Source organism: Amia ocellicauda, chromosome 13 (genome assembly GCF_036373705.1).
Source record: "Amia ocellicauda isolate fAmiCal2 chromosome 13, fAmiCal2.hap1, whole genome shotgun sequence".
Taxonomy (NCBI): domain Eukaryota; kingdom Metazoa; phylum Chordata; class Actinopteri; order Amiiformes; family Amiidae; genus Amia; species Amia ocellicauda.
In genome coordinates, this window is record NC_089862.1 from 5,165,179 (window position 1) to 5,741,894 (window position 576,716).

Below are 576,716 nucleotides of genomic sequence, written 5' to 3' on the forward strand. Positions count from 1 at the left end.
GGGCTCTACAATTTGCAAATATGTTTAATGTGTTGCCATTTTAGCTTTTTTTTCTCCTGCTAAAGTACTGGTAATGCTATTTGAATAATTAGCAGCTGCAGACTAATAGACCGTTCATATTGACATTAAAATGAAGAACCTGACACCTAAAACGATATTCAGATCCTAAAGGGCAACTTCAGTGCTGACCTGTTGCTCCTGACCTCAAGTAATACAGGTCCCCTGTGTACAATAAATTAGTAATTGCATTCCCTTTGGTAGATTTAAGAGATGTAACTCAAATCAACAGTCATTAGATGCTAGGAGGCAGGAATTGGAGTATATTTATCTATAGACGTTTCTGGGCAGGAGTCTGTATTTTTGGCGTGAAACTCTAGTGACCTTGTAATGTCATTATGTAGAAGGTTTGTCATTTTTCAATTAGACAGAATGGGTCACTGGTTAATTTGACAGTTTCCTGCTGTGCAAACTAAACATGAATTAGCTTCTTGGCCAAGACATGATATGGCCTGGCCAGTATGGTATGAACAGTTAATCCTTCCGGTGAAATTGTGTGGATCACTGGAGATGTAGGTGTAAATTATAAAACGCTGCAGTCAATTAATATTTTTTCAATGAAAATGTATATAATGCAATACATTTTGGAGATATTGCATTAACTGAGACAGTGCTTCAAAGCAGCATCATTTTAATTGAATCAGTGCAGTCCTATCATTTTATGTTATGGCAATTGACTGTGTTTTGATTTATCCATGTCCTAATTTATTGTATTAATGCATACAGTACCCTCCAAACTTATTCACACTCTTGATCAAGATGAACAGCAAAGACTGTATAAAATAAACAAATCATTTTGTTCAATAAAATCCAATACAAATAAATCTGCATTATCATGCTACTTTTTAATATTAGGGAACTGTATTAAGCCTTTCATGACTTCCTATTTCACTGTGGTATACTAATTTGGTAACACACATGTAAAATCCATATGTCATCCATCACCCTGGGGAAAAGCAAATAACACTAAGAAGAAACAAGACAATGATGTGTCATGTGTAGAATGATTCTGGGGTGCCAGGCGAGAATTAACCTTACCATATAAAACTGGAATATATTTCATATAGTACAAATAGTTACCAGGATTCAGCAGCAAAACTACCGTACCTTCTTATCAACTGAACCACAAGAGCCAGAGAAAAAGGAATATAGAGAGGAAAACAGAGTGGAATTATACATTTACATTTGTACATTTAATTGATTCCCCACAATGATTAGTTATTTCTTTCCCCACCAACGAAACATATGACACAATATCTGAATTAACAACCACATACACACACCCCCACATCAGTTTACATTGTCACATCATCCTTCCAACTTCAGCTCATTTAAAGTACTATACTATCCATATTCATCACACATAGAACATAAGAAAGTTTACAAATGAGAGGAGGCCATTCGACCCATCGTGCAGATTAAGTTTCAATGCTATTAGGAAAATCATTAACATATTGTAGCGCCCACTGCGCTGGCGTAGTACAAGCAGAGGCAAACACTGGATATGGAACAGCAAATGCTCTTTATTGAGCTGCAAAAGCAGCACTTCTGCTCATGCACTTACTATTTATTGGGTAAAGTATTTTACATTTACAAATAAAATCATTCAACATTTTAATACTCATGTTAAAAAAATGTTTTTAAACCAATTCTAAAATCACTTAAAACTTTTAAAATCTTAATGTGTTTTAAATTCGAACAAAAATACATAAACTCAAATAAACGTGCAATAAATCAATCAATGAACTTTGTGATAAAAAGGCAATGCTGCCAAATGAAACACCATTAAACAATAAGGTCAAATGCATTGAAATTAACTGAAAATGCACCAGATAAACCAAAAAACTAATAAAACAATAAAATAAAGACAAAAACAAAACAATCTGATGCATTTAAAATTAAAATCCAAACGGTCAATGCATTTGACAAAATAACAGAACAAAAACAACCAAGAAACCCAAACAAAACAAGTGCTTTTAAAAACAAACATTCTTTAAAAGCAATTAAAATTCATTTTTAAAATCATTTCTAAAAACATTCAATCAGTAATAAAAGGTTAAAATACTATTTATTTGAGTATGTATTTTACAATTACAAAGGATAAAACAATACAGAATTTTAATGCTTATGATTAAAATTTTTATAAAATCAATTCTAAAACCTTTTCTAAAACTTTTAAAATCCTTAAAAGTCATAAACTTAACAGTGAAAACGATGTGCATAATTTCTCAAAACAATTTGTGATAAATGTGGCGAACTTGCCAAAATAACAACAATAAACCAACACAATCTGATGCATTGTTTCATAAAATGGTGAATGCATTAAACAAAATAACAAACTAAAACATATTATTAAAACAAACAAAACAGTCTAATGCATTCTAAATACGGTCAACACATCATAAAAATCCTAAAAGTAACAATTCATAAAACCAAACAAATCAAACCCAGTGCATTTAACGACAATTTTCAGTGTCTTAAAAAAAAAAAAAAAGAAATTACTTTAAAATCAGTCCTGCAGAGGAGGCCATCCCAGTCCTGATACTGATGCTCTTCTACTGCTTCCTAGTGCTGATGCTTGACTCCGGACCGGCTCCCGTCTCTGATATACTAACTTCCGCCTCCACAGGCCGTGGTTGCCTCCCCAGCGCCCTCACAAAATGTGGATGTCGTCTAGGCGCCGGCGCCTCGGCGTCCTCACAGACCTGCAGAGAGAGAGAGAGAGACAAAGAGCCAATCCGGGTGCACATGAAAAGCTTCACTCACGTCTGTACTACCGAGACCAGCGTGTGGCCTGAGGAGCGGCCCTCAAGTGGGGGCCCTAGGACCCCCAGACCAAACATGTTTGGAGTAGAAGCATTTCTGTTCCCCTCTCCTTCTCTCCCTTCTTTGCCTGGCCTTCTCCTCCTCCATCACTGAGGCCTTGGCCCCCAACATCTCTGTAAATTTCTCCACGGCGCCCTTCTGCAGGTATGGAACCCTTGGAGGTTGAGGCCGTGGGTTGGTCGCTCCTCTATCCCCCTTACCCCCACTGCTGGCTGAGGCTGCCGCGACATCTCCGAGGTAGCTAGAGGAGGCACCCTTCTGAACTGGCGGATTCGCAGTGCTTCCCCTGCCGGGCCCCTGTTCTCAGCGCCTTTCTTTTCTATCCGAGCCTGCACTTGATTCACCCTCCAGCTGCAACAGTTCCCGGACTTTCTCTCTCACCACCGGCCCGTCGCAGCCGGAGGGAGGGCTGGCTCTCTCCTGTGAGGCAGTCTCGGCCACACCAACCTTCGACCCGGCTCCCGAGGTTCCTCTCTCCACACTTACAGGCTTCTTTTCAGGGGGACGGTCCACCACGACGGGGCCCGATGTTCCGGTCTCCGCAACCCCTGCTTTCACTAGAGGAGGGAGTGTGGCTTCTGCCCTGGCTCCCGTAGGGGGAGGGTTGGGGGGTGCTTGATTACCCTTGGCTTCCTCCAGAGAGGGAACAATATTCGACTTCTTAGCAGTTAATAAAAGGTTAAAATACTATTTTATTGGAGAAGTTAATAAAAGGTTAAAAGATCTCGGACTCAGACTCCAGGCATTGCTAGAACCAGGCAGAGACAGAGACACAAACAGTGGGGAATAGGCGAGGGCTCCCCATAGGGATATATTGTGATGGAGTGTACATTCCCAGCGGTGGACTGGGAGGCTCTGGGACCATGGGGGTTGAGAAAGGTGCACTCCATCTTAGGAAAGGAGGCTGAAGACAAGGTAGCCATCTTGGTAGAGCCTCTTCAGGCTGAAATTGCTCGTTGGCTGATGGGTTTAATAAGATAATTTAATGCACTTATTTAAAAGCACATGGGGACCAACATGAAAAAGAGAGACGGGAGTACAAAGGAGAAAGTAAAGGAAAATGAAACACAGTGTGGCTTGGGAGAGAAAACAAAGGTTTGTTTAGCAGGGTTAACAGATGTAGCTGTCCCTGGTCAAGTTATGGGTTACATTTTTTTAATTTATTTAACAATAAATACACACCACATATATGTGTGCGAGTTTTCTGAGTTTTGGCAAGCTGATCCTTCACTAATATAATATATATATATATATATATATATATATATATATATATATATATATATATATATATATATAGATTGTGAATGTTAGTAGTGACATAACAGAAAGTTATCAATTGCATAATCAGTTTAGACAGCTACAGACGTTTCAATAGCAAGGCAGTGTGTTGCTTTAAAAGTGCCAAGTACCATAGCAGCAGATTAAAGAAGCCATTGGTTTCCTTCAAAAGTGCGTGTGTACAGTACAGTTCAGTAGTAAAGGCAGCAGTTTAAGACAGTCTCAGTGTATTAGTAGAACAATTAATGCTTAACTTAAATAAGTCCTGCAGCAGTTTCAAAAGTCCTGAATAAGACCAATCCAAGACTTCCCCATCTGAACTCTTCAATTCTGACTGTTCAAACAATGAAAAAATGATCTCCTCCCAACGAGTCTTAATAACTTTTAACAAAACAGTACCGAGTTACTAAAAAAATAGAAACCTTCTTAAACCTGATCGTAGTCTTCCTCTGTGTCTTGGTCTCATTCAACGGAAAAGTGCTCTGTTCCTGATAGCCATTGATTAACTCACGAATCAACTCCCAGAGCCGGCAACTTGATATTCTGTTGATACCCAGAAGAATAGGGTTTTATAAGAACCAGTTTTTACCAGTAATCTTGGGCTAGTACATCACACAAGCCCACCTAATGGTCCCACGAATGGTCCTCGTTGCAGTTGCTGCTAATAAATTGTTTTTATTGACCGCACTTGGGAATGACCTTTCTCCGAATTATTAATATTAATATTCACTAACTAACCAAGCAAAGAAAAGAAAGGCACAGACCTAACCTAAACTACTAAACATATTAAAATGGATAACCTATATCTGTCCATATAAACGTACATTTTCTTGGGTCAAAGGAAACAAGAGTTGAACATCTTTATAAAAGTCCCAGGTCAGTTCCAGAGGGATATTCACCGTTCCCTTGTTGGAGCTGGTGCCGTCCATCCCTCCTACTTGACAAAGTATATTAAAAAGGAGAGGTCTCTCACTCTCAGGGTATCGCACATACCCTTTTTCATTCCTTCCCATGAGAATTACCACTGGAAGGCACCTCACTGGCCAACAGGAACGCCTCACAGCTCGGCTCTGTCTGGAAACCATCTCACCACATCTCCAATATGTCTATATGTTCATGAAAAGTACTTAACTGGCCAGCTAGACATCTTCACAGCCCTGTTCCAGACCAACCTAATCTAACAGCAGTCTCTGGATCCTATGGCAGTATGGAGGGCCACCCCACCACCGATCTGCAGCCCACTCCATTCAGCCTGGGAAGGGTGTCGCCCAATTAGTGCAGGTGCATCACATTCAATAATTTAGCTCAAACATAAAGAAACATATATATTACAAAAATGAAACCATTAAATACAGTGTAATAAATCATTCAAATACTTAAGGTCTGAGCTGCCTGTACCTCTTGTGACATACACTCACCTAAAGGATTATTAGGAACACCTGTTCAATTTCTCATTAATGCAATTATCTAACCAACCAATCACATGGCAGTTGCTTCAATGCATTTAGGGGTGTGGTCCTGGTCAAGACAATCTCCTGAACTCCAAACTGAATGTCTGAATGGGAAAGAAAGGTGATTTAAGCAATTTTGAGCATGGCATGGTTGTTGGTGCCAGACGGGCCGGTCTGAGTATTTCACAATCTGCTCAGTTACTGGGATTTTCACGCATTTCTAGGGTTTACAAAGAATGGTGTGAAAAGGGAAAAACATCCAGTATGCGGCAGTCCTGTGGGCGAAAATGCCTTGTTGATGCTAGAGGTCAGAGGAGAATGGGACGACTGATTCAAGCTGATAGAAGAGCAACTTTGACTGAAATAACCACTCGTTACAACCGAGGTATGCAGCAAAGCATTTGTGAAGCCACAACACGTACAACCTTGAGGCGGATGGGCTACAACAGCAGAAGACCCCACCGGGTACCACTCATCTCCACTACAAATAGGAAAAAGAGGCTACAATTTGCACAAGCTCACCAAAATTGGACAGTTGAAGACTGGAAAAATGTTGCCTGGTCTGATGAGTTTCGATTTCTGTTGAGACATTCAGATGGTAGAGTCAGAATTTGGCGTAAACAGAATGAGAACATGGATCCATCATGCCTTGTTACCACTGTGCAGGCTGGTGGTGGTGGTGTAATGGTGTGGGGGATGTTTTCTTGGCACACTTTAGGCCCCTTAGTGCCAATTGGGCATCGTTTAAATGCCACGGCCTACCTGAGCATTGTTTCTGACCATGTCCATCCCTTTATGACCACCATGTACCCATCCTCTGATGGCTACTTCCAGCAGGATAATGCACCATGTCATAAAGGTCGAATAATTTCAAATTGGTTTCTTGAACATGACAATGAGTTCACTGTACTAAACTGGCCCCCACAGTCACCAGATCTCAACCCAATAGAGCATCTTTGGGATGTGGTGGAACGGGAGCTTCGTGCCCTGGATGTGCATCCCACAAATCTCCATCAACTGCAAGATGCTATCCTATCAATATGGGCCAACATTTCTAAAGAATGCTTTCAGCACCTTGTTGAATCAATGCCACGTAGAATTAAGGCAGTTCTGAAGGCGAAAGGGGGTCAAACACAGTATTAGTATGGTGTTCCTAATAATCCTTTAGGTGAGTGTATATTCATGTTAATACATATTGTTAATAAACTATGCATATTTATAATGTCTTTGAACAGTTTGTTGCTGAACACTGAATCAGCCAAGAGAAACATGTTAAACTTCCAGTTGATTAAGAAAAGGAGTGTAAAATGTGGCCTGCCATTGGGTTGATGTTTGTGTTGTGTTGATCACTCAACATTTTGTAAAAGTGACATGTGCTCATTATACCTCGAACATGGTTGCTTTTAATTAATTGTTCACTCTTTTAAGACACTAAAGAATTTTAAAGAAACTACCTTTATTATAATATTAAAATCAGACATGGTGAGGAATCTAGGACAGCATTGCACACTTAATATGTATTTGGAGTGATCTGGCTAGGAGAGCATCTCCAGGCTTCCAACAGATGTCTTCCCAGCTGTAACAAAGCAAATCCCTACAAATCTGTCAGGAATTTAACACCGATGAGGAAGATGGATGGCTTTCACTTTCATTATGAAATAAGAGTAAACTCAAGAAGACTTGAGTAAGTTTTCATTTTTTATATACAATGTTAATGCATCTCCTTCAATCAAAAAGGACAATACAAACACTGTAGAAGAGGCTGGTGAGACCCACAAATTAGGAGATTCATATTCATGTCTATATATTCACCAAAAGGTACTTAAAAAGCAATTTTTTATACATCTGCTCATGATGCTACAGTTGTATATGTAAGCTTACTTACCTTTCAGCATCCTGCCTACTTAATCATTTAAAGCTCCAAAGATCTCATCAAGATGGCAACTCATAGACATGCATTATTCCACTCTAATTGTCCTCTAATCACCATTGGAAAGGCACCAACCTGCAAGAGCTTGATTTTTGACTTCTGTTAGCATTAGCATTGGCTGTAATTGCTGGTCCACGGTTTCCGGATACAAGATCAAGCCTGCGTAGTTATTTTCCCTTTACCAGGAAGTGAAGAGATTAAGTTGCACTTAAGGCTGAGTTCATTATTATTATTATTATTATTATTATTATTATTATTATTATTATTATTATTATTATTATTATATTACAATCCTACTTCAACACATTTTTCTTTTTCCAATCTGCAGCAATCATGAATGTGGTTTCATCATTCTGACACCTAAGCTGTAGGCTACATTGACAGAGTGGTCCAGACCACTTATGCACATCTATAACAAAGACAATTGTATACATTTAGGCATTCACAACAAAGCTTGTGTGCAGTGGTGAGGTTTCCTTGGTTACAGCATCATGGGAAGACATATTCACAGCTACAGTAATGCTCTGCTTTATCATATCTATTTTATGTACACTTATCTTCTGTTGTGGCTCCTGTTAGTTTAACTAATGCATTTTATTAAATGTACAAAATGCCCTAGCTAATGCATGTTTTTATTTTCTAAGATAATACATTCAAATCTATCAGCTATTCAGCACTAAGGGCTGATACTTTGCATATTATTTAAAATCATCTAGCTAATGTGTGTGGAAATGGCCTTCAGTGCCTTCGGACTAGCTAATTTATGTAAGGTTTCTAAGTATCTAAGAGATGATGAATATTTCAAGTATTGGCTACTTAGAGTAAATATTTTATACTTTAGCTAAATGACCCAGATTATGTGTTAATAAGCTACATAATAAGCACATTATAAAAGTACAAAATACAATTACAAAAGCACAATGACCTGTATTTTTACTCTTGTGTCATACGATCCTTACTATCCACTTGTGTCTCCTCATGTGCAACTCCATATTTAACATGATTAAATCAGGATAAGTCATTACATTAGGCAATCATTTCATGATTTTATAATTACCTTGACTGAATTTTAAGGAAACATTGTTCCATTTGCAAATGTATACTAGCTGGTAAAAAAAGTGTCCAATCACTTTCCAATGTACAGCAAGCGTCTTCCACAGAGGGATTTTGGAACTCTTCTTGAATTATGACATAAAAAAAGTTACAAAGCTTTTCCTTATCATGACATGTTGATCTTCTTCTAAAACTCATAAGTGAATACTGTGATAAAGGACTTTTTTTGTAGCCAGCGGTGCCTTGGGAATCTGAAATTATTGGTATCATATTAGATGGTGAAGTGCTTTAGGTGACTGGAATTCATTTAGCCATTTTCTTCTCACTACAGAGTAGGTCATAGTTTATTGTTTAATTACATATTTTCACATAGTTTCACTCTAGGGCACTTTCATGTGACTTCAAAATAAAGCCCCTTAGACATGTACTCCTTGAGTTAATGTTTTGCAAACAATTCTCCAAATTACTTCTGGTTTTGAACCCTTTTCAGACTGTTCATTAAATGTACAAAGTTAACTTCATAATTATGGTATTTTGTTAATATGCCCAGTTTTTGAGTACATTTTTTTAAACATATTAAAAATAAATAAATAAATGGGAAATTAATGTATTTATCAATCAAAGGCGTATGCTGTGATTCTGTCATTACACTATTAGACATGAAGTGTGTTTGACCTCTTGAGCAAGAAGGGTTTGTTTGTGCATGATTCATTCACTTCTAACCATATTGCGGTGTTTTGGCGGCTGTTATTTTTACGTCCAACCCATAAGCCACCAGGACAAGTAACATACACTGATTTGAAGACTGAACCATATGTACTGACACTGATTATTCCCCAAAGGATTTTGATACTTTTGAGTTGTTTATTCCACCGACTGCAAGAGTTCACTCAGTGCGGGCAACGTGGACCTGAAAAATAGAAATTGAGTTCTCACCAACTCTATTAATCAGTGACAACATGAGGTTGGAACACACTGTTTCAGTTTTTGAAGAGAGAGTCTTTTTATAGACTGCATTGAGCATTTTTCCCCAGCTAAACAGAATGCAGACATTTACAAACTGAATAATTTTTAGGCTTCTAGTTGAATTTCTACTGTATTTCTTTTCAACCTTAATAGAGGTTTAATATTGACTTTTTACATTTAAATAGGGCAATGCAAATAAGTTAGATGCTATATGCAGCATTTCATTACTTCAATCAAATGCAAAATGAATGAGTACTGAATGAAAAAACACACAGAAAAGTTGAGTTTACAGTCAAGTTCAAGGGTTTATTTCAGAATTGTGGATACTTATTATCCAAGCAATCGACACATCTAATTGTACCGCTCCCTCTAGAATTAAATGTATTAAGGTTTACACAATGTCCCACCAGGCTGCACTATCTAGTGATATTATAATTAAAAATAAATAAAATGGCAATGCCAGTTACCATATTGTGCTTCATGTAACACTATATGGATTCATAGGAACAAGAAAAGACTCATTTGCTAACTTTTCCAAGTATTTGTAATGTAAGAGTTATCATAGCACTACAGTTAACATTAAAACAAAAAAATATATATTAATAAGTTAAGGAAGAAATTGAACAGCCTTTTCACATCCCTTTATCTCTGACTGCATGTTTCTAAATTTCTAAGGCTGACATGAGGAATTCACAATAGAATGTTTAACCAATTTGCACATGGTCAGCCAATAATAATAATAATAATAATAATAATAATAATAATGATAATAGTAATGATGTTCACAGTAAACAAAACCCTATTACCTTAATGTTACGGGTCCAGTTTTATACTGACATACCTGCCAACTTATTCCCTAGCCAGTGTTCTGTTTCTTCGAAATCTCCCTTTTTTATTTCCGTTCTTTACAGCAACATATGTAGTTTGGTCCTCATTGCAGAGAGGTCCTCCCTTAGCAAAGCGTTCCCTGTAAAATATGTTATCGAGGGACTTTACTGCCCGCTTTTGAATAACTGATCTGGAGGTTTTAGCATTACCTGGTTGATACACATTTCCATGCGTACTTTATGTTAAATGGTGGCTAATCCATTTCATGCCAGATAAATATGAGTTGGCAGGTATGCTTTGTTTCCCATAAAGAAGGTATAGGCTCCAAACTTTTGCTCTTTGCTGCTAAAATAATTAAAAGGCATCCATGGCCTTAAACTCGCTCAGAGCCTGAACAGGGGAGATGTGTTTCTTCTGTGAGCCCCGTCTCACTCGGGTCTGGCACTCCTCTGGCTTCTCCCTCTTGACCAGGGGCTTCTTTTCGGGGGCTTTCATCCTCCAGGAGACCACGGGCGAGTTCACAGCAGCAGTGCCATAGACTTTCTGGTATTTTGTGGAAGCCACATAGGAGGCCTTCACAGTAAGCACAACAGCATTCATCAGGTTTTTGGCTGCCTGGATGAGTGATGTTGCACTGTCCAGCTAAAGAAAGAAAAAATACAGTAGAAATGTAGATTATTGTTTTTTTTTAGGGCTGGTTGTTGCTTTTAAGATATCTTATAATAACTGCATAGCTTTTATGCTAATTCTGAAAAGGTCAGAGGCTAAAAGATGCAAAAAGGACTCATGGGTTTTACAAAAAAAGCAAATCTCACTAGCATATTTCATAGTTCCTATTGAGGAAAGCTGAAGAAAAATAGTATACTTTCCATGCCCTTCTATTCAGTACATTTAATGTATGTTTCTCATCTGCATATGATTTCAGTTTTTATTAACCTTTGGATATTTCCTGTTAGCAACAAAAAGAGACCCTGAAACAAGCCGCACAAAATGTTTCATGTATCTATCTCAAATGACACTGGGCGTGCCGAGTATTTTTATGGACTGCTTAAGTTTCTGCAGCAGCATTCATGCACAAAGACATTACCATATTAAACAAAAATAGAGAATTCTATGCCCACCCTTTATGACACACTTATGAACATAATAAAACAACTTTTGTTATTAGTATCCGCACAGACCATTAATTTCCTGTGCTATCTATTTTGTTTTTGCGATATTATAAAGCTATACAAGTTTCCCCTGTAGAAGTGAAAAGGCTGCTTTAATGACCCTGAATTTGAATTGGCAGAAGAAAAACCTCGGGTTAAAATCTTGTAAGAAGCCCAAGGACTCCGGATTTGAAAAGAATAAGCAGTACCGGTAATTGAATCCCAACAGGAAACGGTGCATTAACTAAACAATGCCAAACATCTTGCAATGAAAGTAAAAGGTGTGAATTGCCTCCAAAGCGCTTTTACAGTTTTTAAGTAGATAGAGATGTAACTCCCGTGCACGCCAGCGCTGACACCTTGGTATTTCTAGTAATCCTTGGAACAAATTCCTATTCTTTGTCTCATTTTAATGAGTCTTCAGTGGCAGAGGATTGGGGTCACACTGTTATATAACCCCTCCCGTTACTTCACAGCATGAAAAAAGGTAAGTCCGCTACCTTCCTCCTACAGCTGCAATACTATAATCAGGCAAGATACAGTAGTTACCCTGAAGACTACATTCACTCTGAAAGGACTTTGCCAATAGGTACACTTTCTCATTATCACATCATCAGGGTAAGAGAAAGAACTGAGTGGATGTGAGGGGACTCAGCATGTGCCTCGTTAGGTTTGGCACCTGTATATGTACAGTACAACACACACACAATGTAGGAATGCATCTGAGGAATCCTACACATCCCTTACAAGTACAACATCAATATACTTATGTTTCATACTTTAAAGTACAGTTTATTAAATCCTTGAAGTATACTCTCAATATACTTTTATTTGTTTCACTCCTGAAGTGCAATAGTAGATTGTTTATTGTTTTACTTTCTCAGTACACAGTAAGCGTATATCTAGTATTTTAAAGTATAATTTTAGTATGTATACCTAACTATACTTCTTGTAATAGTGATACTGAAAAACACAGTTAACAACCATCGTAAGAGTTTGTAGATGTCAACGTGCAAATAAAACACACATTGTTTTGGTTTGCTCTAGGCTGGATCCCTTATTAATTCATGACTCACACATTCTCACAGCACGAATTTTGCATTTTGACTTATTAATTCAAAGAAGGAGGAACAGACTTAGACTTCAGGCAGAAGTGAGGTGTGGAAACATTATGATTTTGTTGGGACTAAGCTTTAGTCAGCTATTTCTTATTATCTGTTCATATTATCTTTTACTGGCAGTGAAAGATGACAACAATAATAGAAATTTGGTTTCACATCGACACAGACCAAAACTGTAATTAAGGTGTGAGCTTAATTACAGCTCACACAGATCTGAAAAAAGCAGTCAGACTAGGTGCTTGTTGACCATCCACAAATTGTATTGATTAGTGAAAGTAATCAAAGCTGAATCTTTGCATTTTTGCAAAGCATTTCTACATTTATGACAGTCTTGTGGGGGGATCCAACTCCTGTGAGGTCCAAACTATAAAAATAAACTGTACAACTATATGATTTAATCTATATTTGTTTATCTAACTAACACCACCACTCCACTTAATCAAATAGTTTTAGGTAACACTTTAAAATATGTCTCACTAGTTACAGTGTATTTACATAGTAGGTACTGAGTAACTGCATCATATCATATCTCAAAACACAATTGATCTTAAATCGAATTGCAGATATCTCAAATTAACTCCAATTCAAGATAACTCAAATTAAATTTGAGATCTCAAATTCAACTCAAGATATCTCACATTAACTTCTTGTGCTGTTTAAGATCTCTCAAATTCAATTTGAAATATTGCAAATAAAACAGGAAGTCATCTTAGGATATCTCAAAATGACTTCCTGTGAAAATGCTGTATTTTTTGATGTATATTTTGTATGGACTTCCTGTCTATTTTAAGATATCTGAAATAGAACAGGAAGTCAATTTGAGATATCTAAAAATTCTATCCTGACCAGCCTTGTGTCATTCAACGCAACACAGGTGTTTCTGTCCTAATTAGTTACAGCAGTCAGCGCCAGCAGCCTTCAGTGCCCCCGTTCTGAAGGGCCCCACTTACAAAGGACAGGGACTCTAGCTGTGGGGACTCCAGCGAGGAGAAGACTGTGAGGAGACGCTGCACAGCAACAACAGGCAACCATGATGATCTCTCCAATTCCTGTCCTGCTCTCTCCTTCCTCTCGGCATGCACCTGCGCGCCATTGTTTCCCTAATCCCTCTAACCTCATCTCTCTGCCTCTCTCCTCCACCTCCCTCCCCTCTACTCCACTCTCTGGAGGCCTGTGGAACTGCCACTCAGCTTCCAACAAGGCCGACTTAATCTCCGCCTTCGCCTCCCACCAGTCTCTGGATTTCCTTGCTCTCACCGAGACATGGATCTCCCCGGACAACTCTACCACCCCTGCTGCCTTATCCTCTCTGTTCATCCTATCCCACTCCCCTCGTCTTACTGGGCGGGGAGGAGGAACAGGACTCCTGCTCTCCCCTTCTCTCCTCTTCTCTGTCCCCCCCTCTCTCTCCTCTATCTGGACCCACAGCTTTGAATTCCATGCAGTGGAAATCACCTCTCCCTCTCACCTCTTCCTTCTAGTTCTCTACCGTCCCCCGGTCCACTCACCTCCTTCCTGGATGAACTCGACTATCTTCTCTCCTCCCTCCCCTCGCTGTCCTCACCTACCATCCTCCTGGCAGACTTCAACATCCACCTCTCCAACCCTTCCCACTGTGCCGGATTTCTTCCTCAACTTCACTCCTTTAACTTCTCTCTCTTCCCGTCTCCCCCCACACACTGGGCTGGCCGCCAACTAGACCTCATCTTCACTAGAGGCTGCTCCCCTTCAACAATCTCCGTGACACCCATGGACATCTTGGACCACCACTTCATCTCCTTCTCCCGTTCCCTCCCCTCCCTCCCCACTCCACCCACTCCCTCTGTCACCTTCCGCCATAATCTCCGCTCAGTCTCCCCCTCCACCCTTACCTCCACTGCTCTCACTCTCTTATCTTCCATTGACTGTTTTTCCCATCTATCTGTCGACTGTGCAACCTCCTCTTTGTTCTCCTCCCTCACCTCCTTCCTTGACTCTCTCTGTCCTCTCACGTCTCGTCCGGCCCGTCCCTCCCCTCCTCAGTTTCGGCTCTCTGCTGTTCTCCGCGCAACCCGAACTAGTCTGCGTGCCGCCGAACAGAAGTGGAAAAGGACCAAACTCCCAGCCGCCCTCGAACTCTACTGCTCCCTACTGTCCACATTCTCATCCTCTCTCACCTCAGCCAAGAAGTCTTACTTCCAATCTCTCTTCGAATCCACTGTCAACAACCCCCGCAAACTCTTCTCCACCTTCTCCTCCCTCCTTGCCCCCCCTCCCCCTCCTCCTCCCCCATCTCTCACTGCTGATGATTTCGCCTCCTTCTTCTCCTCCAAGATTGCAGACATCCGCAGGCTCTTCAATACTCCACCCTCATCTCCCATCACACCCAAACCTCCCACCGATCAAGATTCCTTTTCTTCATTCTCGCCTCTCTCAGATGCTGAAGTTTCTGCTCTCCTCCTACGTCACAAACCCACAACGTGTGCCCTGGACCCTCTCCCAAGTAACCGCTCCTGATCTTCTCCCCTTCATCTCCTCCCTCCTCAACTCCTCACTCCTCTCTGGCTCTCCCCTCTGCATTTAAACAAGCTGCTGTCATCCCACTGCTCAAGAAACCAACCCTTCATGCCACCTCTCCTCAGAACTACCGCCCTGTCTCCCTACTCCCGTTCCTCTCAAAGACTCTCGAGCGAGCGGTCCACCATCAGCTCTCTGACTTTCTGTCCCAACACTCACTCCTTGATCCTCTGCAATCCGGCTTCCGCACAGCTCACTCCACTGAGATGGCTCTCCTGGCAGTCACTGACTCGGAGGCTGCTCAAGCGGCCTCCCTCTCCTCAGTCCTCATCCTCCTTGACCTCTCCACAGCATTTGACACCGTTGATCACTCCATCCTCCTCTCCTGCCTCGCTGACCTTGGACTCAATGGGACTGCTCTCACCTGGTTCTCCTCCTACCTCAGTGACCGAGTGACCGGTCCTATCAAGTGACATGGCGAGGCTCCTCATCCACCCCCCAACCTCTCCTCACAGGCGTTCCCCAAGGCTCCGTTCTGGGCCCGCTCATGTTCTCTCTCTACACTCGCTCCCTGGGCCCCCTCATTGTATCCCATGGTTTCTCCTACCACTTCTACGCTGATGATGCCCAGATCTTCCTGTCTTTTCCCTCTTCTGACCCTCTCAACCCCTCTCGCATCTCTTCCTGCTTATCTGCTATTTCCCCCTGGATGCACTCGCACCACCTCAAGCTCAAACTCTCCAAATTGGATCTCCTGTTTTTCCCCCACTCTTCCTCACCTTCTGCTGACCTCCCCATCTTGATCCCCTTGGAATCCACCACACTCTCTCCTTCTTCTTCCGTTAAAAATCTAGGAGTCACCCTCGATCCTGCGCTCTCCTACACCCAGCACATCACCATGCTGACACGCACCTGTAGATTCTTCCTGAGCAACATACGCCGGATCCGTCCCTTCCTCACCGACTACTCGACTCAGCAGCTCGTCCAGACCCTGGTCCTCTCCCGCCTGCACTACTGCAACTCCCTCCTGGCCGGCCTGCCTGCTTCCACTACCCGCCGCTCCAGCTCATCCAGAACTCTGTGAATCATCTGGTATTCTCTCTGCCACGATTCGCGCACGCTACTCCACTGCTCCGCTCCCTCCACTGGCTCCCGATAGCGGCACGGCTTCAGTTCAAGACATTGACCCTCACCTACCGCTGTCTCGACCACACTGCACCAAGCTACCTTCAGTCACTCGTCTCTCCATACATCCCCTCCAGACCACTGCGCTCCTCCAGTACCAGAAGGCTAACTCTGCCTCCTCTCCACTCTCCTTCCTCCAGAGCCCGCTCCTTCTCATCCCTGGCCCCTAAATGGTGGAACAACCTGTCCACCGAAGTTAAAACAGCAAGACGCATCTTTTCCGACAGTATTTGTAATATTAGTCCTCTATCCCTGCTAGATAGCACTTCACAGTTTTTATAATGCTTCTCGCGTTCTTGATTGTTTTCTTCCTTGCTCCCTTTCCCGTAGCCCTTGTCTGTGACCCTACATCTTGACAGCACTTAGCTTTCACCGTCCAGGATGTAGGACCTCACTTACTGTACTTGTGTAAATTGTAAATTGGAATTTGTAAAATGTATTATTTTGAATTGCTATGTTTTAGATAAATTGAATTTGTAATGATTGATGCCTTGTACTTCACTGTATTTTTGCACTTATGTTGTAAGTCGCCCTGGATAAGAGCGTCTGCCAAGAAATAAAAATAATAATAATAATAATAATAATATCTTGTTTAATGCTCCATATCAAGATATCTCAAATTGGAGCTTTAAATGACATATCTTAATGCATTTCAAGATATCTCAAATTCAATTCGAGATCTCAAATTAACCCCAATTTCAAGATATCTCCAATTGACTTCCTGTTCTATTTCAGATATCTTAAAATAGACAGGAAGTCCATACAAAACATACAGCATTTTCACAGGAAGTCAATTTGAGATATCTTGAATTGCATTTGAGATATCTCTAAATGAGAACTTGGCTTGCCATATCATAAGCACAAGTGTAATTATAAATTATTACAAATGTACTTAATGAGTAAAAAGTGGGCCAGGCCTGGTATCGCTCCAAAGTCAGCCTCCTGATGGCCATCCTTACCAGACAATTGTGTAACATATGAGTACCTGCTACGTAAATACACTGTAACTAGGGAGACCTATTGTAAAGTGTTACCTAGTTTAAAGCTGAATTTAGTCAAAGATGATTGCATCTGAGTTGCAATGACAGCTGCAGCCTAATGTACAACTATTGAGAATTTATATTGCTATTACACTCGAATTACAGAAGAAATTTAAGATAAATTACAGAAAAAAAAAAAAAACGTTTTAAAAGTTCTCACTGTGTGACAAACGTGTTTAGAGTGGTTCCGTGGTTTACTGTTGTCTCCCTGGCTTGATGTAATTGAGAGAATTACATCTCAGTATTGTTTTCGTGCTACTAGATTTAAAGCTTCTGTTGTCGCAGGTTATTCACTTAACCTGAAGTATTTGTTTTCTTTTTCAATTATAGCTAAAAGTGCCAGAGGGACTTAGCCTCAGTCACACAGTGTCTGAACGAATCTATTAATGAATCTTGATTTATTAATAATTAAGCATTTATACTTGCAGTGAATAATGTAATAAAAAAGGATGAAAAAAGGATGTGGAACTCAGAAAGCGTGTGAATAGGGAATGTGTAAACTTTAGATTTTATTTGTTAAAAATGCTTGGTTGGTCAAAAAAAGGGAGCAATAGGGATTGGATTTTGTCTTTCTGTTAATCTTTGTTAGTCTTTCTGTTTGAAGTAGCCTACTTTTACCTGTTCACATGATAAGCCAAATGAGTATGTCAGAACTGCCATTTGCAATCACTGACGAACAATAAGTATTCCGGGGAATAGAGAAGTAAACAGTGAAAATAAGTTTTTCGGCTATCCTAGAAAAAAGAAAACAAAAAACATGCAGCAATTTAGACAAAAAAAATGTTTTAGCTTGCTGTTATTATGTTGGATGGTGAATGCTTAAAAGTAGGCAACTGAAGTTCAGAAAGTTCAGAATGTATGATGATGATAATCAAAATTATAATGATCATAATAACACCTGTTATTAACAGTCTAGATACATGGATTGGTGTTGGCTGGTACAGTCTCACCTTCACTCACAGGGTTTGCTTTTACTTTTGTTACTCTTATACTTTGTGCACCTATATTTAGGATTCAAAATGTCCCCTTTTTCTTAGAAGTGAAGTCAGTGAAGGATAAGTGCAAGCATTTAGTAGTGTAATTATATGGCATATTCTTTAAAGTGAAATGCAAACTGTCATTTATAGACGCCTACCACTATTCACAGAGGACGGCTGCACAGTCAATGCCTATTAAATTCAACTTTAGTAACCACATTAAATGGCCCTCTATCATCTAGATTACAGTTTTGAGGACAACATTAAAAAAATAGCTAAAAAGTATGTGTCTGTTGCTGGATCGTTTTACCTATGATATTTGCAAAAAAACAAGTGATTATCTACATTATGAGTAGTTTTATTTGTGTTAATTATTTGTTTGGCTGTCCCCTTTATCTAAGACAACTTACAGGGGTTACAAAGAAGAAAGAAACTACAAAGCATTTTTGGAAATACATATTTGTAAACATTGAAGAGTAATACATAAAGTTCAGTAGTAAAGTTCAAAAGTGCATTACAGTGAGGTAGAGGAGTTCAAATAATGCATTAATCAAAGTAGAACTACAGAGGAGGAGCACGGGTGTTGGAGGGGATGGAGAGAGAGGCAGAAGACAAGTATATAAACTACACGAGAGGCTGAAAACAATTAAATAACACTTTCTCACAGACAAGCTCATTAATCTGCTCTTGAATGGGAAATCAAACTACTGTGGTGTTCACTTTATTCCAACCACCTCAAGCAGGTAAGTTCAATTGAAATCTAAGATGGAGATTCAATTCGATATTCAACATCAACCTGTTTCCCAAAGTTCCATTGAGCTCCACGTTTTTAAAATGTAATTCCACACTACATTAAAAAAATAAACAAAACAAAAACATTTTATCATGTGTTATGATTTTGAGGGCAGAATACAGTGTGAAAAACAAATCTAGTAACAAAACTAGAGCGCTGCGATAAAGATGACCGGTGGCAGCTTGCTGTTAATTGCTTCTTGGAACTGCCGTGTCTTGTTAGGGGCTGTGCAGAACATATTCTTATCTAGGCTTTTATTGCTATACACTATAGCCTGTAGCATGCTGTTTTGGTGGCAATTACTGGCATTAAGTCAAAGCTTGATGTTAACCATGTCATTATGAGCTGTAGGATATGTAAGCGTAAACATAAAAGGCAAATATTTCCATTTCCCTGAAACATCATCTGTGATCCTGATGTGAGAATGCTCATCTTCAATTGTTCTCATTATCACAATACTTGAAGGAATCCTACCTACATCACACCCTCATGCTGCATGCCATTGACATGTGTCCCATGATCTAATGAGCTGTGCTGTGAGTCACTGGCTGCAAACTAGTACTTCAAGGCACCTTTCTGGTCGCAAATGTGCAAAGAAAACGCTGAAAATCCTCTCTCTCGGGGCAACTCAGGAACATGATAAATTCCCATTAAAGCGTCTGCTTTCATATCTTATGCTTTAAATTGTTCCCATTTAAAAATTTAGTGCCTCATGTTTAAAAAAGACCTTTGCCTACATTCAGGCAGAGCAAGATGGTCCTCAAATTATTACCAATATAAGAAAATATAACACAGGGATGAAAAGTGACCACTTTGTCACTTAACACTTGAGCCTATAATAGAGCTGAAGAAGTAAGTCCTTGATAGAAACAAACAACTAGAATGTGTGGACTACCAAATTTAAAATGGATAAAATACACTTGTTTTAAATAAAGTGATGTAAGGCTGTAAAAGCACTTTAATAAAATAATGCAGTGACACCAGTTCCTTATGTTTGTATTTAAGATTAAACTAAGTAATATGAAGTATATAGCACTACAAATTACACTTTTGTTAACATTATATGAACATTTCTGAAAACTCATGATGAGAATTAAATCAGGAATTGTTTTCATAAAAGTGTGCTGACCTCATGAAGCCAGTTAAAGCTCTGATTAAGGTGTGTAGTAAACACAGAATATGTTTTCTAAAAACTGTTTATAGTACACTGATGCTGTTAGTTTTCAGAATATAATCAAACAAGTCAGGTGATGTTTTCCAACTGACTTTTGGAAAACCCAGATACATTTTGTGTAAATTGTGTTTACATGAGTTTTTATAAAATAACTCATTTTCAGAACACAATCTAAATTTCCCCAAACCATTGGAATCGTCATGCTAATGTAAATGCATTGATCCATAAAGACTCAGATACAGATAGTGTTTTTGTCTTTGGAAGAATAAAGTAACATTTAGCTCCCTTTGAATCTAAATGCATTAGATCAGATAATGCATAACCCACAGAGGAAGAGGATAGGGGACATACACTCCGCCAGCATTTTTATATATTGCTGCTTTCAAATAGAAATATGTCAAAAGGATGCGTTTGTTGTCATGTGCATTCTTTGACCAGCAGATTAAAACAATAGAGTCAGACACAAGAGCAAGATACAAAGCTTAAATATACTCCTGTGGTGTGAGTAAGATGGGCCCATGGCATTCAATATTCACTTTAAACAGTATTCCCCTTTCTCCTTCTTGTCCTTTGTCTTTTGTGTGACTTGCCTTTATCTGCCTTCGATCCACTACTCACTAAACAAGCTATTCTCCTGCTCCACTTTTATGTGTCAGCGCTGTGAGTATGAGACATATGGTGGCCAAGCGAAAACAATGTTCGAAAACGTTGCCATCAGTGGAAACAGTCACAGGCAGTGAAGCAGTCAACTAATGACGTGATTAAAACAACCTTAGCGTTTACTTAGAATTCTGTTACAGATAATAGTTGACTGAGTTTCATTCTTAACGACCAATCGTGTTAGAATTAAACAACGATAAGTTATTTGATTCCATGTCCTTTACCTTTCTGTAATTCAAATGACTGCCAATTGCATATCAACACTCAAAATATATTCCCTATTGCCTTATAACCACCATTAGACCGCATAATCAGGAATCTCTTGGGACCTTATGGAGGGCTCTGTAAAACCAGATGCACTTCTATATATGTACATAAAAAGCATATCATAGATTCTGAAACAGGGAAGCTGTCAAGTTGATATGCAAGGAATACAATGGATGGGTGGTGTCAAACATACTTTTAAATAATATTGATTTCTGAACACAACAGTAACAGGTAGGTAAGCAAATCTGAAAAGTATTCTCACTCACAGACCATAAAGTACAGCGTAGAAGGAAATAAATACTTGGCAGTGTAGGACAAATTAGAAGTTCACAGAATTTAAACAGAAATAAACACAACATGGGGAGACATACATTTAATCTTAATTTGGCCGAAATACCAAAGACCATTCTAATTCCTTGCAGTGGCAACAAAAAGTAAAAATAAACGGCTAATTGAGAAGTTGCTGCTGAAAAGCCAATGACCTTCACTGTTCTCTGATTCATTCCACAGTCTATTTAAATATCTTAAGACTTTCCGCGTGTGAAGACAAGACCCACATAAGGACTTCAAAGTAATGAAAAAACTTTACCAACACAGACGCTGTCCCAGAATCCAAAAATGGCATGTGACCTGTGGCTGGCCTTTTGTAAAGTGACTCAAAGTCTGACATTCTTAATAAGATCCTTGGAGGTAATTAATTATGTATAAAAAGAACATAGAAAAAATACATATTTAATTTTTTCCCCCTCCAGCTTGTGTTTGTTGAGTATTGTGACATCGTGGTAAATACAGGTGCCTGAGCCAAGACAAACCACAATTTCTGCAGTCTGGCTAATTCATTGCTCTAGTGCACTGGCTAATTAAACAGACGCATTGGAGGAAGTACGACCATCCTATTTAAGTTACTTTCACATGCATACCTAGCACTGGCACTGAAACTGAAAAACATACAATCTTTTTTTTAATACTGGTTAAAAACACCAAAAAACATCTTGTTTTCAGAAGGCTGGTATCCTACACCACAATATTTCAGAATGGGCTGCTGACTCATTAAGCCACTTCACCTGAATTGTTGATACCAGAGTCCTGAAAATCACCCTTCCTGGATCTCTACTTTCTTCTTCTGCCCAAGGACATCATTCCTGTCCGGAACAATGCATCTGGGTCTATTTCTCTGGTTTGACTGCAAACTAAATGTTCCAAAGCTGTGATAACAATTATCCCTATAAATTGCAATGCCTTGTCCATGACTGAATTGGTTAGTATTCTCTTGAAGCAAGTTCATACTCTCAGCTTCAGACTGATGTGATATGAGAACATTATAGGTTATACACATGAGGAGACTGTTCAGCCTCTCTTGCTTGTTTGATTGCTAATAGCATATTGATCCAAGGATCATCTGCAGCTATTCCATGAAGGATATGATGCTTTGATCAAAATGCTACTAGCAAGGGGTATAGATTCGTACTTTTGAATAGCTGCTATAGGCACCATTGTCCTGAACTCAGGGTTTTGAGGGTCTATGTCTGTTTAAGTCTATAAGGTGTGTTAAAGTAGATGGCAAAACCCAGATAAGTAATTTGCATATATTAGTGACAGAAGAACAGAATGCAGGTCAACTGGTTTGTGTTGAATGACTAGAATCTCTTATAGAAGTTGGTTTGTTTGTAAACCACGCAATTAGTGTCCATAAAGCCATTTTGAATAAATCCTAAATGTCCTCTTGGGATTGAATGCTGAATTACTTTAGAAGGCACTTTAATACCAGAAAACAAATACATAAATATGATACATAGCCTATATATTAAATATGATTAATATAATCTTCAGATACAGACTTTAGTTAATCTCAACATTTAGGCAGAGATAATGGCTAGCAGTAATTATTTCAGTCAAGCACTTCATTTAGTCATCAACGAGGCTCCATTCCCTTCCCAGAAGGGCACGGTGTCCTGGCTGCTTTCACACATCGCACCACCGCCAAACAGGCTACTGGAGTGACAGGGCCAATTTTGCATTGGCAAGTCAAGATTACCACAAAGTAGGCCTTCAATGTGGAAGTGGATTTCCCATTGTTAAACAATCCTGACAGAAGTGGCAAAATATGTGCTGTGCGACAGGTGGCATCATCTGGTTTCTGTCAGAGGCACAATGCCTGAAACATGCTCATTTCCATTCATGCTAAGAGAGCACTGACATTTCCCTGGCCCTCTGTGAGGTTACAGTGATCTCCTCAGACAGCCCGTAATGCCTAAACAAGAACTTTTCAGTGGCAAGACCTGACATTTCCAGGCTGTCCACTTCAGGTCACACACGATTCCTCTCTCTGGACTAGGCAGGTCTCGCCTCAATGACAGCTGCAAGGTCTGCCAATCCAACAGCTGGATCAGGGACAAAAACCACATCCTCGTGTATCAGGTGGGTTTCTCCAAGCACTTAGGAAAAACAGAAGGTGGAAAACTATACTATGAGCTCTAAAGGCCTCCTTTCAAAAGATGCCTGTCTGAATTGGAAAACCCCTAGCACTCAATGGATGTGGCAAAGGACAAGATAAACTACTTACAGAACCAACATTGTGAGGTACTGTCCTGCCAGGGAATCAGAGACCAATATACCAAGTATATGAGGTCCGGATATTGAGCGTCCACAATAAGCAAAAAGCAGCTTTTCATCAACATCAAAACCGTGAAATTCCAAAACCTCAATTTTAATGCATGCATGAATTTGGCCCGTGAAGGCCTGAGAGCGAGAGAGAGGAAACCTCATATTGTTGGAAGGTTTTAAAGCGATATGAATGTAGGCAGTTGTTCAGCAGTAATATATTAAAAAATACAATTATAAAATAATACAAAGTAACCTGTAGAATTTCTCACTAACTATATACATTTTCAAACCGATTTCATAAGACTCTTACTATATTTTATCATGCAAACCTGAAAATACAGACACAAGACTATTACACTGGGATTCTAGAAAGTTATATTATTGAAAATGGCAATACAATCTAGGCAATGAAAATAGAAATTTCTATTTCAAACCAAAATGCCAAATTCCCTACAGTATCATTAACTGATATAACAATGTGCCACTTCAGAAAGCAGAGCTGGCAGATGAGAACCAGAACGTCATGTTGTTCGAAATACAGGATCATCACAGTGCATACCAATGAGTTCCTTACAGATCAAGTTGAAATCAAATTCCTGATAAAAATATTGAACTATATAGTCACAATTTTTTTTTTTTAATGAGGCTCTCTATGAGATACCAATTCTATTTCCGACACATTCAGCCAGATCAACGCATGTTTCCCAGTTGCCACCAAACACTTATGTAAGATGACAGGTATCCATTATGCTAGTTTAGAAATTGATCATTTCAGCATCTGAATGACAGTCAATGAGGTGTAAACATTCTAATTTAGTCTAATGGCAAAGCTAAACTACAAGTACTTTCAAATGCAAGTGGACTAATTTGCAATGTAGGTACTTTTACAGCACTTAAGTAAGATTGTACTCAAACCGTGAAGGTGGCTCTCTAAACCGTCTGTTGAGACATTGTATATTTATTCTCTAAAGTGATGTGGATTATTTTCTTTTATTTACTATCAGTCATATTTCATAGCCTATTCAAAATTTAAGGAGATATTTTTACCAACTTATTTAGATTAGTTGTGCATGCATACTATTACACTAATAGTGCTTGAAAGTGCAATATAAAGACAATATAAAGTGAACTTCCAACATCGATAGACAAAAACTACATTAATGATAGAAACAGACAGATAGAATTTCATACACTGTGCACACCTCTTTAAATATTTTGTTTGGTTTCATGCATTTTCCTGCTATTCCTTCCTCTGTACCTAAGGTTTAGTATGTATTTGTAAAAGTATTGTCACACTGTACATTATATAACTTAACAGATTTCCTATCCCTCCCAGTTGCTATAAATGAATCAAAGGCTTTTTTTTTGTACTCAGAGATTTCATGGTTGGTGGCTGGTGTTTGATCACAGTTCAAACTCAACGACAGTGTTGAAATTAATTTAAGAGAGGTGAAAAAAGAAAAAAGTATCACAAAGAGCAATGTAAAAGTATGTCAGACACAGGGATTAATGCTGTCCTTATTTACCCTGTGGAAATCCTTTGCTGGATATTAATAGAGAGAGACTTACAGGCAGGATTCAAGTGTGGGAATTGCCAACATTTAATCTACCTTTAGTATTTGTTTGTTGGTTTACACTTGACTATAACTCCAAAATCAAAGCAAAGCATATTATGCGTCATGCCTTTTTTTCCATATCAACCTTTTCAATTCACTGGAGTGATGCCCTCTACAGCAAGTACTTCCCATTAGAAAGTTCACCTTGCCTTTCATAAAAATTAAAACAAAACACTTCTACATTGCACATTATTTTGACTGCCCAATCATACACTATGATTTGCAATCAAGTGCAGGCAAAGATTTCTAAAGTTCTGAAAACATGTACAATGAGATATAGTTATTTTATAGTATATTTGTGACCAAATAAGTACAGAAATTGAAATATGGTATTTAATTTATAACACCCTAACCAGAGATTGCCGTACATTTTCATGAAATAAAAAGCCACAATTTGATTGTAATTTTAAATAAAAACAAATCTAGGGTTAAAGCTCATGGCACATATCCTCAGTGGAGTAGCTACGGACAAGTACATATTGTATAATATGTACTTTCAAAGTCATTACACGAACAGATTGTGTACAGTCAGGTAGAGGTCAATGACTAGGTATGGTGTAATTGTTATTTCATCCTGTGATAACGACACCTGTGATTTAAGTAGGGATTAATCCCTGGTGTCCTGCTCCTAATCATCTGCCGAGGGTACTGAGATATCAGGAATGCTGGCTCTCCAGTGCACCCCCTTAGCCCACCATTGTCCTTCACTAAATGTGCTGGTTTACATGGGTACGAGTATAGATGTGAGCAGTTGCAAGTAATCTGTGAATTCGTGGAAAGAAAGACATCAAAAGTTTCGAGAGAGGGCTGAAATAACAGAGAATGGTTTTAAAATGAAGCTGTATGGCCTGTTAAATAATAATAATAATAATAATAATAATAATAATAATAATAACTACAAAAAGCCAGAGATACTAGGTTTCAAAAGGTAGGGTATGCTAACTCCCAAAGAATCCCCAGTGTGATTTTCAAAAAGGCCAAAATAAGAATTTGGTTGCGGAGAAATAATACAAATATTCCATACACTTTATTCAAGTTGAGTATAAAACGTATCACACATTTATTTTCTGCCCCTTTAACAATATAAAGTCAGTGTTTTGATCATATATATTTAATAATCAGTTGTGACCAGATTCTTGTCCTGCCCCATTTGAAAATCTCACTGCAAATAGCTTCACAAATGTTGTATTCCCCTAACATTGTATTAAAAGTAATTGTGGCTTATTTGACAACATTCTAGAATAGTGGGTGCGACATGGAAAGTTCTGTTGCAGAGGCCTGTTATTCAGCCATGAATAATGAAGAGTCCGCATTGGCCGGTAAAAACTGCTGCTCAGCAATGAAGGAGCAATGGAGAGATGGGTACTTACCCCGGACACGATGAGCTCTCCTCCGAGGTTCTGCACCTCAGCCTTCACCTTGCTGCAGATGTTCAGCTGATGACAGTAGAGTGCAATTCTCTGCAGGTATGCCAGCAAGTCCTGCTTACAGGCTGAATCAGGGCACTGGAAGACAAAGAACACTGTTGTCAGATGACAGGATTGGTTCTCTTGGTAAGTGAAGGTAATCAAAGCCCTCCAGCTAGAACGCCTCTGAATAAAAACCAGCAGACATCCTGTACATGTGGATCTGCACAGTATACTGATTTGTAGTAAAGAGCATTTTTTTATACACAGTATGCTTACACAGAAAAGGCCTTCTAAGTTGTCATGTGACAATTTAATGCCACGCAATCCTGGATGTTGCCCTGTACATTGTCTATATACCGCAGCTAACTATCTGACTTGTCAAATTTATACTGTGCACCTCGGTTCAGCTATAATTATAAGTTATAACCTTATAATTATAAGGTTCAGAGTAGAGGTGTCAGATGACCTTCTGTCTATCTACAGCTGAGGCCTATCTGAAAAGTTTGACCTTCTTTTCTGTGGCTGAAGGAATATCATTGGACATAAAGCATCAATTGGTAAAAATGATATTAAACTATTACTTCACTTGACTGTTATAATATATTCTTCTTTAATGTCCTAACACAATGTATCGTTGGTGTAAATGACACAGCATCACTTCTTGTTCAGACCTGGTTTCTGCTGTCTTAGTGCCATTTTGTTCATTGATTTCTGCATGTGGGCCGTGGCTCAAGGAGTCAAAAGAGTTAGATTTCAAATGGACTGCATCTCAATCTGAGGCCAAGCGGAACCAAGGTGTACGAGACTGACAGCAGTGATACACCAACAGGGACATTTTTCAGAAGAAGTAGAAAAAATCCCTTCAAATAAAGTAGGTCTACATAATAAGGCCTGCAGGAGGAGGTAGCTTCATTTGCTCTAACTATATCTAAGCTTTTTGTTAAACATTCCCATGATTATCGAATCAAGTGTCTGACACAGAGAAATGCACAATATTTTTTAACCTGAAAGCTAAAGTGGACATTTAAATTCAGCATACGCTCTTTCAAATCAATACAAGATTCTGTTCTAATTTAGAGTAATAAAGAGCTGGAATGGAGAAAGGTGTTGCGCTGCTAGAGTCACAGTGTTACACATTTCCAAGTCGCCCCGAACCAGGCTTACAAGACAAATTAACTCGGAATTATAAAGAGACAAAATCTTTTACGAGGAAATCCAACTTCTCATAGGAGGACGCGACCCTTGAGCCATAACACAATTAAAAAAAAAGGTCTCTTCCAGTAAAAGCACTCGCTATGAGAGCTAATACAATCATAAAAATAACAGGTTCCAAGCTGTTAAGTCTGAAATCCATTTCAGTATTATAATGCAGAAGACAACAGTTGTGCAAGCATGCGAATAAGTGAGGCAGTAGTGTGTCACCAACTGGCCATAAGAAAAACATCTCTTTCTACTACTGCTAATGGTGTTTATTGTTTTAATATTTACAACTAAAACTATTGTATTATAATTAATAATTAGGGAAAATAGGAAAACAATATGTATCCCTTGATAAGTAGCATATTTTACTGCAGTTAAGGAAAAGACTTATAATGAAAATCTAACTTTAAAAACATTGACTAGGCCTATATGCAATGGAATATGGCATAATATATGCCTAGCTCATGCTTATTTTCTATTTCTGTATCTAAAGGCCCAGGTGCACCTTGACATTTGCTGTGAAATTACTGTAATATCTCCAGATACTGCAATATCTTCAGTTCAGCTTTTTTTTTTTTTTTTTTGCAATCATATTTCTAGCTTTGAGGTCCCTATTTCAGCTATTAGTCAATTGCCTTTTTAGTGCTCTCTGCATAATTAAGTGGGTATGGCGTTATACTGGTTGAAATTCACATGGTGCAGATTCACATTCACACATGCAATATACTTTATAAGTCAAGCACACACTGAATAAAGAAGTCGTATATTTTATCTCTTGTAAAAAATCTGTCATAAGTGGTTTATTTTTATTCATGATGATTTATTAATTTATGTACACATTTAGCTCGAAAGAAAACAGTTTAAATGGGAACATAAATGCATTGTTGTGAGATTATGGATCAACTAAGCTGCATAACTTTGTGACAAGCTATAACTACCACCTAGGAAATTATATTTATTTTGTTCCATTTGACTTTCAGAATCCAGACATGCGTATAACAGACGTTTATTATCACATTGGCATTTCTTTCTTGCATCAAAAGGTATGAAGTTAGCCAAAATAGAAGCCTTATACTATATAAAATGTATATAATATATAATTTATAAATATTTAATATATAACATATATTCCAATTCTAGAAGTACATGGTCTTCCCAGGACTAACATTTACCGCAGGCTTTAGATGACGTGTGAATAGACAAGCCTATCTCACTGGTGTGAAGCTTGCAGAGCTCTTTTTTAGACGTCACCAAGCTCTGCACACCTTCAATCATCACAAAGCATATGCTGACGTCAGATAATAATACGTGCACCATAAAATCACTGAAGTGCTTCCTTGGAAAGCCTCGCCACCTAACAAGACACTGTGTGACAAGCATGGAAGTTGACAACAAAGTGATGTGCCAAGAAAGCCTTGACAACAGCTAGAAGTCCTTCTGGTCGAGTTGTGGAACAGGCTAGGTGTTCATTCAGACTCCCTTTCAATCAATGATGCAGTGCGGTATGGCCTGTATTGGTGCTAACAGTCATTACACACAACATTGATTTCAGAACACTACCCTCTACACTACTGAGACAATGGCCCATAAAGAAAAGTCACCAATGATAAGGCTTTGTTGTCTCATTCATTACTCAAATGGGTGAAAGTTAATTACAAGCAATTGCCATAGAACAGTATATGAGGCACTAGTTGGACAGCCAAATCTGACTTCAAACATGTGGTACATTGTTAAAAGGTAGTCAATACCTATGCCACTCACTTTTCCAATTGTCCAATCAATTGAAAAGACCCCTAAAGCATTTAAGAATGTAATTACAAGATTGTAGTAGAATAACATTCAGAAAAGTATTGTCTCCAAACAAAGAAATCGAAGGAACTCTGTTTAGCAGTTGCTGAAAATATTTATTTACAATATCGCATGTCTAATTTCACCTTTTTTATCACCCTAAAACAATTTGTGAACCTGGCCGGCATACAAATTAGATTAAAATAGCTTTTTATATCTATGGCTAATAGGCCATTTCTTTACCAGATTTTCTCCTGATGTAAATAAATGTGATGGTCCATTAGTTTGAGATGCAAGGGTTCAGAGGCAGGTTTCACATTCTCGTACGAGAACAGATTTTACACGCTGCTACAGAGAGCAAATGGATAAAAGCAGTAATGCTTCACTGTATGGTGGCTTCCTTTACTCGTTTGTTTCCTAAAGTTAAATTCAATGAGCTTAACAGAAATGAATTGATAAAAGCCAGTTCAGTTCTCACAAAAGAGAGAAAATGACAAATTTAAGGGACAAATTAAATGAAATACAAATCAACAAAAGATAATTGATATTAAAATAAAAGTTGCATTTTTGTATTATCATTTACTTGCCAGGAGTATTCAGTTGCTGACTCCATAATATATATATTTTTATTTTTTTTACCTCCAAACACATAACAGCCCTTCTTGGGGCTTCCTACAAAGGGGTCAATTTGTAGCACCCTGTGTTGATTTATGTTGTAGGCAACTGAGAACTTTTGACTGGAGCTGATTACTCAACTCAATTCTCAGGTTGCTTGTTCGGACTCATTTTAAATGTACCCAATTTAAATATCTAACGATTGGACTGAATTGTTCAGAGTCATATGGTGCTGCTGAAAGAGAGTCACATTCTAAGCAGAAAGGACAAAAAAGCCCATCAAATAAATAAATAAATGGATAGAGCACAAGTTACACACATTCAGACTCACACCCACACTCACAGTATTATCAAATAGTAATTATATACAGCAATTAAGAGACCACTCCAAGTTCAGAAATCAGTGTTAAGTGGTCTCTTATTTTTTTCCAGAGATGTATATATAAATAAATATTGATAATTTGGAAAAAGGACAATCAACCAAAAAACAAGTGGACAGCAAAGTTACTCTGAAAGCTTGTCCTCAAAAATCAGATTTGCAATTATTCGCTATTTTCTGAATAAAAAACAGCTTAACAGCTTGTTGGGATTCACAGGTAGTTATGTACAGTCATCCCCAGGCCTAAAAAAAGATTCTGTTGTAGTGTTTGAGATTGATTTTCAGAATACTGAAAACACTCACACTAAATTGTGTAATAATAATAATTATTATTTTAGATAATTTGCATTTATTTCAAGGAAACAATCATTTAGAGAGGAAAGGTTGAATGCCGAGACTTCATATGATCAGAAACAATAGTATGTGGACTTAAAACTGTCTCATATCAATACATTTACAGTGAAACATGTTTTTATAAATATGTTTTTAAATGCTACAATAATGAATTTACTGTGAATTCCAGTCAATTTGAAACATACAAATATAATTTGAAAGAAATGCAAAAGATGTTTGTAAAAGAGAAATATAGTAACCATATCCAATAAATATGTATACAGTGACAGCATTTCATATCTGTCTCCTCCTCAGAAGAAATTATCATAAACACAATCTTCCCCCAAGGCACTGAAATTAGATATACAAAACTAGAAATAGAAGTTCTCCAGAACAAAAGAGCTTAGCTTGTGAATAAATGTGGCTTCGGAGCAAACCGGGTGGGCTAGTGCTTATTTCACAACCTTATTAAGTACTGTCTTACTGAACTATTGACACTATCACTGAACCCCAACTGAGCACTTTGCAGTAAATGCCACCTTGGGGAACTGTGCTCCATAATGATTGAAAGAGAAAGATCCGCATTGTCCTTGAAAAATAAACCATCTTCAATAGAAACCAATTCCAGACTGTGTTGCAGGCTATAGTCTGAGCACTACCGAATTCAGTTCAGCTTGATGTACAAAAAAACAAACAAACATTGATATGAAATACAAAATACTCTCATGATTTGTACTATAGGAATTCAGGCAACATCCTACAGCTGTGGGTCATTCTATGTCTAGCATTACTGTGGCTAGAATATTAAAAACACCTTTGAGAAAGTACACCTTGTGAAACTGTACCGTGACCCCGGTCGATACAAATATGACGTCAACAACACTGACAACATTTCTGACTTCAGACACGGACCGTGAACAGTCTGCGGCTCGGTGCATTCACCACGTTTCACTTGCCCTACAACTAATAGGCTACAGCAGGGTTGTTTAACCTAGATTACCTCTGGGTCCACTGGTTTTCTTTCCAACTGTACTCTCATTTATTTAATTGATCCCTCTATTTAATAATGTGTTTAATTAGAGCTTCATAGTTGTGTTTTGGTGCTGAAACCACTGTAGATTTCCAGTTACCTGACATAAAATAACATGATGTGTCTGACATTTAAGGAACTGAAAACAAGGTAAATGGTCTAATTAGCAGGAACTAACACCAGATTAAATCCAGGACCAGGGGTGAGAATCTCTGGGGTGGATTCTAGAACAGGGATGGAAAACCTTGGTTCTATAGAGCCTTGAGATGTTTTATAGGTGTCTCTAAATTATATAATAACTCCCTATAAGTCCCTATTTTTCTTCAATTAAGTATGCATACTAACTTGCATCCCCCTCTAACTTCCAAGGTTGTGTGAAAAATAAATAATAAAATAAAAACCACATGAGTAACTGTTCCATATGCATAATTATTTTAAGTAATTACTGTATCTGTTCCTAATGAAATGAAGATGCCCCTCACAGAAAGTGGAATATTAAATTAAGTTGAGCCGTGGATACATTTCGGCTCGTACATTCCTTTCCATGTGGTGTATTTCCAAAGGGATGCATTGATTGATTAGATATTTAAAATCTTCTGTCAGCGGGTTCTGGAAGTACTTTGCTAATTATAAATGCACACCTTGTTGGAGTTAATTATATTAAAGACAACCCCCCTTTGATCTTTGAGCTTATGATGCATGCCATCTGGATAACTGAACGGCAAGTTTAGACAGGCGAGTGTCAGTTCATTCTGTGTAATGTGAAAACCGCCAAGCTTGCCAGGGATGTGAAGCAAACCTGTAACCATAGCAATACCTGATCAGCAACAGCGCGGGCGAGTTTGTCCATCCTGGAGCCGGCTTCGGCAATCTTCTTAGCTGCATTAATCACATCCGATGAATTCTTCAGTGGGCCTTTGCCTCTGCAACAGTCCAAAGCAAATTAGTGTTATGCATCAGCTAAATATAACTGTCTGGGTTATTAACAACACATGTGCAGTCAGTGCTATTTTATGAGCAGGCTTTGTACAGTATAGTTAAAGAGAAGATACAGTACAAGAACTGAGTAAACGTCCTACAAAGTTACTCAACACAAACAGCGACAGAAAAGTTAGCAGGAAGCAACAGCAGCATGAAGAGCATAGGGAAAGCTATATCAGCAGTCTGCGCACACAGAAATCTGGTTAACATTCTTGTAAAGCAGTTAGACAGAGAAGCGAATGTCAGTTATTGATCATTAACACTGTGAGAGCAAAGCATCCCGTGATGAACAAAAGCAATAACCACGGCGATAATCGACACAGACAAAGGAGCAGAAAGAATAAAGGCTGTCAGAGAAGGCAATACTTACATTGCACTACATGTCGAAAACAACATCATTTTCCAGTTCTGGATACAACAGTTGCAAACACCACATAATCTACAATCTACTACAATTAGTTTCACAATCATACCATGCTAGGAGTTGGTGAAACAAAGCATCAAACAGGGAACAGGTCCAATTTTTATGGCATGAAAGAACTGCTGTTTCTTTAACAAACAATGTTCACTATGGTTAGGAAGAGAAATCTAAGAGGAAAAAAAAGCTAAATGTGACAGTGTCTGAAGTTTTTCAGATCTATACCTCATAAACCCTGGGAGTAAGTGCAAGAATGACTGACTTGACACAGGGCAAAGGGTTTGAAGGAAAGTAGATGAAGAAAAAGTTATCCCCGTCATCCCCTCCCCAAGAGCAAGTTGAGATTGAGCCTGATAACCCCCTAGTGACTATTTTAGCATAACTGCAACTGCAGGTGTGACTCATTTGTTCAGCAGCAGGCAAGAAAGATTTCTACTACACTCCTTTCCTCCTGTAAAAAAACACACCTTCATTTTCACAGAATGTAAAACGGGATAGTTAATTCATTTTTCGGTTACAGGCATTCAAGTCTAGAGTTCTGCATGGAATTGCAGCAGAAGGCTTTTGTTTAAGGTGGAGGATACCCACTGTGACTCAGTAAAGATGCATGCATTATTCTACAGGAGATGAGAACCAAATACAAGGAAAACAAGACTGAAGGTGTAACATTTAACAGATCTTTTTAAAATAGGAATTTGAAAAGAAAGTTGTCTGATTTCAACAAAACCAAAGAAAAAGAAAGGTCAGCCATGCAAAGAAAACAGCTAAGGGAAAATGAAATAAAATGATTGATCCAAGGTTAAACCATTCTTAAACAGCACTTAACTTGCTGTGGATTTAAATTCCTCATCAAATATGAAAGGAAACAGGAAAGAGGTGTCTTCAAAAAGCTTGTAACCTTCTAAAATGGGTACAGTGGGCACCAAAGTGTTGGGAATGGTCAAAAGGTGCAATTGATTGAAGATTAAAAATATTTTACAAAAAATGCGGGCAAAATGCATCAGCTTGTAGTATTTTCTTTTGAGAAGATGAATGTCATTTCTTATGACTCAGTAATCATGCTGATTTATTCTGTCTTTGTTGTACTGATTTCCAGGTGTCCACATATGCTTGAGTGATAAAGACATTTTGTCATATTGAAAAAGTTCTTCTTTCTATTTTTGCTGCACCCACCTACTGTCAGTAGGCTACAATTGCTTATTTTGTAAACACATTTGATTGCAAGTCTTCATAAGTTTTGCATCAGGGGTCTTTGGGCAGCTCAACCGGGTGGCCGTGAACCTGTGAACCTGTGGTTTTATCAGTATCAAGCCATGTCAGTCCCCCTTGCCTAGCTCTGCTGTTTGTTCTGTGAGCTTGATATATGTAAAGAAGCACGTAAAGCAAATATGCACATTTCAGAAGACTTCTGTTTGCCATTTCATCTTTCCAGTGCTGGCAAAGGGCCAAGGTGATTAGCTGGTAATTGGTAACAAATTAGGAGGCAAAATAACAACAACTAAATATTTACACATTCCAAAATGAAATAATTACCATGGTATCAAACTTGAGGTATGTATTTATTTCTGTAAGCTATTAGTATATGTTTGACTCACTAATACCAAAATAACATTGTGGTTCATATCTCATTTCAGTTTATTTAAGATGTATAAAATACCTGTCAACAGGGGTCAATAAATTTGTGAATTGCCATTTCATAAATTAGAATTTTTCTAATTATATCCTGTAAAATGAAACCGATTTTCATAAATGGGGAAAAGCAAATTCCCTCAAAGTTCATGAATGTCCTGCCTTACTAAATCACGCTGAAAATCACCTGCTGCCTGTCCTATTATTATTTTTACCTGGTAAAGTCTGTCATTTCCATCATGATCATGCACATCTGTTTAGCCAGCACAATGATGTCGTTGCCATTGTCGTCCCACTTGGCCACTTCAGCGTCCAGCTTGCACTTCTCCTGGCGGAAACTCTCAACCTGCTCTGCAATTTTAGCTTTCTCTTCTTGGGGCAGCTGAGCCATAATTGCCTGTAGTTATTGGAGGGAAGCACCAAAGGAGAATGCTATTAGCTAAATAACATACAACAAGGTACAGTATGTGGCCCATATTTATAGAAAACTTTCATTAAAAGACAAGGATTTTCAGAGAAGGCAAACTGAAATATCAGTTTTTTTGTATATTAAGATCAAAAAGTTTAACCAGTAAATACATACAAAGCATTACGTAATGTCATTTCCTAGTTTATTTAAAAATTCCTGTACTTAAGTTTCACACGTAGTTAGAAATAAAATCAAAGCTTGTAAGAACGTCTAAGGTTGTGTATGATTGTGCATCAATGACTTAACTGTTACACAATAAACACAGTAGGCAACAGATTTGCAGATATACTCGTTATAGAAAATGTGGGTCTGTGATGTTGTAATCAAAAGCTATTTTTGCAATACCAAGATCTTGTATTTGGAAATCTGCAGGTGAAAATCATGATTTGGTAGTCTCTCCACTTCTGAAGGTAAGTTCTCTCACATTTCAAATAAAGTTTGTTTACATACTTAAACACTATAAAATAGGATTAGTGCAAAATGTAGACAGTATTGTATGGGATTACATAAACAAACTAGGATACAAAAAAGTAGTGGGTTTAAGATTGTTTTTGAAATTCTAAGCACTGAAACTCATTCCAAAGATAGGAAATACATTTGATAAATCCATTTGGACTCTCTTCCTGAAATATTCATGAATGGTTTTGCATTTCCTGGAGAACTAATGTGTTTGAAGTAGTTTACAAAGAGTAACCCTGTTTCTGAAGTAGTTAATAATGTGTATTAATGTTATATATATATATATATATATATATATATATATATATATATATATATATATATATACCATCACCATCAGCCTATATTGATCCACTGCTTTACGAAGGCCTCCCCAAAATGTCTCCACCTACTTCGATCTACAGCATATATGTACAATATTGCTATTAATCACAGAAGCCCTCTTTGACATTTTATATTAATCATAGGGAGAATCTTTTTTCTTTTATTGTTGTTAAAATGCATTAATATATGCATAACAATTCCTAGCACGCTTTAGACACAATAAATCTTATAGTAGGGTCTCTTACTTGGAACTAAATACTTTTAGTTAAGATAATGCATAAATATTTGATTTTTACTGTTGAATAAATAATGCTTTTGTTCAACATTATTTTGGGGGAGAAGATGACCTGGACTCAAATTAATTTTTGCATTATGTATAATCTTAATCAAGCCCAACAGGAATAATTAAAATGGATGAAGCATCAATTTTTTATGTTTGCTTTTCATTGCTTTCAACAGCACCATATATTTGAGGATGCTTTTGGGGAGTCAAGCTTGCCACAACATTTTATTTCTGCAGACTGACAACGTACGTTAAAGACTCAAATAAGATTAAGAATGACATTTACTTCATTCATAAGAAATTAATGTTTTGCCATGGATTTACCCTCCAGAACCCAACAGACATGCCATTACTCGTTTACAATTAGGGCACTGGTTTGTGCTGCTGGGGTGGAGGGAACTGAGAGGCTATGAAGTCACAATGTTAGTCACCATTTTTAAGTTAAATGTGACTCTGGGTGGGCTGGATTTAGTCAGGGAAACAATATGATGAGTTCTATTTTAATATTCTGAAAGTAAGAAATGATACATTCAGGATTTTAACTAGATATTGTTCTTGTTTGTTTCTTAATCTTATTCGTCTGTTGCACACTGTACTAAGCTTTGTTAGCTGGGTTGAAAACCATGCGATTCTGACAACCAACTTGTGAGCAGGTTGTGAAAATTAGCTGCAGACAAAAGACTGAAGGATGTCTGTGGGGAACAGCAGTCGTAGGCCAGTGCACCACTGCCATGACATGTCACATCCTCTCAATGAGTTTTGAAAAGTTTTGTGCTGGAATTGTACGTATGCACAAGGGGAAAAACAACATAGAAGGAAATAATAGGAAGGAAATGGACAGCTACGTGTATTTTTAAAAATAACCTACATATTCACATTTCTGAGTAAAAACTAATTTAATTACTTTGCTTTTTTAATTGTAATATATTGTTCAGTACTTTTGTGATACGTTTCTTTGTTATTCCATGTTATGACTTGTATACATTAATTTGACATCTTACAATGTAGAATAAATACTCTGAGGAGTAAAACATCAAATAATGAGAACAAGGTGCAATTTAAGAAATATTCAGTATGGATGCACCACTATTAAGACAATATTAATTTATTTTAAGGAACCATTTAAAGATTTTATGAGCCATGGGTTACCAGCTAATCGGAATTCAGCCACTAAATGACAAGTTTTAGAAAGCACAGTATTAATTATGCATTCAAAAACATGAATTATTCACAAATGAAGGTGGGAATGTTAAATTAAGCAGTTGCAAACCATTTTGTGACAAAGGTGTCAGCACAACAACATGCTCATTATTCAGTAATAATAGTTTTAAATGTTACCTTATAAACCCATTTCCCCTGGTTCTGGAATATTGAACTGCATTCTTTAGTTCCAGTTTCATATCTGCCTAATGATGCCTTGTTTTATGCATATTATTCAGGATGTGCTCAATGTCAATTAGTCATCAATTATTACTCATCATATCCCTTACACTGGAAACAACATATTTTGTCACTGGAGATAATAATAATCATTTAAAAACAAAATCTCCCCATTCTGCCTGTTCAATTGTGTGAAACATCCTGCTGCAGTGGAAAGGAAATTATTCCAAATACAAACCCCAGTAGGTAGAATGGAAAGCAAGAAAATATGAAAAAAAATCTGACAAGGGAACGACTCACTTGTAATTTATTGAACCTGCAGAACCAAAAAGAAGAAGAAGAAATAGAAAGGGGGGGATACCACCTAGTAAATGGAGCTGATTGGTATGTCAGAAAAGCTAGGTGCTAGGCAGCGCTTTTCAGAATTCACTTATCCACAAATCCCCTCCCCGCTTACTGATAACAACAAGAGCAGGCCTCTGGTGCTTAATACTGCAGCAAATCCTTCCTGTACACTGCATGCCAATACACTCAACAGCTTTTCTACGTCTGAGAGGATTAAACTTTTTTTTTCCATGTTTTCTCACAGAGAAAGCATCTTAAAATTATTTAATTTGTTTCATTTGAAACAAACGGTCCAGCTTCTCAGATATCAATTTTATGGCTGACCTACTGCTGTGGGTACTGGATTATTTTGTTCACTCTGAGCTTTGTCTTTGTTTAATTTACTTTATTATTATGTTTTTAATATCGCGTTATTATGAGCTTCAATGTTTTTATATAATAAAACGGCTGCAAGAGAAGCTGCTACTCTGACAAAATAATTAATAAACTCTGTGAATATAATCTTTATGGAGTGGAGAATTCATATTAACATTAAACTACAAATAGTTGACCCTTTCCTTCCAGCATGTTTTTATTAATGATACAACACCCAAAGGGCCAAGCAGTCATGCGACAATTTGGTCGCACTGATATGCATTATATAATCATGACAGATCCTTTTATAAATATGCAGACATGGATTCATTTCTAGAATAATATCCCAGTTTACAGGAAATAGAATATTAATAGTCCAGTGTGGTATAGCAATGCTTTAAGTTTGGGCTTTGTTGTCAGTTTGTTGTGCATTGAGTTTTTGTGCTTGTTTGGACTGAATGTTTGGACTGAAGAATAATTTGCTGACAAAAAGATTCCCGTAAGGTGTGTAGAATCATACATTGCTATTTCTGGAGCCTGGATTTGTGTAGAATCTAGTCTGAAAGCCAAGGAAAGACAATAAAATGAATGTAGGCACTTTTGGAGAAAGTGGATATAAGTTTCTTTGTGCAACAACAAGAGTCTGCATCCATGCTGAGTGAAATGTGTTTGATCATGGTGTGACATATACATATTTCAAAGGCTTAAAGCCTGGTAATGTATTTTCATTATTCTTTGTTATTGGGATGGAGTTGTTGTTGGGGAGCAGTAATTAAACAATCATCCCAAATTAACAATCTGATTTATTCCAATCACTATACTGTAAAAAATGAGTCAATTATTAAATACAATATGCATTGTGAATTTGAACGCAATCAAGCTACACAAATGAAGCTAGTATGGGGACTGAAACTATACCGTGTAAAATATTGTCTGTACAATTTACAGTAACTTCATGTATGTGGAGTTGCCAGTAGACTACTGACATCATTACAGTAACACATAAGCTTTTGTAAAGTTTTACACTAAAAAGTGTTTATTGTAATGATTAGATTATACTATTGTAAAGGTTTCTGAATTCCTAGTGCTGTATAGACACACGGGACAGTTTGGGTGGTTTCTGAATTATACACACCTCTCTGACTCCTCCCTATAGTAGCAGGGTCAGTGCCCTAGTTCAGCTTTGTATATCTCTTTTTTTTTCTTATTGTAGCTCAGTTCACTGGAACATTTAGTGTTGGCACAACATGAGCTGGCCAGGATTCAAACCTACAATCTGACACATTAGCAATTTGTGTCACACCCACTGAGCCATATATCACCCTATTGCACTAGCGAAGATGTCAACATGGATTTTGTGATTGAGTGATCTCTGCATACTATGAACTCTACCATGGATTTGTGAATTAACTTCCAAGTCCTATGGTCAAATACAGGAAAAACGGTATGGAATGAATTCACTGTCAAAATTCAAGAGCGCAGAAATACACCTTGTACGTGTAAAACTGAAGTTTCTGCACTTGCGTTTTTTATTTTACACTTACAATGCCATTCTGCGCTTGTTCAATATCATTTTCACATTTGCAGCTGTGTCAGCGCGCACACGGAACTCGCTGCGCTGGTGATTCGTGCCACCGGCAATTCACGCGACACACTTGCAGTTCTTTTTGACCCTCTTTTCTCATTGACGTCAAAAACCTAAGTGTAGATCGGGCATCCTAGATTATCTCTGGTCAGCATGGGGAGAATCTAAAACATGTAGAAAATGCTTAACGTGGCTTAATGTCCTTTAAATACTTTTCAAAGTTTGTACTTTTAGACATTTCAGATATTACTCTTATTGATTATTATAACTGGAATTATTTTGTACAGTAATCAATATTTTGCAATGACTAGCTATATTCATTTTTTAGTTTGCTACAACATATGCAATCATTCTTAAATGCGACTGCACAGAGCAAGAATGGGAGGCAAGCTTCTCTCAGAGAGGTGTTTTTAAAGTGCAACTCATTAAATAAGTAAGATGCAAGTTTTTCTTGAGAGCAGTGTGGTTCTGAATGAACCTTTTGAGTCCCGGCCATGAATCCAAGACTGAAAAATAACTAGAAAAAAATACATTTAATGGGGAAAATCATAAAGGGCTAGCTGAAAGCAGCTGAAACGTTTCATTGTCTGACAACCAGAGCATAGAAAAACTTAGAGTAATCTTAAAAGTAGCAGAACATTACCTTTAAGGGTATAAGTAGAGGCCCACTAACAAGAGCAAATAATTCAATTAATTAACACAGTAAAAAGTGCAATGTTTGTCTTTGGATTTCTTTCAATCTATGGTTGCATCACCTCTCCCCACCGGAAGAAAACCCGTCTACAGATTTCCAGTTCGCCTTAAATGCATTTTCATTACCGCTACAAAGTCAGGAGAATTCAGTTTCCCATCCCCATAAGTATTTTAGCTGACTCTCCTCATGCTGGGGGCCATGTTTGATGAGAATGGAGATCGATAGTGCTGATGATCATCTAGGATGCCTAATCTACACTTTGTTTTGTGTGATATCAGTGAGAAAAGAATATCAAAAAGAATTGCAAGCGTGTAGTGTGAATTGCAAATGCGCAGACGAAACTACAGATGAGAAAACAATATCGAACAATAAAACAATAAACAATAAGTGCAGAATAGCAAGTTCATGATCATCTCAGTCCCAGAACTACACCCAAGCTGAAAATTAAAATTAAAAACTTAATCCAGTACACAAGTTTAGATAATTCCCACAGTGGTCATCAAGCTATCAATGACAGATCTGGCTTCTTCTGAAGTTTTTGAAGTATACCCAAATCACACTAAAATTACTAAGATATCAGTCAGCAGTAATGTACAGTAAAATACAGGTGAATTTACTGCAGTTTTTACTGTGTAGTCAACTCATCAAATTACAATATCCCCTAATAATCAGGTGCAATTATGGCTAAACCTGAATTATTAAAGAAAAAATAACTAAACCCAATGACAGAAGTACTTTCTAATATTTTCACACAAAAAAAAAATCTAAAATAAAAAATCTAAGCATTCTGCATTATTCAGAATATGTGTTTTAAACTGGCTGCATTTCTCCATTAATTCAGTAGGAGCAGATCCATGTAAAATGTTTAAAATATTCAAAGGGTGATTTTAACATGGCAGAGATGTTTGCCTTATAATGCCCATTTTGTGTCTACACAGAAAGACATGATGGAGTTGGGGAATTAAATGTTTTAGTTGAGGTGTGTAGAAATCACTCTTTGTATCAACCTTTTTGGTTTTGTTTTATGATTGCTTGTAATTGCCACATTACTCACCAAATGTGAGCCATTAGTAGCTATGTTTACGGTTGATCTGTGTAATGAGTTGACATACTTGGTATTTTGTTTGAGGAAAAAGCCCTTGTGTAACTGCTTTTGGGATCAGCAGCGACAGCTCAGATCCTGCCTTGGTGAGGTGGGGAGGGCTTAACACTCACCCGGGCGCTCTGTCCTGCAATAAGCTGATCGTCTTCAGTCTGAACACTCGTCCTGCTGCGTGCATCATAGTCCTCTTGTTCAAAGTCAGAGTCATCCTCGAGCTCCTCTGGGGTCTGTGGGGAACAAAATCAACAGGAAACATGTCACAAGCCTTTGATGGTTCAAGAAAGAGAAACAAAGAGTAAAAAAGTCAGCGGCTTTTCAAATTTTGACAGCTTATGTATAGCAGAGCAAGACTACAGAGAGCAAACGCCGTCACTCAAACGAAAGAGGTTAAAAGGTTAAAAGGAGGCTGCGTCTCCGACAGTCCTACAGACTAGATAAACTCAAACAAATACATTTCAGATGTAACATACTTTAGCCCTCCTTCATTCTCTTCTTTTTCAGTGGTTGAGTAAACTAAAGCAGCCCCACTACAAAAGCCCCTTAATTTTTGTCTTCACCTGCCTGTGATTATTATTTGATTTGCTTTAAAGCAAATGATCTGAAGACAACTTACACTTGTATCTTTCCCATTAGCAATGTAGCATATTGTGTTATACCCTTGGAATGTGAAAATAGCTCTGCTTTAAATACTGCTTTCAATGTAGAACATTTTAATCATCTGGGCCATCGTTTTCAAGACCACAAGCTATATAATGATGAAGTACTCAGAAAGTATACACCAAAACATGTCTTTCACCTACTGGTAACTAACCTACTGAGAGCACCCTGAGGGCATTTACAAACTGTAATGCTTCCCCAACTCTGTGGTGTCTCTAGACACTTGAACACCCACTTGAGCTGAAGAGTGATCTGGATTAGCCTTAAGAAGTATATTGAGCTTCACAACACACTCCAGCACCAATGAGAGAGCACTCACAATCCGCATATTCAACACAGGATGGGCGAATTGTACTTTAAAAATAGAAAAAAAAGCTTGCAAGAGATACTTGAATACACAAATGTTTCAGAGAAGCTGGAGAAAAGTTCCTCTCAAATGTGCTTATGCAGAACATTTGATTATTCTGAGGTAATTGCACCGGACACATAAAGATACAGTCCCAGAGGTGCATTTAATACTACCATTTGGAATCGCTCATTTTTTTACCTCCGATAATGTGCTAATTTGCTCAAAGATATCATATTAGAATAGACATAGTGCAGAGTACAGTAGAAATGAACTAAAATGCAGACACCACAATCTAAAACATAATTAGGTAGCAGTAATTATGTTTTTTTTTCCTAACAAGATACAGTTGTAAAACAATGGAAAGTTGTATTTCATTTGCCTCAGCGTGTGTTCAATTAGCTTCTAAGTATCACATACTAATTAAGTGTTTGCTAACTCAAATACTCAACGTACAGTTTAATTAATTAACATTTTTAGATTTTTTTTTGTATGTATTTTTACAGTTATAGTTTATTTCAGGGTCGTGGACAGCAATGGGGTATGCTTTTATTGTATCCAAACTGATAACTACTTAAAATTAGTCAAAATGATTGTGTGTTCATTGTACTGAGTGATTGATCATTTAGAGAAACCAAGCAATACGTTCCTGAAGATGACCTGTAGTGTAACACTAGATTTTGGAAACACAATATTCTATATTACTTCCCTTTATATGTGACCAACATATGTAACATCCTTTACTGTTTCCCTGCAATGTTTTATTAAAAAGACACAAATGGATATGAGGTTGTTTTGTACTTATTCACGTTTCTGCAAAGAAGAAATAAGACTAATTTGATGCTTAAACCATTAGATGTAGGCTGAGGTTTGTCTTATGAATATTATGTATAATCATTGCAAATAATTGAAGTGGAGAACCTCTAAACAATGAAGAATATCTAACACCGCATTTTATGATAAGTAACATATGAAGCAAAATTATTTAAAATGGACTGGGATTACATTTGGTGCACATTTGTGTATACAAAGAATTTTAATGAAAGTAGATAGTATATATCTATTTAACTAGATTAATTCTACCAAAAGGATGACATTTAAAAAATAATTACTGTACATTTATAAACCCTGTGATTTTAACTTTGATTTCTACTTACTGTGATTTTTGTGCTGTGTGTAGAAGACTGTAAACAGTGTTTTTGTAATTTAAGACATTTATTCAGATCAGCCTTTACAGTCTTCGGATCAATACCAGGAGTAACCAAATGATACATTTCCCCCAATGCCATAAACCTGCACTCTGTATGATAGTCCCCATCACCAGCTGCACTGTGCCCAGAAGATTTTATTGTCATTCTGTGAACGACTTCTTGGTTTGTTAAATGGAAGAAAATGAATGTCAAAAGACAGTCATTTAAATATTTAATTTTGTTCATCTAAGATGAATTTAAGAAGAACAATGTTGGCAAATGATTATTCCCAGTAGCTGTTCAAATCATGCACTTTGTTTAACTCAAAATAAAAGAAAGTTTGACGTAGTGTACTTATTTGGGAAGGACCCATAGAACTGACTGTTGGTTTTCATTCTACCTGAGCCCTTGATAATGTAATTGAATCAATACCTGACTTAACCAGTCTAAATTACCTCTGTTTCCTGGTCTTTAGCCATTGAGTTACGTTGCACATCAGCTGTAAATAGTTTCATTTGAAAATGTAACGAGTTGAGGGATTTTAAGGTGGGCCTGCACAGGAGACTTAATTAACTGATTGACCAGCATGGGAATGTGGGAAATTCCATTTCAAAGGCTGGCTGGTCAATAAATCAGTTAACCTCCTTGTGCCGGCACTTAAACATAAAAGGAAACTCTGGGGTGTAATTCAGCTCAGGTGTACTTTAGCTAGTTAGTGCAGTTATTGAAAACCTTTCTATTATTAAATATGCATTTTGAAGGTTTTCATTTTTGTTATTTTTCTTGCATTTGTGCTTATTTTTCTTTCAAGGCACTGATGCAGGATCTTCCTGGGTCTAAAGTATGTTAATTGAAAATGTTTACCCCAAATTACTATTTTATTGATCTCTATTTATTTCATATATATATATATATATATATATATATATATATGAAATAAACAAAGTGCAGAATTGTATGCAGATGTGTATGATCAGTCCATGCCTGAGGTTGTACCTTGAATACTTAAGTTAATCATAAGTGAGGAATACACTTTTTGTGAGGAAAATAAGAAATGTGATATACAGAGCATCCGGAAAGTATTCACAGCGCTTCACTTTTTCCACATTTTGTTATGTTACACCCTTATTCCAAAATGTATTACATTCATTATTTTCCTCAAAATTCTACAAACAATACCCCATAATGACAACGTGAAAGAAGTTTGTTTGAAATCTTTGCAAATTTATTAAAAATAAAAACCAAAAAAAGCACACGTACATGTACAAAAGCCTTTGCCATGACACTCAAAATTGAGCTCAGGTGCATCCTGTTTCCACTGATCATCCTTGAGATGTTTCTACAACTTGATTGGAGTCCACCTGTGGTAAATTCAGTTGATTGGACATTATTTGAAAAGGCACACACCTGTCTATATAAGGTTCCACTGTTAACAGTGCATGTCAGAGCACAAACCAAGCCATGAAGTCCAAGGAATTGTCTGCAGACCTCTGAGACAGGATTGTATCGAGGCACAGATCTGGTGAGGGGTATAGAAACATTTCTGCAGCATTGAAGGTCTCAATGATCACAGTGGCCTCCGTCATCCATAAATAGAAGAAGTTTGGAACCACCAGGTCTCTTCCTAGAGCTGGCCGCCCGGCCAAACTGAGCGATCGGGGGAGAAGGGCCTTAGTCAGGGAGGTGACCAAGAACCCGATGGTCACTCTGACAGAGCTCCAGCATGTCTCTGTGGAGAGAGAACTTTCCAGAAGAATAACCATCTCTGCAGCACTCCACCAATCAGGCCTGTATGGTAGAGTGGCCAGACTGAAGCCACTGCTCGGTAAAAGGCACATGACAAGTCTGCCTGGAGTTTGTCAAAAGGCACCTGAAGGTCTCTTGGACCATGAGAAACAAAATTCTCTGGTCTGATTAAACAAAGATTGAACTCTTTGGCCTGAATGGCAAGCATCCTGTCTGGAGGAAACCAGGCACCACTCATCACCTGGCCAATACCATCCCTACAGTGAAGCATGGTGGTGGCAGCATCATGCTGTGTGGATGTTTTTCAGTGGCAGGAACTGGGAGACTAGTCCAGATCGAGGGAAAGATGAATGCAGCAATGTACAGAGACATCCTTGATGAAAACCTGCTCCAGAGTGCTCTGGACCTCAGACTGGGGCGAAGGTTCATCTTCCAACAGGACAATGACCCTAAGCACACAGCCAAGATAACAAAGGAGTGGCTACAGGACAACTCTGTAAATGTCCTTGAGTGGCCCAGGCCCATCCAACCTGATGGAGCTTGAGAGGTCCTGCAAAGAAGAATGGGAGAAACTGCCCAAAATAGGTGTGCCAAGCTTGTAGCATCATACTCAAAAAGACTTGAGGCTGTAATTGGTGCCAAAGGTGCTTCAACAAAGTATTGAGCAAAGGCTGTGAATACTTATGTACTACTTTTTTTTTTTTTTTTTTTTTTTTAATAAATTTGCAAAGATTTCAAACTTCTTTCACGTTGTCATTATGGGGTATTGTTTGTAGAATTGTGAGGAAAATAATTAATTTAATACATTTTGGAATAAGGCTGTAACATAACAAAATGTGGAAAAAGTGAAGCGCTGTGAATACTTTCCGGATGCACTGTAAATATACCATTACAATTCGTTTGCTTACATAAAACGTGTATGAAAAAATGTGTATAAATTGCAATATAAGAACTATCAGAACAGCACTGCTATGCACACATGTATGAATTGCATATATACATGTGATTTTAAGTTATTAAAGTATGTATTATCAGTATGTCAAATGTGTATACAAATATATTTGTATGTAAACAATATAATACTTTGAGTACACTTAAGTATTGTGTGTGTGTGCATATATACATCTCATTTTATATATAAAGATTCATATACAGATCCAAACATCATATCTATGCTTTAAGCACCAAATTCACACAAGTGTCACTTCAAGCAGATCTTTAGGCTCTCAAGCTGTTCCTATTATACACTCCATGTCCTTATACATCACATTTCTGATGGGTCTGTATTAATAAAGGTTTTCTGCTTAACCCTGCCAGTAGTGAGTTTTAAAAGAACCTGCTGTGCCTATGGGACCAAGTTTGTTTTTCTTCCTACCTGCGTGTGTATGCATGTTCCCCGAGAAGGGTAGCATATGTTTTCTTGATCCATGCAGAAAACAAAAGAAATGATAACAAAAAATACAATCACTTCCAACAGTTAGTTTCCTCCGTGGAGGTATAAATAAGTAAATTCAACATACTTTAATGATCGAGACTGGTATTGATGAATCGGGAGGACACTATTCACATAGGTATTCTGAACACTGTCTACAAAGTACAGACCACATTGTCTCTCTATTTACTGAGTCTCACTTTGCTGGATGCCTTTCACTTTTTGGAAGTAAATCTTAATTTATCTCTTTGTTAACACATTCACTGACATTTTTGTTTTTTAGATTAAACAGATTCCAAATTTAGACCTACATATTTATCATAAATTATAAATTATGTTATGTTATGTTATGTGTTATAAATTTAATTTAAACTTTGCAATAAAGTTATGTTTATTAACAAGCATCACATTGATTTTACATAGACTTGTGGCCTTGGCCTTTTGCCCGCAAGGGGCCTCTGTCCACCGGTGATTAGGTAAAGATTGCCTGTCTGACCAGTGGCAGTCCACCAGTGGAGGTGAATTCAAACACACGACAGGGGATGCTGTTTGGGGTGAGATTAAATAGACTATTTTTGCTATTCATTATCCATTCAGTTTCTGTGACACCCAATGGGCTTAGTTTTCCTGTGTATGTAAGCGCTAGATTCTGGGAGTTTCCTGTGTAAACTTTGCTTTGCATGATTTCTGATCACTCGGAACATGTCATCAGTATACATTGAACAGATTTTTTTGTATACAAGCCTATATTTTTATATATAAAAATAATATACTATGTGAACAAAATTAAATAAAAAAAGATTATATCAACATATACTTATACAAATATCTTCTACTGAGTTTGAAATCCCCTGTAATCATGTCTTAAAGTTGCAGGATGTACCAGTGTGTCCTCACTAACAGGCGATTAAAAGACAAGAAATTAGAAAAGGAACAGACAATGATGGAAAATGATAAATATCAAAAGTTTCACATGAAAACATTGAGGAAAACAAACTTTAGGCATAACAGATCTCTGTAAAAATGCTAATTTATTTTAAGAATGAGAGACGGGAGTTAAGATGGCAACTGTGTTCTGTTTCACAGAGCAGATGTGTAGCCTCCAGGTATTTTGTTTTTTACTGTGGAATAACAGCTTATTGCTGTTAAATAGTGCTTTTCATTCCTTTTTTGCTGTGCACTTTTTGATGCTTCCTCTCAATGCTTAAGGCAGAAAATCATTTATTAACTTTTAACACAGGAACACATTTTTTTCCCACAAGGTTGGCATGAAAACTCAATTCTAGTTCAAAAGTTATCAAACCTATAGGTTTTATAGTAAAATCAACAACTTTGAATATTACTTTATTTTTTATTTTTCATCCCCAGCTTTGATTTGCTGTAATTGCCCTTACCTAGATGAATACAAAACAAGATCTGGAAATGAATTCAATAACTCATAGAAATAGCTCAAATAGAAATAGTGAGGACTAGCTTTACAATACCTATAGGAAGTCTACACTCCCTTTCAAATGTTTCACCTTTGTTGCCTTATAGCCAGGAATAAAAATGCAGTAAAATATTTGTTTATACATCCTGCCCCACCAGTTCCAGATGAAAAATATATTCCAGAAATTTGTGGAAAAATATAAACTGAGATACCTTGTTTGAATAAGTGTCCACCACCTTGTAATAGCAATCCTAATTTTGCTCAGGTGTAAGCAATCACCTTCAACATCACACACCATGTTAAGTGGCCTCCGCCTGTGTTACATTGTAGTGATCCACATAATTTCAGGATCAATTCAGCAGTTCCTGTAGGTTCTCTATGCTGGGTTGTGCATTTCAAAGCAAATACTCAACCATGAGCACCAAGGAGCTTTCAAAAGAACTCCAGTACAAAGCTGTTGAAAGGTACAGATCAGGGGATGAGTATAAAAATATATTAAAGCACAGTGATTAAGAAATGGAAGGTATATGGAACCACCAAGACTCTGCCTAGATCAGGCTGTCCATCTAAACTGGATAAGCAAGCAAAAAGGAGACCAATCAGAGAGGCTACCAAAAGACCAATAGCAATTTTGCTAAGCTACAGGGTTTTATACCCAAGACTTCTCAAATTGTGCAAGGGACAACAATATATATATATACTCCTTGCTCCCTTTCCCGTAGCCCTTGACTGTGACCCTACATCTTGACAGCACTTTCACAGTCCAGGATGTAGGACCTCACTTACTGTACTTGTGTAAATTGTAAATTGGAATTTGTAAAATGTATTATTCTGAATTGCTGTTTTAGCTAAATTTGTAATGATTGATGCCTTGTACTTCTCTGTATTTTTGCACTTTGTTTGCACTTATGTTGTAAGTCGCCCTGGATAAGGGCGTCTGCCAATAAATAAAAATAAAAATAATAATAATAATATCTCAAGCACTCCACAAATTTAACCTGTATGGTAGGGGGGCAAGAAGGAAGCCATTACTCAAGAAACTCCACATTGAACCCATTTAAAGTATGCCGACAAAATTCCTTAGTCTTGTGGCAAAAAGTTTTGTGGTCTGAAAAAATTGTAATGGAACTTTTTGGCCTAAATGCAAAGAAGCACACAGTCAAACCTATACTTTCATTCCTTAGCCACTCCAAACTAAATGTCCTTGAGTGGCCCAGTCAGAGCCTTGACCTAAGTCCAATCCAACATGTGTGGCATGACATCATTGCTCCCCATGGAACTTGCCAGAGATTGAACACTTTTATAAAGGTTGAATGGTCAAATATTGCCAAATCGAGGTGTGCAAAGTTGGTAGGGACCTATCCCAACAGACTCACAGCTGTAATTGCTACCAAAGGTGCAAGGTGTTTCCACTAAGTATTAACTCAGGGGGTTAAAGATATCCAATTATTATATTTCAGTTTGGTATTTTAAATAATCACAATAAAATATTTTTCCCCCTTAAAAATGTGGAGTATGGTGTGTAGATAAATGGAAAAAAATCCTCAGAAAAGTTCAAGGGGCTTTAGACTTTCTATAGGCACCATATCTACTGAACTAATTTACAGTTACTGGGAAAGTGAGGAAGGTGTTTTTCTTTTACAGCAAAATACATAAGACTAAGTTATTGTAGCTACAAAAGGTTGAAACTAAGTTATTACTACCCATATTTATTTCTACGACAGTAAACAAATTGCACTTCAGGTTTTCTCCACAAATGACTACCGTAAAGCAGACTTTTAGGACCTCCAAGATGATTTATTCAAAGAATGTGTCAATTTTCCTTAACATCATGCACAGCATTGGGCTTTCAGCCTTGGCCTGTACCTCCTGGCCTTGTTTCCCATTGTTTTTTAAGTACTACAGCTTACTGAAACCTTTATTTGGAGTTTTTCATTTCAAACACTGGTTTTTGTGTTCCTTGGACCCACTAACCATCTGGAATTTTTACCAGGTAGACAAAAGCATTACTAACCATGGGAGTTTGTGATTTCCCACTGACTGAAATGGAGGTAGGTAGGATATTGTGTTATATTGTTATTAATCACTTTATTAACAACTTCTTATGCATAATTGTCTGCACGTTAAACTTCATACCATCACAACCATTACAATAAATGACACTCAAACCTTCCTTTGCTAAAATCTTGATCTCTAGCATGAGTTGAATAGTACATTTTAATTAAAAAAAAATACAAAATGAAAAGAGGAAACCACACAAATCAGATTGTTAGAACTGCATTTTGTATATGTCACAGAAGACCTACGTACCCTTATCATCAAAACAGCTTTCCTGATGTCACGAACTCCATCGTAGACCAAGCGGGAAGCATCAATGAATTCATTCTCTTCAAATGGCTGCGGGGGATTTGTGCTCAATGCTTCAATTGCAACCTCGACTTGTTCAGCAAAACGTGGCATAACTAGATATAGAGAGAGAACCAAAAAAAGAGGATTACACACATCCTTCAAAGTTTGTTTTCTCTGCCCTCAGGCATAAACACATTGATGCAGAAATATATAAACAGCAACCATATTTTCCGAGCTCAGGGTTTGACTAAAAACATGCACTCTGTCAGCCTTTCTTCGTTTAAAAAGGTCCTTCCTGTCACTTACACCTTTGAACCGTGCATCAGCATTTGTCACAGGAAATATTAGTGATGCATGGATTATTCCCTTCATGTGGCAATTAACCATTTCACCTTGTCATTCCTACATTGAGATCAAGCACAGGAAACAGCATAGTCATAAATCAGCATTCAAAAGCAGGGCCAATCTTTATAATGATGGGCATTTACTGAAACTGTGTTATTCCTCACTGGAGTATTTCCTGTTTGAAACTGAATTGACCCCATGTGTTCTTCACAGCTAATGCAAGGAGGTATTTTGCCTGATATCTGTGAAAAGAAACCAACACCAATATCCTGTACTTGATGGCATTTAACAATATACATTTGTATATCTTAATAATTGTATTCATTTAAGAAAGGGCAATCAAACGTTTGCATTTTACTGAATACACTGATAAACATAATTACCAATGTAAAATGATGGTCCAACTGGCATAGCATGGTTTAGGACAGTTGAAGACTACATACAAGAATAACACAAATGTCCTACCTTGCTGCTTTTATTGTATTTAATCATTATACAATAGTATAATGATTCAAAACATCTTCAAAATGCCAACACAGCAAATTGCTGCTGCTGTTGCGTCTCCTAAGAGCCAGGGAATGTGTTTGTGATGTTCTGTCGGTCAATAAATTAATAATACTAATATTAATAATAATAATATTCTCATTTCCATTACAGATGCCATCAAGCTCTGACAGACAGAGAGGTTTGTATATGTTACAATTCTATTTTTTGATGAAAAGTGATTTGATTAATCTGCAGTGACCACTTTGGTTTCAGAGCATGTGATTATAGTGAACCTTTCTGTACTAATAGGATGCCCATATCACTCTATCCCTCTGACACTTAGAGACAGGATGGGAATTTCAATTGTCCCTTAAATAAATGTCTGAAAGACTAATACTGATTTCAAATTGGTGAGAATGGCACACAAATGGAGATGTTTTGAAGCATTATATTATTATATAATTATTAAATGCAATCAAGTCAGGCAGGTAGGACTGATTTTTTGTTTTATTCTTTGAGAAGTTTTGATTTGTGCTATAATATCCTTAGGAGGTAAACAAATACCCAACATATTTTATAGGACCCTGTGCATAAAACAAACAGGCTAATCAAACTGTAAAATGATTTGATATTAGATACAGAGATCTCACCAAGTATTTTGTAAATCTTTGGTTTTCAACATTCAGGCACTCAGTCATTTTACTTGTAAAGCACATCAACAAACTACTTTGACGACACAGGTAATTTCTTTGGCTCCAAAGAAAGTTTACAAACGAGAGGAGGCCATTCGCCCCATCGTGCTCGTTTGGTGTCCATTAATAACTAAGTGATCCAAGGATCCTATCCAGTCTATTTTTAAATGTTACCAAATTTGCAGCTTCAACCACATCGCTGGGGAGTTTGTTCCAGATTGTGACGCCTCTCTGTGTGAAGAAGTGTCTCCTGTTTTCCGTTTTGAATGCCTTGAAGCCCAATTTCCATTTGTGTCCCCGGGTGCATGTGTCCCTGCTGATCTGGAAAAGCTCCTCTGGTTTGATGTGGTCGATGCCTCTCATGATTTTGAAGACTTGAATCAAGTCCCCACATAGTCTCCTCTGTTCCAGGGTGAAAAGGTTCAGTTCCCTCAGTCTCTCCGGCCCACTTTATTTGGACCGCACTGCAGATGCATAGTGAATTGCCTTAATTGTTCTAGGGCTGAGTTGTGTTGTATATCCCAGAGCTCTGATGTCCTCTATATCCTGTTTCCAGTGTATCAGTCTCTAATTTGATAAGTTGGAATATTTCTCATGGACAGATCAGCATGACCTATTAGTAGTAAAAAACTAAAAACCTTAGACTTGCTTCTCTATGACCCATCAAACACTGAGAGACTGGGCAGCTTGACAGCCTAATTGCACTGTCAAGTTTGAAGGATAAATGATTGTATTTTAATATTTAGTTGTTCTATCCATTGCTTGTACTTATTATTTATCCCTGTTGTGCTGCCAGATTTTAGGAAATTGAGAAATGTGACGTTATCCCTCCAGCAAAGTGTGAATGTTCCACAGAGCATCTGTTAACAGATTCAGTTACATTTTGAAAAGGAGGGAATGTGGAGTTTAATTCAGTTCACGGACACTGGACTGTTGGACTCTGGTTATCATGTCATAGGTCTCATAAAAAGGGCAAAACCGAAATGCATTGGCACTTGTGCATTCATCTGGAGATATGCATCAGTTCTCACATATGCACCCTTTGGCTACTACTTATTGATTTATATTTATATTACTTTTAATTACAAACGAAGTGTAATCCATTAGGCAAAGTGGAAATTTACTTAAACCTCTCCATTATTAACTAGGGGTAACATTATAGCCAATTTAAAAGGTATTACATAGTCTTTTTTTCATTTTGTAAATTTTAATCCACTTACTGGAGAAGCGTAAAACAGGCTTTTAGGAATTGCAAATTTTTAAATAGAAATACTTAGATGTTCTCTGAGCTAGTAATGAGTAAAGTTGCATATGGCATGGTGCAATTTCATTCAAGTGAATTGGGAAGTGAATGATATTAAAACATAACATTATGGATTTTGACTTATTTTTAAATCTGTTTTTAAACTAATCTAAATCAAGCATGCCGATGAACAAAATGCAGTATAAGTATACCCAGACATAAGTATAGATAAGTCATGTACATTATGTATGTATGTTTTTGCTTTCAAACCAGGATAGGATCTTACATTCTGTATTTATGTACCATACACATTATTTCCACATAATTGGGCCATACAATTATTTAATTAAGGTAATATTAACCTCATACCTTTCAGTGAGATCCTTTGAATAACACTGTAGTTTCCACTTTAAAGTGTCAAGTAAATCTCTGATATTTCTTAAGAAGCTGAACAAAGGATTCTCAAGGGCAATGTTTGTATTGTGTATGCTGTTCAAAATGCCCCCTGCTACTGTCACAATCAACATTGCAAGTATGAATTTGCAAGGTACAGTATTTGAGGCCACAGAGGAGGTTAGATAATTTTCTCTCTCATGATAAAGTGGTCTTGGTTGGATTCTATGATTTGCGTGACAAGCATGCAGAAGGAAAAAAAAAACACAAACAAAAACAACTACAATGCAGTTTCCTGACATGCTTGAAACTTGAAAGCACAAAATGCATAAATCTGCACTTCTTGCTTATTACGCTTAAAAATAATCCTGACCTCATTCCCATAGAACACCTCTAGGATGAACTGTGATGGCAAATCAAGGAGAGATAAACTTCTGTCACTGTCTTAGAAATTAGGGCTGAAGGAGAAATTACACAGTATTCCTTTGGCCAACGATCAAAGGGACTGCATTAGCCTTGAAGGAAGCAGGGAAGGGCTATAGGCCTACCATATTAAAAACAGGGTACTAATTAATGTGGTATTAAAGACCACACTTTAAAACAAGCTATCCAATAATAATTGCTGAAGTATTCATGTAGGTATAGAGGGAGAAAAAAAGAGCAGGAAATGCAAAATGAATTAAAACGTGTGTGGCAAATTTAACATAATTATTTAGTTTTCCATGTGACTTGTAAGCAATCCAAGTTATACAAGATTAAACGCTGCCTGAAATCACCACACAAATCATGCAATTTCCCTGGTAAGACAGGGTGAAAATATACTTAATTGCAGTAATTCCTTTAGTAACTGAGCGAATGGCTTCATTTTAGAGTTACTTAGTTTAAGCACAGCACCGAGAAGTGTCTTGCAAAAAGCCATCAACAATTCCTATTAGGATATTGATTTTGTTCAAGGACAACCCTCAATTCATAGCTGCACATAGACTGTCTGTCAGCAAACTGTGGTACAGGTTTAGTGCTATGTACTCTGTTATCAGCATTACCAGGGCTATACATTTGGCTGCAGTCAATGTTAGGACAAGAACTTTAAATCTGAGAAATGTTAAGGGTTACACATGTGATATAAATATCATCATATCTGGTAGAACTCCAAACTTAATTATTATTATTTTGTAACTTAAAATGCCTGTAATATTTTATTTATTTATTTATTTTCATGTGTAAGTGACAGTTTGAGTAGAAAATTGCTTTTTTCTCTATCTCGAAAAACGTATCTTCCCCTCTGATATTTCAATGCATGTGAAATTAGGGGGTGTGTTAAATGGGAAGACACTTTAAATTTTTGCTGAACATCCATAAAAAGGTCTCCCACATGCACATGTATTCATCATCTCCACATACAAAGCAGAACAGCTGCAATAATAGCCATTCATTTTTGATGGGGCATTTGGAATCAAACTAATTTGAAGCCATTTAGAAATGAGACAAATGTAATCCCTGTATGCGTTCTCCAGCTCAACGTTTAAAACCATATATAAGAATTAATATTCTGAGCTAGAAAAATATTGTATGCATTGGTTTAAATCAATACAAGTGGTTTATAGCACTATCATGTTTCTCTTAGAAAATCAGATCTCTCCATCTTAAGGGACATTTCATAGGATTTCCAGCTAGCAGGGTTCACATACTTAAGCTCACCTAACAAACTGAGAAGTAAGCGTAAAGAAACACCAATTAAAATTCTCAAACATTGTGCTCACAATTTATAACATAGGCATGATAAAGTAGAAATTAACAATCAGACTATGTATATGTGCTTGTATATATAACATTTCTAATTAGTATTTGCACTAATCTACTCTCTTATTTTAGTTTGGTCTGGTTTGGGTCAGGAATATATGCAAAAGTAATGATGTAGTGAAACACTTTATAAACATTGGAATTAAAATCAGGATACATTTGATTTGCTTAGAGATGCTTCAGAGAAATGTAGATACTGACAAAATGCTAAAGTAAAATATATATACTGCCCTATACTGCCTATATAAGTGCACCTTGTTCAGTCCAGCTTTGAGTTTGATTGTTTCTAAATATACTTAGTTAGTTGTCCTCTATGTACATGTGTGCAATGCCTCATTGTTCACATTTTGCAGTCATTACCTTTTGCAGTAGGAATTGATATGTGTATATACAGAACTTACGCCACACATTCAAAGCAAAAGCAAAAATACAGAACTAAATACATAAGCAATATGAAATACAAATGGAAAAAAAATCATGATTGCACAAGTATTCAAACCCTTCGGTGTGGAAAACCTAAATTTAATTCATGTGCACAAAATGACCTTAACAAGCTACAGAAGTAGTTCAATGGCCTCTGTCTGTGCACAATAATAGTGGTTCTCATACTTTCAGAATAAAAACACCCATCTCTGCGAGGTTCCTTGGTCAGGTAGAGAATTTCACGCGAAGACTCCTGACACTCAAGACATCAAATCAATCATTGAAAAGCACAGGTCAGGGAAGGGAAGAAAAAAATATCAATGTCTCAGAATATCCCTGTGAGCACAGTCTACTCAATCATCAAGAAATGGAAGGTGCATTGTACCATCTGGACACTGTCTAGATCAGGCTGTCCCTCAAAACTGAGCAGCCGGGCAAGGAGGGAACTGGTGAGGGATGCCACTGTGAGGCATCAACTCTGAAAGAGCTACAGAGTTTAATGGCTGAGATGGGAGAAAATGTGCATCAGTCAACAATGTCCAGAACACTTCACATAATTAGCCTGTATTGCAGGGTGGAAAGCAGGAAGCATTACTAAAAATAAGCAGTTTCAAAGACCTCATGGAGTTTGCAGCAAAGCACCTGAGTGATCTTGCAAAAATGATGAGACCAAATTGGAACTTTTTGGTATAAATGCCAAGCATTATGTTTGGCACAGACCCAACACAGCACATCAACCCAGTCGACAGCATCCCCACAGTCTAGTCTGGAGGTTCAGCATCATGCTCTGGGGATGCTTCTCCTCAGCAGGGACTGGAAAGCTTGTTTGGATGGAGCAAATTACAGGCAAAAACTACAGGAAAACCTGTTTCAGTCTGCTAATGACTTGGGGTGAAAACCCACCTTTTAGCAGGTGAATGATCCAAAGCACAAGGCCAAAGCTATGGAGTAAAGAATAAGAAAGTGAATGTCCTTGAGTGACCCAGTCAAAGTTCTGACTTGACTCCTATGGAGAATCTGTGGAAAGACTTGAAAACTTTCCATAAGCGATCCCCAAGCAACCTGAGAGACCAATCTGCTAAAAAGAAAGTATTCAAGAATTTAAGTTTTGTAATTTTGCAAAATGGGTCACCATAGGAAGGGTCTGAATACTTTTGCAAGGCACTGTGTATTTGCTATATGATAAGAATAAATTACATTTAAACAGCGGAATGTGCTCTGTTGCCCTTAAACAATGCATATGACACGACAGAGGCAAGTGAGATAGATAGGTGAACAAAGAGACAGCATTGACAGGTGGAAAAAAGGGTCATATCTATAGAGAACATGTGCTCCTGTATTTGATTGATGGGTGGAGTCTCCTTTCAGAAATATAACCTTGGTTTCCAATATGAGAACATTAAGATGGTTCTCAATTGCTTCTGCATAAATGATCTTAGAGGTTATGAAAAATGTATAATATTTTTATTCCACAAAAAAAAGTGAAACTTGCTCTAGGGAAAAAGGCTTAGTAATAATAATAATAACCCATAAATTGAGTGAACTAATCCTGCAGAAGGGACTCAAGGTACAACATGTTCCCAGTGTTATGCTTCTTTCCTTCTATGGGACCACTGCTCAAATCCACTTTTCTTACCAGTCTCAGAGAGTAATTTGATGGCTTCCAAAACCCGCTCAGTATAAACTCCCGGCTCATAGTTCTCCATCTCTGCATTTATGATGTGAACCACCCTGGCAGCTCGACCACGGATCGCACCAGCGGTTCGATCTAAAGTGTCAACGTCCCCCTCCTGGAGAGCAATGACACACTTGTTCACATCTTCCAGGATGTGGTTTTCTGGAGGGAACAAGAAAAAAATACAACAGAAGATTGTAATTCTTCAGACAAGGGAAATTACACCACCAGCAACAGTAGAAGTCAAACCTTATTGTGTTACTTGGAAAGTTAGTGTGGTTTCTCATAGTAAATTATTATATCTGTCTAACACACAGATGTTACAATATTATGGACTTTAAGGAATATTAAATTATGTATGCGATGGAATGAAGGATTTGAATGCTAACTTCCTTTAATCTTAATGGTTTGGTCATTTATGATCTTCAAATAAGTTTAATTTTGTAATATATTAATAACATTCCTGATTTTAGTCTGGTTTAATGATAAACACATTTGAAATATTCAATGCTATGAATAATTTTAAGGAAAACATTTTAATTATAAACATTTGGCCCCAGAATATGAACTTGTTTTTATAGATGGCCCAATAAATGTCACAGCTGATCCAAATTTGTTTTAAGATTGATTTCTTAAACATGTATAAGTTAATCACAAGCAATGTTACTAATGTGTAATGCATAACAAACATCTTAGCACCATCAGAAACATGTTATATATTTCTGAAACCCGTTGGTATATATTAATAAGATTTTAAAACATAATTTAGATTACATCTTACATGACTTCCATGTTCATGAAGGAACTAGTAGTGTATATAAAACTCTACTTTCTAATGAGCTCCTGCATATCATTTTGAGTTGAAGGTCACCTCCCTTCTAATTCATCACAGTGAACGAATATTCAAAGAGATTTTGATTGGACATGTTTACATTTAAACACATCAAAAGTGAAATACCCATTTCTTGGGAAAGCCATATGGTGCATTCTATAGGTCTAACCAGATGTCACAGGTTTATAAAAAGGCCTGGGGGAGAGTAATTCTCATTACAGCAGCTTGCAATCATTATCAAAGCCCTATTTGAATCATCAAAACCATCCATTTACTATAAATTGCCCAGTGTTTTCACTACACGCTATTCGAAAAGCTGACCCTGGATATAGTTTCCCAAGGTGTGAGAATGGCTAGGGGCTGGAAGATTGCGGCGCTATAATGATCTCTTCGGAAAAAGTGTTTTTAAAGACTCTTGGAAATATATGTATGAATATATAGTGAAAAGATTATACTTTGGTTGCTTGAATGAGAGGCTGAAGCAAAACGAAGGTTCTTATAACCTTTGCTCTCCTAAAGATACGTGCAAATTGGACTTCAGGGATGTCAAATCAATACTTCAAATACAGTCAATATATAAATCAATTCATTATTAAAAGTGACTGAACTGCAAGGTGTACAAAATAAAAATAAACAAACAAATACATAAAGAAGCTCTCAAATTAACCATCAGCATCATTGTTAGGTTGAATGTATATTTCAAACTAAGTCACAGACTGAAAGAGCGAAATTCGGGCATGGTGCCCAGGGTAGCATCAAAATTTATTATACAATTGTCATTTAAAATGCAAGGTGCAGGAGGAAATGCAATCCATGGATTAAATTGACTAGAAAATTGAAGGTATAGAGGTGAAGGTCATTAAGATGATGTCACCAAGAAACCAATAAACTGTAGAGATCAGGAACAACCGGGATTATGGATCAAGGGGAGACAGAGATTTTGTAGCTGAACAAGAAGAGAAAAAGGAAAGAAAACCAGGCCGAATTCTCTAGAACTAGTAACACAGATATGCAAAAAAGGTTGTATATGAATAAATTAAACTGTGATGTCTGTTACTGATACAACCATCATAAGTACACTAACTAGAAGCAAATTTGTGTATTTCACAGAATCACTTGTCTGTATTTTATTATTTGCAAGGAAGAATATATGATTATTATGTGATCAAGGGAAATGGAATAGAAATGCCTCACAGTAATGAAATGAAATGAAATTAAATGTTTTAAGTACAAGTAGAGAGAGAGAGAAAAACACCTGATGTCTTTCCAGCTCAGCACCATAGACATTTTCAGTTATTTTTTCCTTTTTGCATTTAACATAAAATAATATAATAAGAGCCCGATGTGACGCCTACGCTGTGCATTTCCAGAGCATTCTCAGTATACACCATGAAAATTATAAATGTTATTGCCCATTATTAAAGTATTCTAAAAAAGAGCCCATTGCCCAAAACATGTTTTCTATGTGGGATATGGACTTCTTTTAAACTTTACTGAACTGAACCTCCCTAAAACCATATTTTTTCGCTACCTAACAGGTTCGTAATATCACACACAACACAGTGCCTCAGTCCCCTCAGATTCCTGCATAGATAATTTACGTGAATTAATTACCAACAATAAGGGTGATATCTCGAAAATATACTCTTTCATTCTCTCCTTGAATTGAACTTTTCTCCTTCCTCTGAAGTCCCTCTGAGAAGATGTTTTACATCTTAATTGTTCAGTTTAAAATATGATAATCACACTCATTTACCAAAAGTGAGGTTGACCAAGATTTATCCAGATGTGGACCCGACCTGTGATAGATATATACAGCCCCCTTTTCCCCTCAGCTGCTTGTTCTGGTCTTGCCCTAGCTAGGCATCCTTTGGGCTTCGATTGTTGATGTTCTTAGCCATATATTTTCACTGAGACTGAAAACGACTCCTCTTGCTGCAAATGTTGCTCCTCTTGCTCTCTCTCTCTCTCTCTCTCTCTCTCTCTCCCCTTCTCATTCTTTCTCAATGACCTGTTCTTTCTTTTTCCAATAACCGTTAATATTTTGTTCAGTGCTTTTAAAAATATATATATCTGTATAATAATAAGTATAATGCTTGATTTTGCTATGTGTACCTTCATATTATTTATTTGTGTGAAACTATAATAAACACCATGAATAACATGAAAAAAACAATCAAATAAACAGCATTTTCAGTGCTTGCTTGGTATATTCTAACTTGCTGCTTACTATTCATATTATAAGCTATATAAATGCTATTAACTTGAAATACAGCAGCATCCTTGCAATAGAATTGGCTAATGCAAACATTCATGGATATAAATTAATTGTCACAAAGGAAATAATTCCATCGGTACACTTGAGTTTAAAAGAAGCAGCCAGAAAGTAATATTAAATCATGGGCCAGGAGCTCACTGATATATCCAAAGCTTAGTGTATGAAGAACTTTGTCTGTCAGCAGTAAAATCCATCCTTCACACAGTAATCACTCCTGGTAGGCTCCAACTCCAAGGATTTACTTCTTATAGCTTTGGTACATATGTGTCAGTGCTTTTGTAGTTTGTAGTCTGCAATGTCTTCAATAAAGCGATGAAAAATATGATGAGGGCAGTGCAAGGGTATACTAGTGAAAGGAGTGAACTAGGACTAGTGAATTAAGAATTACATTTCATAGCATGCATGCTTTTCAAATTAGCTTAAAATAATGAGGGGAATGATTACAATTCATGTTTTTATGTTTTATTTTATTGAAGTTGGTGTTGGTCATCGTCACAAATGAGATATCCCTTGTGCTACAGTGTGATGCGATGATGTCAAATACCTGAGACGGATAAGAAGTCATCAACAGAAGTGATGTCATCAACAGCCTCGGTGAGAACGCGGACCTGCTTCTCCCACTGGTCTTTGAACACGTCCATGTTGTCCTGGGCCACTTTGCTCTGCGGTCTGGCGGCCAGGGTGAGGGCAGCATTGATTACCTGGCAAACGGCACGATTAGAGGACAGGAGGACATGAATTATTTTGTCAAAGTTTTCATTTTTACTTTTTAGTTGTTAATTGTACACAAAAATATAATCAGTTGTGATGCAATGGGAAACAGTAGTTGCCTATTCAACAAGTCAGTAACATTGGAATTTCATAATGTAACAAGAAAATAATTATAAAATAATATACAATGTCACTGCTATAGTATACTGTTGCAAACTGAAACTTGTAAACTGAAAAAAAAAAACATTTAATTGTATTCTGAAAGCAAGAAATGTCATAATCTCCCCAGCGATGTGGTTGAAGCTGAAAATTTGGGAACATTTAAAAATAGACTGGATAGGATCCTTGGATCACTTAGATACTAATGGACACCAAACGAGCATGATGGGGCGAATGGCCTCCTCTCGTTTGTAAACGTTCTTATGTTCTTATGACGTTCTAACAGAAAAGGTTTTGACAGACATAAGGGTCTTTGTGTTTCAGAAAAGTGTAAAGAGACCAGCCTAAGAGTAGAGACCTCTTTTTCCAGCCTTCCATGTACACTTGAAAAAAATCAAAGACAGCGAGACAATTCACTCAAGTTAACAGAAGAAAAAATATGAACTTATTTCCGTTTACATATTGAACTTCAAATGAAAATAAATAACATTAAAGATGTTTTCATTTTTCTACACACCCTTTGAGATGACAGGTTGGATGAACTGGTGTCCACACTTTACTAACTCGATAGCACTTTTTAATTACCCAGTGGAGACAAATTAATAACCCATGGGAACGAATTAACCAGTTTGTTGTTTAATCAAGTATTATTTAGAATGGTTTATTAACTTGTGCTCGAAGTTTGCTTATTTGTGCCCTTTTTTGTGTTATTTGTTATAAAATATTGAAAGCACAGGAATGAAATTAGTAATATTTGTATTAAGACATCAGGATATTCTCCGTGTGCTCAGTGCATATGATGATCATGAGGGTCACAAACCTGCGTCCGTTACTCAAGAAAATTGATATTGATATAATTGATACTACACACATTTGAGAGGCATTGTACCATTTCTTTGCATGGTTACAGATGGATTTACCATTATGCAAAGAATCACCCACTGAACAAATATTGCACACAAAACGCAAACCAACTGGTTAATTTGATTCTACTAGTTATCGATTCTGTCCTGTGTGTTAGTAAATCATGTCCACTAATTAATCCAACTTAATTTTTAACAAATATATGTGGTACATATGAAATACAGGCCAAATATTTAATATCCTTAAAACTGTATCAGCTTTTGTGGGCATACATTGTTTCAAAATTCAGCAGAATTTCCTGGAGTTCAACTCTATAAAAAGTATTGAATATACAGTAGTATAGTGTACCAATATAACATAGTATATTCTATATATCAGTAGTATAGTATATGTATAGTATAGTATAATATATGCCAGACAATTTATTGTGTTACACAGTGATTTAAATTATTATATTATATATATTGCAATGTATTATTTATTATAATTATGTCCATTACAATAAGCTTTACAGTGATTACTAACTATGGCGACAGTTTAGTCTTTGGAGCATAAGGCATATGTACTATGCCAAGTAAAATAAATTGAGCTAAATGTTTTTATATAAATAGTCTTTTAGCAGGATCCAATCGGCTTAACATATATAGGATCTTACACAAGATCCTACACAGCAGCTATCTACCAGGGAAGTGGGGGATAGGTGATTTCTCAAATGTGGGTGTTTACTCGACAGAATCCATTGGTATTTACAACAATTAAACAGTTCAACAGCACATGAGAGCATCCCTGACAAGAACAACATGACAACAACATTGGGAAGCTGGCACAGATGCAGTCTGTAAGTTTGTGATAGTGGGTTTTAATGACATTCTTTTGTTTCAGCCTATGGCTAAATCTATGGCTGGCTGTGATGCAGTTTGTTCTACTGAGTGTTTTTTTTTTTGTTTGTTTGTGTGTTTGTTTGTTTCTTGCTGTGTTTTATGTTCTGGAATTCACTAAAGGAAATCCCTGTAAACAAGCAAAAAAAGCTGCCAAATACGGATAGGATCGCCAGAACAGAGGGTGTTTCAAGTGTTGTCCTTGTGAATCTTTGCAGAGCTGATCTGAATTAAGTGAGATCATGCCAAAGTATGTGTTTATATGTTTTGGAATGCTAGTACATACACACACACAAAGACATCCAACCACCAACTATATAAACAAAGAAAATGCGTATTTTCAATAACATTTCTTTACTCCAAAGCTGCCATCTGAAGTTAAAGAGTTTTGTCTAAAGAGTCTGAACAGTCAGCTGACAGTTTAAAATTAATTAAATGCTGCACACTATAATACCATATGTTTCCAAAACAGACACAATCCACCACTCACTTATATGTGCATGAGTCATTAAAATCAACCTGGAGAGAATGGGGCTAAAACTGGACATCACAATAATATGTTATTATTATTATTATTATTATTATTATTATTATTATTATTATTATTATTATTATTATCAAAAAGTAGAAGAACCACATAGGTGTATGTTTACATTTCTTATTTGTGACCGCTCTACTTGATTTTACTGCTGTGACCTCCAATGCTTAATCACTGTAATTTATGAATAAATGCTCAGGTAATGTAATTAAAAAACAGACTCAAATATTTTGCTGGCAGTTAACAAGAGTGATTGTGTCTTTATCAGGAGGGTAAAGAGGACATACCTTCATACACAGTCTGCATCTTTAAAAAAAGATGTGTTGTTGAAATAATTTGGGATGAATAAAACAAATCAAGTGTGAAGGATTTGTGCACATGGGTTCTCTAAGCTATGACCAGGGAAACAGAGCAACTAATGTGTGCATCATTCATTACAGAATAAAATAAAGACAAGATAAAGGAGTGAAATCAGTTTTAAATGCAGGTGGTTCAGAAATGACATCAGGCAAGACTTATAAGAACATTATTAGATCGTTTCAATTTAAATATAATATTTTTACAATTAAAACAATGCTGAACAAGTTTTTAATTGGGTAGCTCTTTGAATATGCTATCTGCCATTGACCTAAATTAATAGAATAAGGGAAAAGTTTTGAATGGTTGGTTGTAATCAGCTATAGGCCTATATAATCAAATGGGCAAGTGATATTTATTTAGCATATGTTCAATTTTCTGATGGATCTCTATTTTAACTTTTTGTTTTAATTTCAGGAAAACCATGTTCGCTTTGGGCTGGAGTGTTTCGCTGTATATTGAGAAATATGTCTAACCAGTATAGAGACACAACTTCTTAAAACCACAGATTTTTATATATATATATATATATATATATATATATATATATATACACCGATTGTGTGGAAAGTATAGCCAGCAGGTAACTAATATGAATGCTCTGACAAGTTTTAAAAGTAGTACTTCGGTTGGACTTACTTGGGGGTCGATTTATCAAACGCATATCTCTGTGGGTAAGTGCTGCGGCTGCTGTGAAGGTCATCCCTTGGTTTATAGAGCAGCAACTCCTTCCCTAACTCTCCATTTACAAATGCACTGTATTTCTAAAACCTTCGAACCTTTCTCTAAATAGTCATATTACTATCAGCCTGCGTGCCAGAATCCAGAGCAAACCGTTTGATTAAGATTAACTTGTTTTCTTAGATAGAAAGTCACAATTGAAAACATGCACTAATGGAGGTTCTAAACATTATTAATTAATTAATTCAAAAGAGAAAGGTTTACCTCTTAATTCAAAATGTTTATGATGTGCTCATAGCAGCATTAATGCATCACTTTTAAAGGATGATGACTATTGGATGTCAGTTGCCTGTTTAAAAAATATATATATATATATATACACTGACCTAAAGGATTATTAGGAACACCATACTAATACTGTGTTTGACCCCCTTTCGTCTTCAGAACTGCCTTAATTCTACGTGGCATTGATTCAACAAGGTGCTGAAAGCATTCTTTAGAAATGTTGGCCCATATTGATAGGATAGCATCTTGCAGTTGATGGAGATTTGTGGGATGCACATCCAGGGCACGAAGCTCCCGTTCCACCACATCCCAAAGATGCTCTATTGGGTTGAGATCTGGTGACTGTGGGGGCCAGTTTAGTACACTGAACTCATTGTCATGTTCAAGAAACCAATTTGAAATGATTCGACCTTTGTGACATGGTGCATTATCCTGCTGGAAGTAGCCATCAGAGGATGGGTACATGGTGGTCATAAAGGGATGGACATGGTCAGAAACAATGCTCAGGTAGGCCGTGGCATTTAAACGATGCCCAATTGGCACTAAGGGGCCTAAAGTGTGCCAAGAAAACATCCCCCACACCATTACACCACCACCACCAGCCTGCACAGTGGTAACAAGGCATGATGGATCCATGTTCTCATTCTGTTTACGCCAAATTCTGACTCTACCATCTGAATGTCTCAACAGAAATCGAGACTCATCAGACCAGGCAACATTTTTCCAGTCTTCAACTGTCCAATTTTGGTGAGCTTGTGCAAATTGTAGCCTCTTTTTCCTATTTGTAGTGGAGATGAGTGGTACCCGGTGGGGTCTTCTGCTGTTGTAGCCCATCCGCCTCAAGGTTGTACGTGTTGTGGCTTCACAAATGCTTTGCTGCATACCTCGGTTGTAACGAGTGGTTATTTCAGTCAAAGTTGCTCTTCTATCAGCTTGAATCAGTCGGCCCATTCTCCTCTGACCTCTAGCATCAACAAGGCATTTTCGCCCACAGGACTGCCGCATACTGGATGTTTTTCCCTTTTCACACCATTCTTTGTAAACCCTAGAAATGGTTGTGCGTGAAAATCCCAGTAACTGAGCAGATTGTGAAATACTCAGACCGGCCCGTCTGGCACCAACAACCATGCCACGCTCAAAATTGCTTAAATCGCCTTTCTTTCCCATTCAGACATTCAGTTTGGAGTTCAGGAGATTGTCTTGACCAGGACCACACCCCTAAATGCATTGAAGCAACTGCCATGTGATTGGTTGGTTAGATAATTGCATTAATGAGAAATTGAACAGGTGTTCCTAATAATCCTTTAGGTGAGTGTATATATATATATATATATATATATATATATATATATATATATAAATATATATAAATATATATATTTGATTGAGGTATTCAACATGGTTGCTTAGGAACACAATACAATGTGGCTAATCTAGTGAGGGAGTTACAGTTTACTGCCAGATGTGAGCATTTGCTTGGAAAAACCAACAAACAAAAAACTAAGATTTGCAGCTTAGTTCTGTGTTCACGCTTTTAAATAATTTCTCAAATAACAGTGGAATTATATTAGCAATGTGCTTATAATTCACAGCCAGATACATTCATATTTTTTTCATGTTTTATGATTTCGGGAGAAACTTAATAACTTTAGGTTATGATTTACTTTATAAATATTTAATCCACATAGTGATATAAATTGCACCATTTCATGTAAACATACAGTGTGCTACCTGGGGATATTGTATGTTAAGCTACAGCAAAATGCTCTTACCTGTGGGCACAAGCTATCGATCTGGGTAGCTGCCATACGGACCAGCTTCACACCTTCTTCATTATTGGAGATTGAACAGGCCAAGTTTGCGACCTGAAAAACACAAAATGGAAAGTCTCAGTCACAACACGGCACAGCAGCTAGAAAGCAACATAATTTGTGAATATCACCTTCTTATAATTGGTCTGCAAAGGAAATTCGTTTGAAAACACACTTTAAGGACAAAACCGACAGACATCCATGAATATTACAATGTTTTACAACATATTACAACTGATATTAAATGTGTGGCACAGACTGTACCTCCATACGTCCATTTATGTAATTTATTTTAAAATTGATTTTACTTATTCATTAACTGCCTTCTTCAGTATACAGTTCAGACTTTTTGTTTTTATTTTTGACAATCATACATGTTTCAAGGGATTTTCCTCTGATAGTTTGTCCTACCCAGCAAAGAATGATCAGACAGATACAGAAATACAACAGCAGCAATGACTGAAGTCCTCTCTAATGCATCTGGCAGAAAGTGTATGAATCATTTAGACAATGACCATGGGTAAATAATATCAACTCAACAGGGAATAACCTTTTACAAAATCCTTTCTGCAGCAAAAATAACAAACAGTAGGGAGGCCTCTTTGAAGCTTGGCACAAGGCCACCGAGACCTTGTTCCAAAAATGAATTCCAAGACTGGTTAGTGTCCAAGACTCTCTGTCCAGCCAAAAATACCTATTACAATTTTCTCAATAACTCTTCCTTCTGTGAGATGTCTTTTAATGGATCACAGATCAAGTCACAGACACAGGCATCTCTCTCTGCCTACTTTTCAGATTGTTTTCAAAAGTTTTTCTCTTCAAATTACCTTGATTAGCTTAGAGGTATAAAGCAGTCTCTGAGCTATCTGAAGGGACATACGTGTTTTTCTAACTAATATTAAAGATAGATGGTAGACACTCCCTTTGGTATTTTAAACATATTTATTTTGATGCTCATCTCTGTAACATAAGATGTGTGTGTTTGTGTGTGTGCATGTGTGTGTGTGTGTGTGTGTGTGTGTGTGCCTCTGTGTGTATTATATATATTTTAATCCTTTACTTATTGTTTCCATTTGTATATGATGGCACAAATTTAGATAGCAGTTTCAAGCAAATATCCGTTCATTATCTAGATATGCCCTAGCCTTCACAATCACAGTGTGGATGCTTAACTAGGGAACATTAGTAATGATTAGGAAATAAAACAGGCATGCATTATAAGGCAATATTATGCAAAGGATCTGGACCATGTAATGTGTCATTTAATTAGCTATTAAGTGTGTAAGGCCTACAGCACTTTGACCTTTACTGTAAATATCTAAGACACGAGTTCTGTGCGGCTGATGGATACCACGGCCACCTGTATATAGCTACAGAAAGAGCAGAGATCAAAGTTGTTCAGGTCAAAGAGAAACGAGGGAGGGGGAGCAAGGCTGTGGAAAAAGTACATGAGAGTTTTGACAATAACAGTGATGTGTATTATCATTATGTGTGTATTTCATTACAACTGTTCTTTTGGGAATCTTTTATCGTAATACATCTGTGTCTGTGTCTGTTTTTTTATACTAACAAACTGAGCTCATGTAAAGGTACCAAGCAAGAATGTTCCCTCTTTAAAGAGCCAAAAATACTCCTATCAGCAGGCATCAGGGAAGGGAGAAATAAATCAGATTTGGCCTCCTCGGACCAATTAATAACACAACATGAAATCCAGAGAGGCAAATAAGGCCTGACCTCCGTGGCGAAGCAGGGAGGAAGAAAACGTGTGCGTGAATTATAGCCTCTAATCGGAAGCACTTCATTGTGTTAAAACACTTTCCTGTGGGCATTTACATGTCAAGGGAAAAGACTATTTCAGCCTCCCAAGATGCACAGGAACTCTATTCCTGGTATGCCCCGTCTGCAAATTAATCCGCTTGTCAACACATGTGGTCGAGAGCATTCATGGAGATATAAAGATGACCTGCTAAGTGTACCAGTAGGGGTGTTCTCTCCCCTTGTTAAACACACAACTTCTACATCGATCCCTGCAAGAATTTCCCAATTTTATAATCAGGTTGCCTCCCAGCATAAGCCAGAGGCGACTGCACCTCCTGTTTGTTGAAATAAAACAAGATTGACTTGTTATTTGTCCCTTTGAATAACTTCACCCTTGAAGACGACAACGACGTGGCAGGGTTTATATTGCTTCTGTGTCAGTGCATCTTCTGGAGTGCACATCACAAGAAAAAAGAACATGTTTAACTCTCAAGATGAAAATATATTAATTATACATAAATATATATTAACTCAATTAAAAATAGAATTAGAGCTAAATTTCCCTTACGGGCACTTTAGGCCTACAGAGTCCAATGCTAGATTGTCTCTCTCATTTTAAGTGTTAAATGTTAGTTGTTTAACACTTCTGTTTTGGGCTATTGTATTATATACAATAAAAGATGTAAGTGACTGTAAACCATTAAAAAAAAAAATAGAAAAATTCTCACCACTTTTTACAAATGTTAGGTAGAGGTTGTAAAGGTATAATTAGAAAAAAATACTTTAAATTATTTTGATATTTTAAATTGGTATACTCAGAGTTTAAATTAGATTTTATCCAAAAACACTGTATTAAAGACAAAGCCCATTTCAATTAGTTTTTGTAGCAACAGTACTTAAATTTAATTTAAGTTGACATTTGACGGCATTCTGAAGTACTAAAAGTCGACTGCACAATTACAAATAAAATAATATATATATTTTTTCTACTATACTCGTAAATGAGGAATTCATTTCTGTGAAGTATCTGCCCCTTAGCTACACAATTGTTCTAAGTAATGGTTTGTTTTCTAAAGAAGAACCGAGCCAGCCAAAATCTAAAAATCAGGGTCAGACAGACCAATTACAGACTAAGACCAGCTTACTCATTGCCCTGCCTTTTAATGACTAGCCTAAATCACACTCAAGATTTTATTTTAAAGGCATAGACAAATCAATGGCTGTGTGTGCGTGTGTGCGTGTGTGCGTGTGTGCGTGCGTGAGTGTGTGCACGTGTGCGTGTCTCCTACAAAGATCCTCAGTCTCTGACAAAATACAGCTTATATTGCGAGTCACGTTGGAAAGAACTCTCCCCACCCATCACAAACACTACTGTTCAGATCTCCCTTGAACGACCGTGGACAGTATTAGAATAAACTTATGCTTTTGTAATTAACGGCAATTGACTTTCATTCTCATGCGACAGAAAGGATTCCTTCTCAATTGAATAATTTTAATTTAGGTTTGTCACAGCCTGTGCTAAAGACACAACTGTGTCCAACTGTCCCCTGCTCATCTTAATCATTCCCTCAGGTTAGGTGGACCTTCTCCCCTTCTTTATTTTAATATGCAACTCCTTCACAGAGTAAAGTTACACTCTTTAAGAATGACATTATTATTATTATTATTATTATTATTTACATTTACATTTAAATTACTGGGTCTGAGTCAGAGTAGACGTAGCATGTACTGTAGAAGACACTATGTAATTGTGAAAGCTGATTCAATTCTCCTCTTATTCTGAAACTTCAAAGTGACTCAGCCTGAATATCAGGTAGATTTACATCACCGTTACCAAGGGATCAGACGGCCCATTTGCAAAAGGACCATCATACACTTCACTGTCCTGTGACGCAAGTCAAACCTTTTGTGGAAAAATATTATAAAACCAAAATGAAACAACGAAAGCATTGTGTACTTTTCTCGATGGACACCTTCCGGTGGAGTACTATGCTGGCCCAGTTTTCCCACTTACCACAAGCAAAGTACAAAAGACAATACCTCTCATTAGGATCTGGCCAAGGAAAATTGATCTAGTTCATTTCCTGGTAAGCACTAGCTAACTTTATGCCCTAGAGGGAAAATCTTTTCAGCACCAGCCAGATGTAATTTTTGACTTCTGCATCCGTTTGAATAAATAGACTATACTCAAGGTTGCAAACTGGTAGTTTGGATGAAATCCCAAAGAGATATCACATCTCTAATAAGTCTAATGAAATTGCCATGGGATGAATGAGAAGGGGGAAAAAAAGGCCCAGAGAGTCATGAGTGGGGCTTTATTTCTTTGAACTAAGCAAGGCAAGTCCTCCTTATAGTTTTAAGATTACATAAGGTCTCTGAATGGTACATCAATGAGAAAATTCGGCAAGCGAGATTCGATTCAGTAGAACTTTTAATCGGTAGAAAGAACCTATAAGCTCTGCAGCAAGCATTATAGTTTTGAAGACTTATTCCTTTATCTTAAATGTCCAAGGATCCCCTCTGCTACTCCGGCGGGATAAAACCCCAAACCATTATAATCTGAATAGAAAATTGTATTTTTGATGCTTAATACCACATATGAATAGTTCTTCTCTCTCCGAATGTGCCCAACATTTTCAGCTCTCAATGTCCAACTGTCGAGAACCTAGCAAGCTTATTGAATTTCTGGACTACTGGGAATTGTGCAAAGACAGAGGGGACAGGGAAAACTCCTCTACACGTGACTTAAAAACTTTTGCTATAGTGATAGATTGTGGATGTCCCTATAGCTTTAATGGCTTCCTCCCAGGTTGACCTCCTTAGAAACAGAAGAAATTTAAATTGCCAGTAGCTCGAAACAACAGGATTTATGAAGCACTCCAAAATTAACACCGGACTGAGTTTAAATTATTATGTCCCTGTGATAATAGATTAATCAGAAAGGGCAGCCCCAAAGCACAAGTTCCTGCATATTGTGCTGGTACCTAATGTACTATTAGAGAGACAGGGATCGGCCAGAGGAAATGGTACTTAAAGAGATAGTAGAGCTTTGTGTAAAGCATTTATGTGGTGGAAACCTCCTCCTCCAAAGACATAACAACTTCGCTAACATGTGAATTTTCAAAGACACCAGCCATTGTGGAACATATGATTGTGATAGTTAAGTTAGACAATAGATAAACTGCTGGACCTTAACATTTGAAATAAATAAACTTAGTTAATTTAGTAATTTCTGGTAATCATACAAAGATAAGATTATTGTTTATATTGTTTTATACCCAAAACTAATTAGAACTTTAGACTTTAGAAGTTATTTTCATAATCACAATTACATAATCATTGGATTGCAAAGGTTGTCAAATCTACTGCCTATTTCCCTCGGTTCCAGTAGCAGGAGGTAGACTAAAACAAGCTTGCTCTGTGTGCTTGGGCAGTTCAATAGCAGACATCAGTAACTATTTTTAGACACTTGACTACATTTCTGTCTATCATCTTGTCCATGAAAATAAATTATTGCAATTGCAGTCAGTGGGCAAAGAAAGATGGCTTCAGTTACAGGAGTACTGAATCCACAGCTCCTCCGGGAGGTTCTCACGCTCTCGTTCTCATGGAGTCCTTGTTTTTTTCTCTCTCTTCCTCTCCCTTCCAATCCTTTACCTTTTTAATAAGCCCTATAAAAGAACAGCGAGTTCAAGAGTAAAGGCTTGAACAGTCTTTCCATAATGACAGCTAATTATTTTTAAAGTTTAATATGATTTCAGCAATCATAAAGAAACAACAGAAAAACAACATCACTTCCATTAAAGACGGGTACATGATAGATAGTTTTGGAGCCTCGGGGACAGTTTAGAAAAATACACAGTAAACACCATCAAAAAGATGTGTGTTTTTACAATGTTTTGAATTATTCAGAAGCTAACTTTTTTTTGGTCTTTGTGTCTCATTTAGATTTCAGCCATGCAAAGTGGCTTCATGTCTTCAGTCAAGAACACTCAATAAATAGTTAATAAAGTGAGACACCTGAGAAGTCACATTTAACTCCTTCATCACTGTTATTTTCTGTTGGCAGTCAGTTCTGTGTCATGAGACATGTTGTTCCTCCACTGCACTGTGGGCTGCGCATACAGATGCACGGCGTTATTACATCTGAGTGCAGATGGAGCAGAAGGACGGCCGGTGGAAGGTTCGGAGGCTGATTTCTGATGCTGGCAGTCCTGTCTCCTTGACAACCACTGCCTCCCTGTCAAGATGTATAGTCTACATCGCCAGCAATAAAAAGATTCATAACTTGTTCTGTTGTTTACTTCGTATCAGTGTTGACATCCACAATTCCCTTGAACTCCAAGGGGGTCCCCAGTGGAGAGCCCAAATATGTATTAATAAGTGTCAACATAATAGAGCACTTCAACTTGAAACCTGGCTCTGGGGAGGAGCACAGATCAGACCTCCGTCTGCTGTATTCCTTCCACTCCTCAACATCTGTACTCTGTATGAATCAAATCAATACACACATTAAATGTATACATAAATGATAATGAAAATACTAGATTTGTATATGTAAACTTATATATGTATGTCAAATCTATATGAATATATAAACTTCAATATGTATATATAAAAACTTTTTGTTCTGTTTTGTTCTCCTAATTGCACCCGGACGCAAAGCTACCAGTAAGAAATTCTTCATTGTCAAATTCACAATCCCTCCTGCTTTTCTTGTTGTCTGCTGGCCTGTCCTTGTGGTATCAATCTGTTCCTTCTACTGTGGCACGTCTCTTTATTTGTCCTGATCCATCTGTTCTTCACAAAAACCCATTTAGTTCCAATGCCATTTAAAACATGTTTTGAATACATCAATCTTTATATTCCTGATCCTACAGTGCCTATAGCAAGTATTCACCCCCCTTGGACTTTTTTACATTTTGTCTTGATGCATTTCAGTGTGATTTTTTGTCAACTGTTCTATACAACCTATGACACGTGTGTGTGTATGGAGGGGTTACAACCAATTGCCTTCAGAATTCACACAATAATTTGAATGGAGCCCATCTGCATGCAATACAAGTGGTTCAGTGGCATATGGAAGATTCTGAAAAGATGTAGCAAAAGATTATGTCTGGCACAAACCCAACACAGCACATCACCCATGTAACACCCTCCCTACTGTGAAGCATGGTGGCAGCATCATGTAATAGGGATGATTTGCATTGGCAGGGATTGGGAAGCTTGTCAGGGTAGAGGGCAAAATGGACGGAGCTAAATCCTTAAGGAAAATCAGGTTCAGTCTGGTAAAGACCTAAGACTGGGACGGAGATTCACCTTTCAGGGAGATAATGACCCAAAGCACACAGCTAAAGCAACACTGGACTGGATTAAAAACAAGAAAATAAATGTCCTAGAATTTCCCAGTGAAAGCTTGGACTTGAATTTGATTGAGAATCTGTGGCAAGACCAATAATTCCCACTCAATTTGTCAGAGCTTAAAATTTTGGCTAAGAAGAATGGGCGAATATTGTACAATACAGATGCGCAAACCTGGATGAGACTTCCAGCTGTAATTGCTGCCAAAGGTGATTCTACCAAGTATTAACTCAGGGGGTGAATACTTATCTATGAAAGACATTTCAGTTTTTTGCTTTCATTACCTGTTGTTTCACAATACAAATCCTCTTGTGTCTTCAAAGCGTTGAGTATATTGTATAAATCAAAGTGGAAAAAAAGTAAATGGGGGGATGAATATTTCTTATAGGCACTGTATATACAAACAAACATTTTTACAACACTAACACTAAGTCTTCAAGAATCCCTGGACTTTCTCCAAACCATGAGAAAAAACAGGATTCAGAAATACGATGGATTATATTCAACCTGTTAAGGATATCTTAGAAAGACGTAAGGAATGTAGACTTCCCCTGTCCCTGGGCTTTATTGACAATATGAACATATTTTATTGAGTCTATAAATTTTGCATCATCAGTGCTCTAAGAAATCAAAACATTGGGGAATTGTACATAAATCTCATCAAATAATAAGATTCCAACATGGCACTGCCAAAATATAAATCTGCAACACAGTGCGTCAAGGTGACACAAACTCTTCACAGTAACACTTAAATATGTAATCAAGATTCAGACTAGGAAGAAAAATGAATTAAGATAAACAGAGCTTAACTGAACTGAAGATTGTCAATGACATCCTCCTTGCCAAAACACCTGCACATTCAAATTTCTGGAACCCTCCGATGCAAGTAAGAAAACTGGACTCAAAATAAACTTAAATCATTAGCAACAGCTTTGTGACAACTAAGCAGACTGAAGCAGATCTATGATACTTGGTAAAAGAAGTAGCATAGTTGGAAATCTTATGAAAAATAAATAAACGTAAAACTACATTTGGAAAAATCTGTAAAACCTTGTAATTAAATGCAGAAGTTATTAACACAAAGAAGCATGGACAGATAAATGCTTGGAATAAAAGAAGGGATAGAAAAACATAAATGGATCCAAGAACAAACAAAAGTATGTAAGGAGTGAGGATGATAAAATGGCAATGGGTCTGACACATTGCAAGAAGAAGAGATAGCTGGCCTAACCTACACTACATCACCTATAGTGAACACAGTAACAAATCTTTTACTTACAGACTTCAAATTGCTTTGGGATTTTGAAGTGGCTTTGTGTGTTTATATTTGTTTGTTTTGTTCTGGGAACAGATTTACAGAGGAGGACTAGAAGCTAAATGAGCACTCAGGTTTAGGTTTAGGTTTTGTTTCCCGTTTTATTGCCAAAAATCACTGTACATAATATTAATTTGTACCTCACTAATGAGTCCAGACACTGTAAACATATATATATATATATATATATATATATATATATATATACACAGCTCTGGAAAAAATTAAGAGACCACTCCAAGTTCAGAAATCAATGTTAAGTGGTCTCTTACTTTCTCCAGAGCTGTACATACACTGTATATTTATATATGTATTTCCATACAGATAAATATATATTTATAGTACATCCATATTTATACACACACACATATATATTTGTTTATGTTTACATGTTTTTGAAAGACAATATTGTATTTTTCTGGCATACTTGAAGCATTGTGAAAAAAATAGAAGGGGAAATTGGAATCTTACAAAAAAAAAAAAAACTGGTTATATCATAAAGTGTAAATGGGTTGTATGAGGACACCATTAGACCTCTTAAGTTTTATACATTATTTTCAAGGTGAGGAAGAACAGTCATTACATTCCTTTAATACACATTTTCACACAAGGGGGCCAACATATGTGTCTGAAAATCTCAAGTAAAGCAGCATTTGTAGGCTAATTTTGAACCCACAAATGCTTATAGCACTTTTATTTTTAAAAAAATCTCATGAACTGCAATTTTTGTGAAAGCCTTAATTCATAAAAGCAGCTTGAAAGCACTGTATGATTATTGTTTCCTACAGAAAACTGCTTTTAACAAATTAAAAATAATGTTTCAATGACCAAAAACATAATGCCCATATTTTAATCAGACGCAGCAACATGAAAAGACCCACAGTGCATCCATTATCTTTCTTCTTATGTATACAGATTTTACATTTTCCCAGGAATATTTAATTTAATATATATTTAGTCTCATTTAATGGACACCTGCTCTTTTGAAAAATTACTTTTAGGGAAGTTTTGTTTGCTTATTCCTTTCTTCTTTCTGTCTTTATATCTTAATATGAAGAGTTGAATATTTCTGCTAGAGCAGAGACCAGCAGTTTAAATTGACTGTAAATATGTGTTGCATGTGAATAATAAACCATTTCAAAACTGTGTATCACATATCGTTAGTTAGTTTTCATCACATTGAAATTTCGATCACAGAATGGGGATGCTGAAAAATTCTTACCTGTGTCTCAGTGTTCATTCAACACACACCTCTGGTATCAATTATCAAATGGTCTAGTTATGTTTCATTATACGCATTCAAAGTATTAATTGCACTCAAATCTGTTGCAAAACTGTGTATACTTCACATGAATTAACTACTGCATGTATGTTGTAATGTATGTCATATGTACTGAGAGAAACTTAGACACTTATAAAGAATTTCAATATGATCCAGTGGTTTTACTGCAGGAAACCAGGAGATTATAATTGTGTCTCTTTAAACACCACATAACTGTTCATTAAAACTCTGTTTGCGGTGCTGGAACAAAGGATAATTGGGATGGGATGGGGTTAGTACAATTTCTTGTAGCAACATGATTAAAGGTCTTATGGCCAGTTTTCCAAGATATGTTGCATATGATTATTGAAGCTTTCTTAGAAGATTAAAACACTTGCATTAGCCTGTTTACAAATCACATTAATCTTTCAATCTCTAATAATCTGAGATAGCCAATGCATACATTATCATATTTATAAATTTCAAGTTGCAAAAATAATTTAAATGTTCACCCTAATGTTAAAATAAATGAAATACCTGGACAGAAGTTGTGCTGTGGGTCTCGGAGGTTTCAATGGAATCTATAACCTTTGGGGTTTATTACTGTAAAAGGATTCCCAGAGCTAAAATGGACTCTCCTTTTCAAACAAATTGAAAATGCCTGTTTGCACTGTTAGCCAATATATACCCCCAACCAATTCATCCACCTGAGGACTGGCAGCAGTGTAAGTGAATACTGATGTTTTTCAAAAGATTTATACTAAAAGAAAGAAATTATGTGCTATGACCTTTGTTTGCTGCACTGAGATTGTCACTACAGGTTGTGGTTTAGGAAACGGTTGAAAAAGGGATAAAAAGCTTAGCCTTACCCTGCCTCATAAAAAGGAATATGTTAAAGGTATTGTAAGTACTTTTGTTTGCCATCTTTATTTTATTTTGTTTGCTAGGTTCTGCCATATTCCTATCACATGCTTCAAGAACAGTGGGTTGATATCCTTACACTGTTTCACAAGACCCTAATCTAATGCAATAAGGAATCGCCTTCAAAATAATAACAGTGGGGGAAAAAATATGCAAAGATTAAACATTTCATATAAATTGTCAGGTGTAATGTCTGTGTTTTGTTTTAAGCCATAGTCACATAGTGTTACCCATGTGGGAGTACATGTGCAGGTTGTTCTACTAATTATTCCTGCCTCTTAAAACAATATAATAAATGTAGCCACTGCACTGTTCAGATTTATGTGAATTAAAAAAAAAAGTACTTGGTCACCCTTCCTGCAATGTTACCTGAAGGCTTATAAAACCTTCTAAAGCTGTAAATCTTCCAGCTGAGGTCACCATTATTGAGTGCATTGACATTTATATATAAAACCCCATTTTACTCTTGCATGTTACACAAGAAATATGTTGCGAGCCCTCTTGGATAATAGACGCAAGTCCCATTAAAGGTCAGGAGTTGTCACCATTTAATGTCTTGACCTTTATATTATGGCAAAGAATCTGAAAAAATAAAACATAATAGTTTGAATAAATTAATGCATAATTCTTATAAGAAATCGGGAATTTATATATATAATTCACAAAAAATATTATGTTTTCTCATTGCACTGAAAATCACTAACTTTTTATGTGAAAAAAATATAATGGTGGTTCCAATATCTTCTAATTGTTCAACACACACACACAACACATTGAGAGCAATTGAGAGATTGTTACCAATCACTGAGATTACACTGCCTTCACATAAATGTATTAGAAGTATAAAATAAGGTGCTTTTGAAGAAAGGTTTTGAAATGTATTCACTGTCAGCATAGGTAGCTAATTAGGGTCAAAATTGTTGTTTTTAAAATCTGCTTGTGATTATTTTCTTTTCTTTCTTTCTTTCTTTCTTTCTTTCTTTCTTTCTTTCCTTCTTTCTTTCTTTCTTTCTTTCTATGCACTCTTACCCATGGTGAATTACAGTTCTCACAAGAAACATTTTGGCTGTAAACAACAAAGCATTAAAAAAGTAAAATAATATACAGAGTTTGTACTTATGTTCATGTTTTCAATACTTCTATGTTTAGGGAAGGACATGTTGTATGTTTAGATTAGACTTGAGAGGTTTTTGTTTTAGTTTTTTTCATGTCCGTTTATTTGGCGCAGCAGCACACATTATATAAAATACCATATCCTTTCACCATAACCATCCTCTCACTGGAACAGCTGACTTGTTGTTTCCAACGTGACTGGCCCCCTGCCTCTTTAAAACAGGGAAGCAATCGGATTCCTGTTGTTGTTTATTATTAGTTATAGAGAGGGACGCTGTGTTACATGTCTAGGTAGGCTCAACGAGGAGTTAGGCTTTTATTCGGGTTTTGTTCTGATTTCGAGCACTAGCGTACTGTACAATAAATCTGCACTTTTGCACAATTTCCCTGGACTTGTGATTCCTTAAACATGCCTGAGAGCCCCAGCAGTGCTGGATCAACCTCCCACACTGTCACTATACAGTGGGGGAAAAAAGTATTTGATCCCCTGCTGATTTTGTACGTTTGCCCACTGACAAAGAAATGATCAGTCTATAATTGTAATGGTAGGTGTATTTTAACAGTGAGAGACAGAATAACAACAAAAAAATCCAGAAAAACACATTTCAAAAAAGTTATAAATTGATTTGCATGTTAATGAGGGAAATAAGTATTTGACCCCTTCGACTTAGTACTTGGTGGCAAAACCCTTGTTGGCAATCACAGAGGTCAGATGTTTCTTGTAGTTGGCCACCAGGTTTGCACACATCTCAGGAGGGATTTTGTCCCACTCCTCTTTGCAGATCCTCTCCAAGTCATTAAGGTTTCGAGGCTGACGTTTGGCAACTCGAACCTTCAGCTCCCTCCACAGATTTTCTATGGGATTAAGGTCTGGAGACTGGCTAGGCCACTCCAGGACCTTAATGTGCTTCTTCTTGAGCCACTCCTTTGTTGCCTTGGCTGTGTGTTTTGGGTCATTGTCATGCTGGAATACCCATCCACGACCCATTTTCAATGCCCTGGCTGAGGGAAGGAGGTTCTCACCCAAGATTTGACGGTACATGGTCCCGTCCATCGTCCCTTTGATGCGGTGCAGTTATCCTGTCCCCTTAGCAGAAAAACACCCCCAAAGCATAATGTTTCCACCTCCATGTTTGACGGTGGGGATGGTGTTCTTGGGGTCATTCCTCCTCCTCCAAACACGGCGAGTTGATGCAAAAGAGCTCGATTTTGGTCTCATCTGACCACAACACTTTCACCCAGGTCTCCTCTGAATCATTCAGATGTTCATTGGCAAACTTCAGACGGGCCTGTACATGTGCTTTCTTGAGCAGGGGAGCCTTGCGGGCGCTGCAGGATTTCAGTCCTTCACGGCGTAGTGTGTTACCAATTGTTTTCTTGGTGACTATGGTCCCAGCTGCCTTGAGATCATTAACAAGATCCTCCCGTGTAGTTCTGGGCTGATTCCTCACCGTTCTCATGATCATTGAAACTACCCTGAGGTGAGATCTTGCATGGAGCCCCAGAGCGAGGGAGACTGACAGTTATTTTGTGTTTCTTCCATTTGCGAATAATCGCACCAACTGTTGTCACCTTCTCACCAAGCTGCTTGGCGATGGTCTTGTAGCCCATTCCAGTCTTGTGTAGGTCTACAATCTTGTCCCTGACATCCTTGGACAGCTCTTTGGTCTTGGCTATGGTGGAGAGTTTGGAATCTGATTGATTGATTGCTTCTGTGGACAGGTGTCTTTTATACAGGTAACGAGCTGAGATTAGGAGCACTCCCTTTAAGAGAGCTCGTTACCTGTATAAAAGACACCTGGGAGCTAGAAATCTTGCTGATTGATAGGGGATCAAATACTTATTTCCCTCATTAACATGCAAATCAATTTATAACTTTTTTGAAATGCATTTTTCTGGATTTTTTTCTGTTATTCTGTCTCTCACTGTTAAAATACACCTACCATTAAAATTATGGACTGATCATTTCTTTGTCAGTGGGCAAACATACAAAATCAGCAGGGGATCAAATACTTTTTTCCCTCACTGTATATAAATATACAAATGTAATAAATGACAAATTATATACACACACACACATATAATTATAATATACATAATTATAATCTTCCTAATTATAAAGACATATTGTGGAGCAATTCTGAAAATAGGAAAAATAAGGCATGGGATAGGATTTTCAAATAGTTTGCGAAATGAAAACTCAGGGCCAACAATGTTGTGTATTCAAATAAGGCAAGTCCCTGCTCTTACGCTGGCAAAAGTAAAAGGTATTTGCAGGCCTACTACTGATTTACAGCATGATAGTTTTACTTTATATAATGTTTTGTATAAATAACATTTGTTGTTTTCACTGAATGAGCAGGATCTCAGTGTGAGCAAGTTATGTCTTTGTCATTGTTGACATTGTTGGCAATTGTTTGGTGTTTGTATTTTAAGTGGTTAATCATTGAAACAATTGATTTGTGGTATACCAGTGATGTTGAACTGATATTACACCAGGCACGGCTCGTTCATATGGGCAGGTGGGGAAGAGCCCCTCTAAACAATTCACCCACCACAAAATATTACGCAGTTTCTGTACAACCAATGAATCAAACGGATTTCATTGCATGAAATCAGTATTTCAGCAATTTGGTCTTAATCCAGCTATTGTGGGATATATTATGTTTTGGGGCAGGGGAGCTCAATGCCCCACTCCAGCAGGCAGTTTTTATTATGGTGCCTAGTGGTCAAATATGGGAACTGCAGGAAGCGTCTGCCCCTCACCCTTCGTAACTCTGAGCACTGTACCGGTCTCTTGTGTCAGTCCGCGCGAAAGATATAAAGATGGCGATCAATACAGCTGTGCTACTGTGTGTAAGTTTATAGAGATTCTTAAAAAAAATAATATTTGAATGACTACAAATACAAGACATGTTGGTAATTCAGCAGCTTGGCACTGATAGACCAGACCTTGGGCTGAATTAAATCAAAACATTGACCCATACGCTAATAGCAAACTACTAAAAGCTAACTACAAACCTGTACATCATAGCGGTTACATTTCTGATTAGAAGAAAGTGGCATCTTACTGAAAATGAAGCCGCAACTGAGTACAGTTCTGTAGTTTTCTATTAGCGTGTGGGTCAAAGTTTTGATTTAATCCGGCCCAATGACATTACTCAACAAACAAACCACAAGGGGAAAACATAAAACAGGACATTTTCAAGTGAATGGTGTGATGAGAAAACATTGACTCGGCTCTGTGGCTGCTCTACACAGAATACAGTATTCTGTTTTCCCTGCATATTGTTCCGTTCATCATTAGCAGCAGATATATGGACTAACACAGGGGTGAAAAATTTGAAACACTTTTCAGAAAGGGCAAAGTAACACAAAACACAATAAACTAAAAAGAGGACACAACCCTCTATCTCCCGAAGGTCTACGATTCAGGGACCGCCTCACCAGTATTAATGGCCACGAGCCTCTACTGTATTACACAGTGCTGTATTGTACATGGATATATATTTTTATATTCAAACAGTTAACTAATTTCAACATAGTTGTGTAATCGACTATACTAACTCATCCCTAGAAATTACACTACATAAAAAGTGCATATAAACATAATATGTTGTTGTAAAAAAAATGTTAATTTATGTCATTTATGTAAGTGGGAAATCAGGTGGAATGAAACATACCCTATCGAGCATACAGCATGGAATTTGATTTCCTTAAATTGCAAATAAAGACATAATTAAACACGGTCCCAGAATTTCAATAGGTTCAATGTACTTTAGTTCTTATATAGGAAGGCTTTCACCTGCTATGGTACTTTGAAGAAATTCACAAATTCGAATATTCCACACTAGGAACTATCTTCAAAGGTACTCTAAAATTAATTTATCAATTTGCATGTTAGGAAGGTGCATTTTGCATAACATTTTATACTTGTACTTATTTATTTATATTCTTGGCAAGCTCTGCGCAGAGAAAGCTGAAGCCCAGCCTGGCTCATGAAAATAAATTTCCCTTCTGCTTCAAACAACTGCAGATAAAAAGATGGACCTGAACAATGTAACATCCAGCAAGGCAAAACAAATGGAGTGATTAGGAAAATAACAGAGGAGCTAGTGAAGAGAGATAGCATGGGATGCTATTACAGAATGACTGCTGAGAGAACACATACTGGGTAATTAGATGAGACCTGCTTACTATCAATACCAGAGCAAACTCATGAACTCATTATGACTGCAACATCAAATAACCTTAAACTGCAAACGCTGCTCCCAAGTTCTGATGAAAAGACTTATGAAAAAATAAGAAGAAGTCGTTTTGAAAATAAACAACACCAAGAAAAAAAAAAGGCAGAGGATATTTTAGTGTCTGATGAGATCCTGCAACAAATAATATGCAATTTATTTCTGCAGAACCTGTGCTATTGAAGGTGAAATGCAGAGCTACGTGCTGCAAAGCACTCTGTTCCCATGTGTCAGATGTCATCATTCCATTTCTTCTTATCTCGGTCTGTATATTTTATTCTTTTGTTATCTTTTGTGTACATTTAAATGGTACCCACATGCTGAAACACAGCCTACATTAGAAAGTAATTTGTATTCTGGTTGGTGATAATATTGTGGTTAGCTATAGAAAACAAAAAGAAACATTATGATTACTATTATTAATAATATTAATAATAATAACACAGAGAACAACAGAAAACACAAGTCAAAGAAGAGAAAAAAATATGTAGCAGGTCAACACACCATGCACATTCCCAATTTAAAAAGTTTTGAGGGTAAACCTTTCTTTTACCCATGTACACAGAAAAAAGTAAGAAGACATTTTAAGTTAAATGGATGAACAATGTTAGACTGTTGCTTCTCTAAAGCTAGCTATGTAAAATAAACGATTAAATGTGCAATGTCTGAAAAAAGTCCACAGATGGTCCAACAGCATTTTTAATACCGTGTCGATCTGATGGTTGTAAATGCCATTAAGTAACCAAAAATGTAATTTGATTCCTTTGATAAGATTTTGCTAAACCATCTGCAGTCTGATGTTGGTCTTTCCAGGAAATCCCTGTCCTGGTTTGGTACCTGTTTATCTTCCTGCTGTCATTATGTCTCATTTAGTATTGTATCCGTATTGTTTAGTGTGCAACCTCATGTACAATTCTGAGTTTGATACTGGTGACCATATTATAGTTGTACTGGAATCCAACCAAAAGGGAACAATACCAGGTCTGGAAACTACGTCATCAGTAGAAAGATTAATAGCATTGAACACTTTTAGCCTGAAACAAATGAGGGAGATCTGTTGAGATTTCCAAATTTGTAAAAGAGAAAGTTATCCTAAAATGTTCTTTAAACCCAACATGGAAACAAAGGCTAGAAACGAAGAATCCACAGACACGTTATCATTCATTTTAATAATTTCCTGATTTCAGGTAGTGTTATTTTATTGTCAGCACACAATTAAATCCTCATAAATGCATGAATGAGATACTTTTATTTTACTAACTGCCCACCATATTTTGCCATTTATATATTCTTACACTTCCCACAGTCTAGACAGTCATGTAATGTTTCCACTGCTGCCTAACATTGTATTCTCTAAGGAATTATCTTTCTAATAAAAAACAAAAAACAAATGCAGTTTACAATTTAATGTAACAGATTCTAAATGTAACTTTCACAAAAGCAAATTCTTTTAAAACACTCCATTCATTGCATTTTTTTAGTATTTTCCTAATGTGAAATGAAAGAGAAAGGAAATAAAAAAAGAAAAAGTAAGAAAAACTGTGTTCTCCGGTGTGACCTTTAAATTTGATCTGTTAGGATAAGATTTGTCATCTTTCTCACATTACGGTGAGGAGCAGGTACACACACACTTATTTAACTTCTGAATACTTTAATTGAGAATTATTCAGTCAACAGAGAACAAAGGCAGAGTAATCCTTTTCATTACCATGTGCAAGTTTAGAATAAAAGATGTTGGTTGTGCTCCTAGTTTCACTTTAATATTTCTAATTAAAACTCTACTGGGAACATTGGTAATGGAATAACCATCCACAATGAACAGAAAACTCTTCCAGGCGAATATAAAGAAATCAGGATTACTTTTAGTACATGTAGAGGAGACATTTAAGAGATTCATTTTTGTGGCTTCATTTCTTGCAAGATGCTACTTTCTTCTAATTATAATTGTATCTGCTATGATATCTGCTACAAGTTTGCAGTTTGCTATTTTAATTTAATCTGGCCCCTTGTTTAAAGTGCTGTAATTATTAGAAAAAGATAGAGTTGCATACATTTCTCATTAGTTTTTCGGTAACACTTTACAATAGTCATCCCTAGTTACAGTGTATGAACATAGTAGGCACTTTATTTACACATTAAGTACATGTTAACAACTACATAATTACTCTGTTCTTATGAGTAACTAACATGTAGTTACTGAATACCTACTATGTTAATATACTGTAACTAAGGAGAACTATTGTAGTGTTACCAGTTTTTCTAACAAAGGATACATTTGTACTGAATAATGTCAATGCAAAATACTAATTGCTGATCAAAAATAAGACAAGGACCTGGAACAAGTTGAAATTTAGAACAGGTGGCTTTTGAATGGACCCCAGGAAGCACACCTTTATAGACAACGTTGTGGGGTCTAGAACACGTTGTAAAAGCTGACTTACTTTGATCCTTTGTAAGTCGGTGGATGACATTCTTGGATTGATTAGTACCCAGCAAGCCAAGCAGACATGCTGAATGGCCTCCTGTTGTTTTAAACCTTTCTTATATTCACGTTTGTTCAGTTCCCTTGACCTTGGGATTTGTATTGGGGTTGGACTTGATTTACTTGGTAAAAACGAGTCATGAAGGTTTCAAAACAAGCTGACAACCTTTTTAAGTTACAAACAAGAGCAGGCGCATTCTGCCGATCTTGCTCATCAGGTTGGCAACAGCTTCCTGATTAAAGTACCTCATCAGCTCGATTCGTGAAGGATCCAAGTTAAACATTTCCAAAACATGGCTTGATAATGCGTTCCATTTACCTCAAACCCCATATAGGTCTTATTCTGCACTATTAAATTCTATTTTGCATCATCTAATCCTAGTTTCTGTGATGAATGTAACACAGTGGTTTGTATTTGGTTGGATTTATGATTTTTTGATCAGCTTTGTTTAAAGCTTAAGGGGATTTAATCTATAGAAATGCATATAGACAGAAAGAAAGAAAGTAATGCTTTAATGTTTAAACACAGAGGATTTCGATAAAGTGTATACCGTATCCCTCACTGGTAATTCCACATATGGCTGCTCATGAACGTCAGTACCGATTTTTTAAGGGATTTTCAGGTGTGGCTTGAATAACCTTAAACGTAGTATGCACACAGAGGGGGGAAATCAAATCAGCAATGGTAAATAGAAGAATATTAGGTCTAAAAAATGATGACATGACAAAATCCAAATTATTTGCAGACCACCAAACCATTCTTCACACAGCCTGTTCTTGAATTAATATTATATGTATTTATTGCAGCTCCACATTGCGGTTTCAATCATATGGGACAGTGCTTCGTGGTGCCTTTTAGATTGAGAAGTTGTAAATTCAGTACACATAGATCTGAAGAAAAACTGTCAGTTTGGTTACCTACCCTACATGCAGAGTGAGTAAGACAAGATTCACGGCACTGATTGCTACTGTAGTAATACGGGATTAGTGGACTATTTTTTAATAACACTTAAAAAACATCCATATGTCCAATTTTACTTCGATAGCATTCCCTAACATCTATTTTGTTCATTGCAGCCAATTCTTTCCATTAAAAAGTATGTCATTCTGCACAGAACTTTTACATTCATATATATTACATTTCTCTTTTCATGCAGGACAACAAACAGACAAAAAAAAAACATTTCAAATGTAAATGTCTCAATTTTCTGCATTTGAGAAAATCCCTTGGCATTTTTATTTCCCATACTGCAGCTCAACATTTAATGATTTAGTAATGTCAGCCTCTAAAATGAAATCTTGCATTTTGTTTACCCTAGCACACTGAAGTGAGGTAGATAAATAATTTGGTCAGATGTAGACTGGGAAATGATGGTGAGGAGAAAACTACAAAAGTTTTAAAAGTATCTGCAGTTTATTTTGAAACATAAAAGGTATAAAAGTATGTATGTTTCGGGGATATGGCAGCTGCAGACGAGTGGCTCTGATGTTTAAAACACATGCACAAAAAGAAGTGTATGGGCACTAAGTTAAACCTTGATATAGAAAGAAAATAGAATAAGAAATTAAATGTAACCTTGGGAAGAGCATATAGAGTAAGTGTACCATAGCATTTGCTTCATGTGGTACAATAACGGACTAAACTTCCAGCTACTGAAACATCGTCACAAATACTAGGGATGCGCATGACAAATATTTTGACTAGCAAAATTCCACGGCTGTTATCGACTACTATTTGAATAGTCGCCCCAATCAAAATGAGACAAAATGTAATGTGAAATAATGCAAGGTGACAATTACTGCTATTGCAATACGTTCTGAAATTTATTTTAAAATACTTAGCTAACACAACAAATTTAAAAACTTAGTTCAATAAACGCCAGTCAAAAAATACCTTCCTATTAGGGGAGGAACAGAAATGGCGTAACAGCAGCAATAAGCATACCTGTCATTTCTCAGGCTTCTTGTGTCAGACTCTCATATTTTGCAAGCAGGTGTTATTTTCCCCGATATCGCAATTACAATTTTAAATTAACTATAAAGGTTGTGACAAATGCCTGCTTATACAATATGGGCAGAGTTGCCGAGTGCATAACAACTTAATATTTTCTAATTATAGCTGCAACCTGACCAACCACAGTGTTCTTCTTTCAATTTTTATTCAGTTATTTAATTTTCATTCAATAATAGTTTGGCAGTAATAGTTTAACATTAGCGTCCCTGTGGCAATGTTTTCCGGTCATAATAACCACAAAATACAAAATGTATTAGACAATCAAGCTACCTAATTTATATAATCCATTTAACTAAACAATTTACTTTTCCAATGGTTCCAAACCACACTCAACATAGACTAATGTAAAATAAAATAGGAAACATACCTGTGCGTTCAAGTTCCAGTGAATAATAAACAAATCGCCTATACTGGCAATAGCTGGCTAATGATATAGCCAGTTTAATAATGTGAAAGTTTGCTGTGGTCCTCTTTCCTTTCCTGTCATTACTAGCGCTGCACATATTTTACACTTCAGTGTTTTAATTTACTTTTCATGCATAACTTTACTTTGAGGAAGCCATCTTCATTAGCCAAGGTAAATTCTAGTTGAGTCAATGACAGACAAGAAAAAACAAATCCCAGCCTCCCATCAATCTTCACAAAGAGCCAATCAACAGTACAGGCTTTAAAATAAAATCACTTTTTTTTTTCTAACTTTCGAATGTTGGATTCACTTGTCTATAGTGGTCACGTTAACAAATAGTCAAATATTCAACTATATGGTCTTATCTCTAGCACACACATTCAGTTCCTCTGACTGTGGTCCCAAAACTCCACAGTCAGCGACTTGTCTCATTAAGCAATCCATTACAAATGTCACTTACAAAATAATACTTTTATCCTGGGTGGATCTCTGACCTAGTTTCCTGGAGTTCGTGGAGGTTTTAAAATGATACCTGTAATCTCCTTTTAACTGAATTAATTGGTTGAGTTGTTCATCATTATCTCCTGCATTTAATACAAAATAACACATTAAATTAAAATAAACATGCATTTTATTTGAAATATAAATATTAATTATAAACCTTTATCGACACATTGCAATATGAAGGCCTCCACAAGATGTTTCTGCGTGTTTCAATGTAAAGTATCTCTTCTCCATGTCATGCCAACAACGCTTCTGATTTCATCTTCCCATCTTTTATGTGGTCGTCTTCTAGGTATTTTTTTGTCTCTTTTTGGATCCATTCCATAGGTTCCTTTGTCCATCTTTGTTCTGTTCTTCTTGCAATGTGCCCATTGCCATTTTAACATGTTCACTCTTTCCATGATGTCACAAACTTGTGTTTGTTCTTTGATCCATGTATTTGTTTTTCTGTCAAGATTCTCAATGGCATATTAATTCAACCTCTTTCCTACAGCAACTCCACATCAATTCAGGTGCAAAATATTCTCTCTCTCTCTCTCTCTCTCTCTCTCTCTCTCTCTCTCTCTCTCTCTCTCTCTCATATATACATATATATAAATAACAATACATTGAAATTAAAAAATGAAAAATATAGAATAAACAAACAAGACAGTCTAGTCTATATGATCATACTGTATGTTAACAATTAGAATGACAGAAACTCAGCTTCAGTTTGGCAGAGCAAACATGGGAATAAGTTGAATCTCTCAAAGGGAGAATCACATCCCTTGTAATTATTCACATGGGAGTCAGGAGATGTCTCCTACGCCCAGCAGAGCATGTGGCCATTCACTGTTACTGAAATCTCCCCAGGGGAACTTGCTGTTTCAGCAGATCCCTAGGGAACTAGGAATAGCAAAATTAAATAATAACAGAATGTATGACTCTAATCGCTGCTGTGATATATACACTAACATGAAGAACAGTTATACTAAGTCGCTTAATTATGCAGTGGCATCATTTTACTAAAGGCCTGTTGAAATACAAGGGAGGTTGTCAACTGAAGAATAGAAGAAAACAAATTAAAATGTTATAACAAATATTAATTTAAGTACAAACAGAAGTGCTGAAATTATTCTAGGATTAAATTATTTCTATTTCATATAGATATAAGTGAATTTTGCTATGATGCAATTTCCCCAAGGAATGGTTTATGTGTTTTAAGGGACTGAAATAAAACAACACATCACTTAGTGGCTCAAATATCCACCTATAATGAGAGACAATGAGTGCAACAAATTAAATGCCATCCTATAATGGATTTGCTTAACTTTAGCTACAGCAAGACACATTCCGCAGGAAATGTAGACAATTGCTTTAACAAATATTTAAGCAGCGAATTGTAAGAGTTGTATATTAACCTATATTGGGTTTATTTCAATGAATACTATGTTTTTTCAGTTACGAATATAGATACACTTAAACACTTTTGAGATATGTTGCCAAGTGCATTCCCTTAATGCCCATGCTGTGGTAAAATTTTTTAAATATTTTAAAGGATTTGAAGTGACTTCTGGAACTTGTACACATACACTACCTGTCAAAAGTTTTAGAACACCTCAATTTTTCCAGATTTTATTAAAATGTAAGCAGTTCAAGTCCAGTGAATAACTTGAAATGGTTCAAAGGTAAGCGGTAAACTGCCAGAGGTAAAAAAAAAAAAAAAAAAGTTTAGGTTACCAAACTATATAACTAACAGTTATATACTGTGTTACTACACCCTCTTAAGCATTATTTGGCAGTGTTACGCGCAGCTCCTGTGCATGAAACTTACACTGTATTCCTACAATGCGCACATCGTTTGAAAGCTTATTCTCTTGGCTACCAGCACGTTTCATTCTCAAACACATCCGATTTACAGTTTCCGTGTCGCCTGCTGTCATTCAGAGCCTGGGGGGTAAACGCGCAGTCTGCTCCAGGGGGTCTCATTCAGAGGGACACAGATCACTCAGTTTCGATCGGATTTCTTTGCTAATAGGCTTGTTTTGTTCAGAACAACCTAACAATGAATCCAGTATATGTGATGTTCTATCAAACTCAGAGAAGTTCAGATCCAATTATGTAAAATCGTTGTGTATTAGTACACTGTAAACAGTTTTCCATCTTGACATTTTGAGCTCTCTATGGGTGGGTGTTGCTTCTACCACAACGTGGATGGTCATGTTTTGACCAGCAGACTGTCTGGTTCCAGAATATGTCATAATTGACAATATTTTCAATTTTTTATTCATACTCAGACCAAGTATCCCCCCACCCCCCCATTTCAGAATGCGGGGAGGGGGGGTATAAAAAACTATTTTTTGACATCAGAGAGTGCTTCACATCACTAAAAAGCTGAGAGTCTCGGCTTTCGTGGGATACCAAACACCTGGCAAACAACACAACAGTGAAGAGTACATATGGGATTAAAGAGAAGCACACGGATTTGGTACCAGAGGGGTTTGTCAGCTTAAGGGGTTACATTTTGTTAAACAAAACAATTCTATGATTTCTTTTTTTATCTCCAATTGTTTATTTGTTCTATGCTTTAATTTCAGAGTACATTGAGACATTAAACTTAAAACTTAAACTTATATTTAAACATTAAATTTCAATATAAACTGGAAAAATGGAGGTGTTCTAAAACTTTTGACCGGTAGTGTGTGTATATATATATATATATATATATATATATATATATATTAAAGTTAATCAGGAATTATACTATTGTGGAATTACTTAACAGTCTACATACTATGCATTTGAGCAAGTTGCCTAGCTCCAATGCTGAATAATCAATTTCTTATGAATATTCAAACCTCAGACTGATCAATTTATTTACTTATTATATTATTCTTTGTCTATTGCTTAGCCTCATCATTAAATGTATCACTCATAGAATGGACATAACTACCCCTCTTTATTAGGAATGAATGTACAATTAGTCAGTAGCTTATGTGTTGCTTAATTAGTAATTCTTTAAGATCCACTTCACTAGAATGGCTTAATTGATCGCTTAAAGTTTATATCTCAGTATCTTTTCATTTAACCAGATTGTCTTGGGGCCCTCTCTCTAATGTTTATCTCCCCAAACCAAAACCTAAAAAAGGCCGAATGTGAACAATGTGAACATACTACCTGCATCCTCATGATGGCCAGGGTGAAAGAATCTCAGGTGGGGCTGCCCAGCTGCCCTGTCACATGTGTGTTTAATTTCCCAGTTAAACACTAAATCTGTCATATTTTCTCTATTTATTATTTGACTCTTTAAAATGTCCACTTTCTGAAACAACATGCCACTTATATATTACGTACATATTATGAACTCCCAGGGGCTCAGCATGGTATTTAAACTGAAGTTCATTAACACACTGTTTTGAAACAGATGTTAGGAAAAACAACAACAAGAAAAAAAAAAAAAAGACAACCCAGTCTGAAACCCCCAACAGGTATAATTTACTAAATGCCTGGGCAAGTACAAACTGTAAGGAGGGTCTGATCAACAGCAATTCATTTTCTGCACAGATCTCCCTGATGGTTTCTGGTTCTTTTGTAACAGGAAGAGGCCTTAGGCATGATTACATACATTTTCTATTTCTCAGGAAAAGCATTCATTAAGATGAATATGTTAATAAGCTCCACTTCTTTCCAACTCTTTGTCTGAGGTCTTTGTTATTTTATATTCTAAATATGTTATATTTAGCAATATTGTAATTATCAGGTTTAAATTATTAGTGAATAATTTCACTTACGAATAATTAAAAGTGAATAATATATCTAATAAAATCAGTGGAATAGTATGATCAATAATATAATCACTTATCAATTTGTAAATTGATAAACAAGATGCACTGCATAACACTGTTTTAATACATGTGCTGATTTCAGTAATAGGCTAATTATTAAAATGATAAAATACTGAATCTTAATTTTAGACATTATCTGTAAACCTTAAGTAGTCTAAAAACTGTTTGTTTATCACTACTCTGTCTAGACTCACACATACTGAAAGCTTGTAATTGCATCTTATTTGTGAAAGTCTGTTTTATGTACTGGAAGAAGAGGCAGATGTTTTTGTTGTTCTGTAATCTTAAAAGATGAAATGCTGCTGCTGATGATAATAATAACAATAATAATAATAATAATAATAATAATAATAATAATAATAATAACAATAATCATAGCAATAATTAATAAAATGAATCATAATAATATTGCAATACAAGTAAAATACGTTACAGGCCAGTATTTGGTGCTTGTATATTAAAGTTTTAATACCTTTTCCAGCTCTCAGGAAAGTAGAGAAAGAATAAGAATTGCATAATAAATGGACAATCTAGAATGTTCATTTACATATTCTTTTGTGGAGTGTTAATTTAGTCTTTATTATTTCCACGTGTGGTTTAAAATGATACCAAGGTTTATCCTTTTGTTTTCTGACCTGAAAATATGTTGATTAACTGGACAAATACATACAGAATGATGTTCAGGCACACATGCATAATATATGGACAGGAACATGGCAGAAAAACACTCCACTTCTGCTCTCCGCTGGACAACATTAAATGACTATAGTATATCGATGAATGATTTGACAACTACAAGTTGATAGCTGATAGCTGTTCTATATGATCATAAAGATCAAATCTGTAACCATGACATTTCTCCATGGGTAAAAAGTCACACATATTTTGTAAATTATACACTCTCATCAGCTGCCCTTTTGGACATCAGTATTAGTTAAGTTGCCAAATCTGATTATACAGCAATTTGATGTACGTTTATATGGTTAAATGCACTACAAGTGGTGGAGACCAAAATGTATAAAACATGGAAACAGAAGAACAAAATCTGTCAGAATTACAGTACATTACCCAGCTGAAAATGGTGATACTATATTGCCTAATGACTTGACCTACAATAAATTACAGTTTGGATTTAATAAGCTATCTAGTATGTAGTCACTGCTCCTTAGCTTCTGTCCATTGGCCTAATTAATCAAATATTTCAGTGACTTGTTTTATTTCATGTTTGAACCGTGGTATAAAAGCTTTTCCCTAATTAGCTGTGTTAATCTATTTCTGCAATCAGGATTGATGTTTTTTTCTCTTTCCTATGAGGAGGTTTCTTTTTTTCTTAAAAAGAGCAAATCACATTTTTTTATATTCAAAACTGAATGAAGCACTATGTGATTAATTGACTCATTTTTGAAAGGACCGAATTTGACAAGGATATCCCACTTCACATCTAAAGCTTTTTGAGGATTACATGTAGACTGTCAAAATGGATGCTTAAAGACCCACTTTATACCCCTCAAAAGTACCAAGTACAAAAATTAATAACTGGACATTCGGTGTACCATTACTTGTCAATCTGCATGTCTACATCAAATTGACCATTTAACTATTAAATAAAATAAAAATGTTGAAACAATACATACAAATAGATTACAAAAAACATATATTTGAGGTCTTTTCATTATTGTATTACATTCTGGCAGATTGATTAGCTTATTTAACATTTATTTATAATTTAGCTTGGTTGTTGAGTACTCCAGCTTCATCAATCTTCCTCATGTTTCCCACGACATTGGAATACTTTTTTATTTAGTCAGATCAAACACACCAGAACTCTCGTTTCAAGAAAGTACTGACAGTATCATCACACTTCATTCACTCAAAGGAACACAAAGAGACAAAACTCTGAACAACATGTCCTGGTACATGCAGGTATGAAATGTATCTCAGATTATTAAAAAGCACACTTTTCAACTTTCCATTATTAAAGAAAAGTAATGCCTTCCACACTTGTACCAGTTTACTCAAATGAGCTGGTAACAAAAATGATAATACTAAAGTATTAAATAAAGTGTAAGGTTGGAGAGAACACGGTGGCATTACAAATAATATTGGATAATTTGCAAAACTACCTCAGTTCTAGGAGGGCATACAACACATCAAATATGTGCTGTATTGTCTCTAATGACCACAGTTTAGGGGGGATACGGACATCTTAATAGAAAGACATCATGCAAGTAATGGGACGTTGGCCAGCTCGGCTTCAGATTGACACTTTCTCATGCAATCGGAATCTATTGTTCTGTTCTGGAAAGCGTCAGTCGACCTGACGATCAAAGAAGACATGAGGTTGTAAATCCCTTGACAGCTACCTGATGAGCAGCCAATAAGCAGGCGTACCACGATGGCCCAGACTGTGGCCCACAGCTTGAAGTACCCCGAATACACAGAAACCTGAGACTTAGCATCTGAGAAGTGAGCATGATAGGGATTTGGTCAGACTAAGGAACTGAAAAAAAAAAAAAAAAAAAAAAAAAAAAAAGCTCAATAGTCAACAGAACAAGTTGGACAAGGGAGTAATATGCAGCAATTTCAACAGCAAGAAAAAATGGTATTGAAGTAAAAAAATAAGTCAGAATGTCAGAATGTTGTGTAGTGTCTTCAGTGAAACATAGATTTTGCAGCATGGTAGCCTTGGGTTTGTGCTAGTGTACTGACAGCTGAAATTTTAAAAAAAGACACCTGTTAGGAGGAAAAGTGCCTGTTGCCTGAGCCTCACTATGTGTATTCACACTGCCTTTTCTGATCCCGATCATCGGAAGCATTTGATCCTGGCGATATAAACGCACGACTGCACTGCGGCAGCGTTTGCTTTAAAGGCAGCCAAGTCAGATTGCTTAGATTCAGTGGTGAAGGTCTGGCCTAGGGCTTTCCCTCTGTCCCAAAGTCCAACCCTTGAAGAGTTGTGGTTCAGTGGCTCAGTAAAATATGTATTTTGCAGAAATTCATTCTATCTATAGAGAGTGTTGCCCCTGATACGCAATAATGACAAAATTACACGAGAATCCAGGACTGACATAAACAAACCATCTGACAGAAGAGAATTCTATCGCAATGCCTGATTGGTCCATATTACAAAGTGACTGTATGTGGATTAGGAGTTACGACACAATGCACTTGCAACACTCTGTGCATGTGACTTGTTTGCATGATGCTTCCATCCAGTTCTACATATAGCCTATGCATACAACAAAGTCAGTTGGGATCGAAACCCCCATTGTTTATTGTTTATTGTTTAATTGGATTTGGCACTCAAAAATGACCCATGTGGTTGCCAATATTTCGGAATTCTGCCAAAATTCTGGAAAAATATAATGTCTGGCTTAGTGATCAGGTTTCAGGGTCATAAATGAGCACTGGTAGTATGCATTGATTAAATACTTTCAATCTTATGTTCTTAAGTTAAAGTTAAAACAGCAATGGGCTGGACACATTGCAAGAAGAACAGATCAAAGATGGACAAAGGAAGCTATTGAATGGATGATGAAAATAGAGCTAGGAGCCGACCACATAGAAGATGGTAAGATTAAATCATAAACCTCGCAGGTGTGACATGGAAAAGAGAAGCTGTAGATAAAAGCAAGTGGACACATCTTGGGGAGGCTTCATCATGATGGTGATATACAGCTCTGGAAAAAATTAAGAGACCACTCCAAGTTCAGAAATCAATGTTAAGTGGTCTCTTTTTTTCCAGAGCTGTATATATATCGAGAGAGAAAGAGAGATGGATAGATAGACCTTACAACACATAGATAAACTTCATACTATATGCAAATTCGATACACTTTTTAATGAAAATAATATCCAATACTATCGCTTCATGTTTTATTTCAAATTTACAATACAATTATTCCCATTTGAGCTTTTGTGTTCTCCTCTCTTCCCGAGAAGCTGTCAGCTGGATTCTTCGTTCTCTGTAGGCCTTGTGCAGCTTGTGTCCTTTGAGACAACACTTTCACACTGAAGTTCATCCTCATTTCTCAGAAAGTCACACAAAACAATTCTCAGCAGGACTCACCCCTGTCTCCCACACAAGGGAAAACCTGCTAGATGCCGACTTCTCTCCATCTCTTTGGATTGTTGTTTTTTTTATATCTCACTGATTTTGAACACAAATTAACTTGCAAGGCCCTTTAACATTTAATTTGCCTTGCCTTAAATCTCATTTGGTTTGCCTGCCACCTCAAAATCATACAGGTACAGTGATTTTTCAAAAGATGATACATATGTAAGAATCTCTTAATTAACAATACACTTGTGTATTTTGGCAATATACCAGCCAACCAAAACTAATGTATCTTTTGAGTCTGTGGCCTAAGAGTGAGCTGAGTGGTGTTTTCCTTTTAGCACCTGTGTGTTCTACCTAATTTCCAATTGTCCATCTGGAGTGATTTTCCTTTATTACTCCTTGGGGAACGGCAATTCATGAGTGCCCCTCAAATCACCTGAACATCTGTGCCTTTATTTACCAGACATGATGTCGAAAGATCATACTATTTAATTTGCATTACTTTACATCTGTAACCACTTGTAACAAATTCATTAATTTTATTAATTGATTGATCATCTCCAAATGGTGGATCTATAAACACTTTAAAGCAAGATTTACCACAGATGGCAGAATATATGGATATTATATATATATATATATATATATATATATATATATATATATATATATATGTAATATATTTATAATACACTACATATACAATTATATATACATATATATGAGATATATACGAGTATTGCATATGGAACAGAATCAATCAAGATAATGGAACGAAACTTGAATGAATGCCATATCAAAAATCCGTTGGTAAGAATTAATGTGAATTTCAAAAGCAATATCCTTACTGAATAGTCATAAAATCAATCAGAAGTAGAACAGTAACTTTAGAAGAAACAACATGACTACAGCATGATTGACTGAATCAATCCCTTCATCATAAATCTTCATTATTTGTAAAACCACAGCAACTGCTTGATATCACATGTCATTCCACCAAACACAACGATATTCACCCTATATGACACATGATTTCCTTCTGGAAAATGATCCTTAAAATATATTTTGTATTCATTTGTATTCATATTTGTTTCCAATTCTAAAATGTAATTATTAATTGTACCTGCTTAATAGTGGGTAAATATGTGTATACACATCGGTGGCATGTAGGCGAAAATTTGAAAAACTGTTGTTTGGCAGGATTTTAAAAACTGAGATCTTTTAAGTAGGGCATTTGTAATTATCGCACCATATTCTTCAGCTGTAAGTCACGTATTATCCTACAGATCTCCGTGGGCAATCCACAAATGTATGCAATATGCTCTGACTAATTAGAAAATTAAAAAAAATCACCATGAAAAGTAGTTGTGCATATTCCATGAATTCACACATTTCAAGAAAGGTTGAAACTGATGCTTCATTGTTATAGAAGGAGTTTTTGCACTATTTTTTAAACTGGCTATATAAATAAAGCTAGAAAAGCTTTTGTTAGGCAATTTATTTGAAATGTTTTTAAATTCTGTACCACTGTGAAAATAATTAAAAAATGGTTATATGAATGATGGTGACATAATAATAATAATAATAATAATAATAATAATAATAATAATAATAATAATAATAATAATAATAATGGGGAAAAGACAGTAGTTTGGCTTTCTAAAGCCAACTTAATTAAAAAAGAAAACACATTTTATTCAACCAGCTCACAATCTTTCTAATTAGGAGATTCAACACACATCATGTAGTTTGTATCTGAAGCTCTGCCATTAGATTCCATTTCAGGGGTCTGATGACGACTGTAAATCATAAATGAAAAAAAAAAAAAATGAAAAAAACAACAACACTACCATATGTAAAAGGAAACTGCAGTGGAATGTCTTTGAATGATAAATTAGGTCCCAATTTAACACTAATATATCATCACTATCAGCCCATATTGATCCACGGCTGGATGATGGCTCCCCAAGATGTTTCCACTTGCTTTGATCTACAGCTTCTCTTCTCCATGTCATGCATTTCATCTTCCAATCTTTAATGTGGTCATCTTCTAGATCTTCGTTTATCTCTTGGTATCCAAATCTTTCTTTGTCCATCTTTGAGCTGTTCTTCTTGCAATGTGTCCTTCCAGCCCACTGCCATTTTAATATTTTCACTCTCAATTATGTCACATTTTAATTTAATCTTGGATGCATTCATGTATTTCTCTCTCTCTTGTTATTCCAAGCATATATCTTTCCACGCTAAAACCAAAATATATGTGTGTGTGTTACCAATTCTGTGGATTGTTGCTTCATATGGGCACATTTTCCCATAGCAACCTCAATCCGTTTAAGAAGACCAGGTTATAAATAATGCTTAAACAAATTATCAAAATAAAACACACTGGACATTTTCTTTCATGACATTGTAAATGACACTCCCATGCTCATTACAGCTTAAATACACTCACCTAAAGGATTATTAGGAACACCATACTAATACTGTGTTTGACCCCCTTTCGCCTTCAGAACTGCCTTAATTCTACATGGCATTGATTCAACAAGGTGCTGAAAGCATTCTTTAGAAATGTTGGCCCATATTGATAGGATAGCATCTTGCAGTTGATGGAGATTTGTGGGATGCACATCCAGGGCACGAAGCTCCCGTTCCACCACATCCCAAAGATGCTCTATTGGGTTGAGATCTGGTGACTGTGGGGGCCAGTTTAGTATAGTGAACTCATTGTCGTGTTCAAGAAACCAATTTGAAATGATTCGACCTTTATGACATGGTGCATTATCCTGCTGGAAGTAGCCATCAGAGGATGGGTACATGGTGGTCATAAAGGGATGGACATGGTCAGAAACAATGCTCAGGTAGGCCGTGGCATTTAAACAATGCCCAATTGGCACTAAGGGGCCTAAAGTGTGCCAAGAAAACATCCCCCACACCATTACACCACCACCACCAGCCTGCACAGTGGTAACAAGGCATGATGGATCCATGTTCTCATTCTGTTTACGCCAAATTCTGACTCTACCATCTGAATGTCTCAACAGAAATCGAAACTCATCAGACCAGGCAACATTTTTCCAGTCTTCAACTGTCCAATTTTGGTGAGCTTGTGCAAATTGTAGCCTCTTTTTCCTATTTGTAGTGGAGATGAGTGGTACCCGGTGGGGTCTTCTGCTGTTGTAGCCCATCCGCCTCAAGGTTGTACGTGTTGTGGCTTCACAAATGCTTTGCTGCATACCTCGGTTGTAACGAGTGGTTATTTCAGTCAAAGTTGCTCTTCTATCAGCTTGAATCAGTCGGCCCATTCTCCTCTGACCTCTAGCATCAACAAGGCATTTTCGCCCACAGGACTGCCGCATACTGGATGTTTTTCCCTTTTCACACCATTCTTTGTAAACCCTAGAAATGCGTGAAAATCCCAGTAACTGAGCAGATTGTGAAATACTCAGACCGGCCCGTCTGGCACCAACAACCATGCCACGCTCAAAATTGCTTAAATCACCTTTCTTTCCCATTCAGACATTCAGTTTGGAGTTCAGGAGATTGTCTTGACCAGGACCACACCCCTAAATGCATTGAAGCAACTGCCATGTGATTGGTTGGTTAGATAATTGCATGAATGAGAAATTGAACAGGTGTTCCTAATAATCCTTTAGGCGAGTGTATATTACTGCATTGATTTTCTGATTTTGGTATTTGTTCATCTCTTACAGAATAACACATTTGCAAAACTCTTTTGTTGACAAATTATATTTGTGTTCCTGGTGAACATTAATGTATTAACGCATTGTCTGTAACCTGTAACAAATGCATCATTAACTAAGAGTCAGTAGCCATGTTCATCACTGTATTTGTGTGATTGTGCCTAATTAGTAGGAATAATAAGACTAATTAAGATGATACAGATCCTGCAATGGTACGATTGTGAATGAATGCTCTGTAAGTGGCTTTAAGAAGAGCCATATCAGCCTCTTGGTGTTGAAGGAATTAAATGCATGTTACAAAGCGCAGTTGAGATAAATACAACACCCTACTTATACGCTATATAGAACATGCTACGCGAACTACACCTTCCAGTTGCCTGAATATTATTTTATATATCTTCTTTGTTATTATAAAAATATATTTTTCAAATACATAAAAAATATGAAAATCTGCAGACACATATGTGTGATTATAATGATAATGTCTCAGATCTTTAGAAACCCTGCAACTCGCAAGATGAAACAAGTGTTCTTTTTTTAACTTCAAATTAATGATATATCACATCATCACTATGAACAACTCAAATAACCACCACTTGATACCCTCTTGTAATACGTCAGAATAGCAATATGATAACAGAACATATTATTTTCAATTAAAAAAATAAATCTGTTCACAACAATCTTGTTGCATAAAAAATAGGTCAGACGTGATCATGGATTGTGAGGCTAAACAGAAAGTCTGGTTTTAGTTTTAAAATAGTGTCCAGTCACTCTTTACCCCTTTTCTGATGAAGCAATTCCTCTGTATAATTAATTTGGAAGGCCTTTCAGTATTAAATATCTTCCATCAACTTAAAGGAAGTAATTTCCCATTAATGATTCTAAATACTGAAGTGGACAGAATTAATCTGCAGCATTTATCTACACTCATCAGTGGAAGACAATTGATTTATACAAAAAAGCTTCATATACAAATATAAATCCTATTTGTACCTGTAACAGTAACAAATGGTGAAGTGCTTTAGTTTACCAGTAACTAACCTGTTAAATCATTATTTAATTGCTGTAAATAATACACTAATAAAATGTACTCTATTAAGTATATATTCACTTGAAGTAAAGTATATTTGGGCATACTTAAGTCTACTTTTTCATAAGGGTACACAAAGAGCAGAACCTAGAATATATAATTACGTCTTCTTTCTTAAACTGCAACTGATCACGCAGAAATACAACAGCAAATGTAGTGTTCTTCAAATATTAGTTTTATCCCTGTCTTGTACTTTATTGTTGACATAAAATATGATACTCATGATTACAGTATGAATATGTACATATGTTGTTCTTCTGAGCCACTGGTATGAAATGACTTAGAAAATAATAGCCCACTAGCAATGTTGAAAACAGAAAATGTGTTAAGCATGTTGAAATGCTATTAAAATGTATGCCTGAATCTTCAGAGGATAGGCAGATTACTCTGAAGGCATAGACCATCAATAGTAAAATCTGGATTAATTCATGACAAAACAAAGCCCAGACTTTAAGCTCCTCTTTTGAATGAAAAGGAAAATAAAATGTAACTGCTTATTAAATAATGAATAACTTATATAGGGGATACATTACAGAAACCGAACAGGTGTCACTTTCTGGCACGACTGCATGTCATCTCAATTCAAGGATTCATTTCAATCACACACACATACACGCAATGTATTAATTAAAAAGTCTATCCAGACATAAATTTAAATTACAGATGAAAGTCTGCCATTTGATGAACAGTAATGCACAAAAATGTCAAACTTTATTTATTTCTTTTGTCATGTTTAATCTTGTATAATCTACTTAGTGTCATATCTTGAGATACATGACAAGGATTTCTGTAATATTCTTGATGTCTCATTGTGGTTGCCTAGGAAGTCTGACTTGCAACATGCTGATCCATTTGTTTTAAGCTGAGCTTATCTTTTTTGAAAACCGTTGAAGATTAGCAACTTTGAAAGGTGTCACTAGTACTATTCACCTAGTATACATAACTATAGGACCCTTAAGATCATTCCAAAAAACACACAAGTAAAGTATGTCCTTATGTTCAATAATTCCCTTAAATTCTCTCAGCAAAACAAAACAAGACACAATGTATGCGTCAGAGATATGACTACAGAAAAACAACACAAAAGAAACACTAGCAGGCACAGGTCTTGACTGAAATGATGGGCAATTTAATTCATGATGCAGGTACATGATGCCTGTTTATGACCAAGCTTAATTTAGTGTTATTTATTATTTTGTGATTTCATATTTCATGACATTTTTATATGGAAGAATATTATTTCAATTATAAGTCAATAGGTGGAGTGAATGGTGTCTCGTATTGAGTTCTGGCTGCACAAACTGCGAGAAACGATGCCTCCTATACAATAAGAAACAACATTCACACAATATGTATCGCTGTCACAGCACGGGGGGCTTTTTCCTGAAGACTTGATTTTTTCATCCCGAAGAAATTAACTCCTGTTTTTGCTCTTCATCTGGATTTGTTGCATAATGCTTGAGACTTAGTTTGCTCCTATGTCCAGAAACTGAAATAATATGCTTATCTACAACTCCAGCATCACTTAAAACTTGGCAACAAGTGGCACGAGAGTTTTTTAATCAAATTGGCGATAAAACACTCACCGAGAAGATGCTTCCAGTACCAGATATCATCCAATATTGTTTTTCGTGGAAGTTGAAAAAGTCTTGGCTTTTCTGGGTGAAGTTTGGAAACATACAACATATGAAATCTGTCTGTGAGTACATTGGTACATCAGAGACATTGGGCCTGTCGTTAAGACCATCTTGGTGATTTATGGTCTGTAATGTTTTTTGTGTCACAAGTATTTGAGTTTCAGTGTTGGGAAACAACTAATATTACCTTGCTTGGTGTAAGCTTTGGATTTGATGTGTTGCTTTTCTATTTCTTACATTACTGCCAAATTGTCCTTAGAAAAGCTGCTGTTAAAGGTAATAACAGGATTTTCCATTTTGCGGTTACAATTAGCTTTATGTTTGAATACTGATAGTTCTCTGCATGATATAACATTCATACACAAGATAATAGCTATACAAATTGTGGGAAATGCTGTTATATATATATATTTTTTTTTTGTTGTAGTTACCCACTACTCTGGTAAGTGATATCTAAAGGAAAGTTGACAACTATGACAACTCTAAATTTTAAACAAGTGTAAAAAGTTACAAATGATGGGTACATTCAGCCTGTCTTGCTCATATGTCTGTCAATAGGAAATCAGCACATTGTTTTTTGTTTGAAACAAGTTTGAAACCAGCTTCCACACAATATCACATATTTGTTCCCCAAAAGGCACCACATTCCTCTTGAATACCTGACTCAAATCCCCATATTTTCTCTTTTGCAGACTAAGGAGATTACTTTCTCATAAACTCACTCACTGCCGAATCTGCCTTTCATTTCAGCAATTGTTCAGTAAGTCTTTTTTTGACCTGTTTCAGAGTTATTTCTCACAGTACATTGCCCAGATCTCTTTATTTCTTCTAAATGTAGTATTATAAATCCATTATAAAGCACACCATAGCATTTCAGCAGTGTGTTAGTTTTCTCTTCATTTTTAAGATTTTTGTTTTAAAGATACAAAATCTAATCTAGAGAATTTAAATCTGTCTTTGAACTGTACTATAATCCACATTTCCACAATCTATGTTTTTCTGTTTTCTGTCAACAAGCTTCAAGATATACAAGTCATTTAAACTGCCAGAATTCTGCAAATAAAATTGCAGTTTCATGCAATTAAAGTAATAATTTTTAGGCTCGCCTGACAAAAAATATAGTTTTCTCATTTAAAGATACATTTTTAAAGATAAAGTTTTTCGGCAAGCCATAATTTGAACTGTATTGTGTAACATGTTAGTTATATATCCAATTGTATCAAATAATTATACAGCTGTATATTGAATGTACTAAAGTGGTAGTAGATCATATAGACTGAAAATGTTACCTGGTCTTTGAATTTGTTCATGAACAATGAACTGAAAACAGATGATTTCTGTTTTATGGTTAAAGAGCAAATACTGGGCATCTTGAAGCTAGAGCATTATCCATCCCCCTTTTGCTGAACTGTTCTAATAGCACATTTTTTCATCTTCATTGTAAACATCCTGACAGGGCTTAACACTGAAACGTTATATCATTAGTGTATTGTGTAGACCATGGTGTGTCTTCACAGTTAGTCGACAAAAAATAGATTTTTTTATTTCAACGTTCTGTAATAGGATACAAAAATATGATTATTCTAAATGTAGGCCCCAGGATATTAAAATACTGAGAACCAGAAAACAGCTCTTTTTGGCAAGATTTGCCTACACAAAATGCCTCGACAAACAATCTTGACTTAATTGAGACCTAACTCATCAACAGCTAACTACACTGGTTAATGAGTTATTAAGAGATAGATTACTATTCAAATTGTTATTGGTGGTGCCAAAATATTTCTTCAAATATTCAGATTTTTACATTCACCCATTGAACTATACTATAGGGCAAAACTTGAGGCATATGAAAAGAATATAAAACATCTATGAACACATCTGACGGGGGGAATCACTAAACTAAAAATTAAAATGTTGGGAAAAAAACTGATGACCAAGGAAGAATTTCTATTCTAAAGTTGACAGGTTGATGGTTAGGTTGACGCTGTATAATTCTGCTGTATTACTAATTGATAAAATGGCTATAAAACCAAAATAAAACTGCTGCTCTTTGCTTCCCTCTACCACAAATTATTACTGAGCCCTGTAATGCTATTGATTTACCTGTACTATATCACATTTTAATCACCATAAACCACAGACTAATACATACCTGCCAAATGTGATTGCTCTTACCAAGGGGATTTTTGACACTCCGGAAGATGCATCTGAAATTCTGATAGCCATCTGCTAAGTCTTAACTAATAGGGTCTGTATGCCTATTAGCCTACTGGAAATTATTGCAGCCCCTACATCACAGGTGATGATAAAGATTCAACTACTAATTTTTATATTTATTTATCATGAAGAAATCAAAAGAAAAGACCTTGTACCCCTGACTACTTCAGGGAGGTGATGCATCTATTTTCTTCCCCTGAACCATCAAGTCTCAAGATTTCCTAGGGGACCAATAATTCTAGTGAAACAGGATTAAGCAGTCCAAAGGTCTGGATCATCACACATAGACTTGTTTCAACAGCAATCCATCTGTCTTCTCATGTCCGCTACATAGCTTAATACACTCGCGGTATGATAATATTTACAGGCGCAATGGGGGCTTGCAGTGTGAAGCCTGCAGCCCAGTTCAACAGTGGTTAAACAAGAAAGGGTATTGATTTGTTTATTTATTGGAAAAACATTTCTTGCAGAAAGATTACCTTTTAAAGTGTGCTCTTATTAAATAACCAACTTCAAAGACAATATAAAATAGCACATGCTCTATCAAGAGCAATTGAGCACCGTTTTAAACTTTCACAATTCAAAATAAAAGATTGACTTCAAATAAAACATTCATAGTTTCAAAAGGCATTCAGAGGTAGAGCAATGCTGATCAATCCCACAGCTCTCTAACACAGACATAGTGCCTGATCACGTGGTGTGCTCTGGATGCCAGCAACTGTAACAACATCAGAATCATTACAACATACAAATCAAATGTGCTGAGATTCTGTATTTGCTTTCATTCCAAGGTTTTGTGCAAACATCTGAGGACCCTTGACTCTTAACCTAAGCAAAGATAATTGTAAGAATGGGAGGGAAGAACGGATATGCAAGCAATTTAAGCCATATTATTAGGAGTAGTGGTAATGGCACTAGTACAATCAGTACAAGTCGTTTTTGAAATGTTACACTTGACATTGGTTCTTCAACGTAATCTATAGCATGTTGAGCCACGTTAAGAAGACCACAGCCTTACTTTTCAGCAGTGTTTCAGCCGCTTTATACTCTGTGAGATTCAAAATGACAGCGATGTGGAGAGTGCAACTGCACCAGTTCCACAGGATATAGGGGCTCCAGCTTGGATCTAATGACTACTTTATAGATCGAAAGACATCCTAGTTAAAAAGGCAGAGCCGAATGCCCACTGTTACAAGACATATCATTGGCATCGTCTTAAATGTGAGGTTTCCAGCTCTGTTTCTTGCTGATAGGTGCATACAGAAGGACGAGAGTTAAAGCAGACCCAAGGAAGAAGGGAGAAGGATGATGCTAGTTATAGCCCTGTGTTATCAGGAGCTGCTAAGTCTTCACTGTACTGAATATAACCCACCAAGAGGGCAGCGATTCATCTACTGCAACATTCAACTGCAGAGACATTCTCCACAGCTGAGCCACGGACTGAGGGAAACGAACAGACCGTCGCTGTGAACTCTGTACTGCACTTCACGACTCCAGCATATCCAACAAGGGCTGGTGGGAAAACGAAGGTTCAAAATCACATCAAGGAGACCAATCCCCTGTGATGGTGGGAAGCTGGAAGCAAAAGAATATGAACACAGTGCATCTTGCTATGTGGATCTGCATTACATATGTATTCATTTGACCAGAAAAGACCCCTAAAATAAAATTAAAATAAAAATTTGAATATTGCGACAAATATCCAGTTTTACTATATAACTGTAACCCATCACAAATGTACGTGCATTTGTGTTATACATTATAATATTTTTAGTAATTTAAAATGTAAAATTATGACTACTCAAGTGAGAGCGATTAATGTTAATGTTTCTTTCTTATTTTTAAAATTATAACTCTAATTACTGTATAATACTCAGTACTCAGTACAGTTAGGAGAATGAGAGTTCGGAGGAAAAGATGGGACTAATCTTGTGATGCTGGGAAGTGTAAACATAGCTATACAACTGGATGAAAGCTACCATGTAGGAATTAATAAATAATGTATAAAACATCCTGTCAAAATTGGACACGACGAATCCGGTCTCTGGTCTCTGAGGTCACTGGCCGGACTGTTACTACTACTACTAACACTACACTACTCTACAAATGCAATGTATCTATATAAAGTTTTAATTCAGAATACATGTTTTTTATAGATAGATGTGTTTTCGTCATTAATATTAACTCCTTTTCAGTATGCTACTGCCACTCCAGTAAAAGTGTATTGAAGCTATTCTGAGTATAAACATTTATTTTAACACAGTATAAGCGTGTCCTCTCTTGATTTGTTGAAGGATTAATTAGGAAATGCTAATAATCTTGGATTTATTCCAGCATTTTAATGAATACCAAGGCGATGCAATCTATCCATCCACACCTTTTTCTTTGACAGTAACAAGAAAACTAAAATTATATTTACAATTCTGATAGATTTAGAATCAGCAGACCATGGTTAAAACAATTAGCAATAAATGTCGGAAATGAAGGTTTACTAACTTTAAATAAGAACTTCTTAATGGCTTGTTGCCACTTGATATCAACACTGGAGCTGTTTTTTTTTTAAAGTTTTTATTATATTCGCTTCGGCAGACCTAAAATATCCTCTCGAATTATTAGTGTTTTATTGTTATTGTTTCTGTTTACTCTTTACATGCTTTGTGATATTAATTTATGAAAAGTGTAATTTAAAATACATATAATTATTATCATCATTATTAATATTATAGTGTCTCTTTTTCTATAGGTAGTGCCCTGCTATTTTTTGGAAGTTGTTTTTTTCAATTCAAATTTTACTGCTATTCCCCAGATGTCCCTGCAGCATCTCCTGTTATAGTAATTGAATTCATAATTAAGAAATCAACATAGTATGATTTGACTATAAATTGTAATTAAAAAATGTATGCATACAAAAACAAAAAACAGAGAGACCTAAATATAGTAAAAACAACATCGCAATCAAAAATAATTTAATTGGGCTAATGCAAACAACACCAAGTCATACATAAGAATATCAGTAATAAAGGGATGCATGCCCGTTTAAAAATATGTCTGTAACTGCTGCTGCTTAATCAACGCGCCAATGCGCCTTAATAGAAAAACTAATTGAGATGATTAAAGGAATTGTGAGATTATTAATCAATGAGTGGTTTAATTAAACAGACTACATGGGGGGAGGAATGAAGAGCCGACTTAGAAAGCAAGTTGTATGAAACACAGCACCCTATTTATGGGTGATAATTAATATGATAATTCTGAAAAATCTAACTCTTAAACCCAAGCTATCTTACATTCATCTTATTTCAGCATTATTATTACAGTAAAGAATGTGTCAATCAACAGCACTACTATTTCAAAGGGGTTATTTGTAAAGACAAAGATGCAAATACAAGCTCAGACATACTAAGAAGTCTCCACACTAAGGATTTTCTCTCATTACTCTTTCAAGTGAAATGATATGTTAACCTATTTTTACCTCAGAAAAAGTTGCCAATTTAAAGTTATACACCGACAGAGACAATTCCTATTAGAAAGATTTTGCATTCTGCTACATATCATCAATTCATCACACACACATTTGCAATTGATCAGAAAGCTGAGTGAGTAAAACAGAGAGAAAACACCAGTGAAATACCTATAAAGGGTTGAAGAAAAAAAAAAAAATGTTCTGGCTTAGATATGATTGAGGAAATGCAAATAAAAGAAACCCATTCATAATCATGTTAGACGTGAAATTCCAGGAATATGTGCAGTAAGAAGGACAGCCCTAATGGGAAGATCTGTTACCTTCTATAATATATATGTATTGTCAACAGAGCTTTTCATGTATATAATGCATAATTTAAAAATAAATACATAAAATATCTATGCATTTTTCTAATTGATAAGTGATTCAATAAAACAACATATTTCATACAGCATTGAACTTATGATTTAATTGTCAATTATACTAATTACAAACACAAATAATGCAGACAGCCTTGGCACTGTACATGAATGTAAGGCTACAGCTGTGGGTTTTTATTTGGTTCTTCCTTTCTTTCTAAAATTAACTTTGCTGGAGAAATAACTTTTATTTCCCTCTGAAATGTATTTCCTCAAACATACAAATAGAGGAAAACAGCTAGATCTAGCAACTGACATATGGCAAGCCAAATTATAATTTATATATATCTATAATTAATTTAAAGATATCTGCAAATCATTCCAGATATCTTATTTAAAAGTACATTTAGATATATTTAAATTATTTGCAGGTATCTTTAAATTATTTAGAGATTTTTGTAAATCGTTTAGATATATCTACAAATCATTTAGATATATCTGCACATTACTTCCTGTTTAATTAGTGATATGTGCAAAACAATTTGAGATATCTCTAAATGATAATTTGGCTTGCCATAACTGACACCTATACACACATTACAGTTGATCTAATAAAAACAAAAACAAGCATTTTCAGGAACTTAATTCCCCACGAATCCAGATGAGGTCATGATCTGAAAATGTTCAAACTGAGAACCTCATCACACAATAAGAAAAAATAGAATATAATGACATCTTACAATGAAATATTGATAATGTTAGGCCTTACTGTTTCATGTCAAAGCTTCTTCAGTTGTCCGGTTGAAAATTTCACATCCTTTCATTGTAACTGACTTTATACTTACAATAGACAGAATATGCAATGAGCAAAATGAAATAAACATAATCTCTATTACTATAAACTGTACTGCATATGTAAATATGATAAAGCATTTGCATCAAGAAAGCTTTCTGATCCTCCTCATTGGGACTGAAGATAGTATATGTTTTAATGATGGCATTTCTATCATCAAAACATCAGGGGTTCCATGTATGAAAAACAACAAAAAAGTGAAATAAATATTTGATGATGTCTTAGCAACAATACAACAAATATATAAGAATGTTGATTTTGTTGTAACCTTCTAGAGTGTATACACTTGTTTGAATTTGGGGTTGTATTTGTAGTACTGAATGAGCAACTTACCTCGACGAGCTTGTTGGCATGCTCACGGAAGACCTGGGCATACTCTTTGACCTCCTTTTCATTGCCGCTCTTTGCAGCCTCAATGAGCACAAGCAGGGGCACATTTGTCTCTAAGAAGGAGTCAGAGATGTGGTCCATCACTGCCTTCCGCAGCTGAAAGAAAACCATTAAACAATTGTTTTAAGTTAATCCTGTGTTTTAAAACCTAAGTAGTGCTTACTGCTGCAAGCCTTCTTTTGATTTAACAAAATCATCATTTGTTATCCCGTCCCTATTATTATTCATTGACACAAACTGGAAGGGACTGTGAGGCACGGAGGAGACAGGAAACTAGGGGCAGCTGAATGGCACATGCAACGTTCTCCCAACCAATAATAATTACCAGTCAGTCAGCAGACATAGAACTTGACTAATTAAAGCCTAAATGGCCTAGAAGCAGTAATGATGAATTATGTTAAAAAGGGGATAATCCATCAAAGAGGAGCAAATGGTGATGTCACAGAATTCGTTGGAGGTAAAAAAAAAATTAAAAAATCAGAAGAACTGAATCAGTGAATGTCCTTCAGCTAAACTATGGTGATATTCGTAATACTAATTTTCATGTAAAACCGATATATTTAATATTCATATGGGACACCTTACATTGCAGTCATTCATGGATGAAAGCAGTTTTGGTGAAAAAGCAATTAGGCTCTCAAAAAGATGAATAAATTAAGACTTTGGAAACAACGTAGATTAGCAGGATTAATTAACCAAAGCTAACCAAAGGTCCAGACTTTACTGTGGAGAATAATCTAATTAAACTAAAGGACTATAACAAGTCTTCTCTTTTGGTGAAACCGTTGTCAGTAGATGGCATGAGTATCAGACCTATATGTGAAATTCAAGAGCCTGTATTGAGTCAGCTTGACTGCACCATCTGATGCTGTAATTGAATGGCATTTAATGGAAATAAATGTCATTATTAGGAATGCTGAAAGGTTTATCCCCTCACCAAGGACACACATATACACATACATAAATTACATTAAGAATAAGATATTCCTAAATAAGTCCTTTGCAATGAAGGTTTCTAAACAGATGGAGGGATAAAAGCACAGCCATCAGTTTTTGATTGACACGCGGATACAGTGAAAAGCAGATTTTGTAAGCTTTCAAACACATATTACTGCTTTGGCCAAGCTATTCGTGATTTTATTCTATTCCAAATGAAGATATACCATACCAGGTTAATTAGAAGTCATACGTTCATGATCTATCAATATAAATCTCGAAATTTCGTTCTGAATGTGATTTAAACCCACATACCCCCTGAAAGTTACGAATTCGATCAACAATTGCTGCTGTTTTTCACATAGTGATGGATAAGTACAGGTACCAGTACAAAGCTCAAGTCATTTAGTTCAACATCACATGATGCAAAGGTGGTTCTTGTAGAATTTCAGTTGATCTATCCGAGACCTGTGAAAAAAATCATGCTGGAGTACATATTTTACTAATTCACCAATAAGACATCCAATGCAAAACGGATGAAGTTTGTAAACTACCTTCTCTATCCTTTAAATCCAGATGGCGAGTTAACACTGGTAAATTGCAACAGTGTAAACTTAATACAGTCTAATTATGATCCAAACAAAAACTCTATAAAATAATTAAGACTGTACATATACTTAACAAAGCTTGAAAGATAAATATCTCTGCTGCTGTAGAGAAGCAAAGGGTTGCATGATCTTCAAAGAAGATATTAGCATCCGTTTTGCAAATTTGCTTTTTAATGGGAAACTGCATGTTTTTAAGATTAAGCACCTGTTCCAACATGAAAACAGATGTCTGGAAAACTGTTACTAAGAATCCTCCTGCCAATTGCCTTTAATTTCATGCAAAGTACTAAACTCATCAATGTCATGTGCAGTGATGAAAAGCATGCAAATTTCCTATCTTCAAAAAAAAAAGTATTTGAGATGATACTTGAAGTAAAGTTAATAAATAAATAAACAATAATGGTAACAGTTTATAATAAGGTGCTGTGATTCCTCATTTATTAATAGATGAATACCACAGGATTTAAACATCAATACATCATGAACATCAATCTGAGTTCTGATGTTGAGCACATGAAGCCTAACCCTAACCCTGTTATACATGTGATTAACATAAGAACTCAGATGATGTACATGACATTTTCATGTGTTTATCCTGTGGTATTCATATATTAATTAATGAGGAATCACGGTACCTTATTATAAAGTGTGACCACAATAATAATATGAATTATAATATTACAAAAAAATGTATACTGTATATGTACACATTTGAGTACTTATTGAATTTGATATCATATATTTGAAACCTATGTTAATCAAAACCTCAACTTATAACTCCTATCTGATAACAGACTATAGTCACACATTACAAAAAATGTGTTTTGTTATCCAGTATCATTATTAGTATGTTAGCCTGTTTTAAGCAAATTTGTAATACATTTTTATGATCATAAATTGGCCTGCTTTAAAATAACTGGATTCACTCTAGGCAACAGCAATGATTAAGCCATCATTTATGCACAACTTTGATGTGAAACTCTATTTCGTTAAATGCTCTTCATTACCAGATGTCTCTACATTAATGAAACAAATTTTTGAATGTATATTTCGGGAAATACAGAAGACAAATAGTACATTTAAATAATGCCAAATTACTAAAAACTATTAAAAACAATACAGGTCAAATACAAGACATTGCAGACCATTCCCACCATTTCTTGATATTTTAGTGTGCCTCATATAAATTGTTTTGAAAGATAATAAGAAAGTGGACAATTTCCATTCTCTTTGCTATATGTTATGTGAGTACTTGCATAAATAGTACTTGTATTTGTATTGAAGACTTTTGTAGACATCAAGACACAGACAATAGATCTGTTTAGTTGGATACACTTGTGAGTAGAAAGGTTTCTTACTAAATCAGCACTAAATATAAAACAAATGATTGTGTTCACCCTAATAGAGGGACAGCAGGGAATGCAACTCTCAAAGTAAGATTTTATTTTTTAATATGTAATGTAATGACAGAAAATTCAATCTTGTAACACAAATTTTGAATTGGTAAAAATAAAACCCCTACAGAATATTAAAGCAATACTATGTAAATGGTTTTTAAAAAGAGGACAAGAATTGTATAGGAAACATCTGTCATATGTGCCCATGCTGCAGTACAGAGGCAGATATAAAATAAGGAATGAACTATACATTACTTAATTAAACTAATAGTGTAACTGCATCTCTCTCTCTCTCTCTCTCTCTCTCTCTCTCTATATATATATATATATATATATATATATATGCAGACAAAAAAAGTTAGTGTGTGAGAATATGGACCAGTCCAGACATTAGAGAGTGGTGACATTGAGTGTCTGTTCAGCAGTAGCTTTGTTTATTAGGGATCATTTCTTTGACTGGTCCACAGAATCAATCCGCTCTGGCTATTGCAAGAGAGCGTACCTTGCCAGGGAAAAATAAATGCTGGCAGCCTCCCAATGGTGACATGCTGACTGAAATACAATTGAACAGTGACAAAGACTATCGGGCTATTGAATTCGCCACAGAAGTTGGACCAGAAGTTGGATTCTTTAAAAAAAAAAAAAAAGGAAAGGAAAAAAGGGACATTGTAAAAATTGAAAATACCAACATGTAATTTGTCTTCTAACTGCTTTGGCTGAGATCAAGCTCATAAACTGTTCCAGGAAGTTTGGAGAACGCTTTTCTCTGAGCTGATCCGATTGTATTGCGTCTCACACAAAGTACTGTAGTGCGCAAGGTAGGTATTCTCCGATGCAGAAGATAACACACCCATTCCGCTGAAGTCACTTCTGGTGTGCACACAGACTTGTGATGCACAAAGAGAATATTGAAGGTGGACTGATGTTTACTGAGCTATCAATGACAGACTCGAGGGCCAGTGAAATATGAGACGTTGACAAGGCTTTTACTGAAGTGCCGTCACAAGACGAATGCTTGTTACTCTCATGTTAATTTTGTTAATTTGTAAACTGTACTTGTATTATGCTTTATTTGATTTGTGTACTGTATTGTTGCACTTTTGTATTGCTCATGTAACCTGGAAGTCGCCCTGGGTGTCTGCCAATAAATAATAATAAATACTTTTGGAAGAGCTCATGTTGTCTACTTTGGATACTAAGTTGAGATGTCTTAACCTTTTTCATAATATGTGCACATCCTGATACAGGAATGCTACTCAGGTCTTGCCGTATTACTTCCCAGGCACATGCCAATCACTCTGTATTGCCACCTTTCCACATCCTTGCACGATTGAATTAGACACATTCAAATACCGAGGATTAAGTTCTAATTCTTAAATGTATGGGCTGATTAAAAAAGCTTTGATGCATGGTGTCCAAAGGTATATTTTGGCATGTGATACTTCTAGGATGAGCCCTTAAATTCAGTTATCAGTCAAAAGAAGCTATGAGGAATGGCTTGACAGAACCATTTGTTAAGTGGGATGACAAGGGTATGAACACATGGCACTTTTCCAATAGCTTAAATGGATGTGTGTCAGGGGAATACTAATTGCATGAGGCAAGACATTTAAGGATATTAGCTCAACACTGTCAGCCTATTCTTCCCAATTAGAGCTATTCATCAACACTAATAACAGCTGAGAAGCTATTTTTATGTTTTATTTTCCTTTCTTTCTTGATGCCCTCAGTAAATGCAACAAAACAAAGGGCACTTTTACAGATGCCTGCATCTTCAAGATAATATGAAAAGAACCAAACAATCATGTCTCTCCAGAAAGATCAGGAGACAATACATGATCATGAGAAGAATGCAAAGTAAATTGTGATGCGGTGGAAAAAAAACATGCAAATGACAGAATTCCAACATGGATCTAAGCAATGAGTTGTGCAATACCTATTAAAATATTAATACAGTGTGTTTGTTCTTATAAAAAAAAAAAAAAGAAATGTCTCGCAAATTTGGAAGAGGAAAATTAGATGCATGTCCTTGCCTGTCATTTGCAAGTTTCTATGTTTCATGAAAGTCCAAACTCATTAGAGATATCAATAAAATACATCCCTTAAAAGTGACGCCTGCTGTGGTTATACAGCACAGGTCTTCTGTAGCACCAAGCTTTGTTAATATGTTTATGCAAATACCACAGGAGGCAACGCAACCTGTTCACCTCTCCTATATTTTCAAAAGAGTTGATCTGAAACATGAGGGTAATTAGACATAAAAAAAAAAATCACCATTTATTGAAGAGAACAAATTTGCAATGCATGAAAGAGCTAATATCAGAAAGGTATCTTGGTTATACACTAGTCTCCTTCCATGCTTATAAAACATTTTCCTCATTTGCCATTTATATATTTTTTTTATGTATCGATCTTTGCTATTTACAATAAATATATATAAAGTTGTGTTTTATGGGCAGAGTGTTTTTAGAGTATGAAGCTGTGAAAAGTAGTTTTATATACTTAAGAGGATATATTGATAGCAAGTAATGGAAACAATATTGCATATTTTTGGCAACATACTGCTTTCCAACTTCGCTTGTTTCCAGGTTAATATTTTACATGGGTGTTTTCACATATTTGCATATATTTGTCTTTTGTGGAGGGGACACGACTAGTTTCTAGACAAAACAAGCACTAATTATGCTCATTATGCTCAAACAATCTCTCTGGTGAATTAATTTCCTCTGTTCGAAAGTAGAAAAGAATAACTGATTGCATCAATCTGGAAGAGTGGTGTTTCTTACTTATACATGATAACAACACATAAAGATGCATAAATCCATGTTTTTAGAAATGGCGACTTTTTAAGTTCTCTTCTGAAGTGTTTGGTAGATTTTATTCAGTAAATACAGCAGATATTTTTCTAAATCTTTTCCAGGTCCTCAAGAGACAGGCGAGTGCTGTGTAAGTGTTAGCAGGTAAAGGATCTGTTTTTAAATACAGGCCCATATGTACACCCGTAAACATTACACATGGCATACATTAAAAGTGATGGTCAAAATTACAGTGGAAAAGAAATTGCAGCAGACTTGCAAGAGTAAATCAGGACTATTAAACACTTTCCATTTCCTTTAAACCACTTTAGAGTGTCATAAAAACCAAGAAGCTCAGTAATAAACATCCTGGAGAATTTAATACTGTGGTAGATAATAAAATAAATGTCTTAAGAGGATTAAAACTGCTTGGCCTTGTGAATCTGTAAACTGATTTTTACGCCTAATTATAATACACATGTCAAGGAAGTTTACTGCTGTCCAAATATTGGCCAAGTAGACCGGCACAAAAGAAGGGAAGATATAGACATTGCAGGGGAAAGAAACACAGACTAAGATGGGGCATATGATGTACAGCTTTGGTAGAAACGTGCTATGTGATATTTATTGCCAAGCAAGGTGACAAAAGATTTTATTTCCATCCAATTATAATAAAATTGCATTACCTATGTGTTTCTAACTGATGTACTGTCATGCTGGGGAGTGTTATAGGCATCTCATAAATGTCACAGGGAAGCTGTGCTATGTTACATTGGTTGATTAACAGGGTGATTTATACCAAGGATCAACCTTTGTCATGCAGCATGTGGATTTTGAGACATATCCATAATCCAGGCGGAAAACCGGAAAAAGAGAAGTTACTCGCAGTCTCTTTGAGAAAGCTTGGACTGGAAAAAAAAAATAGTTTTCCTTTGATGGTTACAATACGGTTGTTCTGGATTAGGCTGCCTATGTGTATATGGCAAAATCGTACTGCAGAAAACTAATACTTGCACAGGCCATGCTTCAGACTAGTCGGGCATGGACAGTACAGGTGCATTTGTAGAAAATGTAAGTGGAAATTACATTCATACTTAGTTTTATTACACAGAGGAATCTTAACCAATGTGTTAATATGCTTTGCATGTTTTGATCAATATATTGTGTTTGAGTATATGCAGAAAACATACAAAAAAAACTTCAAGTGTATATAATATCAGAATGGGAGTTTTCTTTGACATGAAAAAGGGTGATTTAGAATCTGATCACTCTAAGTAAGTGGATATCAGTCGAAATCCCATCCTACAAAAAGCCTTCAATGTTTGCTCAAGTTGAGAGATCTACAGGGTGCATTTGTGAGGAACAGGACTTTCACTTCAAATTGATTCTTAATATATTGTTGTTATTTTACAAAACTTTTTATGGGCCAGCAGTGCACTCATCTCTATTTTTTTTAACAATTCATTAAGATGCTTTGAAGAGAGAAGAGCTGAGGAGCACAAGGAAAATACACTAGAGAATCAGCTTTAAAACATTACATTTTCCTGATCTCAATCTCTTAGAACATCTGTGGGATGAGCTTGAATGGCGACTCGGCAAGACTGTATACAGAATCACTTCTCTCACTGCACTAGAAACACAGCTGCAGTGGGAATGGCACAGTATTTGTTGTCTGCCTGCTATCAAAACTATTGCAGCAGTCAATAAGGCCAAAAAGGTCTTGGAGTATATGAAATAAATCACTAAAAACCTTTGGTAACACAGTGGGAATGAAACGCATAGCCACAAGTTATAAAACACACAGGCGTTTTACAATTCAAATGCCATCTTCCAAAAAATAGACAGAACCATAGATCAGTACCTCAGTATTTTGGATAGTTACGCTGATCGGCCAATATTAAGCAGAACCGTATTTCCATGAAAGGTCAAACTGCACTTGATCATTGTATTAAATTGAATCTAAGAAGATTTTGTTAGTGATAATGTATCAAATGCAATGGAAAATGTGATCACTTTTGCAGCAGTGCTTGAGATTGTTTGGAGTGTGTTTGGTGGAGAGATGTGCTTTTTCTTGTGTGGTCTTTATTAGTGCTTTCAGTTTCACATCTGTTCTTCTCTGCTGTTTTCAGACCTGTGACCTGTCCTTACTGAGGCTGTAGTATATGGACAATTTGACAAAAATCCCTGCATGGTTTTTATGGAGAATGTGACTTCCAATGAAAGCATTTTAGGAATATTGTTTAAATCCTATGTTGTATTGGGCTGGCAAGGAAGAAACAATCATAATAGTATTGTTTGTGTTTAAGCTCCACAAACAGTACATTCAGATATGTTGCAAACGCCCCAAGAACCAGCAGGAACTAAAGACAGCTGCAGTACAGGCCTGGCAGAGCATCACCAGGGATGAAACCCAGCATCTGGTGATGGCTATGGGTTCCAGACTTCAGGCAGTCATTGACTGCAAAATATTTGGAACCAAGTATTGAAACTCACAATTTAATTAATGATTATGTTAGTTTTTCCGAATACTTTTGAGCCCCTAAAATTGGAGGGACCACATATACATATCTGTGAAATTCCTACACCATTCACCCAATTTGGATGTAACAAATTAAAGATGAAAGTCTACACTTAAAGCACATCTTGATTGTTTCCTTTCAAATCCATTGTGGTGGCATACAGAGCCAAAATGATGACAATTGTGTCACTGTCCAAATATTTATGGACCTAACTGTACATAGATCTTGAAGAAAACTTCATAGAGATTTTTCAGTAAACTTTGCCCTTTTCTTTACCAACACCAAAGACCTTCTCTTTCAAACACCATGAGGATACATGGGCTGGTCTGCCATAATTACCGTATCAGACCAGCATGTAATTCTTGGCTGTTACCTCTGTTCAAATAAACAACCTACACTGTCATTACATTCCAGTCAATATTATTCCCATCTTCCTACTCCTGTAGCATAGCAATTGCTTGCACAGCCTTGAACAACAATTGAAAATTAACTGTAAATCCTAGTACTGCTCAGGAAGCATACTGCCTGTTGTAAGCAGATTAGCATCCTTCTGTGTGTCCTCTGGAACTAATACTACACAATTCATTTTTCTCTAGTGCCCTAGTTCTAGGCTCAAGTTTGAAAATGCCATTTGCGAATCTGATCAGGAAGTCAGGAGTGACTTCAGTGTGACAATAGATATCCTAGCTGAACTATTTTAGAATTAATCTGTTTAACATCTAGCTGTCATTATTTTCAATCAATCAAAACACATGCCTTAAATCTGTCATCTCCTGAGATCACATATATTTTTCTCCCCAGTCCAACAAGCAGATGTGGCCAGTATAAACCTGTCATACGATTCCTTTGCATGTATCAAAAGTGAACACGCATAATGAAAACCCTTCTGGAATAAATTGTGATCAATCCCCCCCCCCCCCATAAGCATTGTACTAAATGTAATCACCTTTGCAGGAATCTTAATAAATGCTGTTACTCTTTATAGCAGCTCATAATTAATCATCAACTTAATATGCACGCACAAGCTTTGTGTATGTCTCCCTTGAGCAATTGTTTAATTGTGGATAACACCCCTAGTGATTTTATCCACCTATAAATAACACGATCAGGCTCACAAATATTGCATCCAGTTTAACACATTTACCAAACTGGTAACTTGACTCATACCTTTTTGGTGTGTCCCCACTGTGCACACCTTTTTAAATAGGATATGAGTTCATGAAGGTTAATGAATATTGTGCCACAGATATAAATACAGTTGCAAAAGGCTGTACCTGTCTTCGGAGGTCCCTTGTTTTTTTGGTCATCTTGTCAATGGCGGTGTTAAGTGGGTCTCCTTTCTCTTTTCTGCCAGTCTGCAAGAGTAAAACAGAAATACCTGTAAGACACACAGACTATTCAGAGTCAAATACATATTTGTCCATATGTTTTATTTGTCTAAGAAGCCCCTTGTACAAACATTGTGTCTTTATTTGAACCCCATGATCCTGACACACATCCCTGGGCAGTAACATCAGATCAGGAATCATCATTTTAAAGTAAAAAGAAAGAAAAAAAAAACTGTCATTAAAAATAGAATCACTGCAGCTTAAAGGGAAGAAGGCAAAAGGTGAAAGAGGAGAAGCTCATTACTGGAAAACTTTTGTAAAAGATATTGATGCATCTTCAAACGCAAGAACATCAGTACAGCAATAATCAAGAGGGTATTCTTAAAAAATAGAACTGTGTGTCATCAGACTGCATGACAAATCACAGCTTAACTATTTGCAGGGGAAAAAAACCTGAAGGTACACAAAATGACTTGACTATAAGGTGCACAAATGGCAAAAGAAGTACTGTACCACTTAAGTGCGCAACAAAATGTGGAACATCAAATGGCGGGTGAGGTACGGAGAGAAGCTGACATAGTTTGAAGTGCTATAAATTCATAAAAAGCAGAAAAGACTGCAGTGTCTGCTGGCAATTTTCAATAATTGGTCTCCATGTTTCAGAGTACAGAGGATTGAAATGCAACGCTTTTTACCGAACGGAGACCACCACAAATCATGTTGCCTAGCCCAGTTCCAGAGGAATTCATTGACAAGGAGATGCATTTTACACAGCTTGTTTTTTTACAATTTGATGGTATGTTTTGGGATATTGTTTCCCTTTCTTGCTTCGATTAATAATTTAGAAATACTATTTATACATGTTTTAATTTTCTGTTTTCTGTGTTCTGTTTGAGGGAGTCCGTTTTTGAACAATGCTTTAATTTGTTTCTGAGAAGTCATCATAAAACATGCATGGGACATGCTTTGTTCATTCCCTTTTAAGAACACACAGCTGCTGTCTCAAGTTATGGATTCAAACAAAACTCAAATTAAGGATGGCACTTCTTTGAAATCCCTGTTTATTAAACACAAGCATTCGAGTCAAATCTTAGAAACTGAAGAGGACCAGTTGGACTATGGTTTGTTCCTTCTTGGTTCCTACAATGTGTGGAGTGGCTCTCAATCAGTGAAAAGAAAGATCCAGTGAAAATAGTAATGTGTAATGTGGGCGGTCTAATAGTGTCAAAAAGAGGCATGATGTAAACAAATCAGTTCTGGTGCAAACAAAAATATTGCAACCAACAACCAAAAAATGCAAAAATATCACCCAAAATAAATAAATAAACAAAAAAAGTCTAAATAAATAAGCAGAAGTCTGCAGTAAACATTTCCTCATTGCAGCAATACAATTAATGTAATATGTGTCAGTGCATGTCTCTATTCCATGCCTATAATTAACCTGTTCACACTCAAAACAGTGTGACAGGAGCACTGACTCAGCAAACATCATAGCAGTACTCTCTTGCTTTGCAACTATTATCCTTTGCATAGTCCCCTAATAATTGGCATCACCTCCAGACCAAACTCCACTGGAAGAAGGGGAATTGAAATGCATGAATTTGTAATAATAACACTTCTGTCCATAACTTTTATCGATTACATACCAGCCAAAGTATAATAAACCTCACAAGATACATGCAACTAATGTGCATACATAGAGGTATAGGCTAACCTTCAACTACTGACATTCAATGCAATTAATCCCCCACTTCTCCCAAAGGAAGACCCATGCCAAGTCTACAGCATCTACACACCCTAGCAGATCACTGTTGCACTCAAAAATGTTATTTAATTTTCATTTCATTGACCATTTCATTACACATGGTATAGACCAACACTTTGGCATAAATGACTATGACATGTATGCAAGATGTATAGATTAAAAAGTAAGACATACTATGCACACATTCAAAAGATAAAGGAAAAGCAAATATTCAGAGAGGGAAAATTTGGTATTACACATGAAACATTGAGGGAATGACTGGTCTGAAAGCCTAGAACCTTCCAGTTCCATTTTGTGACTTTTATTTTCAACACAGCCTTTGAGCAAATTGAAATACATTTTGAAGACCCTGATGAAAGACGCGATAACCTTTTTTAATTCTAATTATATCATTAAATGCATGTATGAATTTGTTTTAAATGTGAAGTGCAATTAAAGGTGTGATTGGTTTTCAGATTTAAAACGTACCGGTTCAGGGGGCATTTCTTGTCTGGTGTTTAACTGCTTAACCTTACGCAAGTCATTAAAAACACAGCTGCCCCCATTGCCAATCTCCCAGTACGAGTCGTCATCAGACTAGTATTCAAAGCCAGCGAATGGCACAGAACTAAGCATGCATACTGCCAAAGAAGACCTGGTATACAAGTGCAACACTCCAGATGCATGCTTTCTATGAGATAAGAGTTACTTCTAGACTTCTCCAGGCTTAACTGAGAATTATTTTATCCACTACAAGAAGATTATGATAACCACAAGGAAAAAGTGAAATATCTCCAAATACATCAAGCCACTCATAACAATTTCAACGATAGCTTGAGGACAGTTATAATACTACATGAAGAATCTTAGTCTCACATGATCCAGAAAACTGCAAACACAAAACACACACAAATAAACAAAAAATATATATGTTCAGATACTGTTCTTTTCACTTAGACAGACATGCTTATGTAACCTTAATGAGATCCGTTAGATTACAGTATTACTACAGAAAAACAAACATTTTCTATTTACTTTCCAATATTATTTTGGAAACATGTGACAATGAAGATTTTGACCCATAGTGTTTTGTCATTGTTGTTATGTTTATGAGGTGTCATAGGAATACCTCCCAAAGCATGTGTTCTGAATATTGTAGTTGTCATACTTTGTGATAATCTAATCAAGGTATGTTATTGAGAGTCATTGACTATGCTTCTTTTTTCATTAGAGAGGGGAAAAAGTGCAAGCATATCACTGCAGCTTAAATCAAATCTGAAATTCAGCTTGGTTCTCCATTGTTATTTTTCATGGCTGAGCCTTAAGGCAAACAAATTCTGTCACTTCAAATGTATTTGGCAGTATTGAGCCATACACATTATTGTTTCCCATTAGTCTATAGATTGGCTGCGTCAAAGCGAAATACCCCAAAGAACACTTTATAATCAAAACAAAATGTACAAACGGGCTTTTGCAACAAGTAATACAATTAAATACTATTTACAAGGTCCAAAAGGTCTTTTTTCAACCCCCAAATGCTGAAGTGATGATTGGGAATAATGGTCACTGACTGAAGCTAAAATGTTCAGAAAGAGGGGATGGAGTCACACAGGCTGTTAAGTTACTAGCAGCTTCACGATTTCCATTTCACGTAGTGATTTTAAATACAGAACATGAGCATGTAACACATGGACTTAAGAAAAATAGAGGCAGCAGTAAGCAAGTAAATACAAGTAAATACATAATTAAACAAATGTGCAAATACGCTTTACTGTGAATATCAAATTTAGATTATAAGTCAATGTCCACTTTTTTTCTGGTTAAGAAATACTTAATGGCAGAAGGAACTTCCAAAACTCTTCACTAGAACACCCTGTTTTGTGCCTTTAAACATTGTACAGTTTTGCATTAGTATTCTGTGTAACCAGGGGTCTTATTGCAGTGTCCAGATACAGAGTTCATTTTTATTTTAAATATAAAATATCTTACTGCCTGTTTGCTACATAGTGCCTTAATGTAGCCTTTGTGCACTCTATCAGAAAACTGATCAACAAGGCAATCTGGTCTTTTTTACTCGACACAAAAGTACTTATCCCATGTGCTTTCCACTGTATTTGTCAATGTCTAAGTGGGCATGTACTTGTTACCACTGCTTTCAAAAGCCTTTTCATCCAAATAGTATTTCCTCGCAGTTTATACATTTCTCTTGGTTTGTTTTTACTGAAAAAAGAGGATGGTTAGTCCAGAGTTTTAAAGGTGGTATCTATTAAAAACCAGACCACGTGTAAAATTCAGATCGGCAGATTACTGAAAGAAAATTGATTAATATGTTCCCGTTGCCTTCTCTGCACACTGAGGAAATGCACCAAAGACCGCCCATTTACAGCTCGTGATAATGCAGGTCTGTCCGGCAACCCCTGCCCTAACCTTGTCCTCCTTATAATTTTTGCTTATCTTTCAAAACACGATGGACACCTTCAGAGATCAGTCTGTGCTCTAAAACAAGGACAGGCGTTCGGTGTTATCTGCTGCTGTGTGGCATACATAAAAGTCATTTCACTAAAGGACAAACTCAGAACTTGTACATGTCAATAAATATTTGGACACATCTGCAATAGTGACAGGCAAAAGCCTCATATCCATCTCACATCAGGCCTGTAAATGTTCATGCAAATCCACTGATGTACAATTATCTCAGTTTATTATTTTGATCCTCTCCCAAAATATATTTTAGAATTCTGAAGCAGGGATTCTTAACCGTTTGGAAAACAAAATATAATCATTCTACAAAATGGTTCAACTAGACTGACATAAAAGGAGAAATGCATTTTTATGCATATTAAACTAACAAAATCAAATGGCAAAATCCCATTCATTTAAAAGTACAAAAGTACACTCCCTGTCCACGACTGCATAAGCCACGTTCCCATGTTTGTGTACTAATGTATATTTATATATTCTACAGGGGTCATTCTCTGATGCAGTTGTGAATAAAAGAATGAGAGCAAAGCCAGAGCTGAATATCAATTGCAGACGAGGATGCTCCATGAAATCCTTATTAAATTCTTGCTTAATGAAGTGCATATTACTATCATAGATTAGCTTTTTGGGGAAGGATTTTGCACTGTCCTTTTGAAAAGAAAGACATTAAAGCTTCTTGGATGTTTAGAGTTGTTCATTGGGATTAAAATATGATTTTTTTTTTCTATTTTCAATAAATAGCATATGGTCTGTTCCCATTAATGAAGTGCTTTTTGATTTGATACAATCATAACGGTCAAATAAATAAAATGTCAAATTAAGCCCATGTATTCAAGTAATAAAAAGATTATATAATTGTGTAGGGTCCGACAGATATATCAGAGCACCAATAATATCGGCTGATACTGGCCTTTTACAGAAATATCTGTATCAGCACATATTTCACCAATAATGCACTGACATGTTTTCTCAAACTGTTGGCTAAATATATTTTTTTAATTACCATAAAATAATTTGTCAGCCTTCAGACAATGAATAAATACATGTTTATTTGGTTTTACAGTCGTTATTATAATTGTTAACCATTATTTTTTAACATAGTTATGGTGCTTTAGTTTTCACTGGAAGCTTCTGACTCCACAGAGATTCTCATGTACGGCGCTGTGCACACACTACTGAGCGCTGTGTGAAACAAACACCCCCACTGAGAAACACAGGGCTGATCAACCAATAAACATGTGTTTTACTAAAATACTCATAACCAATACAAAGTGTTTTTGAAAGCTGTGCTGCATTTGAGTCTCCATAGTTTTGATTGTTTATTTTCGTCTTAACTGAAGATTACTGCATACTATGGCATAGAGGGATATTTTAAATGAAAAGTTAATTGAATCACTTTTCAAAATTCAAAATAGCAATTAAAATAAAGAAAAACAGTAAATGTTCACTGAAGATGTTGACTGGATATCAGCAAACAAATGACAAGCAAGCTCAGATCACAGTAAAACATTTAAAGAAAATTAGAGTGAAATACGCATCTCTCAGACAATGTTAGATAAAACTTAAACTATACATGATATTTATAAAACTATTCCAAATCCTACATTGTCTTTTGGCTGTGATTCGTATTGCAATACTTTTACCACACATATTAAATAAGTTTTGAGGGCATTTTTAAGCGTCCTGCACTGTAACCTGTCCCAGTGTGAGCGGCAGTATTGAGCACTGAGCAGGGAACTGACGCGTGTAAAATACAAATATTTTACTATTTTACAAATATTTCAAATATAAGCCAGACCAGCAACTTAACATTATCATATTATTTGCTCTAATGTACAGCACATGCACATGTTTCTATTTGTGTGTGAAATTGCTCATATACCTGGTCTTTGTTCTAATGTATAGAACATGCATATTTTTATACTTTTCCTTTCTTCTCCCTTATTCTAATTTATTCGATTGTTGGTTGTTATTTATGACTAAAATGAATGCTAATTTTATTATATAAAATGTAAAAATGTAAAAATCCTGCCTTCAGTGCATAGTTGACACAATTTCTCTCTGACAGAGAGATTTGAGGGACCCATGCTAGAAAATGTCTGTTTTGCATGCTAACAAAAAAGTAAATATTGGTATATATATCGGTAATTGGGAAATGTAGCTTCCCAATTATTGTTATTGGTATAGGACCCACAAAACTGTATCGGTCGGGCTCTAATATTTTGATTTATAGATTTAAACTTTCCACCCCAATAAAGTGATGCTGTTTAAATAATTGAGTTGCAAAATCCAAATTAGTGAAGAAGAGACAGCATAACGTTGTTCGGGACCTTTTGTAATACTGACAACATAGTTTTCTACAGGCTAGAAGGAAGTGCAACACAATTAGTCAACATTGACTGGGAAGGACAAGTCCGCTGTAACAGGAAATTAGGAAGTGGGACATTACAACTGATTAAAAACCTACAGCTAAATTATAGGAAAGGCCCTTTGCTGTGCATCGAAATTTGCCATCTATTTCACTTTTTCTTAATTATATCTGGCACCCAAGAGATTAGTTTCTTATTCATCAACATCAAAGTGCAAAACCTGCCGTAATACTAATGATCACCATCATCATCATCATAATCATCATCATTTTGTCTTCATACTTCCCTTTCTAACAAATGGATTCATTAGCCACTTGATGCATGGAATCCCATCATTCTTTTTTTGATACCACTTTCTTTTCAAATGACTTTGTCTAGTTAGCACTTTCTTCATGGCAGATTCTTCCGTCTGCTCTGTGCCATTCTTCTTCATCAATGTAATTTTCCGTCACAGATGCATTCATATCTGTTTCAAGGTAAACTGATGCTAAATGTTCAGCAGATCCAAATTACAAGGTCCATTGTGTTCGTTTTCCCATATGACAAACAGTGCAGAGAAAAATAGTTAATTGCTTTTACTTTTGGTTTCCTGAATTATTCACCACGACTTGCTGTTCTGCAATTACAGAATATGAACTTAAGCATGCTTTATATCTGGTCTTTAACTGACATAATCTTTAAGTATCTTAATGTGTCAACATGTGGAGTGGGACATGATGTCTGCGCTCTATAAGGGTTTGGGAAAACAGGCACAGAAGGTATGATGTAAAGACAGTGATTTATAATTCATAGTGCTCAGTTCGCTATACAAAATAGACAAAAAAACTCCTTATCAAGTCTACCTAAACACATGAACAGTTCCTCTCTGCACAAGCAACTAAGAAACACCACAAACAGGACAAATACACGGGTGAAACAAACAACCATTATCTGTGATCAAAGCCAAGTCCATAAACCAAGTCCGTTCCCATAATCAATTCTGTTTTCTGTTCTCTCTCTCACCCACTGACTCCTCTCTCAGGGGCACTCCTCCATAAAGAAGTCATCGCTTCCTGTTTTATAAAGTTGGGAGCTCTTCCCCCCGTTAATTCAGCGAATTTCAGGATGGTCTCTCTATATCTGACTGCACTGAACCTCTGCTTGAATGAGAACCCTGTCCCTGGAAAATGACTCCCGCCTGCATTAAATGAAATGAACAGTCTCTTTCCTTTAAAATGTGACAGCAAATATCCACATCTCTGACTGCAATGGCAAATTAAATAATTTCTAAAAATTACAATTATTGCAATTACAAATTAAAAAAAATTAAATTAAAAAAAATGGTGTGACCGAATCTGGTGCTGGTGCCACCAATTAAAACAGTTAGTGGCACCAGTGGAAAATGTTGGTCTGGAGCCCTGCAGAGGTTTTTATATTTTTTTACCAGAAAGTGTACATACATGCATACATAAACACATGGGGGCATTACATGATCCTAAAAGTATCTGACTGAATTGCATTGCACTTTTAATTCCTGTGTATGTTTGCCTAGACAAGATATGAAACCTACAGTGCCGAGATAAAGCTCTTTACAGCTCTTTACGCCATCATGTGCTTAATTTCATATAAGTGCATCTGGATTACAGATATTCTAACTGGATCCAACAAGGTATATTAGATGAAGTAGCATTTATTTCCTGAGAACCTCAACACTCAGATAAAGAAATAGAAAAAAAATGCAGCACAGAGAACAAGTAAATTGAAAAGAAAAAACGAAAAAGCTCGGAAACAATGGAAAGGGTTTTTGTTCTCACAGAACATCCATCTCCTCTTCAGATCAATGTGTTAAATGATATCAATTCCGGCTCCTTGTCAGTTTAATTAGGAATGTGAAGCACAATTACGGAGCACAATAGTAAATCTGGCACAGAACTTAGAAGAGGACCATCTGAATTGCCTATTCTTAATAAATGTTAAGTAAGTATTATTCTGTTTTTGGAAAGGAAAAAATAAAATAAAATAAAAACAGATACAAAGTTTATAATAAATAACATCCTGATTCTAATTAAGATGTACATTTATAAATCAATCTGTTGTCTCAATACCAAAACAAAAAACAAAAAAACAAGAACCACAGAACTGTTCATTAGCTAAAAAATAATTATGTATACTTTTATGTGGAAATGGTTAATTTGATTTTGATTGGATTTTGATCTTCACTGTAAGCCCCAAGTACCTACTGTCCACCTATCACAGCAATCTGAGGATTTGAACCTGTAGGTACCACACAAGCCACAAGAGTCGCTCATATGTGAGTTTTCCCCAGCTACATGTACCTCCCCTCCCCTGGTAACACTTGGCCAGTGATGCTCTGCCTTCTGGGAACTCCTGGTGAAATCTGAAAATATCATAGGTTGGGCTGGAGACTAGTTAATCCACCCAATAGGACACACCCTGCTGTAACCATATGCACCCCTCAATTGCTCCTTCAGAATGTTCTGGGATTGTAAAAGATCTCAGCACATTCTAAGAATATGTCGTTTTCCAGACACAATACATTTTATTTTTTTAACATGCACATTATAAGGCTAAAATAATGTAATCATACTGAAACATATTCACCACTTGTTGAGAAGAAAAACAACAAACTATTAATTCAAAACAAGAGTAGGAGAGTCCTGGACAACCAATGCTTACTGTCAAGTATATTTAACGAAGCTATAAAGCCATTATTTATAGCCAACATATGCTGATATTTACTGTTTCTCGATTAGCTGTCTCAGGGACACATGGCAAATGAAGAGGGGATTCAATTATAAGCAATTGTATATTTTTAGTAAACTATTTCTAGTTAATATATTTCATACATGTTATTATTATTATTTTAAAGAACATCTATTTTTACGTATGTCAATATTAGAAACCAAGCTTCTTTATGTCTAACATTATAAAAGTGGCTTTAGGGTAGAGAGTCTGTGATCAAGTAAAAAGCCACAAATTACTAGAGAAAAGACAAGGGGAAAAAATCAGCACCCTGCAGGGAATGTTCTGTATCCTCCTAAGCAGCACAAAGCTGATCACAGCAGGACTATAGAAGAAATTACTGAGTAAAATTGGAAAGGGTTTGGAGTGCTAATATGCATACACACACATAGGAAACAGATGGACAATAAAACCAACAATGACACTAATGAGATCAAAGTGAGAAGATCCTGCAACCGTTTCATCAGCTGCTAAAATGTGGTACTAAAAAGGAAACCTTTAACATTTGATACTTGCGTGAAAAGTGGAATTGCATGCAACTGACAAGCCATCTGCTGCAAATTATTTGAATGAAGAAAAACACAGAGCTGAAAGCTAGTTTCTTAAACAACACTGTCCCTTTTCCACTTCCCAGCACTTGGATGCATCCAACTTGGTTTTGTGTTTATTCAAGAAGAGTTGGAAAGTGAGCCTATCATACGTCTTAGTAGGTAATCATTATCAACATTCATTTGTAATTCAGCTGCTATCCCCTCGATGTCCCTGCAGCCACTCCAGTTATAGTAATCAAATTCACAATTAAGAAATCAACGCATTGTGCTTTGACTAATTTGAAAAATTAAAACTAATTATGATGAGTAATTGGATACATTGATGCATTAAAAGAAGAAATCGAGAGACAAAAACAAGGAGTCAAACACATCGAAATCAAAAAGCATTTAATTATGTGAATGCAGGCAACAATATCCACCTGGTGTACACCAATGGGCTATAATCTATTTTGTTTCATAGAGAATGAAAGGCACATTTCACCAAACATTGTAGTGTTAAATGACGTCCAGAAATTGCTTTAAATATGTGCAAAGATTAAAATCTTATCTCTCCCTAATTGCAAAATATGGCCGGAGACTCGTTGATCTGATTCAGTGGTTTGAAAGCCATGACGTGAGAGTTCATAAAGTTGTAACTAATGAATACATGCCGAGCAATGGCATGTAAACCTTCCATGGGGTTTCTGAAAAACTGACTACAACCTGGAGCACTGCAAAAATGAATTTGAATTATTTCCAGATTTAACATGAAAGGCTAACATATATTTTTAAGGTGTTACCAATTCTATAGAAGCTGAAAGAAGAGTTTCTTCTCATGGCAAACGTCAATCTATGAAAGAAGGCAAGGTTAACAAACTGACGATGCTTGTTAATAGCACAATGTTATGCAAGGGACATTTTCTTTCATGCAAATGTAAGTGTCTCCTAATGTGCTGCTTGTGAACAACCTTTCATTATTATTATTATTATTATTATTATTATTATTATTATTATTATGTTATCTTGGTAATACATTTGTTACAGCATTGATCTTATGATGTCAGTATATTACACACATTGTTCCTGAACCAGTGCTGTGGTCTTCTACTCTTGTTGACAAATTATGTGTTCCTGCTAGTAAACTGAAGCCCCTCCCTGATAATGATACACACTCATTGTTTACTATCCAGAGTAGTGGTAAAAATAAATGTTTTATTGTGAAACACTGAAGGAAAAAACATGCATTACTTGTTACTTCTTATTCTTCGAATGCTGTGAACGCTACAATTAAAGAAGGTATTGAAATTCTGAATAAGTCTGTACTGTTGTCCTCCACAGTGAATATGAATATTGACGTACTGTGTTTTTTTCAGGCTGTAATCTTATGCCATTCAGGGCTCATGTCATAAAGAGTTTAAATCTATTTAAAGGAACAGAATGGTTGTATAGCCTCCTTCTTATAAAACCCTGCTATGCCCTGTTTATAAAATGCGTGTAGTCGACGATTCTTAAATTGATGATTGGAAAATAGATGCTTTTCTTTAATTAAAGACATATAAAATATACACCAACCTTGTAACTGAAATGCATGTATTACGTAAACCACGAACTGGTTTAATTTTAATGCACTACAGCGATCGCAAGGAAAACTAAAAGCGAAAATGGAGAATTGTGATTTTAAGGCTATTTTTGCACTAGATATATCCAGCATGGGGACCCAAAGCGGATGAGTTATTAACCAAATACAAAACAATCCATTTTCATGCCAGCCCAGGTATCACATTTGTGTATCAAGGTCATGGATGCAGCACTCATGAAGCACCTGCTTTGAATGGTGAAAGCCTGCAACTCCCTGAACACAGAAGACAGGTACAGCAGTCAAAGAAAGGTCATACAAAAGCCTGAATGCTGATGTCTTGCTTTCCTTCACATTCAAGTTGGAACACTTTCAAGTAATTACAAACTAGAATACATTATTTTAGTAAAACCCTTTAAAAATATACATCTGTCATGATACAGCTACATTTTATTCAATAGAGTAGCAGTATTAATAATATCGTGGGGGAAAAATCTACTTCCACACTACCAAAAATGATTTCTTGAGATTCTTACCAAAGAATTTTCCTGTAACAAGAAAAACATATCTGTTTTGACCAGCTCGCTCAAGTTAAAACATCTTGTGTTTTCTTGGCGTAAGAAACTGAATTTAATTACCAAAGTAATTTCTTACAGCAAGTAAAATCTAACTTAACCTTAAATAAAGCCGTAAAACAGTACCTTTAGTTCCAGGAGATTTTATGTATGTATGTATGTATGTATGTATCTATGTATGTATGTATGTATGTATTTATTTATTTATTTATTTATGTATTATTAATATTCTTTATATATTTTTTCTTAGCAGATGACCTTACCAAGGGTGGCTTACAGATTAAACTAAATATACACATTTCAAGAATCATCATACAGTAACAGCAGTACAATAGGAATACAATACACAATAAGAGCTAGTTTATTGCAGTAAATATTTCAGTCCTAGCAGATACAAATCGAATATCTACTTCAAATTGTATCATTTTGTTTATAAAATACTAACAAGGGGTTAAAAATAAAAGGAAACCATGTTTAAAAAAATCAGTACAAACACAAATATTTTACACTTTTAAAACACTACAAAGATCAAAGATAAATCAATGTGAGAAAAATAATCTATATTTAAAGTTTCCTTCTACACTAATGATGGATGTGCATTTTGGTTCAAGTTAAAATTGCAGTTTCTGTACTCGTGCCATGGCAATCAATAGCCGGTGGTGGGGCATTGGTTTATATTACACGTTTTATGAAAACGTGGAAGTTTGCAAGAATTCAGAGGGAGACGTTTTTTATTTTATTGTTTTATATTTGGAAAAATAACTAACAAAGATAGCGGACCAACAATCAGTGATTAGGAGTGTGCCACTGCATCTATACACAACTGGATCACTCAAACTGCTGTCAATATTTCTCTGCCAAAAAAAAGAAGATTACTTTAGTGTGACTGCAGACCTTCTTGGGGGTCAGTAACTTCCAACGAATGCTTGAATTAGCTTTCGAACACTAACAGAAAATTAGATAACACAGAGGCCATTAACCTATTCATTTCGGTATTTCGTGAAAGCAATGTTTATATAATATTGTTTTATTGTTGTTGCGAGTTAACTAATTGTATGTACAAATTGTGTATTTGAATGCTGTTTCATAAAATGATATTAGAATTAACACATTCAGTTCAAACTCAGGACTCCATAACGGCATGTAAACGTATTGGTATTAGTCCTGTTACAGATTAAAAACTCAATGATATAGATACAATGTTTTGTGTAATGCGTCTCATATAAAATAAGTTAAGTTGAATTAATTTTGCCGTCTGCTCATGCAAACTGCATGAGAGGACTTATACTGTACATTAAGGAACACCCCAAATGAAAAATATGAACTTTCAATACAGATACCTGTCAGGACATATTGTGAAAGCGTCTGGCAGTGTAACATTGTGCCATCTTGTTTCACAGATGTGCTTCAATGTCAACAATGACATCATTGAATAATCCTGCATGCCACTAATTTAAAATGAATAGTATTAATGCCGGAGTAATAGGTTTGTTCTTTGCTCTAGAGAAGAAGACAAGCAAGGCTCTTCAGATTCTGCCAGATCTCTTTTTTGGCTTTTTCAGGAACATTTTGGTTTAAAAAAAGAGTGTGATGCTGCTCAAGTTTTTACATAATCTAAAATGTGTATTTTGATGGATCAATAAATCTTCAATTTAATACAACATCCCATTGATGTTTTTTGTGTATGTTTTGCTTCCTTAATTTTGTTCCTTTGATTTTAGTCTTTTGCACTAATATAATCAAGTTTTAAGAAAGCACTGTATTTAAGGAAAAAAGTATTTTGAATAATTTCTTGTTGCAAGAACTTTCTTTCCTGATAGAAGAAACAAATGAGGAAACTAATTTCAATGGAATAATTTCTGGACACAAGAAATAATTTCTTGTTGCAAGTAAATTCTGACTGGAATTGACATAACATGGGATGAGAATACATTTCTTGAACCAAGAAGAATTCACCAAGAAAACAAATCTCGGCCCACGGATCTTCAGGGAAGACATATTTTCTTCACAGAAGGAAACAAAATCTTGTAGTAAGAAATGACTTTTGGCAGTGCACTTACTGTAAAATCAAACAATAAATACATATATACATTTGTAATGTTTCTGCTGTGTAAAAGTCTGTGGAGTTGTATCTCTGCCAGATGAATGTGGTTACAGTGAGTGTTATTGCCTGGAACAGTAAAATGGATGTTTCACCAGACCACATGAAAGCTCTTTGTGTAGGCAAGCGCTGGTCAACTGGTTTAGTAACGGCTGAATGTAAGAACACAACCCCCTTTTTAAATTTCAAATGGTAGATCTGATGCATTAGCCAGTGAAAAATTACCATTTCAGCCCAGAGGCCCCTCTGAGATATCAGTCTCTTCACTGAGTCAGACAAATCCGATCTGCGCATCCATTAGTCTGTAGCCAAATCTGACCCCAGGGATAACTGTACCCTTAAGCAAGTTTTAATACAGATTCATCTACAGTTGCTTCTGTAACAGTGAATGTGATAATGAGAAACAAACCACTTAACTGCAATAGACCTAGGATCTGTGCGCGACCCTTCAGTTAGACTGCTGGGCCTCCGGAGAATGCTCCCATGGAAAAACCAAACAGCCAAATGGGATTTAATGACCCTTTGGCTCTGTTATATAGTACTTAAAACCCATACAGGATTAAAAGTAAAATGCTGGCACGGATGTCTGTAGAGAATGTATAATGCATTTTGTCTCACACAGCTTTCCTGCGATAAACTCAAGGGAAAGAACACATTTCCATCTCGTACATTGACGCACACACACACAAAACTGATGGTAATGAAAAAAAATAAAAAAATCTGTGATTCATTTACTTTAGAATATCTTTTTAGAGTTTTGTGGAAAACCAAAAAATCTGTGTAGCAAAAACAAAGGATTCTAGTTGATTGAACTTAGATTTTATGGAGTGGCAGAGTGTGTGTAAACTTTTGACTCACTCCACTGATTTCTATAGTTCTATATATAGTTCTCTAGGCTGAATGTGTGTCCAACAAACTGAACAAATATCAATGTTTAAATGAACCATAGTGATCATACTTGATGAATCACGGCAGCGCTTCAAATGAAGGTTGTGAAAATGTTTGAGTACAACTGTAAGAACTACTGGAAGAATGTGTGTTTTGATGTACCTGCACGAATATATATTAATTCACTGTGTTCACATGGCACAAGCATGCGGAATAAGGAATTGAGTATTCTCAATGTTATGAGTAGGGATATATTCAGACCTCTCTGTTTACATGCATCGGAAAGCACATATTCTAATTACATTCTATGTTTACATGGTGAAATGAACATTTTCTCAAAACTATAACAGAGCTCCTGCTGCAGAGCAAAAGATCAGTAATTGTAGCTTTCTGGTGTAGTTGTCATTCATTGCAGAGAGTTGTTGATGTAGAAATACTTTTGTAATTGTACTTTTTAAAGATAAGGAGTTTAGATATTGTCTTGGTGTGTATAGGTCTTCATTCAATATGATGCACCTGCCCTCATGCTGTTTTACAAATTCTAGCTCATTTAAAACCTTTTTTTCTTTTTTTTTTAACAAAACAGAGGTTTTCATCTGAGAGGAAAAAGTCCTCATTTCGTGAACCTGATGTGTTTAAAGTTTTGGCTCATGTTGCATATTCAAAATATAACTTCTGCATGGCTCAGCTTTTGCCTAGTATTCCAAATAGCACAGGCCCACCGTTAAAATTGTGAATATTAAAGTGGGAATATTTCTCTTCATATCCTGAATGTGTGGAATATATTCAGAATATTGGATGTTCTTAGTACAATATTAGTGACCATGAACACACTGATTGAAAGTTTGGACGTGTAACTGTTCCCAAAGCCATTTCCTTCTGTATACCACACAGTTGTTATGTACAGTTGATTTGGAAAAGTAGATCATATATGATTGTACTTACAAGGTAATTTATTCTCTATTTTGAGAAGCTACCTGTTAATGTCCAAATAATCAGCTTCTTATAAACAACATAATTGTAATGCCACAGTAATGTGATTATGGTTGCCTTCATTTTGTGCAGAATTATCCGTGTAAAGGTGGTGTTTATCCTGATCTAAGCTGTGCCAAGATTAAAGTCAGACATCTGAAGTATTATGTTATGTTTCTTCGGCTGTGGTTTAATGGACATTAATTTACGTATTTTAAGACAAACTGCAGCAACCAGCACATTACTGCTAATGATTATATCTTCAGAACCTTCAAAGATCACAATTTTGTCACACTGATGAAATATTTGTCCTTTTCCCATTTTATGTTACTGTCTCAAACAGAATAATGATACAAATGTGGTCATACATTTATTATATCTTTGTTATTCAAAGCTGTAGTCAAAATACATCAATACATCTAATCAGCTGATGTTGTTAATGACAGTCTCAAACCGAATTCCTGGATGGCCAGTGCCTCTTGGCACTGCTCTGTTTACAATCTCAGTGACTTCATTGGTCTAATTATGTGGTTGAACAGCACACTCAAGGCAACAGAATGATTTATAGGAAATTTTACCTTGAATAAATTGAATCCTTAAAACAAAATAAACTAAATGTATTAATTAAATGCCAACCCAGAAGACAATGCACCCCTCCAGTAGTAACAGATTTCTGGGGCTGTAACACAGGAATCTGCAGCCCTGCAGGTTTTGTAGATGACATTGAATGTGACTTAATTGGTCTAATTAAGTCAATCAAAGTTTATTTGGTGTGAAATCCAGAACACGCTATAGCGCAGCAGGACCAGAAGTGCAGAACCAGGGTCTAAATCGGGAGTCCGAGTCCTGGAGAACCAATGTGTCTTCAAGCACCACCTCTGCCCTATACAGCTAATCATAGTCTTAATAGAACCAATTTACTGGCTCTGCCCAGTTCTGTTAGTGTTAGTGAATTAAAGAGAGCTGAAAAACCTTCCTGTACTGTGGCCCTCAAGCACAGCAGACATAGACATAGATGTAAACAAATTATGATGATTTATATTATTAGTATAGTTATTACTATATCACTTTTACAAAAATAAGAGCAACACATTTTGTTTGGTAACACAAGTATAGATCATTTTTATATAAGTGTTATACCAAAAGCTACACTGAAACTTCCTCCTTGCTTAGTCCATATTCCGTGCTGTTACGGTTATATTTCTTCTGGTAAACAGACACAAATAAATTCTGGCCATATTTTGCGAAGGAAGCGGTTCTTTTTTCCTGACTAGCCATTCATGAAAATGTTTTGCGAGCCAGATTGCTTGACAAGGTAAACGTGGAACCTTAAAGCAAGCTCCAAGTTATTACATGAAAATGCATGTGATTTCAAGGTTCAGCTTACCAATTACGAGTCAAGCAATCATCAAGGAAAAGAACCCAGTGATAGTTGACAGGCAAAATTGTAACTGATGGAATGATGCTGTGCGCTGGTGTGCAGAGAGTTTCTCGTTATGTTCGAGGCTTTAAGCCGAGTATCTCTGCTGCCCAGGTAGCATTCGAAGAACACTCAGATGCAAGATTCCTAAAACTGTGACCCAAAATTACAACCCATCTGTGTTTGTGTTTATTTTTTTGCAGCAGGATTGAAGTGTTGCCATGCAGTAAAAATGGTGAGAATGCCGATCGATTCGTTTGAGTTCTGTCTTTCCAGCTGCCGGACTACTGGGATGCCTGAAACATTAGGAACAGCTGGTGGGGGCAGCACATTGGCAGGTAATGCCCTAAGGAAGGCTTTTGGGAATCATGGCATCACCTCATCAAAGAGCACTTTACAAAGAGTGAATCATGGACCCCACAAGCTGACAGCGAGAAAAGTGAACTGAAAATGAATATCTTAATTAGTCACTGTAGCTTTAATGAATTGCAGGGAGAGTTAAATCATCTACAGATTGTTCAGCAATTATATACATTATGTATGCTTGTACGACCAGAGGCTGTTAAAAGTGTTCATACCCCCATTCAGTGATTTGCCTAGTTTATAGCATATTATTAGCATATTACTGTTGACTGGATGTTTGTTGGGTGGTGGACCATTCTTACACTGTCGTGAGTGAAAACCCCAGCAGGGTTGCTGTTTCTGACATACTCATACTGGCATGCCCCGTTCAGAGTCGTTTAAATATTTTGTCTTGCTCATTCTCCCTCTCAATTGCACACGCACTGAACCTGCCTACCTGCTTAAAAGAGCATAGTCTGAACACGTTATTGCGATTTCATAGAAAAGGGAGATGTACCTAATAAAGTGGCCACTCAGTGTATAGTCATACATTAATATGAATGGTCCACAATGGTTACACAACTTTAAAATACACTACATTGCTTAAGGAAATGTAAACATAAACAGATGGAATTAATCAGAACTATGTGGAAAGCCCAACAAGCTTTTTCATTTGAAGTTTATATAACTGTATATATACATGAACATCATGGGGGGGGTTTATATTATTATTTTAATATGAATCCAGAACTAATATCAGAAGTGTGGATCACTGAGAGTGATTACTGATTGTACAGCCAAGGTTGTCTCTGTAGTCCTGATCCATGGGGAGCTAAAATTTATAGTAGCATTTCAATCAGATCGGCATGAATCATATTGTGAATAATGAAAACCCAAAACTAATACTGTCTAATGTTTTACTTATAATTCTACTGATTATTGTGAGCAGAATTCTGTCTTATTAAAAAAATCAGACAACAAACAACAACAAAACATCATCATTGCCCATCTTTGTTTAGTTTAATTGAAATGCCTTTTATATCTTTGATTGCTATAAACCAGTCGAACCGAACCCAGTGGGGTGATTTTCGTCTTGTCAGAGGAGTTAGCTTTTGTTGACTCTAGGTTAATCAGACAGCTAAGAAGACAGCCTTGTTTATTTACATTGGATCTTAAACTGCATTTCAGTGCATTTCTATCAAAAATGAAGGCGCTTTTCAGGGTTTGGGGTTTTCACAAGGACTTTATCTGCCGTTTGCTCTTTCCCCACAATAGAGAGAATATATTTAGGTAGACACTATTGTACAAAAATGGCTGAATTGTAGCAGCAGTATTATTAGAAAATTGATTTTGAAATAGAATGTGTGAGTAAAATCCGACCAGTAGCACTTTCCAAATTGCATTGATTAAATTGTTAATCTCTCGGTTAAGGGTTTAATAATTCTAGTCACGTACCTTGTTAATCAAAGACAAGCTATCGAGGCTTCAGTAGTCCTAACTAAACTGTAGAAATAAAATCAAAATCAAAGTGAAGACCAATGTGCCTTTCCATTTAAATTAGATTTTCTCCGGGGGGTCTCCCATGTCAAGCGTAAACCAGTCACATGGCAAATCTCCCCTTTGCAACTGATAAGCCAAGAACCATGATTAACAGGCACTAGTGGGTCTTTTATACAGATCAGACCAGAGCGAAACGTGTAGTCCTTATACACATTCTTAGGCAACCAATACGAAAATACAATGCATAAAAGAGCACAGAGACCTCCCTTTTAAAGTCTTGTAACGTGAAAGAAATGAGCAGCATCTGAAACGGTAAATTCAAAATAATGACTTTTGTTGAGGGGAAGCATGAGGTTAGCAATCAAAACATTTAAACTAGAAGCTGCATTAACTGATTTCCCAAGATAGGGCGGCTAGGCTTTTTAGTACTTATTCTGATATATTATATATTTGCAGCATGGGGTCTCGGCTCTGGCCTGTGTTGTGCACTCAGTATTTATCTCACCCAACTGGCCTGTCTATTACTGCATTCAAAACACACAGGTGGAAATATTGCAATGCAACTCAAACTCACAATTGAAATGGCTAGAGCGCTAAACTATCACACAGCGGTAAATAGAACTCCATGAAGAATACCAAAACCAGTTTATCCTTACAGTGAACCGTACACATTGAAAAGACTCTCCCCTGCCATTAGCAATCAGAAATAACAAACCAGTAGCCTGCAATGAGTTGCATTTTCACGTGTAATGCTGTGAACTGGGAACGTCAGATATAAAACAGTAGGATATTTTGTATTTCTGGCACCCTTCTTTCCAAATGTTCCACAAAATGCAAAAATAAAACCCTTCACTTTGGATTTTTCAATAGTCTTTCCAGTGATACCCCAGTTTGTTATTAAGCAATTGCATTAAGCACAAGTTGCATCTTCTCTGTTTTTTGTTTTTAATTGAATTTATTTTTAATTATGTTTGTATATGAGCTAACATCAAATGTTAAACATCCTCTATCTCATCTAACCGACTAAATCATGTGCTGTGAGAAGGAGAGTTCCCTTTTTCATAGTCATTTAACGGCCTCTCTCTTGCATTCTGGGGTCTTGGGGTATAAATCTTACTTTTCCATATTAAAGGCTTTGGTATCTCAGAGGACAATGTGCTGACAATACAAGTGACACCTCTGCTGGTAAAAAGCGTCCACCTAACGGGAGATACAGTGAAGATGAAGTTTTATTGATTTCCCATTTAGCGTTGGGAGATACTTATTGAAGCAGATATTCCCTCCGTTCTCATGAGACCCAATTTCAAAACAAACAAATGCCAGTAAGGTTATGCCCTGACTATAACATTACGCAATTAAATTCAGTTGCTAACAGGCAGTTTTTTTTTTCCTCTGGCCTCTGATGTTCTTCCGTAAGAGTGGAGCACAGCATCTTCCATTTTAACTTAGTAGTTTGACAAGAGCACTGTCGAATCACTGTGCTGGGAAGAGAATCTGAAAGGTTACCCATGAACAGTGTTGCTGTCACCAAAGCCACAATCCCAACAGGCACTATCCATGATGGCAGAATTATAACGTGCTGCCCTTTGCTTCCTTCTTATCATTCCTGAAAGGCCTCCATGCCTTGAGATACATTAAAGGAAAGAATCTAGTTGCCATCTGCTGGAAGTACCTCAATATGACAGCTGATTATTATTAGATAAAGCCCATGCTTGGCTCTTGATTTCATTAAACAAACAAACAAACAACGCTTTCCTTTATAGGATCATGAAACCTCCAATATACATTGTGTCGTGACCTTGTTGCAGTTCTTCCATCAATGATCCATTTACTGATATCTGTCATGTTTTATATAGCATTTCATAAGGCTGAATGTCTTCGTAATTCAATATGATTTTTTTGGGATTATGGATTTTTAATCAGACTACAATTAATCATAGGCCTTGAGTGGCCACTAGTTGGCTGATGCTGATAGACAGAGAGCTATCAAGTTATTGATGAGTAGAGGGGGGTAAGAAAAGTACATAATATTTAATGATTGTAGAAGAATGATCATTAAATGAATAGAAGTCAAACAGAGTGATACCAAAATGATAATGATGATGATTATTATTAGCTGATCAGAGACTGATAGACTTCAAACTCTGCTTTCTTTACATTTTTATTCTATTAATTTATTTAGTATCCTAATTGTCACTGTCATTAATCCTGTAGCACAGTTGCAAATGTACAATGTACACTGTGGATTATCTGCTGCTGAGAATGCCCCCCCACACACACACACCTTACAACAATAATTCAATCCCCACGGCAACACAAGTTTTGATTTCTTAAGTTGACAATTAAAAACAAATATAAATAGCGAGGCCTGCTGGCATAATAAATGCATATCTTAAAATTAAACAAACGCAATACAATCAATCTGTTAGTCAACAGTCCTTTTTTTTCTATGTATTGCTTATTAACATTATTCAGGATACACAACAATACTGAATATAAAGTGGCTTAAAATGGAGCCAATTAACTAGAACAGGTTCAGGGAACTTTGACACGTCTGCTCATTCCATTACCGGTTTTGGACTCTCTTTCCAACAACTAAATCTTAATCATGCAGGTGGTCTTCAGCAATAGGGTCAATTTATAATTAATTAATTTAGGCCTGTGGTAGTACATAATGGTACAGCACACTAAGGCTGCATAATTCTAGTTTCCAGCTGTGGTCTCCACACTAGAAAAATAATAATAATCATCTTTTAATGGAGCAAGCTGAAAGGAACAACCACAGACAAAGAACGATGGGTTGCAAATGCAACCTCGGTTATCTGAAAAAGGAAGCACTGCCCAAGGGGGAGGGGTTTCTGCGCACTTCTGCAGGAACCTGACAGCAGCAGCGGACTTTTGCTCTATGGCACACAGCCACAGACCTGCTGACCAATGAACTATGTACACAGCGAGGCAGCGAGAACAACTCTAACGCCATCACCTGGAACAGCTGCAGTGAGCTCCAGTCTAATTCCAGCTAACAGTCCTGCTGTTATAAACAGTAAATACATAAAACAGGGTACAGGCCAGACGCGTGCACCACCACAACACATTGTCAATAATGAACAAACTATATACAGACGGCCTCTTAGGGCCCTTATCAGCTCGCTGCCTCCTCCCTTGTGACGGTTTTGTTATACAGTAACCCCTCCCCCTTGGGCAGTGCTTCCGACTTGAAAGATGACAATGAAATGTCATATGTAGGCAAGGTAGAATAATGTAGACACTTTATCCTTAGAACAAAGAAGACTTTAGGGAGATTCAATTGAAATATTCTTTAAAGGGATCATCAAAGTCAACCCAAATGATGACTTCAAAGTCAATACACACACAAAAGTGGTCTTTTAGTCCTGCAGTACAACATATTTGATAAGAATATTTAAACTATTACCAGTATTAAAATGGTTCAAATTGGAATGAAAAGCAGAAAACAACCTCTTAAGTACTATAGCTATGCCACCATGCAGTCCATAGGCAAGAGTAAAAGGAGGTTCTTCTTTACATAAATAGTTGTGGGTGTATGGAACAAACAGCTAAACCTCGATTTATATGCTGAATCCTGTCTAGAATCCTTAAGAAACAGCTTGAAAACATTACTGTGCAAGAAAGATGAGTCACATCGCCTCCTCTCATGTTACATTTTTTATTTTGATATCAGCTGATAAGCTTTAACTTATGACTTTTTATATTGAGACTATATGACATTTCATAGAACAGCGATCTTAGTTCCTCATAAGAATACATCTCCCTGTTGAATATCCACTTATATATAGAAGAACATTCAGTTCTAAATATAGCACATACATTTACCTCAAAACTGTATGGGAAGATTCCAAAAAAAACAAACAAAACACACACACACACACACACACATCAATCCCCATCAACAAACAATAAACAAACAAACACATAAATATAGCAATTCAACTGTTAATGAGGGTTTGCAGTAAACAGTCAATCAGAGAAATGTGATCTAGCTGCTGCTACTTAAGAATGAAAGTGTTAAGAGTGAAAATATGAAGGATGGTGCACATATTTGGTAACATGCAGAGCCTTGGAAGTGGGTCCTAGGTATGAAGCTACTGGCTTGCCAGGAGGTCTGTAGCTTTTGGCAAAGTGGTAGTCATGGTTTTGCTATAGAATGTATACATTTCCCTTTACATTCCAAATGCATTACGAATATTGGATATTCATTTACACAGGAAAGTTTCAATACACAGAACAAAATCACATTCAAAGACACTGCACAAACAAAAACACATTGATTAGTTAATTAAGGTCTCTTTCTATATATGCCCATATTTGTTTTTTGCAGATCTGTATAAGATTAAATAAATAAGATATTTTCTAATGAGGTAAGCAGCTGTAAATCAGGCACATAGGATAGTGTGGTTAAAAACCTAATGTTGCAGGGAACATTAGCAAATGATAATAGGATATTGATTAAGCATATCCAAAGCAAACAAAACATATTAGATTAATAATCTTGCTAATCAATTTCATGCTTCTGCACTGTGGATTGCTAGTTTATGTTTATTGGTTTGGTGTAGAGAACAAGTATGCCCCATTCATATGGAAAATTAAGATGGTTTCTTTAGAAAGACAATTACACTTCAATTACTTTCAAACAACATTAGTCTGACAATTGTTTTATATTGTTTTAGGAAGTTATGGGCAGTAAATAGGTATTTCTATTACCTACAGTTTTAATTATATTAAAGAATACGTTCTATAAAGCTTTATTATTTATAATTACTGAAAGGATTAAACCAGTTGTAGTTTTTAGTGCATCACAACTGAAATGCATAACTGTAAAAAAATGCATCTATGCACATTTTCAACACGATTACAAAAAAAAAAAAACACGAGGCCAAGAGAGTTCATAAAAAACAAGACACATGTCCCCGACGATATTATTTCTTTCCTTGACAAAGGGAATACCTCAGAGAAAAAAAGGTGTGCTATGTGATGTCAACATGATTCATATTGCTTAAGAAACCTAGCATGCCACACGCTTCTCTCCAGGCTTCTGTACGAAACTCTCCAAGCTGTCTGTAAGCTTTACCACATCGAGTTAACAAAACCTCCTCATCGTCTGCAGTCTTGAGAGCGGAGAGACGTACAATCACCTGCAAGCCTTTGGGCATCGCTGAAGACATGATAGTAAATGCGAAATGCAAAACCTGCATTTACAGACATAGTTAATGCACTTTCATAACAGTAACTTCCTCAAAGTATCTGCTTACCATGGTCTGTTGCGCCTTAACAACACTCTTATATTGTTTACAAACCTTTTACTGTACTGTACTGCATGTTTTAAAAAAGTGTTAGGATCACTGTAACGCTTGGATATGACTAACACGACGTGGTCTGATGGAGCGCTGTAAAGCTATCTCGTAAGCAAGATCCAAATCTGTGTCCATCTGAAATAGAAGCATGTGTTGCTAGAGCCAACCCCTTAAAAGTCATGTCTGTTAAACTGATGACTTGGATACTCCCATCTCCTGTTCGCTGTGTCAAGTCATTATAGTACACCAGGTCATTAGCTGATGGTGCAGCCATTTATTACAGCTAAAGTGAGATTGGGAAAGGAAAGCTCTGGCTTAAAGACATTTCAATTTCCATTGTGTAAGCTCATCATTAGTTTTCAATTTTATTTTTTAATTTTAGACTTCTTACCCCTATACATTATGCAACTCTTGGCTGAAAATTAGATCAATGTGAATCTGTCCTAATCTGTAAATCTTTAAATCACCTGAACTGTGGCACTGATTTATTCTACAATAATTATTATATACATTTTAGCTCAGTATGTACATTTTTCTTAATGAGGACATCATTGATGATTCAAATAAACAATCATGTTGAAAAGTTACATTTTCAGTTGTTTCTAAGAGATAAGAAAGTCCAGAATCTAGCTAACTTCTGCTGGTTCTGGCTGGAGGGAAGTCCAATCCATTGCAAATTGCATAATTATACTTCATATATGATATATATGTATGAATAAACAAAATAAACAATCAAATAAGCGAGACAGAGAGTAGAAGTGAAGGAATTAAATGGTAACGGATTGCATTTTATGGACATTGACATTGATTTCAGACTTTGAGTGCTTGCCAGTGTGTGTTCATGTTTGATTAGTTACATGTTTAGAGAAGGACCCGTTGTATGTTTAGTTTAGGCTGAAGAGGAGTTTTGGTGTTTTGTATGTCCAAGTATTGTGTATAAATAAATTCACCACTTTTGCACCATACCCATGCCTATTGTTTTCTGAGCCACAGAAGCCATGTCCAACCCCACATGGTGCCACTATATGTATATAATATGATTATGATTATTCACTTTTGTTCTAGACTCTTTTCAACTTCACACAACACTAAACAGTTGATATCGCCAAGAAAAGCATGTTTTTTTCATGTATCTGTGCGTCACAGTTCATTGTTCTTGAAAATTAATAGGACTAAAATGACAAGTCTTGGGATGACATTGCTAGAGCAGGAAAATTAAACTCATGAGCTGAATTTTTATATTTCTGTGCCGAGTGGAGAAATAAAACTAAATACTAGAGTTCCAACATTTTCCTTCCAACGGATTCCATAACCATATCTCCAAACAATGAGAAATGGTGCTGCAACCTCAAGTAATAAAATCTGCATTGCAATGGTATTCAATCACTTTCTTTGTATTCTGATGAACATACAGTATATAAAAATGCATTTAGCAACAGTGAACTAATGAATTTTTGTCTTGTAAAATTTTATGAAGATGGAGCACAATGCCACTGGAAGGCTCATTGCTTCTGTGTTTCACAAGATATCACTGATAATTTCTCAGTGTACTAAATTAGTTTAACAACATCTTAAACTGAGGCTCTGAGAATTTGGGCTTTGATGTGTGCACAAGTTTTTTAAAGACTTTAACCAGTGTTTATGACTGTTGCAATGCCTCCAGGCTACCTTATTTTAGCAATGATGAGTTCTCAAGCTCAAACACTTTCTAAGGCATAACTGAAAGGTCCAAAGACATCTACCTCTGCAGTCTCACCAGCAAGAGCATTCGAAATAAAGCACTGACCACCAAGGTCCCAGGAAGCATGATAATATTGTAGCTGCAATAGGATTCATTGCTGCTTAACGGAGAGAATTTTGAGTTTACACATTATGATGAAAAACATCCCACAGCTGTAATTTCCAATCCTTCCACACTTCAGAGATTGCATATATTTATTTACTACGGGGAGAGACAATAAATAAAAAGCTTCCAAGTCATTAACAGAATATTAATCTGTAATTATGACAAAATGGTATTCTAAAAGCAAGAAGAGAGCAGGCAGATAGCTAACATGTTTCGTTTCATTAAAAAAAAAGCATGCATTAGCTCAGTGCTTCATTAAAACCCTAGTTTTAAGCCCAGCCCCTTTTCAATATGTCAATGTCTCAGATAGAGAAAGAGAGAGAGATACAGAGAGAGAGAGAGAGAGAGAGAGAGAGAGCAAGAGAGAGAGAGAGAGATAGAGACCAGAACCACCCTGCCTGAATCGTGAGTGGCTTACGACACTCAGTGAACAGAAGGCGCTTGTGCATGCTGTGCCAGTGCACTACTCTGCTGTAAGGGAAGGAAAGCTTTTTCTTTCAAGAAGCCGTCGCTCCCTCAAAGCCTCACCTTCCAGCTAAAGTGAAATAGCTAATACGGGGATAAAAAACAAAGCAGCAACAGCAGCAGCAGCAGCAACAACAATAACGGGGCTTAAAACCCCTTTACAATTAACATCACTTAGAAATACAAAATCTTCTATGGAGAAATAGAAGCCCTGGCTGCTTTTTCAGCCGGTCATTGAATGAATAATGAGCTGTCTCAGAGGATTAAAGGCCATCCTGGTCACTGGTCACTTCAAGTGATGGACAGTAATTTGTGTTGACAGATTGGAGGAGTCATTAGCAAAAAGTGTTTTGAGGGCTTTTTTCCCCACTCTGATCATCGCAGCATTTACTGCAGAGAAGCGGGAGAGAGAGGATAAAGCTCATGCATACAGCCGGGGAAACTTGCAGTTTCTACAAGTCAGCTGAATGCTACTTGGAATCCTCTTTCTGGCTCTTTCACATGAAGAGAACTAAGACATTGTAAGCTTGCCAGATTTTTGTGTCAACTGAAAAGGGGACTGAATTTGTACCACAGTGGGTTCTTTTTTAGATTCGCACATAATTAGACCCAACACAAAGAGAGCAGCTGAATAGAGGTTGTCAGTCTCTGGAAAAGGGTGAGTAAGAATCCTTTCATATGAAATTGGTTCATGAAGAAAGCTTTTTTTTTTCCACTCCTGTGCTTTTAGTCCCTTATTTTTAACATGAACAAAGTCACTTGCCTTTTATTCTTATTAATTCTTTCATTTTTGTTGTGGCAAGACTCTTTCTTGCTATAAAAAGCAGAGAGAGAATTCTGGATGGGAGTTTATAAAAATGATGTAGAATTTCAAAGATTCAATGGACTTTTTCTCTGCGATATCTAGGAATATTCATGCTAATGGATTTCCTTCTTATTGGGCTCTACCTAAAGTGGCTGCTAAGAAAGCCCCCAGGATTGATACTGTGCACACTGGTCATCTTTTTAAAAATGTTTCCAGTTGTGGAAAGCATGTGTCCAAAGCTTTGCCGCTGCGATGGCAGGCTATTGTACTGCGAGTCTTTGAATCTGACAGAAATGCCTCGCAACCTCTCGGGTATCATGGGCTTGTCTCTGCGGTACAACAGCCTTTCAGAGCTGCGTGACGGACAATTTGTGGGGTTAATGCAGCTCACATGGCTCTATCTGGATCACAATCACATCTACTCTGTGGAGGAGAATGCTTTCCAGAGGCTGCGCAGGGTTAAAGAGCTCATTCTCAGTTCCAACAAGATCGAGACCCTCCCCAACTCCACTTTCAGCCCCATGCCCAACCTGCGCAATTTGGATTTATCTTACAACAACCTACAGGCATTGGAGCCAGACCTTTTCCATGGCCTTAGGAAGCTCACCACTTTACACTTGCGGTCCAACGCACTCAAATACGTGCCAGTGAGGATTTTCCAGGACTGCCGTAGCATGCAGTTTCTAGACTTGGGCTACAACCAACTGCAGAGCCTGGCTCGTAACTCGTTCGCAGGATTGTTTAAGCTCACCGAGCTACACCTGGAGCACAATGAACTGGTCAAAGTCAACCTCGCCCACTTTCCCCGGCTCATCTCGCTGCGCACCCTCTATATGCGCAGGAATAAAGCCACCATCGTGGTCAGCACACTTGACTGGACTTGGAATTTTCTAGAAAAAATCGACTTTTCAGGCAATGAGATAGAATATATCGAACCTCACGTTTTCGAAAGTGTGCCTAACCTGAAATCACTGCAGTTGGATTCCAACAGGCTAACATACATTGATCAAAGGATTTTGGATTCCTGGAGCTCCCTCACTAGCATCACCCTGTCTGGTAATGAGTGGGAGTGCAGCAGGAACGTCTGTGCTCTGGCCTCCTGGCTCAGCAATTTCCAGGGGCAGCATGACAATACCTTACTGTGTGCCAGCCCGGAAATTGCACAGGGTGAGGATGTTTTAGATGCTGTCTATGCTTTCCAGCTCTGTGAAGATCCTGTAGATGCCACGGCTGACACAGAGACATACACTGTCACCAAGGATGGGGCAAGGGTTTACAGTAATGAGGGACCCACCATAAGCCCTTATGATCTGCAGGACACAGAAGGGGAAGTGGTGACCAACTCGTTTACAGTGACCATGGCAAATGAAGACCATGAAAACACTATGCAGATCCACAAGGTGGTTACAGGGACCATGGCGCTCATTTTCTCCTTCCTCATCGTAGTGTTAATGTTGTACGTTTCCTGGAAGTGCTTTCCTGCCAGTGTGAGACAAATGAGGCAGTGCTTCACCACCCAACGCCGTAAACAGAAACAAAAACAAACCATGCAACAAATGTCAGCCATGACTGCCCAGGAGTACTATGTCGATTACAAACCCAACCACATCGAAGGTGCCCTGGTCATCATCAATGAGTATGGATCTTGCACCTGTCAACAACAGCCATCTAGAGAGTGTGAAGTGTGACGCCAGCGCTGGGATTAAAACAAATACACTTTGCACTGCACTGCAGAGGACCGACAGAGACTGTGATCATGGATTTACTGTTGCTAAAACAGCTTCTGAAGGACCTGTTGACTTGACGAGAGGGGGGCTGTACAGAGGTTCTTTCACAAAGATTGGATATTTGAGCTTTAATGTGTCTTTCAACTTCAGGATATTCGAACATCAAAGAACAGCTGAACACAGTTTTTATTATGGTAAACGTTCTGTGTAAAATCTGTTAAGCAGAAATGCAAGAGTGAACAAAGATGCAAGTTATCCAATTTCTTTTGTAAACTAATATGTTTAAATAAAAACAAAATGTTATTTACAGTATTAAAGTCTTCAGGAGTTTTTAACAAGCATGGAAACAAGACTCACATACTGTTTTCACATTACAGCAGCATTGCCTTAAAAGTTAGAAGGATTATGCCCTTCATTTTAAATGCTGAGGTTCAATTGTGACAAATGAGGTGGATATCAACTTTCAATACATTTATGGTTTGAAATAAATGAATAAATATAATTGCATTAGTGTTTATCTCTTAACAGAAGAGATTATATCCAGCAATGTAATAAACTGAGTATCATTTATGATCATATTTCTTAATTTCCGGTATAAATCTAATCAACACTACATTCACAAAACCAGTGCATCTAATGAGATATGTAGCTCTGCTGCACTTTTGCAGATGAAGGATTAAAGTGACCCTTCCTTCACTACAAACAAACAAGTATATTCAAACAACAGAAAAACTGGTCTTATTCAAATGGACTTGTACAAATATAAAAATAAGTGCATATAAAAAACAATACTATTTTAAAAACATTCACATGTATGAATTACATTTGACACAAGCAAGGAATAGACAAAGTATGAAGACTTTTTTGCAAATGCATTACTGCTGAGCAATAGAGATCAATGTAGCTGGCTTGACGGTCTCTATTGTGTTCCTGACATGAATACATTGGTATCACATAACAACTAGCAGCGGCAAAACAAGGCGCAGGCTGCTCTCTAGTGTTCTTATATCAGCAACAAAAGCAAGAGCCAACCAGATCCCAGCCCCTGTATCTGCGCTCTGTTTCTGATCTGAACTCCTGGGTGCAGTCGTGCTGCAGCAGCGATGGGCATCCAGCATTCCACACACACAGCTGGTCACTCCAGTAAACAGCAGAGCAATTACTCTAAAACCACTCAAGTGTCTGCATCTACCATCACTCAGCCTGTTTCAGAGGCTGATATTATCAAAATGTTATTTACTCAAGGGGCGAGAGAGTGAAGAAAAATAAAGTTTATGGGCAGAAAACATCTGTATAGGTTTGACTAATAATTAAATCGGTGAACAATCAAGCTTTTCGGTCCAGTGTAAACGAACAGAGCGACAGCTATTCTGGAATTCTTCGTATATCACAGAAACCAGCCCACCGCTGTTCTTTTCCCATTAATAAGTAATATATGTGTGATCTGTGAATAAAACAATTTGTTTTTAATTTTTTTGAGGAAGTGAGGAAGCATTACAATGTGTAATGAAAGATGTATCGATAAGAGAATCACACAATTAATCTTACTTTCCTATCTACGGACAGCTATTTTCAAAGATATCGATAGTGCATGCAAAGTGTTTGGATTTATTCCCCAATAAAATAAGGAACCGAGTATCAAAGCGAGTATTCTTTCAAATCTGATACAACAGAAATGTTTATATCAGGGCTCTTACACACCATAATAAATCAAGTCTATAATATTATTTCTCTCATCAGTCATGAAGCCTAGATAAAACCTTATGGAAGACGTTATAAGCATAAAGAAGTGCAAAACATCCCTGGTATATGATTGCTATAAATCTTCTAGGATTCAAGTGTAGCATAGCCTTTTTACTTATGCACAGCAATTACCAAACTATATATTATTAAATACGTTTGTTTAAATGTGGGTGATGACACATTGTACTTTTTTTTGTCATATCCTTAGGCCATTTATTCTTACCTATTTTTAGTGTCTTAAATATATTTATAAAGATTTTAATATCCACAAGGTTGAACCAAAAATGTTTTTTTTTTTTTATGTCACCATTATTAAAGCACTGGAGGTGAAAACTGCTTTTGTTCTACTGGTTAGATAAAATTGTATTGTCTGCAGTTCAAATCACAGTATTAAGAAGTAAGTGCATAATCAGTCAGCTATATTAAAATAATCAATGTTACTCTGACAATATGCATCCTACTTAAATAACATTATTGACTCTTTTACCCATCACTGTAATTGATGTATATATACACACACACATACACACACAGTATATATCATTTAAAAGTCAATAATGAAGGCAGGATATTTCACTTTTTTCATTTTTAGAACATACCAGTGATGTATTTTTATGTACTTATTTACCTATTTGTATAGATTTTTTGTTGTTATTTTAATTTGAAATGATATTATCAGTATCTTAAACATAATTAATACATTGCGGGCTTTCATCCTTTGATATAAAAAAAAAAAAACTTTCGAAGAGAAACTAAAACTGCAAAACCCAACACATCACAAACATATTTGGGAAATCATACATTCACTCATTTAGTGCATCCCTGCACGTATCATTCTGAAATTAGTTTTCAGTGACAACCCTCAGTTCAAAGTGTACACAAGTCATTTTTCGAATCAGTAATAGGCTGGTACACTGTAAGCAGTAATACTGGCTTGGCAGTGAAGTCTCGTATCTGTAACAAGCCAACCCAGCCTGAGGGATCTGGTACCATTTCTCTAGTAGAGTCATGCCAACCTCTGAAAGGTCTAGCCGTTGCCAATGTCAATGCGTACACGCAATGATGTATGCAGTTATGGCAGGAGATAAGTTGTGCCAGTTCTACTGATCGCCTTATCTATAATGAAGAGCCACTGCAGGATTATAAGAATCACCCACAACATGTTTTATTATAGTAAACCTATTAGTTTATAATGAACCGTGACTCTTCTGGAACATCACTGGTGACCACTGGTCCGTGGGTGATTGTCATATATACCAGATTAACCATGCTTGTTGGTTTCTGGTGGTCATGGGAAGTGCAATGCATTGTTTGGTTGGCAAGCAATCTCTCAGATGTGTGTTTCGAGATGTGAATCTCTGTGGCCTGCTGTCATTGTTGTTGAGGTTCTGCTGCTGTTTGCAAATGCCCTTGTATCCAGCAGTCAGTCAGACGTGTTATTTATCACTGACTTTTTCAGTTCTTTGTTATCAGACTATAAGTGGTTGATGACCAACTGTGTGATGTGACTGTGTACACCCTTGGGCCACAGCCTATGTGAATGAATGAATTAATGCATATCTGCTGCCCTTCAAAAGACACGCTCAAAAACCTAAACTCTAAAACAAACACATCAAGCTCACGATACGAAATTCAGAACAAATCTCTGGAAAAGAGTTTGACATTTTCCTCATCTGGATTTGTAATGTGTTTTTGTTATGTATAAAACCATCCATTGTAAACAACATCTTCATATAACAGAAGACAAGCCCAAGTGAACTGAATATTGCATTTAGCCTTTTTCTTGTCACACACTTGCGCGCGTCAGAAGTCTTTCTTCTTGAGGTATCCAGATGTGTTAGTATGCAGTGCTGTTGTGACAGGCAAAAGTCAAACATGAACTTCTGCCCTGTACTTTCCAAGTCAATGACTTAACCTTTCTGCTGAGGAGTGAAGCATCAGACCTTTACTCAACTACACATCACCTCATTTCATGAGCAGGGGACACATTTATTTGCAACTGCAGTAGATTATCTGTTAACACCTTTAGCATCGCATAAGACCTCAACAGCTTAGTTCCAGTTAGTCTAAAATAATGACATCACTACAGCCCAAAATAACAAATAAAACCAACAAGAAACACAGATTAACAGAGTACAGATTAACTAATATTATTTTCAGTTAAGTATTCAATAGTCCATGGAGAACAAACACAGTGACCTTTTGGATCTGTATACTAGTCAGTATTTACAGGTACACTGTCCGACATTTTACCAGTTGTACAAGTTTCATCTTGTGCAAATCAGCAGTTTAAGGTAGATATTAGCACAAACAAATGCTTCTGTCAAACTGAAAATAACATCTCATTGGCGTTCATAATTTTCTTTCCGCTTTTTTTTTTTTTACCTGGAGGTTGACGTCTCATATCTGTCAATCTTAGCCTTTAATTTGCTGTGTTGTTCTTAAGATAAATGTTGGTCTATTGTTGACTTTCAAATACTATCCAAAGATAAATTGCCAGTTGTGCAAAATAAATTATATCCATCAGTGTATAGAACACCAATACAAAAAAAGTAATGTAAAACACAGAGCCCTAACTATGAGATAAGGGGACATTATTTTCTAGACTAACCTTAACAGAGCTGAATGAAATGGCACCAGGACAAAGACATACCCTTTCAAAACACTATGATGATCATTTTATAAAAGGCCATTGAGACAAATAATTTTATACATAATGTATAGATATGCAAAAGATAATTTTCCTGTTAAATAAAATGATGGACACAATCATGGGGTTAAACAAAAAACAAAAACATCTGATCTGATATCTGATTTCTGATAGAAGCTGAGTCTGAGACTATACTACTGGGACCTTTAAGTTGTCCTAAAATATATAATGCAGAGTAGTTTGAGAAATGCGTAAAGTCTTGAAAAAGAATACTTTTGATGAAATGAGTATGAAAACAATATGAAAAGTATTGATGATTACAGCAAAACAAAACCATTCAAGAGCATTGGAATTAGAATGCTAATCAGGGTCTAGGGAAATGCAAACAAACCAGGGTAGATTAATTTCAATGGATCACAAATGAGAGACTTTCTCTGTTATTAATAGGTTTTGAAGAACATTTTGCAACAAGAGAAGAAAATCAATATGGAATAAAACATTAAGGAATGAACATCACACTTCCAAGGCTTGCATTATGGAAACAAAAAACAAACAAACAAACAAACAAACAGCTCGGTAAATTATTGTTTTATGCATTCCTTAAGACTGGGATATTCATTTCAAGTGCGTACATGTTTGCAGTGCATTTGTGATTAAGTATATGCCTTGAATAAGAGGCAGAGTAAAGACTAATGATACAATTGTGTGGCTATACAAATGCCAGCCCCTACATGCAGTAACATTATTCAGGTGCTTTTCAGAAAGACCACTCTAGTTCATATTTCAGCTTGTTACCGCACAATTGTCGTTTACAACAGCAGTGTTTCCTACAAAACATGCATATGGAACTCACAGTAAGTCCTGTATAGGTCATTTGGAAACAAAATATGAAATACCATATCTTATATATCAGGCTACCCAGGTGTGTAACTTGTGCTAAAGATTATATCGTGGAGTGCAATTGTGAATGATTTATAAGTATGCAAATGCATCTGTCTCAGCCGCAATGCTGCCAAGTTGTACTGAAGCAATGATGTGCTGATGTCACAGACCTTGAGCTCCAGCACTAAATTGGTTGCAATTCATACTTCATACAGAAAGCTCTGCAGAGAAGAATATATTCTCAGAAAAGAACCAGCAGTGACACAGCAGTGCACTGCGGATCATCACACAATTGCAAACTGTAGCTACACAAACAGCATATAAAAGTAAAGTTATCCAAAACACTAATTAATAGTTTTACATTATTATTAGTATAATAAGCAGTAGTTGTAGTAATAACAGCAGTAGCAGTAGTCAGGGTATTGTTGTTGTTGTTGTTGTTGTTGAGGGTAGAAGGCTCTTTTTTTTATCACAACCAGGATTTTACCAATCACCTTTTAAAACAATGAAGGATACTGATACATATACATCATAATATGTCATGTTTTGTTTTTAGGTTACCATAAGCCTTGCCTGTCTATTGTAATCCTCATTTAAAAAATCCCCTTAATTACCGAACTCATTAAACCTTTAAACGGCTCTTAAAGTAAGTTGTCTAATTCTCAAAACCTGCTAAATATGAGCTGAAGGGCCCCTGTAGGCCAGGGATGTACATCTATGCTACAAAGAGATGAATACTCTCAGCATGAAGAAGCCTACGAACAGACACAGTAGAGGGTGCTCTGTAGCTTGGTAGATTGCTAAAGCAACAGAAAGCAGTAAGCACATCATCTCTGTAGATCACTGCAACTGGAACAGATATCACAGCCTATCAAGTCTGCTCTGAACTGAGACGTTGCAGAAAAGGTACAATCATACTGGAAGCAAATATTGGGATACGCTTACGACTTGAATTGATCTCAAACTAACGATACAGGGCTTCCGTTTCAACTTTTTAACCTGAAAATTGAACAGCAACTTACATACAAAGGGATGAGCTGATTTGCAAATGTGGGCCGAATCGAGTTTGCAGTCTTAATCATAGCCCAAAAGGCTGACAGATACATTTAAAATTGTGCCAGGATATCCTCTGCAAGTCTACTGATTACATTTACTTGTTTAGTATAGATTTATGAATACTTATAATAAGCCAACAGCAGGCAGATTTAGTATACTGTATGTTGCAAGGGATATGTGCATTTATCCTACTAGATTATCTTTTAAATATAAAAATATTAATAGCGTGACATCACAGCTTTCTAACTGGAAGCAGGATGCAAGCACTTTGTAAAATTGTAGCTATTTATTGGGTTGTTTCCGTTATGTTGTTTTCCCACACATCATTGCAAGCCAGTCTCTAAGTTGTTTTTATTGACATTCTCCACTGTGCACCAAATTGCCCTACACTTGTCCTATTTTGTCCCCTGAGCATTCAAACTATAGATCAGTGAAACAACATGACTTATAGATAGGTAGTTGTGGAGACTTGTTAAGATTCTGTAACAAAATGTATGCTGTTAAGTGGATCCAGGGTTTGTTTAAGCACTATCACGGCTAGTTGTTATTGCTGTTTTTATTTTTTTTTAAGAGAATCCTACATGCAATACTGGTCAAATTGAAGGGGTACTTGAGCATCCATGTGTTTGAAAATGAGGTTCTAAAAACATATTTGCATCAGCTTACATGTTGCAAGAATAGGACATTTTTCATCTGGTCATGGAAGCATGGAAATGCAAAAAAAAAAAAAAAACACCCCCTCCATCAAAGACTAAAAACAAACACATACAGTGTTTACTCATTAGTGAGCTGCAATAAGTGATTTTCAAAGTACCTTACTACCATTTTAAAACAAAAATCTGTATCAGGAACAAATACTTATTTAAAGCAGTCTGTCACATCATCATAATCATTCCTGTCTGCTGTTATATATGGTGCAATTTAGGTCCCTGAACCTGCTTACCATTTCAAACACACAGCTTGCTGAAATAGGCACAAAGTAATCCATGAACAATGCAACTTAAACCAAATTTATTTAACCATTCTTAGGAGGCTTGTGGAAAAAACAATCTTTTTTTTTTCAGTACCATCCCTAAACAGTCCTCTTTTTTTAAATATAAAAGAATGCAGTTCACTTGAGCATAAAATCCATCAAATGTAACTAGCACAGGCACAAGTTCCCGTATTTGTTCTCAGATACACAAGGGCTTCCCGAATTTGAAATTACCAGCTGAACTGTAGGATTTTGTTAATGCAGAAAGGCTTGCTGAGGAGAAAGGCTCAAACATAATCTGTCACCCAAATTGACTAGGGAAGCAGCGCTATGAGAAATTAATGAAACAACACAACATTTATCTTCCATCCGCGAGACAAAAACTGCAATTCTGTGGGTGGCTGCAGCGAACTCCTGTGAACACTAAACAATACTTCATTCTTTTTAACTCTGTCTCATAATACCCTGTTCACTCCTTCAGCATCTTAAATTAAGTCTGTAACCATCAGCAATTTTGGTTGGAAAACATCTTCCTGTTGTTGATTGCTCTGAACCACACTATAATTTTTCTTTTTTATTTCAGACTCCAGAGTCATTTTTTGTCGTAACCTTGGTATCCAGACTTATCCCTTTTTGGTAATTTAGCAAAGCTGACATCCCAAATACAGATGGAAGAATGGTCTTTTTTCAAATAGCAGATAAGTGGTTGCAGAGTTATTGCAGATTCTTAGAGCTTTTGGAGCAGATGGTGAAGCTTTTACCTTCTGGACTTTAAAAACCTAGACAGTTAACGAAACAAACTTTGGTAATCTAAAGCAATGCACAATGTACAAATTAGTGCTGTGATCATGAAATACATTTCACACAAAGCATCTTTCAGTAAGTATGTATTTAAAAGATAAGTCTCTACACTAAATATGTGTTTTTATATATATATATATATACACACAAATACATACACATATTCAAGAACAGTCACCATGGTAATTCATATTTTTCCCTAGACACTAAAGGTATTTAGTCAAGGGTGAGTCACTCACACTAGTCTATATGCCTAAATCCACTAGTGTTACTGGTATCCTTGGATTTAAAGAAATTAAAATAGCTATGAATTTCAAGTGCTAATTGAATAGGCAGACTAAAACACATAATATCATGTGTTGTTACTTGCATTGGCATTTACTACATGCCGTTGTGTCTATTTTTTAAAGGGGATTTGCTACAATATAAGAGTTACAAAACCAAACACATTGAACATATATAGCCTTTAAAAAAAATGTCAATAAGTAATAAATGCTTTCTGCTTAGATCCGTATATGTTATGCTACCAAACATTTAATAGTTTAGGATGTTAGGATTGTTATTATTGGTATACTATCATAACACTGTGTATTTTTAACATGCACACACCTATATACACAAACTACACAAACAAAAAGTATTATTATGATTATTTTAAGAACAATCAAACATCAACCAAAATTAAAGTTATACTTCAATCAGATTTTGCTTAGATCTGATCACTGTTGCTACCCATTAACTGGAGATTGTTTATTGACTAGACCCATAAACCAGGTATCAACAGATAAGCTTCTCTCTCTATGTGTAATAACAATGTTTTTGCTCAAAAAAAGTCAGACAATAGATACACAAGTGTGAACATATGTTTTGCTTGCTTGTTTGTTTGTCTTCTCCCCCTAGAAAAAGCCTGGGGACTGTTATTATTCAAGTGAACAATAATGTTTTATCCTGAACGTAAAAAGACCCCACGATTTTATAATAAAGCCACACAAATCCCCAGTAAAGCAATTAAAAGCCCACTCATAGTGTATGAACTCATTCCTGTATGGGTAATATAATCTATAACTAGAGTCCATCTATACGAATGCATATTTAAAACACACATACATAAAATATGAAGCATTTATACATTTCTGATAATACCCATCACATGAAAATTATTACACTGAGAAAATTAATTGTGGTCATCATAATATATATTATAGCAAATTTGACAGAGGATTCCTCCATCTAAACTATACTGCTAGAGGTTACATTCATATATATATATATATATATATATATATATATATATACACACCGATCAGCCATAACATTATGACCACCTGCCTAATATTGTGGAGGTCCCCCTTTTGCCGCCAAAACAGCCCTGACCCGTCGAGGCATGGACTCCACTAGACCTCTGAAGGTGTGTTGTGGTATCTGGCACCAAGACGTTAGCAGCAGATTCTTTAAGTCCTGTAACTTGCGAGGTGGAATCTCCATGGATCAGACTTGTTTGTCCAGTACATCCCACAGATGCTCGATTGGATTGAGATCTGGGGAATTTGGACACCTTGAACTCGTGATTCATCAGACCAGGCCATCTTCTTCCATTGCTCCGTGGTCCAGTTCTGATGCTCACGTGCCCATTGTAGGTGCTTTCGGCAGTGGACAGGGGTCAGCATGGGCACCCTGACTGGTCTGCGGCTACGCAGCCCCATATGCAACAAACTGCGATGCACTGTGTGTTCTGACACCTTTCTATCAGAACCAGCATTAACTTTTTCAGCAATTTGAGCTACAGTAGCTTGTCTGTTGGATCGGACCACACGGGCCAGCCTTCACTCCCCACGTGCATCAATGAGCCTTGGCTGCCCATGACCCTGTCGCCGGTTCACTGCTTTTCCTTCCTTGGACCACTTTTGATAGGTACTGACCACTGCAGACCGGGAACACCCCACAAGAGCTGCAGTTTGGGAGATGCTCTGACCCAGTCGTCCAGCCATCACAATTTGGCCCTTGTCAAAGTCGCTCAGATTCTTACGCTTGCCCATTTTTCCTGCTTCTAACACATCAACTTTGAGGACAAAATGTTCACTTTCTGCCTAACATATCCCACCCACTGACAGGTGCCATGATAACGAGATTATCAGTGTTATTCACTTCACCTGTCAGTGGTCAAAATGTTATGGCTGATCAGTGTATATATTTTCCTTTCAGTTTTTTAACTGTAGAGCAATCTAATGTGTGTGGCTTCTGATAAAAGGTTTTCGGTCCTCATGTTTAATTAGGCGGTGATTATCACGTAACAGCCGTGTATCAAATGCAGTATGTATCATAGCTTGTAACACATTTGTGATGTACTGAGCAGCCTATCAGATTTCAAGCTTTCACAGATGTCACCTCTTGTAGCCAATGATACGCCTTCTGTCATTTCTGCTGATTGCATTCCAAAGGCATTTAGATTTAAATGTCTGTACAGGACAAAAGCATAGAGATTTCACTAGTTCTGTGGAGTTCAAAGGACCCTGTCCAAACATCCACCATTGGCCTGATTAAACCATTAACATTCTGCTTTTCAGACCATCTTACTCACTTGGTTTCTAGTAGATGATTTAATACATTTCCTTGAAAGAATCCCAAGAATCAGCTTCAGAAAGGCTGGGTAGTGTTTTTCCAGAGTCATATGACATGCTTGGGTTGACTGAAAACTTCAATCAAATCCCCTCACTGTCTTTGCCCTACAAGGGTAAAATGGATTAACTTCTCTTGACTTTACAAATACAAGTATGGGTCTATCTCATATCCTTCCTCATCCATTCTTTTGTACATCTAACAGTAAATTAAACCACAATAGGTTTATACTCCAGTAGATCAAAGTATTGAACTGGTCCAGCCCATAGTTTTAGTTTCTTCTATGACACAATACAGTGGAAGGACATTTCTATAGCACACTTCAAGTATAGCAATTCTACAACTGCTGCTTGGTAATGGTAATCCTTGCCATATCTCCATATTTAAAAGGACTCTTCTATATATATCGTGAGTGTCCTTGTCTACTTGAAAACTTTGAACCACCTAGGCGCAAAGAAGATAATACAAATTAAAATGAATGAAAAGTAGATTAAAATATGATGAAAGCCAGATCAGATGGCCCTCAACACCACTTTTCTCCTAGATGAGATATTCTGCAAGGTAGAGGTAGGGGAAGCTGGGGACAGGACAAAGAAATGAGGGGAATAAAAGGGGTCGGTATCTACACAGAATCTGTGCTGGTGTGTTTGATTGATGGGTGGATCTCAGTCTCCTCTGAGAAATGCAAAATTAGTTTAAAGGAAATAGAGTTCCCAGTTGAAGATGCAGGAAGTCTGCAAGTTCTTATTCGGTTGGAGGGGAGAGGAAGTAGTTTCAAATCGATTTATCAGCAAATGTGAATATTAAATAAATCAGTAAAATAGATTGAAGTTGAAAATATGTCCTATGTCTAAAAAAATAACAATAACATCAAAATAAATAATCATATGGCTACACATTACAAGACTATTTTGTACACAATACTGATTTCTATGCAAGTGTTAATTCTAATACATGTGGGAAATTTGAATAAACAGATGTGGAAAACAGAGGAAGCTACAAATGCAGAAGTATGTTGCATCTCTTATTCTACCCTCAGGGTATTTGCTTGTGTTTTTTGCTGGTTTCTGCCCCCTTTAAAGATACAAAACACCAGCTGTAGATTAGCCTGCGGGCATTTTATTGTACCTTCCCACTTTCCTGCCCACTTTAGGGATACACTTATTCACCCCTGCTGCAGGATGGCGAGTTTTCATTTTAAAAGCGTGAATTGGAATTGCCAATAACGAATCTGGTAAATTCACTGTCTTTAGCTTTTGATTTGATCTAAGTCTGAATATTGGAACTACCAAGGTTCCAGAATTGGTTTAGTAATTGGTGTGCAAAAACAACTCCATCATGCTCAGCCTTATAGATTAAAATTATTGTTACAAATTAATCAAACATGGAATTAAACACATACATGATTTAATCAGTAGCATGTTGATTTATGAAAAGGAAATTAAAGTAATAATTATATGTATTCTGAGCTTCTGAGGCTGCACTACTGTAATTAGCCTTAAAGCCATGTACAATTGTGTGACATTTAAGCTGACAACTCAAGCCATAATGCAGAAAATGATAAAAGTCCCAAACAATATACATTCATGCAGGAGGATGGTACTGGCAAACCATGAGCTCAAATAAATTAATAAATACACATAACAAATTACTTCATTCGCATACTTATAATCACAAAGCAATCAGAGAGTGAGCTTTCTTATTCTCATCTCACAGGACTCAGTAGACTGGACTGTTATCTGCAACAATTATGGACAAAATTCATCATTCAATCATACTTTTAATAGCCAACCCATCTCCCTTCCATGAAAATTAAATCATAAAAGCTATTTAATTAAATTGAACTGTAATTCAATAACTTTAATCATTCTCAAAATTAAAACGAAAGATATTTCATTTCAGAACCAGTGTCACGCAGCCACATAATTCTTCCATGTGTAACCACTAGTAATAGGGCTTATAATTTGATGTACTCTAAGGTTTGTAAGACTGAAATGTATATGGTGGATTTGGTTATTTCCAATAAGATTTCAAATAAACACTAGTGAGATTTGTTCTGGTAAACAATGGCAAGTTTATTACCAGTGTAATTATACCAGATACCAAAAATAATAATAATAACAAAAATAAACATACGAAAGGGATTGTGTACTCAGTTTCAGAATTAAAGAATCAATCAGATTCCTTGTCTTATTTATATCCTAGGATATATTTATATTCAGTTCTACCCGGGTCTAATAAAGAAAAGGATAGAGGTTGAACTGGAGTGTAAGTGTTTGCAGTCCCAGTGTTCCTTCCGGTTCTCAGTGAAAATCTTCCTTCCCTATCGGTGCCGTCTTCAAAGCGGGTCCTGACTTGCCATTTCAGAGTTTCTCCATAAAAAAAACAACAACCTGCATGAAGTGGGTTTTAAGAATAATGAGCACTTCACTTTCTTAATCGTGTCAGATTCATAACATCACAGCATTATCTGGTGAACGACACAAATTAGTGAGTTATGGAAAACAAATCATAAATAAATAACAAAATGGAGGATAATACTGACATCTAGTGGAAGCGCTAATAGAACGCTATGAGAACCACCATTTTATTTCCAACCCGCCACGTGGAGCAAACATTTATTTAAACTTGTGTACATTTTCCAAAATAAACAGACTTCACAAAATATCTTGTTCCCTTACATATCTCTAATATTCAAACATAAGCTATACTTTAATTTCTTCTCCATTTGATTTCTTATTTATTTAGTATATTTTGTACCTCATAATGAAACTCTTATTAAGGATATACATTAACACAACAGCAAAAGATACACACATTTCACATTTAACCTCTGGTTGTCTTTCTTTTTTTTCTGCAAGATTCATTAAATGTTTTTTATGTTTTCATAATTTAAGAGCATAGGTAATTACAGAAATGCAATTTTATCGAACTTAAAATGAACTCACCAGTTTTTCTCTTCATATTTATTTTCTTTCTTAGAAAGAAACTTTTTTTTTGTGAGGAATCTAGAAAAAAAATCGGCGATCTCCCTTTTTGTTTTTTTCCTTCCTCTCTATCCCCTCAGCCAATCACAGAGCTACTCTGAATATATTCAGTTTAATCCATTAGTTGCTGTATGGTAATCCTTCATGTGGCTTACACACGGGTATCCAGCATATAAAGAAAAATAAGGTAATTCCTATTAACTATCAAATTTATCAATGGGAGATTGTTTTTCAGAGCATGCAATAAAAAAAAAAAAAACTTTACTAGAGATAATTACTTTGTCCCTTTAACCTTGTGATAAAGCATTACTCTAGTGACAGTCAGATGGGAGGGAAGGAAGCAACACAAATAAATAAACAGGATCATTACAGCTGAGTCAAAGCTGTCATATTTGTAAACCCTATCAAGCCATGACTGTGTTATGCAAATGGATGTTTTCTGATTTAACTGAGAGTTCTCTGTTCATAAGCTAATCAGCTCTTCTATAGGAGATATAAGGTTAGGGGTCAAAAATACACTGCATTAATGGGGACAGGTTTCATTAACGTTAAAGCAAACATTAAAATGCATTAAAAACTAATATATCTGTGTTGTTAATCAGAAAATGTGATTAATACATTAAAAACAATACAAATAACAATAATAAACTCACTGCATTTATTGACATTTAGTTATTGGCTCCTGACTGATGCTTTGTTGCTTCATTTTAGATTCTCTGTCAGAAATTTCATTTCCGGCACGTTTTTGAGTCATTATAATATTTTTTGTGATTATTCAAGGGCCCGATTAAACAAAAAATGTTCACGCTGCGAGATGCTCGCAGAAGCATTAGCTCCTTTCTTGCACAACGCGAGAGAATAAAAAACAGCTTTCACACAGCCGCTACTACAAAACTACACACCTGTACTCAGTTACAGTTTCATGTTTAGTTAGATGTCGCTTTCTTCTAATTATTAATGTAAACCCCATGATGTAGTTTTGTACTTTGCGATTAGCGGCTGGTTAAAGTTTAATTTAATCCCGCCCCCAAATATACAGTAGGAGTGGTCACATTTTTGGCTGTATTAAATCAAGAAAATATTTGCAAGAAAACACCCTGAAAATGCTCTCGCAGCTCCTCTAGTTTTAGACACTTCGGAGTTGTCTAAAGCTTCTCACGGTTATGGCAAACTGGAAAGAAAGCCCGTCCGGCACAGGTTTGCACAGGATGACCGCAATAAAGTGTGCGTAACAAATTAGATATTGCGCCCAACATCCATACAAGGGAATATTGCCAATTGTTAGTGCACAGAGAGAAAATATGTTGATATTGAATTTTATGTCAGCAATGTGTCAGTGTTCATTTGGGTTATGTTATTTTTACAAATTTATTCATTACTTATTTGTTTAATTCACTCGTTCCTTTATTCTGCCCTTGCATTTGTATGTTGTTCTCAAAATTTTTGATGTCTTAAAAATGGTTTCCTTCTTAACAGATCTTTCGTGGGAGTAATGCCTAATACCGAGTAAATATTAAACCTCACTCGTACTCACTACAAAGTTATTTCTATTCAGCCTATATCCTATATAAGGGAGGTGTTTCCATGCCTGATACATTTGGCATTAGTTTGAAGTTTTACACACAACAGAAAAGGTGGGCTGAGCAAATGCACTCACCAGTGAGAAACAGCTTATTCCAGATGGGTATATCCATCAGAAGGACAAATGTAATGCTGGCCAGTATTTGTTTATATTAGGTTAGCTACATATTCATATCAACATACATCGATCAGCCATAACATTATGACCACCTGCCTAATATTGTGTAGGTCCCCTTTTGCTGCCAAAACAGCCCTGACCCGTCGAGGCATGGACTCCACTAGACCTCTGAAGGTGTGTTGTGGTATCTGGCACCAAGACGTTAGCAGCAGATCCTGTAAGTTGTGAGGTGGGGCCTCCATGGATTGGACTTGTTTGTCCAGTACATCCCTCAGATGCTCGACTGGATTGAGATCTGGGGAATTTGGAGGCCAAGTCAACACCTTGAACACGTGATTCATCAGACCAGGCCACCTTCTTCCATTGCTCTATGGTCCAGTTCTGATGCTCACGTGCCCATTGTAAGCGCTTTCGGCAGTGGACAGGGGTCAGCATGGGCACCCTGACTGGTCTGCAGCTATGCAGCCCCATACGCAACAAATTGCGATGCACTGTGTGTTCTGACACCTTTCTATCAGAACCAGCATTAACTTTTTCAGCAATTTGAGCTACAGTAGCTTGTCTGTTGGATCGGACCACACGGGCCAGCCTTCGCTCCCCACGTGCATCAATGAGCCTTGGCTGCCCATGACCCTGTCGCCGGTTCACTGCTTTTCCTTCCTTGGACCACTTTTGATAGGTACTGACCACTGCAGACCGGGAACACCCCACAAGAGCTGCAGTTTTGGAGATGCTCTGACCCAGTCGTCTAGCCATCACAATTTGGCCCTTGTCAAAGTCGCTCAGATCCTTACGCTTGCCCATTTTTCCTGCTTCTAACACATCAACTTTGAGGACAAAATGTTCACTTTCTGCCTAATATATCCCACCCACTGACAGGTGCCATGATAATGAGATTATCAGTGTTATTCACTTCACCTGTCAGTGGTCATAATGTTATGGCTGATCCGTGTATATCAGCATAACAGCAGTTCTCGAGTTGAGGATTCACTGTTGTCTCTAACATCTAGATACCGCCTAGAAATCATTCTAAGTATACTGTCTTACAGTGTATCTGTACCGTAGAACCATGTAAAGTAACACACTCAGCATGGATTTATGTTTGTTGTAATGTATACATTTTGTAACCAAAGTTCGAATATCAAATAGCAAGTTTTAAGAGACAAACACTGCTGTCAAAGCGGCTGTAGCGTAAACATACAGTATAATAGCGATTATAAATATTTACATGAGAGCATGGAGACGTCTGCATGATATTTATGTAATGTTGTTACAGGATATGGTTGCCTAACTTGCAAGCCAACACATCCAGTGTATTAGGTTTGTGCACTGCACACTGGGAGAATTAAATTAATAAATCAATACAAAAAATCAGGCAAACGTAGCAGATACAGATTTCTTAGGATTGTAAGAAAATATAATCTTAGAAAATGATTAACTATCTGAACAGTTAGTTATCTAGTAGCGGGTGTCAACATACTGTCTTTATCCCAGACAAAGTATATGAAGTGGAAGTGATAACTATACCTCCCTGTTCGCAGCTCCTCATATTTTAGATTTAATTCAGTGAGAAGCTGCACTGTGAGATTCCCTTCTGTGACTCTTACACAACTTTTCGCATTTGCATCTTGTGAACATATTTGATTTAATCCTGCCCTTAGTCTGACTGCTGATAAGGAACATTCGTGATTTTTGACTCACTTTGTGGATTTTAATAATTTTGTTTTAATATAACTGATCATAACATTTTTTTTCTATCTATGCAAGGCTAGTGTTGCGTTTCATTTTTGCTAACATTTGATAGTTTGATGATTTCAAATGAATTAATGAATAAACAGGATAATAAATAAATAAATAAATTAATTCATTAAATGTGTGCTATAACGAATCCATGTATAGCGGCACTGTCCAAAGCGGAGTATACCTATATATATATATATATATATATATAATATTCATCAGCCTTTGCCTTTTGCACACACGTAATTTTCTGTATCAGCCATTAAATACATTCAGTCAATAAAGTCAATTTTGCTGATGTGGATGACGTGGACGTGGATGAGAACAAACCAACGATTATATTTCAAACAAGTTGCACAAAACTTTAAACCAGGTTTTATATTTAACTGCCATTTAAAATGAATCAAACATAAAATATTTCTTAACCAAGATTAAATTATAATTGCATTAAATTAGTAATCTGAATTTTGGTTTAATTATGAAATCTGGACTAATTTTAAACCGTCATTGGAGGTGGTTTATCTTTAGGCATGATGATAGTATAGCAGGTGTAACAGGAAGGAGAACTACAATGGACAAAAAAATTGACTGACTAAATGCATTACGATTGTACACCAATTCAGAATTTGAAAGTACTGCTTTCTCAAAGTCTGTGAATTTGCTCTTAAACAAAGTTGGGCCTAAAATCAAGCATGGCAGTGACTGAAATTCTAGATCAACCACTCCTGTTTCAGGTGATTGTATATGATTTTGGGTAATGCAGTTTGAGGGTGGTCATTTTGTAGACCTTATAGATTGCCGTGCTCAAGGACTGGAACTGTCCAACACTGCTCTGCACTGATGCCAGCAAATAAGTTACACGTTTGAAACTAAATCGTATCTTGCATTTCCTCTTTGAAACCGAAGGGAAACCCAAGTCCTTATAAATACTTATAATTGTGTATTTTTATTTATGTGTGTGTGTATATGCTTGATATATATGTAACATAAATTATTTTTACTTAAGGCATGCATTGGACTCTGCACAATACAGAGATCCATAGTGGCCTCTAAATTATTTTAAACTGCAATTAATCATATCTTTAGGTCATCTGTGGACAGTTTAAAGTCACTCTTGGGCATTTTTACAGCTGTGTAATTCATGAATTCATTCATCTATAAGGTCGACCCAAACACCCAATCATCATTTCCCTAGACACTAAAGTGGAAAAAAGTGGCATATCTGAATGTATAAAGTAGGAATGATATATTGGTAAAATGTTCTTTTGCCATATGCATAGTAAACATTCATTTTAGTCTTATCTAAATGTAATATACCTTGTGTGTATAAATATTAAATAGATGAATAGATAGATCGATACATGCAATTTATGACAATTCATGACTATTAAAAGGTCTCAAGAATAAAAATTCCACCATATCTTAGTCTGAGAAAGCAGCATTTATCCTTGCTAAGCCTACTTTTTTGGTTCCCTGTTAGTGTCATCTCTGATTTCGGACAACCTGGTTTGTTAAGGCTAGAGCTTATTCTTAGCAATCTAATCACACTTTTCTTTTAGACTTTTGTCTTTTGTTGACATCCTTCTGGAAGCTGTGGTGTACACAAAGCAAGGGCCTGGAATATGCTACAAAAATGTAAAAATGTGACATCAATCATTTTGCATTTCAAAAGCAGACAATACAGTGTACCTAAGTAACATAATACACAGTACTGTTTCCTATTAGTATAATCATCTTTTTCATAGAGTTTATTGTATTATAATAAAGGGAATTTGATATAATTGTCCTCAAAATAATCCCAAGAGATGCTATTAAAGGACACCAAGATTAAAACATGTTTTAAGACAAAAATAAAGAGATGGAAATTGTAAGGCTTCTCTCTTCTTCTATCATCTTTGTTCGAGATATGCTGTGATTCTGGCAGTTTGAAGGCTAGCTGCAAAGCTTTTTTGTTTGACCCTCCTACTCATGACAGTAGATTTTAAAAGTGTCTGCTTCCAGTGATCGTTGATTTGTAAGTACAATAGACACCAGTTGTAGCACAAAGTAAAAAATGTAGCTTCCTGTCTTTGTATACTAATGGTAATCTTTAAAAACAACAACAACATTACCAATACTGATATGATCCAAATGCTTAAAACTCTGAAAAGTGTTTAAAAATAAATCTTAAATTAGCTCCTGTTTAGTTTTTTTATTCCCATTAATCTCAGCTGAAAGTTTCTTTCATCTGAGATTCTTATCTTGCTGCATTTTGAAGACAACATATTTATCTCCCCAAGTTGCAAAGAAAAAGTTATACATATATACAGTACTGTGCAAAAGTTTTAGGCAGGTGTGAAAAAATGCTGTAAAGTAAGAATGCTTTCAATAGATGTTAACAGATGTAATTTATCAATTAACTAAATGCAAAGTAAGTGAACAGAAGAAAAATCTACATCAAATCCATATTTGGTGTGACCACCCTTTGCCTTCAAAACAGCATCAATTCTTCTAGGTACACTTGCACACAGTCAGGGATTATGAAGGCATATAGTCAGGTGTATGATTAAACAATTATACCAAACAGGTGCTAATGATCATCAATTCAATATGTAGGTTGAAACACAATCATTAACTGAAACAGAAACAGCTGTGTAGGAGGAATAAAACTGGGTGAGGAACAGCCAAACTCAGCTCACAAGGTGAGGCTGCTGAAGACAGTTTACTGTCAAAAGTCATACACCATGGCAAGACTGAGCACAGCGACAAGACACAAGGTAGTTATACTGCATCACCAAGTCTCTCCCAGGCAGAAATTTCAAGGCAGACAGGGGTTTCCAGATGTGCTGTTCAAGCTCTTTTGAAGAAGCACAAAGAAACGGGCAACGTTGAGGACCGTAGATGCAGTGGTCGGCCAAGGAAACTTACTGCAGCAGATGAAAGACTATGCATGAAAACACAGGAACTGAGGTGCAGAAAAATGGCAGCAGGTGCTCTGGACTGATGAGTCAAAATTTGAAATATTTGACTGTAGTAGAAGGCAGTTTGTTCACTAAAGGGCTGGAGAGCGGTACACGAATGAGTGTCTGCAGGCAACAGTGAAGCATGGTGGAGGTTCTTTGCAAGTTTGGGGCTACATTTCTTGAAAAGGAGTTGGGGATTTGGTCAGAATGAATGGTCTCGTCAATGCTGAGATGTACGGGCAGATACTTATCCATCATGCAATACCATCAGGGAGGCATCTGATTGGCCCCAAATTTATTCTGCAGCATGACAACGACCCCAAACATACAGCAACAGTCATTAAGAACTATCTTCAGCATAAAGAAGAACAAGCAGTCCTGGAAGTGATGGTATGGCCCCCACAGAGCCCTGATCTCAACATCATCGAGTCTGTCTGGGATTACATGAAGAGAGAGAAGCAACTGACGCTGCCTAAACCCACAGAAGAACTGTGGTTAGTTCTCCAAGATGTTTGGGCCAACCGACCTGCCGATTTCCTTCAAAAACTGTGTGCAAGTGTACCTAGAATAATTGATGCTGTTTTGAAGGCAAAGGGTGGTCACACCAAATATGGATTTGATGTAGATTGCATTTTTTTCACACCTGCATAAAACTTTTGCTCAGTACTGTATGTATTCTTTCTATAGTTTTAATTCAGTACTATATGTATATGTATATATACATATATAAATAGATAAATAGATATAAACATAGATCTATATAATGCATACAATACTGCATCAGCTACTATCAGTAATATGTTCTGCTTACTTTTGGAGAGTTAATGGCATTTTAGTGATACATTATTCTATTTTTAAAGGACAATAAAGTGTCAAGGCAGCCATGAGAATATCAGGGATTAAGACATGGCTTCTAGAAATGTCACCGACATATCCGAGTAGCTGATGTATACACAGTTGCATAATTAGGTTTGAAGGGGGGTGCATTAATGTGTGATAATCACACCCCTAAAGGAGTTAGGGAGACGCAAAGCATTGCATAGGAAACATGGAATCTAGAATGTCAGAGCTATCAGGGATAGCATGTTTCCACAGTTGAACAATTAAGCTTTGACCATTTTTATTGATTAATTATTATTGTTTTTTGTTTTTTAATCAATTATGAGTTTGATGTTTAAACCCATTAAAAATAATAATGTCTACATACATACATAACCTTAGAAAATAAGTCTCTATGCATCCTCTATAAATAAATAATAAATTGCATTATTTATTTATTTTTTTATAAAGCTGTTACCAACCATAACAAATATACATTAAAGTGAATTGGTTGCTGATTATATTGTTTTATTTTTTATTTTTCTGTCAGCAGCTGTATTGTACTAGCAATTCCGTACAGAAAAGAAAAAAAAAGCTTGCCTTATTTTTGACCTGTAAATTTAAATATTTTTTTCCATGCACGCGATTTAGCAAATTACCTCTTAGAAAATGCAACCTTTTGGACTTAATATTGCACAATATGGCAGTAATTACAATTTATTATCAAACACAGTACAAAAAGAGTAGTTTATAATCTGGCTCACTATAAAGAGATCAATTAACATGCCTACATAAAATATATATATATATATATAAATGAAAAATAAAATGGGTTTAAATGTGACTTTACTACACATAAGACACTGATAATCCATAAACATTACAATCCATACATACATCTTAAAATACATAATTTATACATGCAATATATATCAGGATTCAGCCTGAGACTATACAATGCAAAGGGTGGCTCATACTTGGTGAATGTGGAACACGACATTCATGGTCCTGAATATATTACAGAAGTTTGTGTGTGTGTGCGTATTATGGAAGTTATAATAGACTTGACCTCCTGAACCCAGCACTGTCGTGTGGAAGACGTTTGGCCCTGTTTTTTCAGCAAGTAATAAATCATTACCCTTTATCTTTGCAGCTTTTCATGTTTTCTGCAACAATGGTACAATGTGTGACTTTGTTGCTAGAAAACTTCAGTCCACTTTATAAGAAAAACGTGGCAACCTACCATGAGTCAAAAGTCTGATTCAGATACACATCATGTAATTGCACATTGGCCGTATTGTTCTCCCTGACACAATGCTTGCAATGCCAGAATGTTTAATCCGACTTTAGTGCCTATTTTGTTTAAATTCGATTTCTCAGTGAAGTTCAATGTTCATTTGCGATCTAATGTCTAAAAATGAAGAACTGACACCATTATTTCAGGTCACATGCATCAATACATCGATGTCAAATCCAGGATGTCACAGTAGGCACAGGGGTCAGGACAGATGCTGCAGCTGGTGATATTTGACATTTCTCCTCTGGATAAGGATTCATAAATCTATACATATATCTCAAATTAAGGTTCTGGGACAGGCTGGCCACCTGCATGGACAGTAAGTACATTTTAAATACATATTATGGGGATCTATCACTGGTATGACTGATTGACAGGATATCATGACAGGCTAGACAGGTGATACTGTCAATGGGTCTTTGCAAAACTCAAACTAAATATAAAGATGTTCTGAAACCACATGGAAATAGGGATTTAGTGTCACACAATGTCTAAAAACACTTCAAGCACAACCATTACATAAATATATCCCGTGTTTAATATGTGGCTAATTTAAATAATCCCTCTTGCAGCGATGGAGATAAAAGGGAAAGGAGAGATAGAGAGAACAAAGAATACATAACAAAAGGAAACTGTATACTTCTCTTGCTATAAGGTGCTACTTTTGGAAATAAAGCTATATGTATTTTTTTTCCTTCTTGTAAGTGTTAGTGTTGGATTTGAACATATTATACAAGCTTATTCAATAGAAGACATATTGCTGACAGATATGCTGGTGTTGCAGATATCTACTGTACACTTTGAAGTTAATATAGATATACTGCATGTCAGTTCCTATCCTGGCCATCCACAGCAGGAAATTACAAAGTAGGTTTGCAAAACTATAAACTGAGATTTTCCGAACACAAAGAGCTCCCTTCAACAAATTGAGGTGTCCACGTGGTCTGTCTTTTATGTATCAGATAGTTATTGAATGCAATAACAACAGAAGAAAGCTTCTGATATTTCCTGCATTTTTTTTTTTTTTCAGTGACATCTTCACAGGAAATGTGAACAAAATTGAAAAGAAATAGGGTTTGCTTTTATTTTTTATTTCATTGCAAAAACTATTACAGGTTTGATTTATGCCTTTGGACTGCATGGATATATATGCACACCAGTGTAACGAATAAAGCAACCCAACTTGCAGGTAAAAATGTATTTTGTGTGTACAAAGTGGAATCTGTAATAGGGTAGGTCATTCCTGAGCTGCATTTGAATTCTCAGCTAGTGAGGATGCAAATATTGACACTGTAGTGCTAAGCCCCATTATAGATTAAATTTGTGATCTCATTTATGGAAATGGCTAAGCCCTGGAAATGCAATTACTATCTGTAAATCATTTTGCTATAACCTTCTACTTCAATATCTTTAAATAGCAAAAGCAAGTGAAGCTATTTTAGTTTAACTGCATAATGAGAATGAATGGTAATGGCAAAGCTGGCCATTCACTGGATTTAATGTGTTTTGCAGGAGTGCTTGTACCAAGCAGGAAAACTTCATTTCCTGTGGATTTCTGTCTGGGTTTACTGCAGAGTTCTAAGATTACAATACTTGCTGCAAGAAATAAGTCTGGAGGAAGAAATTCTCACCAGCGTTTTCAGACTTTCTGTAGGGGAAATTAGTTTTCCTATCATAAAAGTATCTCTCCCTTCCTTTATCCTCTCTCTCTCTCTCTCTCTCTCTCCATTTACGTTGATACCAAGCGCCTCATTAACTTATAAAGCTACAACACATTGGAAAATACATAGGGCTGTGATTTACTAACTAATGCAAGAGCTATTATTTATCATGTGGGAATACAGACTTAAAGTATCATATTTAAATCCTATAAAAACTAGGTAATTGTATCGTATCATCTGGTAACATATTAGGAAATTATATATTTATACATATTCTGTCAAAGCGAAAAACCACAAAACAAACCAGTCCTTAAAACTTCAACAGTGATCCCCATTGTCTGGATCTACACACTTTAGCAATGATTAACTCTCACAGAACTTAGAGACTTTGCCAGTTTCAGCAGTCCTAATACCAGGCAGTCTGTATTTTTTTTAAGATGATGTAATGCTAATGCTGAAGTAATATATGTATTGATAAGTGTGCTTTCCCATCTTACACATACAGTTCTCATATTGTGTCTTGCATTGTGGTTTTGACAAATATGACGTGAGAAAAATATTGCAGAGACCTGTTATTCTGAAGACAAAATATTTATTCTAGAAGTAAAAATAAAAGCTAATATTGTATACCATTAAGCAGAATGCTATTGCACTATACCTATTTGTGCTATTTGTATGTGTGTATAACAACAAGAACAATATGTCCATTGTTCTCACACATTTTGAAAGATCCACACATGACAATATTCTGCCTGTTCCCGTAGAAAACTATCAACATGTATAATATACAGCATGCATACCGCAGCATTCTGGCGCATTGCAATTCTTAAAGAATATCTTGGCCAATCAGTAGTTGTCATCCGTCTGTCGCTGATGTTCCTTTCACCCATAGGACTCGTTTGTCAAAGAGTGGAGAGACAAGCACAGTGCAAGATCATCGCTGTGGTCAATCCACTCCCCTGACAAGAATCTCAATGCACAGCTAGACCTGGCACTCGATGGGCACAGAGCTCATAAACCACTACAGTATTTTTGGCATTTGAGACCTCTCCCTCAAAGAAATTAGCAGCTGGCTCACAAATCCATACAAACACGATCCATAGATTCTGAATTAAATATCTACCTTTAAACAGACTGAGACATTTTCAAGCTAGGTGCTGTGACTTTAAAGTGAGAAAAAAGCACTGTCTCATTTATTAAAAACTTCTTAAAAGTTTAGTTAGTAGCAAAATGTAAAAAAAAAAAAAAACCTTGAAAAACACTGCAAGCAGCAATATTTTATGCAGATCACTTTATTCATGAGTAATGCAGGGACTGGTATTATAGTGGAGCTCTATGTAATATTAAGCTTCTGAATTTTATCAAAAAGGCTTCCGTAATTTACAGCATGAGGTGTAATGGAGTACGGTTTCCATCCATCGCCCGTCCCACCAAGCATGAAATCAGAAAAAGCAATATTCATAGAGGAAGGGAGATTCAGACAAACAAACAAAGCACGGCAAAAGCAATCATGGGACGATATTTCATGGCAACATATTCAGAAAGTAATATTCATGAACAAACAATCAGCCACAAAGATTGAGCTGCTGTTTACAAATTCAGCGATATAGGCATTGATCACCCATTTGAAAAGGATATTGGAATGTAAGAATCTGTCACAAAAACAGCCAAATGCACAACGAACACTAAACATCCTCTTGGCCAAGACACAGTTTAATCCCTGCCAAGGAGATGCATGCTAACACATACAAGGGCTCCTACTCATGTATCTGTCAATGCTTCAGCCAGATCAACAGCCGTTTCAAGGGATCAAAGTGATCAAAGATCATCTGATTACCCACGCCAACAAGAGACACCCCTTCCACACAAAAAAAGCACAAAAGAATGTCATTTCTCCCTTTGAGAAGTTGGTGGGCTGTCATCTGCTCCAACCTGCTGTACAACTATCATGTCACTCTATTTGTTTATCTTAGTTATTATGTTAATAATTAATGCGCAGTCTCACATAATAACAGCACCACCATGCCGCTCACTGACATGGCAAACAAAAATGGGGACGTTATTTGTGTGTACAGAAAGTATTTTGCACATTAATGGCCGTTCATTTGTATCTCCAAAAGCCAGACAAATCCGCAATGTCAATAGCAGCTTAGGTTCTCTCAGAGGGAACTGTCATGTCAGAGGAATTTGTTTTGTTGTTGTTCCCACTTTAATTCATGTGGTCACAATTAAATATCTGGCAAGCTTTTTACTGATAAAATGAGTAACACACAAGTTCAACTGTCCATCTTACGATACAGTCACAAACAATTGTCTTACAGATTTTTTTTTTTAACTTGACAGAAAGTCAATTTGTCAAATAGTTACTTTAATTTGTCAAATAGTTACTTTAATTTTAATTATGAAATGATTATCTAGAAATTAAGCCACAAAATTGCTTAATTTTTCTTATCCAAGGAGCTTATCGGAAGAGGACTTCCCTGCTTAATACTTAAAAGAGCATTTTAAATGTTCTAAAATTGCACTGAACAAAATAAGAAAAAGAGAAGAAAGGAAGTTATGTTTCTAAAGTTCACTTACGACACCAGTGTTTACTTCTTTCTGTTGCCATTAGGTGAATTACATGGCTGGTACACAGCAGGGTAAAGTTCTAGGATTTAAAATGACTGAACAGTACTTTATTGTTTAGCCCCAACAGTCCTCCAAGGCATTATCCCTAACTATGTCATATCATGGCTTCTTTGTAGTCGTGCTTTTAACCACCTAGACAAGGCTTTCATTTGTGGAACTTACATCTGAGTACAACCTTCTGGTTCAGGGCTTTGAAGATGAGTCTTGTGTGATGTGTGAACTTGAGTTGAATAAAGTAAACACATTTCTAAAAACACGGAAAGAAAGACAACAATCTACCACTGTTACCAATATTACAGATTCAAAGGGCATGACATAATATGCATCTAAATCCTGGTGGATAATATACTAATTATAATTATTATTAGATACAATAGTAGTTGTACACATATGGACCCATTTCAATCTTTTGAAAATTAAAAAAAAAAAATATATATATATATACATATATATATATATATATATAGGCAGCGGCTTCCCCAGGATTTTCTGTAAGCACAAACGTTTCTGCTAGCGAGGGGGTGCTGTTGGATGGGGCGACTTCGAGTATAATCGGAGACTGCAATTTGCTTGTCAGCCAATCAGAAGCGACCTTAGTACCTACCAAAATGGCGGCCCAGGTCTTGTGAAATTTCTTCAAATCCTTGTAATGTAAGCGTATCGGTGGAATATTTATAGCACAATTGACAATTATAGCGCCTCCGCAATCTTGCATTTCGAATTAAAGCACCTCGGCCTCAAATTGTATAACACTTACATAACACTAGTACACAAAATTATAAATAATCTTCTTAACTGTCACTGATTTACCTTTTCTTGCTGTGGCGTTGTGCTGCACCCCGCCCCTCTCACTCAATAGCCCGTCGCCATCACGTCCTTATTCGCTGTCATATCAATTGTTGTGGTTTACAGCCGATTCTTTCAATTCACAAAACTCAATTCAATAATTTTAGACAACAAAATGAGTCTTTGATTGTAACTTTCACTTACATTTCTAACATATAATTGTACATTCATATAATATGTGATTAAAACGATAGTCTGTATCTCACATCTTGCAAATTAAATCCACCGAAACAGTCTTTGAAAGAGATGCATTTTCTCCAAGTTTAAGATTGCAATTTGTTCCAATTACATATTATCTTGACAACTAAATTAAGTGAATTGGCCCCTGGTAGCATAAGGGAACAGCAAAAGATAGGTGCAAACCATACTAAATATATATCAGCCACCGTTTGACAGCACACAAACTGTTCTATAATGAGGTCATTAAATCAGATGAGGCTAATTTCCTTAGGAGACACTAACCTGCCCCTTCAAAGTAGCATGCAGAAGTCGATAAACTTTTATGGGTTTGCTACCATTGCATTTTAAGCAGATAAATAACTTAGGTTCATTATAAAACAGTCTGTGGTCATTACAAAAATAAAAATATAAACAAATATATACAAGCAATCTGTTTAGGGAAATCCGCTATTATATTGTGCAGCAATAGCCACTTTACCATATAGTGTATACAGAGAGAGGAGAGAGAGAGAGAGATTCTGGGCAAGGAATGGACTACCAGGACCGCTTGTGTTCCTTGTATTATTAAGATCCTCCATATTGTGGCAATACATTAAATATTTGGACAAGAAACATTGAGTGGAGTGTAATACTATGCTGTTCCTCCCTCAGCACCATTTCTAGGAAGAAGTCGGACTGTGCAGTTTCTTCTTGATTCGCCATTCAGGTTCACCTCTGAGGATTTCTGTCTGGATTGAGGTCAAGATACCGAGCAGGCAATGAAATATTTCCCGCGCTGTTCTCCTTGAACCACTGGGTTACACTCCTAGCTTGGTGACATGCTGTTATCGTGTGGATATATGTACGGTCCCTCAACACACAATTCCATCAATGCAAGCAGCAGATGCTGTTCCAAAATATCAAAATCATATGACATGCTGATCATGATGCCCTTCAAAATCACAACCTTGACATAATAAAGCATAATAAAGCAAATCAGTAGTTCATTTACTTACGTTTATGCTTAAATTTGTTTCAAGAACGTATTTAAAATGAAATATATTGTATGTATATTTATATACACACACACGCATATATTAACACATCTAACATGATTTTACAATCACTGAGCATTATAGGTACTGCAGAGAGCTACCCTGTAAGTTTTAACCCTTCAGGTGCTTAAGTACAGTCCAGCATGACACTGAAGATTAATCCATAACACGATGCCATGAAATGTTTTAAGAATATTCAGATCCATTTATTTAAATGCCTCACAGGTCCAGGCCTGTTAAGGGGCTTATTGCTTTTTATATATAAATGCACTACATGGAATATGCTTGCTTGTTGTTAGTTTCCACAATAAATAGCCTTCAAAAACTTCACAAGAGGTGAATAGACATATGCACATGCACATGCAGAGATGGGGGGGGGGGGTTGTGTTAGTCTTTTTGAAAGTCTTTTTTCTAAACCAGGTACATATACATTAAAAAGAAAAAAGTTTGTCATAACCTTGACCACGTAAGATAGTGCTCCTGCCATCTCTGTACAAAGTTCTAGAATACAACAGACGCAAAACAAATAACACTGAAGGAAAAGTCCCCATCACCTCCGTGAATAAATTAAATGTCATTCTTCATAGGGAATGAACTCATTTGCATTATAAATTAACAGAAAACACTCTAGACAGCTTCTGAGCAATAAAAGAACTGCGTAAAAAAATAAATATCACTGTAATAGAATTTGGGTTGCATTACGTGTCAACGCATAAGTAAAGTGAATCTGCTTTTGACAACTCGGGGCTGTACAAACCAATAACTCCAGCGTTATTTTACAATTAAGAATTAGTGGCGCTAATGTCTTCCTTGGTTTTAGTTAACAGTAAGACCGCTGAAAGCCATTAATTCAATTTGAAATATACATTGAAAAACAGCTATGTGGGCGCCTTCCCCTGATTAATATTCAGCCCTATTCATTAAATAGAACCAGGCTTGGTGATTTGAGTGCAGGGACTGTTCAATGAATCACTATTGTTTTCAATTTAAACTTCCAGTGATTTGTGTATGTGCAGTAAATCCATCATCTGCTTCCGTTTTGAACTAAATTTATAGAACCTCTTCCTGACAGCTTGACTCCACCACCCTCTTTTTATTCTGATGAAACAAACTAGAAACAGGTTCCTCAGATGATGAAAGAGGAATGCTGTTTAATTTGTTTCGGGCTGTGTGTCATTATGATTGGCCGCCGGTAATGTTATCTATATCAAGCAATTACACAAATTAGTGACAGCATTGGCAAAACTATTTGGGCGGTATGATACAATTTGTATGATACAATTCCATTAAGATTTGAAGGGTCATTAATTGCATCTGCTGGGCACCGAAAATGCCCGTTAGAAAGGTATAAAAGATGCAGCCATGTGATTCTAACATCATTTGATTTCTCAAGAATTCAATGGAAATCACTTTTATTTCACACAACCATAAGGGGAGGTCCTAGCATGCAGTAGCCTACAGAATAAATCTTCAGAGCTCCAGAGGATTCAGGAGACAACGTCAGGGATCAAGCTACAGCAACCTTTTCTTTCCTTCTTTCTCTCAAATGACTTTGCCACTGATTGTGAGGCACACATAGAAATCATGTTAATTGTTCTGTGCCTATACAATAAGCCTGCAGCTTAATGAACAGTGAGTGTCTGGTTGGTTGATTTTACAAAAAGCCACATGTCAGTGCCAGGAAGCCACAAGATACCTTGGGCACAGCTGTGGTCAGAAAGAACCACATATGAAATGGCTCGCTGCATCTGTTACCGCAAGGCATTTTCTGTCTCTCTGTGATTTTGCCTCCACTTTCTAACCTACAGATATTTTAGATAATTGGTGCAAATGCTCATTAATTATTTGAAAAAAAAAAATAATAATAATAATAATAAAACAAAAACTCAGTATGGGCATATTACAGCTGCAATCAAAACAATGAGGTTGTTGTATACCATAAAACATTTATATTGATAACTCACAGATACAAATACAATACAGTCTAATAAGAACTCATATCTGCAATGCCCCCAATGCACAGTAAGATATGCATATATGTGTTTGCTTACAGTACAGATTAATATATTTGTGTTTTTCCAGATTCCCCATCAGACATGTTTTCATGAGGGTGAGATTAACCTTAAACCAAATTGCCCCAAAATGTGAAGCAGTATAGCATGGTAAAATCACAGTAGAGTGTAAGAAAGCAAAGCAAAAATAAAAATAAAAAAGCAAATTCAAACCATGAAAATCCACTGTAACGCAAAGTGCATGCATGGTAAATCCATGGGAAACATTACAGTGCACACTGATGGTGGTATAATTTCATAAAGGGAAAACAACTGACTAATGTAACCCTATAGGCATCAAAACCATACCTCAACAATATTCAATACTAAATCAATAAAAAATAGCATCCGTCTCTGTGCTTTGTAAACTAAATCTCGTATTGCCCTGATGAGTATTTCAAATACTCTGTACACGTCTCTTTTCTGGCATTTAAGCTGCCTTGTGCCTGTGGAAGCTCCCTGTCCATACATTAAACCGTTGCTCAATCCTAACTCAGTAAAACATGAGTGACAGCATTCATACATCATTTACCAGTTTAAGGAAAAATACATGAGCACATACATAGTGTATTAAGCCTTTAAGCCTATACTTGGAGCAACAATATTTCAGCATAACAGGTACAGTAGCTTTTTTTTATTTTCTCAATATACCCTCCCCCCATAGAAATACCACATGGCTGTAAATGACAATGTGTTGAATGTGTTTCTATATTGCAGAGAACAGAAGAGGCATTCATTAAACATTCTCCTAATTGTCTTGCTTTAAACATGACTGTATTGCCACTAACATAGCTTTCTACTAAGAAAGCACAGAATGTCTTAATGAAATGTTTAAATTGATTGTAAATCTGTACGTATATATTATTTTCATCCATCCTCCTTTTTGCAGTCTGTCAGGACGCTCTTAATGTAAAATTTCCAGGTCAGAGATCTTGCCATGCTGGTAATGACGACCCCTACCAGGTGAGCTTTGTCTGAACCTGCTACTGGCTCTCTCGGAACCCACTGCTTGCCAACTGAACAGCTGGCAGCAAATGATCAATGGCACTGTACCAGCTTTATCTTTCTTCCACCACGGGGTAGATGCAATTCACAGTGCACTTCCTCAAATCAGGTTTGGAAAACGATTACACGCCGAGAGAGCCTTTGATTAAACATTGCCACTATACATGACAGAGAGTGGAGATGATTGTATCAGACTGAAGCTGTTCAGACGCTGTGTTCACTGGACTGACTGGTAGGCAGGTGTGGGACAGTGTTTCTTCTGGATTGGATGCAAACTTGCCCAGTCATTTACAAAACTCTTTCTTCTTGTTCCGTCAAGTTAAGATCAAAGAATGATTACAAATATGTGTTTCTGAAAAGTAACTTAAGAGAAATCATGACCATATTTGTTGGGGAAAATTATTCAATTATTGGGGTAGAGCAGTGTTTCTCAACCGGTGTTTCTTAAATTAAAACCCCAATTCACGTTTGAAATAGTAAATTAAAGTTAGCTAATACAGTGTTGCTCATAACTCATACAATTGACAAACATAGGGCTTATAAACCAATAAAACATGTTTTCTAAAACCCTCTAAACCAATAGAAAATGTTTTAAAGCGACCCTGCATTTCAGTGTGCTTCGGCTAGTGTTTATTCTCGTTGTGCAGATTATCGTAGACCGTGACATAGAAGCGCATTTTCACTAAAAAGCAAATTAAATCGCTTTTCAAACTTCACAAATGTAAGAACTTCTGGTAAATGTTTGCTGATGACGAGGCCTACACATCAGCAGTTGACAGGAGATAACAGTGACAAAGAAAAAGATAAAGTAAGAAAACGGGCCTCTCAGACAATGTTGGATACAACTGAAACTATACCCGATATGCATGACATTTCAAATCCTTTCAATCCCACTTCATACTTTAGGTTAGCATTTCTTTTGTATATAAGGTCTGAAAGGACATGATGTCAGCCTCTAGAAAGGAGCTGCATGCAGGTGAACACTTTTGGAAACAACCGACCTGTTACAGGTGAGCAAATAAGCGCTCAAAACACCCAGAACAAACAGCTGCAATCTGAGCAACTAGAGCTCAGTCACTGCCAGCCCCCAGAGTGACACCGGATTCTTTATTTGTACTGTTCACAACAGACTACGAATAGCAGTACACACAGTATTTGTCAACCAATTGTTTTACATTTATTTCACTTCGATCTCCAATTACTATGCAATCACATACACGTACAGCACGTTGTTAATAGACGGTTTTCCATTCAAATAAGTTATTTTACCGTGTGTGTATACATAGACAGGGTTGGGCAGTAACTGAATACAAGTAGTGGCGCATTCAGATATTTTGATACTTGTATTCCAGTTACAGTTACTCGGGTCAGACGAGTACTCTGATTACCCATGCCTTTTAATAAGAGTAAGAGATGACTGATTGCGTCTTGATCATTGACATGAAAGTGTACACGTGTAAGGAAATTGCACGAATCTGAAGGGACCCATGGGGTAGTATTTGTGCAACGTTGTTTCTATGTACGCGTCTCCAGCCAAAGAGCGGCTGATTCGGCGCCATTGTACAACAGGCAGCAGAATGGAAGTAACACATGAAAGTGTACGAGTGTAAGCGAATTGCCCACTTGTAGTATTTTTGCAAATGTGGTTTTATTTGCGCATCTCTCGCCAAAGAGCGGCTGATTCAGCGCCAACAAGCGGGCAGAATGGACGCCAGGAGCCTCCCAGCTGCGCAGGTGTGTGTGACGGGATTGACTCGTGGAAGTGCAGGCAATTCACTTTCAAAGACACAACTGAACACATATTCAAGTGCAAGATGTGCCCAACACGGGGCAATGTACTGTCTGCTTTAAAGGACTCAACATCTAAAATGTGTGCAGCGCTAATACAGTTATGCTTACATTCGAGTAGAAAATATAATTTTAATAACAATGATAATAAATACAATTACATATTTTTTTATGAAAGCATAATAATAAGCAAAACGGCAGCACGGGCATAGTATAACCAAAAATTTGCAGTAATACAAATAATCCTATCTAAATTTAAGAGAAATCCACGTAAATTACAAACAATTCCTGTGCAACTGGTTCTGCGACCTTAACAATGAAATACTTAATTTAATACCAAAATAACATGCAACGTGTCTATAGCCTAAAACAAATCACACAAACTGAATAAACTCGTCTTACAGTGGCGTGGCTCTTTAACATGTCAAACAGAGTATAACTATTAATGGCATCATCACATGTCAAGTTTAAAGTTTAAACTTTTACAAACCGATAGATATCACTTAAAAGAAGTTAAGACGGCAATAAGACGGTGTTCATTGCAGAAACAAGATGGATAGTATCAGCTGATTTCAGTGTGTTTTCGGTGCTGGTGAATTGAAACCAGTGCAGCGTTTTCATTGGCTAGAACAATACATGGCATTTAAGTCCGCTTAAGTATAAATTGCTTGATCCGTGTATCTTCACAGATATAACAAAATAAACTGTAGTCTTTATAAGCATTTAACTTACTTACAATTTACAGCGAAGATACCTGTTTAAGAAAATGCGTTTCACGATATCAGTGAAGATCAGAAAACAAACTAACGCCTGCATTAAAATGACGGTGCACAATACACTTCCTTCGGCCCCGTTGACACTTATTAATCCGGCCCTGGGCTCCTCAAATTGGGTCCGGCTTTCCCAGACACCCCGTTCACACTTGCGGGTTTAGGAGCCTCAGTACGTCGAGTATGCGGGCGGTAAGGTGGCCTAAACGAAATGCATGCCGGGAAAAAAACAAATCTGCCCAAACCAGTGACGCAGGACATTAGCTCTGCTTACAGGTGTATGCGCTGTATTTATAATCACAACTTATTAATATCGATTGGCTATTGTTCGGTTCTATATTTTATTTGAAAGTAATCTTAACCCTTTGCAGCCAAAGCTTTCTAAAATAATTAAAAATGTGCTGGTTCAATGGGGAGTCTAATTCATAGATTTCCCTTTTCAAATGTCTATCTTCGGTTCTGCAAGTGTAAAAGTGTTGTTATACAATCCACCCGAAAGCGAAGCACCTTTATTAGGACATCCGCATTAAATCACATTAATCGTGTGCATTAGTATGCAATCGTCTGCATGGAAAGCAGCCTGTGACGCGTCTGTAGTTTTATATCCTCAGACAGCAGCGCTGCGCTCCTGCGGTTTCTGTTTCAATTTTATCTTCATCCACATTGTAAACAGCGCTTTCATTTCTGCATCGGCCCAGTTTTTACCTCTAACGCTGGCATTTGTGATCGTACTGCTCAGCTCAATATAACTGCATTGCGGATTGCATATAAATAACTGGTCTCGTATTAAAATGCAATGATGTGAATAGAAACCTGCTTTGGTTAAATTTATATCGTTTTAATGCAAAATTCGGATAATTTAAGTTATGGTCCCGTTCACAATTTCACAATGCAATTTCCACGTGTAAAATGCATACTGTTACATTTCAGACTTCAATCATACTTAGTACAAGAAGTTTACCAGCTACACACTTTTATCTTAATCGACCCAGTAGTTTGAACTGTTTACATCATTATACCTCATTACTTAGCCTAAACTTTTTTTTAATATATATAAAGATGTGAGCTAGCGAAATGTAACAGTACATTTAAGCCTATAGATCGATATGACATTCAAACAATACAGAGACAATGCTGTGTCCTGCAGTGTGTGAGCTGTTTCGGTGCCCGAGTTTACTGTGTTTATTCCGCGTCTCTCAGACATGCAGTCTCTGGGGGCGGGGCTTGAGTTGCGTCACACGCTGACGCTTTTCACCGGCGCAGGGCCCGGCGCGTCACATTTACGTTTAGGCCGCATTAGGCCGGGTCGAAAAGCGGGACTAGTTTTGACCGGCCCAGGGCCGGTTCACATATGAGTTAGGCCGGCCTAAATCTCAAGTGTGAATGAGGTCTTTGACACGCATTATCGATGTCTGAATTAATACTTTGACTAATAATTTAAAATTAATACAATGCTATATTAGCTCAGTTGTTGTATAGTTGTTGTTTTTTTCTCGATTTGAATAGGAGTGCATTGCAATGTTTAAGATTGTCACTTGTTATATTTTAGTCAAAAACATGGATACGTTTATCTGTCCAGTCTGAACCTTAATTTGTTTCAGGCTGGCCATTGCAATTGCACTGATACGTTTATAATGGTAGGCCTATTTTGTATTTTCGTCAGTAATTATTTCCCTGTTGGGAATGCATGGTGCACTGCTTGCCTATATACAATTAGCAATATAAAAGCAATATAATCTGTGATTAAACTCCAGTTTTAAGATTATATAATGTGGCATGCCTCCAGATAATTCCAAGTGCCTGGGTGTGCCTTCCCTAAAAAAGGTTGAGAACCACTGGTGTAGAGGATATTTATGTATTTGTTAATTGTAATGGTATAGTATGTTGTCTTATATATCATATACAGTATGGTACAGTGTGTAAACTGCTGTTTTCTACATAGACATACCTTATTTAAATGTGTCATGTAAATACAGCTCTATGTAAATGGTATGCAATCATGAAAACATACAGAACACACCACCCATCATGGTGGTCCTTGAAGACCTACTGAAATATTCTGTTTGAAAATAGTTTAGACTTTTCAAGCAACAATTTGGCAGCTATGGACATTACTGTGTCTCTCTTTTTTCTATAATCACGTGAAAACAAAATGTTCTGCCTTTCGGTAAATGTACACATTCCAATGATCAATATCCTTAAATGCACTCTTGATATGGAGGCTCTTATAAACTGGAACAAAATTGGAATAGCAACATGGTGCATAGAAAAGCATTTGTTGCCGGGGAAAAATCAATGCAAATCTCATACTTATAAGCTAATTTATTCCCCTTGTGTTGTTTTTGTTTATCATTGATGTAAAATCCCCCACATTCAATTTTAGCAGGGAAAAACAAAATCTATCCAACTGATGAGAGAGAGTTATCTTTCAAGTTGAGAATACTACCCATGGGGAACCCGTGAACGATTTTTCTAACAAAGCTGCCTATAAGCCACTGTGTGCTGTCACTCAGACAGAGCCTCCCTCTGCCTGCTCTAACTAGTACAACACACAGCGACTGAGCCCCATTGAGGTTCCCTGCAGTGCAGTCCCTGTTGCTGTCCTTATTATTAGATACCTACTAATGGTGCTTATTCAATGAATACATTTTTATTTAGTATAGCGCCTTTCACTGGGTAGCCACAGAGCACTTTAAAGATTGAAAATAAACAGACAAAAAAAATACTAAATTAACAAATAAAGCATTAGGCATGGAGGAGAGAAAAAACAAAAAACTCCTATAGGATGGCATATTGTTATAGGAGAAAAATCAATCTCTGGGGGTCCACAATGTCAAGGGATACTTTGTTATTTTGGCTTACTCACCCAGGGTCATACGAATGCATGGAAACCTTTTTAATTCTGTGCGTCTAGTTTGAAAGAATCTGAATTGAGTGTTTTGTTACCTTAGCATGGTTGCTCTAATTCAATGGTCACAAATCGCTGACTTTAAGTATTCTTTACAAGTCTATACAAAATCTATATCCAGTATTTTGCTGGATGTGTTTAAACACATTTTTCTTTTGGAACTATCTCGCTGAACTACGCATGTCATCAGTTGTGATCAGGTCAGCCCAAGAATACGCTCTCTTTCCATGAATGAGAACACAGAGAGCGGCGCCAGAACCGAAAGTAGTTTGTAAATCAGTAAGTACAGTGAGGGAAAAAAGTATTTGATCCCCTGCTGATTTTGTACGTTTGCCCACTGACAAAGAAATGATCAGTCTATAATTTTAATGGTAGGTGTATTTTAACAGTGAGAGACAGAATAACAACAAAAAAATCCAGAAAAACACATTTCAAAAAAGTTATAAATTGATTTGCATGTTAATGAGGGAAATAAGTATTTGACCCCTTCGACTTAATACTTGGTGGCAAAACCCTTGTTGGCAATCACCGAGGTCAGACGTTTCTTGTAGTTGGCCACCAGGTTTGCACACATCTTAGGAGGGATTTTGTCCCACTCCTCTTTGTAGATCCTCTCCAAGTCATTGAGGTTTCGAGGCTGACGTTTGGCAACTCGAACCTTCAGCTCCCTCCACAGATTTTCTATGGGATTAAGGTCTGGAGACTGGCTAGGCCACTCCAGGACCTTAATGTGCTTCTTCTTGAGCCACTCCTTTGTTGCCTTGGCTGTGTGTTTTGGGTCATTGTCATGCTGGAATACCCATCCACGACCCATTTTCAATGTCCTGGCTGAGGGAAGGAGGATCTCACCCAAGATTTGACGGTACATGGCCTCGTCCATCGTCCCTTTGATGCGGTGCAGTTGTCCTGTCCCCTTAGCAGAAAAACACCCCAAAGCATAATGTTTCTACCTCCATGTTTGACGGTGGGGATGGTGTTTTTGGGGTCATTCCTCCTCCTCCAAACGTGGCGAGTTGAGTTGATGCCAAAGAGCTCGATTTTGGTCTCATCTGACCACAACACTTTCACCCAGTTCTCCTCTGAATCATTCAGATGTTCACTGGCAAACTTCAGACGGGCCTGTACATGTGCTTTCTTGAGCAGGGGGACCTTGTGGGCACTGCAGGATTTCAGTCCTTCATGGTGTAGTGTATTACCAATTGTTTTCTTGGTGACTATGGTCCCAGCTGCCTTGAGATCATTAACAAGATCCTCCCGTGTAGTTCTGGGCTGATTCCTCACCGTTCTCATGATCATTGAAACTCCACGAGGTGAGATCTTGCATGGAGCCCCAGACCGAGGGAGACTGACAGTTGTTTTGCGTTTCTTCCATTTGCGAATAATCGCACCAACTGTTGTCACCTTCTCACCAAGCTGCTCGGCGATGGTCTTGTAGCCCATTCCAGCCTTGTGTAGGTCTACAATCTTGGAAACTCATTTCTTACGATTACCAGTAAATGTATTGAACTATTTATTTTCTATTTACAGTATTCTAAGACTACAATGGCCAAGCTTTTGAGTATTTCAAAAATGTATTAGCCAGCTTTTGAGAGTCAGCCATTTGCTATGCTAACAAAATGATACATTCAAATTTCTTCAGACTGAATGCACAGAATTAAAAAAGGTTTCCATGCATTCGTAGTACTCTGGGTGAGTAAGCAGTCAGGCTAAAATGCCAAAATACCGAAGTATCCCTTTATGGCCTAGGCCTAATGGTTGCCTCCTCTCCAGGCAGTATAATGTTATAATACAGGTAGCAAGAAGATCAACAAGTTCTTAAGTTGTTTTTCTAGCTGTGAATGTCCTCGCCAGCCCTCGGGGGGATGGGATGTTATCAGCCCTTGGGTGGGGATGACTCACCAGCCCTTCAGGTATATTCAAATATATATATATATATATCCTTTTAGCTATCTGAACAAACCTTCTATATTGTGTGCATCCTTTCCCTGCCCTGAAGCAATGCAGAAGCTCTCCCATGTGTGAGAACAGCACGCTCCTACTGGCGGACGGTCATGCATCATGCTCGGCCTGCCTCGGCCCTGACCATGCACAGCAGGTTTTAGCTGACCGCTATTCCCGCGCCATCTGCGCACACTTCAGGGTCTCATCCCAGCACAATTGCTCAGCCAAGGCCACTGGACAGCGCACTTCTTCAAATCCACCGAGCCGTGCTGGAGCAGATCGGGTGTGAGGAAGGAACAGTGTTGCTGTTTGCTCCCCGGTGGCCACACAGGCCTTCGTTTTTAGACCTCGGCAGCTTCCCCTGCAGACAGATCTCCCAGTTAAAGCAGGCAGAGAGATGGTCTATAGGCTACTTTGTTAGAAAAATTGTTTGTAAGTTTCCCATGGTGACCTGCAATGTCCCATCCCCCTTTAGACAGCAGTCTCTTTTTTAGATAACTGGGTTGCATTCAAAACCTATAGTTTTCTTTGCTTGACAAATAAAAGCATTAGAAATGTGCAGTATGTTTTCAACTTTTGTAACAGATATTAAATTACAATAAAAATTCTAAGTATATTTAGGTTACTTGTGCAATCATTTCTAAAATATACTGTAACAGAATACAGTATAATTCTGCTGTATTTCATCAAATATTAAGGCTTAACAAATAAGCATTTAAAATATCAGACAAAAATCTGGTTAATAGTATATAAGTGCAGAGAAAACTACAGGCCTTTTAGAATTCTCCAGATTTTAAGTGAGATATAGGCTAACAAAAAACCAACATAAATACATTATATATCTATATATATGAATATGTGAATATATTAATACATATAAACAATATGTATATTAAGGCAACCATTATTGTATTTCCAAGAACCTCTATGAGCTCTTCTATGAGATCAGCCAATTCATGTGATGTATGTTGCTCTAAGCCACCCTGTAGGCTGACAAACTGTTGGTCAGGAATTATTCAGCTGACATCCCCTCGCACTGGGGGTTAGAAGACACACAGAACGTGGCCCTAGTCCCCACATTACGAACAATGGAAACTGCTCACATTTGTTTTAATTGCAGTGGCTTCTTGTTTAAAGCCTCCGGTTGGCCCAGAGATCTGTTGTCAAAGGGTAATAACTCCCCCACCCCAATATAAATAACTTACAATGTTTACAAAAGTTAAATATTGCTGTTATATGCTATGTTGCTCTTGAACCATCCCTTGTGCCCCCCAGATGCCAGGGCTGCCCTCACATGCTTTCCAGCTGAGTGTGCTGTGAGCCCACAGGTTTGCTATGAGCGACACACACTGCATGGATTGGCTCACAAGATTTAATGCGGAAGACAAGTGATGTCAAAACAATTTATCTGCCAATTATTCTTTTCATACTGCTGAAAACATTGTAATTGACTTCTTGAAAATGTGGGCAAATGCCGCATTTGTTATTAAAAAAAAGAAATCTCTCTGGCTCAGTAAATCTAAGACTTCTGACTGATTTACTTGTGCTGTTTATCTTGGGAATTAAACTTGTGTTGTATTAGGGTATCGTGTGTGTAGAAGGGTGATGAATAAATAAATCAAAATACAAACAAATCAGTTACAGCTCTGGAAAAAATGAAGAGACCACTTAACATTGATTTCTGAACTTGGAGTGGTCTCTTAATTTTTTTCAGAGCTGTATATTAATAAGTATACAACTACTACTAATACTTATACCAACAACAACAATACGTGAGAAAGTATTATGTATTTTGAAAACTGTACAGTTAATTAAAAAGGCACAGAAAAATAATCTATATCTGCTTGCTGGATGCCTAGAATTTAATTAGCTGCACTGTATCTGTACAGTAGCATATCATGATGTACATTTATTGTTTTAATTACCTCAAATCGAAGTTGAAGTTGATGCTTACAATGGTGTCAGAGCCTTTAACATTTCCAATTTATTCCAGAATGTATTATTTTGCGCTTTGATACAGTATGAAAGGATATCACCCAGCAATGTGATGCTGTCACACCTGATCTATTAAACATACATTGGGTAGCAGCCCTGGACAGTTTTAATGAAACAGCTGCACAAGTGACTCAGAGAACCAGCCCTTGGGATCTACTGACTTGTCAACTGTAATTAGAATTAAGATAAGTTACTCTTTTTTAATCAGGCTATATCAAACCTGTTTCTCTCATTTTCTGTGCATATGGAATATGTTTCCTGTCTCTGTGACTGAATATGCCTTGAGCTTTATGGTCCAAGTGATATTTTTGTTTGCCAGCAAGTCAGCGATAATGGGGCTTACCCTGGGATTTCAGGCACTGACAATAAATACAGTGTCAATAAAATGTCAATGTATTCATGTGCTAGTGAGTATTTCCTGATCTGGAAGAGTTTTATATTTACCCCCTCTTATTTATTTTTTTACACAAAGATCACATACAGTGAGGAAAAAAAGTATTTGATCCCTTGCTGATTTTGTAAGTTTGCCCACTGACAAAGAAATGATCAGTCTATAATTTTAATGGTAGGTGTATTTTAACAGTGAGAGACAGAATAACAACAAAAAAATCCAGAAAAACGGATTTCAAAAAAGTTATACATTGATTTGCATGTTGATGAGGGAAATAAGTATTTGATCCCCTATCAATCAGCAAGATTTCTGGCTCCCAGGTGTCTTTTAAGCAGGTAACGAGCTGAGATTAGGAGCACTCTCTTAAAGGGAGTGCTCCTAATCTCAGCTCGTTACCTGTATAAAAGACACCTGTCCACAGAAGCAATCAATCAATCAGATTCCAAACTCTCCACCATGGCCAAGACCAAAGAGCTGTCCAAGGATGTCAGGGACAAGATTGTAGACCTACACAAGGCTAGAATGGGCTACAAGATCATCAAAACAATTGGTAACACACTATGCCGTGAAGGACTGAAATCCTGTAGCGCCTGCAAAGTCCCCCTGCTCAAGAAAGCACATGTACAGGCCCATCTGAAGTTTGCCAATGAACATCTGAATGATTCAGAGGAGAACTGGGTGAAAGTGTTGTGGTCAGATGAGACCAAAATCGAGCTCTTTGGCATCAACTCAACTCACTTTTTCTGCTAAGGGGACAGGACAACTGCACCGCATCAAAGGGACGATGGACGTGGCCATGTACCGTCAAATCTTGGGTGAGAACCTCCTTCCCTCAGCCAGGGCATTGAAAATGGGCCATGGATGGGTATTCCAGCATGACAATGACCCAAAACACACAGCCAAGGCAACAAAGGAGTGGCTCAAGAAGAAGCACATTAAGGTCCTGGAGTGGCCTAGCCAGTCTCCAGACCTTAATCCCATAGAAAATCTGTGGAGGGAGCTGAAGGTTCGAGTTGCCAAACGTCAGCCTCGAAACCTTAATGACTTGGAGAGGATCTGCAAAGAGGAGTGGGACAAAATCCCTCCTGAGATGTGTGCAAACCTGGTGGCCAACTACAAGAAACGTCTCACCTCTGTGATTGCCAACAAGGGTTTTGCCACCAAGTACTAAGTCGAAGGGGTCAAATACTTATTTCCCTCATTAACATTTTTTGAAATGCGTTTTTCTGGATTTTTTTGTTGTTATTCTGTCTCTCACTGTTAAAATACACCTACCATTAAAATTATAGACTGATAATTTCTTTGTCAGTGGGCAAACGTACAAAATCAGCAGGGGATCAAATACTTTTTTCCCTTACTGTATGGGTGACAAAACACCAAGCACAAACCAGAGCACACTCAAAACAGAAGCGTCTGATAATTTGGAGTGTTTGAGCTTCCTGACAGAGGGCAGTGGGTTTATTGGCTGAAATAATCAGATACATTCTGGAATCCATCCATCAGTCAATTCTGACATGTACAGCAGAACCAAAGGGTGATAAACAGCCCCAAAGCAAAATAAATCCACCTTCATTTTTCACAGCGAGTTTGATATTTTTCTCAAAATCAGCTTTCATCTTTTGCCACCATACATACTATTGACCTGCATATCCAAAAAGTTCATTCTTTGTTTACTTGAAAGCAATTTGCACATTGCTGTTCAAAATCTAAGGTTTTTACGTAATTTGTTTAAAAGATGAGTACTGTGTAAAATGAGTAGGGGAAGAGTAGTTGTCGTGGGGAATGCCATGAACACAGAAGAGAAAAATCAACACCAAATAGATAATAAGGCAACTCCACTGGAATTTCAGAATCTGTAGTAGATCACAGGGTTAAGCATATTTTCTCTAGGGCATAGGTTGTGCTAGCTCTTTCCATTTTTCTTCCACTGGTTCTAATGAAATCAAATATTAAAGAAGAAAACAAAACTATCAAAACTGAGCATAAGACACCAAAACATAAATTTAAATATGCTCTTTAAAGCGAACTGCTATTGTACCAGATATCAGCATTATTGAAGGGAATTATTCCATTGCTGGAGTCAGCTTATTTTTCTCTAATGAGAATAGGTAGGCCTAGATTCCAGCTAGCTGTTTCTTTAATGACATACACAGGCCAACTATGGAATATGTTTTCTACAGTATACAACTAAATATAGAGATGGTAAGTTTGATTTATTTATTATTATTATTATTATTATTTTGTCAACATTAAATATCTGGAAAACATACCTAAGGAACTAGGTTGGGGCAATTATAAATGTCCAGTCAAGTGTTTAGTCAATGCCTTGGTGAGAAATTCAATCAGAAGTCTCCGGGTACCTAATGTTTCTCAAAAAAGGTGGTCAATAGCCTTAGTGAGTTCTATTCCACAGCATATCTATGAGTATAAAGTATTCCTGTTTTCTTCAAAGCCAGATGACTATGGGGATAGTCTAGCTATTAGAAAATAACTTGTCATCTACTTTTTTCCCCAGCACACTACATATTAAATTTGTGTTTCGAACACCTCATACATTCATGAACACAAAATAAGTGTCCCGATTTGCTATATTCAATTCAGAAAATACAACAGAAAGCTTTCATATAAATGAGGAGGTCCTTCTTTTCGTTGTGTTTCTAATTTGTCCTCGCCGTGACTCTGCTTCCACCTGTCATCATTTTCTAAGGTACTTTGGTATCGGGAACAACTGCTTATCCCTAATGCTCATCTCCCAAGTTACAAACGCTTTAAAGCAATCGGAGAGCACACCGGTATAGGACAAAGACAACGTTTCAGCGGTTTCAACCTGTTTGATGTTTGCAGAGGAGTGTATGCGTCCTATTTCTGTAAGAAACAATGAAAACACTGAAAAATGAGACAACAGATTCCACTCGGAGGAGCAGCGGGAGTTGCAAAGGAGCACTTTATCCCACTTTAAGTGTACGTGTAGCATAGCGGTCCTAAGACTCTATTACGATATAATTGGATTCCGCAAAGGAATGTGCCTTCTGGAGGAACAGGAGGTTTATCCACCTTTCATTCGGCACAACAGCACAAGGGGTTAATCCCTAGTAATACAAAGAGAGCGAAAGGTTAAGGAATCGTTGGAAGAGGCCTTAGATTATTTGAGTTGACAGCCTCACCTTGATCCCTTGTCAATGTGTTTGTCAGGAAATACAGCATAATCACATTTCGAAAGCAGAATTTGAACTGCAGACACAGTTCATGGAGAGTAAATCTCTGCCACCCTGCTGGCCACTGTATGATTGCAAACTGCAGTGTCCACCACAAACTGCAGTCTGCAGCTTTACTCTCAGCACACAGGCTGACAGCAGCCCGCGAGGTTCAATCAAGCAATGACAAATGTAAACAACAACAAGCTCCTTTCCGATGCAACCAGACAAAATCAAATTAGACGCCATTCAAGCAAATGTGGAGGAAACAAGAGCTCAAAGATATTAAAAAGTCAGAATGGCTACTCCCACAGTGTTATTACTACTGGTGCATGAATATAATGGTCAGGTTGGACACCCAGCAAAAATATGCAACATTTTTCTTTGGAACTCTAAACAAATGGGAGTTTTAAACCTCAGAATATTCTGGTTGCCCAGTACAGGCTCCCCTACATTGGACCTTAAAAACAGAGCCAGCAACAAGCAGAGTTCTTACAAGCTCTGACTCACACTACAGCCGACAGTTTTTGCAGGTTTCAGGCTGAATTGTGCCTGCTGCTGATGTACTTGATCACTAAAAATAGAACTTAAAAAAAAAAGACAGTATCAGAAATCAAATTATATGAGATTCAATTTACTTATTTAACCTGAGTAAATAACATTTGAGTGCCGAGATCTGATCTACAGCAATGCCTTAGGTAGACACAGACAAAAAAAAAAAAAAAAATCAATCAATCGCTGGCATTCATTCAAAAACTGGGACCAAGCTAAAAGAAAAGAAAGGAGTAAGTCACAATCAGCATGCACAACTACCATGGAAATGGCAACACAGGAATACACAACAACTGAGAGTGAAGCACAACATTCATTGTACTGGTTTCTAATGACAGACAACTGATTTTCTAACACCTGAATAAAATACACACATTTGCCTTTAAACATGATTAGCTTTACAAACAATAATAGATACTCAATTCATAGCAATGTGTATTTATTTATAATTGTATGAAGTGTGATTTTAAGCTTCCTCCCAGTATGTACTGTGCTGCCGCCGCTCTCAGCAGCACATTTGTCTGTGATTATTTGTAATGCTCTGTCTCACTTCACATCCCAGCGGTAGCAGCAGGAGCCAAATCAACTTTGCTGACAGCGTAGGTGAAAATAATTTCACAAAACCAAAAACCAAAAAATAAATAAAAAAGAAGAAAAGAGCCAGACGACACATAACAAACAACAACAAAAAAAGTTAAATACATTATTCCAGATGGGTCCAACATCTGTATTCTCTGACATTAGCAGCAAGTGCGTATAAAGAAAATGATAGAGTTGGAATTTCAGCTTTAGTGTACAACTACACTCACCTAAAGGATTATTAGGAACACCATACTAATACTGTGTTTGACCCCCTTTCGCCTTCAGAACTGCCTTAATTCTATGTGGCATTGATTCAACAAGGTGGTGAAAGCATTCTTTAGAAATGTTGGCCCATATTGATAGGATAGCATCTTGCAGTTGATGGAGATTTGTGGGATGCACATCCAGGGCACGAAGCTCCCGTTCCACCACATCCCAAAGATGCTCTATTGGGTTGAGATCTGGTGACTGTGGGGGCCAGTTTAGTACAGTGAACTCATTGTCATGTTCAAGAAACCAATTTGAAATGATTCGACCTTTGTGACATGGTGCATTATCCTGCTGGAAGTAGCCATCAGAGGATGGGTACATGGTGGTCATAAAGGGATGGACATGGTCAGAAACAATGCTCAGGTAGGCCGTGGCATTTAAATGATGCCCAATTGGCACTAAGGGGCCTAAAGTGTGCCAAGAAAACATCCCCCACACCATCACACCACCACCACCAGCCTGCACAGTGGTAACAAGGCATGATGGATCCATGTTCTCATTCTGTTTACGCCAAATTCTGACTCTACCATCTGAATGTCTCAACAGAAATCGAGACTCATCAGACCAGGCAACATTTTTCCAGTCTTCAACTGTCCAATTTTGGTGAGCTTGTGCAAATTGTAGCCTCTTTTTCCTATTTGTAGTGGAGATGAGTGGTACCCGGTGGGGTCTTCTGCTGTTGTAGCCCATCCGCCTCAAGGTTGTACGTGTTGTGGCTTCACAAATGCTTTGCTGCATACCTCGGTTGTAACGAGTGGTTATTTCAGTCAAAGTTGCTCTTCTATCAGCTTGAATCAGTCGGCCCATTCTTCTCTGACCTCTAGCATCAACAAGGCATTTTCGCCCACAGGACTGCCGCATACTGGATGTTTTTCCCTTTTCACACCATTCTTTGTAAACCCTAGAAAAGGTTGTGCGTGAAAATCCCAGTAACTGAGCAGATTGTGAAATACTCAGACCGGCCCGTCTGGCACCAACAACCATGCCACGCTCAAAATTGCTTAAATCACCTTTCTTTCCCATTCAGACATTCAGTTTGGAGTTCAGGAGATTGTCTTGACCAGGACCACACCCCTAAATGCATTGAAGCAACTGCCATGTGATTGGTTGGTTAGATAATTGCATTAATGAGAAATTGAACAGGTGTTCCTAATAATCCTTTAGGTGAGTGTATATTAAAGCAAAAGAGACATATTTTTACTTCTGTGTTTATAGTACGTTCTAAAACATTCATTAATAACGTAAATTCAGGTAAGCTGTATTATTACAACGCCTAGTCTGTGTGAAAGCTAAAAAGATTGAAGAACCCATATAAAAACAAAACACAATCTTGGATATGTGGGGTTGAGGATAGATCAAATGAAAGCATAAATACATACACAACATAAACCAGATTTATATTCTCTACACACACTAAAAATTAGGCTAGTTAAAGTATTTATTACATCTCTTACATTTTGTATAAGCCCAGCCTAAACTGAGAGTTTGATCCACATGCCAGTTGCAAATAACACTTCGAAAGCCTCACAGCAGCCTTTTTTCCGTTTGATTGAGTACCCTTCCTACTACATAAACCGAATCCACTATCAGGCACTGTATTTAATTTGCAGATGGTGGGTGGGTCGAAGTTTTGATTGTCTCCAGGCCTTTGTCATTGCCGTCGTTATTGAGTCCCAACACTGCAGAACCCTTTCCTATCATTAAGACAAACTCGGCACGTATCGCACATCTCATTTCCCATCGCACATCTAATTTCATTCAAACCAAAATTATGGAGAAAGAGACCCTGACCAAATCAAAACTTCCTCCCATGCACTATTGCAAATTAAGAGTGCAACACTTGATGGCATTTGCATTAGGCAGAAGGAACAATCCTCCATCAAACTAAAAAAGCATACCTGCATGTATTGAAACTATAATTTACGATTAGAGGGTGGGTGAAAGTTTTAAATTGGTCCATTTCTTAATTCCTGTGTTTTTAAAGACATTACATGACAATGTATCCTGAAAAACATAGTTTACATTTTTGAGTCCATCTTAAGTGAGATAGACATGTTGCTCCTAACTCAAATCTGTATTCATTCTGCTTTTATAATATATAAAAGATGTAATTATGGCCTAGCCTTGAGTATGCAGCAGAAGAATCTTGTGATACAATGTTGCTTATGTCTTTCACAATTTGGACTGGATTGTGACAAATCACTCTAAGAGAAGAAAAGAGAGTTGAGAATCTGTATACTAAATGGGAGGAGACACAAAACAAAGCAAATACATTGATCTGTAACAATTACACGGTTCAATCAAATATGGATGCAGCGCTGCCTCAAGAATCGTTAGTCACTGTGTTTCTCAAGGCCACTGGTACACTCTCAGCCCACTGGAGCTAAGAAACAGGAATTATTCTCTGAAATGGCCCTTTAAACCGGCAGAATTCATAATGTATAACTTTCCTTAGATCCAAAGGAATATAAAGTATATTCAAATAAATACTCAATAAATCATCTTCCTGTGTAAAGGTTACTTGAGTGCCTACAACCCTTTTTAGGAACAAAAGTTTTCTATGCAAACTGTAACTGTTTAAACTGTATTAACTGTACTATCTATTATTATTATTATAGAGTCTATGGAAGCTGACAATACTCTACATCTATTTTCTGAAATTCACGAATTGTCGGTGTATATACCGTACTTGTCCACTGACAGTTTCTAAGATTAAGTATAATAGAAAAGAGACATTTGTTTCATTATTGTGCCACGCAGTTTCTGCTGTTTTCTGATGCAGTGTATATGTATTCTGGGTGTAAATAGATTCCTCAGTCACTGAATTTCTGACACATCATGAAGCATGTAAAGATTTTTTTTTTTCTTAAGGTTTAAAAATAGGATTAAGTTATTAATCTCTCATTGCACTTTGGCTGTTTATATGGTATGAAACACACCTTTTGTTTTATTAGGACAAACCACCCACCTTGAGCAAAAGATTCACATCCTCAATAATACTAACATAAGAACATAAGAATGTTTACAAACGAGAGGAGGGCATTCAACCCATCTTGCTCATTTGGTGTCCATTAATAATGAAGTGATCCAAGGATCCTATCCAGTCTGTTTTTTAATGTTCCCAAATTGTCTCATCAGCCACATCGCTGGGGAGTTTGTTCCAGATTGTGACGCCTCTCTGTGTGAAGAAGCGTCTCCTGTTTTCCATCTTGAATGCCTTGAAGCCCAATTTCCATTTGTGTCCTCGGGTGCGTGTGTCCCTGCAGAACTGGAAAAGCTCCTCTGGTTTGATGTGCTTTTTACTAAGACATATCCATCTATCATTTATCTCTCTCTCTCTCTACCTATATATATATATATATATATATATATATATATATATGTATATATGGGTGGTGGTGGTATGCACCTGATGTCCCTGAATCTTTTAGTTAGTCTTTGTTCAGGGAAAATAAATACAGTGAGATTATGTTGGGCCTGTTTTCTCATACTGTGCTGTGCTATTTATTCCTTTTATAGAAGTACTCTTTTATAAAAGTAGAGAGAGAGAGGGAGAGAGTGGATAGATGGATAGATGTGTGTGTGCAGTTTTCTTTCCCTCTTTGTTGGGCTTTTCACCTCTTGCACTGTTCTTTCTTGCTTTCCCAAAGTAGTAACTGGCATTCATTTTAAAATGTTATATGTTACTGTGTACTAAAAAGATAATAAAGCATGTTTTGCTTCCCAGGCACAGTAAGAGTGATGAAATGAAATAATCTTTACATCAACCACTGGAGCTTGCCTAAACCAAACAATCTTCTCAAGTAATGAATTCACGTCAGGGGGTCAAGGGAAGCAAACAGCATTTTTGTCATGCCCCAGCGATGAAGCAAATCTGTGGCACACTACACGCTGTGGATTTATGTTTGTTTCAGGTCTAGATTACTACTGCATGCTTGTGTCTGACAACAGCCAAACACCTAAATTGCATTTCCAGTTAAATACATAAATACATAAAAATAAAACGCATACATATCAAGCTCGTCTACTGCAGTATCATGTTGGATATTTTCAGAATGAAAGTATCAAATACCCCACGGAATTAGCTCAAAGTAGCAAAATCAAAGAGATAAACTGATCTATTTGCGTAAGATATTAAGGCTGGATTGAAACGATGTGGGAAGCATATGTACATAAAGGAAAGTTCATTTCATAAGATAATACTTAGTATTATTAGAGCTCTGCACAACAGACACCCCTGAATACCTTTAACTCATTAAACTGTATGAATATAAGAGCAGTGCTGCCCTCACAACCCAAAAGCTTACCATTTTAACTACAGCATGTAACACTTTCGGAGTTGTCTAGTTCAATTAAAAGTGATTTTATGCCAATCAGTACAACCCAAGGACTGCAGCATTACAGATTGTTTAATGTCACACGCAGAGGCAAATCTGAACCTGATTTGAAGCCACAATAGTCTATATTTCATTCTAAAAGCTTATAGACAGCAGTATGATTCCACTTTCTGAGATTAATTTTACTATTAAGGCACAGGCAAGCAAAGATTTATTTAACAATTAGTTTAATAGTTTTAAGTTCATGTCAGTGTATGTCTCACTCCCAAGATTGGCATTTCCTGGGGATTAATATGGGAGAGAAGATAGAGATTCAGGGATGTGCCAGGGACTGGAAGGCTATTGCTGGCAGCTGGTCAATTTGTAATTGACTAGACAGTGGTTACAGCAGCAAATACTGCAGTCTGACTCAGCAGCTAAAGCATGCAACAGTACAGCAGCCTGAGCTTGAAACAACATTATTCTAGCATACAGAGGGAAAGAGAAAAATGTGGGGTCTTTAACAGTCACCCAAAAGAGCTATCATTTGAACCTTAAACAAAAAAGTAAAAGCTAATAGTTACACAGGAAAAAAAACTCACTGCCATTTAGTTGCATAAACTATCTAATAAAGCCAAAGGGACAGATTAAAACTAAACATTGACCCACTTGCTAATAGAAGATTACAAACCTCTACCCAGTGAAGGCTTTGTTTCTTGACAGCTGCATTTTTCTTTGACACATAAACAGTGTGTTAGTTCTGTAGGTTAGAATTTGTATTTAATGTCCCCTCACCACAACAAACAAACACACAAAAAAGTAAATTAGGATTTATGCATAATAATACATTATCTACAGTGTCATAATCACATTCATCTCAAAATCTGGGCATGCAAAATGTCACAAAAATATACAGTTTAAATAAGAATCCAATTTAATCAGAGACATTGAAAATCTGGGTAACGTACAAACCCATTTGTATCTTTCTTTCCTTTCTTATGTCTTTATTTTTCTCTCTTCTACCATAAACACAATGTATAGACTGTGTGTGTGCATGTGTGTAGGAAGAGCAGGCTCTTCGGTGAAGTGATTAAATGCCACATGTTCTGTTGAGTGCAGATCATTTTTGTGCTAGTTGTCTGGCTTACGTAGCGACCTGAAGCGATGACCTCTAAAACAGCAGGCAAATACACGGCGAGCTTTGCATGCTTGTACCATACTGTAGTCCCTCAAATTCTCAGAGGCAATATAACACGCTATAAGAACAGTGCTTCCCTCCCACTCTCCATTGCATGGTCAACAGATTGCAATAAGAACAACAGAAAGTATAATGTGCACGGTTTTTCTCTGAATCTTTCAAGGGGAATAGAGTCAACATAATAGTCATATTTCTGGGAATTAATAAAACAAATATTTTAGCTCGTATTATTCTGATAAATATGTTAACGACACAAGACAGCACAATATTGCTATTTTCTTTTTATTATTGATTTGAAATAATCAACATTTAAATGATAAAGCATGCACATAAAACACGAAAATCTCTAGATCTCAAGAAGAAATGTATGTCTATATATATATATATATATATATATTCCCTTTTCTCCATCTGTTTAATCAGAAGTTGACACATTTTGAAGATGGATTCTGTTTCTGTGTAAGTGGAATGTGCTTTGGGACTGCGTACAAAGAGTTTCTGATTGTCTCTTTGTTCCAGGCATTATGAAGACAGATGGAATGACAGTATCTATCAAATACTTTGATGCAATGCCATTCAATTTATTCCACTTTCCAAAAGCTACTGCTGCAAAAACAGACTGTGTTAGCCAGCTAGCTAGCCACTGCAGACAAAACCTCGAGTGAGAAAGAGTGAAACAATATCCAATCAAAATGCACAGGCAATATATACAGTGCATCCGGAAATTATTCACAGCGCTTCACTTTTTCCACATTTTGTTACATTATAGCCTTATTCCAAAATGGATTAAATTCATTATTTTCCTCAAAATTGTACAAACAATACCCCATAATGACAACGTGAAATAAGTTTGTTTGAAATCTTTGCAAATTTATTATAAATAAAAAACAAAAAAAGCACATGTACATACGTATTCACAGCCTTTGCCATGACATTAAAAATTGAGCTCAGGTGCATCCTGTTTATACTGATCATCCTTGAGATGTTTCTACAACTTCATTGGAGTCCACCTGTGGTAAATTCAGTTGATTGGACATGATTTGGAAAGGCACACACCTGTCTATATAAGGTCTATATAAGGTCCCACAGTTAACAGTGCAGAGTGTCAGAGCACAAACCAAGCCATGAAGTCCAAGGAATTGTCTGTAGACCTTCGTGACAGGATTTTATCGAGGCACAGATCTGGGGAAGGGTACAGACAAATTTCTGCAGCATTGAAAGTCCCAATGAGCACAGTGGCCTCCATCATCCGTAAATGGAAGAAGTTTGGAACCACCAGGACTCTTCCTAGAGCTGGCCGCCCGGCCAAACTGAGTGATCGGGGGAGAAGGGCCTTAGTCAGGGAGGTGACCAAGAACCCCATGGTCACTCTGACAGAGCTCCAGCGTGTCTCTGTAGAGAGAGGAGAACCTTCCAGAAGAACAACCATCTCTGCAGCACTCCACCAATCAGGCCAGTAAGGTAGAGTGGCCAGACGGAAGCCACTCCTCAGTAAAAGGCACATGACAGCCCGTCTGGAGTTTGCCAAAAGGCACCTGAAAACAATTCTCTGGTCTGATGAAACAAAGATTGAACTCGTTGGCCTGAATGGCAAGCATCCTGTCTGGAGGAAACCAGGCACCGCTCATCACCTGGCCAATACCATCCCTACAGTGAAGCATGGTGGTGGCAGCATCATGCTGTGGGGATGTTTTTCAGCGGCAGGAACTGGGAGACTAGTCAGGATCGAGGGAAAGATAAATGCAGCAATGTACAGAGACATCCTTGATGAAAACCTGCTCCAGAGCGCTCTGGACCTCAGACTGGGGTGAAGGTTCATCTTCCAACAGGACAATGACCCTAAGCACACAGCCAAGATTACAAAGGAGTGGCTACAGGACAACTCTGTAAATGTCCTTGAGTGGCCCAGCCAGAGCCCAGACTTGAACCCGATTGAACATCTCTGGAGAGATCTGAAAATGGTTGTGCACCGACGCTCCCCATCCAACCTGATGGAGCTTGAGAGGTCCTGCAAAGAAGAATGGGAGAAACTGCCCAAAAATAGGTGTGCCAAGCTTGTAGCATCATACTCAAAAAGACTTGAGGCTGTAATTGGTGCCAAAGGTGCTTCAACAAAATATTGAGCAAAGGCTGTGAATACTTATGTACATGTGCTTTTTTTTGTTTTTTATTTTTAATACATTTGCAAAGATTTCAAACAAACTTCTTTCACGTTGTCATTATGGGGTATTGTTTGTAGAATTTTCAGGAAAATAATTAATTTAATCCATTGTGGAATAAGGCTGTAACATCACAAAATGTGAAAAAAGTGAAGCGCTGTGAATACTTTCTGGATGCACTGTATATATATATATATATATATAATTACATCTCATTTGTATACTATTTAGGAAACACTGTAATATATCTGTTTTTCATGTTAATTAATTTGTATTCCAAATACCACATGGTGCATTGATTGGATATTCCTGTGGCGTTGATACAGTCACCTTTAAAGTTTAATGAAAAAATATCCAGTGAAAAATGTGCACAGGCAGATTGTCCTGACAGTAGGAGTATTGGCCTCAGCTGTCCAAATACATTCTACATCCTAGCGTTGCCAAAATCCTTGAAATATGATTAAAAGCGCTGTGATTTATGCGTTTATTTATTAACATACTATTAAAATGCAGCAAAGGAAGCATTAATTACTTCCTGTTCCAACTGCAAAGAATCTGCTTGTTTCGAAGAATGTAGGATGAAAATATGTATTCTTAATTTGGTATTTTATTTATTTATTTAGTGATTAATGGAGTCAAGTCATTAGAAGTAAAGTGATGGATTGTGAGCTGGCATTAACAAACATCAAACAAACAAACAAACAAAATGCAAATTTTCAGACATGGGTCGTCTATAGATTTTACGTCTTTAAAGGGCCCTAAAAAAACTAAAAATACATCAATTGTATTGTCATCTATTTATTGATGTCCTTGTTTAAAAGACAATGCTTTTGTTCTGAAACCATGGGTCTGCACTGGCTTCAGTACAGATGACCTTTGATGAAAAATACCATTCTGTTTTTTTATGTTTTTTCAGTGGAAAATCTAGGAGACATAAATCATAGTGCATCAAAACAGACTATTACTATCCACCTTAATTAGAGCAACACCCTGCAGCCCTTTCACTGAACCACATTCTTGGATGGCTACATTAAATTGGTCCATCAATGTCTGTCAGTCATGCAGTGACAGAGGCTTTCTTTTTGTCACTTTGTTTCTCATCCTCAGACTCCAAAGAGAAGGTGGTAATCTCAAAAGCACTGTCAACATGTCAGCAGTATTAGCAAGGCCATTCAAACATGCTTCTGTCTTAATGGCAAGTTAAACTGAAAAAAGGGAAAAAGGACAGACAGGACAACAAACAAGTCAAGTCAGACAGGAGAGGGTGGAGTGTGCGGGGAATCGGCCTGTATATTTAAAAATCATATTAATTTGCTTTACTGCAGGCTCTCGTAAGCACTTGAGTCTGACAGCTACAACTACTAATTACTTATATTTCTTTCTTTCTTTCTTTCTTTCTTTCTTTCTTTCTTTCTTTCTTTCTTTCTTTCTTTCTTTCTTTCATTCTTTCTTTCTTTCTTTTCTTAATAAATGATATCCAGCAGACAGCACTATTCTATTTTGTTTTAAATATTTTGAATAAGATGAGCTAACGATGCAGTGTAATAATAATAATAACAATAATAATAATAATAATAACAACAAACACAACAACAACATATTTGTATTCAACAGAGAGCACTTATATACAGGCATGAATTAATGTATTAATTATTGACATGTTTAATACATCCAGTTATTCAAAGAGCTAATGCAAACGTGTCTATAACAATAATTACCCATACATCTCTCTCTCTCTCATATATATATATATATATATATATATATATGAGTTTCTGATACATTTTGTTTTCAACAGTATGTGCTCAGAATAGTTTATAGGATTAAATAATGTATTATGTCAAAATGGATATTGCACAATATTTTAAATATTTCTGTCACTAAGAAGGGCAATGCAGTTGTTTCCTTTTTGGTAGCAATAGGCTGCAATAATGCAGTAAAAGAAAAACAACGTAAGACCACAGCAATAAGTTATAAGCTCACATGTTGTTAACAACAGCTGAATTGGTACCAAGACATGTAACTGTTCATACAAAATTAAATATGACTAATCCAGTATGTAATCCTTAAGTGCATTGAATTCACATTTTAAAAGTTATTTGTAGTATATCATATGTATTATATGTTCTCTTCTGAACTATCACAGGCTCATAACTGCTCTTGCTTTCTATGTTTCCTGAAAAAGAGGAAGCAGTCAGGGATGTGATTGTTGAAATGTAAAATAAAACTGTGACCTTCTGACAGTAACAGAAATTAGAAACAGTAAGTAAAGAAAATAAGTACACAAGCATGTCAGCACATGAACTTTAAGTCCCTAAAGAATGCAATGTTGGGTACAGTGCTATTTGTCAGCGTGATAGACCCTTATTTATGTTACAATATCCATGAAGCAATACCATTTAACGGACAGGCGTTCACATACATAAACAACATATAATAGTGTTTTTAATTTAGATATCTCACAACCCATTACAGGGACAGATTTGTTACCAAACATTATTTCTCTTGTTGTTAGCTGAGTATTTTATGATTTGAGTGACATTATGGATTACCATTTGAAAGAAAAACAACAAGCATCCAATTAAAGGCAGACATAGAATAACATGCTAGGCCGATCTTCTGACAGGGTGGAGAATGAAACTGGCGTTATTCCCAGTCTGGAAGGTCCTGTAGGCTGAGTTCCTCAAAAGGAACACCTACGCCATCCTGCCCCAATGTCAACTCTTTTAATTAATTCCAATTCATTTAATCCTTTATAATTCCATAGATTTAATGGCACTGAATACTGTGTTTTAACAATATGACATCTGGGTTCAGACTGGAAGGGCAAAAGCTAGATAATGCTAGAGACCACTCTTGCATTTGCAAAAAGAGCTTCCTAAAATTGATTTAAGAGGGTTGTTTTTTCAGCTCTGCCCCACAGTGTACCTGCATCCTCCAAAGGCTCAAAAGCTGATATTTGTCACTCTCACAATGTAGTGTTTAAACCTTTTTATATCCACAAACTTTAAATGCTTTAAACACCACAGTGCAGAAGGTATCAACCTGTCGCTTTATTTATTAATTTACTGACTCACCTGCAGGCAATTGCTGTAATTACTCAGCTTGAACTTCTGTGTATAAGCAAATTTCAGTGTAGGAGCAGTGCACATTTAACCTGCAAATTAAAGCTCTTACCTATTTTCCACGGGAACGGTTTGAGCAAATGATCTGAGCCAAAGAGTGCATTGGACTTATACAGAGCAACAAGGAAGATGCAGAGGTCCCAAATCACTCCTGCAAGGTATTAAATCTATAATCCCACAGCCCAGAACATAGTGTGACTCAAGAGCTTTTTCCAAAGACTACTTTCTTGCATGTTTCTTTTTATATATTGAGAAGGAAAAATGAAATAAAATCATCAGCCTTAACAGAATAATAAAAGCAGCAGCATCTGTGGCAGTGACATTTATTTATTTATTGATGTGCATATTTATTTGTTAACAGAATATTTTAATTCAACAGTCTGAGATACAAATACATCGGGGGCATAAGCTGCTCCTTAACTGACTCCACCCTGTGTCATGCATGAAAAGGCAGCAGTGGGGCATGAAAGGGGAGTTGTTATTTGATCTGCTGGTCCGGCGTCTGTTATTAACTATGTGGTGGCACAACGTATTATTGCAAAAAAGAAAAGGATGAACAAAGAAAAAAGAGCAAGGGCTGACAGTCGGAGAGATTTTAACAATGTTTTTTTATTTCTTTGCACTGCTTTTAGCAAGATGTTAGAGTATCCCATATGGAACAAATGCCTTTATTTCTTATTAATATATGGTAACAATGTTGGTCCCTATTTTTGCATATTTAAATAAATATAATTATTTAGAAATATATTTTAATATGTAATGAATATATTTTTGTATAGGGTACACATTTTCATATACTAATATATATATATATATATATATATATATATATATATATATATATATATATATAATCTTAAGAATGCATTGCTTTAGTGCTACTGTTCACAAGAAATTCTTTATAAATAGTATATGTTGACATGAAAGAGATTAGGAGAACAACATCAGAGGTAAACAGGAAAAAAAGAGCTGATTGCTGGGCACAGTGCAGAACGGCATACAATGATAAGCATTTGATACCCTTATGAAGATCAGTACTGAGCTATAAATCAACCTCAGGGAACACTTCCAAATACAAATGGGGCCGCCCTTCAAACACACATTTCCTCCAATGCTTCGGAGCAGCATTCAGGTTCATTCTTAAAAAAAGACCACATCATTTGGCCACAAGCAGGTTGATGGTACATTGAGTCAATAACCTCAACGACCCTTTAAGAAAAGAAACACAGGCTTTGAAAATTGGGGCTCTGCTCTCTCATTCTCCCGGGATATTAACCATAGCGAACCCTAGTTAGCTGATTCTAACTTGAAAGGGAATCGATTGCTCTGATTTTTTTCCTTCTTCTTCTTCTACGGATTTTTCAGTGCACTAGAGAAAAGAATGAATGACAGCAAACCGAGAGCAGACAATAGGAGAAAAGCTGACTGGAAATTCCCAGGGTTTTAAGCCTGTCCTGCAGATGTTCTTGCTGTCAAATATTCCCCTCCTGCACAGATCACACGTGATTCTGATTGTAGCGCGTTCACATTCCAGCGTTAGCAAAACAAAGAGCGTTAATCATTAATCCGAGGAGGTTTATTAGATCACACACAAACCACTTTGAGCGGTACAACATACCTCAGCGGGTCTTGCCAGCCTCACAACATTAAGAGAAATGTATGCTGATGAGACTGGTGTATAACAGCATGAAGTCCCCTTGATCACATTACAATACAGATTTGAATAGAGCTACACGTATTATTGCCCCTTTGAATAATTGTATTTTTGGATATAGTGCATTTCAGCATTTGTACAGAAAGATGGGGACACTAATGCTACTCTTCAGCCAGATGGACAAAAGAGGAAATCATCTTTGTAAACAGGTGCAAATCAATTCATACGCTGGGGGAGAAGGACGGTGGTTGCATAGTCAATCCCATAGCTAAACAAATGTACTGGGATTATAGAGGTTTGATGGAGGTTGTTTTGAATTTGATAAACAATCTTGCGCTGCTTTTCCAAAGCAAACCTGCATGCATACTGGTTGCCTAGGTTACCAAATCACTTGCCTCATTCTTGTCATCATTCAGCCACATTTTCTATTAAAGATGCCAGCCATGTCTATTGCTTGTGAAGATTGCAAATCCACGATCTCAGGAGAGGAGGTCATCAGGCAACCTGGACTCAGGCCAGACAAACCCTTTTCTCCTAACAAGACGCTGCTCTTAGCTTTAATTCATTTGTATCCCCTCTTGAGGCAGCATTCTCAAGATCCTAAGGCCTTTTCGATCAGTCTCATTACTCACACAGGAAAATACCACAGTGACACCAGTGCTCTGAATCTTACATTTCTGTTTAGAGTGTTTGGAAGTCATTTTCATGGGGAAAAAAACATGAAATACAATCAGTTTGCTTGCCATGGATCAGTAGAATCTACTGGAAATTAAAGTATTTGACCATACATAACCTCCGGTATTGTTTACCAACTAGAAATAATAACCCCAGATTTAAACCACCTGAACCACATAGACTAGCAAGAAGTGTTACACCTAGAAGCGAATCCTCAGGTACAGGTGATTTGTACACTTGAGAACCCAGGAAAGTGCTGCCATCGTGACACTAAGACCTATTACAAGTGCAGCAGCTAAATGTTTAGTCTAATTTCCAATAATGTTGATTCGCGAGTTTGAAACTCAACCTAGTGGATGGACTTACTGCTTTTGGGACCTGGTCAGAGAATAGGTTGAAAGCTGCTTCAATAATTCATTTCAACTGGTAATAGAATTTCAAAGACTGTAGAATTCCTTAAGATGAATTGCAAGGCATGCATGCCCATATGGTGCTTTCAAAGAAGAAACCCTAGTGAAAAAGCCACCTGTAGAGCATCTATTCACACTCCACTTAAAGGCAGCTTCAGCTCTAAAAGACCAGCACACCTGGGGGAGCCATTGGACTCTCCTGATGAGAGGGGTCTATAAGGGCATCATTATTGATGTTTCTCACAATCATGTTGGCTCATCACCATAGATCTTGTTCAAGTTGAAGCTTGCTGTGTTATTGCCTTCATAGTAGCATGCTTTCACCCCAAGTCACTCACCGCAGCCAATGACAGGGCAGGTATATGAAACAGCCGAGCCACTGGAGACAGTTTTGCTGCACTTTAGTAGATAAGAGGGTACTGAATATTCATCTCCTGTCAAACGGCATCTATTCACAAGTGATCTTGGTATGTGGCACATTCAATTTGCCACTGCTATTTCATATATATATATATATATATATATATACACACACACACGCACACACACAAAAAATGGGCCTGTCTACCTCAAACAGTCTTCCTATCTCTGAACCTGTAAAATGAAATGAAAGTTCTGATGTATGACAGTGACAGGCAAAGTACACCAAAATTCAGCATAACACTTCTGCCATCAAGCCAATGTCATGCTCAGTTTGAAAACTTCACCACATACAGGAGATCAATCAAGCTAGTGCTCTTTAACGGGTCAATTTGTGATCTGGAGAGGTGCAGAACCGTCAGGTCTTTTTTTGTGGGAACAAACCGATGAAGATGAGATTTGCCTACCTGAATCCTAATTAACCACACCAAAAGGTCAGGCACTGGATTTAATAGGCAGGCAACGCCTTTGATTCTGTCCTTTTTAAATCCTTAGCCCCATTTGTGGATTCATTTTAATCAGCCTGCTGAAAACTATTTGTGTTATTCGTCAGTCTTTGCCCCACATTTAACACATGCTTAGCAATTCAAGATGATGCCCAAAAAAGTGTAGCAATAATAAAATGCCGCACAAAATGCATCGTCTTCTGCTGGATCGGAATACCACTTATCTTTCCATGAACCAGTGGCCTTTATTATGTTTTTGTCAAACATGAATGCATGGTTATAATCCTCTTCTGCATTTTGCCGTAGTTGTCCAGAATAAGTGGAAGATCTTGAATCACGCAGAACAGTAAAGATTTCTGTTTTAATTGGGCAGCTGTAGTGAATTATCCACTACCTGTATAACTATAGCAAGCACAATCGATTTTTCAGGCAGCCCCAAGATAATAGGAAAAGTTCAAGTCAATCAGGCCGATCACCCTATCGAGCCACTTATCAAAATTCAATTACCAGGTCCTCATTTATTGCTAGTTTCTCTGAGCTTTGTATTTTAGCTAATTAAGGTGTCACAATTTGCATATCAATTCGAGTCTAAAAGGGAAATTTAACACAATTCTCTTAAGGACTATGTGTTGTAGTTGCTGCTTTTTCTTCAGATTTATATATTTTGCATGGCTGGAGAAATGCTAATTAAACAATTAACATAATTACATTCATTAAACAATTATTCAAGCTCCCTTCTGAAATGCCTATTGATATTACCTGATGCTCACACTATTATAAAGGCAATTTCAATATAGACGGCATGTGCCGTGGGTGAAATGCCTTTACTGCCAGGATTGCATTTGATTGAGATTGTTTTGAAATAAATGGATTCATAATCCAAACACTATGCAGATATTAATAAAGAAAACAAATTAAAATCACTCAACTCTAGCTGCACTTTAGCTATGCAAGTGTGATATATTGCAAGGGTTAAATTAAAGGCACTATTTTTTATTTTTTTCCAATGTAAAATGCCGAAGTCAGCATGTGATATACATTATTCCACCTAATTGCTCACTACACAGTTTCAGATGATAATGAATTCACAAAAAAAGACAGATTTAAAAAATGGCTGGGGGCTTTTGGAGTCAGGTGTCAGAACTTTTCATGTTTTCACGACGCCTCTTTATTCTGCTTGCATTATTCTTTGAAGATTACAGAGCACCAACTGCAAACTCAAAGAATGTAATCAGTTTCTTCATTCATAAAAATACTGCTTATCTCCTCATCGAGATTAGTGAAATTTAGCCTGCTTCAAGTGAACCCATATTCTTATCGGGGCTGGATAAGCTTTGGCAAGATTTATTTTTTCTTCCTATGATTAATCCATAAGAGTGAAGGAGGGAATAAAAGATAGGGAAAAAAAGATAAAAGCCTTGAATGATTAATGATTCAAGGAATAGTGTATTGTAGCTTCCTATGAAATTTCTAAATTACATTATGCCTGTTGATGTTTATCTTTGTAAGAATAAATCAGTCAACAAATATGCATGTGTTTTAAAGAATGACCAAAATAAAATAATTTTGTAAATGTAAAAATATCAGGTTGTGCTATATATTATTATTATTATTATTATTATTAATAATAATAATAATAATAATAATAATAATAATAATAATAATAATAATAATAATTATAATAATAGCAAAAGTAGTAGTACTCTGTCCATTTCTTTGACAACACAAATCTCATATGATACGTTCATGTTCAAAATCCAGACCTGCCACAGTGGCGATCGAAACAATAACCACAGAAGTTCAAATTGATCTGAACAGTCCTGCAGAATACAATTGTGCTCAAACTGTTTTTGCGGTGTACTGTGGTGATGTAATTTTCTCTTTGACCCCTGCAAGGATATATGTTTCTGCGACTCTTGACATGGAACAACTCCTACACTTTCAGAAAGGGCTAAATAGCTGCCATCTCTCATTTGTAGGAGAATGCAGCCTGCACAGATTTTGGCAGCTAGGTTTCACTGATGCACTCAGAAGGGAAGTCACTTCCTTAGTATCAGAAGCCCACAGCCTGCACTTCTTCTCCCTAATACTTTACATCTGTGTTACAGCTGGAATAAGAAAGACTGACAGGTGCAGGGCCATGGATATTATTTAGCTTAAAATAAAGTAAAATCTTTTAATTTTATCTTAATTTGTATGAAAAGACGACTTTAATCTACTGCAGTTTGAATTTGATTAGAATGATTAATTAAAATTCAATTTTACTTTGCTACAATTTTTCTAACCATCTTTTTGTATTTTTGTACAACATAAACACACTATTATTACATATTTTTCTCTTATTACGCAGAAGTTTGCTCAAAAAAGAAAGACAGAAAAGAAGTCAAATAATGTAGAAACTGAAGCATAAAAATGATTTCTTACTGTGTTTTGACATTATTATTATTAATATTCATTCTTGTTATTGCGCACTTTTTCCATTGTGAGATTTGTATTGGATTGCAAAAAAGAAATAGTTTTACTCAATTTGCATGTTTTCCCCCTTTATTAAATTTAATCTAACACACTAATATATATATATATATATATATATATATATATATATATATATATATACAATGTCATCTGCAATTTTTCTCTCAAGTAAGCTCCGTTTATCTTGATTGCTTTTTCCTTCCAGCCCAACGCCTTGAACACTTCTACAAATGTTGTTGTGAAGAGTTTTGGAGGTTGTGTCTCCTTGACGTACTCCTTGGCAAATCTTGACCTTGTCAGTGTCTTGGTGGAGTTGGATTGTTGATGTGGCATTGATGTAGACATATTTACTAAGATTTATATACATTTCCTCAATGTAGAGCCCTGATGACTTCAGTTTGTACCTTTAAAGGCATTCCAGGTAAACCCTAAGACCAATATGTGGAATGAAAACATTAATATAATCTCTCTCTCTCTCTCTCTTTATTTATTTATTTTCATGAACAGAAAGAGTGAGAATTAAAAAAAAAAAAAAAGTTTCCTGTACAATAAAAATCGTTACATCTATCGGTAGGGGCCAGCCTACATCAAGCCTGCTTTGTGAAAAAATAGAAATTCAGCAATTTTGGGGACAGCACACTGCCTGTTTTAATCTTGAAATAAACAGCATGTTGCTAAGTGTGAGCGACGGTGAAACAAATCACCCCAGCATCGGACACAAACGTGTCTGACAGTCCACATTGAATCAATCAGCATTTCCAACCTGCTCATGGGTGGAGAAAAGGTAGCCCTGCTTTTAAGATTACTTTAAGTATTAATACTGACACAGTGTGGGGCAGATGCCACTCTTCACAATCGGTTTGCACTTTTTGTTTTAATATTTAAAAAGAAAATTACCATTGTCTTTATGCAATATGAAAAGAAGCAGAAAGCTCACACTGCATGTCTTAGAGAGTGCATGTATATTGTTTGTGTCATTCCTGTGCTGGTACAAAGGTATACAGTTGGATCTGTGAACTAAATTTATATAGTATATTTGAAAAAACAAAAAACAAACGAACAAAAAACAAAAAACTACAGATACTGCAACCCTAATTATCTTCTTAATAATAATAATAATAATAATAATAATAATAATAATAATAATAGTTAGTCATTTTTTAAACAGTTTAAGGTGTCTTTACTTTCTCACACTGAATTAATAATGTAATTATCTCACCTTTCAGCTGCAATGCAGATAAACCATGTGCTTTGGGCCTCTCAGTTACAGCAAACAACTTCTATAAAAGTGCACATATTTTTCTCCAGTGCATTAATGCCTTGAACAGCAAACAAAATACCACGTATTTGGTCTTCTAAATGCAGTGGATAAACTTAATGGGCTGAATGGCTTTCTCTTAGTCCCCATGAATAGAATAAGGTCTTACTTTGTTTGCAAACAAATATCACTCTATAGTTATTCTCTAAATAGATACATGTTTATAGATACAGACTTATTGGGTGTTAATATATTAAGACTTTTCCTGGACAATTAAACAATTTTGACAGACAAGAGTTTCTAACATTCTTTACAGTCTATGGGATTGTTTCAAAAATATATTCCAAAAGTACTCTACAATGAAAACCTTGCATTGTCTATGTTGCCCTGAGAAAGCAAAAGCACGGTCTACAGCACTACAGAAACACAAATCAGCACCAGGAGCACAACTTGGGAACGAGTCCGACAGCTGTTTAAGATCCAGTGGGTATTATTCACTGGTTGACTTTGATATGGACAAGGCAATGTGTTCGCGTCTATGTCCAGCTCTACTGACAACCAGCTCTTTAATGGCTCAACTGTTAAAGCATAAAATCTCATTCAGAAAGTAAATCCCCCACAGAACATACTTCTTCATACTTTTAAACCAATGAAAACGTAGCTCACTTTCTAAAATGTGTGCACATAGTGGGATGTTAAGAATGAATAAAAGCAAGGATTGAGCAAACAAATGAGCCACTTGAGGATCTGTACTGGCAGCTGAAAGGGGACTTAACATGAGCATGAACTTACTGAATACAATACTAATCTTAAGGATTCATATCTTCAATATTGATCAAATGTACTGGCAAATAAAATAAAAAAAACATAAACCGTAAAATCATAACCCTGAAACCCTGAAATATATATATATATATATATATATATATATATATATATATATATATATATATATATATATATATATATATATATATATATATATACACACACACACATATACAAGGGGAATGGCTTCCAATATACATTTTATGTGTTCACTTTATTCAGGTCTATACTACAATATGTTGTTGATTATGTAAATATGTAAATAAATACATACAATGATATGCTCAAAATTGAACAGCTGTATAGGAAGATAAACATATGTGTGTGTTTTTGTGTATATTAGTCTTAATATTCTTAATAATATGCTTAACAATAATAAAAATAATAATACAACTAATAATAATATATTTCAGTTTAATACCTACAAACATCACAGATTGTGCTATATTTCCAGACTCATTTTCTAATCAAGAAATTCCACGTTTTCTTTTATTCAAAAGTTCAGAAATAATGGGATTCACAGAGAAAACCAAATTGTATTATTTTAAGTAATTAAGTAATCATTTTGAAGATAAAATGTTAGATCACTGACTGACATTACACATTTCTCATGGACACATCAAAATACCTCGACTTCTGATAAGATTTTAAAATGTAAATACTACAAAATTAAGTAATGAAATTCAACTTGCCTGTTGAAAATGACTGCTTTTTTATTTTTGTTTTGGACAAGCATGTTGAATGTATTTTAATAGTCTAATCAGCTACAGTGCAAAGATACTATAAACTCATTTATTTATAAAGTATGCTGCCTAATGCCTCATGTCTAGACCTGAGAGAAGGTCAATTCAATCGTCACAGCATTTGACAATGGCGAGAGCTATAATCCAATTTTGTTAAAATCACCATTCTGTTATTGTGTTTATCTGGATTCTGCAGCGAACTATCCCCAGCTGATGGATTCACAGTAGAGACTCCGAATGCCAGAAGTGGAAAATAATGGGACTTCTGAACTCACAAAGCACTCATCCAAAAAGTCCAGATAAAACCTTAAAGTGAAGGGTGTGCAAGTCAGAATCGCGTCATGATGTCTGCATGATCAGAAGAGAAGCAAACCTTTTAAAAGGAAGAGCACCATGGTTACAGTTGTACATAGTAGTTGGGCCAGAACACAATAATGTATTGTGGAGAATAAAATAAAACAAGGAAAGAAAGTGGGTTTTATTCAGTGCCATTCATGACTTTCAAAATAAGAACTGACAATGAAAAGGGAACATTGGATATACACAATATAGGTTATACACAATAAAGGTTTATGTCTCACTAGTGGGTACTTAATATCTGACATGTTGTTTGCCGTCATATTTCCTCTTCATCATCTTTCATATAAGAAACATACGGAAGTGTACAGATGAGAGGAGCCCATTCGCCCCATCATGCTCGTTTGGTGTCCATTAATAACTAAATGATCCAAGGATCCTATCCAGTCGATTTCTGAATGTTCCCAAATTGTCGCTTCAACCACATCGTTGGGGAGTTTGATCCAGATCATAACAACTCTCTGTGTGAAGTATAAATTTACATATTACACTTGGGTGTATCGGCCAAAGCAATGACTGGAGCACAGTACGTTTGACTTTAAAGATAGTGAGGAAAAAGGAAAGCAAGAATAAAGTTTTAACCGAAGATACAGCCATCAGCAACACATTTCAGGGCACAGCGTCTTTGTAGTACCATCAGTTAATCGAAAAACACATTTATTCCATTTCCAGTTCGTCAGAGTACTGTGACCTCAGCTTTGATGTGGGCAAGTATTAAAGGCCTCATGCTGTGTGGTGTAAACAGGCATGTGTTTTCTCTGAATATCTATGGCAACTGTGTAACTAGGGAGATAAGAACAAAACTACATAAACTTTTTTATTCCTCATTACAGTTTGTAACTTTGGATCAATTGTTTATGCATGCATGAACAAAAAAAAAAAAAAAAGGTTACGTGTCTTCCACAAAAGGGGATATGCGAGCGCTGTCACAACGTTAGAAAACATTGAAACCTCATGTCCTAAGGTACCTAAAGTGGCAGAGGAGGTGAAAAAACGAAAGACTATCTCTGAATCACCTGAGGTTATCAGAGGTAACTGTGACCTCTTTTAGCATGAGATAAAATGCCTGAAGTAAAAGAAAGTTAAAGCCAAAAAGAATGTGACAACCCGTGCTCTCTTTGGAAAGAAAACACCAGTGTCTCTCAGTTGAATATGATTTTTATAAAGGATAGTTGTCAAGTGCAAATGGTTCTTCCTCACTGTAAAACAAATGGTGCGGTCTAGTCCTTTTGATCATAGGTCTCTAGTATAGTAAAAGGCAGTTGATGGACAGAAAATTAAACAATTTAAGTAATGAGATGAGATTATAAGAACATTTAGATCAAGCCACGGGCAAGAGAAGACTTTTAATAAAAGTGAATTAACGGGAACCTATTCCTGAATGCCTTGATCTTAGTTAGCATATACCTACTATCTGCCATTGTTTCATCTAGTGCTGATTAATTAAAATTATAGTTGGAATCGATAATAATGAGCTATTAGATGAAGAACGCATCTTCTGACAGCCTGGAATAGGTATTTTATCTGCATGTTTTGCTTAAGACAATTTACTTACTTATTGAGGATTGAGTTTATTATGTATCAGTGATATAATTAATAATGCTAGAAAGCTCTTTCCTGTTGCCATTAATTGGTACTAGGGAAGTAATGCATTTTTTTCGCATTTACAGATTATGGTTAGGAGGGTGATTTCTTGATTATTATGTGCATAGGACAAATCCATTGCTGAACACTAGTTAGTAGGACACTGAAATGAGAATTTTAAAATATGAGCGCTATATATATACATCCAGACTAGGAAAACATGCAAATTTCAACTACTTATGAATCTAAATATGACCGGGTACAAGATTGTAATCTGTGATGTCAAAGTTTTGATTTGTCTAGCCCTTAGTCAAAAGAAAGCAGTCTGATCCCAACATGACCAATCAGGAAGCAGAAAACGTTTTGGCAAACACGCATGTGCCAAGGAAATACAAATAGGTGTCCTACAGGTTTAAAATGTCTCCCATCAAGACACAAGAATGAAACCATGAAAAGAAAGAGAAAACAACTCTATGTCTGGGTTCATATGCACTCAAATTCTAGTACAATCTGACATCACATTCCATACACTTGATTAAATGGACCTAATACAATAAAAAAACAGTGAATATAAGTATATGTTTGCCAGTTACATTCCACAGTGTAATCGAAACATTTTGGAAATTAAATGGAGATCCTGCTTACTAAGGCAATACTCTGTTGTTTCTTTCTAATCAAAGTTAAAGGGCCTTCAAGTCTTTAAATGAGACAGCAGTCTAGAACTGTATTTAATAAAGAAAGTCATCAGCATGCACTCAAAGTATGTGTTGATGTATGCTACTTTTATTAATTAAATATTTAAAGCGAATCTATACACATGAGCAGTCTTGTCTTAATTGCAAAGAACGCAACCATAAAGTCTCGAGGAAATATGAGACAGAACTATGACACTAATTGCCAATTCTTGACTTAAATTATAATAATAATAATAATAATAATAATAATGAAGAAAATGCTAATCAGTAAAGAAGATTAGATATAGGTAATTCTCATTTAAATGTAAAAATGCATGTCAGAGGATAATGGCAAAGTCTGATAGAAAGAAAAGAAAAAGTGTTTGTTTGGTTTGGGTTTGGGTTTTAATTAGGCCACAGTGATTTCTGGGACTTATCTCTTCTGAGTTTTCCCCTCTTTGATTTTTGTTTTTCTGAAGATGCATTGTTTTGTTTTCATGTGGAGATTAAAAGGTGTACCTTAAGCAACACTTGAAGTTAACACACAGAACTGACAAGGGATCCTCTCCTTTGTTTTCCTTTAGAGAATGCAGCAAATTTGAAAGATAAGTAGACATTCAGACAGAAAAAAAAACAAAAAACCTTACCGATGAGCTTGCCGATTGAAGTTTATAAAGTATTTCAAATCATGTTTTGGGTGTAAAAGCATCATATCTCAAAACGAAAGGCCTCAAATTTGTACAGAAGAAAAATGAAAAAACAGCTCTTGTATGCTAGTATAGGCTGCAGGCATGTCCTAATACTTTTGATTCAACTGCTGAGGTGAGATCCCTGCGCCAGCAATGCACAGTGACAGTGAAACGATATGTCAAACAGCATTTTAAGGTCTGTGCTATGCCGACATCCGAGGAGACATTGTGATCTGTGAGTTAGGCAGAACTAGCTTGGTGTACAAGGCAGAAGGGACTGCTCCTGCCGAAAAAGCACTTGCTGGAACAATGCATGGGTAATTCTGTCAGTGCTGTGTAGGAGGTGAGAGCAAGCTTGAGGTCACAGGGTCTTTGTCCCTGGAATTTCACACTTTTGTTCCACTTGAAGCTGAATATTTTAAAGGCTGGATAGCAGGGGCATTGTGGTACTTGTGGTATTTAATAGTGTTCTGGTACTTGTGGTATTTATTAGTGGTCTGGTGTCATTGTATTGTTTACTTCATCATCACCATCATCATAATAATGCCGTGCAATGAAAAACATGGTAGCAATAAAGAAACAAATATGACATTGAAAACTTGATGGTATCATTCCCTTCAGTTACAGTAATTTCTAGTTTATTCTTTGGATTGTTAAGTTATTTTATGAATCCATGAGAGAATTTGCTTATTTTATATGCAGATTGTGGCAGTTTATAATTTCAGTTGACTACTGGGGAAATAACCCACCTTATTTGGACATGTGGCCAGTAACAAACTCAAAAGACCTTTCTCACAATTAACCTTACAAGTACAGCACAGAGAGGAAAAATAAAACAAAAACTACATGCAAATTCTGTGTCTTATACTGTTCTATAGTAACACAATTACATTTCAACAGTGCACAGTATTGTATATGCAGCATATTTACAACAGAGTATTATTATTTTAAGGTGTTCCTACTACTTAATTCAAATTCAATGTAAGAACCTGAGATCTAAGAATAGGCTTCATTAAAATGGGCATGCAATGAAATGGGTAAAACAGGACATTCACACAACGGAGTAAAACATGTGACCATACCAAATGAGAAATTATGTAAAAGATCCACAGACACGCCACCAAGGAAAATAAATATGTATGTACATATATATGTATATTTATATATATATATATATATATATATATATATATATATATATACATATTCATATATGTACATACATATATATATATATATATTTTTTTTTATACACATACACATACACAGAGATAACAGGTGCACTCCACTGATAACAGATCCTGTTTGAACATATTTGTTTACAACATACTGAAAAGGCAGGTCCCTGGCTAATTAACATGAGTTTCAACAAGGAATCACTCTGGTTAAAACTAATTAGTTCATAGTGTATATTTGTTTTAAAATGTACAGTTTTTGTATCCCTGGGAGATATTTGTCTGGATAAAACATGCATCAGGGACAGTAAAAAGGGAGTTTGGCTCCAGTAAGGTCAACAAAGATGCTCCTTCGCCTAGTGTAGTACAAGAATTACAATCAATTAAACTAAAACCGAGTCTGAGTCGGAGCTTACCAACAGTAAACATGAACAGAGACAAGATTCTCAGTCAGGAGTTAAACTGCCAAAAAAATCCAAACATCTATGCTTTCATAATAGCCTAAATATTATTATTTATACCTGTAGCCTATACATTTACTCTGTTGTTGATGGTGTTAAACTAATACTGTTCTTAATACGAATGTAGAGAAAATAACAGCATGTAGACTATAATAAACTCATGTTGTTTGGCAGTGAAGCTTCAGTTTTATTATATTTAAAGCAATTATGTCTGCAGAACTTAAATTATTATAATGGTTAACACATACTTAGTTTAAAACGTACTGACTCCCGTTGTCCCTTGGGGTATGTTATAAGTGGAGTGTACCTGTACATTCATACATACACACACATAGATGGCTTGATAGATATAGATATATAGATAAACACACGTTGCATTTGCTGCAGGTATGTTGCTGAAATTCCACTTGTAAACAGCTTTAAAAACATAAATTGAATCCTAAACAGTATTTTAAACAAGGGGTTGTTTACATTTCCCAGAATACATCTCAGCTTTAACCTGAAACCGATACCAACAGATAACACTTTATTTATTTAACAAAAAAAGTGACACTGATGCATGCTGATATTGCATGTACGGCTGGTCTTAGCCACTGTGAAGTCACATGCTGCATAAACTATCTTTAAAGGCATATTATGTTGTTCCATTACCGCATGAATAGAGGGCTCTGCATTTTAATCTCTCATCCTGCAAAATGACTTCAGAACGCCAAGAGCTGTAATAAATGCCTCTTATTTTTCAGATTGCATACACAGCCCCTGAAATTCGTGACCAACCTATAATATAGGTACCTGACAGGCTTCTCTAATCACAATGTATCATAAATGCTTCTCAAACAGGTGCACAATAATACCGCTCTGATATGAAAGAGTTGAAACAGAAATGTGTGCTCATTTGAATAAACGGCAATTGCGGCTCCTCCGGTTCTCCCTGTAACACTTATTTATTTCACACCCGGCAACTTATATAAATCATTCGCCTTCCCCAGCTTGGGGAGACAGCCGATGCATTGCCATCAACCCTTCTGATAATAGTAAAAAAAGTGCCTTGAGCGGTTAATTTTTTAGTGTTTCCTGTTCTTTTGCCAAATGGCCTTTTTAGTGATACATTTTGTCTGGCCTTTTTCTAGCAAAAGTCATATGAAAGAAAAAAAAAAATGATAGAAGATGATCAACACAGCTTTCACACTGCATTACCCAGAACATGTCAAAGCAAGTCATGTAACAACTTAATGACACCAAACAATAAGTAAGTAAATAAATAAAATTAATAAAAGTCAGAGATGGTAAATTGGTGGGAAATGCCAGAGATTATCATGGGGGGAAAGGGACCCTGCTAATCCGTAAGTAAGTAGCACTCAAAAGCTCACTTAGTCGAGATGGAGTGCCTGTGTCTTCTCCACCTGCTTCCAGTTACAGCTAAATCTCTCTCTGAGGATCAGGCTACATTGAAAATTGTTTTTCCTCAGATGGAAGACACCACGGACGCAGCCTATTCCTCCGAGTCACAGCGCAATGCCAAGATAATGATAATGAAATCGGACAATTTTAATATGAGCCTTTGATTAAAAACGGTGTTTACCTAATCCCACTGCCTCCCCTCAGCCCGCACTGTGCAATCTTATTACGGATGTTCTAGACAGTATATTACGGGGAACAAATTACACCCAACACATAGATGCTCTGTAAGCTTATCCTGTTCGAAGTGCCAGATGAAGATTACCTCTGGAATTACTGTTATGTAGATGTTTCAGGGTTTGTGAGGTGAGGGGGTGATTGCCAGTGAACAGACAGAGATGACTTTTAAGTGAAATCAAATAAGTAACTCTTTACTGTAGATTGAATAAATACTAAACACAAGAACAGCTTTGTGGTCCATAACATTCGGAGGTGTAGTGTGCTTCTAAACTGAGTGATGACAAGATGATCACAAAACGAGCAAACTCTCTGTGACCAAGCTGTGACCAAGGAATTTTCTTTAAAGACGTTTCAATACACAACCCTGCAGTGCACTGTATTATCAAACAATTGCATATGGCCAATACTACTTTAAAGCATATATCATAGCACATTGCAAACAAACAAACACAAATACAGAATATAGTATACATTTATAGAAAGTTGTAATAAATACACGTCACTTTAAACCACCTGCAATGTTCAAGAAGAATGCCTCCCCCCAAATTTGTATTTTAAAGATTGTGGTTTAATCTACGGATAGCTATATCTGCTATATCTGCAGAGGAGTAATATGTATAAAAAGGTTTAAAATCAGTGCTGGTTAGAGGAGTATTGGCCTTGGACTTTCAGACAATCAGTCTTTTCTTTCAGTTGTCATATGTCTTGGTCAGTTATGTCTGTATGCCTGCCATTTCTTTCAGCATCTGTTGATTGTTGTCTGAATTCCAAGTCATACAGATCACATTTGTGTGGGAAGTGTAACTATGGATGCCTATATTGTATCTCTATCTTCTTTTCCTAGTGTCTGTTGAGTGCTAAACATCTCCCATAACAGAGAGAGGGGACGATGACTAAATATTAACTCCCTAACATTTTGAATATAATGTATTTTGTTATTTGAAAGATATTTTATTTAGACAGGAATTTAGACAATCTAGAGTAGTTCTATGCCAATCAAGCATTCTTTGCATATGTTTAATTACTTTCTACCCAATTTTAAGTTAAATAACACTATTGCTGGTATTTCTTTCAGCATTAAACAAAAAAAAAATCCATGAGAACAGCTTGTAACAAAGTCACAAACCAGTAACAAAGAAAATGAGCAGAAATGTAAATTTTCCCTCCAAAACGGAATAGCATACCAATGTTGGCCTTAACTAATTTATCATAATAAAATAGATGTAACATTAAAAATATAATTTGGGGAACTAAGAAAACAAATAAATCTCTGAGTAAAAACACTAATTATTGGAGCAACCCTAAATATAAGCAGTGTACATTATGATGGATGGCATTAATAACAGTGTGGCGAGCGCACTTAAATATTTCAGTGCAATTCATATTGGGAATTAGAAGTGCAAAGTCCTAAACCACTTACAATACACACATAAAACCTCTATAACAGTTTATTTGATCTTGGGAGGAGGTGATGCTCTTCTATAGGCAAATAAGGCCCCGTTAATGCTGTCCATTTCTTTTCATGCCAGATCAAACCATTTCGGAGACAGGAGCAGACATTTGCCATTCTTCAGATCTCCAGAACCAACTTAACAACACCACAAGGAGTTTATAATTTCAAGGGCAAGCACTGTCAGAATATGTAAACAGGTGAGCTGCTTAAATGAGAGCCATCCACTTTAATAGAGGAAAGCCTGCTCTGAAATTGTAATGTAGGATGCCATTTTGATATCTATACATCAAACTGAATCGCTTATGTATACACAGCTAACAAGTGCATCTTTATATAAATGTTAAATTAACATATATTCTAAAACATGCTAGCAAAGCCCCTGATGAAATAAGTACATAATTAAACATTTGCATCAGCAGTGGGGAAGAAAATTATTATAGATGAGGACTGTTATTGGTTCTGGCACAACTGGGACATCTTGTGCTACCAAAAGATCACAATATGTGAGGAAATGTAGTCATTTATTTAAAAATACAAACAATTGTTGATGATTGCTGTTTGATTGATGCTTTTTTAATTTTAAAATTTTCTAGCAATATGTGTTGGCCAGTATGAACAAAAGTTCTGAGTACGGTTCCCACTGCATCATTAAAAGAACATAAATGGATCTCAGTGGCATTCTGAATGACACATTTGTTGAATCAATTGATTTAATTAATTGAAGACAGAAGTTAAAGGGATTATAACTAATCACAATGTTATTGTTACAGTCCATTGTTTGAAATAGTACATATGTATCATTAAACTATGTACTTTCTGAGGATTTTATGACTTTTTTTTCATTTTCCATCCTCGTTCTAGAGGTCACGGTTGCACATCAGAAACAAATCCTCTGACTCCAACAGTGTGCGTTTGTATTTCTGGACAGTTAGACATATACACATACACAAATTATACAGTGAGGGAAAAAAGTATTTGATCCCCTGCTGATTTTGTACGTTTGCCCACTGACAAAGAAATGATCAGTCTATAATTTTAATGGTAGGTGTATTTTAACAAGTGAGAGATAGAATAACAACAAAAAAATCCAGAAAAACGCATTTCAAAAAAGTTATAAATTGATTTGCATGTTAATGAGGGAAATAAGTATTTGATCCCCTATCAATCAGCAAGATTTCTGGCTCCCAGGTGTCTTTTATACAGGTAACGAGCTGAGATTAGGAGCACTCTCTTAAAGGGAGTGCTCCTAATCTCAGCTCGTTACCTGTATAAAAGACACCTGTCCACAGAAGCAATCAATCAATCAGATTCCAAACTCTCCACCATGGCCAAGACCAAAGAGCTGTCCAAGGATGTCAGGGACAAGATTGTAGACCTACACAAGGCTGGAATGGGCTACAAGACCATCGCCAAGCAGCTTGGTGAGAAGGTGACAACAGTTGGTGCGATTATTCGCAAATGGAAGAAACACAAAATAACTGTCAGTCTCCCTCGGTCTGGGGCTCCATGCAAGATCTCACCTCGTGGAGTTTCACTGATCATGAGAACGGTGAGGAATCAGCCCAGGACTACACGGGAGGATCGTGTTAATGATCTCAAGGCAGCTGGGACCATAGTCACCAAGAAAACAATTGGTAACACACTACGCCGTGAAGGACTGAAATCCTGCAGCGCCCGCAAGGTCCCCCTGCTCAAGAAAGCACATGTACAGGCCCGTCTGAAGTTTGCCAATGAACATCTGAATGATTCAGAGGAGAACTGGGTGAAAGTGTTGTGGTCAGATGAGACCAAAATCGAGCTCTTTGGCATCAACTCAACTCGCCGTGTTTGGAGGAGGAGGAATGACCCCAAGAACACCATCCCCACCGTCAAACATGGAGGTGGAAACATTATGCTTTGGGGGTGTTTTTCTGCTAAGGGGACAGGACAACTGCACCGCATCAAAGGGACGATGGACGGGGCCATGTACCGTCAAATCTTGGGTGAGAACCTCCTTCCCTCAGCCAGGGCATTGAAAATGGGTCGTGGATGGGTAATCCAGCATGACAATGACCCAAAACACACAGCCAAGGCAACAAAGGAGTGGCTCAAGAAGAAGCACATTAAGGTCCTGGAGTGACCTAGCCAGTCTCCAGACCATAATCCCATAGAAAATCTGTGGAGGGAGCTGAAGGTTTGAGTTGCCAAACGTCAGCCTCGAAACCTTAATGACTTGGAGAGGATCTGCAAAGAGGAGTGGGACAAAATCCCTCCTGAGATGTGTGCAAACCTGGTGGCCAACTACAAGAAATGTCTGACCTCTGTGATTGCCAACAAGGGTTTTGCCACCAAGTACTAAGTCGAAGGGGTCAAATACTTATTTCCCTCATTAACATGCAAATCAATTCATAACTTTTTTTAAATGCGTTTTTTTTTTTTTTAATTTATTTTTTTGTTGTTATTCTGTCTCTCACTGTTAAAATACACCTACCACTAAAATTATAGACTGATCATTTCTTTGTCAGTGGGCAAACGTACAAAATCAGCAGGGGATCAAATACTTTTTTCCCTCACTGTAGTTGTATATAACAAGAAAGAGATATGTCTGTGCTCTTAACTCTTGCAAAAGTCGAATTCCAAATGTCACTTATTTACAATATGCATCTGTGGTTTGCTGGTAAGGTAGTTTATATATTTTACCTGCTCAAAATCATTTTTTGTATCTATGCCTTGCTTCCAATTTGCCAGTGTGAATCCTACAAGGGAGTTATAACAATCCTAGTTATAGTTTATTGCTTAATGATATCCAATCTATTAAACAACGTACTTGCATTCAAGGGAATAAACCTTGAATATAAACCTGGGAATAAACACTGCTAAACTAAATAAAAGTCTACAATAATGGCTTAATGGAATCCAAACTGAGCGAGCAAACAAACAAACAATGTATTATACAGTATAGTCTCAAACAATGTCTCTCCCATATTCATCTCAAAATTACATAATCTAGCTCATATATATTATATACATCATACATACATAGATAAAGGGTCAACTTTATGTCTTTCTAATGTATTGTTTCAATCTGCATGTTTTTTTTTTCTTCAAAACAACAACCACAACAAAAACAAACACACAAACAGATCAAATCAATAAAATCAGGGATCAATCACTGAGCAGACTGGTAAATTGTGTTGGAAAGGAAATTGTCTTTGAGAAACACAGATGCTCCCATCAGCAAGATTGGAGGGTACTTATTTGTGACTTTAGGCGGAGAACACAAGTGCAGTGATTCATCAGGTGCCTCTTGGGAATTCTTTACCTGTCACCATGTCTCTGCAGAGTAATAAGGCACAAAAGGTACTGGCAAGCGACGCAGGAAATGACTTTGAGGGTTCGTAAACACCGCGTTGTGCCAAATAAACAGATCCAAGCACTAAAAACCCTTTCCACTTGCATAAACACTGGACATGTATTTATTGTTGTGGGTTTCTTTTAGAAAAAAGTATATGCTAAGTATCTCTATCTACGTATGTATACATTATAGAAAAAGATTATTATTTTCATTTGTGTTTATCTACTAAGATACAGGACATGAATATGAAAGGCATGCAAAGCAGTAACTCTGGAATATATCTGTTTGCAAAATAAATAAGTCCACGAGAAAAAACTAAAAACAAAACAAAAAACGTTAATGAGTCCCCTAAACATTAAGGAAGAAACCTGGGTTTTGTTTAAATAGATGTACTGTCATATACGGTCGTGTGTTAGACAGTTGCACTACATGTAGGATCCAGGTGGATAAACGAAAATAAAGAAAATAAAACGAGTGATACAAAAGTTGTTATTCTTGTTTGGCTTGTAAGCTTGAGAAATCATGTTGTAAGTTAAATTAAAAATGTACTTAGACATACATTTGCAGATGTGCATTAAGTTAGCATAGTAAATGGACACGTAACTATGAACATAATGTTTACGTACTTGTTTGGGAAAATTGCAGAACTGAGTTTCTACTCAAAAATAATTATGTAACAGTATTTTACTAACTTTAGCGAATCAGACTCAGAGAGCTGTAAATACCATCCTTAAAAGGTCCGGAATACTACTATATATATATAGCAACAGATCCATTCATAGAAAGAAAGAAAGAAAGAAAGAAAGAAAGAAAGAAAAATAAAAAGAAAAACAGAAAGAAACCTACATTTTTGTTCTTGTTGTTAAGTTTAATCACCGATGTATCTCAAACATGCTTACCCTATTTACAGCATATTTTAAGTTAAGGGATTGACCTTTGAGTCCATGGAGAGCATATGACATTTTGTTTTCACGGAGCAAGGATAGCCAAATATAACACAAAACACCATCTCTGGAGACATTATGCCTCCCTGTTTTATGCCAGTCTACTCAATGAGGATTTGTCCTAATTTTACAGTTTAGCTTTTTTTTTTTCCTCCACTAATGAAGCATTCTTTGCAGGACAATGATGTAAAATGAAACTGGAATGTGTAAATTCACACAAAACACCCTATGCACAATGTGTGATAATGCATGGTTAGTATGCAGAAGTCACAAGTCACCAACATAACAGTACCTTACCACAGGCAAGCAAAGCATATGCAAATGCTTAAGTGGAGCTCTGACAGGAAGCATTTGAGCATTTGAGTTGGTGGGGAGGCAACTACGTAAATGACTTATTTTTATATGCAGACTGTTTCCTGTCTCTAACTGACATTCTTGGATTCGATATGCCTGCCAAACCCCCACCAGCTCACAGGCAGAAAATGTAAAGCAACATGCCATGGCAAGAATATAGTTGAATCTTGACTGAGCTCTCATTTCATGCATTTGATATACTGCACCAATATTAATTCCGGGATTGTCTAATAAGTATGTAATAACTACTGCATGGCATTATTTTATTATATGAATAATATGTGTGTATATATATGTATATATGTTGATTGCATACATATTCAGACTCATCAACTCAATATTTACAGCTGCAAGTCTTTTTGGGTAAGTCTCTACCAACTTTGCACAACAGCTTTTTTGACCATTCTTCTTGACAGATTTTGTCAAGCTCTCTGAAGTTGTTGGGGATCGCTTATGGACAGCAGTCTTTCCACAGATTCTCAATAGGATTCAAGTCAGGATGTTGAATGGGCCACTCGAGGACATTCACTTTCTTATTCTTAGGCCACTCCATTGGATCATTGTCCAGCTGAAAGGTGAATTTCTGCCGTAGTTTAGCAGATTAAAACTGGTTTTCCTCTAGTATTTGCTCCATTGTTTCCTTCAATCTTCCCAATCTTTCCAGTCCTTGCTGAGGAGAATCCCCATAGCATGATGCTTCCACCACCGTACTTGACTGTAGGGATGGTGTCCATTGGGAGATGTGCTGTGTTGGGTCTGCACCAAATGTAATCCTTGGCAAATTCCAATTTGGCCTCTTCTGACCCCAACATCTTTGGCCAGATTTTTGCAGGATCATCAGGTGCTTTGAAATGGCTTATTTTTAGTAAAGCCACCTCATCATACAGGCTAGTTTCATGAAGTGTTGACTGAGGCACATTTTCTCCTATCTCAGCCATTCAACTCTATAGGTCTTTTAAACTTGTCGTTGTCCTCACAGTCTCACCCTTCACCAGTTTCCTCCTTGCTTAGCTGCTCAGTTTGGAGGAACAGCTTGATCTAGACAGTGTCTGGGTGACACAATGCACCATTCAATGCTTTGTGCTCTTAACCTGACATGCACTTTTCAGTGACATAATCCCTGACTTGCTTTGAAAGCTCTGTGGTCTTTATGGTTGAGTTTTTGCTAGAAATTCACTACCTGACCAAGGAACATTACACAGTTGTGAAGAGGCAGGGAGGAGTGACAGTGTGTGTGTGTGAGAGAGATAGAGAGATACATTGTGGACGGTAACGTTAGATTCATTTTGGACTGGTAGCTGTTTGTCTGTTTTAGTAGCATTTGTGTGTCGATAAAGACCTGTTTTGCATGTTTAGTTCAATATGAACAGCAAGGGTTTTATTTACGGTTTTCTGTACATCTCTATTATAAACACAGAGCACTATAAATGCACCTGCACTTCTTTCACAGTAACACCTGCCTTTGTTTTTCCTAATACTTCGCCTTTAGAGCCCAGACTGTTTTGAACCCTGTTTTGAACCCTGGCATATATATATGCCGTAACAGAAATGACAACAAGCAGTGTGTGGGCTGAGGTGTAACTTATAAGTGCACGGTGTGACATTACCATGTAACAGTTATTTATCCCTGTGGCTAGCACTGACCATCAATGACCTGGGGGCTATTTTTAGACTTCACAAAGTTATTTCTTTCCTTTCTTTTTTTTTTTTTTTTTTTTAATTAGCTGTGAGTCACTGTGTCAAAAAGATTTATTTCGATCTATATTTCCCTTTGTAATACTGGAGTATATGCAGATTAAAATCTCTAGGTACATTAATTACATTGTGGTTGTCATTGTGCTTTTAATTAAATACCTGCTAATGTGAAATGTATGCTTTGAGTAGAAAGACATCATTGTAGTGACATACAATATACATCTACACATACATAAATTTTTCATAAATGCAGTACTTGCAATTGTAGACAATAGTTATGCTTTGAGTAAAATTCAGCATAGTAACGGCAAAGTATCTTAATGTATGTTTATCTGAGGAGAATGGCTCTGTACTGCAGGGTGCATGCAGACTATGTAGGAAAGTAGGGCAGTGAGAATCAAGGGTATTGCAGGTTTGCCGTCTGGGAGTTTCAGGATTATTTAATAAGACTGAGTAAAAGGTTAAGGAGCTGTAGTATCCCAGATGAGTGTGTGCACTGCCAAATACAATACGCACTAAAGCAGAGACACATCCATTGCCCTTCTAGGTATAGGTAGAGAAACACAACAATATCAACAACAACAATTTGTTTTTGTGTCTTTACTCCTTCCATTCTTCCCTCCTTCCCAAGTACGATATAAAAGCCTAATTCTTTGTATGCTAATAGTTATTGAATGAAAAATATGCAGGTCATATATTTGTTCTGTTTGGTAAATGTGTGAAACAAGGTGATTACTGAGGGGCTATTTGGTTTTCTCTATTATTTACACACTCATATGTTTTTGCCTTGTTAATTCTGTCTGCTGCTGTGCCTAGTACATACTCAGGAATACTCACACTGCTTTTGTACTTGCCCACAAGGATTTCCAATATTTTTCTCATCAGAAAGATGCTCTCAGTCATTAATCTGGTTGGAGAATACATAGGAGAGATGTGTCCCTAACCTCAGAGTATTTTCTGAAGTACAATAGAGAATGGATTTCAATTTCTGTCTTTCTCATTTCACACTGATTGCAAAGCCGCCACAATTTTGGTTCAGGTTACTATTGTTGGGCCTTTTCTGACCTGTTAAGAGAGGTCACATAAAAATCGATGCATGGTCATGCTTTAGTTTTTCTTTGACTTTGTATATTCAGTTTTCTCTTGAACTGAGTAGACTGATGATTATCATCCTCTACTTCAATTCATGTTTTGTTGTGTATTTGTTTTTGCAGCAGACATGTCTATATTTTAAACGCTGAGATCCTTTACTATTGGTACTTTTATTTTCCTTTTTTTTTTTTTTTTAACCAGAGCTTTTCTGGAATTCAGTGATATTAACTTGTTTCAGTTCAAGAGCAAAGAGGTTAATGGCATTCTCTTTTGTGGCAAGACTTTTCTTATACCTTCAAAGCCCTACGGTTCTACTGGCCTTGCTAGATTCAGTAATTCAGTGGCATGTTCACAGACAAAAGACAAAACAAAAACAACAAAAAACACCCACAGAAACCTGAGGCTCTGCATTGCACACTACTTGGAACTGTCAACTTATTCTGTATTTAACCTTTATTTCGCTAGGTAGTCACATTGAGATCGTAATCTCTTTTTCATGTCAGACCCACACCTTGGCGTTTATATAATAGACAGCATAAGGCTTATCTATGTTGTATAAGGAAACATCAGAATTACAATTCTCTACAAAAAAATAACCACACAAACTGTATATTTTGAGCTCCCAAGATAAAAACATTTTCATTTATCTTAATGTTTAAACTTGTTATAAACAAAAACAATAACTGCTATAACAAAGAGAGTAAGAATTTAACTATATATAGTTGCTAGGGGGTCTGGGGGCATGCAAGTTTTTTTTTTTTTGTTTAAACACCCTTTAAATGCTTGTTTTTTTGTGACGGGGGGATATAAACATTTTTAAACCAGTCATGCTCTGAATATACTACTTGTCATTCAAGAAAATACAATAATCACTGTGGAACACACCACTTCATAGATCATTTTGTTTCTAAACAAATCATTTTTGACTTGTTAAGAATTGTAATGGTACTATACTGTATTTCTTTCATAAGGACACAGACTCACACTTCAACTTTGAAGTGCTTTATATTGTTGGAAAAGTTAAAACAATTAAAGCAACAAGAATAAAGTACATTTTATGGGGAAAACTTCAAAGGGCTACTGAAAGCAGCTGAAAAGTTTCATTATCTAACAACCACAGAAGAAATAAAACTTAGAGTAAACTGAGGTTACTGAAGTAGGATTATTAAATGAATATTACCTTTAAGGGTATAAGGGTATAAGTAGCTCACTAACAAGAGCAAATCATTACATTCATAAAGCAACACGGTAGAAAGTGCAATGTTAGTCATGAATGTCTCTCAATCTATTTCAACATTAAACATTATGCTATATCTAATCTTATTGGACTTATTTGAAATTGATTTTATTTTCATGACAGCCATTAGTTTATGCAGTAAAAAATCTAGACAATTATATATATATATATATATATATATATACACTCACCTAAAGGATTATTAGGAACACCTGTTCAATTTCTCATTAATGCAATTATCTAATCAACCAATCACATGGCAGTTGCTTCAATGCATTTAGGGGTGTGGTCCTGGTCAAGACAATCTCCTGAACTCCAAACTGAATGTCTGAATGGGAAAGAAAGGTGATTTAAGCAATTTTGAGCGTGGCATGGTTGTTGGTGCCAGACGGGCCGCTCTGAGTATTTCACAATCTGCTCAGTTACTGGGATTTTCACGCACAACCATTTCTAGGGTTTACAAAGAATGGTGTGAAAAGGGAAAAACATCCAGTATGCGGCAGTCCTGTGGGCGAAAATGCCTTGTTGATGCTAGAGGTCAGAGGAGAATGGGCCGACTGATTGAAGCTGATAGAAGAGCAACTTTGACTGAAATAACCACTCGTTACAACCGAGGTATGCAGCAAAGCAGTTGTGAAGCCACAACACGTACAACCTTGAGGCGGATGGGCTACAACAGCAGAAGACCCCACTGGGTACCACTCATCTCCACTACAAATAGGAAAAAGAGGCTACAATTTGCACAAGCTCACCAAAATTGGACAGTTGAAGACTGGAAAAATGTTGCCTGATCTGATGAGTCTCGATTTCTGTTGAGACATTCAGATGGTAGAGTCAGAATTTGGCGTAAACAGAATGAGAACATGGATCCATCATGCCTTGTTACCACTGTGCAGGCTGGTGGTGGTGGTGTAATGGTGTGGGGGATGTTTTCTTGGCACACTTTAGGCCCCTTAGTGCCAATTGGGCATCGTTTAAATGCCACGGCCTACCTGAGCATTGTTTCTGACCATGTCCATCCCTTTATGACCACCATGTACCCATCCTCTGATGGCTACTTCCAGCAGGATAATGCACCATGTCACAAAGGTCGAATCATTTCAAATTGGTTTCTTGAACATGACAATGAGTTCACTGTACTAAACTGGCCCCCACAGTCACCAGATCTCAACCCAATAGAGCATCTTTTGGATGTGGTGGAACGGGAGCTTCGTGCCCTGGATGTGCATCCCACAAATCTCCATCTACTGCAAGATGCTATCCTATCAATATGGGCCAACATTTCTAAAGAATGCTTTCAGCACCTTGTTGAATCAAATCCACGTAGAATTAAGGCAGTTCTGAAGGCGAAAGGGGGTCAAACACAGTATTAGTATGATGTTCCTAATAATCCTTTAGGTGAGTGTATATATATATATATATATGTAAACATATATACGTTTCTTTTTATTGGGGCTAAAGGTGATACTATTTGCAATTTACCAGGCTACGTTGGCTCTCAGAGCTTCACTGAACTGTGTCTGATTTGCAAGCATAAAAGAAAACCAATTGCTATGTTTAATAGCCAATATGTGTCCTGTACACTGTTTTAAGTAGTTGACCATAATATGTGAGATTGAAAAGCAGAGACTTTTAAATAACTACATTTTAGAACAAACAGATTGTCGGTTTTAGAAGTTGGTTGCTCTTCAGCTGTACATGGAGTATAAACTCTTCAGGACTCCTTCACTCTCATTAGGTTGTACATAGAGGATTGGTAGTGCGTCAGACAAGTAGCCTCCTAACAGCCAACACATTTTACTGTAGAAAGCAAGAGGTCTGAATAATGGCTTGATGAGGCAATTCTCCATTGCAGAGGATGTGTCAGCACAGCTAACAGTGCTTGGGGAATACATAACTCAGCATAATCCAGAATTCCTATCAGATGCTCTCAAAGCAAATGTGTTTTATCTTTCAATTTTATGGATTTTTTTTTTTAAGCCGTGCAGCACTACGCAATACTATCATTATCTACATAATGTTTGCTGGGAACTAGAGCAGTTCCCCAGAGTACAACCTTAATATTAGGTTCAGTTTTCTGTGTCTGCATTACAAATGGGTATTAAATATTTGGAAAAGGGCATCAGGGAACTTTGAGGCTTAAAGGTATTACAGCAGCAGAGAGGTACAATTGTGTAAAGAAGAGTTTAAAGTGTTTCAAAGCACTACTTGAAGAGTTTGTGGAAGATGGACGTTGAAGTGAAACTTCAGAAGCAACTAGAGATTCAAGCCTTTTTAAGAGACTCATTTATAGATAGCACATGCTGGCTCTCTTTCTCAATGAGTTCACACCAACTAATGTAGTTGTGACTGCTGGTTTTCTTGGCACTGAAGAATACAGAATGGATGGGAGGGAGATCATGGTAATTAGGGGTGTTAAGTGATAAACATAAGAACATTACAGTATAAATTAAGTCTTGTGAAATGTACAGGTGATTTCAATAATTGCAGTCAGAAACATCAAGCACAGATTCAAGACATTGTGATGACATTGAATAAATAAATAATAAAGTAATCTACAGAGCAACTACTGGCTTATTACCAAATCAAATAATGAAGGCATAATTAAAGTATTATGTTCCATATTCATATAGCTACAGTCGACAGTGCTGTGGGTAACACATTAAATCAAAATAACAAATTTTACTGAACATTAAATTACATATTTTCTCAGTTTATTGCCATCTCAAGAATTATTATTTAAATACACACTACTAATTAATTGATTGCTAATTAACTTTGAAACATTCTGCACAGTTATAGCCTGCTGTGCATCTTACAGGCAACATATTCAACATTAAAAATGGGTTTTGAATGAGAGGAAATCTCAGAATAGCATGGTATGGCTCTCATTGTCATTTAGGGCATCACAGTCTCAGTAAAACAGGCTGACTTTAAATGCAGATAGATGATTTGAGTGGCTCTATGAAGACAAAATATACCCTGCTTAACATCCACTCTAAAAGCTTTCAAAATCTACAACGTCAAGTAGAATTTAAATGCATATCAATTGCAGTTTGTTTCCCAGCACTGGCTGGCAATAAAGCTGCACTATTAATGAAAAAAAAGCCATTTTGAAGAAATGACAGCAAAAAGGAAAGGCTGTCAAGTGCAAAACGAAAGAAAAAAAAAACTTTACAGAGAGGACTGAACCTTTCTTCATTCATTAAGATTTCACTAATTTGAAGGAAAGAAATTAGCACTGGGTGAGTCTCAACTGCCAATTTCTGTTACCTCAAATAAGGATCAAAATCTCTCGACCAGGCATTAAACCACAAATGCGAAAAAGCTACAGCTTCATATTTATTAATTTATTCATTGAATGATTGATTTAAAATTTGAATACGCTTTAAAGAACAGATATAACCGTTTAACCGTATGGTCTATATGTCCTCGTATGTTGGTAGGCAAGTATAAATAACTCTAGATAGCTGTGTGTGTTTTTATTTTTATTTTTATATTAACAACTTTTAAGATTTACAGGTCTAATCTTCAACAAAAAAAGTGCAACTTTCAATAGATTAAAGTAGTCCTGCTTTTTTGGTTTCAAATGGAAAATTCAGAACAGTTTGATCATATATGCACTTTTTAAGACTTAACAGAACATGCACATATATCTTAATTTAACATTATTTGCAACATGTAGAGCCATATACAAACATACTTTTGGACACCTCTATAGTTGTTCTCTAGTTGTCTCACTACAGTTATTAAAAATTATGGTCTGTATTGAGAATTAATAGTTCCAGGAACTCAGGAACAATATCCAAATAATCAAACTATATCTACATCATCCATAGATTAATATAACAATATATGCAGGACGACACCATATTCTACCCTTTATGTTAGGTGGTATATCCTATTGTAATTCTTCTTAGCAGGTACTGCATTATCTGAGATTACTATAGATACACACACATTCTGATAACAGTTCACAAATGGAAGGAACCAGTCTGCCTAAAGCGTGTAACATTGCTTCCTTGGTGACCTAGTACGTGTTGAGTTAAAATGGGATATGTAGGGCTTCTGAGAGGCTCATGCAATAAAAAGCACAGCTCAGAGGTCTGATCGCACCCTAAACGCTGAAGATCACAGGTTATAATCCAGAATATACCACAACCTCAGGCTGATTAAAATATCCAGACGGGGGACACAATATTGAGTAACTGCCGGGCATATTTTGGACAAAGTCAGCAGGGCAAGTCTCGGCTTCACACCATCAATCACTGTCACTACAATTATCACCGAACTGTATAGGTTTATTTTTTAAAAATATTTTCCAATGCTCTAAATACAGTATGCACAATAAATAAATAGGCAAGATTAGGACAAATCAAGCTCCTGCATCCATTCAAGAACACAGTATTTTTGGAAAGGTCAATGTCAGAGATAACAATAGGTCAAAAGGCCAGAACTCCAAAAAAAGCTAAAGTTATTTTTGACATTTTTTAGCGAGGAAAAGAGGAATCAAAGCTGGAAAACTCAAAAAGAAGGGAGGTTATAGATATTGCAGGTGATATTGTGCTAAACCTGTAACCTTTTCTCAGATTGTTAAACAGCTTAACCCTCACAGGGAAAAAGGGAAATTAATTTAAATGACTGAACTCACCTGAAGAGGATGCACAACCACCATCAACAGGACATAATATGAAAAAGACAAAAAAGAAAAAAACAACAACATATGTTAGAGCCTGCAGGCAAACATGCACCATATTTACATTGATTAACTTTACATTCTGGGCTCTTCTGTAATGTGCAACAGAAACACTACTGTATTTGCAGTGCAGTCTGACAAAAATAAATACAATCACATACAGCTGAAATTGTAAGTATTCACACCCTTCCCTGGAAACATTCATCGATGAATTACTTTAGTAATTCATGTATCAATGGTGTTGTGACACACTTTCCAGCTGTTTGTACAGAGTTAATCCAGGGGGTGTATAAACCTTCGACTACCACCTCCACCATCTTAATTCAGTTCATTCAAATGGGATCTTGTTTATTTTTACTATAACTGTTGCACTGTAGATACCTGGTTTTCTCTTATTTGTACTTGCTTTTGTTCTGTACTCTTCATCCCACATTCCTATTATTTTCCACTGGCTGTTTCATGTCCCACACTAATCCCAGCTGTGTGATCGTGATCTGCTACAGATATTAACCAATACAGTCTCAATTAACTAGAAATTGTCAGACTAGTGTGACACATATTAAAATAAAAGGCCAAAATACAGAATACATGAAAGGCTGCGTAAAGAACATATACATACAATTACACCACTAGCTAGATTTTTTTTTTTTTTTTTTTTCAGATTTTGTATTACATTTTTGTCTATTGCATGTAATAAGCAAACAATCTTAATACTGGATTTGATTATGGCATTTGCAAACAAACTGGATATCTATTCACAGGAAGTAAATCAACTTATATTGTTTCTTCAAACTAATCTTCATTTTCACTCCAGGAGACAACATGAGATACACATAGACACTGTTTAATGATATGCTCTATAAATATGTATTCACTCATTTAAGATAGAACCAAGTGGAAATGTGTTAATATAGTATGAGTCTTTATTGCTTTGAATATTAATTGATTGATTGATAAATAAAACAAACAAAATCACACTGGTAATGGAAACTAGGACACATATCTAAATAAAAGGGCAAAATACTCAATACATGAAAGGCTGCGTGAAGAACACAGACCATAAATATAAAGAATGCCATCATAAACGATTTGCATAAAAACTATGGCAGCATTCCTGGATAACTTCTGGGTCTGTGACCTGAGATGACTGGGGAACAGCAACACATGCCACTCTGATGTCACACGTGCCACAGCTCCACTCTCCATTGCTATGGCTGTGTGCCATTTCCACATCAACATGAAAATATTACAAATAGCACATCAACAGACAAATGTTGCCAAATAATCTACTTAATCTCTCTGGATTAAGTAGATTAAATTGAACTAATTACTTTGGAACATGAGCTCTATCCTTTTTGATTTGAAGCACTGCTAGATGTTCTGCAACAATTACTTGAATTATCTAAAAAAAAAAAAAAAAAACTAATACATTAAAACTCCTTACATACCAAGCATTTCTCATCTACATTTTATTTTCAGTTGTCATGAAGGTTATGTTATTGTTTTTATGGAATATCTGCATGACTGTTTAACTGTAGGATGTTTGTGTTGTACTTGAAGACACATTTTCAATTATATAGAGTTAAATCGGTATTATATCACTACAGTGTTAAACAAATTGGAACATAAGTTGTGGAAAACCTTGTTCCCAATGCAAATTAACCCAACATCACTAAACCAATAAGTACATCTTGTAAGTAATGCTTGAAACTTCAAAACATTCAAACTGTTAAATATTACTGCTTCATCACCAGTTATTTAATCCCCAAAAGCTACAACGTTTAACTGTCAGAGACACTGAGTGATTGTATTCAGTATGTTAATGTAGAAAACAATTTAGCCCAAACAAATCTTGAACAGTTCACAGATAGTTGATTTATAGTTGATCATATATGCAAATACACTATATGGCCAGACGTATGTGGACACCTCTTCTAAATAGTGGATTTGGCTATTTCAGCCTTGCTTACAGGTGTATAAAATCAAACACACAGCCATACAATCTCCTTAGACAAACACTGGAAATAGAATGGGTCATACTGAAGAGCTCAGTAACTTTCAACATGGCACCATCATGGGATTCCACCTTTCCAACTAGTCAGTCAAATATCTGCCCTGCTAGAGTTGCCCTGGTCAACTGTAAGTGCTGCTGATGTGAAGTGGAAACATCTAGGAGCAAAAACATCTTAGCTGCGAAGTGGTGGGTCACACAAGCTCACAGAACAGGGCCGCCGAGTGCTGAAGGTTGTAGTGAGTAAAAATCGTTTGTCCTCAGTGAAACAATCACTACCGAGTTCCAAACTGCCTCTGGAAGCAACGTCAGCACAAGAACTGTTCATCGGGAGCTTCATGAAATGGGTTTCCATGGCCGAGCAGCCACACACAAGCCTAAGATCACCATGCACAATGTCAACATAGCCTGGAATGGTGTAAAGCACACTGCCATTGGACTCTGGAGCAGTGGAAACGCGTTCTCTGGAGTGATGAATCACGCTTAACCATCTGGCAGTCGGACGGACAGATCTGGGTTTGGCGGATGCCAGGAGAATGCTACCTGCCCACATGCACAGTGCCAACTGTAAAGTTTGGTGCGGGAGGAATAATGGTCAGGGGCTGTTTTTCATGGTTCGGGCCCCTTAGTTCCACTGAAGGGAAATCTTAACGCTACAGCATACAAAGACATTCTAGACGATTTTGCACTTCCAACTTTGAGACAGCAGTTTGGGGAAGACCCTTTCCTGTTTCAGCATGACAATGCCCCCATGCACAAAGAGAGGTCCATACAGAAATGGTTTGTCAAGATTGGTGTGGAAGAACTTGACTGGCCTGCAGAGGCCTGACCTCAACCCCATCAAATGTCTTTGGGATGAACTGGAACACTGACTGTGAACCAGGCCTGATTGCCCAACAACAGTGCCCGACCTCACTAATGCTGTTGTGCCTGAATGGAAGCAAATCCCTGAAGCAATGATCCAACATCTAGTGGAAAGCCTTCCCAGAAGAGTGGAGGCAGTTATAGCAGCAAAGGGGTGGCCAACTCCATATTAATGCCCATGATTTTGGAATGAGATGTTAATTGAGCAGTTGTCCACATACTTTTGACCATGAAGTGTAGGTCAACTGGTTAAACCCAGCCACAGTACAGGTAACACGTGTTTTATATAATTAAGATTGATGACCTTCAAGGAGCAAAGCACCACCGGTCTTGTAATCGTTTGTCATATAACAGACAGTCTCTCTAAATCACATAACATTATCCGGGGAACTGACATAGATCAAGTGCTCTTTAGGACTAATCACTTTAATATGGAATGATATTTTAAATAATTATTACATAGCCTATCTGTTTATTGGCATTTCACAGATATCAGATACATGCATTCTAAACCATTAATTGGTGGGATCAAGGAGATGAAGTGCGTCAAGTTCATTTAAATTAATTAGTACCTTTTTACAGTACAACAATTAATGAGTCATAAAAATAATTTGTTGGATACTTAAAAACAACTACCAGGCATTTCTTTGACAGCATTAACAAAGCGTTCATTAAATTCCCTGTTACATAAGCAAAACTGGCACCCGCCAACGCAAAATATCCATGCAGATTACACGTGTAACCAAAAAGGTCAATAAGTTCTTCTGGTGAAAATGTCACATCAGTTATGCTGTCAGCACTTTCACATTCAAACGCGTGTGGTGCTCCCTCTTAAAATACCATCATTATCAGTTGAAAATTGGGGAAAGGAAGAAGAAACACCTCATTGTTCCAATCTGCTGGTAAATACTGAGCCAATGCTTATGTAATCAAAATGTCGGCCTAATTCCTTTTCATTTGGAAAACACAGTCCCCACAAGTGCTAGGAACAGCTTGATCAATATAGCACCAATTCTCCAACACTACCCACGTACGTTTTTTTAAGTGCAACACTCCACCATGCCAGCCGCATTATCATCACATAGTGACAGCTGAAGACTGGAGTTACGGGCCAGTGGTCCAGGCAGTTATTAAGCACTGAGGAAAAAGAGTACATGCAGGCACTACAGTGCGTACAGAAAGTTCTGGATGGTACTTGATCAGACTTTGCTTATTTGAGCCACCGGGATGTTGCTTCGGTAATGAGCTTCGTGTCCCAGTGAGACATTCCCTGCTTGGCGAGTGCATTCCTGTAGTCCAGTAGACAGCTGGCAAGCGCACTTACTGACAGTCTGCCCTCTCTACACGTACGCCTCGAGAAGCATTAAGGGACAGGTCCTTAAGCTATACCACTCTGTTTCCCGTTCCCCTGAGCAACACCTCAGCTCCACAGCTTCAGTTGTTTGCACATCACTTGATTTGACATGCACAAAGCCTTGGAGGTATAGTTACACCAAATTTACTTCAGCAATGTCTAAGCTCATCACTGGCTTCACGTTCCAAATTTCCAAAAAGGAGCAGTTGCTTAAATGGTTGTATCCTTGGCAGTGGGCTTCAACGATGGACACTGGACTGGACTGGGGGTGGCATATGTGAAACAAAGTGAAAGCCAAAATAACAAACATAAAAACAAACAAACAAACAAATGAAGATCAGGGTGAGAGAGAGCATACAATTAACTATTTAAATATGCAGCCTGTAAAATGTTTCTAAATGTTGTTATATGGAAACTTAATTACATTTGGTTTTGTTTGTTTTTAATCTGGTGAGCTTTTCATTCTTTTCTTCAATATTTTGCACAGATTAGTCAGGTTTATTTTCAGGAATAAATAAAATCAGTTCTGTATGATTTTTTTTTTTTTTTTGTATATTATTATACTCAGTATTGTTCCTATATAACCTATTGTTTCACAGTTTCTGACATTCATGTTATGTTTAGTCATCATTTTCAATAAATGATTTAGCTTAATTATAATACTTTGATACATTGGCATTGGTATTCCTCTATAATTTAAAACAAATAATTTAAATGAATACATAACGTCTTCTTTTCACAGGGACACAAATATTGTGTAAGTCATTTTTTTTTTAAATCTAAATATGAAATACATAATACATTTGGAATGAATTAAAATTGTACAGTTTCAAAGAGTCACTGAGTTTACCATTTTTAATCTATTCACGGTTGCCTCTTGGCTTCATATTTTCAAAAGCAGATATATACCAAAAGCGGCTCAACCCATTTAAGAAAATTATAGACAGAATATGTATTTTTAAACACAGGTCATTTACAGTACAAATCACTCAGCAAGTGCTGTAGTCTAAAGAGCTTGCAACTAAATAAAGGCAAAGTACTCTAATTAAGTGAAGAAGGGCTCTTTTAAAGCAATATGTATTTTGTACCCTGAAGCTATTTGAAAAGAGCCTCAGAGATAACTACAAATTAAAATGAGTACAACAATATAAACATATTTGTTTTACTTTAAGTAACATAATACCATCAGGACTGTCTGTTGAGTATTTATTTTGCTCTTGGCAGATTATTTTATTTTTAACAGAACATTTTAGCATCTGCAAGGCTGAACGGCACCAGAGATTTCAAAAAAGTAAATGTTTTAATGAATGCGTTCTGTATCTTTTCTGCACGTCTACAAAAATGCAGATTAATGATCACGGGTGAGATAAAGCGGATATTAACAGAAGTGTCGATATATTATATGCACTGTATATCTATACTGGTTAATTTTGAAATCGTGCGTGAAGAATACAGCATTAAAAACCAAAAATATCATATGATAAAATGCATAACTGTTGTGGAGAGGGTGGGGCAAACTATGGATATCTACAAATGGCATAATTCAGGAACGAAAGAAAAAGAAAGACAGCCTTCAGGGTAAGTTTGGACTTTGGATTTTGTGGCAGAAGGCAAAAGGATTGATTCTTTGAAATATGTCGGAAAGGACACATATGTTTCCTTCTTCTAACGTTCTTGTTTTCTTCCGAACCAATCAACGCTTTAAATGGTATGATTAAGTAGTTAATTAAGAGCTGACAATAAATCCTACTGATCACAAATCACCATTGACCAGTCTGTCTCATGCACCCCTCGTTTCTAAAAACACTTTACAGTAGAAGCAGCCAGTCAGCTAGAAAATAATAGTTTATAAACCTCAGCTCATTTTTTTTTTTTTTTTTTTTCCTGAGCTGATCCTGCCTAATGCCTGCCATCTGCACAGCTGAAATACACTGGGTCTCTGGTGTACCCAGTTACAAACAAAGTGAAATAGCCCCCAGCACAGCGACTCTGGCAGTTAAATTCCTCTCAACAACCAAGGCCTGACAGACACCCACAAGTACAACATATTTTCACAGGCTAAATAACATTACAGTGGCACGGGCTCACGAGCCCAGAGCAATATTGTCAAAGACAGAAAAATGCATTATCAAAAGTGTTGAGCATCAATCAAGGATCTGTATGGTAGTGTAAGTGTACATTGACAATGTTATGCTGCACTTTCACATAAAAGGCACAGTGATAAAAATATTGTCAGCATGGCACATTTCAAATTTCATCTGGGACTGTTCTGTGTTTGCGTTGTCTTAAGGTTTTGTTTCCAGTCCTCCAAACTCTGTATACGAGCCCTGCAGTACAAAACATTAATTTTATGCTTCAATTAATGAATAAAGAAATAAAATCAACACATAAATATAATAGGTTTATATGAAATACAAAATTTAATGAAACCACCACCAAAAAATCAATTACAGTAGTCTCTTTACACATCGTCCTTTAATAGCACAATCCTCACCTATTGCCATCATTGCCTCCTGAACAATTATATACCAACTCTCTATACCAATTATTGTATAATGCCAACCCTGCCTTCTGAATTAAAACTTCAAAGATATAATCAACATATTATATATTGTAGATACATAATAGCAGTGCATATCAAACAGACACAAACGTGTATGTTTACTTTCCAGCTAAGGCTGTGTTTTGTCCTGTATGTGCTGAGGTAATATGGTACAGGACATCATCATTAAGTCGAGTGCTTTACGAAAACCGGATTCAACTCTGTGTGCAAACTGCAGGATTTTCCACTTCATCAGGCACATTAACACATTGCAGTGCCAGGTTTATGGATCAGTATAAACTTTCTTAAAAATAAACAGAATCCGCCTCTGAGGCATTACTCTTGTCCAGCTTCTTATTGCTGTGCTATTACCCAAAATCTTTCAGTCTGACATTAAACTACAATCTGCCGTTTGATGATACATTTGAGTGGAGATATAAGACTGAGCACCGGATGGCCAGGGTATCCCAGTGGCAGTAATATTAGTCAGAGATAAATGTGGTCATTTACAGTAGATGATGGGGGAAATCTTTCAGCATGTGTAAAAGATGCTTTCTGATGTAGTGTGTGTCGTCCCCAGTGATGTAGTTAAACAGATCAGATTACACTACTGTATGAGGAAGTGAGCTGCTTGTGCTACCCTGTGGTTAATAATGTCCCTTGAAAAGTGGTTTCTGACATCTCTATGATTTCAATTTTAGGAACACTAGCATCTTGTAATGGCAAATTACTTGGTTTTTGCCATATTTAACAAAAAAAAAAAAGAAAAAAGAAAGCCGAGCCCAGGTCTTGGCGCTCACTGATACTTTTCCCGTATGCTTACTCTGCTCGGGTCACTTCTCGGATGCCCGAATGCAATGGCATAAAGCTCTATGCTAAACCACATACAATTATCAGAAACACATGTAACATATATGTACAGTGTCTGAATCGTGTTTTCCTTTGTCAATAAGAGACCGAGGATGCGCCCCTCTGCATCTCTCCATATGAAGCTTTATTTTTCTTGCCATAAAAGTCACAAAGATGTTGAAAGGGTCAAGGAAGCCCAAATACATTCTGTAATCTCAATCATCACCAGATAAAACATACAATGCTAAACTGAGCTGTACATGTAAAGTGTTGCTTGTTAGAAATTAAAAAGGTGGTTAAAAAAAAAAAAAGAACTGGATAGCAATTTGAAGAGAATAGAAAAAATTAAAAAAGTGTTATCATGGATTAATCACTGTTATTATCTTGGAATTGTAGAGAGGCCAACAAGTAGGCAAATATGATGCTTGAATATATAATTAAGAGCTTTAAGCATAAATTCAATGATCTGTTATAGTGAATGTGTACAATACCCTTGTTGGACTGAATTTAGAAAACTGTATTCAGTTCTAGACACTTCCGAAAACAGCTGAAACATTGCAAGCAGACATATTCCCAGGTTGTGTGTAAGAATGAAAGAATGAAAGAGATGGATTCACTGATATCTGCACATTTTGCAGTCGTTTCAAATCCACCCAGCAGAACACAAAGACACAAAATGGACATTTAAGAACAGATTCAGGACCGTGTGGCGAACGTAGTTGGTTTATTAGACTCACTTTCATTACGTTATGGACGTTGAGAGAGTAGTAATGGTATCGTTCTTGACTTCTTATACTCGTATGACCATGATGGAGTGTAACAAGTCTTTGTATTCAATTGTTGTCACTGATATTACAAAGGTCGGAATACATGTAGTTATTAATATGTATCCTATATGTAAAAAGGTTCAGTCATACAATAGTAATGAAATATTTTATAAAGTGGGCAATAAAATAAAAGGAAATGTATTTGCTTTTAAAATAGAAATAGACAGCTTAATCGCACGGTGACCTGCTCTTACAGGGATGCATTAAGTGGAACTAGTATTTGGCACATTAGTAGGTTCTGTATACATTAATAGATGTTTTTTTTTTTTCTTATGTTAATTGTAATAAAGTTGGTTTATAGTTTTGTGCTAAAAGGGAAGACATACTTCTTCAAGATGCAATAAATTGCAATTTATGACGTTCGCTTTTAAATATGATTCAGGCTTTTACAGGTATCTGATAAAAATCTTTAGTCACTTTTAATGGATTTAAAGATAGATTATACTTCGGCAATAAAAGGTTTCTCATTCTGTTTCACAGCCGGACTTCTTGCTGACTCAGGGCTTGCTAAATTTATAGTTACACCCTGTCCCTGGATGGGGGGGATCTGCTTTTATTTCCCATCTGAATTATGGGGAGAGATTTGTGCTATGTAGGCTAGAAAAAGTAATACCTGTTCAAGTGTGCAGCACTGCAGTAGTGTTGGCGCTGGCCATGTACCTACTATTAGTTAAGCTCCTGAATAAGAGGGATTAGCATAATACTGCCATTCTGCATAATGCAAAATCTATTTGAATTATGAAGGCATATCGAACTGCTGCAATCCAGTATAATTAACCTATTTTAAGCTGCAAATTGACTTTCTTGTGGACTGCTTTTGATGGAATGACAGGCATATTGTACAAAGCTCTAACAAATTGGATAACAGAAACGCAGATCCTTTGCTTTTAGTTCCAGGAATTAAACGTTCAATAAACTAATTGTACCTAATATATATATAATAGTGTATCTTATTATACTGTATATATGGAAATTAAGATATACATTGATAAGGAGATCTTAGATGCTGATATACTGCTAAATATACAGTGCTGTGGAAAAGTTTTAGGCAGGTGTGAAAAAATGCTGTAAAGTAAGAATACTTTCAAAAATAGACACGTTAATAGATTATATTTATCAAATAGCAAAATGCAAAGTGAGTGAACAGAAGAAAAATCTAAATCAAATCCATATTTGGTGTGACCACCCTTTGCCTTCCAAACAGCATCACTCTTACTTTACAGCATTTTTTCACACCTGCCCAAATCTTTTGCCCAGTACCATATGTGTGTGTGTGTGTGTGTGTGCATGTGCTTGTGCGTGTGCATATGTATTGTAGTACTGTGCTTGGTACAGTACGGGAAGGGCAGTGCAACTCCTCAGAAGCCCACACACATCATGGCTGTTAAAACAATGGACACTTAAAAGACTACAGGTCCCAGGATACATCTGCACAGGTTAGGCACTCAGCAAGATAATGCCAAACACCCTGTTAATTGGGTGGGATTCCTATATAGGGAAGTGTTTTAAGTTTTAAGTGGAGTTTGGGAGGTAAAAGAAAGTTCTTGTGCCTTGTCTAGATCTGGTTGCTGGACTTTTGCTCGTACCTCTTTGTGCACTGACCTAAATTTAAGAAACAGGCAATTGCACAATGTATGACGAGACATCTATTATTGGTGTATATCATTTTCTAGAGGATTTCTCAAGACAACTAAAAATGCACAGAACAAGGCTGCTTTTCTGCAATATACAGATTATTATGTATTAAGTATTATGGTTGGCCTAATTTTTCACAGCAGGCACTTAAGACATTGCTGCAGTCATTTAGACCTTCGATAAATATACAACAGTGTTCTTCCGGGCTCTCCTCATCAAAATCAATTTATAATAATCTTATTGGGATTGTAACTTTATTATTATAATTTATTTCTTAGCAGATGCCCTTGTCCAGTAAACCGTTTGCTCATTACTCATTTTCTCAGCTAGCTCCCAGACTGCAAATTGTTTTCTCCTTCACACATTCTGTACCCCTAATCCGAAATCATGTACTAAGTTTACAGATAACTAAGGGGATCACATTTTAACTGATTTGAATACAGATTTCTTTCTTGATCAAGATTACCTACAGGACACAACACCCTACTTTATATATGTAAATATATAAAGAGATTAAAAATAACACTTTACAATAAATCTCCCAGTTTATTTACATAGTGGGTACTCAAAATAACAGTGTAATTATGCAGTATTACCATGTACTTAATGTGTAAAAATTATGATTGGTATATGTAAGTACACAGTTATAACAACTTTTTTTTTTTCTTAAATTCAGATGTGATTACATGTAACAGATATAATTGGGATACGTTAAAAATGTATTCACATGTGCATAAAAATGTACTTTATTTATGTTTTATTCTAAACATAATGTAATTTGTGAAATGTAATTCTGATGTAAATGTAATATATATATATATATATATATATATATATATATATATATATATATATATATGAAATGAAAGAAAGAAATTCATTATATCAATCCAAGCAGGGAAATAATATTTACATGCATACAGCATTTCCTATAGTGTTTACATAACAGCTCTTGTCTTAAAACAAAATTAAATGCCAACAGCTACTGTCAAATACTATTGGGTATAGACAGACATGTGTTATGACACCAGTGTAAACTTCCAAACAAATTCCAAGAAATGTAATGTATAATGCTTGTCAAAGACTTTTTCTTCAAGCTGCATATTTTATACAGTTCAAATACATTTTTCAAGTGGTGAAAACAAAAAGAAGACCTTGATTGGGTTAGATAATGATAATCCAACAAGTACTTGGGTTTTTTGAATAGCCAAGGCTAACCAATACAAAACTTGATCTCTTTATGCCAAGGTATATAATGTAAATTTGGGATGTATGAATGAAATAGCTTGTTTTGTTGGCCTGAAGAATTATATCATAGAATATTATAAAAGCTTGGCAAAGTTCCATGTCCTTATTTGAACAGTTAACCTAGTTGTGTCTAATACAAATAATCTAATATGTCTGATTTCTCTCTCTGATGTCAGGCTTCTTTCAGGACTGCAGTAGGAATATCTTTGAGCAGCTGAAACCATGCAGAGGTAACTGAGCCATGAACCTGACATCTTCAAATCTACATATATGGAATGATTCACCTGGCATGCTCTTCCAACTCACCAGTACTTAAGCCTTCACATAATTTAATCTGATGGAAGAACGGGCTGACTAGTAATGCATTTGGTTTTATTCATAGCTCCCACAGGTATTGGTGCTTTGCAATCACAATTACATTAGAGAAGAAAGTGCTGCAAAGAACTAAGCCTGGGAGAAAAAGAAGAAAAAAGAAAGATGGCAGATGATATTAAAATAATTTTGTCACATCTTCCCTTTACATACATGCTTCAAAAAAGTATATACTTATGAAGGGAAACATTGCGAAGTGTTAGGGGATCCAAATTGAATGGAACACAACCTATTTCCCAGTGGTATCAGCAAATGTCTTGCATCACATTATTAAAAGCACTGGGGAATCAAATTTAATTTATTTAGGAAAGTGACTTAAATAGAATGTGTACAGTGCATCCGGAAAGTATTCACAGCTCTTCACTTTTTCCACATTTTATTATGTTACAGCCTTATTCCAAAATTGATTAAATTAATTATTTTCCTCAAAATTCTACAAACAATACCCCATAATGACAACGTGAAAGAAGTTTGTTTGAAATCTTTGCAAATGTATTAAAAATAAAAAAACAATAAAGCACATGTATTCACAGCCTTTGCCATGACACTCAAAATTGAGCTCAGGTGCATCCTGTTTCCACTGATCATCCTTGAGATGTTTCTACAACTTGATTGGAGTCCACCTGTGGTAAATTCAGTTGATCGGACATGATTTGGAAAGGCACACACCTGTCTATATAAGGTCCCACAGTTAACAGTGCATGACAGAGCACAAACCAAGCCATGAAGTCCAAGGAATTGTCTGTAGGCCTCCGAGACAGGATTGTATCGAGGCACAGATCTGGGGAAGGGTACAGAATGGTCACTCTGACAGAGCTCCAGCGTGTCTCTGTGGAGAGAGGAGAACCTTCCACAAGAACAACCATCTCTGCAGCACTCCACCAATCAGGCCAGTATGGTAGAGTGGCCAGATGGAAGGTACCTGAAGGACTCTCAGACCATGAGAGTCATGGGGTATTGCTTATAGAATTTTGAGGAAAATAATGAATTTAATCCATTTTGGAATAAGGCTGTAACATAACAAAATGTGGAAAAAGTGAAGCGCTGTGAATACTTTCCAGATGCACTGTATATATATTAAAAGCATGGGATTTTAGAAACTGACATAACACAGCTGTGTGGTCCAATAAGACCTAATTTTCTGCTTTCTTGACCCAATATATGGATTTTCACAACATCTGGACATGTGAAGAAACTGAAGAGTAAATTGTAAGATAAAAAAAACAAAACTACTTGTTTTAATGAACAATATAGCACAGGGCAAAATGCAAACTGCTGCTTTACAAAATCCAGTTCACAGTGGTGCGCAATTCCGAAACTGAACGTTTTGCCGTGAAAACACAGGCCTGAAAAGCATAAAATTCAAAGTCTGCTTCCTCACACTCTAAATGCACATTGAGAATTATCTCTGTTACAGAAGGCATGCAACATAATTACAAAACCACGTGAAGTGCCAATTAATCAAATGAAGCTGTAATACGGGAAGCATTTCTATGACATGCTGCATAAATACATAAACAAAACAAATGCTTTATTGGTGAAGTGCAGTACTTTCAATGGAAATAGTTATGGAACAGGTTGCTAAATACCAGAATAAGTACCACCAAAGCAAAGGCATCTTTTTTGAACTGAGAAGACTCCATGAAGTGGATTGCATTAGGGCACAAAAAGCACCTGCAGGTATCTCTTTTTCCTTGCAAAATTACAGGAACTGTCAAAAAACACCCACATCTATGGCTCAAAGAGCATAGGGTCATACATAAATGGATATGTTCCAATGAAGATGCTGTTTTACTGAGCTTTGAGTTGAGAGACTTCTAATTCTGCATAAATATTTAATGCGACCGTAAAGCAACACAGTTCCTCCAGGAGAGATGCAAAGTGTTCAGACGACCTGGTACAAGTCAGACATAGCACTGCATTAGAGAAACAAAATAAAGGTGATAGAAGGACAACGAACTGATTGATCGAGGTTCAATTCAGGGGCAAACAGCTCCCAGCTATGTAAAAGTTTAATGGAAAAGAGTCTCTGGTTTTGTTGTCTTTAACTGTTGGAGTCCAGCAGTACTTTATTTTATTTTTATTTTGAACCATAAAAATAGAGGAAAAAAAAAAAAGAAAAGTCAGGTTGTGAAAAGAAGTGAAGACAACTGCAGAGCTGTAATAACATGTTGCTTTTCATTGCCATATTTAAATGCTTTTAATAATTCTAAGATAAACTTACAAAACAAAAAAATACAATAGATAAAATAGTTTCTGTGTTTGTATGACACATTCTAGAGCTCATATAATTCACATTTCATTCCATTTTATGCCCTTACGTTTACAAAATACACAATGGCAAAAAAATATGCTGCATGTAAAACACAGTATGAAACCACAAAATGAAACACTGCTGTATATTTCTGAACACAAAGCTTTCTGGGTTTTTCACACAAGAATGGGTGCTAAACCATATGCTGTGTGGCTTTTCTTGGCATAAAGGAACAGAACGTCATTAAGCAAGGTTTAATATTTAAAAAGGGCACATGCATCATTAGCTAGCATTACGTTTAACCTTTCAACAGCAAAAGGTCAACATAGGTAAGCCCTGTGGCCAATAATAAACCCAGTTTAACTAATTCAGTCTTGTAAAAATTGATTTATTGATCTGTGTTAGCATATTTCTTTTACATTTGCACACAATTGAATAAAGCTACAACTGCCTTTTCCCATCACTTCAACTCCTGTAAGCATACACCGGTAAAGCAATTAGAGCAAAGGGACAGACGAAGAACGAGCAAGAGAAATGGAAACGGCTTTAGTTAAGCACAGCAAAGGTTACCCTGACAATAATAGGTGTACTATGTTTTTTTGCACGACACCACAGAATGAACTGAACCGAATACTGAAAAGTCATGTGGAAAAAGATATACTTCATAAGCACAGCAAATATTAAAAGTGTAATTCCATACAAGTAGTTCAACACTGTACAGGTAGCTTCAGGCTGGCAGTTTTCACATACAAAGGAGACTTTTTCCACTGGGAGGATTATAGATATAGAGCGCAGTTCACAAATATTTAATCCCCTCGTCTCTGTGAAATACTGTGCATATTCTTATACAGCATGTCTGTAAAATCAGCCTCAGTTATTTAGGTACTTCTTCAAGAATATTTCAAGAGTTTACGACCTAAGATTGTGAAAAAGGCCAACAGATCATCTTTCATTGTATTGCAAAGAACAGGGGTCGAAATGATTAACCTTTATCCCAGTGGTATAAAGCAATGTTCTATTGTATTACATCATGCATAGCACTGGGGAATCCCAGGCAATTTCTTCTGCAACTATCTATGGCTCCAAACAGAAAAAGTGTCCACATAATCCACAGAGATTTCCCAGCTATTACATAAACTGTGGTGAAACCGATGGAAATTGAATTCTGGAAAGGATTTATTTAAAATTGAACCTTTAGGTAAGTAAAAACAAACCTCAAACCTCAAACAGATAGTCTCAATTATGATTTTAATTTTTAATTTTATGATTTGGCAGGAGAATCATTAAAAAGCTCAAATGCAGGGAAATGAACAACCCTCCAAAGTATAAATCTACATCATTTTGGAAATCTGCTCCAGTGGTAAAATTCACTTTAAGAAACCAGCTTGCCTAAATTGTCTTCAGAGATTACATCACTGCCATGCAGCTGATTGGATGCCTTTTATATATATATATATATATATATATATATATATATATATATATATATATATATATATATATATATGCTACAGAGACCATGGGAGTATATTTTAACGGGACAGTTTAGATGAGAAAATGTTTGGATTGAATACATTTGTATCTTTTGGACAGTTCTTAACTTTTAACTTTTGGTCTTCAAACAAAATTAAATATGTCCATTCTAGTTCTGTGTCTTCCATGTTCTGGTCTTAAGCTGTGGACCCCAGATAAAATAAATCTGTGCATGACCGGTATGGTCATATGTGATAAACAGAGAGAGTTGATGGAGATTGAGTCTTAGTGCTCATTGTAATCCGAAGGTGGTGTAGTCGAGCACAAGTCATTTATAGTGTTGCCAGCAGATATTGGCTCTAGTGGGTGCCAAATGTACACTTTCCACATATTTTCATATTGTTTAAGATTTGTATTGATTCTCTGCAGTAGAAAAGTGATCCATATATATATAAATCCAAACAGGATTTCCACTAATCATTCAGCCCTGACCTCTATTCAATTGTGCCAGTAATGCATCATTTTTCCCCCAGTACACTAAATGCAGTTTGTTTTATCCACCCTTAAACAGAATCACTCGCCTTTCAAATACAACCCTCCTGTAGTGAGTCACCTTTAGCAGATTCCTCTGCCCAGAAGCAGTGGCAGACCGTTGGCCAAGTTATTGGCACTGTACAAACAATACACCAGGGCTTTGAAAAGAAGACTGGGTACCCCTATACACATATACTACTGTTCCTCTTTTTTCATCTTCATGCTCCTTACAAGATCTATCATCAACAGGTCTGTGATTTATTCAGTTTGCTTTGCTGACCACAACAACATTCACATAATTCTAACTGCAGACCCAATATTCAGACTTTGAAAGATACGTGATACATAACATCAGAGTAATAGAGTCTATCCTCCATAGACTAACTTCAGTCACTCCAAAATTTAGAATTTGTTATTCTCACTTTAGCAGGTTTCCATCAGAAATTAATGAAGAAGAACTACAGATGAATTAGTCTACTCAATTGCTTATTGTATTATTACTTTGAAATCAGAATTGCTCGTCCTGAAAATGGCTCTGACTGTACTGATCACAGTGAACTAATGTTAATTAGGTATGGAAATTAATTAATGTGGGAAAAAGACTAATGGAAGTTGCAGATTTGTATATTAAGTTAGTTCAGCCACACCAAGTTACACTGCCAGATGCAAAATGAAAAACAAACAAACAAATAGAAGGACCTGTGTTTCCAGGAGTCCATATTCCAACAAATACATGCATTCCACCCATAATGGTTTATAGAGCTGGAATGAAAACAGATCCAATCTCACCCAGTGGGACACATACACAATCAGTCCGATGGCGTGCATAACACATGCAATTCTGAGGAAAGACTGGGGTATTAAATTATGAAGAAAGAAACAAAAGCGGTAGACAGTACAGAGCTTAGCTACAGGTTGCTTGCTGACTACCAATGGCTCTGAGTTGCTTGAAGGCACTCCACTGCATGTGAAGCTATGGATATTAGAAACTAACGTGGATCCCTTTGGCCATTTCTTCTAAACCATGGCGGATTTATCCACTGTCTAGACAGGCAGTCGGCCCCGAGTCCGCACTTCAAATGTGTGCCTGTGCTGAGCTGAAGCCAGACAAAGAACATATCAGCAGGTTTTCTATTCAAGTGTGGATCTCAATCACACATAAGTACTTAACTTTTTGCTTAGTAGGAGATATAACACTAAACAGAAGTAAATAGACAGCCCCACCTCTGACTGTTTCGTGTTATTTATATTGTGTTATATATTTATTTGTAATTAATAGCCGATACCCATCCTTTTAGTTTGGTAAAGGTTCCTCTTTGCAGTAATCAATCCATTTAGCCCTGCAATATCAGGGGAGACTGATTGGATTCACAAGGGTCTGCCTGGATTCAAAAACTTTACTTTGGTGTCATCCCACTAGTCCCTTTAGTGTCTGGGAGTGGTACAGATTTCATGATGGTACCCTAAATAATACAGGTAGGAAGTGTGATATATCATAAAGTATAGGTTCATGAGTTAAACTTCAGGATGACAGAGGGCATCAAATAGCAATTATTACAGCCCTGTGCATTTAGTGATTGCTTGATGATTAACTAAAGCCTTCACTAGTAATGGGCACTTTATTCCAGACTGAAGGATGAGGTTTTATGGTGTGCCGTAGGCTTTTAATTTCATCCCAGCACATTCATGCATTACAATTCAGTTTGTGCCTCGTTTGCCATAGATGGTTGAACTTGAAATACATCGACTTATATGGTTCAGAGAGCTGCTTTTTTTGGTACCAAGAACCTACTATAAATTGAATGATTATTAACTGTATGTGGTTATCAGGGGTGATCATTTATTTTAAGTTGCATTAATTGTTTAAATGTTGTGGCTAGGAGAGGAATTTAAGCACACGGTGCAGAGCGTTAAGACTCAAATTGCAGGGTCGTGTCGTCTTTGGATCTTCCTGGCCTCTCAAGTGATATTACGGAGGTGGAATTAAATAAGTGTGTAATGGACTAAAGAAAATCTAATGGATTGTAAGTGTCATAATTATATATATATATATATATATATATATATATATATATATATATGCCGTGCCTGCCACCCTGAGAGATGCTGCTCCTCCCCAGACCCATGAATAAGTGAATTAACAGGGGGGTAGCACCTAACCTGATGTTCCCCCATGACTGGCTCCCCCCTTCATAAAACAGGAAGTGACCCTTGATGTGGAGAGGCAGGGGGGAGTTGGGAGAGCAACCAAGACAGAGCGAGAAGAAGTTACTGTGGACTTTGGCTACAGCTTTGAATTGTGTTTGTAGCATAGTGTCACACTAAATTTATATATATATATATATATATATATATATATATATAATGTATATAATTGCTTGCAAGAAGAACAGATCAAAGATGGACAAAATAAGATATTTAATGGATTCCAAGAGTTGAAAACAGACTTAGAAGATGACCACCATTTCTAAAAAATATACAAATAAATGAGCCCCCGTTCTTGAAGACATGAAGTAATGTTGGTGGAACCAGAGGAAACAAGAAACCCAGACTGAGGTCCTTCTCACTATGTTTAAAGACGATTGGTATTTTTCTAGTTATTCCTTAAAATGATGTGGGGTTCAACATTTCAGCAGGATAAAGACATGCAGCACATATCATACAACACAATGGTGGCAGAAGCATGAAATCATATGTTTTCAATCCTTCAAAACATGTGTGCTGTAATAAAAGGTACTGACAAGTACAAGCTGCCCAGCCTAGAAGCCCTGAAGCTGGATCTGCTGGGAAAAGTGGTCAACGATCCCTCCTGAGAAGGGGCTGACTTTCATGCCATTTTCGTATTAGGTCACAAAATAATAAAAGTCCACCTGTATTATGAATAAATCATCAGCATGTAGTTTTACAGAGTGCAGGCACAAAAGCAAGAGCAAAAATATAACGCCTTTGATTTTGATTTGATTCTGCTCCACTCGTGTCTTCTTCTTATTACTATTATTTATATATTAGCAGATGTCCTTATCCAGGGAGAATTACAGGTTACAAGAGCAATAAAAAAATGTAATAATGTGGATTTCAAATTAATCATAATACAGTTTAAAAATTACAGGAGTGCATAAGTTAAAATAGAAAGTTAATCTCTTACACTGTGTCGTCATCTTCAGATATTTTGATATGCAATGTATTATACATTTGGGTTTTTAAAGTTCTAAATGCATACAACATGTATTTGTTCAACAATAATTTAACAATCAATACAAGTTGTGTATTTGCATTATCTTTAAATGTAAAGCTCACACACACGCACACACACAAATGTTAAAAAAAAAAAAATACTAACCCAACAGTTAGAATTTAGGTTATGACCTGTGCTGTATTAATCAATTCATGAAATAATCATTGTAGCTGATATGTTATTTATATGCAGATTGATATTATAAAACATTTATTACACTTTTCTATTTCCTTAAAATGAATAAAACATGATGCCACATGGAATAGATCTGGAATGAAACAATCCAGATTGATTATTTTCTATCTCTAAATTCTCATTCTAAGTAGATGTAAATGACTAGACTTATTTTTTTAAGAATTAACAAGGTACCCATGACACAGCATAATTTAAAGCACATTAGCCCAGTATTTTCCCTAAGGTTTAATACGGAGGTTAATTCTGAGCAAAAATAAATACACTATATTGTAATGCTTAGTAACTGGTGCATTCTGACACCTATTTCACTGGCTTCATTAACAAATCTAATCTGAAAAATTAACTTCAAATACTTCTATTGTTTGTGACAGCATACATGCATAAACAAACTACAATGTAAAAAGACTATCCTATCACATACTGATTTCTAAGTCTGATCTTTTTCTGAGATTTTTAATAGACTGCTCAGTTCTTATAACACACTAAAAATTACACTCACAAAGATTATCACATACATATACAATACTATTATATTTGCGATTGGATCTATTTGCACATTGTGGGAGATTAAGTATTGTGTAAATGGTTTATCTGTGGCTTCAGAAGTAGAAAATCAGACGTCACTGGCTTGCAGAGAAAAAAAAAAAGTTTGAGTAAAGTGGGCAAGGAGCATATGCATAACAAAGTAACACAGACACAGGGACAGGGCTCATTTAAGACGTAAAGAGGGAGAGTTTAATTGAAAGTGACTTCCAGCTATTGATCAGCCTAATGAATCATACAATGGTCTTAACACATTTATAAAGTCTTATTTTTACATGAACACAAAACATGTCTCTTTGAAGCTTTCTCGAAACTAAATTAAATCTGCAACTGCAATAAAATGTTTTGGACTGCAGTTGCTTGCCTACTGCGATTGAGTTTAGTCTGAATTGTTTGCTTATTATGAGTTGAATCATCATTGCATACATAATGCTTTTCTTGGCCCAAAGTTCTATTTTGTTAATTTGAAAATGTTTATGCAATATAAAGGATAAAGGAAGTCATCTTTGGGGAATTTTAAGGAACAGTACACCAGATATCGGATATCCCAATTACAATAATGAAATCAATCCAAAAGTCAAAATAAGCTTTTGTGTTCCTGATTTATTCTTCAGGTCATCTTGAACAGAGAGCACAGATCAAAGACTAAGCGTGAGCAAAGTGGATTTTCTTTTGAAATGTGACATTTTACAACGTGACACAGTCTGCATTTTAATCTGAGTTGAATATCCATTGCAGTGGAAAGCTTGCGCCGCCGATTCTGAAATTAAAACATCACTCCATTTGATTCAACTGTGAATGTTGTTCGGTCACATCCTTCATCAAGGCAGTAACCTCATTATCCGTGGCCTCTGATACAATCTCTTGAACGTTCATTATATATTGATTTGTGTTGTCTATTTGTTTGATGTCAATTGAATTTTTGTCTTTGAAAAGCTGCATTAAAAAAAAAAAAGCCTAATGATCACTTTTCAAAAAAGCTGTACAAATATTAATTTTGACTTCATACCATGTTATAATTGTTAGTATTGGGCACAAAAGGGCAAAGGGTATATATTTTTAAAGCCAACCAATTATCATGTGTGTCTTGGCTTGATTTCTTTTTTAATCTCCAATTTTGGCACCATTTGTGTATCCCAAATTAAAACGTTTTTTTTTTTTTTTTTTTTTTTAATCGTGTTTGCCTGTACCTTAACCACTATGTGAATGGTGCTGAATCATTTATGAATGGGCCTATTGTTATTAATTAACTGAAATATAAAGGAAAAATAAGCTGGAACAACTGTTTTCACCTGGAGATGTGCATAAGAAGCATCTGCAACTCACCCCAAAGGAAACACTTCTATGACTATGAGGTTTTATGACAGATTTTTTTATTTTTTATTCCACCTGTTATCCTATAAGGAATACAGTCCTGAAAACATGTTTTTTCTATTTATTACAAGAATTGTGCCTCAAACCCTCTATGGGGAGGGAACAAAATGGATTCTGCATTTCTTACATTCATTATTCAAATATTCATTAGCTTATGAGCTGCTACAAATTGACAGTTTTATTTCCCAGTCCTTCCTAGACAATTTATGTAGAAGATCCAATAAATTTTAACAAGGTAACATCTCTGGCACAAACATTTAACATGAATTGCTAAATGAAAGTGCAGCTGCAGCCTATTTGCTGTGGGTCATATACTCTCACATATAATCTCAATTAAGTTGCCGTACTTTAAAGATCTGATCCTCACGGGATGACTGTTTTCCCTGTTAACCGAGTAAACGGATATAAACTGTTTTCATAGCTGTCATGTGTTAAGAGCTTATATGGGAGAATGCTTGTCTGCAAACTTTATAAAAGGTAGATTTCTAAAAAAAAATACATATATATGATGATTAAATGTTTTATCCTCCTGTGAATTCAATCTCTTAAATTTCTCCTTCAGAGTAAATGCATTATTCTTTATCAATTTTAAAATGTTTACCGAACTTCTTAATTTTACAAACCCCACCCCACAGAGGGATATATATATATTTTATGATGGATAATCTTTGCAGAATAGTTACTGTTAACGCTTGTCACCAACAGACATAAAAATGTTGATGTTAATGGTTACATTATGACTGTACTTTTGAAAGAAAAACATCTGCATGTACAAGTGTGTACAAGTGTATATATAAATATATATATATACAGTAAGGGAAAAAAGTATTTGATCCCCTGCTGATTTTGTACATTTGCCCACTGACAAGAAATGATCAGTCTATAATTTTAATGGTAGGTGTATTTTAACAGTGAGAGACAGAATAACAGCACAAAAATCCAGAAAAACGTATTTCAAAAAAGTTATAAATTGATTTGCATGTTAATGAGGGAAATAAGTATTTGATCCCCTATCAATCAGCAAGATTTCTAGCTCCCAGGTGTCTTTTATACAGGTAACGAGCTGAGATTAGGAGCACTCTCTTAAAGGGAGTGCTCCTAATCTCAGCTCGTTACCTGTATAAAAGACACCTGTCCACAGAAGCAATCAATCAATCAGATTCCAAACTCTCCACCATGGCCAAGACCAAAGAGCTGTCCAAGGATGTCAGGGACAAGATTGTAGACCTACACAAGGCTGGAATGGGCTACAAGACCATCGCCAAGCAGCTTGGTGAGAAGGTGACAACAGTTGGTGCGATTATTCGCAAATGGAAGAAACACAAAATAACTGTCAGTCTCCCTCGGTCTGGGGCTCCATGCAAGATCTCACCTCGTGGAGTTTCAATGATCATGAGAACGGTGAGGAATCAGCCCAGAACTACACGGGAGGATCTTGTTAATGATCTCAAGGCAGCTGGGACCATAGTCACCAAGAAAACAATTGGTAACACACTACGCCGTGAAGGACTGAAATCCTGCAGCACCCGCAAGGTCCCCCTGCTCAAGAAAGCACATGTACAGGCCCGTCTGAAGTTTGCCAATGAACATCTGAATGATTCAGAGGAGAACTGGGTGAAAGTGTTGTGGTAAGATGAGACCAAAATCAAGCTCTTTGGCATCAACTCAACTCGCCGTGTTTGGAGGAGGAGGAATGACCCCAAGAACACCATCCCCACCGTCAAACATGGAGGTGGAAACATTATGCTTTGGGGGTGTTTTTCTGCTAAGGGGACAGGACAACTGCACCGCATTAAAGGGACGATGGACGGGGCCATGTACCGTCAAATCTTGGGTGAGAACCTCCTTCCCTCAGCCAGGGCATTGAAAATGGGTCGTGGATGGGTAATCCAGCATGACAATGACCCAAAACACACAGCCAAGGCAACAAAGGAGTGGCTCAAAAAGAAGCACATAAAGGTCCTGGAGTGGCCTAGCCAGTCTCCAGACCTTAATCCCATAGAAAATCTGTGGAGGGAGCTGAAGGTTCGAGTTGTCAAACGTCAGCCTCGAAACCTTAATGACTTGGAGAGGATCTGCAAAGAGGAGTGGGACAAAATCCCCCCTGAGATGTGTGCAAACCTGGTGGCCAACTACAAGAAACGTCTGACCTCTGTGATTGCCAGCAAGGGTTTTGCCACCAAGTACTAAGTCGAAGGGGTCAAATACTTATTTCCCTCATTAACATGCAAATCAATTTATAACTTTTTTGAAATGTGTTTTTCTGGATTTTTATGTTGTTATTCTGTCTCTCACTGTTAAAATACACCTACCATTGAAATTATAGACTGATCATTTCTTTGTCAGTGGGCAAACGTACAAAATCAGCAGGGGATCAAATACTTTTTCCCCCACTGTATGCGAGAGAGAGGAAACAGAATCTTAATTATGGATCACAATAAAGGACTTTGTTTATGGACAGTACATGATATTGGATTACAGATTGAGACTGATTGCCAGAGTGTTTGTCTTGTGTCTGTCTTTTATGAGTTGTGTGTGTAGAGCGGGACCGGTTTACGTGTGTTTAGATTAGGCTCAAAGAGGAGCTAGGTTTTGTGTACATCTGTTTTGTTTTGCTTCAGCAGCGCACTGTATAAATAAATAGTCACATCTGGCACCATACCCTGCCTGTTTCCTAGATCCGCCTTTAGAGCACGACACTGGAGGTACCCCCCATCCCCGCAGTGTTACTATATACACTCACCTAAAGGATTATTAGGAACACCATACTAATACTGTGTTTGACCCCCTTTCGCCTTCAGAACTGCCTTAATTCTATGTGGCATTGATTCAACAAGGTGCTGAAAGCATTCTTTAGAAATGTTGGCCCATATTGATAGGATAGCATCTTGTAGTTGATGGAGATTTGTGGGATGCACATCCAGGGCACGAAGCTCCCGTTCCACCACATCCCAAAGATGCTCTATTGGGTTGAGATCTGGTGACTGTGGGGGCCAGTTTAGTACAGTGAACTCATTGTCATGTTCAAGAAACCAATTTGAAATGATTGGACCTTTGTGACATGGTGCATTATCCTGCTGGAAGTAGCCATCAGAGGATGGGTACATGGTGGTCATAAAGGGATGGACATGGTCAGAAACAATGCTCAGGTAGGCCGTGGCATTTAAACGATGCCCAATTGGCACTAAGGGGCCTAAAGTGTGCCAAGAAAACATCCCCCACACCATTACACCACCACCACCAGCCTGCACAGTGGTAACAAGGCATGATGGATCCATGTTCTCATTCTGTTTATGCCAAATTCTGACTCTACCATCTGAATGTCTCAACAGAAATCGAGACTCATCAGACCAGGCAACATTTTTCCAGTCTTCAACTGTCCAGTTTTGGTGAGCTTGTGCAAATTGTAGCCTCTTTGTCCTATTTGTAGTGGAGATGAGTGGTACCCGGTGGGGTCTTCTGCTGTTGTAGCCCATCCGCCTCAAGGTTGTACGTGTTGTGGCTTCACAAATGCTTTGCTGCATACCTCGGTTGTAACGAGTGGTTATTTCAGTCAAAGTTGCTCTTCTATCAGCTTGAATCAGTCGGCCCATTCTCCTCTGACCTCTAGCATCAACAAGGCATTTTCGCCCACAGGACTGCCGCATACTGGATGTCTTTCCCTTTTCACACCATTCTTTGTAAACCCTAGAAATGGTTGTGCGTGAAAATCCCAGTAACTGAGCAGATTGTGAAATACTCAGACCGGCCCGTCAGGCACCAACAACCATGCCACGCTCAAAATTGCTTAAATCACCTTTCTTTCCCATTCAGACATTCAGTTTGGAGTTCAGGAGATTGTCTTGACCAGGACCACACCCCTAAATGCATTGAAGCAACTGCCATGTGATTGGTTGGTTAGATAATTGCATTAATGAGAAATTGAACAGGTGTTCCTAATAATCCTTTAGGTGAGTGTATATACGAGATGTTTTTTTCATTTGACTATGCTCTGAAGAAGACCACTGTGTCGAAACATGTAAGCCTCTTTTGTCTACTGTGGAAACTTTTTAAGTCATTAATAAGAATATAGGACTTTCATTTCAAACTCTTTGTGGTTATGAACACTCATTGCTGTCCTTTTGCTTTCACCATCACCAGTGGAGCTCTAAGTATTTATTTATATATAGTCGACAGTATACAGAAATTAAACATACACAAACACACACACACACACACACACAATATTTGACTGAGTCAAAGCCCAGGGGCAAATGAGTTGCTGTTATGCCAAAGGTTGGTCTTTTTAGCAGTTAGCAGATGAATCACACTTAAAGCTCGCATAGTTAAAATTCAAAAATAGCATGAATCAGATATCGAACACTTAAGGAATCCAAAGCAGATAACTCTGGTTCAAAGCAGCTGGAATCCACATCACCATCCATTTTAAACCTTCACAGAAAAAAAAAAAAAAAAAAATCAAGCAACTGCATTGTCCAGTCTGAGAAGAACCACCCAAGAGAGGCCAGGCCCATTTGCAGGGAAATGATTGGCAGCTTGCAGTTTGGAAGTGAAAATAGTAGCCTCTCTTTTCTTAGAGCAATTATTATCAATATTATTTTAATATGGTTTAACATATCCAGACAGCAGGTCAATATGAAAATGTACAGTCCTGAAGTAGAAATAATATTTTTGAATGTGTCCTTTATTCAGTTAGTCATGTAATAATTAGAATAGCATTAGCATGTATTTGTTTTAAACTTTTCAAAAATAAATGAAAACAAACCAAAAAATAGAATGAGAGGCATATTGTCTGAACAAAATAATAATGTGTCCCAGTCTTTTCAGCATTTGGCAGACATTTTGACACACATATGTGAATACGACAAACATTGATAATACAATTTTATAACATGTATGTGACCTTTGACTTTACATAATTAAGTCCAGGTACTTCTTTTTACAGAATTTGTTTTGCCAAACCGTACTCTGGCAACTCCAATCGAAAAGGTTACAGGTCTAGTGGAAACCAGCCAAGGAACTAAGCCCTGTGTTCAGTACCTCATAAAGATCTACTGATAAGGTTAATTGCTTGAAAAAAGGACCTGGCTAGACAGTGGGATCAGAGGGCATGCACCGATCATTATTCTCCATCACTCTTCACTGCTACAGTATTAAGGTGATTTCCAGATTGTGCAATAATTACATAAGCAGGATAATTAAAGAAGGAGCGAAACATTTCAAATATAGCAATCAAGCCGTTTCCAAAGGGCAATTAAGCTATGAGCCTCTATATGTTGTTTTATTTTTGGTCATTTTGTCGCAGCTTTGTAAACAATTAGCCACAATAAATTAGGAACATTTATTGGGTAGCAAATACAATAGATAGTAAGCCTGTTTTACCTCACTTCACACTAGCAGGTTACCATTATTGTTAGTATGTGCTTTAAGGGCAGTCACTTCACCCTCCCAATGTGGGACACCTCTGTCAACCAGCTCTACATTTGTTAAATATGTATGTATATCGTTTAATTACATAATCTTTTTCTCTGTGTTTATATGGTTTATATATTCAACAATGACTATGTTAGAATATCATACAATAACTATATACCTGACCAGAGGACAGAGGCCTACAAGAAAATAAGTGGGATGCATTATTTTTTTTTTTTTAATATAGCCTATCAATATGATTATATCTCTATTATTACCTGTATATGTGCTATATATATGTTTTCCAAATCTCATTAAAAAATTAGATGAGAAATATGAGAAAAAATGAGGTTGTTTTTACTCTATTTTATTGTTTTTACATGAAAAAAAAAACATGTATTTTATAAAATGCTGGTTGCATTATTATCTTTGTTCAGCAATCACACACAGATGCTTGTGTATGGATTTAATTCTGTGCTTGATGTTTTGTTCTATACACATGGTCTTTGGGTCAAGGCCGCTCATTCAATATAGCTGGCCTGTTCTGCACAGATAAGAACAGACACTTCCAACTATAATTACGTGAACACCACAAATTCTAACTGAAATAATGCATATATATATATATATATATATATATATATATATATATATATATATATAATAATAATCTGCGTGTGTATACATGCATATAGCATTATTGAAAAAATGACGAACTCTCAGAGAATCTTGGGTCAGTGGATCAATTCTGAGTGAGATCTTCTCAGCTCAGGCCACTCCTCACCTGAAGATAACCGTAAGCCACCACAGTGTCCAACAACACGTTATTGAGACACATGTTGCTTGTGTTTCATTGAATACAGCTTTGTACAGTCCTGTCTTGATAACCTTTCAGATCTCCAGCACACCTTGTTCCATACTGATATTCCATACTGATATTTGATTTAGATTTTTCGGTTTCCATAGCACCAACCTTTAAGGAGATATGTCCTCATCTTTTTTTTCTGGGGACACTGCAAACCAAATTTGAGAAGTTCAAGAAAACTGATTTTAAATTAAGCTTCTTTGAATGATGCATTCATATAATTTAAATGTATTACTAACAACTTCCTTTCAGATGCACAAGCAATTAATGCTCTAATGTTGTCAATAAAAAAACTAAAAATACAATATATATGCAAATAAAAACACAATGAAGACAAGGAACACCGATATTTTAATATGAAAAATGAACTCCCTGTCTCTGATGGAGCAGGTGTGGGGAACTGCAAGACAGCAGTAACAATTCAATTAGGAAAGTGATCTTAATCTGGGATGACAGGACTACAGAGGAATTATTTTTTTCTGATAGATAATAATAACATGTAAAGGGAAATTAATTTCCTCTCATGATCTCCCCATGCAAAAGCATTTATTTTCTTAGCAGAGTTCAAAGTGGGATTACCTACGCGATAATACAAATAAAATAAAATGAAAAATAAGCTCAAAATCTTTTCTGCTTATGTAAAAGGTTGGTTTCCTAACATCTAAGGCCATGTAGGCATACTGAACAGCTTTATTATACATAATCAGTGTATTCAGCACACAACACAAGGACTAATACAATTTTAGCTTTTAAATACTGACAAAGTTGGTATCACTTGCTATGCTGCACTTAAAAGAAAAGTATTGACGATGGCAAACCTGAGATAAATTAATAAAATTAATACTATCTAAAAATAAACTACTGACTAATAATTGTATTTCTTAGCAGATGCCCTTATCCAGGGCGACTTACAAATGTTACAATGTATCATGTTTTAGTTTTAACATACAATTACCCATTTATACAGCTGTGTTTTTACTGGAGCATTCTGGGTAAAGTACCTTGCTCAAGGGTACAAGAGCAGTGTCCCCACTTGGGATTGAACCCACACCTCTCCAAACTATGTCACAATATTAATAACAGTAGTAATAATAGTAGTAGCAGTAGTAGTAGTAGATTAGAATAGTAACTTTAAAACGCTGACCTCATGAAGCAGCAGGGTATGCAACAAACACATTGTTTATAGAAAACTAAATATAAACTCAGTGTCTGCAACTTAGCAGATCAAACTGTACCATGGCCCAGAAATGGTGTGTGTGAAATGGTAATTAGTAAAATGTATTCAACACAAATTATATTGATCTCTTTAGAAATGTCACTTCTATTGAATCTGAAAGCTGCTATAACAAACTGTCATGCAAAGGTCACGCTGCTAATTAGAAGAGTTAGGATCAGCGGAATGTGCTTCCTGTACAATGTTAATGCATAACTCCTTGTGCTATGTACATTTATGAAGGGTATGTGTCTTTTGTACTTTGAGAGAAACCGTTAAATAATAACTAAACTAAGCATCAGAAACTGTTTTGGTCATTTTTGTCTATGGAAACTCTTATTTTATTTAATATAATTGTATGTTTGCTGAATAAAACGCAGGTTTGCCAAACAAATTAAGGTCATTAAAGTAATCACTCTTACAACTTTAAACAAAATCCAAATATCCTTCATAAATCTGTCAGATCATTGAACCTCTAAAGAACTGGAAAGGATAATTAAATAAGAAGGGATATAAAACACCTTTGTGAATGCAGAGAGAAATGTGCATCCTCGTGGCGACAGCAGGTGAGGTTTACTAAAAGTCCCAGAGTAATTAGGTTTCCCCATGCAAAGTTATTTCCAAACTTCCCCTTTACTGCAAAGGCCATCCAAACTTTCCCTGAAAATATCTGGCTATATTAAATGAAAACAGAAATATAAGGATGTGTTATAACATTTTTTTATTTTTTTTTATCTTCTCCATCTCAGAGGATTTTCCTAGAAGAAACGTATTAAAATGCATTAGTCAGGTAAACCTCCAATCCCAGGGATTAATGTTTAAAGATGACTTCAGCTATAAAAAGACAACCCCCAAAAGGAGGCTTCAAAAAGTATGTTTTTCCAGGCTGTGAATATCAGTTTATATATTGCGAGCTGGTACCCAGGAGACAGGAGGCAGAAACAGAATAAAAGTAAATAAAAATACTTTTATTTAAATATGCACCAAAGAAACCACCAGCACACTGACCCGAAACAACAAAACTCAAAATTATCTTAAACGGCTGCAGTCTGTCTTTCTTAGTCTCCGATATATATATATAGGACAGCTTTAAAAGGTGAGGAATTGTATCAAATATTATGCAGATCCAGAGTCTCAGTCATTTTTCTTGCAGTCTTCAAGTAATGACGGATTTTTGCTCCGTACCCGAGATGATGTACTTGAGACCTTTGAAGACACACTATTCTTTCTGCCGCTCAAAATAATTTTGAACACAACACGTTCACAGAGGACATGCATCCAAAATCCCTTACGTGTCAATTAAAGCCTGCAATGGTGGTGGTGTTTTGATGTGGGCTTTTGTTCACCTCATTTCATGGCACCAGACATTTCATCCACAATGTCTTCAACCTGTTAGAGATTACGGCACTGCTGTTCTCCAAGTTCACAAATTCCTTTTAGTTAGGAGGGAAGAATTAGGTTGTACCTGCCTGAATTTAACAGGATGCTATAGCTTTCAGAAGGGATACAGCATCATTCATATTCTGCATCATTCACACGAATCATTCACATATATTTTGTTATTAGACGTTCACAATTATGGGGCTATTTGTTAATCTTACAGAAATCTCAAAAATAAGATACAACTTTATTTCAAGAATTAGGAACAGTCGCTGTCTCAGTTCAAACAAGATTGAGAGTTCTTAAAAGGTGTGGTTATAACCTCACCTAAAGGATTATTAGGAACACCATACTAATACTGTGTTTGACCCCCTTTCGCCTTCAGAACTGCCTTAATTCTACGTGGCATTGATTCAACAAGGTGCTGAAAGCATTCTTTAGAAATGTTGGCCCATATTGATAGGATAGCATCTTGCAGTTGATGGAGATTTGTGGGATGCACATCCAGGGCACGAAGCTCCCGTTCCACCACATCCCAAAGATGCTCTATTGGGTTGAGATCTGGTGACTGTGGGGGCCAGTTTAGTACAGCTTGAATCAGTCGGCCCATTCTCCTCTGAGCTCTAGCATCAACAAGGCATTTTCGCCCCCCCGGACTGCCGCCTACTGGATGTTTTTCCCTTTTCACACCATTCTTTGTAAACCCTAGAAATGGTTGTGCGTGAAAATCCCAGTAACTGAGCAGATTGTGAAATACTCAGACCGGCCCGTCTGGCACCAACAACCATGCCACGCTCAAAATTGCTTAAATCACCTTTCTTTCCCATTCAGACATTCAGTTTGGAGTTCAGGAGATTGTCTTGACCAGGACCACACCCCTAAATGCATTGAAGCAACTGCCATGTGATTGGTTGGTTAGATAATTGCAATAATGAGAAATTGAACAGGTGTTCCTAATAATCCTTTAGGTGAGTGTACATCTACACTTCATTTTAGCATTGTTTATACAGCTTGCCTACATGCATTTATCTTTATTGACTACTTTTTATGTTTAAAACTATAAAGTCCAAAAATGATCTCTTCAAGAGAGTGGTTCTTTAAGGGAAAGGTCCAGGGTTTGCCAACCATAAATGTGTGGTTTACTGACTACCTTTTTTACTGACACACATATTTCGGTCTTAAAGAGTATGACAATAAAATAAATATATATTCAACCTATGGTGCAGAGCTTCCCCGTTGGCTTTTTTGGTCAAATATGGTAATGCTTGCAGAATTTATCATCATCTCTTTGGTGGGGCTTTTGCGATCTTTCACAGTCAATATCTCATTCAGCATTTCTGTTCTATTGTTTTCAAAGGATTTTCGTTCACCTTGTCAGACTCCATTTTTTAGTAAGGTTAGCTATCGTTAGCTAGATATTAAGTGCGTAGTCAATTGGTTTTGAATTTTGATTGTCAGGCACATTGACCTATCTATGCTCTTCATCAAACTTTAGTTGTTTTGTAACTATGAGGAAAGTTTGATGGCAGTCTGAAATTTTGCAAAGAAGGAAGTAGTAGTACTAACAGGACACTTCTACGGACAGTCAAACTTTTTTACGGATTTACGGATGAGGTGAAATTACGGACAGTCCGTACAAAAATATCTTAAATATACGGACGATTGGCAACGCTGGAAAGGTTGTGTCCGTGTGAGTCGTGTGAATTGTTCTTATGTCTGTGAACTACTTTTACGTTTAGGGGATGGCCACTATATATTCTTTTTTCAGAATCAGCATTTACAAAGACCATGAATTATTGAAGACCAAGTGAGAGAATCTGAAAAAAGTATTTTGTATGATCAGCTTATTATTGTATTGTATTGTTGTGCAAACTTGTATGAGAAAAAAATAACAAATTCTAGCTGCTAGTTTTCAATTTTAAAAGAGAAGAGCAAAAAAGATAGTAAATATTAGACATTGTTCAATGCACAGAGAGGAGACAATTTGGCACAGAGTAGCTGTAGTTGTAGCTGGGAACTGTTGTATAAGTAATATATATATATATATATATATATATATATATATATAAAGTTTCTTGCCACTGGAAGACTAGCGAAAATAGAAGAGAGACCCGATACAGCTAATAATAGCTGTTCTTTGGTTTAAGGATGAAGGAAAGACATTCCTTAGCCACTGCAGCATAACACTGAAGAACATAACCATGGCGAATGTGCATGGCATGATAATCAGGAAAGAGCAGAACATGAAAGGTTTCCATGGGCAGTTTACAAGCAAAAAGCAATTTATCCATTTGTCATCCGTCCGCCAGCCCTGTGACTGTAAGTGAAGGTGGTCAATTCTTGTTATGTGTTTTTATAGCTGCCGTGTGCATTGGGCAACAGCGCTCTACAGAGGCTGTTAGGGATCAATAGGAGCATTCAGAAAAACACCACAGCAGAACATGATCACATGTGGCCAAATGCTATGTACGTGTGGATGGAAATTTCAATTCTATCGCTGTAAAGATGTTCCTGCAGAATATCTGAAACCTTGACCAGCCAGCTGGATCACCTGATCCAACAGAGCACTTCTGACTGAAATTGAAAGCTAGGGTTTAGGAAAAGCTGCCAGCAAAGAATAAGGATAAATTTAAATGCATGACTGAAGAAGCATGGGGGAGTATTCCTGCCTTACGATATGACAAATACAACACCCAGATACCCAGACTTCAGCAGTTATAAAAGAAGTGTGTGTGCAATTAATATGTAGAATAAATACATAATATAATTGTTTCGGGTTCCACTTTGATTTATTGTTCTTTTTTATTTTACAAACATCTGTCCAAAGTCACAAATGCTTGGTAATACATCAAACTTAAAATCCTAGCATTCAATTACCTACCTCTTGTAAATATTGGAGCAGTAAGGAGTTCACATTCACTATTAGTTGTAAAATGTGTAAATAAGTATGTGAATCGCTGTGTATATATATCCAGTGTTACGGAGTATAATGATATTTTTCACGCTTCCAGTTTTTTTCTGAGAAACAGCAGTTATTTTCCAAGGAAGCCAATGACATTGCATTTGAGTGGTTAACAAAGGGCGTCCTAGTAGACTCCAAGCAAAACCAACCTCTGTAGCACTCAGCAAAAAGTGCGCTTCCCTCTGGGGACTACTGGTCAAACGTCAGCTGATATAGAAATGTCTGGACTGTAGCTTCACTCTGCACTCCATTTCTGCTTATAGATTTTCTCTGTGCATTAGCAAACAGTCCCTAATAGTTCAGATTGAGACAGAGTTCGACTTGAGTTTCTTTCGAATTTGAACGTCACTTTCACTACTTCCTTTTACAGTACCAAGATTAACTGAACTAAATGTAGTGCCGTCCATCAACAGTCAAACACTCTTTCCGATATAAGAACATTTGTTCAGATCTCAAACTTTTGGTAATTTAAAACAGAATCATTCCGTGCATGGAACCTCTGAAACTGCGTTCTCTTCTAGTATTCTTTTCTACACAGACTTAAATAAATCATATTAACAAAAGATTCTCACATCAATTTAAATTGACAAATATCATACAGAACACAATTGCACACACACAGGGAAACAACATCTTTAGGATGCTCCTTTTACCCTTATTTTAAATTAATTAAAAGAAAAAACTAAAATAAATCATATTCATGCGTAAAAGCATATCCAGAAATGAATTATCGTTGTATTTATGTTTTATGTGAGTGTGTAATCAGTGGGAGATTTAAAAATGAAATGCTCTGAATTAATACTTTACATTATTGCAGGATGTATTCTACAATTATTTTCTCATTATTATTCAAATGTGTTAAATACAATTTTAATAAGTTTACAGTCCATGATTGTATCATTGAATCTTCCTACCAATAAGCATTTGGTTTTGTCTTTTCTTGTTTTTTTGTGTGTTTTTTTTGGCTTGTTGATGTGTTCGTTGTTTCATTTACATAACATGGCACTTTTCTCCCTGAGCCATGAATATAAATTAATCCCTGCATAAATAATATTATTTACTAAAGCCAAGTTTCAATGTTTCCTTTTTGTTAGTTTGCTTTCACTGCATACGCATATTGTTATGTCTGCCAAACAAGAAGCATATATTTTACCCTGAATGATTCAAACCTTGCTAGAATATCACCAGGGATACAAACCTGATTTGCAAACTGAAATAATAGTATCAACAAGATGCAGTCTCAGTTAGGCTGATGCTTTTTGGGGGGGATGAGATGTATTCTGTGATAAAGAAAATAGGCCACCAGCTTTTCAGATAACATCCGGGTGAAAACAAACCAACAAAACTTAAACAAAAATAAAGAAGAAACAAAAACAAGGAGCTTTTTGATAGCAGGGCTTCCATGCAGATAGAGTATTTATGGTACAAACCGTACACACACACACACACACGCACACACACTGTCACACTTGCACACAGACACATATAGCTGGAGCTGCTGCATGTTCATTGCAGTGTCAGGTCAGCACTGGTGCACACCCTCGCTGTAAAGGGCAGCCTTCTCAATTTTCATTAAAGCCGGCTCATCATCGATCCGGAGGTGTTTCTATTAGCTCATTATCCATCGTTTGTGTTGCCAAACTGTCATGTTTTGTTCTCTTTAACCTATGAGATATTTGTTTTGGGAGCCCATGCTTTCTCACTTCTCTACACACTTTTGACTCTCACCCACTTACTATTATTTTTTAAATTCAATTCTGCTTTCACCCATTTTTGCAAATCCATGTTGTTGTTTGAAGGTTGGCAATTTGTCCACAGTAATAACACACATTATTTTGCGCAATTCAGTTTTTCTTACTGCAAAGCTTCAGTATTTTATTTTTATTCTTTCAATTTTCTAAATCTATTTGTATTGTATTGTATTGTATGATGATTTTTTGCTTAAGATTATTATTACATTTCAACATCTACAATGAAGTGAGTACACACAGAACAGAAAGGGACATCTGCACAGATCTGCAAGGGCATTAGCAAACCACTGCAAATTAAACTAATACTACTATATTATTTATAGTATGTGCATGTTCCATTTATTTCCATTAGATGATTGCACAGGTTACTAACTATGTTACTAACTATGAAAGCGGCAAAGTCTATTTTTAGAAACTCGTGTGCTGCTTATTCTTTAGATTATCTTGCTTCACTAAAACAGTTTCAGGCAACAACTTTCCACAATAGCCCACCTTAGATTTCCTTCGCTAGCTTCTTCGTTAACTTTTCTATCCATCTAAACCTTCAACGAGGCTAACCAGTGTTGGGGCTGAGAAAAAAAAAAAAAAAATCAATCCTCTGTACCGAAGCTTGGAACAAAGTCTGATTTATCAAAAGTAAGTGCCAGTAATGACTTATCAGTCAGGGTGAGAGCAGTCTATTACCCTCCGACCATATATCAAGTGGTTTTCATTTCAGATATATACACTATGTCAGGTGCTACCAGAGCCAGAGTCCCACTCCAAATTCATTTCAGGGTTAATAAACCTTTGCCGGACAGATGTACCTGACATGACATGACAGCATTTTGCTTGATTACAACATGCAGGTCCGCAATTTCACAACAAGCATTGTAATCACGCCAAGCTTTACCTGGTAGCTAAAACTAAAAAGCACACCTCAAGAGACATTACAAAAGGTTGCAAACTCTTCTGCTCCTCTTACTATAAACAACTATGACTTGCATCATTACAAAACATTATAGAATTTAACAGTTTGTTGAAGAACATTTTGTGTTAATGTTCACAAACTTAAACAAAACAGCAATGTTTGCTAATTATGTACTGTTAAGACTTTGAAGCATCAAGCTCTTGATTAATGTGATTTTGTTTGGAACTAATGCAGAAGCTAGACTCATTGCCTGTTGGCCGATGGTGTGTTTATGTGTTGTGGATTACAGAAATACCAGAAGATAATCACTGGGACAGGCTTTGTGGCCTTTAGAGCCCATGTGTGTCCCCATAAGATAACTAATGCCAATCAAGGTCGACTGTGCTAGTGATCATTTTAACTTATGTCACCCAAGTTGATTTCTTTACATCGGACATGTGATCTACTAATGCAGACGTTTCCAATGAACCGATTGCCTGAGGATGTGTCGAAAATTGATTTTGAACAACATAAGTACAACCCAAAATCCTTTCAGCACCTCCAAAAATAAAGTCAATGCTAAGTCCAGTTCAAAGTTTTGATGGAGCTGTCAAAACTAAGTAAAAGTTTTAACTCACAGAGAAGTAACCTACTGTGGTTCTGGATTACAGTTGGGCTATTGGACTTCATCTCTATAGGGCCGTGGGACTTTCTTCGTGCTTTCATTATCTCCACAACAGTAACTAATGCTTGTCATTAACACATAATAGGTGTGTGTTCTCCAGCTGTTTCACAACCTTATCACATGCAAAATTGCTGTGTATTATACCTTTATTATACACAAGCAAAACATAATAAAAAAGCTTTTTCAAAGGCCAACTTATTTATAAATGCAAATCAGAGTGCTTTATAATCAAATTGCCTTTGGGACCCCATACTAGCAGAATATCAAGCAGTTACCTAAAGAACTGTCGAAATCAGCATTTCTCAAAATGGAAGCCAAGACTCCTGGGGGCTCCAGTGGAGGTCACGAGGGTGTTGGGAAGACATAGAAAAGTCTATTTTCTTTTCTTCGCCTGTCATTTGTAAATCAGCTTACTGCTTTGGTTGATTTGTTTTTTTTTTCCTTTTCTTTTGTAATGATTTGTTTGGGGCTTTTCACACAACAGTGTCTACAACAATAATTAACTTGTTGCATTTAATGCTCTTCCTTAAGAGAAGTCTGCAGATCATGCTGTCGAATGCACTTTTTATAATCAGAAATCTCAGCAAATTAGGGTTTTAGTGACCGATGAGAGTGTGCATCAGTGACTGAAAACCTCTTTTTCTTTCCTCGTTGGTATGTTGACTGAAGTTTGAAAACCACATTTGTGTTTTGAATTGAATTACCTATCAATTAAGTTATTAAGAAATTGACCATACTTTAGTCATTTATTGACACAGTTGACCAATAAAATCAACTGCTTCTAATAAAAGAGATCCTGAGGAAAAACAAGAACTGCTGATTTTAAGATTTTAAGTCGAGGCTCGACCAGTTATGAACGCCACCCACAATTTCACACCTTAAAATGCAAGCAAAGAAAATTTCAGTTCTGTAATAAATATGTCAGCATCATTCATAAAAAGAAAAAAAAAGTGAATATATAAAGATATCTTTGTATATCCTTCTGTGTTACTTTACAAACTGCATTAGCATTTATAAATTATTTGTCTCAATATTAGTATTCATTTATTTATTTCACAGATGTCTGAACTGAGCAAAGACTCTACCTGACTATAGACTTCCTTAAATAAAAGCAATATATGTTGCTAATTACACAAATAATTGGATGCCATAAAAGGCTTAATTACTTCACTGCTGTTACGATAAAAGTTAAAAATGTGATCAATAAATACCATTACGCTGACTACATACAGTCCCTGTATCATCATGGCAGTGTACCACCGAGACAGATATACATGAGACGACAATGTCTAATGCCTGTGACACGCCATGGTTGTGTGTAGCAGCCTGTTACAGTTGCCTGCATGTGCACTTCGTTTTCCAAGTCTACCTTCAGCTAAAGATGCATGAAAACAAAATCAATGCATTTAAGTATAGTGAAATTAGCATATGCTTAAACTTACCAGATTTAATACAACTTAAACATGGAGAAAGCAACAACAAGATATATATGTTTATTTTACAGGGGTATAAAGCTACTTCAGAAATAAATCCTTCTCATATTACCTATGTTTCTCTATTCCTTATCCCTAGACACCCAGAACATTCACTTTTAATTCTTGGCACCACGGCAACTGTGAAAGTTAAAAAATAAAGTTGAAATTGTATTGCCACACAAAGAGGGTATGTTGACACCAAAGTCCTGATTTATTACAAAGCATATAAAATACAAAGTCTGACCTGATGCATTTGTACAGCCCACTCCCTTCTCCCTTTATGCCTTCCAGTTTGGAGAGTGACAACAAAAAAGCTCCCTGACATTACCAAGAGGATTTCACGAGAGTGACTATGATGTACTGTATTGGAGATGGTGTCAGACAAGAACTCCTCCAAAATCCCCAAACTATAAATCAATGTGAAGCTCGAACAGTTGGGCCAGGTGTGTGTGGTTTAAATAGCTCAAAGCTTTTTAACTTAACAATACCCAGTGCACATGAGATTCTGACCTATTAAAAAGGAACACGCTGATTTGATCATTTTTAATTCCTAATGGGTAAAGTTTCCGTTTAGAAAACACGGATCATAATGAGTCAAGTGATTTTTAATATATTTGTTTGAACGACCATTACGTCAGTGCTATATTCTTGCCAGATGGCAGCAATTATAAGAGAAGGCATTGGAAAAAACCCTAATATTGAACTCAACACAATTCTTCTCAAAACCCTCAAATTATATTTAATTATGGGCATGTTATCAGATTCTAGCTTTAAACTCCTCAGTGGCATTGGCCACCAAATTTGAAGCAATTTGCAAACTATGGGAAATGCCCACGATGTCTAATTAAAAATGTTAAATCCCCCACTAACTGTTCCACTTAAATTCTGTTTTTAAACTTCAGCCTTTTCATCTGAAAATAAATCTCTGGAACAAAATATAGCACTCCTAAACTTTATCACATGTATCTGTTTGAAAAGATTCTGCCATTGCAGTTGCAAAGCACTTTTCAGTTTAATTTACCAATTTAATCAGTACAATCTAAACAGTCTACTGCAAGCACAGTAATATGTAAAATTAATAATTAAAATAATATATACAAAATAAAGAATGCACTAATTGTCATCATATATACATATAAACATAAACAGTAAATGCATGTGTGACATGTTTTGCCAATGTGATTGGCAGAGAAACATTCTAGCATCAACCACAAATACCACCAATCAAATTAAAAACAATTGTGAAGCAAAATACAAACACCTGGAAAAAAAGGTTACTAATTATGATATTTTCTCACTAATTTTCTTGAGGGTAAACAGTAAGAAGTCAAACTAGACAAAGAACTGAAACAAGTTATAAAAAGCTTTGATGACATGACCTGGAAAAGAGATGCTGTACATCAAAGCAAGTGGAAACAACTTGGGGAGGCCTTCATTCAGCATTGGATCAATAAAGGCTGGTGTTGCAGATTATTTATATATTTTTATTTTGTATCTTCTGCCTTGCTAAACAGGATTAGGATACTAGAGTTTCACTCTCTGGCCAGTTAAAAACTTCAGGCAATGCATGTTCTTGCTGATTAATAATCAATATCTATTCAACCACATTGACAAGGTAAAATGTAAGGGAACAAAATACTAAAAATAAAAAGTGTAAAATATCTGAGACAATATTCATGCTCATGAGGACCTATAGTAGTGTGGGATTATCGTATCCAGTGGAATGTCAATTCCACCCATTTGCACCATGGAAACTGGGAAACTGCACTGGTCCCTATAAGTCCCTACAGGCTTGAGAGAGGATTTATTTTAGCCAGGAGCGTGGCATTAATTCTGCCCTACCATTCCTTATTAAGGCCTATTCAAAAGCATTTATTTCCCAGTTAAATAAAATACAATTGATAAAAAAGAAAAGCAAACATTTTCCATCAGCATCACACCATTCCTTCCTAATTAGCGTTGCCTCAAAAGTATGAATCTAATCGTTTTTATTTAATTCAATAGAAACCCACAGACATAATTTGCTCACCCACTGCAAATAATTGTATTACTTTCTTCACTGGTTATTCTGTGAGTCTCAATTATTATTTTCCACATGTATTACATTTTGTCATCCTCTGTGAAAGGTGTGCAGATATCTGTTCTCAATTTTAGAATACATTTGAGAGTAATTTCACAGTAAAGAGTCACTATATAAAGTGCCCTTTTCTGAAAAGAAAAGCAACATGTAGTGACACTCTTGGGATACGGGGAAGTAAAGAGGCAGTAACATTACAAAATATTCTTATTTAATCATAATCATAATTAAACAATGCTTAAACGTTCTCACCAGTACCACTCAAAACACAGGTTCAAGTGAAGGAACACGCATAGAGTAAATACGATGATTAAATAAATACATAATAACATGCAATACATATACATTAAGTCCTGAAAATTGAGCAAAGGAAGTGATATAAAAAAATAATGAAAGAAAGACAAAAACATAATACTATTCTGTGATCAATGATGGTGTTGGCCTTTAACTTCTTGTTTGGTTTAATTTAGTTTCCTCCCTCGACAGCATCTAAATGATCTCCAGTGCACTGAAGAGATGTTATTGCCTTAGAAAGGTCTATTATTTAAATCATCCCGTGTAAAAGATATTGTGCTTCTGTTTGTCTTTCTTTCTTTATGTCTTTGTTTGTATGTCTCCCTCTTTCTCTCTTCTCATGTCTTTCTTTCCAAGCATTGCCACTGAAAGGCCACCTAGCAATGTTTCAGTGTTTCTGTTATGAATTCTGATCTTTGATTTTCAATATTATTATTATTATTATTATTATTATTATTATTATTATTTTTATCATACTATGGAAGACAGCCATGCACTCACATATTTCTCTACTGAAAACACTGTTAAAACACCACTGTCTTATTAGGTTTCCCGTAGAGAAAATACCACAGGATGAATAGACTATGTGCAATTAGGATACAGCATTATATTGAATGTTGAAAATAAATATTCATGTGTTCTTAGTTTGTTCATTTCCCCCCAGAAACTAAAGTCTTTTGTATCATTAAGCTCTCAGAGATAGTTTCCCTTAATTATATAATGTATGCATTTCTCCATGTATGAATATATCTATGTATGTATGTATGTAATTATTTGTGTGTTTATATATTTCAATGATCAGTAACAATATTTACAGCTAGGGAAAAACAATACGTCAAAATGACCTCACAACAATAACACACATTTTGATCTCAAGTGCTAAATGATTTGAAAACTGCTAATGTCGTACCAATCCACAAGAAAGGGGACAAAACTGAGCCAGGAAATTACAGACCAATCAATCTCACCTGCATTACTTGTAAAATGTTGGAAAAAAAATATTAGACATGGGTTTAGATGAGGCAGATCATGTCTTACTAATTTATTAGAGTTTGTTGAACATGCAACTGCAGTTGTAGATCATGTGAAAGCATATGATATGATATACTTAGATTTTGATAAGGTTCCACACCAAAGACTGATCCTCAAATTGGAAGCTGTAGGCATTCAGGGTAATGTAAGTAGATGGATTATGAACTGGTTGATGTACAGGAAACAGAGGGTGTCGATTAGAGGAGTTGCTTCTAACTGGAGTGAGGTTGTTATTGGAGTTCCACAGGGATCAGTACTAGGGCCTTTGCTTTTTCTAATCTATATTAATGATCTGGACTCTGGGATAGTTCAAATTTGCAGATGATACTAAAATAGGTGGCTCAGCAGATACCATCTCGGCAGCACAGGCAATTCAAAGGGACTTAGATAACATTCAGTTGTGGGTCGACACCTGGAAAATGAAATTCAATGTGGACAAGTGCAAGGTATTACATGCAGGTAACAAAAATGTCCACTATAATTACACTATGGGAGGAACAGAACTAGATGAAGTAACGCATGAGAGACCTAGGAGTCTATGTGGACTCCTCACTTTCTCCATCCAAACGGGGAAGCAGTGCGGGGAAGCAATAAAAAAGGCAAACAGAATGCTAGGGTATATTGTCAAAAGTGGAGAATTGAGAACAAGGGCAGTAATGTTCAGACTGTACAATGCACTAGTTAGAGCTCATCTGGATACTGTGTGCAGTTCTGGGCTCCACACTTCAAGAAAGATATCGCTGCTCTAGAGGCAGTTCAGAGGAGAGCAACCAGACTTATTCCAGGTCTGAAGGGAATGTCCTACTGAGAGACTGAGGACCTGAACCTTTTCACCCTGGAACAGAGGAGACTACATGGGGACTTGATTCAAGTCTTCAAAATCATGACATGGCATCGACCACATCAAACCAGAGGAGCTTTTCCAGATCAGCAGGGACACACGGACCCGAGGACACTATTGGAAATTGGGCAGAAAAAGACAGAAAACAGGAGACACTTCTTCACACAGAGAGGCGTCACAATCTGGAACAAACTCCCCAGCAATGTGGTTGAAGCTGAAAATTTGGTAAGATTTAAAATCAGACTGGATAGGATCCATGGATCACTTAGTTATTAATGGACACCAAACGAGCACGATGGGTCGAATGGCCTCCTCTCGTTTGTAAACTTTCTTATGTTCTTAAGCTTGTTGAAATGAATCTGTTACCTTTTCTGCTGAGTAGGCCTAAACATTTACTATATGTTTATTTCTTTCCTACGCAGACCAATGATCCTTGGAAACATATATGGAGCTGGTGTTATTTGCATTATTACGGTCTGGAATCGTATGCTAACACGTGTAAGCAGCTAAGGCTGTGTAGGGGGTGAGGTTCAGATCACGCTCTGCAGACTATGCATAACAGTGTGGAGACCTGGACTCTGAAGACAGGTAGGATAATAGAAATTCAATGATTTATGAGGACAAGCTGAACATGCCAAGTTTGACAAATCTCATGTGGGACTTCTGCCCCAGGACAGCAATACACCTACACTCATCTGCTGCTGTAACTCTCAATACAGTCTTAAACATGCCTGGGTTTCCTAAGGGGACTAAACCACTGTAATTGACCCCTAAGAAGGTCAAAGGTGACAGATCATAAACACTGGAGTAGGAACTGCGCTTTGATGATGACAGGCTGATACCATAAAAATACTTTTGGGTGGTAACACTTTACATTACATTTCCCAAAATAATGTGTAATTACACTGTACTTGTTTGTTACAGTGTAAATAGGCATAATTACAATGGTAGTTACAAAGTAAATAAACAGTAATTAGGGACAGTAGTAAAGTGTTACCCTAGCACAATAAAAACAGTGTAACCATGCACAATTACAGAGTAAATACCATGTAAATAGGCATAATTATACTGGTAGTTACCAAGTTATTACAGTGTAAATACACAGTAATTAGGGAAACAATGTAAAGTGCTACCACCCAAAAGTATTTTTATGGTATCAGCCTGTCATCATCAATGGGCTAATGAATAAGCACTTTTCATTACCATATAATACCAACCTACTGCATATTAGGCCAGGATGCAAAACAACAGTCACATGCAAACAGCCACACACTTTACACATACCATACAGTGTAAATGGCCACTTTCAGCGTCAGACTGTGAAGTTGCTGTGTACAATACTATTATAAATGATGGGTTCATTCACTAAAATACATATGAAGTGTTTCTTTCAGGTCTATTGCACAACATAATGCATTGCTCTCCCCAGCACGTCATACTTCACAACTGCCAAAACTGTAGGGTAGCATCATTATAATCAGATTTTCATCTGTAATGTTGAAATCTATTTTAGTCACATGGACATTAGGTTTAATATTCAGAATACAATCTCAGTCATATCATTCTCAGCTTCTTTCGCAATCAATGGTATAAAAAAGAGCCTTATTATTTAATAAAAGCAGTACAGTGTCAACTCTAAACACTATGTTGCTATACCTCCCTTTGTGCTCTATATTGCTGTTCTGAATAGAATAAATTAGATGCCAGAAAATGCTCTGAATTAACCCACATGAAAAATAAGACACAACCTGCTAATATGGGCAGCACACAGTTTGTAACATCAGGTATTTTATTGTTGACAGCAGTCTAATTACCACATATCCAAGGCATGCTCTGGAAGATTGCATTGCATGGTTTGTCACCATATTCAGCTCAAATGGCATTCAGCTGGCTGCAAATACAACTTGAGAGGTAATGTTTTATTTGTACTCCTTCTAACTCTTAAAAAAAAAGTGTGTGGTTTTCCTTATTTTTGTCCCAGAAAAAATTACTGGTGCCTGGAGCAATTATAATACCTATACAATACCTATATACCTATAATTTAAGAAATTAAAACACATATACGTACATGCATTTTATATTCAGTTGTCTAGACAGATGCTGCCTAATGTTTAGGGTTTATTAACAGCTTTCACAATGTAAAAGTTTTGCAAAGCAATATACTGCATGTTACACATAAATGTGGAATAAAGATTATTGTTGGGAATTATTTATCTCCTGTGGAGTATAGAAAGCCACCAGAGAACCACTGATCTTTTATTGTAAGTAGTTCATGGTACTGCTATGTTGTACTTTTTTCTTCCCAAGTTTGAGCTAAGAGTATTATACCATGTTCCAGTTTGAAATGCTATGACTTTTAAGAAAATATGAATGTCATATGTTTGCTGGTTGTACAACACCACATCACTTTACCTATACCTCATACAATTTCTAAGATAAATGATGTTGGACACGTGAAGATTTCTGTGGCAGAATACATATATCATTTGAATTCAAACATAAATCTTTTTCATGTATGTTTTATGTTTTTTTTCCATTACATTCAGTTTAAAAGCCTAGTGGATTTAAAGTACTTAAATATGTTTTAGCTGATGTCTTTTCTCACATGATTACCTTCCGAGATATACAGAATCAAAAGAGATCACCTTGAACTCACAATATAACCATATACTTGCCCGGTTAACTCTCAACGATAAATCCATCCATCCATCCATCCATCCATCCATACATAATACAGTGAGTTTACAAAGGCTGGAATCAATAAATATCCTACATGCATATATGATATACTGTCAAGCACATTGGGAAAAGAAAAACTTTTTATAAATTCCACCTTTAAAAAATACAATGCTATTTTATTTAAATTGATTCTATACTTAATGTTATCTGTGCTTTTGGGTGTTTCCAGATGCCAATACAACTACACTGTCAAATCTACTCATGTCTACATACTTGAGTCAAGTGCAAGGGAATCAGTAATTACTAGAACAGCCTTGTTTCTACTGAACACAGGGTACACAGAGACACCATGCTTAGCACTACTGTTACATTTATACAGTCTCCCCTCTTTCTGAAATATTGGGGACAGACACTTTTTTACACTTCCTATGTAAAATATTAAACAACTATTCACATAATTCAGACAATCGACTAATACTTTCAGAATAAATTAGTTGAATCCCTTTGATTCATTAAAAATGGTTCATTTCACAATGACTTTATTCACCGTCTAATATTCCTAATGAACCTAATGTAGCAATTAATGTAATCAGACACAAGAACTTTGAGATCTCTTTTCTGCCACTCTAAGCACATTCATGCCTAATGTGACTTCCTTTCATACTAACGCCTCAAGGTAAATCACAGTCTTTGGACTGTATTCGCACCCTACTTTTGAAATTGAATTTGCTTCCTTCGCCACTTCGTTCATTATGTGTTCCTGTAGTCTGCTGGACTGCGCTGAACTACTCCAGCAGCACTGTTAGTCTTTCTTCCTCTTTGCTACAGGCTGCCCTCCTCTCACTGTGCACCTCAGCCTCCATTTCATCAAAGCAGCATGTGGCTGGAAATAAAACACCAGTGCCAGGGTTCAATTTAAAGTTTATGGAAATCACTGACTATTGTATTTGTATGTTATGTGGTGCAGTGCCAGGAGGAGCAAAATGGCCACTCTGAAGCCCTGGGGGTAACATAGCCTGCCATGTTGGGTGCCCCTGATTGGTCTTCCTCCTACATAAAGGAAGGAAGCTGGCACACCTTTGTGGTGGGGAGATTTGAAGAGTTTGAGACACGTAGGAGTAAGGAATAGAAGAGCTGGAGAGATCGAGATAAAAGAAAGAACAGAGAAACGGGTAACTGAACGTTTTTGGCTTCGGATTGTGCTTTGGGATTGGGATTTGGTTGCCAGGTGGACAGACAGATCCAGATAGATAGGTTAAAGTATATCAATTCACAGTATGATCACTTGTGTTTTGTCTCTGTACACAAGCTCTGGTTTAGAATACAGAGCATAGAGCAATAACCTTATGCTGCAGTAGTGCATCACAATAGTGTTCTGAGCAACTATGCCGCTGCTGCAGCACCACAACACAGCACACTGTCTCACGGTGAAGTCTCAAGCTGCAATTGAACCTGTTAGTCCGATTTGTTCCATTTTTCATTCTGTTTCCTAATGGTGTAAAAAGAGTCAGATTCAATAGCACACCAACAAAGTAAATAGAAGTACTCAATAGCAAACTACCTTTTTCTTTTGATCATGCATGACGGCATAGGTGCACACAAGAAAATGTTTAATTTGTGGGTATTATATTGAATTAAGCAAGTTAATTTCTAGGGCACCACTATAATGCTCATCTAAAATTTAAGCACAACCTTCCTCTAAACAGTAAAATATGATCCTGAGTTTTGCATGGATGTTAAATGTAACTGTTGGACATCTGATTGAGGTCCGTATTTATTATAATAGGACACATTTCGACGCATGTCAATCACCAAACAAAAACACAGCAAGATGGAAGAATCGAAAAACATGTGATTTGCAATCGATGGATGTATTAAAAGTTTTGATTTGTTTATGGCTTTAGATTTTGTCCAAACATGAACTCAAATTCTTTGTAGAAGACAGTTGATAGGGTAGCACGTGTTTGAAACAAAGAACCAGTTCCTACCATCAAGAGTAATCCCGCAATTTTGGTTCAAAACTATTTTCAGTTAAGCATGCGTACATGGGGCAGTCTGAAGATAGTTTCCTCCTCTCTACCAGAATGCTTTGACTATAATCTCAATAGCTAGGTAAATTGCATTATTATCTTGTTCAGTAAGTCTCAGCTAAACTCAATTACTGCTGCACTGTCTTACTTACAGCCCCTATTTTCTATTTCAGTACATCAATACCTGCCACCACCATGCAGATTACGATTTATATCCCACTCTGTACTTGCAGAGGTAAAACAACTTTATCAAGAGGTTTACCCAGAATTATAAGTTTCATGCCAAGATTTCATTTAGATCCTGTTATCATAGTTTACTAAACTGAAATAATGTTGATTTCCTGTCTTTTCTTTTGTTTGTTGTTCTCCCTACATGTCACTCCACATGCATTTATTTTTGGAGAGGGGTGTGTGTAAAATATGGAATCGTGACAGAATGTTTTATCTCAGACTACTGGGTAAGTGGCCCTAATTACTGTGTATTTACACTGTAATTACTTAGTAACTACCAGTGTAATTACACCTATTTACAATGTATTTACACTGTATTTGTGGTTTGTTACAATGTTAATTAGTGTGTATTTATTTGGTAACTACAAGTGTAACAAGTAATCACAGCGTAAGTTCACAGTGATTAGGGAGGCTTAATGTAAAGTGTTAACCAAGAAAGTTATTTCCTTCATCCTTTATTTTTTGAGTTGGAGCCCTATGACAACTTTGATTAATTTATTGTAACTGAAACAAATGTATTATGAAGTAGATGGTAAGTATGGTTTCCCAGGTATAGCCTATATATTTATGCTATCACAGTTGTTCAGCAGCTGTCAGTAGCTGTGTTCAAAATAAGAGAAATTAATAGGTTAGAAGCCAGATTCACATCCCCACACAATTGTTAAACACTGAATGCTGACATTTTATAAATGAATAAATCTAACACACTCATCTCTGACAGTAAAATAATTCTTAGGAAAATCCATAACACCTATTGTAAACAGCATATTTTCTCAAATCCATTTTTTCTTCAAGGGAACGACATAAAACCGCCTGAAATCAAATGCCTAGTACTTTGGAGATACTGTGCTGTAACAAAAACTCTGTAGCAGAATATGCATCTTGGAATGCTCTAATTCTCGATCAATCACAGCTAAAATGTGAAAGTTACCGCAATAAAATGTGTTATGATCGCAAAAGCTACACTAAAGCATGATGGCATTACAGGGGACTATGAAACAAGTGCATCAAATTAAAATAAAGAAATAAATAAACTACCCTCAGTGATAACATCCATTAATTTCTACTATATCAAATTATAAAAAAGAAAGTTTAAAGCAATTGCAGCAAAAACTGCACAGACACAAACACTAAGGTAATAAGCGAGATTCTTGTGAGTTGAAACACAAGGGGATTGAAGAAAGTGACGAGAATAGAGTGAGTTCCTTGATCTTGATGACTCTGACTTATTTCTTGAAGATGGGGTTGTTGGCTCGCCTCTGAGAGTGAAGAAAACTAAAACACACGAAAAATTTTGCCAACGATGGAAATATGAAAAGGCTGATGCTTAAACAAAATGGGCCTTGTACAATAGGAGTTAAAATGCAGTGGTCCAGAAAAGTGGTCTATATGTAACTCTTAACTTTGTCAAGGCTATTACCCAAAAGAGTGTATTAAGGATCTTATCCTTAATTTAGCCGTGAACACCAAGGATAATTGTCCTTAGGAGGTTCTGCTGAAGATCATGTGCATAACAAACGATCTATTAATTATATCGAGCCTGAGTGCATAATTGTGTGTCTGAGGACTCAGCTAACTTATTCAGAATTTATCACTCACTGATGTAAAGATACGGATTGGTCAACTGTATGATCATAATGTGGAAAAGGTTAGCATTTGAATGCATCATTATATTTTTCATGGACTGTTTGCTACAAATATGTAGATTCCACACAGTTTTCAGCTAGATAAACTATATTTAAAATGGATTTCATGGACACGGTCCAGATTGAAACTGAATTGGCATTACCCTCAGAAGTAGTCATTCCTTTAACCTCAGACCTGACGTGCGTGTATATATCCTTTTTTGAAGAGAAAGTTGATTGATTAAGGAAATGCAGGTACACGTTTCCAAATAATTCAATCAAACAGAAAACAATGGTAGGCTAGCAATACTGTATCTATCAAATAGTCACATATATTTCTAAATACCACCTGGAGGAGCTGGAGAGGTTCTATATTGGTAAAATTCTCAGAGAAACTGATGAACCTAGACTATTAAAAAGCTACAGGAAGAATCTCCTCAATCTGATCAAAGGCAAGATTCTGATTTCTGAGGTATGGATTCATTTGAACAGTATTAATAAACATGACACAGATTTGCTATTTTTGTATTTGTTGGAATAAAAAAAAGGTCTGTGTACCTGCACTTTCATGCTAGATAAACTTATGGTTACACTTAAATTGACAGCCTGAAGACATGTTCTACTTCTAGATTTGCTAGTTCTAGAAATTAGAATGTTATAGGATTTAGAATTTACAGTAATAGAAAATGGATTGTTCTTTAGTTCTTTCCTCTATGGGTTTTCCATGTAGTCTATTCCTTCCAATTACAGGAGACCTACAGATCATATATATTCAGCAAGTGGGTTTAGCTTTAGCTCCACTGACTTCTGAAATACAAGTCTCTTAATAGACAAATGAGTGGGACTGGAGGGGAGTTTCCTCACATTCGCTCAAACAGCTTTAGTAGAGATTCAGCTCTAGAGACAACTGTTAAAGTGAAAATGAATTAAAGGCCAGGAGAACTCTATGAAGGAAACTAGGAACTCCGAAGACAGCTGTTGAATGTTGCTACAGCTAATTATATATTTTGTAAGTTATGATCTTCATTTTGGGTAACTTAGACCATTTTTATTTATTTATTTAGTGAATATAAGTTCGCTGGAGAATGCTTTGCCTAGTCTCTCACACTCCAATCCAGATGAGACCCAAAGCGTCCAAGTAACACACACACACATACATGCACACACACGCATACATATATAACATATATATATATATATACACTCACCTAAAGGATTATTAGGAACACCATACTAATACTGTGTTTGACCCCCTTTCGCCTTCAGAACTGCCTTAATTCTACGTGGCATTGATTCAACAAGGTGCTGAAAGCATTCTTTAGAAATGTTGGCCCATATTGATAGGATAGCATCTTGCAGTTGATGGAGATTTGTGGGATGCACATCCAGGGCACGAAGCTCCCGTTCCACCACATCCCAAAGATGCTCTATTGGGTTGAGATCTGGTGACTGTGGGGGCCAGTTTAGTACACTGAACTCATTGTCATGTTCAAGAAACCAATTTGAAATGATTCGACCTTTGTGACATGGTGCATTATCCTGCTGGAAGTAGCCATCAGAGGATGGGTACATGGTGGTCATAAAGGGATGGACATGGTCAGAAACAATGCTCAGGTAGGCCGTGGCATTTAAACGATGCCCAATTGGCACTAAGGGGCCTAAAGTGTGCCAAGAAAACATTCCCCACACCATTACACCACCACCACCAGCCTGCACAGTGGTAACAAGGCATGATGGATCCATGTTCTCATTCTGTTTACGCCAAATTCTGACTCTACCATCTGAATGTCTCAACAGAAATCGAGACTCATCAGACCAGGCAACATTTTTCCAGTCTTCAACTGTCCAATTTTAGTGAGCTTGTGCAAATTGTAGCCTCTTTTTCCTATTTGTAGTGGAGAGGAGTGGTACCCGGTGGGGTCTTCTGCTGTTGTAGCCCATCCGCCTCAAGGTTGTACGTGTTGTGGCTTCACAAATGCTTTGCTGCATACCTCGGTTGTAACGAGTGGTTATTTCAGTCAAAGTTGCTCTTCTATCAGCTTGAATCAGTCGGCCCATTCTCCTCTGACCTCTAGCATCAACAAGGCATTTTCGCCCACAGGACTGCCGCATACTGGATGTTTTTCCCTTTTCACACCATTCTTTGTAAACCCTAGAAATGGTTGTGCGTGAAAATCCCAGTAACTGAGCAGATTGTGAAATACTCAGACCGGCCCGTCTGGCACCAACAACCATGCCACGCTCAAAATTGCTTAAATCACCTTTCTTTCCCATTCAGACATTCAGTTTGGAGTTCAGGAGATTGTCTTGACCAAGACCACACCCCTAAATGCATTGAAGCAACTGCCATGTGATTGGTTGGTTAGATAATTGCATTAATGAGAAATTGAACAGGTGTTCCTAATAATCCTTTAGGTGAGTGTATATATATATATATATATACATCATGTAAACATCCTTCGAATCTGAAAGAAAGACTCAGAATCAGCTTGTAGCCTAGGTTGCTGAGACAGTAAAGTCTCTGCTTCTTCAACATCTAGCATAAAAGAACAGTTGTTAACAAGATGTTTTTAATTACACATCTAGCAAACAATTAATGAGATCAATAAAATTCACTTGTAAAAATTTCACCTAGGGGCAATATCAGAAAATCTGCCTTCTCAGTTCAGAGGCTGATTAACGCAATGAGTCTTCAGGGGGAAACAAAAAAGAGCGATTTAAAACAAAGCACTGGTCTGTAATTGATTTAATAAACTGCTGATTAATTTGAGGGCAAATGGGTTGGCTGTCAAGGGACTTGTTTTTTCGAGGTTCCCCTCCAAGCTTTCCACATCGCAATCTTTAACACAGAACCTTTCATATGGTGTTTTTAATTATGTTTGTTGCGTCTGTCAATGACTTTGCAATTAGATGAGAGCTTTACCCCACAGGGCAACATGTCATTCAAAATCTAATAAACACACCAGGAAAAAATAAAAGAAGAAGAGAATTTAATGGTTTGTTTCCTTGTTTGTTTTTTATCCAAAAATGTAATGTTATTTGATTAAACAGTTGGGTCCTGTAGAAACAATGAAAGAAAGGGGATAAAAAAAGCTTAAATGTGTGTCTTTTTTGTATTTCTTTCATTTTTTTTATATTATTATGTGTCATCATTGCAGCAAATACTTTTAAATTCCATTGTGCACTTGAAGCTACACCATCACCTTACTTTGTAATTCAGAATGCAACATCCGTTAATAAACTATATACAGTATGAACACAAAAGTATTTTCCCCCCTTATGTTTCCTAGTTTCCTGCCATGGCAAATGCACAGTATATATAGGAAGAGTTTTTATAGATGGGATCCCTGTATCTGTGACAGAAGCTGACAGGTAAGGAGAGGAACGGAAGCTCAGCAGTGTTATTTTCGCTACAGAGACAGATCATTCATATCTTATTAGAGTGCATCGTGCTAACGGTCGGGCAGGAGATGACACACCGGGCAATTCATTACACGAGTACAGTACTGTACTGTTCACATCATTTACCATACACTTGCTGCGGGACTAGTATCTGCCCAAGGGAACAAAGCTATCCGCTCGACTCATTGAAGATAAAATGAATAGCACTGTATAGCACACGTCCCAGTACTAATGTGTATACTGATTTTTTTTTTTTAACTAGTTCTTAATATATAGTGAAACAAAATCTAGCGTTCATAATAGTGAACTTTGGAAGTAGGGCACAATTTCAACAATATAGTTCATGCAATTCTGTATACTATTATCTTAACCAGCGGAGCTTGAAAAATGTTTATTTTCTCATCACTAGCTGTAAATGAACTGCATGTAGCATTGTTCTCAATTTTGTAATGAATCATGTCAAGAAAAGGAAATTTCCTTGAACCTGAGTGGTTTCTCATGAACTCTTTCTTCTTGTCCCTACAGTGCTTGGAGTAATGGCATTCCCTCAGAAATTTAAAAATGGAAGAAAACTAGTAAACTGCAATGCAAGAGCAACATAATCTTCAAATTATGTATTCAAATGAGCAGCAAGCGCATAATACAAATATTTTCGTCCTGAACACTATTGAAAACAAAAATCTATTAAAAGGGCTTGATTACCGTGGATTTAAATATAAAAGGAATCACTCCAAACGTCTTCAGCATCAACTTAATTATGTTAATTCAAAGCCACATTTCCCAGACAACAAATGTATGTTATTACAGTAACTGAACTATGAAGATAAAACAGTTGCAAACTGTAATTTATGTATTTTCTTTGACGGTTAGTGGAGAGGAATTCCTCAAAGATGTCCCAAATAATTCACTCAGATGAAAGAATATGCAAGAGGATGAGTAACTAGTGAAAAACTATTTTTCTTTGTAGACAAATAAATAAGTGAATATATATATACACTCACCTAAAGGATTATTAGGAACACCATACTAATACTGTGTTTGACCCCCTTTCGCCTTCAGAACTGCCTTAATTCTACGTGGCATTGATTCAACAAGGTGCTGAAAGCATTCTTTAGAAATGTTGGCCCATATTGATAGGATAGCATCTTGCAGTTGATGGAGATTTGTGGGATGCACATCCAGGGCACGAAGCACCCGTTCCACTACATCCCAAAGATGCTCTATTGGGTTGAGATCTGGTGACTGTGGGGGCCAGTTTAGTACAGTGAACTCATTGTCATGTTCAAGAAACCAATTTGAAATGATTCGACCTTTGTGACATGGTGCATTATCCTGCTGGAAGTAGCCATCAGAGGATGGGTACATGGTGGTCATAAAGGGATGGACATGGTCAGAAACAATGCTCAGGTAGGCCGTGGCATTTAAACGATGCCCAATTGGCACTAAGGGGCCTAAAGTGTGCCAAGAAAACATCCCCCACACCATTACACCACCACCACCAGCCTGCACAGTGGTAACAAGGCATGATGGATCCATGTTCTCATTCTGTTTACGCCAAATTCTGACATTTTTCCAGTCTTCAACTGTCCAATTTTAGTGAGCTTGTGCAAATTGTAGCCTCTTTTTCCTATTTGTAGTGGAGATGAGTGGTACCCGGTGGGGTCTTCTGCTGTTGTAGCCCATCCGCCTCAAGGTTGTACGTGTTGTGGCTTCACAAATGCTTTGCTGCATACCTCGGTTGTAACGAGTGGTTATTTCAGTCAAAGTTGCTCTTCTATCAGCTTGAATCAGTCGGCCCATTCTCCTCTGACCTCTAGCATCAACAAGGCATTTTCGCCCACAGGACTGCCGCATACTGGATGTTTTTCCCTTTTCACACCATTCTTTGTAAACCCTAGAAATGGTTGTGCGTGAAAATCCCAGTAACTGAGCAGATTGTGAAATACTCAGACCGGCCCGTCTGGCACCAACAACCATGCCACGCTCAAAATTGCTTAAATCACCTTTCTTTCCCATTCAGACATTCAGTTTGGAGTTCAGGAGATTGTCTTGACCAGGACCACACCCCTAAATGCATTGAAGCAACTGCCATGTGATTGGTTGGTTAGATAATTGCATTAATGAGAAATTGAACAGGTGTTCCTAATAATCCTTTAGGTGAGTGTATATATATATATATATATATATATATATATATATATACACACACACACACACACACACATATATATATATAAACAATATTTACAATGTTTGCTCAATCTCACGTTATGTATTCCTGTGTGCACACATTGCAAAATAAGTGCAACTCAAGCCCTTTCGTAGTGTCCAGGATATAAGGGAATACATCATTTTGACAGAGGAAAATGACGAAAACATCTCTTAAAATCTCCCGTACTTGGCTGATAAATGAGGCATGCCAGTTACAAATACTAATACCAACCCAATAGTAAATTACTTAAGCTGAAAAAAAAAGTGCATACAACATTCACTTTTCAGTGTGGGTGTGAGTGTGCACGTGTGTATGTGTGTGTGTGCGTGTGCTAGTGTGTGTGTGTGAGAGTCAGGGCAGACCTATGGTGCTGATACGCCTTCTGTTGCTATGACAATATGTTTAGCCCAGGAAGGACAACATGGAGCACATTTTTTAAATCTGCAGATATGTGACACATGCATTTAATAAGGCATTGAATGACTTAACATACAGCATCATATCTTATAAACAATGCCTTTATTCCAAACAGCATCTAAAGCTACAACTGTGATAAACATGTCATAATTACGATACAGCATCAATACAAATAGATAAATAACAATACATGGTTAATCCCATGACTGTTTGTCTTTCTGGGCACGCACTGTATATTTTCATGCTCGGCGTTGGACTTGTTCATATGCTATCTCTATGTTCCATCGAATGCTATAGTTTTCCACATGCCTTTTCAAGTATTTTTTGTTTTGTTTTATTTATTGTGTTTACTTTTAACAGCACCTAATGATACTAACGTATGGGTCAGTGTCTTTTCCAGCTCACTTGCACTGGATTCAAAATATAGTAATTGTTAAACAGAACACTGGGTTTTGAAGGGTTACTGTGGTGATAATGCCCCATCTCTCCTTTGTAAATGGTCATTTGATTGCCTGCGTTACCGTCTTTTACTATAGCTGGTGAAAAAATGTACATTTCTACATTTGATTTGAAAGCTAGAGTGCACTTAAAAACACATACAAAATAGCATCATTTAAATTATGCTATTTTACCTCAACATACATACACATATGCAAACATTTGTAAAAAGCACACATATACATAAACATAAACAGTGTCTTCCCTTTGAATTGTGTTTCCACAAATTTGCTAAGCACATATCCACAGATTATAATGAATGAAATGAGCAATATGTTAAGAATAACACACATGCATTATGCAAAGCCTGAAGAAAACCTGGGGGGTTGTTTTCAGCTGGTGAGTAATGGAGCAGGAATGGCTGTGTTTTATAAATAATGAGCAGAGTATGATGAAGGATTGCCAATGTAAACTGTACCCAAGCAAGAAACTCATTTCCAGTCAATAATTTAATGAAAACGACTGCTGAGAAATGAATTATATAAAACAAATGATGGCACCCTTCACAAAAAAATGTCACCTACAATTCTAATTTACTGCTAACCTCTCAGTATACTACCCCACACCCCACTGTACAGCTCTCCTTATATATATAATATATAATATAATATATAATATATAATATAAAGAGTGCTGTAACGTTGCCAGTGGAAGGTGGCATTCAGCACACAATCCTGACTTATGAGGTGACTTCACTAGCTGACAGCCACCATTACTCAGCAGCTCAAAACTACCTTGGAGGTGTTTCACACACTTGCAATATGCTATTTATTTCATGGACCATTTTATAAAATACAAGTTTATTTACCTTCCAATGAATCTAGGTTAAGCAGAATTGCTAGCACCAAAAGTAATGGCCATAGGAGAATTCTGAGCTTTGGAGTGGGCAAGCTTGAACTGTTTCAGCTGCATTTCTCTGTTTTTTCTGTGAGTGATAATTTAATTATATTAAGGCTTTGCTATATTTGCATACTGCTGAGAAAATGTAGGAAGGATGTTTGTAGAATTTAAATATTTTATAACATGAAGACCAATCATTATCATCTAATTAGCATGAGAAAAATAACTACAGTGTGCAGCTAGTTCACATTACTGCATATAATTTTCATGTGAATAATTAAACATGCCTATATCATACACTGGCACAGGAAGTAGGTATTAAGTGTATTCCATATTGCATTAGTAACTAAGATCTGCCGATTGCTCAGAGTCCATTTAACTTTGTAACCCCTGGCTCTGTTAATAAACATGGAATTATGATGTGCTTTATAATTTAATTGATCACAAACTTCAACCAGCACTTAACCTTTTACTCTTTCAAAAGCATAGACAATGTTCAGAATGGGTTTTCCAGAATCAGCCAACTAGATTCACAAAAATACTTTCCCTTACATTTTAGACTATTTAAAATGTCACACACACGCACGTACGCACACACACACGCAACACACATTATGTATTTCCAATCCATCAGTTTATTTGGTAAGGTCATTATTTAAATTTAGAGAAGGAAGAACTATCATGTTTATACTTTTTGTGTGTTCAGTTGCATGTACTTCCAAATATACACATGTATTTGCTAAATTGAAAATACAAAAATGATACATTTCATTTCATAAATAAAATCCAAGTATTTCTAAGTAGGCGTTCTTCAAATTCATGTATAACCTGTTGTCAATATGTCAATAATAAATGTAAATCTTGGGACACTTTGGTATTTTACCATCCAATTAGTATCACAAGTATTCACAGGGATAGTCGGAAAGCAGTCAAAATCCCCTTGCTGAGAAGTGCATGGACCTATGACAAGACTTCAGGGAGCAACACATGGGGATCCACAAAATACTGATCGCTAGTTTGTGAATAAATCTGGCCACTGTGCATATAAACCATCCTGTAGCTAACCAGGAGGAAAGGTAGGCAGTAAGTCCCTTCCAAACCATCTATAATCACAAACAGTTCTAATGTATTATTATTTAATTCATAATTAAAAGCTTACAGTTACAGAACGTGTTTCATGTTTTAACTGACTCATCTTCCTCAGAGCAGTGACTTATATAGCCATATATAGATGCAGTTGTCAGAGAAACATACTTTTTAACATTTTGATATTTGATTAAAAATATTAAATGCACTCTTTGATTTGCAATACTGAATCACTGTATCCAGAGTATTAATACATTGGCAGTCCGCTATATATCTGGTACAGACCACAACAGTTACTTTGACACACACTGAATTGTAAGACTCGGACATATACAGGATCACATCTCATTCTCCCTCATATTGATAGAGAATTTATGGTGTCAAGGTTTGACATTTTATTTGCCTCCCCCCCCCGAAGTAAATACATAAATTAAAAGTCTTCCTTGAACTACAATTCAAACTGGCAACAAAATTGTATAGTTCAGATCCATTAACTTTGTCATATTCTTAGGAAACATAATGACATTTTTGCTGCTTTGATGCACTGGGTTTTAATTCGTTGTTTTGTTTTTATGCATTGATAACAAGTATCAGAATAGCATCTTGTCATTTTAAATTTGAACTTGTGAATGCATTTAAACATTCACCGCAGACAAACTCATCCAGTTTCATAGGTTATCCAAAGTTGGTGTTCAAACCACATTGTCAGAATGAATATATCCACTTTTATTTTCTCAAAATGTAGCTAGCAATTACAGTTGGCAGCTTAATCAAATTGCTTTAAAAGCTCTAGACATGGGTACTGTATGCTTTTTGCAGCTTCTGAGAGCTACAAGCTTTGCTTTGAACCCTCTGAGGAATCCCTTATTCAAAAGCACTCCAAATCCTTCTGTTTGCAGCTTGGGAATAAAGAATGCTACATAAATGACTCATTCTCTGCCGAAGAAAATCACAATATTAATATTTATATTATCAGTAATCATACATTTATAATTGTTTATATAGAATAAGTAAAGCGACTAGACTGTCTTTTAGATGCAAGAAACAACCCAGTTTATTTCCCTATAGGCACACAAGCTAAGGACTGCTGTTAAGGCCGGGCCCATGCCAACTGAAAGCAACAAACCTGACCACAAATAGCGTTCTGTCTAGATCCCTCTCTGCGGACACTGTCACCTTTGCTTCGAAGGGTCCGGGGAACCCCTATTTATAACAACAGCCCTCGTGATCCCCAACTTCCAGTCACTGCAGCCTGCATCTCCTCCCCTCATAAAATGAATGAACACCCCCTTTTTTAAGGCATTATAAATGTTTCCTTATTGGTAACTTTCAAGATATTCATATGGCATTATAAAAAAAAAGAAATCAAAAAACATACTTCCAGCATATTTAAAGTAATATCAAGATATTTACTAAGGACTTGTCTAAGGTATAAAACTGATGAGATATGAGTTTCCTATCGCTTTTCCATAATTTAGCTTTACTCACAAACTAAATCTATTGACCTGACACAGGTCAAAATAAATGGAAAACACTGCTGACACTACTATTTATTGCACTGCATGCACCCACCATTTTAAAGATTTAAGTGGAAGACACATCAAGGAAACAAGCACTGCAAGCTACTCACTCTTATTCGTCATCAAATGTTTTAGTTTTATACCAAAATGTATATAATACAATGAATGACTGTATGCACACATTTATGTACTCATTTACTTATTGTAAGCTTCAGGTAACATGCATGCAGTGCACTTTATCACATATTTCAAGCTGAAAGGCTGGCACAGTAGCAAAACCTGCTTTATTGAGTCCAAGGATTTTACAGAACATGTGTGTTATGTAGGAATATGCGATTATGGAAATTTCTGTTTGAGATTAGTTTTTTAAGTTTGGTTCAATTTCATTTTTACTCGATAGTGAAATAAAACACAAATACAATAAAATAAAACAAAAACATGTCACTGTTTTGGGCAATAATTTGACCGTAAGCCATAGTTATGTATGCTTTTTAACTTATGTCTGTTATACTGTATGTCTTGAATGTAATACTGAAAATAATAACCTTAATGTTATATTGCAATATCTGTAGTGATTACATTAGGAAATTAGGAAGTTTAAACTTTTACATTTTACCCCAAATTTTTTACATCATGCAGTTTTTGAGAAAGGGACCCAAAGATAAATTAAACTGACACAATAACCCATACATATTTATAATATACAGTGCATGTCTGCGCAATAAACAAGTCTCCCCAATCAGCAGTTTCACATTTCCTGACAGTGATCAGCTGTCCCCCCAGTCTTCTGTGATCAGAAGAGAAATTGCAAGTGAATTTAAAATCAAATGGCCTTAAAAATCCTCTTCTGATTAAACCAGAAAAAAATAAAATAAAAAAAAATCTTTTACACATTATGGACTTTTAATCTTTTTAAATAAAGCTTGATGTTTTTATCAAAGAGGTGCTGTGGATTTTTTGATAGAGGACTGAATCCCTAAGTGAGACATATCAAGAAGACGTGCACAATTATGAATATTATTAAACTCATCAGCTGTTCATTCAGTCAGTACCTCCAATGTCATGCACTGCAACAACTATGCAAATGTTGTTAACATTGTCCATATCATGATTGGAATGTATTCTGTTTTGTGTTTGGATTGGATTGGAAGTCCTTCTAAATCACTTGTATTACCTTTCTAAACATATTGTGCAAGTGCAAAATTGTTTATCAACCCATGTGAAATATTCTAAAACTAAACATGTATGAAGTTTAGTACCTCCTTGCTACTTGCAGGATTTTCACTAATGATTAAAAATGTCGGAAATGGACACAATTGTAATGCTCCATGGTAATGGTTTTGTGTTTAATTAAAAATGCCACGCCATTAGTGCCATTACTGTAAGCATTCTATATTTTCACTGTACACACAAAGAGCCACAGAGGTGTGTGGATATGCCTATGTAACACTTGTATTTATTTTATATTTCTAGAACGTGCTTTGTTTATGTTCTGGTATAATCGGGAGAGCATAACTCCCGCGGCACTGTTCAAACAAGATCGGTGAGAAGGTAATTTGGTACCGCAAATCATTTTAGATTTGATACCAAGAAAGTTTAGCGGGGCAAGATCCATTCGCAGTAATTCTGCTAAAGCCTCTGTGAGTGATTCGCTGCACAAACATTTCTTATTTAATCAGGCCCTTAGTGTTATGATCCTTCTCATTCCGACTAGGTTTTAAAAGATAAGGTTCTTGTTTTAACGGAAAGCAAAATAATCCACACGTGCAAGAACTGCTGTATTGTGAAAGTATGTTTTATGAGAATAAACCAGGCCATGTGATATGTCAAATTCAAACAAGACTAGCCCGTAGCGGAGAACAGAGCTAATTTTAGTTGCACAGATATATGGATGTTAAGTTCTGAATGAGATTTATTACTTTATACGGCAAACAAAACCACATCACGTCAACCTCAATGACTTTTATTCCAGCAGAAGAAAATCTATAAATCATTATAAGACCCAACAGAAGCTTTCTTTTTTTAAACTGTATTCCATTGAAATAACAATATTTTTTAAAAGGTCATCCACCTATTAAATGCTGCAATAGGAGGCGTTTCTTCCAATGTTCGCCCTTTATATTGTACAGTCTTCAGTAAATTAATCTCCTAACCATGAAAAACTATTTTATGCTTTATTCCCAGCTGAAGAAATTTCTTTATTACTGAAGCTCAGCTAAATTTTGTTTCTATCAGTTGGTTATTATGGCTCCAGAGGGTATAATGAAATTTTATTCTGCCGCAGAATAACAATATATATATATATATATATATATATATATATATATATATATATATATATATGTATAAAACAAATCAATATGATTCTTGGACCGTTTCTTCACCATTGGAATCAATATATTAGTAAAAAATTATAATTAAAAAAGCACATTTCAAAATGCAAACGCCTGAATCATAATGCAAGCGAAAATGATGCTGTCATACAGTTAAAATTAATAATTGCCGTAATAAAAAAAGTGAGGCAGTTCTAAGATATGATCATCCCTCCCTATAATTTAGTCTGCATCACAATACAAAGACAGAAACCAAAGAGGATAATCCTTGAACACATTAAAAGGTTTATCTCTAAATGCCTTTCTCTGGTGAGTTAATACACACATTTTAACAAGAGTTTAACTGAACATGTAATCCTTTTAAAAAAGTAACACCTATCCCAAGACACAAGCTGCGCTCATGAAGAGAAAAAAAAATCATCTCTAGTTCAATAAATGTCACCATACAAAAAAAAAAAACAGAGCTGCGAACTGCTTAAGTGGAAGTGGCTTCAAACTGTGAGTTAAATTCCCATTATGTGTACTTCACACCTTTTACGACGGTAGATTAGGTAGACAGTAGGTACAGCTGAAAAAGCCACTATCAACAATTATTGATTAATGAATCTTCGAAGATGTGTTCATGTGCACAAAAAAGTGTTAATGGAGTATTTCAGTTTATTAACAGGGAACATGACAACAGATCTATGATTCACAATACACAGCCACCAGATACAAAGCACAATCTTGAGAACAGTATTATATATACACACTTAATAATAACTATCATATGTATATTTCTCCTATATGTAACTGGGGTTTAGGTGGCTGGGGTCTTATACAGTAAAAACTTGTTTATGCATAAAATAGGAAGAAAATGTATGTTCATAACTTGTAAAATGTAATACTGTTGCTTCATGAAACACATTGGTCAAAATTCAACATGTCCTACCTTAAAAGCTGCTTATTAATGTCAATACTTCCTACCGTACAGTTGCTCGACAAAAGTATATCTTTAATGACTTGAATAACAAAATCAATGTCTCTCCCTTGGGCCACTAACCACCTCCACCTCCTGTAAATCCACCTCCACCCAGCGGCATAATCTAGACCACAAGTACTTATTCTCCCTCTACTCACTAACATCCAGTATCGATCTGGTCTGATGAAATCTGTGACCCTCCCAAAGTGAGGTATTGGTGAAGCTATAGAGTAATGACCCACCGAGGTCCGCTTTCTTCTGCAAATGGAGTATTATGTAGTGCCTCTTTATCAATGGCTTACCTCATGAAGCAAAACAGCTTAAACAAAAAGTGATGCAGTAGAATGCTAAAAGCGTCTTCATATTTTCCACTGATGGTAAGTGAGCATGCTTACATGACACTTGCAAGAATACATGATGACGTTTCAGTGTGTGTAAGCTGATTGCAACAGCTATTGTTTTCCTGGATCTCAATCTGTTCATGGTTGTGTGCTTTTCCCATACCCAAGCAGGGTCTTGTCTAATTGGTAATTTACCTTTCATCCACAATTAAGAAGCAGAAATAAAACATACCACAATCACATAGTAGTCTATAAAAATATAAAATATATGTGTTTAGCATGAAGCAAGTACTTTTTCCAAGCTACTAACTTTCCCTGTGTTTTATTTTTATTTTTTTCTCAGATGCTTCTTCGCTGCACTGTGCTGCTCAGGGACATTCCCTGCAATGAATGTTTAACAATTACAATCAAAGTGTTAGACCACCAGCTTCCACTCTCCTCCCCAGCCACTTAGATTAGTGCTGCACACAGGCAGAGCACAGAGGAATGTAATTAATATAAAACCTGCAGTGCTCAAGACATTAATAAACGGATGCAAGCCAAAGACTCAGCATGCTCTTGGTGCACCTCTTCCAGTCCCCGGGAAAAAAAAAAAATCCTGCAGATCTAATGAAAATTATGTAAGAACTTTCTGGCGATCGAAAGCATGCAACCTCGCCTAATGACTACCGCCGCTGCACCCGCATAACAACTATCCAAACACCTGTACGCGTCGACTAAAATGTTAATGTATTCAACCCAAAACAGATTACCTTCCACGGCTAAATTATTCATTGTCATTGTCTGCATCAGCCATCTGCGAGTCTAATCCCCCCGTGTTCACAAATTCCGAGTGACTGCTACACTATTTTTGTTTTTATGTTCCTGCATAAATCTGTTAGGCTCAATAAGCTCCTGAGAATTCCCAAAAGTAAGGGCAATCTGCTCGCCTATAAAGCATTGGTTACTGGAAATCGAAGAGTTTAATATGGTAACAATTCAAAGAGTCACTAGGCAATCTTTGTGGGCTGAAGGTCGGAGCAAATGCTCCAGCAGTTTCTTGGATAATCGGTGCAGTAAAAATCACAGGAGCAGACTGTGGCCTTGAACCCATTCATGTATTTCACGTCCAATAAAAAACTTGAACAGTTGGCTTGATTGGATTTTAAGTGATGCAAATTTAAAAATCAAAGAGGCAGAGCCCCATTGGAATTGAACAATTTACAATTTAATTGAAAAGAATTAAACATTGAATTTACGATTTTGATCATTTTCTCCATAGGTTATTAGTTATTTTAACTGTATCAAAAACGAAATCTCTCAACGTGCTGGGGGGAAAAGGTAACTTTAATTCATTTCCCTTGCATGGAAGGTGAAGCGAAACAAATTATTCTGAATTGAAAACTAAATTACCTGAAAGCAATTGTTCTTAATTAAAGAATGAATTCCCTTGCACTGAGACACTAATACATGTGACACATTTAGCTTTTCATTCCACATGTATTGACTCCCCTGTAGAAGTCACTTATTTGTATTTTTATTTTATATTTGTTATACCTTTAACTGTAATTTCAATTAAACAAAGACTGCTAATTATTTACATTTATAGATGCATATGATGTGCAATGTAGATGCAGCATGTATTTAATTACTAGAACTAGAATTTCTAAAATATTTCTTTCACTTGAAAGTTGTGGGGTAGTATATGTGGCTACATTTTTTATTTATTTTTATAAATTTTTAAATATGCTATTTAATTTCAGGCTATAGGGCAACACAAGGTGAACAGGAGGTTTGAATTAGGTATAGACTTTCTACAAGCAGTATACATTATCACTCAACAAACTAATCCAAATGTGGAAAGTAACACACCTGTCCAAAATATTCATATATTACCAAAATCACAGCGTTCAAATTGTAAATTTGTCAGACAGAAATGCTGTATTATAATCTGTTAATAATCATGGCTTTCATCCATGGTCCATTAGTCTTCTGAAGAATCCCCTGAAAGTGAATAGAAGCTTATGGATGTCACCTTGATTTCCATTGGGTATAAAAGGAGGCTGCGCACAGAAGCAATCCGCTCGGCACCATTTGTCTTCACGGAGTGAGTCAGATCATTGTTGGAAGATCTCAGGCAAAAGGTTATTTACTACCAGAAGCTAGCTGACAGCTCATACAAAACACGATGAACATCCTGCTTCTAACCAGCATAAACAAGTTCAAGGCTAGTGGGATCTTTACTACTCTGCCAGCAAGAAAGTGTTACCCAAATGTGCAATCAGAAAAGTGGAGGCCAAATCAAACCCAAAAGTAACAACTGGGTATCTTCAAAGAAGCTCTGGTGTTCGTGGCAGAAGAAGTATCAACAGAAAAATAATGACTTCCAAGTTGATAGGGACCATGTTTATTGGTCTGATGAAACATAAATGTGGGTTTCTGGACATGCACATCAGAAGTATGTATGTTGTAAAAAAGGTGAAGCTGTGTGTCAAGAAGAAATACATCCCCATCAGAAGACGATGGCAGTTCTGCTTTGCTTTTCCACTCTGGTGCCCTTCTTAGAATTAAGGGATGAATTGATTTAAAAGTATTCCAGGATATAGGAGCCAAAACACAAGGCGCTCTTTTAGAAATGCAAATCCACTGTCATGCAAATTGATGCATACATTCAAAATGAATTGTCTCAGTATCACAATATGTTTTCTTTTATTTTTTTTCGGAAAAATTGATACCTGTGATTACTTTCACATTTTCCAAAGACACTATGGATTTTTTTTCTTTACGTCCTGTTTTCCCCAACTGACCAGATATGATGTACACTCAGGGAGCACAGTACAGAGTTCAGTGATGAATTTCAGCAGTCAGCAGCACCTTTATATAAATCATTCATTTGCGCTACATTTGTGCCAGTTTGTGCCACTGAAATAAATGTTTGTGCTATTATGGTTTTTAAGATATTAACATCTTACACGAATTACATCACTTGCCCCTCCCACCACAACAGAATCAAAACAAACATCTCTTTCATTTGTGCCGGTGAAAACAATGCTTCAGTCATTCTAGTTTAAAAAAATTAAGTATAATTATAATTCTCCAAAGAGCGTATACAGTTTGCACTCTGCCTACACAGCAGTCCCCCAAATAAAATAATCATGTAAAACAATAGCGACAGATCTGGGTGGTGAAATACACTTTTTATGACTACAAATCAATTGTTCTTTCGTAAAAATAAGGTGATGGGGCCATCGAACGTCCATAAAATGTTCTTTCAATTATTTACATGACTTTTCTGATTTTCCCATTGACTTCCAAAAAAGCAGCTTCAGAGTTAGCACCTGTGTGACATCACAGCATGTTTCAATCTCTGATTTCTGGTACATAGAATCAGCTGGACATGAAAAACTCACTGCACAGAATGTTTCTACATATAGAATAACCTGAGAAATTATGGATTTTCGGTGGAGTTCCCCTTTAAGAAAATTTAACTGTTTTATGTGAACTGAAGCTGTTGTATGTTACAGTATCTATAATAAACATTTGTACTGCCCTTATTCAATAGTAAGTCCCTTGACCATTTTCGAACATCAGGTCTTATAATCTTATGTATAACACAGATTCAGTCAAAAAACAAACAAACAAAACTATTACTCTGCAGTGAATCTCAAAAAAGACAATTAAAGGTTATAATGTGTGTAGCTTTGTGTTGTTTGTAATTAACACTATTATTGTAATTACTATTAAGTGTTATCATTTATTTAAAAAAAACATCTGTTTTCTGCAGATTTTATATATATATATAGTTACTGGGTTTCTTATTTTAAAGATATTAGGGTAATGATACAATATACTGCTCAAAGGATCATTAAATTAGACCTCAACATGCCAACTGTATTTGTACCCTGGTGAAATGCAATCAGCTGAATTATACCCACACAGGAAATAGCATGCCATACACCCACACACAGGCATGCTTTTAAAAAGTGAAAGACTGAAATCTTCATCTACAGCTCAGCAAACATTATTTTTATTTATTTATTTAAAAATTTGAATTTAGTCAATTGCTAATTGCCTTTCCCTATGACAGCCTTTACATATAGAAAGAATAAACATTTCATCAGATTGCTCCTGACACCATTTGCATATCATTGAGGCCTAGCTTAGGATTCAACAGATGTAAATGCTGCAGCTAATATGTGTTGTTATGAACTGCTCTTGATTAATAGAATGTTTTAATTGGCTTTTCACTTGCCCAGCATGTAGCACATCTTCAATATCCAATGTACAAAGAACATGGAATCGGCCAATCTGACACACACACGCACACCCACGCAATGCTGTGATTACATAGGGTCAAAGGCAATGCATCCTATTTAAATCCTATTTATAATCCTAAATCCTATTTATCCTTCAGAATATATCATAAGAATGTTAATATATATTCAATATGTAACCAGGATTTTGTGAAATTAAATATTTTTTATTACACAAATGTCCAGTTCCATCTTGGCATCTTCTGAATGTGTGAACATCTGATTACTTTGACCACATTTGCATTCATACAATCAACATATTATAGACATTTTACTTTGACGCTATACATATAGTGGTTCTATGTGATTGCACACAAATGATCCCCATGCAACTGATGAGGCTGTCACTTGACTGTGTGTGTGTGCGTGTGCTTGTATAACTCAGTTTAACTCAGTTTAAGGCAGTTTAAGGCAAATTCAGCAAAGAATATGAAGGTGAACTTTAACTTGTATTTTTTATATAAATATGTATTGTTATTATTAGTATTATTATAAGTTTGCCAGCTCAGAGGGCCGATTCGATGTCATTTTTTTTCTTCCTGATTAACTGTGGTGCACTCATCACCGTGTTTGTATTTTCCATTAGCCTAAACCTCAATATTCTGTATTCTCTCTCCATTTTATAAAGTGATAAAACTACTGTGGTAGCATGTAAAGCACTAATGGAATTGTATGGCAAGGGTTCGAACATCTACCAACACAGCAATGCCATGTGCTAAAGCTGTTTTTACACTGAATGTCAATCACATAGAACACCTCTGGGAGAATCTTACTTCTTTAGAAATTGTAAATTATAAATGTAGGGAATTGCAGAGTATTTTCCTCTTGTTTAATGGAATGCAGTAGCTACTAACAGACTACAGAGGCTCATTCTAAACCGTATGACATGAATTATGAATATCTTGTATACTGTTATTTTGTATGTATTATGTATTTTGTATTTTGGTATCATAGAGGTTTTCTCTCCAAGCTCACAGTTAAAGGAGGACACGTTCTATTAATTCAAATGTGTCGTAGTGATATATGAAAACTTAATTACTGTACAATTGTCTGATCTCTTTTTGATGTGTAATTTACTAAAATAAATGGTGATTCACGTTGCATCTTCATTCACATGTGAAGTATCACAAGCTCTGGGGGATTACAGCTCTTTATTCCGGAGAGTACCATTCACTTGCTTTCCCATATTTTCAGAGTCACTCTTGAGGCCGGCCATGAGAGCACAGTCCACTGTGTAGCCACCAAAAGAATCAATCATTCTATCCTTAAAATGTCACCGTTCATGCTGTGAAATGAAACTATGATTAAGGTCAGAAAAGTTGTAATAATCATCACTGTAATGCTTTTTCAATCTAGTCTTTATTACTATCTATTGCAGGCCTGAATTGATCCAAGTAGTTCCATTCTGTGGCTGTTGTTATGAATACCAGAAGTGTTTAAAAAAAAAAATCAATAGGATTGAATCAGATGGACATATTATTTGAAAGGTTATTCTCAAAAATACAAGACTTTGAAATAACGATTTCCCTCTTTAATCACATGGCTATTTATTTTTTCTAGTTGAAAGGCCCGTTTTCTATGTAGTTATTGTGTTTTAATGCAAAACCATGTAGGCGAACCTCTGTGAATATATTTAATATAACACTCCATTAATAAACAGTGAATACATTGTTTGTACCTTATTTATGTACATAAAAAATAAGCTACTGATATCTTTGTTGACTTTTGTGTAATTTTATGATCCCACCTGCTAGGTGTCTTGTTGATGTCATTCTAAAATAACCCTGAAGGTTATGGAAATCCAAACAAGGAACCATGTCTGTTATAAAGATGAAAACTATAGTTTTAAAGAGTAATTTCAGTATTAAAAATTCAAGTAACATTTTTGGGACAGATTTAATCAAAACTTTGACCCAACTGCTAATAGCAAACTACAAACCTGTTCATCATAGCGGTTATATTTATTATTAGAAGAGAGTGTCATCTAACTAGAAATGAAGCCACAACTGAATACAGTTCTGTAGTTTTCTATTAGCAGGTGGGTCAAAGTTTTGATTTAATCCCAGTCTTAATTTGTTATTATTTTTTTAGTTTAGATTTCATTTCAAATACAGTTACAGGCAAGTGCGTGTGTTAATATATAATCTGTTTTTAACAATTTAACTTGTAGTAATATAGATTTTACTGAAATAATAATAATAATAATAATATATAATTTACTAAATAATTACCAGCAAATAAGACATATGTATTATATACAAATAAATAAGAAAAGTTCCCTAGCAATTCACATTTTTCAGCTAACATCTTTTCACATGTCAACTTCTATTACCGTATCCATAGCATAATATCATATTGCATATTGTTAATAACTAAAAAAACAGAAATACACAACTCTATCTTACTCAGATGCATACAACTCCAACGAAAAAAGTAAGTATCCTGAAAGAGTCTGTAGAGATTTGTGGGGTAACCAATTCACCAGTTGGTGGCCATATTAAATTCATATTTAGCTTTAATTGAAATGTAATTGCTTGACTGTGCAATAGATCTTTAGGCTTAAAACAACCATCCAGGCTTAATAAGAGTCAATCAATTATTAGTAGTTTACCATACAAATACATAATTAAATACATGTTGTAACCTAATGAATTGTAGTATAGATTCAGAAGGATGATATTTGTATGCTGCTTTAATTTATGTATTAATGTGTTAATTTATTTGTATATGTCAAGTATTATATCTCCATGTATTTAAACATCTCCAAGGTTATACATATATTAATGTTCAATTAACAGGATTTGTATCTTTACAAAACTCTGAAGGTCAGGAAAAATATTTTTTATTTATGTTTGTGATGCTGCAAATAGTGTATCATTGACATGACAGGCAAAGCTGTGATGGTGTTGTGTTTGTTTCTCCTATTATCATTGAAAAGTTTCAAGAAGTGAAGCAGGAACAAAATTAATCAACATGGAGCACTGGTGTCGTGTGACTCAAGACAGGAGCAACACATTGGATTTAGACAGATGGCCCATCGCAGCATACTGCATATACATTAGAGTAAACACCCGGACACACCTACAGCACAGTATTCGTACGCAAACTTGTGCTCCTGTCTCCCGTCTCCAGTGACTGCTTACAAGGAAAAAATGTCATTAATAACGTCTCGATGGGTTTGGCAGGGTCTAACACAAGTCTCGGATGCAGTCCAACCCTTTACAGACATTATTGATGACCTGCTATTTCAGCCCAACCACTGATGAGGGGCAATGAAGATGAAGGTCAAGCCCTCACCTTTTATGACGGGGAAAAAACAAATGTAAAACTAAGCTTAGGCAGGAATGGTCATGCTGTCCTTTAGAACTGTTTTTTTTTTTATATATTTTTCTTTAAGGTGTACTTTTGCATATTCAGTAGTCAGTCCCCCTATTCTTCTTTGCAACTAGAACTAACATTATTCAGGTAACACTGTCCAAATCATATACAAATATAGTTTAGTAATTTAATTTAATTAACTAATTTAGTAAAACGACTCAAATAAAAAATAAAATATTAATCCTTATCCTGCATGTAATATATATGAATAATTGCAAAAATAAACTATTATTATTGTTATTATTATTATTATTATTATTATTTTCAATTCCTATAGATTAAAGTCCAGTAGCCTAAAGCAAGGTAAACATCAGCAATTCTGCTACACCCATTGTCCTTTTTTGAGCTGCAATTTCATTTTATTAACTCAGCCGGTTTACATCACTGTGTGCACAGATATCACCAGGGTGTAATTTAAAATACAGCCTTAAAGACTGCACCATTAACTGCAGACCACTTAAGCCTGAAACCTGCCATAAAAAACACAAATTAATCTGCAGCACAATCTATTTTCTAACCATCGTTTTTAACAGCCTTATTTATAACACAACCAGCATTTACCTCCATCATTCTATTTCATGTTTATGGACCCCAACAGTAAAGGTGATAAGAGACACAACTGCAGGGTATATATATATAATTGAATAATTGAACTAAATCATATATACAGTGTTAAAAAAGTACAAGGTGAAGAAGATGTAGAAATACTGTCAAGACAGGGATTTCAATGTCTTAATAAGATGCACTGGAACAATGCCTGTTTCCAGCCTTGGCGAGTCAAATTGATAACAAGACATTTTCTGCTAAACTAGGCCACTGGAATATTGTCTGTCTATTGGTGGGTTATTCCTCCATGTTTGTTTTGAGTCTTTGCATTATCTGCACTCCAGCTAGAGAAGCATACATACTTCTGAAAAGTTGAAGTGCAGGGACATTTCAGAGGTACCGTAAATCAACATCAAGAGACTTCTGCAATTAGCGTGTTTACTCCCCGTGAAATAGAGCAACAAAGACGAAACCACAAGCCATCATATGACAGTCTGTATACCTTTCTCATGTAAACAAGAATTTAAACAGGGTGCGCTCCAATTTCTCATAAATATGTCCATTAACTAACTCACTAATTTCCCCGGGTCCTGCAAGCATAAGCAAATACCTGTTTGGCAGTGATATACTGTATGGCAGCTTATTCTAAAAGGGAGCAATTAGTTTGATAACAGCAGTGGAAAACATTTAAATAAATGTATCTTCTTCTAATGTTTATTATTATTATTATTATTATTATTATTAATAATAATAATAATAATAATAATAATAATAATAATATAATAATTATTAATAACTTTACTGAGACAGAATTATAATTTTGAAAAGCACAAGCAGCAGACGTACAATTGAAAACTGAACTTTTGTAGAACTTAAAATGGATATGTAAAGTTATTCTGGAAAGAGAGAAAACTAAATCGAAAGATTACTGTTGTGTTCTGACATTTGTTTGCAACGTTCTGGTGTTCAAACATTTTTAACCACATTAAGGTACGAAAGATTTGTATTCTCTGGACTGGATATCTCCGGAAGGATATTGTGAAAGGAAGTCTCCCAGTCAGTTCCAGTGCAAGATCTTATAAATCCTGGCTCGCCCACTGAGCTATATCATAATAATAGCGGAAGATTAGCGCGAGGTTGGCTGTCTGGCTTAAATGGCTCATTAGCAAAAAAAATGACCTTTTTGCATAAAGCACAGTAAGGTCACCCTGAACTAATGAACCTGCAAGTGCTATTGTGTGGGCAACAAAATAACAAATAGAAACTCTACTGTAAATCAGTGATATAAAAAACTATTTGGTAACAATGTACTGTCTGTATATGTAATATGTGTATAACTTATGTGCAGTGTACTATATTGTATGCAGGTGTTAGTTGCAGGGTGGGGGGTAATTTTAAGAGAAAGGTTTGCTACAAAATGGCTCCACATATATATTTGTTTAACTGTAAATAACTAATCATACAGGTCAATAGTTTATACAGATGTTTCCTTTTTCTGTTCTATTTTAGGAACGCTTCAAAGGATATGCTTAGTTTTCACTGTCAATGTATGCATATATAAAGACATCATATCCCAGGGAGAATGTAGTGAACCTTGATCTCCTAGTACTCTTGAGACTGGTAATGCACTGCTCATTCTGAATGAATCCCAAAAAGCTTCAAACCCCGTTGAAAACAGCCAACTGTCTTGGGTGAAAGGCAACAACATCTCCATTGGGAGAGCCTTGTAAATAAAGTCCAGTTAATTGGATAGATGTCAATATATTTCAATGGCAGGGTTTCCAACGAGACCACATATATTGAATTATGGTAAACATCCTTAACAAAAAAAAAAAAAAAAGAATAAAAGGTGCAAATCAATCCTTAGAGCTGGGAAATGCACTTACTTGCATATTCACTTTTATTTGTTTTACATTTCTGCACTTTTATGAAGTCTTTACTATAAATGTATATTATATTCCCTTTATTTTCACTCTGGGCAGTACTCTGTATTTACATTTAAATGCTTATAAATGTGCAAGTTTTACAATACAAGTTCCCCAATGTACATGGCAGACAAAGGTATGTAAATGGTGACTGGTAAAATACATATTTAAAAATTCCAATAAAATATCCTGGGGCATTCTCTGAAGACATTACTCACAGAGAGGTTATTTCACAGGTCAGGCTTGTTTTGAATAATTATGCAGTGGCAAGGAGTAGAGTACAGACTGAAAAGAAAGATTTAATCTTGGACTATACAACTATAAGCAAATAATAGTGATTTTCATTTCAATATAAAGCTTTCAAGCATCTAGTAATAAGTAATACAGCCATGAACACTACTTTAATCCTAAAAACACTGTGTTTCTAGAGTCTGGTGATGCTGTACAGTAACTGAAGCCCTATGTCCTTATAAATTGCTCTACTCTATTTATTTTACAGCATATTTATTTTCCATTCTACAAATAGTACATCCAATGCCTGAATTATTTAACTGGCTCAGAAATGCCACATTCATTCTGCATTCATAATGCTAACATATGTTACAGCTAATATAGTTAGGTCCATGTCTACAGATTTATGTCTCTCTAGATAATACAATTACATTTCATTCCATAGTTTGATCCACCTATCAAAGTCAAACGTATTAGTTTCCTCAGTCCCATCTCTTTTCAATACTGGCATGTAAAGCACTTTAATGCAATAGACAGCAAGATCTAAAGGCTTTATTACATTAATACGTCTCTGGTTAATTCTATCTTATCTTCTAATATGACTTGGTCTAAAAACTCAATTAAACTCTCATTTATCTGATCACCTCAATTTGAAATGCTGTTTGGCTGCCCATCTGACAGGGATGTTGTAAAGTGCCTTAATGCAAAATATGCTACAGCATATTCCAATTTAAAGTAACTTAATGGCAAAGAGTTTAATTGGCAAAGCATATCCCGAACGCAGGCTGCCTTATGCTCTTCAGAGACAATTATAAAACGTATGTATAGCCTCAGTATATTAAAATCAGCACCCATAGCTAAATTGACCAGTCTTGTTGCAATGCTGTACCTGTGATATGGCATAAATATGAGTGGGATGGTCTGTGCCATGTGTGCGTTTGCCTTCTCATACCTTTTGTGTCTTCAAAAGTGTTTATAAAAGGATGCTAATATGGAAGATATGTATCCCTTCACCCACCTGTCATTACCCTTCATGTTCTCAAACTATTTTACAGTTGTCAGCGTCTCCTAGACTTGAGGAAGTCTCCACAGCTCATGAGTGGTGTGATCAAGTTAAATGATTTGGATGTCAGGAACCTAACAGTTGAAATGAACTGCATGTTGGGAATCTGTAGGGGTCAAAACCTATACATGCAATATTGCTTTACTGATTTCCTACTGATGTAGTTTCATCGTGTCCTGTATATAAAAAAAAAGCACTACAAGATGGGGCTGGGTATGCTATAGAGATCCAGCAGATGACGTCACAATTCCATCAGCCTTAGCATCTGGATCAAAACAGTTGCCATTTTGGCAGGAAAGCTAATCAGGTTACTTGGAAGGAAGTATGACAAAGTTAATCTACAATGCTAGAAAGTTGTTGTGCGCCTGGTTGTCACAACAGGCAGGGGCAAGGGAAAGGAGATGTGAAAGGGAGATCTTTTTACAGACTAGATGGATTTCAGCCATAAAACAAGCTAAAAATATTGGCCAAAAGACCGAGCGATGAAATTGGAGGCATTGGCGGCTGTTTATTTTTTATGTTTTATATATACTATTGTCAGTGGTTGCCTCAGTACATTGATCCATATTCTTATATCCTTTTACCGATCCTGTGGTGAGCTCTGCGATTTATAAGTCTTTCTTACAGAAAGTGCACCACTGAGGGGGATCACCAAGTTCCAAACAAACAAAACATTAATACATACATTGTTAGCATGCATACAAAATGAAGAAATAAATATGATCGTATCAATAGTGAAATATTTACCATTTCCGTGTAATTAATAATTGATCACAGTTTTTTAGAGTACTGTTTTTCACTAAAATGGCCCAGATTTAAACTGATATTATAACATTATTTGATAACGAAATAAAACGTTTATATAGTTATTTACGCATTTGTTCCTTACTTCCGCATTCAAAACACTTCCTCGGCAAAAAGGATCGACTTCACGTGGTTTTCAATGGCCACAAGTCTTGAATAAGATCAAATTACAATAAAAAGGTTTTTGTTTGTGTGCTTATTTTATGTTTATTGTGATGGTGTCAGTGTAACAATATAGTTCTCAAGCATCATACTTAGTTAAAAAATTCACTGTTCATTGTTCACTGTTCACTGACACCTTTCTGCAAGTTTACAGCAGCAAAACACCAGAATGAAATGATAAATAAACCAAACGAGTACAAAATTGTTATGTTGGGTGTGCCAGACTGCCGCAGCAGCACCTTTTAAAAAATGTAACATCCACGCTGGGTGCATTATATGGATCAGTAATACCGAGTCTGTAGCTCAGACATATCTAATTATATCTGTCTGATCAAGGTGAACTGTGTAAACGCATGGCTGAAAATCAGCAAAATATTGCTGGTGTTTGTCAAATCCCGCTATATCGCAGCAAGCGGAGTTGCCTGCCAAGACAGCGGTGATTTTATCCGTGGTGCTTGAGGTCACGTGACTGCAGGAGCACTATAGGCATAGCCATGTCCACTAATCGTGTGTTAGAAATGAATAATGCAATTTTCTATCCTCAATACAGATATTTGTACGTGTGTGCATGTGTGAGACATTGGCGTATGAATTAGACGTATGACAACTGGGTTTGATCACTTATTCTGGGCGCCTTTAAATTTTATATACTTTTTGCCAATATTTTTAAGTCATGCTTGCAAAGTGATGACAGAGCTCTGTGAGTGTGAATGGAAGAGGCAGTGTTCAGTTCCCAAATGCTGAGTACATTTTGCTCCCCAGGGTGTGCTACAGACTAAAGCAGGGAATTAACACATCCTACGGGCTGTAAATAGGCTCCTTATCTTAACACTTAGCACGCACTAGTCTCTCTTACCTGTTGAGTGGTGAAACAGGCTTTTTTTGGAGACATTTAAAAATGTTGAAACAGAATCCCCTGCAGCATAAAACCTAATCCACATTTTACAGATGTTAGGGGATCCGCAGAAACTAATGTATTCCAAGCCCTTAAAAACTTCAATACAGTTAGTGTTCTAAGAAATTGGCTTATTTTTGATAAAGCTCCTGAGAGAACCAATGCGACCTTCCAAAGATTGTGCAAATGCAGGGATATCCCCCTTTTTTGTTTCAAGATTATCAACATATTTAATAGCAGAGCAGGTTCTGAAGCCTTATTCTAACAGCTAATTTCAAAAGCAGTCCTGGGATCGGCACTTGGATAAGAAAATCAAATCAAGCACTAACTTTGTTCCCTGCATATTTTATAGGTTTACATTTCCAACCTAAGAGAGTACAGAGGCCTGCCTTATTAAAATAAATGCCCTTGTCATGGAGATAATATGCATGCAACACAACACCAAGCACCTAACAAAGCACACAAAGCACAGCAGGATCTGGGGGCTTTGTGTAACTGTGCAGGACCTGAAGCAAACAGCAAATGCTGTTGGGGAAACTGGACATGTTATTTTCTTGTCAGCAAATAGGGCATGACAAAACTAACTCAACAAATAAATATATAAACAAACAGATACACAAACAATCAAACAAGAGCATACATATATACAAACATGCTTGCATACATACATACTACACATACAAACATAAATAAGAATACTTTAAAAAGATATAAAGGGAAACATAGTTCCATCCTTGATAACAACAACATAAATATTGTCATTTTGCTCCGTATTTTGCTTCCTTTTTCATTTTGTTTTTCTTTTTCTTCAGACAACCAAGTGGCAGAATGATTTATTATCATTTGTAGGACTATTTTATTTCCGTGATTACTGGAGGCAGGCAACATGAAGAACAAATTAATGAAAATGTTTGGGAATTATAAACTACATTCTGTTCATACTCCGGTTGAATTATCTGGGAGAAGAAAGAATTAAAAATGTTGATAAGCAGTGAGAAATTAACATTTACTTCCCCCCCCCAATTTTATTTCAGTTTATTGACATCAGCAACTGAATAGACAATTTGCTGGGAGTACAGAACAGGCTGCTTTTTTGGCATTTCATTCACCATAATTGTACTTTCAGATGTTGCTATGAAAAAAAAGTGCAGTACCTATAGTTCAAAACTCACAATAACAGCAATTCAGTCTAGAGCATAATCACATGTCCCAGAATTCTAGTGGCAAATTTATCACAGTTCAACAACAATCTGGTACAGCCCAAGTTAGAGGCAGACACGTAGGATTGCAATGTGTAATGTCACCATGGGCCTTACTACAAGGATGAGGTCTTTGATGCGTTTCTTTGCGAGTGTAGTGTGTAAACTAATCGAAAAACAAAGCAGCTTGTGTGAGGGGGTGACAGATGGTTGGGATGGTCTGAAGAAATGAAGAGAGTGAGTGATTTATTGTGGAGAATGGGGTGTTTGGTAGGGCGTAAGCGCTGAGTCTAAAGGGGTGGTGGTGGCAGTTACTGAAGACAAGTTGCATTTTACAATCCTGATGTAATTATGTATTAATAGTAAAGCTATACATAAATTAACTACTGTAGAACAGATTAGAAAAAAAAAAATCTATATCTCTATATAAACACACACACATTTCATTGCAAAATAAACAACATATTCAGATAGATGTTTTACTGCATAGAACATTCTCTCTCAGTTTGTCCTGACTGAAGTAAAAACTAATAATTGGATGCATTTGAAAGTTCTACCATTTGCATATCTTTATTTAAGCTCGTGTGTGTTTTAAGCCAATTTAATTAGGCATTTCTACACCTTACAGTATGCAAAAATAAGGTGTTTATGAGTGTATGCAAGCAATTTAAATGATAAGAGTGTTGGTATGCAAATTGTTTACAACACAAACCAGTATGTCATCAGTTCCAATATGAACTATACTATCTGTTTCACTAAATACAACACAGCAAAAACACATAATTCTAAGCAACAAAAAGTTTTTTTTTTTGGCTTCAATGCAAACATGTCCCAGGTTGTGACTATTTTACTATTGTATTTTTCCCCAACTCTCCTTTCATTGACAGCCCTGAGGAATGCTATACAAATGAGGCTGATTGAAACAGATTATGAAACAGATTGTGACTAAGTGAATGTCAAACAAGTGCAATAGTCATCATTATGGATTAACAAATTTGGTGATCTACACTGCCTGGACAGCCTTCTGCTTCTTTGCCTACAATACATGGGTAGAGTAACATGACTTTGAAATTTGTGCTGATGATATAAAAGGCGGTGGATATAAGCACCCAGATATCCTGTGAGGTTTCTCTTGGCCTGTGGCAGTGATTCTCCTAAATGAACCACCTTCATGTTCACTGGAGCTCAGGCACTGAAGACGACACTGCAACTTGTGAGGTCTCATGAAACCTATTATTTCACACTGACTAAATTAAGGAGAAGCCAGTCAGAAGTCCCTTTCATTCGACTGAATCGAACAGCACACAAATGTGATGCAGTCTGGCGTGCCGTGGTGTGAAAAAGAAATGTAAAAGTGTCATGAATTAATTGTATGATATATATGAAGTAAATGTTCTTTTCACTGTTCTGTATGTGTTTAAAGTGTGTATAAAAAAGTTAAAATACACAAGATTAATGCAAATGACACATACATTACTAGATGCCCACCAACTTTAATGCCTAATACTTACTCCTTACACCTGCATATTTATTAGAAACTAGACTGACAGATGATACAATGTCTGTCATCACATCTGCCATGACAACTCAGTATTACATTAAAAAACAAACAAATGGGAAGAAAAGAAGGAAAAAAAAACAGCTTCTGAAAGATTGCTCAAAGCTTGGCAGGAACCATAGACAGGAAGCAGATTATCACGACGCTAAGCTAAAATAAATAAATAAGTGAATAAATAAAGCAAAACTGTTTTCACAAAATTAATTCTGAAAGCGGGGAAGTGAAGTGGGGGTGTACATTCATGCCATAAATAGGACATTTCAGCTTTATGCAACGATAATTACCTTCTGCTGTTCAATCTTATAACTAGTTCTAGAAGGGATTTCACGAGGCTTATTTTCTTTATAGAAGAGTTAGTTATGTAGCTCGACAAAAGGTATGCTCTGAAACAACATCAATTTGTGCTTCTGTAATAGAGGATGCACAACAAGTAAGAGGTAAAATGACAGGAAGGTTCAGATGATATACACTACTCCTTGAAAAGCAGGTAGTGGGGGAAAGGGTGAACGGGGGAAGTAAAATGATCTGAGACAGAGAGAGCTGCTTCGATGAGATAGGATTGACTAGTACAAGCAGCGAGTGAGCAATAGCTTTGGAAAAAAAAATCACAAACACTTCCGACACTCCTGAATTAGTATTTTGCTGTATATCACTTCCAGAATAAATGCACTGATTTATGTATTTATGTATGTATGTGTTTGTTTGCCTTTTTATGGATTTAATTGACTGCACCTGTCACTTAATTTTACAGATTACAAATAGGTAGGCTCATCTGTTAGGCAATTTTTTGGATTGTATGAAAACAGGTTGATAAAACAGATGCTTATTAACATGCAGTGGGCGCCAACTCAATAATAACAATTCTGCAAAGTGAAAAAAACATATTCACGTCCAAGACCTAATGAAAGTGGGTTTTCGGTCTCAACTGTGCTGTACGTAACTTTGAGTAACCCACTATTATTGATGATAGCTAAGACTTATAACATTAATTATTGCACATCATTTGGGGAAAAAATTAGTTATCTGGAACACAGAAAAGGTCAGTGTATAGACAGCTCCAAAAACATATACTATGCCATCATACATTTTTAAACATCTTGACCTAAGAAGCCTCTGTCTGCTTTCCATTGGTGTACACACTCTCACATCCATCAATAGTTAATGTTAAGGAAAAATTTAGCTTGAACTTTCTTTTTCATGAAATGAGGTGCATGATTCAGGAGCAGCTCAACTTCAAATTCAGCAAGCCGAGCTTCAGGTTTCCTGTGAAACACTGTCAACACAGATATGTAAAGACAGGCTATAGAGAGATGGCTTCATAAAAGACCAGTGACATTCTTAGTCAGGTGAATCTTATCAATAATATTATTCTCTGAGGTACAACAATGCAATCTGAAGTGTACAGATAACACATTATACATGCACATTTATAGCCATAGCACCCTTTTAAACTGGTACTTACAGTAAATACAGCTAGTGATACGTTTTATTGTTAGTCAATCTTATTCAGAAAGACAGATCTGAAATAATGTGCACTCTGTTCACGGAAAGGAAAAGTTCAAGACAGATGTTCAGTCAAATTCAAGAGCCCAGAGATCCAGCAGGCTTGGAACAATAATAAAGCAATTCGATATTTGTGTGAGCGTTGCAATTATTCGTATATGAGTTACAGCTAATGTAATAATAATCTGTACGAAGTTATTTGAACAAATAACTTTAATAGCAAAGCATTCTTCAATTTTGATCGACGCACACCTAACAGTTTGAAATCTTCAAACGCCTTCACCACCCTTGAAAGATGCAGACGACCTCTGGCGTTTTTCCTGCAGATCGACCTTCCACAAGCCTTGGAACTTGGAACATACCACAACTTATTGGTGTATTGAACATTCAATATTCATCATTGTGTGAACTCAAGAAATAAGCAGAAACTAAGCGCACATTAGTTTATGAGTGGTATTTAATCTGTTAAGATATTATCCCCATTTATTTCTTGTTCAAGTGTAATAAGAATTATTGTAAATGTGTGTAGTTTTAATTAATTGACACTTAAAGATATTCACTCTTCCGCTAATAGCTGTCTTGAATCTATATTTAATGGAACATAATAGTAAAATGATTTGCTTATAAACCCTATCTATATCTTACAAGAATTAGCAGGATCACCAAAGACATCCCAACACCTAAGCAAACTGTAATTATCTTTTTTGGGCATTAGATAATGAGACTGATATTGATAACACAAAATACTGCAGTGTTTTGGGCTTCTGCTACTGGATTCACTGATACGAAAAAACAATATACCCCCCTGCCCCTGTGATCCTCCCTTACAAACATGGCACCCCTGCTGTTCCTGTGTGGGGTTGACCTTTGACCCCTGGGAGCCACAATCTCCCTAGCTCAAATCCCCAAACGATCTACCCCACACACAGAACTGACACACTCACACAGACACACACACACTGCAGTCCCTCCAATGAACATGTATTCCCCAAAGGATCCCAGATCGCTACAATACCAAAGCAATTATATATTTGTGTCAACAAAGGTATTTTTATTAAGATTATCCATCTTATTCATTTTAAATAATTATTGTTTCACTAAACCCCCAAAGTACATTACTCATATACTATTAGTTTCCTTGACTAATTACTTTTCCTCTTCTTGTATTAATAGTTCAGTTGTAATTCAAATTAAAAGTATGTGTACTGCCAATTTGCAAATATAGTTAATCTGTTGCCATTTTGTAGTCTACAGAATAAAGTCATATGGAAGGGGGCTCTTCCCACACCTGTACCTGGACTGCATGCTATCCTACAGGTGAGCTGACCTTGGCTCATCTGTGCCATTGAGGCTTTGTGTCAGAGTTCCTGCAGGGAGGAGCACAACTGGATAAGCGCTGCTGAGAAAGGGAGGCTGACAGCTGGCTGGCCATAACTTAGGTCTCCCCGTAATCAATACAAATCCAGCTAGATCTCTTCTAATCACATAATAAACCTCACTGCTACTTAATCATGGTTACCACTATTTGTATTTATTTTTGCTTTGTTTCAGCAAATTTTAAAGAACTGTACGACCACACTGGAATGTATTAGCATTTCATCTTCAGTAATCAGGCATGGGCCACATTACAAGAAAACAAACAAATAAACAAACAAGGAAAAAAAAATGTTTTTGCTAAGTCTTCTTCACAGGAGCCTGGCTTTCAGGCCCTCTATCAGATGGGCTTTGGAGAGCTGGCGCTATCTGATGCTCTATATTCCATGCATCATATTGAACTGAACTTGCCCAAATTGCAAATGAATGCCAGCCAAAGAACCCTGTCTTTAACGAGACAGCTGCCGTCTGCTCTGGGCTCCCACTGGACTGCCTGCTGCCTCATTTCCCACGGCTGCTCTGTTTAAAGCCAGACTTTAAAGATGACATTAGTACAGCATGTAACTGATTTGCTTTGCTTTGAGCTTGTTTTAACTATTGATCTTCCTTCCTGTGTAAGCAATGTTACTTTCTGTTTTATGTTTGCTGTACTTAAATGCACTTCAAGTGAGCTTTCCTCCCACTAACCCTTCTAGAAAGTAGTCCCTGGTTAAATGCCAGTTTACTCAAATTGGATCACATCTGTGTGAGAACTACTGCATATGCTATCCATGGCAAATATTGTAAGCAGAAACTTTTGCGATTCTTAATTAAGCCTTTGTGTCATCCCTCAGTGCACTAAAGGATGGGTGCACGTCTCTTTTAAATGACTGCAGACGATCATATGCCACTTTCCACTAACTGCAAGATTAAACCCGCTAACCAGCTCTAAATCCTGTTTACAACTTGCACAAAATCTGGCTTCTCCCAACCTGTCTGGCCTGAGCCAGCAATGCATTACTGTGGAAATCAATTGATAGATTGTCCTGTCCAGGCTGCCGTAACTAAATCAGCCAATCCTGATGATTCAGCAGTGATCAGAGAGTGGGGCTGCTGTCACCAATCACTGATCACCAGGATTAGGACAGATATGGACATTTTGCTGTCACTTGTACCTAATTTATTGCCAACTACCACATCGATTAACCTTGTGCAGTTCCGTGGCACCTTTCAAAAAGAAGAGCCTGAACGTTAAAAAAAAAAACTGGCCTGCAGAGGCACTTCTTCACATCTCCACACCAGTCTGACCGCAGAGTTCAGAGTGTTGTAACTTGTAAAACCCCTAACCTGCAACACATTGGATTCGTACTCTGCTCATGTATCTATTTTGTTATATATCCCGTGTTTAGATTTTCATTACAGCATTTTATTCATACACGAGGAATAACTGTACTAGAAGTAATGGAAAATGTATTTTAGGGAGAAAAAAAGAAGCCAGGTATGTGCAATCTACTTTACATTACGAAGACATAGGTAGTAGGTCAATTCTCTACTGCGGCTGGCTGAGGATTATCTATTTTATAATGGGTAAGATCTGTTCTTCATTTGAATAATTGTGTTTCTTTTCACATACAGTGCCAGAGTCCTGCTTTCCTCTCTTATATGATATAGTCCCAAGTTAAATACAAGTTTTCATCACTGTGAACTATAAATGTAACACTGCTACAAGGGTAAATGCAAGCTGCATTTGTTATAAATACAGCAAAAAGTTGAAAAACACAAATTGGGGATAATACTGCAGGCTGCAATTTAAAATAAACCTATAGTGGGGAGGGGTGGTTGTTGGTGTTGGTGTTGTTGTTGGTGGTGGTGTTGTTTCAGATTGATCTATTATTCATTATTTAATTATGATTCATTTCTAAACACGGTTTTTAAATTAACTCATTTTCCATTGTAAAATCCTAATTCAGGCAAACACAATTCCAGGTACAGGAATAGGTTAAGCACATTACAGTTTGCTGGGATACTCCCCTAAAAATGCATTCACCATATTCTAATTATAAAAACTAGGGTGCAACATTGTCTTTAATATATTGCTTATCTTCCCTGAAGTCATCATAATGGTAATGACTCATAAGTTCACCTGGGGATCTGTTCTCAATAAGACCTGCAACAGCCTAGAAATTAAACTTAGAACAGCACCTTTGGATCTAGCAATTATATCTAATATTGACAATAAAATTTTAAGAGACTACACTCATCTTGGGAACCCTTTGCAGTGAAGTCTTTAAAACACTAGCGGTAATTGCTCTCCCCAGGAACACACAAGGCAGGGCTGCGACTGAATCATTCCTGCAGGTTGAAGGTTGAAATCCCTACTTTTAACTAGCAATGCTCACACAAACTATAAGGGGGAGAGACAGTCAGAGTGCATTGTCTCTGGAAAAGAAAACTGATGAGGATGTATACTATAGATACATATGTGCACTTGGTATTAGCAAATTGAATAAGATCAGCCTTTAACAGACAGCATATGCTATCCCAGAGGCTGTGGTTTAGTAGACAGGCAGCTGATATTGAGATATTTTGTCGCAATCAATGGAATTATAGAGTGAGGACTCAAACATCTACCAGCATAATAATACCACGTGCCGCAACTCGAGTGTTTCAGTGTTTAAAACATCTGTTAACTTCCAGAGGTTTTGGGAGACTACCAGATGACTAAAACGTTTTTGCAGGATAACACTTCCATAATATAGATTTGACATACTGATTGGTTTTGAATACATTTGAACATCCTGCATTTACAAATATGTAATTATGTACACACACTTATAGATATAAGCTTCATAAAGCATACAGACTCAGTATAGTGATTAATTTAGTAATAACTGTAATTCTGTCTTTATTCAATATATAGAAGTTCAAATGAGCTGTGCAACCCTACAGAGAGTCACTGAGGCGTAATGTGTGTGCTGCATTGGAAAACAAAGGAAAAAAAAAGGAAAAACAAATTGAAAACTTTAAAATAACTCAACATGATAAACGAGTTGTTTACAAAGAACAGCTGCTCCTGTGCCCTTATTTAAAAATGTCATTTTAAAGTAAAATCCGCAGTTATTACTATTATTCAACAGGAAGCAAGTGCAGGCCTTAGTAATACATTTAGCAAAGGCTTTGATGATGACTAAAACCACTCCAAGAATGCTATATATACATGCTACTTTTAAATATACTTTTATATATGTATAACAATTATTTGTTGTACTTGTGTATATATATGCATGTATTTTCTTGTAGGTGTTACTAAAGGGTCTTGGGGTTTACATTGAAGTAGCGAAAAAAGAAAGCCGTCACATTATAAGAAAAAAAAAAAAGGGGAAAAAAAACAACTTACATTATTCATGTACTCGCTTAGCAGGTCCTGCAGGGCCTGTCGCACAGCATTACACTCGGCCACAATCCTCTCCCGCCGGTCGTCACGCGTGCATGAGGAGTCTGCCATCAGCGCTGCTCCACTGATGATGCTCTCCAAGCGCTCCTCCAGAGATGGCCTGAATCGGGCCTCACTGAAGGTCAGTGGATCTAAAATTATCTTGTTCTGAAACAGAGAGTAAATCATATTAGCACACAAACCCCACCACGCATGCACACGCACACTCACACAGCACTTATACATATATATGTATCAAAGGAATAGTGGCGGCTGTTAAATTTACATTACTGTGTCCTTCAACAGGACACAGAGCCTGAACATGAAACTGGCTCCACTGAATTTAAATTCTTCAGCATTTTTTTAAAAACTTTTTCTATCCCCTTTTGGCTCCTTCCCAGTTGGTAAGACACAGCATTGCAAGTAGCCTCGCACAATATCTGCACACCAGACACACACATGTAAACATTACAAATGCACAAGTGGAAATGTGTGAAGACTAAATGCTTTGCAGGATGGATGCATATGGTGGTTATAATTAGTATTTTCACAAGTGGTTAATAATGATTATTAAAGGAACTTGAAAGGGGTTGTAAGAGGGACTCCTCAGAAGAGCTGGCAATCACAGAAAAAAAATCTGTTATACTTGAACACTAGAACAATATGTAGAAATTAAAAATGTAAGATCACCCCCCCGCCACAATAGACAACTGATAAATAGAATAAGAGACAGACACATTTGGAGGCAATTACTGCAGCAGATGGTTTCCAGAAAATCTGCAAGAAACTGTAGCCAGAGGCACAAATAAGGTGACCTTCAAGGTTAGTTTTAGAACTATACTTACAACCTTCTTCAGTTTTATGAAGCTGTTCAGTACAGCATGCAGAATAAGATAACCCTGCTCTATTGTTTAAGTTGCTACCAAATAGAGATTTTATGAGCTCGGGAGCGGAAAGGAATTACCATATTGATGGTACCAATATTATGTTTTATGGCTGTACAATTGAAATATCTTATTCACACCCATTCTTTAGGTGATACACATTTAAAAGAGTAAGCCATGCAGGGGAACGTAACATTTATGGATAGAGTTGGGTTATTAGCTTAGCAGTTGTTTCCAGTGGTGATTGTGCCACCATCTAATGTACTTCCCTTAATAGATAATGAGATTTCATCAAAACATTCAAATACTGTGGGGATCATGTATGCCAGGGCGTGTAATGCACAGGCAGGAGTGTATAATAACTATTTGCCTTCCTCTGAAATGCACTTAACTTTCCTTCAAAAGTAATACAATAAAGAACGCATCAGGTAAGTAGGACATCAAAACTGGAAAAAATGCTTTTAGCTTTTAAATACACATGTTGAAATAAAAGAGAGATGTATTAACATATTTGTTAAATAAAACCTAATATTGTGAAGTTTGAAATGTAAGCATGGTACCACCCTGAGTGAGAAACTGCTTTTCCCCATTCATACAAGAAAACTCCTGCTGGTACACAAAAGTGTATTATACTTTCACTATTGTAAAGCATATATTGAATTACTCAAGACACCCAGTTGCGTCTTAAACGAGCCACATCCTACAGTGTTAAGACACCATTCATTTGCAATCTATTAAAACCTGTCGCAATCTGTAATTATGCATTTGTTACTTTTATTGTGCACACGTCTAATGTAGCCTACACTCTGATAGGAAATTATCTTCTCTACATTATATAAACAATGCTTAAAGACCTTTTATTTATGTTTGCTTGCTTCTGTTTCAAAATCCATAGTCTTGAATAGGTCTGAAGAAATAAATATGCTACAGCTAGAGGTTAGGTCTTCCACTGTTGCATTATTATAGAGTTTGTGAAAATAAAAAGCCCTGACATCTCTGGGTATCCTAAATGAAATTGTCTTGAGATCTAAAAAAGCAAAGCACTGTTGAATAGTGGGGTGGATTTGTAAGCACACAGCCATCTAAAAATTGGATAAATAATCCTTTAACGTGAAGGGCTGTTTGTCAAACGTGGTACATAATAAGATGAAGGTCCAGGAAGGCTGGATTAATATAACCTAGTTTCACTGGGAGAAACACAGGATCAAGTTTTATATGAAATAACTTCAAAGATAGTCAATGTATAAACAAGGTAAGTGCTTTTCAGATTAGTAGTGGATTTATTTTTGGTCTCTCTAATTTTGTTCTGCCTTTAATAAATGCTGCCCTACATTTTGTTTAGACAAAAATGTGGGAAGGCCATGCGAATGTACAAAACATCACCGGAAAAACAACTGACAAGAACAAACAGTGCAGTGGGTCACAAAGTATTACATCAAATTCCAAATGTTAGAACTAAAAGTGAAAGTTTTTATTGTTCCCCTTCTTCTAGGACACACTGACAACACATTATAAATTACAACAAATCTGGAGTTGTGACTTAAATTGTAAGCTGCGACCAAAAAAAGGAGTATCCTCTTACTTCTCAAACTGTTGAGATGCCTACAGGTAAAATGTCTGTGATAAAGTGTTAAAAATCAATAATCATAAAACATAAAAATGTGTTTGTTTTACTGTCCTGTCTCTGAGAACAATAAGACTCTTTTAATCAAAACCACCCACTGGATGTCGTGGCACTTTACCTTTCACCAAACTTACTGGGGAAAATAAAAAAGATAAATAAACTGCCTGCATTTCTAATGCTCAGTCTCGACAAGCAAAAGTGATTGTTGTTGATATTTATTCATTTAATTGCAGCATCTGAAACCGATTGCTTTGCCAGCTCCCAGCTGCCCACTGCCCACTGATGTCCTACCTGTCCATATATTACATAGAAATATTAAAGGTCCCGTTAATTTGTCAACTGCCTCTTTGGCGGCGAACTAACAATAAATTCACTTGCCAATTCCATACAAGACACAGCCAAAAACAAAACAAAAATGGTGTTCTTAAAGAATGTTCCAGTTTTTACTGTGTTTGTGACACCATTTATAAGAAAACATGCATTTTCAAAGGAGGTACAGTGATATCCAAAGGCCCTTGGCCCAGCAAGCAACACCGTATGTCTCATACCTTCAAAGCAATACATCTCGCAGACTTCACTAGTTACTCATGTCAAATAATTCAGACTTTACAGTAAACATAACATGGCAAGATTAAGTGTTTACCTTTACGGGGGGAAAAAATGCCCTGGATCAATGATAAAACTACATTCTGACAGTCTCATTCAGTTTTTGGTGCGGGGAAATTGCAAATAAAGTGCTTCAATGATTTCCGGAGATTAAAATGGAATTATTTGTTTTTACCAGCGAGATAAGAGTCATTTGGAAGATAGCTAGCTTGCCAAACTGTCAGTGAATGAAACTGTTTAGTTGCAGATAACCTGGTTTATCTGAAAATAAGGCTTTTCACTTTAACTGGTGAGACATTGGCAACATAATTCAATGGCCTCTTATCAACAGTAATAAAAGTTTGCTGTAATATTTTAGCCTCAGGCAAGAGAGAGAGAGAAAGAAGCCAATAGCCTTATCATGCCTTCCAGTTCTGTTATGTTTTAAACTGTATAGCACTGCAGAGCATCACTGAAGTAAGTTATTATAAAAGGTCAATGTCCCTACTGAAATAAGTCTCTATTAAACAGACATTTACCGATATATCTATCCATCAACACTTACAGTAACTTCAACTTTACATACAGTCTAATCACAGGGTGGAAAATGATTTTACTTATGTATTGAGAACGGTAATTACAGCGATTGGACCTTGATGTTTTTAGATAAAATTACATATCTTATTTAAGCAGGAAAATTCCACTGAAAAGTGTAATTCTTGTGATTGTAAGCAGTAGCGCTTATGAAAAACACACACTCTGATATCAGTTAATATCAATAATAAGAAAACTTGAATTCTCTTTATATGGATGCATGGTTGAAGGAAGTTCTCTCAAACGAATTCAAAAAACAACATCTAACATCCTGGTAGCAATACAGCTTTCATGTGACTTCTGCTTTTGCATACGCTTTAGTGCTGTCTAAACGATGACTGGTTCAAGCTTTTAAAATTAGTCACCAGGAGACGATCCCTGTGGTTGGCTTTCAAACACTTTGCAAAACACATTGAATGCAAGTTTTTTTTTAAAAAGCCAACCAAACTATATATGCATTCATGTTTAAAGATCCGTGTTGAATTACAGTATACTACCAATTAAGCAATATGCCCCATTGGTACAAACAGCAGGGCTATTCAGTTTGGCATGAAATAAAAATCTATTGAAAGCAGTATTCCAAAAGGAGCACTCATGTTTCATTCGCTGTATCCAGGTATAACAATAAAATGACTCTCTAAATAGTGTGCTTTTGGGAGAAGGCTACACATAAGATTGAAGATCGTGAACAGGCACAAAGACCTTGATTTTTAAAAGAGATGTGTTTTGCAGGCCTATGAAAACTAAGCAGACCCATTGGACACACATCTCTTTAGAAACATCAGACCCAAAGGAATTGCTTTATTGTTATTCCGAGCGTGACTGTGGAACATTTAAATTGTAATACGCTGGGAATGAAGAAAAAGAAGGTAGGTTTACATTTTGACAAAGACAACACAGCGACTGGCCTCTTGGAATCTGGGTTATTATTGATAGCAAAATCCATTTCCATTTGAACCCTCTTCCTATACAGTACGGACTGCGCTTTATCGGTCTTGATCGCTGGGTATGTGTGTTCAGATTTATTTTGAGATAAACAATGTGGTTTTACCTAGAGCACATGCCTCTCCGGAACACCTCCATAAGTCACATTTAATTCAAACATAATGCAATCGTATGTCTTATGATCGATGCATGTCATTTATAAGCCATGGCACAAGTTAAATGCCGTTGCAAAATAAATGTAAGGCAAGGACAAAAGGCTGACTGAAAGCAGTATGTGTTGTAGGCAAATCTTTCTTCCACAGCTGAGGCACTTCCATGATAGTTAACTGACAGTGGCTTACCTATTTTCCCTACAGGAATTCTAATATCACTTAGAAGTACAATATTATAATTCAGTTATCTATTTTTTTTCAGTTAAACACCCCCTGTGGACAGCTTTGTAAGTCAAAAGTGAAAGTTAGAATGGCAAACTTTCTTTTGCTTGCTGTTGAATAATATCGCCTCTTCAAAACACACAGGTATTTGTTTCGACTGCTATCGCAGGGAGAGGAAAAAAGTAATTAGTCAACTGCTGGTTGTAGACATATGTTTAGTTTCATATGTTTATCTTTTGTATGCTTAAGCATGAGTACCCATATGTGACGTAAATGGTTTGTACAGCTGTGTACCTTCTCAGGAAGGTTTGTGAATTAATGTGGTGAGAAAAAAAACTAAACTTCGCTGGCAGAAAAGTACATTTTGACTTAATTTATGTAAATTAGTCATATTCCAAAAGTAATTCAAGTAACGATTCCAAAGAAGAAAACTTGGAATCATAAACCTGTTAAACAGTTTACAGAAAGGTCAGGCACTGTTTTTGGCTACTGTGCTAAGCAAAGAAATGCATGCTGATCTCACCAAAGGGCCCTACCCCTGTCCAAATTCGATGGCATGGAAAACATGTGACACTTGTTCAGTGTGATTGTGTGCTGACTTTCCGTGGGAATCGTGTTGTGCACGATGGGCCTATAGTGGCCTCTCGCCCTTGCCCATGAGCAACCGAGGATTAATGCTGGTCAACGCCAAGAATGACTTTGATGAACTCTGACAACTTGCCCAGGGTCACCTAATTGAGCTTTACTCATCAGTTTTATTCTAATTGATTAACCTAATGAATGCTCTCTGATGTTTGCCAATTGGACAATACAGTTTCCACTCTTTGTCACACGAGAAGCAGTTGGTTGTTGTCCCTGGAGTCTCTGGTCATCAGCTTTACGCTCTGGTCCGATGATCAGGCATGTTCCCAGGTTCTCTGTAACCTTTTCACTCGCTTATGAGACACAGGGCTTTCAAACAGTACCCACGAGTTGGACTTAATAGGATCATGTGTCCTTTTTTCAGAGTTTTAAAGTTTTGTTGTTATTGCTGTTCATTTTGTTTTGTTCGGGAATGAGTGAAGGGCCTATGACAGCAATTATAAAATGGTTTCCCTGTTGTTTTCACACTGGCAACGGAAGGAAAAGCGAAAACTCCTATGTTAACTATTGGATACACTCTTTGCTATTTGGGCCTCTATTGTGTCTCCAAAGATAAAAACAGAGCTGTAGAAAGTACAATACAGACTACATTATACCTATGCAGAACAGAGTCCCAGTGGGTTATTTAAAACACAGGAACCCAGCGGCAGGATTTCTGTTGTAGAATACCGACATTCCCTGATCGACTATATTGTTTTCTAAAGGGACCACACACACTTGGCAAGCCCATATTCACACGGGCGTCAGCAGCTGGAGAATGATCCATCTCTTCAGCTCCCTTCCAGATCAATGCAGCTCTGTTTGTGTTATTTGACCATGCAGCAATTTAGATTCCTATTATTCTCCCTTGCTGAATGTAACACAGGATGAACTGTGGTCATTTCCACATCTCGATCGACTATTTGTGTAACATATACAAGAGATTTAGGTTCTCATTTCACATTTACCGTCGGATTACATTCTGTAGAAATTAAATTACAGAAAACAATAGAAGGCTGAATGTTGTCATTTATTTCCAATTTCAATCTTTTGATTGCTAAAAAAAATCAGCCTGTCAGGCCACTGGCTCTTTGGTTGATAATAGTTTGTACTTCTTGTATAAATGTAACTGCACATATTCTAGTTTTCTAATTCTGTATTTTCAGCAAAGTTGCCAAGTATTTTCTTGTGTGCTGGATTATGACAAATAGACATTTCACGATGTGTCGGAAGAGTCATGTATCTCAAATACAACACAGTTAAATCATTGGATCTATGTGTTCAATGCAGAGATGTGATGACTTTAGGAAGGGACAGATGTGAAAGAATACTCCACAATGGTATAATCTGAATAATACTGCAATTAGAAAACTAAAACACAGAAAAGAAAACTTGGTGTCTTGTTAGTATAAGGATAGGACTGTAGTGCAACTGCAGATGTAAATCCACTAAAGGGAAAACAAATGTTTTAGGTTTGTTTGATTCATTCTTTTAAAATTGCTTTAATTCTTTTCAGCCAATTTCCACATTATGTGCTCTCCTAATCTGGGTCCCTTTAAAGTATTACTGATTAATTCTAATATGATATTAAAAAGAGAAATGCAACCCTTTTGGTATCCTTAGTGCACTGTAAAGAATGACTGTATACAGTATATTCATATGGACAGAAATCTCATATATAAGTATTTGTTTTGGCTGAGGCAAGTTCCAGAATTGTAAAATACTGCTGTGCAATGTTTGGAAAAATAAGAGACTAAAACAATATATTGTGATGCCGTGCTGGGTGGTGCGGTGCGGGATCGGCTGTCACTTTATTATCTACAAAAATACAAATTAATGCTCAACATAAAAACAGTGCCCATCCTACGCTTCACCTCCGCTAAGTCTTTTCTCTGATCCCTTCCCCACACCTTTTTAAAACCTCTAATTGACCTCACCTCTGTCACAACAGGTGAGCTTTCCAATGCTTAATTATAGTATGGAGGTAGGTGTCTGCAGACTGAGGCCCTCTACAGGACTCTACATTGGTACTGCATATCTTACAACAAAAATACCAACATGTTCCTACTGTGTGCCACGTCAAGTTCACTGTGTTGATGTTACTTTTTCTCAGGCAAAACAAATGTCAAATTATGCTGATAATGTACACGTGAAAGCAAAGCAGCTAAACTCAGCGAGCTAAGAGGCTACAGGCACGGTTTCAAATGTCCCACATTTCCTAAAGGTTTTCCAATTGCAGTCAAAAGCATGACTAAAGTATGGGTTTTATATGCAATGAGCTGCAGGGGAAACATAATTCTACGATTGCTCAACTGTTTTTGGTATCATTTACAAAGAAAACAAACAACGCTAATTTGTTAAATATTAGAATTATAACTTCAACTCAAGAACCTTCCCTGTGCCATTGAATTTGAGTTCACGTTATTCTTCTCATGTTCTCACCCACTCACAGTGCTCCGGCTAGCAAATGTCTCATGCAATTGGTGTTGCAAATAACATTAGGTTATGAAAATAACCCTGCTTTCCTGAAACAGAGATGTTCCATTATGCAATATAGGTATAAATGCTACGTTTGATGCTAAATGCTAAAACTTGTGTAGCAAAGTCAGCAAAAAGTCACCACATGTACTGAAAACGTGGAAACCTTCCTCCAGTACACAGAGAGATGCAATCTGCCATTTTTGACAGAGTGCTGGGAGAAGAATGCAGCACCCCAGAATGCTAACTGTGAAGCAGGGTTCTGTTCATAACCTAACCTTCCCTGATGGGAGATGTTTCATTAGAGTCAGCGACCGCTGATGGGAGGGAGGTGTTGTCCATCCAAATCAACACGTGTTTGTTGCATAAGACAGGCAGGGAGCGTTGATGCAGAGAGTCTTCCGGACTCCTTATGTGTTTTTCAGACTGTCGGAGGTGTCTGCGGTTAAGACCTCTCAGGAATGTGCAGGGCCAAATTTGAATGGCACCATTTAAGTTCTTTCCAATGCACCGGGCACACCTGATCGGAGTCAAACACTGATGCAGTAAAGCACTGAGACAGAGCTGCAATGCAATACCAGTGACTACAATCCTAGCCAAGCTCTTAGCTCAGCATCTCTGCTGCTGTGAGCAGGACAGAGAGAGCACTCAGCACGTGTCTGCACTGGACACAGTGAGAACTCAGGCTGCCAGGGAATAAACCACAACCACAGGATAACAGGCAGAAAAACAGTGACTAACCGATATTCTTTTGTATCTTATAAGCAGCAACAGTGAAAGACAAAACCCCTTATTAATGTTCAACACACAGCTGAAGATTTCACACAAGTACTCATTATAACACACCATCATCAGGCACAAAGAAAAGGAGACCCTTTCCTGCACGCTCATTAAGCAGTGTATGTCTGCAGCCGGACACACCTCGACACAGACATGTCAACGCATAAGAAACCACAGTAACCTGACATCTCAACTTCCAGGTGCCCAGATTAATATCTCTAAGGTGAAAACATTGAAAGGCACTTTGAGACAATTGCACTTGTTAAGATGCTATAAAAACAAATGTTTATTTTTATTACCATTAGCAGTAGTGGTAATAGTACTGTAAGTGATACCTCTGTTGCTACATTGCATACTTTTATGTATATGTCCATGATTCTAAACCACGTTTTCCTGCATAGAATACACAATTCAAAACATGAAAACACTTTCAAAATGTTAATGTCTGATACAAAAAACAAACATGAGAAAGCAAATCAACAAGTGCATAGGTAAATAAATTAAACTGCAGTTTAGTTATGCATCGCACATTTACAGCAGGGACTACAACAGAAGTGAACATGACTTCCACTCCAGGCTCAAACATGGGCTCTCCTGTGATTTGCCCTTCCTGTTTTTTTTAAGGTAAACAATGTTATTTACATCTTAAACAACACAAATGCACTCTACCATGAATTTTAAAATAGTGTTATTAGATGAGCACCATTTGTTTTCATTGCACTGGTGTTTAAGTGTTTAAAGAGAGTTTATAAAGATATAAACCGTATAAGCAATGGAGATGCTCAGAAAAAGCATGAAGCAGTTGGCTTCATTACTAAAATAAAATGTTCATTAGACTACCTTAATATTGTGAGAGCAGGAGTGTTAAAAGCTTGGGAAAGGATTCATATTGACAGTGACAGTTAATGTCTTACATTACCACCAAAAAAAGCAATGAGCAAGGTAATCAGAAATCATCCTATGGCTTTTGGAAGCTGTATTAATAGCATACAATCCATTGGTATTGTCATATGTATGAGTTCAAAGAAAGTGTCAGAGTCTGAGAAATATGATGTCTTATACTCAAGTCTGTTCCATTTAGGCCAACATAAATCAGTAGACATTTTAATAACACCACCATTGTAATCCCCCTGTGCCTGTTGGTTGTCCAGAATTAAAGATTTAGAAGTTCACTAGGCAACTTAAAGGCAATCTCAAGAGCAGTCTTTCTTTACATTTTGATTCAAAATATGATAGTGGCTGCAGCCACAGTGCAAGGGATGCTGGGAGCAGCCTCCCTGACTGAAACTGGACAGTGGACATGTTCCTGCATGCTGCTAGATGTTTATAAGTATCTGTACTTTTCCTTTGACTTTCCATTCACATCTTATTAACAGCTTTGAAAACATACAAGTACAATCCTCATATACAATGTCTCCTGCACGTTTGTATTTTTCTGTTCCCTCTTATATTAAGAAAGAGAAAGAAATAACCTCTTCTTGACTATTCTTGTTCTTGAAATGTTCACAAAACTGTTCTTGGTGCATGAAATTGTTTTTGGTAAAGATCGTTTAGTAGTAAATGTGAGAGAACTAAGACAAGCATTGCATACACTGTATTGATGAACTCTTATTAACATACGAGGAGCTTTAACAACACTTTTGTAGGAACCATGATAGTAGCTCACTGCATTTCTTGCCATTTTCTATTCCCTATTTGACGTTTGTTGCCTGCTGTGTCTGTTTTTATTGTTTTTCTTCATACAAACTTGCCATTCTAGTTCAATTAGAAGAAATGACAAACAAGTATTTCTGTTATGCACAGGCTTATGAATAGAATATTTAAATTGATTGTGGCTTTGTACTACACACATTTACTTCCTTTATGCATATACCTCAAAACATGTTTTTTTTTAAACAGATAGTTTATATGTAAAAATCCAGTCTCTGTATAAAAGAGCATCTACCCTGTGCAATAGGGTATGATAAAAGTAAAGACGCAAATAACAGGAACATTTATAGGATAAAAGCTATTCCTTTAAGATTTAACTGTAGTTTATCAATTTTCTCCCAACATGTCAACATGTGATTTAGTAAAGGAATCTACAAAATCATGGTTTGGGGCAGTGCTTTTTTTAGGGTTAAAAAAAAAAAAAAAGTATGAAAAACCTGCACACTGTTAACATAATCCAAATGTGTTTTTAGTTTGCAAAGGTTTTTTGCCTGAAGTGTTCTGGTAGCTGTGAAATTATTTCTAGGAAATATCTGTTCTGCTCATTCCCCTGAGCTTGCACTGCTTGATATTCCATTACTTTTTTCTTTGTACGAAACACTTTCATTTCTTGAAATTTTCAACTGCTAAAAACAGATAGAAATAGGAAAGGAACAATCCAAACACACCCCTTGGTTGCTTATCAGATCGGAGCTGAAGGTCTCAGGAAAGCAGATAGTTAAAAACAGTATCAGTGAAATGGAACACTGGCTCGAATCACAAAAAGGCGCAATAGATTCTCACAGTGTGAAATCCTAGCCGCCTCATTTCTTCACCCACAAACTGTGAAGCAACAAAACGCACTATGAAAAAGTGTTGAACAAAGGCCTTCTCGCTTTTGTTTTTGTTCATTTTTCTTTATTTACTTGGTATTTTTCTCCAACTAGACTCGAAAGTGTTGGGATCTGGTAATTGTAATCTACTGAATACCTTTATGGTGAAGCAGGCCTATATAAAGATTTGATTTACAGATGGATAAACCCTTTAATTCTGGAACCATACGTAGCAAAGGCAAACATGCACACTTTGTGGTGCTGCCCTTTGCAAGGCACTGACATGGCAAAACATTACGTGGAGAAATCCTGAGGCTGGGTTTATTGTTATATCCACACATCCTCAGTGGGGTTCAAGTCTGATGATTGGCTGGGCTACAGTAGAGCTGACTGCAAAAACAGTATAAACCAAGGCACTATCTTCCATATAAATGGAGAGGAAGTTAAAGTTCCTTAGTAAACCACCAGCTCTGACTGCTTAACAACCCAACAGCTTCTCAACAGCATGATAAACACACCATCTGTGGATTGCAGAGAGCTCAATGAAACCTTTTATGTAGGAGAGCATCACACCCGTACAGCACCACAGTCTGAGAACCAGAAAATCTGAACTCATTAAAAAACATCACAATGCCTCAAAAAGCAGTTTCTGTTGTGTCCTCTGGAGCTGAAAAATGACATTGTGTTGAGAATGGTGCGCATCTTGCTGCTCCTTCATTGCACCACGCTGTGTCGATTACACGTCACAGACATTGTTGACACACGCATATGCTCTGCCGCATATGCAGCTGATTACCAGACTAAGAACCCATTCTCTTCTTTAGCGCATGAATGGTCTTTGGGCGTTGAGGATGCACAAGAATAGTTGGCCGCTCTAGTACTTGACAATAATCCGGTTAGCAGCTGATAGAATAATATCTGTTGTCTCTAATGTATTTGCCAGTTTATTACAACAACATACACATTTTTCGAAGTTCACCTGTTCCCCTGAATAAAAGAATGACTTTGAAATGTGTTTTTCCAATGTTTCAACAAAGTGTATGACAATAAGTTGTATAAGGGTCAGCACTGAGATCAAAGTTGGCAAAAGTAACACGTGCAGCATAGCTATCATTAGAATGATCATTAAAATCCCATGTGAGACAGAATTGTCACAGATAAGATACTATTTGTATTTTGCATTTGCATATTGTGAGTGCTGTACAAAAAGTACTGATCAAAGCTTATCTTTGTATAGGAACAATGGCCCTCAGAACGAAATAAGCTATATCTTTAATGATATATGGAAAATATAATAAAAGTGAGACTGTACTGCACGTCGAGGTCTACGGGGTTTTATTTTGTTTAGCTGATCTGAATTCCGAATACATTCCGTCAGGTTATTTGTGTTTTCTGTCTGGGTTTTACTGTGCACTAAAGGAGTAGTTCATGTTTCCATGTTCAATTAGTGCAGGGATCGCTTTCTCTCCCGCTTGAAGTCTTGACAGTGTGAACAGAGGATTGTCTTAGGAATGCATTACAGTAGAATGGGCCAAATGGAGAACCTCCACATGGGAACTGCTGTAACAAGACTTGGATTTCTCAAGATAAACAGCTGAGGGGGTCACAAACAATGCAATAAGCTTCTGTGGAGGAAGTCACAAAGCAAAACATATGGAGAACTGTTTAAACTAAAACAATGCTAACAGCAATAAAACAAGAAGAGACTAAATGAAAAGTTCTAAATGTTCTAAAAAAATCAATTTCACTTTCAAATTGATGTTAAGATACATATTTGGAAGCTGAAGGCTGTACCAGTTATCCTAAAGTAATTTATGAGTTTACTCCCTTGAAATATTCATCTAATTGGAAAGGTAATTCTGCTCTTTGTGGACACCAATTTGCATAATTCGGACAACGCTAAATTGTTGGACTCCAGCTATCAGTGTGAATTACAATCAATCAGCTGTTGCCTGAAATAAAAAAGGGCATAGGTATTGAGATGTACTCGACAGCAAGAGAAAGGTCACATAAGGACTGAACTGCACTTAAATAAATAAACTTCACATTTCAATATCACAAGAAAATGTTCCCGGAGCAGCACTTCAAGTACTGAATACTGAACTGTTTTTTGTTGTGGTTGTTGTTATGTAAGAAGATTACACAGTAAGTTATGTTATTAATCTTAAGATATCTTCTTTATTATTATTATCATTATAATGGAATAAGTTTAGCAATGTTCTTTTTTCATTAACATTCCCTAGACCTCAAGTATAGTGCCTGATAATTATTATTAGTTATATTATGGAATTTTCATTTAAGAACGTAACCTTTATCTAATATTTCAGAAGCAATGTGTAAAAGACCGTAGGGTAGATCTAAATCAGTAGAATTTTACTCAGTGTTATGTTGTGCCAGTTTCTTCTGACCTGCGGTGCCAATGACACAATGGGAACTAAGGTAATCTTTTTCAATTATAAGAGAACTACCCCAGAGCAGAACAAAATATGATCTGTCTCATTTCAAAAAAGTAGATTAATTAACAGGCAGCAGAAAACATATGGGTCAGGAAAGGAGTTTAACTACCATTCCTCATTTTAGGTTGACCATCCAGATTCTTGTACAGTAAAATAGTGACTTTGATTATATGTTCCAGTCAATAATAATACAATAACAACAATAATAATAATAATAATAATAATAATAATAATAATAATGATGATAATAATAATAATACTATATTGCAATAATTACGTTTTCAGGATATAACTCACTGTTATTCTTTAGAACCTTTTATTCTTAAAAAGTCAACTTATTGTAATAAATTATTCCATTTTGAATTGCATTAGATCTCTGAAGATTCACTATATTTTAAAAAGGTATAATTTAATCAGTATAATGCACTGATGTGTATTAAATGGTATAATCTACTGTATGTGTTTATGTATTTATCTATCTAATAAATAAATACTACAGCTATGTAGGCAATGACAATGCAAACATACATTTAAGTACATTATCTTTCATTCTTGTTTTTTTTGTCTTCCTTTTTGCACTCTTCACTGAACAATTCAACAAACAACAACTGAAAAGTAGAAAGTTGAAATTAAAATTGAAAGTCCTGTTCTTGCTGCAGTTTAGTGGTTTCTGTCACCCCCAGAGATGCTGAGAAATACTTCTAAATCCATACAGATTCTTGACATTTTCCACCTGAGCAAACGTGTGCATCTTTCTAATACTGAGTGTGATCTGAGGTCAAAAAGTAAGACTTTTGCTCCAACCTGTATATGAATGTCAGGTAAACATATCTCTGAATGTTTTCAAGATTTCTAGGATGTCTTGCCAGAGGTTAAAGTAGGTCAAATAAATTGATCAAGTTATCTAATTAAACATTGTATTAATTCATCTATTGATGTATTTATTGGTTTGTTTGTTCATATTTCCATTCAAGGATTGCCATCACTAGCAAATGTTCAATACATTTTTGAACATGAAATCAATCTACATACATACATACATTAATTAATAAAAAAATAGCTATCCAAATCTGAAGTTGTAAGATGAAGACATGCATTATAATTACACGTGATTATAATTATTTATACACATATACCCTTGATAAAGAAAAAAAGACGGCCACTGCAAAATGTTGATATTGTTGTCAATTAACCATCTGGCTAATATGTCCTGGCACTTGGTAGAGTTCATGATGCCGTTGACCTTAATAAGGGCCCCAGGACTAGGATTTTCGTCTCATCCGACCATAGCACCTGGTTCCTGGCTACTGTGTAGCAAACTCCAGGCACTTACATTTTTTGGTTGCTCTCAATAAAGTTTTTTTTCTGGAAAGCCTTCCATGGCTACTGGCATGGAGGTGGTATCTACCTGATTTGGAGACTTGGTGAACCCAAGGTGCTACCAAGTTCTGTATTTCTCCAACTGGGGCCCTTAGATTCTTCTTTGCCTCCCGGACTATCTTCCTCCCTGTGTGTGGGGGCAAGACACACTTGTGTCCTCTACCAGGCAGGTTCACCACTGTTCCACTGGTTTTGAACTTCTTAATAATATGCCCTAATAGTGCTAAGTGGTATATTTAGTTTATTATCAATTGAAGGTCAACAAATTACCTGTCTGTATTATTTGTCTCTTGTCATGAGTTTGTGATTTTTTTGTGTTCCCCATAGTGATGGATGTTAATGGAGATTAAAATGTGTTTGATTTGATATTATAAGAATGTGCCATACATTTTGACACCTATCTTTTTGAGAACACATATATTACTTACAAATAAATGTTTTCTCTGTGCAATTGTCTTAGTATAAAAGGGTATTGTTTTCCCACAGTGCAACTTGCAATTCTGTCAAAAATCATAATCCCATGGCAGCAAAGTGCGTTTGTGTTAGTTCATTATGCAGGAGCAACCTGGCACACCGACATAGTTAACCAATGGCTTCCAAGTCACTAATGCTGTCATGATACCACAGGAGATCAAGCATCCATGTCAGTTTGTCTACAATGCATTACTCAATGGCTACATTAGGCTGCAGTGGCAGGGCAGCCATCCGAAAGCTCCACATCTCCTAGCCGAATCAACCTCATAGTTTGCAATTGGCTCGACAGCATGGTCTGTGGAGTGACAAATCAAAGTTCATGTTACTAAAAGCCCCCAAGAGAATCAGTCTTAGGAGCAAACAATATCAATCAGTCAACCAGCAACGAAGAGAGAGTATGGGTTCATTTGGCAAGGATAAGGCCCTCTGGTGCTTTTGAATATCAGCGTTGGAGAGAGCCTGTTAAGGGAAAAAGCTCTGAACAGGGAACCCAAAACCTGTTTGTTTCTGCTTCTGAGACACCGTTCTACACACCAGCAGAAACTGTGCTGTTCATTACATGTCTCTTATGAGAAAATCTTAAAAATACTGTGGTACTCCTATGTTCTTCTGTCATATGGATGAGCTGTACCACAGGATTTGTAACTGAGCATTTTCACTCTAGAGTATGCGGATATATACTAGAAGCCCGAATCAGTTTCTTGATTTGCATAATCAAATGCTTTGAACCCACTTGAAATAAAATAGTTTTTTGTGTGCTGTATTCCCTCTTTAGACTCAACATAGTAGTCCTTACCCAGGAGGAACAACACAAATGTAGTTGTCAGTTATTCACAGGTTATAATCATGATTATGCCTAAGCCTTATGCAAGTTAAGCCTGGTAAATTTACCATAGAATGTTATGGTTATGGTTAAAATGGTTTAACAATGGTTCTACCATAGTATTACAGTGGTTTCCTACAGTTTCAGCATGCCTTTACTATGCTTTACAAAAATCACGGTCTGTTACAATAAACATGGTCCAGTGTAGTAAATCACAGTGAAACAAGTTGAACCACTGTAAAACTATGGTAAAACTACAATTAACATGCCTACAGACCATTTACCAGGGTAAACCTGTATAAGGAAAGGTCTACCAAATGGTTTCATTGTTTTCTGCCCTGCAAAATACCGAGTCTATGTCCATGTTGGATAGTGGACTATTTGACTTTTTGCCTACAGACATATTTAATCATTGTACTTAATATTCAATGTAAGATACAAACATAAAATACGGGTTTTCATAATATGTGTTTATAAATGAAATTCATGATCTTAATTAAAAATAAATGCATGCCAAGTTAGATGTTTCTTATCTTGCTGAACTCTCCGTAGATATTTGAAACAGCAGATTGAAACTGGTAAAATGTAGATCTGTGTGATTAAGTCAATTTATATTTAAAAAAAATGTTCTTGAAAACACACTTCAAATGCCATCTACAAAAGGATTGCATTACAGGGCCTGCCGATAAGTGAGGCAGAGGAGTTCTGTAATCCAAAGAGTTGCACCTTTTACAGAGTAATATACATGTAGTGTAGCATCATAATTGAATATCCTGCACATATGGGACTTTTATCAATTTAAATATGAATAGAGGTTTCATTCCATTTCTCTGCCTTTTAAAATCCTGCCTGCTGTGATAACATTTTCCTCTTGATATGTGCAGCAGCAATGCCTGCTTCAAGAGACTGCCCTTATGGTATGTGTGTGTGGGAGGAATCAAAACGATCATTTCTAAACGTAAAAGCAAGCATGCTTTACATTAACCATGAATCATTTGAAATAAAATTATATAAGAGAGTGAATTCAAATCAAAGTATTTTTGAATAACACCTTCCATGCACGAAACTCACCAAATAATCCCCCATTTCAGGAATAACAGAACAAAATGAGTTGGAGACAAACCAAGTTTTCAGTAACAGGAAAATATGAATTTAAAAACAAGTCAAAGAAAATAACTTGGGTTAAAAGCCTAAGTCATGGATGCATTTTGAATTTAAACACACACATACTGGATCATGCAGAATCTCTAATTTAGTCAAGCAGAGTATTTCTCCCTCTTTCTTTTTCCTAATGGACTGACGCAGCTTTTTAAGCCCACGGGAGCCTGGTCAACCACAGGGGTCACTTTTGCACAGAAAGCCTTCAAACACACCCAACCCTGGAGAAACCAGGTCAACTGTTCCACCCCATGGGAGATTCTGGGCACAGTCAACTGACATGGTTCAGATTTCAACCAACAATCTCTCCCCTACAGGTCTCAGGCCTTTGCCACCTGAACCTCTTAGGAGCCCACTCCTTAAATTTCCACATTAATCTTAGGGACACACATAAAGTTGGCATCATGTAAACTAAACCCTGGCAGGCACGTACAACAACAACGTTTCTATGACCAGCTTAAGTGTTTAAAATAGAAAAGTAACACCTATCACCTCTTCTAAAAATGCCCTGGAAGTCAGAGCAAGAAAACATGGCACACATATAATGTGACCACTATAGCTAATTCTAAACCTGTCACAGTTGTTTTAGACGAATCTGTAAATGGGATAAAGAAGCCAGGCAAAAAAACAAGACAGGAGGAAATAAATGAATGTGTTTCCATGCCTGTTACCCCCTTGATTTTGTATAACTTTTCAAATTCAGAATTGTTACAATATCTATAGCTATGATTAGCCAATTCCAGTTGTTGTTTAGACCCTATTATAATTTAAGTGTAAAACCCTTTGGTAATTCCAGTATTTCATATTGGTAATATATTCCACCCAGGCTGTTCTACAGTAAAATAATCATGCTTTATAGAAAAATAAAACCGAGTGCCATCCACCGGCATTTCAATGAAAGCTGTGCCCACTGGTAACGTGCAAGCAGAAAATACACTGGACCCACTTTCACCCACTTGAGGGACACTACAAGTATGATAGGATAAATAGATTCAGTCCTGAAGCAAGGTTGATCTAGAAAAAAATATTTAAGTTCTTATCAAAACACAACAAAACAGAAAGACTAACATAATAAAATTGTCTCCCCGATCCAACAGACACAGAATACATTGAGAGTTATGAGCCAGCACTCATGAATTAGTTATTCATCTCATAAGTGTAGTCTCTGTGATTTAATTAGATACAAAAAGGTTGAAATTGTACACAGATTTTATTAGCATCGAGGAACATATGGAGTTGTTTGGCTACCATTGTCTCTAGAACTCTATTAACTAAAAATTGTTAATTACAAATACTTATTTAATAGCGTCAAACTGAGCCATCTAAACATGTTGTGGGGAAATGTGTTCTTATTCTTAAACGGTCTTGTAAAATAGCTCAATTAAGACAAAATGTACCTCAAAATGAAACGGTAATAGGTTACTTGTTTCTGTAGTTTCATTTTGTTATTACTGGAAAATATAAGTTTGTTTTGTATGTATGATTTTTTTAATTTTGCTAAAGGTCACCAAAGCACTAATATTTGTTCTTCCGTTTTGATTGGGTTGAGAAGTACTTGCAATGATATGAATACCCCAGCCACTTCACTGATTGGCACTGTTTGATATGAATGTATGATAATGTAGGGTTTCTCTATAGTCAGACGGCCCACCTCGCCCAAAATCAGTGCTGCCTAGCCAATCCATGAATATCAGTACAACAAAAACAGCAACACAAAAAAATGATATTAAAACACAAGCGCCCTTGTTCTCGCTAACCCCCACACCCAGTAATCAAATGAGAAACAGACCACCATGCCTATGTCATTTTCTGGAGGAAACACAGAAATTATGTGACCATGAACACTGCAGTCTAGGCACCTATGTGATGTAGTATATCTGTGTGCTGGCTTGAAATCGATGGTTAACAATAAGTTAAATTAACAACTATTATTTCACTACCTAAACCACTGACTTCTTTATATCAACAGAAAGAAAACATTTCAGGATTACAAAGATGCTGGATGTAAAATTGAAAAGTCTGCAACCAAATTAATAAAATGTACTGCATCCTTTATTGTGCAGGTAATACTTATATAATTATAATAATAATTAACAGAACTGTATTGTATTGAGTCATTCATACAATGCATTTCCCATCAGAAACCTTGAACTCATCATGATGCTAGAATAACATGAATAACATGAATCAATTTGAGTTGTATTTCCTCTTTAACATATGATTTATATTTTTAATTTAAGAGCAAATTGCCTTAAATGTAGATTTACTGGCAACACAACTCAGATATTTTAATTTAATATGATTGAACTGTCTGTAAATACTTGACTATTACTCAGATTTTTATAAACCAAATTTATTTTGAATCACTCCATACCAGTTTCATTTTTTTTCATGGATCCATCCCCATGGTTTTACTACCTCTTGATAAAAGGGAGGATTTTACATAATGTGTTTTCATTTATTATATACAATTAAAATGGGAACCAAACAGTCATAACAAAGCTACGTTAGGGTAAAACAAGATAAACATGTATTAATTATTAAGCATTAACAATTCTGTTCAATATAAATGTTGTTTTTTTTTTTTTTTAAAGCCAGGGGCATGGCACAGAACCTTATTTTTGACACTTCAGTAATACTAGAGGGCCTTTGCCCAAATCACAGCTTGAGTTCAAGCCAGGATTTGTTTTATTTATTTTGAAATCAATGTAGCCCAAGGCAAACAGACTAGCAACCCCAGGCCCAGTGTCTAATGTGCACAAAGCGCAAGCAAAGTATTTGAAGATTTGATAAGGGAAATTCAAAGCTGTTTTGTAAATGATAATCAGAACGTTCCCCAAAACATTTCACTAAATCAATCAATAAAGTAAAATAAGTATAAAGCACTAGTCTGTATGTTTATTGATTCAGGATGTTTTTGCTGTAGAATTTAGATGGTAACAAAATGGTTTCATACATTTTAATATTTTTCTCGACACATTTCTTTGGAAATAAACTGTTTCTGAAAAGGGACTCCATTAAGTTGTACTTAATGTCAGCCCTACTGCACAGCTCGGTTTTGTTGTGCCTTTCATCGCTCTCAATTTACAGAATACAGGGAGAGCCTGGTGGTTTAGAAACCGATTCAGTCACAGGCCGAAATAGATTGTCAATGTTAATCCTAATGCATTTCTTTCCCGAAAGGCATTTAGGTTGTTTCTGGGCAAAGCTGTCTCATTTCTGAACGCTTTATCACTTACAAAAATCCAAAAAAAGTACAATAAATACAGTAGAATGTTTTTTTGTTTGTTAGTTAGTGTGTTTTCTCTGCAGTCTAAGGTGTGCTGTTATCAGAGCTGTCAGTTTTTCAAATCTTCTCATTACTGGGATACTAACTCTCCTCTCAATATCCCACTTACAAAACCTCTCTAAAACACTGCTGGCTATGAAAATTAATGCTTATCCGCGGTTTATCAAGAGAAACGAAAAGAAAAAACAACAACAACAACTGAGTCATCATAAAACACAAAATCTTTAGGAGGCTCATTTGAATACGTATTCTGTGCACATACACTTGTGAAAGCAGGTTGTCAAAGCAATTATTGATGCAATAAAAAAAAGCCAAATATGCAATGTTTTTGATTACTAAGCTTTGTAATGACTATTTAACATCTAATTGGACATTTGAATAGCCTACTTAAATGCACCCTTTTGTGAAATAGCCAGTATTTGTTCTCAACTAATAGTATCAGTTGGAAACCCTGCAGCACTATAGGCTACAGTGTTATCTCTGTCAGTACCACGAATGAGGCAATAAATAAAATATGCTATCCTAAGTCTTCGTGAGGATTTAGAACAATACACTGAAATGCCATTTCTGAAGTAATCCTATTAAATCTCTGCTTTTTATGTATATGTTCTATTATTGATTTACACAAACATAGTAGACCACTCTTCCAATCTTCCACCCAGGCAAGCTAATCATAGATATAGTATACTATATAAAAGCAAATCATTCCAATGTGATTTATTTTCACGGCATGCCCTACCTGTCACTTGTCTAAAGTATCTTTTTTCATCACATCTTTTTATTAGCATTTAATGTATAGAATAAACAAATTGCCCTGTCTTGGTGAATCTTGCCAAATTATATGAAAAGCATTAGAATCTAGTTTTCTCAATGTAAACTATGCCAATTCCATGAATTGTATTACAACTATTATTGGTGGCTAATCAGATTACAATACCAGCATACCCCCCCAGACCTAAAACCCCTGTCCCTATTCTTCATCAACACAGATGCTAATTCTATGTAATAGTTTGCCACTGGGTCACCACATGAAATATTTATCCTATACCTATGATGGTGAGGTAGGTAACTGGTAAGGGAAATCCTTATGAAAAGATAGACCATTTAGTTGTCCTTCAGCATCCTTAAACTTTAAGAAATGAATGCTCTCCTACATGTTAACATTAAAGTATATTATGCTCATTGACAACTTCCTTCGAATGTCTTGTCTTTGTCATTACTCTCCTGCTTTAATAGTGAAGTGGGGAAATGTTTATAGATAACATTTTGTTTGGTTATTATATATTTTTCTGACAAAAAAGGCCAGAGCAGTCTATTTCAACATTCATGCAGCTTGCCCTACACATCTACCATCTAAACATCTAAAGTGTGTTAAGTCCTCTGAAGCTAAACAGAAGAAAATCCACATGAGGTTTGCTTTATAACACTTCTGAAGAAATAAGGAGTGACTTAGTTTTCTTTTTATCTGGTATGGAGTCACCAAGAACATGTTTGAACTGTAAATAATGTATAAGGGTCTGGTCTGCGGCTGTAGAAAAGACAACAACAAAATGTATCTGTGTCTTGCATGGGACTGAATTTCACTGACACACACACGCACACACACACACACACACACACACACACACACACACACGCACACACGTAGGCTACATGTACAGCCACTGACAAAAGTGACGCCTGCTTTTGAACCAGTGCCATTCACTCATTAATTCAGGTTTAATACATTTTTAATTATAGTATATTTGAAATATATGAAAACCTCATTCATCCTAAAGAGCAGTAGCAAATCATCCAGCTGACTGACACAGGGGGTCCTGGGGGCAAAAATTACATATGTGGCTCCAAATAAACAGTTTAGAAATTGGCCATGGTATTCAGAACATACCCTCATTTACCCCTGTCCTTTAAATTGAAGCTATTCAACCCAAGAAAAACAAACTATGCTTAATAAGATTGAGTTTAAAACAGTGTAATCCCCATCTGTCTGCACAACATAAATTGATAGCCTGATCCTCGTTAAGACAGCTAGTCAGCTAGGTAACTATTCATTAAACAGGTTTTGAATCCAGTTCTGTTTTCCAAATATTTTGATTGCAAATGCAACGAGCTGGTATTTCCAAAACTGAAGAATAAAAGCCGAAAACTGTGAAAAAGGATCTGATTAGAAATATTTTAAACAGACCATAGTTTTGATTGTTGTGGATTTGGATAAGACCTCAGACCTTACTTTGATCACGAGATTTATCGTCAAATTGAATTTGTATTACAAGGTATTACCAAGATTAAAATGGATAAGTGGCTGATTAAAAAGCCAACAGAAACAAATTGTTGCCATGAACTTGAAGTTTCTGGTGTGTCTGGATTTTGGAGCCAGAGTCCAGGGCTGGGACAGAGAAGCGGCAAGCAAATAGGCCACAAAGCCATCAACAACAAACCCAGGCAGGCAAGCACAATTTGTTATTGCATTGGAAAGATTTAGTAGAGTGCAGTAACAAATGAAGATATCAAAGGCCCTGTGTGCATAGTTCTGCAAGTTCTCCGTAATAAATGATAGACCTCAATCATGCACAAATCCAGAATACAAAGACGCATCGTAAAGCCTGTTTAAGTTTTCAACAAAGTACGCTATGCTTTCTGAAATCTACGGAAGTATATGACGGGTCCAAGAACAAAACTGAAATAATAAAACAGAGAATGTCATTGGAACTCTTTGATGATACAATTTCTTGCTATGTAGAGCTGCTGGGGCAACACTGTTTTCATCAGCTGAAGACGAACCTGTTACAAACCAAGTGCTTCAGCTTGCAGTTGACAAAAGGCCGGACTTCAAGGATGTTGCAGAAGTTGCAGTTTGAGTTAGATACCTACTTGGTGTGGAATGCTTCTGATGTCATTGGTAGGACTAGCTTTGATGAAGAACGTCTGTGTATGATACCAATGAGAGGTCAAACACGGGGCTCTAACATCCATTTAGCTCTCAAGCAGTAATTTAAAAACAATGACATGAATTGCATCTGGCTAAAACTGGTTTCTATGTTTTCTGAGGAATGTCCAGCTATGTTAGGCAATTTTTTTTTTTTCTTAATGTTAGTCAGCATGCCCAAACAACTAAGAGAGATAACATTTAGGTCCAAGTCCAAATTAGTTTGAGGACCGCTGAATTAAGGTATCAAGAATACTAGGCAACTAAGAGTTAAGCTTTAATGAAAAGCACAAGTGTGGGTCTCACAATAACAGGGTTAAAAACACTTAAAGGTAAAATAAATAATTCCATATTCAGTACCTATCTCTAAAATTTCCAAAGGCTCTGAACAGCTTAGACTACAAAACGCGACAAAGCACTGCACATAACTTTGACATGAAACACAGATTGAGCCTTTAATATCAACTTTTCTCCAGAGGTAGTACAATAATGATGATGGCAACCTCTAGCTGACACCAGGCACTCTGTCGCTTAGACATTTCAGCTTAATTAGTCACACATCAGTCTGATTAGACAAAGATCAGAAAACAAATTCTCAGGTGCTATGGTTGCTTATGTTCGGAACAAAATGTAAAATGTCACTACCTGTTATGTACCGCATCGCCATAACTAATCCTGTGGAAAACAAAATGGTGAAATAACAAGAAAAGACTGAATCATTTTGCGGTGACCCCTTGCATTGTATCTTTTGTATTCACACCAAAGTATTGGCTGCAATGTTTTGACTAAGGCACAACACTGTTAAAGAAAGAGAGAAAAGATGCATCTCAGTCAGAAGTAACAAAGCATTGAGTTTCCATCATCTGATGAAGATTTGTTCCTTACGGACCTTAAAATGCAGCTGTTTGAACTTGTCTGTGTTGTTTGAATATCTAAATTACATCTGACAGAAGATTCTAATCTAAATTAATCTAATCCCTGCATATGGATAGCTTGAATAATGGGATGCAATGCACATGACTGTATGGGACTGTGAAGTATATGGATAGATCTATAAGCACCCATTATTACAAGGAATGCCTTTATTTTCTCCCCAAATCCGTAATGGCATTGATGCACCACAAAGCACAGTTTCCAGGTGTGGAAGGTGATTACTGTTTGTGTCCCTGCCCACAAGCACACAGCACACGAGTCACAATTTCACCGGAGGAAAAAGGAGCGACGTCAGAAATAGAATAAGCAAGGGGATTGGACAGTCCTGTGCTGTGGGAGCTGTTGCCCAAGACATTACCAGAGAAAAACAAATAGTATCAGACTGCCCCAGCAATGAAATACATTTGCATACCTCACACAAGGAAAATAAGACCAAAGTCTCAGTAGAAACCAATAGAAGTCCAACCAATTTCTCTTTCATTTCTCACTGCTCAACAAAATCTAGCAGCACAGATGCATCTGATTGAAAACTGAAATTATATATACTTAGTTCTCCAATCAAACATCGGATGTGCCACACTTCCACATGCCATTACGAATAGCCCAGCAAAGGTTCAATTTAATACTCTCTACTGGTTTGAACAAGCAACTAACATTACTGATTTAGTTGCACTTACCCACAGAAAGAAATGGCAGTGAATATTTTACAATAGCTTAAAAAACACAATCTAAATGTTAAATGCATTACAGTAGAGTTATATTGCCATTTGTCTCTACATAAAATTTGCATGCATAGAAAACACAATTCTTCTTTTTACTAAATCTCAGTTTTGACTGAACAAAATCTTTCTGTGCAATATCGAAGAGTATCAGTAATCAGTATCCTATACACTTTTACTGCATTAGCTAGTGCATTAATACTAGTCTCACACAAACAATCACACAGTTCTGTATATATGCACACAAATGTTGCTAAAAAGCAGAATGAAATCAATCTAGGAGCATGTGCATTGATAAATATGCATAATTATAAACATACATGCAAACACTGGAACTAGCATTGTATATATTACACTATCACTGTACTGTGTTACTGCTCTACTCCTCAAATCCAGCAAAGGTTGGCACCTTATACATTATCTCTATCTGTCAATCTATTGTTAGGGCTCTCCTGAGACTCCCTGCTAGCTAATACTGCTCTGTGTTAGACCTTCTCCAACCACTGCTCTCCTAGGGCTCTCCCATGTACAGTTCATCGGCTCTGAACAGCTAAATCCACATCTGAATTTCTGAGGCTTTTTAATAGGTAACAGTACAGTGAAATACCTGGAATCAACAAAGGAGTCATCAAAGAAAGTGTTAATGGCTAACATGCAATGAAAACGAACCAAAAAAAGGCAACATGGGGAGCCGTTTATTGTGACAGATAGATAAATTGATTGTTTCTTCATTTTGAATGGGCACGTTGTCTGCTGCTTTCTTGAGTTCATGTTCAATATGCATCCAATATGGTTATGGTTGTGCTCGGCCTAACCTAAAATTGTATTTTGCCTGTAACATTATTATTCTTTTAAGCAGTCACCACAGAAAATGTATGTTTACAGAAAGACCTCCCGCAGTCTGGGGGCCAAGCCATAAGCACAGTTTAAGTGGCCTATAAAAATAACTGCTCTGTTTCTATAGAGCAATTTGACAGCAGAAGTGTAAAAGGACATGGGGAGGTATTGTTAATCTAGCAGTGCCCTCAGCTGGCTCACCATTGTCACTACAACTGATTCAATTGCACATAATGCATTCAAGGTTCTGCAGGGAAGGCTTGGCACAAATATGTTTTAAGTGGTATGCTAATCTAATATAATTGAGCAATATTTGACATGGAAAGACATCCCATAGCTTAATTCTGACAAATGCATAGACATGACTTAAATCAATATTTATTTATTTTCTTGAGGACAATAGCACTGCTTCTGTACAAAAGGACGGTCAAATGTGATTTCTCTGGCGAACAGAGTTCAGGGTCTGAACAAAAACATGTTGAAGTAAACAAAACGAGGCTAAATGACATTATCTGTCCTCAGCTCAGATGTTATCAGATAATGAACAAATTAAGTGTGCTGTATACATAAAGGTAACATATTTAGGGCAGTAAGCACCATATTTTAAAAATATCTAGGCCTACAGATAAAATCCCACCATCCATATAAGGTTTGTCATATTGTATTGGGGAATCATCAAATCAAATCAAGTGTATCTTTGTCGTTACCGCCTATTGGCCGACATGAATATAAAAATCTGATATATTCCTAGATTAAGGGTCGGATTAAATCAAAACATTGAGCCACCCATTAATAGCAAACTACAAACCTGTACCTCACAGCGGTTACATTCATGAGCAGAAGAAAGAAGCATCTTACAAATAATGAAGCTGCCTCTAGGTGCAGGTTTGTAGTTTTTCATTAGCATGTTTGTCAAAGTTTTTATTTAATCCCAGCCTAAATGTCACACACATCCCTTGAAAACTGAACTCTTCACAAGGCTATTGGCAGAGAGTCCGTTCCCCCCAGTTGTATTATTGCAGAATGCCCCAGTGTTGATCACAACACCACATTCAACGTAGGTAATGAAATAAACTGAAAATAAGTCTTTCATTTCCCATTGGAGCCATGTTTCTCTAATTTGTTTCTTGTTAGGGAGGGTCGGAAACAAATAAACACGGCCTACGATGAAACAGAGAAAGCCAGGGGAAAGACATAATGACTATTAGGATATGAAACAAAACAAAAAAGAACAAATATGAGTTCTTAAAGAAAATACTAAACTTGGATGGGCCTCTTTTAAATGATCTCCAATATCTTCTGTAAATGAAATAGCTATGGCCAGAACAGGGCAGGTTGTCCTGTATGGGACAGAGCTACACTATATTACATTTCTTATCCTTATTTTTCTCTGTAAAGCTGATGAAAGACCTTTTGCTGCCTATTGAACTAAATCCTCAGCGGGGTTTCACATTGGATACTGTCAATGTAATACTTTTCCCCTCAATTTGGTTCTTTCACAGAAAGTCAGTTATCTTTTAAGGCATATGATTACTGGGGCTCTGTGCCGTCTCTTTAAACAAGAGGTCACGAGGCAGATTCCTGTATTCAGCTGGAGCTACAGAAAACTGTTATCATTCATTTTAGTTTTCAATGCTTCCCAAATATCTAGAGGAGCATGCCAGGTCTATTATTCCTGCAGCTCAGAGTGTAATTCAGTATACAGATCAATTTAAAAACAAACTTCCAGAGGAGATTTTTAAACCTCTTTGTTGTTGTTGCTTTTGTGATGTTTTCTTTTAGGTGCATTCATACAACTCAAATAGAACCATCAAGAACAATTTTGGAATCACATTGTTGACCGTACGTTTGAATGAAATTGGAGCTCTTTGATGACAATAATGAGGGTGATGATTATAGAAGGTGAGTCTTATCATTGTAAAGAACGATTTCATTTATTTTTAACTTGAGAACTTAATAAACTGCTGCTTCCTTGTATTTGTTGTTTGTTTGCTTTCCTTCCTATGGCTCCTAAGCTTGATTTGAAATTTAGCTAGGGCACGTTCAATTTTTAGTGATTGCATATAGGAAGAATATAACACAATGGGGAAGCAGTATTTTTTTAAATGTATTAAGATAAGTATAAATAAAATGGTTCTCTATAATCCAACCCCCTCAATACAAAGCACAGATATCTTGTTTATAAAACTGAATGAAATAGTATATATACTTTTGCAAGCAGTCACTGAAATCAGTTTATTCAGATCAGCCTAGCAATTTTTTTTAACTATCTATCCATCCATCCATCTATTATCTAACAGAAGCATGATTTATCCACATCTCCGAACCTATAGGGCTCAGTCACCCAATACATCACATGATCACCTTGCTCTGCTGATGCGGGTGAACTCAGTTTTCAACACCTCGGTTCGGAGAGCCGCACGGTGCTGCCAACTCAGGGTGTGAATTAACAAACTCTAGACTGAGGCACTGCAGTGTAATAAAATGGAGCTCAACACAGAACAAAACACATTGTATAAATATAGTGTCAGTGTAAAATGAATACACCAAATGCAGACATCAAAACCCCAGCAATCTTCTGCATCTCGCTATATTTCGACTCTCCTTCCATGTCGCCACGGTTCTTATCTGGTCTCTGAGGCCCAAACGGGAAATTACTGAGCTCTGTTGTTTCAGTAGGAATTGTTGTTTTGGGTGCACAGAGAGGACACCTCGGAAGCCTCGGGTCACAACGACGCATTTATATTCCTGAGCAGATACTACTAACTGCTTTCTTTGAAGATGCATTGGCAAAGAGAGTACAGTTAAAATATACGTTAAAAAAGGTACACTGAGGTGCATTAAGTGGATTACAGGACACTTGCTAACACTTAATTTATGATAATGCCAAAATCGAACATGCAAAGCCGCTGCTGGAGTCAAACAGCAGGGGTCTGCAATAATCTAATCTGGGCAGGTCCATTGAAGAAAACAAAGTGTTAAGGAAGCAGATTTGATTGGGGCCTACAGATTACAAAGAGACATTTATCTTGATTAATGTCAAGAGCCTTACAGATGTCTGAAGTTGGGATGTTCTCGCCAACTATGTCAAGACAGGAGAAAGATGGAAAAGTGCGTATCAGGAACAATAAAAAGTAAAGCCATTTACAGAAGTGTAATTTGCAAACTACATGTCCAATAGGAAAGAAGCTGAAAAATTTAACTCGGCAAAGCTACTTTTAAAAGCTGATTGTTGTTATTATTATTATTAAGTCCACAATTACACATTGCAAGCCACTTTTTGTAGGCTTTATTCACTTAGAGTAATAATGAAGTCAGTTTCTTGAGCAACTTAAACAGCTCTCAGGTTCAAGATTGACAAAACTGAAACACCAGCCATGTTCTTTAAATATTCAAAGGGCTTTGGCCCGATTTAAACACAGATTAGACTGAAAATATCACATTCATACTCGCAGCTAGAATTTAAAATCCCAGTTCTAGGGTTCTCTTCACAAACTCCTAATCTTTAAATCTCGAACTAGCGGCAAAGGATTCCAATTGCCGGGATTAAGAGCAGTAAAGTATGCTTCATATTATTAAACTCTATAAGAATACTAGATCCCGATGGGACAAGTCTTAAGTATATCCTGACATTTCTTTGTGATACGTAATTAAAAAAAAAAAAAAAAAGCAACTGAGAAAAAGGAAAGGGGAAAAAAGCTTTTGGGAAGGTTTGACATTTAAAGAGCATCCTTTGTGCTATTAGAGTTATGCTGTCTTCATGTTCTATTGGAAAAAAAAAAAATAGTTTGCACACAGCCTGGAAAGTTTATAAAGCAGCATTATGAGATAACATGTATCCTTTCTTGAAACAGTTATTTTTGCCACTAAATGATTTCATCCTCACCATAAAATCATTGAGACTGATAAAGTTATTTCTTTTCAATGACGTGGCAATGGGAAAATGTTAGGTGTAAATGAAAAAGGCTAGTCTTTGGAATAGCTATGTGTACAAAATTGTGTTTTATAAATAGTCAGTGCAAAGGGACTGAGGCACAGGTTGGCTTATCTGGTGTCGTGATTACTTTTATCTTTTCTGAGAAATCAACATATTTAACTTGCAGGCCTGCTGAGCTGATCTATCGGACATGAAACACTTTCCCCATTTATCCAGCTGTTACAGAAGAAAAAGGAAACATTGAGCTGCCATTTTTACTTTATATTTTGTTCAGTTTATTTCAGTGGGTTATCTATTCAGATCTGCCAACATACTAGTAAGTACCATTCTTGTGTAAACTGTATCTCACTCTGGATAATTGTCCTGCTAAGGAATACTACTACTACTACTACTACTACTACTACTACTACTGCTACTACTACTACTACTACTACTAATAATAATAATAATAATAATAATAATAATAATAATAATAATAATAATAATAATAATAACAGCAATATGAATGAAGAAGGAGAAATAGGAAATGCTGTCTTTACTACAGTTACTCGTTTACAACTTGTACAGTGTATGCATTCAATTCTTGGCTGCTTGTGTTAGAGCATTAGATTGGTTACTTGAATACTTTACAAGTGGAACAATTCACAATAACTCAGTCATACGGTTTTGAACACAAATCACAATATAAAACCTTAGTAACCACCATATATATCTTTCAAACCTTGTTCCAATAACTAAAAGTGAATCTGTAACTCTTAAGTGAGATTGTCTTCTCATATATCGTTTTTTAATCAATGTACTTGCATTGTTAAAATCCTATTCTTCAACAGTAATGTGTTCCACTTCTAAGCAGCTTAGTCTGATGTCCACTTTCTGCTATTCTATATAAAGAATAAATAATCAAAGCAGAATTTGTCTCTGAAAGAAACAATTTATGTATTCCAAGATTTAAGGCCAGATTAAATCAAAACATTGAGCCACCCATTAATAGCAAACTGCAAACCTGTACCTCACAGCGGTTACATTCATGAGTAGAAGAAAGAAGCATAGTAGTTTTTCATTAGTGTGTCTGTTAAAGTTTTGATTTATTCCCAGCCTAAATGTCACACATGCAGTATTGTATATCCCTTGAAAACGGAGCTCTTCACAAGGCTATTGGCAGAGAGTTTGTTCCCCCCAAGTTACATTTTTTCAGAATGCCCCAGTGATGATAACAACACCACATTCAACTTGGTAATGTAATAAACTGAAAAGAAACTATACTGACTGGTCATTTACAGTAATACATGTTTTCTAGGTCTTTCATTTCCCATTGGAGTCATGTTTCTCTAATTTGCTTATTGTTAGGGAGGGTCTGAATCAAATAAATATGGCCTATGAAGAAACAGAGAAAGCCAGGGGAAAAACCTAATGACAGTCGCCTTACACTGTGTCAGATACAATGTGACCTTAAATAATATAGCACAAACTTTAACCTTGCAGTAATTTGTCGGTTTCTTGGCAAAGAGGTGATGAAGAGTAATTTACTAGGCAAAGATTCCCAAGAGCAAATGTCAACAGCTTCAGATAATGAGTCTGTCTTTCCACTCTGAGAATTACATGACAGCATACTGGGTGGTTCATTACTCTAACAGATGCATTGCTCCATCTCCAACAACATTATATATATATATATATATATATATATATATATATATATATATAGTTACATGAACTAGTTGTCAAGGAATCTTGTTATTTACACTCAGCCCAATTTCCACCTGGTTTGAACATCTTAGATGTGCAAGTTTTTAATGTGTTTAATAAGTTGTTGGGTGAACAACCTAGCCTATGCGGAAAAGTTGAGAAAATGTTTACCACAAAATGTGCACAAATGGGCCACAATTTCATTATAAGGGCCACAAGCATGTGAGACCATTCAAACGAAAGCATACAAACTACATAATAAGTTTCTGCATTGTTGATCATGATGAGAAACAATATATTACAACACTAACACCATTTTTCACATATATTCACACATATTCCTTATTTGATGGAAATCAGGTTCATAACTTTTTTTGTTGGTCCTGCTGGACCAATTTTGCATTCAGACTACAATGTCACCAATCACTTTTATCACCAAGACTTTAAGCAGTTCAAAGTGCTGTACTTTATGATATTAGTATTACCATGTTGGAAAGGCTTTGACACAAACAAAGTGCATGGTAATGTAAAAAAATGCAATATCCGCAATGTATCTTAGTTTTCCTTTAAGGGACAGTGAGATATGAAAGTATTTGTTCATTTACCACAGATGGAGTTTTATGCGTTTACTTACAAATAAGAGCTGCTCAGTTTCACATTATGGAGCGTTTGTGTCTCAATCTCATTCCCAAAAGGATTTCCAGCTTGTATTTTTATTTTCATTCCATGTACTGCTATAATGAACTTAAAATCATCCATTTTGAGATAAAGTGAAATAAATAAACATGTATGTTACGATTTGCTGATGGATGAGCACAAATCAAAATGTCTCCAATTAACATAATGAAGGCAACAAAATGCAGGTATTATCAAATGCAAATATACAATTATCTTTGCAGTTGCTGTTTTTTCCACTAGAGGGAACACTATCTTAACTAATTTTCTTCACATGCAAGATTTAGAATGAGCCCAAACTGAATGTTTCATTAATGGTGGCAGTGCATAAATCATAATGTTGACACACCCATCTGTCACAAAGGCTGTGCAAGCCCATTATATGGCAGGTTTCCAAACTGTCTGTTTTTGTACACTCTAGTATAGGTCAAACATTTGGAAGCAACACATTATCTAAAGAGGGTACATCTTTAACTCTACTCCCTGGATTATTTGTTTCAATTATTATTACAGTAGCATGAGTGAAAACAACAATGACGAGTAGGTCGATTAATAAAAGCAGATCAGTGTTTTTAGGAAACTTGTATGGCAGCTGAGTGTGTAATGCAGCACACATTAAAAAAAAATTGTAATAGTTTACTTGTTTAATAACCAATATCTAGTAGAGCACATCAAAAAACAAATACAGATATACAAAACACGTCTTTTACCAAATGTTACATTCATTGTTTAAATTGTTTCATATTACACTGGATAGACCAATTCCAGTTCAGACTACATTTATGAGCATACATACTCTAATCTGTCTGAGGCACAACAGTTCATGACAAAGCAGTATTAGATATCCATTTGTAAACAGCGAATAAATCAGTCAGACGTCTTGTGGTGACAAGGATTTGACCGCCACTGTCTCTTTAAGTCGGTCTTCATTAATAGTCTTTATTATGTACTTTTAGTTATATTACAATGCTCAAAATAGGATGTTGCTGGAAATTTTGTAGTGATGTATTAATTCATTCATGTATTAGTGTTACATGCAATGAAGCCTGTTAATGTAAAAAAAAGAAACTTTTTGCAAACATTTCCCTCTCAAAAATACCTTGAAGGATACACTGAAAAAATCCCATTAGGGTTAATGGATACATTTACACGTCAGCCTTATTGTATGTTAAAGCAAACCGAATCTGACAGCAGTATTTTCACACTCCACGAGAAAAATACTGCTGAGTCGTCTTTACTCTGCTGAGTCTCATAAAAGCAGAAAACACTTTAATGACAACCGCAATGTGAAAAATAGCACCTGATATTGTTTATAACAACTCGATCATTAACTCTCCAGCCAGTGCATGGTATTTATGACTGTGAAAGTAAGAATGATAACTGTGAATCAGTGAGGCACATAAAACTGTAATAATGATGCAAGCACTTTTTTCCCCGCTTATAATTTCTACATTGGTGTACACACTGATGGATGATTATTAAGTGAGGGGACAAAAAATAAATAACTCACTTCTTAATTTGCTTTTCTCGAGAAATGTGACTTGGGATATCAATAGGGATGTTTATAAAGCTCCATGGTTTATATGTTTGTCTCTACAAAAATGGTATACCCTCTCTCTGCACAACCTGCATTCATATACTACACAGCTATGCCAAAAATCGGTGCTTTTCATATCAAACTAGGAAAACCAATGTGTGCCATTTAGACAGTGAAAACAGGCAGCTATTCTGAATTACTATCACTACAATAAAATGGACACTGCATTGATTATCAACTATTTACAATAATAACAATAACAATAAATACACAACATTGCTGCCTACATAGGTCCAGCTGTCCAGAAACTATAGAAAGTTAATGATTCAAATAAAACCCATCAAAATATTGCAATTATTGTAATTTTAAGATGAAACTAAAACAAACACTATAACTTTTCAGTCTCTTATCAACAAAACATGCAAGAATTGCATTTAAACCATCATTCCAAGTAATGTATCCTAGTGTTGATGATTTTAAATATAATAATATCCACGTATAATTAAATACATTTGCACCCACTTCAATCTAAGATTGGAGCAGTGATATTTTAACAATTTTCTATAATGGAGGAGCACTAAAATTTCATCAACCTGCATGCATTGGGCGGTGTCCTGTCGAAGTAAGTAATATATTAAATGTGTTCATTATGCGTGCTTCGTAGTATGAAGGTGTGCACCCCTTTCAACACCCAATCACATAACAGCTTTATAACTATAAACACATTATTGTTACACACCAGTGATGCAGTACATGTGTATGCAAACAACATACGTTAATACAAGTTATATATTTAACTATACACTTTTATTTGTGTACATGTTTAAATATGATAAAGGTCAGTTTCCTTATTTCTATAAACCGTGCCACTGCAGTGAGAGCGCGGATACTGCTGGAATCAATATATGTAGCCAGTGTAAGTAAACCAAGTGTATGTCAGGTATCAGCCATAATCATGAGGTATCTTTGTGTGGGAATACTGTAGCTTTTATTTGCTGCAGCAGGAGAAGGGTCAATAGACCACTGTCAGGGGAAGGGAGTGGGTTAAAGAGAGTCTAGCTGTGTTACAAAAGGAAATGAGAGCAGAACTCCCTACTGTGTTTAAACATTAATGAAACAAATCAGAACTTCACAACAAGACGCATTAGCCTTTGAAGTATTACATAGAACTGAGTATACTGACATGTGAGCATGAAAGAAGGTAAGTAGTTTAGTTAGGAATACATGTGGGAACCTGAATGAACCCTCTCCAATGCATGCCACTGCTTTCAATGCTGCCACACTTCTTTTCAATCAAATAAAACTATGTATAAGCAGTATGTGTGCTATTAGATATGGAGGAATAACGTTCTTCCCATAACACTTACATTAACTGCTTCACATACGTAATTCAGGTAAAGCATATGGAGAGGTCTGGGCGATATTTACAGAACAAGATGCATCTGTTCTATATGTCTTAATCTTCCTTCTAAATCTGTCTAATTCTTTATTTTATGATTGTTTATTATAATGATGATTATATGTATGTCTTTACAGACGTGTGACAAATTAAAGGAAAAACCAAGTAACCTCAGTAAGGTGTTGGGCACCACGAGCCGCCAGAACAGTGTCAATGCTCTTAGCACAGATTCTGCGAGTCTCTGAACTATACTGGAGGGATGGGACACCATTCTTCCAAAAGATAGTCCCTCATTTGGTGTTTTGATGATGGTGGTGGACAGCGCTGTCGGGGGGGACCGCATGCCGCTATATTACTTTGGGCTCAGGCTGCCAACACAGGCACTGCCAAATCCCCCTGAGCAGGGAGAGAGGGAAGAGAAGAAGGACAGAAGGGCAGCAGATAGAGAGAGAGTAGAAGAGAGGAGGGCAGGAGGCAAGGCAGAGGAGGACAGGAGAGAGGAGAGACGAGGGAAAGGGGATTCAAACAGAAAGCTAGACCCGCAACACACTAATAAACAACTAGACAAATCATCCAGAGCTAAACTGAGACGGGACGTGTGACTATCCCGCTGCCGCTAATCGTCAGCCTTCAGATGAGGCGTTCAGACGGACGTGGTGCCTCGGGAAAGGGCAGAGCGGTTTGGTACCAGAGCCTCGCAACGTTCACTGCCAGGCAAGTACAAGAAGAAAACAAAATTGTCTTTCCTCTTTCAATGACAAGCTTATAAAAAAAACATAACATGAGTCAGTGGCTTCGTCCAACTCGCGCTAGTCAAGCATCACATCACACGAGCACTCGGGCCCTCTGACGGGGCTTCCGAGACATTAGAGACTCGAAGAGGACACCGGGGGGTGGGGAGCTGTCTGTCCTTTTTTCACCAGAACCTTTTTCACCGTCTTGAGCCACTCCCTCCTCCACTCTCACCCCTAGGACGCATCTCACAACACACACAGAGATCCAGGGCCACGCCCGAAGCCACGGCCCCGAGTCCACGGACGATGCGCTTTACTTATTCTCCCCTTCTTTGTCCTTCTTCTACAGTAACTCTTATTTGAAATACAGGGACCGGACTACAAAGAAACACGTCTAAAATGATACAGGGACCGGACTAAAAAGAAACACGTCTAAAATGTGCCAAGTGCTGCAAGAGAGAGAGAGAGCATGTTAAAAGGATCCGGATCACAGTGAAGACAACACAGTGTTTCTCACACTGACTCAAATTAATTAGTGCAGCGAAGGAAATGGGGGGCCAAGTGTTAAAGCACCTCCATCACACAGAGCCCTATAGTTTCTTACGCCACTTCCTCGGCCTGGAGGGATGATCTTAACATGCATCAGCGGTGCTATTCTGGTGTCGGTGCTGAGAGCCATCGCAAGAGAACCGGGTACCAGGATGGAAAATAAATATATAGATACATAAAACAAAGGCAAGGAAAGGCTAGACAGGACAGTGAATTAGGAATGGCTGGGACGGGGGGCGACATCATGTCGTTCCACAGAAGGGTTTCTCCCGCACCCAGTTTCACTTCAAAACCCACTTCAATGCCCTCATGTCCCAATAACAAACACCTGCAAGACTCTGGAGTCCAGAGGTGAAACAGGCAACAATCTTTTGACTGTGCTTTTGTTTTCCCAGGTTAACCTACACTTGACTTTTACCTTCAAGATGTTCCATTAGAAATAAAACTGATGTCTTAATAATTGATATACTGGACACATTCCTGAAGACTGAACACTCCTTAAGAGCGAACTAGAGACCGAACTAGACCCAAATTCCTCTTCAACACACATTGGAGCCCCTGCGCTCACCACGGACACTGATTTTTTGATTTTGATTGCCTGGACAGCAGTCAGTACCGAGCAGAGCCATGTACAAACGTCTGACACACGGAGCCTGCACCACAGTCCTGCACAGCCCTGGTGCACCTCTGCTCAACGTCCCTGCGTCCCCTGGTCTCTTGCGCGTGTTACAGGGTTTCACAGGCCCCCAACTAACTGCAAAACACCGATTCAGGGAAAATGAGCTAAACCAAACACTTGAATCATTCAACACCAGCGCTGTGTTAATGCCGGCCCTGTGGGCAGAGAAGCTCCCATCTTCTCCAGCGTGACGCGGAGCTCTAGGTTCTGATCCAGACACCACATCCTCACAGCCCCACGGCCCGGCAACGTAGAGCCTTGGAGGAACAGCCGAGTATTGGCAGTGAGTCGCATTTCATGAGTTGATATGAAGCAAATCTGAAAATGTATGCAGCATTTGGATACAGAGTGGAACCTGAGTAGCAGCTCAGCAGAGTAGAGTAGGCATTCCATAGAGCAGAGTAGGGTAGAGAAGGAGAGTAGGAGGAGTTCAGTAGCCCAGAATCAGTCCAAAATTTCCCACAGGTGTTCAATTGGGTTGAGATCTGGTGACTGCGAAGGCCATAGCATATGATTCACATCATGTTCATACTCATCAAACCAGTGAGTGTGTCCCCATAGGATAAAGTGATCACTCAGAATAACTTTGTCATGATTTGCATTGACCCTTCCCTCTAAGGGGACAAGTGGACCCAAACCATGCCAGGAAAATGCCCCCCACAGCATAACAGAACCTCCAGACCCCCTCACTGTAGGGGTCAAGCAGTCAGCCCTGTGCCATTCTCTCAGTGTAGCCACACATGCACTCGTTGAGAATATGGTGAAGGATGACTCATCTGACCATATCACTTTTTTCCACATCTCTGTAGACCAGTGCCTCTCAGATGTGCATTTGTCTTTGTAATGAGGGGTTTCTGCACTGCAGCCCTATTATAATACCCCTCTCTGTGTGGTTCTCGACAGACTGTTCTTGCTGACACAGTCTGATCACGTCCTGCATTGCATTCTCACTCACCTGGGAAAGAGTTGCTCTTCTGTTTTTCCTTACATATCACAGTAATGCACGAGCATCACGGTCATCGAATGTGCGGTCTCGACCACAATTTCCAACCCAATTTACTGATGTCTTTCCCGTAGATCTAAATGCAGATGTAACTTTAGTCACTGTTCCTATTGAAACACTAGCCAGTTGAGCATCTTAGTGACTGAAGCTCCTGTCTTTTGTGCCCCAATAATGACCCCTCTTTCAAAGTCACTTAGATCCTTTCCTCTTGTCATCTTGATCCAAAATCAAGGTCAACTGGGCCTGCTTAGCATTTGTATACATGGTACAGAGCATGATAGGATGTTAATTGCTTAATTGTATCATGCAGTACACCTGTTTGGGGGAATCTGCATTCGTTATGTTCCTCCACTCATTTATTCAGGTTTTTCCTTTAATTTGTCACCCGTCTGTATGTATGTATGTATCTATGTATGACAAAATTAATCAAAAAAAAAAAAAAAAAAAAAAACGATATATGCATTCACATATTCATAGTAAACACAATATACCATATTAACATAAAAATACACTTATAACAAATACAAGCATAGTGGAGGCTTTTTTTATTGTTAGATTAATTTATGTATTTATTGTTTCTTTACTGATATCCACTATCAAGTTCTTGTCTACAGATGGTTACTTAGATGGTTGATAAATATTTTTATTTCAGTCTGTGTCGTCTCTTCTTCATGTGTCCAACCACAACCAAGTTTGAATAAAAACTGATGTGATTGGCTCACAGAGGCTCTCTCACCGCCCCCCATTTCAGAAGCCACACCCACACAGCGAGTCTCCTCCCTCATTTCAGCTCGAGATATCTATAACCCCATTCACACTGAAACATTTGCAACATGTATGTGCGAATGGAGCAGGAAAATGCTTGCCGGCAAATTCAGCATCAAGTCCTATTTTTGTATTAATAAAACACCAGATATTTACATTTTACATGATTAATGCATGTAAGAAATGGCAGCATAATGCGTACAATGTTTTGCCTATATAAAAATATACAATAACACAGTAGTGTGACGTCTCCTAAATATCCATCTCGGAGTATTTTACTGCTTCCGCCATATCCTTAAATGGGGAAATGATCGCACTTGTACAGACGCGTCGAGAGTGCCAGTCCGGCTGTGCTCTACGGATCCACAGGCTTCTGTAGCGTCTCGTCCCCATGGCCACATCACTCTTGCCAGCAATCCCTGTTTTCTGTGTGAATGGGTCCTTGCCGGCAATTTTCCCGCATTCAAACCCAGTGTGAAGGGGGTCAACAGGAAAACGTTGCCGACAATTTGCCTGCAATTTGGCGGCATTTCAGTGTGAATGGGGCTTATGATGTAAAACAGCCACTGAGCCGGAAGTGGGGCTGTGATATTTCCCAGGTTCTCTAGTGGCAAGCAAAGAATTGTGTCAATTACCTGGGCTCTAAGTCCCAATCAGCAGCTAAGGCTGTCAGGTTTCAACATGTATTCCTAACAAAACTGCTTTCATTTTTTTAAATGTCTCTTGTGCCTGCAAAAAAATCAATGAGCAACAAGACTGACTTCAAAACGATCCTGTAGAGAGAAACCGTGCTACCGTGACTGACTAGTTAATTGCTGAAACAGGCTGATTGCTCCGTTATCCAATTTAATTTTGCATCCGTTTTTAATGCAAATAATTGATCTTCACTATCGATGTGATCCTAAATCAGCAACAAACAAAACAATGTCTCCAGACAGAAAACATGTATTTCATAAAATGATAATAGAAGGTGCTCCATTTTTGACAAACATGTAGGGCTTTAAGAGAATTTGTCTGTCTCTGCATTACATATATGATGTAATTAATGACCTCCATAAAACAAAACCATTTGAAGACCCACAACTGAGATATGTATACCCTAGTAAAGTTATGATGTGTGTATCAATGCTTTAGGTGACCACACCTTCCCTACTCATCTAGTACTCCTACTTCCACATAGTCCAAATGTGTTTTGAATGTTTACTTCTCTTCACAAACACAATCCGTTTTTTCAACTGTCAGATGTTTAGTAAGCACAGGAAAAAGCCAAGTAAAAAATATTAAATAGTTTTATTTTTAATTATATAACTGAGTTAGACAGCTTGCTTAAGAATGGCAGAGACAGAGGCAAAGACAGATGATGAAGTTATTATTAAAGTCTGTGAAACAGTGCGATTGAATTCATGCACTTCATGCACTTCAGGACACTAATAGATCCTCTTATAAGAGCCAAGTAAAATGAGCCGCAGAAAATGCTGCAATACTCTTTGTGGCCGCTAGATGTCAGCATCTTATTGTGTATCAGGTCATCTTAAAAGGTCTTCATTACACTCAGTCCAACTTCTCATCTCCCTCAACACATCATTGCTGCCATGGACAAGATTTCACTTGATAGTTTAATTTGTTTCTGTTTAGAGATGCCCATTTGAAACCATACTTACATGAGCTGGCAAACAATAGATGTGCATCGTCCATCAATGAGACAGTTTCTACAGGTGGTGAATTTCATTTTCACTTCCCATTTGCACGTGAGTTTCGCGGGCACGACATGAAACCCATGCCCATTTTCATAAGAAAACACAATCGTATTATGAAGATATTATGTATCTTATTCCCTTAGATCAAATTAAATTAAAGTCATTATTGGGACAACTCCACAGTGTGCACCCAGTTTGCATTTGTATTGCATTCCAAGGCACAGAGGGTTAAATCTGATTAAAGATACTTACAGTTTTTTGCACAATGTTGTGAGTGGGTGTTCCCAAGGGGGAAAAAACAGGCACCATGGAAACACCAGGGTGATTCTTTCGATGGTTCAAGTAAAATGTCTCCCGAGAAACAGAACACTCATGGAAATTAAGCAAACGGCTCCTGCTTGGTTTAAAAGAGATAGTAACCTGCTCAGGGGTGCTTAGCAACTAAGAAGAGGAAGACTAAAAAGAATGACTCTGTTAATCACTTTTTGCCCCCTACTAGTTTTTAATTAGTAGTAATGCCCTTGTATTCAGGGTAGGTACTGCAATAATTGATGTATAGGAAATGTATGCATTTTGCATTATCTGTACTTTCCAATGTCATGAAAATAACAGCAGTAAAAACTTAAACACTGAACCTACACTAATGAAGATTTAATTAAATGTAATTAAACAATAGCACGCTATATAAAACAATGCTTTCTACTAACTGCATGAATGGTAGCTGAATATTCATGCCATTTTAGAATGGTGAGCATGGTCCTCAGCTATTTGTATTCATGTTAAAGTCCAACAAAAATCGTTTTCCTTGAAACTGTCGGAGAATTTATAATTGCAAAGATCAGTGCTGATTTCCTCTGCCTCCCTCTCTGGCATTCCCTTCCCTCCTTTGAAGTGCACAAGAGTGAGCAGAGTGAGACTGGCCCTGCCTGCCCCAGCACCTCAAAGTGATTAACAGCAACAGACAGCAAAATTTAGTAATGCAAGTGGAGATAACAGCAAAAGTGGAGGAGAGCAAATGTGCTTTAACACTTACGTCAAACTCGTTCAGAGCAGCTGCCAGCTCTCCGATGCCTGCGTGGCCGTGCTTTTCGTCTGCGGGAGAAGTAGCTTGGGCAGCGCTAGAAATGCCAGCGATGGCCTCCTGGACCTGCTTGAAAACATAGTCTCGGTTCGCCCGGGTGGCAGCTACATCAGGGTGGCGGAGGTAGGCCTGGGATGCCGTGTACAGCATGGTGGCATTCTTTTTCAGGGCACCTCGGGCAGCCGCCATCTCGTCCCTGCAGTGAGGGTCCTTCAGCTCCTTGAAGGCAAAAGGCAAAGCTTGTAAGCCTCCAGAAATAAGAAGGCACACTAAGTAGTTTATCTTGTAAATGAAAAGAAAGACAAAAGGACCCTGTTTGTTTCGCTTGATACAGATTGGAAGGTATGGATGACAATTTAGGAATTAAGATACCACTTAGAAACAAACACACAAATAATACATCTGGCATTGCTTTTTGGAAGGAATGCAAGAGATCATTTCCAGAAAGAAAAAAAGTAATTAAGTGATAATGTCTCCAGAGTCATATTGGTATCCAGTTTAATTTTGCATTCAGAAAGCTATCATGAGAGTTCTTGGATGATTGAATCACAAATCTTTCAGCCTTACAATAATGCACACTTTGCTCATTTGTTCTGAGGAAGGATGCATCTGTTCCATAGAAAAAAACTAATTTGAATGACTACAAACTGCACCTTCCAAAACATTATTTTACTTAAAAGTTTGACTCATATTTGGAAGAAAGAATATACTCAGTGATGGGGTAAATTAGAATTAATTGATTAAATTAATTTAATCTTATTGTGTGAATACTGTAGTAGTGGTATATTTCTGGATGCCTATTAAATTCATGTATTCAAATTACAATGTAATTAGAGCTGAACCTTTGCACACCTGCCTGACTATACAATGTGACTGATATAGTTGATTAACAAGGTGACAGTTGTATTTGACATGGTGCCGATCCGCTGTTTATCAGAAGATTAGTAATGAATGACAAGCACAATGTGAAGTAATCTGGGATCCTTGGTGCTGCTTGGTGGGAGCTCAGAGGTGACCAACCCTAGGACGTGAAGAGTTGCAGGGACTCCAATTCCCATATACTTTAATGATGTTAATTACAGTGCTTATTATATCACAATTACATTGTTATTACCTCACCTATTCATGAATCAATTTATTGTGTATATGTTGCCTGTTAATGGATTGGGTTTTTGATGTTTTTTTAATGCACACTGATTAACCAGCAATGTCTCGGGGTAAACCCAGAGCCGTCCCCACTACAGTGTAAATAAAAGCAAATGCATCTTAACGTGTGTAAGCCACAAAGAGGAGCAGTATTGTGCCTGCGGATATTAGGATATCGCCGTTATCAAAATGGATATTACATTTTCTTACGGGATGAAAATGATCAGTTAGTACAAGGCACCATCAGTCTCACCTGTTGTCTTCTGGCAGCTACATAGTTCAGTTTGACCATTTCCTTTCCAAACTCCTTGAAGCGATTGGCCAAATCCTGCTCATTGGTGGCATTTTTCACAGCTTCTAAAGCCTCCTCCACCTGATAAAACACACATTATAAATATATGGTGATGTGATATATAGTGTGTGATACATATGTATTGTATTATTATAGTCAGTAATCCATAAATGTTATATCTAGAAGCACTACTGTGAGATTAATATGTAACACACATTTTAAATATATAACAAATATCCACTGGCATATTTGGCAAAATGGTAACTACTCATTAAGTGTCCCTAATTACTGTGTAATTACAGTGTAATTACGTGCTAGGCATAATAGGCATAATTACACTGGTAGTTACTATGTAAATACACAGTAATTAGGGACTCTAAATGTAAAGTGTTACCCTAGCACAGTAAAAACATCGTAACCCTGCACAATCACAGTGTAAATACAGTGTAAATAGGCATATTTACATGTGTAGTTACCAAGTAATTACAGTGTCAACACACAGTGATTAGGGACACAATGTAAAGTGTTACCAACTAAATATATATTTCTATATACTTTACATTTACAAAAAATGTGTAAAGCATTTACATTATGTCTGTTCCATATTGTGAGGTCTAATATTAAACTCAACTTCCTGAATTCTCTAAAAAGAGTCATCACTATGATTTTGTTATTTCAGTCTTTGCGCTGTAAAATAGGTTGTGTTTGATGAGATTATTATCTGTCACTACACTACTACAATGCTGATTGACACGAAGATTACAGGGGGAGGCAAATCTGCACTGCACAAAGCGAACTTCACACACCTCAGAGAGAACAGGTGAAATGTAACAGTATTAGCATGTGCATTTCAGATTTGAATTCTTAAAGTGTGGTGTCTGTCTATGTGTGTAATGGAACAAGCAGCATGTATGAGAAATTAGAAGCTAATACCTGATGATGTTTTGTATCCATCACAGCGAGTTATTTTGAACACTCCCTTATTTGTAATGGATTACTGAATCATTGTATTCCTTGTGCAGATGGTAGACATCAGCCATCATACATTATATTACCACTGCATGAACATGTAACCTCAGGTTGTTCCCATTTATTGCAGGTATATGGAGATGTCTACAATGTTAAATGTAAAGGCTAATGCAAGAGAGAGGAGTTCCAAATAATGATGATTACAAATACCCCCTGATTCATGGATATTAAAAATAAAAAGTACAGGCATACATAATGAAGACTATATACAAAAACAGAGCAATTATAAGCCAACTGTGAAAAAACAGAAACAGTGTATGTTGTCATACTGCCTGAGGACAAAGCCATCCACTTCAATATATTTACTGTGGTTGAAATGCATGGCTTCATTTTTATTTGCCATTTTGCACATCATTAGATCTAATACAATCGGTTCCAGACCTCCAGGCTTTAAAAGAAAGCACTTTTAATCTTTTTTAAACTGGGAGTCGAACACTGAAACACAGCACAATGTTGTTCCTCTCTCAGCCTGCACCTCTAATGTCCCTACAAAGCTGAGTATACAGCTTCACTCCGTGGAGGGCATATTGCTCGAAGCTTACGTGAAAAGGACCATCTGCATCCAATTACAGAGTTTAAAGGGTCTGCTTGTGCAGCCTTCCCTACATTAACTTGTAAACTGACACCACTGTGAATTAAAATATCAGTGACTGATTTATGTGATTATATATATAAAAAAGGATAATAACATTTAAAGAGATACTTTATTTCTTGTGCATCCTCCCTGGTGGAGCAGCAGCAAAGAAGTAGGTGTCAGTTGTTCACCACAGGGCTGTACAGATCCTCTTTATATGCTAATCTGAGCTGCAGTACTAGGGACTGAACGCTTCTGCGTGCAAAGTGATTCATTCCACTTTGTAACACACTGATGAGTGATAGGACACTTTACCACTGAAGAATCCAAAATGACAAAAACAAACAAACAAGAAAACTGAATACACGAAAAACACAGCAATTGATATAATGTGCTGAAATAAAAACCAAAGAAAAAATTCAGATACAACAGCAATTACAAAAAAGGCATCAGGATTGACTCAACACGATTGAGAGGTTAACTGGCTGGTGCTGGTCCCTTGTGAATATCTAATCTATGCTGAAGGGTTTCTGTTGCCCTTAAGTTGCCCTTGCTCTCAGAAGAAAAAAAAATATCTTAGCTTGACATTAAAATACAATTTGAAAGGCAGACGTCTATTAATTGCGTAAAAGGAACATTAACTGTTTGCTAAACTTGGGTTAGATTGTGTTCCTCTCTGTACCTTTATTATGTGATCAAGTATGAAAGGTTGTAAAGTACATAAAACTATTAAAACCATTACTGTGTTATATTTCAATGTTATTATTATCAGGCAGTTTTTAATATTACATTTAAAACATAAAAAACAAAGACTTCTTAAAAAGTGTCTTATACCATGCTATTGTCTTGTGTCTGATAAACACATTCACTTAATTCAGCAGAGAATGAAAGCATATAGCGCGGTTTATGAAACGCACAAAAAAACATACAATTTTGAGGTGGGCCAGCAGCCGCATGACATCGGCCATGTCAGCCAGGATGAGCAGGCGGGTCACGGCCGAGAGCAGGGCCCGCGCGGCGCGCACCATGGTGCCACGCTTCACAGAGGAGCACGGATCATCGGCAAACTCAGAAGACGCCACCCTCATGCTTTCACCTGCAGAGGAAAGGAAAACAGGTTAGCAGTGCGTTGTAACAGATTATTTGGACTCGATTATTTGGACTATATTATCTGGGTGATGGCTTTATCCAAGGTTGGTCAGCTTTTCGGAATAATCTGGTCAATTACAGAAGGTTTGTCTGGTTGAAGACAGGACCATGAAAATTAAGTGATATTGGATACTAATTTAATTTTCAATCCATCAAGGTCACTCCTACATTTCAACAATATGGTGAATTTTAAGACGAGATGAAAAACAGTGGGTAATAAAGACAGATAATGAATCTCTGTAAGGGCCTTGGAGGTCTACTGCAAGAGAACAAAGTCACTGTCTGAATAACTATGAATGGCTGGAGTTCAGACTGGGTTTGACACAGGACACAATGGTAATATGCCTGGAAGGAGGTTAGGTCAGTGGCAGTGATCTTATAGCACATCCCAAAACTAAAGTGCTCTGCTCAGGAACTGAACAACTCCTGTTCCTGCATATTTATGTAACACTTCCATTGCAACACCTTCCATTTGTGAAGTGGCATGTATGTGTGTATGCCTTTTCAGGGTGAGAGCCATTTTGAAATCATGCTACATATTGGTAGTGTTACATTATAGTAAAAAGACAGCAAACATGCCATTCCTGAACACTTTCTCCTGGAGTTAATGATCTCATACTAAGGGGAATGTTATATGTACTACCGTATTACAACAACTGGATATGTGCTTTGTGATATCACTATTAAGTGTCTTAATAAGGGTATTTTTTTTATGAGCTAATGAAGACTGAAACTTACCCACGGGTGCATGAAGAATTGCTATTACAAAGAAAATGGCATTTAGTCCAGTATTTGAATGCACTAGAGACTGACATTTGAATGAAGCTTGAGTGTCAGTGTTTAAGCAATTAAAGTTTTTCTTTTTTCTTTCTCCCCCCTTAAATTATTAGAATATAAATGGGATTGTAGTTTAATTACCCAAACCGTTAGTGGATGCAGATCATAATGCCTTGACTATAGAGAGCTCTGGAAGTAGAAGCCTTACAAAAGGCGCCCATGCATGTCGGACAGAATAAAGCATTAAATCTGCCACCTGAAGGATGGGGATTTCCTCATTAAAACATTAATAATACACCATCTCCCCAAAGCCCTGGGTATCAGTTGCAAGTGGATGTCAAATAATGAGATGCATAAACAAATCCACATGAATTAGTTATGTATATGTGAGCTTAGCCGATTGGAATTAAATTGTTTTCACTTTCCAGGCATGTTATAAATCCAGGAGTTATCTGGGTGTAGTCCATCACAAGTTTAGTGAGTGGGGGGGAGGTTTTAGATGACGAAATGTGGATTAAATGTCCTTTAGAAAACAGATTGGGATTTTTCAACGCACAGCATGGGGAACGACAAATGAGCAGCTGAAAACTGCACAAGCACGACCGTATTCAACATGCACTGTGAAAAGAGGCATGCAGGAACACACAGGTCTTCATGAACTTTACTGGAGACTTGGATCTACCTCCTTGCCAGTAAACAACACAGTCTAGATGACTTTTTAAAGTTACATTTCCAAGAGTAGATCTTTACCATCTTTTCCGCCACATACTTTATTTGTGGCATTTACACAAACCCGACCAAGTTGTTTGTCATCCAATATTAATAATAACAATCATCATCTAAAAGTAGGAAAAAAATGTAATCTCTCCAGACACTACAACCAACTCTCAAGAAACTAAATAAGTGGAACCCGTCAATGATTTACTTTCCTTCTTTAACAACATGATAAAAGGATCAAAAGTAACCAGTTACATTACACAGGATTAACTGAGAAACCTTTGACTAGTCTTGACTTGAAAGCTTGGCTCTGTGTGGTTTACTGTGATGCCTTCTGCTGTTGTATTAGATCCATTTTGAAAATGTGTTGCACTCCTGAGAACTAAATTCTAAATTAATGGGTCCTGGTGTCAGCCAGTGCAATAGCCTGTCTAGCTGTAGTCTGAAGAATATGCAGTTTACCAGCGACTGACTGAGATGGGGTTCATCCATTACTTCCCGTCTCTTCAAATGTCTAAAGTACACTGTCAGTGCTCTGTTGAAATGTTAAGCTACAATTTGAAAGGTTCTCCCTTTGAATGAAAGATTGTGTTTTAATGGGATGTCCCTGCTTAGTTATAGTGCACCAAGGTTGGTCAAGTCAAACAGCTTTCTGTTTGAGTCAAAGATTCATGACTTCCTTCTCTTGATATTTTATCAAGAGTAATTCTTTCAGTTCTGATGCCTATGCACAATTAAGATCACCTGGCCATCAATAATGGGATAAAACTAGATTGATCATTTGTCATTGAAGAAGGATTCTGGATTGTCTATGCACTTTAGTCATATGGTTTCACTCTTAAAACACAAGGTTTCACGCAATAAATTGCAAAGCGAAAACTGGCAATTTCGCAGCTTGAGTTCACAGCCGTTGTACATTCCAATCTGTTGCTAGTCCATTTCAGATTCTCACAATTGGATATCTTTCAAAAACGTCTATTGAATCTGCATGGTATGGGAAAAAAAAAAAAAAAAAAGTATTTGCATTTGCCAGATACTGAATTGCAAGTAATTATAACATAGCGCACAGAGGAGATTCTAAGTCAGTTCATGTTTAATTCATTCTTTATTTATAAAAAATATGTTCTCATGCCAGGGTGCAATTTTCTCTTTCACTCACACAACTGACATTCATGCACAAAAAAAAAAAAAAGACTAGACAAATAATTACAGGGGAAAACATTCCTCGTAAAATTATTAATCTGAATGTTACATTTTAAGGGCAGTCAGAATTCACATACTTTGCCACTTAGACCTTTTGATAACACTTTGACATTTTCAGTCATCGGGGACTGTGTGAGATTTTAAAGTGTCCAAATACATTAAATTAATTGGTCACTGGCACCCAAACATTTATTTCTGACAGGTTTGATGCCTATAGGCTACCGTACATGAAACTTCATGAGTAAACTCTCAACTGGCCTGTGAATATTAAGTGGATTTTACTTTTCTGTGAATTTTTTTACTTGACCATTATGCATGGCTGTCCATTACTCTAAGATCTGTCATTTCTTCCAGCATTTTCCATGTAAATAAAATGTATACAAATACAACTGAATTAAATCAAAGATATGACTTCAAGAGCAACACTGTCTTCCAGCTCTTCTACCTAGATGGCAGCTTCTACATAACAATGACACTTGGTCTCAAAATCCAAAATCTGCATCAATATATCATTTGATTATTTACAGACAGTGAACTTTGAGACAAGTGCATCTTTTTCCTATAATAATCATTATTGGTTGTTTTACCTTGTTTCTTCTGTGATTTACAGATTTATAGATCTGAGAAACTAAATATGTAAAATATGTAATTTATATTTAGTGAACTTGCCAGTAAACCTTGAGATAATGGTTCAGGTAGAATCTCTGCATTCCGAAGCCATAAAGAAACAGATTGACTCTTTTACTTGTTTAGTGAGGAACCCCTGCTTAGCTGAAAATGACACAATTAGGACTTTAGAAACTAAGTCATCTGAAATTTCTCAGGCTTCAGTGTTAAGCGTATTCAGCATCAAATGTCTATCTAGGATTATCGAACTGTTAATGTTGCATGAAAAGTAATAAACAAGTAGGATCGTTAAATTAAATATGTATGAAGATGGCTAAGATAATGGATATTAGTTTATAAAATTTTGTGGTTTTGACTTTCATTTTTATTCATTTCAAATTACAAACGGATGCAAATTGCTACATTAAACTAGTCAAGTGTGCAATAAACTGTTTGGTATTGAGCTGATATCTGGCATGACCCAATTGTTTTTCAAATATTTTTGAAATGATGATACAAGACTATGTGAATTATAAGCCCAAATATTCACTGAATAGAGAAACACTGTGAGAAACCGCACATTTCAGAGAATTCCAGTTGACTCTTGTTGTTTGATGTTCCAGCAGAAACACAGAGCAGGGCATTTAGTCAAATTGATGTGCTTTTAATCATTAGATGAGTTTGCGCAAAGCGCTGCTGCTGAAGTTAAAAAACAATCTTCTGTGCAGCTGAAGCAGCAGGTAGGATTTCTATAAGGAATGTAAGACAGTCAGCCTGGCAAGTGGAATGCAGCAGAATCTGGGAGATGAAATCAAAGCGAAGGTTAAAGTGCGCTGAGAGACTGAAAATTAAAAGTGCTGAATTACTGCTGGTGAGAGGTTAGTTGTTAAAACATGCTCTTCTCAGCAATTGGAAATGTAACCTCTGCAATGATAACAAAAAGAAGATTAAAATTAAATTAAAAAAGAGGCCACGCACCACATCGACATACAGTGTGCATTATTTCCTTCCCCATTCTGAAAAAAACAATGTCTTTCACCAGAGTTAAATCAATGATAAGTTGCTCTCAAGGTAATAACAACATAAATCAAAAAGGTAAGGATCTAAAGATTAGTTTTGTTTTTTGGGGCTTCTATTTCCTCCCACATTACTCAATCACCTCCCACAAAAGAGAGGCACAACAAACATTCATGGCCACAAAATATGAAAGCTCTCATGTCAGGCCATAATGTATTCTATTGAAAGTTCAAAGACAACAAGACAAATGTGTTTTACCCCATCCCTCAAGCAGTCCAACTTCCAGCTCCTTAAGGGTTGGTGTGGACTATACTTTCATAACAAATCCTACAGATGCTGAATCAGATTTAGTTTCAGTGCCCACAGAAGGCAAAATGCTGAATTTCTTTGTCATCGTCTGCCATACAACTGTATACACTTCCAACATGACTGATTTATGGCAAGCCAAATTATCATTTAGAGATATCTCTAAATCATTTAAAGCTATCTTCAAATATTTAACGATATCTCTAAATCATTTAAAGATATCTGCACATATTTAAAGATATCTGCAAATGAATTAGATATCTGCAAATCATTTCAAGATCTCATTAAAAAGTACATTTAGAGATATCTGCAAATCATTTCAAGATATCTTCAAATAACATCCTGTTCATTTAGAGATATCTGCAAATAACTTCCTGTATGTAGCCCAAGATTATCACTTCCTGTTAACGTGTTCATTTATTTCTATGTAACTGAATAAGGAAACAGGAAGTGATAATCTCAGCCAAAATACAGGAAGTCATTTGAAGATATCTTGAAATGATTTGCAGATATCTCTAAATGAACAGGAAGTCATTTGAAGATATCTCTAAAAGATTTGCAGATATCTTTAAATGATTTAGAGATATCTTCAAATCATTTAAATATATCTGCAAATCATTTAGAGATCTTTAAAAAGCACCTTATTTAGATATCTCTAAATCATTTATAAATATATTTAAATGATTTAGAGATATCTTTAAATATTTGAAGATATCTTTAAATGCATTTAGAGATATCTCTAAATGATAATTTGGCTTGCCATACTGATTTCAGTATTGTAAACATTGAAGCAACCATCATTGTTCAGCTAAAAATTAAGGATTGCAGGGTGCACTTCAGATATTATTTCTCCCCCTGGAGAGCACAATCGAAGCCAGCTGAACATTCTCCACTTGATTGTTCCACTGCCAGCAGCCTGAACACTCAAGGTGACACATGTGGCCATGTGATCATAACAAAACAGAGTAAGCCAAGAGTCGTTGAGTTTTAAGGTGCAGATTTACTTGTTTAAAGTGTTTCAGAGATGGGCAAAGACAATCAACAGTAAATGATGGAGTGACCTGTTCAGGGTTCAGGGGGAAATGTCTCCTTTCCTTGTTTGAAGGCAACACTATACCAATCAGCCATAACATTTTGACCACTGACAGGTGAAGTGAATAACACTGATAATCTCGTTATCATGGCACCTGTCAGTGAGTGGGATATATTAGGCAGAAAGTGAACATTTTGTCCTCAAAGTTGATGTGTTAGAAGCAGGAAAAATGGGCAAGCGTAAGGATCTGAGTGACTTTGACAAGGGCCAAATTGTGATGGCTGGACGACTGGGTCAGAGCATCTCCAAAACTGCAGCTCTTGTGGGGTGTTCCTGGTCTGCAGTGGTCAGTACTTATCAAAAGTGGTCCAAGGAAGGAAAAGCGGTGAACCGGCGACAGGGTCATGGGCGGCCAAGGCTCACTGATGCACGTGGGGAGCGAAGGCTGGCCCATGTGGTCCGATCCAACAGACGAGCTACTGTAGCTCAAATTGCTGAAAACGTTAATGCTGGTTCTTATAGAAAGGTGTCAGAACACACAGTGCATCGCAGTTTGTTGCGTATGGGGCTGCGTAGCCACAGACCAGTCAGGGTGCCCATGCTGACCCCTGTCCACTGCCCAAAGCGTAAATCAGAACAGAGTATCAGAACTGGACCACAGAGCAATGGAAGAAGGTGGCCTGGTCTGATGAATCACGAGTTCAAGGTGTTGACTTGGCCTCCAAATTCCCTAGATCTCAATCCAGTCGAGCATCTGTGGGATGTGCTGGACAAACAAGTCCGATCCATGTAGGCCCCACCTCGCAATTTACAGGACTTAAAGGATCTGCTGCTAACGTCTTGGTGTCAGATACCACAGCACACCTTCAGAGGTCTAGTAGAGTCCATGCCTCGACGGGTCAGGGCTGTTTTGGCGGCAAAAGGGGGACCTACATAATATTAGGCAGGTGGTCATAATGTTATGGCTGATTATGGCTGGTTATGGTGTATTTTGGTTGTGCTAAAGATACCAGATACCAGATAGTCCTTGAAGAACACCTGAGTTAACAGATGAATGCCTTCTGCTAGTAGAAGTGACATAATTGCAGTCACAATTGTTTTGTGCAACTTTGCGGTTGATATCTTCAGTCAAAATGGCTGGTCTCCTTTAATAAGCTGGAGATTATTTTTGCTTTTGCACCTTCTAAGGGGAGAGGAGAACGGTCAACCAGAATGCATGGAAACATGAAGTCAAGTGTAGTCTTTGTATTGTGCTTATATTTTGGACAAGGGCGTCTGCTAAGAAAATAATAATAATAATAATAATAATAATAATAATAATAATAATAATAATAATAATAATAATAGTCTAATTGAAAGATATGAATGTTCAGTTCAAATAGTGTTCAGATTTGGTCACCATGCTACAAAAACTTCTTCCCTGCTGTTGATGCACACAATATATATATATATAAATAAATAAATATATATATATATAAGAACATTTCTGAATTTTGAATTTGAATGAGTTTGCTAGTGTATTTGTCTTGGCATTGTGTAATCTTATATTCTGTATTCGTCATACCGCTCCCCGTGTGGAGATGCCCTGCTTTATTTTTTTATTTTTTCATTTTAGATCTGCCAGTTATAAGCTTTATTAAACAGTTTCAGCAAAGGAACCTTAGGAATATATCACAAGGGAGTGAAAGACTAACTGTTCCCCCTGGGAAGGATACAGCAGAGGCCCTAGGGTGAAGCAAGGGCTGTCCTTGAGAGATGATAGGACAGTACAATAAGGAGGGAATTTAAAAGCTAAACCTAAAAAACTTGAAGCTCCTTAAAAAAAAAATCACAATTTGAAGGAGAAAACAATCCAGCAGTGGGAACAGTTATTTAAAGTGAATATGTGGGAACATACTAAGATTAGCTTTTCTGTGCCACAATATAAAGGTTTTTATGAAAATTAAGATCTTACTCTTCTTGGAGAAATTTCATTTTTAATTCCTTTTGCAATGCAGTCTATAAATGTGTAATGAGCGAATAAACCAGTTGAGAGGTGCACTGAAAGTAGTTTGTAGAAAAGTCAAATAACAGGATTAAAATAAATTGCTGTTAGCTTAGTAAGGGATGTAACGGGCTTGCTGGTGGGAAGCTTTATTCTCAGCGAATTATAACATTCAAGACGCCAGTGACAGTTAGTACATCTACCAACATTGTTTTCAATGAAGATGTGAAAACAAATATGACATCAGCTAACTCATTAGGCTCTCTCTTTGCATGATTATGAATGTATCTTTAATAAATGTGATAGAAACTATCATAAATTAATAAATAAACAGTTACTTAATATACCCTAGGTCTGTAACACTGTATGCCAGATGTACTTAATTAATTAAATATTAAATCTGAAACAGAGTAACTCTAAATCTTCTTAACACATGGGTCTACTGACATTGTTACATAGAGAAAAGTCGTGCATTCACATGCTTATTTAATCTTTGGACATTTTAAAGGAGAGGCAATTGTCTATTAACAAAGATCGATACAATACGTTAAAAGGTAATTAAATCTTGTTGTGACCTTGATAATTGTCTTCAACCATTCTAACAGAATAAGCTGCTCACTTGACTGATTCCATTTTCAATGGCAGGTTAAGAAATTAATAGAATTGATTTTACTGCTGTTCTCGGCAGAGAGTGTGTTCTCATACTTCAGCTCAGTCATAGTGTAATAATGTCTCTAAATTATATTAATGTTATCTAGTGTCTTAACATCCAAATGTGTAATGATAATCAAAATAAGATATTATGCACTTTCGTACACCTTAACATACAACTCACAATTACATGTTATTATCACCTTACCATAATTAAAAGGTCAATATATATAATAGGTTTAATGTCTTAATGTAATCACAAGAATTCAATAAGTTTTAGTATCGTTTGAACCTTCTTCTCTGTATTTGCTTTTGTTGTCTTTTTCTGAGACATGCATTACTTGGCAATTAAGGAAGTACAGGTTATTCTCCTTATTAGAACGTAATCCATTCCTGTAAACCCTTCGGACAGCAAATATTCCTAAATCTAACAGATTATTTATATTAATTTAAATGGAGAACATCCTTTCCCGAAGACCCCAAACTTTCCCCAACACGTCACCCAAAACACTCCCAAACAACCCACAAGTAACAAAAAGTAAAGCATTTCTAATATTTGTTATTTAAAACGCCAATTAACACTATAACCGCAGATATTTTGTACCACATACAACCACTGCACCCACATAATGTGCGGATCCTTTATAAAACAGCTGTGTGACGAAAATGAAAAACAAAGAGTTGGATAGAATGTCATAGTTTAACTTATTAACATCACAAAATATTTTCAGGGCATAAACGCTGCATTTACATTGAAATTAAAGTGTTTATCTTATTTTGTCAAAAAAGTTGTAAAAACAGCATTGAACTGAAATTTTGCATTTTATGTAACGTGAAAGCGCTTTTCTACATTAAAGTGATTTTGTTTTCGGTTGCAGAATACTAAGGTATTAAAATAACGTCTTTGCTGTATCGAATTCCCGTAAATCGAGCATCCGGATGAGGAATGCAGGTAGAGAACCTTGTTTGCGGACATCCTCCACCGCAGCAATCAGCTCCTCCTTCAGGTCCTGGCTCTCTTTGGCAATCTGCTCGCCCTTCTCCAGGAAGTTCTGGGTGGCCTGCTCCACAGAGGCTGCCAGGACATGAGCCTTCTTGGAGCGTCCCTTCTTTTTACTGGACGGGCCTTTATTACTAGTGTTCACCAACGTGGTCACCTGCCACAGAAGACACAAAAACAAAGCCCATAAGTCACTGCTGTGAAAAGAAGGAGCATTTACTTACACATATGTCTCATTTTAATTTTTCCTGGATGTTTTGGGCAGTTTTACTGAAAGTAGAGGTCTCTTACTGTAGCAATGTGTTTAACACAAACATCATATGATTTCCCAGTTGACACTTTTTAGGATTTTAAATTACAGTAGTTTGATGTGTATAAAATATGGTCACAATATAGACATTCAACTACAAAAGTAAGAAACAGAAAAAGCAATGGATGATAATGCATACATTCTCAAAAGAAAAAATGCAACTGAGGACATTTTAGCTTGCTATTTTACTTGATCACAATTAAAATTGTACATGTTCTAGAGTCCTTCTGGAAGTGAAAATGTCTTCTAATTATTATAACTATTATTATTACTATTAATCCTCCTTAAAGCACGAATCAATCTGAATGTTGTTAATATGCATTTCCTGGATGGCAACACAGTTATACAATTTTGTCACCTATAGTAAACAAACGTCTGTTCATGGAGTGAGAAATTAAAAATGTATGAGTCCGAGAGTATTAAGGGATTTCACTTGTTAAAAATAATTTGTCTCAAGTTAGACCATTTTGCTAAACCTACAGTCTTAAATTGAGGACATGATTCTGCTAGTGCCCTGAGGACTGTCATGGGAGGGCTACAGTGCATCACTTCTCTCGCTATGTGATGCAGTTTTGGAATTGTAAGTTTTAAATGCTCTATATTAATAACTGACAGATTGTACACAATTAGTGCCCTAAACAATACATTAAATTACCTGCATCCCACTCACTGGTATTCCCAAGCTTAAATACTAAAATACTAAAAAAAACTAACTAACTACATTTTGCCTGAGAAGATACAAAGTCCTTTTTTTGTCATGCCACTGTCTATACACAATAGCTTTAGGAAGGAAATGAAAATGAAGTAATGTATCTAACAGAGCAAAAGCGGATTATCACTACAATACCAGTACATTTCTCCATCTTTCTTATTTGAGTGTTTTTATTTGAGGAGTATCATACCTCTATGAGCACCATTTAGTTAACTTTTGTATACCATAAAAAGTCAGAAAGCCTGACTGGCATTTTGAGGTGTAATGTAGGAGACACACCTTCTAGCAACGTTATTATTGCCTGATTACTATTTTACATTAATAATTCAATCTTACAGTGGAAAACAGCTTCCTCACAAAATAAATCAAAATATATACATACACACATGCATACATATATACATACATATATATGATCAATGCATACTACTGGTAGTAACATATGGCTGTGAAGCCTGAGCAAAAGTGGTACAGAAACTCCAGACTTTGAATTCTTGGAATAGAGAAATACATGAATGGATCCAAGAACAAACAGAAACATCTGATCATTGAAAGAGTGAAAATGTTACAATGGCAATGCGATGGAAACATTTTGAGAAGAACACATCAAAGATGGACAAATGGATCCCAAGAGATAAAAAACACCTAAGACCACATGGGAGGATGAAAAACTTTGCAGCTGTGACATGGAAAAGAGAAGCAAGTGGAAACATCTTGGGGAATCCCTTCATCTGCCAGTGGATCAATATGGGCTGATGGTGATGATGATGATGATGATATTTTGGTAAAAAGGACATAATCATACATTATGATTATGTATAAAATATATTCCATCCACCAAATCAGAGCGTTTCAGATCCTTTTGATGCTTATGTATGCTAAACAGGCACTGGAGAACAGAGCTATCCCAGTTACTGTTTACTGGAGCATTAGAAATTACTTTACATCACATGATAATAAATAGAATTTCCTCACAAATTAGAGCAACAGTGTAAATATTTAGAACAATTATAACAGAAAAAGCATCCTCATCATAATGCAGAATACATTTTACTCATTGTGTTCTTTATGTCATCAGCCAAATCAAATGTTAATTTCCTGATAGGGATTAAATAACACAAAATGAAAATGCCTACCAACTTAAATATAAATACATACATACATAACTACATACAGGGGTAGACTGGAACCAAAAGCCACACGAGCCCCCTCATACCCAACCCACAAACACCCCCTCCACCCCCACTGGCCTCCTCCCAACATGAACACCGCCACCCCAAATATTATACACAGGGGTAATCCCACTAACACCAACCTGGGAGTATACAACAGATTTCTCCACTTTTAATTTGACTGTTGATAAATAGTACTCCTTTTTTGACCAGCACTTTTAGAACATATTTAAGACAAATATTACAAGAACTGGAGATACTACGCATCACTATAGGTGTGCTTCCTTTGCCTTGCCTCCCTGTTGTGCCGTCTGTCCTTGCATCTTCTCTGCTGTCCCTCTGCCTGTCTGTGTTTCTCCTTGTTGCCACTCCGTCTGTCGGTACCACTCTATCTGTTTATGTTTTTCGTGTTCTCCTCCGTGTCAATCTGTCCATCTGCCTGTTGGTCTGTGCTTCTTCTTGTCCTGCTCTGCTGGCACTTTGTCTGTCTGTTTAGCAGCAGTTCACTCTCCTCTGCCACTCTATCAATGACAACATCAATATCTAGAGCCATAAGTATTTATTTTTAATTTGCCATCAGCATAAATGCCTCCAAATGGTCATTGGATAGGGTGCTCCTGAGTGGATTATGAATGTATGAGTGGAGAAGCTCCTCTCACAGGCTACCTGGGTGAAAGTGTGAATGGGAACTTGTAACCCAGGCCTATAACATGGTACGTCTCTCAACAAGTTGTACCAGCGTAGAAGTTGATAACAGCATACAGCACAATATAATGTATCAGTTTTCTCACAGAATGTCAGCCACTTCCGATTTGTGCCGTCATCACACTGAAATACTTTCTTTAAAACAGCATTGCTTTATGCCATGCAAAACAATCAAAAGTTGACTTTTCTGGGCCATTCCTCTCTATTGCTTGTTCCCTTTCCTCAACTTGATGATGGGCCTGGGCATCCTTATCATTTGCTTCACTGTCTATGCTAGGCTTAGCCTCATCCTAGTGGTGAATTAATAAATAAACGAATTAGAAAATTGTAACGCACAGATTAAAAACAGTTCATAAGGATTATGGTTGTCATTTCATACGTGTTCCCCCTAAGTGTTAATTACTAATACATATTCAGCTAACATAATACATCTGTGTACCTCCCTGCGCTCACCTCTGGTAAGTCTAGCATCGCTGGGACCAGTAGACCGGGGGACCACACTGCCTGTGCTGGGCCCTACTTGTGATTGTTGTGAAACACATACAAGACAAAGATCACTAAATAAATGCCTAATACATGACACGGGGCTCGTAATACTTTATTAGAGCCCTATGTTTTGATTGATCATGTCACATGACCAGAATTGTAAGCTTTTTTCATTGGGTTTTCATCAAACTATCCTCTTGATGTGAGATGGTCCAGACAGTTGCTTTCAATTTATTTGTAATTATCTTTTTTTATGCTTAAAATAAAGGTTCAAATCCAGATCTGATCAATAGAATAGAGATCATAATTTAATTGTGAAAATTGTTAGCTGATGAAGGCTTTGATTTGATTTTGCTGTCTGCATTTGGGAATGAGTTGTCTGTGTGTATGAGTATGAGTATGAGTATATGCGTTACCCATTATGGGAGATTGCATTACTGCCTGTCACGTGTTCTCCCCCAAATCCTCCATTGCCTAATTTGTCTATCATTAGACTGGTCACTCGTTTGAATGTAATAAATAAATGTGTAATATGTCTCTAGATTTTGCCTTAATTGAGATATATGCAATACAGAAACAACTAAATTGTGACTTACCCCTTACAAATATGTATTTTTATGCACAACAAACATGTTTTGATCATGTCATTGGATGAAACTATTTATCAATAAATATAAGCACTTATTTATTCAAAAAATGAAAACAACAATAAATATTACCATTTAAATCTACAATAAATACTGTATTAAAACTGAAGTTTATTTTTTGTAACATTATCTGCTAATATATAAACCACACATCTCGACATGAATCAGCCTGTTGGCCACATTCTATGATAAACGCTGTTATTATAAGGAACGTGTGACCTCCCCACTGTTACTGTACAGCCTTTGCAAACCATATAGACATATTAACTTATTAACTAATGCTAGATGTGATCCAGTTTTCTCCCTGGTGACAGGCACCTTTGACTACTGCGCTGTTGTCTGCTACAGCAGTAGCACCTTAACTTAAAGGTTCCAGGAGCATATTGTTTATTTTGTTGTGTTTTTTTTTTATATATCTCTCGCATTTTCGGCCCCACCTTACTGTTTTATCCGATCCACATCCAATGAATGAGAGTGAAATCGGGTCTGATGTGCATTTGACTTTGAATGTAAATTTGTATAACATGAGCTCAGCCTCTTCCTCAGCCAATCAGAAAGCCGGGCTGACCATTGCGCATATCAGCCAAATGCTTGTTATAAGAAATAGTGCAAAGAAATTATATATATATATATATATTTTTTTTTTTTTTTAACTTCGACTGGCCCACCAAACTAAAAAATGGTCTGGCTCATCTGGCATTTGCCAGAATAGCCAGATGGCCAGTCGGCCTATGCATACATAGATACATAAGCAGCAATGACTGAAGTCCTCTCTAATGCATCTGGCAGAAAGCGTATGGATCATTTTGACAATGGCCATGGGTAAATAATATCAGCTCAACAAGGAATAACCTTTCAATTTTGCAGGGAAAAACTTTGTACAAAACAAACTTCAAATGTCACTCCATTTTGTGCAATAGTCATCTACTGCTGTCCCCTCAGATTCTGGAGGGTCTTCATGTTTAACATTCATCAACATTCAACAGAATTGTTTTCCCTGCCTTAAAGGGGCAACCTAATAACACCAGCATGCATGGAAAATTCATTACCTGTCTTTGCATATTAAATGGTATAAACAGAAAATGTAGTCAACAAACATTATCCTTGATCTGGAAAACGAGGAAGCTCAAAGTGCAGTGTAAGCAGTTATTCAAGATATATATACAGTGAGGGAAAAAATATTTGATCCCCTGCTGATTTTGTACGATTGCCCACTGACAAAGAAATGATCAGTCTATAATTTTAATGGTAGGTGTATTTTAACAGTGAGAGACAGAATAACAACCAAAAAATCCTGAAAAACGCATTTCAAAAAAGTTATAAATTGATTTGCATGTTAATGAGGGAAATAAGTATTTGACCCCTTCGACTTAGTACTTGGTGGCAAAACCCTTGTTGGCAATCACAGAGGTCAGACGTTTCTTGTAGTTGGCCACCAGGTTTGCACACATCTCAGGAGGGATTTTGTCCCACTCCTCTTTGCAGATCCTCTCCAAGTCATTAAAGGTTTCGAGGCTGACGTTTGGCAACTCGAACCTTCAGCTCCCTCCACAGATTTTCTATGGGATTAAGGTCTGGAGACTGGCTAGGCCACTCCAGGACCTTAATGTGCTTCTTCTTGAGCCACTCCTTTGTTGCCTTAGCTGTGTCTTTTTGGTCATTGTCATGCTGGATTACCCATCCACGACCCATTTTCAATGCCTTGGCTGAGGGAAGGAGGTTCTCACCCAAGATTTGACGGTACATGGCCCCGTCCATCGTCCCTTTGATGCGATGCAGTTGTCCTGTCCCCTTAGCAGAAAAACACCCCCAAAGCATAATGTTTCCACCTCCATGTTTGACGGTGGGGATGGTGTTCTTGAGGTCATTCCTCCTCCTCCAAACACGGCGATGCCAAAGAGCTCGATTTTGGTCTCATCTGACCACAACACTTTCACCCAGTTCTCCTCTGATTCATTCAGATGTTGTCAAACTTCAGACGGGCCTGTACATGTGCTTTCTTGAGCAGGGGGACCTTGCAGGTGCTGCAGGATTTCAGTCCTTCATGGCGTAGTGTGTTACCAATTGTTTTCTTGGTGACTGTGGTCCCAGCTGCCTTGAGATCATTAACAAGATCCTCCCGTGTAGTTCTGGGCTGATTCCTCAACATTCTCATGATCATTGAAACTCCACGAGGTGAGATCTTGCATGGAGCCCCAGAGCGAGGGAGACTGACAGTTATTTTGTGTTTCTTCCATTTGCGAATAATCCCTTTAAGAGAGTGCTCCTAATCTCAGTTCGTTACCTGTATAAAAGACACCTGGGAGCCAGAAATCTTGCTGATTGATAGGGGATCAAATACTTATTTCCCTCATTAACATGCAAATCAATGTATAACTTTGTTGAAATGCGTTTTTCTGGATTTTTTTGTTGTTATTCTGTCTCTCACTGCTAAAATACACCTACCATTAAAATTATAGACTGATCATTTCTTTGTCAGTGGGCAAACGTACAAAATCAGCAGGGGATCAAATAATTTTTTCCCTCACTGTACAACATACAGAAGAATATGAACAATTAAAGAAATAAACTGCCATCTCTATGATTCCACTCAAAAAACAATCTAATAGAAATAGCAAATAAAAACCATGTGAGCTTGCTGTCAGAATTGATCTGTATTCCAGCCACATACCATGCCATTGAATGTCTACACCCCCTTTCAATTTACCATTCACCATTTGCTACCTTATAGCCTGGAATTAAAATTAAGTAAAATAGTTTTGTTTTAGTTTTTCTTGTATGCACATCCTACCCACAACTTCCAAGTGGAAAAAAAAAATCTAGAAATGTGTAGAACAGTAATTAAAAATAGAAACTGAGATAGCATGGTTGGATAAGTGTCAACCGCCCTTGTAATAGCAATCCCAATTTAGCTCAGGTGAAACCAATCACCTTCAAAATCACACACCAAGTTAAGTGGCCTCCACCTGTGTTAAACTGCAGAGATTGACATGATTTCAGGATAAATTCAGCAGTTCCTGTTCCCACTGCTGGGTAGTGCATTTCAAAGCAAAGACTCAATCATGAGCACCAAGGAGCTTTAAAATGAACTCGGGGACAAAGTTGTGGAAAGGCACAGATATGGGGATGGTTATAAAAATATCAAAGGGCTTGAATATTCCTTGGAGCTCAGTCAAAACAATTATTGGAAAGTGGAATTTGTATGGTATTGGTGGTGGTAGAGGTGGGACCCCCCAACATATAAAGCACTTTGAGTGTCTTAGAAAGTGTCTTTTTCATAATTAAGAATGTCAGTTTAAGGAAAATAGATTATCAGTTATGATCAGTCTATTCCCTGTTCTTTAGATTTCTCTCGTAAAACGATTCCCGTAGGCTCCGTTAGCCTCAATTAACAAATGATTGCTATTCTAGGCATTATTAGGGTTGTCACTCACTAACACTACCCACTCTCTGTGTACACAATTCACTAATCTGTGTGAACAATTCCCTAATTAACATAAGTGTAATGTGCAATCACTATGTATTATTCAGGAAACCACATGTATTGATAATGTTTTCATCCCCCAACTATTTCAGTCCCAATCAAGATCACCCACAGTCCAGTTCAAGAAGAGAGCTAGGGGGAGGGACAATCAATTTATTGAGTGATGAAATGCATTAATAAAGATTCTGAGAAGCACCACCTTCTATACAAGCTGTGAAATAGTGACTATTACAGAGAGACTTCGAGGTAGTCAGAGAGCATCCTGGGTCAGGAGAATGGACTTGTTTACTCACTTCTCTAACAACAGGGAATATTGTGGCATGCTCTTCTTATTCCAACATCTTTAACTAGAAGAAAATACTGTACGGTTTTGGAAGACATTTTGTAAAACAGTCTTAATAATAATAATAATAATAATAATAATAATAATAATAATAATACATAGCAATTCAAACCAGTTCTTGTCATTCACAATTCTTAAACATTGTCCCAGTATTGACCAATAAATCAATTTATTTTGTTGACTTGTGTAGATAGATGTATAGATACAAATATGTTATGTAATCTTTCAAAATAATAATCGTATAAAATATTCAATTATATGTGACAGAGCCATGATCACATAGTTGGATAGAGTATCCAAAATAAATACTAGGAATGCAGCATCTATTTTGAAAGTACATGAAGCCATGAAAAAAGGTTGTACTTATCTATTATATACATAAAACGACTGTGTCAGCTTCTGAACCCACTGATGTGCAACTGCTAAGCATAGAAATATGCAAGTCATAAAACAGGGAAAACTAATGTAATTTACCGGACGTTAAAATGGAATTCAATGTAGCGCATCCCAGTGGAAGGGAAGATTAATTTGCACTTGCATCTGGAGAATAGGACAGCCCAGCTGGCAGCTGTGATCGTCTGCAAAACACAACACGCTGCTGCCAGGACAAAACACTGCTTATGTCCAGTTCCTTTGCTAGCAGTGTATGAATACACTACAGATTACACTACAACATTTAGCATCAATCCTGTCTCGGCGGGAGCCGTTCTGACATTGATTTGGGTTTCATTTTCAACAGGGCTGATATGTATTTAAATGGCAGTAATAGGTTTAGTAATCCACATCCAATGCTTGATAAATGCTCCATCATAGAAGCCTGTTATGGTCTTCTTCTTAACCACATATGGAATATATACATTATATATGAATATATGATGTGATAAATGCAAGCTATATTTCACATGTTGTGTTAACATCAAAGTGGCCACTATTGTACATAAAGTTAAACAACTTTCATACACATATTATAAGACAGGAATCAGCCTATACTTGTTATGGTTGATATTATATGAAACAGACATAATTGTACTAATATCCATACATGATATGTATATGTGTTTATATCAAACACTCTGTAGTGGGATGACCTCCTGAAATGATAATCAGGGATCACTGATCACTGATAAATTATGAGCTAGTTCAAGTCAAAGTCATTGCATCACAAAAGGTGATGAAAAAGCTTGCCTGGTACTACATGAAAAGAAAGACCCGCAAACCATCCATGTATCAAAACAAGCCTCCTTTGCATCTAATGCCAGTCAGTTTCCAGGTTTCCTTTCCTTCCTTTCAGTGGTTAGCCTGATATATTCATTAGCCTGCATTTCATCGATCAAATCAATGTCAGTATTATGTTTGGCTAGCTAAGCTCTTCTGATTTTTTCAGAAGCTCTCTGTGCTTTTCATTGATCAGCCAATCAATGAATAATCCATAATACACCCATTTCATAGTAAGGCAACCTCATTGTCTTTTTTTGGTTAGAAGAAGCAGAGGATGGGCTTCCATAGTTCAAGAGGAATACTATATTCATGCACAATGCTGTGGTTTCCTCTGCTATATGTTCAAGACTCTTTGCTATACCATATTTCTCCAGCAGGCCATGCTATCAGCCCTACTGTCCATGATCTGTACAGTGAGAAGCGTATCTGCATCTAGATGAAAATATGGCACCCACTTATTTTCTCATGAAAGCAGGGGGATATTGATTTTGTATAAATGTACATCTCTCACACTGAAATATACAGGCCATTACCATAGAAGTCTGCATCTGTGTCAGTTGGGCTTATTCCAGGCACATTTTCACTAACAAAGGTTGCCATGTTTATGAAAATGTATCCACAGTTTTCAAGGATTTTTGTTTAAATATATTTGGTAGTAAAGAAATACATATGAATGCTGATGTATAGTTTGAGGTCTTTCTTCTTTATTATTGAATTGGCAAATGTGCCTCAATCTCAATGATTTCAAATCCAATATTTGAATACATCAAATAAATGCAATGAATCAATAAAATGAATGAATCCATGAAAAACTTGTTGTTCTTCAGACTTCAGTAAATGTTGGAATTTAATATTTAAATCTTAATCAAATTGAAAGTAAATGGACCAGAACATTATTATCTTTATTCTCGTCTAAGTTTTCAACTTTCTTCATTTACTTTAACCTCTCTGGAAATACATCTTAGTCTGTATTTTTCTCCCATAAATCATTGGCAAATCTGAAATTGAGAATAAAAAAAAAAAAAAAAAGACTTTCATCTCATTCATTTTCCCAGACAAAGTAGAAAAACAGACAGCACATTCCACAGAGTCATTGTATGCTCTCTGTTCATGCTTCAATGCAATGAATTCAATTTATGTTTAAGTGTTTCTCTCTTTCATAAGCTTCCCTCCATGTTCCCAAGATGATGCTATCGTAAGTCAGAGATAAATGGCCATTACCATCCTGAGCTTCTTAGGCCATGTTAGGACATTTCTTTCCTGTTTTTTTCTATTTATTTTTTGTGGATAGCTGAAAGATATATGCAATATTTGAAAGTAGAGGATATACTTAAAATACTGTCATTGACTGGGAATTAGAATAGCATGCATTAAAGCATAAACTGGAGACAGACGACTCGTAGTAGTAGTCGTAATTCCACATTTTGCCATAAAACGATGTATATTTTACTTGTTCTATATATGCAAAACAATAATTAAATTCAAACTGAACTTGAATTAACAGACAAAAATCATATGAACCTTCAGACTTATTTACAAGTGATTCCTATAGTCGAGCAGCTGATCTAAAATATGACACAATATGACAAATAAGTGCATCAGCCATAAAGGGATGATATTTTTCAATTTGCCCTAAAGAAAGATGTTCCATCAGTACAACCTTAAACCGTACAGCTCTAATGCAGGTAGTCCACATGCATTATACCTTTAAGCCTTTATGTGTATGACTAATTCAATTGATTTTATACAAAACCCTGTTGAAAATATATTTGTAATGTTTTAAGGACATTAATTTCACTTGCCTTGGCAGCAGAATAGCCAATCAATTAACGACCATTTCTACATTTCTTCTTTTGGGGCACAATATTTGGTTCCATTTCAAATATTTATTTCTTGCAAAGGTTCTCACATATAAGTAAGCAAGGCTCTTATTTCTGCATTCTGGTTGTCTGTGCTCTTCAGATATTTCACTCAATCTGCATTAAAGGTCAGAAATCTGGAAGCAGAAACTGGTGTGCAGAGGGACTGGCAGATCATTACAATATTGCTCATTCCACCATCTCATTTCCTAGACTGTAAATATGTTAGTATCTCTGGTAAATTTATTCAAAGCAAAGCTACACAATTAGATCAGTCTGGGGTGATTGTAATTGATATATTGGTGTCTCTTTAAAAACAAATGTCTTTAAAAACAGTAAACATTGACAGTAGCAGTGTCTAGGCATTACCTGGAGGTGGGATATTTTACATTCATATCACTGAATTGATGCATAAGGAAAGACAATATATCTGTTGGCCAGATATTAGTGGTGCTCAGAGATTATTTAGGCTACATCCTTTATGAATGGGTCATAATTTCAACACATCTGTGCAACATACTCTATTCCATTTTAAATAATACAACCTAATAAACAGAGCATGGCTTGTTTTTTTGTGTTGTTTTTCTAGTGGAATGAGTGGGTGTCATATTGATGCAGATAATAGAAAAGCTGCAATCACTTAACCACTTCAACTCCAGATGAAAAAATTAAAACGCTTCCCAGGTACCAGATTTTGAAAACGATGATAATATTTCAACACCTGAAATTGTTCTAAAACAAATATATGATGAATGAAATACAAAACAATGAACCAAAATGTGTTTTTAATTAACCCTTTACACTCCTGTGTACTACATATCCATGTTCAGTAAAGAGATAAAAACAAGTTTGAACAAAGAATTTACTTGTCCCTAATGACTGTGTATTTACACTGTAATTGTGTGGTAACTACCAGTGTAATTATGCCTATTTACACTGTATTTACACTTTACTTGTGCATGGTTTACTGTGTTAGGGCAACACTTTACATTTAGTGTACCTAATTACTTTGTATTTACTTGGTAACTACCACTGTAATTATGCCTATTTACACTGTAACAAGTAATTACAGAATAAATGCACATTAGGGACACTTAATATAAAGTGTTACCCAATAAACAATACACTAAAATGCAAATAAACATAATAAACAAAACACTGAAACACAAATGGTAATAATACACTGAAATGCTAATAATAAACAATGAACAGTAATTATCAACTTAAACTCAATCTTTATCGAAATAGCATGGTACTGTGTGAGGGGTTTTCATTTGACGTACCTGCGTATGTCATGGTGCTAAAGTGGTTAAGGATTTATTTCACTGTATCGGTACAAGTAGTCCTAAAATAAAAACATTCTGCCACAAAGTGTGATACACAGAATGACTCAAAGCCTAGCATTGGCAATGTACTTACACGTGTATGTTTCCACAGCACCAAAACAAATTAAACAGTTATTTTTCATTGTGCTGGAATATTGGCATACTTTATTGGAAACAAAGAGGTCACAGGTGGATACTGTAATCCATGCAGCTTGTTTGTGACAATACATATATAGTCTATATTAAAACAAAAGTATAAAGTAACTCAGAGTTTTCAAGCACGGACATTTTCAATAGTATGCCTCGGGCAAATATGTTTTCAGTGATGAAGGAGGAAAAAAGGTATAGTGTCAATATTTACACATTTTCAGCTTGACACCAACAGTTATTTGATTAATTTGAAACACTGCCATGCAATTTTGTATTCAGAGGTGCCAAAGTTAAGTATTTAACATTACAAATAATATTCGCACGTCTACAGTACAGTACAAATATATCAGGAAACTATATTTTATTATGCTGCTGAAAGGTAAAGTAACAAAGAAACAAACCTATAACTAAAAGGAAGGCTACATCTGGTCACATTTGGTATCTAATTCAATTTCTTTCTAGAAAATTCTTTGAAAAGCTATATAACACTTTTGCTGATATAACACCTTAAACCACCACCTCCATCCTCCATGCTTGTTTGTTGGCACTTTTACAGACTTCAGTCCACAGAAATATGTGTTGCTAAGACCTTTCATCCCATTTTCCACTCATTTTAGTTTTGAGGGCTTTCTTGCTGCCACTCTTCTATGAAGGCCAAATGTATGCCTTAAGACAGCACTCCTTTATCTGAGCGTGACATTCATTTTGGTCACCCAGATTTTCCTGCATTTAAAAAAAAAAAACTACATTTTTAAAATCTAATATATTTCTCCGCCTTTGCTTATGTCACCGGATTGGTTGTCAGTTTGTATTTTTTCTTTAGTTCGGAGTATTGGATTGTTTGCATTTTCCCAAAGTGCTACAGGAAGGTTATAACATCAGTTAAGCAGAAATTATATTCTTTCATGGGCTGTGATGTAATAACTGCAAATAGTGATCGTCATCTACACACAGTAGATACAATCATGAATAAGAATAATGATGTCAAACTATTTGGAAAGTGATTATAGGACATAGGTCAAGCAAAATGCATATTGCATGAACATTGTGAGAAGAGATTTGTTTTATTTTCATTACTGAGTGATTTTAGCCAAGTTTAAATACTACTTTAAAAGCAATATCAAGCTTTTCCTTATTTCTCTGCTAATTTGTTTTAATATCCCCAGCTCCAAATTAAAATCGATAGACAGTTTAGAAGGTAGACTGAAACTTAATTATTTTAGGGATTGGTTGATTATAGTATAATACACCGATCAGCCATAACATTATGACCACTGACAGGTGAAGTGAATAACACTGATAATCTCGTTATCATGGCACCTGACAGTGGGTGGGATATATTAGGCTGCAAGTGAACATTTTGTCCTCAAAGTTGATGTGTTAGAAGCAGAAAAAATGGGCAAGTGTAAGGATCTGAGCTGACCCCTGTCCACTGCCCAAAGCGCCTACAATGGGCACGTGAGCATCAGAACTGGACCACGGAGCAATGGAAGAAGGTGCTCTGGTCTGATGAATCACGAGTTCAAGGTGTTGACTTGGCCTCCAAATTCCCCAGATCTCAATCCAATCGAGCATCTGTGGGATGTGCTGGATAAACAAGTCCGATCCACGGAGGCCCCACCTCGCAACTTACAGGACTTAAAGGATCTGCTGCTAACGTTTGGTGCCAGATACCACAGCACACCTTCAGAGGTCTAGTGGAGTCCATGCCTCAACGGGTCAGGGCTGTTTTGGCGGCAAAAGGGGGACCTCCACAATATTAGGCAGGTGGTCATAATGTTATTGCTGATCAGTGTATGTATTGGAAATAAGAAAAAATAGATAACCTATCCCCTCCCCCCCAAAAAATACAAATACAATAATAATCCATAAAGCTGAAGCCTAATTCATATATATGCACCATGACTTAGTTTTGAACTGCTCCATCTATCAGTGAATGTCACAGAAATAAACAACACACAAGCTGTAGGTACATATTCCTTTTATGTTTTTTGTGTACTTTTTTAATAGAACCTTTTATGGGTTTCTTAAAACTGATAAACATTAGGACACCTTCTCCACCTCCACTATTTTACTTCCATCCAACAAAACAAACATAAATAACTGTATTTCTGATAAAAAAAATAAAATAAAATAAAATAATAAAAAGGAAAGAAAAGCAGACCCATTTACAGTGAAGGTGCAGGAGGAAATTGTTTCTTAGATGTTGAAATGGCAATGGCTTTGTTAAGGCAGATGTATAGATATAAAATACCAAGCAATACATTCCCTTTCTCCATGTACAGAGCACAATATGCCCTCTCTCCAGCTCATAATGGGCTCTGTGTAATATCATTTATCATTCACATTTACATGCCTTGTTTTTTTAGCACATTAAAGTCCTGCCATTACATCAATTTATACTAGCTTTCATGTTTTTAAAAACTAGTTACAGGGTATAATCAATCAGGACTGCGCTGGCCACACAATCTGGTTTTACAGTTTAGTGTTGACGGCATATAAATCCTAAAATAAGCTCCAGACTAATTCTGAAGATATGTTTTATTATTATAGTTTAGATGTAATCTGTATACATTCATATTTCAAGTGTGGGGCATGCGACAAGCTACTAAGAATTTGAACCCTTCTGGATTTATCATACACAAGTATTTTCTTTTTACACTTCCATTTCAGTCATGACAAGGAAATATACTCAAATCTCAAGGTGATGCCTTTTCTTAACCACAAAAATAACCGATTACATGATCCGTAACTTTTTACGGCTCTCTGCTTCAGAAACTGTGCTCCGCGAGAAAAAGTCAAAGCCCACTGAATAGAATCAAATTATTCACACTGTGATAGGTACCTGTAGCACCATGGTAAGTTCATGCAGGTATTTATTTTTTCCTAAGAAAAGTTTGACTAAATCTTATTTCAGATCACCTGTCTTGCATTTTAATATTCTGGGTTTTGTAAGTTTCCAAAATGGGCCTGGAAGCAAGGCACAAAGTAATTTAATAGAGCCCACCGTGTCATATCTATGCTGTTTAGATAGACAGGTGGATAGATGGGTAGAGAGGCTGCTGAACCTTGCATATTGAAAAACAAAAGTACTCTTGGAATGATTGTTAAGATGCAGATGTGGCAGATTTAAAAATAACTGTCATAAAAGCCAAAGTCTGTTCACAATAAAATCTGCTTACAATGCAAAGTAATCAAACGCCTACTCAGACAAAGAAGAATTAACACCATAGCACAACTGAAATTCTCTCAAGCTTTATATAGATAGTGCAGGTTTATGAGCCATCTCTAGATTGCCAGACAGGACAAAAAGTAGCATTACATAGTTGTAGGCTACTTAATGATTTATGATTGAATCAGTAATGATTAGCAGCATAACAAACTACTTATAATAGGGCATTACGTATTATGCATACACTAGCAGCTTTCATTATTAATTCATAACTAACATAAATGTAAGTTAGAATGTACATATATGCATTAAAACTGTAATAGTGATAGAATGCAATTCTTAATTTGAACAGCTAAAACACTTGGATTTAACTTTAATTATTAAATCAATAACACAAGATAAAAAAGTCTGAGCTTAAATACCATCGAATCTTCCCATTCAACATATGACATTAATTCCATACTACACAGACTCGTGTATACAGTAGATCATGGTTACTGCAACATATACAGATTATGCAATTGCCTGCCTGCCATTTTCAACTTATACTACAATTCACTGCACCGCTGGCTTTTGTTTATAATGTCATAATGACATTCTGTTCACATATCACCCGTAAGGAACACCATTACCCTCCAATCACCAAGCCTAACAAGTCTGGTCAATCAAGCCAACTGCAGTTGTGTCGGCTCATCACGAGCTCACATTTTCCTCTTAGCCACTTTGGTATTGAGCCACCTGAAATGCATTCCTACCCCATGAATAATGTATGCCACTTTACTGGAGTGTTTAGTGTTGACTGCTTTCTGGTAAGCATATTGTATAATAAATGCAAAAGAGAAGACTAGCACTGTCTAATCATCAGCGCTCCACATTAGTCTCACATTCTGCTTGTATTATAAGCCACAAGAAATCACATCAACATGGAAATGTATCCAAAACTGAAAAGTGCCCATGGAACTGTCCTAGTCAGATTACTCTTATCCGATGCAGCAGCAAAGCTTGCCACTGGCATCTCACACACTAATTCCTTACAGTAGAAGGTCAAAAATCATTCCTCTATTTCACCATGAGCTGCAGTCAAAAGAGGAAACCTATGATGGACAGTAAAGGGCTGATAACTAACAATGTGGAGAAAACCACAACTGCATCCATGTCATTTTCCATTTAAGACGGTCACATGACATGCAGCGTAAGAATCATTAGGGAATATAATGAACATTGATTGTGCAGGGAGGATTTTCCATTACGATATCAGTTTGAGTAATGCTGAATGCCACAGACTAATTGGAAGCTAGACAGAAAAATAACAAAAATAATGCATGTATTTTTAGGAATGTATTTATTTACACTAAAATAATGTTTCCATTTCCATCTAGCCTATTACTTTAAGGATGACCTTGTTTACCACATATTCCATACAAAAGCAAGTTAATCTAGTCAATAATTGAAAGGGACAAAGTGACGGGCAAGTATTACTTTTAACATTTTGTCTTCATACAAAGGCTGAAGGGAAAACAGTCTGCTTGCTGTCACTTGAGACTTCATCACCTTCAGCTGAAGAATACATGTTTTTTGTCAGTGAGAGATGAGAGATTATCACAATCTTGTGTATTTTGTTATACTAAAACATGGTGGGGCCAACATGAAGGTTTGTTTTTCTTCTGGTCTAGAAACAGAAGAAATACAAAAGGCACAATATCCTCCTTCCACTCTTCAGGGTCATGAATTATACTCAGCAAGGTGGCTTGTGGGTGACAGGTTTGAATTTTCGTATGATGATAACCAAACATACACCCAAACTCACAGCTGGACTCTGCTTAGAAGTAAATAACTGACCGACCTTTCGCTTTCCCTAAAGAACATGAACAACAACATGAATGCCATCATAAAATGTGATCACAATAAAAACTTCTCATGAGCAAAATGTAAAGGCTTCAATTGTTCTTCCTTGTTGAGTCCAAAACAAATGTTACACAAAAAATAATATTCACAACAATTCCAATTGAAGAAATGTCCATGTGGACCCTATGTGATTGGACTCTAAAACAAAAGAAAGGCCTCAACATCATACTTCTTCAGGCAAGGAAACATGGCAACAGGTGAGAATTAACACAAAGCCATGCCAGTAAACCAGGAAACATCTGTCAAGATTCCTGCTGTTCTACAACCCGGCAATTAGGATGATCCATGGGAGAAACTGAAGGCGGTCTTCAGGGATCACACTGTAAGAAGTTCCACCTATCTGAGACTGCGTGACGACTAGACAGTTTTTCAATCTGCTGTAAAACGATGAAACCATTTAGAAGGAATCTGAGCAGTGATTCCCAACGTCAAGGTAATAGTTATATTGCAAATACTTCCCTCCTGGTAATATTGTCATTAGTTTATTTTACTTTTGTTTGTAAAAAGAATGGAAGTTATGTGCTGCTTCAAGTATGAAATATTTTACTTAACTTTTTCCCATAACGTCATGCTTAAGGCTGATAGGCTTTCTTTTTTTTTAAACTGTAACTGAAGGAAATCGAAGCAACAACTTCTACATAGGTCAACAAATTCATTTAAACACATTTAAACACTGGTACAGTGAAAAGTCTAAAATGGGGCAATGTAAAACATGAATATGATCATTAATTCAGTCTTAGATTTAAGATTTATATTTGTGCACTTGTTGGCACACTTTCTCTGTTTACAATTATTTATAAAGCTTATACACGAAGGATTCTCTCTGAACTGGAGCACTTTCACCTTCAGTCGAATAACATCACTGACTTCCAGCCTCCTGACAACTGGTATTTGTAATTAAACAAATATATAAATTATGTATTAATTAATAGCAATACTTTAATTTGTTTTATAATAAAGCAGATCATTTTAGTGATCTTCGCAGTTTCCAGGAACATTTTCAGTAAGCAACAAAATGATGAGTATTAAATACTTTTCTGTGACCTATTTGTTACTCAAGACCAAATCAAACCGTCGACCTACCGCAAATTACAAACTTGTGCTCAGTAGCAGTTTCATGTATTGTGAGAAAACACTTTTCTACAGTTCTTATAAATACAAATGTCATGGGATACAAATGTGTAATTTGCGAATCTCAGGGAGGTCTCAGGGAGGTCTTTCCAGTACCATATACAGGTAAATTATTATCTAAACTTGCAACATAGCATGCCCTGTCACAGAGATCCATAAACTGGGAAGGTATGGCAACCGCACACTGCACAACTAAACGCGCCCACACTCTGCACCTGTGCATTCAGCTGAACAACCTGCAAGGACACACGTTTGATGAGAATGCAGAGACTTTTCTACACTGTGATCATGTTGCCCTGGTAAATGGGAATGGTGACTGGCCCCCTGGAGAGAATAATGAACTTTGAAATTTCTTTCACAGCGGTTAGTCAGGCCCTGTGGCAGAATGAATCCAAGCACAGCTGTTGACAGACTGTTGATCTGGGTAAATATGCAGTTTCTTAGCACTTGCTGCTATTACAAAGCAAAATAAAGGCTGAATATTCAAATAAACAGCTCAGCAGGGTGTCTCGTATACAAAAGTGTGCAAAATGAAAAGCCACTGTGAGAACGGACAAACTGAAACATTACAATGCAAACAAGAAACTCGTTATGACGCAACAAGAATTTGATTGAAGAAAGGGAAATAGGAATTATTATAATACCCCAAACTCTGTCATTACTAAGTACATTTCAAATAAAATGTAAAATAAAATAAGAATATTGGTTGTGATTATCAACGGTATTTCCAGCTTTCATAAAAAAAAGTCAATAAGTAGTATGTTCTTCAGGACACTTTGAAGAAAGAGCCAAGAACGGTTTTTCTTACTTTATTTCACTGTATCATTTTCTTTAATATGTTGGAATCAGATTTATTACAAAAGACTGCTCCTAAGGGAGCTCTGCACACACATGGTGGAAGGCTGTTTTGCATATGAAAAGAACCGCTTGCAATTTGCTAACATTTGAAGATTGTGCAATATGAAAGCTGGCTGACCGTATCATTCACTGATTTTACAGCTTGTATGCCTTTAAAAAAGAGGAAAGGGAATGTGTTAAATTTATCAGGATTACGAAACATATTACACATTGAAATACTGTGGTAATTCATGTCTCGTCTATTTAAAGGTGTCAAATTAACACAAACCTGCAATAGCCACAGGAAGAAAAGTAAAAGATACATCATTATTCACACACACTCACATTCAACTTTAAATTATACAGAATGCTGCAATGACTGATGCTTTAGAATAAAAAGCTCCAAGATGTGATTATATATAAATGCTATATATAGCCTATAAATCAGTATTATGTGCAGTGGTTCCAAATAATACATTATTGCTAATCAAGATGTAAACAATAGAATATGTACCTAATGAAGGCTAACAACCATTTTTGTTTTGTTTTTTACTACTTGAATGTCCTTAAATAACAATTCCAGTAAGTGTTTTTATACTTGTTGTACAAATGTTTATCGACTCTGTAAGTACAAGTTGCAGCTCCATCCTTAAAGCCTTGCAGCTGTCGATTGCACTAAATTCATCCACATTTGGATTTAGTGTCTCGTCTAAAAGTAAAAGTGACGTTATTTCATGATGGTAGCAAAGTAGATAGAAAATCCAGTGTGCCTTGATATGAAAGCTCTGTCACAATAGACTGAGGCCCATAATGGCAGGGCTTAAAGGGCAAGAAATTAGAAATAGTGACTAAAGGATTTGAATCAATATAATATTAAAATGTTTGCTTACTTTTCAGGATCCCCAGATTACACGATTAGATTGTTCTCTAAAATGTGTTTGCTGGAGGACAATTTGAAATGATTTACTTATAACTGAGATTATGGTCACTTGCTGCTCCTGAAAGTACTGAATATGTCATAGGAGGTAAACAATGATTTAGATGTTGATTTCTCAGTATCCTTCAACTTCAATAATAATAATAATAATAATAATAATAATAATAATAATAATGGAATTAATGTATCATGGCTTCCTGATCTTTTAATTCGCTATTTATAGTTCTCCAGATAATGTCCCTTGAAAAGAGAATAAAAGCATCCAAATAAGTATTACAGCCCATCTAGTTATGTGTGCAGACTGGTTCTCTGTTGTTGCTTGTTTTCATTACTGGGAATGTAAATCCTCTGACTGGGCTGTATGACTGCAATGTTTGTGTGCCTGTGCTAGAAGTCACAAAGTCACGCTATGTGACATATTTGGTACATTGCAGAAAATCGTTTTTTGATAGCGTCTGAAATGACAGGTGCCCTGTTCAAATGCATAAATCCTGTAATATTTCGATTCAGAATGCAATTTTATTTTGAAAACAAATGTATTAAATCATTTGGGGATCCTGACCAGTAAGCTAATGTGTTTATTATTATATTGATAGGTTTATATAGGCCCATCTTGTCTGCACTTGTTAGCTATTACAAGCTAGGATGTAGGACTTGAATTTTATATTAATTGTATATTTTATTTGTACCTATGCACTTGTGTAATTGTGAACCTGTAATTGTATTATGTTTTGATCTGTAATTATATACTGTATTATTGCACTTCTCTATTGCACTTATTGCACTTCTGTAATGCTCCTATGTTTTGTCACCATTGATAAGGGTTTCTGAATAAATAATGAATAATATATGAAGAAGTCTTTATTTACATATAGGAGGACGGCACTGTGTCAGTAGAGGGAGCTGCTATCATTTAACAGGATTCCCATCTTTAGAAAATAATAGTTTTTGTTGTTGCTTTTTGCGTAAGCATAACCACTGAACAACTTTATTGTTGATGTTGCTTTACGTATATTTAAAACAATGCAGATGCTTATTAAGTATGAATTAAAATGCAAGTCTAGTGTACCAAGTTTAAAAAATGCATTTCACCATGCATCACTGCCTCGATAATAAAAGCCTGTTTTGTTCTCTTAACTCCAGTTCATTTCAGTGTTCGTCAAAAACATTCCCATATCAATCAGGTTTTCATCTCATAACAAATTGAATTGACTTCTTTACATGTGATGTATGTGTATTATAACACGTTACATCTCAGGAACTAGGTACTCACAATCTCAATGGAAATATGTGAGAAAGAACAAATATTTTAAAAAGCTTTCATCATAACATTCAGTGTAAAAAAATACAAATACAATATAGGGCCTAATATGAAAAAGAAAGGTAACACAGTAGATACAAAATATATATCCAAGCATGATGGATTATCTTTAACAGTGGTGACAAAGCTTTATATATTTTGTAGCTTCAAACTATGAACTAAATTAATACATTTGTCTCCAACAAGTACGGTCCTTGCATCAAAACAGATCAGTATCAAACTAAGTAAAGTTCTTCTGGATGCACTGTTTTTATTGTATCATTGCATTTCTAGGGCAGAAAGCAAATGCAAGGTTAACTAAGAACTGCCCTGCACTTAGATACAAGAAGGATAACGGGAAACTGTGGGGTGTATAGGTTTTGGCCTGTCAGACAATTGCAGTATGCAGAAAAATAATCACAGTATTTCTAGAAGTGCACTCAAATTCAAGTGTATGCAGAATGAATATTTTCCGAATGTGAAAACTATGAAGGTAACCTTAAAATCTGTCCTTTATCTTCCGAAAGCTTGTGGAAACAAATATGAATTAGCAACACTGTTTGCAGTGAGTGTTGCAGCTAAAGATACAATTAGAAGCAGGTATACGACAGCAACCCAGCTTTATCAATAATATGAGCAATTAATTAGAAGTGAGAGCAAAATAAAAAAATAAAAGTCTGCTAAGAGATTGAAATTGCTATTCCAAAATGACCTTAGTTTCCTATGTCAAACAATGTTTCATTTTGTTGATACTTGTGTATCTTGACAGTCTGCAATGTTGTAGCATCAATCAAAGCAATCTCATTTCAAAATGACTGCCGAAACTCATTTGAGTTGTAAGGTTTGTAGCAATAATCCCGCAACTGCAGGAGTCCCTGGAGAAAAGTGTGTGTGTGTGTGTGTGTGTGTGTGTGTGTGGGTGTGTGTGCATGTGCGTGTGCGTGTGCATGTGTGCGTGTGTATGTGTGTGTGCATGTGCGTGCACAGGGGGGGGGGTACATTCTGGTGACAATGGAGAGCATAGAATGCAATCTTGTCTCCCTATCCATCATCCTGACAATGTGTTGTCTATCCAGGAGAGGACAAAGAAGGAATAAAGTGTAGGAACACCATTCTAATCATACAGGCATATTACGTGATGGAGGTCAGCCAACGGAAGGTTATCAATGTGCGGTAAAAGGAGGCTTAGCAGAACATAAATATAGGATGCTATATTCACTGGAAACCCAAGAAATATTACCCAATAAATGTTTTTGTGGCTTTTGCACCACATCTAGTTACAGGGATTGAGCTGCTCAATACTGCATGTGAGGAAATTAACCCATTAATTCATGTTCTGGGGATTCATGGTGCTGTTCGGGTGAAAAATCACCTCATCTGGGACTTTAATTACCACAATGGCAGTAGTATATTTCACAGTTCAACTTCACAGCTGCAATCTCAGCAGTGGTGGGAGTCACTTTAACTATGAAAAACAAAATGCTATGATGCTTATAAAAAGTTGCAAAACAATTGAAGGGTGATCCCAGGTTAAGACACGGCTCAATTCAGGTTTTAAACACCAGCATTGCAGTCAAGTGAAAAGGCCCAAGTGTCTCATGTCCTTAGCTGTACTTATCCACACTTTGTAATTTGGTTGTCTAAAGTTCATTTAAAAAAATACATCATGGAAATCATGTTTTAATGATAATGCTGTAGAGAAGATAAAAGTACTTTTTAATAAATATGCAATATTTATCTGCCATGCTTTCTCTACACCCAGTGTAATATAATTTAGACATTAACATGCAGCTTTTTCAATATCTCATTAGAAAAGATCATCTTTTATCAAGAAAACAACAGTAATGTGACAACAAAATAAAAAACATTAAGCACTAAAGAATGCAAGCTTTCCAATTACAGACTTAAGAGTGCTGTCCCCTGTGCTTGATTATATGCTAATATTCTGTCTGATAGGCCGTTACCCATCTGTATGTTTAAAAATGCCCTTGACAATGGGCACAATAATAATAACAATAAAATCAATAACAATAATAGCATGTTACCATGAAGTTGCATATTATCGCAAAGAACAAAAAGGCAATTCTATATAAAATAACACATGGGAAAATGGCTAATTTGGCAGAGGTCCCTAGTGAACATCATTCTGGTTTGGCACAGGGGGTCCCAGGTGGGATGGACTCAGTCAATATCAGGAAAGTCTCTGATGCACATTCTCTTTAACTATACAGTCTTCTGTGGACTGCAATTGAGCTTATTTGGCAAATGTTCAAATGTTCAAATCAACAAGGGAATGGGCTGAAAATGCATTACCTAAACCTTAGCAGCTGGAGAACATCTAGGAATCAAAAAAATAGCTGTAACTAGAATAGAGGCATAATGTAACTTAAATGTGAGGCATCATAATCAAAAGCAAATCTTTTTTAATAGATTTGTATTAGGGATGCTGTATGAACAGCAAATAAATTAGGCAAATGGTGATGTTCCAGTTTATTTTCAGTTTGACCTTGAGTTTCCTCGGAGGTCAATGGCATTATCTAATCTGAAAGATACATTAGGTTCGGTCCTAAATTAAATTTTCTGTAGCACAGAAACTATTTCCAGGATACAACCAATTCTTTGTTAATTAGACTGTTTTGGCTGCATAGACAAGTATTTTATAGTTATTATAACTACAATTATGTTTTTTTTTTTAAGTTGTAATTTGTTGCAGCTACAGAAAACGCTTGTATGTCTGATCTTGCTGTTGAACTACAGCTGAGATTTAGGCTATACAAGCAAAAAAATATGGAGTGATTATCATATTTTACTTACCTGTCCTTAAAAGGTCCCTAGTATGTACAAAGAAATCTATATTACCGTTGATCAGTCTTAAGTAATTACAAAACCACAGCTTATAATATCATTGCATCTTTAACGAATAAACAAGTGTTGTGAGACTTACAGTAATGACTGGTAAGGATGTATTTGATGTACATACATTAAAAAATAATCTTAATCCATTTCAGTTCATTGTCTGATAGGGTGATTTTGGTAGTTTGCCAATTGTTAGCAAAAACAAAAGCTTCTGTGTTGACATACAATTAAAATAATTTGATATAACAGGAGACCTGAAGGTCAGAGAATTAAATTAAAGATTAAACAAATAAACAGCCTCTTATATAATGTCACAAGTATATAGTACGCCAGACACAATTCAACAAGACATACACACACAAACAAAAATTAGACTTTTGACATGCTTTTTACATTTAACATGCTGCAAAAAACATCAAAGATAAGACACACAGCATGGCAGATCTGAAGGTAAATCAATCAATCAATTAATAATGACTGGTACCTGAAGGGTAATCATCCATACAGTACTTGCACATGGTACTGCAAATCCCTATAGTACTTGTAAACTATACTGTGAACCATGTCACATGAACACACATTTACCTGCATATTAGGTGGTTGACTACGAAAGTTAACTACGTATGGCTACAAATAAAATGACAAATTAGAGTACCTGTGCAGGCCCTCATATTTACTTTACATGAATTGCATAAAATACATTATACACTACTCAGACCTCATTTGGACTATTGTGTTGCATTTTAGACATCAGATATAGGAAAGACTACCACGTTAGAGAGAGAACAAAGCCAAGTCAGAATAATCCCTGGTCTTGAAGGAATGTTATATTTCCCAGGGAGGACATTTTAAAAGGGATTTGATTAAAGTATTCAAATGCAAAAATCCCCAAAATACAATGAACCAGGAAATTAAAAGTAGGCCCAATAAGGACACATCATTACATAAACAATTTTGGCAGATCTGTAACAAGCTACTCTGCAATGTTATTTCAAATCCTGAGCTAGCCTATGACTTTTTTAGGTAACAACTAATAGTCCCCTTTTGATTGCAACCTTTATTATGTTGTTAATAATAATAATAATAATAATAATAATAATAATAATAATAATAATAATGTTGCTATGGTCTTTTGAATGGTTACAATAACTGGCTAAGAAGCTCAATAAGCTTGGATCTGTGCTGATGTGTTTGTGCTCTTAGTGGGTAAACACTTTAGGTTATCTTTAAATTATCTTTAACAGGATTACACTGGGGGCATGGTTACAATATTTCTTTATAAATAAACAATTCTTCCTATAACACTTCTGTTGGCCAGAATTTTCAATAAGACTTGTTCAGGCATTACCGAATTACAGGTATGTATTTCCATTTCAAAATTAAGTTATGCACCTCTATGATAGATGAGCAGTTAAAAAAAAGAGGTGCAAAAGCAAACCAACATCAAAGGAAAAGAAAATGTGCTTATTTTATGTTGGCAAAGGCAATTCTATTTCATTTCGCAAAGACATTTGGAAATTATTAGTATATCTGATCCAAAGTTCCATTCTTAAGGAAAGGCTGAAAAAGGGACTTATAAAGGTGTTGCACCTGGTATGCTTAATGCTGTTCTTTCAAAAGTTACTTCCTGCCTTGGGGCCACTCTGTGAGCTAATGATAGGCCCATTATATCACGGCATGACTAAGTGCATATTCTGTACCTGTAGCTAAAAAGCATGTCAGTGAATCATCCATATTGTATTAATTGTATTCACCAAATGAAACTGGTATTCAATGTCAACAATGTTCATACTGTGAAAATTAAAATCACAAGAACACACACAGTTTTATAATTACCTCCTAAACTTGGTTAAAACATTCAAACAAACTGCAGTAGACAAGTAAAAATGAATAAATAAACCAACAAACCACCAAATACATGATTATGAGTTTGATAATAATTGTAAAATTGTAAATTACTACAAACACTAATATGTTTCTACTTATAGAATAACCTGAGAAATAATGGATTTCCGGTGGAGTTTCCCCTTAAGCACTAAAACATTATCAATTATAACCAAGAAATATATCCACACTGTAGATTACAGAGGATGGCAAAAGGCCAAAAGGAAGCATGTACTTAATTGGTCATCCACGGCCCAAGAGAATATCCAACCCACCACTGGTTTACAGGTGTTTTTCCCTAATCGACTTTCTGACTGTAACATTGTTGTAAATAATGGATCTGCTGGTGCCAATTGCACCTGAAGCACACTTGCTGAATTGCATTTGAAGCTAATAGCATGTAGTTACCTATAATAAGTGAGCAGTCCTGACTGTTTAGAGGGGACTAATGAAAACACGCCTCAAAGATTTATATTTAAAAATGAACATTAACAGTCTGTAATGCCAGTTTGTGGGCTCATTTTGAAAAGAAAAGAACCCTAAAGTCGTGGATTTAATTTTGTTCAAATATCCTAAGAATATGAATTGCAAATTGTATCAGTGGAAGGGTATGCTCAGCATTGTATTTTTAACTTGGTCTGACTTCATTAGGGTTGTAAAACAAGCAGCAGGAAGATTAAGAATATCTCCAGATTTAAGGAAGATGGGAATCCCTGACTGACTTGCGCTGGTGTGGGCATGTTTTGTTTGAGAACAGCTGCACATCACACACATTAAGGACAGAAAGCTGGTGCGGATTTCGGGGATTTCAAAGGTCTCATGTTGACTGTGTAGAATACAATAACGAGGGAGGCTCTTTCGGATCTCCATTAGAAATGCAAATCTTATACCAGTGAGGGTTTAGAGCACAAAGGGTTGGCAAAACCAGCTCTGGGGTTAAGTTCCTAAACTGCACTAAATGCTCTGGCCCCGTAGACTTGGCATTTTAGTGATTTTCTTGGTCTGCAGTCACTCAGACCCCGAATGAAGCAGCCTTGCAATCCTCTCTTTCTTCTTGCTTACAACTGCACTGGTTCTCAGCACTATGTAAATTATGTTCTTTGAATGAGGATCTGACGTCTAAAAATATTGCAGAAACAAAATCTACAAAATCTTCCTTTAAATGTACATAACACATTGTCCACCACAGTCATATTTTTATGGGAGTGACATTGGGGGGTCAACGGCTGAAAAGCAATTGTATTAAGTAAACCAATAAAACATAGGGGGAAAAAAATGACAAGTAACTTTTCTTTCAAATCTATAGACTACATGGATTACGCTATTAATCAATCATCACACAGTCAAAGGGTATGAACACAAGAGAACTTAAGTGCTGCTTCTGCCTGTATGAGCTATTTTTAAAAGGCTTCTGATGAGACATTGTGATTCCTAAGACATCAATTGTTAAGTAATGTAGTTATGATTATCCTCTACAAGTAAAGATGTATTTAGAGCTAAGAACCCTGTCTCTCTTCTGTTTTTTGTGGTTGGAAAAGAGTTTTAATTGTCAATCTAAGTGACATTAGCTACAGCATATGATACAAAGAGACAAAAAGCTACAGTTATGATTATTTTTGTTGATGTTGTTGTGTTTTAAGTAATTGGAAATTGTAATGTTCTGCAAGTTGCTCACGTTCTCAAGTAGTCAATTTCACATGGTTTAAAGAAAGTGCAAGCTACATTGTTAGATTTTGCCTGACAGGGGAGTAAAAGATGTAAAGAATAATACATAGGCCTACATACATACATATTAAAGTATAATCTTATGTCTAGCTGCATGCAGAAAGCCAGTAAAAGCCAGATCAAATGTTAATAGAATAGCAATCTCCTAGGCACTTAAACTAAGGTTTCTTCTTGATACTTCCATTTATTATGCAATTAAGAAAAAAATCCTATTCGATTTAAATAACTTAAAAATGCATTTGTAGCTTTATTTTATTTATTACGAAATTAGAAACATATTCTCTATGCAAGCTTTTTAAAATGTGTCACATTGTAAATCACTGGCAAGAAAGTTCCCGTTTTATTCTGTTCTGAAATGTTCAAAGTGTTTGTACTGGCATAAATATTCCATAAACTCCCACAACTGTAAGTGCCAAAGCATTTCCACACTTAATGAGAGCTGACTGAATTAATGTTCAATTAATTTTATTCAAGGAAATTCAATGCATTTTTAACAGCTACAATAATCTAAGTGATGAATTTTAACATTAGATTTCCATTTGATATCCATGGTTGGCTCTTAATAGTTGTACAGCATTCCAATACATTTCAGAGCTCATTTACCGTCACAAATATGTTTGTTCACATGTGTGACACATGAAAATTGAATATTGATATTTTCACAATTGTGCTTTGGATACTGTATGGGAAAACATGTGTTTAAATTGATTTTTGAATGACAACATGCATGAAAAGGTCTGCAGTAAACCCCTTAAATGTGCACTGGAGGGGAAATTCTGGGTTTTAGCATGGATAACAGCATTGTATATTTGAGAAATTGTTTATAATAACAAAGACATAGTAGATGCTGTTACTGCGTGGGACTGGGGAGATGTGCATTATTAAACAGGGAGGTATTGGGCTTGAAGTTTCAGCTGCAGCTCTAGGAAATGAGGCCAGATCTCAAACCCAGACTGATGTGAAGGCAGCAGCTGGAGGGGCAGTCAAGGGAAGAGTTGGCACAATGCACAAAAGATGGGTGTGATGCTGGGTACATAAAACATTCAGGTCTGGTTATTAAAAGTCACTCCAGGATAAGTATCCTCCTAAGTCATTAATTAAATTTGCAACACAGCCTGATTCGAAACTGAAGAGGACTGTAAATTAGACCTTAAGACAAGACAGAGACGTGCATCATTTGCATTCATAAACAAAAGTCTCTGGGAACCATTCATTTGAAAATAGTTAAGCATCCTCTCACGGCTACTGTCATTGTTTCAGACATGTCATTCATAGTTTTTTTCGGGTTTTGTTTTGTCTACTTGCATAACGCATTATTTAATTGTTAATTATTTGGGGGAAATTATGATGAAAGCTTCTACTAAATAACTTTTGACTGTCGTGTTCAGTACTGCTTACATGGGAGACACATTTATCCAGTTTAAGTGTTGCTATGCGAACCTTTTCTTTGGAGATAATTGATCAGTCTCCAGCAGCTGGATATAGAACGAAGTGTAATGGGAAGCATAAATTTTAGACTGCCACTCTATACAAATAAAAATCAATAGAGTGCCTGCCTGTCAAGAGTTTCACACCGTTTTATCTTAGTTCAGTCATCTGAGTCTATAGGCTGAAAACATATCATTGATAAGTAAGTATCCTGTAATGTATACTAAATAAAATTATTAGAAAATAATAACAACAACAACAACAAAACAAATTATTATGTACGCAAACAAAAAATTATCAAACTGCTAATTACATGGGCTTGCAATCCATGTGAATAGACAACTTATTCCTGAGCCTGAAACACTCAAGAGATAATACCATATGCCTGAAAGTGCACTGTGTCATGTGTTTTTCTTCAGATAGATATTTATAGTATTTTTGTGTTTGTTTTATTCTGTCATCAGTATTCACAGCAATCAACTGATATTTGGCAGGAGCTATTGAAAATGTCAAAATATGAAAAATCACTATCTCCAAAAAATGAAAAATGACTTATGCTGGGTACTTGATAGTCACAGCCCATTTTTTCCCCTCTACCCATACACACTGAGCAGTAACGGTCATAGCCGTTTATTTATGGATTTTTGTTCACTTCAATTTCCAGCAGCACCAGTACTTTCATAACAAGTATATCACGGCATGATGGAGTCTGGAACTCACTCATTACTTACAAACTTGGAGCTGCCTTCAGCTCTTTATTTTCATTAGTAATCAAACAGCACAATATGGCATTTCGAAAACAAGGACATTTCTGCTTAAATATACAGCCGCTACCAAACATTCCTACATAAAAAATACATTAGTGGCACAGTAAAATAGTAAAGTATTTATGATAATATTGGAACAAAGGCTGGGATTAAATCAAAACTTTGACCCACCCTCTAATAGAAAACTACAATGCTGTTATCAGTAAATCAGTAAAACCGTTAGGATTTACAAGTTTGTAGTTTACTACTATAATAATAATAATAATAATAATAATAATAATAATAATAATAATAATAATAATAATAATACATTAGTTTAATTAATAATAGTATTTTTTTTAATAGGATGTTCTATATAAGGTAGGGTTGGGCAATATACTGGTATCATAGTTGTACCGGTATTTTTTTTAACAACATTATAAAAATCTAAGGAAAATAATTATAGTTTGTTTTAGTTTTTTTATATAAGGCACTATTCCCAGCCACAAATAAACCAAATACATTTAAATGTCTAAAATTAGACATGGGTTTTGTTTCTCCCCTGTGCCCATTTCAAGTCTCATGGTCTGACCCATTCAAACTTCATAGGGATGTCTCAGAATTAGAAATCATTACCTATTGTAATTTGTATTACATATTATACTTTTGTTGCTGGCTGTAATATAGACCTGTGGCTGCAACATTTGAGTCAGTGACATTTTCACATATTCCACAGAAAGTAAATTGAACAGATTGAAGAGGAATGTGAAGGCACCACTGTTTATTCAATCCACACATCCCCTGAAGGGGTCATGAAAGTAAAAAGCAGCTGCTGATAAATACATTCAAAATAAAAAGAACAAATCAGTTATGCTACTCTGACATGTAATCACCAAAAATGTGAACTAAAATAAAATGTTTTCTAAAACAACATGCTACATTGGCAATAAAATATGTCTCTGAGCTTGGATGTCCTTATTTGGACTATTTTGTTCATGCAGGGATGTGTTGCAGTAACTTGTCAGTGAGTTCTCAGACTTTAAAGCATCTCACAGTATTCCCTAATGAAAAAATAAATGAAGTCTCTATTTTTCAATGCCCTCTTCAACACGTATTACAGGCTACATAATTCACCTTATCTTTCATTAAGGACCCTTGCATTATGTTTGGGACATAAGTGCTTTGGGACACATACCTATCACCCTGCTCAATTACCAGCTACTAATGACTAGAAACGTCTTTCGAGTAGCTAATCAGACATATTCCAAATAATACTGCAAAAGTCATTTGTATATGACTTTATATATATGATGATACTGTGCTTATTTTTGTTTCTGTAGATCTATCATTTTCTACCTTCTACCTTCCTCAGTCCAACCTGTCAGTTTTTTGCAGTTCCTGTGTCACCGCCACAGAATGTAGAATAAGTAGTTCTCTTTCACAGTGGTTTATTTAGGGGGAAGGGGTACTTTAAAACGTTTAAGACCTTTCTAGTCAATATTACTTTCTCACTCACACTTTCCTACCTATACAGTCTTGGAGGGAAACTTTTCTATCAGGCATTTCCACAGGCAAACTGGCATGTTTGACAGCTCTGCAAGCCTGCCTTCAGGAGAAAATTTCTATTTATTAAGTTATTTACTTATTCAGAATACATTTCCTTATAATGAAGAAAACTGTCAGCAGGAACAACAAAATACTTGACCCTTACAAGACCAATTAAGGAATGGAAAGACATACACGACTTGATCAAGGAGAGCCTGAGGAATATGGTAGATTGATTTTCATTCACAAAAACACTACTTGGAAGAATGATGGCCTTCTGTATTCATAAATGCACAGGCACTCCTTTCAGATAAGCGCACAGAGAAGGATCTATTCCGACAGACAAACACATGTTTAAGACAGCCCCATCAATTTCCACTATTATAAATTGCCTTCCTCCAGCACCCATTTACCCATAGAAAGCCAGCGAACAATGATCACAGGAATGTTTTGTTATCTCAGTGCCTACTCGGTGACCGATTGTGCAGTGGTTTGTGAACTCAGGAGGGAAATGCAATCATTAATATCTTTCACCTCTTATCAGTTCCTTGAGCAATTGGGCCCTATCTGCAAAACAAAGAAGAGTCTGATCTGTGTAATTACAACCAAGAAGAATATATCATGACCAACTTGGTACATAGAAGTTAGAAGTTGTTGATTCCAGCACTCTGTCAGCGTTATGTAGTTGTTAGGGCCACACAATATTCAATTTGAAATTAACAGAAGCAGAACATTGCCCCTGGCAAATCTTTCAATAAAAAGTAAAAAGTCTACACATATAAGCAGTCTGACACCCATCTTACAAAGGATCCCAATGTGGTCTAATTATAGGAATATCAAGAAGAAACAAATCAATAAAACATGGGCAAAGCTCCCCAAACAAAAGAATAATAATGTATTTTACTGGAAACTACACAACATCTTCCATCTATGTATTCTCTTATGGTACTGGATGTCTTTTTCAATTGATATTTAGAGACTCCATATCCATCAACTGTTACTTTAAGCAAAAAAAATACTTTAGTGTAGTTTCAGTTAATCAAAAATAAAGTAACTACACTAACAATTAGTTGTTTTAATACATAGTCTCCAGAAGTAAATTTGTCTTCCTTTTTGGCCTGATTCTCCCATTGCTGGTTGATTAATGGATTATGATGGTAATTCTATAGAAGTCCTTAATCTTTACAGCAGCATCTTTCCTTTTATCATTAAACCCTCTGTGACTGTCCGCCAGCTCCGCAACTACATCCTGGCAGTCAAGTAGCCACTGAGACTCAAGAGATCTGTTGCATGCAACCCCCACTGCCAAAAGCATGATTCATTCATCTTATTTCATTTCCACAACATTACGGTTTTGCGGTTGAACTGAGTATGTCAGAGCAGGTACTACCTACATAACAAGGGTCCCGCTGTGATGGAGCCATGCTGTAAAAGAGCCATCCTTATTCAGACCACATGCAGATCTTGCATTACAATGTTTAAATAGCTCTAAATCTGATTTGGTTTATATAAAAGACCGCATTCATGCTACATTCAAAACTTTTTCACGAGGTATGGTATAAAATGCACTAGCCTACCTGTCCTGAATGATAGATTTATGTATTAATTTAGTTGCATTGCATTAAGAAGGTCATTTTTACTCAAGCTAAATATTTAAATATCAGAGTTAATTACAAATGTGAAGGAAATGCTAAAACATAAGACACAGCAATCTTGATACAGTTCTTCAACCATGTTATATTATACTTGTGATGGAAAAAAACTAATAATCATAATAGTAATGTGACCACATGTTGTGAGATACCTAAACTGCATTCCCTTCTCTTTATGTGGCTGTAGGCCTATTCTTTCACCCACCTTGCTTGTACAGTATGTGTTGATTTTCCTTTCTCAACATGCCCCTCTTGAGTTGCATCTATAATTCACAGACATTTTACTTTGCTTCCCAACTTGCTATAAATAACTTATTTAATAAAAGCTTGTCTGAAATCACCTGTGGTCCTACCAGCCAAAGTCTATTACATTCTCATTTCTAAAGATGACAGGTAGCCCCAATCTAAAGTCTCATTGGCTAACTGACATTTACTTTAGTTTCCTGGTAATGCTGACAGCTGATCCAATATGTAGTTTATGCATCCCAAATTAACAGTGCATACATAACTGCATTCCTTTATCAATAATTTACATACCAAGAAACAACATAAAAAAGCAAACCATACAATATACTATGAATATTATTCTTTGCAGGTTCATACTCAAGATGAAGAAAGTATAAACAATCCGATAAGCTCATATGTTGGTTCAAATTCTGCTATGTGATTGGATAGAAACAAGCGATTACTCACGTTCACTTCAGAGTCCATTACAAGATGAGGAACAACAATTATTTGGAAATAATTCCAAATCTGAGAAGCATAGAATCTACTGAATTTCTTTTCAGAAGAGTTCAAGATGAAAACCAAAACAGCAGCAAGTGAAAGGGCACTGTAGGAGGCATGGACTGGAGGAATATCTTCCAGGAAAAGGGATTATTAAGGGAGGAAATCCACTTTTCCTTCTGATTACTTTCTGTAGTCCATTTGCTTTTTTTCATGATTTGAGCTGTAATTCGGACTTGGATTTCCTGTTTAACCTCAACGTGTAATCCCTAAAATTATTGAAAAATAATGAGGATGTGAAAGGTGCTGATCTTCTAAACGTATTCAAATTAATCTAATTCATAAACTCAAAAATGAAGGATTGGATGCATAAATACATACAAATGTGTGGCACACCAGCCTTCAATGAGCAAACCAACTTTCTAATGAAGAAGCCATATTAGCATAATATCAGTAAAGACAAATATGGTTAAAAAGTATGTTCACATGTCATTTATTATTATTACTAATTATAATAATTAACCATAATCACTCAGAGTGTGTAGGAATCCCTAAGCAAAATACACAAATAAATATACCAGTTTACCTGGAGGAAGAACAAAATCACCATGAGATGCATCTTTTCACTTTCTTCAAATGTGTGTTTTACCTGTAAATATGACTATTTTGTCTAAATGCACAGGATATTTACTTACTGACAATAATAAGCAGTGTTTGCTTTGGACAAGGTTAGTCCTCAGGTACAAAAACAAGGAACATATTGGAAATGAGAACAACTTTATAGAATACCCTTTTTCATGAAATATTATTATTATTCAGTATACCCGATTTTGAGTTAGTAATCACTAGTAGACATAAATTATAATTTGTATTATTATTATTATTATTATTATTACTACCACTACATTTCTTAGCAATTACTTTTTAAACTAAATTAAGAAAATAACAGGATATGCAGTCAACAACAGGCTGACAGAGTGTGCTGCTTGTAAAAAGTATTACTTTAAAAAAAAATATATATTTTAGAACTATTTTCTATTACATACATTGCATAAAGTGTGAATACACTGGGGTTCCAATTAACCATCACAACTGTCACTTGAAAAACCAATTTTCCCACTGCGCATTAATATTAATCTATAGGTAAGACAATAAAAAGGCAAACAAATATGTGTTTTTAGGCCAGCTATAGGGAAAACTATGTGAAACTGAATGGAGGAAAAAAAGCATTATGCAATGAATACATTCAGTCATTCGAAACTGTTTATTTTCACAGTAAAATATAGCCTGGAGCCATATGGTTTCTGCATATATATATATATATATATATATATATATATATATATACAGTGGGGGAAAAAAGTATTTGATCCCCTGCTGATTCTGTACGTTTGCCCACTGACAAAGAAATGATCAGTCTATAATTTTAATGGTAGGTGTATTTTAACAGTGAGAGACAGAATAACAACAACAAAAAGCAAAAAATTGCATTTCAAAAAAGTTAATGAGTGAAATAAGTATTTGACCCCTTCGACTTAGTACTTGGTGGCAAAACCCTTGTTGGCAATCACAGAGGTCAGACGCTTCTTGTAGTTGGCCACCAGGTTTGCACACATCTCAGGAGGGATTTTGTCCCACTCCTCTTTGCAGATCCTCTCCAAGTCATTAAGGTTTCGAGGCTGACGTTTGGCAACTCGAACCTTCAGCTCCCTCCACAGATTTTCTATGGGATTAAGGTCTGGAGACTGGCTAGGCCACTCCAGGACCTTAATGTGCTTCTTCTTGAGCCACTCCTTTGTTGCCTTGGCTGTGTGTTTTGGGTCATTGTCATGCTGGAATACCCATCCACGACCCATTTTCAATGCCCTGGCTGAGGGAAGGAGGTTCTCACCCAAGATTTGACGGTAAATGGTCCCGTCCATCGTCCCTTTGATGCGGTGCAGTTGTCCTGTCCCCTTAGCAGAAAAACACCCCCAAAGCATAATGTTTCCACCTCCATGTTTGACGGTGGGGATGGTGTTCTTGGGGTCATTCCTCCTCCTCCAAACACGGCGAGTTGAGTTGATGCCAAAGAGCTCGATTTTGGTCTCATCTGACCACAACACTTTCACCCAGGTCTCCTCTGAATCATTCAGATGTTCATTGGCAAACTTCAGACGGGCCTGTACATGTGCTTTCTTGAGCAGGGGGACCTTGCAGGCGCTGCAGGATTTCAGTCCTTCACGGCGTAGTGTGTTACCAATTGTTTTCTTGGTGACTATGGTCCCAGCTGCCTTGAGATCATTAACAAGATCCTCCCGTGTAGTTCTGGGCTGATTCCTCACCGTTCTCATGATCATTGAAACTCCACGAGGTGAGATCTTGCATGGAGCCCCAGACCGAGGGAGACTGACAGTTATTTTGTCTTTCTTCCATTTGCGAATAATCGCACCAACTGTTGTCACTTTCTCACCAAGCTGCTTGGCGATGGTCTTGTAGCCCATTCCAGCCTTGTGTAGGTCTACAATCTTGTCCCTGACATCCTTGGACAGCTCTTTGGTCTTGGCCATGGTGGAGAGTTTGGAATCTGATTGATTGATTGCATCTGTGGACAGGTGTCTTTTATACAGGTAACGAGCTGAGATTAGGAGCACTCCCTTTAAGAGAGTGTTCCTAATCTCAGCTCATTACCTGTATAAAAGACACCTGGGAGCCAGAAATCTTGCTGATTGATAGGGGATCAAATACTTATTTCCCTCATTAACATGCAAATCAATTTATAATGTTTTTGAAATGCGTTTTTCTGGATTTTGTTGTTGTTATTCTGTCTCTCACTGTTAAAATACACCTACCATTACAATTATAGACTGATCATTTCTTTGTCAGTGGGCAAACGTACAAAATCAGCAGGGGATCAAATACTTTTTTCCCTCACTGTATATATATATATATATAAACCAATCAATTAAATTTGTGTTACTATGCAACCTACGTAACCCCATAGTACTCAGAACCCTATCACTTTTCAAACGCTCCATTCAAACCCCTCCACTAAACAGCAAATTTCATTTTAATTCACACTTGTAAAAAGTGCAAATTGCGTAAATCCACTAGTTTCTCTTCTTCTGATTGAACCTCCACACATGTGATGCTGCCATCCAAGACATGAGCATGTCAGTTGCACAGCTGGTTTGATTAGAGAATCATGAAAATGTGTGTTTGTAAGGATGCATGATAATAAAAATGTAGCCTATATGATGAACCCACTGTTCACATGAATTCTGTTGCCAACATTTGTCAGTAAATATAATAATAATAATGTCTGGATTGAAATACTTTAAACCTGAATTATGTTAAAACTAATATTTGTGAGATGAAATGTGCAGTACCAGTAAATTTAAAACATTGGAAATGAAATGCTCTCGGACTGGGTGATGTTGCTCCATCACAGATCACAAGATGAGGGAATAAAAATACCAGTGTAGAGTTTGACAGTATCTGAACATTTTCAATTTGTCATAAAGCATACCAGATGCCAAGCCTTGAATTAAACAGAGCCAGGAAGGAAGGAGAAGGAAACAAAAAAAAAACAGTCCCCAGTAAGATGTTAACTTGGCTGCTAAATCACTTTGAATGGCTTCTTATACAGAACTGGATTATTCCCATCATCTTGCAGTACATCAGTAAGAAGAAAAAGGGAATCAAATGGTGGCGTCAATGTCTGCAGACTAGTAATAATAAAAATAAAAACCATTGTGGCAGCTCACAGTGATTGGCTCCCATTTAAAGCGTCCACATCACTAGTTGTGGTGCTCGATTGTGGCCTGACAGGGTAGGGCTAGTGCGTATATAAGGCAAAAGACAAAGGCATGGAAGTTAAAACTCTGCTGACAGGAAATGCTTTCACTATTGTGACCAAGAATTGATGATAAATGCCAACCTTCTGTACAATCACAGCTGCTGCCATTTACAGCAGCACAAATAGTATAGCAGGGGTGCTTGATATATAGCATACACCGAATTTGAGTGCTTCGGCTGGGCTTCATGAATTTTAAAAGGAAAATAAAAGCAATGCTGACATTTAAAGACATTTGACTTTCAAACTCACAAATGGTCATGTGAAAAATGACTGAGGGAAAGCCTCATATTGCATGAAATACAGCCTTGCAATGTGCTTAATTCCTTTTTTCCGAAGTGTGTGGTTCCATTTGTCAAGCATCTTTTTTTGAAGTATTTTTCCATGTATTTGCTCTATTTTAATTTTGGATAAATTAATATTTTTTAAACAACATTCCCATGTAGGAGAACCTTTCTAAGCAAAAATGATTCATTTTTTAAAAATAATATACTCAGAAGGGACCGAACAAGAGGTCACTTATTTATTAAACCTATACAATGCATGTGTAGTTGCTCTCTACAGGTTTAGTTAGTAGGGAACAAAACTCATAAATCCTGAAGAACCAATTTTGGCCACAATGCTTACTTATTGCTGTGCAGAGACCCCTATTAGAAGTTTTCAATTTGGTGCCTTTACAAGTAAAATCAAAAACATAATATATTAACAGAAAAAGGAGGATGATGAAGTATCCCCTTAAAATAACATATGTACTGCGGTGGATTTAAGGCATCAGTCAAACAATGTACTTATTTTTACATTTACTTATTACATTTTAAAGAATACAAATGTCATATTCGCACTATTTTAATCTTATTTTAAAAACAGGGAAAGGCGCTGTCTCCCCATTGAACAACTTAGCAGGATAAACAGGATAATTGTTGACAATTGATATGCTTAAGTTATGCATTTATTTTTTCTTTCAATCACCTCTAACAAAAACAGTTACAAATCCAGGTGGATCATTCTGCCACTGCCTGGGCACCATGTGCACTTTCAAAGTTTGTTCTTCTAGTGAAAGCTGGATATGGCGAGACAATGGGATTAAAGGCGGCTTGTCATTCATCCCTGTCCCTATCTTACAGCTGGGCTCCTGCAGTGAAGTGAAGCCTGAAGTGAATGTTTCAGACGGACACATGGCTGCAGACTGGGTGTTGCCTACATTATGTATTGATACAGTATGTAACCAACTATAAATAAAAATGCACACCATCTGTTTCAAAGTTTGCCAGCAGGTTGTATATCATAGAAAAATGTACACAATCTCAAAGCCAGGACCAATGACAATGTATACCTAAATATGAAGCATTTCACTACAAGACCAAGTTCCTATCAGGTTGTTCATCCTGGAAACAAAGTGTTGTATCATAAAGAAAATGCTCATTTTCTAAACTTTAAAAGATCAGTAGAAAATAGCCTAAAGACAACAGCAGTAATTATATTAAGAAGTGAAAATGCAAGGTTGATTGTAGAGTTGATTTTCTTGCTCTGACCTTAGTTTGTCAGCATGCTATTGGAGATCAATGTATTCGGCGTGCTGATGTTAAGTCAACTGTGTGCACTTCTCCCTCATAACGAATAAATAAATAACGAAATAAATGAATAGTGTTTGAAGGACACAAGTAAAGGAGCTTATGCTGCGCGGTATTGTGTGTGCGCCAGCCACTGTACAACACTATTCAGCAATGCTACCAGGTGTTAGTTTTTACTTTAGCTTTTGGACTTCAGAGATAGGATTTAAATGAAAGCCTGAGCAACTCCAAATACAAAACATTCTTTAATCGGTCGTGTCTGCCTGAAGAGATAAAGTGAATATTTACAGAGCATAACCCTTGTATTACTGCTTCACTCTGAAATGTATAGGCTACATGAGCGCTACATTATAACTTGGGGATAGATAATGATGATAATGAAAACATACTTTCTGTGTTAATGAACTTGCTCTTCTCTGGTGACTAGCTACAACTCCCAAAATGAGCAAATACAATACTATTAAGTAGTCACTGATCACAAACCAATAACCTATATCACCTTTGATCTGAAACCAGTACAACCAAATGGCATTTAATACTATTTCTCTGAGGTTTTGAACAAAATACTTATCTGACCTGATATTCCATTCCTGAAATATGGTAAAAAAAAATTCAAGTTACAGAAAAATACATAGCTTAGAGATCCATCTTTATTTTGCACATTTTGAAATTAATAATCATGTTATAGTGTGCATTATATGTAAAAGCACGTACTTTCAGTTCTGTAAGCAGTTTATACACTCACCTAAAGGATTATTAGGAACACCTGTTCAATTTCTCATTAATGCAATTATCTATTTTGAGCGTGGCATGGTTGTTGGTGCCAGACGGGCCGGTCTGAGTATTTCACAATCTGCTCAGTTACTGGGATTTTCACGCACAACCATTTCTAGGGTTTACAAAGAATGGTGAGAAAAGGGAAAAACATCCAGTATGCGGCAGTCCTGTGGTCGAAAATGCCTTGTTGATGCTAGAGGTCAGAGGAGAATGGGTCGACTGATTCAAGCTGATAGAAGAGCAACTTTGACTGAAATAACCACTCGTTACAACCGAGGTATGCAGCAAAGCATTTGTGAAGCCACAACACGTACAACCTTGAGGCGGATGGGCTACAACAGCAGAAGACCCCACCGGGTACCACTCATCTCCACTACAAATAGGAAAAAGAGGCTACAATTTGCACAAGCTCAGCAAAATTGGACAGTTGAAGACTGGAAAAATGTTGCCTGGTCTGATGAGTCTCGATTTCTGTTGAGACATTCAGATGGTAGAGTCAGAATTTGGCGTAAACAGAATGAGAACATGGATCCATCATGCCTTGTTACCACTTTGCAGGCTGGTGGTGTGATGGTGTGGGGGATGTTTTCTTGGCACACTTTAGGCCCCTTAGTGCCAATTGGGCATCGTTTAAATGCCACGGCCTACCTGAGCATTGTTTCTGACCATGTCCATCCCTTTATGACCACCATGTACCCATCCTCTGATGGCTACTTCCAGCAGGATAATGCACCATGTCACAAAGGTCCAATCATTTCAAATTGGTTTCTTGAACATGACAATGAGTTCACTGTACTAAACTGGCCCCCACAGTCACCAGATCTCAACCCAATAGTCATCTTTGGGATGTGGTGGAAACGGAGCTTCGTGCCCTGGATGTGCATCCCACAAATCTCCATCAACTGCAAGATGCTATCCTATCAATATGGGCCAACATTTCTAAAGAATGCTTTCAGCACCTTGTTGAATCAATGCCACGTAGAATTAAGGCAGTTCTGAAGGCGAAAGGGGGTCAAACACAGTATTAGTATGGTGTTCCTAATAATCCTTTAGGTGAGTGTACATCTGTGAATACCTTAAAACGTTATCGCAGTTTAGCAGCATGTAATATGATAGCTAAGCATTTCAGACATCTGATCATTAGTGTTTTCGGTCACATATAAATATTTTAAAACTATCTTTCATATATAAAGATGTGCATATGGCATATATTTGAGAGATTCAAATTAACCTCAAACCAATAAAAATGAAAATGTGGGATTAAGGATTTATTACGACATACCTTTAAAGCCATTAGGGGATAGTAGGAACTGGGGGGGACAGGAACTTCAGTAAGGTGAAATGTTATGACATTTATCATCATCACTGATGTGCAGAAAACTCTTCCAAATGTTATCATTTAGTTCCCGGTTTACAGTAATACCACCGTAAACTCCTGTGATACTGAAGTAAATACCTACAGATTATATTGTGATATGAGAACTAGCTTGAAGTTTCCTCATTTTAGGACATAGCGATATTCACATCAGCACTTGGAAAGTAATACAAAACCTACTGTGCTATTCCACAGTTAGAAAAAATGATTCGATACACAAGAAAATATTTCAAAATGCATTATGCATGCAACAGTATTCTAACACAGCATTTTGGAACATCAAAATACTGATTTTAGTCTCTTAACATACCCCCAGTCACCCCCCAGAGCCAAGGAATCTTTTAAATGTACTAGAAAATGTTTTTCCTCTAGTAAAATATTTCTGCTTGCAAATGTTGTGCTTGTGAAAGAATCTCGCTGTCATGCTGGCAGTGGTGATTGCAGAATGACACTGAGCTTACAGATGCCATGTGCTCTTCATTCAAAGCTCAATTATAGGACACCCCCCCGCCCCCCCCCACCTGCATCAGTTATTCCCAAATCCCAAATATTCACATAGAGCCAAGGAGGATTGGCATTAGGGATTGTGAAGTTGCAGTGGATGGCTCTGAAAGCATCTTAAACGCTCTAGATTATTTGCGCCTGATTAAAGCAGACCTGCATACTTTGTGACTATAACTGCCTTCATGCACTGGATCCTATGATCTGATATGTCAACTCTGATATGCATATTCTTTGATTTTGCAATTTAGTGGTATAAACTGCTGTGCGGGCGGTTCACATCTGGCTAAATTCTGATATTACCTGGTAACACAACATATAAAAATACATACATTTGAAATACAACATGACTTGAAACGGCTTTTAAATAATGTGGAAAGAAATGGAAACACCAATGTAAAGTCACTTAATAGGGCGTTGGGCTACCATGTGCCAAACAGTACACCCTGCATGTGCCGTGGCATAGAGTCTACCAATGTCTGGAATTCTCATGGGTCATTCCACAATATCCCTTAAATGGATAAATTAGGCTTAGATCTGGTGATGGCACATATGAGGTTCTCTAGATGATTATAGGCAACCAGGCATGTACAGAATTTCTATACATTACCCTAAGTATGCTGGGATGTTATTTGCTTAACTAATGCAATTCCTGTGTGGAAGCCCTTGCTTTCAATTTTCAATATGCTTGGTTTCCCTCATTTACCCAGGTTTTTCCATTACATTTTCCACTACCTTTACTTTCAGTTGTTTACTCAAAACTAAAGACTTTAAACTGCAGGTGGACCTCACTTTGCACAATAGAATTCAAGCTAAATTAAATTCATGCTAAACTGTGTCATAAATACATTGAATTAATGTAGGCCAAATTCACAACAAGCACAAAGGGTAATATTAAGAACATAAATTGATCAGACATAAATACAACAAAAGTATGTCAATTTAGCAAAGAAAATGATTAACCCCTTTTAAAAAGGTCATATTAACAGAAGTGCAGCAAAAATAAATAGACCCTTCAAAATCAGTAAGTCTACTGTGAAATGAATATCTGCGTGTATCAGCATTGTACACATACAAGAAGAAATGTATTGTATTCGGCTGCTTTGTATAATGGTTTTAATTCACCCAAAGAAAACATTGGCTCAGCTATCAGGCCCTGGTGATTGCTGCAGAGCGGAAGTTCTGACTGAATGACTTGGTTTATTCATGTGCAAAACAGCACAGTCTACTGGGGCTTACTATATAACTCAAAGAACAAATGGCACAAAACAGTCAAACTTGCAGTCAGGGAGTTCCAACTGACAAAGGAAACATCTGATGCCTTTAGTGAAAAACAGCACTAGTTTTCTAGAAAAGTACCCTGGACACACCCTGACCATTCTGTGTTTATTTTGTGAATGGTTTATAAACAAGCAAACACATTAATCAATCATTTGAAATGCCACTTTTTGAAAAATAATTATCTTGGAAACTGTTGCATCCAAAAAAAAGGTAGAATTGTCTAATATACTTTCCAGGACATGCTTCTTATAATTTATTGATCTTGGGTTTAATTTAATAAATGAATAAATAGCGTGCTACTGCAGTCCCAGGCAGCCTATGACATATTATGAATGTATCAGTTTACACAAAGAGAAGTTGTGGAGTGGGGGTGGGGGAAGAAAGCTGTGAAGCATGTGAAATGCAGTACAGTAATGGGCACGTGACTCAATCAAATCAATCAAAGAAGCAATCAAAAATAAACAAATACAATTGAGGGAGACAGGTTCAGATCACTGCACAAATGTGTTTCAGTTGTCGAGGGTTCATGCCATATCACAGGAATTACACACGTTCAGCTGGAAAACTACCATAGCCAAAACAATGCTAGATTTAGGACTAGTAATAATGAATCCTAAAACAGGATTGGCAGACTGAGTTCTCAGACTAATGAGCTTAAGCTCAAGGCTTACTTTATACACCAAACAAGAGGTTATTAAGTGTATTTTTAAATGTTTTAATTTGTATACATCTGTATGAACACACACATACACACATATATAGAATGTCTGTACGGTATCTTTTTATTTACTTTATTCTGCTTAAAATTTGTCAATAATACTGCCAGTCATCTGGAGACTGGGCACTGCTTGGTAATTAAAAGGTTAAGATGGAGGTTAGGTATTGCAGCCAGCTGGTGAGTTTCCCTGACACTAACATATAATTACCAATAATGTCTAGCAATGCCTCTATTCAAAGAGACAGAGACAGACCGTCAAGGCTGTATTCAGCAACAGCATCAGCATCAAACACAGGGACTGACACCACAATGCTGTCTCCTATCAAACAGATGATGGATGGGATCTGTTTATGGTTCTAGTAAAAACAATAGGTATTTTTCTAAATGTGCAAGTTTTGTACAAAATCAATCAGCTCAGATTATCATTTGCATCTAGATAATAAGGTATTAATGAAACAAAAGCAGTTTTTCATTGTTCTTCTTCTTGCTAGTTTTATAGTACGTCTACGAACTGGGTCTTTATTCTTAGCAAGTATTTTATTTATGCTAAGAAGGAAAGCCTTTCTAAATTATACATAAGAGTCTTTCTAAAAAGATGCTCCATATTTAATTATATATTTACCTAAATACATTATATACATTATTGTGTTTGGTATCTCTGAGCTGAGAAGTCTTGGGAGAGTGGAAGTCACATGCGAAAACATTTGCAACATGTGCACCATCGGCATCCAAAGTGCTCCATAGTCGTATTTTAGAAATGTTCCATTATTTCCAGACAGAGTTTCTTCATCGATGCTGTTGACAGCTGTTAAAATGTCTTGCTTCAGTTCTTGAACTGTGTGTGTGGATTGATTCTGTCAACATTATCCTCAAGAAAACCCCATAGGAAAAAGTCAGACGGGTTCAGATCGGGGGAGTACGGTGGCCAGCACCATCCAAACCCTAAACATCCTAAACTCTGACTACTGATTTAAGGTAACTTACATTGGTAGTGACAGGAGCCTGAATCACAATCTTGAATCAGATCACAATAAATTAAGGACTATTCTCAAACAAGGTGCTATATTATTGCAAGGTCTATCTGCATTATTTAGTGTAGTGTTAATTATAGTCCTCTACCACCTCCACACCACATCAGATCATGGTTACAACAACAATATTTGTTGGTGTTCTACATCACCCCTCTATCAATTTTTATAATCATATTATGTTACAGGAACAAGTCTCAGAGAACAAAGGAAAAAGTCAGGGAAAGATGTTAATCAAGATAAAAAATAGGGCAATGTGTTTTAATGTCCAGTCCTTCCACTACTAGAGATCAAAATAATAAGATGTTGTTTAGTTGAAACAATGGAAAAAAATATAAATATAAACCATAAATATATTATAATGTGTCTGTAAATTGAACAAGTGTTGAAGTGGTGTCTTCAAACATGTTTTCTATTAAAAAATAATCCTACAATTTACACAATATTGTTCGTAATGTTATTACATTGCACGTTGAAAGTATACACTGCTTTCAAGACAAGGAATTTGAAGTCCTTGTCTGGAATCTACTGTTATATATTCATTATTCTAGCATTTAATATGTTGACTAATGAGAGCAGGAAAAATAAGAATGGGGAAAAGCTTCTTCAAATAAACCTTCAATCAACCTGTCCAGTACCTGTGAGAGATCTAATTACTTTTTGTAAAATTGTATCTAGAATTGTAACACATACAGCAAATTATGTATTATCTTTTACCAATCCTGCTCAACGAGACAAATAACAGACACAGATTTATGTGTTAAACAGAAAGTGCTAAAGAATGTGCCAGCGAAGTACTATTCATGTTTTAAAAACAATCTTTCTTTGAGAGATTTACATGTGGTATGCATATGTATTGTTAATTCTCTGGCATAAAATCTATATTTGTATATATATTTGCATTACACACATATATATACACACAAACAGTAACTCGTAGATCAGTTTTAACTAAAAGTATGCACACAGTATTTAGCACTACCATATGGAATATTGCTCTTTATATCACCTTTGTCTGAATACTAAGCAAAATATAGATTTCTACATGTTTTGTCTTATTTGGTGTAAAATACTCTAATCTGCTCCCTATATATCTCAAATCACCATACTGGACATTAGGCAGCAGTTTCAAATTTTCAAAAAGCTTTTAGAAACTTTGTAGTAAGAGGGAAATATAAGTCCTCCACACTTCTGCTGGTTATAGTTGCCATATTTCTGTCACCCCTGTACATGACATTTAATAAGGTGCACTTTGTGAAGCCCATTAACCATAATTCAATATATTGAAACCCCTCAGGAAATATCACCTATCCAATAGAAAATTAATCCACCCTCACAGCTCTATGTGAAGAAATTTAAATTTGTTCTGGTTATTTCTCAAGAGTATAACAGAGGGAAAAAAGTTTTCAACAATGAAATGCATATGAAAGCTACAATTCCAGCTGCACTGGAAATAATAAAAAATAAATAAAAACACAGCTTGTGTTGATAAAACAAAGATCCTACAAATCAGGTTATTGTAACAGACACTAAACAGAATGAGATTCACTGAATCTGTCAGTATCAAAAGTAATATGATGTTCATTGAATAATGCAAAGTATACCATTATGAATATGTGATTAAACAGTACTATGTATTTTTTATATACAGTGGGGGGGAAAAAAGTATTTGATCCCCTGCTGATTTTGTATGTTTGCCCACTGACAAAGAAATGATCAGTCTATAATTTTAATGGTAGGTGTATTTTAACAGTGAGAGACAGAATAACAACCAAAAAATCCAGAAAAACGCATTTCAAAAAAGTTATAAATTGATTTGCATGTTAATGAGGGAAATAAGTATTTGACCCCTTCGACTTAGTACTTGGTGGCAAAACCCTTGTTGGCAATCACAGAGGTCAGACGTTTCTTGTAGTTGGCCACCAGGTTTGCACACATCTCAGGAGGGATTTTGTCCCACTCCTCTTTGCAGATCCTCTCCAAGTCATTAAGGTTTCGAGGCTGACGTTTGGCAACTCGAACCTTCAGCTCCCTCCACAGATTTTCTATGGGATTAAGGTCTGGAGACTGGCTAGGCCACTCCAGGACCTTAATGTGCTTCTTCTTAAGCCACTCCTTTGTTGCCTTGGCTGTGTGTTTTGGGTCATTGTCATGCTGGAATACCCATCCACGACCCATTTTCAATGCCCTGGCTGAGGGAAGGAGGTTCTCACCCAAGATTTGACGGTACATGGCCCCGTCCATCGTCCCTTTGATGCGGTGCAGTTATCCTGTCCCCTTAGCAGAACAACAACCCCAAAGCATAATGTTTCCACCTCCACGTTTGACGGTGGGGATGGTGTTCTTGGGGTCATTCCTCCTCCTCCAAACACGGCAAGTTGAGTTGATGCCAAAGAGCTCGATTTTGGTCTTATCTGACCACAACACTTTCACCCAGTTCTCCTCTGAATCATTCAGATGATCATTGGCAAACTTCAGACGGGCCTGTACATGTGCTTTCTTGAGCAGGGGGACCTTGCGGGCGCTGCAGGATTTCAGTCCTTCACGGCGTAGTGTGTTACCAATTGTTTTCTTGGTGACTATGGTCCCAGCTGCTTTGAGATCATTAACACGATCCTCCCGTGTAGTTCTGGGCTGATTCCTCACCGTTCTCATGATCAGTGAAACTCCACGAGGTGAGATCTTGCATGGAGCCCCAGACCGAGGGAGACTGACAGTTATTTTGTGTTTCTTCCATTTGCGAATAATCGCACCAACTGTTGTCACCTTCTCACCAAGCTGCTTGGCGATGGTCTTGTAGCCCATTCCAGCCTTGTGTAGGTCTACAATCTTGTCCCTGACATCCTTGGACAGCTCTTTGGTCTTGGCTATGGTGGAGAGTTTGGAATCTGATTGATTGATTGCTTCTGTGGACAGGTGTCTTTTATACAGGTAACGGGCTGAGATTAGGAGCACTCCCTTTAAGAGAGTGCTCCTAATCTCAGCTCGTTACCTGTATAAAAGACACCTGGGAGCCAGAAATCTTGCTGATTGATAGGGGATCAAATACTTATTTCCCTCCTTAACATGCAAATCAATTTATAACTTTTTTGAAATGTGTTTTTCTGGATTTTTTGGTTGTTATTCTGTCTCTCACTGTTAAAATACACCTACCATTAAAATTATAGACTGATCATTTATTTGTCAGTGGGCAAACGTACAAAATTAGCAGGGGATCAAATACTTTTTTCCCTCACTGTATATTGCTTATTTTAGTGTATTAAGCCATTAACACTATCAATAGAGAAAGGCAAGTAAAGAACTGCACCCTGGATATCCAATCTAAACAGTACTTAATTCCATATGATTCATTTGCATTCATTTGATATGTACTGTAAAATGTCATTATTCATAGAGAAATAACTTTAAACTCCCTTGAATTCCATTGCATGGATGATTAGCATAGAACTTTCATCTTTAAACTCCAAAATAATTGCCATAAATAAATAAACAAATAAATAAATAAATAAAGTCTAAGGAAAATAACATTAAAAGACACAATCTTAATCAAAATTTCAAAGTGTATTTAAATTTAGTTTAAACCACCAATCTGGCAACATGTGAGAATTCAAAATTACCATTAGATGGGTTATACTTGTTTTCTTTCTTTCTTCTCCCCTTTCACATTGAGAAACTGCATCAATTATATATAGCCAGACGTCTTAGTCTCATTTATATTAATCATCATTCCCTGTTGGAGAGGACTGTACTAAGGAGAGGGAAAAACACTTTCTCCAAGGCACTCCAGAGACGCACAGAAATGGAGACTGGGGGTCAAAACCGAGAGGATCACTTCTCTGTTGCAACATCATTCCCTTGAGACATGACTCCACGGGATTTTTTTGTCAGTAAAGTCAATGGACATGAGAGAAGAGCCATCCTGATGATTAAGCGCATCGGGATAAGCAGGGCAGATTTACAGGCAACATCGAGGTGAGATTTAAAGACAGTAGTGATGCCGGACACAAGTTCAGCTGGGGCGCTGCCTTTTAAAAACAAACCAATTGCGTTACAAAGGCACTAGCTGTTTCCCTTTTCGTATTACTTGCAATAATAAATCAATTAAAATGTAAAGACTTGCGTATGCATATGGTTTGCTTTAGTACTAAACATTTCACCAGGCCTATTTAAAAAAGGACTACATTAACTAGTGATTGAAAAGACTGCAAAGACAATGGAGATGACTGAAAACTTAATATTTGCTAAACAGGAAAACTTTAGCTTTAACAAAGAGTGAGAGAGACTTCTGAATGAAAAAAACACAATGAAACACTGAAGTAGTAAAACTATTTTAACATTTTGTATTGATTATATGATTGCAACAGCAATAAAGTAACTTGAGAGCCCCTATATCTGGCATTTTCTTGTAGAGTTTAGTTTTCTAATGTAATGCAGCAGTAAAATGCCAACAAAACCACACTGAGAATAGCATGCTGTAGTGACACTGTTGCAAAAGCACACAGAGAGTGTTTCAATTACAAACAGGTCTCAATGGGGATCATTTTCCGAAAGACCAATGCTTCTGCGAGAAAATCCTGGGTTAGATACCGATGAAAATGCGAACGCAGGCAAAGATATTATGAACGCACAGATTATTGTCTTTGATGACACAGGCCTGTCTTGGGATCAACCGGTATCTGTGCTTACAGACCGGGATTTTGCAGCTTATCATGGTTTACTGTGTACACGAGAAGCTCTAATGGTGGAATGCAAGACGTTACAAGTCATCACCAAGTTCATAAACTGCATTGTTGCAAACTATTAAACCGCCGTCCATGGCAGGAATTAGTTGAGGATTGTGACAGGGAGTATGGCAATCTGGTTGTGAAGCGAGATGGCTGTCTCAGGGAAAGATGGTGGAATGCTCCCTCTAATATGAGCCTTCCTTACAAATAAAGCAATACAGGCTGACTAATAAAACTGGCCTTTTTGGCTGACATTACAAGCTCCTTCAAAGCTTTGAACCTTCAGTTACAAGACAGAAAAAAAAGCATTTCAGTGCAAGACAGAAACATAAGATGTGCTTCCTTTGTGCTTTTTCCAAAACATACGTTTCTCACATCAGAGAACGCAGACCCGCTGAAAAATTATAATTCAGATTTTCCTTTGTGTGTGTGTGTGTGCGTGCGTGTGCGTGTGCGTGTGCGTGTGCGTGTGCGTGTGCGTGTGCGTGTGCGTGCGTGCGCGTGCATGTGCGTGTGTGTGAGAGAGAGAGATTCTCCTGGAAGAGCCACTGACAGATTTAAAGATGTCATAAGCCTGAAGGAACATTTCATTTTTACTGAGAGTCCTTTTCATTCAAGGGTTTCATCAGTGTCGCCTGGTTTCACAGCCCAGAGAGCAGACCAAGCTATGGTGAAAGAGAAAATAGTTGAACTTCAGTCAGATGACATTTTGAAAGCTAAGCTCAAATAGGGAGTTCATCATTTTTGGAACAATGCATAAGAAAATGTGTTCAGAGAGCACAGACTTCACATTTTTCACAATGAACACCATGACAGAGAAACACACTGACATATGAGCATTTGGATAGTTTTTACAAGGATTGCAGAGACAGAATATAAATACAGCGGCCAGAAGGTCAAAGGGGGTCAACTGGCAAAGGCCTGCTCATCCAGCTGTTAAAGTAAGCTTTGGATTTACAATTGTGACTTTAAATGGTTATAAAGTTACTGTGTCAAAAAATTAAATAAAAAATGAAACAATTATGTGACAATTATTTTAAGAAAGTGGCCCCCAGGCAACAAAAAATGAAAACCATAGCCCTTAAGAATAAAAATACACAAGGCTTCCACTGCAGACAAGGGCTCTCAATGCAAACCTATAGTCATGACTTTTCTCTGCACACACAAGAGAAAAGCAGAAAATTCAACAGTGCAAACACCCAGGGGTCTACAGAATAGAGCACATCTGGTAAATGAGGCAGCCAGGGAGGGCTGAGGCACACAGCAGAAGAAATTAATTGAAACAGCACGGACCTTCAAGTCAAATGACATCAGCAAAAAGGTACGACAGAAAATATAATTACCTTTGGAAACACAGAGCAGGGGAATTTGGATCTACTTTGAAAACCCAGAAAAAGGTCAGGGTAGAAGGATAGAGTAAATCATAGGTTTGTGTAAGGTTAAATAAGCAATGTCATTGCTTCAAGCAGCTTAAACCTTTACCTGATCATATTTTCCCAAAGTATGTTCGCTTTTAAAAATTAGTTACACTCCCATTCTCAATCACTGCAGATGTAGGGTTGCATTTCAGGTCAGATCTGGTCAATATTACACTGCAAGAGTGATGGTTAGACTAAACCACTGTTCTAAAACACCACTGCATCATTACCTGTGATTCAGTAGTTCATAAGACCCCTATAGAAGTAGCTGGAAGAAGTAGTGATTGAAGTAATGGAGTTATTTTGACCTTAAAACTCTTGGCTGGGGGAAGACAACCTGGCCATGAGAACGAGGTCTATGTTATGTGGTATTTATGATAGTGAGTGAAGCGTGATTGGGGGTTATTTTCCTCCTGAACTCCATTAGTCTGTAATCACAGATACAGTTTTATTTGTGTAGCATACTCCTTATAATTATTGCTCAGACAAGAAATAAAAACATAATGTCCTCTCCCGCCTGGACTACTGCAACTCCCTCCTGGCCGGCCTGCCTGCATCCACTACCCGCCGCTCCAGCTCATCCAGAACTCTGCGGCTCGTCTGGTGTCTCTCTACCCCGATTCGCACACGCTACTCCACTGCTCCGCTCCCTCCACTGGCTCCCGATACCGGCACACATTCAGTTCAAGACTTTGACCCTCACCTACTGCTGTCTCGACCACACTGCACCAAGCTACCTTAAGACCCTCCAGACCACTGTGCTCTTCCAGTGCCAGAAGGCTAACTCTGCCTCCTCTTCACTGCCCTTCCTCCAGAGCCGCTCCTTCTCATCCCTGGCCCCTAAATGGTGGAACGACATTCCCACCAAAGTCAAAACAGCAGAGTCCCTGAACTCCTTCCGGCGCTTACTCAAGTCACATCCTTTCAGACAGTACTGTTAGTAATATTAGTCCTTTTACTCTCCTGTATGATAGCACTTCACAACATTTTATCATGCTTCTTGCATTACTAATACTTGTATTATGGATTTCCCCCTTGCTCCCTTTCCCGCAGCCCTTGACTGTGACCTAACATCTTGACAGCACTTAGCTTTTACTTTCCAGGTTGTATGACCTCACTTATTGTATTTCCTTGTGTAAACTGGAATTTGGAAAATGTATTATGCTTTGAATTGCTTTGTATAACGTACATTTGAATTTGTAATATTTGCCTTGTACTGAACTGTATTATTGCACTTTGTATTGCGCTTATATTTTGTAAGTAGCCCTGGATAAGGGCATCTGCCAAGAAATAAAAATAATATTAATGTTGTAAAAAGCAATGCAGGTGATCTGTTGTGGTCCAGGTCAAGATCAAATCTGTATGTCCAACACCTTGGGTTTGATGTCACAATACATCCATTGCTTAATAAAAACATTAAGGCATTCATATAAAATCTACCAATATAATATGATACACCTTTGCTCATCTTGTCAGGATCCCCAAATAACTGAATATGATTAGATCATTTTCCAAAAAAGTGGAATCTTTTCAATGATTTATGAATGTAAGCAGCTACTGAAAATGACATAAAATCAAAACCTGCTCTTCCTTAAAGTATAAAAAGCATCATGTTTAAAACTGAATTTGAAATACCACACAACACTATATAAACTTTTGCTGTGGAGTATATTTTGTTAAATATTTTCCAAAAAAGTGAATTACCCACAATAATTAGGCTATATATAAAAAAAAAAACAATTAACTAGCAACCATAAACAATGTTGAATTTGGATAGAATCCTAACTCTATTTGAATAATTTACTCTGTAGAAAATATCCTTGCATTTAGGTTTAAATTTGCTGTGTAAGCATTGCATTGCATTTGTTTCTGGAGCAAAGAGCATTGCTGCTCACATCCTCCATCAAGTTAAAAGTGATTATATTTTTAGTTATGTGTAAGCGGATTCGATCATTTGTCTACCTCAGTGTCAAGTCTAAGTAAGTGCTAACAAGGCCAAACCACCATTACTGTATCGAGGTGAAGATTTCTCTTACCAGGCCAAAACATTTATATTATTTGGCAGGTTCCTCTATCACGTTATGCAGTTACAACCTGAAATTACGATGCATTTAAACAGTCTTTTTTTTGCCTTTGGTTTACACTACCTACACGTTGAGGAGGCAAAATAAGTTTTATTGTGTAACAACAGTTAAATGAAAAAAAAAAAAAAAAAAAAACTGAAATGTCTTGGTTAGAGAAGTATTAAGTCAATACTTGGTTGAACCATGTTTGGCAGCAATTACAGGTGTGAGACTTTTAGAGAAAGTCTCTATCTGCATTGTACAATATTCGCTTATTCTTCTTGGCAAAATTGTTCAAGCTCTGTCAAGTTGGATGGTGATCATTGGTGGACAGAAATCTTCAAATCTTTCCACAGATTCTCAATAGGATTCATGTCAAGACTTTCACTGGGCCACTCAAGGACATTCGCTTTTTCATTCTTTACCCATGCCAGTGTAGCTTCGGCTTTGAGGTTTGGATCAATGTCCTGCTGAAAGGTGAATTTTTGGCCCAGTTTTCAATCTTTATCAGACAAATACATTTTCCTCAGTAGGCCTACAGTGAGGGAAAAAAGTATTTGATCCCCTGCTGATTTTGTACGTTTGCCCACTGACAAAGAAATGATCAGTCTATAATTTTAATGGTAGGTGTATTTTAACAGTGAGAGACAGAATAACAACCAAAAAATCCAGAAAAACGCATTTCAAAAAAGTTATAAATTGATTTGCATGTTAATGAGGGAAATAAGTATTTGACCCCTTCGACTTAGTACTTGGTGGCAAAACCCTTGTTGGCAATCACAGAGGTCAGACGTTTCTTGTAGTTGGCCACCAGGTTTGCACACATCTCAGGAGGGATTTTGTCCCACTCCTCTTTGCAGATCCTCTCCAAGTCATTAAGGTTTCGAGGCTGACGTTTGGCAACTCGAACCTTCAGCTCCCTCCACAGATTTTCTATGGGATTAAGGTCTGGAGACTGGCTAGGCCACTCCAGGACCTTAATGTGCTTCTTCTTGAGCCACTCCTTTGTTGCCTTGGCTGTGTGTTTTGGGTCATTGTCATGCTGGAATACCCATCCACAACCCATTTTCAATGCCCTGGCTGAGGGGAGGAGGTTCTCACCCAAGATTTGACGGTACATGGTCCCGTCCATCGTCCCTTTGATGCGGTGCAGTTGTCCTGTCCCCTTAGCAGAAAAACACCCCCAAAGCATAATGTTTCCACCTCCATGTTTGACGGTGGGGATGGTGTTCTTGGGGTCATTCCTCCTCCTCCAAACACGGCGAGTTGAGTTGATGCCAAAGAGCTCGATTTTGGTCTCATCTGACCACAACACTTTCACCCAGTTCTCCTCTGAATCATTCAGATGTTCATTGGCAAACTTCAGATGGGCCTGTACATGTGCTTTCTTGAGCAGGGGGACCTTGCGGGCGCTGCAGGATTTCAGTCCTTCATGGCGTAGTGTGTTACCAATTGTTTTCTTGGTGACTATGGTCCCAGCTGCCTTGAGATCATTAACAAGATCCTCCCGTGTAGTTCTGGGCTGATTCCTCACCGTTCTCATGATCATTGAAACTCCACGAGGTGAGATCTTGCATGGAGCCCCAGAGCGAGGGAGACTGACAGTTATTTTGTCTTTCTTCCATTTGCGAATAATCGCACCAACTGTTATCACCTTCTCACCAAGCTGCTTGGCGATGGTCTTGTAGCCCATTCCAGTCTTGTGTAGGTCTACAGTCTTGTCCCTGACATCCTTGGACAGCTCTTTGGTCTTGGCCATGGTGGAGAGTTTGGAATCTGATTGATTGATTGCTTCTGTGGACAGGTGTCTTTTATACAGGTAACGAGCTGAGATTAGGAGCACTCCCTTTAAGAGAGTGCTCCTAATCTCAGCTCGTTACCTGTATAAAAGACACCTGGGAGCCAGAAATCTTGCTGATTGATAGGGGATCAAATACTTATTTCCCTCATTAACATGCAAATCAATTTATAATGTTTTTGAAATGCGTTTTTCTGGATTTTGTTGTTGTTATTCTGTCTCTCACTGTTAAAATACACCTACCATTACAATTATAGACTGATCATTTCTTTGTCAGTGGGCAAACGTACAAAATCAGCAGGGGATCAAATACTTTTTTCCCTCACTGTATGTGCCTGTACTTTCTCCATCCATTTGTCCTTCAATCCTAACAAGCTTCCCATCCCTGCTGAGAAGCATCCCCATAGCATGATGCTTCCACCACCATGCTGGACTACAGGAATGGTGTTGACTGGGAGATGTGCTGTGCTGGGTCTGTGCAAAATGTAACACTTTGCATTTAGACCGAAAAGAGCCAATCTAGTCTCATCTGACCACAACACCTTTTGCCATATTTTTGCAAGATCACTCAGGAGCTTTATTGCAAACTCCATATGAGATAGCTTATTTTTAGCAAACGGTTCTTTCTTGCTACCCTGCTATACAGGCTAGTTTTGTGAAGTATTCTGGATATTGCTCACATGAACATTTTCTCCCACATCAGTCACTGAACTGTTGTTGGCCTCACAGTGGTATCCTTCACCAGTTTCCTCCTTGCCTGGCTGCTCAGTTTGGAGGGACAGTCTGATCTAGGCAATGTCTGGGTTGTAAAATGCACCTCCCATTTTTTGATGACTGAGTAGACTGTGCTCACAGGGATATTCAGAGACTTTGATCTGTTTTTGTACCCTTCCCTGACCTGTGCTTTTCAATTATTATATCCCTGACTTGCTTTGAAAGCTCTGTGGTCTTCATGGTTGAGTCTCTACTTGAAATTCTCTACCTGACCCAGGAACCTCACAGAGACAGGTGTTTTTATTCTGAAATCATGATAACCACTATTATTACACACAGACACAGGCCATTCAGCTAATTGTGTGGCTTGTTAAGGTTATTTTGTGTACCTGAATTCAATTAGGTTTGTCATACCACAGGGTTTCAATAGTTATGCAATCATGACTTTCATGACTTTCCATTTTCATTGTGTTTACTTCTTTATTTCTTTATTTTAGAAATGTGTAGAGCAGGTTGTGTATATAATACATTCATTCCTACTGAAGGGTCACAACTGCAAGTTTTAAAGCAACCAAAAGGTGAACACTGAGAGGGTTTGAAAAAGTGGGAAGTTAAAGGAGAGACCTTACTCTTAATCCAAATCATGAAGCTAAGAATACTGAGGTGGGATCTTAAAATTTACACTATAATTCTTATAGGATGAATGTGTTATAGCCTCATTAAAGAGCACTGACAAGTGTAATTTACACCAGTCAAGGGGTTTGTTTCCCTTTTGTCCGCCTTGAGAAAACAATGTTATGAATTATTTAATCTCATAATTGTAGCAAGAAAGAAATCTTCAATCCATTATAGCCAATAAAACCAATATAGTCTTGACTAAGTAAATATATACCCCATTTCAAAGATATAAAAATGAATTTATTGAGGAAGTAGCTCTATAAATGTTGAATCGGCATTCAGTTCCAGCTAATGCAGAATTAATGGGTGAATTACATCATAGTGTCTGTTCATAATCTTAACCTTTAATAACACACCAGTGCAAGGGAATGAGATAAACCACATATTAAAAACAGATTTCAAAAGCTTTTTACTTCTTCCATAGCACTGTCAAGGTACTTGACTTCATAAAGCAAAACAAAAAAGTATACTCTGTAACAGGAATCCATCTACATCTAAGTTTTTTTGAAGATTTAATTGTTCCCGAAGACTGTGCATACTCATAAAATCAACAATCGATCTTTCTATGAGACATGAAATTGTTTACATTTCTTACATATAAATACAATTTTGGGTAAAGCTTACAAAGGAGACCAATTAGGTTTGCTTTTTTGCCTGAGTCCAAGATTTAGGCCTTAATAAGATTATACTAAAATAAAAACATTGCTTTTGTGGAATTCTGTAAAATAACAATTTGTTAGAGGTAATAACTAATAAATAAAATCCATATGCACTTACTTTTAAAGAAAATGAGTAATGAGTTCAATATAAAATATACACCATAAACTTAGCAGAAAACCCCAGAAAACATAAAGCACTAATTAATATTATTAGTATATGATTAATATAACTTTTCCCAATGATTTCTGAACAAGACTACCATATAGTTAAATTGATTTACATATTTTTTTCAAAGAAAGAGAGATTTTGTGATATTTCCTGTTTCCAACAAGAAACTACTTTTCACAAGATGGAAATAAAAATGGAAAATGAATTATAGTGTCTGATGTAAAAGTATAGTACAGATTTGTAGTTATTTCAAAATAATGAACCGTACGAATTAGAATAGAATCAGCACTTTGTTTATGTTACTTTATGCAATTATATTCTCAGGAGGGTTATTCAATTTCTGTACGCCTCCATGTGCCATCAATAATCCTGGTTAATTGATCATATTTTCAAGACTCTCAAGGTTAATTTGCAGAAAAAGTAACAGTGTGCCATATTTCAGTTTTAACTGCATAATAATAAACAAAATCCACCCCATACCTCACAGTTCCACAAACCTCAAAGGTCTGTAAAGGGAAGCAAATTAATCATAATTGCTGAGATTGCAAGACAACAGAAAACAAATGAAGGATCACTCTTTACAGATGCCCTCTAAGTGAAGAACAACAGTTTACAAACCATGTGTTTCAATTTTTTCCTTAATTCTTTTTTCAAGACTAATCTTTTTCCAGTCATTGTATTCTCCTCATAGAGAAAAGAGGGGGAGGGGAAGTAATAGGGCTATTAGACCATGTGCATGCTGCCTAAGTTTGCGTTCACTTAGGCACCAAATTGTGCTACCATAACAGGTCACATTAATCAAGTCTAACTCTGTAATTGGATCTTATTAGAATTAAAAATTAGGACAAATACGTCTATTTGTATCTACAGAACGCTCAAACACGTCTTCACATTATTTGCGTCACATCAGCTCCTCGACCTCCATGGGCTGGCGCTTGTGATACCATTAAGATATGGATGCAAATATAAAAGGAAACCATAGCATTTCAGAAGCCAGCATTTCAGTTCATTTTCCCAAAAGGCAGAATCCATGAGATCTGACAACGTGTCAGCAAGGCTGGGTTGCACACAGTTATTAGGGTCACTGTAGCACTGTATTGCTTCTCCCTTTGACTTGTCACTTACAGAATCTAGCATTAGCGCAGAAGAGTGATTATAAAGCAGAGCTGAAATTCCTCCGGTGCCGTTGCTTTTCTCCTAGTCTCATTTATAAGAAATATAAGGAAAAAAAAACTCACACATCGCACGTTCCTTGGAATAAAACCTTTGAAATCATAAATCTACCTTTCACTGTCGGGACTGACACCTCTGTTAGTTTAGAGACATACAAACAATCTATTTTAGCAGCTCAACGATGAGTTTGAAGCTTTCTACAAGTCCCACGGTTTTATCTTAGACTGTAAATTTAAAAAGAAACAAAAGGGATAAATCAGTAATGCCAATACAAAGAAAGTTGGTGACCCAGGTGTCACTCCAATACTCCCACACAAGTAATCCAAATAGTCTGCTTCTGAAGAGCAGAGGGTATCTAAATTAAGAATACCGCTAGAAATTCAAGTGAATAAAAATGCATATCTAATATTTATCTTCCTTATAAAAGCCCACAAGTGTTCCAGCTGTGCTGAAATATGTTGCTTTCTTCTTTTCTTTTGATTGTATTGTCTTATATCCAATTAGAGCTATGGAGAGATAATCAAAAGCACTTCTTATGATGCTAAATGGAGTGGAATCCCACCCTCCAGCTGAAGAAAACAAAACCAGAAATTGTACTGAATTAACCCTCTACATCCTCAACAGACCAAAAGATATTCTCAATTTCATACACCAGAGGGCTTGTTCACCAGGAATCAAAGTTGCATAAACACTAGGATAGAAATAAGACTTATATTGCATAGCAGTTGGAGCCATTTGCACTCCCATGTATAAAACCACATCAGGTGTAGATTTGACATGTTTATATACATATAAAATACATGAAAGTATGACTATGTTGAGGTAAGCAGGCTAGGACTGGTGAGTACAGCAGATATCGTACTTCAGTGTCTGTTCCTTCATAATTCATAATCTTATGAAGATACTTCCTGGTTTACAAAATCTCATTATCATTCAAACGGCTTCATGACCAATAATACCTGCTCAGCATACCAATGAAGGAGCCTTCAACTGGGTATCAAATTCTTATAAAATACACCTATTATTATTACTACTAGTACTACTACTGCAAATACTACTATTACTACTAATAATACTGTTATTTAGAACATACAATGTCATGGCAAACTATAAATAAAAATATTAATACATAAAAACGAATTAATGGTCAAACAATTTTAAAACTATTAAGCATACTTCTGTCAAATATGTGACTCTTTGGAACAGTGTTTTCAACCTGAATTTTCCTATGTATTTTTTTTTCCTTTTCTTTTTTGGAAGAAGAGGGATAACACTAACAGAGGGAGACAAGCTATTCTTGTTGTAAATGAACCAATTGGAAAAAGAAAACGAAGCAAGCCGAAACTATAGCAACAAAAAAATAGGACTGGAATATTTCCAAAGCTAGCCTGGTGAGTATTAACTTTGCTTTCATACAGTTGTACTTTAGCATCCTACCAACAGCACATTCTCGGCTTTCCACTCTGCTTGAGATATTTTAATGAATTTCAAAGATCTGCTGGAAATCTCTCCGAATGCAAGGGCTCAGAAGTAAAGGGCAAGAGCAAAACACACAGTAACTGAGTCTTGGAACTGACAACATGAAGAACATAGTCGAAAGTTTTAGTTAGACATCAGGGCGTACCTTTTCTAGTACAGCAGATTTCCAGATGGTTAGCTGAACAGCAATTTAAACCCCAGTTATTTTGATTCTCGAACCGCTTGGTTAGATACAAAAATTACTTTGATTTGTTTTTAGATTGAATCTCTGATAAATCTGAATGTAAAACAGCAGAGAACCACCTGACCTATTCAAGACACTTTCCACCTATTTGCATTCTGAGAATAGCAGTGTTTTTTTTTTAGTGCTGATTAAAGACCTATTTGCCAGCAACAGGCAACAGAGTCATTTAAATTCTTAGAGATAATCACTTTCAATATCATGGATATGCTGTAACACTATTTGGTGCATGTGTGAATGTATATGTGTGCGTTTATTCTTCAAGTTTTTGAAAATGGTGACTTACTAAACCAGTTAAACCATATCATCCATATATTATACTAAGGAAATATTACTTCTCTTAATTGAGTTGCATATTATCCTGGATTAAATTATCCAGATACTGTAACTGGTGACGATTATGTGTATTTGGGTCAGCTGATATCATCGGCTAAAAACAGATGTCTGAAATAAACAGAACCAAAATTGGCTGCAAGGCTTTCGCAAATTGAATTAGGATTCTAAAGGGAAAAGTACTTTTATTGTTTAAAAGTAAAATTGCCAACCAATGCATGCTGTATGTTTTAACATATGGAAGCATAACCTGTACCCAAAATACAAACTATACAAGAACTATCGACAACCCAAAGAAACATGAAATGTATACCAAGTAAGCTTGGATTAACACAAATACACAAATAAAAAATAAAAATGGGGCAAACCAGAGTACTCGATTGGATCCCAGGAGACAAAAGGCTACCAAGAAGTGCCCATTGAGGATGGCAAGAAATAAATCAAGTAGATTAGAGGAGCAATTTGTATCTGCTGAAGTTGGTAGAAGGTTCTTGAGAAACCCTTTAGGGAACAGTGGATCGACAAAGGTTACTGCTAGGTGAAGACGATGTTAAGACACTGGCAGTCAAGATGATTGGCTCACCTGAAAATATATAAATATACACTTCACCAACCAGTTGTCTTTTTGAGGGTACTGCATGGCCTTGAGGAATTCCTTACCCTTCGTGATTCTGTGTATTAATTTATGTTTATAACATTTTAACCTTCTTTTGTTATCTTCTAGTGCTCAATCTCCTAAGGGAAGCTGATTCAGACAGTCTTGTGTTTCTGTAACACTGTATCCAATGATCTTTGTACAAATCGTCATGGCTTAGTGCCCATTCTAGATGTCCTTGTAATTTTCCTCATCTCTAAAAAGGCTTTCAAGCAGCAAATCTCCTCATCATACCATCTTCTCAAAGATGCCTCTTTATGTTTCGCTTTGGAGATATGGAGAAATGTATTATGGAATTGAAATCTACATGCTGGTTAGGGAAGGATACGTTTTTGAACTTTTAAATAATCGGTCCAATTTCGCCCATGCTTTCCATTTTTATGCCTCTCCTGACATGATAGCTACCAAATGCTGTGCATCCGTTGATTGTGATCTATTCTCATTAATTAAAACATTGAAAGTCCTTGCAATTTCCCTCACAATGTTTTTTTTTTTTTTTTATCTGTGAAGGGTAACTTTGAATATTTTACCAATATATGTTTCTTCTTCTTTGGTAACTCAACATGACATCCTATTAAAGAGTTACACGAGAAGAATGGATGTAAAATGCAGGTGAAACATATCCACTGTTATTCCTCTTGACGTGTATATTTATTTATTTTTTAAGTTTTTGACAAATGGATTATGTAGTTTCCCTCAAAGCAGGCTACTTGTTTGGAATCAAATAAGCTTTCCTGCTCAGATTCATATTTGGATAATTTTTCCTTTAGTTTAGATAGAAAATAGGTTTGATTTTAATTAGACCCACATTTAACTTTAATAAGGCTTCCTGCAGACACATTTAAAAGAAGTACACCCCTAGGAGTCTCACAAACCATGATGAAAAATAGTCTACATTCAGCAAAGAGATGGAATTTATTTCACTGATCAATTGTCAGTCACCTGCCGCTGCTCTGGCACTCAGCTCTCAGCTGTAATTACACATTGTGCCTCAGCTAAAGAGGGCTTTGATACTCACCTGCGATTTAAAATGTTTGCCGGTTTTCCTGCTGGCTTTCTGGTTTTATTCATTTCCTTCAAACTAAAGAAAAAGAAAACACACTCTTCTGTCAAGCTGACAGTCTTACTGACAGTTGTCTCATTTGGTAAGCAAACAAGTCTGCTTTTCCCATTACACTGCACAATAAAAAGTAAACCTGAAGTCAGCTCACATTGTACATGTGCTATAATATCAATCACTGTCTTCTGTGGGTTAAATTATTTTCTATTTCCATCTACTTGACTGCACATACAACTGCTATACATTTTATTTTTTCAACAGTTTTTTGTATTCCATGCCATTACTCATCTGGGGATATAGAGAGGAGCCGCAAAATATATCACTTTTTTTTTTCTCGTCACTTAATGGAGTTTATAAGCTGAGGTTCGGAAGGAAGACAACCCCCAGTCTCACGCCTGACTTCTGCCCTCCTAAGCATAAGTATCCAGCAACACATGCACTTTCCCAGCATTCATCTCTTTGCATCCCTCCTCCACTCCACACACTGCTTTTACATCTTGGCTGATTCCATCTAGCTCGGAGGTTCTGATGGCCGCGCCCTCATGGCCAGGTCACCATTACTTTAGTCAAGCAAGTCCAGGAAATTCAATTTACCTACTACATATGTCTATTGGACATCTTGAATCTGAGAAACTTATTAAAATCAATCCATCCATTGATATGAAATTATTTAATAAATCACAACCTGTGCACTGAAGGACTCAGGTATTTATTATTATTATTATTACTGAAGTTATTACTTATAGAAAGATAAACGTAATAGTATAATGATACCTTGATTCTCGAAACTAACTATTTGGAAAACAAGGACTGTACAGCCTTTTTTTTCTTGCACAACATGGCTATAATGGAACAATCAAGAGAAAAACAAAAACAAAGGTAAATGTTGACTGTAGTTTAACTTCTGAGCATGCCTTCACCGGGGCCTGGTTTCAGTACTATGTTCACAAACCTGTCATGCCAAAAACTGAGAACGGTGAAATCTGCAGATCGGTAAGCAAGATCAGTACAAGCTTCTATACGGGAGTCGGAGCAGCCAGTGGCAGTGCGGCATGTCAAGGACAGCAAACTGTCTGGAAATATCACGTCTGTATGTAAGAGACCTTTGTCAACCTGGACAGCATCTGCTGAGAAACAACTGCTAAGGGAGCGTGACAGATGTCACCTGAAGCTAACGATCATCTGAAAGGGGCTGACACAGCAATCGGCCTGCATGTCAACAAATGCAAAGCAACCAGCAAGCATGGCAGAGACGCTGGCTGCAGTATGATTATCACTTCACTCTGCCTAATTAGTAGGACTCAGTAACAACAACTATAAAAACATAAACATTGACTTTACAATAAGGTAGCATAACAATCAATACTAAAGCAATAGTCCATCACTTTAAGCTTCAACACACATTTCTTTTCTGTTTGGTTGGATTTTGGCACACACTGTTTATGTTTGCTTTCCACTGCAAATATGCATTTAATTTTTTTCATTTTTTTTTCAGTTATTTACTTTGTTGGTTTTTCTCCAGCTTCTACATATCATGCCCTTTCCCAAGGAATTTGTTATTTCCCCCCCAAATATAGCCTACTATTTTAATACACTGTAAATGTACTATTGATCGGTGTGTTACATATTGTAGGAGAGGGTTCAATTTAGTTCTGATTAGGTATCATAAATCACGCAGTAGCAGGATAACTACTACATTAATAAAGGAGCTTTAAAAACCCCACTGTAAATATTTTTAACTCTAATTTATAGCATACAGTACCTACACATTGGATTTGCTATACAGCTTGTCACATTACTGTGTTTACGTGCATAGCACAGGTTTTTTCTTTATCAATTTCACACTCAACTAAATACCCTGCAATACATTTTTCAGCCAGTCAGAAAGTATGTCTTTTGTTATGGTTCCTGAAACATAATGACATTTTAAAAGTTTCTCAAACAATGCAAATGAAGACTCAGACAGACATTTAAAACAGGAGGAAATTCAAAACAGGAAGCACAATGAGAGTAAATATGATATTCAATTTTTTTTTTTTAAAGACAATTCCTTTCACTATGAAAAACGATCACATTATAAAGGTTAAAAAGAAATCAATACACAACAGAAAATGTATTTATCAGAATAATGTTTCATCAAAGTGTACATTCAATAGTGTCTAAAATAACATTAATGTGGATTAAGCTGTGCAGAATACATGAAAGAGGCAGGCTTTTATTTATGTTTTCCTTTTATCCTAGAATTGTGCTTTTCAGAAACTCAAAACTCATTTGATATTTTGTATTTTTTTATGGTTATAACATGGTTAGTTTCCTGTCCCTGAGGTTACATGTGAAGAGATTGTGTTCATGTTAGAAGTGCCTCCAGTCATGAAAGGAGAGTACAGTTGCCTGGCTCTTGCAGCTCTACACTGCACTGCAAGTTCAGAGCAGGAAGTGGAGTCAGACTTCACCCCAGCGGAAACTGGAGCTGTCCATGGTCAGATTCTCCTCCAGCCTCTGCTCTGCAAGATTGCCTCAGACAGCATGACGCTTCAGCACGAATGCTTAAGCACACAGACATGTCCTTCCGCTGTTCATGCACATAATACAAATCCTTGCCCTGCCTTGGACACAGTACTCATGGCTGCTAACATAAGAGCCTTTTATCTTATGCACCATGAAGGTCTCTGATGGGAAGCCCAGTAGACAAACATAAAGCTTCAATTCTGTGAGAGAGTGAGAGACTTTTGATCAAAGCTTTAAAATGTGCAACAAAAAGTTGAGGAGGTTGATAGTTTCACTTCTGACTATTCCAGAGTGCCCTGCAGATGTATTCACACCCCTGAATAAATAGGAAACAAACTGCCCAAAAAAAGAAGGCTCTACGGATTGGATAAAGTGTCCTGCTGAAAAAATGCCTACAAATGTGATACTGTGATCTTATTAGCATTGCACAGAGCAAAGTCACATTCATCATGAATAATTAATTTAATTCCAGAAATCAAAATAAGTATTCCTTTAAATCAAATCCAACAAAATCAAATCTACAACATTCTGCTCTTTGGAAGTTCAATGAAAGATTCTGGAACTACACAGAGACATGCAAAGGTTTCCCCATTTCCCTAGTGCAGGGATGGCAAGCCTTTCTTGAATGGAGTGCCCAAAGTCTGGTTTGTATACTTTGCCATGTGCCAAAGGGTGCCAATGATAAATTAGGGATATAAAAGTTTATACAGGGGCTAAACAGCAATTTGTATAACCAATATGTATTGTGTTTTGTTGTAATTAAGTTATTAAGCAAACATGCCAACAAAACAAACCGCAATACAGAAAAATCTAAACTATGGACAGATAGAACCATCCCACCCACCACCTGCATCCAGTGCCAACCTCCCCCCACCTTGAACCCACCCCCTCATCCCTCTGTAGTCTGTAAAGCAAGTGCAGCTGCAGTCTGCTAGTGGGACTTCTGCTGCAGAATATGAAGCGAGGCACATATTCTTCACAAAAAATATTATAAATATGCAATATTGCAATAGTAATAGCAATTCACTAGCTCGATAATTTTTAGAATATGTCCATTTTTATTTTGGACAATGTGAATTTTTAATCCTCATTCAAATTAAATAAATCAATCTTAATTGTGTATAGCGGAACACCATGCTAAAGCATGTCACAACATTAAAGAATAAAAAATAAGTGCATCATACAATGAATACATCATTTAAATGTTGCAGTATTGCTACAGTGCAGTAAAATGCATGAATCACATTTCATCACACATTAAGTTTGAGGATTATAATGCTAAAGTTAATTTAAAACCCCCATTAAAATCACAATCTACCCCCAAAACAAAGTCCCTCAGATTCTTCCAGCAGCTCCACCAATGGGAGCAGAGGATTCTGCAGTTCTGCGCATAACTGCAAAAATCTGCGCACAAGAACCCTACCCAAAACATAATATTCATAACATAACATGAGTGCTGCTCAATTACTTCGGGCCGGTGCTGTCACTACCAAACATACTGACTGGTTTTCCAAAGTGCCAATCAGTTTAGACAATTGAGGGGCGGGCAGGCAAAAAAAAAAAAAAAACGCAGATAGTCACTCACTTGGCGTGCAACCTATACAGCTATGCATGCCACTCTGGGCACGTGTGCCACAGGTTTGCCATCCCTGCCCTAGGGTATAAAATGGTAACAGTCAGAGATCTCAAAGACAAACTGGCATCTTCAGGATACAATGTGTTGAAAACTACCATCCAACTTTGCCTGCAAGAATGTGGCCTTCATGGGAAGAATGTGTTTCAAAGAAGAAACATCTTCTGAGGGCATACCACAAAATGAGGTGACACCAATTTCCCATACTACATCTGCATGACAATTGGAATTAGGTCTCATGGTCAGAAGAATCTGAAGTTGAGCTTTTTGGACATGCTTGGCATAAAAACAAACACACTGTGAAAAATGTTCTGGGCTGGTTTTGCAGCTACAAGTCCTGGAGTACTTAAGATAGAGGGAATCATGAACTACAAAATGTTGGATCAAAAACCCGGTTCCCTCTGCCAAGAAGCTCAAGCTTGGCCGCAAAAGGACATTCCAGCATGATAATGATCCAAAGCATACACCCAACTCCACAAAGCACTGGTTAACTGCACACAAAAGGTAAAGGTAAGGAATTGTTTTTAATAGAACAAGCTTATTAAATCTCTCTTCATTGATTCGTTAGAAATTATATTGAAATATCATTGATACTATCCAGTCTATTTTTAAATGTTCCCAAATTTTCAGCTTCAACCACATCATTGGGGAAGATATCATTATGTAGAAAGCTTTAAAAACAAGAGTATCATTAAGATTTGAACTAAATTGTATTGAATAACACTGTTACAGGAGGCTATTTATTTATAAGTTCAATTTAACACCATTATTTTACCAGTTCACATTTAGAAATTTAGTATGGTATTAAAAAACCAATGGGGAACTTAAAAATCATAAGAGTTTTTTGCAATTAAGTTGCTGTAGCCTCTCAACGTGTCCTACATGTGCTCTCATTGACAGTGCCAGTGTTGACAGTGAGAAATGGATGAAAAAGCTTGATCAATGACTCTGAATGTCATTAAATTAAAAGAACACTACAGATTTCAGGAGCTTTTGACATAGAATTTCATTATTGCAACAACAAGGCATTACATATTCTTTATGTGTATAAACTCAACACCAGCTGGAACCTGACAGAACAAAGGTATGAAACCCACAAAAGCTGTGAATTAAGTAAACGCAGCAGGCAATCAGTTATGAAAATCCCAGGAAACCAGTGATAAGACTTAAGAATAGGCATGAAATGGGATATAAGTATCATTTCACACATGTGGAAAACACAAATAACTCATCATTGCTCAGGCTATAGCATTTACAGAGTCCACTACAAAATTGTCTGATTTTGAGCATCTCTGAAACTGAAGGCTTGCTTTTCAAAATGTAAACTTAATTGGTCACTGGGGACCTAAAGACACACATTAAGACATGTTCTAGCAGTGCTGTGAAGAAAACCCCAAGTTATATTCCTACCTGTGTGACCAGAGGCTCCAGTAACCGCTCCACTGTTAGAGTTCGTATCTCAAGACTCTTGGGATCCCATTTGAGCAGGATAGGTGATGTTGCAGTCGTCATGATTGCTACAGAAACAAAGGAATGCAGCATTGTGAGTTTGGCAGAAGAAAGAGCCTGTACATAAATCTCTCTAGCAAAACCCATAACTTTGTGTTTCCAAAGCTCTTAAAAGCTGTACTTTATTTGCCATAAAGATAAGTTGAAAGGCCGATTAGTAAACATGTAACATCATGGAAGGCATTAGCAGAGTTGCTGTATGACACAGCTGTCCAATAAAGCAAATCCTGAGTCGTGAATGTTTGCATATGTCGCGATGCAGGGAAACAGATTCACATTTAATGCATTATTCACAGATGAAAAATGCAAAAGACAGTATTAAAAAAATGGGGACAGACTACTTTTTCAAGCTCAAAATTACAGTTTAGAAAATATACTATTGTATTTGTGTTATTTTTATTTTTTTCATAGTAGAAATTCACCATTAAAATACTAATCCTTTCTGGATATAATCTACTCCCTAAACCTTTTAATGCACCCCAAAGGAGGATGATGTTGGGCAATTTAGAATACTGCTTTACATATAGCCTGCAGCGGCAATACCCCCATCTCTCAAAAATAAAGAAAAAAGAATGAGTTTGTTTAAACCTGGTTCTATTTACATTATGTTGAATATAACGTTTAACCATTCTATTTCAAAGCTGGTTGTCACTTGTATTCCTTAGTATAGAACCGTGTGTGCACTTACGGATAAAAAAAAAAGGTAAACTACAAACCAAGTGTCTTAAAACTACAAATGGTACAATTAAACATCAACAACTGAAATATAATGATTGAAACAAATGTGTGTGTGTGTGTGCAAGTGAAAGTGGATCCCTGTCTGTGTATAGATGAGCTTATATCAGTCAGTGACTGTCACAAGATCTTAGTCACTCTGTACTAAACATTAAACAAAAAAAAACAAAATAAAATACTAGAAATGAATAGAATATATTTATTTAAATGTACGGAATCAATCTGCTGTGGCTGACTGACAGCAAATGTGAGCGAGAACACATGAGCATGAATCAGTCCCTCTCTCCTCCTTAGGTCTGAGGGCTGTTGGATTAAAATTTTATCGATTTAAACTTGACACTTTAAACAAGTCTGAGGGACATGTCATGTGCACGTTCCAAGAAAACTGGCAAGATTACATTTCCATCATACAGCCACACAGTCAATGATAATGTGTGCAGAAATAAAAGACACTATATAGAAATACAGAAACATTCCCCATAATTTAGACTGGGCCATCCCTTATACAGATTAAGCTGAAATTGTGATTGTGATACCTAGTTTTTGTTATTCTTTTTACGAATGATCTAGGCCTAGTAAATAAATGTAAATATTCAGTATATTTTCATGTTGACGGGTCAGACAGAGATGAAAAAGCAGCAGGTGCCCATTAAAGTCAAGTGAATACCCCTTGAGCTAAGCTAAATCCTACAAACATCCGAAAAATGTACAAGGTCTGCATCGTCCACTAATTCATATTATACAATTCGCAGAGAGATATTTGTAGGAGTTCTAGATAGTATCTCTTGAGCACTGAGGATTGGTTCTCGCAATCCAAGTAAATCTTTGGTTCCAAGTTAAAACAAACTTACTCTTTGTGTTAGTATGTTTTTGGTTTATGTTTTTTTGGACTGCCTACCTCTGACATGAAGGTCTTAATCCCCACATAATCCCTGCCTTCAGACACTAGACACAGACAAAAACCCAGAAAGAACAGCTAGAGCAACACCCTGCACTTGCCAAGCAAACAGCTACTGTAATACATATCCTGCAGCAGACTCATACTGAGAGATCAGAGATACTAAATTAGAGATACTCTCTCAACCTCTGCACTTGGATGTAGTACTGAAAATAAAAACCCCGCTCCCAAAGTAAGCCATAAAAATGTCAATTCCTACAGAATGCATTGCCCCTATAATTGCAGTGCATGTCTTTTCTTTGTTTTTGGCCATCACTACAAAGTATCAAGCGCTTGTAAGAAAGAAGAGGAAATTAAAACTGCTGTTTACTGAGAATTGATTCCTAGTATTTCTAAACCTAAATAAAGACTGTGCAATTGAGAAGGGTTTGTTAAAAGTGGGCCTTTTTGTGTAATTGCTCCCAAGGGGTTTTCTTTGTGTTCATTTTAAAGGCTCTTCTGTTCACAATTTCTGCCAGAATTATTTTTCCTCCACTAAAACAGTGATCAACTTGGAAGAAACAAACAGAGAGAGATTTTGAAAAGGGAGCACTGCGAGAATGAACAATGAAAACTAATTTGCACACAAAGATAGCTTAGACTGTACTGAAAGGGAAGACAGTTGGGTTACTGTCCATATTTTTTCACCTAGAGTTCAAAGAAAGACTAGTTAACTGTCAGACTGAAAAGATTCTTTCAAAAACAAATTCAAATCTATTATTTAAACAAATACATACCAGCAGACCACACACCTAAAAGTTAGTAAACAGTGTGAGTACTGACAAATTCATTGCATTACGTCTAAAATAAATTGCACTCTTGATAATGCAGCCCTGTATGTTTATGTCATGTTGATTTGAATGCGGCAGAAGGGGGTAAGGTTGCTATGGAGATGGCAAGCTAATCAGCTCTTGTATGTAGCCGGGGGGGGCGGTATGCTTCAGCTGTCTGGAAAACATGGTGGGAGAACTATTTGGACCCAGTTAAAACAGCATCTGAGGTAAATACATAAGAGCTTTGTACCCAAGTGCTCCTAAATATAGAAGAAATAAAACTTTCATGGAGATTTAGTAGGTGCCATTTTTAAATATTCATGTAGGCTATACCATAAATTCAAGGGTTGTTAATCAGAAAAAGGTGTTGTGCTTATTTGGTCAACTTGTAAGAATCTTTATATAAAAAAAGCAACCCCCCCCCCCCACACACACACACTATACTACAATAATCTAAAATTAAAAAATAAAAACATAGATGAATACTGGACTTAAAATAATGAATAAAATACTATTGAAAACAAGTTCTTTAGCCTTAAAAATGCTCCAATTGCAATATTTCCATTGCAAATCTTAATAAATCCAAGCCTACTAAGGGAAAATACAAGCTTGATGACGGAACATTGTACGTTTAAAAAATAACTCGGCAACCATACTAACAGCTACATTTACATACCTAAGGAGAGGGGCACATTATTTGCAAATACACCTACATTGCAATTACAACAGCATGTATGGCAAAAGGCTACACAATCTCTGACAAGTGGCAGATGAAGGACAGGCCGTTTCATTCAAACAAGGAGGCGAAGACTGATCATTTAATCTGAATGGAGAGTTTGAAAAAGGTTTTAAAATGTGAGGATAAAGGCTGTAGTTTGGCACCACAAGCATTCCTCAAACCAATGCTGCCAATGTTCTCTGAAAGCAAGGCACTATTGTTATACTATGACATTTCAAGCTGTCATGTTTAGAAAGGGCTTTTGACAACTCTGACTTTCCAATAAGCTATCAAGTTTAACACCTCTATTTGCTTGTTTGTTTTAATATCCTGTAGTGTTAGTTTGCCTTATCACATTTTGGAAGAATGAGAATGTTGTCAATGGCTTTTTGAGGGACATTAGGTACCGCCCTCTTAAAAAACACAATATTCTTTCAAAAATAATAATAATAATAATAATAATAATAATAACGTGAGAAGCAAACAGAATCTTAATACTAACAAGGAAACTGTGGTTACAGCCAATAAATCGGAAAGCTTGGAGTGTCAGGAGCTTCAATACTATTTCTAGCTCACAGCAGTGTTTAGAAAAACAAAGAGCCATACAACTTTAGAATGACCAAAACTGCAATTGTGGGTTTCATTGTTTATAGTTCAGTGATTTGAATAATAAAGGAAATACAATACAATTCAAACCATCTGTATGCATCTTTATTTAATCCCCATTTCCTTTGCCTGAAAGGCCAAGTTATTGTTGTCAAGCTGTAATTAGTTCAATTTTCAAACAACAGGATAGCAGCCATAAACCCCAGGTGAGTATCCCGAGAAGAAGAAAGAAATCCTGTATTAAAAGTTAACTAGTACAATCATTCCCCAGCCATGATTACTACCACCAGAAAATACAGACGCATAATATTTCAGCACACGCTTTGAATTATCTTTCTAACCTCCCTGTGTTGCTGATTTTACTTTGTTTACATTGTTTGCCTTTCGTCAAAAATTACAACATGATTATAGTGACGTAATTATTGGTTGCAGTGCAATGAATGAAGATTGCAGATTCTCTTCAAATATTTCAGTAAGCAATCTATACGTGAACCCTGAAACATTTCTGCAATTAGAGATATTTAGACACCTGAAAGTAGTATGGGAGTGTAAGTTACCAGATGCTCAATCAACTTCCATAATAGAAAGCATAATTACTTGTAAATTATAAATGATAAAACATTTCAAATTGTACTTGCCACTGTTAAATTATATTACAATGATTTTATGATCATCACAAATAAGGTTATGACAGTGAAACACAGCATCTGAGAAAATAAAAGTATTTTTTAACAAAGAAAACAGGTTCGCAAAAGACATCATCACAGCGCAAACAGTGCATTGTAGAAATATGTATTCTCTTCTTAAACAGAGAACTGGGAAGAAGGATGTGTACTTTGAATACACTGAAGTACCATTGTTGAAATGTTAATTCAGCCTACACATTCATTCAAATATGTCCAGTTAAGCAGATCTGGTTACGTATATAATTTTTTCAAGTGCATTTGTGTCTGGATCACATTACTTATATTTTGCCCAGATATCCTCCACAGAATGATAATTGCATCTAAGGAAGACACTTTATAATATAGCTTCTAAAAAGCTAATTTAATTTAATATTATACTCCCCTAAAACGAAATGGTTTTAATTATTACAGTCATGACCTTAGCAGAGCACATAGGCCACTCCAAACAGCAAAACTGGAAAAGCAGAGCATTGGCTAATTTCTGTCAGAGATGATGTAAGGACAGAAATAAATCTCTTAAAAGAAGATTTCAACAATAACAATACATAAATATATTTATTTACATGAGTTCGTAAAACCGTCATTAAAAGTAACGTCAGTATTGTATTAGTAGGCTATATACTGAAATGGGTCTCAACATGTAAACATTTTACTTACAAAAACTAGCAAAGTGAGAAGAGGTAGCCCTGGCCCAATCTGCATCTTTGCTGGACCTCACTGACTGCTAACATCAATAGCATTAGAGTGTAGACTAGTTGAAAGGAAATCCTTTCTTAATATGTCACAGTGTAGACTAGTTGAAAGGCAATCCTTTCTTAATATTTCACATACATACTATATGTGCTCATTTAGTAAAAATAAACTGCATATCTGAAATACTGAACACAGCCTACAGGAAACAAGAAAAACTACTTAAGCAGATTGCATAATATCCTGACAGTGAATAGACTGATTTACAGAATTACCTTAGAAAAGAGAATCTATGTTATAGCAATTACAGTTCAAAGCAATTCTGTAGCAATGCATAATCTTAAAAGCATTTTGTCATTTGAAAAATTATGGTTTCTGTGTACATCTATTTCTATCACTGCACTGGCAGACCCTGCAAATCTTCTCCAATATCTCTGGCCACTGTCCTAACCAGCATTTCATTTAGAATAGACAACATACACTTAAACTATTGCATCATATCACATACAAAAAACATGCCTCTACCTTCCTAAGCCTTCCTCAGGTTTAATCCTGATTATTGAAACTGTGAACCCTTTTGCTCATGTTAAAAATGAAAATCTGATTCCACAAACTGCATCCTCTTTGAAAACTAAACCTGTGCCCGTTTGCACTAACAATATAGGAATACACACAACAATGCCTGCATTCTTTATTAGTATTACAACTATAAGATTCTTGAAAATATGAAAAATGTCTTCTGTGCTAATAAGGGAGGGACAGCACAGCTTGACATTTTTTCTACATCCCTAATGAGCAGAATGCAGTATTTTGTATATTTCATAACTCTTACATTTTACCTTGACATGCATTTCCAGTATTAGGTTACTAAACTGCAATGTCAGAAGTACTTGATAGAATATGGGGAAACGACACAATAAATCAAATCACTGGAGACAGATTTTTTCCCCTCCACTTAAAATCACCATCTTTAAATAGAAACATAGATCTACATATACTCCCTACTTCTCTGCTGCTGTTACAAAACACATGGCAGTGAGGTACAGTTTTTAAAGTATGGGATGTTTGTTTTCACTGTCACAAGGTACATTTCCCTTAATTGCATGTCAAAATTACTCTATATACAGTGGTCCAACACACCAGGAACCTGGAACTGCAGTTGAGAATGTGATAGAAGTCACACCTTTTTCCTAAGCACAATTAATTAATTCATTATTGAATTCTACTTTATTACAGTCTAGTGAGCGTCTATAAACTATTATTTTAAATTAGCACTGAAAATGATGTTGACCTGTTGACCTTTTTTGCGTGTGCTGTGAGCTGAAGGCAGAGAACAGGAAAATTACAATTTCCGTGGGACGCTCCAGCACGAACATGCAGCTGTATCTGACTAGCAAAGGTTTCCAAGAGCCTATGCCATATACTGTATGGGGCACTAATAGGACAAACCGCTTACAATTATATTTTTTAATGGAATCCTGTTAGCATATATAGCCTGAATGATTTTTGCAATACACGCAGGATGTTCTCTCACTAATTAATTCATTAATTAACTTACTTAAAATGTTCCATTTTTGTTTTCATTTGTTCATTGTTGCCTGATGAATTTTGTCACTTTCGCCAGTTCTGTCAACATCAGCATTTTGGCAGCGGCACTTAATTTTCTCTAATTAAGTCTCAAAAAAATTGTGCCAGTAGTCATATCATTATGTGTGCCCAGGTGCAAGAATGCTAAATACCCTGTTCTGTTTTAAACAACCACTTAATATACTTCCCTGCATCTTTAATATAGTAATGATATGCACCCTTTTCTCAAAGATATGCAACACATTTCAAAAGAAAACTTACAAAAATGACAAATTGGCAGTACTGCTGGATTTTTATTTTTATTCTCATTTATTGCCGTATTTAAGACAGATAGATACAGACTGACAAATTAAAGGAAAAACCAACTTAAAGTGTCTCAGTAAGGTGTCGAGCTGCCAGAACAGCTTCAATGCTTCAATGCAATGCTTTCTTCCAAAAGATATTCCCTCATTTGAGGTTTGGATGATGGTGGTGGAGAGTGCTGTCTAACACTTCGGTCCAAAATCTCCCATACGTGTTCAATTGGGTTGAGATCTGGTGACTGCGAAGGCCATAGCATATGATTCACATCATTGTCATACTCATTAGACCATTCAGTGAGCCCTCGTGCCCTGTGGATTGAGACATTGTCATCCTTGAAGAGACCACTCCCATCAGGATAGAAATGTTTCACCATAGGATAAAGGTGATAACTCTGTCATGATTTGCAGTCACTCCTTCCCTCTAAGGGGACAAGTGGACCCACTTGTCCAGAACACTATCCAGTTTAGCGTCTTTGTGACTGAAGCTCCTGCCATTCGTGGCCCAATAATGACCCCTCTTTCAAAGTCACTTAGATCCTTTCCTCTTGCCATCTTGATCCAAAATCAAGGTCAACTGGACCTGCTCAGCATTTGTATACATGGTACAGAGCATGATAGGATGTTAATTGCTTAATTGTATCATGCAGTACACCTGTTTGGGGGAATCTGCATTCATTAAGTTCCTCCACTTATTTATTCAGGTTTTTCCTTTAATTTGTCACCCGTCTGTAAATTCTACTGAGGGTTTATAAATTCTCCACAGCAGTTAAAGCTTGCCTGCTTAAGCAGTGAAAAATAGTACCTCCCTGTAAAACTGGACTGAGGACTGCAGAACCCTGTATGTGCAATTTTACAACATCCCCAGTTGGGGAGAGAAGGACTTCATGTTCACATCAAGCATCTGTCTGTCACATTACCTATTTAAGTCTTGTTCAGTGCCCTCTAACATAATCTGCTATAGTGGCATATTATCAAGAAATGTAACCTCTTTGGGGAGTTAAGAACTAGTAACAGTCAGTGCTCCAGCTGTGTCTCCGCAGTGTTAAGGGATCTCAATCTGCCAGGGAGACAGGACCTCAATTTGAAATCTCTTCCTAAGGGATGACATAGTATACATGATGTCTCCTCTTCATAAGGTACACTGTTTTATAAGCAAAGCAGCAGCCACAGGAAGGTTAAAGTAAATAAAAAATCTGATTAATCAACCAGGGAAGGATGCAGGCAGATTTACTTGTTGCTTAATGGGGCCATGTTTGTCCTAAAACAGTAGGTATTCTTGAACTAGACATTTACCTACTTGTGTCTCATCTTGTTAACTTTATAAATGAACTTCAGATAGAGAAAAAAGGATGTCACACTCTAGAACCCTGTGCCAGACACTTTTTCAAGGACACCGCAATTCATGAATAAAAGTGCTGATTCTCATCTTTTAAGTTCTCATTCTAAAGGATAAGGATTGAAAAGCTGTATTCCTTTTTTTGTTTTTTTTAACAAACACCAAAGCAGAAAGAGGATAAGCATCATGCCCCCCTGCTGAGCTCCCAGGCTGCTCCTGTAATATCAAGTTCTTTCATGTAACAGGCCTGCTCTTTAAGTTAATGCCACCTCAGTATCAGTTTAAAAGAAATTAAGTGATGAAATTAAGTATTTTACTTAGTCAAATGAGCACAGAATCAGAATCTGTTGCAAACCTACCAGATTTATGGTTTTCAAGAAATTTGCATCCTTAATGTACACAACTAAACATCCATGTGAAATTCCAAAAAACAAAACTCAAGATGATCTGAATGTATGCAGTACCTCAGTAACGCCCTACATTAATCCTTCAGTGTTTCTACATTATTATAACCATAAAATAAAAGATGTACCATTCAAGTTCATTCAAAAGCTGAATCTGCTGTGTCCAAAATGCCGAACAGGTCACTGATAACTTTTGCAGAAAGAAAGAAAAATAACTATCTGCTTAGCACGAGAGAAAGCAAAGGTGAAGAGGGGTGCACATCCTGCATATTAATAATATACAGCAGATCATCTCATTGGTCTGTTAAGTCACAGGCAAGGACAACACAAGGTAGAGGTCCTAGCAAAATAAGAAGCTCAGAAATCTAAATAAAAGCAGGACAATATCTGTGTCCTCTAAAATTCCAGCCCTGTGTTCCTGCTCTCCCTGAATACCTGATTAGGCCAGCTGCTACATACACCCAGGTTAATCAATGTTTCCAATATCACCTGACCACAGCTCACCCATGAAAATCCACACATTCTAATGAACTGTCTGGAATAGGTTGTGTAGTATGTTGCTGGCAACTTATGAGTAAGTAAATAAATCAAAAACACAATGGCAGGTTCTAACCCCTGCCTCTGGAATATTCTAATCAGCTGATGCACTGGATCTATACAGAGTGATTGGCAGAAAACATGCTTAACAAGGTACCAAAAAAAGTAATAGGTTCATCGGTAGCACTGTTTTGTTACAGAGTGGATGCAAAATGGGTATAATATTCCCTATTTAAAAGCCTTAAATTAAAGTGACATTTAAGTCTTGGCATAATAGGATCAATTAAATAAAAAGTACGACTAATACCGAGAACAGGCTACTTTTCGAATGGAACTATTAACATATGAATCAATATTATTTTTGCAAAGAGACGACTTGTTTTGTTTAAATGGTTTAACATTGTGGTTTGATTTGACCATGCTTGACAAGTCACCCTCCAATAGCTGCAAGTGAAACTTAGTGGCACAAATACAAAAATTAGGTTTCAGATGAAGATGACACCGCATGACAGAGACAAAATACGAAATTGCGAACGGAGGTATGAGTGGGTCTGAAAACCTGCAGATGATTTCACTGGGCCCCACTTACTCCAAAGAATTGCTGTTGCCAGGCCTTAAATCAGCTCTAGGCAAATTTCAATAGGGAAGATTCAATTCTGCTTTGGCTTTAATTCTTATCCTCCAGGGATATCATATTATTAGGAATTAAATTTGAATTTGTAGAATCAATACTTATCTGGCACTTTCCCTAGTAATTTCTTTTAGACCATTTATCATGACAAAAGTTGAAATAAGAATGCTTTTCACTTAAAATACGAAATGTTTGCTAGAAAATCAAACTAAAGGTAATCTGAAACGTTCAGTATTCAACTACACTGCTGGATGTTTCAAATCAAACAGTTCACTCCGAGTGTCTGGTTTGCACGGGGTGATACACTAATATGCCCGTATGTATCATCGAAAACAAAATTAGGTCTTCCTCTCGTACCAATTTGAAATAATAAGATATGCATGTATAGACTGTAGACTGTGTCTGGTTTTAATGATAAGGGAAATCTGCTCTTAATGTAATTCAACAGAAAGTTAAATATATATAAGGCTTTTAGACGGCTAATCTTGTCATCAATTCAAAGATAAAGCATTGTACCTAAGAGCCCCAAGGTGCGTTTCATGCTTTGGGAAATGGTGTTTGTAGATTAAAAGGAATTATTTCCTCTCTTTTGTGTCTGATTTCAATCAGAACATCACCACAAGGGGCCTGGTGCCTCTTGGCAGTGCGTCCATTAGCTGGTAAATCAATGGCTTGAATCTCCTTGAATTATAGATATTAAAAAACAGAGACGATATTCTGCTTGCTTTCATGAGTTATAATTCTTAAATTCATAAAAGATACTTTGAAAAATAACTTTTCATTTTAATGTATAGCAGTGCAAACCTCATCAGAAACAGAAAATGGTGTAAAACGATTTAGTGCTGATTTAATATTTAAGATTTGGTGGGTGAGCTACGTTGTGCATGGATATGTCATATTCTAATTAAATGCAATAGGGACATTCAATATTTTCTAAAATATGTGCAACATTTGCATAAGTTTCTAAGAATACAATATAGCATTGCCCAATGTGCTGCTACCGCTGTTTAAATCACATACCCGTATTTTTTTCTGTAACAAGTTGTAATTCTCAAATCCACAGCAAAGCTCTTTTTACATTCTGGATCATAGACAACAAGACTTCTTTCCAAGATGTATCCTCTGACTGCTAGAAGAAAAGCAAAAGCAAAGCCTGGGTCATTATCAATATGTCTGTGGCTGAGGAATGGAGTAGGCCTAATTATTTTCTCTCTCCCTATGGTGCATATTTGTGTTTTTTGTAACTGAGAATTTGCAATTCTAAAGTGGGGAGATGCGGTATTCGAGGCCACCTGATCACTGATTCTCCTATTTTGAATTCAGTGTCCTCCAGCAGAATACACTGAAAAAGTAATCTCAAATGTTTAATTTAGGCACCAATACATCCCTTACCAATACATATTTTTCTCATGAAAACAATCTTATCTCATTTTTTCCTGCACTAACAGCACAAGAAACCATTAGCTTTTGTGCATCAATGTTTATTATTGAACATAAGCAAAATAATAACCAGTTTAAAGAACCAATCAATGTGTTTATCAACCCATAAAAAAAATGCAGGCTCCTTTTCCCAGCCTGGGGTTCACGGTCTAAAGAAAAAAAAGGTTTCTGGAACTCTCTTCTGAATGTTGTGAATAACAAGCTAATTTCTTGCCTTTTGTTTTGTGTTGTTGTTGTTTTTCATAAGTTGCCAAAAGAATCCTTCAAGTGGGAAGCCTACCAAGACTTGTCATTATCTCTTAGAAAAAAATAGTATTTTCAAAACGTATGATGCAACAGACAGAAAATCTAAATCAAAGCTGAATACATAAAATCCTGTGAACAAACTATTATGAGCACAGACAAACGTGGACGTATAGTAAACCAAACATTCCGGCACATTACATTTATGTGCAGTGATACCTCAATTCTGTGCATATCATGTAGCTCACTTCAATTTTAAATGCACAATGTAATAATCAGCCATCTTTTAAAATGCATTGTTTTACATCAACTGGAATTCCTTCCTTGAGTCCAAGAGCCTTGACTAATGTGGAATAACTTGCCACAATCACAAGCTAAATGTGGTCTTCAATTCCAAAAGCAGTGGCTAGATAGTTCATGAAGGCAGAGGTTGCTATGAATACCTGATAACAGTAGAACTCTTTCTGTGGAGAAGTACTTGAAAAATATGATCGAATATATAGAAATTAACTGAAGTTAGTAAGAGAGGAGACAGACTACTGGACCTCCAGACTGGAAAACTATTTTAGTACCAGAGAAATACACAAACACCAAAAGAAGAGAAGGTATCCAAATTCCCTCTTCATAAAACATTCAAGAACAGCATCTCAGACACAGAAAGTACTTCTATTATGTTCAAACTTAAAAACAAATTCCACAAAGAAGTACACATTCAAGTGTACACTCCACCATCAAGCAACTTTACTGAAGCAGTAGACAATTTCTATAAAAAAAGTGCAGAGTATACATGGAAAGGGAAATTGGTATTTTAAGATTCTAATAGGAGACATCACTTCCACAAAATGGAATGGAGCAAATGGATGAGCTTACTGCCTACAAATTTGGTCATGCAATAAGGAATGACTGAGTCGCCCAACTAATTGAATTCACAGAGTAATAATAATTCATTTTAGCCTTACAGGAAATCGACCTTGAGAGCAGAGAATAACCAAATTTACTACCAACTCTAAAATGAGAAATGAACAATGCAGGTTCTCAGCAAGGCAGTGACCAGGGACCATTCCAGTTCTAGCTAAATTGATTGAACACCTTGTACCATCTGCAAGTAGTATGCCAAGTAATTCAAAGTTCACATGTGTATGAGATGCCATTAAAGCACAGGATTAACTGATTATAAGGAAGCTTTCTATTCCTGCTTTCGATGCCTTAAAGAATTAAGGCATTCAAAAGTCATAAATTGATCCAATCAGTACGACTTACACAAAGTCAAAACCATCAACTCTCTACCAATAGGTTACCATGTTTCCCAAGGTTTTAATAGACAAATTGGTTAGAGTGCAAACAAGAGTATGTGACGTCATTGAAAGAAATAAGTGCATGACAATGGGCCAGACATAAAGCAGGAAGGATGGATCGTTGTTGGACTAAGTTGGTTATTCCAGCAAACAGTATGCTGATATGCTGATGTCCATTTCTTCCTTTGACATCTGTCAGTGGTGTTTTTGTTTTACTATTAGCAGTCGCCATGACTGGACCTCTATTTGACACAAGCTAGTCTTCACAGGAGAACAAAGAAGAATGTGTTCAGCCAATACACAGGAAAAGATATCTATCACCCATGGTCATTTATTTAAATTAGGATCAGTGAGTGTGCAATTTGAATTAATTTGAGGAAAAGAGATTAAACTGCTTTGTGAATGGAGAATGCATTGAAATACCACCTTCAGGATCAGTGGAGCAGAATCGATTCAAATTCCAAAGTGGAGAATCAATTCTCCTAAAAATGTGAATATCTGAGAGCCTGATATCTTATAAAAGTTTATTTAACACTGGCTCATTCTAGTAAATTACTGGGGGTTCAGGCCATGGAGTTAAGCTAATGGGGATTCCAATACTATATGTCAAATGTTCCATAGAAATCTCCCACCTTAAAAACAAAAACACACAAACATCTATATATCAACCCTATATCTATACGTGTAGGTTATGAGAGGCAGTGTCAATATGAAATGGGGTCAGATTGGCTGTGACCCAAACTCAAAGCCCATGCACCGACCTTCCATTACTCAAGACATGGAAATGCAGTAGCCTGTGATAATTACTTATAATTCAACCAAGCAGCACAAATACACAAATAAACAAAGAAAAACGTAGCTCTGCTTGAAGCCCTACAAGGCCATCTGGGTCTTAACTGTACAGGGTGAGACTAACCATCTACCCTATAGGAAACAGAAATAATAAAACAAAAACAATACATATCCAAAAGTAGCTGTCCAATTCAGAAGCAATTCAGATTTTAAGTCATAAATCTGTTCCAAAGTAATTAACCAACATAAGATCAGGTTGTTTTCTTTCTGCAGACTTCTAATAGTCTCACTCCAGCTGAGCTCTGGCACTGCTTATAGCCAAGCCTTTGTCCTTATCGAGGAACACCTGAAAGTGCTGTTCGGAAGCTGGTCCCCATGCCGGCTCAATCCAGAGCCAAAACAGCGACTAGCCACCTGCTCACCATTGTCCTAAAGCCCTACACATATGTGAGAAGACAAAAACTCCATCACAATATAGATACACACAGACGGGTGACAAATTAAAGGAAAAACATTAATGAGTGGAGGAACATAACGAATGCAGATGCCTCCAAACAGGTGAACTGCATGATACAATTAAGCAATTAACATCCCATCATGCTCTGTGGCATGTATACAAATGCTGAGCAGGCCCAGTTGACCTTAATTTTGGATCAAGATGGCAAGAGGAAAGGATCTAAGTGACTTTGAAAGAGGGTCATTATTGGGACACGAATGGCAGGAGCTTCAGTCACAAAGACGCTCAACTGGCTTGTGTTCTGGACAAGTGGGCGAGTACATGTGTGGCAACACCAAGAGAACAGGACAGGCCTGACTGCTTGACCGCTACAGTGAGGGGGTCCAGAGGCTCTGTTATGCTGTGGGGGACATTTTCCTGGCATGGTTTGGGTCCACTTGTCCCCTTAGAGGGAAGGGTCACTGAAAATCATGACAAAGTGATCACTTTATCCTATGGTGACACATTTCTATCCTGATGGGAGTGGTCTCTTCCAGGATGACAATGCCCCCGTCCACAGGCCACGAGGGCTCACTGACTGGTTTGATCAGTATGAAAATGATGTGAATCATATGCTATGGCCTTCGCAGTCACCAGATCTATCCCGCTATACCGCCAGTTTTGGCCATGGTTTTTACCAGCCGGTATAACGAGAGCTGACTGTATATAATGTATATTGGTGCACACACTGGCAGTTAAAAGTATGACGTGACCTAAAAACAGTGCTCTCTGGGATAGTTATCTGTGGGATAATTTGTCAGTATCAGTTATATCTTCAGAGTTACAGTTTCCTTTGAACTTCCTATTAAATATTGACCATAAATTTCACTGCATTTTTCAAACATAATTTATCAGAGAGTGTCATCACCATGCACTAATGGTATACACTCAGAGCATGTCTATATTTTCCTGCACAGCTGCTACTCTTATAAAGGGGTATATATGAGCTCATGGTTTTAATGCAGTCTATATTAAATGTTAATTGGTATACAAGGGAATACAGCATTGTATACAGGAGCTTCGGGTTTAATTGCTGGACTAATCAACATTTACTTCAAATATATACTGTGTTATTCTGATCTAGCTATAATGTTTTTTGTCTATTAGAATTCAATATGTGAATGTTTTGCAGTCTGCCAAGTTCCAGGTAAAAACTGTGCAGTTTTTATTATTTTGTCCATGGATTGGAGTGCATTACTATGTAGGATATTAACTAATTATCTTCTGGACCTTAAAACGATCATTTTGGTTGACTTAGCCCAGCGGTTCCCAAACTTTCTGTGTGGCGCCCCCAAAAAAACATTTGAGTCACAGCTCATGCCCCCCTCCCCTCCCCATGTGTCACATGGTCATATTTATCTTAACATTTATTTTTTTGAATGCCCTACTGCTTAACAAGGATGAATACACTTTAATACTTGTTTGCATTTCACTTTTCACAATTTTATTTGGTCATTTACATAAGAATCTCTATGCATGAACCTATTCTTACTCCATCTAGTGCTGCTCACTCAAATTAATGAGACGGATGAGCTTGAAGATACAGTAACGCCCTCTTTCCATTTAGAACGATTTTACCCATTTTATATATATTCTTGACTATTTGATCTCATCCCTAATTATATATATATTTCTATGTTAATGCGTTTCCAAAATATTGTAGCAGAGTCCTGGCGAGCTCATTTATATTTTGGAGCTGCAAGTTATTCTTATGTATTTATTTTACCGTAATTATCACCTCACATGCTGTGTATTTTGCTCTGAAACTACCAATTAGCGGCTTTCACAGACACTGCTATCTGACAATCCTCTATTCTGATTGGCCATGACTGGATATGGAATAATCCAATAACCGAGGAATGATTTACACTCTTATTAGTCGGGACAGTACAGTTTGTTTTTAATGTGTGTAAGTGTGGAAAAAGTCGTTTCATAGAGATAGGTTGATGCAAATGAAATAAGATTATCCAATACGATTTCAGCGAGGCGGCAATCAACGGTTGTCAGATCCCCTTCACGTTTTACCCGTTCAGCTCTTTCCCCGCGCCCCCCATAAAGGGTCTTGCGCACACCCAGAGGGGCGCGCCCCACAGTTTGGGAACCACTGACTTAGGCTACAGCTTAATTGGTCACCTAATCAGTCACAATATGAATCTCACTTGAGAATGATGAATAACCACAAGTTTACATCTGTATGGTTTTTAAAAGGCCTGCATGCTGCGAAGGGACAAACATAAGTAACCAAAAGTATTAAAAGCAAGCAACAATTGAGCACACAGTGACCAAAGGGTGTACAAAAAAGTGTATCCTCAAGTAACACCATACATGTTCTTAACCATTTATTTGGCAAAATAATTAGAATTACACTTAAAGATAATGGAAAACTGAACTATTTATTTATGTATTATTTATATTGCTTTAGCCTAAGTTTTCTTGCTTATTTATGTATATTGTTTTTTTTTTTTATTGTTTTGTTTTCTAGAGGAAAACTTGCCAAACATACTGATTATACCCTAAATATATTTTCTACTTTACAGGGTGGAAAATGTGTTGGTATCAAATGACCCAGCTCAAAATGAAGATAAATGAGAATGCACATGTAGTGTACAAACCAAAATAAAATCTTACCACTCCAAACAAGTGTAACATATTAGTAGTATGAAAATTAATAATATAGTATGCACCATTTGATTATGTAATCAGCATGTTTATTATACCTGCTGACTTAAATACAGGTTACTGCAAGGTTCAGTAAAATCAGTAAGGTTACTCTACAGTAAAGCTAAAACAAACTATAAACTTTAAACTGAATAATTCCTGTTGGAATACATTTATTTAAGAAATGATGGTTTTAGTTGACTTATAATGTGCTATAATGTTAGAATTCTATAATAATCCTTCTGTCAACTTTTAATATATTTAAAAAAATAATAATAATAAATGCCACTGTGGATAAACTTGCTTTGCACTGCAATTCTTTTTTAGCAACAAATAAATCCAACTGAAGTCACTAGTAGTTCTGTAACAGTAATGGCAATGACAGCAACACCTTAAAAATATGCTTTGCATGACATTTCAGTAAAAATACAGAGGGGGAGGGGATGGTGGGATCAACCCATCGTTTCATGACCTGCCTTGTGTGCAGCAGCCTATTGCTCTTTGTACAAAATTACTGTCCGGAAGGTTCTGCCAGAAGGTTTGAAAAATCGCTGGATCATGACATCACAGCAGGATTCTCTTGCCCTGTCTGACAGGATTTAACAAGGAATGAAAAGGTGAAAGTCAGATAGGCTTCTACGATTTTGAAGTTTTTCTGTTCCTTGGCTCAACAGTCAGCCCATGAATTCTCATTGAAAAGATCAGTCTCCACACAGGCTACTCATAAGTATTAACACAAGTTCTTAAGAAAATGGGAAATAAATAAATAAGATAAGCTAGCCTATAGCATGACAATATTTTAAAGGGGAAGTAGAGCGGTTCCAAAAATGATGGTTGTTTGCATCTTTACGTGTTGCTAAGATGTATAGCACTGTAACATTTTGATTATATAAAAAAAATGATGGATTTTATAAATGTTATCATTTAAAACTCACCAAATAATGGCAAATGTCAAAAGCTGACATGTAGCTTAAGCTCTCTCTGTGTTTCAGGATGTGTTGTGTCATAACTACTTACGAGTCATTATTATCAAGTCAATAAAGTGTTAGCATTTGAAGATCCAACTCCTTGATAGTGTAGTTTCTGTAGACAACATGTGTTGCTTTGTCCACAGCTGTGGGAGAAACAGTTAAGACAGAATTACTATTTTCTCCATCCCAACAACAGAGGAGATTCAAGCACAATGGACATTGTTTGTGCAAGCAAACAATCCCACATTCAAAGTGAGGAGAAAATTCAGCATAGTGCTGCAATGATTTTGATTGCAGTGCATTACAATATTTGCATCACTTGAATCATCACATTCACACTGGTTTGTATGAAAAGGCTAATGCACAGGAAGGTATAATTTCCATAATCTAATGTGTTTATAAGTTGAATAGTAACTTTCTTATTTCGTTACAACCTGCACAAAGCGAATTAACAGTGAGTACCTGCCTCCTCTTCCAGACTTGTGGAAAACCAATTCATACAAAAATGTCCACTACAATATAGTTTGTTCCCAACTGAAATGAAACATGAAGTTGTACCTAAACAGAACAAAAGTATATAACAAAATAGAACCCTGGTACAAAGATTGCTTTTATTTTGAGAAAAATAAAACAACTTTAAACTTTAGTCTGATATGTGTCTGCAAGCAATAGATTGAAGCACGTGGAAACATCTTGGGGAGGCAGTCGTGGATCGATATAGGCTGATGATATATTAATATGATATATTCTCAACTTTTAAATGTATTTTACATTGATATAGGAATACAGTGCAAATGCTATATACGTTGCATATATGATATATTCACCCCCATTGGACTTTTTCACATTTTGCTGTGTTACAAGCTGAGAGCTTGATGCATTTAAATGGGATTTCTTGTTGTGATCTACAGTACTTACTCCACACATTCAATGTGGGAATAAATGTGTGTGTGTGTGTGTGTGTGTTTGAGGGGAAACAAACCCATTAAAAAGAAACACCTGAAACACCTAAGTAATCACCTGCTGTGAGCAGGAAGACTGGCAAGGAGGATGGTATTCCTGAATAAAACCCCTGTACAATCCCACTTTGCAAAAATATGTAGCAAAATATTCTATTGTCCAATTAAACAAACCCCGAACTATGTGGCTTATTTTCAATTTTTTTATGTTTGGTGCAAACCCAACATAGCACATCCCCCAGTTAACACCATCCCTACTTTGAAGCATATGTAATTTGTCTATGTATTAGTCAAATGTTTAAAATATTTCACTTGGAATATGTTATGATTTTTTAATTTTTTTATCGTATGAGGCAGTGGAAATGATCTGGACAACCTGACCTCCAGATCAGCAAATAAAACCACGGAAGAAAAACTATAGGCTGAATTAAATCACATATGCCATTATGGATAAAGGGCATCACATACAAAATCTACATATATTTCGATTAATACTATATTTTGTACATGTACAGTGCTGCTTTTGGGTACATTTTGAAGGAAATTGAAAAAGCACAATATTATAACACTAATACATCAGTGAAGGTAATGACTTGAGTTGCCATGGGCAAGACAAATCTGGTGCTTTTGTAGATTTTCTGCTGTTTCTGCTATCTGGGAACTTATGACACAACACATCCTGATGCACTGTAAAACAATACATGCCTGCTTTTGACCTTCGCCATTAGGCCTATTTGGCAAGTTTCAAATTTCTGAATGTTAAAAGTTGTTCATATGATATAATCGAACTGGAAAACTACTACACATCTTACTTACACAATATAGCAACATGTGAAAACAAATCAAACCAATTTCACTACTCCTTCTGTTCTAGTCCTTTACAATATATGCTTGTTTATCCCAAAAAAAGGAACATTTCCCATTACTAAGATTATTTTTTGTTTCACATATTAGCCTAAATCATCAACTTACATTTGCAAAGTAACTTCAACAATGTCATCTAACAGTCTTTATTTACAAGCAGTAGGTCAGCAAATATGAACACGTTAACCATTTAAGTATTGATCCAGAATATTTTACAACAGGAAAAGCCAAGGGAATCCTGTAGCACTCCTTTTCTCAAACTCCCCCGATCACCTGAGGTTTGTTTCAATATTAATATTCCATCAGAATCTTTACCATGTCTTCCAAGTGTAAATAATAAGTTGTGTGATTTTCTGTCTGGAGATCACAATCAAAACCTCTACACCTTCCGTGTGATCATCCATAGCAGCAACTGTATAATTGCACATGCAGATTAAATGTCTAATGGGCACTTTCAAAGACAATTACAATCACCAGCGTGACACTTATCTTAGAAAATCTAAGGATGAATATGCATGTTAGTGTCTTCAAAAGCCGTTACCTCTGTAATGCATACTGGAGTATCATCAACCTTACGATTAATTATCGGTCTTGTTACTGATTATTGATTTTGCTAATCGATTACTGGTTACATTCTATCCGACAATAAGCTCTTGTTGCATTTTTCTTATCAGATTTCGTAGCTTTACATTAGATCATTCTGACACTTTTAAACTTTCTCCAAGTAGCAATTGTCTGACGGCTTATTTCAGGACACATCTTGAAGGCTGGTCTTAATTTCTTTCATCGGCAAGATCTAATGGCTTAACAGTAGGGTACCACAAAAAATGATCATACTATGTCGAGAACCTCCAGGGTTTCGATTAGTTCAGAGACATCAATTCCCTTCAGATTGCTCGAGAACGCTAAGACCTGACATTTCTTCCAGCTAGCCAACAGTGAAAAAGGTACACAATTAACTGAAGCCAAAAATTCTTGTCACTGTGTGTGACTGGTATTTGGCTCATCACTGTTCATATTTGGATACTTCAGGTACCCAGCATCACCTGTTCTGCACAGGCTGCGTCATCAGTATTCACACACCATCAAATGTGGCCAAGTGATCGATTCTGGAGTTATTAATCGAGGTGAGCTGAAGGGATAAATTCTCTTACACATCCAGATTGAAAATAAATGATCTAATACAGACATGTTAACAGCAAAATAAACGTTATTAAACTGGGCTATTCAGAGGTGTGTCCCAATGGGGATGACAAATCCACCCGGAGATCTTATACTGATTATTTCCAAAAGAATGATTTATATTAATGACATGTGATTAAAGCGTAATCTGAGCAATCCTGAATTTTTAAGTAAGGAAATATTTTGCGGAGTAATTCTGTTGTGATACAGCTATTGAGGTGGCACGCTAACATAAAACATTTAATCACCATATTCCGTAAAGCCCTAAATAATATATCAAGTAGATTAAAAAAATACAATTGTTTATTGATTCTATTGTGAAAACAAACAATAGAGGCTGATGGTCCACATTTGTGTAGCACAGTGGCAAAGATTGATCAGCCAAGCATGGTATGAAATGATTAATAATGTCATCTGCATTTTTGGCATTTAATTAACTGGTATTGTACATCAAAGCATATTTCCCACTCATAGTTACACAGAATACACTGAAAGGAATTAGTTGCAAATCTAGTTTTTAAATATGCCAATTTATTATATAAAATATATTATTTGTATGATTATGATGATGACAATGATGATGATGATGATGATGATGATGATTAGTATTATTATTATTATTGTTGTTATTATTATTTTAAAGCTGCCAATAGCATAATTATTATCTAATTAATTATGTTGTTTCACAGCTAGTTCAGGCTTCATGATTTTAAATAGTATAATGTAATTTGTAGGAAAGCAGGGCTTTACATGTTATTGTTTTAAATTTGATTACTTAATCATTGTTTGTTGTTATCTCAAGCTGTAATATTTTATTTCTGTCTCTTTTATTAACACTACTAAGCCAAACAAAGTATTTAAAAGGAAAACAATTTGTGTATTCAAAATAACAGTTTAAAATCCATTGGTTTAATGTGAAGACAGGAGTTGAAGAAAATGAACCCATCCAAATTAAGTAGAATGTTTGTTTTTTTTTTCCATTTAACCAAAATTACATAAATGTTTTTTTTTTTCCTAAGTAATTCCTTGTTGTTGTTTTATTTTTTAATTCAAGCACTGAATGTCTGTTAAAAATTAGAGTTTTCTTTATGTTTGTTTTTGGCCATTGAGCTTATGATCATTTCCTAGCCTCTGTTAATAGGCTACTTGTTTTTGTAGTTACTTAAATGTGGGTGATTAAGCCAGTAAATGTGTCTCTCAATCTCCTATAATGTTCGCTGTTGCCAGACCTCCAAGTCCTAAAATATTTCTCTTTGCGTCTATGATTTATAAAAGATAAATATTTTTTTCTTCAAATTCAAAGGGAACAATCTGTTAATACATGCACAATAGTTGCCACCAAGTATGAAAATGACACTTCTCAAATGTACAACACAAAACTGACATTAAACTGGGATCAAACTCCAGAATTGAAACAACTGGGGAAACACAATTACCTAGAACAGCCCTCTATTTGCAAGCACCAATGTTGAAACACAAATATTTTGTTTCCTCGTCATTTTTTTCATTAACTTGAGAAGACAGAAATGTTAAGCGGTGTCCTTTATAACATTTAAAAAGGGTGGGTTATACAAGGATATCAGTGTCTTGGTATTGGTACATTATTTATAAACAACCTTTCATATTGTAACAACTCTTTATTGTAATCAAAGCACAGCAATAATAATTCTCACTGACAATTCATTTGAAGGAAGAAAAGAGCCCAATGCAGGATTTAAAACATGACCTTCTTGTTGACCTCAAAAGGGTCTACTGTTGAGATCTCCAATTGATTAATTCAAAACATAATAGATTTTTTAATTATATCATAAGCAATAAAACATTAAGAGAGGTATTGCAGGTCAGCATTTCTTCAATGTGTTGTAACTCATTGTAATCTAGCTCTAACTTTATCATTGTATGTAATACTAAGTGTACAATGAATGCATCCCTTAAAACTTGAAAAAAAAATACTAGCCTATAATTCAAATTTCATGTTTTTCGAAACACTGCATATGAAAAACTACAAAATATAATTTCAACAACAACAACCTTGATAGATAGTCCAAACCTGTTTCTGAGGACAGAGTGTGGACATCAACATTCATGTTATACGTCATTTGTCAGCAAATTGATGGCTTGCAGAGTTTGATAACTGGAGATATTTAATAAAATGGTGGTCACAGGTACAAAACATGAATGCCTTTATTTGTACCTTTATAATCAAAATTAAACACTTGAAATGCTGATCTGCAGTGTAATGGCATCCCATCCGGGGTGTCCCCTGCCTTGTACCCTGTGCCCGCCGAGGGCTCACACTAACCTTATACTGGATGAAGTTGTTATTTATAATGAATTAATGAAACACTGATGTAACATTGCCTCTATTTCTAGAACCACTTCAGTACCTGGTGTTCATGTAATTTTTAGAAAGTGGTAGTTTGGAGGTCCTATGCAATTTAAGATACATAATTCAATCAAACCTTTCCATTTTTCATTTCAGTCACTAAGTGAGTGACATACACTTTTCTCTGCTTTTCCCACCCTGTAATTTACAGTTTGCTCAGCCGACACAACATTCAAATATTGTATTCTATTTTTGATATGGAATTTCTGACATCTTATCAAAAACACTTTTTAAAATATAGAATAATATGGAGCTAAAACAACTAAATAATTCACTGGCATTTTCACACTGGAGAAAAGATAAACACCCTTTCAATTAATCACATTTTATTGTATTATTTTAAAATACAGAATCATTAATTATTTGATATAACAAAGACTTGCAATCTGCACTTGACACTATTCAATATAAACTATTAAACTCAGGAAAAACTAAACCAATGTTATTAACAACATCCAAATCTCAGAATCTGTCTAATGTACAGATTTCAACATTAAGGTCATAGAATCTATTAAAGCTTACAGACACCTGGGTTTTTTGGATCTACAAATATTTTGACACATATAGACTCTCTCTCAAGTAAATTAACACTCAAATTAAGTTAATATTTTAGACATGAATCCTGTTTTTAATTTGAGGCAAAGACAGCACTAGTGAGTCACACCTTTATGTCAGTTATTGACTATGGAGATATTTATATGCAAGCAGCTGCATCTAGTCTAAGGAAGCTTGACTCTTTATTTATTATTATTTATTTATTAGCAGACGCCCTTATTCAGGGCTACTTACAAAATCATGGAGCACTTAGATTCGTAAAAATCTCTAATACATCACTGTGAGCTGTGTAAGTAAATGGATGGACCTCACTTTCTTTGCGTAGACTGGAGCATTAGTATATTTATGTTTATAAAGTTATCTTTAAAAACGTATCTAAATGCTTTCATAACCACCATTACTAATATTTACCAACTTATATCTCAGTCAGTAATACCTTTTTCAATTCCACAATTAGCCTGAATTTGGAAAAAGGCTTTCAGTTATCTTTCTCTTTGGTCATGAAACAACTTTCAAAAAGAGTTTTAACTGAATATACTAGTGAGTATATAAAATCTGCTTGGAAATTTTATTCCTGAAAATTTTATCATTATTTTCTTCTAAATTGTTGTACTATTTTTGTAACGTTTATGTTGAACTGTGGCTATGTAGCGTTGTGTGTGTAATTATTTGTGTTTTGCTGCATTCTTGGCCAGGACTCTCTTGAAAAAGAGATTTTCAATATCAATGGTTAAATCAAAATAAAAAATGATCTTCCTTTTGGAAACCATTTGCTACTACAAGCACCCTTGACCCTGTCTCCCATTAAGCTGCAAGAACAAAGGACACACATGTCCTTTGAGACATTCTGCAAAAGTGGTTGCTTTTGTTACATTGCAAACCTCAGCCTCATTATAACCTTCAATAACCTAGTGAAGCCAGGTAGAAACAATCTGGTGTAATCTTAGTTTCCCATTCTTCTGTAATTCAGCATAATTTGCTAATTATCTTCAACCAGTAGATTTGAAACAAGCCATGGCAGTGGCACCTCAGAAAAAACAGCTTTATCTTCACTGGCATACACATGGACTTTTAAAGGTGATGGGCAATTGAACGTGGGTTTTCTGAATATTCGTGAGAATCAGATGAAAACAGATTAATTTCTCAATGTATATGTAAAGTACAGCTGATAATAGATTATAGCAGAGGTCTGATCCAAAGATATATATAGAAACATGCAAACATGAGAATATGAGAATATGGTATAAGAGAGGAAGTCAATGGGATGTGCCAAAGCAGAACCCAGACTAGCTGTGACAAAAATGTGCTGAATTATATTTGTAATTCAATTGAATACTGAACATTTAGCTCCCTTTTTAATAACTTTACTTATATAATGAATTAAAGAAAAATACTGCAGATGACACATTTTATGGAAAGTATGCATATCAACACATTTAGAATATATAGGCCTATATAAAAACAGAAGTATTTATAAACTGCTTGTGTACAGGAAAGGGAAGATACTTGTTACTGTCCTTAATTTGACCTCCAAACTTTCAAGTTGCATGCTGTTCATTCATTTCTTATTTTTAATGATCTTCACAAAATAAGGCCAGAGGGGAACAACTTGGCTCTGTGTTGATCATTTTTATGCAAATGAACCTACTTTGAGGGGGGAGGGGTTCAAACTTGATACTGTAGCTTTGATGTTCAATGTATGAAAAGATTTGAAATTCATACATAGTGGAAATTGTACAGCTACTTTCAACACCCTTTAGATCTTCTTCTAGCTGAATCCTTATCTGTAGCAGATTTTATTTTACTATTCATTTATTTTTGTTAACTGCAAAGTTGATTTTTCATAGCATCTTCTTGCATTTTTATTTGAAGCATGTCAAAAATAAATGAAATCAACCTACCTGCTGTTAAAAATACTACAGTAATACTGCCTGTGTGTGTGTGTGTGTGTGTGTGGTAATCTTGACCCTGTTGAAGTCAATGACAACGCTTTTCCCTTCTGGGTGAGATCAATCAGAATCTGTGATAAATGTACATTTACATACAAAGGAGTATGTAAAGGAGGGTGAGTGTGCATAGCATGAAATACTGATGGTGGAGATTTGATTGTATTGTTTTATAATTGATAAGAGTTGTACTGGGATATGAATGTTTTATTTCTGTGACCATACACTTCTACACTGTACATGGTTTTATATGTATCCATTGGGACCTAAGCATTAAGGGTTTCATTATGTACATTTGCAAACTGTTGGATTTGATTGAAGAAGAGGGACACACCCTCTTGCACCTCAAACAGCATCTGTGAGATTAGAGAGGCCTCCAATACACATGGGGACATTTTCTAATCAAGTGTGAAATACAATGCGTTTCACTGGGGGCTCAAAGTCATTTAAATGGGAAGGAAGAAAGACCACAAAGCTACATCGAAGCAGATTTACAGGGTCTGTTAAACATTCACTAGATTAATCATTCAAAAACAAAAAATACTAGATATTTTTCAATAAGCCATAATTTATAAATAGTATTAGCTGGATAGACTAATAAGTGGTATTGTTTACATTTCTATTACCTGTTTTATGCTATACTTCAGCAAAACTTTGTAAAAAGCTTTAAATTGTACTTGCTTTTCTTTTTTAGAAGCCTTTGTCTTCTATTGATGTACTTCAACATAACAGCTAAAGAATCAAAAAGCAATCTTCAACAACACACCAGTGTCTTTGAAGTGTGTCAACGGACACATGGAAGGCTAAATTCCAACACGTTCTTGCTGCACAATGTCAGTGCGCATCTGTTGAATACTAACCGGTGAATCTTGAGATGTATTTAAAAAAATTAATGACACCAAGGTGCAGTAAAGTATAAAGAGGCAGGAAGAAAAGCTTTGAGTATTGAACATGTTGTGAAATTCCATAAAGAGACATGCATGGGACCTATGGGTTCCTAGGGATCTGTGAGGAAACCCAACTACGGTTAGATTACATCACTGAATCAGAGGCGATTCAGAAGATTGGTCACCTGGCAAGGTCTACAAGAGATGCTTAACATCTGCATCCCCAGTCTCAGTGCCTTTCCAGAATCCACTCATAGGTGCCACAAGCTTCTCACGTCAGGAGTCTCATAAACCCTCTGGTATTCACTCATGCTTGGGAACAAAGAAGAAAAACGCTGTATAACCTGTGAATCTTAATACATTTTTCACAACCTGCTACCTTTTGACGAGTTTAAGCTGCTGACACCTGTCATTTAAAGGTCACGAACAAGAGCTAGATGTTTTTTTCTCAGATGTCTACTGCAATGTTGGCTCTGAAAATCTGAAGGAAAAGCAAGACAGACCTCAGGTGTTTGCCCCTTGATAATATTTAAGTCGGTTTTGCAAAAATACCACACAGAGATATCGTCTTACTTTATCATTCTGGTTCAATATAACACTTCAAAAATACATCTTAAAATACACAGTGAAAATGTTCCAGAAACCGTTCAAATGTCAAAAGCTGAAGTACACCATACTCTTGTCCTTCCATACATCATATGATTAGTAGAACACCAACCTGTAAAAAAATCATGTTCATAGTTTTTAACCCAGTGTACCAAGCGATTTTCCAACCTCTCTTCTGAGGTACAATATTCACTGTGTTCTGTGGTATTGTTGCTTCACAACAGGGTGAAAATATCATCCCAAGACTATTTAAGTCAGTAAAACCTACCAAAATATTAAATTTCACTCACACTTTGCTCTGAATTGTGCAATGCCGGAATGCTTCCATTACTAGCCTTCAAGTTAATTTCTGAAGGATGCTCGTAACAGGTGGACACAAAATTCAAGGTCCATTAAAGACAGACACGAAAAACTGTCAATCTATTTCCAGCAACAGACCCTTTACAAACGCAATCATTATTCACATTCATGTTTGCAAAACAGTGTGTAATTATTTGCCTACAACTTTATTACTTGTGAGCTGATATCCATTTGATATTTACCTCTTAATTGGTATTTTATGCGAGTCAGAATATGTATTGATTTTTGCAAGGGGTATGTCCCGACCTCTCATATCTGATGAGTCTCACCAGATTTGACCATTCCAATAATTTAATATCTCACTACAAATTTGTACATTACTGCTGTCTAACACTAACAGAAGGCCTCAGTGTATTGATTCGTCCTCCATAAAATCACGATGTGCTACATCATATTCTAGACTGGGGACTTTACCCGTGAAACCAGGGGTTTGAGTCAGATCATAAGATGAGATACATTATTGATTTGATACAACAGCCTTTTTATCACAAAGGCTTTGTCTCTTACTGCTTCTTACAAAAAGGAATTCTGTATCCAAATAACATTAGATGGGGAAACAAAGAGAGAGAGAAACAAGATGTTCCTACTTTATAATACATAATGCAAAAGAAAAGGAGAGATAATGATGATTGTTCTTCCACCACATCATCACCCAACAAGATAATTTCATGAGTGACTTCTGTCCATCTGCTGAAACCAGAAGGTCACTGTGGTCTCTCTCAGGCCTCAGCAGGCACATGTTCAGTGAGGGTCACTGTAGTGTTGTGAAACCAATTAACTCTACGCTATTTTCCTTTATAAGCACGCCAGAGAGCAAAGGCCAGTACAGCACTCCCAATGGATTGTCAACAAAGAGCTGCACTGCACACCACATAGTCTCCGACCAGCAGGCGATCAGACAGTACCTCATTTTAAACACTATGGAAGCATCCATCATTACTCTGCGTTCACTGGAGAGAATATATTTCAAGACTACAAAATTACACAGCTTAGATTTAAACCATTTCATTATAATAACGAATCCTTGTGAGGATTTCCCTTGCATTAAAACCAGGGCGTCTGTTTTGAGGTGAAAAAGACTGAAAATAGAGTGAAAAAATAAGAGGATGCCGCAGTTCAAAATTCACAGCTGCACTACAGTAGCAACCATGGATGCCCATCTTAAATATCTTCACACCTGTCCAAATTAAAGTCTGCATGTAGGAATTTTTGTAAACACAACACTTTAAAATCGCCACCGGTTCACTATCTTGAAGACTAGAGAGATGAGAGAAAGACGCTGAATCAGGAGTGCCCATACCTTTTAATGAACACACAAGCAAGTTTTGCCAGTTTGAGCAGCAGGAAGAGTTGCACTAATCCTGTATTAGACGTACTGACAGACAGTATGCTGCAGAAGACAAATATAAGGACAGCAGTCTTGCATTGCTTGCAAATATATATGCAACATTAGCAAAATAATTGTACACTTGTGGCTTATGCAAGTGTCTTTGCCTTCTCAAACTTTGCCAGAACAAATTGGCTTTGTCCCTTCTTCCCCAAATGTATTTCCATACAATACATGCCTAAAACCAATATATACACCCTATCTGGGGGGAAAAAAAACTGCCAGTTGAGGACAGATCCTAACCTGCAACAGTTAACATTCATATTTCATGTTGAATCCCTAAAATACATGCTATTTTAAACAATTCTCAGACATGTTCAAGCTACATATTCTACACCAAAGACATCAAACAATGCAAACTGATAGACATTTTAGATACCTGTGTTTAAAAAACTGGCATTTTCTGATTTTGCATTTATTATTTTAATTGTACAAATATTACAAAAGCAGGTGATAAGTCATAATACATTTGCCAATTTATGTTTTGAATATTTATTAAACATATTGTCAACAACCATAGTCTTGGTTTTATAGGTGTTTTCAATTACTGGCTAAAGATCATGTTACTTAACAAATTGGTTAAATTGTGTAATGGGAAAGAAAGAAAGAAAGAAAGAAAGAAAGTGGGAAAGAAAAGCTTGGAGACCTAGCATATGTGGTATAAAGTGTGCAAAGTCTACACCAGCCATGTTTGAAACAATACAAGACATCCCTTCGATTCTTATGAAATACAGCTGAAGGGTGTCCCCAGATTACAACAATTCATTAATGAATGGTTACAAACCAGTGCAACCAAACCCATAAGCCTCTACTACTAGCATTCAAAGAAAGAAAGCTCTCCGATTACAATCATAGGCATGTATTACCATAAAATCTGCCTAATTAAAATAAATCAATCATTCTTATACCGTGTACAATCGCAAAACGTGTCCCTGATAATATGAAATGCTGCAAGGAAACGAAATCTGGTTTTACTTCTCATTTATAAGTGTGTAGCCTATATTTTTCAAATGGAGATAATGTCAACATTGAGAGTGCAAAATGAATCGTTATAGCACATGTGTGACAGTTAGGTGAAATCTAAATGTAAAAGACTGTAAATACTTTACAGCATTCAAATGTATAACCACAGTGAAGGACAAAGACGAAACTGTTGTAGCATGGGCTAATGCCTTGTTTTAATAAATACACTCATAGAACTGGCTAAAAGGTTTAAACCCAGGAACATTTTTAATTAAACACAGGTTGCATTTTTCCTGCCTAATTTGCTCCTGCGCCAAGTACTGTTTGTATTTGTAACAAGAACAATGAATGTCTAACTGAAGTGCATCACAGGAACGGATCGATAACCCTGTTTACAACTAACAATCGCCTAACAAAAGGGTCTTGCTTTTGTTTTTGCCTTTTACCTACATGTTCATGAATGCCGATCTGACAATGTTTTGCACACACTCCTGTACAGCATAACAACAATAAAGCATGCTTTATTTTGTAGTTGCAGAAATGCAGTTTGCACCTCAATGTTGGCACCTGCTGTACAGTAGGTTATACTCTCGAAGGCTGCACAAACTCCACCTATTTGTATAAACAATGAGACCGATGTGGGTTTACAGTGTGGCTCAAGTTTTGGGCAAATCATTACAACACAAATCAACAATACACCAGAGTTTAGTGATCTTGCATCGTCTAGCTAGCCGGCTACTAGTGCAGTACCACTATACTGTACACAAGCTGTGCAGCGTGTCTACAGTACAACACAGCAGGTCTCGCCAATTTAGTAAGTTAAAATGCATTCAAACTTTAAAAGAAACAAAAGGACGCGTGCGGTTTTATTCAGTCATTTTGTTATGATCAATGCATTGTTTTAATATACATGCAATCAAGACTCTGAGGCGTTTCGTGAAGCACATTCCCTCTAACACCGACAGGATAACGGGACACCAGCACAAGGGATGCATCGACCAGGCGCACCGACACGACCGAGGTGGCCAAACAATACGAGCACGACGGAGGGCGAGAGGCGGCGATGTCACGCTCAGATGAAACCCCTGTGACATGTCGGAGCATTTGGTCCAATTTCATCAAATAGTTCATGCAGTCGTTTGAGCCTCAGATGCGAGTGGTACCATTGTCAGAATAGGAGGCAACACAACACAAGACCACACAGACGATACCCCCTCAGCACAACACATCATAATAAGATCTGAACAAAAATCAATCAATATCTATCACACAGACAAGATCTAACACAGTGCAAACGCGTCGGGGGGAAAAACACACAAAAAAGCGACTGCAGCTCGCCAGCAACTCACCTTATCCGATGACAGGTCCTGTATCCCAGAAACGGCTGCAGAGATGGATTGCCCTGCTTATTTCCCCCAACACGGTCTTTCTCTGTCCTTCCCTTTTTCTCGCACACTCGAGTCCGCCGCTCTCTCTGTGCTGGATGTGAATGAAGCCACACGCTGCTGTCGGTATCTAGGAACCGCTTCCCCCTTCGCCGCTCCCTGCCAAATAATGACCCCTCCCACAAAGTCCAGACCACAGGCGGCGAGTGCGCGCGCGCGCGGCGTGCGGCCCTTGCCAAATAGTGAGCCCGGCGCTACTGGGCTGAGGCTGAGTCGCTCAGTCCCGCACCGACGACGCATGCGCACTAGCCTGCGTGCGAGTACAACCTGCCACCAGATTGACTGATTTTTTTTTTTTCCCTTTTTTTTTTCGCGTTTCGTTGCCAAATAGTGGGTCTTGGAGTCTAGAAATAGGACAAGATGATGATGCGCTTGCTCAGCAATTGTGACCCTAAGGGGGGGAAAACAGCAAAATGTTCGCACTGGTGTATGGCAAGTGTAGGCTGTGGTTATGGAAACAGCATTGTCAAACAACAAAGCAGGTGCCTTAGTAGCCAGCCAAGATAAGACACGTCTGTGTAATGCATGCCCCATTGTTTGTTTTTTCTAGCATCAAAGCTCTAACATTAATGCTGTCTTCTACATTTTATTTACATCCATTGTTTTTCAAATATGGAATTAGGAAGGTATTGCTTATTTTTCTAATTGCCTTTATAGATTTGTATTCAGTATTTTAGGTCATTTTTGCAATTCTATGCACGTAGCTACCTTTATACATATTCTTAAATACATTCAGGTTTGCCATGAATTGATTGAGCTTGCCTGTGACAGATTTTAACTATAGCGCTTGAAAGCGGACACAGTTAACCTGTGTTAAAATGTGCAATGAAATTGCTTTTGGTTGCTTACAGCTCACTGATAGCAGCCTGTATTCTGACTGATTTTCAGAAACCAGCAGATCTGCTTCATAATGATGGTCTGCACAATCCCAGGAGCCCCATCATATCACCAGTTTTATGGAATACCATAAAATGTAACATGTGCTTCCACTGCCATGGTTTGGCAGTGATGAGGACTCTTATTATGAGGAAAAATCCCCACCCCTCCTCCATTATAACTGCACATAGATAACAGATATAACAAAAAAAAACTGTTCAGAGCATCACAATATGGCTATATTTATTATTTTTTAAGAGAAACTATGGAATTATGCATTTCTAGCATGATCTCCTGCCACATGATGTGTATTGACATAATGATCATAAACCTGTAGGCAGAATGGTTTAGACCGAAGGCATCTGGATGGTAATGTGGGTAGCACAGCAGTACAATTTTACTTGTTTATCTTTGAGCTGTGTTGGCCTGGATACTGGTGATGCTCAATTCACAAGTTAAATGAGTTTAGCAGTCTCACCTTAGTCCATATCACATGCGCACCCCTCTCTTGGCACCACCCTGCAGCTTTGCTCTGGCAGGGGTCCAGTACTTAAATGGCAGGGTGAGGGGGGGTATTAAGGTCAAGACAGAGCAGAGTTTGCACTGCTGTGAGAGGATTGTACTTACTGATATAGATCTTTTTTTATAATTATGCAATTTTAATACAGCAATTAAAAATATGAGCAAAATCGATCAACAGTTATTAAGATATATGTTCAATTGCAAGTTTACATTATGAGAGGTACTCGGGAATTGCTGTTCAAGTATAAGTCAGTCAACATGCACCTTAATAGCTTTTGTCAAAGACTGTCAGTTGGTGACAAATTGGTTCCCAGAAGGTAATGTCTCCAAATTAATTGTATTGAAAAGTGTAAGTATCCTTCAGCATAGTGACATTGCTAGTGCTTGATACAACTGTTGCTCTTTTTTTTAAAGAAGGAAATATTTAAACTAATTAATTACAGTGAAGCATCGAACAGTACAGAGGTTTTTTCACTCAAACCAAGGATTTACAGTCACTTGAACTGAACGTCTTATATGGAACACTTCCTGGTTTTAATAAGGTGTTAATAGTTTAAGGAGACAATGAGACAAATAAAGCCTGCTGGAATAAATATCCCTATAGTAAGTACCCCTTACCCAATAACCTTCTCTGACAAAACAAAGAGACACATAATTTCAGAATAATACATATATTTAAATATATATACAGTGAGGGAAAAAAGTATTTGATCCCCTGCTGATTTTGTACGTTTGCCCACTGACAAAGAAATGATCAGTCTACAATTTTAATGGTAGGTGTATTTTAACAGTGAGAGACAGAATAACAACAAAAAAATCCAGAAAAACACATTTCAAAAAAGTTATCAATTGATTTGCATGTTAATGAGGGAAATAAGTATTTGACCCCTTCGACTTAGTACTTGGTGGCAAAACCCTTGTTGGCGATCACAGAGGTCAGATGTTTCTTGTAGTTGGCCACCAGGTTTGCACACATCTCAGGAGGGATTTTGTCCCACTCCTCTTTGCAGATCCTCTCCAAGTCATTAAGGTTTCGAGGCTGACGTTTGGCAACTCGAACCTTCAGCTCCCTCCACAGATTTTCTATGGGATTAAGGTCTGGAGACTGGCTAGGCCACTCCAGGACCTTAATGTGCTTCTTCTTGAGCCACTCCTTTGTTGCCTTGGCTGTGTGTTTTGGGTCATTGTCATGCTGGAATACCCATCCACGACCCATTTTCAATGCCCTGGCTGAGGGAAGGAGGTTCTCACCCAAGATTTGACAGTACATGGCCCCGTCCATCGTCCCTTTGATGCGGTGCAGTTGTCCTGTCCCCTTAGCAGACAAACACCCCCAAAGCATAATGTTCCCACCTCCATGTTTGACGGTGAGGATGGTGTTCTTGGGGTCATTCCTCCTCCTCCAAACACGGCGAGTTGAGTTGATGCCAAAGAGCTCGATTTTGGTCTCATCTGACCACAACAATTTCACCCAGTTCTCCTCTGAATCATTCAGATGTTCATTGGCAAACTTCAGACGGGCCTGTACATGTGCTTTCTTGAGCAGGGGGACCTTGCGCGTGCTGCAGGATTTCAGTCCTTCACGGCATAGTGTGTTACCAATTGTTTTCTTGGTGACTATGGTCCCAGCTGCCTTGAGATCATTAAAAAGATCCTCCCGTGTAGTTCTGGGCTGATTCCTCACCGTTCTCATGATCATTGAAACTCCACGAGGTGAGATCTTGCATGGAGCCCCAGACCGAGGGAGACTGACAGTTATTTTGTGTTTCTTCCATTTGCGAATAATCGCACCAACTGTTGTCACCTTCTCACCAAGCTGCTTGGCGATGGTCTTGTAGCCCATTCCAGCCTTGTGAAGGTCTACAATCTTGTCCCTGACATCCTTGGACAGCTCTTAGATCTTGGCCATGGTGGAGAGTTTGGAATCTGATTGATTGATTGCTTCTGTGGATAGGTGTCTTTTATACAGGTAACGAGCTGAGATTAGGAGCACTCTCTTCAAGGGAGTGCTCCTAATCTCAGCTCGTTACCTGTATAAATGACACCTAGGAGCCAGAAATCTTGCTGATTGATAGGGGATCAAATACTTATTTCCCTCATCAACATGCAAATCAATTGATAACTTTTTTGAAATGCGTTTTTCTGGATTTTTTTGTTGTTATTCTGTCTCTCACTGTTAAAATACACCTACCATTAAAATTATAGACTCTTCATTTCTTTGTCAGTGGGCAAACGTACAAAATCAGCAGGAGATCAAATACTTTTTTCCCTCACTGTATAATCATATCACAATAAATTATTTTAAAAATACGTAAAATAAATAACCACTTAAGAATATGCTAAATGGAAAGTATGAATTGGCAAACAAACCCAGATAGTGTTACATACAGGATTTCTACTAGATTTTCAGGAAATCTAATTTGCATTCAATAAAGCAGGGCATTTTAACAGGAATCCAAAGAAATCCAGAAGCTCAAATGTTATATACAAAAAAAATATAGAAAAAACAATACATCAAGGACTCCAGACTATAGGAAAAAGACTATAAAATTAAACCTGTGTCAGTGAGATAAGATTCATTTTCCATTAAAATAATGGAAAAGCAATCACCTGGGCCTGACGTGTTCATTGTGGCGTTTCTTCAAACTTATCCAATTTTAATATGGTTGAAATCCCATCTCACCTTGATGGTGAAGCCGAGTAAGTATGCTCCTAGTACTTGTTTGTTATTCTATAATGAGCCATCTCCTCAACAGGGTTTCCTGGGGAAGCTGGGCATGACACCTCTCTATTTTCCAGGTAGTTTCACATTGACATGCATCAGAGTGTCTGACAGTGACTGGTTTTGGAAACAAACCTTCTGTTTAGCATGTTACAGAAAAGGTGATTGAAATATGATGGCCCTATGGATGCATCGAAGGCCTATGACAGATTGGAATTTCATTATTAGACTTCTTCTGGATTAAAGGAAATTGTATTTAATGTATTGATGTATTTTATTGAAGGCCACCGTCAGTGATAAAACACATTTAGAGTGAAGTAGCCGGTGAGAAAGTTGTTAATATTAGTGTTTGCCATCAATTCATTTCCCCAGGACCCGACATGTGGTCCCCTCGACAATTCGCCCCCACAGCGTTTGGTCCCCACGACAGTTCTTCACGGGAATAAATTGTCGTTGAGGTCAATTGCCACGGGGATGAATTGTCACTGAGGCGAATTGTCACTGGGCAAATGGAATGAGGATGAATTGTCATGAACCCCCTTAAAATGAGTGGTTTCTCGTAAAAAAATATTTATCATGTAAGCATTTACATTTCTTAAAAAATTAAAATTAAAAACTTTCAGTTGTAATATGCCTAACAGCATGTCAATAAGTGTGCATCCTTTTTACATTAGGTTTTAAACTACGTTTGCCACTGTAATGGTACAACATGTGTCCAGAGAATGCTGTTAATGTCACTGTTAACTTTGGAGATGGTAAATGTTGATATAAGTAAAAAAGAAAGAAAATACAATTTTGGTTATGAATGGATATTTAAAAATGATGACAACCCTTTACCAAAGTTCTTTAGAAGGTGTTTCATGGACAGTACAGAGAAACCCAATAACCTGATCTAAGGCTAAAATGTGTTGTTGATGGAGTCTAATTTAGAAATCGTATTAATTCCTACAAATGTACTATGATTACAAACTTCCAGCAATGTTAAGACAAGTACTCATACATATGCAAACCTCAGTGTGTGCAACTTAATAAAGGATACTGTACAAAGTATAATGAAAAAGGTAATATTGGCCTGTACTAATACACATTAAAAATGTAATTTAAAAGAGAGAAACACATTTGCACATAAATTCTGCAATTTTCCCTGAGAGACATTCTGATTTATTACCTCTCCAAGACCATCAATCTTTCCTAACACTTGGATCACTTTACCTCCGAGGAATATGACTCACATTCATTTTGCATTTGAGATATCCTTTTGAATGGCATAGCATAATAGCATAAAATAAATTAACAAAAATAGAGAAGAAAATGAGCACACAACACACAAACCATGCTAAAATATTGTCAATACCAGTTTCCAATAGACTTCCTTTCCAGATCATTATGGTGTTATACTAGGTTGGACTGCCTTACATTTGAATTTGAAAAATGGCTGCCTGAAATTTACATTTTATCATTATCTCTGCTTTGGTGTTACGCTTAATTTTCAAGAATTTCCATTTGCCATCATGCTTTATTTTATATAGTAGGTTGGGCCATCTTACATATACATTTAAAATTAGAGATGGGCACTCATATTTAATAGTGTAAATGATGATGTAAGTGGCTCTTGTCATCACTCATTCATGGCAATCACACTTTACCTTTTGTGCACCACTAATAGCAATCACAGCTGCTTGCTTTGGCAGAGAATTAATCTTAGTGTGGCAATAGCTGATTCTCTGTGATGTTTAGTGTTTTGTAGTTCATGTAGTTGGAAACAACCCAGTCCTACAGAGGCCACAGATTCACTTTAAAACACTGAATAAAATTATTTATATAAACAGTCAAACACACACATATATATATATATATATATATATATATATATATATATATTCTTAAAAAAAATAAGTGGGCGAGTGCATGTGTGGCAACACCAAGAGAACGGTACAGGCCTGACTGCTTGACCGCTACAGTGAGGGGGTCCAGAGGCTCTGTTGTGCTGTGGGGGGCATTTTCCTGGCATGGTTTGGGTCCACTTATCCCCTTAGAGGGAAGGGTCACTGAAAATCATGACAAAGTTATTCTGAGTGATCACCTTTATCCTATGGTGACACATTTCTATCCTGATGGGAGTGGTCTCTTCCAGGATGACAATGCCCCCATCCACAGGGCACGAGGGCAAATTGACTGGTTTGATGAGTATGAAAATGATGTGAATCATATGCTATGGATTTCGCAGTCACCAGATCTCAACCCAATTGAACAATCGGAGATTTTGGACTGACGTATTAGACAGTGCTCTCCACCACCATCATCAAAACACCAAATGAGGGAATATCTTTTGGAAGAATGGTGTTCCATCCCTCCAGTAGAGTTCAGAGACTCGTAGAATCTGTGCCAAGAGGATTGAAGCTGTTCTGGCGGCTCGTGGTGCCCAACACCTTACTGAGACACTTTATGTTGATTTTTCCTTTAATTTTTCACCTGTCTATATATATACAGTTCCTAATAATTTCCCCAAATTCACCCACTATCCTGCATGCTAAAAATCCTGACTGATATGTGCCCTTCCGAGTTTAAGTTTAATGTATTACTTTAGACTGAAAAGCACAAATAACCAATATAGCATACAATTGCCACTTTGTTATCCCATGATTACATAACATACTCACTGCTTTCTAATTATAAGAAAATTACTTCAGGAATACATTTTTTAGCAAGAGCTATTAAACACCTTAACAACATGATCAGATTTATATCAACATGATTCAAATTAATTTTGTAACTACACGGAAAATAAAATAACTAAACTAACTAAATTAATGAATTGGTTATTAATAGGACCATTTAGAATTAATGCTATTTTATTCTTATTTTATTCTTTATTCTATTTTATTATTATTATTATTATTATTATTATTATTATTATTATTATTATTATTATTATTATTATTATTATTATTATATATTTCTAAGCAGCCCTTATCCAGGGTGACTTAGGGTGACACGATAAAAGTGCAATACAAAGTGCAAAAAGACATGAAACGTTCAAGGCATGAAACATTACAAATTCCAATTTACAAATTACAGTGTAATTCATACCATAATACATTTTACAAATTCCAATTTACACAAGTGTATGCAATAAATTAGGTCTTACATCCTGGATTGTAAAAGCTGAGTGCAGACATGATGTTAGGTCACAGTCAAGGGCCACGGGAAAGGGAGCCTAGGGGAAATCAAAATAACAAGTACTAGTAAAGCAAGGCAAGTAGTATTATCAAACGTTGTTAAGTGCAATCTTACATGAATTACAAGTAGCGTCTGAAAAGATGTGTCTTGAGTAATCGCCGGAAGGAGGTCAGGGACTCTGTGGTTTTGACTTCAGTGGGGAGACCGTTCCACCATTTAGGGGCCATGGATGAGAAGGAGCAGCTCTGGATGAAGGGGAGTGGAGAGGAGGTAGGGTTAGTCTTCTGGCACCAGAAGAGCTCAGCGGTCTAGAGGGGATGTATGGAGAGATGAGGGTCTGCAGGTAACTCGGTGCAGTCTGGCTGAGACAGCGGTGGGTGAGGGTCAATGTCTTGAACTGAATGCGTGCCTTTATCGGGAGCCAGTGGAGGGAGCGGAGCAGTGGGGTAGCGTGTGTGAATCGGGGCAGAGAGAATACCTGATGAGGAGGGAGAGAGTGTTGTAGATTCCAAGGGGATTGAAATGGAGAGGTCGGCAGAAGGCGAGGAAGTGGGGGGGGGAAGAGGAAATCAGATTTGGAGAGGTTGAGCTTGAGGTGGTGTGAGTGCATCCAGGTAGAGATAGCAGAGAAGCAGGAAGAGATGCGATAGGGGATGAGAGGGTCAGAAGAGGGAAAAGACAGGAGGATCTGGGCATCATCTGCATAAAAATGGTAAGAGAAACCATGGGATGTGATGAGGGGGCCCAGGGAGTGAGTGTAGAGAGAGAACAGGAGGGGGCCCATGACGGAGCCTTGGGGAACGCCTATGAGGAGAGGTTGGGGGGTGGATGAGGAACCTCGCTATGTCACTTGGTAGGTCATTGAGATAGTAGGAAATGAAAGGAAAAACACAGGAGTTTTTCAATAAGTAGCAGAACCAAAAGTTTACATATTTCCCCTGTAGTGTAGCATTTGGAAATACAAGCTGCTTGGGTAATACAGCTTAATTTAAAAGTACACCCCAGCATTACGCATTCAACACAGTCCCACAAACATTTGCAAACATCTCTACAAAGTCCAAATCTGAGCTAAATTCCATGTGCCTCTTAAATGTCTCAATTGTCAATTTTCTCTGAATTTGAGCCTGCAGGCACGGCCATGTACCATCTGCTCAAAAGCTTTTGGTTGGTCTGACCGTAGACTTTCAGAGCTTGCAGTGGAAAATACAGTCTTTGACGTCATGTTTGTTGGACGATGCATGCTTTATCTCATCCCTCCTGAAGCAGCACTGTAGATGCAAAATTAAATGATGTTCTTTTATTGGTGACCCCAAATCACAGTGCAAAGGGGGGAAAATAATTGTTCAAATTTATATATATATACACTCACCTAAAGGATTATTAGGAACACCTGTTCAATTTCTCATTAATGCAATTATCTAACCAACCAATCACATGGCAGTTGCTTCAATGCATTTAGGGGTGTGGTCCTGGTCAAGACAATCTCCTGAACTCCAAACTGAATGTCTGAATGGGAAAGAAAGGTGATTTAAGCAATTTTGAGCGTGGCATGGTTGTTGGTGCCAGACGGGCCGGTCTGAGTATTTCACAATCTGCTCAGTTACTGGGATTTTCATGCACAACCATTTCTAGGGTTTACAAAGAATGGTGTGAAAAGGGAAAAACATCCAGTATGCGGCAGTCCTGTGGGCGAAAATGCCTTGTTGATGCTAGAGGTCAGAGGAGAATGGGCCGACTGATTCAAGCTGATAGAAGAGCAACTTTGACTGAAATAACCACTCGTTACAACCGAGGTATGCAGCAAAGCATTTGTGAAGCCACAACACGTACAACCTTGAGGCGGATGGGCTACAACAGCAGAAGACCCAACACCGGGTACCACTCATCTCCACTACAAATAGGAAAAAGAGGCTACAATTTGCACAAGCTCACCAAAATTGGACAGTTGAAGACTGGAAAAATGTTGCCTGGTCTGATGAGTCTCGATTTCTGTTGAGACATTCAGATGGTAGAGTCAGAATTTGGCGTAAACAGAATGAGAACATGGATCCATCATGCCTTGTTACCACTGTGCAGGCTGGTGGTGGTGGTGTAATGGTGTGGGGGATGTTTTCTTGGCACACTTTAGGCCCCTTAGTGCCAATTGGGCATCGTTTAAATGCCACGGCCTACCTGAGCATTGTTTCTGACCATGTCCATCCCTTTATGACCACCATGTACCCATCCTCTGATGGCTACTTCCGGCAGGATAATGCACCATGTCACAAAGGTCGAATCATTTCAAATTGGTTTCTTGAACATGACAATGAGTTCACTGTACTAAACTGGCCCCCACAGTCACCAGATCTCAACCCAATAGAGCATCTTTGGGATGTGGTGGAACGGGAGCTTCGTGCCCTGGATGTGCATCCCACAAATCTCCATCAACTGCAAGATGCTATCCTATCAATATGGGCCAACATTTCTAAAGAATGCTTTCAGCACCTTGTTGAATCAATGCCACGTAGAATTAAGGCAGTTCTGAAGGCGAAAGGGGGTCAAACACAGTATTAGTATGGTGTTCCTAATAATCCTTTAGGTGAGTGTATATACACAGTACTGTGCAAAAGTTTTAGGCAGATGTGAAAAAATGCTGTAACGTAAGAATGCTTTCAAAAATAGACATGTTAATAGATTATATTTATCAATTAACTAAATGCAAAGTGAGTGAACAGAAGAAAAATCTACATCAAATCAATATTTGGTGTGACCACCCTTTGCCTTCAAAACAGCATCAATTCTTCTATTATATATGATAAAATAACTAAGTTATATTGTGTTTTTTGTTTAGTTACTGGAAAAACAAATTGCAGTTGTCATCACCTGCGTACTGGTGGTCAGGTTGCAATTATTATAATTTTTTATGTCACATCTTTTATTTCACCCAGAATTAGAAAGAAAGACCATAAGGATGATGGTCAGTAATGCCTTTGTGAAAAACGTTCGTAGGAAACTCTTTCAAAGGCATAATAATGAATAAATGTAAAGACAAGGGGCAGAAAATCACAATAACAAAGGCAATTTTCATATATTAGTGTGTGTTTTGGTCTAACTCCACAGTGTAGATCCATAATTGCCAAATTTGTATTGCTTATTCAATTCTGCATTTCTGGTATGATTAATAAATTACCTCTTAGTTATTACATTATACCATCTAACCCTGCCTCAAAAAATCTTTATTTTATTTTTGTGAGATGAAAATGATCTACATATATTAACTCTAAATAAATATTTTGAAATATTGTGTTTTATAATATGCATATATTTTTATAAATCGTAAGAGAACAATATAATTTCATATTTTAATGGTTTGCAGTTGCATATATATATATATGGGCCGATTCCTCACCGTTCTCATTATCATTGAAACTCCACGAGGTGAGATCTTGCATGGAGCCCCAGACCGAGGGAGACTGACAGTTATTTTGTGTTTCTTCCATTTGCGAATAATCGCACCAACTGTTGTCACCTTCTCACCAAGCTGCTTGGCGATGGTCTTGTAGCCCATTCCAGCCTTGTGTAGGTCTACAATCTTGTCCCTGACATCCTTGGACAGCTCTTTGGTCATGGCCATGGTGGAGAGTTTGGAATCTGATTGATTGATAGCTTCTGTGGACAGGTGTCTTTTATACAGGTAACGAGCTGAGATTAGGAGCACTCCCTTTAAGAGAGTGTTCCTAATCTCAGCTCGTTACCTGTATAAAAGATACCTGGGAGCCAGAAATCTTGCTGATTGATAGGGGATCAAATACTTATTTCTCTCATCAACATGCAAATCAATTTATAACTTTTATGAAATGCGTTTTTCTGGATTTTTTTGTTGTTATTCTGTCTCTCACTGTTAAAATACACCTACCATTAAAATTATAGACTGATCATTTCTTTGTCAGTGGGCAAACGTACAAAATCAGCAGGGGATCAAATACTTTTTTACCTCACTTTATATATATACACACACACACACACACACACACACACACACACACACACACATAATTTTATTTCATTTTTATTTTGCTGTCTTCTTCTCTATAGTAGTTAACAGCAATCTATTGTTATTCAGTTATTCAGAGCATAACAGCATCATCACACAAGCTGTTCAGTCAGTATTTTAATTTCGCAAATAAAACTGCGATTTTACTGGATTATCTTTTCCAGAATGGATCCTAGTTCCATCCAGCTCTTCTCATTACCACCATCTGTTGTGTTGGCATCTCTCATCTGGAAAAAAGTAACATATATATACACAGTAGCACAAAATACTGATTGCTGTGGTTTGAATACATCTGTGCATTGTTTATTTAAATATATATATAACTTATTGAGATACTATTATTCCTGCCTTGTGCCCTATGCCTGCTGGGATCAGCCCCCGGCTACCCCGTGCCCCTCACCAGGATAAGCGGTTTCAAAAATGGATGTATGGATGGAGATATACAGTATGGCTACAGTATTGATAGTCATATGATTCTTTATTTCCTGGCTTATTTTTATCAATGAATAATGAGTATAGACTTGTATTTTAATAATAAATCATCTATAAGTTATACTTCAAGAGACTGAATACATTTCCTGTATATAAATTAAAAAAAGATGTGCTGCATGTTTGTATGTATGTCTGTACATGCAGTATGTGTATGTGTAGTCCATTCAGCACTATGTGTAATAATTAAATAGACTACTTTGTCACTACCTGCCTTAATCACTGAAGCTTGAGCTTCCTATGAAACAACCTTAGGGAATCCAGTTATAGTTTGTTACATTTGTTGCAAGATCTTTACTTTTTGTGAGTATGTACCATAAATTCTAATGTATCTTTCAAAGGATAATTCATCAAGATGTGTCAACATGCAGCTAAACATTCTTATATTCCTTCCAGACCATATTTTCACCTTTTGTTGCACATCTACACATCCAATCCCACAACTTCCAACTAAAAAACATTTTCTAGAAATTTGTAGAACATTCATTAAAAATTAAAACTGAGGTAGCTTAATTGACTAAGAGACCAACACCCTTGTAATAGCAAATCCTAAATCACATCAAATTAAGTGGCCATGACATGACATTGACATGATTTCAGGAAAAATTCAGCAGTCCTGTAGGTTCCATCAGCTGGGTTGTGTATTTCAAAGCAAAGACTCAACCATGAGCATGAAAGGTGATTTCAAAAGACCTTCAGTCCAAAGCTGTTGAAAGGTACAGATCAGGGGATGTATGGCACCACCAACACTCTGCCTAGATCAGGACATACCTCCAAACTGGATGACTGAGGAAGAAGGAGACTGATCACAGAGGCTACTAAGAGCTAGAGGCTTATATGGTGAAGACAGGTAAAAGTGTCCATGTGATAACAATGTCCCAAGCACTCCACAAATCTGTCCTGTATGATAGGATAGCAGGATGGAAGCTTTTACCCAATAACTCCTGTTTGAAGCATGCAAAAAAACCATTCAGGATATCTGTAGCCATGTATCAAAATATTTTGTGGTTTGACAAAACTAAAATTTGAGTTTTTGGCTTATATTCAAAGGGTTATGTTTCATACGGACCAGACAACAAAAAACAACAACATAACACATAGCCAAAGCCCAGTCTCCATAAAAAAGCCCAGCAGCATAAAAAAGAAAGATATTTGTCTTACCACCTGCATCACAGAACTCCAAATGTAGCCTTTTTCTCCGGGCTGCTGCTGATGAAGGTCCTCATTAGGGCATCAATGTCCAGACTGTCCAAAATATCACCATGAGCAAGGTGTGTCAGTCTTTTTTGTATCATTATTGTGCGTAACCATGTCTTTAGACGGCGCAGAGTGGAAAATGTTCTCTCAGATGAAGCAACTGAGATGGGGAGACATAGGCATAGTTTAATGAGGTTTTTAGCTTCTTTGAAAATAGCCCTAGTTTGTGGATGGAGCTTAGACTTGCGGCTATGTCTTTTACGGTGTTACAAGGAGAATCGCTGAAGATGTCTCCGAGCATTTTCAGCTGGATCTCCAGTCGGGCTCCGTCAAAGTGCAAGGGAAGGTGAAGGGAATCTACATTCACTGTTTGTTCCTTGTTGGCTGCCGTATTAACCACCTTCTCTCTGAGAACTGCTGTTTTCATGTCATCTTGATCGAACCTCCTCTTTAGTTCCTCTGTGACCAAGTCCAATGCTTCAAAAAACTTGTGTCGCCGTGGGTGTTGCACTTCTGCCTCTGGCTCTGTTGTGTGCCGATAAGGGACTGGGATTTTTGTCATCCTGTGCAACTCAGCATCACCTGGCATTTTCAGTCCCGCTGTGGATACCATGTGTAGTATGTTCTCCACCACTGCATCATTTCGAAGTGCTTCCATGCACTTTCTAAGAAATTCGGTACACTTAAGTGCACCCAGTGCGCTGGCTTTGGGGTTCTGTAAACTCCTGGCCACCGACTCGCACGGCTCGAAAAGTGCTTCGCTACACAGGAGGCCAAAGTAGGTTTTAGCTTTCATTGCTTGCTTATACAGGCCTCCGATCTTAGCTGTAGCGTCTCCCCTCACACCTTTGTCATCTTTAAGCTGCTCCATAGTTCCAATGATTTCTCTGTAGGCCCTACATACACGCTTGATAGCTATTGTTCATATGCACCATCTTGTTGGACATACAGCCAGTATGGTAACTACCTCATCGCAGCCAAACATTGACTCGTAGAGCTCCTTGCTTTTGGATGACTAATGGATTACCACAGCTATGCCCTGAACAAAGTTCATGGAATCATAACACTCACCTCACAGGCGGCCTCTTGAAGAACTAAGTCAAGTGAGTGGTTGGCACAGTGGACGAACAGAGACTCCGGGCATAGTTCTTTCATTTGCGCCTGAACACCCGAAAACTATCCTGACATATTACTAGCTCCATCAAAACAGTATCCCTGAAGACGTTCAATTGGGATGTTCAGCCTGAGAAATACATCTTTGATGCACTTGAACAGGGTGTCTCTGCTGCTGTCGGGAGCATTGTAAAATCCAAGGAAGTCAGAGTGAATCTCCATGTTCTCGTCTACGTATTGCAGTGTTAATGAAAATTGTTCCATTGTACTGGCATCCGTGGTACCATCGGCTGTGAGTCCATAGTGCGGACTACTTATGGCACGGGATAACGCATGCGTACTGTTGAATTACTTCATTCTGAATTGTGTTCGATAGCCAGTTATCTCTTCTAAGAATCCATTCTCTCTCTTTTGGGAGATTATAGGTACGTTCCAGCATAAGTTCATACAAAATGCCATCACGGCTGCTGTCACTCCGAAAAGCCACCCCTTTCTTTCACAGGAAGGGCACTGACCTGAACATCAGTTCCATAACATGCATTGCTTTATTCTGAGCTTGGCAGGCAGCGTCAGATAAAAGGGCATTAATTGGGGTGTTTTTTAGAGTAGAGATTTTTTGAATGGCATCACTGTGAAGCTTAGACTTCTCATGCTTGTTGAATTTTTCTGTTGCCTTCCGCCAGTTTGTGATGCCTCCCTTAACAATACTGCTGTCTAACTTTATGCTATCTTCATTAATTAGACCTTTCTCCACCGCTTTGACACAGCTAAAACAGACAACGCGATCACCATCCTCAATATAATGCAGCCATCTTCATTTGTTGTACCAGCTTGCAATGAATGAATGACAAAACGTTTATTTTGTAAGGTCATGTGTCTAGCATGGCACATATTTTTGCTGTCATTAATGGCTTACTATTATAGTCATTAGTGTTTCCAATGAATCTTAATGAATCTTAAGGAATCTTAACAAATTTAATTTAATTGATTTATTTTTGTGTAAATAAATGTGTGGGTGCTGCAGCACCCTCTGTTGGCGCTGCAGCACCAACACATTTATTTACACGGTTATGGTGAAGCATGGTGGTGCAGCATCATTTAAGGGGCATGTTTCTCATCAGAAGGGACGGGAGTACTTTGTCAGAATAGAAGGGAAAATGATGGCGCAAAGTACAGATAAGTCCTTGAGGAAAACTTGCTGCCCTCTGCAAAAAAGCTGAAACTGGGACAAAAGTTCATTTTACAGCATGAAAATGACCCGAAGCATATGGCCAAAGCTACACTGCAGTGACTACAGAACAAAAAGTAAAAAGAAGTGGCCCAGTCAAAGCCTTGACCTAAATCCAATCGAAAATATGTGGCATGACTTGAAGATTGCTGTCCATCAACGCTCCCCAAGGAACTTGACAGAGCTTGAACAGTTTTGTTAAGAGGAATGGTCAAATATTGCCAGTGTACCAGTGAGTGAAGGACACGGACGGTTTGATCTTAGCTGGCAGGCTTTCTTTATTCAATACGTTTACACAATACAAAAATAAATGAATGATAGCCTCTCGCAGAGGAGCCTTCAAACTCTGAGAGGAGTTCATACAAAATGAACAAAAGAAATGCAAAGAAAACAAACAGTCTTCTACAGGTGCTCCAAGGCAGAAACAAGACGAGGTGGTCTGGGGATCTCCCTGAAAGCAGCAACAAGGAGCTTTAAATAAGGTGAGGCACAGCTGCGGTGAGAGCACTGACTGAGAGACAACCCGGTCCCCACCATGTGCCATGGCAGGGCTGAGCTGTCACAGACAGATTTGGTGTGCAAAGTTGAGACCTATCCCAAAAAACTCACAGCTGTGAAAGGTGCTTCAATTGAGTATTAACTCAGGGGGGTGAAGACAATTATGATATGTCAGTATATATATATATATATATATATATATATATATATATATAGTGTATATATGTTATGGAATTAATTAGGGAGCAATGCACATTTGGGTTGTGCATTATACTCCAGTATCTATTTGGAAACAGTACGCAATACAACACAAGTGGTCATGTCAGTTTACAAGGAATAATACTGGAGTATAATGAAGTGCAAAGCAATACAAGTTCAAATTTAACATGAACAAGAGTTAGTAAGCCTTAAGCACAAGATTAGTCCATGTAGACATGAGAGGCAGTGCATGGATGCAGATGACCAGAGGCATAAGAGAAGATTTGCAGAGTTTATAAGAAAGATATCGCTGCTCTAGAGGGAGTTCAGAGGAGAGCAACCAGACTTATTCCAGGTCTGAAGGGAATGTCCTACTGAGAGACTGAGGACCTGAACCTTTTCACCCTGGAACAGAGGAGACTTCGTGGGGACTTGATCCAAGTCTTCAAAATCATGAAAGGCAATGACCGCATCAAACCAGAGGAGCTTTTCCAGATCAGCAGGGACACACGCACCCAGGGACACAAATGGAAATTGGGCTTCAAGGCATTCAAGATGAAAAACAGGAGACACTTCTTCACACAGAGAGTTGTCACAATCTGGAACAAAATCTGCAAAAGCACTAACGCAGTGTATATATAAGGCATAGGGCACACAACATTTTGTAGCAGCTTATTTTTTTCTTTAAAAACTCAACCACCTTGTCACCTGACAGCTGTGGAATTCTGGGGAAATTATCTGTTGTCAGTGTTTACTATGCATGTACAATACAGAATTGTACCCTCCAGGCTCAATCAGTTCCAAAGAAAATATAAATCACAAGGTGACGAAGCTGCACTGAGAACAAATTCACTTAATTAACACAATTTTACAAATTAGACTGCACTCTTGTTAATTGAGTCTGAATCTAGTTCAGATTATCTAATCATCAAATAGTTCAGATTAAGTTATATTCAAGGGTCCTCAGCATTTCAGCAAAAATAACTCAACAGTACCACCAGATTTTTGTTTTCTTTAAAAATAATATCAATACACAATAACATACATGTGTGAATGTATTTCATATACATTTTAAAATGTATAGGGCTACACTTAGGTGTAGAATAAATTAAAATGAGCACATTTTAATTTGTAACTAGTAGAAAGTGTTTACAGATTATAATCTAAATGTAAAATTATGATTGATTGGGTAAAATATTATAATGTGAGATTTGTGGGCAAAGTTTTGACTTGGTCTTAGATTATCCATCATGTAACTTTATTAACCCTTAAAAGTAAATCAGGCTTTTAAACTAACTTTTCCACCAACTTCTTATGTTATGCCTTATGCCTATTATGGTAGGGTCAATGGCAGGGTCTATGGAAATAAGTACATTGTTGGTTGAAACAGTACTAATATGCAGACTAACAGGAAACAATCCACATCAATATCTATTATCCAGTCAAGCCCATAAGCAAACTTCATTTACCAGGAGCTCTTCCTTTGTTTCACTCAGTCTGTCAATGTCTCACTCTGGCTCTGCCCCCACCACAATGCAGGAACCAGGTCAATCAGGGAAGCTGTATATGTCAGGTGCTTCCCTAGAATGACTCATCCCCCGAGGCATCTGGTAGTAGTACTATTCAGGGCAGCCTTTTCTTCCCTAACCCAGCACTGTGTATGTTAGTGTGTGTGTGTGTGTGTGTGCGTGTGTGTGTGTAATCGTTATTGGAATCATTAACTGTGATTACAAGGAAAGACAGAAATTAGGCAACCATTTACAAGATCATCCTTCTCTTTCTTCTCTCTATGTGGAGTTTCTTGATCCTAACACCTGTTCCTGGAGTACATTGTGAGTACCTGGGAGACTGCCGGTTCGAATCCAGGCTGTGCTTTTCCTTGAACAAAATTCCCAGTTGCACCACTTAGCTGTGGAGTTCATCAAAGATTCAGTGGGGGTGCAGTTAAGTGGGAGATCAATACATAAAGATCCGTCACAAAGTAGATCGAGTGTTGCTTGTAAGAGATATGGCATTCCTTCCAAAGGCACTGATTTTCTGCTGTTTATGCATTGGGTTTGGAGGGCAAACTTAAAGATTAGCCTGGCTTAGCAGTATACCTTTAGGAGGACATATTTTCTAGACCAAGGCAGGGTTACAGTAGTGAAGTGGATTGAATAACAATTGAGGGCCATAAAAGTGAAAAGTATAATTGCAATTTTTTGCTTCCAAGATTCAGCTCTTAAACGAATTACCCACTGAGGAAAGTTTGGCGATATCTCTGTAAATCCTTTTAAGAATTTTGAAAAGCTCAGTCAGCTCTTCTGTGTTCAAAATGAAACTCTTTACATTCAGTAAATAAAATCCTTTAAATAGACATCGCTCACAAGGTTCAAATACATACATATATACACATTCGTATATATATATTTGGGGCACAACATGGACACTGCAGAAGCCCTGGGGGATGAATCAGTACTGGGATGCACTGGTCCCACGGGACTCCCCAGATTGGACTAGCATCTGCATATACAGGAAGCCAGCACACCTTTTTGGGGTTGGAGAGATTTGGTTTGGACATTTGGATCATAGTGTGGACGTTTTGTTGTGTATTTTTGTCAGTGTGTTATGTGTGTTTGTATTTTGTGTTTATGTTAATGTTTTTGGCTCTACAAGAGCTAGGGTTTGTTTTGATTTTGTTTGTGTTTCACCACAGCACTATAAATAATAAATCCCCTCCATTTGCACAATTTTCCTCCCTTGCATGTCTGTTTTCCTAGGCCCCACCTATCTAATGATCCCAGCACTGTGTTCAACCCCCACAGTGCCACAATATATATGTCCCATTCCATGGGAATGGCACAAATTGGCTTTCCCTAAAATTGAGAAACTATATATACATACTCAGCAAAAAAAGAAACGTCCCTTTTTCAGGACACTGTATTTTAAAGATAATTTTGTAAAAATCCAAATAACTTTACAGATCTTTATTGTAAAGGGTATAAACAATGTTTTCCATGCTTGTTCAATGAACCATAAACAATTAATGAACATGCACGTGTGGAATGGTCGTTAAGACACTAACAACTTACAGGAATTAAGGTCACATTTATAAAAACTTAGGACACTAAAGAGACCTTTCTACTGACTCTGAAAAACACCAAAAGAAAGATGCCCAGGGTCCCTGCTCATCTGCGTGAACGTGCCTTAGGCATGCTGCAAGGAGGCATGAGCACTGCAGATGTGGCCAGGGAAATAAATTGCAATGTCCGTACTGTGAGACGCCTAAGACAGCACTACAGGGAGACAGGAAGGACAGCTGATGTCCTCGCAGTGGCAGACCACGTGTAACAACACCTGCACAGGATCGGTACATCCGAATATCACACCTGTGGGACAGGTACAGGATGGCAACAACAACTGCCCGAGTTACATCAGGAACGCACAATCCCTCCATCAGTGCTCAGACTGTCTGCAATAGGCTGAGAAAGACTGGACTGAGGGCTTGTAGGCCTGTTGTAAGGCAGGTGAGGGCTATTTTCTATTTTGTTTTTTTTAATTGAACCAATCCAACTGTAACTGAACTTGGCGGAGCTGAAATTTTATTTTATGTAATTTTTAATACCTCATGAATGTAATTACCAAAACACAACTCACAATATAAATATATATTTTATGCAATACTATTACATATTATTATCAATATTTCCTAAATTAAATTCAAACAAAGCTTTTATGTTTAAGAAAGGTTTTGAACAGATATATTCAACTGTAAAATACGTTAGTATAGCGTAAGGTACACTTATAAATTTCAATTAAAGAAGTGAATTTATAGTATCACCTTATCACGAATCCTGAAATCTTGTAGAACTCAATTTCTGTAATAATTGGACGCAGACACCAATTCCAAAGATATAAATTGTCAAATGTATTCAAAAACAAAGACTAAATGTAGCACTACATTGATTATACAAAAGGGAAAAACTAATTAAAATTCAACTCTAGATCAACAAATCAAAGACAAATCACTTCCGTGACCAAATCAAAGACAATGGGATTGCATATGATAACACACACATCGTTAAACAAAAAAGGTTATAAACACATTGACTACAATACCGGTTAGTAAGACGAAGGTGAGTCTCTCATTAGTATTGTTAGTCAGACATTAAATAACTACGCAGGTTAGTATTTATCTCAGGTAACTTCTCGTTATATATATATCAGTCTCATTTACGTTTAGGTGCCGAGAAAGATCCTATCATTACTTGTTACCACAATTTCCCTTAACTGATTATTATTCAATGATTAAGGATAGGCAGGGCCACCTATAATCTAATGTCTATTAACGTGTGTCAATTTCAGACTAAGCAGTTAAACAGGAATGAGAAGATATTTCTCGGCGTTGACAGATTTTATTTCTAAAATTATCAACAAAACAGTTTAATGCAACACACATTTATATTTAAGAAAACTAAATGATATTACACATTCTAGAGTTATGAATCACAGATGAACATTTCTAATTGATTTCTCAAATGTCATGAATCACAAACTCCAAACTGTTAAACTTATCTGAACTTCGTCGCAGAGAGGCCTCTCTGTCTTCGGGCTCAGATAACAGCACACGGCACGAGGTCCGTGTGGTTTGGAACAAAGACAGTCCGGTTCGGCTTTGTCCAAGAACTTCCACTCAGTCGATACACCTGGAAGTTGGGGTTTCGCGAAACTGAGTCTTTTCCAAACAGATTTTCCACTGGTTTGAAGGCTCCAAGGTTGTGCACAAAATCTTCTTTGTAAGCAGGGTTTTTCCACCGCAGTTACTTGAAGACAAAATCTTTGAGGAAAGCAGGGCCCTGTTTGTTCCAAGGGTCAAGTTTCTTAAGACTCAATAGCTATTTAAATGACTGACACTTTCATATACAGTCGACTTGTCGTAAATTGTCCAGCTGTAAAACTCCACTGATCAGGTGGGCACAGGCGGGCAGCGCAGTCTGTAAAGTTCTTTATTTAATAAAGTCCTTTAAAAGAATTCTTCGTACGGCTCAATCTCCTTCTCCCAGTTTAACTCTTCTGTTGCCGGCAAAGACTTAGTTGGTTTCTGGTTCCGGTTCTGGCAACAGAGCTACAGGTTGAGCTGTGGTAGTGAGTTACTGGTTCAGGTGAGAGAGAGAGAGAGAGAGAGAGAGAGAGAGAGAGAGAGAGAGAGAGAGAGAGAGAGAGAGACTGTGCGCTGTTCTTTATAGTCTGTCAGATCAATAGGTGATTGGTTCTTGAGTTTTTGAGATTGGATTTCGGTTTCCACCCCCAGTGTCCTATTGGTGGGGGGCTTGATTTATGACTCGTCCACTTCAAAGAGTTTTTTATTACCTACAGTCCCCTTTCTCCAGACATCTCATAGCAGGATTCCAAACTATTTGTCCTCTTCTCGGTGCCATCCTCCCCAAAACTGTCACTTTGATATAAACCAGTTCCAAGCTGACGAGTTAAGGAAATCTGATAACTTTGGGGGGGAGAGGTCTTCATTAGATCAGTGCTTCAGCTCAGAGCTAAAATGCTCTTATCAAAATACACCCAACATAACGCTACATTAGTTAAGTGAAAAGAAAACTTTTTTTTATTTACAATAAAAATCCTTCTATTTGTTTATAACACAACAGCAACACTCCATGTCATTAAAAACATACCCTACTCTGAAACCTGCCAGCTCTTCAAAGGGAACACCTGCTGCCAACTGGCAATTACTAGTCATTTCATTTATATTAGTAAACTCACATGTAAACACCATTGTACAGACCTACACCGACAATACAAGTTGATTAAAATTTAATGAACTGTTAATAAGCTGCTGTAAATAAATAATTTTCCAACCCCTAAAGTCAAGTGGTTAACATTTTAAATCTATAACAGCATTGCAAGCATAGACCCTCCTAAAACAAATGTTGTTCTTAACCCGTTTATAAATCATTTTGCAATCCCTTAACTAAAGTGGTGCACAATTTCAGTCTGTAAGTGATTTAGAAATATAGAATATCTGAATTACAATTTGTTTAAAATCAAACTGTTAATCAACAGTGCTGCCACAGCTGTTAAACATTTATTATCCATTCCCAACCCCTAAAGTGGTGCTATTGTAATCTGTAACAATGAAAATGCAAAAGCAGTCTACAGTGTTGTTTTATTTATCAATATTAATTCAACAACATGGAGTCACTGCACAACAAAATGCTGCATGCATGCTTTACTGAAAACATTATTCTTTTAGTGCCAATCAAGATAATATCTGCTTAGATACAAATGGGAAGGGAATCATACTTTCACAATTAATTATACAACATATGCACTCTAAATAGAAACATACTAATTATCTGTAAATATACCCAGCTACATCACTTAAACGTGTTTCCTAAACAGGACATGTTTTGCAGATGTCTTTTAAACACCTGCCTAGTGTGCCTGTTTTGTGTCTATTTCCAAGCTAATAAGTCAGATGTTCAATCAAGGAATGGTTCTGTTCCTTGAAGATGCCATATTTGGTTTTTGTAATCACCCCAGGGTCTTTCTATGTGCTGAGTATGTGCACCTGTGTCTGGATGAACCAAAATGTGGGAGTGGCTTACAGAAAAAAGCTGAAAACCAAGACCTTCCACATTGTCCCTATACACTCTCCTTTCATCACTGAGTATAGCAATCCTAGGGAGAACATACCTCCTGATGATTGGCATAAGCACTCTATGAGATTGCTGATTATCTAAACAAAGACTGGGTTTTCTGGCCTTCCTAGACACACCCAGCAATCCAAACACCCAAGTCCTGCTCCCCCATGTATGTGCACATCTCATACTGCCATACTGTAAGAATGACACTTTTTAGGGTTCTTACAATGACTGCAAAATTATACCTATTTCAAATGTAGAATGCTCCATCTTACCTAAAGAGAGTTGATGACAAAAACTATTTATCTTTGTGCCTAAATATTCAGCCTGGATACCTAACCTGCATCTTTCACTAAAGTAAACACAATTAGAATTGTTTATGTATTTATGTTGTGTATTTCCACAATGATCCTATTGCAATTCCTTTGTCCTTGTTCAGACATAAATCTGAGGTTTTATGTGTAATGAAATAAGTGACAACAAGTACATAGTTGAAGACCATTGTCAGATTTTCTTTGGATAAAAAATAATAACATTATATATCTCCATAAACCTTAGGTAATAATTGTAATTGGACTTGTTTATTAATGTAACTGACCAGAATTTCCCCCACACACTGATGTTAAAATCAACACAAAACAATCTTTTTTTTTTCTTTACATAATAGTTGCAGTACCTCTAGATTACATTAGGTCAGGTGTTCTTAACCAGGATTACCATAGATTGCTGCAGTGGGTGTGAGCCTGCAAAAATGTTAAGAAACACTGCATTAGGTGAATTGAATCTTGGCAATGACAGCAATACAAACAGTTAATACATACATTAAATGATTAACTATGCAAGAGCACCCAGGAACTCCGTGACTATTTAACTATAAATTGAAGGAAAATTAATGACAAAGAAAGCATATCAAACGTTTTAGTATAAAGAAATTAAAATATGACATGGAAAACCCAAACAAGAAGTGCTCAGTAATATAAAACACTTCACACAACGACAGATCCCATGCGCAAATGACATTAAATGTGTAAACAGATGTAGATTATCACAACTATCAAGAACCAAATGAAGTGAACAGAAAGACAAACAGATGCCCAAATAAAAACTAAAAACCTCCCATTTATTACTGGTCTATATATATATATATACATACACTCTATTAGGCTACAGGAACACCAGATAATGACAAAATTGCAGGTGAAATTCAAGCATTTTCACATGAATTCCAATGCATGTTAACAGAACATTCAGAATCTTAATTCTTAATGCTTAAAATACCAAGTGCCAGGTACTGTAAATGTGCTGCATGTGACTTTTCTGAAAGGAATGTTTAATGAAAATGTTTCAAAGAATCTGAAAGGAATATATGCATTAAAAAAAAATGTAGAGGTCTATTACAAAAAGTAATGTCTACCCATTTATTTAAATGGCATATGCAGTATATGGGGATTTTAACTAATTGGGTTTAGTGAAATAAAGCTTTAGGAATAACTGAGAGATATCCATTTGGGAGCAAGAGTAATGCATGGAGGCGGATCAAGTTTCTCTCATCTGTTTTTATCTGTTCCATAATGAATGTAGAAAAGCAAAATTATTCACAGTAATTCAATCTTGTCTGTTCTCTTTTCAATGATGCTGAGAAGTTTTCAGCTATAATACGTGTTGCAGACAGTAAAAGACAAACTAAATTACAGGTTCTGGCATTCTTTTCAGAATGTTAGTGCAAGAAATTGGTCTTGAGTGCATGCTGCTCGAAATGGTCTGTACTTTAGCAAGCAAAAGCCTTTTAAAGAAATGGGATTATTATTAGCCATACTGTCAACTAATTGAACCATACCAGAGGTCAAGTGCAAAACTAACAATGATCCTTTTAAACTAGTGATTTCAACATATTTTAAATATATATATATATACTTTTAAGTCTGACCCTACCTTGTTATTATTGATTTATCACTGATCTGCACTGTCCAGTTTTATAGCAATAAAGTCTTTGTTGGCATGCTGGCTCTGATTGTGCAAGCTCCTTATTTATACCAGCATCTTTTCTGCATTATAGTAACCACTTGTCATTGAATATATATAGACTTAAATATACATATATATACATACAGGTATCCCTATAATGTTGAAGCACGCAGCTTTTCTAGAATATTTAGTGATAATGCTTATATTAATGTCATGTGATGGGCTTTTGTTTATACATACAATTGATGTCACATGAACTGCACTTCCTTTAATGTGTTGCGCTACAATGCATGAAATAAGTAGAAATCATAATGTGGGAGATTATTGCTCGAGGGTTTAGTGCTTTGTATTCTGTTGCATGGAACCCACCTTACAAAAGAAAGTGCCTTAGCTGTATGCACTCCAGAATATTAAGGAGAGGGGAGAGAAACCTTTAAGAACGGGGAGTGGGAAGGGCTGGTTGTGTACATTGGGGCTACACAAAAGTAGGGCATGTCATCTGCATTACTAATGGGGAGATCATAGCCTGTGACAGGAGGGCGATGTAAGAGCTGAACACAAGATTTCACTTACCAATCAAATTCTCCTGCAGGTGTGCCGATCTAGAGAGATTTTCAATTCAGACATGAGGGATATTTCAAAGATTAATTTACTTTCATTTCATATTATTATTGTATTTACAAAGCAAAAAATTAAATAACATTTCTATAATAAATGTATGTATCATTGTTATTGTTTTGTCAGGTACTGCATTATGGAATTTACACAGTTTTATGCTGATCTAGTTGTTGGTTTCTTAAGGGCATGCTAGGTCCAATAATAGTAACATTTTAATTGCTCTGTATAATTATATTAGTAGCAGAAGTAATAGATCTACATAAACGTATACAATGAGAGGTTTAATTATGAAATGTCCTTGTGCACCAACTGTTTGGCAGAACTTCATGATTTAGCCCCGATGAAGCTGTGAACTACTCTGCTACTATGCATTTAGCTTGATGATTGCATATATACATACTTTATTCTATTAAATTATACTTGAGTCAGTACAAAAAAAAAACAAGTGAACTGCCACCACATAACACCAACAAATGCAAGAGGCTCCAATAACAACACAGATTACAATTTTAATCAGGCCTGAACATTAGCTTAAAGTTTGCTCATCTGACCTGCATGAAAGCAAATGCACAATGGCACTTAGAGGTCACTAATTGGATTAGCTGCCCCCAGACCACTTGCATGGAAAATCGCTTCATTTAATCACCACAATTACAGGCAGTTATCAGCCAATTTAGTCCTTAATATAAAAAGGACAAAATGTTATTAGTGACACCAGGAAGTTCACCTTTTCTGATTTTAATTTAGATTTCAAAATACGTATCAAGTACTAGGTATGGTTTTTTAACTATGGTTTTGGGCTTAGTGAGAGACAGATATCTGTTTTCAACTACAAATTCAACTACAAATATTAAAGCACCAGGATACACTTACAGCTAGGTCAAGAAACTAAATCTCATTACCATGAAGCAGGGTAATGGTGTGTATTTCCTCATACTTAGAGACACAAAAACACAACTTTTCATTACAACTGTCAACACTTAAGCTCACAGGAATGACTGATGTCTTAGAACTCTTGAGAAACATATCTACTGTAGTTCTGGTAATCACGAATTGGCAACAAACTAATTATCTTTGCAAATATAGAATTCTGTAGTCAGTAGAGACCAGATTTATTAGGATAAATGAACACAGACGCAGGTTCAAAGAAATACAAAATAACACAACCAAACAACACAGAAACAATGAAATTAGTAATGCAAGTATATTCCTAATATAGGCATACTTTGGGATTTAGTGACTACAATAATGAATTAAGATGAAGGTTAATCTTAATGTTGTTAGTTTGACACAAATATCCAATTGCAATAGTGTTTTCTGTATAGAAGTTCATTAAATCAGTCACATTATCTAATGCCCAAAAAGATTGTTACTGCTCCACTTACGTTGGGATGTCCTTGGCAATAATACTAATTCTTGAATCAAAATTGGTTTGCTATCACTTTAGATAATCAAGGGTGGTGAAAGACTTTGAAGATTTCAAACTGTTAGGTCTCCATCAATCAGAGGAAACTCAATTTGAAAAATGCGATGCGATTAAAATTTTTTGTTCAAGTGATGCGTATGTTGTTTTTAACTCATTGCTTGCTGCTGGTTTATCTTCCATTCTGGATTAGGGTGATACTATGGGGGGGAGAGACACCTTCCAGACAACAAACTTTTGCTTGTTTGAGAAAGTGCCACAGGCTGGCACCGGCAGCAGTCTGTGAAATGATGGATATTTAGCAGGCTTTCTGTACAGCATCTAAGCTGTGAGCTTTAAAGACATAATGAACATCTTATTGTATTTTATTGCCTGCCAGCCATGGCCATCCTCTGGAGAGTCAGCAATCTAGAGAGAGGAAAAAAGAGTTAAAGAATTCACTACTGTACATCAATTCTTGTCTATTAAATAATCAACACAATATGCTGGTTGCTACACTACCATACCCAAATTCTAAGGCTGAAACATAATTCATTAAAAAAATATGATATCAATCCGCCAGCCACAATCTTAAAACTTACAGCCCTGTCACCATGATAATCTTGCCTACTTCGTCATTTTCTGTCACAGACAACAATTTTCAGAGTCTCTAGCCACACAAATTGCCTGAATAAACATTATTGTGCTCTGTCTGGATTCGCAAATCAGTAGCTCACAGCTAGCAAATCTGTCATTGCATGGCAATAAATACATAAATAAATAAATAAATAAATAAACAAACAAATGGGAAATGTGGGTAGTAGCATACAGTGTGTCCGTCGACATTTGGACAGTAATGATGAACTGTACACACCGCAAACAGCAACCTCGACAGTTATGCTGAAAGGGTGTACCGGACTCTGCACACATATATAAGGAGCTCAGTAATGAGCAAATTGTCTCAAGCGGGACATGCTGAATTATCTATCCTGCATGCTGCATAATGATTGGGCACCTACAGGGGTGGAAGCAGCTGCCTTTATTAACTGAAAGCGCTACTAGTCCCTCAACATACAGGTTGTCTGTGATGCTACAGGTCGGATCATCAATGTCCTGGCAAAGTACCTGGGGGGGGGCTGTGTCTGCTGCAGAGAGGGCATACAACAAGCCCCATACACATAGTATTGCAGTACAAACACAATATTGTGGATGTAGTAGTAATACATATTACCCAATACCGATAATTGTCTGTATGTATATAGGCTGTCTTAGTTTCCTTACCTCAGCAGTCTTTGTATTAGTTTGCATCAGTACGTGCCATTGTATACAATCAAGTGCTTTCCATATGTACTACATACGCATTCACTGCAAGATAATACGCTTACACAGAATTAAACATAATGCTATTAGTACATTACTACTGCTGTGTGTCCAACATTAATAAGTCTAGCGGTGCTACTGCAGTGGTGTGTATAAGAGTATATTATATGTATGTAGACAATACAGAATGCCTGTGACTGACCTGTTGTGTCCTTAAACTGCATTGACAGCATTGGTAATGGCCACCCTTGTTATGTGTTGTTCATGCGAGGGAATTCCGTGAAGATTGAATATCGGGGCCAAGATGTCCTTGACCACTCAGAGTCACTGATCCCCAGCCTAGTGATGACTGACTGATGAATGTTCATGTTCATGCATTTATTAGTTTCCAGCATATCACAGTAATCTTTTGCAATAAACTAATCACTACGAGCAGCTTTTTAAATTGGTGTTTGAAACAGTGCCCAGAATAAGACATGGCAGAATGAGAGTAGCAAGGCATCATTTTGACATTAAAGGTGAACAGTTGAAAAAGATGTGTACCATCAAGATGTGTCAGTTTCTTATATATTAAATGGAAATTGGGGATTTGTAGGAAGTTTTATCAGAATGACTCATTTGTAGGTGTTCCAGTATCTGGCTGATTTCACTCTATCTTAAGCCTTCCTGTGGAGTTTGCTGAAAGACCAACACCTTAGGGGGTCTGCTCTCTGCACTTATGAAGCCTCAAAGGCAAACTCTGATGTTGTTATTCCCTTTTGTGAGGTCTGGCATTTGCAATATATTATTTCAGTGCATAGGACAATGCTGAGAGCAGGATTTACTGGCTTATTGGACATGTTATCCTATTAAGAATAAATAATTCATTGGCAGCACAAAAACAATAACACCCTAGGGATTAATAAATTGCATGTATAAATTGAATGTAACCTGGTTGTTTTACACAATACTAATGCCGTATCAATATCATAGCTGATATTAATTGGCCTCTACTAATGAATGATTGTGTTATTAAGACAAGGTCAGTTGCTATCATTTATAAACACCTTGTAAATTAATGATTACTGTTAGTAACTTAGTTATTATACATTGATAATACATTGCTGATTGTGTAAACAAAAAAATGGTCATCAAAGAAACCAAAGTACTATTTACAGTATTGACAACATATTATTCATATTGCATATAGTAGAACCATACTATAGCTTATTGTCAAATCTAAACTAAGAGAAAATATGCTCCTTCAAAGAAAATCTTACACACAATGTCAAGTAATTCTTAAACAAACAAGATTTAAAAGCTCTGAGAACACTGATTACTGATAATAAAGATGCTGTTCTGAATGTGAAATATGCATTTATAGGCTAGATGTTACCAGTTTTCACAAATATACAAAATGTCTCTATGTGCCAATTCTTATAACCACCACTGCTTTATACTACTATTAAGAGCTTATTAATTTAATCCAACTTAAAGGCCATGTGAAAATGACTGAATGTAAATCCACACATTTTGCTAGAGCAGTTGCTGCAATTGAACAGGAATAAACTGCAGTGGCAATTATTCTCTTGTGTTATCAGCACAAAAGACAAAAGGGAACATCTTTGCTTTTAAATATTGAATACTATTCTGTGTAATTACTTTTTCTCGTGCAATCATTCTTTATTTAGCTAATTCATTTACCAGTGTAAGTGGCAAACAAGAGCCAACAGCTCTGCAGAAATATGTTGATTCATTTTAAATGCACATAACATAACAGTTCAATAAACTACTCAATTATTTCAGTTTTAGATCAAGCGGGAATAACTTGCCAGATTGTATACTGTATACACTGCACATATATGTATTAATATTCAGTCCAGTTCAGATTAAATTCAGTTGCAGAGAAAACAATTTTTAAGGATCTGAAAAAAAAATAGAACTAGAGGGGTTAAAATATACCAGCAATGCCATTTGGTAAACACTGGAATGAGCAATAAATTCCATCCATATTGTTTAGGACTGGGCATTATCAGACAAAGCTTAGGCTCTGTATACACTATGCATTTAAACCATATTAGTTGGCTTTTAACTGACCTAAAATGGATAATTCATAATTCATGATTATGTCAGTTTGTCCAAACACTTTTGAGCCCCTAAAATTGGGGGGACCACATATAAAAATGGGTGTAATTCCTACACCATTCACCCAATTTGGATGTAACTACCTCAAATTAAAGATGAAAGTCTACACTTAAAGAACATCTTGATAGTTTCCTTTCAGATCCACTGTGGTGTTGTACAGAGCCAAAATGATGACAATTGTGTCAATGTCCAAATATTAATGGACCTAACTGTACAATCATTCTGCTGTGTGGGTGCTTTGAGCTGGATTAATGAGATCGTATTCAAGTACAGTCCACAAGATTGGTTATGTAGTGCAGACAGGGCCTACATTTAATGAAAAGAGAAAGTGAGCTCACTATGTTGAATTTAAATAGGGCCTACACCAATTATAGAGAAACCATCATATCTATTAATAGAATCCCTGTTATTTATCTTCATTCAGTGTCTTCCTAAGATAATTCAATTTCTCCAGTTAAGATTTGAAATCAAATTATGTTGTTTAGCATTAGTGTTTTCTTAATGCTATGCAACTCAGGCACTACTAAAAGTAGGAATGGCTTTCCATTAATTTTGGTGAACACTCATCAAAAGAATCTGAATATATTTCTCACTAACTTTTTTGTGAAAGATGACACATGTAACTTACTAGAACTCTCTCACCCTTTTTTAAGGCATCACAACTTATAATATACAATATTTACCAGGATATAATATTTCTGAAAGGCATCATTAAACTCTTTATTCAATTACATATGATTACAGTTGGGGATGTGCAAAAGGTTTTATTTGGAATGTGGGAATATAATAGTCAGAAAAACTGCTTTAACTGCTTTAACTAGTTAACAGTACTGTAAGTTAACTGTAAAAGAAAAGAACAACACAATTTACATCTACATTGTGAATATCTGAAAGAAACACTTCAACCGATCATGGTTGCAGGAAACCTTTTCAAATCCTGACTGACACTGATTTCCATTAGAAACTAAACATTTTCAATTGCATAATAACATTCAGAGAATTTTCAGTGGCTGACATTCCTTGTCTGAAGATTACAAATCTGAAGAAATGTATTTGTGTTCAGATCTCACTCTTCATGTGCTGCATTGTCTTGTCTATCGCAGGGACACTCATGCGACCTTCCTAGGGTAAGTATTGATAATCAAAACTTGCACAAAGCTATATGATAATTTAGTTTGACTGTTGCTCACAATTATACATGGAAAGGTCAGTTATTGATAGAATATTTCTTTATTATTATTGGCCGAGATCAGAGGTGCTCTACATATTTTAATTAAGGGCCAGTTTCATAAAAAGTAATCAGACAAAGCGCCACACAAGGTCTATGCCCATCCCTAACAGCTCATAATATCTGTGTATTATATAACATTATTTTACATACATTGACATTTGAGCTCCAGCAGAAAAATAATAAGTTAAATAATAAGATATTATGTTTTATAATTTGTTTGTCTTGTGACTCTTCATTCACATGCTGGATGGAGTCTAGTGAAGGGCCATATTCTGGCCTATATTGACACACATTGATACAGAGTAATTATTTTAATTCATGTCTTTATATATATATATATATATATATATATATATATACACACTCACCTAAAGGATTATTAGGAACACCTGTTCAATTTCTCATTAATGCAATTATCTAACCAACCAATCACATGGCAGTTGCTTCAATGCATTTAGGGGTGTGGTCCTGGTCAAGACAATCTCCTGAACTCCAAACTGAATGTCTGAATGGGAAAGAAAGGTGATTTAAGCAATTTTGAGCGTGGCATGGTTGTTGGTGCCAGACGGGCCGGTCTGAGTATTTCACAATCTGCTCAGTTACTGGGATTTTCACGCACAACCATTTCTAGGGTTTACAAAGAATGGCGTGAAAAGGGAAAAACATCCAGTATGCGGCAGTCCTGTGGGCAAAAATGCCTTGTTGATGCTAGAGGTCAGAGGAGAATGGGCCGACTGATTCAAGCTGATAGAAGAGCAACTTTGACTGAAATAACCACTCGTTACAACCGAGGTATGCAGCAAAGCATTTGTGAAGCCACAACACGTACAACCTTGAGGCGGATGGGCTACAACAGCAGAAGACCCCACCGGGTACCACTCATCTCCACTACAAATAGGAAAAAGAGGCTACAATTTGCACAAGCTCACCAAAATTGGACAGTTGAAGACTGGAAAAATGTTGCCTGGTCTGATGAGTCTCGATTTCTGTTGAGACATTCAGATGGTAGAGTCAGAATTTGGCGTAAACAGAATGAGAACATGGATCCATCATGCCTTGTTACCACTGTGCAGGCTGGTGGTGGTGGTGTAATGGTGTGGGGGATGTTTTCTTGGCACACTTTAGGCCCCTTAGTGCCAATTGGGCATCGTTTAAATGCCACGGCCTACCTGAGCATTGTTTCTGACCATGTCCATCCCTTTATGACCACCATGTACCCATCCTCTGATGGCTACTTCCAGCAAGATAATGCACCATGTCACAAAGGTCGAATCATTTCAAATTGGTTTCTTGAACATGACAATGAGTTCACTGTACTAAACTGGCCCCCACAGTCACCAGATCTCAACCCAATAGAGCATCTTTGGGATGTGGTGGAATGGGAGCTTGGTGCCCTGGATGTGCATCCCACAAATCTCCATCAACTGCAAGATGCTATCCTATCAATATGGGCCAACATTTCTAAAGAATGCTTTCAGCACATTGTTGAATCAATGCCACGTAGAATTAAGGCAGTTCTGAAGGCGAAAGGGGGTCAAACACAGTATTAGTATGGTGTTCCTAATAATCCTTTAGGTGAGTGTATATATATATATATATATATATATATATAAGGGAGCTACTCAGTGTGCTGGTTTTACTGGACTTCTGGAAGACCTGTAAACAAATTGTATACTGTCACCTACTGAGACTACAGACTAAATAAGGCACTATTGATTTAAATGAAACACCACTTTGTTGCTGTGAACAATAAACGGTTTATACAATATGTTTATTAAAAGCATTGAGGAGTAATCATACAGATTGACAGGCAAGTCTCTGAATCATTATATAAACTATATGTGTTGTGCCTTTAAAGGAGCATCAGAAGTCCACAATACAGAGCAAGATATGGTAAACAGACATTCAAAAACCAATAGAGGAATGAATAGCTTGTGGTTCCTATAATCAAAGATTCCGTACATTTATTACGGGAGAAACAAACAAACAAACAAACCAATAACAGAATTGCTGTCAGACCCTGACCAGGTGGATGTGCACATATATATTTTGTTTCCCACCCACCCAACCTTTGCAACCAATCAGGTGTTTGAACGTCACCCAGACTGGGAATTCTAGTCATTGTAACTCGTGATCTCTGGACTATTCCTGGCTAATAGTGTTTTAACAGGAGGCCTTTAACAGGTGAGCTTCTTGAGAGCCCCGCTGCAACTTTTTTTATGTTACTCTTTTTGCACTAAGGGGTTACACATTTATACATTCTTTATATCCTTGAGTAATTAGAAAATGATTAATAGAATGTCATTAACCTGGAGTTTACTGACCTCTGTGAATGATGAATTGCATGCTATTAACCAATGGTACAGTGTTCTCATTCTTTGTAAATTCATCATTTAGTTTAATAACTTGTTTGTTGCTTAAACTAAACTGTTACAGTAAATTCTTTGTCATTAATCATTTTACTGATTTTTATATATATAAACTGCAAAGTAATAACTGCAATATTTTAGTAGTACATGACTAGTACTAGTACTAGTACATGACAAAGAAATTGAACATGGAATTGACAGAGAAAATAAAGCATCCAATATTTGTAGTTGTTTACTTACTTAAAGCAAACAATTCTCAGCCTATACATTCAATTACATGAACTAGACAGATGTTTAATGTAATTCAGAAGGAGATGACTTTGGAATGTATTTGCACTTAGGCATTAAGTAAATACAAAGAACAGTAATGTGAAATATAGATATACAGTCAGACAAGTAACATAGGGTAATGTATGGTCCATCCTTGATCTTCACCCAACACCAATGGTATAGTCTTGCATGGTTGGTGGGAGCACCCACTGCTCAATTCATGTGCAGGAGGAACATCACTACTCTAAAGAATACTGAACTACATAGGTGTTACTACTCAGGAATACTGAAAGAGGTCTACAGTGACATAAGTTTAAATGTATCAGGTTCAGGTGTCTCTGGTCTATATCTTGTGCTTTTAATCCTTTAATTTATTAAGCTATTGGTTTCCTGGGCAGTTAAGCTGCTTACCAGGACAAACAAACCACAGACCATAAAACACAGTCCTCTCTGTCAGAAAATCAAATCCATTGTCAGGTCACAGGCTGGGGTCGATACCAGAGAAGACCAGAATAAGGTGGTCGTTTGCTAAGCAGGGGTTTGGTCGGGGTTCGGTCGGGCACACACCCTCCTTGTCCATTCACCAGGCAACTACTGAAATAAAAGAAAAGAGGTTTCAGGTATATATATATAGCCCAGGTTTGATGGGCTGCACCAGTGTGTGTTTTCAGTTGAGTGAATGAGACCCAGGTGTGTCTGCCCTGCTGCACTCTGGAAATTTCCACACCGCTGTCCGAGGTCCTGACCTTGAAAAGCTGCCTGGTGCGGTTTCAGATCACAGTCCCTGGAACGCCTCCTGCTGCTGTCCGTGGTCCTGTTGGCCAGAAAAGAGAGAAACCTTGCAGGCACATAGCAATCATCCTGCTACTATAGCCTTTATTGCGCTACAGGTAATCTCCAAATTGTATTACAAAGGCCTTAAGCAAGTTAACTAATCAGGTGTAGCCAAAAGGAATAAACATATATCCAAATTCTCAAGGGAACAAATTCATGGATCACACACAACCTGTTACATAAAATAATTCTGTTTTATTCACCTACATTGTCATTAAAAAACTATTGATTACCGGTTTCAGCACAGCCTTCATCAGAATGGTTATCGATACGTCATTTTTAAAGAAAATGTAGGCAGATAAAAATTAATTATCTGATGGGTTGTGTACACCATACATTTGTTCTCTTATTGAGAAATACTCTCCGGATACCGGGATGGAAAATTACTGGGGTGACCCACTGTTCTCTCTGTGACTTGCTCCCTTCCTCAATCAAATTGGTAGAAAGGCAGGAGGAGAGCCTGGGAGTGGAGTGAGGGGAGAAATCAGTGAGCAAGAGCACTTGAAGGATTGGAACTTTGGCTTTGAACTTTAAGAACGGATTTGGATTACATCCTTGATTGATTGCTATGTGTGTGTGAAGAACCTTTCTTTGAAGAAGTGGAGGAGGCGCGGAGGGGAGAAATAGAATCTTTATTACGAGCCAGCAAGGGAGAGTAACTTTGGGGAAGTCCCGCAGCTTGTCTCTCCGAACAATAGAATGTTACAGCTTTTATAGATTAAATGACACGACGTATGGTACTGCAGCTGGTGTCCAGTCATGGGCTTAGAAAAGAGTGTGCTTCTGGGGTCATGTCTTGGGCTGTATGCCTGCAACTGCACATGCTTGGCCTGAAGTTCAAACACAGGAAAACCACAAATGGACCCTGAGAGAAGACTTAGTTTGCAGGACAGCTTATTTCCAGGACCGCTTGTGCAAACAATATTTCATTTGCATTAAAAATGATATTGGAATGGTCAAATGTTAATATAAATATGGTTTCTTCAGTATGTTTATGATTAGGTATATTTTTAGGGAGGGACATGTTATTATTTATTTCTTAGCAGACGCCCTTGTCCAGGGCGACTTGCAAAATACAAGAGCAATATAAAGGGCAAAAATCCTGTACAATCCAGTACAAAACAATAATACAATAATAATACAGTGTGCTCAGAAGCGGAGATGTGTGATTGACTTGTAGACAGACAGGGAAGAGATCAGCTACATTACGTCAGAAGATATAATTTCAAGTGCAGTGTGGGATCACGAAGAAATTACAGTTTTATTAGCACAATGGAGTGAAAACCATGTACAGAAACAATGACTGCTTACAGTTAATATCCGAGTGTATTAAAAACTTGGATTTAGCTCTTCCTAATATCTCTTACCAGAAATATGTATTTATTATGCTGTTTACAATCATGTAAAGCAGAAAGAATAAAATAGACACAAAAGTCCTTCCCACATCAGGCTCTATTGCTCGTAGTGTTGTTTTCGGTCTTTGTTTTTAAAATTAAACAAACTAAACCCACAATCACTCTCCACAACAGGGACAGGCTTGCTACAATGGCCTGGTTAAACAAAAAGCATCCGGCACGGACCACGTAAACCTCCTAAACAATCAATGTATCTCTTTACTAAACTAGTAAACGTGAAAAAACGACACTTCACTGTGGTGAGCTAGGCGACTCCTCTGCTGGCTTGCCTGCTGGGGTGAGCTAGGCGATGTTATATGTTTATGTAGGATCAACAAGCTAGGTGTTTATTTGATTTGCGTATGTTTTTTAGTTTTATAAACAATGGCTTTATGTTTGGTAATTTATCTATATCATGTATCTGGAAGCACTGCATTTACAAAGAATTAGAAAACATGAAATCAGCTAGAAATTAATTCAGATGTCTGGATAAATATTATTTCCACTTTTTACAGATGCTAGAGATGAGAAATGATTTGCCAATATTAACACTTTCAAATAAAATATTATCTAATGTATTCAAAAAGAAAACAACTAAATCAATAAAACTGTTGTCTTTTGTAGTTTCAAAGAGCATTTTACTTTTTTTTGTAATCAGTCCCTTATGATATATGTTACAGAAATAAATGTAGTCCCTAGTGAACATAAAAAAACTCAGGAACTGTTACAATTTGATGTAGAAATTAAGATGTATGCTATTTCTTAATGGGACTTAATTCACATTTAGAGCACTGACAAAACACCAAAGATGCCAAATAAATAGTCAGAAACATTATTGTTTAGTCTAGTCTGCTGGTTAAAGACACTAACACATTGGCAAGAATACAATCAGTGAAATAGTCTTATGTAAAATCCACATTTACATCTGTTGCATTTGTAATTGTCTCTTTTCTACTTTCCAGCAACTTCTTAAGGCACACACAGTAGTTTGTTTCCCTTCAGCTCTCTAAAGAGACAACTGCAAACCAGAGCTCCAACAAGGTCAACGGAAATCATTCAGGCTGAGCCTTCTCTACACCTCTCCACTATTTGCCCATTACATTTTCAGAGCGGAATCAGGATATAGTAAGACAATGAGATTTAGTTGGCTGTAACAACTCAGTGAACATTTGAATGAAGTATCTCAAACTGTGAAAAAGCAAAATGGCGATTAAGCACACTTAACATTCCTGCCAGAGTTATAAAAATGCACATATGACACATATATAATTCTATACATTTACAGTGGCACAAATGTATGGAAGCAGAGTCACTGAAGTCCACTCACATTGATAATTGAAACTATGTACTGGTATTCAAATATTATTGTTATTACAATTACATTAAATGAAACTGAGAGGAAGTGGAATGCCATGACTGGTACATATATATGCTAAAAACTATGCTAAACCCTCATGGAAGTAGTAGACCCCATATCCTGAAGACTACGCTATCTATTATGGTGTTAAGGGGAAGCACCATTAACATCCCCCACGCAGGTCCCGACAACATGCAGTCACCCAGGGAGCCACCGCGGTCTGAGCAATACAGTACAACACATTTATTTTAGTCAGAAACAGGGCATGAAGTCATGTTCAGTTCAGAAAAGAAAGGAAGCTAGCAAGAATGCCTTTAATTTATCGATTCCCAATGTGGAAGAAACTCAGCCTTCAATCGGGTTAGTACGTTCATCGCAATGCCTTTATTTCACTCAGTGTGGAGAGGAACACTGATTCAAAAATAATACAAAGTTGTTTTGACTTGATACAAAAAGTCAGAGGCTTTTATACACAAAAGTAAACAAAGTGTGGTTATATCTTTTAAGCAGACTAAGCAGAAAATGTTTCTTTATGGATGACAGTTCCCAGGCTAATGCATAGATAAGAGTAGAGACACTTAAATCACACAGTTTGACAACATCTCCCTGATACACATCATTCTTAGACAGAGTCCAAGGTACCTCCTGGCCTGACACTAATCTTGACATACCTTCTTTATGTATAGCAGCTGTGAAGCCTTGCCAGAGAAACATTCCAACCTTTCTTTAAGCACTTCCGACCTTATGAATATCAAGAGCATATACTTAACTTTGTGGTTCCAAGTCCGTCTCTGCGCTTCTCTCTCTCAGTACTGAGTCGACCCGGGCTCCTCTAGCTATCTCTCACGCACTCCGGCTCACATTTTCGGCCTCAGTGCCGTGGGGTATCCAACTCCTCTCCACCCAGTCCAGGCTCTGCCCACGTGGTCCCCAGATGGAGAGTCGGGCTTCACCCTAGTCTCTGGCGGCACAGGGTACCCGGCTCCTCCACACCTTTCTCTGGGCTCTCTCGCTAGTGGTCACCACAGCCCCTGCACTTCTCCCCCATCCCCCTCTCAGAGACTCTTCTCTATCACTCTTGTTTCGCTGCCGCCTGCTGCACAACCCCATAATGCAAAGTGGAATCAAATATAACAATAAACTATAAAAAACTCAAAAATTGAATAAAGAGCCTATCACCTCCCATGACATATACATGAATATAAAAATTATATTAACCACATATTGTTTTGTCAAATGTAAAAATGAATACCTGCATATACTGCTGCAATCAAAATCCTATCCTTCTGCCTTCTCTGAAGAAACTCCAAGTTGTTGAAATCAGGCAGGCTGTCCAGACACTCAAGCACATCTTTAAGTAAGGTTAAGTTGGCCTTCCTGGATGTTGCATGTAAATGTCTTTGCACTTTAAAGTTTAAACCGCTATTTCCACTGAGACCATACAGTTGGGAATAGTAAGAATAAATACTTTTCAGTTTGTAAATCCAGAATATGAAGTTTTTCTTGTACATCTTAGGTGCATGCTGGACACAGGTCAGAATTAAACTGACCCCTGTCAGAAAAACAAACAAACAAATTAATCTATTGGAAAATTAGTCTGGAACTGCATGAGAATGTTATTTATTTTTTCAGCAACTAGACACATTCATGTTTCTCTGCATTTAGAAATAACATTGATGACTTCCAGTGAACACTTAAAAGAGAATTTGATTTGCTCAGTCTTCTGAACTTTTAACCCATGTTCCTTTCCCCCCAAGGTTCATGTATACCAACTGTATCTCTGACAGCTCTCCTCAAAATGCATCAGAAGTGTGCTTGCGTTCAGTGAATGTGCTCTGACATCTCACGGATCCGCTGAAAACAAAACCTTATGCTATAGGTTTTTGTCTGAAGCACGTCAAACAATACTTCTGTCATTTTGAATATTTCTAGTGCAGACAAGGAAGAAACAAACTGAAAATCATCAAACTCAGTAGGAAACCCCTTAGCTGGGGAAAGAGACTATGAATGCGCCGTCTGCTGTTTTTTTTTTAAACACTTTCAAAGGGTTGAATCAGAGCTTCTTCATCTCACTTCGCAGACTGTACAAGCTTAAAAATAAAATTATCTTGTGGTAAAAACTGAAAACTGTACTGGGAGAATTGTAGAGTCATACCACTTTGGCGCCTGAGAGAAAGTCTCTGAAAATTACTTAACAATCCATTGTATTATTTGATGCAAAGCCAAGAGTGAGATTTTAAACAGCATAGCAGTGAACAAAACAATGATGTATGGGTTCCTGAGGTCCACTTATGTTTCCAGCCATAAACACTGTACTACATTATCTCTGAGCCACCAGCTTTAAAAATAAAATAAATACAAAATTGTCACAATCGACAAACATACTGGAAAAGAACAGCTGCCGTTATTGATATCTGTAAAATTATTTTGTTATATCACTATCCTTGGTCACATAATGCAGTTCTGTCATAACGCTGATTTTTACCTCCAAAATCTTTGGGTTATACAAGGAGAATAACAATGAAAAGTGCTTCCTTGATGTCCTAGCAATGACATGAAGGTGACCATTATTAACTGCTTTGTTTAGGGCATTCTGAATAATGTCCCATTTTGCTTGATTAAAGGTTCAAAATCACTAACTCTGAATGAGCTTCACATTTCAAGGAGTCATCAGATTTGTCATTTCTACTAAATGGTTTTTGCTCTTCAAGGGGGAGTGTGCATGCAGTGTTTATAACTTGTAAAGTGATGCTGCGTGTGCTTATTTGGCCCACAAATTGGGGAGAATCAGGTTTTTGGCCAAAAAAAACAGAGAAGGACAGGTTCAATCCCAAATACTTGAGAAAATTACTTAAAAGCTGATGAAAACATGGGAAAAACACACCCATTTCCTCATGTAAACCCACATTTCATGTGTAAATGCTACCGAGATAATCATATATATATATATATATATATATATATATATACACTCACCTAAAGGATTATTAGGAACACCATACTAATACTGTGTTTGACCCCCTTTCGCCTTCAGAACTGCCTTAATTCTACGTGGCATTGATTCAACAAGGTGCTGAAAGCATTCTTTGGAAATGTTGGCCCATATTGATAGGATAGCATCTTGCAGTTGATGGAGATTTGTGGGATGCACATCCAGGGCACGAAGCTCCCGTTCCACCACATCCTAAAGATGCTCTATTGGGTTGAGATCTGGTGACTGTGGGGGCCAGTTTAGTACAGTGAACTCATTGTCATGTTCAAGAAACCAATTTGAAATGATTCGACCTTTGTGACATGGTGCATTATCCTGCTGGAAGTAGCCATCAGAGGATGGGTACATGGTGGTCATAAAGGGATGGACATGGTCAGAAACAATGCTCAGGTAGGCCGTGGCATTTAAACGATGCCCAATTGGCACTAAGGGGCCTAAAGTGTGCCAAGAAAACATCCCCCACACCATTACACCACCACCACCAGCCTGCACAGTGGTAACAAGGCATGATGGATCCATGTTCTCATTCTGTTTACGCCAAATTCTGACTCTACCATCTGAATGTCTCAACAGAAATCGAGACTCATCAGACAGGCAACATTTTTCCAGTCTTCAACTGTCCAATTGTGGTGAGCTTGTGCAAATTGTAGCCTCTTTTTCCTATTTGTAGTGGAGATGAGTGGTACCCGGTGGGGTCTTCTGCTGTTGTAGCCCATCCGCCTCAAGGTTGTACGTGTTGTGGCTTCACAAATGCTTTGCTGCATACCTCGGTTGTAACGAGTGGTTATATCAGTCAAAGTTGCTCTTCTATCAGCTTGAATCAGTCGGCCCATTCTCCTCTGACCTCTAGCATCAACAAGGCATTTTCGCCCACAGGACTGCCGCATACTGGATGTTTTTCCCTTTTCACACCATTCTTTGTAAACCCTAGAAATGGTTGTGCGTGAAAATCCCAGTAACTGAGCAGATTGTGAAATACTCAGACCGGCCCGTCTGGCACCAACAACCATGCCACGCTCAAAATTGCTTAAATCACCTTTCTTTCCCATTCAGACATTCAGTTTGGAGTTCAGGAGATTGTCTTGACCAGGACCACACCCCTAAATGCATTGAAGCAACTGCCATGTGATTGGTTGGTTAGATAATTGCATTAATGAGAAATTGAACAGGTGTTCCTAATAATCCTTTAGGTGAGTGTATATATATATATATATATATATATATATATATTTAAATGACCGCATTTTAAAAGTACAAGTTAACTGATCAGTTTATTGTGGGGTTTAAGGTCAAATAGGTTGCTGATGGACGTTTCATGGTTAGCAATGGTGTATTTCAGGTTAATGGCAATGTGGAAAAAAAAGATTTATTTTCTTTCCTATTATCTCTATATTGTTATGCGTCTGTTGTCACGGTTCAGTACTGTACATCGTGTTGTAATCCTAACTTTATAAAACACATATATTCACAGTTTGCTAGTGGGTAAGATCAGTAACACAAAGTTACACAACTAGACGCAAGACACAAGTCACAAGCCACAGCTGTACCCGGTTTAATTAAACATGTCACATGACAGCCATGGATTTGGTGATATCAGCATCTTTGTCTTCCGCGCATGTAAACCACCCTGTCTGGGATTTTCCAAATGTCCTTAACTCTATGCAGAATACTAGTTTCATGATGTTGTCAGGTATACATTTAAATCAAAACATGATAGGGTACAACTCTGTGATTTGTGACGGGTCAAAGTCAGAGGGACTGAGGGCAGAAGCGCATCTCGCAGCTCCTCATATTTTAGATTCACTTCAGCGAGGAGCTGCGAGCGGGAGGAGCCTGTTCGGAGGGCGTGGCTTCAGGGATGGGCGGGCAGCGTGAGAGGCACCGGAGCCAATCACAGAGTCTGAAACTGGAGAGAAACCGGAGGCGGAAGAGCAGGGCGGTCCTGCGAGAAGAGCGATGGGTCAATAAATCACATAAACACAGCAATCTGGTGCTCTGTGCTGTAAATCCACAGCATTAATCTCCCCACTGACACAACACTACAACCATATACTTTGTAGCGGTTACAAATATGAGTAGAAGAAAAACAAATACAATAAAAACCGAAGCCACCATTGATCAAAGCTGTGTAGTTTCTAAGAGCATATATTTTTCCAATCCTAAATGTATCTGCTATGTTGTGCAAATGCCTTTAACGGATTATTTATTTATGTATTTATTTAATCCGCCCAATGTGCAGTGCACAAACCTCATACACTGGATGTGTTGGCTTGCAAGTTACACAACCATATATGCCTGTAACAATATTCCATAAGTAACATCCAGACGTCTCCATGCTTTACCTATTTGTGTAAATATGAATACTAGCAATTATACTGTATGCTTACACTACAGCTGCTTAACAGTGTCATTCGATGCATACTCTTAAAATTGGCCTTCATTCCATACAGAGAGAGATGCATGAATTGTTGAAAACCTGATCTGAACTTCAGTTACAAAATACATATATCAGAATACACATTCAGTCTGTGGTGAGTGCTTTACTTTATGTGGTTGTAGGGTACAGATACACTGTAATGAAGTATACTTACACAGATTTCTAGGCGGGTATCTGTAGCAGGCTAAGCAGCTGTGAATAAACCTGGCACAGCGCCTGCGCAAACCTGGGCTTTCTTTACACTGTGCCAAAACCGCGAGAGGCTTTAGACAACTTCGAAGCTGTCTAAGGGCCAGATTAAGGGCTGGATTAAATCAAAACTTTGACCTACCTACTAATAGAAAACTACAGAACTGTACTTGGTTGCGGCTTCAGTTTTAGTAAAATGACTTTCTTCCAATCATAAATGTAATCATATGATGTACAGGTTTGTAGTTTTCTATTAGTGGGTGGGTCAAAGTTTTAATTTAATCTGGCCCTAAAACTAGAGGATTTGCGAGAGCATTTTCATTTTGTTTTCTCGCAGATATTTTCTTGATTTTATACAGTGAAAATGGGACCACTCCCACTGTATTGTTGGACTACAACTTTAACCAGCCACTAATAGCAAACTACACAACTGTACATCATGGGATTTACATTCAAAATTTGAAGAGAGTAGCATCTAACTAAACATGAAATATAGTTGTGTAGTTTTGTAGTAGCGGCTGTGTGAAAGTTCTGTTTTATTCCCTTGTGTTGTGCAAGAAAGGAGCTGCAAGAAGGTCATTTTGTGGCGTAATTTGGGTTAGATTTAATTCAGCGATAGTTCAGCAGCGCGATTTCCATTCGCAGACATGCCGCTAATGCTTCTGTGTGTGACTCGCAGCGCCAACATTTTTTATTTAATCCTGCCCTGGGTCAAATTTTTGATTTGGTCTAGCCCTGAATGCCATGTTAGAAAAACAACATGTAAAAATACTGGGATACTAAACAAAGGAACTTCAATAAGCTTCAGGACTCCATCATGAGTTTTGATTCTGACTGATATATTGGGGACAAAACAAAAAGTGTAATTCTTTAATATAATAAGCAGGTTAAATGAAGAGTCTCAGACCAAGAAACAAGCCTATGAAGTAAGGAAGTATGTGAATTGTATTTATCAGTAATGGGATTCATCTAAAAGAACAAATACAATTGCATATTATTTTTGGTTTTGTAAAGAAACTATGTGTTGGATTAAATCAAAACGTTGACCCACCCGCTAATAGAAAACTACAAAACTGTACATCATAGCGGTTACATTTCTGATTAGAAGAAAGTGTCATCTTACAAAAAATGATTTCGCAAAAGTACATTTCCGCAGTTTTCTATTAGCAGGTGGGTCAAAGTTTTGATTTAATCTGGCCCTATGACTTCATCATATTGTTTTTTGCACAGGCAATTCACAATGAAATTCTAGGTATTTGGTTTCAGAGAGATTATAGATGATTATATTGAAAAAAAAGCTTTTCTGTGCTAATTATTTTACTTTGAGTGCAGATTCAATTTATTCTTGAATACATTATGTTTCACTTTCCTTTAATTGGTACATTATGCCTACACATTGTATCAAATCATCATATTCATTGTATTTTAACAGATGATCTAACTTTCAAATTCATGTCCCTGATGAAGTGTAACTAAAAATTGATTTAGCAAGAAGATGCACATCAGTTTTCACCATCACCATCAGTCTATATCAATGCACAGCTGGATGAAGGCCTCCCCAAAATGTTTCAATTTCGATCTATAAATTATCTTCTCAATGTCATGGGAAAGTCCTTTAAAAAGCTTTGTTAAGTAGATCAATGTATACTTGAGAAAGTCAACAGTCACAGCAAATTTGAATGTTAGAATTTAACACCATGAGTGTTCAATTTAACACCTTTGAAGTGTATATATGGGAACCACCACAAAAGTGTTAAATCAACACTTTTAAAAGTGTTCAAATTCTAACACTGTCTCTGAGTTCATTGTTAACACTTTGAGTGTTCAACATAAACACCACATCAGTGCTAACAGCACTGTGCTCAATGTTGAAACAGCATTTTCCCAACACTAGGTAGAGTCAAAAATGTACCAGTGTAAGCAACACTACACAACAAAATATCATTAGCAAATGTAACACTGTAGGTGTTAAAAATCAACCCTTTTAAAATGTACATGCGCGACCATCCAAAAAGTTTTAAATCAACACTCATGCATTGCTGGGTTCCCAACACTTCTAGCACTCCTTTATATATATACACATACATACATATATATATATATATATATATATATATATATATATATATATATATATATATATATATATATATATGACTTCCAATTTATGGTAGAAAAACACAAATATAAATGTATTGGTCGGTAAAGACACATTTTACATGCAAACAATAATTAACAAAAATAACACAATAAAACATCAATTATTCTGGAAACTACACAATGCATTGTGGGAAGGTTTAGTTATTTGGTTTTACACCAGTACAGTGTTAATTCAACACTCTTTATTTTGACACCCTGTATTAACACTGACTCTCAAGATGGTTTAACTCTCAGTGTTAATTTCACCCAATGAGTGTTGAAACAACACTGATTTGTAACACTATAATTTAACACTGTAATTTTAACACAATAGATTTTGCTGTGGCTATGTCTACCTTGGACAACAAATCAGCACAGACAGAGATATTTTGTAAGAAATCAAAAGATAAGTCAAAATGTAATTGAGTATATTAGGAAAAACATCACATTTTTGATGGGTCATCTATCAATTTGCCTGAAGAGAAAACTATTTGATCAATGCATACTACCAGTATGGATTTGTGGATCATAAACCTAGTGAATAAACGCACAAATGAATCAGAAACTGCAAACAACAACAAGAAGCATGGAAATATGCATATTTGGAATAAGAAGATGTTGACATCTTTGAAAGAGTGAAAGTGTTAAAATGGGGAAGACACATTGCAAGAAGGACAGACCACAGATGGACAAAAAAAGTTATAGAATGGATCCACATAAATTAAAAAAAGACCTAGAAGATGAAATCAGAAGCTTTGCTGCTGTGACCTTAGAAAGGACTATACATTGAATCAAGTGGATATATCTTGGGGAGGACTCCATCCAGCTGTAGATCGATAAAGGCTGATGATGATATGTATATACAAATGAATCTGGAAATTAGTTCATTAGCTGCCAGACATAGATACCATGGCAGATTAAATTAAGTTATATTTACCAAGGTGAAGCAGTTCTGTTCAGGCTAATCTGTGGAGTGAATGGAAATATACTGTTCTTGTTTTGAAATAAATATATATATTGTAATAACATATAGCGGTTTGCTCTCTAGTATCAGGATTTAGGGAAACTTGTCTATATTATTTTCAAAACTGTGGTCCAAAAATGTACTAGTAATTTAGGTAATTGTATTTTTTGTTATTCATTTAATTTTAATCAGATATTATATCAGTATGCTTTCAGATTAATTGAACTGATACTATGTGGCATCATTTTTTTTTTCCAAACCTTCTTCAAAAATCATTAGATATTTTTACTGATTTATCTGAATAAATCACTGAATGTTTGCAGTACATTCTGCATTTGTTGCTTTAGTGTGCTTTCAGTTTATCTAGGAATATGCCATGATTAATTTAGAGATTCAGGCATTTTTGTAATTGATATTGATTAAATAAGGAATATTGTATGGGTTTAATTATTCTCTAGTTTAATTAAGTTTGACCTCCCTGTTCCTTACTTCCTAATCTTGATTTGTTCTACTACCCTTTCCTTCTTTTGCTCTCAATACAGATATAAATAATCTGGTTTGTTTTAATGTTTGTTTTGTTTACAGGAACTGCTATTAAATTACTCCATTATTTCAAAATCTATTAAATGATCTGGACTCTATACAGAAAAGCAGGAAGATAACACATAATTAAAGCAAAAAGATAATAACATTTAAAAGGTGTTTGAAATATCAAAAATGTTAATTGAAACAACATGTGTTAACAATACATAACCCTATCATACAAAACCCTAAGTATTACAGTCTAAAACAACTAAGAAGTCCATACCTTGGAAGTACAGGCAGCAGTGCACAGTTGACAGTGTGCTACATTGTCCTTTTAAGTTTGCATCTCCACCAAAACCCATCCAAACTGCTGCTGATTTCCTAGATCAAGCACTAAGAGGGTCATCACCTCTTGGGCAAATTCAAGGTACGTTGGTCACAGCCCTCCACTCTGCTTTAAAAGATAAAATAAAATCACTTTAAAATTACAAATAATGTAAGAAGGGAATTAAATGCGGATCTCTAACTACGACTTTAAAGAGTTTTCAAGAAGAAAATTAATGATGTGTAATAATCCCTGCCACACGTGGTTAAAGAAGGTTCTAATAGCATGCTGTCTATATCTGAACTATTTCCCCCACTGTTTGAAACAGAACACAGTTGGCATGTGTGCATGGAATTGGCTTATTTAGGTACTTATAAAATATTCAGGTACTCACTGACTCAACTGCACCTTCTCTCTTAGTTCATTTAAAAAAAATAATTGTAAAAGAACAATAATTAACTTTTCTTTTCTTTTTCAAAAAGAACTCCCGTACTGCATGAGAACCAACTTTGATTGTTTTGCTTTTAGAAAGACTTTAGAAATCCAGTACAACATTTGTCGAAGTACCTTAAATCTATCAGTAATGTTTCCATGTAGCTAGTCTGTATTGAATTACTAGTAAATACAAAAGTGAAAAGTGGCTTTAGCATAATGTGAGTGGTGCAGGTTTGTGAGGTTTCACTCATTAGGTATTCAAATACTACTGTAGAATTTTCCTCTATGAATACAACAAGCTTAATCTTAGATTTAACCAGACCTTCCGTACTGAAGTTAGAACTATTCAAGCTGTTCTATGGTTTCCAGGGGAATGCAGAAGATGCTGATGTGCTTACCTAGCAATACAATGTTTTTTAAGCTTTCCATTCTTTAAACAAAGAAAGACTGCACAATGAGGATGGCTACCTTTAATTGATAGCTCCACTTCCCCATTTGTCATTTGCATGTCTATCTGCCTGAAACAATGTGACATGTATTTTGAGACAGTCACAAATAACATTTGTGATTCATTGGAAACAGTTGGCTGTTAAATTAGTTCCCCCAATTGAAATTCTAGCAATACTTAAAGCAACACACCAGAAAAGTAATTTATGAACCAAGCATGCTTGAGCAAGTTCTGAAGTCTTTTGTTTCATGAACTTTTTTATTGCTTGTGCCATCTGTCTTTGAAAGAAAACACAACATTACAGCCTCCATCCGCTTCAGTGCTTGAGTCTACAAATATGGAAAAAATATATAAAGAGAGAATCAAGCCACAAATATCATTGACATATAAGTAAAGTAATTTATCCCCTAGCAGCTATCTTTTTCAGACTATACAAAGATTTATTGCAACATCTGTTGGTAAGAGAGATAACATTTGTCCATTTCAGAGTAAGAATTGTTATGTGGACACTATAGGCTCAACATGTATTGGAGTGAGATGGACAGATCAAATAAGCAGAGGACTTTCCAATAAGTTAATCAAGAAGGACGTGCATTTACGAATTAATTAAACACTATTAAACACTCTCAATATCTTTCAAGCTATAATTTTTGTTGTAGCAATATTCAACTTCTCCACTTTCCCAGGTATCACTGCTGTTTCTGTCAACTGTTTTCTTAACAGTTCCTAATTTCTTTCATACTTTGCAGTTCTACTGGCCTTCACTTCAGTTCACTTCAACAGCTCTCGACACATCTCTACTTATATACTAATACTAATTTCTTAAACTTTCATATTTCATATTGAAAACTACCAGAGTACATCTATACACAACAATATTGTTTGCTATATGCTAAGTGTGAAAATCTCCTGTTGCTTAAACGTGACCACAGTGTCCTTTGCAGTTTCAAAAATACTTATTTTTCAAATAGCAGGCACGTTTCAAATGACAGAAACAAACACACAGTAGGAGTACACAAACAACAAAGGATGCCTACAACAATTCACAGAAGACTCAGCTTTTGCCCTTAGAAATCCAGATGAAAATAAAATAAAACAACAGAACTGGAGCCCTGTCCTTGAGAAATGAAAAGACAAAGATAAAGAAAAGAACACAACCCCAGAAGTTGCAACTGGCTTCCAAACCAAATTAATTAGGTGAGTTGTGACTAATAAGGTATCTTAAGCAATACTTAAATATGGGTAATAATGAGTTTCGAGGAGCAACAAGCAAAAAAGTAGTTTATACTCACCAGTGACTTCTAACCAGGTTAACAGGAAAAGATGAAGTGCAGCTTGTGTGCAGTGAAGATGAATGGAGAAAGAGGACGGTTCATTTATATCACTGGACACTATAAAGGACCTATCGGCAGCTTTGCTTTCTAATATGTGATGCAATATCCCATACTCCCTTTGGGAATTATTTTCTCTTTGAGATAACCAGGGATGCATCTGCAACTTCATGTTTTTTGCAGTAACAGGGCAGGTATTCTAAAGTACATGTGTAAGTATAAAGTAAAAGTACAGGAATGTCACTTTTGTGGTAACAGTGGAGCAACATTTAAGATAGAAAGCCATTAGAATACTCATAGTAGAAGAATCTCCCTGTGTGAAGCACATCAGTGATGGCATTTCTAAATACTTTCTCAGTAACCCATATGAAACAATGTATTCAAGTTATGATACAATATATCATATTGGCACCTTTCAAAACATCAATCTTGCACTGATATACCCAACAGCTGGGGTAACAGCTGCCACAGAATGCAGTGTCAACATCCAACTTAATGAAGCTACAGGACAATCAGCAATACCCTAAAACCAAACCCTCTCCACTGGCTACCAGTCCTCGTGAACACAGTCCCAAGAGATATTGCCTGCAAAAGACATTATACAGAAACATGAAAAGATGTTTGCCAACTCAGATCTGCCGATAAACTAAAGACATCAATCACCATCAGTGTACCTCTGAAATCTTGCAAAATCCTTCTGGATAATGGCCAAGACTTTCTACATACCAGGAAGCAGCCGATATAACAGATGCAGCCGCTCCTGACTACCCACTAATATTAAGAACCCCTACCTTATCAAAGATCAAACAGGTTCTTGTTTGATTTGTCCCAAAGGTACTGGAAGAAACTGAACATGATTTATCTCTATATTCATGAACTCAAATTCTTGTTTCATAATGCCAAATAACAATAATCTTTCAAAATATGACAGGATAGGAGTGGTAGTCCAAGACAACATGTGAAACTGGTATTGTGAATATCCTGCCAATTACTTTTGCCTTCATCTTTAAGACTTCATCCCCTCTCCCACAGGTATATATCCACCCAGTATTAATGTCCATGCTCTTGTTTAATGAATGAGCCTTCAAATTCAGGGATACCTACGTTCTTCAGAGCAACTCTAAAGCCAGTGCCAACATTTTTGTGAGGGTTTGGGGAATTCTAATATCTGCTTCCCTTCTTTCAAGCAAGGTAAGCTCGTTTCAGAAGGAATCAGTCCAGACAGTGACTGTAAATGATGTTTTAACCGTAAGATGATAAAGAATTTATAAATATATATTTATTAAATATCAGCTTCATTTTTGTTAACATTCCAACTTATCTGGAGTGATCAGCGCAGTTGGCTGGCTTCCAAGCTCTGCCACCTTACCCACTGCTGTCACTTACTGAAAGAGATGAGTACAGCTAACAATGTAGGGACTGCGATTTAATTCTGAACTCCATGTCAAGAACATTCACCAACCTCTTCACACTGTGAAATACATACTTCATTATTTTCGGTTTAAAATATATACACATATACATACAGATGGGGAGTCTCTGAACTCTACTGGAGGGATGAACACCATTCTTCCAAAAGATATTCCCTCATTTGGTGTTTTGATGATGGTGGTGGAGAGCGCTGTCTAACACGTCGGTCCAGAATCTCCCATAGGTGTTCAATTGGGTTGAGATCTGGTGACTGCGAAGGCCATTGCATATGATTCACATCATTTTCATACTCATCAAACCATTCAGTGAGCCCTCATGCCCTGTGGATGGAGCATTGTCATCCTGGAAGAGACCACTCCCAACAGGATAGAAATGTGTCACCATAGGATAAAGGTGATCACTCAGAATAACTTTGTAATGATTTTCAGTGACCCTTCCCTCTAAGGGGACAAGTGGACCCAAACCATGCCTGCAAAATGCTTAATTGTATCATGCAGTACACCTGTTTGGAGGCATCTGCATTCGTCATGTTCCTCCACACATTCATTCAGGTTTTTCATTTAATTTGACACCCATCTGTATATATACATTTTAGCATCCCAACCAGAAATACGACACCTCAATATGTATTATTTGGTCTTGTTAATGACCACACCAACACAGAGAAAGTGCACACCACCCCAAACAGATTCATTTAGTCTAAGCAACTGCACAGATTTGCAAACCTGTATTGGGTCCTCTTCCTGTTGGGGTTGTAAGCGATCCATTCAGAACTTCCTTACGCTGGTTGCTATGAGAAAACTGGATTATTCTTCTCCTTGTTGTTACTTTAGTAATATTTGTTGGTCACCTTCTGCTTGAGATTTTCCAGTGATGATGAATGCCACTGAATGGATTGCTTTTTTGCACACCCTCCTTTTGTATCCCAAAACACTAATGGTAACTTCCAGATTTGTGTTTTTGGTGACAACTATACCCATGCACAAGAAAAGCTATGGATATTTATACATAAACAAGGCAAACAATATAGAGGAAAACTTGAACTGGCGAGAAGCCCTTGTCTTTATCACAGTTTGAAAATGCTTTATAAAACTGTCTGCTAATCATATTCTGGAAATAAATGGCTCTGTGATTGAATACTATAATGAGACTGCTTGCAATCTACACAGATGTTTCGCTCTAAATAGCTTTGTGGTTTCATATTTTGCCAAATAAGCCTTTTATACAGCTTGTTTTTGCTTTAATTGCTTTAGATTTCAATTATTCATTTTAATAATCCACCTTGTCAAAAACAAGCAAATTGTCTGCTGGAAACTTATTTTAGTTTGAGACTAACCTGCTTTTGAATATCTGTTTGATTAACACATTTAGCTCTAATCTCACAGTATATGATGGTGCATTGGTTCTGTTGTTACTTTTATTCATTCGTAGGTTATGATCTGGAGCAATAGGGCATTTCAAAGATGGTGCTGCCCACCATATGCATTTATTCTCACTGAAATAGGGTGACCGTTTGACTCCATGGGCACCAGGATATTAAATGGATACACATTAACATTTAAATGAAAGATTATACCATTACTAAATTGTGTATTGTTTCTTAATGAAACTGCACATCAATAATAATATTAATAATAATAAATAGCATGTATTTATTTGTATATTTATTTTGTGTTGTGTGCTATTTATCTTATTTTACTATAAAAAAAATGCAATTTATTCTCCAAATTAAGTCAGTTACATTGATCAGCACAGTTCACTTGGTCTGATCAGTGTCAGGAATACTGAACAGCAGATGAGTATTACCCTTTAGGTGTGAATGATGATTGAACATAAATATTAATTTCAACAAATCTGTAATGCTTAATTTACATGTTCACATTTTTCTATTTCAAAAGGATATTTTAAACTCCCTCAAAATATCTTGCTGACTCTAGAGTACAATGGTCACATACTGACAAATCATAACATGTACATACTTGAGAGCCAGGTTCACAAACAAATGTTGGGTTATGGGACTTGTGGGAATAGCCTATTGTTTTTTGTTTTAACTCAATGCTACCTCTATGTTGATTGGAAAATACAGTGACCCTGACAACAAAATCAAGATAATCCACATAGATGAGGGCATTTAATCTTCCATTTTATTGAACATTTCAACACATTTGATTGGACCAGTCTTAGACAGTAACCATGAACTCATGCATTGAATGCATTGATTTGCACTCTTATGCAACTTTATGACCAAGACACATTTAAAACGTTATTAACAAAACAAATTATAATAATGGATTCAAAACCTTTAATACATGAGCCGTTATTTACAGCACAACATTCGGGACAAATGAATGGTCAAAGCTGGAGTATAAATTAACTATCAGTATCAACTTACATATAAAGCCATTGCTTAATTTAAAGCTGATATGATGAGAAACACTGAGTGCTGTGTCTTTCTTTACATTTTGAATATTGGCTTTGTTTTACTAGGCTAGCATCAAAAAAATATACAAATACTTTTGAATGTCGGCTTCCAGAATGTGACAGATTGCACCAATTTACTGTATCCACCCCCCACCACATTCATAACACCATAACAAGGTTATTCCCACAAGCTTGTCTTGCTGCTTTGATCCCTGAAAACTTGGCTTTGTGAACAGAATTAAATAATTATTTTTAAATTGTTTTCAGGAAATAATGAAAGGCTTACAAATCAATGGATATGTATGTATCAATGGATTTTACTGCTTGAATTGAGATCTTTAAAAATGTGCACCACTGTTTGAAAATCACACACCAAGATGGTGGATATTCTTCCCGAAATCCAGGATTCAGTTGTCTGTGACTCCACTGTGTGAACAACCAGACAGATGCCAAGTGAACTATATAGCCAAGCAATGACTCAACCCTCAATGAACACATTTGCAGCCTCAAATTATGACCTTTGAATTTAGCAATTACAATGCAAATTTCTTGGCTCAAAAAAGAAATCCGTTGGCAGGTGATCAGAAAACAAATGTGTGAGCAGATTCAGTCTACGTCCTAAAATGAATGTAATGCTCCATGGCTGGTGCACAAATGACAGGATGCATATCAGGTCGCAAAAAGGGAGACTTTGAAAGGCTTCGACTGGAGAGTCAGGTCACTAGAGGGAGCTGTCAATCATGCCTCCTCATCCCCTGGCCCGCCTCCCTCCAAGGAATATATCGACTAAGCGTTTCTGTGAATGACATCTGAGTGCATCCTGCTGTGCTAACCACATTACTTGGATCCATGACTCCATCACATCTGCACTACCAGCCATTAACTTATCTTAGTCAAGTCACAAGATAATGCTGGTAAAATACTTCTTCCACCAATTTGCCACTTATTTGAAGGCTGTTATGTGTAACAGCTGCAGTAAAACGTCAGACAGCAGGCATTTAATTCAAGTAAATCAGATGCAATGCGCTATTACTGGTTTGAAATAAAGGACAATAAAATTGCATGGCAGAGCTGATTTACGGTTGCATGTGACATGGCTCTTGAATCAGGCTCTCCTATTAAAACATAATTAGTGTCTACAAAGGAGGCACCTGCATTTGTCCTTAGAAAAACAGAAGAACAAAATAAAAGGGTAGAATAGTTAATATGATCTATGAAACACATTTGTTCTTGATTTTGATCAATACCATTGATCAGATCCATTAACATGCAATAGCTAGAAACACCCTTTTTGTGCCAATGAGGAGGGCATCCTCCTGTTCCCACAGCTGGAAATCCCCAAAGATATTATGCTTCTGAGATACAAGACATTCATAAATATAAGGTATTAAATTATGTGAAAACAGATCTAATCATAAGGACAACAATACATTTTTAACTGAATATCTGCAATACAATTATAATACTTATTATTAAGTATTATAATTATAATAATACAACATTTTCCAATTTCAATAGGAGCATACAATATTAAACTCTACTGCTCTTCCATCATATTAGTGATAATCATCAACTCACATATACAATATACAATGAATATCCTCTTGGAGCTTGGAGAATTGTTCACAAATTAAAAATGTTTTTACCATTTTGGGGTAGACTAACAAATGCCTTGTCATGCAAAATTAATTCTGAAACCATCAATGTGTGGGCAGGATATTAGTGACTTCAGACCTAATTTGTGGAAGATATCATGCTTAATAGTTAGTAATTAATCTAAATATAGTTATGCTTGAAAGTGAGGCAAAAACATGAATATATTTCTATATTCCCCTTTGTTCTAATAAAATCCTTAATCAGCATAAATTTTGCATGCAGAAGCCGTTTTGTTTGTTTTGCCCTTGGCCTCCAGTTGTGGGACATGTATTTTAATAGGCCAGCTCTAAGAGACACTTTTGTAGCTGTAATTTGTTATAAGCATTTTTCACTGTTTCACTACCTTTTTCTACAAGAAGTCCTTTAGGGAGATCTGGACTAACTGGAATACATTCTCTAAATTTAAAGTGCTTCCGAGGATCCTCTGCTTTATGTGAATTAGCAGGGCTGCTCTGTTCTTCACCTAGGGTTTTTTATGGTGGCAAAGCAGTGGAAATGCATTAACTGATGTCATTATTTGTTGTACTTCATATAAAACACAAAATACACTGCTGAGAGGAGAAGCCTGGAAGATGTTGCACTTTCAATATATATCACAATACTGTTGATTTGAATGTCACAGCAAACAATTTTTTTTAAATGCAGTGAAAATAACATACTGATTACAAAGATTCTGCCAAGAAGTGCCCTGGTTGTTAATGATGTTAATCATCTATCATCCTTGGCACACATTGTTTTAGTGGCTTGGATGAAGTCATAACCTGGCATCATTTCAACAGCTGGTTAAAGGTGGTTGCCAAGACACTAGAATTTTCTACTTTGGAACCAAAGACATTGATGAGGAGGTATTATACTGCTGTTTACATTGTCTCAGTTAATTATAATATGAAACAAATATAAAACTGAATGTACAGAAGTTAGAAAACAGTAGAAAGGCAAGGTAAGATGCAATATAGCCATTTAATTTCAGACAAAAATAATTCAATTAAAGTAAAAGTAAAAATACGAAATGTTAAGATATTGGTTGAATGCCGGAGCATCAGCAATGAACCACAGCTCCTTTATATGTATAAATATAGAACCTGACGCCCCCAATTTTATATATTTGTATAATGGCATTTGTGGAGATTTGCAAGCTGCAGACTTAATATATGAAAATAGCTGAGCAGAGGTTGCTGACATTTAGAATTTCAAATAAGATTCAAAGAAGTTTATATACATATATATATATATATATATATATATATATATATATCAGTCATATACGCCTTTCAAAATACTGAATTATTGCTTTGACTTACCAATGATTCAATTATTACCATAGAAAAGTTATTTTAATAATGAATTGGATATTTGAAACTATGAGATACTCAAAACTATATAACACACAGGGATTTAAATCAAACAGCAATCAACCAGACTGATTCAGCTTGTTAGACATCCCTTATCTCTATTAAGTAGCATACAAGACTGACTAACAAACAAAGACTCCAGTTCACCCTGTATTGGTCAGAGGACTCTACACTGGTGGTGTGATTGGCTGATTGTCCATGCACTGAGAATTAGGAATTCCAGTACATTCTCAGGCTGGTCAATCAGACAGCTCCAAGGTGACAGCACTCTAGCCAATAAACTAATTAAGGGCAAGGCCCTTTTCCAATCTACAAATAAACACTATATAATTGAATGTTAAATTAAATGTAATGTTAACACAATGTCAGATGAGTTTGTGTACAATTATGACTAAATAGCAGTGCCGTGCCTTTCTCAAACAAAGAAAGGGGCACAAAATGCGGTTGGGGGTAGTTAAGACTTGAGATTTGCGGTCAGGGTGGGGGGGGTGCTGGCGAATTGCGCTCCGGGGGGGCATGGTCAGGACAAATAAGGCTCTTCAGGAAAAAAGGGCAGGGGGATAAAAGTTATTTTTTAAACAAAGTAATATTATTTTGTTTTAAAAAAAAAACTTTATATACACTCACCTAAAGGATTATTAGGAACACCTGTTCAATTTCTCATTAATGCAATTATCTAACCAACCAATCACATGGCAGTTGCTTCAATGCATTTAGGGGTGTGGTCCTGGTCAAGACAATCTCCTGAACTCCAAACTGAATGTCTGAATGGGAAAGAAAGGTGATTTAAGCAATCTGCTCAGTTACTGGGATTTTCACGCACAACCATTTCTAGGGTTTACAAAGAATGGTGTGAAAAGGGAAAAACATCCAGTATGCGGCAGTCCTGTGGGCGAAAATGCCTTGTTGATGCTAGAGGTCAGAGGAGAATGGGCCGACTGATTCAAGCTGATAGAAGAGCAACTTTGACTGAAATAACCACTCATTACAACCGAGGTATGCAGCAAAGCATTTGTGAAGCTACAACACGTACAACCTTGAGGCGGATGGGCTACAACAGCAGAAGACCCCACCGGGTACCACTCATCTCCACTACAAATAGGAAAAAGAGGCTACAATTTGCACAAGCTCACCAAAATTGGACAGTTGAAGACTGGAAAAATGTTGCCTGGACTGATGAGTCTCGATTTCTGTTGAGACATTCAGATGGTAGAGTCAGAATTTGGCGTAAACAGAATGAGAACATGGATCCATCATGCCTTGTTACCACTGTGCAGGCTGGTGGTGGTGGTGTAATGGTGTGGGGGATGTTTTCTTGGCACACTTTAGGCCCCTTAGTGTCAATTGGGCATCGTTTAAATGCCACGGCCTACCTGAGCATTGTTTCTGACCATGTCCATCCCTTTATGACCACCATGTACCCATCCTCTGATGGCTACTTCCAGCAGGATAATGCACCATGTCACAAAGGTTGAATCATTTCAAATTGGTTTCTTGAACATGACAATGAGTTCACTGCACTAAACTGGCCCCCACAGTCACCAGATCTCAACCCAATAGAGCATCTTTGGGATGTGGTGGAACGGGAGCTTCGTGCCCTGGATGTGCATCCCACAAATCTCCATCAACTGCAAGATGCTATCCTATCAATATGGGACAACATTTCTAAAGAATGCTTTCAGCACCTTGTTGAATCAATGCCACGTAGAATTAAGGCAGTTCTGAAGGTGAAAGGGGGTCAAACACAGTATTAGTATGGTGTTCCTAATAATCCTTTAGGTGAGTGTGTGTATATATATATATATATATATATATATATACTCGCCTTGCAGACTCCCGCCAGGATCGCTACAATATATATATATATACAGACTCACTCAAATTTGTTGGTACCCCTCCACAAAAAACTAAGAATGCACAATTTCCTCAGAAATAACTTGAAACTGACAAAAGTAATTGACATCCACCATTGTTAATTCCATATTTAATAGAAATCAGACTTTGCTTTTGATTTTGTTTTTCAAAATAATATTGTAAATAATAAAACAAATGAAAATGGCATGGACAAAAATGATGGGACCCTCAACCTAATATTTTGTTGCACAACCTTTAGAGGCAATCACTGCAATCAAATGTTTTCTGTAGCTCTCAATGAGACTTCTGCACTGGTTAACAGGTAGTTTGGCTGACTCTTCCTGAGCAAACTGCTCCAGCTGTCTCAGGTTTGATGGGTGCCTTCTCCAGACTGCGAGTTTCAGCTCTTTCCATAGATGTTCGAAAGGATTCAGATCAGAACAGTCCAATGTTTTGTTCTTATCCATTCTTGGGTGCTTTTAGCTGTGTGTTTTGGGTCATTATCCTGTTGGAGGATCCATGACCTGCGACTGAGACAGATCTTTCTGACACTGGGCAGTATGTTTCACTCGAGAATGCCTTGACAGTTTTGAGATTTAATTGTGCCCTGCACAGATTCAAGGCACCCTGTGCCAGGTGCAGCAAAGCAGCCCCAAAACATAACCGAGCCTCCTCCATGTTTCACTGTAGGTATGGTGTTCTTTTCTTTGAAAGCTTCATTTTTTGTCTGCGAACATAGAGCTGATATGACTTGCCAAAGAGCTGCAGTTTTGGCTAATCTGTCACACGCAGCTCCTGTGCATAGAAGTTACACTGTATTCCTACAATGCGCACATCGTTTGAAAGCTTATTCTCTTGGCTACTAGCACGTTTAATTCTCAAACACATCAGATTTACAATTTCCGTGTCACCCTCCATCATTTAGAGCCTGGGTGGTAAAAGTGCAGTTAGGTTTGGGGGGCGGGGGGTCTCATTTAGAGAGTCACAGATCACTCAGTTTCGATTCTTTGTAATTCTTTGCAAATAGGCTTGTTTTGTTCAGAACAACCTAAACAGGAGTCCAGTATATATTATTTGATGTTCTATCAAAAACAGAGGATTTCAGATCCAATTATGTAAAATTGTTGTGTATTAGTTCACTGTAAACAGTTTTCCATCTTGACAATTTTGAGTTCTCTACGGGTGTGTGTTGCTTCTACCAAAACGGGGATGGTCTTGTTTTGATCAGTAGACTGTCTGGTTCCAGAATTTGTCGTCATTGTGGGGGGTATAAAAAACTAATTTTTCACATCAGAGAAAGCTGAGAGTCTCAGCTTTCACAGGATACCAAACACTTGGCAACAACACAACAGTGTATAGTACACATGGGATTAAAGAGAAGCACACGGATTTTGTACCAGAAGGGTTTGTCAGGGTAAGGGGTTACATTTTGTTAAACAAAATAATTCCATGATTTCTTTTTTACCTCCAATTGTTTATTTGTTCTATGCTTTAATTTCATTGAGACAATGAACTGCGTACATTTAAATAAAAACTGGAAAAATGTAGGTGTTCTAGAACATTTGACCTGCAGAGTATATATACAATTTTCATAAGAAGCATGGAAAGATGAATGCTTGGAATAACAAGAGGAGACAGAAAAACAAATACATGGATCAGAGAACAAGCAAAAGTAATTGACAAAGGATCGAACACATTGCAGGGAGAACAGACCAAAGATGGACAATGGAATTTATAGAGTACATCCTAAGAGATTAAAAAAGACCTAAAAGATGACCACTATACATTCATCCTTTTTAAAATTCCTCTAGCAGCCCTTACTGGACTTACACGTTGGTGTGCTGGGGTATCAATATGAATATGTTCTTACTAATGTAAGATCAGCTGTGTGTGATGTTCTAAGATGAGAAGATGAGTAAGATATTTGCAAAAATTACATCATTATGTTTATAAAGTTAAGACCAAAGCCCATACTATATGAATTACAGTGTTCAGCCTGTTCTTCAAGAGTGGTCTTTGTCACTTGGGAGCCCAATGCAAAATGTAACATAAACAGACACTTCTCCATTGCATCTGACTTACCTGCTCTTTTTAGATCAGGAAGATATTTCAGATACATATATTGCAGTGTAAATTAACTCAATTTTTTTAAAATGTCAGGACACTTGATCCTGAAATGTTATATTGTTTATTTTAAATATAAATGCAGGGGGTGCGGGAAGTACTGTAGCCCAGGGTAGAATCAATGTGATTAATGAAAAGCCTTATATAATGCTGGTTTAGCAAGTATGTAAAGGTTAATAAGAAACAGTAAAGTGAATTTGAATATTTCTCTTAGTTCTACATTGTAATATATATATACAGCTCTGGAAAATTAGAGACCACTGCACATTTTTCTTAAATCAGCATCTCTGCATGTATGGCAGCCATTCGATTCCATTCATATTTTTATTTGGAATTGGTCAGTAGTTTACAGAATAAAACCAAAAAATTAATTTTACCCAAACACATACCTATAAATAGTAAAACCAGAGAAACTGATAATTTTGCAGTGGTCTCTTAATTTTTTCCATTGCTGTATAGGTCCACAAATATTTGGACAGTGACACAGTAGTCATCATTTTCGATCTGTACACCACCACAATGGTTTTGAAAGGAAACCTAGCCTCCTCCAAGATGTGCTTTAAATGTAGACTTTCATTTTTATTTTGAGGGTAGTTACATCCAACTTGGGTGAATGGTGTAGGAATTACACCCATTTTTATATGTGGTCCCCCCAATTTTAGGGGCTCAAAAGTAATTGGACAAACTAATATAATCATGAATTAAATTGTGAGTTTCAATACTTGGTTACAAATTCTTTGCAGTCAATGAATGTCTGAAGTCTGGAACCCATAGACATCACCAGATGTTGGGTTTCTTCCCTGGTGCTGCTCTGCCAGGCCTGCACTGCAGCTGTCTTTAGTTCCTGCTTGTTCTTGGGGCTTTTTTCCTTCAGTGAAATAGTGGATTTGGCCACACCTAATGTTTTTGCTATTTTGTACATTCTTAAACAGAAAGAACGCACTGGTGAGCTCAGGGACACCAAAAGGCCAGGAAGACCACGGAAAACAACTGTGGTGGATGACAGAAGAATTGTTTCCCTGGTGAAGAAAAACCCCTTCACAACAGTTGGCCAGATCAAGAACATCCTCCAGGAGGTAGGCGTATCTGTGTCAAAGTCAACAATCAAGAGCAGACTTCACCAGAGTAAATACAGAGGGTTTACCACAAGATGTAATCAGGAAACAGGAAGACCAGATTAGAGTTTGCTAAAAAACATCTAAAGAACCCTGTACAGTTCTGGAACAACATCCTGTGGACAGATGAGACAAAGATCAACTGATGATGGGAAGAGAAGAGTATGGAGAAGAGAAGGAACTGCTCATGATCTGAAGCATAGCACCTCATCTGTGAAGCATGTTATGGCATGGGCATGTATGGCTGCCAAGGGAACTGGTCCCTATTTATTGATGATGAATTCTGATGTGTTTAGGGCTATATTATCTGCTCAGATTCAGCCAAATGCCTCAAAACTCATTGGAAGGCGCTTCACAGTGCAGATGGACAATGACCTGTGCATAGTGTGAAAGCAACCCAACACTTTTTAAGGCAAAGAAGTGGAATGTTCTGCAATGGCCAAGTCAATCACCTGACCTGAATCCAATTGAGCATGGATTTCAGTGGCTGGAGGCAAAACTGAAGGCAAAACACCCCAAGAACAAGCAGGAACTGAAGACAGCTGCAGTGTAGGCCTGGCAGAGCATCACCAGGGAAGAAACCCAGCATCTGGTGATGTCTATGGGTTCCAGACTTCAGGCAGTCATTGACTGCAAAGGATTTGCAACCAAGTATTGAAACTCACAATGTAATTCATGATTATGTTAGTTTGTCCAAATACTTTTGAGCCCCTAAAATTGGGTATGACCACATATAAAAATGGGTGTAATTACTACACTGTTCACCCAATTTGGATGTAACTACCCTCAGATTAAAGATGAAGTCTACACTTAAAGCACATCTTGATTGTTTCCTTTCAAATCCATTGTGGTGGCGTACAGAGCCAAAATGATGACAATTGTGTCACTGTCGAAATATTTATGGACCTAACTGTATATATATATACACCGATCAGCCATAACATTATGACCACCTGCCTAATATTGTGTAGGTCCCCCTTTTGCCGCCAAAACAGCCCTGACCCGTCGAGGCATGGACTCCACTAGACCTCTGAAGGTGTGCTGTGGTATCTGGCACCAAGACGTTAGCAGCAGATCCTTTAAGTCCTGTAAGTTGCGAGGTGGGGCCTCCATGGATTGGACTTGTTTGTCCAGCACATCCCACAGATGCTCGATTGGATTGAGATCTGGGGAATTTGGAGGCCAAGTCAACACCCTGAACTCGTGATCAGGTCAGGCCACCTTCTTCCATTGCTCCATGGTCCAGTTCTGATGCTCACGTGCCTATTGTAGGCGCTTTCGGCAGTGGACAGGGATCAGCATGGGCACCCTGACTGGTCTGCGGCTACGCAGCCCCATACGCAACAAACTGCGATGCACTGTGTGTTCTGACACCTTTCTATCAGAACCAGCATTAACTTTTTCAGCAATTTTAGCTACAGTAACTCGTCTGTTGGATCGGACCACACGGGCCAGCCTTCGCTCCCCACGTGCATCAGTGAGCCTTGGCTGCCCATGACCCTGTCGCCGGTTCACTGCTTTTCCTTCTTTGGACCACTTTTGATAGGTACTGACCACTGCAGACCGGGAACACCCCACAAGAGCTGCAGTTTTGGGGATGCACTGACCCAGTCGTCTAGCCATCACAATTTGGCCCTTGTCAAAGTCAATCAGATCCTTACGCTTGCCCATTTTTACTGCTTCTAACACATCAACTTTGAGGACAAAATGTTCACTTGCTGCCTAATATATCCCACCCACTGACAGGTGCCATGATAACGAGATATCAGTGTTATTCACTTCACCTGTCAGTGGTCATAATGCTATGGCTGATCGGTGTATATATATATATATATATATATATGTGTGTGTGTGTGTGTATCTGTGTGTGAAAAACCTGAATCCTTCCTCCAAGCTAGAAATATTTAGGCATGAATTATAGAAGTCTCCTAGGTGGTGAAAATAATATATAAAAAAATAATCTGTCTCATGAAGGAGGAACAGATGTCTTAAATAAAAGATACAGCTACAATAGATGAGAGCTATAACCAGAGCTTTAGGCACTTTTCAGCACAGGGAGATATAGTAGTTTTTATCAAAGGTGTAAATATGCCAGTCAATATATAGCAACCAGCTGTTACTTACAGCTTGTCATCCACAGCAGGCAAAAAGTGCGAAGATCATCACAATTAGCACAAATAACTCCCACTGGTTCGACAGACAAAAGTTTACATCCATACTGGAAAATGACCTATACTGAGGTTCAGGCATGTCTTTCACATCTAATCACCATACACAGCTAATTACAGCACAGGGTTGCCACCTGCTCAGGTTCCCACTGGACTGTCTGAGCACTGTCGTCTTGGTCTGGTTGTCAGGGCAGGGAAAAGACAGACATTTACTTCTGATTGGGTTAAGAGGAAAAGGCATCCATAGTGATTTTGTTCAAATGCAACAAGAACTACAGATAACTAAATATTAGTCCAGCACTTCTCTCAACATGTGAATGCAATTCTAAGGTGCCTCCAGGCTTGTGAAATAAATAAATAAATAACACATCTAGCAGTAGCATGAGCGATTATATGTGAAACGTGGAGAAATACACTCTCTGTTACACCCAATTTACTTCAGAATTCTATACTGTGTATAGAATTATATATATTAAAATTATGTAAACCAAATAAAAATGTTTACCACTTTTTTGAATGCAACTAGGGAAGCATTCTTTATGATCAGTTTTGATAAAGTTATTTATAGATCCTAGCAACATTTGATCACAAATACTGCAAATGTGCCCTTGAGTATCCTTACTGGTTTTTTTTTACAATAGAGCTTTTAGTTATTTCATTAAATTCCCAGAAAACAAAATAGTGTATTCATTTTGGTTTTCATTTTCTCATGTATCTGATTTTAATCTTGAAATCTTAAAAAAGGGTTGAAAACAATGCAAAAGGGTCTGATAAGTCAAATTAGTAGTTACAATTTTAATTAATTAGCTGAGAGCTAAACTGGAAATTACTGTAGATACCTTCCTCAGCTCAAATATGTAGTTTTGAAAAACAAGTGGTGTTTTTGGGTGAGATAATGTTCACCAATTATACATCCCACGGACAATTCTACAATATAACTCATGAGGAGAAAAACAAAAATCAGTTCCACATCAGCATTGTTATACTTCTGCAGCAGTTCACCTGTGTCTATCCAGGTCTTCTGTCTCATTCTATTACAGAACTATGAAACACCATTCATGGTACCGGCTTAATTCCTTTATTCATTATTTACTCGGGACCTGAGTTCATTTTCATCTGTGGGGGAGGATAAGGCTGATGCTCACAACTCAGGTTTCCAGCTGCAGGGTTGACAAGTTTGGATGCTTCTTGCTGTCTCAAGGCCACGCAATCCATCATATCTGAGCTGCTTTTGGAGTTGCTCAGATTGCTGCCAGCTGTGTCTGCCCTTAAAACTCAATCACACAACCTCCATATCTGGGATTTCTGATTGATATCCAGACATTCGACAAAAGTTGAAATGAATCAAAATATTCTGTGGCTTAACTTAATATTGAGGACAACAGCTCATCATCTTGGGTTCTTTTTCCTCCTGACAGGACCCTGAAGGTCACTGATTTCTTCATCCTTCAACATTGACACATGGAGAATGCAGGTAGACTGTGTTCTCTGTGTGTTTTCTACTGAAGCACAAAAAGTCAGGTTTCTTTATAGCGGTTAAAGGAAATGTAAACAAAAGGTGCCTTATCCCTCAAAAAAGTATCTGCCTTCAGTCTGATGCTTCACACACTTCAACAGCACTTTCACTGTAAATCCCATCTTTAGTTTAATGCACTGTACATGTTGTTAAAGCCCTGAAAATACAGCAACGGCTTCTCCCCTCTCAGAAAGCTGCAGTGATTGTAAAAGAACCACAGGGTATGAGTAGGTTTCTCTTCTAATTTAGACATGTTTTACTTTTCCAGTCCAGAAGCGAAGTCTCAGAAACGAGGTAAAAACATATCAGAAAAAACTCACAGGCCTTAGGCTATGTCCAACAATCAATGGACTACAGCAGTTCAAGTAGAAGGGTTGTAAAAATTATTGTCCTGTCTTGTGCCCACCTCACCATCTGCAAAAACAATTTATGAAAAAGCAAGATCCACTGCAAAATAAAAGAGCTGACAACAAGCTTTAACAGACCCGATTTGGTTTGATATGCCGCTCAGTAATATGTGAAGGTAGCTTTCACATCTAACATAAATGCCTAGTTTATACAGCTATTACAGCAATGAAAAACATCCAGTGTATATAGCATCATATATGTATAAATTGTAAATAAATGTAAAAGTCAATTGTAAGTAGTCACTAAGGAGCCCATTGAGAAAATCTCTAAGATGACAATGTATTGACTATAAAAACAAGTATTCAGCTGAATGTTGACTTTATTTATTTCTACTATTTTCCCTCCAGGAAAATATAAATCATGGAGATATTTAATTACTTATTTAAGTAATTAAATTTTTAAATATTTAATTAATTAATTACACCTTATGATTATATTTTAAGCCTGGGTATGGGCCAGAATTCTGCAACTAACTGAGAAAATGATCTGCCTTTCTGGTTATCGCTTGTTCATTTGCTGGTTTCCACCACCTTTAAAGGATATACAATTCCAGCTGCTTTTTTTTTTTTTTTTTTTACTTTACCTTCCAACTTTCCTGCTCACTTTAGCAACAGTTCTGCGTCCCCTTTAGAGGGATAGAGAGATTTTGTTCTTGTAGTGTGAATTATACATTGCAAATTAGGAACCTGTGATGAATATACCATCTTTCCCACCTTTTTGATTGTGTCTAACCCAAGTTAATATAGATCACTATAGCTGAAATCCAACAGGGACATAGAAGGCAAGAGATCTGTTTCAGAGATACAGGCAGTATACATGCTCTTAATGCATCCCTTGTGACTTTTACAATATTTTTAAATAAGTAGTAGTAGCAGACTTTTGCAATTTAACCATTCCTATTGAACAATGAGATTCACTTATTTATTTATTTTGGCCACATTCAGTATTTTCCCAAGATTTTCACCCAAATCTGCTGGCATTTTCATCATTTCATTTGATATTAACCTTGCACTGAATCTAGGCCATAGTCTCCTGAATTATACAGATGACATGAAGTATTCTTTACAACAGCTCCAGCAGTTTTTTTTTATTTTTCTTCAAAGCAAAGGAACAAGTGATCAATAGATAAAGCTCTTTCATTAAACTTTTTTTCTGGGTAGTTTTATAATATACAGGTTCATTACTGTCTTTAATATGTTTGCATATTACAGAACTCGGATGTTTATTATTAAATGTGTTTTACATTATAAATGTTTATGGGAACTATGAAAAATTGAGATATGCACATGTATAGTACATATGTTGTTTTAATTTGATACAAATATGGTTAAATTATACCAAGCTGTTTACAACCCTTTTGCTGGAAAATCAGTGTGAAGAGGCGTGCTCTCCATTTGGTGAAAATGACTACATACATAATTTTGAGAAAATAAATAACCCCTTAAATGTTCAACTATTAAGGTTCACTTGACAAAAAATCTTTTATGTAAGAACCTTCACTTACCCTTGAGGCATCCCGAGGCACTCCCTGCAGAGTTATCAACTCTGCACAGACCAAAAATGAGAAGTTATTACCATGTTCTGCAAAACTGTGCTCAGCCAATCCATCCATTTAGGTGTCAATGGGTAACCTTGTTTTCTTTTTAAATTATGTTATTTTGCAGTAACTTTGAAACAGGTAAACAGTATTTAAATAATACTTGCCCTCTGCTCTGTAATTGTTGTTTTTTCATACCTTATTATATATGTTTTATGTGACTCTCTGTGCACTTCTCCTCACATTATCTGTCACGATTCCATGGAAAATAGCTTCTACAAAGACACTTCACAGCTGATTCCATGGCAGTATGCAGAGGAATCCAATTACTGTAGAGTAAATGTATAATTGATATTTACAGGGAGGATTACAATTAGAAAGCATTCTCTTATTCTCTATATCTTTCACATGGTGCATAAAGCACTTTAGTTACGAACAGATTTAAGTTAATTAACATTTACAGAATAAGTATTCTTAATTGATCATTGATCTTAGAGAATAAGAATCATAATCTTAGGATAGGAAAGCAGGTGTGCTTTTTAAGTTTACCAAATCAATCTGTCTCTTGTGCTTCAAGATTAGTAAAACACTACTTGGGTATTTGGGTATTTCTGGGCTTCTTCTTCCCTTTGGCTTCATAAAACACTATATCCCTGTCCACATTGGCATGCTCGACATGGGCCAAACCTCAGTTCCTGCTTACCTATGAAATCCTGCCGAGGCATAAAATATTCATTCAATAATTACAAATACGGTGCCTCTATAATGTAGCACAGGATTTTCTTAACTCTGGTCTTCAGGGATCCCCAGCAGTGCAGGCCTTTGATTTTATCCAACCAGCACTCAATCATTTATTTTCAAATCTACACTACTCTATACTAGAAACATAGACAACTACCTGCTGGGTTTTAAATTATCGGGTCTCTTTTTCACTGACCAGGTATCAAATATTTTGTGGATATTGTGGATACAATATTTTGCAAAACCACATGTCTTCAAAAAATAATAAATACAAGGGATTGAAATAGGTTTTTAATTAAAATTAGAGCTTTCAAGCTTTAATAGAAAGCATTGACACAGTAACAAGTGTGCACCGCAGTTTATTTTACATGTCTAAATGACTACAAACACTGGTAAGCAATAGTAGGCCTCACTGATCTTTCGTGGGGTTTTGAGATGAAGGAAATGTAAGTGGATACAGGCATAGGTCAGGAAAACCATTTGAATAAAAAAACACTTCTGTAACTTCTGAATAAACTTTCTAGAGATGTCTAACAGCTGAAGAGAGACAGGACCAAGTCAGATATGTTTGGAGTACACAGTTGTTTTGCTGTATTCACCAGTGTTTTCTTAAATAGTATACATTCATTTTGAAACCGCAATTACATTACTACAATACGTGGTAATCAAATGGATAAGCACACTCTTTGAGGGAATACAGGCACTGGAGAGTATGTATGACCATAACATAAAACATTTATACGCACTGTATCTTGTTTACCACCTGCTGAGTATGTTAATAGTCAGGGCTACGCTTACATTAGTTAAATTGTACAGGAGCGTGCCCAGGCATGTTTTGTTTAATTAGTGTCCTGCATTTGATAAGGTCACAATGAAATCCTCATAAAGATAATTTCATGTTTGCTTGAAGCCTCCTATGAGTTAGCAAATGTTAAATATTAACTGCCTCTGTTTTGAAAGGCAAAAATTAAAGCAGAGCAGAATGCTAGATGACAGGGGCTACAGTGAAAACTGACATCACTGATGTCCTACTTGTTTTCTACGCTGCCATCCTAATGGCTCTGTAGTCAAGTCTAGAGTACCCTAAGGTCAATGTAAATGAAATCCCTTGGACCCAGAAACACATTCTGAAAGGCAATATGTCTTATTATATTGTTCCTTTTTCATATTAATTTAGGATAAGGTCACAGTATACTATCCACAATGGAACCATTGTTATTGCACTGATTAAAGTAATGCTGTAGAACAGGGTTAAGATTTTGCTCCAACTGTACATTTTCTCATGTTTTTATAAACACAACTTCAGAAAAAATAAAACAGGACAAAGATGACATGTTTTGTAGTTTGTATTTGTATTTATTATCCTGTGTATGTAGTAATTTAGTTTTATTCTTATGTTTCATCAATATTTTTTAAAGAGGAGGAAGGTGATTTCATATAAACTTTAAAATAAATTGGAAAAGAGCTTCCAATTAAGAATGAATGTGCTTTGATATACACAGTTGTAAGACTAAGCTTGAAAATTAAAAACTTAAATTTGATTTAATACTTGTAAATGACAATGTACCTCAGTAAATGTAAATAGACCTCAGCTGTTATGATTGAAAAATCATCTTGATATATGTTGTGCCAACTGAACAGATGGCATCTAATAAGATGCCGTTTTTTGTCTTCTCATAAGATTGTCAAAACAGGATATGTTCATTTAAACTAAAAATATGTAAATCTAAAACATTTGTTTAAACCATTTACATAAGAATATAACTGTGATTTAGAATTTGACATGCAGGACTCACTTTCTTTTAGTGTTAATTACCTTATTACCACTGGAATGCTGGTTCATGCTTGTCAGTACACTTAAGTTTGAACATTGCTTTCAGCAGTATTGTGACATCAGATTATTTTGTCCACACCTCTTCAGTTATTTTCTTGTCTATTGCAGGTATACTCAGTTTTACAGGGAGAACTTTAACTGGGATTTACAAATTAATTAAAAATATGATAGTTAAGTCTTCAAAATCAGAAACTGAATGTCCTAGAGTCCAAGCCCAGACTTGAATCCAAATTGAGAGTCTGTGTCAAAACTTTGCTGTCCACCAAAGATCCCCATCCAACTTCACAGAATTTGAACAATTTTGCCAAGAATGGGCAAATATTGCACAATCCAGATGTGCAAGCCTGATAGAGACACCCTAAAAGACTCACAGTTTTCATTGAATTTAATTGCATAGGGTGCATACTTATCTAACCAAAACATTTAATTAACTGTTATTGCAAAGTACAATTTCTCCTGCCTCTTCAAAGTGTTGAGTAGGTTGTGTCAATTAAAGGGGGAAAAATCCCATTTAAATGTGTCATAATTTCAGGTTGTAACACATCAAAATGTGAAAAAGTGGGGGTGAATACTTCCTAAAGACATTGTAAATGGGTTTGATTTATTTATTTTCACAATTGAAATGCTATATAATATAGTTCTCAGGGTACACCCAATGATACTTTTCCCTTTTATATGCTAAACACCAACTGTGGTTTTATAAGCCTTGTACTGTGATGTTATGTAAGAGAAAAGGTTCTCCCTGTTTTACTTTTTTCTTTCTTATTTTTTTCCTCAGCCTTCTTTCATGAAACTGTAGCTTTAGAAGATATCTCAGGAGAGCACAGTATTAAAGCTGTCTGGAGACTTTGTAGTTTATTTCTGTTTTTCTCTGTGGAGTTCCCAACCAACATTTTTCATGCAGGAATACCTGATTTTACTTAAGGTAAAATAAACCAATCATACCAAAGCTTTCTTATCCTTTTGAATATAGGCTGATATACCTTCAGAACACAGAGCCTTATTTACAGTAGTCTGAAGCAGCAGAGACAAGTTTAACATGTTTGATAATGTTGTTTAGAATATTTTATTGTCCAATATCAACACATATTATATGACATGTAAGATAACATTGAAATAAACCATATAAAAAGAATGACCATCAAAGGGTTAAGTTCTTTCAAAGTCCAACCATGTTAAAATGGTACACATGAAAGTCACATCTCTCCTGTGCTGTAGAGTCTTATTTAGGACTCATTGGGAATGCATGTTCACATTCCACATGAAGGGCAAAATGTCATTTGTTTATTCACCTGAGGTTATGGAGAGCTTCAGAAATCTGATGCCTGCTGCTGAAATTGTGTGGTCAAAGCTGTGTCCTCCTGAGCACAGCAGCTTGGCAGGATCAATCAAAGAGGTTAAAAGACTGTTGGAAGGATTTGCCCAGGCTGTCCAATTTGAGGACACTTACAGGTATTAAAGATTTATTTACAGTGTATGGATTTCATCTGGTTTTAAATATGGTCTGGGATTATCATCTTAAAAGTAAACAGTTTGGAATGTGTGCTCTAAGCACATTAAAAAGGTAGCAGCATCTATTAAATGATTAATACTTACATGGCCTACATTCAAGCAAATTAAATTATAAACAATTCAGCTGTGCTTTAGCAACTGATTTTCCCTAAAAGCCTGCCAACCATCATATGTGTGCAAAAAGGCTTCATGGGTTGTTTGTGTGTTTTGTGTTTGTGCTGATAAAGAGTGACTAAAGATAAATATTGTATTATTTAGCTGCATATCAGAATGTACAATAAGAATATTAAATTGAACTATTTTCACATTACTGAATCTCTCCCATGTATGTTCTCTGTGGCTGCAGCCCTGCAGGTTTGTGGGAATTTGAAACTATATCTTCCTTTGTGAAGCTTGGACCTTTGGCCTACCTTGCATCTTAAAGGGTTTATATAAGCACATCAACATAGTATGAAATATCTGTGCTTACATGTCAGGATCCCTACTTGTTTTAATGTGATCACAATAAGTCTGCCTAGTTACAGTGTATTTAGATAGTAGGTACTCAGTAACTACATCTGTAGTTACTCCAAAGTACAGTGTAATTATGTGTAAAAAATGGGCCATGCCCGGTATAGCTCCAAAGGTAGCCTTCTGATTGGACATACTTATTGTGTACTTACATGTACCATTTATTATTATTAAACATTAAGTACAATGTAATAATGCATAATTACACTGTTCTTATGAGTACCTACCTACTATGTAAATACACTGTTACTGGGAGACTTATTGTAAAATGTTACCAATACATCACATTCAATATTTTTTATGTTATTTCCCCATCTACAGGCTAAACATTAAGTTGAAAGAAAAGGGTTTGTATGGATCTGTGCAGTAGATCTTCCTTTTTGCAGTGTCATTGTGACTGAGCTAACACACAGCTCCATTTCTAACAGTCTGATTCTAACACATGATAAACACCACAAAAGAGATGAAAGTACATTGAAGAACACAACACCTGAAAATTACTGTTAATTTCAAAATATTTTTGTATACAGCATCAGAAGCAATGTGACAATTCCACATCACTGTCAAGCCAGCTGGGTATCTTTGGCCACAGCCTCACAAGACTAAATTCACACAGTGGTCATGTGTGCACTGACACATTTAACAAAGATGTCTGGGATTTCCAATTTCACACATAAAGTGTATCCTATTAACAGTTGGATGGTTCTCATTAATTAGCACCTAAAAACTGTTATATTGCTCACTGACACATTAAATCAGGAGGTTTTATCTAAGACTGTAAAATGTTGAGTATTATACTCGAGCTGTACATATCCACAGCCTCACCTTTCCAATCTCTTTCTCTCCTTCCCTGTAGAGTGACAATCATCTACTTTTGTTCTCAAAACTCTCTAATTTCTGCCACAACTATATATATACACACATAGCATCATTGTCGTCCTATATCGATCCACTGCTGTATATATATCACAGTTGCAATTAAAAGATTCATGTTAATGCACCTCAAATACATCAATTTGTTTCTGATTCACCTTTGGCTGCCACCACCAAACTCATTTGTTCAGACTGCAGTTGTAAATCCTATTGACTGTTGCACTGCTCTACTGCTGCTCCATTATTTTATTTCGACACGCTTCCTGCTTCCTTCAGTGTGTAAACTCCTATAATGTAATATTTAAACTGCTGAACTTGGTTACAATTACAATGTAATTGTATATATCTGTATTTGTAATGTTTTGTATATTTTTGATTTGAACCCAAGGCAACTGAAATAAGGAATGCATGAATAAATAAGGTAAATAAGTATGTAGCTTGTTTTTTTTTTTTGTTTTTTTTTTTACAGGAAATGTCATTCAGGTCTGATACACATTATTCAACTAGAAGAACATTCATTGAAAATAAATGGTCATACATATTTGTCCATCAGGGTCTCAAAGTCTAAAATGTATGTATGGGATACAATCCAATTTTTATTTTATTTTAGGTTGAATTTTGTTAGTCTGGAAGGACAGAAAGACATGTTGCATGTTGTATAATGGATTGAAATTGCAAGGTATATGTGCTGAAAAGTTATTTGCAGAAAATAAATACATTGATAAATAAAACAACAGCTGCATATTTGTTTTTTCTTTTGAATATATGTCTGTAAAATGTTTCTATACTATGCAAATATTTCGCTTTCTTATGTATTCGGGATGAAATGAGGGAAAGGGGAATTGAAATCCACCCAGATGTATCGTCCATCCACAATGTAATTCCTTTTAGCCCAGGCATGCCCTCTGGTGGTCTGTGCTCTTCTCAAGTACAGTGCTCTGGCTGACCATATCAGTTTTCCTCTTTCTATAACCTACACCCTAATCTCCATTAAGTGCTGTGTCCTAGTTGTCCAGTTTTTCCAGACTTTGAGCTATCCCTCAATCCTAAAAGTACAACAAAAAAATATTTTTCCAATGGAGACAAAAAATTTATATAGTTTTCTAAATCAATATGTGAACTAAAACACCTCCAGTGCAGTTTTTTTTATTTCTTGTATGTCTGTAAAGTATGTCTTGGCTGAATACAAATACACTTTCTGTTAGATTCATATATTTGAGAAATCATATAGTAGAATCGTTGGTGCAACAACATGCTGGATAGCAGTTTTTATATTGTTTCTTACATTTTGACATCTATTTCAATAAGCACAACTCTATTTTCATTTGACCCTACTAACAGAACTATAACACTTTAAAAGTATTGTCTTGTTATATTTCTTAAATTAAGTAAAGCTAGGAAACTATATTTATGTTATGAATTGAAAGACATGCACATGCTATGAATTGGTGCACAGGTACAAAGTACAGATATTTTATTGAATTGAAAACATTATAAAACTTGAATTTTGGATACATTCAATTTTATATAAAATGCATAGATGCCTTCAGCCAAATGTAGGCCAGATTAAATCAAAACTTGAACTCACCTGCTAATAGAAAACTGTAAACCTGTACATCATAGCGGTTACATTTCTGATTAGAAGAAAGTGGCATCTTACTAAAAATTAAGTTGCAACTGAGTACAGTTCTGTAGTGGGTGGGTCAAAATTTTGATTTAATACCAGCCCTAGTTTCAAGTTCATGGTTTAATTTATCTTCAGTAATTCACCTGAAAAATTAGACAGAAAAGGGGAGAGAGTTAATGATTGTCTTGGATGTCCCGGTTAATTAGACTTTAGATTCCCAAATGCAGCAAAATGTTTTTGCTCAATTGCTCAACACCCCTGAAGTTTTTTGTTTGTTTATTGACCTTCTATTGTCTGTTGTCCTACCTGCATTTAGAGCTTTTTATTTTTTATCTCAATCCTTGCTATTTTTGTTCTGTTTTCTTAATTTATTGTAATATACGCAAGAACTGTTCTTTTCATATTCAGCAATAGCTATTTTCAATTTTTTAACATTCAATGCCATTTACCCTGAAAACTGGCTTTTGCTGAATAGTCGAGCAATGCATAAATGCATTCCGGTGCGTAATGGAGATGGAAGGCAGGAACACATTTGCAATGCTGCTGTTGTACTGGAGGAAGTGTGACTGCAATTTCCATGTTTGAGTTTCTATTCATGATAAGCCTAGATTCTGCTCTGTAAATATGGGATGTTTGATGATTGTTTGGGCTCCCAGCCCTCCCTTCAAGGCATCCAGATTCATTGATTTTGTGTCAACCTTTCAACCACAGCTAACAACCTTTTTTGACTTGACTTTTAATCAATCATCATTTATTTATTAACAGAAAAAACGGTACTGTACATGATGACATTTGTTTTTCATCATGATTTCATGTTTCTCTGTATTTTCTCATTGTAATCCATGTTGAGATGGTTGACATGGTGAACTTTATCAAATTTAGTATTGATTGATTTAAGGACTGACTGATGATTTACCTGTGCTGGCTTCTGAATTGATGTATGGATCAAGTGGCAAGCCCCTATAGGCTGATACTTTTGTAACATGGCTAATGACCTGCAGGAGCTTGAAACAGTGACATCACTCCCATAGACACAAACCTTCCATGCCATGTGGTGTAGAGGGTTTGTCACTCATATGGGGATGTCCAGATCACGGGCTCGGACATATACATGAGACTGGGGTTAAAATCCCATTTTGGGCAAATAATATAAATACAGAACAGTATGTTACGGTTAAAAATAAATGCCTGTTTGGGAAGACAGAACAAAAGGTGGAGGAAGAAGAAGCTGAAGAAGAGATTTTGTTAATGAAGTCAGGGATTCCCTTGCCTAATCAGGGAAGAAATGCATGTGTGCAGCATTTGCAGTTCATGAAGGATATAAGACCTGTTTCAACACTATAGGATTTGTGCCATGGCAGATTAGCACAGCGAGACGAGGTATTTTTTAATTAAATACTGAATATACTGGTGTAGCGTTGCTGAGTCCACTTTTTTCTTTCACCACATACTGTGTGAAAATCAAAGTAATTTGACTGTTCTAAAAATAAAGAACATTTACCTTAGTTTAAAAATTTGTACTGTGTGTATTTAAACATGGGTAAGTGCATTTTTTGTTTGTGTTTGCATATTTTTGTATGCGTGTGCTTTATGCCCTGTTTTGAACAGGAACCATCTCCTGGTTGAAACAAATCTCCCGGCCACTATAGAGTTTATAAAGGCTAAGATAAACTCTGATGGGTGGGGAGATATATTAATTGTATTAATTATAGGCTATATAGGGATCAACATCCTTTCCTAATATGAAGGAGACATTGGATACAAACACATAGGCAACTATGAAAAAACAGGTGATTATTATTATTATTATTATTATTATTATTATTATTATTATTATTATTATTATTATTATTATTATTATTATTATAAACTTCTTAATGCATCTGTCCCATAATGTACAACATTATAATGGTGACTTCACTGAGGATTGGACTGCCATTGGTCGAGAGCCACGCGTTTCTTAAGTGGTGCTTCAAAAATTGCTCCTGGAGAAATCTTGACGCAACGCCTGACAAATTGAAGTGACACAACGCGCTGGTGTGTCTCATTGTATACATAAGCCCTGTTACAATGATGTCACTTGCAACTGTCCAACCAGTGTCAGTGGACCAGTCTTTTGTCTTGTCTTTTGTGTTTGTCGCTTATATAGGGCTTGGATGAGGATTGGGTAATGGTGCTTGAGACAACAGTTTGAATCTGAGCAGGGTCTGACCACACTTGTTACAACTGCTTGGCTCAAGTCGGGAGCTCACAACCTGACCTCATCAAAGTGGCACGCTGGGACTCTGTTGGTTTGCTGTGAATGACTCTGCTATAAAACAGGGAGAAAGACTGTAGTAATACAATCTGTATTCCTGCTGTATAATGCATGCTGGATTACTCTTCAGTGTTTCCATTTGTTTAATAAAGAGTGTGTAACAATGTTTTTTGTGTCATGCTTTGTATTATTTCCACAGCTTGCAAATGAAACAATGTCCAAGACCAAAAACGGAGTATTTTATTTAATAGTAGCCAGTAATAAAGATAGCCAAAAGGATTATGTACAGTAGATTAATACCTTGGTTAACTAATCCTCTGTGAATGAAGTTCCATTATAAAGTAGTTTTAGATTATTTAGTTTGTGTGTCCCCTGATAAAGACAATAAAAAATCAGAAGGCATACGAAGCAATTCAAAAGAATAAAGTTTGAATGATACATTTGCCCTGTAAATGCAAATGAGAAGAGTTTCTGCCCTTTCACTCAAGGTCCTCCAAAGGGAACATTTTTTTTTTAATTTTTTTTTTGGCAGTGATAAATAATTGTATTATCCTGGTTATACCATCCAAACGACCAATTCATGTTAGTGGTCTTAAAGGGCAAAAGGGGCAGTGTTAATCCATCTCTTTGGAATGGAAAATGCAGATTGTAAGGTCAAAAGAGAAGTGGTGCATTACAAGCAAACAATTTGAAGGCTACGGCATATTTAATGTATTCAGACACATTTGAATTGTTGTGTAGGAATAACTGTAGGACTAACCTACCTAGGGAGGGGAAAGTCTCTGATAGTGAAGTAAGGTAATGAAACACATCTTCTTCGTTAACTGAGGTATAACTGTATGTCTATATTAGATAATGAGATTACAGTGGATGTTCTGAGGGCAGTGTTTCTGGCTATCAATTATATTCTGCAGCACATCTGTTGCAACTGGGAATATTCTTCATTTGGAATGCAGAATCTGAATCAAGATTTCAACATCGATTCTTAAAGCAGTACTCAATTGCAATCTATTCCCAAAGCAATATGTTTGGGATCCAAATGTATTTGATTTATTACACATACCCCTCAAAAAGTTTTCTCTTCTCTTCCCCTGTTAGATGTTGGTCTTGATAGTTTCCAGAGACTGAGAACATCTATTAGAATCCTTCAGGTCAGATTTTTTTAGTCCTCATTGTATATTGTATATGGATGTCTTTTGGTTTTCAGAATCACACTTTTTATGGGAGATTGTCTGTACATGATGTGTAAGTCACCAATTAATATTTTTTTTAACAGAGCTATACATCAGCAGGAATTTGTAAAACATTTTAAGGACAGAGCTGACCTCGCCCAACTGAACTAAGTAAACTGTTCATAAATATCTAATTGCAAAGCAGTCCAGTTAAGGTTTCAATAAACCTATATAATTAAGAGTTGTTTTCTAAGAAAACAAGATGACACAGACAAACTCCAGGAGTAGTTGAGACAGCTCCTGCTCTAAATTGCTCCCAAGGGACTTTCGGATAGGAAAGTGCATAAGCTGCGTTGAAATATCCCTCTCATTTAAGAGTGAATTCCCCCCACAAAAAAAGTAATAGTCATACAAAAAAGCACGAAAGCATGATTTAAAGGTTAGTACTATGAAGTAATTTTTACTTTTTAACTGCAGTAATTCCAACTCAGTTTTGAAAATACAAACACAAATGCTAATTTAAAACCTAATTACATTACAATACCTATGGAGCTGATGTCCTGTTTGACAAATATACATTTAAAAAAGTATTACATTCAACTTAAAGCATAAGTTTTGCAGTTCCTTAAATCACAGATCTATGTTGTTATAAAGTTGTGTGTTGTGTTGTGTATTACTAAGATACATGTGTGGAGAACTATCTGAGGTAAACCTTTGCATTTTCATGCACTATTAAATAAATGCAATGATCCTTTTACCTTACAAACCCGGGCATTATGGACTCAGCGGTAGCTCAACACTGAACGTTTAATTTTTATATTATATTTGTTGCTAATATTGTTGCTAATTGTTTATCATAAAATGACAAATTGATATATGGTAAACACCAACACATCTTTAACAACAACAAAAATCTAAATGCAAAATTATTTGTGTTGCAATAAAATTTTAGCAAAATGCCATAATTTGGACACTGGGGGACAATATAATACATAATACGTATTGTGCATTACTATCCCAAATACTTGAGTGAGCTATTCAATATGAAGGCTCTAATAAAGTGTTGAACTACAGTCTTTATTGCTGTTGTTCATACTTTTATAATTTAAAGTTTTGCATTCCATTGCATGGACAGAGCTAATGTATTTGTTTTTAATGCATACAGTACCCCCATTAAGTATTCACTAGGTATAAAAATAGTTTTTAAGATAGTGAATGTTTATACCTCATTGAGGTGTCACAATTTAAATAGATTGAACATGTTCTTTGGGCACTCTTAATGTGCGGTACATACCTCATATCTGTACCAAAATTTACATTTTAGTTGATTTTATTTATTAACATTATTTATTTTTTCTTTCCTGAGTGAATCTATTCCTAACAGATATCTGCAGTATATACATATTTTTTGATACTGTTGTTGTGTTGCTGCCTTGTTATTGTTATTGCCGTTCTATGTTTCTGCTGTATTGTGTTGTTGTCTTAGTGTTCTGCTGCCATGTTTTATTTGCTTAATATATTAATTTTTGTATACTTTTGTTTTATTTATTTCTAATCCCTATCCCTGTCCTTTCAGGAGGCCTTTTTTCTCCTGCCAGGCCATTATTGATAATAAGAATTTGTTCTTAATTAACCTGTCTGGTGAAATAAAGGTTATAATAATAGTTATAATAAAGAGGGAAATAAATAATAAAAACAGCACTGATTCATATGAAATACTGAAATCACAACATGAAGGTTGTTCACAAGCAGCACATTAAATGTCACTTACAGTTTCATGAAGGAAAATGTCCTGTGCATTATGTTTTGCTATTACAATTAGACATGGTCAGTTGGTTAACCCTGCCTTCTTTCATAGATTGATGTTGTTCAGTAAAAAGTTAGCTATCAGAAGAAACACTTCTTTCAGCATCTACAGAATTGTTACCAATTGACAAAAATCTGTTAACCTGTCATTAAAATTAGGAAAATAATTATTCAGCTTTAATTAGCTAAATTAATTAAATTCATTCTACTGCCATTTTATTTTGCACACAGTAGGCATTTGTCCATTTCTGATTTACAGTCAGCATCAAATCCTGTAATACAATGTTACAAGATATAATGCAAGGGTTTCCAGATTCACACTACACACTTGAGGGTCGAATATCCTGACTACAATCAAAAAGTTATGAGCTGGTTGAATAAAACATTGTTTCTATTTGCATTGATCCAGGTTGTATTTGTCAGGTTAATTCAGAAACATCATGTAAGGTTTTAACACATAGTTTGTTTATTGTGGCATCTGTGCTTTGTACCTCTGGTGCCATTGCTCGATATGTATTTATTAATTCAGCATTTGTATTATATATTTGATGGACTCACTCACATCACAGCTTTCAATCCACTAAATCAGATCCACCAGTCCCTTGCCATGCATCACAATCAGGGAGAGCTGAGATTTTAAACTTTGAACATCTGTAAGCAATTCCTGGAGGTCCTTTAGCACTACATTGTTTATTGAAATGTGCATTTCCTTTGTATTTGGAATGATATTCAGCAGTAGAATACCAAGGGCTCCATCATGTTACACAGCAACTTTATGGGTAAAAACTACAGACTTCTTGTTGGATTACTTCTGTTAGGTAGTCTTTGAAACTTCGTTTTCTGCTTGGTCAATATTTATACATTTCTTAATATCTGGTTTCTGAAAATGATTTCCCCAGATATCGCTGGCAAGGGCTATTATGTGGGCATTACAAATCAAATGTACTGAATATGGCAATAAACCTTGATGAATGTGATTGATTGCCTTGATCATGTAACTGGCAATATCCAAGACAAATCCAGTCAAATGATTAAAATTAACTTGTTTAAACATTTCACAACACCCTGTGCCATCGATGAATAATGCTCTGAGTGCAGATTACTTGTTTTGGCTAAAATTACATTCATTTCAGAGGTTTTCGATAGTCTTTGGAGAACAAATAAAATGTGCAAAACATACTGATCTTTTACATCTGTAGACTCAGTAACTACAGATACACTGTCAAACATCTTTACCAGTTATACCATTTTTGTCTGGTGCAAATCAAAAATGCATTGTAGATATTCCTGGACATGTTAATTCAGAAATGCATTTCGTTTTTTTCCAGGGGAATATTAGCACAAATAAATGCCTCAGACAAAATGAAAATAACATCTTGTTAGCATAAATAACTTTCTTTCCTTTTATGTTTTTCACTGAAGGACACTGTCTCTGGCTGTCAATCTCAGCCTTTCATTTACTGTGTTTTTCTAATGATCAGTGAGTCTATTGTTAACTTTTGAGGGTGGTCCAAAGATAAATTTCAAGTTCAGAATAAATTATACCCATTGGTGTACAGAACACCAGGTGGATATTGTTGCATGTGTTCACTGTCCTTGACTCCATGTCTCTTGATGTTTCTTTCAATGCATCAGTTTACCCTTACCATTTATACTCATCATATATATATATATACATACATATATATATATATATATATATATATATATATATATATATATATATATACATACATATATATACATATATATATATATATATATATATACATATATATATACATATACATATATATATATATACATACATATATATATATATATATATACATATATATATATTATTCTAATTGGTCAGAGCGCAATGTGTTAATTTCTTAATTGTGAATTAGATTGCTATAACTGGAGTGGCTTCAGGGACATCTAGTGCATAGTAGTTGAATTATAATTGAAAAAGACAAATTTCACAAAATACAGGGCCCTATCTATAAGAAATTAGCAGGAATAAAGAAGAAAAACACTTCCACACTTGCTGAAAGGCGGACATTTTTAATGCATGAGGTAAAACATGGATATATTTAACTTCAAATAGTTGGGAACATAAATTGCAATCAGTTCATAGAGGTTCTCACCCAAGATTTGACGGTACATGGCCCCGTCCATCGTCCCTTTGATGCGGTGCAGTTGTCCTGTCCCCTTAGCAGAAAAACACCCCCAAAGCATAATGTTTCCACCTCCATGTTTGACGGTGGGGATGGTGTTCTTGGGGTCATAGACAGCATTCCTCCTCCTCAAATACTTTTTTCCCCTCACTGTATATATATATATATATATATATATATATATATATATATATATATATATATATATATATATTATATTGATTTATTTATTTTCATGGAGTAACAACAACAGATAGAAAAATAAATGAATTGATCCAAGAACTAATGAAAATATGTGACATCATTTAAATAGTGAAAATGTTAAAATGGCTAGACACATTGCAAGAAGAACCAATGAAAGATGGACTAAGGAAGTTATTGAATGGATACCAAGAAATGAAAAAAGACCTAGAAGATGACCATATACATACATTACGTTATTTTTTTTGTTCCAGCAAACAAGTAAAAATATTGATGGGACTCAAAAGTAAATACAGTAAAACAGAAATCTACTATAACTGAGTTGGAATGCATAGCTGCATAAATGATTTACTGTAAGGTGTGGATTAAAGTATTATTTTTAAATACAGGGGTTGTTTTGCAATCTACACTTTTAGAAACTGATTTTAAACCTGAGAAGGCTATCTAAATAACAGTAAATTACATGCCCATTATAGGACCCGTATTTCTTGCTCTTATGTTTTTGTTAGGATTACCCTCATATGAGACTGTACTATAAAGACCAACAGTAACTTCCAACTTAAAATTCCCTCTGATTTGAGCAATTCAATCACAAAAATATATTGATTGGATGTGCTGTATATCAGGTGAGTATGTTTGCCACCTAAACAACGTGTAAACCTTTTGAAGCTGCAAACATTTCAGTTTAGCACAACGGATAATCACAGTCATACCTAGTTAAATGGTATCTTTTGCCATTTGGCAGGCAGGATAATATTTATATGGAAGACAAGTAAAGAACCACCAGTGCTCTGAGAGAACAAAGAGCTGGATGACAGCAACAACAACACTCACGTCTGTAGACATTTATATGTATTTTTGTATGTATTTAAAAGAAGTAGCCGTACACCAATCTTAATATAAACGTGGCAGCCTTCAATGAGTACAAAATGAGCCTTGATTTATGTATTGATTGATGTACCTGTGGGTGGTTAAGTCTTGCATATTTCTGTGTGTGACTTTCGCTTTACCTTGTGAAATTTAGGAAGAACTACTTACAGGCTGGAGTATATAGCCAGTACCAGAAGGATTTGCATTGTACTGATAGACAGAAAGGAAGATAGCAGGGATTATCACAACATACCTTGTTCAAAGTGTTGATCTCAGGCTTCTTGCAGATGCAATCATGGTATTAGAGGAAGCACTGTGTTGATAGATTGCATACTGAGAAAGGTAGGTCAACACTGGACGGGTGAGGTCATGGGGCAGAGCTACCTGCTGTTTGGAGCTGCTGTTTGTACTTACAAGGGGAGTCAGTAGAGCACAATGCCCCCGCTGAATCACAGTGAATCATAGACTTGTCAGACTAATCCCTACCTAGAATGTTTAGGGCATAAAGAAAAGTACTCTTAATGTGCAGCTGGATCTTCCCACTGTGGATTCCCCTCTCTATGTACAAGCACAAGTTCAACTTGTAGCTTCTCTCCAGATGCAATTAAAATAACTCAAGCTGAAATGCAAAAGCAGCAGGGGATGATCAATTATTTGGTAACTCTAGACCTTAAAGAGCCTGCCTGGAGGGTTTTTACAACAGCATTTTGTCCCCAAAAATGAAGATGTGCTGTGCAATGTCATTCCTAGTGCAGTTCGGTGACATTTTCATTCGATTTCATTTTTTAACACTACCATACCGTAATCCGAGGCAATTTACAAGTCTTATAATTTAATGTGGCAAATTTCTTTTTTTTTTATCAAATGTTGGAAACTTGTCAGGCTAGAGCAAATTTATTCAGTGCAAATTATTATTTTAGTACTTTATACTGAATCCCCTGGATCCGAGACATGTTAATCAATGTGCATGTTACACATTTTCTCAGATTTGCTTCACTAATTTCACATATTCTCTGCAGGACAGTCAGATTCTTGTTAATTCAGAAAGAAGCAGTTGTGGACTCTGGAAACCAGGCTTTCACATTTCTTGTCTGAGTCACATTCACATATAGGTCTTTCAGACAAACAGCAAACATTTAAAATAATAAATGCCAATCTATCCATAGGGATTTTGTCTTCATAATATATCAAGTTTATTGCATGAAATATCTGTAAAGAGTTTCTACGTTCTAGTGTTTCTCAAAAAGTATGTCTGCATGTGTGTGTCTGTTAAATACCAAAAGTATATAACTTATATGTTGTATTGTGACAGGACGCTATCTGTCACGGCATGGCTGCTGCTGACACGCGCTGATGAGGTGCTCATGTGCCGTAGCTGTGTTGTCTGCTCCCTCGCAAACAGGCTGCAGACTCACAGCTGCGGCCAATGGGCACCCAGGCGATTGTGTTGTCATCAGCAAGTGTGCTTTGGTTACTTAATCTCTCTCTCTCTCTCCTTCACGGGGTAGTAGCCATCCAAGATGGAAGACGTCTGACCTGTGCGCCTTCTGATTGCCTGGAGCACGCTCGTTTCTTCTTTACTTTTGATATTTGTGTTGTTGTTTGGTTGTTGGACTGTTTGCCTTGTTTTTGTTTCTATACATTTTTTTGGGGTGTTGTCATTTTCACAATAAAAGCCCAGACAACACCTGAAAACCCAAGACTCCCGGCAGTGATTGTGTCCAGCGTCTACATGTATATTATTATATGTTGTTTTTAAATGTGGCCAACACTTCTCTGCATACAGTCTAAATATCAGCTTTCAGCTCTAACAATAGTAGCAGATTCTGAAAGGTGCAGGAGGCTATGCTACTAGATATGTTGGTGTTGGCTGTGTGCTTGTGTGCGTGTGTGTGTGTGGGGGGGAGCCCAATATCCCCCTCACTAACCCAGTAGCCACACGAATACGCCACCCCTGTAGTTTATAAAAGCGTGTGGGGGAACCTCACGTCACCCTCTGAAGATCCCCACGCAGACTCAGACCCAGGTCTCCCAGAGAACTACCATGGACACAGAATATACAAGTAAGACAAAATGTATTTCCTTTTCTTTACACAAGGGCAAAGACTTGCAACTAAAATCGCCTTAGCAGCAAGCAGGAGAATGCACAACATGCCGTCTCCTCCAAGAAAACCCAGTGCGAGCTGCAGGTAAGTGTACTAGTTACTAACATAATATGATGGTACATATACTATTAACCTATTCTCTTTCTTCTTCAGGAATGTGCACAGCTATAAACATCAGCAGCAGAGGAGAGTCAATAGCCACAGCTAAGTATCAAATGGATGAATCTCTATCAAGCAATAAAGAACGTTACAACACAATGACAAATCAAACCACAATAAATAGGAAAAATAACATTGATAGTAAACTAAAAAATACGAAGTAATTAAAATTCAGGAGCTAGTCACCTCCTGTGACACATGTTTTGTGCTTGCTGTTATTATTATTATTATTATTATTATTATTATTATTATTATTATTTCTTAGCAGACACCCTTATCCTGTTGTGATATGTGCTGTCCTTTGTTTGAGCTGCTCAGTTTTATAAGAACTCTTTAAAATGCCCATTAAGCTTTAAATATTTTATTTATTTTGTTTTACTTTACTAAGCAATTAAATGCTTCATTTTTATTTTTCAAATTTATGAGAATCTTCCAGCACATGAAAGCCTATAAAACAGGCCAGAGTAATGACTTTGCCATTTATTCACATGCAGATTGAAATCCTAGTGTGAGCTATTATCCGTAAGCACTGCTATGCTAGCTTGATAAAGGGACTTGTCAACACTTTTTAAACAGCTTTAAATGTCTGTCTCAGCTCCTCTCAATGGGCTACCACATCACACTTGGTTCCATTACAAGAATTATAATCTGATGAGTGCACATTTCAGTCAATTTGGGAAAGCAGAAAGCTAATAAAGTGACATACCTTATGAACATTTTTCAATATTGAAACTTTTTTTTGTCAATAAAGCCTAGAAATAAATATGCAGCTTCTTTCTATTTATATCTTCAGTTTTTTTTTCTGAACTCTCTGATAAGAATCTACACAGCACTCTAGGATCCATATAAGAGATTGTACATATCTGCACACAGCACTCGACTCCAGGGCAGAAACAATAGATTAGATAGCCAAAGCAAAATAGAAGAAAGATAAATACCACTCATATTATCATTAATTATGAGCCTAATAATAAAATATGCAATTAAAAATAATAATAGCATGACTGTCAGGGAAGTATTTACATTTTTACAGCTCCAATTACAAGTATCACAAGCTATCCAGGAATGCAGCAGTGCATCAACCTGTGTGTTGGAAGCATACATTTTGTCATTAAGCTTCAGGTCTCTGTGAGAATTTCACACAAAGATCTCTAAATGAACATCGATCCATAATGGTCTTGGCAGCAGACAACTGGGTGAGTCTGGTAGTTTTCTATCCTGGACTAAAATAAATGTTCTCAGAGCTGATTGCTCAGACTGAAAGGTTAAGACAAAAGGTTGATGTTATAACAAGTCTTGTGTTGTGCCATTCCAGATAATAAAGCCCAAGATACTTAAGCCTTATCTTGGGATAGCTGTTTAACTGGAGATTGTGCATCCTGGAGCAGCCTTCTGATTGTAGATTATATAGGTAACACCAGGTTTCATTAGTAGTAGTCTATACAGCATTGGAGACCCTGGTCCCGGGAACCCAATGCACTGTTTGTTTTTGTTCCAACCAAACCCTACATTTCTAAATTGAAATAATAATTGGCCGAATCACAGCTTATTCATACATTGAAACAGGTGGCAATTTCAAGTAACATTATACTTTATATAGCGCTTGAATTCTCCAACATTTTGTAAGCTAAAGTATGTAAAAGTCAAACTGAGCAAATTAGTACTTCAATTAAGGTTTCAAATAAGTAACTAAGAGTTCAGCTGGAACCAAAAACCGTGCGATAGTTGGTCCCCAGGATCACAGATCACCAGACCCACTGGTATACAGTATGTCTATGGATCATTTTAAATCATCTGAATAGAAACTAGATGTTTATTTGAAGTTAAAACGTTTGTTTAATCAACTCAAATACAGACATATCAGCTAGGTAAACCAGTATATCAATAAACATTTTGATTCGAATTACAACTTGGCCTTGCCAGCAGTTATTTTTTGTTAAGAATATTCGAACATACAGTGAGGGAAAAAAGTATTTGATCCCATGCTGATTTTGTACGTTTGCCCACTGACAAATAAATTATCAGTCTATAATTTTAATGGTAGGGTGAGAGACAGAATAACAACAAAAAAGTCCAGAAAAACGCATTTCAAAAAAGTTATAAATTGATTTGCATGTTAATGAGGGAAATAAGTATTTGATCCCCTATCAATCAGCAAGATTTCTGGCTCCCAGGTGTCTCTTATACAGGTAACGAGCTGAGATTAGGAGCACTCTCTTAAAGGGAGTGCTCCTAATCTCAGCTCGTTACCTGTATAAAAGACACCTGTACACAGAAGCAATCAATCAATCAGATTCCAAACTCTCCACCATGGCCAAGACCAAAGAGCTGTCCAAGGATGTCAGGGACAAGATTGTAGACCTACACAAGGCTGGAATGGGCTACAAGACCATCGCCAAGCAGCTTGGTGAGAAGGTGACAACAGTTGGTGCGATTATTCGCAAATGGAAGAAACACAAAATAACTGTCAGTCTCCCTCGGTCTGGGGCTCCATGCAAGATCTCACCTCGTGGAGTTTCAATGATCATGAGAACGGTGAGGAATCAGCCCAGAACTACATGGGAGGATCTTGTTAATGATCTCAAGGCAGCTGGGACCATAGTCACCAAGAAAACAATTGGTAACACACTACGCCGTGAAGGACTGTTTACACATGCATTCAAGCATTTTCCACACTATGGCAGTATGCAAGCATGCATACATTTATGGTCAGGACAAACACTTTATCTACCCCACAAACCCATCCCAAGAATGGCTCTGAGCATCACATGTACAGTATCAAGCAGCAGTTTCTAAATGCCCTTTTTTTTTCAAAAGAAGTGTGCCTATCCTGTGTTTATAAAGTTAATAACATGTTTTCAAATGCATAAGTAATTGATGTTGATGCAGAACAGGGAAAGTCAGTGACATCTGCTACATGCTCTGCATCAAGCTAAGCGTGCTTGAACTCACTGTGCAGAGTTCATCAGCTCCTCCAGCACAAAAAGGTAATCTCCACTCCACAATACACCCACTATTTATCTTTTCATTATTCAAATCTTAATTTTCATCAATTTCTGTTTTACATCCAACTTTTTAAAAATACTGAAGACATGAGTAAGAGTGAGTGAGAAAGAAATCTCCTTCGATTTTGGCGAATGTCAACTTATATGTATATGTGTCACGGCAGTCTGCGCACAGCCAAAGTAGAGATGGACTCAAGCGCGGGCAGAAGCAAGTGTGTAACGTTCCAGGTCAAAGAGCCACCAAATGAGGCAATAGGGGCAGGGCAAAAAGCAGTGGTAGAGGTCACAGGCAGTAGGTCAATCGATCAGGCATACAAACAGTCAGAGGGCATTCCAGGAGTCAAACACAGGGGGTAACTAAAGGTCAGGTTACTGTGCGATCAGTAAACTGGAGGGACCCTTAGGAATGCAGGAGAACTGACAAGACTTAACATAGAATGAAACTAACAGAGGGTTTAAATACAGAACAGGGGAACGCAGGGAACAGGGATGTGTGGTGCTGATCCAATGGGAGTTGAGTGTTGATGATGAATGTACACATGGTGCTGAGGAATGTTAATTATGTGATTGATCAATGTTCTGGGGAAGAGAGAGACAGAGTTAGAATTCTGGTGATGATGACCTCTGTAGGCAAACTGTGGAAGTGTGGAAAGCTGATGTAACAATATACTCTCTCTGGATGTGTCATGTTTTATTATTATTATTATTATTATTATTATTATTATTATTATTATTATTATTATTAAATATAAGTCAAATAAAGTTAAATCACAATTTTTAAAAAGTTGAACCTCATGTGCAGGAGTTGGGGTTGTGGTAAATTAGTTGCAGTTTCTGAATTGTCAGTTATTTGGAAATCATAATTACTGTTTCCAGTGGTTGGTTATTCTAATTAAATGAATTAATTGGGGGGGGGGGGGAGGGAACCACTCTGCTCTTATACACTGCAGCTGATGCTTTACATTTGGGACTTTTAAGTTAATATTTTTCTTTTCACATTTGGCACATACATTATAATAAAAACCTGTTTGCTTCTCAAGGTACCATCAGGTACCATCAGCAAAACAAGCCTCAGTTTCCTCCAACACAAACAGGATATTTTTTTTCTATTTTTTTTTCAGTCTGCCTTATCTAATGCATTATATAATTTTAAGATTAACAAAATCAATTATTCTCCATTCGTATACACTTCATATCATTCTGTACACTCATATGTAATCAGGGAAAGAGGACTTGCATGAAATTTTGAATTAATTTTGTTCACTGTGAACAAACACAGTTTCACACTTCACAGTTGTTGAAGTAGCAGCACAGTGACCTTCAATAAATAGATTTTGTATAAATGAATGCAGTAGGTGGAAGCAAAACATTCTTTGCATATTTGTATCTATTAATCTGTCTGTCTATCTAGTTATCTATCTATCTATCTCTCTGTGTATCTGTATCAGTTTGAATCATGCAGTATAAGCATGTCAGTGTCAATGTCAAGAATATCATAAAGAAATTCCCAGATATGCTCATTCAGTGGGGCTCCCAATATCCAGCTGCAAACAAATTTAACAGCTTCAGTATGGTTTTCTAATCCCAAACTGTTCATAGATAAAGCCATACAACTAATCAACTGCTGTTGAACACATTAATCCTACAGTGTATACTAAAGCCCTGTTGGTAGCTTACAGTATAAAGATGTGTGTGACCATTGACCTTTCTTAGAGGTCACACCCCAGCTGAAAGCAGCACTGGTTGGACCAAAATGTATGTTCAAGATAATAATGCACCTCATTTCCCCTTCAAAAGTATGTTCCTTTATGTTGTTATAATTCTGTGTAACAATGTACAACACTGCACCCCTGGTATCACTGCAAGCATTGTGTTTTTGGAATAGAAGTATAAATCTTGCCAAGGACCTCCTTAATCACGAGCAACAGTGCTATAGAGATGATGCATTTACAAAAAATGTATCATATACCTTCAAGAACAGGGTCATCCATTACTTTTCCAGTTATATTTGGACAATTACACAGAGTTACCACAAGATGGTGTGAAGCTCTCACAAACTAATCTGCTCTTCTCAAAGAAAAAAAGAAGACTTATTAAGAAGAATTATTACAGAACGTGTCTCTAGGCTTCAATAAAATGAAGGGTTGTAGGTAGCTGCGATGGAATAATAATGGGATGTATTATATATCTTAGGTGGCGATAGCTCATCAGTCTTTGGGGTGTGGGTGCCCTGTTAGCCCTCCGTGGTGGGGTGCCTCATCAGCCCTCTGGGGTGGGTTGTGCCTCATTGGGCTTCCACAGTGGGGGTCAAAGAGCCTTGGTGGCCCCTTGAAGGGGGCTATTGCTGGAAGACAAAAATAAAATTGTGCTGGTCCTGGTTATACAATGTAGGACACATACAATTGTGCATTGCATGTCCATGGCACAATATATCTTAATGTATACCTCACAATGTTATTTTGACTAAGTTCTTTGTAGCATCAAAAGCATAATATTTTTCTGGAATATAAGAACAGTTATGGCTTTTCTAAATATTACTTTGAGCATGCCTGTTTTAATAAATTCATAAGCAGGTTGAATTAAAATAGTAAGTCGTATATCAAAGGAAAATATAAGGAGAATCAGGTACTTCACTCTTTTGAAAGAAATACAGTGTAGTATCTCCTTTGAACAAATCGTGAAAGAGTATACACTGAATGTCTGCCCATCTCTCTGTCAGTGTCAGCTTTATAGACTTTCTTCTAGGGACAGCTCTGCTGATGGAGGCTGTAATAGCAACGAGCTTCATGGTGAAAACCACTGCGTTCAGGTGCTGTGCAACCTGTCAATTAACTCTGTTGATCAAAGTGTGAGTTCTAGCAAGTCTTACAGAGTTAAAAGGAGAAAAGTTGCTCACAAAGAAGCATCATAAATAATGCTCAAACGATGAGAAGATGACTCCAAGCTGACCCCCATTTGTAAAACTCTGATAGAAGTACAAGTCCTCATTGAAGACATCATCTAAACTCATAAAACGTTCTGCAGGGGATGCATGATCCCCACTGTTGTAGCAAAATTAAGTTAGAGAGGGTCTGGAGAGAACTCAGCAGGATGCAGATAGGTAATCACAACAACTACTTGGGTAACGAGCATAGCTTCTCTACACTGTAAAGGCCAGAAGTAAAATTTCTTTCAGTTTTATTTTTATTTATTTGTTTGTTTGTTTGTTTGTTTTGAAACGTTTCTCTAGGAAATTACTTTTTCCAACAGCAGCAGAAAAAAAAACACTTTCTTAAATCAATAACCCTTGGAAAAGAATGACCTTCGAACATTCTCCAAACCTATATATTTGATATCATTCCCGTTTACTGTTAGACAGAGTAACTTTGATAAAGAAAAATAAATACAACATGATTTTCAAATGGGTCAAAAGAAGAAGCTGTTTGCAAATTGAATATAATTGATCTAACCAAATCACTTAATTGTTACTTAAAACAAAAGTCAGGAACAGGATACATGTTTATATTAAAGGAGTGTATTACATTTTAGAGATTTAGACAAATAATTTGCACCAGCATCTTATTTTTCTTCTTTAGTAAAGCACAGTGTTTAAAAATAAGGACAGTTTGATAACAACAATGTATTATAAGTAAATAACATTTGATTTACTGTGGTAAGAGTTCAAATACACCATATTCACAATTTTGTATTTCTGTTTTTCTAGGGATCCACTACGGATCAACCCTATATAGGTCTTTGGGGGACTAAAGCTAAACGTGTATTTACATAGCAGGTACTCAGTAACTACATCTGTAGTTACTCATAAGAACAGTGTAATCAAAGATCCAAGATAGTCAACTCCCCCTTCTCTTCTGTCTTTGAGCCGCAGTGCATTATGGGATTCTCAGAGTTCTGGTGGCAATTTTCTCCCTATATATATAATGGAAAACCTGCCTCACGATGCACCCTGAGGAAAACATGATGCACCTCGATTGTATTAGAGACACCTCTACGAGCAACACATATGAGTTATTATTTCAACCAGCAATGTTTTCACCTGGCCTGACAAGAACGCTTTATCATGGGAGTGCTGTCTCTAGTAGTGGCTTCATGAATATTCATGAACACACAACAAGACTGAGGCAGAGAGCCTCGAACTAGGAGGCGTGGTTTGTTATCAAAGACAAATGATAGAGAGATGGTGGCAATTCAAAAAGAAAAGATAGTATGTGGTTATTATTAATAATAGATAGCTTGTAGATTATTATAATAATTATTATTATTGTTGTAAGCAGTAGCATATGTCGTAATGCCACGAAGCTGTTCGGTATTTTGGTATTGTGGAAACACAACCAATAATAATAATAATAATAATAATCTATTTTGCATTTTTAAATTGGATGATATCTTGTGCATTTTACTTCATATATAATACAAAAAATACTGAACACTTCCGAGACATTAGTATAACTGATTTTATCAATTTATTATAAATGACAATAATATTATTAATATAATAATAATAATAATAATAATAATAATAATAATAATAATAATAATAATAACCCACACGCTCTCTCATGTTTTGAGTTGATGTCGATCTGTCACCTGTCTATTGCAACCAAACTAGTCCTCAGGCTATAATCATGAATATTCATGAGCTGGCTACTAGCGACAGCACTTCAGCCATAAAGCTTTCTTGTCAGTCCAGGGGAAAATATTTTGGTTTGAAATAATAAATCGAATATGTTAAGGAGATGTGTTTCTAATACAGTCCAAATGCATCATGCTTTCAATATGAAATGAGGCAGGTTTTCCATTATAGAGATAGGGAGAAAAGCTCCACCGGAACTCTTTGTGACTCCAGTAATGCAGCGTTTCGGGAAAGACAGAAGATCCAATGTTAAATAGGCGGAGTTGACTATCTTGTTTAAATAGAGGATATTTGGTGTAACTATGCAGTATTACAATGTACTGAATGTGTAAAAAGTGGGCCATGCCTGGTATAGCTCCAAATGTAGCCTCCCAATGGGCATCCTTACCAGACAATTGTGTAATTACACACCCCTATCATTATTACGCATTAAGTACATTGTAATAATGCATACTTACACTTTTCTTATGAATAACTACAAATGTGGTTACTGAGTACCTACTATGTAAATGCACTGTAACTCTGTAAAGTGTTACCAAAGTATCTAATCCAGCTCTATTTAAAGCAGCAAACCATCCATGAGAACCACACCACCTTTCTGTTTCTGTACCAGAAACCCATCAGATCATTGCTATTGTGTAACAGGGACATTCTAGCCCTTGTCCTGGAAAGGCAGGAGCAGGAGCCGGTGCAGTCAGAACCCCCCGCTCAGATTCAAACCGCACTTCCTCAGGCACACCTCTGAGTGCCCTGCATCATCGCTCCACATGCCTTGTACCTCTCAGTTTCGATTGTTCAGCTGATTGTACACATTTATAAACTTCAAAGTGCTTCCTTTCTTAGACCAAGTACAGTGTTAAAATCATCAACCATAATATACCTTCAAAAATATATAAAAGACATCAAACTGAGAAAATAATTGGAGCAATTAAGTAATTACAAACTTAAATTGGAAACCAGAAGAGATTCCACTTGTAAAATAATGGAGTTTGACATCCCTGATTTGTGGTATCCAATGACTTGATATAATAGAAATGTTGGGTAATGCTGTTTTCATTGTATTAAATATAACTTTAGCATATTCTTAATTAACTATTCAACTTATGTTCTATTATATCTAAATTAAACTACACATGATACATATTATTTAAGAAAAATAATTTTCAAAGGCAATAAGTGATAAGTGCATTTTTGTCTAAAGAAAGCACATCTATTGCACAGGTATATTGTATGTATACAGTTTACTGTCTCAATGTACTCTGAAATTAAAGCATAGAACAAATAAACAATTGAAAATAAAAAAGAAATCATGGAATCGTTTTGTTTAACAAAATGTAACCCCTTATGCTGACAAACCCCTCTGGTACCCAAATCCATGTGCTTCTCTTTAATCCCATGTGTACTCTTCACTGTTGTGGTGTTTGTCAAGTGTTTGGTATCCCTAGAAAGCTGAGACTCTCAGCTTTCTATCAATGTCAAGCAAAAACTTTGGCATGTACGCCCCCCCCTCCACATTCTGAAATGGGGGGTTGGGGGGATACTTGGTCTGAGTAGGAATACAATTATTGACAATATTGACAATTATGACATAATCTGGAACCAGACAGTCTACTGATCAAAACAAGACCATCCACGTTTTGGTTGAAGCAACATCCACCCATAGAGAGCTCAAAATGTCAAGATGGAAAACTCTGATTACAGTGTATTAATACATAACGATTTTACATAATTGGATCTGAATGTCTCTGTGTTTGACAGAACATCAAATAATATACTGGATTAATCGTTAGGTTGTTCAGAATAAAACAAGCCTATTTACAAAGACATCCGTTTGAAACTGAATGAACTGTGACCATTTGAATGAGTCTCCCCCCTCCCCCCGGGCTCTGAATGACAGCAGGCGACACGGAAACTGTAAATCGGTTGCGTTTGAGAATGAAACGTGCTGGTAGCCAAGAGAATAAGCTTCCATACGATGTGCACATTGTAGGAATACAGTGTAAGTTTCATGCACAGGAGCTGCGCGTAACACTGCCAAATAATGCTTAAGAGGGTGTAGTAACACAGTATATAACTCTGAAATGTACATTATGTTTTTCAGTTTTTGGTAACCTAAACTTTTTTAAAAACTTCTGGCAGTTTATCACTTACCTTTGTAATATTTCAGGTTCAATATTTCAGTCATATTTCAGACTTGAACTGCTTAAATTTCAATAAAAACTGAAAAAATGTGTTCTAAAACTTTTGACCGGTAGTATACATGTTATTAATTTAAATGTTATTGCATATTGATTTATAAATTAAAGTAATATATTTTAAACATTATTCATAACAGTATAAATGTTGTATTTTGCTCATATTCATGTATCACAAGCCATTGGATAAAATCACATTTGTGGGGGATATAAAGGTTGCAGAATAATGGTGCTTTGTAAAATACAATTAAAAGCCCTCATTTGCTTAAAACTAAAATTAGGTACTTTACACTAAATCCCAAACTTTGTAATGGAGCCACATTGCTTTCTTTTCAGCAGCAATGTCAAGACAATTTCTTTGGCCCGTTGGTTTGACACACAGAACACTCAATGGAGGTGCTGCAGAATATAAAATCCTCAATTTTTCCAGACAAACAATTAATTCAGAAGAACATATAAGGAAAGTAAATTCAAAGCTGATGTTCAGCTGACTTAAAAGGTCCAATCAAGTGTTCCTTAAAAAGGAAATAGCTAACTCCCCCGAAACGAACACCGTCGAGGGACATATTATGGGTTGAATTTAGATTCAGCCGTGGCTGGAGAGAGGTTTTGTACTGAGCAACTGTTCTGGCTCATTTATCTTTGTATTATTGTTTGAAATTCTGCATTGCAGCAGTGAACCATCAAGCGTAACAATGTTACTATTTCACCCTCACTAGAGGAAGCAGAGGGTATAGGATGCCTGAGTAGTTTTAAAGGACCGTTCTTCTCTACTGAATTTCACTTCACCCTAAATTAAAGACGCAAAGGAGGGTAAGTTATTTGATTTGAGTTTTGCAGCAATACATAGCTGAAGGAACATTAGACTAACAAATAGTCTACCAGATCCAAGCACAGGCAAAGCTCTAACAGCATTTGAAAATCATCCACAAGATTAAACACTGAATCATCAAATCTATAGGAAATCAAAAGAGTGGACGGTAAAAATCAAGTCAAACTAGTGTTTACACACAGAATATAAAGATTCAGAGTCTAATAATATAATAATTATGATAACAATAATATCACAGATAATAAGACGAATAATAAATTGAAATATATCAAATACAGTCTGCTGTGCTGTGGAACATACCTCACTGGAATTGATCAAAACCAGCAAAAGCAAGGGAAAATGTTCTCCATGGGAGACTAATATGACCATAGGTAATCAATGATTTACAGACGAGAGACAGTTGGAGATGTCTGACATCAAAAGTAGATCAGATATTTAATGCTCAGCCCCCTGCTTCTATCTCCATCTGTGCTTAACAATGAAGCATTATGTAGAGACAAATAAGATTGCAAACAGTAAAGCTCTGCTGTTTCAGCCAAATTAGGGTGGATTTTTCACCTACTGGTGCCTGATCTGCTTTCAACATAACCCTCCTTATATAAAATACCAAGTGGCTCAGTTTGTTGCATGTCTGACATTTCATAAACCTGAGATTGTGGCCAATGAACCAACAGCAGTGATGGTTCCCACAAGAGTATGGTTTTAGCAATGTTGCAAATATGTTACAAAATGAAAAAAGTTATTTTTCAGAAGAGTAAAACACAAGGGCTGGGTTTACAAAGTTTTATGACAACACAAACACAGTGGCATCTGGAGTTGGTGCCTCTGTATAATTCCAGACATATGAGCTTATAGTATCAGTTGAGTGGATCCGTTTTGTTCATAATGATGAACTGCATTTCAACACCTGGGATTCACCTGTTGACTGTTTCTGCATGAGACCAGACCCTTAGGAGCAAATGCAGAATTTAATAAAAATAAAAATAACAAATTGTATCTTCACACAAGTAAGCAGATTGTCGGTGAAGTGGAGAAGAATGTATTTTAATGTGTTATTCCTCAAAGGTTTGAATTTTAGATTGGATTTTGGCTTTAGTACATTACACAAGGCTGCCTGTAGTATTTGGTACTTTTTAAGTCTGCTCATCAGTCTGAAAAAGATCACATATACTTGCTGCAATAAAACTACTCCTACTATTATTCTTATTAACTCTACAACTCTTAAAGAGCCTGTATGGGGAGAAAAAGCAAAAATGCGTGACAGAGAGGCTTCATATCCTCTTAAATAAGTGGGGTGGAGCAGGTGGTGAGTTATGTGGACTTCACCTGTAACACCTACTTTTAATTATTAGCCATACCACCAGAATGTAAATGGTCTGTTCTCATTTTGTATTGATTCACCATGCCATATCTGACAGGGACAAGTTACTACAATGCCAGCCTCCGAGAGATGCAGGACATTTCACATGCAAGCTGTAACAATTTCCTCTATGCCCTTGATGACGTTCTTTCTAATGTGGTGTTCATCCATTTTGTATTATTAATTTTAATGCCTGTTAGTGATTACGTACTGTCTACTAAATTAAAAATGCATAGATACATTTTGCTCAGCAAGTTGATCACCGTTTTTCTGACTTTATAGATTTTTGCTTGTGGAGAGTCAGTTAGATATAGCGTTTGTCTGCAATTAATTATTGTCAACTACGTTGCGGGAAATAGGACCTTACATAATTGTAGCAAGCTAATTTGTCTTAACTTAATAATATAAATAATATAATTTTTTGGTGATAGAATATGAATTTTCCTCCAACAGCCTGAAATATATTAGAACAATATATTAGAAAAGCCATATTTGAATGATCTTGCTTAGATGTATTATCTTATTTTAAATGAGTAAGTGAATCAAGTTCTTGCATCTGCCAGGAACAAAAACCCTACTAGAAGAAATGTAGCTTAGATTTAGACAGACAACTCAGCCTCTAGTTTCTTCAAGTGAGAAAGAAGCTTATTAAGATAATCACGCTATCCCCTTGGCAGATATTTCTCCACAGACATTGTGGAATTTACTGTATGTACCTGTTGTCCTAATTTTAACACACTGATATTTTACAATGTAGCTATTAAACAGCACAAGATTTATCCAAAGGAATCATCCATTTCACCTCCTATCATTAAGATGCTGAAAACAAGCCTCATCATTCGATTACTTTCCTGACACATTTATTTATTTATGAGACAATCTTCCTGAGTCTTTAACTCTGTGAATACAAAAAAAGTGTGCACAATGGAGATGTTCAGACATACTGTGCATTGCTTTTCCGGTACCGCTCACAGAAATATATTCCCTTCTGTGCATGTGAAGGTACAAATTAAAATCAGACTTTAATTGTATACAATCTCTCCTTTGCACAGGTTGCAGGGAGTCGGGTTTCCGCCAGGAGCAAATGTGAAATCAATACACCAAGTGTGAGGTAAGGAATGTAAAGACATAATCAAAGAAAAACACATTCTGATATCCATGCACTTCCATGCCATTGGAATGCAAATACACAGGGAAAAAAGCCATCCTGTTCTTATCTTAATGCAGGGAAGAGCTACAGCAGAGACTGTTGCTGAACTTGAGACAGAGGATAAGGTTACAGTGAATGCAGAATCAGTTAAAGCAACAAAGGTAAAGCCCAACAGAGCACTGAACAATTAAAACAGAATTTGATTTCTACGGTTTACAAAAGCAGATGAGTATTCTTTATTGTCAGCAACAGAGGAGATGCAAGTCTTATTTTCTTCAGGGTTTTCCACATACCAAGTAACCTTTCCTTTGTGATTTTAAAGAGCAGGTGCACTTGTGTGATTATTACAATTCTTCATATTGTAGAAACGGACTTCACGCACCGCTAAGCTCTCCTAGTTATTAAAATCGGACTCTTTGCCACACTGTTAATGACTCCCTCGCTGAATGCCCTTTCTGGCCGCATCTCTCATTTACTTCAGGGAGATAAAAGTGTAAGTGCATAAATCTCCAGACTGAGTCATCGGCCTCTGAGTGAGTCTGTAATTCAGTAAAGTAGACAGTTCAGGAGGACTCTGGCATGACACCAAGCTGGGCATAGTGGCAGGAAAAGAAGACTGTGACCAATATAGAAGGTAGCTGCAATTTACTTTCTCCTGTTTGAAGCAGTTTTGCACAACACCCACTACAGGGACATGAACAGAATGTATGAAAACACTCAGGGAAAGTCCTTCTATACAGACTGTTGTTGATGAGAAAAAGGACATTTGAAAGAAACAAATTCAGTCACTCAAATTTAATGATTCATTTGTGGCATGTGACTAACGTATTGTACATTCTGTGTGAAATCAAAACCTGAATAGTTTATAATTCAGATATTTTGCCCTGTATAAAGTTGGGCAAAAGGCAAAAAAAACAACAACATACAATAAACATGTATTCAGGCCACTTACATCAGTTAGTGTGCTGCTTGGGAAAACACACAACTTCCACTGGGTGTATGCTGACGTGCAAACAGCCAGCCACGTCACTCTTCCTCAAAAGCATCTCTGAGATCTTTATCCCATTAATATATTGTGTGAGGCTGAATCATTATTTCACAATTAATTACTGTTGTTTTTCCCCGTGTTTATAAGTATTCAAAAGATATATCTGTGATTATATTTATGAGACTGTGCTTCTTTGTCTCTTCAATTATCTAGCTAATTATGTAGATAATAGCTTTTTTTCCGTTTTTAATTGTTATGTTTTTATTTGTTCTTATATAATAATATAAACTTGCATGGCATAGAACTGGCATGGAATCACAGATACCTTTTCATAATAAGGGTAATAAATTGTAATTATCAAAATCAGTATAATTGTGTAGTCAGGAAACTATTACTATTCATATTTTCTATATTAGATCACGCATAGTTTAACAACAGCATTGTTTTCATAAACCGTGACATATCATTATTTTTGGATACTGACAAAACTGGACAATAAAATATTGTGTATATCCCTTTGTCTTATTTAAATCAACTGCCATAAACAACATCATGCAAATGATTTCTTACTTTGAAGATTGCTTGCATTTAAAATTGAATTAGTGTTGATCAAGCAAAGGATGAACATATTTTTAAATGGCCATATGGACATTCTTAACAGCAGGAATATTATCTTTGTGAAATAGAAGAAAACACAATCAAGTTCAGTGAAATCTAAATATAGGCAATGGATGCAGATTTGGCTTTACTATTTTTTTAATTTGTTTCTGTGTTTCATTGTGAAACTGAATTGTTTAATTCACAATGTCATGGCACACAATTTTGTGAGCATGACGCCATCTGCTTCGGCTGCTAAAGCTTCATAGTTATGCATGGAGACATCCAAGACTATCACACTTGACTTGCATTGATGATAGCAGAGGAAGAACCATGCATTTTCATTCACTCATTAATGTGCTATAGGTCCACTGAGTTAATCTATCATGCTAAGATCTCAAAT

At 36.7% G+C, this 576,716-nt stretch overlaps 2 protein-coding genes across 2 annotated transcripts; one reads left to right on the forward strand and one right to left on the reverse strand.

Moving 5' to 3' along the window:
* Positions 1–9,849: 9,849 nt before the first annotated feature.
* Positions 9,850–476,923, reverse strand: ctnna2 (catenin (cadherin-associated protein), alpha 2). Its single transcript, XM_066719775.1, has 18 exons — positions 476,687–476,923; positions 445,307–445,413; positions 377,212–377,407; positions 367,737–367,903; positions 365,166–365,285; positions 363,719–363,985; positions 321,587–321,790; positions 120,359–120,439; positions 110,773–110,925; positions 67,815–67,907; positions 62,114–62,270; positions 58,421–58,621; positions 51,364–51,515; positions 42,367–42,480; positions 35,474–35,655; positions 33,048–33,153; positions 26,847–26,981; positions 9,850–11,034 (listed from the first exon to the last, which is right to left on the reverse strand). Exons 2-18 carry the CDS (start codon positions 445,406–445,408, stop codon positions 10,747–10,749), a joined length of 2,718 nt encoding a protein of 905 aa, XP_066575872.1. The 5' UTR covers positions 445,409–445,413; positions 476,687–476,923; the 3' UTR covers positions 9,850–10,746.
* lrrtm1 (leucine rich repeat transmembrane neuronal 1) lies at positions 147,234–150,134 on the forward strand. Its single transcript, XM_066719774.1, has one exon. It carries the CDS (start codon positions 148,209–148,211, stop codon positions 149,784–149,786), a length of 1,578 nt encoding a protein of 525 aa, XP_066575871.1. The 5' UTR covers positions 147,234–148,208; the 3' UTR covers positions 149,787–150,134.
* Positions 476,924–576,716: the final 99,793 nt, after the last annotated feature.

Coding starts and splice junctions, on each gene's coding strand:
- lrrtm1 (XM_066719774.1), top strand. CDS start 148,209: ATGCTAATGGATTTCCTTCTTATTGGGCTCTACCTAAAGTGGCTGCTA.
- ctnna2 (XM_066719775.1), bottom strand. CDS start 445,408: ATGACGACTGCAACATCACCTATCCTGCTCAAATGGGATCCCAAGAGT. Junction 110,926..120,358: donor CAAGGGACCTCCGAAGACAG/GTACAGCCTTTT, acceptor GTTTTCTTTCAG/CTGCGGAAGGCAGTGATGGA. Junction 35,656..42,366: donor TTGCAGGACAGAGCGCCCGG/GTGAGTGTTAAG, acceptor CAATAACTACAG/GCAATTATGGCTCAGCTGCC.